This window comes from Mobula birostris, chromosome 24, assembly GCF_030028105.1.
Source record: "Mobula birostris isolate sMobBir1 chromosome 24, sMobBir1.hap1, whole genome shotgun sequence".
NCBI lineage: Eukaryota > Metazoa > Chordata > Chondrichthyes > Myliobatiformes > Myliobatidae > Mobula > Mobula birostris.
In genome coordinates this window covers 23,744,706-24,178,294 of record NC_092393.1, presented here as the reverse complement: position 1 = coordinate 24,178,294, position 433,589 = coordinate 23,744,706, and the positions used below count along the sequence as shown (strand labels likewise).

Sequence of the window (433,589 nt, the reverse complement as noted above, 5' to 3'; positions counted from 1 at the left end):
CACTGTCTCCAAATCATTGGTTGGTTTTGCAATAAATTCATCTTTGCATATTTGTACACTGTGCTCTGGTATGTATGTTGCTGCTGCCAGTTAGAACATAGTACAGTACAGCACAGGAAGAAGCACTTCAGCCTAAAATGTTGTGCCGAGCCAGCTACAAAGTAAATTTTAAAAAAACAAGATCAATTTCCTCCTACCTACCTAATGTCCATATCCGTCCACCTTCTTCACATTCATGTGCCTACCCAAACATCTCTTGAAAGCCTCCAATGAATTTGCCTCAACCACCTCTCCAGGGAGCACATTCCAGGAATCCTCCACTCTCTCAGTTACAAACTTACTGCGCACCACCACAAACAAGAGAGAATCTGCAGATGCTGGAAATCCAAGCGACACGCACAAAATGCTAGAGGAACTCAGCAGGCCAGGCAGCATCTATGGCAAAAAGTACTGTGGACGTTTTGGGCCGAAACCCCACACATTCCCTTTGGATTTGCCCCCGCCACCCTTCGATGAATGCCCTCTGGTATTAGACATTTCTACCCTGGGAAAAGGTACTCCCTGTCCATTCTATCTATACCTCTCATAATCTTATAAACCTCTATCAGATCTCCCCTCAGCTGCAGCCGCTCCAGAGAAATCAACCCAAATTTGTCCAGCCTCTCACCATAGCACATGTCCTCTGTATTTACTGTGAATGCCCACAACAAAATACTTATACTTTATACTTTATTGTCGCCAAACAATTGGTACTAGAATGTACAATCATCACAGCGATATTTGATTCTGCACTTTGCACTCCCTGGATTACAAATATTAAATATTAAAAATATTTAAAACAGTTAAAATTAGTAAATATTAAACATTTAAATTATAAATCATAAATAGAAAATAGAAAAATGGGAAGTAAGGTAGTGCAAAAAAAAACGAGAGGCAGGTCCGGATATTTGGAGGGTACGGCCCAGATCCGGGTCAGGATTCATTCAGCAGTCTTATCACAGTTGGAAAGAAGCTGTTCCCAAATCTGGCCGTACGAGTCTTCAAGCTCCTGAGCCTTCTCCCGGAGGGAAGAGGGATGAAAAGTGTGTTGGCTGGGTGGGCCATGTCATTGATTATCCTGGCAGTGTGTGGTGTAAAGTGAGTCCACGGACGAAAGATTGGTTTACGTGATGTGCTGCACCGTGTTCACGAACTTCTGCAGCTTCTTTCAGTCTTGGACAGGACAACTTCCATACCAGGTTGTGATGCACCCGAGAAGAATGCTTTCTACGGTGCATCTATAAAAATTACTGAGGGTTTTAGGGGACAGGCCAAATTTCTTTAGTTTTCTCAGGAAGTAAAGGCACTGGTGGGCCTTCTTGGCTGTGAACTCTGCTTGCCTGGACCAAGTCAGGTCATTTGTGATATTGACCCCGAGGAACTTAAAGCTTTTGACCAAAATAAATCAAAGTCCAAAGTATATTTATTATCGAAGTATATATATGTCACCATATACAACCCTGAGATTCATTTTCTTGCTGGCATTCATAGTAAGTACAAGAAGCACAATAGAATCAATGAAAGACTGCACCCAACAGGACAGATAAACAACCAGTGCAAAAAACAACAAACTGTGTAAATGCAAAAATTAATAAATAATAATAATAAATAAATAAGCAATAAGTATCAAGAACATGAGATGAAGAGTTCTTGAAAGTGAGTCTGTAGGTTGTGGGAATAGTTCAGTGATGGGGCGAGTGAAGTTATCCCCTGTGCTTCAAGGCCCTGATGGTTGAGAGATAATTGTTTCTGAACCTGGTAGTGTGGATCTTGAGGCTCCCATATCTTCTTCCTCATGGCAGCAGTGGGAAGAGAGCATGGCCTAGGTTGTGGGGGCCCTTGATGATAGATGATGTTTTCCTGTGATAGCGCTCCTTGTAGATGTTCTCAGTGGTGAGGAGGGCTTTACATGTAATGGACTGGGCAGTATCCATTACTCCTTGTAGGCTTTTCATACAAGGACATTGGTGTTTCCACGCCAGGCCATGATGCAACCAGTCAATGTATTCTCCACCACACTTCTATAGAAGTTCGTCAAATTTTTAGATGACATAAGACAGGAGCAGGATTAGGCCATTTGGCCCATCGAATCTGCTCTGCCATTCAATCATGGCTGATTCTTTCTTCGTCTCCTTCGACCCACTCCCCGGCCTTCTCCCCGTAACCTCTGATGCCATGTCCAAACAAGAACCTATTAAGCTCTGCCTTAAATACACCCAACAATCTGGCCTCCCAAGCTGCCAGTGGTAATAAATGCCACAAATTCACCACCCTCTGGCTGAAGAAATTTCTCTGCATCACTGTTTTAAATGGATGCCCCTCTAACCTGAGGCTGTGCCCTCTTGTCCTAGATTACCCCACCATGGGAAACATCCTTTCCATATCTACTCTGTCTAGGCCTTTTCAACATTTGGAAGGTTTCAATGAGAACTTGACTTGAGAAAATCAGTTACAGAGAAAGGTTGAATAGGTTGGGACTTTAGAAGAATGAGGGGAGATTTGATAGAGGTATATAAAATTATGATGGGTATAGATAGAGTGAATGCAAGCAGGCTTTTTCCACTGAGACAAGGGGAGAAAAAAACCAGAGGACATGGGTTTAGGGTGAGGGGGGAAAAGTTTAAAGGGAACATTAGGGGGGGGCTTCTTCACACAGAGAGTGGTGGGAGTATGGAATGAGCTGCCAGACGAGGTGGTAAATGTGGGTTCTTTTTTAACATTTAAGAATAAATTGGACAGATACATGGATGGGAGGTGTATGGAGGGATATGGTCCGTGTGCAGGTCAGTGGGTCTAGGCAGAAAATGGTTCGGCACAGCCAAGAAGGGCCAAAAGGCCTGTTTCTGTGCTGTAGTTTCTATCCTTCTAAATTCCAATGCCAGCATATGTTTTATTAGATGAGGAGCCAAAACTGTTCACAATACTGAAGGTGAAGCCTCACCAGTGCCTTATAAAGCCTCAGCATCACATCTCTCCTCCTGTATTCTAGGCCTCTTGAAATGAATGCTAATATTGCATTTGCCTTCCTCAGTATTGACTCTACCTGCAAGTTAACCTTTAGCATGTTCTGCATAAGGACTCCCAAGTCCCTTTGTATCTCAGACTGTTGGATTTGTGTCCCGTTTAGAAAATAGTTTGCACATTTATTTCTTCTATCAATGTGCATGACCGTGCATTTTTCCAACATTGTATTTCATTAGCCACTCTCTAGCCTATTCTTCTAATCTGTCTTAAGTCCTCCTGCAGCCTTCCTGTTTCCTCAACACTACTTGCTCCTCCACCAATGTTTGTATCATCTGTAAAACTGACAACAAGGCCAGCAATTCTATCATTTAAATCACTGATATACAACATAAAAAGAAGCAGTCCCAACACCAACCTCTGCAGAACACTACTAGTCACTGACAGCCAACCAGGAAAGGATCCTTTTATTCCCACTCACTGCTTCCTACCAGTCAGCCAATGCTCTAACCATGCCAGTAATGTCCCTGTAATACCATGGGCTCCTAACTTGGTAAGCAGCCTCATGTGTGGCACCTTGCCAAAGGCCTTCTGTAAGTCCAAATATACAACATCCACTGCATCCCCTTTATCTAACCTACCTGTAATCTCCCCAATGTATTCCAGCAGGTTCGTCAAGTAAGATTTCCCCTTAAGGAAACTGATCTTATCATGTGTCACCAAGTACTCCATAACCTCATCCTTGACAATTGACTTCAACATCTTGCCAACCACTGAGATCAGGCCAAATCTTTGAAACTTCTAAGAAAGTAGAGGCTCTGCTGTACTTACTTCATAATGGCAATTATGTACTGGACCCAGGACATGATAACACCAAGGGATTTTAAGTTGCTGACCCTGTCCACCTCTGATTCTCTGATAAGGACTAGTCCGTGGACTTCTGGTTTCGTCCTCCTGAAGTCAATAATCAGCTCCATTGTCTTGCTGACATTGAAAGAGAGGTTGTTGTAGTGGCACCACTCAGCCAGATTTTCAATCTCCCTCCAATTTGTTGATTCATCACTGCCTTTTATTCAGCCATCGACGATCTCCAATATATGGTGGCATATATGTACTTTGATAATAAATTTACTTTGAAGACAGTGCAAAAGAAACTGTCGTCGTGCTTGTCGACTTGAGGTTCACTATCTGTTGAAATTCTTTGAAGAAGCAACAAGCATGATAAAAAAGGAGAATTGGTTGATGCTGTGTACTTGGATTTTCAGAAGGCCTTTGACAAGGTGCCACACATGAGGCTGCTTAACAAGCTACGAGCCTATGGTATTACAGGAAATTTTCTAGCATGGATAAAACAGTGCCGGATTGGCAGGAGGCAAAGAGTGGGAATAAAGGGGGCCTTTTCTGGTTGACTGCAGGTGACTAGGGGTGTTCTAAATGGTTCTGTGTTGGGGCTGCTTCTTTTTAATGTATACATTAATGATTTGGATGATGGAATTGATGGTTTTGTTGCAAAGTTTGCAGACGACATGAAGATAGGTGGAGGGGCAGGTAGTTTTGAGGAAGTAGAGATGCTGCAGAAGGGCTCAGACAGATTAGAGGAATGGGTAAATAAAAGGCAGATGGAATACAGTGTTGAAAGTGTATGGTCATGCACTTTGGTAGAAGAAATGAAAGGGCTGACTATTTTCTAATGGGAACAAAATTATGATCAACTGAGGTGCAAAGGGACTTGGGAGTTCTTGTGCAGGATTCCCTAAAGGTTAATTTGCAGGTTGAGTCTGTGGTGAGGAAGGCAAATGCAGTGTTTGCATTCATTTCAAGAGGGCTAGGATATAAGATCAAGGGTGTAACATTGAGACATTATAAAGCACTGGTGAGGCCTCACTTGGAGCATTGTGAGCAGGTTTGGGTCCCTTATCTTATAAAGGTTGTGCTGAAACTGGAGACGGTTCAAAGGAGGTTCACCAAAAATGATTCCAGGATTGAATGGCTTGTCAAATGAAGAGCGTCTGATGGCTCCGAGTCCACATTCACTAGAATTAAGAAGAATGAGGGGTGACAAGAATGAGGGGTGACCTCATTGAAACCTGTCGAATGGTGAAAGACCTTGATAGAGTGGGGATGTGGAGAGGAGAGTCTAAGACCAGAGGACACAGCCTCAGAGTAGAGGGGCGTCCTTTTAAAACGGAGATGAGGAGGAATATTGTTAGCCAGAGGATGGTGAATCTGTGGAATTCTTTGCCACTGGCAGCTATGGAGGCCAAGTCTTTATGTATATTAAAGGCAGAGGTTGATAGATTATTCGTTGTCCAAGCATGAAGGGATACAGGATCAGCCATGATAAAATGGCAGAGCAGATTTGATGAACCAAGTGGCCTAATTCTGCTCCTATATCCTGTGGTCTTGTGATCTTATAACCTATTTTACTATATTACCTTTGGCTCTGTGTTCGGTCACCTGTTTAATAATTTGCATGATTGATTCAAATTGGCTCTGAAAACTATATAATAGCTCCTTTATACTTCCCCTTAATGGTATTTATTTATTTGTAGTTTCAATGTGATGCTGTAATTTGTGTATTATTAGGATTAAAGAACATTTTGTTTCTGTCTAGTTACACTGTGGAGCACTGACCAGATAGATTATACATTGCTTAGCTGTCTGTGTTTGAGCGGCTATTTTGTCTCATTTCCTACCAAACGACAACGTTCCTACTTAGGGGCTTCGCTGCATTGTTCACTTTTTTTGCTGTCTTGTATCATATGATATCTATCATTTGTTTTTTGATGACATAAAAGGAGGCTAGTTGACTCATCAAAACTATGCAGCATAACAAAACATTCCAGTTTGCCCACTTTCCACCCAGAACCTGTTCTCTCTCAGTTTCTATCAACTCTCTCCTGATTCTTTGGCAATCCAACAAACACCAGGGACAATTTTTTTATTACAACAGCAAATTAACCAATCAGCACACCCGTAGGAAGTGGGAAGAGACTGGAACATCAAGAAGAAACCAGTTGCCACAAACACAAGCACCAGAGATTGGAAATGAACATCGGTCACTGGAACTATGCAACCGAAGACTATCGCTGGCAATTTTTAAAGTTCCCACTATACCGTGTAGGTTTACAGATTTAACGTGAAGTACACCCAAGCCATTTTCTCCACCCTGCTTTTTGAGGTCCTTTATTCAATGCTGTTAATTATCTGTAGGATTAGGAGTTCAACTGCTAATTAACTACAACTAGGGTGTTTCTTAACACCGCCTGTTTTAATCAGAAGTGCTACTCTGACTATTGTAGTGCAGTTGGTAGCCCACTGTGTAGACCTGGTAACTGCTCTTCATATGAGGTACTGGGAGCTTTAGAACACACAATTATCAACATCTAATGTGGTTATAATAATAATTACTTTATTGATCCCAAGTGGGAAATTATTTCATTACAGCAGCAACATTTAAAAATACACAGCAATAATAATAAATATAATAATATTAATTAATAATAAAGTACAGAATAATAATATACACTGTAATAAATTATGTGTAATAATGTGCAATAATGATGAATGAAATAGTAAAACAGAGACTATTGTACTATGATTGTTATCCATGTATGACCCTGTTATAAATGTAATGTTTGTGAATTACTTAAGAAAAAAGACAGTGAACAACTGAGTCAAAATCATAGAGGCATTGCAATGAAACGTTCTTTTTCTTATTGATTTGGGGAGGAGGTGGGAGCTGCAAAAATTGACAACACATAGCCTATTGCAGGAATTCAAATGTGAATTGAATGAAAGCAGAAAGGCATGTGGTACATATACCCAGAGCCACCAAATGTGGAAGAAGGGAAGCAGGGCAGGTGACGGACAGTGGAGGTGGAGAAAAGCAGAAAGCAGGAAGGGGGAAGAGGTATAAGGTGGGACAAGCAGCTGAGGACTGGAAAGGAGAAAGCAGAACAGAAGGAATGGAGACATGAACAATAAATTAGAGTGGAGAAGGATGTTATTGCATTGAAGAATGGTGGAAGGCGAATTTATTGGAAGAGAGAATTGGTCTTCCTCTGTACAGTAATTTCCATGATTCAAGCGATTTACAATCAAAAAGCTCTCCATAATTTGCCTGAATATATCATGTGTTAACATCACCACAATGACTCTCAAAAATGTCACTGAGTCCAAATAATGTGACTTGATTAGCAGCTATTCCACTGGTGAATTATTCAAACAAACAGGTCTTTTTTTGGTGATGCAAATTTCATCCTATGTAATTTTCCTTTTTGCTAAGTCACCAATCTAGGTTGCACTAGAAACAGGTCTAGTCACTGTGCTAGAAATCACCTGTTCAGAATACAAGTCTTTTAAATTTCAAAAAAAAATCTTGGCCATCTGAACCCATGCTAATGCTGGTGAAGCTGGTCTTTCATGAAGTTTGAGGAAATTGGCAAAATTCAATATCACAACATCCTAACAAAGCTGGACATGGTTAGACAGCGTAAATTCAAATTAGGAGCATTCAGTCAATGACGTTTATGCTTCACTCAAGCCAACATTTGTTCTTGTCTAACTGATCAGTGAAATCGTCCCATTGCACAACTAGCCCTTCGATTCATCATCTGCCATCAAGCACTAATCTGACACTACTCCCATTACATTCTCTCCTCATCCCTATCGACTTCTCCCAAATTGTACTGTTCAGCTAGATCCCAGGCCAATTCCTCCCCAGCCTGTGTATGATTTGGTGTAATCCAGAGCACTCAGAAGAAGCCTGCATGGCCACAGGGAGAACATAAACTCCAAACAGACAGCACCCAAGGTCAGGATTGAACCTGAGTGACAGGCTGTAAGGCAGCAGCTATTCACAAGCTGGGATACTCCGCTATTCCTCTCGTAGCTTACCCTATATATCAATACTGTGTGTCCCAATCATTCACAAGGTAGTGTGCATTCCTCACTACTCTTTTACTCTCCAAACTTGATCTCTTGCCTTCCTCTTCCCCACAGTGGTCCACAATCCCTCTGCTTCCTCATTCAACACCTTTCTCAGTTTATTAAGACCTTATTAACCTCAGAGAAATGAGCCGGTTCATTCTTTCCCAGAAGCTATATACAATCTCTCAAATCTGGGATAATTTTCAAATCTTTCTCCAATCCTTCTCACGTGCCTTAACTAATTGAGTATTGATTAGGCCAACCCAGAGTTTCAAGATCTAAGGACGGAATGGGCAAGTTAAGATCAAAAAAGTTTCTATATCCTGAGAAGTGAAGATTAAGCAAGGGGTACATTACAACTCAAATTCAGTAGAAGGTTGGGTGGGTTTATTTGCACCAGAGGAATTGGAGAGCCTGAATCTCATTGCCAATTGTCTCACAGTTCCTCAGTGGCAAAAAGTAACCATGAATGCATCGAACAAGATGCTGCTGGAATGTATAGGGAAGGTCATTAACAAAAGGTAGCCTATATCTGTGGGAGATGTGAAATAGGAATTTGAAATTAACTTTTCATTTTGGCAGGTTGAAATTGTCCAGGTTACGTTAATTCCTTCCTATTCAGGAACTATCCTATATCATGGAGTCAGTGGTTTAGGTCATCATCATCATTATTATGTGTCGTGTTGTGTGATGTAAGTGATCATGGTCTCATGACCATAACTTTTCTTGGCAATTTTTTCTACAGAAGCAATTTGCCATTGCTTTCTTCTGGGCAGTGCCTTTACAAGATGGGTGACCCCAGCCATTATCAATACTCTTCAGAGATTGTCTGCCTGGTATCAGTGGTCTCATAACCCCGATTTGTGATGTGCACCAGCTACCCATACAACCATCCACCACCTGCTCCCATGACTTCATTCGACCCTGATCGGGGGTGGGGGGGGGAGCTAAGTAGGCACTACATCTTGCACAAGGGTGACCTACTGGCTAGCAGACAAGAATCTTTGGTAGAGATGTATCTCCACCCTACCACCTGTGGTTTCGATTGTAGCCACATATGCTGTCCAAGTTGCATGCCATCTTGGACAATGTCTCCCATCCACTACATAATGTACTTGTTGGGCACAGGAGTACATTCAGCCAGAGACTCATTCCACCGAGATGCAACACAGAGCATCATAGGAAGTCATTCCTGCCTGTGGCCATCAAACTTTACAACTCCTCCCTTGGAGGGTTAGACACCCTGAGCCAATAGGCTGGTCCTGGGCTTATTTCCTGGCATTTACATATTACTATTTAATTATTTATGGTTTTATATTGCTATATTTATACTCTATTCTTGGTTGGTGCAACTGTAATGAAAACCAATTTCCCTCGGGATCAATAAAGTATGACTATGACTATGACTATAAAAAGACAGGCTTTAAGTTCCTATCAAGGCTAAAGTAGAATCCCAGTAGATCTGAGTTGGAGGCTGGGAAATTGGAACCAGAATAATATGGGACAAATGAGAGTACTTCGCTATCACACTCTTAACTGGAGAAGTTATGACACAAATGAAACAGAAGTTTGACAATATCCCCCGAGGGTCGTAGCTGCTCATATCTAAACATGTGGGAGGGGCAGGGTTGATGTTTTGCTGCTGCTTGTGCGTGGGAGGCTTTGGGGTGCTAATGATTTTACTGTCACTCATTCTTTGGGGCACTCTTCTGTTTTTGTGGATGTCTGCGAACAGCAAGACTTTCCGATTGTACATTGTATGCAGTCTCTGATATTAAATGGAACTATTGAACTATTGAAAATGTAACTCCTGATTCTTTTGCCACACATTCCTAAAACTAACAAAACCATCCACTGGTGTAGCCGTCTACAGACGCTGTTACTTTTGGTACTGTGCCTTGGTAGGAAGTCGTTTAAGCACAAAAGAGCAACTGGCCCTCATTGTAATCCATTATCTAAATTACAACATAAAAATTGTTTCCTGAAGACATGAATCTTCTTACTTACTAAAAGCAGGGCCACGAAAAACAAAGACTGAAACAGTGGTTCTGCCAAGCACTTGGAACTCCTCCAGGCACGCAGAACTGTGTTAGTGGTGAAGTTTCTGTCTCCATCTAAGATATTAAATGCCACTCTAACACTTCACTGGATTTATCAGACTCTGTATCCGGCTGTACTGATAAGTTATCAGCTGAGTGATTCATGGTTGGGAACAGTTTTCTTTCAAACTCTGCAGGATGCAGAATTTCTATCCACGTTTTGACATATGAAAAATCCATTTAAATATGCACGACTGCGTTGCAGGGCTCTACCTACGGTACCATTAGAGTAACAGCAAAAACTAAGACAGATTCAGTTTGCCCGGATTATTTCATTTGCTGCGTTGTGAGGCGAGGGGGAGTTGTGACATCTGCAAGGAGTGCACCAATAGAGTGAGTGCCTGCTTAACTTTGCTGAGTTTGGTGTCATCGGATGTAGTTGTATAGGAATCTGGAAGTCAAGAGGAAAATAATCCAAAAGTTAATAATCTGAAATAAAAATTGAAGATGTCTAAAAGCATCAATACTCTTGATGTTTTCATATTGATAACCTTCCAACTAGGTCTGATTAAAGGACATCAAGAATTCCAGTTTCTCAAACTTGTTTGAGAAGATTATCAGATAAACTTGGCAGGTCCTTGACTGATTGATTTCACAGAGACTCAGCAATCATTCCAATCTTAGATCCTTACTTTAACACAGAAGGACTAAGTTTTCCACTCCACAAGAAAAAAAGCTTTGAAAGTATGCAGATGTTTAGCTATTTTAACACCAGGATTTTTAAAAATTCATAATGCTGGGTGATATGTTATATGAAACTAAGTAAATTGATTTTGCGGTACAACTAACTCTCACTAAAAATCTCTATCAATGTCTCGTTGATCCAGTAGCAGTCATAGTTTCTGCACATTTAAGCACTGCCACCAGTGTTCTTTTTCAAGCTTTTGGGGCAGGGAGGGTTGAAAGGAAATGGATCAGTCAAACAAAGCTATTCTTTGTTTTACTTTTGCTCAGATTCAGCTCAAAGTTTGGCAATTGTGTGTAAAATATTTTGAGCAGCGACGTTTGTACCATTCAGATGAACCTATGATGCAATTTGCCTAGGCCACAGGGCAACTTGGAAAAATCTCTCATGTTGTTGCAACAGCTCTTGAAGTTTTCATTTCCTGGCCCCACTTGTCATCCTGATGTTCCCTAATTAGCAACTGTGCCTCCGACAGGAGACGATCAGGATGCTTTCTTTCCCAACAGTGCTTTGTTTGCTGTCAACATGATCACTCCGGGGCGGTAGGTAAACAGACAGCTCAGTAAGCACAGGATGAGTGCGATGACCCAGTGGACACTGACAGGCTTCTCTCTGTTCTCTGTATGTAACCCTGCTACAAGGCTGCTACATCAGGTCGTCACTTGTGTTCGCTGAAGCTTGAGTGATACAGATACAAGCTCCTGACAGGCCTTCATCAGAACGCCTTTTGTCTTTGTTATCTCACCATCGAATGAATGAAAAGAAATCCTGTCGAGTAAATGCAACTCTAAACCTCACCCTGTTACTCATTTTCATATGTTGTGGACCAATTCACATCCTTCCCAGCAGAGATTAGGCATCTACCTTTACATGTAATGTACAGTAATTTATCAGGAGTGTGTGTGATCAACGGACGATATGGCTAGAAGTAATAATTACCAGGAAAAAAAGTCTATATGGTGTTATTTGTTTTATTGAAAGGTTTTAAAGGCAAAGTCCAATGTCGGGTTACAAATTTTCATAGTCCTTTTGGAGGTTCTATTTAAAAGACCTGATAGGAGTAGAAAACCCTGAATGATTTGTGATGTGGAGGCCCGGGCCAGGAGCATGAATTTCCCTAAATAGTAATAAGTATCAGCCGGCCGGTAGTGTAGTGGCATCACCACTGGGCTTTGGGGCGAGCGGTCCCGGGTTCGAATCCAGCCGCTTCTTTGCATGCTTTCCATCCGTGCTGGGTTGAGCGCTGAGCTGGCTACTCGGCCTCGTAAAAAACAGACAAAGATGCTGAAGAAAAGGCAAGAATTGCCGCCTGATGCGCCGCAAGGAGCGGAAAGGAACACCACCAACACAACAACAATAATAAGATATTATTATAATAATAAGATGCTTGGATACTGCTGGGGAGGGACAACCTACCAGTGACCTGATCTGTGGCACTACATCTGTCTCAGAGGCTCTGAAGGGAAGGGGGAGAAAAGGAGTGTGATAGTGACAGGGGGATTCCATAGTCAGAGGAGCAGATAGGAGATTCTGTGGACGTGAAAGAGACCCCTGGCTGGTATGTTGCCTTCCAAGATGTCTTACATAGGTCCACAGCATTCTAAAGGAAGTCATGGTATATATTGGTACCAATAGCATTGGTAGGAAAAGGGAGGTGGTCCTGAAGAGAGAATATAGGGAGTCAGGTAGGAAGGTGAAAAGCAGGACATGCAGGGTAGTAATCTCTGTATTGCTGCCTGTGCCACGCACCAGTGAGAGTAAGAACAGGATGATTTGACAGATGAATGCATGACTGAAGAATTGGTGCAAGGGGCAGGGATGTAGATTTATAGATAACTAGGGTCCCTCCAGAGGAAGGTATGACCTGCACAAAAGGGACGGATTACACCTGAACACAAGGGGAACCAATATCCTCCTGGGAGGGTTTGCAAGAGCTGCTGCGGAGAGTTTAAACTAGGTTGGCAGGGAGATAGAAGCCAGAGTGATAGGGCTGAGGATGGGGCAGTTGGTACACAAGTAGATAAAGTAAGACTGTGAGGAAGGACTGGCAGATGATAGGGCAAAATAGCAGTTAGTTGGATGTGTTAAAGTGTAACCAGCGGCCAAAATCGACAAAGAGTGATGATTACAGATCTAGAGGTGTTATATTTGAATGCATGCTCTATACAGAAGAAGGTAGATGATCTTTTAGTGCAATTAGGGATCGGCAGGTATGATGTGGGCATCACTGAGTCGTGGCTGAAAGAAGATCACAGTTGTGAGCTTAACATCCAAAGATAAGCATTGTATCAACAGGTTAGGCAGCTAGGCAGACGGTTTGGGCTGGCTCTGTTAGTATAAAAATGAAATCAAACATAGGATTCAAAGATACAGAATCCATGTGGGTAGAGTTAGGAAAATTCAAGGATAAAAAGATCCTGATGAGAGTGATATACAGGCCTCCAAACAGTAGCCAGAATGTGGGCTACAAATTACAATGGGAGACAGAATCGGCATGTAAAAAGGGCAAGGTTGTGATAGTCTTGGGGGATTTCAATATCCAGGTAGATTGGGAAAACTAGTTTGGTGCTGGAACCTAAGAGAGGAAATCTGTATAATGCTTACGAGATGGCTTTTTAGAGCAACTTATGGTTGAGCCCATAAGGGGAATAGCAATTCTGGACTGGGTGTTAAGTAATGACCCAGATTTGATTAGGGAGCTTGAGGTAACAGAACCCTGTGGAGGCAGTGATCATAATATAATAGAATTCATCCTGTAGTTTGAGAAGGAGGAGCTAAAATCAGATATATCAGTATTACAGTGGAGTAAAGGAAATTAAGAAGCATGAGAGATGGACTTGCTAATGTTGATTGGAGGGGGTCACTAGCAGGGATAATGGCAGAACAACAATAGCTGGAGATTCTGGAAGCAATTTGGAAGATGCAGGAAAGATACATTCCAAAGGTGAAGAAGTATTCTAAAGGGAGGATGAGGCAACTGTGGCTGACAAGGGAAGTCAAAGACACCATAAAAGCAAAAGAGAGAGCATGTAATATCGCAAAAATTAGTGGGAAGGTAGAGGTTTGGGAAGCTTTTAAAAATCAACATTAGGCAACTAAAAAAGCCATTAAGAGAGAAAAGATGAAATATGAAGGTAAGCTAGGCAAGAATATAAAAAAGGATACAAAGATTTTTCAGATATATAGAGTAAAAGAGAGGCAAGAGTAGATATTGGACCACTGGAAAATAACACTGGAGAAGTAGCAATGGGGGGCCAAAGAAGTGACGGACAAACTTAATAAGTATTTTTTGTCAGTCTTCACTGTGTAAGGCACTAGTGGAAAGCAGAAGTGCAGGAGTGTCTGGGGGAATAAGTGGGTGTTGTTGCTATTTCTAAGAAGAAGGTGCTTGGGAAGCTGAAATGTCTGAAGTTAGATAAATCACTTGGACCAGATGGAAGACACCCCAGGGCTCTGAAAAGGTAGCTGAAGAGATGGAGGAGGCATTAGAAATGATCTTTCAAGAATCACTGGATTCTGGAAAAGTTCCGGAAGACTGGAAAATTGCAAATGTCTCTCCACTCTTTAAGAAGGGAGGGAGGCAGAAGAGATGAAATTATAGGTCAGTTAGCCTTTCTTCGGTAGTTGGGAAAATGTTGGAGTCTACTTTTAAAGATGAGGTTCTGGGGTAATTGGAGACATTTACAAAATAGACCAAAGTCAGCAAGGTTTCCTTAAGGGGAGGTCTTGCCTGACAAATCTGTTGGAATTCTCTGAGGAAATAACAGGCAAGATAGACAAAGGAGAGTCAGTGGATGTTGTTTATTTGGATTTTCAGAAGGCCTTTGTCAAGGTGTCGTACATGAAGCTGCTTAACAAAATAAGACCCCATGGTATTAAAGGAAAGATACTAACATGGGCAGAAGATTCACTGACTGGCAAAAGGCAAAAGGTGGGAATGAAGGGGGTATTTTCTGGTTGGCTGCCAGTGACTAGTGGTGTTCCACAGAGGTCGGTGTTGGGACCAATTCTTTTCATGTTATATGTCAATGGTTCAGATGATGGAATTAATGACGTTGCGGCCAGTTTTGTGGACAATACAAAGGTAGGTAGACAGGCAGGTAGTGTTGATTTAGCAGTGTGGTTGTGGAAGGACCTAGACAGATTGGGAGAATGGGCAAAGAAGTGGCAGATGGAATATAGTGTAGAGAAGTTTATGGTTATGCACTTTGGTAGAAGGAATAAAGACATGGAGTGTTTTCTAAGTGGGGAGAAAATTCAAAATTCAGAGGTGTGAAGAGACTTGGGAGTCCTCGTGCAGGATTTCCTAAAGGTTAACATGCAGGTTGAGCTGGTGGTATGGAAGGCTAATACAATGTTAGCATTCATTTCAAGAGGACTAGAATACAAAAGCATGGATGTAATGCTAAAGCTTTATAAGGCATTGACCAGACCGCACTTGTAGTATTGTGAGCAGTTTTGGGTCCCTTATCTAAAAAAGATATGGCAGCATTGGAGAGGAGGTTTATGAGAATTATCCCAGGAATGAAAGGGTTAAAACATGAGTGTTTTGTGGCTCTGGGCTCACTGAAATTTACACGAATGAGGGAATTTTGTTGAAACTTATCGAATGTTGAAAGGCTTCGATAGAGTGGATGTGGAGAGGATGTTTCCTATCGTAGGTGAGTCTAAGACTAGAGGGCACAGGACTGCAAGTTCCAGAAACATCCTTGTAAATTTTCTCTGCAGCCATTCAATCTTACTGATATCTTTCCTGCAGGTAGGTGACCACAACCACACACAATGCTCCAAATTAGACTTTGCGAATGACTTTTACAACTGCAATATAACATGGAATCTCTTGTACCAATACTTTGATTTCTGATATGCCAAAGACTTTCTCCATGAGCCTATCAAGCCATTTTCAAGGAATTATGGATCTGTATGCCCAAGTCCTTCTCTTCTACCATGCTCTTCAGTGCCTTACCATTCACTGTGTAAGTCCTACCCTGGTTTGTCCTTGCAAACAGCAACATCTCACACTTGTCTGTATTAAGTTCCATCTGCGACAATACAACAAAATGCTGGAGGAACTCAAGTCAGCCAGGATCTATGGAGAAGAATAAAGAGTTGATGTGTTCGGGTCAAGACCCTTCTTCAGGACTGGAAAGGAAGTAGAAGAAGCCAGAAGATTAAAGGTTAAATTCCATCTGCTATTTTCAGCCTATTTTCCCAGCTGGTCCAGATCCTGCTGCATGTTTTGATAGCTTTCCTTGCTGTCAATGCTCCCAATCTCGACGTCATCTGCAAATTTACTAATCTGGTTCACCACATTATCATCCAGATTGCTGATATTGATGACAAACAACATGGATCCAACACTGATCTCTTTGGCACAGCACTATCACAGGTCTTCAGTCAGAGAGGTAACCATCTCCCATGCAGCCAATGTTAAATGTAATTTATTAAACTCATCCAAGTGACAAGCGATTGAACCTTCCTGATCAACCTCCCGTGTGGGACCTTGTCAAAGGCCTTGCTAAGGTCCATGTAGACAACATCCATTGCCTTTTCTTCATCAATTTTTCAGGTGACCTCCTCAAAAAAACTCTATAAGATTGAATAGACACAACTTACCACTTCACAGAGCTGATTTGAATATCCCTAATTAGTCCTGGTCTATCCAAATACTTATACATCTAGTCCCTTAGAACAACTTCCAATAACTTACCTGCTACTGACATCAGTCCTCAAAGGCCAATAATTTCCCAGCTTATTCTTAGAGCCTTCCTTAAACAACAGAACAACATTAACTGTCCTCCAATCCTCTGGCTCTTCACCTGTGGCTAAGGACATTTTAAATATTTCTGCCAGGGCTCCTGCAATTTCAGAAGGAACAGCTTGTCAGGCACTAGGGATTTATCCACCCTAATTTGTGTCAAAACAGGGAGCACCTCCTTCTCTGTGACCTGTATGCAGTCCATAACCTCACCGTCGTATTGCCTCACTTATACAGACTCCGTTTCTATCTTCCAAGTAAGTACAGATGCATGATATCCATTTAAGATCTCCCTCATCCCTTCCAGCTGATCCTCAAGAGGACCAGTTTTGTCCCCTGCTATCCGTTTGCTCTTAATATGTCTGTAGAAGCCCTTGGGATTCTCCTTCATCTTGTCTGCTAGAGTAACCGTGCCTTCTTTTAGCCCTCCTGATTTCCCTCTTAAATGTTCTCTTGCATTTCTTATACTCCTTCAGTGCCTCATCTGTTCCTTGCTATGTTGCTTCTTTGCAACCAGGGCTGCAATATCTTTTGAAAGCCAAGGTTCCCTAAACCTGTTAGCCTTATCTTCGATTCTGACATGAACATACATACTCTGTATTGATTATCGACTACAAGTGCAGGAAATTCAAGGTCCATAAGGAAGTCCTCACTAGGAGACTGGCAGTGGAGAGGGTGAGTAACTTGATGTTATCATTTTAGGGAATCTGTCCTGGGACCAGTTCATAAGTGTCAGCACGAAGAAGGCACAGGAGTGCCTCTCCTCTCTTAGAAGTTTGCACGGGTTTAGCATGTCATTAAAAACTTTGACAAATCTCTGTAGATGTACAATGGTTAGTATCCTGACTGGTTGCATCATGGCCTGGTATGCAAAAACCAGTGTCCATGAACAGAAAAGAAAAAGTAGTGGATACATCACAGGAAAATCCCTCCTCACCATTGAACACATCTACAAGGAGCAAGTAACATCCATTATCAAGGACTCCAACATCCAGTCCAAGCTCTCTTCTCACTGCTGCTAGGAGCCTCAGGACCCACACCACCAGGTTGAGGGGCTGATATTACTCTTCAATCATCAGGCTCCTGAATCAGTGTGGATAACTTCACTCAGCTTGACAGTGAAGTGATTCCATAACCTATGGGCTCACCTTTATGGCCTCTACAACTCTACTTGCACACTTTGTCTTTTGTCCATAGGTTGTTTGTTTGTCTTTGTGTGTAGCGTTTCACTGATTCTGTTGAGTTTCTTTGTATCTATTGTGAATGCCCACGAGAAAATGAATCTCATGTTAATATATGGTGACATGTATGTACTTTAATAATAAATCTACTTTGAATTTCTTTTGAACTTTAAAATGTACCTTCAAAATTTCTCTTTTGAAGGCCTCCCACTTTCCAAGCACGTCTTGGCCTGAAAACAACCTGTCCTAGTCCCCACTTGCCAGATCTTTCCTGATAGTATCAGCTCTGGATCTAGAACTGTCATCAGTTCCAGAGCTGCTCCAGACATTCCATTCACCATTTTCAATGAGCACATTATTCATTTGTCCTCAATAACTCACTGCTAATATGAAATAAGTTTTGTCAGTCATTATTCTATCAGGTTGCTAATCTCTCTAGTCTTCTATGAATCTGGCTGTTTCATAGATGCAAGATTATGCCTGAAAGTTTGTATTCAGAAGGTAATTGTATCAGAAGATTACTTAGAGTTTGGAAATGCTGAGACATGAGCCTGGTCTGATGAAAGCAAATGTAATCTGTGAGCTTGTTATTTATCATTGTTAACAACTGAGAGAATTGCGGATGGCTAATATTTTAACCGATTAAGCATTTAGGAAAAAATCTTCAGATGTTTTAACTCTCATCACTTGATTAGTGCATTTGAAACCAGGAAGGTTATAGAATTCAAAAGAACTGTGATGCTGCAATCCTACAGGTTTACTCCATATAACCCCTTTCCCTAACATCACTACTTCCTCATGTGATGTGAAGTGCAGGCAGCTGGATTGTGCTGAGTATTTTTGGTGGTTTCCATTGAAAATTCCAGTGCTGAATCATTAATCAGAGAACTTTGTGATTGCAGTTTAAAATACAGAACTCCAGGACATATTGACAGAGACCAAAAAAAAACTTAATTACGGCTTTTATAGCAAAGTTGTTCCCACTCTCACATTGACAGAGGGGGCATTTTAAGCATTCACTGAGCAACTTGCAACTTCTGTCACCATTGGGCATATGAAGGGCTGACACTCTGGATCCAGTCATGTAAATTTTAGCACACAAACACAAGGAAATCTGCAGATGCTAGAATTTCAAGCAACACACTTAAAAGTTGCTGGTGAACGCAGCAGGCCAGGCAGCATCTCTAGGAAGAGGTACAGTCAACGTTTCAGGCCGAGACCCTTCGTCAGGACTAACTGAAAGAAGAGTTAGTAAGAGATTTGAAAGTGGGAGGGGGAGGGGGAGATCCGAAATGATAGGAGAAGACAGGAGGGGGAGGAATCTGGAGAGTTGATTGGCAAAAGGGATATGAGAGGATCATGGGATGGGAGGCCTAGGGAGAAAGAAAGAGGGAGGGGGGAATCCCAGAGGATGGGCAAGGAGTATAGTGAGAGGGACAGAGGGAGAAAAAGAGAGAGAGAAAAAAATTAATAAAAATAAATAAATAGCAGATGGGGTACGAAGGGGATGTGGGGCATTAACAGAAGTGGCCACACATTTTAATTCCACGTCCCATTCCCATTCTGATATGTCTATCCATGGCCTCCTCTACTGTCAAGATGAAGCCACACTCAGGTTGGAAGAACAACACCTTATATTCCGTCTGGGTAGCGTCCAACCCGATGGCATGAACATTGACTTCTCTAACTTCCGTTAATGCCCCACCTCCCCTTCGTACCCCATCTGTTATTTATTTATTGTTATTTTTTCTCTCTCTCTCCCTCTCACTATACTCCTTGTCCATCCTCTGGGATTGCCCCCTCCCTCTTTCTTTCTCCCCAGGTCCCCCGTCCCATGATCCTTTCATATCCCTTTTGCCAATCAACTGTCCAGTTCTTGGCTTCATTCCTCCCCCTCTTGTCTTAGTCCTGACGAAGGGTCTTAACCCAAAACCTCAACTGTACCTCTTCTGATAGATGCTGCCTGGCACCAGCAACTTTTATGTGTGTTGCATGTAAATTTTAGCACTCAGTTGGTGCAAAGTCCTGCCTGCATGATACTTCGCTTGATGCAAGTAAGTCTTGGTTAGTTTCTTTCAATTGCCGTCATATTTAGAAGTATGTTTCATCAGGAGTTTACTTGAAGTCTGGAGATGCTAATACATGTGAGATGGAAATCAGATATAATCTATGCAAACAGTTCACCATTTATTTATGTTAACAGCTGAGAGAATTGGAGATGGTTGTAATTTAAATTGTTTGATCATTTAGAACAGGGGTTCTGAACCTAGGGACCAGGGACCCCTCGATTAATAGTAAGGCTCTATGCTAGCCTTTCTCAACCTTTTTGCCCTGGAGGAACCCTTGATACAATTTTCAGGTCTCAGGGAACCCCTGTATAAACATTAAAGGCATCCATTAGTCTTGCGAGACCATGGATCTGCGCCTGGAAAGTCTTCACTCTCCAGAGCGCAGGCCTGGGCAAGGTTGTATGGAAGACCAGCAGTTGCCCATGTTGCAAGTCTCCCCTCGGCACAACACCAATATTGTCCAAGGGAAGGGCATTAGGACCCATACAGCTAGGCACCAGTGTCGTCGCAGAGCAATGTGTGATTAAGTGCCTCGCTCAAGGACACAACACGTTGCCTTGGCAGGGGCTCGAACTCACGACCTTTAGGTCGCTAGTCCAATGCCTTAACCACTTGGCCACGTGCCCACACGTATAAACATTATTATGTCTATAACTCACAATACATTAGTGAGATCAGTAAGTTGTAGATATAATAATCCAAAAATAATTGTCAATGCTCTTTTAAATAGAGAATGATATTTTTTTTCCTTGTACGATAACCCTTTCAATCCTGGAATCATCCTTGTGGATCTTCTCTGAACCCTCCGCAATGCCAGCACATCTTTTCTTAGATGAACAGCCCAAAACTGTTCACAATACTCAAGGTGAGGCCTCACCAGTGACTTATAAAGCCTCAGCACCACACCCCTGCTCTTTTATTCTCGACCTCTTGAATTGAATACTAACATTGCATTTGCCTTCCCCGCCACTGATTCTACCTGAAAATTAACCTTCAAAGAGTTCCACCGAGCCCCAGTTGAGAAACCCTGTTTTATGGCATAATAAAGGTTGGGAACCCCTCATAAAAAAACAAAGTCTCATTTTACTCAGGAAGTTCAAGTTTGATGGACCAGCAAATTGAAATAACTGCTTGTCCTGTACATTTTCCTTATTTTTGTGTTTAAACAAAACCTGCAATGAAACTCAAAGGAGTCATCAGTGTCATATTTTTCAGTAGGTTTCTAAAATTGGATATTAAGAGCAAGAATTTTATGAATTATCGCACAATGCAACTTTAACCAGTGTTATCAGCTGTGTAAGCTCGAAACGAAACCCTATAAACTTTGTTTGTGGAATTCTCTCTGACAGCAGCATTATTGGGGAAGGAGCAATAGATTCTGCAAAAGGATCAGCACTGATTTGTTGATCTATTCAACAAATTGTAGCTGTAGGATACAGCAATTGCACATTGATAATTAAAACAGATTTTCTCGTTTACCTCCATTCTACACTCAGTTTGCATTGCTGTATCCTACAGCTACAATTTGTTGAATAGATCAACAAATCAGTGCTGATCCTTTTGCAGAATCTATTTCTCCTTCCCCAATAATGCTGCTGTCAGAGAGAATTTCACAAACAAAGGTCTGTTGCATTCTCATATGCTTCAGTGAACAAGTTGATGACAGCTTGGAGCTAAGCCACATGCAAGCTATCACCAACGCATTCACGAAAGCATATTAAAATATAAAAGTCGCCTGCATCCCTCAGCTTGGCAACAAAGGTTCGTGTGACCTGTAGTACAGTCATCAGAGGTTGACATGTTTCCAGTTGGTTCTGAAGGTTTGCTACATTCCCCAGGTAAGTTGGAGAGGAGGTGCTGGGTTACAGCAAGAAAGATTGTAAAGAGTGGCAGGAACAGGAGCTCTGGAAGGTATTCAGCCTGAGCCGCAAACGTGAGCCAGGGATGCGGCCAGAGCTGGGGGCCAAGAATTTGGGGAAGTATATGGGCAGAGCTGGAGGCTGGAAATTAGCAGGGTGTGCAATTGGGATGGAAAGTAATGTTCAGAGTGTAACCCAGGAGCATGGGTGCGGGAGGTGGGAAGCAAGGAGGAAGCTTGTGAGGCAGGGCTGTTCTGCCTGAGCCTAAGTATGTGTCCAATTTGTTAAGCTTTCAAGTAGAATTTAGTCTCCCACCATTTTTGTCCTCTGTTGCTCACATGGTACTGGGTTGCAAAGACTTTTACACATCACAAGGAATTGCACACAGTTAGTTTGCTCTTCATTTTATGAAGGTCAGGACCTTTATGGATAATCCTAACATTCCACTCAGTTAGCATAGCATGAGATTTTGGACACATTGACAGCAATATTGCTATATTGAGTGAGATACTTTGGCCGAAGGTAGCCATTTTAACAAAAGTGGGTACACTACTTGCTACAGCGGAGGAATGCAAATTTCATGGGGTGAGGTTCGCCGTCAAAGTGTTGCTTGATTGGAAGCTCCACTTTTCCCTTGGAGGAAAAGAAACAAGTCTACAGACACTGGGGAACTAAAGAAATAATCTAACAGCAGTTGTAAGAATGGTTGGCAAGTAATGTGTTTTCCATTAAAGTTGTTAGTATAATGATACACTACACCATTCATAACAAATGGGTGTAAAGTTTGAATTCTGAGGGTTCAGAGTCTGTTGATTGAAAACTAACAGGAACACGAGTTTAGTCTTTGGAAAAAAATCTGAATTTTAATACTCTGTTTCTCTTAGAAAATAGCCAAAGAAAATATTGGCTCAGATCTGGAAGTAGGCAGCTGCTTGGCCTCTTGGCAGTAGAATTGAGTGCAGGATGATCTGAGATTAAAACCCACTCTCCTCTTTGCAAGCCCCTGGTCAGATCAGCCCCCTACCCCCTGCAGTTTGCCTAACAGGAGAACACTGGATTTAACAATGCTGTCGCCTACCTGCCGAACAGCGCCTACTCCCATTTGGATAAGCAGGGTCTCATTCAGAGGATCGTGTTTTTTTAATTTCTCAAGTGCCTTCAATACCATACAGCTCTAATTGTTGGGGGAAAAACTATGTTTATGCAGGTTGACACTTCCATTGTATCCTGGATAATGGACTACCTGACTGGCAGATCACAGTTTGTTTGGCTTCAGAGCTGTGTGTCAGACATGGCTATAAGCAGCACCTGGGGGGACTGTATTGGCTCCCTTCCTGTTTACCCTGTATAACTCGGACTTTAGGTACAACACTGAGTCACGTCATCTGCAGAAGTTCTCTGATAACTCAGCAGTAGTTGGGTGTATAAAGGGAGGATGGGAGGATGAATACAGGGCCCTGGTGGAAGACTGTCAAATGGTGCAAGATGAATCATCTGCAGCTCAACATCAGTGAGACAGAGGAGGTGGTGATGGACCTTTGGAAGACTAAGCCTGCATTGCTCCCTGTTACTATTGATGGTGAGGATCTGCAAGTACCTGGGGGTGCACCTGGATGGCAGACTTAAGTGGAGCACAAACACAGAGGCTGTGCACAAGAAGGCTCAGAGTCACCTCTACTTCCTGAGCAGACTGAGGTCCTTTGGAGTATCCAGGTCTCTCCTTTACATGTTCTACCAGTTTGTTGTCACTAGTACAATCTTCTATGTGGTGGTGTGCTGAGGCAATGGCATCAACGTGAACCAACAGGCTCAATGAACTGATTAGAAAGGCTGGCTCTGTTATACTAGTCAAACTGGACACACTGGAGGCTGTGGTAGAACAAAGGACCCAATGGAAAATCCTGGCAATTCTGGACAATGTTTCTCACCCTCTGTATGCCATCTTGCTTGAACAGAGGAGCACTTATAGTAATAGACTAAAACAGCTGCACTGCTCCAAAGAGCACTATATGAAGTCATTAGGTTCTATAATGAGGCAACCTATAGCTGGGGAAATGATGACCCCCTTCCTATTAGACTGTTCGAGGTAACATTTGTTATTCTTTCTTAGTTCTCTTCTAATATTTGTATATTTGTGTACTTGTAACGCTACCGTGACGCTGTAATTTACTTTGGGATCAATAGAGTATCTACCTACCTATCTAATGTTAGGTTCCAAATGGATGATGGCAGGGTACTTGAAAAATATTTTTGCTTTTATCAAAACTAATTAGACCATAAGACATTGGAGCAGAATGAAGCCATTCAGCTCATTGAGTCTGATCTGCCATTCCAACATGGCTGATTTATCATTCCTCTCAACCCCATTCCCCAACCTTGTCCTCTAACTTTTGACATCCTGATTACTCAACCTATCAAACTCCTCTTTAAATAAACCTGATCACTTGGCCTCCACAACTGCCTGTGGCAATGAATTCCACAGATTCACCACTTATGCCTAAAAAAAAATCCTCCTCATCTCTATTCAAAAGGGATGTCCCTCTATTTTGAGGCAGTGCTCTCTGGTCCTAGACTCCCCCACTATAGGAACATCCTCTCCACATCCACCCTATCTGGGGCTTTCAATATTCAATCAGTTTCAATGAGATTGCCCCCCTCATTCTTCTAAACACCAGCGAGTAGAGGCCCAGGACAATCAAACGCTCCTTTTGTGTTAACCCTTTAATTCCCGGAATAAGTCTCGTGAACCTCTGCTGAACCTTCTAATGCTAGCACATCAGTTCTTAGATAAAGGACTCAAAACTGCTTACGATACTCCAGGTGAGGTCTGACCAATGCCTTATAGAGCTTCAGCATTATATCCTTAATTTTCTAGTCCTCTTGAAATAAATGCTAACATTGCATTTGCCTTCTTTATCATCAACTCAAACTGCAAGTTAACCTTTATGGAATCCTACACGAGGACTCACAAGTACCCTTGCACCTCTGAATTTTCTCCCTGTTTAGCAAATAGTCCACGCCTTTATTCCTTCTACTATAGGGCATGACCATACACTTCCCTGCACTATATTTCATCTGCCACTTCTTTTCTCATTCTCCTAATTTGTCTAAGTCCTTCTGCAGACGCCCTGCTTCCTTAACACTACCCGTCCCTACACCTACCTTCATATCATCCTCAAACCTGGCCACAAAGGATGTATAATGTGAAAAGAAGTGAGCCCATCACAGATCCCTGCAGAACACCACTAGTCACCGACAGCCAACCATAAAAGGCCCAATTTTTTTCTTTCGCTTGTTGCCATTCAGCCAATCTTCTATCCATCTAACTTTCCTGTAACACCATGGTCTTTTATCTTGTTTAGCAACTTCATGCATGGCACTTTGACAAAAGCCTTCTGAAAATCCAAATACAAAACAACCACTGACTCTCCTGCCTATCCTGCCTGTTATTTCCTCAAATAATTCCAACAGATTTCTCAGAGAAGACTTCTTAAGGAAACCACACTGATTTTGACCTATATTATCATGTGCCTCTAAGTACCCCAAAGCCTCATTCCTGTAGTATCAGTCATTGAAAACTGCTGTGATGTAATTTGTTTTGCCCAGAAGAAGATAAGTGTCATGCTTTTCCTACATATACTTATGACACTGAGGCCACGTGTTCTGTTAGAGATATCCTGGCTCTTAGAACATTACAATCAGTCCACTCCCTCATTTATTTCTGAGTAACCTTTTCTCCTTCATTTCACTCACATCAAACAAAGCAGGCAAAAAAAGCTGCATTATACAGCACCTTTCATAAACCTAGGGTGTGGCAGAGCAGTTTACTGGCATTTGAGAGTCTTTTTAATCTGTGACTATGGGGCAGAGTGCCAGTGTCGGTCATGTATGCACTACATGGAATAGAGTGTCAGTGAGAAATGTATTGGAATTCATGACCATTAACAACAAGAAGAGGGATCACCCATGCCCTAAACACATTATGGATCATCCTCTGCCTTCTGAATTTTTCCCCTCCCCCTATCACCTACTAGCCCTGTCCCACCCTTCCCTTGGATTTCTACAGCCTGACAAACTTTGTTTATACTGTTCTGATGCAAGGTCTCATTCTGAAACATTGACATACATTTTCAGCCTCCACAGATACTGGTTGACCCACTGAGTTCTTTTAACACTCTGGTTGTTCACATTTAATATAATGTTAGCAGACTGAGCTGTGGTTCTGAGCTTTTGGAACCAAAATTTACCCTTATTTCATCTTGTGTGCCTTGAATATGTGAAGGTAGATTTATGATAGGGTTCCAGTGCTGAAATTTGCATTGATGGGGTGGTGCTCTTCCCAAGATTCACCTTGGCAGCATAAAATGGCTACAAGACTAATACACACACCCATTCTCCTTATATATGAATTTTATGTTGACACCAATTCCCACTGGAAGAGGAATTATCTCATCTTAATCAATATTCTGTCTCTCAATCATCATTATAAAATTGAATAGAATGTCAGGTTATTTACTGAATTAGCAGAAACCCAAGAAACAAACTATGATTAAAAAGTCCTTTCATCCTAACATTTGGTGATAATCATTTGCATTTAATTCCGTTACTAATTGTAGGGAACCTCAATGTTACAACTTTGCATTATTTACTCTACTTGCCTATATTACAGCTGTAACGCAACTTTCAACTGTGCTGTGGACACAATTTTATTGCAGTTCCACTTGTGTTCCATGATGATCCCAAGCATCTGATATTGAGTCTTTACATGGAAATTTGTGAAGTTTTCATTGGTGCAGTACCCAACATATCTTGTTCAAAATCAGTGGTATTTGGGTCCTAAATTACATCATAAATCTTGATTTAATATTTATTATTATAATTTGAAGCCTGCTTCAAAGTCACATTGGGCACATTAGGAAACTTGCCATTATATTTTTCAAAATTTTCTCACTTCAAAAATGCAGCCTGGTGGATAAAGACTGTATTCATCACTAGTTCAGATTTGCATTTTTGCCCAGAATTTTAAATCTCCCTCCTGCATGTTAATCTTCCTTCTGATAACACTATCTAAACTAGTTACAATCTTATGTACTTCTCTATTTGCTCCAAAGAAAATAACCTGTTTCTCCACCATAACTTGGAGATAAAATTTAGAGTTGAGAAATAGTTCAAATGAAACTTCACTTGCAGCCTGAGAGTACAGATAAAGCTCATGATTTTTATTTAAGAATGTAGTTTAGGTTCAGATTAACCAATAGCAACAGAACATCAGCTCTAGTACAATGAACCTAAACAAAGTAAATGATGTTGAGGAAGCAAAGGTGCCATCTTGTGGGGTTGAAGGGTTGCATCCAAACACTGCGTTAAAAAAAATTGTTAACAGTGCATGTAGTATTGACTTATTCAGCAATTTACCCCCCTTTGGGGTCTTAAGGAAATCAATAACCACATCAAGAACAACATCTGGAGGGAAATGTTGAGGTTGAACGCAGCCTACTCTTTATTTGTGTGTTCCTTCACATGCTGAGCAGCTCTTCAGTCATCTTGCTTTGTAGTGGCAACAGATTGGAACAGTTTGTGAAAGGCATCCAACGGGTAGTAGACTGAATACACATTTGGCTCTCTGCATGTCTTGTCTGTTCAGACACATGGGAAATCTTCAGTCATGGAACGCCCTGATGCAGCTGCAGTCACAAAAAGATTAGATTGATGATACATTAGTTGATCCAATCTAAATAGTTACTTATAATTGTTATAAGTTATGAATTGTGTTGAAAATGAGGTTTGCAAATTTTGAGGATTTTCAAGTTTTAGCACATTGAGTTATTCTGGAAAAATAAGTGTACAAATTAGTATTAAGATTTCTGATCTGAAAGATGCTACTAACTATTTCTAAAATTGACCAAATTAGAATAGTTTGTACTGAATACAGTTTCCTATTTGATTTCTAGCTGGCCCTGCGGCAAGCAACTAGACTGAAAATCCAAAATATTTAATGGTCATAATAAGAGCTGTGTTGTCATGCTCTCTAACATATCGAGCTTTCAGATACTTATTGTGATACAACAAGAGACCATTTGGCTCACTGGGTTCATGCTGACTTCCAAAATGGTAATCTCATTAATTTCATGCCCCTCCCTTACTTTCTGATTGCCCTGCAACTTGTTTTCTTGCATTTTCTTTATCCTCCTATGCCCAGTTTTGATTCTTTTGCCATTTGTACCAAAGTTAATTAACAGTATCCTATTAACCTACCAGCACATGTTTAGAACATGGAGGGAACTGGAGTATGTCGTGGGAACACCTGAAGTCACTGGCTATAATTCAGTATGGAAGCAGGCACCTCATCCCAATTCATGCAAGTTCCAGCACACAGTACCCAAAGTCAGCATGAAACCCACTTCCCAGGAACAATGAGAAAATTGCACAAACTGCTGTGCCACTTTGCCACCTACAGATAAATATGCAAATCTACAAGAGGACTATTTTGGTAATACAGATTACACTTAATTTTAAATTATCAACAACGTCTTATTGCCATGATCCTGCCTGGAACTGCCTTTGAAAAATCTCCTACACAAGTGCAGTATTTGTATCTTGCTATAAAATTTTGTTTCTTAAAAAAAAACAAACACAGTTTCAAACAAATGCACAATCAATCACACATGTAAAAATAATTCTGACTAGTGGAATCGGCTAACAACCTAAATCATAAGCAAAGTCTTTAAGGAAAGAAAATGTTAGGAAGGCCAATATGCATTTCAGAATGTGGTGTAAAAGTAAAGCCAAGGCCTTGTTACTGTGTAACTATTATTTGCCAATATACCTTAGTAACAAGTACCGGTTTTGGAACACCCATCAGGTCACAGAGATGATTCCGCTGAGCTCGCACGGTGGGAAGGTCAGCATCCCTGCAGCCAAAGAATATTTTAGGCAAGTTAACCAGTTATAACAGCTTTACAATAGATTACATTCAGTGAGCATGAACCATAACTTCTGTTACTTACAGCAACATTTTAAAGGAGCTGGAACAATCAACAGTAACACATTTATAATGTAAATAATTCAGTTACTGAACCTTCTTAACCTTGGATGACGTTCAGGCACACTCCCAGTAAATTGCTCAAAATTAATTCCCTGTATTCAGGAACAAAGATATGTAATTCCTTACATTTGAGTTCAAGGCAGAGAAATTGCAACAGAAGGATTCAGTCAGTCTATATATGAGGGCTTTCGTTTTTGTAAGTATTGAAAATCATTAATACCAACAATACTGCATTGGAAGATTAGTTATTATAAAACACTAGAATAATGGAGATATTATTTAATAGTCAAAGAGCCTCGAATTCTGAAACTTGCTGCATTCTTCCAAAGCCTCCACTGCAAAAGAAACACAAAGCAGTCATACTTCTATTTTTTTTAGTATACTTAATCATTTTGTACTTCAAACAGAAAGGAAAATTAGTGACAGGAATGCATGGTTTTCAGAATTCCACCATTATTCAACCTACTTCCAAAACTATTCTAAAAATATTGAGGTATTTAAAATGAAACTTGTTAGTTTGCATATAAACAAGCCAACAGTCTTTGACAGAAATGTTAACTTCGTGTCTCATTCCAGCATTTTCTGTGTTTAATACCATGATAGGAAAGGTATGTTGCATCTGGAGTTTCTCCGGTTAGCAGACGATTTCCCTCCACGCCTCTCTGACGTAGTGGGGAACCAAGTACGAGGCAAGTTACAGCAGTGGTTTGCCGTTGCCTTCTGCCAGGTGAGTTTCCAAAGAGATCGCCAGCTCGTAACCCAGCACGGATGGAAAGCGTGCAGGGGAGCCGGCTAGATTCGAACTCCGGACCTTTCATCCCAAAGTCCGGCGCTGGTGCCACTACACCACCAACCGGGTCCAATGCCATGATAATGAGTTTAAATTTACACTGCAGCACTTCACTTGGATTGCATGCTGCAGACATGATAATGATGTCAAAGCAGTTTATTCGATTTTCCTAAATTTAGGAGTATAGTAATTCAGCAGCATCAATGGGCTGCAGTTATAGTACCCATTAATTCAAAGTAGATGGCCTTACAGGAAAATATTCTGAAAATGTTGTGTGATGAAAATTTAATGGTGTATGAAGTAACGAAATAACCATAAGATATACTGTAAGACATAGGAGCAGAATTAGGCCATTCAGCCCATTGAGTGTGCTCCGCCATTCCATCATGGCTAATCCCAGATCCCACTCAACTCCGTACACTTACCTTCTCACCATATACTTTGATGCCCTGACCGATCAGGAAACGATCAAATACACCACAGCGAAATTCAAACATGGCCGATTTTCCTTACCTTCCCCAACCCTCAATTGCCTGGAATTCTAATTCCTTAAAATATGACATTTACAAATGTAATTTCCTCTCAAATACTTTAAAATGTTTCTATTACATTGGGAGGGAGAAGAAGATGGCAGCGTGACGCAGTGCGCGCGGCCGTTCCGAATGATATCGTATCTGTGAAGTAGGATGCAGTGCACAATCCTGATTTGATAGAGACAGACATGAAGAAGCATGGAGAAACATCGGGAGAAACTTCTGAAATGCCTGCTTCGCTGCTGCTGCTACCGTGCGATTGAGAATCTCTGGAAGGAAGGCCCCAAATCCTCGGCCTTGCCTACTGCCTGTTGCCAGGGCCAGGGTGGAAGCCCTCCGCACAGATGGTACTTGTTGCATCAGTGTCGGAGAGCTGGTCGGAGGCTCGGAGTTTTTGGACGGACTTGGACTGTGGTCAGATGCTTCCGGGATGCTGCATCGGCAAGCTTGCGGCGCTGGAGGTTTACCGTCTGCATGAGATGATGGGACTTTCGAGAGACTTTGAGACTGTTACTGTGCCATGGTCTGTTCTTATCACATTATGGTATTGCTTTGCACTGTTGAAACTATATGTTATAATTATGTGGTTTTTTGTCAGTTTTTCAGTCTTGGCTTGTCATGTGTTTTCTGTGATATCATTCTGGAAAAACATTGTATCATTTCTTAATGCATGCATTACTAAATGACATTAAAAGAGGACTGTGTGTCCTCATAATCTAATCAATTCTGCATTGCTACTGGTTTATCTCGATGAATTGTGTAATGAATTGATCTGCCTGATCAGTATATAAGAAAAGCTTTTCACTTTATCTCAATACATGTGACAATAACAAACTAGTACCAATATTTAACTAAGTTTATGAACTGATATTTCTGACTCTACATTCAACAGTTCATGGTGCATCTATAATATTGAGCTAAGATTTGTACTCTTCCACATTTAACTGAATATTCTTAATACAAGATTCTACTTAGCTTATGAACTACACAGTCACAAAGGATTTCTTTGAACCAACATCTGACAGAAATCATAGGCAGAAAAGGATATGGCCAAGTCAGAGAGATCACTAGATTGCTGTGGCTACTTTTCTGTAATGGGAGCAATGTAAAGCACCATTTCAGCATTAACTGTAATACCACAAAACTATGACAAAGCAATATGTACAGTTCATTGTAGTATAATTTACAACAAACGCTCAACTAATTTAGGACATTTCTTAAAGGTTATTAATTAAAATGAAGGAAATAAATATGAAACAGACTGAAGAAAATGTTAGCTTTGGTCAACCCCAAAGCAAATCTCTACTCTGTCCAAAGCATTCCAATAGTTCAAATACATATATTGGCTCTTTTTCCTGCTGATTGGTTCATGTAACATTAAGTACTTAATTCATTTCAGAACTAGATGCTGTAATCAGTCTAACTCTGTTCACAAAATGAACCCATATGAAGTGGCAATACAAATCCCTTCAAGATGAAATGCATTTTCATCTGGAATGGCACTATTATTTTGAATCCAAAAAAACTGTAGCTACGTGGTACTCTATAAATAGAGAAACAGATGCTGTTCATTTTACAACCATCTCATCAATTACATCTGAAAAAAATGTATTAATACATAACTTTCTATTCCCAATACCCATTTCTCGTGTACACTCATAGCTTCCACACCAAGATTATACCTGCAGCCACCTCGAGGAATCACAATTGTTGGGAGACTGGGAAAGCAAAGTTTTGAAATTTTGTGAAACATTCATTAGTATAAACTTTAATTATCTGTTTAAGTTTTATGCTCTATGATTAATGTTATTTAACCTGTTATATCATATTAAGCGTTACTGATTGATTGTAGAAAGAATGGAAGTGTGTAAACCTATCAAGGATTCTTGAATTGGATTTCAACCAAAATTTGATTAAAAAAATAAAGTCCTACATTCTGAGTAAGGAACAAAGTACTGATAAAACTTGCCCTTAGAGAATTAAAGAGTTACCAAGCAAGTTTATAGTCGAGACTTTTCTGCCCAAGTTGAAGGTGGCAAAAACATTAAAGGTTGCCTTATCAGCAGAATGAATCACAAAGAGCCTAGTTAGTGGCCACACCTCCCTCTTTAAATAAGTAGGACATTCAGCAGTTCCACTTGTGGCATGTGAAAAACCGAGAGGCCAGTGTATCTAGGTACTTCAGCTCCATTTGATCAGAAACTTCTGTACTTAATTGTGAATCTGCAGGCAGGTAGTGATGGTGAAGTCTGCAGGCAAGGAATACTTGAACACACTGACTATACACTAAGACTGGCCAACCATTCTTTCCATAAATACATACTTAAAGTGGCCCATTGTTTTTCACAATTGTTAATACATGTACTCACCAAAGCAAATACAACTAATATAACATCCTTTAATGCACTTGCAATCCTCTAAATCCTTCATTTTATTCTAAATTAAAATCCAAGTGCCTTTATCTGTTTGGAATTATTTGAAGGGTGCCAAAAGATGATGATTGAATTAACATGAAGATAAATACTTAAGTACTTTTAATACCAGTGTCTGGTAATTTCACTTTTTATTTTACATATATTGAGTAATTCCTCCATCGCTCAAGCTGTTGCACTTTGTAGAATACTGCAAAATCCAAAGCACCCTTTGCTCACAAGATCAATCTTAATATTTATGTATAATGAATGAATAATGAATGAAATTTATATCGGTCAGTACAAACATAACAAAAAGCATCATTTTCAACGATGATTTCATAGGACAAAATTAGAACAACAAAAAAACATAGATATTCTTTAAAGCAGACCGAAAGGGTGTAGGCTGAAGCTACAGCTTATTACGCCTACCCCTCTTACTTATACAACAACATATTTGGCGTCAATCATCACATCAAAACAAAAAAAATTCATAACCTTTTAACACAAAATTCAATCCCAAGTATCATTTATTTACATTACTCCCATTCATTTTAAACCATGTATTTTATATGCGTTCATTAAATTATTTTTAAATATTTTTTTAAACTTGTTAAGTGTGGTGCATGTTTTTAAATTCACACTACAACTGTTCCATAAATTCACCCCTCTGTCTGAAAAACAATGATTTTTTACATTTGTTCTTATCCTTTGTTTTTGAAATATACATGGTCTTCTCAAATCATATTGACTTTCCCTCATTTTAAACAACCTTTGGATACTTTGTGGTAGCTGTCCATTTTTCACTTTATACATAATTTGTATTATTTTAAAATCTATGAAATCTCTGAATTTTAAAGTATTTAGTTGAATAAATAGTGGATTGGTTGGCTCATAACAACTTATTTACAATTCATTTGTCTTTCTTTTGGAGTAGAAAAATTGAGTTTGTATTTGTTTTGTATGTATTTCCCCATACCTCTACACAGTAAGTCATGTATGGGACTATAAGTGAACAGTATAATGTATGCAAAGATTCCTGAATTAAGAAATCTTGCACTTTGTACAGTATTGCAATAGATTTTGACATTTTTGCTTTGACATAATTTATATGTGGTTTCCAGCTTAATTTATTATCTATTAACATTCCTAAAAATTTTGTTTCAGATATCTTGTCAATTTCAACATCATTTATTCTAAGTTTACTATATGAGTTTGGTACACAGTTTCCAAATATTATGAATTTAGTTTTACTTAGATTCAGTGATAATTTGTTAGTATCAAACCATTTCTTTATAATTTTCAGTTCTTTCTCCACTGTATCCAAAAGTCGTTTCAGATGCTCCACACTACAAAGTATAGTTGTATCATCAGCAAATAATATACATTCTAATGTCTGAGAGACCATACATGTATCATTTATATACAAAATGAACAGCAATGGACCAAGCACTGAACCTCGTAGAACCCCACAAGTTACCCTCAAAAGTTTTGAATTCAAGTTGTTTATATGTACATACTAATACCTGTCTTCCAAATAACTACTTAACCACTCATGTACCACCCCTCTAATACCATATCTTTCTAATTTTGTTAATAATAATTTGTGGTCAATGGTGTCAAATGCTTTTTATAGATCAAGGAATATTCCCACTGTGTATTCATTTCTTTCTATAGTGTTTGATATTTCTTCTACAAAATCTATTAATGCTATTGTAGTGGTTCTGTTTTTTTCTGAAACCATATTGCTGTTCACAGAGTATATTATGTTTTGTTATGAAATCACTTACCCTTCTTACAAATATTTTTTCCAATATTTTGGAAAACTGTGAGAGCAAAGAAACTGGTGTATAGTTTGAAAACACATGTTTATCTCCAGCTTTGTATATTGGAATGACCTTTGCTATTTTCATTTTATTGGGAAATTTTCCAGCAATCAAAGACTGATTACAAATACGAGTCAACACCGTCAATGATGTTTTTAGTTAAATACATATCATATCCATTCCAATCTGCTAGTTTCTTGCTCTTTGATTTATATACTATATCAATTATTTTTTTTTCCTCAGTGCTCTAATAAACATAGTGTAAGTGTTTATATTGATAATATTACTATTTACTCCATCTTTATTGCTGGGTTCAGTAATTGATTTAGCTAATTTAGTTCCCACATTAACAAATAAATCATCAAACCTATCTGCAACCAAATTAGTATCCTTTATTACCATACCATTCTTTGAATTAAAGTAATATGGGTAAGTTGTTTTTCCTTTTATCCTTTTTAATAATTTCATTTAAAACCAAGTATTTTTAATGTTATTTCTATTATTCTCCAATAATTTACTATAATAACTTTTACTAGATCTCATAATACCTGCTAACTTATTTTTATATATCTTGTATTTAATTTCAGCTTCCTTTGTTCTATGTTTTAAGAATTTCTTATATAATACATTTTTCTTTTTACAAGCATTTTGTATTCCCTTTGTTAACCAAGGCTTATCAATATACTTCTTTTTGTCAACTTTCTTAACTAGTGGGCAATGTTTATCACACAAATTAGTTATTACAGAAACAAATGCTTCATAGGCTTTATCTACATAGACTGTATTCCAATCTTATTTAATTAACCCCTCCTTAAGAGACTTAATGGTATCTTCTGTTATATGTCGAATTAACCTATTAGTTTTAATTTCATTATTAATCATGATGCAGCTCTCAACAGCTACAAAAACAGGCAGGTGATCGCTAACATCATTTATGAGTAAACCTCCTGTTATTTTCCCATCAGTAACATTTGTAAATATGTTATCGATGAGTGTAGCACTATTTACAGTTATCCTGCTTGTTTGTGTGATTGAAGGATATGAACTCATGCAAAACATTGTATTGATAACATTTGTTATTTGTGTACATCCATGAGGATTTAACAAGTCAATATTAAAATCCCCACAGACAAAAACCACCTTCTTATTGTTAATGTTATCATATAACCCAGCCAACTTATCTTTAAATGTATCTCTGTTGGATTTCTCATATCTATAGTCTTTTCACTGATCTACATGAAAGGGAAGGCTGGAATGCCTTTCAGTTATTCTTCAGTATTAGTAATAGCTATTCCCTTTGGGGAATGGGGAGGGGGTTAAGAACATATTAAGACCAACTGAGAGTTACAGATTCACAAAAACATCAGAACAATTTCTTTGGTCAACATGACCGTCTCAACCCTTATATGCTAATCCCATTCACAAGACCATGGTCTGTGGCCTACAATGCCTCAGTAACTCAAATGCTTATCCAGATAGTTCATAAATGTTCTGAGTCAACCTGCTCCCACTAGCTGCCAGATCACAATTACACTCAGGTCCTTTTTAAAATGTTTCTGTATGTTGATTAATTCCTCCACCGTCAGCCAATAATTATCTACTTATACCTGCGGCTACTTTGAACAAAGACACTCATTTGCGGTCATACAGTCATCTGCACCTCTTCTGTGGCAAGTGATTTAAATGTCTACCAGAATCCAAGCAATCTCCTGCCTCCCACATCAGTATAGGATTCCGCTTAGTACCTTGTCAAATTTATCTGCTTTTATAGCCACCAAGATATCTAATGTACTCAAGAATTTCACTGACCCAATTTAAAATGTTCAACTACATTGTCTTTTTCAGTGAATAAAATATTCATGGGGAAGATCTTAGGTTTGCCCCTTTGGTCCCTAATGGGCTCCACTCTTTCCATAATTACCCTCTTAATATACATAAAATGTTTTTAGGATTTTCATTATTCTTATCTGCCAGTGATATTTCATGGTCTGTCTTTTCTTTTTTAAGCACCCCAGCTACACTTTCTGTAGTCCTGTTCCTCGTTTTTGTGCTAACTGACTTTGAGCACAGTGCAAGACCTGCTTCCACAGTTGTTGCTGCTTACCAGTTGTTGTCGCTAAGGCTTGCCATCACTTCGTCCAATACCGCGGCATCAATGACGTCATCATATGTTAAAAGCATTTCATACATTTGGCTGGCAGCTGTCTTCCTTATCTGTTCAAAACATGAATTACAAAACAATTCTCATCTTTCAATGTTTGAAATATAGAATAATCAGACACAAGTTAACCCTAAAATACATTTATTAACATTTTATATGTGTACATTATCAATGCTAGATTTACTCTTTAGGACCAGTGAAATAGGTATTTTAGTGTCAATATGTTTAATATTTCAGAGAATTAAGTGCTAGTATAATCAGAGGCCAATGAATTTTGAATTTTGCTGTTGTTTATACTCCTTTTATTGACATAAACTTGTCTTTCAGCACATAATTATTAATTTTTCTTTCATATATTTCCCTAGATTACTGTTCAAAAGAACTAAGCTGTTTAACTTAACTTCCTGCTGGACCAAATTCTATATTTTAACTATCCTTTGAGTAAAGAAATTTCTTATTCCTTCCCTATTGTATTCATTTATAAACTATCTTTTTCTTAAGATCCCCAATTTGATTCATCCAGAAATATAAATATTTATATCATCACAATATTTATCATTTTCTATGTGATACCTTATAAAATGACTTTTTTTGAAAATCTAAACATATGACAATTAACTGAAGCTGTTGTGATTAGTCTGTCTCAAAAATGTTTACTGATTAGTGCTTCCCATTTCAGCTCATCCTGAATAGCAACAACATAATGTCAGGGTTGAACAGGGAAAACTACACTTAGACCTAATCAGAAAGTTTGCATAGCAATTTGCAAGGGGATCTGCTCAATTTTGCTTCATTCTAATAAATCAATTTCTCTCAATTAGTGAAAGCAGAAAGCTTTATAATTAGTTGTTTCATTAACTAATTTGAAAAAAAGCACATTGATAGTTACAATTACTAGATTTTTTCCTAATCATTTCCCCTTTAAAGATGACTATAACTGCCTTTGAAGTTAAACCACTTATGCATCTAAATACCCCCATTTCCTAAAATCATGTATTGTGTTCTGTAATTTTTCTTTTCTAAAACATTCATGTTCATTCAATTTTATTTAATCTGGGAACTGCCAAGGATTTATAATTAAGTTCTTATTATTTTACAGACTAGCTTACAAAATAGATATAAAGACAACAAAATTTTCATTCTGGCTTGAACTGGACTAAAACACTAATGCATAAAGAATTGAGTACACATATCAGAAAATGCTCAGCTTTGCATAAAACTTCATTTAAGTTCCAGCACACAAGTACGAAGTTTGCAAAGGGCTTCTAAATCCTTTGGAGTTTGTGAAGATTTGGCATGACATCTGAAATTTTGACAAACTTCTATAGATGCATAGTGGAGAGTATATTGACTGGCTGCATCACAGTCTGGTATGGAAACACCAATGCTCTTTAACAGAAAATCCTATGAAAAGTAGTGGAAACAGTCCAATCCATTGCAGGCAAAGCCTTCCCACCACTGAGCACATCTACATGAAATGCTGTTGCAGGAGAGCAGTATCCATCATCAGTGACCCCCACTACTAGAACATGTTTTCTTCTTGCTGCTGTCATCAGGTGCTGGTAGTGTGGTGGCATCAGCACTGAACTTCAAGGCAGATGGCCCTGAGTTCAAACCCCAGCCAGGTCCTAACCTGGGCAGCTGCAGTATCTGCGCAGAAGAAAGGCCTGGCAATCTACTTCCGTATCTATGGTCAATGAGGTCACAAAGAGTTAGACTTGACTTATTGACTGAACAACAACAAACAGGTGCCTTAGAGCTTACACCACCAGGTTCAGGAACAGTCACTCCCCCTCAGTCATCAGGCTCTTGAACCTATTAAAATGTTCCCACAACCCATGGATTCACTTTCAAGGACTCATTTTATGTTCTCAATATTTATTGCTTACTTATTTATTATTATTATTTCTTTCTGTTTGTATTTGCAGAGTTTGTGGCTTTTGCACATTGATTGAATACCCAAGTTGGTGCGGTCTTTCACTCATCCTATTATGGTTATTATTCTATTAAGGATTGATTGAGTATGCCTGCAAGAAAATTAATCTCTCAGAGTTGTTTATGATGACATAAGTACTTTGATAATAAATTTACTTTGAATTTTTGATGTCATAAGTTAAAATACGCTTCAGGCACTAATTGCACATATCTGCATTTCAAATGGGTGCAATAAACAGCATGAAAAAATGCATTAACAAAGAAAAATAAAAGAAAATAATTTCTCTTAAATGCCACCTGCTAACTCAAATTTTCCTTCATAGCAGGATGCTGTTTTTTTTAATTAAAATAAAATGAAGCTGGACCCTTTCCAGTGACCACATAACAGTTACCAGCTGCTGGAGTAATAATGACCAAACAAACAATGCATGACATAGCTGTTAAATCTCTATCTGAGCTCTGATGGATTTACTGTCTTTGTGTTTGTTAGGTGATTATCATCAGCCTTACACATTTGGTGTCATGGCAACCAACTACTGAGCCTGAAGCAAAGCATTAACTGTTCCAGATGTAATCTTCTGTCACTTTCACACAAATATAAACTCAGAAATACCTTTCATTCATTTTCACTATTCAGAGTCTTATTATGTTTCTGAGTAGTTGTAGCTGTTTTTATTTGATTTGCTTCTTAGAAAAGCAACAGCCTGGTTTAAATTACGTAAGACACCTTCGGTGAATTGCATTATATATTTTTATATTTAATAATTAGATATACATTTCAAAATTCTGAATTTAAATAAATGGATTATTGTATTCACATTGGTGTATCTGTGCATTTCATGATAACTATGTGATAATAGTGTTAGAGCATCTGCCTAAAAATATCCTCCGCCCTGATCTTTATACATTGTTCATTATTTGCTAAAGGTAGGACACAAGATTCTATGATACTCTTAAATAAATTAAGAAATACTTACTACTGGAAATTGATAACACAACAAGAACAAGAGCTCAAAAAGGATGTTTTTTCTGATATCTCCTTGGAACTGAATAAGACCACAGAACCTGCAAGGCAACCCAAATGAGACTATATATTATCACCTAAGAACACAAACCTTAATCAGATTTATTTAGAGATAATTCTTCACAATGTAAAAGCAATTTGAAGAATAATGTAGAAGGATGGAGACAATATACAAAACAATTTTCATATTTTCCAATGTAATCCACACCCTTACTTAACGGTAAGAAATTCTGAAAATGAGAATAATCAAGTTCTAAGAGCTCAAGTCTTGAATAGGGTTCTGTCTATATTACCGATGGTTTAATGGTTAAGATAGTAAAATCTCGCAATGATCTTATTACAGTTATTTCACCAAATTTAACAGATATTCCACATATTATTTAAATAGCTATGCGGAATATCCATTATTAAAGTACATCAAAAATTTAACTGCAAGTAATAAACCAAAATTTATGGTATAGAGTTGATTTTCAATGACCAGTCTCACAGTTCACCTTAGAATTGCCCTATGAAACTAATTAACTATTCAGATTAATACCAGATTTCACATAAGCTAGTTCTTTCTGTTTTGCAAACAAGAATGTTTTCAAATGTATTTCTTCTTTCCGAAGCAGCACACAAAATTTACGCCAACCCTCCAACAACAGGGTAGCAATAGAACAGAAAATATTGACACACTTAAATTTCAATTTGGTAAGAAATAAATTGCAAAATCCAATTCATTGCACACTTCAAGGTTATCAAAGCATATACAGGTTTCCCCCGCCATCCAAAGGTAGAGCGTTCCTATGAAACGGTTCGTAAGCCGAAATGTCATAAAGCGAAGAAGCAATTACCATTTATTTATATGGGAAAATTTTGTGAGCGTTCGCAGACCCAAAAATAACCTACCAAATCGGGCCAAATAACACATAAAACCTAAAATAACAGTAACACATAGAAAAAGCAGGAATGATATGATAAATACACAGCCTATATAAAGTAGAAATACTTTTCCACAATCATTACTGCACTGCTCTCCGTAGCAAAAATCTCACGCAAGCGCTCTCGGCAGAAACACGCGCAAGTGCTCTCCAGTAACCTTTAAACTATGAAGCTGCCAAATTATACCAAATAACACGCAAAAATACACAGCCTATATAAAGTAGAAATAATGTATGTACAGTGTAGTATCACTTACAGGAATGGGGAAGACAGCTTGCCGAGCACACTGATGATGGTGTGTTAGACTTGTCGCAGGCAGGGGTGGTGCAGTGGCACCCCAACCTCCGGGCCACTGAGCGATACATTGCCGCAAAGAATGCAGGTGTCCAGCGGTAGCCGGGAGGTACACAGCACATCTTTAAGAAAAAAGCCGAAACAAACATACTAATTAATTAGGTGCCACCCGTAATTGTCGGCCCAGATCAGTGCCGATTTCCAATTCCGTCACCTCTGATCTGGGCCGATAATTACATGTCGGCGGCACCTAATTAATTAGCATGTTTATTTCAGCTTTTTTCTTAAAGATGTGCTGTGTGCCTCCCGGCTACCTTTGCATTCTCCCCGAATCGGTATCTGTCCGTGGCCTGGGGGTTGGGGTGGTGGGACACTGGGGTGTCATCTCGTCGCCTGTTTCCATTAGAGCAGGCAGCTCATCTCCTTCTATCTCTGCCCGCCTCGATGTCGAAGATCAAGGTTCATCGTCTGCTGTGGCTGATGTGGAAGGCTTGCTTGACTGCTGAGCCTCGCGCATTTTTCTATCACACAGTTCTTTAATAAGGGCTCAAACCATCCTGCAAATATCCCCTAAACTGACGTACCCTTTCAAAATTAAAGTCGTACTTTATTATTACTCATTCGGTTTCCATTGTTATCCTTTTTTCTTCCAATTGCATCAGCTCTTCATCTGTCAGTTCTTGGTGATGGGATGCCAAAACCTCTTCAACATCATGTTCGTCAGCTTCCACAAGCCAAACTCACGTTGTCCTTGCTTCGTTCACCACGATCAAAACACTTAATTATGTCTAGTTTTACCATAAGTGTAACACCCTTACGAGCTCTTTCAGGCTTTTCCGATACCATAGAACTCATCTTGCAAACGGCTGCTCACAGACAGGTGTTAAAGCAAAGCAGTTCCGAATCCGGGGGAGAGCGGCTGCTAGGGTCGCACTGCCTTTTATCGCGCACTGATTTTTTTCGCACGCTGAATTTTTTTTCGTAACAGTGAAAGCACCTTCTGAAAGCAAAAACAGGGTACTAATGTAGGTCTTTCGTAACAGTGAGGTTTCGTAAAGCGAACGTTCGAAAAGCAGGAGACACCTGTACCTAAATAACATTCAGATTACTAATGTATTGAACTAATCTAATTTCAAATACTGAGGTTTCTGTCTTTGACCACTGATTCTCACAGTACAATTCAATCCCAAATCCATATGAACATAAAGCCACTAAATTTACATAAAATTCTCAAAACTACAAACAAAACATTAAAATATACTTCACGTACATTCCAGTCCAATCAAGGCACTAGAAGTTTTTCGAAAAGGATGGACCAAGTTATTTCTCTGTTTTCAGAAATTATTTAAATGATTCTTATTAAGTAATTATTATCTTCAAGCAATATAACACTTTAACAGCCACTCAACTCTGCTTCACGCTATTTTTGCAAGTTGATAACACAAATGTGTTCCCCCCCCCGATGCTATCACTAGTTTACATTGACATTTAAATAAGGAATACAGGTTTTCTTTAAAATGCTGGTCAATTTTTGCATGCCTGAGGTACAAAATGGATAAATACTTAATTACCATCAATGTCAAAAGTGCCAAAATATAGAAGCTTTCAAGAAACTAGTTTTCTGCTTTTACTTTCCCACGGGAAATTAACATGTTGAAAAATATAAAGCTTGTCCTAAACCTGCACGGACATGTAATAGAGTTTCTCTTTATCCATTCTGTCACTAGTACTGATAATTATGTATTTACAACCTGTGAGATGAACAATGTTAAAACTGTAATCCTATGCTGCTGCTGCTGCTTGCTGAAACGAAATTTTCAGTCCTGTAAGTACATGGCACATCTATGATTTTCAATAACTATTGCATGTCAAATGAACTGCATGTAGGGTTACTTATTAATTTGTAGCACTGACACATGAGTATGTTTCAAACGATAGGAGTATTTTTAATTGTTTTTCCTAAATGGGTATGATATTCAGCCATTATATTGATGTCAAGAGCATGGTACAAATTTTACTGCTTATACATACTTTGTTAAACTCATTGGAGACTTTTGTACGCTTGTCTCTATTATGACATTGTTAACTTAATAACTTAAAATTAGTTACCCCGAAACAGTTTATAGCAAGTAAGCTTGCATATAATTTTTAGCATATTCAAGTCAGCACAATAATTTCAAGACACGGATTTGTTTGGTACATTTCTTCTTTGCATGTTTGACAGCTCTAGTCAAATCAACTGGAAGAAAAGAGATTTCTCCCCATGTTCTCATGATAAAGCAGGGAACAGCACAATTTAAGCAACACACAGAAAATGCTGGTGGAACACAGCAGGCCAGGCAGCATCTATAGGAAGTGGTACAGTCAATGTTTCGGTCCGAGAGCCTATGTCAGGACTAACTGAAAGAAGAGAGAGTAAGAGATTTGAAAGTGGGAGGGGGAGGGGAGATTCGAAATGATAGGAGAAGACAGGAGGGGGAGGGATGGAGCCAAGAGCTGGAAAGTTGATTGGCAGAAGGGATACAAGGCTGGAGAAGGGAGAGGATCATGGGACGGGAGGCCTAGAGAGAGCGAAAAGGGGAGGGGAGCACCATTGGAAGATATAGTGAGAGGGACAGAGGGAGAAAAGAGAGAGAAAGAAAGGGGAGGGAGGGGGGAGGAAGGGAGGAGGGAGGGAGGTAGGTAGGTAAATAAATAAATAAGGGATAGGTTAAGAAGGGGAGGAGGGGCATTAACGGAAGTTAGAGAAGTCAATGTTCATGCCAGCAGGTTAGAGGCTACCCAGACGGAATATAAGGTGTTGTTCCAACCTGAGTGTGGCTTCATCCTTACAGTAGAGGAGGCCGTGGATGGACATATCAGAATGGGAATGGGACATGGAATTAAAATGTGTGGCCACTGGGAGATCCCGCTTTCCCTGGTGGACAGAGCACAGTTTAAATCCTTCAAGAAGCCAATGGATTAAATCACCCCATCTTGTTATCTACAGTGCCTATAAAAGGAATTCAACCAGCCCCCCCCCCCCCAGCAAGTTTTCATGTTTTATTGTTTTACAACATAGAATCACAATGGATTTAATTCGGCTTTTTTTGACAGTGGTCAACAGAAAAAGGCTCTGTTTTCACTTTGACACAAAAGAGTCATTTTCTGTTGATCAGTGTCAAAAATGCCAAATTAAGTCCACTGTGATTTCCCTCTCAATCCCATTTTCCTGCCTTCTCCCCATAACTTAACACGTTCTGACTTATCAAGAACATACCAACCTCTGTCATAAATACATCCAATAACCTGGCTCCACATCTGCCTGAGGCAACGAATTCCACCGTTTCACCACTGTCTGGCTAAAAAAATTCCTCCTCACCTCTTTTCCAATTGGAATTCCCTCTATTCTGAGGCTGTGCCCCTGGTCCTAGACTTCCCCGCCATAGGAAACAATTTCTACACAGCCACTCTATCTAGGCCTTTCAATATTTAATATGTTTCAAAGAGATCCCCCCCCACCCACCTTTCATCTAAATTCCAGTAAAGGCCCAGAGCCATCAATTCTTCCTCATAAAAGCCTTTCATTCCTAAAATCATTTTCTTGAATCTTTGTTGAACCCTCTCCAGTGTCAGCACATCCTTTCTAAGATAAGGGGCCCAAAACTACTCACAGTACTCCCAAGTAAAGCCCCACCACTGCTTCATAAAGTCTCAACATTATATTCCAGCCCTTTTGAAGTGAGTCTGTGGTGAGGAAGGCATCACATTTGCCTTCTTCACCACAGACTCAAGCTGCAAATTAACCTTCAGTGAATCCTACATGAGGATCCCCAAAGTCTCTTTGCACCTCAGATTTTTTATTTTTCTCTCCATTTAATAAATAGTTTATGTTTTTAGTTCTTCTACCAAAGTGCATGACCATACAATTCTGACACTATATTCCATCTGACACTTCTTTGCCCATTCTCCTAATCCGCCTAAATCCTTCTGTAGCCTCCCTGCTTCCTCAAAACTACCTGCCCCTCCTCCTATCTACATATTATCCACAAATTTGGCCACAATGCCACCAATTCCATCATCCAAATCATTGGCATATAACATAAAAAGCGGTCGTAACACAGAACTCTGTGGAACACCACCAGTCACCAGCATTCAACCAGAAAGAAGCTCCCTTTCTTTCTTGTAATATCATGGGCTCTTATCTTGTTAAGCTGCCTCATGTGTGGCACCTTTTCAAAAGCCTTCTGAAAATCCAAGTATGTAACATCCACCGATACTCCTTTGTCTATCTTACTTGTTATTTCCTCAAAGAATTCTACAAGTTTTGTCAGGCAAGATTTTCCCTTAAGGAAACCATGCTGACTTTGACCTACTTTGCAATATGCCTCCAAGTACCATGAAACCTCATCCGTAACAATCTACTCCTAACATCTTCCCAACCACAGAGGTCAGACTAACTGGCCTATTATGTCCTTACTTCCGCATTCCTCTCTTCTTGAGGAGTGGAATGACATTTGCAATTTTCCAGTTCTCCAGAATCTGGTGATTCTTGAATGATCATTACTAATCTCTTCAGCTACCTTTCTCAGAACCCTGGGGTGCAGTCCATCTAATCCAGGTGACCTTCAGTCTTTTCAGTTTCCCAAGCCCTTTTCTCTAGTAATAGCAACTGCACTCATTTCTGCCCACTCACACTCTCAAACTTCTGGCATACTGCTAGTGTTTTCCACAGCGAAGTGTGATGCTAAATACTTAATCAATTCATCCGCCATTTCTTTCTCCCCCATTACTACCTCTCCAGTCTCATTTTCCAGTGGTCCAATGTTTACTCTCACCTCTCTTTTACTCTTTGTATATCTGAAAAAAAAACTTCTAGTATACTCTTTGATTTACATTGATGCACTGCAGATTGTACCATATCACCATGAGATCAAAACAGATTTAATTTTAATCTGATTTAATCTAATATAGAGAAAGTACATTTTTAAATGTTTGCCCCATGTTTAAACAATAGATGAAGAGATCAAAATAAAGCTCTATTTTCCAAAATGCAAATAGAAGGAAAGACAAAATCAATTTGGAGAAAATAGTTTCTATTTTTGTTGATCATGGTTATAAATTCTGTGCAAAAAATTAAGTAAAAGTTAGACAAGTGCTGATCATAACAGAAGCAGTTTATAGCAGTTAATTTGCAAGATGATATCATTATAATATGCAGTTTAGATTTCTGAATGGTAGGATTACAAACAAAGACCTTTGTCATATATTTGGTATTATAAAGAATATCACTGCATTGTTAAAACATTATTTAATCACAACAATCAACTGAGTAGCTTTGTGAACAAGTCTAATAAGCAACAGGTATTTAAGGTGCCACACAGTGATAATCAAAGCCTTTGTTTTCACTATTACATTGGAAGCCTTTTACTTCCAAGAGAAAATCCAATTTACATATAATTACAATGACAGGAAATTTGGAGCTGATCAGAAAGCAATGGGAGACAGAATATTATTAAAGCAGTTAATATACAGTGGCATGCAAAAGTTTGGACACCCCAGTCAAAATTTCTGTTACTGTGAATAGTTAAGTGAGTAGAAGATGAACTGATCTCCAAAAGTCATAAAGTTAAAGGTGAAACATTCTTTTCAACATTTTAAGCAAAATTAGTGTATTATTTTTGTTTTGTACAATTTTAGAGTGGAAAAAAAAGGAAAGGAGCACCATGCAAAAGTTTGGGCACTCCAAGAGATCTGAGCTCTCAGATAACTTCTACCAAGGTCTCAGACCTTAATTATCTTGTTAGGGCTATGGCTTGTTCACAGTCATCGTTAGGAAAGGCCAGGTGATGCAAATTTCAAAGCTTTATAAATATCCTGACTCCTCAAACCTTGTCCCAACAATCAGCAGCCATGGGCTCCTCTAAGCAGCGGCCTAGCACTCTGAAAATTAAAATAAGTGATGCCCACAAAGCAGGAGAAGGCAATAAGAAGATAGCAAAGCGTTTTCAGGTAGCCGTTTCCTCAGTTCGTAATGTAATTAAGAAATGGCAGTTAACAGGAACAATGGAGGTCAAGTTGAGGTCTGGAAGCCCACGAAAACTTTTCGAGAGAACTGCTCGTAGGATTGCTAGAAAGGCAGATCAAAACCCTCATTTGACTGCAAAAGACCTTCAGGAAGATTTAGCAGACTCTGGAGTGATGGTGCACTGTTCTACTGTGCAGCGACACCTGCACAAATATGACCTTCATGGAAGAGTCATCAGAAGAAAACCTTTCCTGCGTCCTCACCACAAAATTCAGCGTCAGAAGTTTGCAAAGGAACATCTAAACAAGCCTGATGCATTTTGGAAACAAGTCCTGTGGATTGATGAAGTTAAAACAGAGCTTTTTGGCCACAATGAGCAAAGGTATTTTTGGAGAAGGGAAAAAAGGGTGCCGAATTTCATCAAAAGAACACCGCTCCAACTGTTAAGCACGGGGGTGGATCGATCATGCTTTGAGCTTGTGTTGCAGCCAGTGGCACGGGGAACATTTTACAGGTAGGGGGAAGAATGAATTCAATTAAATACCAGCAAATTCTGGAAGCAAACATCACACCATCTGTAACAAAAGCTGAAGATGAAAAGAGGATGGCTTCTACAACAGGATAATGATCCTAAGCACACCTCAAAATCCACAATGGACTACCTCAAGAGGTGCAAGCTGAGGGTTTTGCCATGGCCCTCACAATCTCCCGAACTAAACATCATCGAAAATCTGTGGATAGACCTCAAAAGAGCAGTGCATGCAAGACGGCCCAAGAATCTCTCAGAACTAGAAGCCTTTTGCAAGGAAGAATGGGCGAACATCCCCCAAACAAGAATTGAAAGACTCTTAGCTGGCTACAGAAAGCATTTACAAGCTGTGATACTTGCCAAAGGGGGTGTTACTAATTACTGACCAGGCAGGGTGCCCAAACTTTTGCTTCGGGCCCTTTTCCTTTTTTGTTATTTTGAAACTGTAAAAGATGGAAATAAAGAAGTAATCTTGCTTAAAAATATTAAACAAATGTGTCTTCTTTAACTTTATGCCTTTTGGAAATCAGATCATCTTTTACTCGCTTAGCTATTCACAGTAACAGAAATTTCGACCTGGGGTGCCCAAACTTTTACATGCCACTGTAGATGATCCTAACAAAAGCTTAAACTGTTCATACCTGACAGTTCTTAATCTATTTTCCTTTTCATTTGTGGTTAAACTATTTACCATGTTTGCACAATTCTGAAGAGAGCAATTTATTCCACTCAAACCCCTCACTGGTTCTCGTTGTCTAAAAGCTCTCATCCTACTCATGGAAATCAAGGAACAGCTCAGTGGCCTTCATGCATCCAAATTCTTTCCTACAAGCTAGGATAATGGTAGCTGAGAAGTTAAGACAATGTGGAGCATCAGAAATACTCTTAATATTTCATACCAAGTTACTAACAAAGTACTTGGTGTATTTACTCAAATACATTTCCACAGCAACTAATTTGTCACCTCCTCCCATAAACCACTCAGTGAAATTCTTTATTTAAAACATAGATGATAACGAATCTTGTACTTCAATTCATGTCCAATTTGTTCAGCTTAAACCATACAGTATAAACAATCATGCCAACAGAAACTTCAAATGATCCAGTTCAATTCAATCATGGGCAACAAGGAAAGAATTTCAGAACAAATGGGTGGAAATTTGTTCTAACTTACACTGAAATGCTAGCTCGAAGTTTCTGGACATCTCTAGATTTCTTGATTTCTTTCTTGCAGAGGGAGAGTAACTCTTTAGCAAAGTAGTGGCTGAGAAACAAACAGAAACAGAACATCAAAAATACAGAGGAACAGTACGTGTGCTATCTTCAGTGTAAAACTGGTGTACCATTATTATGGAGGGCATTTTCAATTGTACATGCCCTTTGGTCAACAGTATTTCCTTTCATCAGCATTGATCAAATATATCTAAACTAGAAAAAGGTTGGCAATGGAACAAACGTTAAGGTGCAAAGAAAAGGCAGTAGGGAAAACAAAAGGGAAAGAATATCATAGTGGGAAGGCAGGAGACATTAAATGGCAAGAATTTTGTACTGCAAAGCAAAAGAGATGTACTGATACAATCTAAATAGTACAATTAACTCGTTACAGCTGGAGAGAAAGTTAGGAGCAATGAATATTGGGAAGGGAGGAGGTAAAAGAGCAGGTGTTGCATTTACTGACAAAAAAATTACTTCTAGTTTTCAATTTAATGTATGGTAGTTGTTATTCTTGGTGAGGGTCTCTCTACAATAATGAGACATAATAACAAACTAGGTGACTGTATCAAGGAATATTTTAGTTCAGCCTGCAGATGTTTCTTCTCTCTCAGGCTCCCAAATGCATTTCACGTTAACTCCTTATGCTCCTTTGGAGTTACTACTATAGTACTTCAAAAACACACAACTAGTAATGGACATGGTTGATTTGCCTCATATAAAGATTCCAGTGATTCCTGGAAGTACCTGCTAGGAAGATCATTACAAAGTAACTTCCAAATAATTCAGAGCTCTGAAGTGCAAAATCCTGGACCATTTCTCTGAGACTCAATAATTATACATCAAGTGAATGTTATATGGATAATCAGGATTTCCCTAATGGTTTCAAATGGGTCATCAGACTCTCCATTTAAATATGAGGGTCAGCATTTCATTTAGAACTGTTAGCAACCCTATTCTCCTCTCTCCAGCTTAAAGACCACTATTCCATCTTTTGACCAGGCATATTACATACTTCTGAACTCAACATGCTGCAACAAAAGCAATTAATTGTCTATCAATCAAACAGTGTACTAGCTCCACAAAGAGTTTTAGTGACTAAACGGTGAGCTATAGCTTATAGAAAACTTCAGACTACTGAAAGAACACATAAACCATTGAACTGCAAGTCAAAAAATACTTCATTGTATTTTTATGCTGTTGTGAATTACTGTCCTGTCTTCATGCAACAGATTGATCTACTAATTTAATTGATAAAAAATATACACTGAAAATAGTCATTGGGTGCCCTGATGCCCCAAAGTATTAATTCACTATGTACCATGCTAATAAATTACATGAGCCTAGAGTTGATCCCTGTTCTCTTATGAGTCAACTGGCATGGCAATGGTTCAGTAAACTGTATTGCAATCTTCAATGTCATTATATATAACAAGAAGCATAATTTTAAAAATCAGTGGCTATTGATAGTTACTCACTGAACCTTACTGGGAATTGCAAATATAAGCCCCTGCAGTCATGTACTTACTCTGTCAGTACTCTAACAGCCCCTCCCCCTTTCTACTCACCCCATAGTAAACCCTACCAACACCCAACCTCCAACTGATCTCAGCCCATCACTATGGTGTCCCATCTCTAACAGCTGATTTGTTGACTGAGTTCCACCCATGTGAATACTTCAATTACCTCACATCTTTCATAATGACCACAAGCTGATTGTTTCCTAGAATCTACTATAAGACTTCTGGTATGATCCTGCCTTTGACTCCTGTGCAAACTCATCTAATGGCCCTCGCGGTCACAGTCTTCCTTCAATCTAGCAAAATGAATTTTGTGACTCCTAACCCAAATCCCCGCTCACCTGTGGATTCATCCAGTGAAATAATCTCTCCAGACTACCCTCTCTACTGTCCCTCAGGTCCTGCCCCTCTTGCTACCCTATACATCCCATGACCCCGCTGACTAGAAACCCTCTAACAACCTCAGTGCCATAAACACCATTAACTTCCCTGGCCCAAATCCTCTACTGATGAATCTTTTTGAAAGCCATCATCTTAAAATATTAATGGTGAAATTCATTCCACCCAATTGCCCTGCCCTAACTGCTTTATCCCCTAGCCCAACCCAATTATCTATATGGCTGGCCCAAGCCCTTTAGCAATTTCCCTGCCCCAGGCCCAATCATCTTACCAGTATGAACCCTCTCATAAAGCTAGCCTGATAACCACCGCCCCCCCTCACTTCCAATCACCAAAGCAGCTCCTAACTCCTTTGAACTCTCCCCACTAACAGAATAACAATTTTCTTGCTTGCATCACAATGGTCAAGCATGCAGAATGAAGACAGAATCTAGTCAGAGCACAAAATGCTCTGGGTCTCGTGCGCAGCTGAACATTTTCTGTGACAGGAACAAAGACTGGAAATAAAAGCCAAAGATAAATCAATAAAATATTAAATAGGAATAGAGAGAGAGAGACGTTGTTGAGATGGCGTAAATTAAATGCTCTGAATGCAGTAAATCAATCAAGAGCTTTGAGCAAGATGAAAATACCACAGGAGATACAAATTAACAGTGGTAACAAAATTGCAATATAAATTTTCTCACATCCTCAGGTCGTGTTTAAATCCATTTCTGCAAATACATGTTAACAATTGATTTGATTTATTTGGTCTATTTACATTCCTTAGGATACTTTCTTGAAACACTTCGCTGGTAAGATAAATATCAGGACCAGGACAATTATGCTGCATTGTCTTTGTGCATTGCAATACAAGGTTTTAATTTCCACTGTCAATCACCCACTCCAAATAAGCGTTAGAGAAAAAGTGGTGGGTTATTAATATATGAAATGTACGTAGTTGCACTTTGATAGCAGCTGAGAAAATTCCATATGTTGAAAAGGCAAAATACCTATAAAAACAATCTGTTACAAGAGAAAAAAATACTTTTCAATTTTCCTTTCCTTCAATCAAGCACATGTGTGCCCTCAGTACAGAACATCTACTTGAAAGGTAAGCAATATGTCAACTAAATCTATTCTGGCATGGCCCAGGGTGGTCTTTAAAATAAGAGTAGGACGTGTTGCCACAACTTAGGGCTCAAATCAGTCCTTTGAAACCTAATGGCAACAATATGCGGAATCTTAGAAATCATTTCCTTAATTGATCAGGGTAAAACAATTTTATGAGTTGTCCCTTATAAAACATTTATAGCTGGCAGATCTTTTATTACATTTGGCTTTCACTTGAAAGTTCATGGCATTTCTTAAAATATCTGTGGAAATTATTGATAATATTAAATAGGTACATTGTCAGTTACATTCAGACAACTGGGCTTCTCCAGTCAACTGGGAGTTGCCCTTCCTTTAGAAAACTTAACAGGAGTCCCAGTAGAAGAAAGTATGTGTTTGAAGGGTAGGTGTCTGGCAGGATGGGATGGCTCACAAATCAGAGCAAAGTTTCACTATCTTGACTCAAACTTCAAATTGCATTTGAATGATTGGAATTCCTATGCTAACATTTATTTTTTGAACATTACTATTTCTGTTTTACTGATCTCATTACTAGAAAGTCCAGACATCTGTCAAATAAATAAATATGCATTGAGAAGGTGACTAATGTTACCCCCTCCCCATGAAATGTAGCAGAGTTCATGCTCATATTTATTAAAATGAAGAAAACAAAGAAAATTCCATAAACTATTCCATTGCTCTAGTTGTGGAGTTAATGGTACCTAATTTGTGCAGTTAAATTGGTACAAATAATTTTCTCAGTAAAAGTTCATTTGAAACTTGCAGCTTCTGGAGACAAGACCCAATTATCAGAAACTGAAATGGTTTTGTTTTAATTTAGCTTTGTAGCACTTTCAGAATAGGTTTTCCTGCTATTGGTGTTTTCTACTGGAATTTCTGCAGGATTGCAGAGAACAGCTTCAAGATATGAACGTTGTACATCACCATCTACATCAATTACATAAGATATACTTAAGGCACTAGCTGGCACTGTACGGTGTCAAATTTATTAAACTTATGTCACAGTCCTGTTCTGTGATGATTTATTTAGAAGTGCTTATAATAAATTCTGGTAGCAATAGAATCTTGTTCAAGAATAGAAAATCCTATTTTTATAACTGTTTCAAATTTACATGCAAATATGTTAAAAGACTGAAGCAATAGGTCATAAATTGGGAAAAGAAAAGATCTGTAAAATACCAGCAGACTTTTGTCTCTTATGATAAATACCTTTCACTTGTTATGAAAATATCAAAGCATCCATTAGCCAGCATCTGGTCGAGCATCTTTAACAGAGGGATGGACACCCTGAAAAATATTATTAATGCAGAAGGAAGTGGAAAATTAGAATTGAATCTTTGTATTAAAGATATTTAAAAATTCAAAGGCTAAGAACTAAACATTATTTTTCAAAATAAGTAATTCACTATTTGGTTAACATATGGAGAAAAATCATCAAGAAGTAGAACGAAAAAGTGCAATGAGCATAAAAACAGCCTATAAAATGGAGCTGGAATGGTTTCATGTGAGATCACCAGAATGCAATGTTCCATCATTCACCAGCCCAAATGCATCACATTTGAACATATATGCTAATCAAGCAAAAGGCATTTCCTCCATTATCTCCAGTCAGTGTAGGGAGTAGCGGCTGTGGTGGAGGCATAGAAGGCAATGGATTGAAGATGAAAGGAAAGCTGGGGGAAGGAAAGTAACACCCATATTGGGAACAGGTGTGTAATTTGAGGAAAGTGGAATGGATCCCAAGATGGACGTGCTTGGAAAATGGTTATTCTGGTAAGCCTGTCAGAGGGTGGAATAGTGGAAAGGTAATGAAGAATTGGGAGGAGGGAGGACAGGTCTTTAACAATGAATAATTCAAATGGTAATTTACCTGGAGTGGATGATGGTGTGTTGGACTCCCCAGCAGGCAGTAGCCCAGGTCAGGTTAGGCCTTTTCTAAGCTAAAGGAGGCTTTAACCTTGCAGATGAGATCAGTTTAACTTCAAGACCTGCTAAGGCCAAATGTATGCAGAAGGATTTTGTACAAGTAAAATCAAACAGTGTTGTTCACCAACCAGTGTAAAATTTTCATTTGATTGTGATAATCAGGGGATTCGGAAAGCCAATATATTGAAGGCTATAAATCTTTGATCAGTGCCTGGGTAAAATTGTCAAAGATCTGCTAAGTGCAAAGCATTCTAAAAGTGTATTTTCCAATCAGTAAGTGAATTATACACATTTACAATTATTTTCCTACCTGTCATTATGTAAATTGTCCCTAAAGATTTGTAATAAGGTTCCACAAAACTTGGTCATGGCTTCTAGATCATCATGAATTGTCTTGAGGTAGTCAAAAAGTGACTGAGCTGAATACCGCACCTAAAATAGAAAGCAAATGGTGCAAAGTAAGATTCCAGAAATCGTTCATGCTATAAAACATTGTTCACTGTAACTTATAATGTAACTGTAACATTGATGCCAGACACCAAACAATGATGATATTACATTTTTTATTAAGCAGACTTGACTAAACAAAATAGAGTAGTAGTGCGATAATTTGAGTTGAATATGATGTTCTCCTAAGGGGTTGTCTATTGGTGGGTCCTCAGGTGGCTGTAGGGGCTGATCTGGGATCCACATATTCTAGCGCAGTGTGGGCAAGAGTAAGTGGTGGCTGTGGTTAGTGTTTGGACTGTTGGTTGTTCAGTCTCCAAGCAAAAGAGAATGCAAGTAACACTACTCTTGTAGAATATAATGGAAGATATTACAAAGTGAGCAAAACTATAATTCTTGGCATTCCACTCCTTCAGTGTTTGGGATTCATAAATCACCACAGATAAAAGTTGCTCCCATATACATCTTCTCCATTTCCTGCACTTAACCTCTCTTCCCGACAAGAGCACGGATAGTTGTTCTTGCCTTCTATCCCACCACTCACCACATTCACCATCCTCTTTAATTTTCAACATCTTCAATGAGATGCTACCAACAGGCACACCTCTCCTTTCAAACTCTCCACAACTCTATTTCTTCAGCATCTTCCTATGCAAATGTAGGAGATGCAACATCTGCCTTTTTATCTCTTCTCTTCCCATCATCCAGTGTTTGAAACTTGCCTTCCAAGCGAATCAATAATTCACTTGTATTCCTTCCAACAACTGGATGGGAAGGACAGTGGATGGTGGCCTTTGTTCCCCATGATCTCTCATGGGAAGTGCCAACTGCTGAAAATAGCTGGCAGTGTGAATTACTCATGATAAAGGGATCATGCGTGTTTCCAAGAAGCATGAAATAAATGATGGAGAAATTCCTTGTGTGATGTACAGTGAGCTGCACATTGAGGGAATTGGAAACATTTCCTATTGATGAAAATGCCAGATTAAGAAAAGGCCTTATGGATACAAGAACACCATTGACAGTGGCCTGCGCTCATGGGAAGCAAACAAAGCTGGTAATCTTAATGTCCAAGATGCAACTTATCCTTTGCCAGCTTCAGAGTAGGTGATATCGGGAACAGCAAAACCAGAGACCTCTCTCATGAAGAGTGAACAGTAAATTGGGAGATACAATCAATCGGCTGCAGTTGCTTGTAAAGGTCTTGTGGCAAGGTATTTGAAAGTAAATATGAATTTATGTTCCTCAGAGTGATCAGTCCAGGAATGAGTGCTTGGCTGCAAGTCTGCTGGAATCATTTCATAAATCTCGGTGATAAGAGCTTTGGAATGGTTGAACCTGCAAAAACATTTCTCCTAAAGATAAGTAAAAATAACCTATGCACAATTTGTGAGGGTCACTTTTTCACTAAGGAGATGTTTGTGCATTCTGCCAGATGTCTCAGACACACCATAACTGGCTAGTCACCATCATTATGGAGTGCAGCCAGAGGTGTCACCATTGTAGCACTCATTGCAAAGAAACGTTTAAAAATGTCCCTATTGGCTTTGGTACACTAACCAAACTATCAAAGATGTATTAGTGGGTATCTGGTCAGGGCTCCCTTGAAGAGAAGTTTTGGAATCTGGGTGTCCCTGGTAAAGCCAATATTTTTGCCCAGCCCTAATTGCTCTTGAGATGGCAGTGAGTCGACAACTTGAAATGCTGCAAAACATCTGTTGAAGTGCTTTTGGGAAAAGTTTAGGCCCAGCGACAACAAAGAAATAATGATATATATTATCTCCAAGACAAGATGGTGTGCAACTTGGAGGGCAATGTACAGATGGCAGTGTTCCCCTGCCTTGCTGTTGTTGAGCACCTGGTGTTGGAAGCTGCAGGTTTGAGAGGTACTATCAGAATAATCTGGTGAGTAACTGCAGTATATTTTGCCATTTAAATGAAGGGTCACAACCTGAAAGGGCAATTGTCCATTTCCCTCTACAGACACTCCCTGACCTGCTGAGTTTCTCCAGCAGTTTGTTGTTCACAAATTGTAATTACACCAACAATTGCACCACAATGGTTGCACATTGTAATTTGGATCCACCCAATGTCACCAAGGACGGATATGGGTATTATATAAGGTGACACATTGGGGACACAACTGATTGCAATAAACAGAGATGCACAAAGTGCACAGTAAATGGAAATGCCAAGTCCAATTTTACAATGCCTCCAATTTTACCATTAAATAGTGTTGGGGTTAAATTGAAATTTGCGTGATTTGTGTTTATTTTCGAGAGATTCACTGATTCATCAAAAGTATTTAATTAAAGTTTGAACCTGCATTTCAGTTTGCTTTCCTTAATGATCCACCTATCTTCATGTTCTCAAGAAATTGTCAACCTTGGCAATATAATCAAAGGAAATGTCTACTAATGTAATATATGCATTTACATACCGTAGATTCAGTAAGCCCTCCTACCGACACTGTGAGACCCAACAAAACGCGATATTGGTAAGCTGGGAGCCCTAAAAGCTTTGTGATTAGAGGGAAGGCTTGAGAGGGTGCACCCCAATCCAGTGTTTCAAGTTCTGACCTGGAATTAAAGAATAAAATACGTGATCCTGGGTACTGCACGAGATCACACTCAACTGCCTGTTTTCAACTCTTCCCTTCCACAATTTCTACATTTCCACTTCTAGGATAGTCCATCAACCAATATTCAACGGAATTGCACTGATTCCCAGTTGATGTAATTCTGCACACTGTCTTTCCATAAAGAATTCTATTCCATTCTGACAGTTTCCCTCTCATCAGTGCATCTCCTGACACCATGTCTAATCACCAGTATTTTGATAGATATGTTCTATTTTCCTCAGTTGAGTCATAGTCGACAAGGCCTTCAAATAAGTCTGCTCCATTTTCTGCTCCTGGTCTGACACCCCTCCCTACAGTCTTCCCTCCCAAAGCCTAAAGAGTTTGCCTTATTGACATTTCACTCTCCAAGTCTCCATATTCAATGTTTTAATCTCTATGATCACTGCCAAACATATTTCTCCATCCCACTTTCTCCATCATACTTTGGTGATCCATGATTCACTGATACTAATTCTACTACAAGCAAATGTAACCACAGCTACCCAAGGCACCTACTTTTCAAATATCGGAGATCCAACATAAATATTTTTAACTGCTGTACTTCCACTTGAGAGTCATAAACCCCTTTCCCAAGTAAAACAGCAATCTACTTATACTTTCAATCTAGCATTCTGTATTCACTGCATATAATACAGGCTCATTTAATACAGAGTGGTGATTACAAACATCTTCACTCTGTATACAGGCATAATCTCCAGCTTCTATCAGCTCAATTCTCGTTTCCCACTATGACTTTCTGTACACCACTGCCTACAATGTTCCAATGAAATAGAACTAGCCTCTAGAATCAGCAAATCATTTTTCAATGAAATATCTTGCCTTCACTGATTTTGGATTATATTTCTCAAATTTTATAATGCTCATATTTTCTAACAATTTAGGAGGAGGTCATTTAGCACACTGAATCTATGCCAACTCTCATAGCATTTCCATCAGTCACATTCTCCCACTTATTTTCCTGTAGTTTATCCTCTCTCACAGACCTGTAAACTCCCCACTGATTCTCCTGCCACCCACTTGCACCAGGAGTATTAAGACCAGAAAACACAGGAGCACAGTTAAGCCACTTTGCCCATCGAGTCTGCTCTGACGGCTGATTTCTCATCCTTCTCAACTCCACTCCCCTGCTTTCTCCCTGTAACCTTTGACACCCTGACTAACCATGTACCTATCAACCTCTATTTTAAACATACTCAATGACTTGGCCTCTACAGCCGTGGCAACGAATTCCACCGATTCATCACCATCCTCTGGAAAAGAAAGTCCCACCTCTGTTCTAAATGGATGGCACTCTATTCTGAGGCTGTGCCCTCTAGTCCTAGACTCACCCACCATAGGAAACATTCTCTCCACATCCACTCTATCTAGGCCTTTCAATATTCCATAGGTTTCAATACTTTCCCCCTCATTCTTCTAAACTCCAGCGAGTACAGGGCCAGAGTCACCAAACACTCTGCATAGGATAAACCTTTCATTCCTGTAATTATTCTCGTGAGCCTTTTCAGGATGCACTCGAATGCCAGCATATCTTTTCTGAGATAAGGGGCCCAAAACTGCTCCAAATACTCCGTGTGGTCTGATCAATGCCTTTTAAAGCCTCATATCCTTGCTTTTATTTTTCTGGTCCTCTCGAAGTGACTCCTAGTCTTGCATTTGCTTCCTTATCACTGACTCAACCTGCAAGCTAATCTTTAGGGAATCCTGCACAAAGACTCCCAGGTCTCTTAGCAAATCTGAATTTTGAATTTTCTCCATTCTGAAAATAGACTACACCTTTCTTCCTATTACCGAAGTGCATGACCATACATTTCCCTACACTATATTCCATCTGCCACATATTTGCCCATTCTCCCAATATGTCCAAGTTCTTCTACAGACTCCCTACTTCATCAGTACCACTTGCTCCTCCACCTATCTTTGAATCATCTGCAAACCTGGTCACAAATCTATCTGTTCAGTCATCCAGATTGTTGACATTTAACGTGAAAAGAAGCAGTCCCAAAACCAACCTCTGCAGAACACCACCAGGCACCGGCAGCCAACCAGTATAGGCTCCTTTATTCTCACTCTTTGCCTCCTGCTGGTCAGCTAATCTTGTATCCATGCTAGTACTTCCTATAATATCACACACAGGCTCTTATCTTGTCAAACAGGCTCATGTGCGGCACCTCGTCAAAGGCCTTCTGAAAATCCAAGTACACAACACCCACTGACTCTTCTTTGTCTATACTACCTGTTGTTTCCTCAAAGAAAAACAAAAGCTTTGTCAAGCAAGATTTCCCGTCAAGGAAATCATACTGACTTTGGCCTATTTTATCATATGTGTGCAAGTACCCCAAAACTTCATCCTTAATAATGACTTCAACATCTTCCCAAACATGAGGTCACGCTAACTGGCCTATAGTTTCCTTTCTTCTGCCTCCCTCCCTTCTTAAAGGAGTGACATTTACAATTTTCCAGTCCTCCAGAACCATTCCAGAATCTAGTGATTGCTGAGAGATCATTACTAATGCCTCAATGATCTCTTCAGCCACCTCTTTCAGAACCCTGGGGTGTACTCCATCCAGTCCAGTTGATTTATCTATCTCCAGACCTTTCAGCTTCCCAGGCACCTTCTCCTTGGTAATAGCAAATACACTCACTACTGTCCTGACATTCTTGAATTTCTGGTATATTGCTAGTTTCTTCCATAGTGAAGATTGACCCAAAATGCTTACTAAGTTCATCCGCCATTCCCTTGTCCCTCATAATTACCCCTCCAGCTTAATTTTCCAGCAGTCCAAGATCCACTTTCACCTCTCTTCTACTCTTTATGTATCTGAAACATCTTTAGGTATATCTGTGATGTTATTGGCTGGCTTACCTTCATATTTCAATTTTCCCTCTTTAGCGTTTTGTTAGTTGCCTTATGTTGGTTTTTAAAAGCTTCCCAATTCTCTAACTTCCCACTAATTTTTGCTGTATTATGTGCCCTCTATTTTGCTTTGATGTTGCCTTTGACCGCTTGTTAACCATGGTTGCCTCAACCTCCCTTCAGAGTACTTCTTGATCCTTGGGATGTATGTATCTTGAGCCTTCTGAATTGTCTCCAGAACTGCTCTGCCATCATCCCTGCTAGTGTCCCCTTCCAATCAATTTTTGCCAGCTCCTCTCTCACACCAATGTAATTCCCTTTAGTCCACTGTAATATTAGTACATCTGACTTTATCTTCTTCCTCTCAAACTGCAGGATGAATTCTATTAGATTATAATCACTGTCTCCTAAAGGTTCCTTTACCTCAAGCTCCCTAATCAAATCTTGTTCATTGCATAACACCCAATCATGAATTGCCTTTCCTCTACTGGGTTCAATCACAAGGTGCTCTAAAAAGTCATACTGTAGGTATTCTACAAATTCCCTCTCTTTGGATCCAGCAACAATCTGATTTTCCCAATCTACCTGCACATTGAAATCCCTCACATGCCCTTCTTACATGCTTTTTCTAGTTTCCATTGAAGTTTATATCCCATGTTCTGGCTACTGTTCGGGGACCTGTATATAACTCTCAGAAGAGATCCCAATTATCCACAAACCCAAAACCCTGCCCCTTGCATCAATTCTTTAGCTGCAGATTCATCTGCCATATCATCCTATTCTTGCCCTCGCTGGCATTTTGCACCTGGAGCAATCCAGAGATGACAATCTTTGAGGAGAAGCATAGTCTGATTAGGGACAGTCAACATGGCTTTGTGAAGGCAGGTTGTGCTTCACAAGCCTGATTGAATTCTTCGAGCAAGTGACAATACAAATCGATGAAGGTAAAGCAATGGATGTGATGATTTTGGTTTTTCGTAAGGCATTCGACAAGGTTCCCCATGCAGGCTCATTCAGAAAGTCATGAGATCCAGGGAAACCTGGCTGCATGAATTTATAATTGGCTTGCCCACACAAGGCAAACTGTGGTGGTAGATGGAGCGTATTCTGCCTGGAGGTTGGTGACTAGTTGTGTCCTACAGGGAAATGATCTGGGATCCTGCTTTTTGTGAGTTTTATTAGTGACTCTAATAAGGAAGTGGAAGTGTGGGTTAGTCATTTTGCAGATGACATGAAGGTTAATGTAGAAGGTTGTAGGCTACAACGGGATACTGATAGGATGCAGAGCTGGGCTAAGCAGTGGCAGATGGAGTCTGGAAAAATGTGAAGTGGTTCATTTTGAAAGGTTGAAGGCAGAATACAGGGTTAATGGCAGGATTCTTAGTGGTTTGAAGGAACTGAGGGATCTTGGGGTTTACTTCCATAGATCCCTCAAAGTTGCCATGCAAATTAATAGGTTGGTTAAAAAGACGTACAGTATGCTGGCCTTCATTAGTCCGGAAATTAAGTTCAAGAGCCATGAGGTAATGTTGCAGCTCTATAAAACTCTGGCTAGGCCTCACATGGAGTATTGTGTTCAGTTTTGATCACCTCATTATAGGAAGGGTGTGGAAGTTTTAGAGTTGGTGCAGAGATTTATCCAGGATTCTGCCTGGATTAGAGAGCATGTCTCATGAGGAAAGGTTGTGCAAGCTAGTGCTTTTTCTTTTGGAGAGAAGGAGGATGAGAGATGACTTGAGAGATGACTTGAGAGAGGTGTATAAGATGATAGGGGACACTGAAAGATTGGACAGCCAGCATTGTTTTCCCAGGGCATAAATATCTAATACGAGAGGGCATAATCTTGAAGTGATTGGAGGGAAGTATTGGGGGGGGGGGGACATGTCAGAGATAAGGCTTTTTTTTTACAGAGAGTGGTGGGTGCATGGAACACGCTGCAGGAGTGGGGGTAGAGGCTGATATATTCGGGATATTTTAAAGACTCTTAGATAGATGACAGAAAAATGGAGCGCTATGCAGGGCAAAGCATTAGATTGATCTTGGTTTAGGTTAAAAGGTCAGCACAACAGCGCACCAAAGAGCCTATACTGTGTTGTACTATTCTATGTTCTATGTTCTAAGTCAGCAGAATCCTGAGGGTTTTGATAGAAAGTTATAACTCCCTTTCTTTCTCAGTTGATTCTGCCAAACCTGGAGTATTTCAAGCACTTTTTTCTCTCTCTTTTTCAATGTCACATTATCACTATCTACATTCCTTGGATTATCATCACTATTGTAACTTAATCTCTTCTATCTTTCACCTTTGATCTTTCTTCTATTCTTTATTTGTCTCCATACATTAAAACCTGCTTTATCATTACAACTTCCTAGCTCCCTATGATGTACATCAATTGAAACTTGAACTCAATTTTCCTTGAATAACTATTTCCAGTATTCTTTCCTTTTATATAAGATTTCATGCATCTGCAGTATTTTGGTTTTCATAACCTCTAATTTTAGATACATTATGGCTACTGTATATGCAATTACTATACCTGAATAAACTGCTACAATAAATTGACAAATAGTCTGTGCACCTGTTCTTAAAAACTTACCGTGGAAAAATACTCTCCAACTCCTCCCTGTGTGGAATGTGTGGCACTGCAGGGTTATCAAAGTGTAAGATTTGAAGAAAAACAGAGCCTGCGTGTGCTCGGAATCTATCAATCTTCTCCGCTGACAATTGAGCCAAGTAGCACATCATTTGTCTACAACTACACAGAAGTGGAAAAATATGAACATCATCACTACATAATTCCCCATTCTTAAAGAATAACAGTAATTACTTACTTTACTGTGTTTTTGCGTGTAAATGTGTGCCATGTCTATATTCCAATAGAAATTCAAAGTGCTTAATTGATTCTCATGAATTCAGGGTCATGAAAGATGCTCACTAATGTATAAAACCCTGAGGAACCCAAATTAAGAGGATGAACCTACTTCTCTTAGTGCAATAGTCAAAAACCCAGCAAGCATAGATTTCAATTAGTAGCTATTCAAAGAGAGATCATGACAACAAAAATTAGGGTAAAAACAATCTGGAATTCATTGCTTCAAAAGGAAAAAGAGATGGAAACCTATCATATTTAAACAGTACTTTGATGCATGTGAAAATCGATTATCTATAAGGCAATGAACTTAGTGCTAGAGGGCATGGTTAGGTTGAGTAGCTCTTCCTCACCCAACAAGAGACAGTAACTTAATGGCCTTCCCTGGGTCACAATTTTTGAATATATATTTTTAAAAAAAGGAAAGGAGCAGACTTTAAATTTAGAACAGGTCTTTCACTGTCTTTGTATTTAACTAAGGCTTCACAACCAATAGAAATTTTCAGTTGTAGTCATTATTATGTAGAAAAGTGGAGAGTTTGTAAAATTTTCAACTGAGACCCTACTGTCTGTCATAAGTGGGTGCAGTTAAGTTATTAATTGAATCAACATTAGCTCTTGAACACATGTATTCTACACTAGGCAAAAGATATCATGACTTCTAACAGCCCCTTGCACTTTTTAAAAATTACCATGCATTGCATAGCTGGTGATCTAAAAATAGATGAACTACATACCATTTCGACAGAGCTGCCAAACGCAGGTAAAAAAAAAACTAAAAATGTTCTATGTAATAACAAACTTTACCTATTTTCAATTATATTTAATATTTGGATCTAGTGGACAATTTTTACTCACTTATCAGGAGAAATGAGCTGAGGATGAGTCTGTACCAATAGTATTGTGAGTTCCATCAAACTTGTCATGGCAGCTTCGCGTACCCTATATAAAAAAAATGAGGCAAGTACTGAATTCTGACTAAATATACCTACTTTAGAATTAACTGAGAATAAGTGAAGGGCAAGATTAATCTCATTGTCTGCATGCAACATGCAAACTTATACCAACATCAGAAAGTTTTGTGAAACAGACTAAATAAATCTGACAAAGACCCAAACAAACTTGAAATACCAGTGTTAAGTTATACACTTACTACTTGTGATAAGGGAATAATATAGAAACTGATTGAAAGCACTTGTCAAACTGCAATCTTTCTTCAAAAACTATATTAAATTTTTATAAAATGAAGTCATGTTTCTCACCAGTGGCACAGATAACACAGATAGTACAAGCTTTCTTAATCTAATTATTGTGCTTTTTACCAGCCAACTACAAATGATTATTTCTTTACCCAGACATAATAACATGTGAGAAAATAATCAAGGGATGAAAATATCAAATACAGATGGATTTATCAAACAAGTTAAACAGAGTTCATTGATAACAGTTTGCAATGTGCTTATAGCTAGCTTATCATTTAAAAATTACAACACAGAAACAGATCATTCCACATTTTCAATGCTCCCCTGGATAAAGTTTCTTCTCAATCAGTTAATGGATTTATTACTGACAATCTTATATTTATGTTGATTTGGACACCCCATTAACTTGAAACAACTCATCGTTAGCATCTTTAACTTTTTCATTATTTTCAAAATCTCCATCTTAGGTAATTAAGTCATCCTAATATTTCAAAAGCAACTATTATTTACTTGATTAATCACCTCAGCAACAAAGGCATTTTTTTCTCTCATTTGCTCACCAAACCTCCTCTGTCAGAGATGGTGTTGCACAAATTCACTCCAAATTGTTTAAGCAGACAAAGTGTTTTATGTCTGAATGCTTGGAGCCTGCAGGTTATTTCATCATAACTCCCGTAAGCTGTCTGATCCTATCCTTAATCATCATTTAGGCACGTATATCAGCAATAATTGCTCAACAGCAGTAATATACTTGCTACAAGATTTAAGTAATACATTCCCCCCCATATATGAAGGTATCAGAGCCAGTGACAGTAAATGTCTTGCCACCAGAATATAGGTGAAGTTTTATAGGTCTAAAACACCTCCCCGACTTTGCTCACATGAATAACTTATAATCGTAGCTGGACCTGACGCCCAAGCAGTAAATTACCTGCTGTTGCCACTAATGATGTCCAACTATAGACTCAACTTCTGCAGATCCACAGTCAACTACTGGAATGTGCTGAGTTTTAACTATCAGTTTCAGAGAGAGCCACTGATCAACCGTAATGTAGGAATGAGCTCAGCTTTGCACACTGTAACTCGGAAGTCCGCAATCCCTACCAATAAGGGAGAATGTTACAGCATGAGGCCATTTGGGTGGAGCTTCAAAATAACATAAGTGCCATTACGTTGATGAGATTATCCTATAGCAGGGGTTCCCAACCCCCGGTTCACAGACCCATTGCTTAGTTGTTTTGCCCATGGCATTAAAATGGTTGGGAAACCCCTGTACCACGGTCACCCCAATAGCCACCAAGAGATGAAGGAACAGAAACACGACAATTGACAGAGTGATAATCAGATATAATGGAAAGATAATAAATTGGGAGAGGACAAAGTACAACACAGTAAGACAGGACTTGAGGAGCAGCTGCTGTTGGACAAGTCCATGTCTGACATGTGGGAGTTGTTCGGAGACCAGCTAATCAGAATTCCAGATCATCACATTCTGGTAAGGAGTAAGGACAAAGATGAACCTTAGATGACCAGAAATGTCCTAAATTTAGTCAGGAAGAAAAAGCAAGCACATGTAAGGTATAGCAAGATCATTAGGACCATTTGTAATATAAAGATAACAGGAAAGTGCACAAGCAGTGATTAGGAAGGCCAAAAGGAGCCATGAAAAGTCCTTGATGAGCAGGATCTAGTGAATCCCAAGGCATTTTACACTGGTATTAATAAAAAGAGTATAACTAAACAGTTAAAGTTAAAGTCTGTCTTGAGCCTTGTGGCCCGTCAGGCCGGTGTTTATGCCGGTTTCTGTGGCGTGAAGCAACTGACAGTACGAGACTCCCCCCCCCCCCCCACCCAACCCCGATAGGACGCCAGTCTATCGTGAGGATAACTAAACAGAGGGTAGGTCAAATTCAAGGATAAAGGAGTGAATTTATGCTTGGAGTTACAGCAAGAAAACCATAGTACAAATCAACAGATTTTTTAGTTCTCCTCTTGAAATTCTGATGGCGTAGATTTCCTCTGCTGATGGTGTAGATTTTCCTATGCTGTTGCTTAGTGATAGAATTCTTTCACAAAATAATTTTGGAGGTGCACATTAGCTCTGCAGAAAGAGGTGACATTTAAACATCAATTATCTTTGTTTTAAAAGGACTTGTTCTGCAGTTTGGAATTTTACATTTTCCCATTTCCAGTTTTTCTGCCTCTTTTTCTATTTACAGATTCCCTTACTGTGGCATACCAAAATTTAAAAAAGTTATTAAATTGTGTCATTTATGTGCTGTAAGGTTAGTTGTAACCAAGCAGCTCTCAAAAAGATCTATTGTTTTATGTAGTATTTAACTTTATTTTATGTTTTACTCTGTTTTCTTGGTTGAGGTTGTATTTTTAATTTACTTTTACTTTTAATAATTTGTCAAATGTTCAAGGAGAATTCAAAACTTGTACCTCCAGATTTGTATATCTAATAAATCCATGCACTGATGACCGATGATCTATGTTTTTCTCAACTGAACCTGTACGATGTGAAATTCCACATCTGGCGTAATAGAGGGAAGATATTAATCTCATCTATGGAATATTGCATGCAGAAATTGCCTGCCATGTTTGCTCAGCACTGATGTCCACATATCTATGCAAATGCAGAGAATATGAAAATCTCTGAGATATTTAGTAGTTGTACTAACACTAAAATCTTATTTTAATTCTATATTTGTCTGCAATAGTGCATTCATTTAAGTAATTCAAAAGAATGTGACTTAGACTGCTCTTCATTGTCTTGGTTAAAGCACTTAAAATTAGTACGACTTTCATAGAGTCACTTGTCTGAGAGACAATGGCTAATTATTTTCTCCTCACTTTGTGTCAGTCTGGCTGAGGACCTACTTAGCTGAACAATGTCAAGACTTGATGAGTTAGCCTTCAGCATTTCTGGCTCATCCAGTGACACACATTTCATACCATCTCAACTTATTTCATCCTGAAAAGTAAATAATAAGACTAATTTTCCTCTCCTGAATCACATTCATCTAAGTGAAGACAGCAGTAACAAAGAGCCATTGCACTCTGGTATTGGATTAACCAGTTTACCTCAAACATCATCACTAAGCCAAGCATTTACGAGCAATAACCATGAGCTGAATGATGTGAAACAATACAGAACAAATAGAGACAGTAGAGAAGGAACTATAAATAATGGCTCTAAAAGTCATACTATATAATCCCTGAAACAATTAATTTTGGATTTTTTACTCAACGTAACTTCTGTGGCCTCTGCAGTTACATTCACTCCAGAGAATGAGCACATTGAGGGACAAAGCATGGCTAAGAGCTGGATGTGGAAATTCCAAGGGAAAGTCAAATTAAGGATTATTAGTTATTAAGTATGAATTTCATGTGAAGTTGGTTTGGTTTGCTTTTTATATTAACTAAAAACACAAATTTTCTAAATATGTTCCCACCCTGAGCATTTCGCCATATAATATGCTGCAGCCAAATTTATCTTGCAGGATTTAATTCAATAGCTAGGCAGATACTACATTCAATTTATGACAGATACTTCAGTTTGGGGAAGGCTTATGATGTATCAAATTGGTAGTCAAGTAATATTTTATTAATATTATTAATAATAATATTTTTCACTTAGGTAAAACATTTGTATATTCTCTATTCTGAGATGAGCTAAAACATTGTGATGACTGCTTATCTGAAAATTGTTCCACTTGGTTGATATACTCTAGCTTCTTGCTACTTTAACCAACTGAGTCATGAGTAGTGTATTTTAATAGACATTTTTATTTTTATTTAAAGCTAACGATAGTTCTAGAGAAGACTATACTACTTCATGCCAGTGGATGGTGCTATTATACAATAAAGAACAGGCAAAAGCTGACTCAAATTCAGTCATGTAATAACATTCATTCCTGTGACCTACGACTTTCACCATATTCAATTCAACAACTCTTTTCAAGGTAATGAATAATATTGTTACAGTTTATCACTTAAAATAAGGAAACAGCATTTATTGGCTAATTTTTCATTCCAGCTTTTTCCTTAAGCTCCGTATCACATATTGCAAAACAATATTCTGATAGTAGGCCTAGACTTCATTGCCACTTTTCAGAAAACACTTCCCATAGACAAAAAGACATCAATTTTAACACAATGATAATATTGTACACAGAAACTCCTCCCTTCAAGAATTTGGCTGAATGGCCAAATTCTGCTCCTATACCTTAGAATAAAAGCTCATGCTGTAGAAGGTAACATATTGGTAGGGAAAGTAATACCTGTATTAGGGGATTAACAGGAATCAGAAAGTAGGCACAAATGCATATTTTACCTATTGACAAAATATAATGAATGATGTGCCACAGGGATCAGTACCAGGCCCTTAGTCTTTTGGAGATTTATATCAACTTTGATGAAGGCACTTTGTTGATGACTCCAAGATAGGTACTAAAATAAGCTGCCATAGGGATAGGTTACGTGAGAGGGCAAAGTTCCAGCAAATGGAATGCAATGTGGATAAACAGAAAATTGTTAATGGCAGGAAAAATGGAAAAACTATTTTGTCTAAGTGATGAATTTGCGAAGTTCTGAACTGCCAACAAATACAGGTGTTTTATTGCATGATTGCATAAAGCTTTTATGCTTAATATAATTAATCAAGGGAATGCTATTTATTGCAGAGGGAAAGGAATAGAAAATTAGACAGCTGATGCTGAACTTCTAGTCAGCTTCTAGAGTACGTTACATGGTCCTAGGGGGACCAATATCCCGGCAGGGAGATTAGCGAGGGCTACTGAGGTGACTTCAAACTAGAATGGTTGAGGGGGTGGGAATCAAATTAAAGAGGCTAGGCGAGAGGAGGTTAGTTCACAACAGGGGGATGGGAATGAGTGCAGAGAGACAGAGGGGTGTAAAGTGAGGGTGGAAGCAAAAAGTACTAAGGAGAAAAGTAGAAGTGGCAGGCCGACAAATCCAGGGCAAGCATTAAAAAGGACCACTTTTCAACATTAATTGTATAAGGGCTAAGAGAGTTGTAAAAGAGCGCCTGAAGGCTTTGTGTGTCAATGCAAGGAGCATTCGTAATAAGGTGGATGAATTGAAAGTGCAGATTGTTATTAATGATTATGATATAGTTGGGATCACAGAGACATGGCTCCAGGGTGACCAAGGATGGGAGCTCAACATTCAGGGATATTCAATATTCAGGAGGGATAGATATGAAAGAAAAGGAGGTGGGGTGGCGTTGCTGGTTAAAGATGAGATTAACGCAATAGAAAGGAAGGACATAAGCTGGGAAGATGTGGAATCGATATGGGTAGAGCTGCGTAACACTAAGGGGCAGAAGACGCTGGTGGGAGTTGTGTACAGGCCACCTAACAGTAGTAGTGAGGTCGGAGATGGTATTAAACAGGAAATTAGAAATGTGTGCAATAAAGGAACAGCAGTTATAATGGGTGACTTCAATCTACATGTAGATTGGGTGAACCAAATTGGTAAAGGTGCTGAGGAAGAGGATTTCTTGGAATGTATGCGGGATGGATTTTTGAACCAACATGTCGAGGAACCAACTAGAGAGCAGGCTATTCTGGACTGGGTTTTGAGCAATGAGGAAGGGTTAATTAGCAATCTTGTCGTGAGAGGCCCTTTGGGTAAGAGTGACCATAATATGGTGGAATTCTTCATTAAGATGGAGAGTGACATAGTTAATTCAGAAACAAAGGTTCTGAACTTAAAGAGGGGTAACTTTGAAGGTATGAGACGTGAATTAGCTAAGATAGACTAGCAAATGACACTTAAAGGATTGACGGTGGATATGCAATGGCAAGCATTTAAAGATTGCATGGATGAACTACAACAATTGCTCATCCCAGTTTGGCAAAAGAATAAATCAAGGAAGGTAGTGCACCCGTGGCTGACAAGAGAAATTAGGGATAGTATCAATTCCAAAGAAGAAGCATACAAATTAGCCAGAAAAAGTGGCTCACCTGAGGACTGGGAGAAATTCAGAGTTCAGCAGAGGAGGACAAAGGGCTTAATTAGGAAGGGGAAAAAAGATTATGAGAGAAAACTGGCAGGGAACATAAAAACTGACTGTAAAAGCTTTTATAGATATGTAAAAAGGAAAAGACTGGTAAAGACAAATGTAGGTCCCCTACAGACAGAAACAGGTGAATTGATTATGGGGAGCAAGGACATGGCAGACCAATTGAATAATTACTTTGGTTCTGTCTTCACTAAGGAGGACATAAGGTAATCTTCCAGAAATAGTAGGGGACAGAGGGTCCAGTGAGATGGAGGAACTGAGCGAAATACATGTTAGTAGGGAAGTGGTGTTAGGTAAATTGAAGGAATTGAAGGCAGATAAATCCCCAGGGCCAGATGGTCTGCATCCCAGAGTGCTTAAGGAAGTAGCCCAAGAAATAGTGGATGCATTAGTGATAATTTTTCAAAACTCATTAGATTCTGGACTAGTTCCTGAGGATTGGAGGGTGGCTAATGTAACCCCACTTTTTAAAAAAGGAGGGAGAGAGAAACCGGGGAATTATAGACCGGTTAGCCTAACGTCGGTGGTGGGGAAACTGCTGGAGTCAGTTATCAAAGATGTGATAACAGCACATTCGGAAAGCAGTGAAATGATCGGACAAGGTCAGCATGGATTTGTGAAAGGAAAATCATGTCTGACGAATCTCATAGAATTTTTTGAGGATGTAACTAGTAGAGTGGATAGGAGAGAGCCAGTGGATGTGGTATATTTGGATTTTCAAAAGGCTTTCGACAAGGTCCCACACGGGAGATTAGTGTGCAAACTTAAAGCACACGGTATTGGGGGTAAGGTATTGAGGTGGATAGAGAATTGGTTAGCAGACAGGAAGCAAAGAGTGGGAATAAACGGGACCTTTTCAGAATGGCAGGCGGTGACTAGTGGGGTACCACAAGGCTCAGTGCTGGGACACCAGTTCTTTACAATATATATTAATGACTTGGATGAGGGAATTAAATGCAGCATCTCCAAGTTTGCGGATGACATGAAGCTGGGTGGCAGTGTTAGCTGTGAGGAGGATGCTAAGAGGATGCAGAGTGACTTGGATAGGTTGGGTGAGTGGGCAAGTTCATGGCGGATGCAATTTAATGTGGATAAATGTGAAGTTATCCACTTTGGTGGCAAAAATAGGAAAACAGATTATTATCTGAATGGTGGCCGATTAGGAAAAGGGGAGGTGCAACGAGACCTGGGTGTCATTATACATCAGTCATTGAAAGTGGGCATGCAGGTACAGCAGGCGGTGAAAAAGGCAAATGGTATGCTGGCATTTATAGCGAGAGGATTCGAGTACAGGAGCAGGGAGGTACTACTGCAGTTGTACAAGGCCTTGGTGAGACCACACCTGGAGTATTGTGTGCAGTTTTGGTCCCCTAATCTGAGGAAAGACATCCTTGCCATAGAGGGAGTACAAAGAAGGTTCACTAGATTGATTCCTGGGATGGCAGGACTTTCATATGAAGAAAGACTGGATGAACTGGGCTTGTACTCGTTGGAATTTAGAAGATTGAAGGGGGATCTGATTGAAACGTATAAGATCCTAAAGGGATTGGACAGGCTAGATGCAGGAAGATTGTTCCTGATGTTGGGGAAGTCCAGAACGAGGGGTCACAGTTTGAAGATAAAGGGGAAGCCTTTTAGGACCGAGATTAGGAAAAACTTCTTCACACAGAGGGTGGTGAATCTGTGGAATTCTCTGCCACAGGAAACAGTTGAGGCCAGTTCATTGGCTATATTTAAGAGGGAGTTAGATATGGCCCTTGTGGCTACGGGGATCAGGGGGTATGGAGGGAAGGCTGGGGCAGGGTTCTGAGTTGGATGATCAGCCATGATCATAATAAATGGCAGTGCAGGCTTGAAGGGCCGAATCGCCTACTCCTGCACCTATTTTCTATGTTTCTATGTTTCTATGGTCGGCACAACATTGTGGGCCAAAGGGACTGTAATGTGCTGTAGATTTTCTATGTTTCTATGTAAACTAGTCTATAATTGGAGTAGTGTATGCAGTTTTGTATTTATTTACAAAATACTGTCAATGTGCTGGAAGAATTTCAGAGATGTACAAAACTACTATCTGAAATTGACAGGTTACCTCATGAAAAGTTGGACAGGCTAGTCTTGTATCTGCTGGAGGTAGCAGACTGAGAGGTGATTTGATTCAAATATAAAACTCTGAAAAGTCTTGACTGGTGGATGTCAAGAGGATGATTCCTTGTGGGAGAATCTAGAACTAGCAGTAACGACTTAAAAATTTGATGTCCCCCATTTAAAACAGAGATGAGGCAATTATTTTTCTCTCTCAAAGAGTCATGAGTCTTTGGAACTCTTTAAGTTCCAGAGTTAGAGTTGTACAGTAGAAAAATGGACCCTTCAGCCCAATACATTTATACTAATCCCAATGCTGGCATTAGCACCATATACTTCTATACCTTTTTGATTAAAGTGTCTCTTAAATATAACAATTGTATCCAATTCCATCATGTCCTCTGGCAACACGTTCTCGACATCAACTACCCTCTATATAAAATTTAAGCCTAAAATCCCCCTTAATCTCCTATTTCCCAAATAATATACTATTGATTTTAATACTCCTATCATGGGGAAATGTAATTCCACCTCACGTTTGTCATTCACCAATGCACATGTCTATAGCTAAACGAAACATTACTCCTCTAGGGCCAAGGTGCAAATCACACTACATACTTACATACAGAATCTTATATATCCTACTGGATCACCCACGGCCTCCTTCACTCCAGGGTAAACATGCTCAAACTATCTACTCTTTCCCCATAGCTAAAGTCTTTCAATTTAGGCAACATCCCACTGAATCCCCTCTACACCCTTTCCAGCACAACTGCATTGTTTCTAAAATGGAGTGACAATATCTGTACACAATACTCCAAGTGTGACCTATCCAGAGTTTGTGTCATTACAACACTCAACTCTTATATTTTGTGCCCCCATTTATGAACACAGCACACTGTTAATTTTCACACCATTATAAATCTGAGATGCCCTTTTCAGATAGACTTGGACCCCTCCCAACTGTTGATCAATATTCCAATGCATTCTTTAAACTGTCTGCCATAATGTGTATATCAGCCTATCTGACATCAAGAGCTCCCGGCAGTGACATAGGATGCCCAGTTATCACCTTGAAGGGACTTAGTTTAGTTTTCTTGTTTGGGATTGCTCTAATGCTACACAAGACCATAGGATGCACCGTAAGTCATGGTACACCTTCCTAATGACACTTAGTCAGTTGTTGTTGGATGAGTCCTTTAATTTGTTCAACTTGTTCTGATGACTGGGGGATATAGACAATGAAAAGACCATTCAATATTAATCAGTCAACATAATTCCTGACAAACACTCCTGGTGAAATGTGTTCTTTGGTCAGAGTCGATGTGACATTGCAATCCCCAACTAGGAATATATTCCTTGATCAGAGTTGTGTGTGCATTGGCTTTCTTTTTGGGAATAGTTTCCACCCAACTAGAAAACTAGTCCACTATTACCAGTACATTTGAATATTCTTGACACTTAGGCGAAGTAATGTAGTCGACTTGTAAGTGTAAAAGTAGACTAGGTGGGGCAAAATTGTGGTAGCTTTTCCGCTGCTCCAGAAATTATTTTCTGTAATGTCATGCAGTTTTCAAACTTCGGATTCCACTACCATTGGGAGAATCTGTCGATCATCTATTGCACTCTAATGTGTCCTACAGAATGTATTTACTCTGCCAAATAGTGAAACAACATAATTGGAGCTCCTAGTACTATATACCCATCACGACTTAATTCCCCACCATTCTCCATTCACAACCACTTTTCCCAGTTAGAACATTGAGCTTGCATCGCTTGAATATCTTGTATGTTCATCTGTGGCAGAATTGAACTTTGTTTCTATTATTCCAGTAGTCGGTTTCACTGCATCTGTCTTTGGTACTTCTTTCATTTATTTTACTTCTTTCTGTGCTGCACATTTACAATCTCATCCACGAATGCATTTCCACAGCTTTCTATTGTGGTCATTTTGGAGTGGTTTTCACATTTTAATACAGCAACTTCTGTGGCAAATGAATGACATCCGTACTTCTTGTACTAGTTGGCCATTCTTGATTGGGGTTCCTACAGCTGTGAGAAATCCTTTTAGTCTCCATAAATTCCCAAAATCCGATCAACTCCAAAAGCATAGAGAATCAGTCAAGATAGTAGCTGATCTTACTTCCGCTAACTTACAGGCTTCAATCAAAACCTTTAGTTCTGCCTATTGTGGAGAGGTGCGAGGAGCCGTGCTTCCTGACGCCAACACTTCAGGTTCAGAGAGTACAGCCCATCCAGACATTTAGATCCCTCTCTCAACCATCTAAGTACAGGATCGGATCTTTAGCAGAGCAATAACCAACAGGACGCTGTCGGTCCCCATGTTCTTGAGTTAAGACTGCCTGCCATCATGTGTTTCTCATTGACATACAAGGTTAATGATTTACCTGTATCAGGGATTCTTAATGCAAGTGTAATACACAATGTCACCTTTAAAGTTTGAAATGCTTTCAGTTGTTCTTCAGTAAGAGTCACAGGATTGCCTGAGCACCTCCTGCCTGTCAGTAAATTGTTGAGCAATAGTTGATGGATCTGCCACCAGCTTGTCAATATATTGATTATCAATGGTTTTATCTTCAGTCCTATGTGTCTTCACTCCCTTGGTCTTTATTGGAGCAAGCATGACATAGCTGTCAATCTTATTGTTTCATCACTGTCATTCTCATTGGAGTCACTAGGGACCGCTGCAGAGTCCATGTCATGTCCATCCTGCAATTCTTCAGCGTTCAGATGGTGCCGCTTACTCTGGGGTGTTTCCCATGGCACAGCTTCAGAGGTAGCACCACCGGGAGTGACACTAGCAGGACTGCCCACTTGAAGCCCTTGTTCAGCTTCTTCATATTGTTTCAGTTTGCTGTTTGCCTCTGAGCTCCATACAACACACTACAATTGAATTACTGTTGTTCTTTTGCTTGTTTAGTTAATGCAGATTTGCTTTTTAGACTTTTTACAGTCTATATCATACTGTGTTTGTAGTTTATTGCAAGACTAGCATTTCTTTCAATTAGTGAAAGTCTCTACTCACCCTGTTAACATTTTATCAATGAAACCGACCATGCTGTTTTATTTCTAAATCAGCAGCAGCCATTCCAGCTTCTTCCTTTCCCTCAGTAATTTGCTGCATTTTAATACACGTATCATTGTTGGGATATTTTGTCCTGGAGTTCTTCATCAATTTTCTCAAACTGTGATGTTTTGTTCAGGTAAGAGCTCTTAGGTTTCACAACTTTGCCTTTTGTTTTGATTCAATCTTAATTCATATGATTTGAATTGCAAAAGAAAATAACTGCAAAGAAAATAACAATTAAACAGTCTATATAAGAATTAAACTGTCAGATCCAATAATATCCAAGTTGTTGATATATTTCTCAGCATGGTGGAAGTAGAAAACTTGAAAATGTCAATGATAGATAAACAATAGCTAAGCAAACGAATGAAGGATGATGGTGGGTAGATAGAAATGCAAAGTTGAAGTTACATTCAGAGAAACTATGATCCTATTAAATGGTATAGCAGATCTGAGTCTGCTTTTTTTTAATATTAAACAGATAAGGAAAATTCCATTCAAGTTCATAAGTAAGAAACAACTAATGAGATAACCCTTATTCAAAGGTCTATTTCTGGTCCTAATTAAGAGTTGATTGTGGATTTCAAGAAGGGTAAGACGAAGGAACACATACCAATCCTCATGGAGGGATCAGAAGTGGAGAGAATGAGCAGTTTCAAGTTCCTGGGTGTCAAGATCTCTGAGGACCTAACCTGGTCCCAACATATTGATGTAGTCATAAAGGCAAGACAGCAGCTATACTTTATTTGGAGTCTGAAGAGATTTGGCATACACTCAAATACTTCTATAGTTGTACCATGGAGAACATTCTGACAGGCTGCATCACGATCTGGTATGGAGGGGCTACTGCCCAGGACTGAAAGAAGCTGCAGAAGGTTGTAAATCTAGTCAGCTCCATCTTGGGCACTAGCCTACAAAGTGCCCAGGACATCTTTAGGAAGCGATGTCTCAAAAAGGCAGGGTCCATTATTAAAGACCTCCAGCACCCAGGGTATGCCCTTTTCTCACTGTTACCAACAGGTAGGAGATACAGAAGCCTGAAGGCACACACTCAGCGATTCAGGAACAGCTTCTTCCCCTCTGCCATCCGATTCCTGAATGGACATTGAAGCTTTGGACACTACCTCACTTTTTTTAATATACAGTACTTCTGTGTTTGCACATTAAAAAAAATATTCAATATATGTAATTGATTTACTTGTTTATTTATTATTAAGTTTTATTTTATTTATTATTATTTTTTCCTCTCTCTGCTAGATTATGTATTGCATTGAACTGCTGCTACTAAGTTCACAGATTTCACCTCACATGCCGGTGATAATAAACCTGATTCTGTTCTGATGTACTGTGCAGGAAATGGGAAATATGGAAGGAGCTTACTTCTTAGATGATCTTGGCAAAATCACGACAAGTTCTAATACACACTTGATGCTGTAGAGTTGGAAGACACTATTTAGTTTGTTTCTGTTACCATCTGACTCCTGCTAGTGGGTATCTTAAAATCGCAGTATGTATGAGTGACTGACTAAATGATCATTTATATTATAGTGCCAGCACTTAAAATGGGTGTTGTCATGAAATGCAATTCTGTAGTGTAAAGGTGTATAAAATAACTATCTTCAAGCAACACCTATATCAAATAACACCTCTAATATAAATGAGAAATTCAACAGCAGCTATTATAGGCAGCATGAAACTGTAAAACCTTAAAGTTGTTCCTTTCCTGGCCATGAAATCATAAAATAGTATCTTCTCTTGTCATGTATACTTAACCTAAATTCACATATCTCTTGTTTATTTTGCCTTGTTATTCAGCTATGAGCAATAACAACTGTTGCTCAACAGCAAGGCTTTAGTCCACAGCAGTTAATTTACCATGCCATTAATTTTCAGAATAAGAGTGCCTTGAGATTCATTCCTGCATGTTAGCTCTCTACATACTTGAATGTTGTGTCTGTACATTGTATTCTGCCTCTGAAATTCATTTAATTGAATGCAGTCATGAATTGAGAATCGAAGATGGTGCAACTTGATAGTCAGAATCTTTTTCCCCATAGTAGGGGTTTCAAACACAAGAGGGCATTGGTTTATGGTTGATTGATATCTGGAATTCACTGCCAGAAGTGTGGAATCAGATACAATCATTATATTTGAGATATTTAGATCAGCATTTGAATAGGCAAGGTATGAAAAATACATACCTAATGCAAGAAAGTCCTATAAGGCTAAACAGGCAAAAACTTTGTTAGTGACCTGAAGAGTCCATTTCTGTGCTGTACAAAGACCTAATGAATATGGGCAGCAAAGAATTCCCACTCTGCCTACCACCACATACCGATGCTTTCTAATGCATGAGAGGTAAAAGGAAAGATATCTGCCTTAATATAAAGTTAAATACAACCTGAGCAGATTAACTCCAGTTGTTGGCTTAGTTGTCTGCTTTATTGCACACAAAGCAGGATATCCAGAGAGCCAACTTCAGAAGGCTCCAGGATCATTCTGAACAAAATCTGTTGATGTAGAAGATTGTAAGAAACACAAAATTTCCTTGTTCTATCCCAAAGGGATGATGGTATATGATGATCAAGAATTCATTTCCAGAGATGGGTAGAAAAAAGAAAGCTGGACCAGTTTCATAGCTCTGATTTTTCTATACTCCCATTCCATTCTTGTAGATCCCGGTTATGTTAATAATCTCATCAGATCAACAGGATGAACAACTGGAGACCTTCTAGATTTCTCCTAATAGTAGGGCCTTGAGGGATTTGCAAATCTGCTCACAATAAATAAAATAATGCTTCTATAATCAAACCAAAGTTATATCAGCATGCAGTAATATAAAAAAGAACCTATTGCACTCTAGAGTAGCGTATGGAATTTGTCAGGAAGGTAAATGTAAGAAACAAATCATGCTACCTGCCTTATTTCCACCATAGTAGTGCCTGAAGGTTACTTTAACACATCAATTCAAAAGTCTGTTTAATTGCATTCCCTTAGATTTCAATTGCTTCTCAGAAACAAACTTCTACTTCAATAGCATTCACTTGCATTATTATGGGCTCAGTACTGCACTCACCTATGGTATTGCTATTTCATGAAATGAGGGATTCCTGTTACATGGACAGACCACTTGGGATTGTTTCCATAAACCAGAAAATGATAATGGGAAATTTAATAACCACTGAAAACAATGATTGGTTTTGAAAGAATAAGTAGAGAGAAACTGTGTCTAATAGCAGAAGGGCAATAGCCAGAGGTCATACATTCAAAATCAACTAGCAGAAGGAGAGTTAAGAGGTTTTGTCTAAATTAATTATTAGAATTTAGAGTGCATACTTGTAAAGGTGGAAGTAAGTCAATGAATAATTTCCATTGTTTTCACTGCACTCCCTGAAGGATATTCTAAATGTTCATCATAGTTCAAAACAGATAAAATTCAATGAGATATGCCCAACATTTTAGTAAAGTTATTGAAGCATAGCAAGAATGCAAGCAAAATTTATTACAAAGCCTGATAGTGAAGGCTTTATATATTTATGATATATATACAATAACTTAAACTATGTACTGCCTGTACAAATTTCATACTCCTAGTTATTTGTACTACAGATGTTTTCCTGTGCTTTTTATAAGTTACTTTTTAGAGATAGCTGAATTATGTATATTTTTTCCTTCATCAACTTCAAAACATTTCTGCTAGTCATCCAAGTGAGAAAGACATTCAGTTTTCCAAACGATTTTTAACTGGAGGCTTCCCTTGGCATTCTGTGTCAGTATCCAACATATCAGCAGTAATTACAGTTGACTAGGTTTTGTTAGATACCAGCATCAAAGCTCTTCATATAACCCAATATAGCCCAGCCTTAATATTATTTTTTCTTAACAACGTAGAAGATCTGAACAAAAAGCATTAGCTTAAACTGTCATTCAAAAGTTTAAAATTTTGAAAACAATGTATTGAATAAAATATTTGTAATATTTTCCAAGGGTCTTCATGTTTTATATAAAGCTGGTTATTAAAAAATTTGGATGAAAGCTATGATGCAAAATACATACACAATATTTCCACAGAGCTCAAAATCCCTTACATGAAAACTTAAGTAAAAGTTCTAACGGGATTCAAAACATATACCAAAAAGTTACATATGAGAAACATATTTTATAAGTATCTCTGATATTAGATTGCTTTTGTCTAAAAGATCAGATTTTTCCCCCTTATTAAGCCCCCTATTATGACACCTTCGATACATTCTATCATTTTGACAGGTTTGAACAAGTGGTTTATCTTCACCAACGATGGCTGGAGTGAAATCTGCACCTCAATCTTACACATGGACCCTTCACTTCTTCCTTGAATAATAGCCCAATCAGTCCATTTACATGACTGTTCTCCTTTGCCTGATTGAACCCATACTTACAGTGAATAACAACTCCAATCTTTCTTTCAAGCTAAAGATGCGGCTATTTTGAACTTATGTGGGCTCTAATATTACTATCTTTGAAATGCACACATGGAACAATCCTTGCAGCTTGCAGCAAAACATCTGCAGCTTGCGACCGCCCAAACTGGACCCCCTACAATTTAACTACTGACACAATCGATCAACAGATGACGCAATAGGCACTGCTCTACATACCGTCCTTACCCATCTGGAGAAGAAGGATGCTTATGTGAGAATGCTGTTCTTGGACTACAGTTCAGCAATCAACACCATAGTTCCATCCAGGCTTAACATAAAGCTCAGAGACCTCGGTCTTGACCCTGCCTTGTGCAACTGGATCCTGGACTTCCTGTCAGATCACCAGCAGGTTGTAAGAGCGGGCTCTCTCACCTCCAACCCTCTGACTCTCAATACAGGAGCCCCTCAGGGCTGCGTACCGAGCCCCCTCCTTTATTCCCTGTATACCCATGACTGTGTTGCCACCCATAGCCCCAATCTGCTAATTAATTTTGCCGATGACACTATATTGATTGGTTTATTTCAAACAATAATGAGGTGGCTTACAGGGAAGAAGTCATCTCTCTGACACAGTGGTGTCAAGAAAACAACTTCTCCCTCAATGTCGCACAAACAAAGGAGCTGTCTGTGGATTACAGGAGAAATGGAGATGAGCTAACCCCTATTGATATCAATGGACCTGGGATCGAGAGGGTAAATAGTTTCAAGTTCCTTGGCATCCACATCACCGAGGACCTCACATGGTCTGTTCACACCGGCTGTATGGTGAAAAAGGCACAACAGCACCTCTTTCACCTCAGATGGTTGAGGAAGTTTGGTACGGGCCCCCAAATACTAAGAACATTCCACAGGGGCACAATTGAGAGCATCCTGACTGGCTGCATCACTGCCTGGTATGCGAATTGTACTCTGCAGAGAGTGGTCTGAATAGTCCAGAGCATCTGTAGTTGTGAACTTCCCATGATTCAGGACATTTATCAAGGATAGGTGTGTAAAAAGGGCCCGTAGGATCATTGGGGGCCCAAGCCATCCCAACCACAATCTATTCCAGCTGCTACCATCCGGGAAGCAGTACTGCAGCATAAAAGCCAGGACCAACAGGTTCCAAGACAGCTTCTTCCACCAGGCCATCAGACTGATGAACTCACGCTGACTTGAGTGTACTCTATATTGCATCGACTGTTCTATTTATTATAAATTACTATGATTGCACATTGCACATTTTGATGGAGACGTAATGTAAAGATTTTTACTCCTCACGTATGTGAAATATATAATAAAGTCAATTCAAACTCAAGTATTGTTTCAGTCCTATTTTGATCCCTTTCTTTGACCCTTCATTCATTACATTTTGACTGCTTAGATGCCACTTCTTGTAATTGTACAGAATTTGAAAATTTCATTAACAATGTTGATAATTTCCAATCTGTTTCACTTTCACAAGGTCTAGCCCTACTCTAACTCTTTGCAACCCTTCCTTGACATCGCTATCTCCATCTCAGATAGCAACTAATATTAACTGTAAGCCTACCAACTAACACAATTTTCTCAACTACCCCTTCTCCCACTCCACTTTCTGTTCTCCCAGTGTTCCCATATCACTCTTGTATCTGCTCTAACTAAGAGCAACAATGCCTTTAAAATGTCTCCTTTTACCCTCGATCATAGCTTCCCTTCTACCATAGTCGATCAGGATCTCAACTGCATCTCCTCAATTTCACTCACTACTACTCCTAATTAGGTTTCTATTGTATCCACCATTCACCCCAATACTTGCCAATTTCAATGGATCCATCCCGCCACTGTGCTTCCCTCTACTTCTTTCTGATCTGTTCCCTTGGAAACTCCAGTACACTCTTATATCTCCACTTATCACACCCCTTTTTATGATATAGTAATTTCCCATGCAGAAAACAAAATACATACCCTTTTACCTCTTCCTTACTCACTATCCAAGAAATAAAAGTCCAACCAATTCATTTGCACTTCCTTCAATTTATATTGAAGAAAGGAAAATGAACTGGATGCCCCCTTTGCAGATTACTTCCAATCTGAAAAGAGTAAACACAAACTTCTCGCCTGCCGTCATTTCAATTTTTTGCCACACTCCCATTCCTGCTTCTCTGACTTCTGCTTCTTACATTACTCTAATATTGTTATATATTTTTTTCTGTGACCCAGTTAATGCTTTTCTATTCTGTACACCATTACACCCTCTTTTGTTTAGGCACAGGAGCATCGCAACGCACCACATCATTAATCATGATACAGAATGATGCAATAACTGTAGCTGAAAATCTGAGCTGTCAAAATTTTGAAATTACATTCGTGATCTGGTATAGATTTTGTGTATTTATGTCATACTCATCTTGTTTCAGCCAAACAAGATATAGCAGAGAGCATTTACTGTTAGACATATTATACACATTTGTGCCTGCACTATAAAAAATCCTGTAGTTATATTTCACCTATAATATTGTATATAATGAATATTTATTTAAATCAACTAAGAATACATGAATGCAGAACACATACAGCATGCATCAGTTTAGACCCTGCAAAATAAGTCTTTACCAGATTGCCGACATCACTTGGCATCAACAAAATGAAACGAAGAAACCTAGAATTTTTGGTTCAAGGATCTATTTAAATAAGAATGACAATAACTAACTTAACTCATTAAAATACAAAAATGCTACAATCTTGAAAAATCTGATTTGTAGCTACTCTTCCAATGAATTTTTAAAGGTCATAAAAAATTCTTGAAGGACTGGTTGCCATGAGCGTGTTTTCAATTATGCTTAGAAAACTTCCTTGTCTGCAGATTAACATCCGGCATCAGGTGGAATAGCACTCATTGTCATCTATTATTGTTTTTATAAAATTATATTCTTTCTTTATTTGACTACAACTTTTTCTCACCCCACAATGGAACATTATGCAAAGTTACATACAGCGTTAAATAATGCAATTAAGGAGAAGATGCATTATATTTAGCTCCACAATTGAGAAAGGATCCACAACAGTAGTTTCACTTTCAATTCCTGATATGAACTCAATCTGACTTAAATCTCTGAAAATTTACACATCTCACCATTGGTTGTATAAAGTGACTGAGAAGTTTTGTTTGTTGCTGGTGATTAGTTTTTGATCATGAAAAGAGTCCTTGTAGAGAAAAATGTTAAATTTTCTCTGACTACAGTTACAAGGTATCATTAAATAGTAAAAAGAAAAACCAAAAAGGCTGCATTTGGAGTTTATCTTAATATTAAGAATGCATCAAAATATATTCAAAATGACAATAATACACTGAATTTTCTAACGGCATCTGTTCTTGACTTTGTTTTCTTATTTCATTATTAAGTTTTGCAGTTCTTAGGGAAACCTCATCCAAATATTTAAGTTTGGTTCAAGTATTTATGGCACTCATACTAAAACAGCATTTGTCTATTTTCTAACTACAGTGAAATAATTCCACAAGTACATCAATAACTTTCATAGTGTGAACACCACAGAGATGATGAGAAAATATATTGGCAGCAATATTAAATACACTTGCACCACTTTTACATAAGTGCAAATCTTGACTTGGGAATAAAGATATGACATGAGAGTGAAGATCAAAAGAAATTAAGAATGTTTATAACCCTTAAACATCATGTCACAAAGAGGACAGGTTAATGCACTGCATCTTTTGACACATGGCTTGCTTTGACTAAGGCAATATATATATATATATATATATATATATATTACTGGGCCACAAAGTATAGAAAAATATCTCAGCAATGGTACTTAGATTGTACTGTCATACGCTTCATTAATGGGAATTTGCAACAATTATCTTAATTTAATTTTCAGGTCTGTAAAGTCTGCAGTGAATTCACTTTCCAGTGAAGATAAATTATCTCAGCACATTAGTTAAATAAGAACAGGGAGGCTCCCCTTGGGTGCTTTTTCCTCCAACCAGACACCTTGATCATTCATCACACTGTTGCCTGTGGGACCTATTATTTCAATACTGGTTTCCATATTCGCTGACTGTAAAACTTGCTGAGATGTCCCAAAGTCATAAAAGGTGTAGCTTAAATGTAAATGTATCCTACTGTCAAATTTATTGAATTACGTCCACTGCAACTTCATTGGCAAAAATCACCAGATTTCTGTAGAGCAAGATCCCCAAAAATATTAAGAAGAGCAAGATAATGCGTTTTGTGGCTCTGACTGAGGAATTAGTTTTGGCCAAAGCTTGGAAAGTCCCTTCTCTTCTTCAAATAGTACTGTGGAATCATTCCCATCTATCTGAATTAGCATTTGTTTGAGCTTTGCCTCACATAGGTATATGAATCAATCTCGTCTGACGGGCAGCATATCCATTTATTGCCTCAGTCCAACAATGAACTATTATCCTAAAACTGTGTGCATCAGTCCTGGTTTGGCAACTTAACCCATACATTTCAGGATCAAGTACTTCAGAGTACATCACAAGAGTCAACTCATATACTAATCAATTACATCTATGAGAATGAAGAATCAATTTAGACTTCATACAACACTGACAAAATAATTCATACACAATTAAATAACTTATTCAATCAAATTTGAAGCTGATAGTTTCAAATGGTAAAGTTGTGCTCTCACTCACAACTCTCTGCTTACTAACCTAGTATTAGTATGAAAAATCAATAAAACTCAATTTATGTAACAACGACCTGCAATTTGCTCTGGCAGATAACAAGCAGCAAGCTATGCAATTATAATCTTAAAAAAAGAGAAGAGAAATGTAAATCATGTTTTGTTCAAATACCTGAATGCACTGTAATTTTAAATAAAAATGAGAAGTTTACCAATATAATGAGCAGGAAACCCACATTTATGGGCACATTAATTTGCGTGATTATCTTGCATGACTATCGCACCCAAACATAGAAACATAGAAAATAGGTGCAGGAGTAGGCCATTCGGCCCTTCGAGCCTGCACCACCATTCATTATGATCATGGCTGATCATCCAACTCAGAACCCTGCCCCAGCCTTCCCTCCATACCCCCTGACCCCCGTAGCCACAAGGGCCATATCTAACTCCCTCTTAAATATAGCCAATGAACTGGCCTCAACTGTTTCCTGTGGCAGAGAATTCCACAGATTCACCACTCTCTGTGTGAAGAAGTTTTTCCTAATCTCGGTCCTAAAAGGCTTCCCCTTTATCCTCAAACTGTGGCCCCTCATTCTGGACTTCCCCAACATCGGGAATAATCTTCCTGCATCTAGCCTGTCCAATCCCTTTAGGATCTTATACGTTTCAATCAGATCCCCCCTCAATCTTCTAAATTCCAACGAGTACAAGCCCAGTTCATCCAGTCTCTCTTCATATGAAAGTCCTGCCAACCCAGGAATCAATCTGGTGAACCTTCTTTGCACTCCCTCTATGGCAAGGATGTCTTTCCTCAGATTAGGGGACCAAAACTGCACACAATACTCCAGGTGTGGTCTCACCAAGGCCTTGTACAACTGCAGTAGTACCTCCCTGCTCCTGTACTCGAATCCTCTCGCTATAAATGCCAGCATACCATTCGCCTTTTTCACCGCCTGCTGTACCTGCATGCCCACTTTCAATGACTGGTGTGTAATGACACCCAGGTCTCGTTGCACCTCCCCTTTTCCTAATCGGCCACCATTCAGATAATAATCTGTTTTCCTATTTTTGCCACCAAAGTGGATAACTTCACATTTATCCACATTAAATTGCATCTGCCATGAACTTGCCCACTCACCCAACCTATCCAAGTCACTCTGCATCCTCTTAGCATCCTCCTCACAGCTAACACTGCCACCCAGCTTCATGTCATCCGCAAACTTGGAGATGCTGCATTTAATTCCCTCATCCAAGTCATTAATATATATTGTAAACAACTGGGGTCCCAGCACTGAGCTTTGCGGTACCCCACTAGTCACCGCCTGCCATTCTGAAAAGGTCCCGTTTATTCCCACTCTTTGCTTCCTGTCTGCTAACCAATTCTCCACCCACACCAATACCTTACCCCCAATACCGTGTGCTTTAAGTTTGCACACTAATCTCCTGTGTGGGACCTTGTCAAAAGCCTTTTAAAAATCCAAATATACCACATCCACTGGTTCTCCCCTATCCACTCTACTAGTTACATCCTCAAAAAATTCTATGAGATTCGTCAGACATGATTTTCCTTTCACAAATCCATGCTGACTTTGTCCGATCATTTCACCGCTTTCCAAATGTGCTGTTATCACATCCTTGATAACTGACTCCAGCAGTTTCCCCACCACCGACGTTAGGCTAACCGGTCTATAATTTCCCGGTTTCTCTCTCCCTCCTGAACCATCTAATTTCAATTCAAATTGATTTAATTACTCAGCTTTTCCAAGGTTATTTGCGATCTAAGGAGATGGTAATCAGCAACACTCTTGGAATTTAAAACGTATCTGCAATGTATTTGACCAAAATTGAAGACCTGCTAGATTAAGCTTTTCCAAGCCTTGTGTATATATTACATTTCCCAGTTTCAGTCATGTCATTCAACATAAAGATAGAAGGCATTCAATGCACTTTGTTAAGTGTGTAACAGTGGCTGACAAATGGTAAGTGTATGTAGGTGCACATGTAGTGCCATTCATCACAGTGGCATGGCTACTTCCTGAATAAGCATATTCTTGGAAAGCAGATAATAATTTTTGCAGGACAACAGGTATTGTTTTGCAGGAAAGGCACAACAAACTGGAGCAACTTGATTTTCCACCCAGTAATCCTTAAAAATACATGGACAATAATATAGTATTTTATACCTACCATGCTCCAATATCTCCTCGACTGTCTGTGGTATAGTCATTCATACAATCCAACAAGGTACTATAGATCTGGGACACGTTACTTTGACAGACAGCCTGATCACATGGCCCATCTTCATTCACACCCACAGTCTTACAGACTCTAGGTGAAAACATTGAGGAAAATTGATCAGAAAATTACCCTAAATTTAACAATAAGATATGTTTTTATTTCAAAGTAGAAGTATTATTAGTCAAAATTAAATTCACCCTGAAATTTGAAGATAAGCTAACTTCAGATATATCAGTATTAAAGTGGAGTAAAGAGAATTACAGAGCTACGAGACAGGAGTTGGCCAGATTGGAAAATACTGGCAGGGATGATGGCACAGCAGCAATGGCTGGAATTTCTGGAAGCAATTCGTAAGGCACTGGATATATAACCCCAGAGAGGAAGAAGTATTCAAAAGGATAGAAGGCACAACCATGGCTAGCAAGAGAAGTCAAAGTCAACGTACAAGCCAAAGACAGGGAATATAACAGGGCAAAAATTAGAGGGAAGCTAGAGGATTGAGAAGCTTTTAAATACCAACAGAAGGCAACTAAAAAAAAAGTCATTAAGAAGCTAAAGAAGGGATACAAAAGTAAGCTAGCCAATAATATTAAAGAGGGTATCAAAAGTTTCTTCAGTTACATAAAGTGTAAAAGAGAGACAAGAATGAATATCGAACCACTGGAAAATATTGCAGGAGAGGTAGAAATAAGGGAACAAGGAAATGGTAAATGAACTAAATAAATATTTTGCATCAGTCTTCACTGTGCAAGACACTAATCGTATGGTGAAAGTTCCAGGTGTCAGGGATCATGAAGCATATGAAGATACCATTACAAGACAGAAGGTTCTTGGGAAAATGAAAGGACTGAAGGTAGATAAGTCACCTGGACCAAATAGTGTACACCCCAGGGTTCTGAAACAGGTGGCTGAAGAGATCATGGAGGCCTTAGTAATAATCTTTCAAGAATCATTAGATTCTTAAATAATTCCGGAAGACTAGAAAATTGCAAATGTCACACCACCCTTCAAAAAGGAAGAGAGGGAGAAGAAAGCAAACTATAGTTTAGTTACTCTGACCTCAGTGGTTGGGAAGATGTTGGATTTGATTATTAATGACGAGGTCTCTGGGTACTTGAAGGTACATGATAACCTTGCATGACAAATCTGTTGGAATTAGGACTAACAAGCAAAATAGACAAAGTAGAATCAGTTGAAGTTGTGTACTTAGATTTTCAGAAGGCCTTTGACAAGGTGTCACACATGAGGCTGCTTAACAAGCTATGAGCCCACTATATTACAGGAGAGATTCTAGCATGAATAAAGCTGTGGCTGATTCACAGGAGGCAAAGAGTGGGAATAAAGGGAGTCTTTTCTGGTTGGTTACAGATGACTAGTGGTGTTCCACAGGATTCAGTGTTGGGCCCAATTCTTTTTGCATTAAACGTGAATGACTTGAATGATGAAAATGATGGTTTTGTTGCAAAGTTTGCAGACAATATGAAGATAGGTGGAGGGGCAGGTATGTTTGAGTAAGTAGAGAGGCTACAGAAGGACTTAGACAAATTAGGAGATTCCGCCAAAGAAATGGCAGATGGAATGCAGTGTTGGAAGTGAAAGGGTTGACTATTTTCTAAATGAAAAGAAAATACAGAAATCTGAGTTGCAAAGGGACTTGTGAGTCCTTGTGCAGGATTCCCTAAAGGTTAATATACAGGTTGAATCTGTGGTGAGGAAGGAAAATGCGATGTTAGCATTAATTTCAAGAGGGCTAGGATATAAAAGCAAGGATGTAACGCTGAGACTTTATAAAGCACTAGTGAGGCCTCATTTGGAGTATTGTGTGCATTTTTGGGCCCCCTATCTTAGAAAGGATGTGCTGAAACTGGAGAGAGTTCAAAGGAGGTACACAAAAATATTTCCAGGATTGAATGGCTTGTCATATGAAGAGCATTTGATGGCTCTGTGCCTGTCTTCTGTGGGTGACCTCATTGAAACCTTTCAAATGGTGAAAAGCCTTGATGAATTGGATGTGGAGAGAATGTTTCCTACAATGGGAGAATCTAAGACCAGAGGACACAGCCTCAGAGTAGAGGGTGTCCTTTTAGAACGGAGATGAGGAGGAATTTCTTTAGCCAGAGTGTGGTGAATCTGTGGAATTCTTTGCCACAGACAGTTGTGGATGCCGTCTTTATGTACACTTAAGGCAGAAATTGATAGATTCTTAATTGGTCAGGGCATGGATATGGGGTGAAGGCAGGAAATTGGGGCTGAGAGGAAAATTGGATCAGCCATGATGGAAGGATGGACCAAGTGGCCCTAATTCTGCTCCTGTACCTTATTGTCTCACGGTCACGTGAATACAGCAAGAAGGAAAATTGGAGGAAGCATATTTCATTAAGCCACCAATTAATACAATAAAATGTTACTTTGCTTTAAAAATTAAAATTGTTTTCTAATCATTGTTATCCAAATGATTTGATATTTTAATATTTATTTTTCTCCTGTATTCTAAAATCATTTAGCATTAAAGTCATTATTTATTCCACCTTTTTAAGTGTTTGAACCAAAGTCTTAGATTCTCTTGAGTTCTATGATTTATAAGACCATAAGACATAAGCACAGAATCAAATATCTTAAATTTGCCTTAGCAGTCAGTGAAAATAATTTGCAATTTAATACACTGGATTGAATAAATTAAAATAATCCATACTGAGCAATGGCTTTCAATGCATCCCTTCTTGCTTCTGCAAAGTTGGTATCTTTCACTGTCATCCAGGTGACTCTTTGTAGTCCTTCTAATACCTGCAACAAACAAAACGAAAATAGGTTATGGGAAGCATCCAAAAACGAGAAAGAATTACTACAGGTCATAGTTTTTGAAGTCTAGAAATCTTATGCCACCTTACATTGCAGGCCAATGAACATCTTGGCTGATGACAATGCATCAAATTTGGTGACCAGATTGGGGTTGGATGGGTGTGAGTCACCGAAAGAATGATGCATGTGGAGGGGGTGAGCACAGAGGAGGACAGTGTGTCTGCCTGGGGGGTAAGTTATAAAGGTAATATAGATAGTAATATTTGGAATTTTTAAAGTTCACCATCAGTACCAATTGGAAGCTAGTCACATGTTCTATTATAATCACAGAGCAAGATCTTGATTCACTGGTAAGTAAGCCTAAGGTGAATGGAAACCATTCTCAGTCACATGGTTATTAACGCTCACAAACTGCTGAAGATCTGTGAAAGTGTAGTCCCAATCCCTGACTCCGACAATTACCAGTACCTTAGTTATGATAGATGGTGTACAACAGTGATTCTGTGTTTAAAGAAGCACATTAGCAATTCCCACTCAATATGAAGTTCAGCACCTGAAACATCAAGAGCTTCAAGGACAATCCCAGTAGTAACAGACCTAAAAAGTCTTCCACTGACATTGCTAGAGAACTCACATGCTCTGACACTGACATTGCTACAGAACTCACATGCTCTCACACTGACATTGTTAGATGATGCACATTGAGACATGATGCACAGGAGATTGCCACTTTAAAGAACAATAAAGTACATTTTCTGGAAAGGGAAAACCTAAAGAGAAAAACCATCTGCACAGAGTAAGCTTCACCAAACATGAGGGCTTCTCAGTAACTTATGTGCTGTAATCAGTGAATGCCTTATGATCCTGTGACTCATATGTCAGTTTAGGAGTGTTCAGGGCTGTCCTTGAACCTCTTGGTGTTTTAGGTCTTGAAGTTCATATTGTTGGAAATAACATATGACAGTCATATTCCTGCTTTGAAAATAATTGTGTTCACAGCCCAAGGGCTGACAAACTGACCCTTCCAGATGATTAAACCCGGATGAAAAGGTATGCAACCCTTTGCCAAAGTATAATCTCAGGAGCATGTAAGGATGTCTGACTGCAAAGGGTCTTTCTCTTACCAAATTTGCTTAGTGCAGAGCCTCATCATAATGAACATTTTGTTTCTATGTTCCTAGCACAATCACCACTAGATTATATTATCTGATTAAGAAACCACAGAAATGTCTGCATCACCTGTGTCATCACAAACAAAATGTCTGCTGCTCTGATCATGACCATACCTCCATAAATCCGACTCCAAAACATTTGCATTGCCACAAAACAATCAATTTCAAAGCTTGGAAGCACCCACAAAGTTAGTCTTTTGCATGCAGTGCCTCACTAACAACCTTACAACTCCATCTTAAAGGAACTGTATGTTTCCTGAGCTTACAGGCTAACCTGCTGCCCACCATAATTGGCATCCCTGAAGTGACTTTAATAATAACCACCAGGACCGGTTTGATGACAATAAACAAATCAAGGAGCTAATTGACCACAGCTTTACTGGCATCCGAAGGCAGGGATTAGACAAAAAAAAAAGCACATAAAGAACAGAGTTAACAACTATTAAGTATACCAATTTTTCAGCACTGTTAAGGAAATTTACAAGCCAGACACTAAAGACCCCTTGCAACTGAAAGCGAGGAGCGGAGGAACTCATTACTGAGAGGCAGTCAACGCCCAATGGGAGCGATATAGAGTTAACTTCCTTGGATTGAAGTTTTTATTGACAGCTCTATGGACTAAACATATAAGTAGACCATTCACAAGGGAGTGCCAATTTGATAGAAAACAAACCACTTAGCAACAATAAGGGAGCTTGCTGATAATATTTTTCTTGTGTTATCTCCCTTCATCCTTTGCATTTCTCAGCTGCCAAATTGATTCTTAAATACATTTTTTTCTTTGTAATTGAATAGCTAATAACTTTAATATCATTGCTGTTTTTTTTGTGACATGTAACACGCCAGATTTAAAAAGAAGCCAGGACCAGTCTCTACTTTCTACAGGATAGTTATTTGTGGACAGTAACACAGCAGATTTAAAAAGTGAGCAGGCCTGGTTGGAAATTTCTGCAGAGCTAGATTATCTGGGTTATTAGGCATCCTGGCGAAGGCCAATGAAAAGTAGTTAGATTTAAGCAGTTAGAGTGGGCCAGGATTAGAGTGGGGAGCTGAGGCTTTGGCTCAAGAGGCTTCAGCGAAAAGAGGTGGACTCTGAGGTAAGTTTCTGGTAAAATTCTTTCTTTCTTATTGCACAGTTAGAGCATTGGGAATGACAGTCAGGATAGCACAGTGTTCCTCTTGCAGAATGTGAGACAACAGGGAGCCCTCCAGTATCCAGATGACTATACCTGCAAGAAGTGCATCCAGCTGCAGCTTCTTGCAGACCATGTTAGGGAACTGGATGAACTCTGGATCCTATGGGAGATGGACAGGTTGATTGTTAGGAGATATAGGGAAGGTGCAGGACACAGGTGTAACTGGTTAACCATCAGGAGAGGGAAAACAGATAGGCAGCCAGTGCAGGCTACTCCTGTAACTGTTGCCCTCCATTACAATTATAACATTTTGGAGCAACAGACACAAAACATTGGAGGAACTCAACCTGAAACAGCCTTGACCCAAAACATCGTCTGTACTTTTATTTTTCCATAGATGCTGCCTGGCCTGCTGAGTGCATCCAGCATTTTGTGTATGTTGCTTGGATTTCCAGCATCTGCAGATTTTCTCTTGTTTGTGATTTGATAACATTTTGGATACTATTGGGGTGATCGACCTACTAGAGGAAAGCCACAGAAGTCTGGTCTCTGGCACTGAGTCTGGCTCTGTGACTCAGAAGGAAAGGAGGTAAGAAGAGGCGAGCAGTAGTAATATGGGATTCATTGTTAGAACAAACAGGAAGGCCTGTGAATAAGAACAAGATTCCTGGATGGTTTGTTGCCTCCCAGCTGCCAGGGTCAGGGGCAACAGGATTGGCAGGAAGGGCGATGATGTCCTGCAAACTGAGTTCAGGGAGTTATGTGCTATGTAAAAGGAGAGGATCTCCAGGGTGGTGATCACAGAACTGGTACCAGTGCCATGTGTTAGCAAGGCAAGAAATACAAAGATAATACAGGTTCAAACATTGTTAAGGAGATGCTACAGGAGCAAAGGCTTCAGAACTTTGGATCACTGGGCTCTCTTCTAGTGAAGGTGAGACCTGTACAAACAGAAGGGTTTGCACCTGAACTGGAAGGGTACTAATAGCCTTGCAGGAAGGATTGCTAGTGCTGCTCCAGCGAGATTAAATGGGAGTTGCAGGAGGATGGGAACCAAAATTCCAGTGCAGCCAGTGGAATATTTGTGGAGAAAGTAAATTTTAAGTCTCTGTACCAAGGCAGGAATCAAAAAGTTGAGCATGGTGTGACTAATGTTCTGAGTTGTGTCTCTTTCAATGCAAGGAGGATTGTAGGTAACGAAGACAAGTTAAGAGCATAGCATGTGGAATAATGATATTGTAGCCATTAGTAAGACTTGTTTGCAGGAGGGGCAGGACTGGCAGCTCAATGTCCCAGGGTTCCATTGTTTTAGACATTATTGAGGGGTAGGTGTTAAAGGAAGAGGGGTGACATTAAACATGGTGGTGAAATATGTCACAGCAGTTCTCAAACAAGACAGACCAGAAGGTTCATCTGCTACTGAGGCTATATGGATGGAACTGAGGAATAAGAAAAGGATGTTAATGGGACCTCCCAACAGTCAGCAGGAATTTGAGAAGCAAATTTGTAGCTAGATAGTGGACAGTTGCAAGAAAAATAAGGTTGTGATGTTAAGTGATTTTAACTTTCCACATTATTGACTGGACTCCTATATCGGAAAAAGACTAGATAGGATAAAATTTGTCAAATATGTTCAGGAAAGTTTCCTTAATATATAGAGGTCTTAACCAGAGAGAGCACAATACTGGATCTCCTATTACGGAAGAACAGGTGACAGAAATGTGTGTAGGGTAACATTTTGGATCTAGTGATCATAATTCACTAAGTTTCAAGATAATTATGGAGAAGGATAGGGCTGGTCCTTGGTTTGAAGAAGTGCAAATTTTCGTAGCATCAGAAAGGATCTGCAGATGTGATTTGGGACAGACTGTTTTCTGGCAAAGAGATGCTTGGTAAGTGAGAAGCCATCAAAAGTGAAATATTGAGAGCACAGAGTTTGTATATTCTTATTAGAATAAAAGGCAACACCAACAATCTTCGGGAACCTTGGTTTTCAAGGGATATTGAGGGCTTGATTAAGAAGAAGAAGGTGGATAGCTGTATAAACAATAAGGAACAAATGAGGTGCTTGAAGAAACACAAGGAAGACTAAAAGAAATCAGGAGTGCTGAAAGGCATGAGGTTACTCTGGCAGACAAGATGAAAGAGAATCTCAATGGCTTTTACAAATACATTAAGAGCAAAAGGATAGCTGAGGATAACATTGGTCCACTTGAAGGTCACCGTGGTCGTCTATACATAGAGGGAAATCATACATGTGCCTAAGAGAATGTGGCAACCTGCCTCAATGACAATCATCCAGAGCACTTACATCCACTGTGATCAAGTGCTTTTAGAGTTAGGTCATGAAGCAGTGACTGAGGAGTGACTTGGATCCACTTCAATTCGCCTGCCGTCACAACAGGTGAACAACAGATGCCATTTCATTACTGGAAAATGTTGGTGCCTAGTAACCTCTTCCAACCACTAGGAAATGTGTTTAAACCCGGTTTCATATGCTAAGCTAAAGTCCAAAGAGTAAAGTGCCGATGCTTAGAAACTAAATTACTTCTACACTGGCTACAAATTCCATCATGCCTGTTAACAGCAACATAATCTAAATGTAAGATTCAATAGTGATCTTCAAGTAAATTTCTATTTTAAATGGCAAATCTGCATAAGTTCTGAACACCTGCCTGTCCATTCCAGTGGTAATTGACACCAAGGTTTAAAAGGTATTCACTCAGCATCAATGCCATTGTAGGTGGTAAGTGATACCACAGTTCTTGAAATGGATTACACCAAGACAGTACAGGGGGTAAATTATGCCTGTTCCACTCATGTCAATTTCAGCTCCTTTATGGATTAAGGTAGAGTTCTTAAGGCATCCATCATATCAGATGTGCCAGCCCACCTCAGAGTGGATGTGAATTGGAAGTGGTAAGAGCTGGCTGCTGAGATATTCTGCTTCAGTTATCCAGCCTGTAGCTGAAAGCAAAAGGAGAAAGATTTGTCAACTCAGAGCAGGCGGATGAGGATGAGGATCTTTCCCATGGCACATACTGGTGTCCCTCAAGCTGCAAATTAGATACTAACGAAACTACAATGAACAAAAGTATTGTCTCAACTTTTTTTTCTCTATTCGGATCAATGTTCTTCTAAACATGGGTGAGCTGTCCGTTCTGCCTTACAGCTTCTTGCACTCATCTTCAACACATAATCATGTTATTCTTTAACTCTTTCTTTATCATTGCATATCTCAAGATGCAGCCCCATTATCACTCCCTCTCTTACATGCACACCCACCCCAAATGAGCAGAAACATCAGTCCACATGTGTAAGGAAGGGATAGATTGTACATCCATAGTGGAGTGAGGGTACAATAGTGATATATATGAGGAGGTTGCATATCAGATCCCTGACAGTTTCTGGCCTATATAACAGAAATATCAAGCAGAATGGGGAAGTCCAAATCCAACTTCCTGCGGAAATTCATACAGAGCCATGACTACATAATTTCTATTCTAGAAGTGGTAAAAATGGAACCCTTGAGGGGTAGCAGTAAAAGGGACAAGTTTCTTCTTGTATCAAGACACAAACAACAGTCATCTAAAGTCCTCATGCATTTGCAGATTCTCAGGGCACTTTAATCAGAGCTCTGCTTGATGTCAACTAGAAACATTGTGTTTCCTTCAGAACAGAGATATATTATTGATGACACACAGGAGCAGAATGTTGAATAACAAAAACAGGAATCAGACTGCTGTCATGCAGTAGCTGATCATCTGTTCTGGTACAAATATGAATGCTTTGGCAAAAACCATCTAAGCTGAGTCACTTTAGATGCTGATCACATAGTTCAATAGTCACTGCTGTTCACTCTCAGGATCTCAGGATGTCTTGCCAGTCTTTTATTCAAATTATTTGGAGGAGTCACTCCTTTCTCTGACTGATTTGAATAAAAGATAGGCAAGAGCAATGCTGCCCTTAACGCTGACCTGTTTCTGTCATAAGCCACACGGATAGAGAAATTAAAACATCCAAAAGGTTAGCTAAGCAGACAAAATTCTTATAGATAATCCAAGCACTAGGATTTCTAACAAACTCTGTTTGTTCCTTGTGGGTTGAACAAAAGCATTAAGATTTCCATCCTAATTAAAGGTCAATATCTCATTACTTGTTTAAAAGAGATCAGTTTAACAGATTCCTCACTTGGGAGGCAAAATACCTAACTGGAAACATTTCTTTTTCCCCATCTTCATACCTCAGTTGTGTGTATTTGTTAATTACAATTATTATCCTGAATATGAGAAGTCTACTGTAAACAGTGCTGAATGAAATCAATGGCTGCCGCCCTCGTTCTCTGCATGTTCTTGCAGGAGTTTCACCAACTACTTAGCGCAGCACCGAATTTTTACGTAGATCCTTAATGAAAGCAGTTGATTGAACTACAAACCCCATTTCCAGAAAAGTTGGGATATTTTCCAAAATGTAATAAAAACAAAAATCTGTGATATGTTAATTCACGTGAACCTTTATTTAACTGACAAAAGTACAGAGAAAAGATTTTCAATAGTTTTACTGACCAACTTAATTGTATTTTGTAAATATACACAAATTTAGAATTTGATGGCTGCAACACACTCAACAAAAGTTGGGACAGAGTTAAAATAAGATTGAAAAGTGCACAGAATATTCAAGTAATACCGGTTTGGAAGACTCCACATTAAGCAGGCTAATTGGTAGCAGGTGAGGTATCATGACTGGGTGTAAAAGTAGCGTCCATCAAAGGTTCAGTCTTTGCAAGCAAGGATGGATCGTGGCTCACTCCTTTGTGCCAAAATTCGTGAGAGAATTGTTAGTCAGTTCAAAAGGAACATTTCTCAACACAAGGTTGCAGAGAATTTAGGTCTTTCAACATCTACAGTACATATTATTGTGAAAAGATTCAGAGAATTCAGAGACACCTCAGTGCGTAAAGGGCAAGGTCGGAAACCACTGTTGAATGCACGTGATCTTCAAGCCCTCAGGCGGCACTGCCTAAGAAACTGTCATGCTACTGTGACAATCACAGCCACCTAGGCTCGGGAGTACTTCGGAAAACTATTGTCACTCAACACAGTCTGTTGCTGCATCCAGAAATGTAACTTGAAACTGTATTACGCAAGGAGGAAGCCATACATCAACACTATGCAGAAACGCCGGCGTGTTCTCTGGGCCCGAGCTCATCTCAGATGGACCGAAAGACTGTGGAACCGGGTGCTGTGGTCAGATGAGTCCACATTTCAGCTAGTTTTTGGAAAAAACGGGTGTCGAGTTCTCCATGCCAAAGATGAAAATGACCATCAAGATTGTTATCAGCGGAAGGTGCAAAAGCCAGCATCCGTGATGGTATGGGCGTGCATCAGTGCCTACGGCATGGGTAAGTTGCATGTATGTGAAGGTACCATTGACTCTGAGGCATATATTAGGATTTTAGAGAGACATATGTTGCCATCAAGGCGACGTCTCTTCCCAGGACGTCCATGCTTATTTCAGCAGGACAATGCCAGATCACATTCTGCACGGGCTACAACAGCGTGGCTTTGTAGACACAGAGTGCGTGTGCTTGACTGCCCTGCTGCCAGTCCAGATCTATCTTCTATTGAAAATGTATGGTGCATCAAGAAGAGGAGAATCAGACAACGGAGACCACGGACTGTTGAGCAGCTGAAGTCTTATATCAAGCAAGAATGGACAAAATTTCCAATTGCAAGTCTACTACAATTAGTATCCTCAGTTCCAAAATGATTAAAAAGTGTTATTAAAAGGAAAGGTGATGTAACACAATGGTAAACATGCCTCTGTCCCAACTTTTGTTGAGTGTGTTGCAGCCATCAAATTCTAAATTTGTGTATGTTTACAAAATGCAATTAAGTTGGTCAGTAAAACTATTGAAAATCTTTTCTTTGTACTTTTGTCAGTTAAATAAAGGCTCACGTGAATTAACATATAACAGATTTTTGATTTATTGCATTTTGGAAAATATACCAACTTTTCTGGAAATGGGGTTTGTAAATGATTTCCCTTTGTATCGTCTAACAGCTTCATGAGCAGAGCTGTTTATGAAACTATAGCTACTGACGAGGGTTCCAGCTTTTGGAAATTAGCTTAGATGTTGTATAATGCAGTGGAGTGAGAGTCACACAGTTGGCATATCAGAAGGAATTTTGACGAATGAATGCCAAAGGTGTTGTGACTGTGGGTGTTCCACACTAATTTTCTAGCTGCATGGACACAGAGCCTATGGAGTCCACTAAAAAAAATTCTGTACAATATAATTGGTCCTGACAGTATGACCAGTGGGTACTTACACTCGACGGGTCAAATGGCCTAACTCTGCTCCTATGGTCCCCACCATTTGCTAATATCTTCCTTTAACATGACTTTCAATATCTGTTCTCCCAACTCCACTTCCATCTCTACCTACCCCTGCTGAAGTACCACAGGAGAGGGCTGAGCCAACCTGGTGGTAAACTTGTGCAGCAGATGACAGAAACAGCAATATACGAAACCCTTACTGGAAAGAAATGCAACAAAATTCCCTGAATACAAGGCATTGATGACAGGACATTTTTTCATGTTTGCTCATGCACAGGAACTTCGTTTAATCATTCATAAAGGGCTCCAGGTTCTGAAGGGAAACTCAAAAGAGCACAAGTGTTCTCACCAATGTAGAGGACATTGCATTGGAGTCGTCTACCATATCTAGTGAAGAAAAACATATTTAATGGAACCCTACCACCAGTTCATCTCTACCTCCCCACCCCTTCCACTTCCCGCAGGGGTTGCTCCCTCCATGATTCCTTTGTCCACTTGTCCCTTCTCACTAATCTCTGCAAGTGGAGAAAGAGCCACTCCTGCCCATTCACCTCCTCCCTCACCTCCTTTCAGGGCTCCAAACAGTCCTTCCAGGTGAGGCAAAACTTCACTTGTGAATCTGTGTGGGTTGTCTACTGTATCCAGTGGTCTCAATGCCGCCTCCTGCGCAATGGTGAGAAGCGACATAGATTGGGGACCGCTTTCTCGAGCACTTCAGCTCCATTTGCAAAAAGTAGGATTGGAACTATTTTAATTCCAATCCACATTCCCATTCAGACATGTCCGCTTCTACTGTCATGATGAGGTCACGCTCAGGCTGGAGGAGAATCACCACATATTCTATTTAGGTAGCCTCCAAACTGATGGCATGAACATCGATTTCTCCAGCTTCCAGTAATTTGCCTCCTCCCTGAACCATGTACATTTCATGCAATGGCTTGTTAATTGAGATTTGCAGAATAAAAACAATTTCCAACTGCATTTTCTAGACAATATATTTTATAATAAGCAAAAGCTACACAAGCTTTCACACTTATTCAAATTCTAAAACAGCAGAATATAAATCACCAGATCATCAATCTGTTTGGACAAATTACCTTTCGGTTCTAAATCGTCTAACAAAGTGCTCTAACTGTATGGAGAAATGTTACTGTGTGCAGAGCTGCACTATTATTCTGCGCATGCACATTGCTCTCTAACAGCTAGACTCTGGAAAATATGAACCACTTTCCATAACTTGAGAGCCACCCTTTAGAGAAGGCAGATACTTATGCAAATTTCACCATTGCCTTCAATGCACGAGCGTAACGTTTGGTTGACTCACTGAAGAGCAAGACCTCAGAAGTGGTTCAAAACCTATAAACTACCAGATAGTGGTGATCCTTACTTTCCTATTTCTTTTGATAGCTAGGGTGATTACAGAAAGTACCGCAAGGCACCGTAAAAATATCAGCAAAGCTGTCTCTGCAACATCCTCCAAATTTACTGAAAAGCTAAGTGAATCAACATTTAATTACATTCAGCCAGCCGTGTAACAGTATCTGGAGCTTTTTCAAGAGGAATAGCGTTTTCAAACACTCAGAATGAGAATCAGGTTTATCACCACCGGCATGTGTCGTGAAGTTTGTTAACTTCCTTAAATAAATTGCAACATTTTCAATAGCTCTTGCGAATCTCTAGATGATAACCAGCTGTTTTGAAACTCACCTGGTGAAGTTTACCATTTAGCATAAATTTTGGAAGTGCACCCAATGCCAAAGAAAATCCACAACGAGTCATTTCTTCAGTGTGCTGTAGCTCAGCAACATATTTGTCCACTAGTTTATCTAAAGACAATGAAAAAAATGAGGAAAATAAATAATCAAATTAGAAACATTATGCCATAATTAAAGAGTCTGAGTGACCTTACTGATAACAGAGTTACTGGTCACATGCTAATCAAAGTAAGCATTTTGTCCCTTATGAGAAATGGCAGAATATGAATTGTGTCAATTTGAAACACAAGGGAAATTAGATTAATAAGTTTTAACAGCAATTTCCCAGAATTTATTTGTCACAGGAATAAACTGTACATGATTAGTTGCTAATAATCCCAATAATTCTAAAATGGGTAACTTTTGTATCTATATAACCCAAAACCACATACACCTAGAGACAAAGTAATAAAAATATTGCCTGTGCCTATTCTTAATATGTGTGTATGTATATACATATATATCTCATGCCTAAAGAACATAGATTTTTTATGTCTGTATTCTTTTTTAATGGAAGTCAGGCCCATAAGAAAACCCTATTTTACTTTATTTTACTGTTCACCCTATTCATTTCCCATTGCATTTCACCATAGCATACTTTTCTGTCTTATTTTAGCAACAGAAATTAGATCAAAAGATCACAATCCTGTTGATTCACAGTTAGCCAAAGAGCAAAACATGCAGAAAATCAAGCACCACTAAAAGTTGAAGGACTACATTGGGAATGGTTCTTATTTTTACTGTTTCTCCCACATTGAGTCACAAGTCCTATCATTGTGCAGACAAATATTCCAGCATTTGCAAACTAGATGCCTAATCGTGCTGCTCCTGACTATAAAGAAACTTATTATCCTAAACTACATGATTAATCTGGATTAATTGCCCTTCCTCCTCCTCCTCTATTCCCCTCTCCCAACTTCCACTTCCATCCATAATCCCCCACTTTCATTTCCCCCTCATATCCAAGGCTGCTATTCTATCCACAGTGAACCACTCTGCATAATACATCCTACAAATGAGACTAGAGCTATGAATGTAGACAACAGCTGCCATCTGTGAAAGCACATGTTAGCTTTTTATACTTTAAATAAGGACAAAATTAGTCTTGAAAGGCATTTCTTTAAATAAAAATGCCTGTAACTTAGCTTTATAACTTGAACTGATTTGGCATTAGGTCAAATGGACCCAAGCTAAAATATGGGTGAAAAGAAGCTTATATGGTAACATTACTTGTTTCCTTACTCTTATGTTATACTCCTAAATTCAATAAATATGTACTTGACATTTTAAAAATGAACATTGCTTATAATTGCAATGTAGCCTATGGACTACGAAAGCCATATAAATGAAAACAACAGCTCCAAGATTTTTTTTTTTTGGAGCAGCTCACTACCCCCACAAACTGACCACCTATCTACTTAAACCCTCTCTTATTTTGAATGTTTGTTCCAGCTGTCAAACACCAAAAAATATTTGCTCACATTTTCTAGCCTCTAGCTCACTTTTGATTTCTGCTTTTTGACTAGACACAGAGAAATCCAAGATTTGTTGAACTGACTAATTTAGCAGAGAAATTTTTGAAAAAAGTAGCAGAAATATATGGAAACTGTTAATTCCTAATCTGAAGATGGTTCTGTTTAAATGCATGAACCCTACAGAAGATAAAACAAAATATGAGTAAAATCCATTTATGAATTGAAGAGGGCAAAACAAGTAAATTACTTACTTTGTATTTCAGGATCTGCAGTTCCCTCTGATGTTTGATAATATTCATTGCACAAAGCAGTCAGTGCTGAGATTACGGCTTCCTGAAACTTAACACACTAGGATTACTTTTATTTTTATGACAAATATACTGAAGCAATTTAATCTGTACAAGGAAAGAGCACCTAAATTTTATCAGTTAACAACAGTTATCAATAATGTTTATCAATACAATCCATAAAACATTGAGTTACCTTGGCTTTCTGTTTTGAGGTACTTGTAAAGTGGTGAAAGCTCTTCAGACTGTCATCAATAAGCCACTGCCATTCATCTAACCAAAGGGAAAGTTGCTTTTGTAAATTGTAAACAAAGTACTCTACGCGTGCCACCCTAATAAAACCATGTTATTCACCTTAAAAAGTTCAAGAATCACAAATATTATTAAATTCTACAGCAAAATCAAAAAAAAAGAAACGAAATGCGAATCAGCCATTTAATTTGTAGTTCTGCTTCAATTTTCGCTTTGCCTGCTGTATTTGTTTTAAAATAACGAATCAAAAGTAGTTTTATATTAGTACTAGTACATAGTCATTCAAGTTTACTTATCAATTATGTTTTCCTCCTTTTGCTAATTCTAACCAAGTAAGGATAAACATGACCATTTATTTCTCCACTATTTACAAGTTACATTACAAATTAAAGTATAGCATTACTTAAACAATGCAGTTGATTCCCCACCCACCTCCTCGCACAATATAATATCATTTGGATCTTAGATATTCAATCACAGAATTCACAAATCACTACCCAAATCTTTGAGATAAAATATGCTCATAGAATGTGCGAGAAAAGTATTAAATTAACCAACAGAATTTTTGATTCAACTTGCATTTCTTGACACGTGAAGATGACATCACATTACAGAAACTCATGATTTGGCTTATTTTCTATTGATAACATCCTCCTACAGCTTGTTGGTCACCTGCGTTGGATTTTTGTTTCATACAAATCAAACATCTCTAGACTATTGCTCTCTTTCTCCTCTTCCATATAAATTAATTCTAACAATGGGTTACAAAGATAACGTCACAAATTTTCATCAGATAAAGACAGTACGGTTCACAAAAATCAACTCCTTGAAATCTTCCTATTTCTCCAAAATTTGTTCTTCCAATTAAACATTATTGCTAAGTTTGCACCAACAAGATATTAAACTTAGACGTCAAAATCTACATCAAGATTATACTGCATTATTCTTAGTTTCTACAGCATGTTCCAAATCTTCATTTTTTTGAACTCTGAAAATGGCAGATTTTGTATTTAAAATTAAACTTCTCCCATTATATTCACTACTTAACTTATCTATAATGGTATCTGGTAATAGAATACACATCAAGTTTTAAATCGTAACCAGCTTACCAATTATGGGATCATTCTTCAAAGGCATTTTTGACAGTGACATTTTTTCAATCAAACAACAAACTGTAAAAAAGAACAAAAGATAATTCTGCTACTTAAAGTTTTAATAACTGACTATATACTTAAATCTACTGATCAAAATTCATTAATAAATGACATCTTTACAATATTTTCACTTTTCCAAACATATAATATTCTGCTTTTACTTAAAAAAAGGAGTCTTGATTATTCTCAGCTATCAGCCTAGGATATATGATAATTTATCCAATTGCATTTTCAAAATTATGATTGCATCTGCTACTCCAAAGCTTTCAAGCAATGCCTACTGGGTCACTACTCATTTTGAATCTGGTTTGTTGGCTAATTATCTGAGAAGCTGTTTCTCTTATTCTGACACTGGAAACTGCTTCTCCTTTCTATCTGCAAACAATCACGGTTTAATAACCACCTTAGCCTTATATGCACATCTCAGGCTTCTCGAATCTTTCAACATAATTTAAGCCCTTCACCCTTACATGAGGTGAGCAAATCTCTTCTGCACTCTCAAAAGGTTCTTAATACGCAGAACTGAGCACAATACTCTAGATATAAACCAATTAATAGTTTACACAAGTTCAGATTTCATATTTCATTCTTCTGTTACAAATCCCAAAATCTAACATTTATTTTAACCATCCTCTTAACTTGTCATATGCAGTCAAAGATTTGCATGAGTACACTAGGTCTCTGTTTCTGTATCCCTTGAAAACTATAGGATTAAGTTTTCGCACACCAGCAACAATATATTTAAGTAGCTTGTAAAAATTAAGGCTCATCTGCAAACAATAGACTGAAAAGTAGATGCAGGTATTTTCAAATGAACAAATTTAAATTAACAAAATAGTTCAATTCCCTCAGTAAAGTCAATTTCCAAAAATATTTATCAATTTTAACACAGTTTAAGCATATACAAGAAATACGTAATTGTATTCTCTTTGCATTTTAACATTGTTGGCTTAATATGCTAAAAAGCCTGTTAGTAAACAAAAAATAAATTCTTCACGTATAGTTACTTTGTCTACAACTACCAAATACAACAAATACAAAAACTATCAATGGTCTATTTCCTAATCATCAAAGCAAGGGAAATGTCATTAACAATTCTATTGATTGGCAACTGCTCACAAATGTTTAACTTATGTTCCTTTAGGGCCAGTAGATTCTGAGCCACCGCTTATTGACTCAAAAATGCGCACAACAGAACTGAATTTTAAAGGTGAAGCGTATGTGACCACCACCCCACCCCTAGTGACCATGTTCCCACCCCCAACATGAGGAAGTCAAGCATCAAGGTATACCATGTCCTCAGCAGCAAAAGAATCTGAGGATTGATGACAAGTTATTTCTCAAAAAAACTATTTACACAAGATAATTATGGGAATAAATTAATACCTTTTACTATAATACAAAATATTAAATAGTAAACATGAGGATATATGACATTAAAGGGTCAAAGGGTATGAAATGGTATCTTCAACTTACCTGCTGGTCTCATAAAAGCTCCACCGAATCCTCTAGAGAAAAAGAATAATAAACGGAATAAATGTTTATAATTTGAAACCTTAGTTATAGAAAGTAACTTAATATCAGTTTACACTCTTAATGTTCTTTAGGTACTCCAGAAATTTAAATTATTAATTTAAGTATGTATAAATCACACTATTAACCTCTAGAAAATTATTAACCTTTATCTGCAAGTTGAACGCAATTCCAGTGAGGCAGAATAAATAAGTATGGAAGGTGTGTGCATCCTTCTGTGTTCCGGTTAGAGAAGTATTTCTCAATTATTATTTAATGAACTGATTTTATATTTTATTGATCAAGTTATTAGTTGTATGCAGCCTCATATGAAATAAATTTAACTTCATAAACAGCTTTGAAACAAAATGATTTCAAGCAATATAGCAAACATCCACATTATGGAATGTAAAGCCACGTCATCTGTACATGCATCAAATACATGTTTACTTTCTTTTTATTTAGTTTTATTTTTTCCTTTAACTTTCCACCAGTCTGGCTTCACCTATCACCTTCTAGCTCATGCTCCTTGCCCTCTCCCCTCTTCCCCTTTTCTTTCCAGTCCTGAAGGAGGAGCTCAGCACAAAATGTGCATTTTGTTTGTGTCGCTCTGGATTTCCAGCACCTACAGAATCCCTTATGTTTTTCTTTTACTTTCTTTTTCTCACTTGAATTTTATGAGAGCAAATTTTACACCATATCTTAAATATTTGGCAAGTGATTTGTGAATTCTATAAAGGGCAAGATTCTGTAACCTAAATAACCATAAAATATTGGTCACCCATGAACTGAAAATAAATGCTTCTGGTTACTGTTGGTGGAAATAGATATATTCTACATAATGGCTTTGGTACATAAATATGCAAATTATGGAAAATATCAGAAATAATGCCACTTTAGAAAATGTATTTCAACCACCAGAATTATAGTTTTTATCTGAAAGCTCCAAAGGGAATGGCCTAGAAGTGGGTATTGGTATATGAAGACAGACATTCACCTGTTCAATAACATTTAATTATTCTTGAATGTCATTACAACTAATGACAATCCGGAAGAAGATGGCACCAGTGAACAAGGGCAAAAACTCCAAATGGTTCACAAAATGACTTCTTTCACTTCTTTAACTTCTTTTTCTTTCTACTGTTGGACCCTGTGATCTACAATTTTGCCAATGTGTTTTTGGGACGATTGAGCGATCTGGTGCTTTACCAAGGGAGTTTGGTGAGGTTTTGAGCTAAGTGTGTGGCCTGGAGACAGGAACGAGCCCACGACTGACACCATTTCTCACTGATCTCACAAATTAAAGCGTTAAGGAAGATTGAAATGATTTGGATGAAAGCAGAAGTGGGCAGGTGTTCAGCACTGACTACCTCTGAGTAACCAGTCCCTCTTTGCTGCCAGGGGAAGGTGATGCATGTGACCAGGGTCCCTCTCTCTCTCGCGTTCGCTGTTCCCTGAAGAAGGTACCCGCATATAACCAGCCTTCCCCTCTCACTCGATGCTGCTGGAGTCATGGGTGTTGGGCAAGGTTTAATCAACGCAGTTTGTGTAGTTCACATTATCATGTATTTCTGGTTTTCTGGTTGCTCCTTTTTATTGCCATTTTGTGCAATATTGATTGGGGTGGACTGGCTCTATGGCCACGCAAATAACAAAGAAACAGCGCTGGGCTGGGGTGAACTGAGCTGGACTGGATATGTCTGGACTCTTTCAATGACATTACGGTTTGGTGTTTTATATTCTGTGTTTATCGCTCATTTTTTTCCCCATTTTCACAGTGTTCCTTTTTTTGCGCATTGGGAGTTTGATGCTTTTCTTTAATGGGTTCCATGGTTTTCATTGTTTCATGGTTGTCTCTAGGAAAACAAATCTCTGGGTTGTATACTTTGACAATAAATGTGCCTTGTCTTTGATATCATGTGTTCTGAGCACTAAATTATTTTTATTAAAGACATGGTTTTGGACACAGGTCTACGATTAGCCATACCCCTAACCACAGTGCTAGAGCACAGTTACAATAGTAACAATCTACTGAATGAGGAAAATTGATCTGGTGTAAACTGTCCCCCAAAGAAAACAGAAAAGCCTATTTGGCAACACACAACCAAATCAGTCTACTTCTACACAATCAACAAGGCAAGGGAGATGTTATTAACAAGGCTCGTGATTGCTCATCCAGTAAACTGCTTACACATAATCAGCTAATTTGGGTTCCTCAACGACCACCAAGTTCTAGAGCAATGACAACCTTAAATCAAAAACTGCATCAGTCTGTGCACGTTTCTTTATTAATGATGCCCTGTTCATTAAGTCAGAAGCGAGTGCCTTTGTTGATGTTTGCAACTCATCAAAAAGTGGAATTCTTTGATTGAGTTGTTCTCCGATCTTGGCAATTTACTTGAAAGTATTTTGTCACCATACGAGGAAATATCGTCAGTGTGCTGTTGGTTGTGGAGGGTCCTTCAAATACTTGGCCTTTATGTATTTTTATGTACTTTTCAATTAGCTGATTGGACGTCACATAAAGGCCAGGCATTCGGATGCAACAGTGCACTGACGGTGTCTCCCCGTATGCTGACGGAATGTTGGCAAGTAAGTTGCCAAGATCAGAGAACAACTCAATCAAAGAATTCCACTTTTTGATGAGTTGCAAATATCAACAAAGGCACTCCCAGTGGAGTTCTTGCCTGCAGAAAGACATGGAAAAATTTCAGGCTTGTAGTAAATAACTTTCACATAATATAAGAACCAGTCAATAGCCAACTCTGACAAGCAAATCCATGTATTGAAGTTTAGTGGAAGTATCACTGAAGACAAAGGTGGAGAATGGAGGAGAGCACCTTCAAATATTTCTTCAAGTGGAAATGTATTACATGGCTATCTTTTTTCATGGCTAGCTCACAGGTCAACAACCCCTAACAGGGCGTGGATCTGTCATAACTAGAGGACTCAGTAATTCACCATCACTTTTTCTATGTGAATTGAGGATTAATGTTAAGTATTAAACTACCCAGCAACAACAGCATTCTGTACGTGAATAAAATTTGGGCTACAGTACAATAAACTGCATAGACACCTACTACTCACAACATACAGTTATAAAATGAAGCATAATTGAACAGTACATTGCATAGAGATAATTATGCATGTAAAGTTACTTACTAATCTGCTTGAAAGAGTGAATTAAAGACTCACTATGGTCAGGGATTGTCTATGATCCTTCATATACTACACTAATAGCAAACAGCACAATGTTGCAAATATTTCCAGCTCTAGTGCGAATATACCCAGAAATATAAAAGTGACCTAGACAGCCACCGGTAATGGGGACCTTATCACCCGAATTATGCTGTGGCCTATTTACGCTCTTCACTTGGAAAGCCCAGCAGAAATTATTCTTCCTACACCAGCTTAGGAAACTTAATATCTCAGGGCATATCCTGATGAATTGTTACTCAGCCATCAATGAGAGTGCTGTAACCACTGTTTGGTTTCCCACCACCTCCTCCCTCCCCGTCCAGATTGCAGCAAGTGCTCCACTCAGCAGAGAAGATCACTGACTGTCAACTACTGATATTAAAAGACTTGTTCATTGCCAGAGCAAAGAAAACAGTTGGAAAAATTACTGCTGACTCCACTCATCCTAGCAGTCACCTATTCACCAAATTGCCGCCAGGGAAACGCTACAAGTCCATCACCACCAGGACAACACAGCATCTCCAAAGCTACTTCCCTGTAGCTAGCCAGTTCTCAACAAAACTCACAGAGATGTAATATCCTAATGGGCCCTGTACAACATCCATTAAATGGATTTTTCTGCTCTCCTTGTTCTGTTGATAATTATTCAGTCTATTCACACGTTTGCATTTATTTAAGTTTAATTATTGACACTTGAGTCAATAGTTGGCTGTTCGCACTATTGTCTTGTAATTTGTTGGTTGCTATTATGTTGTCTGTTACAGTATTGTCCTGCTTGGCACTGACCCACAATCAATTCCAATATGTTTCACACACTGGCAATGACGTGATTCTGATTCTGACTTCATTGAAAAACAACCTTGCTAATGAACAGGTATCTCACAACTTGATGAAGTTCAAGTAGAAATCTAATCCCTGAATACAGTAGGTGAAATGAGGTCTTGTACAAGAACCATTCTCTGCCTCCTCCTCCTCCTCTTTCTTTTTTTAACAGAATATCCCTCTACTCTTTTTCCCAATGCAGCACATCTGGAAGCACTGAGCTTGTGCAGAAATCTTGAAGTCAATCAAAGGACATTTTGCACCTGGGATGGTGATTCCTACCGATATTGACAACCAGAAATTAATAAACTCTTAAAGCACATAAAACATGTAATTTATTTACAAGGAACCAATTATTGCTTTTAAAAACATTTGGGGAAGTCTTTTTTCATAGAATGCACACTCAGTTCTGCACGGTTAAGGGCATTAGATGGAGTGCTGTTTTCCAATATGACAGCGGAGCTGTTCAGAAAACACTGCCACAAACTGGCATACCTTAAAAAAGCATCAGGTTAGCTTGCATCAATACCTACTCTACAAAAATATCACTGCTGGTGCAAACAGAACCACACATACCAGTAAGTACATTGGAAATTATATTGGAGGTAATTTGGTACTGGTCACACACAAAATTAAATTTTGTGGGTTGGTGTCACTAAAGTAGTAAAATATAATAAAATGATTTCAATAAGGAATAATTTAAAAAATAGATCGGCAAATAGGGAGCGATGTGGCCTTTCAAAAAGGGAAACACTGAAAAGATGTGGAGGTAAGGATGGCACTTCAGGGCATGAGTGACCACCATCTTAGAGTAGGGAAGAAACATTGGCAGTTGCATGAGGGGCAATTGCAGAAGCAAAACAAAAATATTGCAGAGAAGATGGGTTTTAATTATGTTACCTCACACAATCCTGACTTTATGCCTTTCCCTCCTTAATGACTACCAGGGACTCAAATTCTCTTGCTGATAACACAGTTTGAAAGTGAACCAGTGTTTGGAAACTAGTATTATACTTAAACCTAAGATGAACTTTTGACTATATTCCTACTAAAGTACTCAGCAGCACATCTCATCTTCAATTCAGACACAGCTCAGAGCATCACGGAAACTAGCTTCCCCTCCATGGATCCTGTCCATACTTCTTGCTGCCTCAGTAAAACAGCCAGCATTATCAAACACCCCATCTATCTTAATCATTCTCTCTTCACCCCTCTTCCATCACATATATGATACAAAATTTTGAAAGCATGAACCACCAAGCTAAGGGACAGCTTCTACCCCACCGTTATAAGACTATAGTACTATAGTACGATAAGATAACCCCTGACCTGACAATCTACAATACCTTGTTATGATCTTGCATCTTGTTTACCTGCATGGCACTTTCTTGTAGTTGTTACACTTTATTCTACATTGTTGTTTAACCTCATACTACCTTAATGCACTGTGTAATGATTTGATCTGTATGAACAGTATACAAGATAAGCTCGTCACTGTATCTTGTGATAATAAAAAGCCAATTCCAGTACTAATCTATTCCATGTCCTCAGCCTGTCTTGCCTTTGTGATTTCCTTGACCCATAAAACCCTCCAAGGTAACTATGCTCTTACAACTTTAGCCATTTGGTCATTTCATATTTACCAAAGTTCTAAAACTTCTCCACATCTTTGTCTCCCACGTCTTTTCTTCAAGGATGCTCCTCAAAACCTCAGCTCATTTATGAAGTCTTTGTCATCTGCTTTCTTAAGATGGCACAGGTTGAAAGGGGGGGTTAAGAAAGCATATGAGATGCTTGTCTTTATTAGTCAACGCACTGAGTTCACTCACAAATCAGGAAGTTGTGTTGCAGCTTTATAAAACTTTGGTTAGAGGCATAAGTGGAATATTGCATTCAATTCTGGTCTCTCATTATAGGGAGGATGTGAGAGGATACAGGATTTACCAGGATGCAGCCTGATTTAGAGGACATATGCGATAAAGAGAGGTTGGACAAATTTGGGTTTTCTCTGGGCAGAAGCTAAGGAGAGATCTGATCGGATAGAAGTTTATAAGATTATGAGAGGCAAAGATAGGCAGCTGGCATCTTTCTCTCGGGGATGAAACATCCAATACCAGAAGCCATGTATTTAAGATGAGGGGGGGAATTTCAAAGGAACTCTGCAGGGCAAGTTGTTTTTTTTTTTACAGAGAGCAGTGGGTGCCTGGAATGCACTGCTAGGATTGGTAATGGAGGCAAATACAATTGAGGCATTTAAGAGACTCTTAAATAGGCATATAAATATGCAAAGAAGAGGGACATGGACACTGTGTAGGCAGAAGGGATTATTTAGTTAGGTATTAATTACCAGTTTAGTAAGTTCAGCACAATTTTATGGGCCAAAGGGCCTATGCTGTCCTATATTCTAAGACTTCCGTAGCATAGCTTTGGGATATATTGCTATGTTAGATATTGATGCACGTCACTTCATGACTATTGACCAAGTGACATTATGATTATAACAAGTCTGGAGGAAGCAGTCTGCAGGAGGGCCAATGTTCCTAAGTCTGCACTCCTTATCAATTCAAATCACTTACAGTGTTTCACAGAAGTTAAACAAAATTGCAATTTACCAAATAGAAATTAGGAAAAGAAAAACTGGATAAATCACAATTCAAAGTGAATTGAAGGAAAGACTTGCCAATAAATACTAATCATCAGCTGCCAATTGCTAGCTGAGTGTCACTCTTACTTAGCCTAATAATTGAACACCATATGTTGACTGTAGGTGAAGCAGCTTGTTCACCATATTTGTTCCATCTGTCCATGTAAAATACCCTTGAAAGACCTTACACCAAATGTGCAGGGAGTTTACCACCTAAATAAACTACTGTTGCCATTTCCAAAGGGATCTAACCAAATCTTTTCCTCCCCGCCCTCCACTTTCTGTGAGAACCACTCTCTATATGTCTCACTTGTCTGTTTCCACATCTCCCTCCTGGCACTTATCGCTGAAAGTGCATAAGTGCTACACCTGCCCCTACAGCTCTTCCTTCTTCACCACTAAGAGCCCCAAACATTCCTCCCAAGTGTGGTGACACAAACTCTCTACTGTATCCATTGCTCCTGGTGCAGCCTCCAAAACATTGAGACCCGACCCAAATTGAGGGACGGCTTTGTCAAGCATATTCCACTGCAAAACGCGGGATCTCTCCGGTGCCACACATTTCAATTCAACTTTCCATTCCCATTCTGATATGTCTGTCCATGGCCTTTTTACTGCCACGGTCAGGCCAAATTCCATTAGAGTAGCAAAACCTTATATTCCGTCTGGATAGCCTCCAATTCGATGGCATGAATATCGATTTCTCTACCATCCAGTAATTACTCCCTTATCTCCCCTTCTCTCTTTCTCTATTTCCCACCCTGGTTACCCTCTCAACTGCCCTTTTCTCCTCACCTGCCTCTTACCTTTCTCTGGTGTCCCTCCTCCTCCTCTTCTCCTCCTACAGTCTGCTGTCCTCAACTATTAAATTCCTTCTTCTTCAGACCCTTACTTCTTTATTGATCACCTCCCAGGCTATTATTTCATCACCCTCCCCCCCACCTCCCTCCTCACCTAGTTTCACCTATCACTGTTAGCTTGTACTCCTTCCACTCCCGTTCTTATTCTGGCTTATCCTTCCTTTCTAGTTTCAATGAAGGGCCTTGGCCAGAAATGTCGACTGTTTATTCCCCTCCATAGATGCTGCCTGACTTGCTGAGTTTTTCCAGCATTTTGAATGTGTTGCTCAAGATCTCCAGCATCTGCAGAAACACCTGTGTTTAAGCTACTGCCTGCACTTGTTTATAAAAATTAATTATTGCCTGAGGGCAATAATGCAATGTTCGAATTTCAGTTTAACAAGAAACTTGGAGCAAAACTTGCAGGTGCTTTGTCCTGAAAACAAAACACTTAATTTTCTTATTCTTATTGGATCACAAAGGCAAATGCAAGTGTGAGCATGCAGGCACAAAACCACATCCCTCCTACAACCTTCTCAAAAATATGCAAGAAACAAGATTAGGAACAATTTGCATGCATGCTATTTTATGAATATTCACACATTTAATTCCAGACACTCAAATTCAAATTCTAAAGAGTATTCTATCAGTTTTCTGCCTTGTGCGTTATGAATGCTAGAAAAAAATTGGAGGCAGGTGAGTCATTTGCTGCAGAATAGCTAACCTCTAATTTGCATAGCTATTGTGGATGAACCATTGAAATCTCAGGTCTTTGGTGATCACTTGGATCTTGACAATGTGGTATTTAATGTTTTTAGAGGTGCTGAAGATTAAGGAGAGGTGCATGATGATCACTACCTGGTACAGGTACTTGTAACACTGTTTCATTTGGCTGTATTCATGTATGGTTAAATGACAAAGTAAACTTGAACTTGTACTTATGTGAAGTGAATGTTACAACAGATACCACAAGCCTGAAAGTTGTTCAAGACATGACAATAAAAGGTTCATTATATCAATAATTTCGGGTAGATGGAGCTTGTCAGCCTGGGAAGGCAGTCCATCTACGAGAGGGAAAACTGATTTCAAACCTCCGCTGCCTTGTGGCCATACCCACTCATGGGAAAGGCTTCGGGAGTAAACCGTGAGGACAAATCCAGAGCTGGAGCCCCTAAGGCAGTCCAACATTGCCTTCAACCTCGCTCTGGCAACTGCTGCGACATCACTGGTGCCCAGCTGTATCAGGCCTTGCCCTTTCCTTGGACAACATCGGTGCTGTGGAGAGGGGAGGCGTGCTGCTTGGGCAACTGCCGGTCTTCCATACAACCTTGCCCAGGCCTGCACCCCGGAGAGACTGAAGCAAGACCTTCCAGGCGCAGATCCATGGTCTCACGAGACTAACGGATGCCATCCAATATATCAGTAATTATTATATAAAAGGAACTGCACTCTTGCAATCATTAGCAAGAATTATTGTTTCAGGTTATACTACAGTCTATTGTAGAGCATATAATAGCTATCGAGGCAATCAAAGGAATTTCCATGGTGGCAATTCAAGGGCAGAAAATGACTATTGAAAGTATATTCCAGCCATACACATGAACATAGTGGTAAAGCATTCAGGAAAACAAAGGTCCAGACAATAATATGATACAAGGTTGTTAATTATCAGCACAACACTAAATTCATTCCATTCAAAATTAATGTGTCACAAAGCTGTCAGCAATACCATGATTAAATCAGTTGCAGAGATATCTTATTAACCAAGAGGAAGAGAGGCATGACTAATTGAATCCCCATTATCTTCAAAGAAAACCCAACAAGAGTCAGCACATTTTTCCCAGTGAAGTAGTACTTAACAGATTTACTCTATTAGAGGACACAATATATACACAAGAAGATTCAATGCACAGCACAGATGTCACCAATCAGAAAAATGAAAAAAAGCAGGTAGGTATACTGGGTCATTAAATTAATACTACAATAAATGAGTAAGTCGATGACATGGTCTACAACTTATCCACTTCCAGAGTGGAACTCAAAGCTATCGCTGGCTAGACAAATGAAGATACGCAACTTAAAAATTAAACGTGGGAACACTCACGACAACTATAAGATTCATAAATCACATTATGAACAGGCAAGCCAAATGTAGAATACAGAGGACAACTAAAAAAGGATGAAGAGCAAGAAGAGGGCAAGAGCAAGACAGGCAGGCAAAGGAAAGAAGAAAGGCAGAGAAGGAGAGATAAGTGTAGGGGAAGGTGGAGAAGGAGGCAGGTAGAGGGGGATGGGATGAGGGAGAGGGAGAGGAGAAGCAAGGAGAAGGGGAGAAGTGGAGTGGCAGAGGAGGGGGAGGGGCAGCAGGAGGGGAAACAGACAGAGGAGGGGATGGGCGGCAGAGGAGGGGGAGGGGGGTCAGAGGAGGGGGAGGGGGGTCAGAGGAGGGGGAGGTGGCATTGGAGGGGTTGGGGAAGAGTAGGGGAGGGGCAGAGGAGGTTGAGGGAAGGCCGAGGAGAGAAGGCAGACGAGTGGGAGGGGTGGCAGAGGAGGTGGAGGGTCACACCTGCAGGGAGAGGGGTAGATTTGGGAGGGTGAGTGATGGGGCTGGGAGGGAGGGAGGGAGGGGTATGGCAAGGGGGTTTGGGAGGTGGGGAGAGTTGGAAGCTGATAGGAGGGTGGAGGTGTAGAGGAATGCCAAGGGAGGGGAGAGGGGATGGGTGCTGGAGGGGGATTGGTGCATGGAGTGTTCTTCAATTATCAAAACATCTATGCTGAATGATATGAAAAAATCCAACATCACATTAAAAATTAAGCAAGTGTGCTAAATGATTAAGTGGCTATAATAAACTCTTACCTGTAAAACTGGCAGTTATACAGCTGGAAGAAATAACAGCCCATTAGAATATATAAAATAGATCTATGCTCAATTTACTATTAGTACAAAATGACAAATTGATAAGCAAATAGCAAAAGTTTGACCTAGCAAAATCTATTCTTAAAAACAATCAAATGAAAAGACTTACCAAATTTAGTTGAAAGGGATAACTATTGAGAAATCGTATTGAATCAATAGATATATATTTTCACGTGTGGGCACGTGGCCAAGTGGTTAAAGTGTTCGACTAGCGATCTGAAGGTCATGAGTTTGAGTCCCAGCCGAGGGAATGTGTTGTGTCCTTGAGCAAGGCACTTAATCACGCAGTGCTCTGCGACGACACTGGTGCCAAGCTGTATGGGTCCTAATGCCCTTCCCTTGGACAACATCGGTGTCGTGGAGAGGGGAGACTTGCAGCATGGGCAACTGACAGTCTTCCATACAACCTTGCCCAGGCCTGCGCCCTGGAGAGTGAAGACTTTCCAGGTGCAGATCCACGGTCTCGCAAGACTAACGGACGCTTTTTAATATTTTCTGAATTTACTTTACCAGTTACGTTGTGAAAAAGAAGTGAGGATGAATGTTTGAGATATCAACTTCTGGAAGATTCCCATATAACATTTCCATATTCTCTCCTCATAACACCCTAATTACTTAAATTCACACTTTAGGACACACAAGATTATGGACAAAGTAAATGAAAATGATCTGTGTATCATCTTAATTGGAACCTGTATAACCATTATCTTCACTGACAATGAAACCAAAATTTAAATCTGGCTTGTTCACCAACTATTTTTGCCACAGACCATAGTTTCAACTGATAACTTCAAATTACTAGACAGCAGCAACCTTCTCACATAAATTAAGATTTTATTCCCTAGAGCACAGAAGAATGAGGAGAGATTTGATAGTAAATTATGAGAGGTATACATAGAATAAATGCAAGCAGGCTTTATCACTGAGATTGGGTGAGATTAGAACTAGAGGTCATGGGTTAAAAGAAACTTAGATAGGTACGTGGATGGAAGGAGTCTGGAGGGCCATGGTCCGGGTGCAGATCAATGAGACAAGGTAAATTATTAGTTAAGCATTGAGTGGATGGGCCAAAGGGCCTGTTTCTACACTGTAGTATTCAATGACTCTATAATTCCAGCTAAATCATCACTTAAGCAGATCTTGTTGGTAAGGCCTTCAGTAACAAATGTGGCACGATCAAACAGGCCCTGTTCACAGAAAGCGGAAATACAGACCAAGCAAGGTTGTTGTTGTTTAAAGGTGAATAATTGCATTTAAATATATTGCTAAACTGGACAACAGGGTGACCTATTGGGGCACCTTTTGAGAGAAGGGTAGTGCAGTCTGATGTGACCAGAATGGACATTAAATTTTCCTGAATGCTATTGGTATCGCTTTGCTTTGGAAATTGAAGAAGAAAACCTCAGTTTATTAAAGAAGAACGACGCGCAGCAAGGCAAATATAGCTCCTCTTTGTTTAACGAAGGGCACTTTTGATGGCATCATTTCTGGTTGATCTGCCACCCTTGTGCCTCTCATTGTCATTCTGGAAACATGCAGTCCTTTCATTCCCCGTCTCTTCATCTCTTCTGCTGTTTGTTCTTTGTCTCTGATCTTGGAGATGTGCATTTCTCAGCTCCTTTGTCTCTTCCTCTCTCCTCCTCCTGTGCCTGTTTTTGTCATTCTGGAGACATGCAGCCCTTTCATCCCCTGTCTGTTCATCTCTTCTGCTGTTTGTTGTTTGTCTCTGATCCTGGAGACATGCATTTCTCAGCTCCTTTGTCTCTTCCTGTCTCCTCCTTCTATGCCAGTTGTTGTCATTTTGGAGACGTGCATGCCTCTCCTCCTCTGTCTCTTCTTCTCTAATCTTTTTTGTCCTGACTCTTTGATCCTGGAGTCATGCAGCCCTGACATCATCCGATTCTTTTCTCTCCCTCTCCTTGCTGCTTCCTGACGATGTTTGGCATCATCTCTTGACCATAATGTCCCCCTTCTCTTTCCACATGGCATAATTAGGCTGACCATATTTTTTTTTACCCTAATGCTGGATAGAAGATACGAAGCAGTAATACCAAAGCCTCCAGGATGCTGATTATTCTTGATGATGTGGTTGGTGCTCTCCTAAATGGACTTGATATAGTCATCACTGTCCTTTGACTGCAGCAAAGGATTTGATGGGTGTCTTGAAGTACATCATTACAATAAGATTTAATTATCTCTTATTGATGGGTCTCAGTTTGATCTGTCCCAATTCTGCACATGCTGATGGTGATTAGCAGAATGTGACCGCTCGAAATAGAGCTGCCCTTTACTTTTGCTCCGGTTGGTGTCGCTGCTGTGAGCATCATGAGTCGTTTCTGAGGCTGACCGTGCACATGCGTCGTGGTGTCGCGTCACGGTTTCTATCATGGCTGACATCGGCTCTCGGGTGAAAGCAAGGCTGTTGATTTTGGCGAGTGAACAATTTTATACGAATATATAACCCTGAACTTTGCCTGCATTCGGTAAGTTAGCGCATTTTAAGTCGATTTAGCCAAAAATAGTGCTGCCGTAATGCACCGTTTGCGCTAATTGGAGGTCACAAACACAGCATGAGAGTTTTAGTAGTATATAGATTGTATTGTGCCAGGCATACCTTTCGATGAATATTCTTCAGACTTTCCAGTGTATTCTCACTGATAAAATCTGTCACTGGCCTGTTAAAGAGATGATTATTGAACAAACTTTGATGAGTCAACATGATAAATAGAAGAACCAGTTTAATAAATCTACTCCAATCATGTTTGCGAGTATCCTATTAATAATTCTGAACAAAATAAGCTCCTTTCTAGGACACCATCTTTCACTTCAAACAGAATTATCCAAATATCAACAAATTTAATTAAAAAGACAAAAAAGAATTAATTTTGTTATGTATCAGAAGATCACTCTTAGATTTCCCCAGCTTAGTAAAAGCAGTTCTCTGAACAATCCTAAAACAGCCAGATTTGCAACCTTTCTCCAATTACCTGCTGAAAAACCACTGAAACAAATAAACAACGTGCTTGCATGGTAAAAAAAAGAGTTATTTGGTGATACTGCTGATTAGGAGAAAATAACGAATTGTTCACTTTGAGACAAAAGTAAAAGAGTGTTAACTGACGTTATAGTAAAGATTGTAGAATGTAGAATGCACATAATGATCAATGAATGCCTGACTACATTGAGAATTTCACTCTCAACATAATATCAGTTCTGTGGCAAAATCTGAGACATGAACAGAAAATTTCAAACATTAAACTCTGCAATATTTGAAAGAAGTTTAGGAGGGCACAAAAGGACCTGCGAGAGTTAAAACAAATTTGAGATAGAATAAGGTTACTTTTGTGGTGGATTGTCAATGGTAAATTATGAAAAGAATTTTTGGATCATTTACAGTACAAATACGCAGGTTGGGGTATGGGTATGGATCAAAGAGGAGAAAAAATGAACCTCATGGACAGATTATCTTGAATAGTACATGAACAGAGACAGAAGGAAAATTAATAATGCAGAGTTGCAAAATCGAGAGTGTCAGAGAGCAGAAGTAAGTGCATTTGCCACTATTAGGTGCTTGCGAAACTGAAAGATCTGAAAGACCTCGATCAGATGGCTATGCCCCAGGGTTCTGGAAGAGGGAGTTGAAGAGATTGTGAGGGCTTTGTAATGATCATTCAAGAAACACTGGATTCTGGAATAGTTCCAAAGGACTGGAAAATTGCAAACTTTACTCTACTCTTTAAGAAGGGAGGGAGGCAGAAGAGAGGAAATTATAGGCCAGATAGCCAGAACTCAGTGGTTGGGAATTTGTTGGAGCCATTTGTTAAGGATGTAGTTTCAGGGCACTTGGAGGTAAATGATAAAATAGTCCAAAGTCAGCATAGCTTCCTTCACAGAATATCTTGCCTGACAAATCTGTTGGAATTCTTTGAGGAAATAACAAGCAGAAAAGACAAAGGAGAATCAGTAGATGTTGTGTACTTGGGTTTTCAGAAGGCCTTTGACAAGATGCTGCACATGAGGCTGCTTAACAAGACAAGAGTTCATGGTATTACATGAAAGCTACTACCATGGATAGAGCATTGTCTGATTGGAAGGAGGCAAAGATTGGGAATGAGGGGGAGCCTTTTCTGATTGGTTGCCGGTGACTAGTGGTGTTCCACAGGGGTGCACCACTGCTTTTTACGTTCTACGTCAATGATTTGGATGATGGAACTGATTGCTTTGTGACAAAGTTACAGACGATTTAAAGGTACAAGGGCAGGAAGTATTGAGAAAGCAGGGAGGCTGCAGAAGGACATGGGTAGATTAGGAGAATAGGCAAAGAAGTGGCAAATAGAATATACTGTCTGGAAGTGTATGGTCATGCACTTTGGTAGAAAGAGTAAAAGCACTGATTATCTTTTAAACGGAGAGAAAATACAAAAGTCTGAGATGCAAAATGACTTGGAAGTCCTTCTGCAGGATTTCCTGAAGGTGAATTTGCAGATTGAGTCAGTGGAGAGGAAGGCAAATAGTATGTTAGCATTCATTTTGAGAGGACAAAAATAAAAAAGCAAGGATGTAACACTGAGGCTTTATAAGGCGCTGATGAGGCCTCATATGGAGTATCATGAGCAGTTTTGGGCTCCTTATTTAAGAAAGAATTTGTGACACGGTGAAGGTACAGTAGAGGTTCACAAGAATGATTCCAGGAATGATCAAAGGCTTATCGTATCAGCAGTGAGTGACGACTCTGGATCTTTTCTCACTGGAATTTAGAATAATGAGGGACTATCTCATTGGAACCTATTGAATGTTGAAAGGCCTAGACAGAGTGCAGTTGGAGAGGACGTTTCCTGTGGTAAGGGATGTCTCTCTATTCCGGTGCTGTGCCTTCTGGTCCTAGACTCCCCCAAATAAATCATTATTTTGTAGCGCAAACACGAGGAATTCTGCAGATGCTGGAAATTCAAGCAACACACATCAAAGTTGCTGGTGAACGCAGCAGGCCAGGCAGCATCTCTAGGAAGAGGTACAGTTGCCGTTTCAGGCTGAGATCCTTCGTCAGGACTAACTGAAGAAACAGCTAGTAAGAGATTTAAAAGTGGGAGGGGGAGGGGGAGGGGGAGATCCAAAATGATAGGAGAAGACAGGAGGGGGAGGGATGGAGCCAAGAGCTGGACAGTTGATTGGCAAAAGGGATATGAGAGGATCATGGGACAGGAGGCCCAGGGAGAAGGAAGAGGGGGAGGGGGAAGCCCAGAGGATGGGCAAGGGGTATAGTCAGAGGGACAGAGGGAGAAAAAGGAGAGAGAGAGGGAGAATGTGTGTATAAAAATACGAGGGGGAGGTGGGGCATTAGCGGAAGTTAGAGAAGTCAAGGTTCATGCCATCAGGTTGGAGGCTACCCAGATGGAATATAAGGTGTTGTTCCTCCAACCTGAGTGTGGCTTCATCTTTACAGTAGAGGAGGCCATGGATAGACATGTCAGAATGGGAATGGGATGTGGAATTAAAATGTGTGGCCACTGGGAGATCCTGCTTTCTCTGGCGGACAGAGTGTAGGTGTTCAGCAAACTGATCTCCCAGTCTGCGTCGGGTCTCGCCAATATATAGAAGGCCACATCGGGAGCACCAGACGCAGTACATCATCCCAGCCGACTCACAGTTGAAGTGTCGCCTCACCTGGAAGGACTGTCTGGGGTCCTCTGACTATACCCCTTGCCCATCCTCTGGGCTTTCCCCCCGGCCACCTTTTCCTTCTCCCTGGGCCTCCTGTCCCATGATCCTCTCATACCCCTTTTGCCAATCACCTGTCCAGCTCTTGGCTCCATCCCTCCCCCACCTGTCTTCTCCTATCATTTTGGATCTCCCCCTCCCCCTCCCACTTTTAAATCTCTTACTAGCTCTTCCTTCAGTTAGTCCTGACGAAGGGTCTCGGCCTGAAACGTCGACTGTACCTCTTCCTAGAGATGCTGCCTGGCCTGCTGCGTTCACCAGCAACTTTGATGTGTGTTGCTCATTATTTTGTAGGTTAGTTTTTGCTACCAAAGATACAAAATATTACAAACCCCATTTCCAGAAAAGTTGGGATATTTTCTAAAATGCAATAAAAACAAAAATCCGTGGTATCTTAATTCACGTGAACCTTTATTTAACTGACAAAAGTACAAAGAAAAGATTTTCAATAGTTTTACTGACCAACTTAATTGCATTTTGTAAATATACACAAATTTAGAATTTGATGGCTGCAACACACTCAACAAAAGTTGGGACAGAGTTAAAATAAGATTGAAAAGTGCACAGAATATTCAAGTAACACCGGTTTGGAAGACTCTACGTTAAGCAGGCTAATTGGTAGCAGGTGAGGTATCATGACTGTGTATAAAAGTAGCGTCCATCAAAGGCTCAGTCTTTACAAGCAAGGATGGGTCGTGGCTCAGCCTTTTGTACCAAAATTCGTGAGAGAATTGTTAGTCAGTTCAAAAGGAACATTTCTCAACACAAGATTGCAGAGAATTTAGGTCTTTCAACATCTACAGTACATAATATTGTGAAAAGATGCAGAGAATTCAGAGACATCTCAGTGCGTAAAGGGCAAGGTCGGAAACCACTGTTGAATGCACGTGATCTTCGAGCCCTCAGGCAGCACTGCCTAAGAAACCGTCATGCTACTGTGACAATTATAGCCACCTGGGCTCGGGAGTACTTTGGAAAACCATTGTCACTCAACACAGTCCGTCGCTGCAACTTGAAACTGTATTACGCAAGGAGGAAGCCATACATCAACACTATGCAGAAACGCCGGCGAGTCCTCTGGGCCCAAGCTCATCTCAGATGGACTGAAAGACTGGAACCGTGTGCTGTGATCAGATGAGTCCACATTTCAGCTAGTTTTCGGAAAAAACGGGTGTCGAGTTCTCCGTGCCAAAGATGAAAACGACTGTCCAGATTGTTATCAGCGGAAGGTGCAAAAGCCAGCATCTGAGATGGTATGGGAGTGCATCAGTGCCCACGGCATGGGTGAGTTGCATGTATGTGAAGGTACCATTGACTCTGAGGCATATATTAGGATTTTAAGAGAGACATATGTTGCCATCAAGGTGACGTCTCTTCCCGGGACGTCCATGCTTACTTCAGCAGGACAATGCCAGACCACATTCTGCACGGGCCACAACAGCGTGGCTTTGTAGGCACAGAGTACGTGTGCTTGACTGCCCTGCTGCCAGTCCAGATCTATCTCCTATTGAAAATGTATGGTGCATCATGAAGAGGAGAATCAGACAACAGAGACCACGGACTGTTGAGCAGCTAAAATCTTATATCAAGCAAGAATGGACAAAATTTCCAATTGCAAATCTACTACAATTAGTATCCTCAGTTCCAAAACGATTAAAAAGTGTTATTAAAAGGAAAGGTGATGTAACATAATGGTAAACATGCCTCTGTCCCAACTTTTGTTGAGTGTGTTGCAGCCATCACATTCTTTGTGTATGTTTGCAAAATATAATTATGTTGGTCAGTAAAACTATTGAAAATCTTTTCTTTGTACTTTTGTCAGTTAAATAAAGGTTCACGTGAATTAACATATCACAGATTTTTGTTTTTATTGCATTTTGGAAAATATCCCAACTTCTGGAAATGGGGTTTCTACAATCATAGCAAGAAAATGTAAAGAATTGCTTTGATTCAAGTCTGAAAGTTCAACTTAAGTTCTTAACATGTTGTTAGAAGTAATTCATTTATTGAACTAGGGAAGCACATCGGTTAACATAACAGACCAAGAAATCTTGAATGATGCACACTAATCTGTTTATTACTGAGGCAGCAGAGCACGAGTTACTAATAATTACAAAATCTGAGAAACTTTAGGGAAACAAAGCAGTTCTAAGTTAGCCTAATTAACAGTTACTAATAAAAGCATTACTTCACTGTCTCCTCTTTCACTGATAATTATTAATAATTTTATTATTCTCCTTTAGTTAGACTGTTACATATATTCATGCTTTATTTAATTGAACACATTGAATAATCTCATACCTGTTGTTCTCAACAGATATTTTGTTGAGTGCATAAACAATCTCTGCACAGGCCAATACTGCACCATGACGTGTATTCAAATCAATGCCCGTTGCTAAAGGTAACAACTGTGACAAAGCTGCAAGAAAAAACAATTCCTTTAAATAGCTGAAAACATATTAATGCAAAACACATCAACTATCATTCAGTCAACATGGCATGAATTTTTTGTTCTTCAAGCAAATAGCACAATTCTAACTAAAATTTAGAAGGACCAACAATGTAGTGGTTCTTAAAAGCAATGCAATTCCAGATTCAGAACGAGGTTTCTTTCACCAGCATGTGTCGTGAAATTTTTAAACTTAGCAACAGCAGTTCAATGCAATACATAACACAAAAGAAGAAAAAATAATAATAAATCAATTACAGTGTACATATATTGAATAGATTAAAAATTGTGCAAAAACAGAAATAATATGTATTAAAAGTGAGGTTGTGTTTGCGGGTTCAATGTCCTTTTAGGAATCGGATGGCAGAGGGAAAGAAGCTGTTGCTGAATCGCTCAGCGTGTGCCTTCAGGCTTCTGTACCTCCAAGCTGATGGTAATAGTGAGAAAAGGGCATGCCCTGGGTGCTGGAGGTCCTTAATAATAGACACTGCCTTTCTGAGACACCACTCCTTGAGGATGTCCTGGGTACTTTGTAGGCTAGTACCCAAGGTGGAGCCGACTAAATTTACAACCCTCTGCAGCCTCTTTCAGTCCTGTGCAGTAGCCCCCCACCACACCCCCCCCCGCTTACCAGACAGTGATACAGCCTGCAGAATGCTCTCCCGGTACATCTATAGATGCTTTAGAGTGTATTAGAGTGTATTTGTTGACATACCAAATCTCTTCAAACTCCTAATGAAGTATGCCTTTAATTTACTTTCCTTAACCATTCCAGTAAGTTAGACGTGAATTTAATGGAACACATGGTGAATCCTATCATAGACTGTAGAAGAATGAGGAAGAGACAGTTAATCTCGCTTATAGTGAAATAGGATGCAACTTCTGAATTTGAAGGAGCCATATGATACTGTGCAAGGTGCAGAAACCTGTTTGGAAATATATTAATATGGAACAGATTTTAAACTCGTGACTGATGTTAGAGGACTCCTGGCCAGTTATAATATAAAAGCACTTCCTACAACTTAAAAGCATGGTATTTGTAGATAATATCATCTCATTAACAGATGCCCTTTCCAGCCAAGTTTGTTAAAAATAAAGGTTAATTCATGGAAGACATTGTGAGATGCAGCCCACCTCATTTGAGAAAGAACAACAGATCATTAGATTTTTGAGAACATTGTGTAGATTTTTCAGGAGGTTATCATAGTAGATAAGTTATAGCTCTGAACAGAGACCAGAACTATAGATGATTACGAAGTTCAACGACTTACAAAGTGACTATTTTCTCTGGTAGGTAAACCAATACAGAGGAAAGGAAAAGGGAGAGGGGAAAAAAAACTCACTCAGCAAATGATTGTTAAGACATGAAATACCTTACCGTGATGAGTAGTAGAGGAAATTTCATTTCAGCTTTCCAGAGCAGATAAACATTTTAAGAGACTTTATGAGAAAGCTACAAAGTAACAGGAAAAGACTAAAATGTGGATATTCACTAGTGCCTGGGCAATGCTCAATTCCTTTTCAATTCCTCAGCAAGTATAGCAGCCCATACTTGGTACAGTAAAGACCTGCTGCACATTCAAGCATCAGCTGATAAGCAACAAATAACAAGTAGGGATGGGCAATAAATACTGGCAATACCAACAGTATCTGGATCTCAAAAACGAGTAGAACAAAGTAATGGGTGCCTTTTCAATGAAATGGTAGTCATCTTTGGTGTCAAGTTCGTATGAAAGGCCATATCTCAAATTGTGTACCGAACACCAACAATATAGGAAAAATTTCAACAAAGTGCATCAAGCTACATCTTAATAAAACTTTTGGAAATGGCCAGTGGCAATAGATCTGTGTAATTTAGGAGGTATGGTCTGTCATCATGGATTAACCAAATATTTTAAAGAGATATAATAATAATCGTGACCGTGGAAATTTATAATACAAAGGTAACTCGTAGACTAACCTGAAATATGATATTACGTATTAGAAATGAACATATAATTAAAAGGTTTCTAATGAAAGAGAAGAAATGAACATAAAGAGACAAAGGAAATTGGATAATGTGCAGTTAGTTTCTGTGACACATATCTTAAAGATGAAGGAGGCATCTTGTTAGAACCAGATGTTTAATGGAAAGTAAAGATAGTTGACTGGATGGAATTGACAGTTATAAAACCTGATATCTTATAGAATAAAACAGAGTAAGTTTTTCAAGAATCAGAACCGAAGTTTATAGTTTTTTTCTGTTGATCATATTTAGAATCAGGCTTTTTAAACCTTGATTTCCAGTTAACTAAATTACAATGAACACTATTACGCCAAAACAGTTGTACAAATCAACAAATAATCTGCTGTTAGCATTGCATGTATTATTAAAAGCAGTACAATTTGAAGTAAACTACACATCACCATTGTTTGCCATGTATTCTGAAGCGTACGGAGTAAGATTATGGAGGGTCTTTGCGGTTAGTTCTCGAATAGCACTGTGAAAACATAAAAGCACTCCATTATTCTCAGGAAAAATTATTATATTTTTAACTTTAAGGAAAGAAAATATGCTGAAGTCCCTTTTCATAAAAACTTTTACATGTCAAGCTGTATATACACTAATATCAAATGCATATATCTTAAGAAGATACATGCATCACACACCTCTGATGTATTTGGGCTGCAACGAACTGAAATTTTATTCACTGTCATTGAATGAAATGTAAGGAGCTATACAAGGATGCACACAAATATATTACAAAAACAGAAACTTTACAGGGTGTGCCTCATTGAGGACCATAAGTACAATATAGTGTTACAGATTTTTAATTACAGAGAAGCAGGAAAGGTTCATGTCTAAAATGTGGCCCTTGCATTTATTATCCCTTTTGACTTAGTATCCAAAACAGCTTAAAGAGGACAATGCACTGCTATTTAACAAGATTAAAATGGAGACATGAGAAGTAATAATTTTCATCTTGAGTGAAAAAGGCCACACAAAAAAAATCGGTGTAGAATTAGATTCTATTAGAAATATATATAAATTTAAATACATTACTAGATAATGCAAATGTACAAATTAATCACCATAATTTTAAATGACAATAAAAGTACTTCTTCATATCATTGACAAATATTAAGATTATCTCAATTTTGTGTGTATGGCAAAAATTCAGAAGACAGAAAATAAAATTACAGAAAATGCTTGAACAACTCAGCTGATCAAGCAGCATCTGTGGAGACAGAACCAAAGTCATAGGTAAGGTAATTGACTCTTCATCAGAACTGGGAAAGTGAGAAAACAAACATGCAAAAGTTGCAAAAAGGCAGAAGTAATTGAGTGAACAGAGGGTATATTTGTGATAGGATTCAGAGTCATAAAGACATTCATTATTTTAAATACTTACAGTTAAAGCCAGAAAAGAAGAAAAGGAAATCTAAAATATCCAGCAAATACATGGCGACAGAAAATAACTTGATGCCTGAAATTTCTGAAAACACCAGTGAGAGGCATTGAGAACTCACAATGAAACAACATAAGAGGTCAGAATAGAGCATTAAAAGTATAGGAGGCACCAGTTGCAGATCAGGTAATCTTTTCACAGACCATCTCTGTTCAGTCTGCAATAACAATTCTGGGCTTCCAGCTGCTTGTCAGTTTTCCCTCCACCTCTCTCATTTTGTGCAACTTAAAATACACTTATTTCCCTACTTTCGAGCTCTGATGAAGAGTTATTGCCGAGAAACATTTACTTGTTTTTCTGTCTCTGCAAGGATGCTGCCTTATCTGATGACTTCTTCCAGCCTTTGCTATTTTTATTTCTATTTTGTGCATGTATCCAATTGCCAAAAGCAAGTTTTAAAATCTTCAAGTTCAGTAGAAAAAAAATGAAAAGGACAACAGAAATTTTGCAAGAGCAGTTAATGCTTAAGATACTTCATAGAATATTAAAGATGGAATACAGGTGTCCCCCGCTTTCCGAACGTTCGCTTTACGAAACTTCACTGTTATGAAAGACCTACATTAGTTACCTGTTTTCGCTAACAGAAGGTGTTTTCACTGTTACGAAAAAAGGCAGCACGCGAAAAATATCCGCGCGATAAAAGGCAGCGCGCGCCCCAAGCAGCCGCTCTCCCCAGGAACTGCATTCTAGCCGGCATTGCTTAAACACGTGCCTGTGAGCAGCCGTTTGCAAGATGAGTTCTAAGGTATCGGAAAAGAGCTCGTAAGGGTGTTACTAAATATAATTAAGCGTTTCGATCGTGGTGAACAAAGTAAGGACAAAGTGAGTTTGGCTTGTGGAAGTTGACGAAGATGATGTTGAAGAGATTTTGGCATCCCTTGACCAAGAGCTGATAGATGAAGAGCTGATGCAATTGGAAGAGGATAGGATGACAATCAAAACTGAATGCAGTAGCGAATGGACCAAAAGTGAATTCGTCCAGGAACTGAATACGAAGCAACTGCGTGAGATTTTCGCTGCAATGATTGCAGAAAAGTACGACTTTAATTTTGAAAGGGTACATCGGTTTAGGGCATATTTGCAGGATGGATTGAGTGCTTACAAAGAACCGTATGGTAGAAAAATGCACGAGGCTCGCAGTCAAGCAAGCCTTACATCAGCCACAGCAGACGACAAACCTCAACTTTCGACATCGAGGCAGACAGACATAGAAGAAGATGACCTGCCTGCCCTGGTGGAAACAGACGACACCTCAATGTCCCACCACCCCAACCCCCGGGCCGCGGACAGATACCGATTCGCGGAGAATGCAGCAGTAGCCGGGACGCACCCAGTACATCTTTGAGAAAAAAAAGCCAAAATAAACAGGCTAATTAATTAGGTGCCGCCTGGCACATAAATGTCGGCCCAGATCAGAGGCGACGCAATCAGCAATTGCCTCTTATCTGGGCCGACATTTACGTGCCGGGCGGCACCTAATTGATTAGCTTGTTTACTTCGGCTTTTTTCTTAAAGATGTGTTGGGTGCGTCCCAGCTACCACTGCATACTTTGCGGATCGGTATCAGTCAGTGGCCCGGAGGGTGGGGGCCACTGCACCACCCCAACCTCCAAGGACCCAGCCTAACACACCATCATCAGTGTGCTCGATGTCTTCCCAATTCCCGTGATACTACACTGTACATACATTATTTCTACTTTATATCGGCTGTCTATTTTTATGTGTTACTTGGTATGATTGAGCAGCTTCATACCTTAAAGGTTACTGGAGAGAGTGTTTCTGCCGAGAGCGCTTGCGCCATGTTTCTGCCAAGAGCGCTTACGTGAGATTTTCGCTACGGAGAATAGTGCAGGCAATGATTATAGAGAAGTATTTCTACTTTATATAGGTTGTGTACTTATCATATCATTCCTGCCTTTACTATATGTTACTGTTATTTTAGGTTTTATGTGTTATTTGGCATGATTTGGTAGGTTATTTTTGGGTCTGCAAACACTCACAAATTTTTCCCATATACAGGTTTCCCCCGCCATCCGAAGGTAGAGCGTTCCTATGAAACAGTTCGTAAGCCGAAATGTCGTAAAGCGAAGAAGCAATTACCATTTATGTATATGGGACTGCCGATTGCGTCGCCTCTAATCTGGGCTGACAATTACGTGTCGGGCTGCACCTAATTAATTAGCATGTTTATTTTGGCTTTTTTCTTAAAGATGTGCTGTGTGCCTCCCGGCTACCGCAGCATTCTCCGCGAATCGGTATCTGTCCGCGGCCTGGGGGTTGGGGTGGTGGGACACTGGGGTGTCATCTCATCATCGTCTGTTTCCATTAGGGCAGGCAGCTCATCTTCTCCTATGACTGCCCGCCTCAATGTCGAAGGTCGAGGTTCGTCATCTGATGTGGCTGATGTGGAAGGCTTGCTTGACTGCTGAGCCTCATGCATTTTTCTATCATTCAGTTCTTTGTAAGGACTCAAACCATCTTGCAAATATCCCCTAAACTGACATACCCTTTCAAAATTAAAGTCGTACTTTATCATTGCAGCGAAAATCTCATGTAGTTGCTTCACGCTCAGTTCGCTACCGCATTCAGTTTCGATTGTTATCCTTTCCTCTTCCAATTGCATCAGCTCTTCATCTATCAGTTCTTGGTCATGGGATGCCAAAACCTCTTCAACATCATCTTCATCAACTTCCACAAGCCAAACTCACTTTGTCCTTACTTCGTTCACCACGATGGAAACGCTTAATTATGTCTAGTTTTACGCTAAGTGTAACACCCTTACAAGCTCTTTTAGGCTTTTCCGATACCTTAGAACTCATCTTGCTAACGGCTGCTCACAGGCACGTGTTTAAGCAATGCCAGCGAGAATGCCGTTCCGAATCCAGAGGAGAGTGGCTGCTCGGGGCGCGCGCTGATTTTTTATCACGCGCAGCTTTTTCCCCGTAACGGTGAAAACACCTTCTGAAAGCGAAAGCAGGGAACTAATGTAGGTCTTTCATAACAGTGAGGTTTCGTAAAGCGAACGTTCGAAAAGCGGGGGACACCTGTAAATAAATGGTAATTGCTTCTTCGCTTTACGACATTCCGGCTTAGGAACTGTTTCATAGGAAAGCTCTACCTTTGGATGGCGGGGGAAACCTGTACAATGTCTTAGTGATGCAATTTTGAAAGAAACAATATCCAAACTTGATTTACAGGAGAGAGACAGAAACAAGCATGAGCCAGAGTCAGGGGGTGCAAGGAAAGGAAAATACATATACACAGAAGCACAGATGGAAATGCAGCAAAGGCAAACATGGGACAAAAGACAGTGAGTAAAGTCAGAGTTTAAGGTGGATTCATGAACATATACGAGGGGTGATTGATAAGTTCGTAGCCTAAGGTAGAAGGAGTCAATTTTAGAAAACCTAGCGCATTTATTTTTCCTAAATTTACACACTTAGTCCAGCGGTCGTGAAGCATACGAATCCTTTCTTTGTAGAGGTCGGCATCTTGGACCTCCAGAAAGTGGTCCACAGGAGGAGTGATTGATAAGTTCGTGGCCTAAGGTAGAAGGAGAGGAGTTATTAACTTCAAACTTCCTGCATTTTCACTCAAAGAGTTGAACTGCACATGCATATAACGAGAGCTGTATAACTCAACTCCTTCTAACGTAGGCCACAAACGTATCAATCACCCCTGTTGTGGACGACCTGGAGGTCCAAGATGATCTCGTTACATGCACGTGCAGTTCAATTCTTTGAGTGATAGTGCAGAAAGTTTGAAGCTAATAACTCATATCCTTCTACCTTAGGCCACAAACTTATCAATCACCCCTGCTGTGGACCACTTCTACAAAGAAGGGATCCGTATGCTCCACGACCGCTGGACTAAGTGTGTACGTGTAGGAGGGGACTACGTTGAAAAATAAATGTGCTAGCTTTTCTAAAATTGACCCCTTCTACCTCAGGCCACAAACTTATCAATCACCCCTCGTACACGCACACATTAGAAATAAGCAAGCATAATGAATTTAAGAAAAGCAACAGGAAAAATAAAGTAACAAATGGTTCACTACTATACTGAATCACTTCTCCATGTCCTTGAAACTATAGATAGCTTGTGCTAACTGTAAATAAAGTCAGTATCAATATAAATAAAGTCATTAATAAAATTTAAACACTATCTATCCATTTGCTATCAAAGTGAATATTCCTCTTCAGAATAATCCCACCAGTTTCCTTGCCAATTTACACTTCACCTAATGCAAAACCAACCAACTACTTTACAAAAATGCCAATTTGCTCTGCATTCAGCAAATGAGCACTAAAGGAATAAAGTAAAGCTTCTTATTTTTGAGAATCTGACTTGCTCCCTGGGCAACATCAAGTGCAGCAAGCTTTAGATTCACACACATGAAATAAATGTTTAAAGGCCTGAAATGAATTTATGTTGGACCATAGGACATAGAAGCAGAATTAGGCCATTCAGCCCATTTGAGTCTGCTTTGCCATTCCATCATGGCTGATCCCAGATCCCACTTAACCCCGTACATCTGCCTTCTCGCCATATCCCCTGATGCCCTGATCGATCAGGAAACTATCAACTTCCACCTTAAATATACCTACAGACTTGGCCTCCACTGCAGTCTGTGGCAGAGTATTCCACAGATTCACTACTCTCTGGCTAAATATGTTCCTCCTTGCCTCCGAACTAAAAGGCCGCACCTCAACTTTGAGGCTGTGTACTTTAGTTCTGGATACCCCCACCATAGGAAACATTCTCTCTGCATCCACCCTATCTAGTCCTTTCAACATTCAGTAGGTTTTAGTGAGATCCTCCCTGCATTCTCCTACATTCCAATGCATACAGACCCAAAGCTGCCAAACACTCCCCATTCCCTGAATCATCCTCATGACATCCTATGGACTCTCTCCAATGACAACACATACTTGCTGAGGTATGGGGATCAAAACTGTTGGCAATACTCCAAGTATGACCCGACTAATGTCTTACAAAGACTCAGCATTATCTCCTTACTTTTATATTCTATTCCCCTTGAAATAAATGCCAACACTGCATTTGTCTTCTTTACCACAGACTCAATCTGTAAATTAACCTTCTGGGAGACTTGCAGAAGGACTCCTAAGCCCTTCTGCACCTCTGCTGTTTGAACCTTCTCCCCATTTAGATAATAGTCCTCACTATTGTTCCTTTTATCAAAATGCATTATTATACATTTCGCAACACTGTATTCCATCTGCCACTTTTTTGCCCATTCTTCTGATGTTTCCAAGTCCTGCTGCAATCGCATTGCTTCCTCAGCACTACCTACCCCTTCACCTATCTTCATATCATCTGCAAACTTTGCCACAAAGCCATCAATTCCATTATCCAAATCACTAACAATTAGAAAAGTAGCGGTCCCAGTACTGACCCTGAGGAACACCACTAGTCACTAGCAGCCAACCAGAAAAGGCCCCTTTTATGCCCACTTGCTGCCTCCTGCCTGTCAGCCATTCCTCTAACTATGCCAGTATATTTCCTGTAACACCATGGGATTTTATTTTGTTAAGCAGCCTCCTGTGTGAGACCTTATCAAATGCCTTCTGAAAATCTAAGTAAATGACATCCACTGCCTCTCCTTTGTTCACCCTGCTTGTTCCTTCCTCGAAGAACTCTAAAAGATTTGTCAGGCAAGATTTCCCTTGACAGAAACCATGCTGACTTTGACTTATTTTATCATTAGACTCCAAGAGCCATAAAACCTCATCCTTAGTAACAGACCCTAACACTTTCCCAACCACTGAGGTTAGGCTAACTGGCCTATAATTTCCTTTCTTTTGTCTTCCTCCCTTCTTAAAGAGTGCAGTGAGATTTGCAATCTTCCAGTCCTCCAGGACCATGCCAGAATCAAGTGATTCTTGAAAGATCATGACCAATGCATCTGTTAACTCTTCAGCAATCTCTCTCAGGACTCTGGGATGTAGTCCATCTGGGCCAGGTGACTTATCCACTTTAAGACCTTTGAGCTTGCCTAGCATTTTTCCCTTTGTAATAGCAATGGCACTCACTTCTGCTCCCTCACACTCATAGACACTGCTGTTGTCTTCCACAGTGAAGACTGATGCAATGCACCCACTAAGTTCATCTGCCATTTCTTTGACCCCATTACTACATCACCAGCATCATTTTCCAGTGGTCCATTCTCACCTCCCTTTTACTCTTTATATAACTGAAAAAAGTTTGCCCTCAAATTTCATTTTTTCCCTTATTATAGCTTTTAGTTGCCGTTTGTTGGATTTTAAAAGCCTCTCAATCATCCAACTTCCCACTCACTTTTGCTACCTTATATGCACTTTCCTTGGTTTTTATGCAGTCCATAATTCCCTTGTCAGCCACGTTTGCCTACACCTGCCAAATAAGAACTTTATCTTCTATGGGACACATCTATCCTGCGCCTTGTGAATTATTCCCAGAAACTTCAGCCATCTCTGCTCTGCCGCAATCCCTGGCAGATTCCCCCTCCAATCTGCCTAAATAAGCTCCTCTCACATGCCTCTGTAATTCCCCTTACTCTGTTGCGATACTGATACAAGTGACTTATGCTTCTTCCTCTCAAATTGCCATATGAATTCAATCATATTATGATCACAGTCTCCAAAACCTGGCTAATTACATAACACCCAATCTAAGATAGCCTTTCCCCGAGTAGGCTCAAGCACAAGCTGCTCTAAAAAGCCATCTCGTTCTTCCAACCAGTGAGCTAATTTGCATCAGATCTTAGGGAAATTATAAAATTTCACCTTAATGTATTTTTTGAGAATTACTATTTAACTTCAGCAAACTGAGGAACAAGTTTTGATCATTGTTACCTTAGTGCATATCTGATCTCACTTCATCACATGATCACTGTTCCTTATTTCCACATAGAAAAATGTTTAAATTATTTAAACCATACATAGTAGATGTCCATCGTATGCTCAGAAAAATCTGAGAGCTCAAATTCAAAGAATGTGAAACAGTTTAGTTGTATTGGGCAGTGTATAAACATATCCTACAAATATACAGGCATATATGAACCTCCTTACATGCCCAAACTATACATTTGTTACAACAAATAAATCATTCAATGTATACAAAACACATTATAATCTCTTACCTATCCCAGTGGTTAAATTTCTTGTTGATAAGATGATCAATCAAAGGTTGAGTGTACTCAGGAAATCCAACAATGTATAAACTGTAAATCAGAGATAAATCAAAAGGATGTAATTCAATACTGTGTACAAATCAAATCAAATGTTATTGTATCACAATAGTCAGGATTACTGGTGAGAAAGTGAAACACATGAAGATACTGGAAGATACTCTGACAAAATATTCAATCAATTCCTTTAAATGAACCAACAACTCATTTAGCATCAATGTGGCATTTGTAAAGCAAGATGAACATTCATTTTAATGTTCATTGTCAAGAAGTACGTTTGGGTGATTCCCAAAGATACTGATTTTTATGTCAATTAAAGATTAACTGATTTTTTTGATTTAATGATTATTTGACACCTATAATAAGTGAGCTGTTTTATACAGTGTTGTTTCACCATTTGAAAATAATGAAACACTGTACCCCATCCTACCATATTTTGAAATGCTATATAGCAGGAGCTTGTACTATAGTTCAAGCAATGGGAAAATCATTCTGCTCGAAGGTATTATTATTATTTAGACAAGACTAAGAAAAAATAACTGGCCAGTCATCATCAACTAACTTAAACAAAAGTACTGGCTATTTATGTGAGTTACTGGAAATCAACTGGTAGCAATGATGTTAAAGTAGAACACAGAACCAAATGAAAACATAATACCACAAAATTGTACAAGAGAGGATCATCTTGCCCCAATAATTGGGTGCCAGATACTTTGAACAGTTAGTCACGTTCTACTGCCCAAGCACTTGAAGCTTAATAACTCTTCTTCAAGGTGTATCCATTGTCCCTCTGAAGGTTACTCTTTAAACGTATCAGACAGTGCACTTCAAATGTTAATTAATTGTGAAATGAAATTTCTCTCACTAACTTTGTTTTTTTTTGTAACTCAGTAATTTTGTAATTCAATTTTGATCTGGGAATCAGATTTGAATGTCTGTGTGCAGTTTGTATGTTCTCCAATACAAAGTACCTAACATGGCTACCTCTGTGTCTTGTACAGCTGTATCATGAATGCCCCCAAGACACTGGGAACAACAAAACATAAATGTGACTGTGGGATAAGTATGGAAGCATGCAAGCCTCTTTGAATCAGATTCTGGCAATGGTTTTACTAGCAGAAGGCTCTGTGGAAGCACATAAGCCTTTAAGTATTACCTAATATTCAAAAAACATTTGGTCCGATTTCCAACTGCAAAATAATCAGCTGCAGTGAGGATCTCAATTCCATGTGGAAATGTGCCCTGTAAAAATACAAATAAAAATCACTACCCATCTATATAAAAGAAAAATAAAATTTACACCAAAAATTCAGAGCAATTGCAATAACATTTTACATAACACTTTAAGGAGATTTATAGTATTGATTAAACATTACTTTTACTGCAAAATGTATTATCATAAGTTGAAAGATGATAAGATAATAGAAATAAGAATATCAAGGTCACTCCCTTTTTGAAGCACAGTCTCAATGCAAAACACTGTACTATACAGAATAACAGCAAAAGCAGCTCAAATTCTGAAATTAATATTCTCAAATATTGTGCATTTTTCTTCTTCCATACAAAATATAGCATTTTCAGATAATTCAGATCTTATCTCATGAGAGATAATTATTCTGTATAAATGCTGAAAGGATAGCAAGCAAAAAATGATTTATGAATACTATGTGAATATTAAAACTGAAATAAGATGACCACTGATCAAATTCAAATACTGCACACACCATTTACACTTCCCTCAACTCTTTAGAAATGCAACAGTACTGGCCATTCTGGGGGAAAAACAACAAACTCTAAGATCGACCCAAAATGAGTAATTAATTATTTGATTCTAAAGTCATCCTGAGATAATGGGATAAAATGAAAGTGGCATGAAAAGCCATTCATTACTTAATGCTGCAACTTCTCCAGACACATTTTGCACTTTGTGTTTTCTTTGCCTTGCACTCTCATCTCTTTTTGCCATTCTGCCTTCAACATCCTGATGAAGGGTCTCAGGCCAAAACATCTGACTGTTTACACTTTTCCACAGATGCCGCCTGGCCTGCTAAGTTCCTCCAGAATTTTGTGTGTGTTGCTTGGATTTCTGCAAATTTCCTCATGTTTTTAACGGCATCATATATCCTCATTTTGTTCCCTTCTCCCTACTTATATTTTCTTAGCATTATAAATCCCATTCGGCATTAACATTTCACAGTTCAATGAAAGTTCATCAACTTGAGATATTATTTGTATTCCTCTATGATCTGCTGTGTAACTTCAGTAGTTTTTGCTTTCATTTCAGACTTCTACCATCCATTGCATGATTTTTTTTTTGTTTCTTCTTCAGGTTTTGTTCTATGTGTAATGAAATAATTGTTAACATCTTTCTGGTTAGGGTTGATCAGCTAAGATACTACATATTGCATGTTTCTGTCTCAATATTTGTTAATGAAGTACTTTTGAAAAGTTCAACTCCCAAAGCAAAACACCAATCCAGTCTGGGAAAACAATATTCTTATTCTCAGAAGAAACATTGGATAAGTTAAAATGATGACTTCAAAACTTAGTAACAGAAATGAAACTGACTTAAAATTTAAGTTTTGGATTTAGTTTTGCTTTAGCCATTTGAATGAAAACAGTGTATAGTATAGCTTATCAGCAAACAAACACGAAGCTGCTGGCTCTTGGAAGTAAATAAAGGCAAACTATGCAACTTAGAATTCTATGAATTGCATTAAAATCCATATTCAAATGCAAGCTTCCCTTCCTACTGATTGTTTTAAGATATCCAAGCACATAATTAGATGGATTTAAGGTATTTAATACAGCCATTTGTCAGCACTAAAGATATAAATATTGAATTATTTGGATTAATGCTAGTAATTTCTTACATAATGACAATGGGGTCAAGGGTTGAACACCAATTCTTCATTATCTGCAGAAAACCAACTCTGCTGATCAGTCAAGACTAAGAGAAAGGTTGTAAGCTTGTGTTATTGTTGAACTGTGGACAATTGACGTAACCGCCCATCTGTGCTGTTATTTCCCACAAAAATAGGAATGCTATTGTCCTCAAAGTAATGCCACACATCATAAGTCATCTGAGTAAACATTTAAGGATCAGGTGGTGAAACTTTCTAACTAGAATAATGATACAGTAAATGCTATACAAAAATATTTCTAGAAGTTAAATGAAAATTAAACTGATTCTCAATTTTATACACCACAGTGAAAGAGGAAATCCACTAACTGGACGAATTAAAAACATGTGAGTGTGGCTTTTTTGCATGAAATATGTCTCTGAATGAAGGTCTAGGAATAAGGGATTTGCATATTCTAACCTTGCACTTCCATACATCTAGACTTCTGGCTATGCATATCAGGTCCAAAGGAAAAAGATATGAAGAGTTTATGTCTTTCTCCTCTGCTTTCTGTTTAAGCTTCAAAATTGTTTGGGGTGTAATCTCATAAACCATTACGTGTAATGAGATCTACAGTGGCATGCAAAAGTTTGGGCACCTCTGGTCAAAATTTCTGTTACTGTGAATAGCTATGCGAGTAAAAGGTGAACTGATTTCCAAAAGGCATAAAGTTAAAGATGACACATTTATTTAATATTTTAAGCAAGAAAACTTTTTTATTTCTATCTTTTGCAGTTTCAAAATAACAAAAAAAAAGGAAAAGGGCCCAAAGCAAAAGTTTGGGCACCCTGAATGGCAGTACTTAGTAACACCATCTTTGGCAAGTATCACAGCTTGTAAATGCTTTTTGTAGCCAGCTAAGAGTCTTTCAATTCTTGTTTGGGGAATGTTTGCCCATTCTTCCTTGAAAAAGGCTTCTAGTTCTGTGAGATTCTTGGGCTGTCTTGCATGCACTGCTCTTTTGAGGTCTATCCACAGATTTTCAATGATGTTTAAGTCAGGGGCTATGGCAAAACCTTCAGCTTGCACCTCTTGAGGTAGTCCATTGTGGAGTTTGAGGTGTGCTTAGCATCATTATCCTGTTGTTGAAGCCATCCTCTTTTCATCTTTGGCTTTTTTACAGATGGAGTGATGTTTGCTTCCAGAATTTGCTGGTATTTAATTGAATTCATTCTTCCCTCTACTAATAAATGTTCCCCATGCCACTGGCTGCAACAGAAGCCCAAAGCATGATCGATCCACCCTTGTGCTTAACAGTTGGAGAGGGGTTCTTCTCATGAAATTCTGCACCCTTTTTTCTCCAAACATACCTTTGCTCATTGCATCCAAAAAGTTCTATTTTAACTTCATCAGTCCACAGGACTTGCTTCCGAAATGCATCAGGCTTGTTTAGATGTTCTTTGAACTTTTTGAAAGACTCTTAGCTGGCTACATAAAGTGTTTACAAGCTGTGATACTTGCCAAAGGGGGTGTTACTAAGTACTGCCATGCAGGGTGCCCAAACTTTTGCTTCGGGCCTTTTTCCTTGTTTGTTATTTTGAAACTGTAAAAGATGAAAATAAAAAAAGTTTTCTTGCTTAAAATATTAAAGAAATATGTCATCTTTAACTTTATGCCTTTTGGAAATCAATTCATCTTTTATTCGCTTAGCTATTCACAGTAACAGAAATTTTGACTAGGGGTGCCCAAACATTTGCATGCCACTTTAAGTTCATCACAAATATCTTATATACATTGAAATATATACCAATTGCCAACAATATTTGAAACAATGTGCAAAATAACTGTACCTGTCTTCCAACGTTCTCTTGGAAAGCAGCCTAAAGTAAAAAGTGTCAGAGAAAGATGGATATAACAATGTTTTAAAGCCTGCATATTAAAACTTGCAAATTAAATCATTAAAACTTACATACTTCAAAAGTTTCAGCTTCAGAGTTAGCAGACAGAATTATATACATTTCTAATAACAATCTAAGGTCCATAAAGTTAAACAATCTGCTTAATCAACAAGACAACCTGTAGCTATGAAGATATCCAATGACAAAATTCTGCCACTACAAATAGAACTTGCAATAAACTTCAAAGTTAGACACTGTAGCCTAGACTTTCCTTACCTGTAGTTCCTGGTTTGATGGAGAAGAACAACTTATAGTGCCATATCCAGTAATGAGATTGCAATAAAATTTCTATACACATCCATGGAAACACATGCCTGTAATGATGTAAGTACCTCATTCCCTTGGTTCACTGTCCCCAGTATTTGGGCAAGATATCGAGCTGACACTCCAACCCATGAAGGGGTTCAGTGGTGAATAAGGTCTTAGAGGCAGTCAGGAAATGGGGAGGGACATTGACCATGTGCAGATAGGTGGCCTTATTATGGATTGGGATCATTATTGACACAGACATCATTAAGTCCCAATTGAACATACAATAATGTTACAGGCCTCACGTGCTGAAAAGCCCATTGCATTACTCTATGTTCTATTGATTTTTAATTGCATGATCAACTAAATGCCAGTGATTCACTTTGGAACCAACCACCAACAATTCTGTTGACTAATAAAGCTACATTTAAAAGAATCATTTAGCTTTCCTATTTCAATGGTCGCAACTTACACAGCCAGGTCTACACATGAAGACAGCATCCCATCTTTGCACTATGTGGCAACTCCTGAGACTCAAAAGGTTCCAAATCTATCGTAGATCTACATGCTTGTGAATGTAGTCAGTTCTTTGGTACTACTAATTATAGCCAGCATGACTCAGTGATATATTTTACATATTCTCTTATTACTGGAGAAGGTATAGAATGAAATGGGAAGTGAAGAGGACTCAGTCTTCATTTCTGGAAGATAAATTGTGGAGAAACTGCTCCCTACTTTCATATTTTCAGGTATTTGGATTCAAAATCCTGTAGTAAATAGGAATCCACATAGGAATGGGAGCAGTAAAACTGAGAGATTCAATCCAGCCAGAAAATTATCGTAAATTTCAAGGGCCTAATCCTTAATATATATAGATAGACATTAATACACAAATAGTTGTATGGACTCTAAAGTAATAATTTGCAACTTGGCAGGTGCAATATTTGGCTGATCCATGCCTTCCAAGAATTACTATAGCAACCTTGGCACTCAGATGAAATAAACATGGATTAGGAAAGAGTTTCAACAAGGTGGAGCTGAAACTGTTCCAAGCATGGTGGATTAACTGGATAAATGTGACCTAAAGTATTATATCAGAAATACACAAAGTAAAAAAAAAAAAAAAATTCTGTCAAACTTTTACTTAACTTGAAAAGCAAGATTAATTCCAAACTAATTGCTTCTGATCTGAGACTACATTCCTAACTGATATTTATATTAGGGAAATTTAGAATATCAAAAAAGTAAATCATTTTCATTTAAGGCAAAGTCGATTCAGAATCTCTGCATTGGAAGTAGTATTGAGCAAAAATCAGCCCGTACATTCAAGGAATAGAAAGTTGAGTAGCATAAGAAAGTATTCAAGTGCACCTCCCAGTGCATCAGAGCAAAATAGCACCCGCCCTGTGATTTGATGTAATGCATATTCTCTCTAAGGAGAAAACATACTCAGTTTTAAACGGTAGCTTAGCCTTGTCAGTAAAGTTAAAATATTCACTATCTACTGCTACAACATTTTCAGTAACATTGTACATTATGCTTGGGCTTCAAAAACTAACTTACAAATTGGAGCATAATCTAGGGTTCAAATTATGTAGCCAATGATCACTGGGGAAACACAGGATCGTCAAATGGCCACATCTTCCATAAAAAAACAAGACCTCGAGAGCATTAAATGAGATGTCAAATGAAGGGATGAGGTCCACTGAGGCATCCGCCTTCCTCCAGTCTCTCACTTATTACAGATTTTTCTTATTACTTTCATTCTGATGCTTTCAGCTGAAGCATCTCACCTGATTGTAAACCACTTCCTCATCTCTTTGACAATCCTCAAACACTCATCATTTTCCCCATACTTTAGTGATCTCTTTCAGAACTCCCCTCCTGCATTCCTCTCCCTACCCAATTTCCTCTTCAGTCTCTAGAAAGCAGGGAGATAATTAAAGGTCTTATTCTATTAACACCATAGCCTTTCCTTCAATGGGTTAAGGCAAGCTACAACTTTCTTCATGAGAGCAATACTTGTTTATATCATTTTCAATATAAAACAAAACGTGATAGAGATCTCAATCACTCTTCATAAACAGCAGCAGCATCACTCTTCTAAACTACAGTGAAAAGAGTAAAGCTGAATACTTACTGAGGCAGCTCTTCGACAATTGACATTCCGATCAAACACCGTTGTTATTACCAAAGAACTAAAAGTGAAATATTATTTTAAAAATCAGTTAGATGTCTTTCAAACTGAATAGACTATATTTATAAATCTCCCCCTCTCCCTCCCACTTTCAAATCTCTTACTAACCCTTCCTTCAGTTAGTCCTGACGAAGGGTCTCGGCCTGAAACGTCGACTGTACCTCTTCCTAGAGATGCTGCCTGGCCTGCTGCGTTCACCAGCAACTTTGATGTGTGTTGCTTTTATAAATTGTCATTATTCTGTGTATTGAAAACCAGGTAATTTTCTTTGTGTATTGAAAATTCAGCATACTGATTTGGTGACTTATTTTTCACTTCGTTTAAAACAATTAAGTCCAAATAAATCCATCATAAAGGACTATACAACAGGCCTCTTACTGATATTGATTCTCATTTGCTCTGCAGAAAGCAGTAGAAAACCAACTCAATGATTTTTACTTTCTTTCCTCAATGCTAGCTATTTAGAATTATGCCTCGTTATATCAGATCTGTGACAATTCTCAAGTGTAATACATCTCCTGAACATGTCTGGGCATTCATCTACTTTAATTATCACAAAACATCAGACAGGAACATGTAAGGTGCAGATGAACATTACTTCACTTTTCTAAAAGGACATGGCCTTTAACCTTCTCTTCTGTGGCAAGAAATAATTCCTTTATTATCTTTCTTGTACTTCCCACCCACCCATGCAGGAGCTCATGGACTTCTATGACTATAGTGTAACAAATAACCGTGTTATAATTCCTCTTCCCTTTAGCTAACAAGCTGAGCCTGCCAACTGGCATGTGCTAGTACCACACTGAACCTAGACATAGATTCCCTCCTAATCCTCACATTTTATTCAATGTTATTTCTACCATTAGACCTGCAAACCCATCCCATCCCCGCTTTATACTTTATTGTTGCCAAACAATTGATACTAGAACATACAATCATCACAGCGATATTTGATTCTGTGCTTCCCGCTCCCTGGAGTACAAATTGATAGTATTTAATATCTCCTGGAAGTCACACTCTGTAAACATGAGCACCAAACACGAGTTGATATTCCAGCGAAGTATAGTTGCTGCTTCTCACACGAGGCCACTTAAAAGGCTTTTCATTTATTTTTAAAATAATTTTGGATTTTCCTAAGTTGTGAAAGACACTGCATAAATGCAAGCCTTTCTTTATTTTCACAGCTTCCCTTTGTCATGAGTTACTAGGGTATATGACTGGCCTCACCAAACCTCACCCTGAGGTACTGCCCCTTTTTCTTTCTAATCTACCTTCAACTCTCCTCTCTCTTGAAATGTTAGCTCATTGTTCTTGCAATATATTTTCCTAGTTATTGCTTACATAAAGAAAAAAACTATATCCCTGAAACCCCAAAGTGGTTACTTTTATACTGAAAGATACCTTTTTATGCTTGCTGCTATGTCAAAGATTTTAATTGAGATTTGCAGTTTCGGAGAAAAAAAAGCTTGGTAGTTTTTTAATACAGCAACATGTCTTAACTTATCACTATACTTGCAATACCTGTTTAGCCACAGGTGAAATTAAAGATAATAGTTGAATAATTTTTGCATTTTGAAGTACTAAATGTAGCTTTGCATTTCTTATATTTGAATGCCTAATGATTGAAAATGTGCATGAGGAAAAAGTATGAAATAAACAAGTGTTTGTCTGGGTATACATCTGAAATTATTTTTTTGTCTGGCGAATGAATTGGAATTTCAACATTCCACACCCAAGTGTTAAAAGTTCAACTGACAAGGAAACACCTTCTTCCATACAACTAGTTTTGCAAGTTGCTAGCCAGGGAGGTAACTGGCAAAATAATAAAAATTTATTGCAGCAATACAAGAGTGGGCAGAATTATAAGTGGTACTCGAAAATATTGCATTTAGTTACTTTTTTGTGTGGTAAGTTGATGAAAATTCAAAGTAATAATGCTGTGGTGAAGAATAATGGACTTCTAGAGCTTTAATGAGCAGGTTCACTAACTTCAATCACCATGATTAGCTGAAACTATAAAATGAACTGAATCAAAGCTGAGAAAGAAGGCAAATTATCACGTAATACTAATCTCCAATCAAGTACCCAAATTAAAAAGGGATGAAAGATTTGAAGGGATCTAAAGGGAAAGAATAAAGGAACTGTGAGAAATCTAATCCACACTTAAAATACAAAATTGTATACCTTAATAACTAACAATAATTCAAACCCAAACACTATGTCATAATTCTTTCTCAAGAGGTTAGCAAGTAGTATTTAATGCTCGTCACACTGGTTCAAGATGACAGGGACTCGAAACAATGTGATAATGTTCTGTAATTTAGTTTTTAATCTACAATGCAATTATAACATAATTTAATGTGTTTCAATAGCAAGTCAACGCACAAGCTGTCACTTTCACAAAGCAACTGAAATATCTGCAAATATGCCTTCACTTGTAATTGTTATCTAGGGAAAGGTGAGAACAGTGTGATACATCATTGTTCAAAACAAGAGAAAAGATGATCAGTGGAAACCATAGTCTTCAGCAGAATTAAGGCTATCATAAGTAAAATGGATAAGGCACAGTGAATGATTAAAAGGCTTGCTCCAAGATAAAAAAAAAGCAATAATTAAAGAAATAATTCACTATTCTTAATGACTGTATTGTATATTCCACTGAAAAATGAAAATTCCGCAAGAAAGGTGACCCAAAGGAGTTTAGAAAAAAAACACTAGATCAAAATACTGTAACCTTAAAACGTTGTCAAGCATGAGGGAATTGTAGGGGAGTTCACAAGTGAGTTTTAGAAAGCTGCAAGAAATATCCAAGAAAGAGCTTCTACAAGTATGTCCTCTTAAGCAGTTCCTCAGGTTTAAAAATTACCTGCTTCCACTCTGGCTCTTTAAGACAAATGTGGAAGCAAGTCGCTGCCACAGGTCCCTGTTAGGACAGTCAGATAGGTAGATTGAGGGGCCTTCCGTCACTTACTTGGTGATTCCTCTATGCTCCTAGTGCATTAAGTTCCTCAATGTCATCTTGAATCTTCCTTTCATGTGAAGCTTTGATGTAACCTTACAGGATGCCAATGAAAGAGTATAAGGAATACTGTGTGATGTTTGCAGAATATCCAATAAGAATGAATATATTTGCAGTTTTAATGAGTTGATGCATGAGATGAAAGGATTGGGCTATGAGAAGATTGGGCTAATACAAAGTACAAAATAAATTTTATTATCAAAGTACACATATGTCACCATATACTACCTTGAGATACATTTTATTTTTTATTTTAGTGATACAGCGCTGAATAGGCCATTGAGGCCCTTCAAGCCACACTGCCCCACGAAACACCTGACAAACCAATCATGGGACAACTTACAATGATAAATTAACCTACCCAGTACATCTTTGGACAGTGAGTGGAAACCAGAACACCCGGGGGAAACCCACACACTCCACAAGGAGGATGTACAGAGACTCCTTACAGGAGGCTCCTGTACCTCCTTCCTGATGGCAGCAGTGAGAAGACAGCACAGCCTGGACGGTAGGAGTCCTTGATGACAGATGCCACTTCCTTCAACAGCACTCATTGTAGATATGCTCAGTGATGGGAAGGGCTTCACCTGTGATGGACTGTTATGTATCAACTACTTTTTGTAAGCTTTTCCATTCAAGGTCGTTGGTGTTCCCAGATGAGGTCATGATGCAACCAGTCTCTGTACTCTCCACTATGCATCCAAAGAACATTCATCGAAGTTTTAGATGACATGTCGAATCTTCGCAAACTTCTAAAAAAGTAGAGGCACTACTATGCCTTCTTTGTAACAGCACTTACATAACATTTTCATACTTCCATTGAAGTAGGAAAAAGTTAGAGATGATCTTATTGACCTTCATATAAGATTCAAAGAGGCACAGAGTGATAGTTGAAACATAGGCCATTAGCTACAGAATAAGATATTGTTTGATATGGGGGCAAGCATAAATTTCGTCTCTTACGAGAATCATGATTCTTTTAAACTTTTTACTCCAGAGAGCTGTAAATCAGAATCATAAGTTAAAGCCAAATCATAAGTTAAAGAAAGAGAGAAAGTGATGATGAAGCCAAGATTGTATTGGTTAGCATAGTAGTAAATGGTGAACTTATTGGCCTATTCCTGCTCCCATTTATTAAAAAAACTATACTCTGGGTTCTACAACAACAGAACTGGAAAAGCAGTTTCAAGGAATGTAATTGCATTCACCTACTTTGGAAATCAACGATAATTTCAAATGCTCAGTTACAGTACTTGAATTCTGGTTTGGTTCCTAAGTGCCTCTTGGTGTGCTTGAGTGCCTGAGCCCTTTTCAGGCTTCAAGGAAAGATCCTTTGGGTTATAATCTCAATTTAATTTTAATTTGTATTAGGATTAGAACTGTAGATACCTTTAATGGCTGAACATCAATATTGGAATCAGACTCAATGGGTGGATGTTACTTTCCCTAATTTGCCATTTAGCAAATGACTCCCATGCCTATGCACTGAAACATGGAAGTTGAGATAAGATGAAAATCTAATCTCCAGTTCTGCAGTTGAACTCAAAACAGGATGCCTAAAACAGCATCTTTCTAAATGTCAGTTGTAAAATCTTCCAAGGAAAATCTTGGTATTCATAATCCGGAAAGATATATAGCTCAAAGCAATATTGCGTATTTCCTTACTCAGTAGATATACAAACTTGCCTTCCAGCCAATTATCTCTGGTTTGTTATTTAAATTCTTACTTGAATACACACCCCATTTTCTTCTAACCACAAATAACACAACACCCCAGGGAAGATGAAACTAACCATACCTGCACACATTACACATTTCATGTCATGCATACAAATCCTTATTTAAATAAGTTTCCTCCATTACTGGAAAAAAAACAAAAATTAAAACCCTTGTGCTTATTAAATCCCAAAATGGGTTTTAATCATAGGTAGTAAGCAATAGGCAGTATCAAGACAATTGACCTAAATCAAAACTTTGTGTAAACTTTAAATGATTCACTGAGTTGGAGACTACTTATGATTACATGAACCATGTGTTTAAACTAAGTAGTGGGGGGGAGGGGATGAACTGGAAATATAAGCATGAAGTTAAAGAGAATGAGAGAATAAGAAAAGTTAAGAAAGACAACAGAATTAAAGGGGTAGAAAGATCAGGAAGGGATTGGAGAGTATGGGCAAGTGCAATAGGAATTGATGTGAAAGGTGAGGGGAGTAAAAGTATTACTTTAAAAGGATTAAAAGTATTATATATGAATGCACGGAGTACAAGAAATAAAGTAGATGAGCTTAAGGCCCAGTTGGAAATTGGCAAGTATGATGTTGTGGGAATAACAGAGACATGGCTGCAAAAGGACCAGAGCTGGGAAATGAATATTTAGGGTATACATCCTATCGAAAGGACAGGTTGGCAGAGGGGGTGGGGTGACTCTGTTGGTGAGGAATGAAATTCAGTCACTTGTGAGGGGGGACATAGAATCAGGAGATGTAGAGTCAGGACGGATAGAACTGAGAAACTGTAAGGGCAAAAGGACCCTGATGGGAGTTATCTACAAGCCCCCAAACAGTAGCCTGGATATAGGATGCAAGTTAAATCAAGAGTTAAAATTGGCATGTCGCAAAGGTAATTCTACAGTTGTTATGGGGGATTTTAACATGCAGGTAGACTGGGAAAATCAGGTTGGTACTGAATCCCAAGAAAGGGAGCTTGTGGAATGCCTCAGAGATGGATTCTTCGAGCAGCTTGTATTAGAGACTACCAGGGAAAAGGCGATTCTGGATTTAGTGTTGTGTAATGAGCCAGATTTGAAAAGGGAACTCGAGGTAAAGGAGTCATTAGGAGGTAGTGACCATAATATGATAAGTTTTAATCTACAATTTGAGAGGGAGAAGGGAAGATTGGAAGTGTCAGTATTACAGTTGAACAAAGGGGACTATGGACACATAAGGGAGGAGCTGGCAAAAGTTGACTGGAAAGATACCCTAGCAGGGATGGCAGTGGAACAACAATGGCAGGTATTTCTGGGAATAATACAGAAGGTGCAGGATCAGTTCATTCCAAAGAGGAAGAAAGGTTCCAAGGGGAGTAAGGGGCGACCGTGGATGACAAGGGAAGTCAAGGACAGTATAAAAATAAAAGAGAGAAAGTATAACATAGCAAGGATGAGTGGGAAGCCAGAGGTTTGGGAGACTTTTAAGGAGCAACAGTAGATAACTAAAAAGGCAATACGGGGGGGAAAAGATGAGATACGAAGGTAAGCTAGCCAAAAATATACAGGAGGATAGTAAAAGCTTCTCTAGGTATGTGAAGAGGAAAAAATTAGTTAAGACCAAAGTTGGGCCCTTGAAGACAGAAACGGGTGAAATTATTATGAGGAACAAGGAAATGGCAGACAAGCTGAACAGGGACTTTGGATCTGTCTTCACTAGGGAAGACACAATCTCCCAGATGTAATAGTGGCCAGAGGACCTAGGGTAACAGAGGAACTGAAAGAAATTCGCATCAGGCACAAAATGGTGTTTGGTAAACTGATGGGACTGAAGGTTGATAAATCCCCAAGGCCTGATGGTCTGCATCCCAGGGTACTTAAGGAGGTGGCTCTAGAAATCGTGGACACATTGATAATCACTTTGGAATGTGGAACAGAGTATTTTTAAGTTTAGAATAGAAATTTCTTTCAACTCATCTGAAGACTCCAGAGTAGGATATATGTGTGTATAATAACCATATTCTGTTGGTTCCTTATTAGAGTGAATCGAATGATCATAAGATATGTACTATTTCACAGGGTTGGTGGGATGTTATCAAAAGAATGGATTAGTTTATTCTTCATGGCAAAGTTAACTCTATGAAGAGTTGCTGCTTTTCTGGTTTTCTCTTCACTGTTTACCTATTTTTCATTCTTATTGTCCAGAACCTATCTGAAACTTGACAATATTGGTCAGATCATCTCCACCAGATTTTCTTCCTTGATGCTCATTTCTGCCAGAAAGTTTTTGCCTCTTTTTAGCCCAGTACAACATCTTCAACAATAGCTTGCATGTTCTGTGCATGCTATCATTACTAGAGTTCCCCAAGGATATGATTTTAGTTGCTGTTTATTCTATGTATGATACATACAATACTGACTAGTTACCACATGGCCTGATATGGAAATACCAATGCTCTTGAATGGAAAAGCCTACAAAAAGTTGTGGTCACAGCCCAGTCCATCACAGATAATTCCCTCCCCACCGTTGAGCTCATCTTCACGGGGTGCTGTCGCAGGAAAGTATCATCCATCATCAGGGCCCCCACCATCTGGGCCATGTTCTCTTCTCACTGCTGCCATCAGGAAGGACGTATGGGAGCCTCAGGACTCACACCACCAGTTATTATCCCTCAACTATTTGACTCTTGAATCAGAGGGGATAATTGAATTGAATTGAATTGACTTTATTTCTTACATCCTTCACATAAGGAGTCAAAATCATTACGTTACGTCTCCATCCAAGTGTGCACTATGCAATCATAGTGATTTATAATAATTTATAATAAATAGAACAGTAAATGTAACACAGAAATACACTCAAATCAGCGTGAGTTAATCAGTTTGATGGCCTGGTGGAAGAAGCTGTCCTGGAGCCTGTTGGTCCTGGCTTTTATGCTGCGATACCATTTCCCGGATGGTAGTAGCTGGAATAGATTGTGGTTGGGGTGACTTGGGTCCCCAATGATCCTTCGGGCCATTTTTTCACACCTGTCTTTGTAAACGTCCTGAATCACGGGAAGCTCACAACTACAGATGCACTGGGCTGTCCATGTCACTCTGCAGAATCCTGTGATTAAGGGAGGTACACTACCCGTAACTTCACTCACACCAACACTGAATTGTTCCCACAACCTATGAACTCACTTTCAAGGACTCTTAATCCCATATTCTTGACATTTGTTGTTTGTTTGTTTGTTTATTAAAACATTATTTTTTTTTGTATTTGCTGTTTGTTGCCTTTTGCACATTGGTTGTCATGTGTGTGGTTTTTCATTGATTCTTTTGTGGTTCTTTGTATTACTGTGAATGTAAGCAAGAAAAATGAATCTCATGGTTGTATATGGTGACATATATGCACATTGATACTAAATTTACTTCGAACTTTGATGTGACTGCTGTCTATATGCCACATCATTTGTAAGCTTCAAGGCAATTTTCACTTCTTCAAGATTAGATTTTTTTTTGGATTATGAAGACACGCAGTCCTCTTTTATTGTCATTTAGTAATGCATGCATTGAGAAATGATACAATATTTCCTCTGGTGTGATATCACAAAACACAGGACGGACCAAGACTGAAAAAAACTAACAAAACCACATAATTATAACATATAGTTACAACAGTGCAACAATACCATAACTTGATGAAGAAGTCCACGAGCACAGTAAAAGTTCAAAGTCACTCAGATGTCCCATATCTCACGCAGACAAGAGAAGGATGAAAAACTCTCCCTGCCATGCCCGACCACGGTCCGACTTTGAGTCACCTGAAAACTTTCAGCCTCCGATCAGCTCTCTGACACTGAGTACCAAGCACCATTTCTATCCAAGCGATTCGACCTCAATCTCAGTCACCAACAGCAGGCAAAGCCGGTGATTTTGATTCAAGTTTATTTATCAATTGTACATGGAAACAAACAGTGGAATGCATTATTTGTGTCAACAGCCAATACATCCAAAGGTGTGCACATTCCAGTGCAAACATAGCGCGCCTACAATGTTTGGCAGAGCAACATAGAACACAAAAAGCAACTCCGTTCAATCAACGCAAGCAGTCGCTTGTTGGAGAGGTGGTATAAGATTTAAAAATAGCTCAGGGCCTTTCTGGATGGCTTCAATCAACAGGTATTTGGCAAAGGTCAATACAAAGAAGCAAGGTGTAAGCGGAGTGGCCATTGTGGCAGCACCCATTGTGAGAGGGCAGTATTAGAATAATTAGGTTTGGCTCATAATACATAGGTAGTGTGGTGAGAATGGATCCAGAATCAGTGGTGTATATGAAATGTGGGAACACTGGGAAACCTCCAATCTCCACAAGGTGCATTCAAATGCAGATCCTTACAAACTGTGTTAGGGAAATGGGGCTACAGCTAGATGACCTTCAGCTCTTACAAGAGAATGAAGAGGTGATAGATAGAAACCAAGAAGGTAGTCACCTTTAGGTTGCAGGAGGCAGATGACTGCGATTGTCAGGTGGAGGAAAAGGAATCGGCAGCCAGTGCAGAGTACCCATGTGGACATTCCCCTCAATAATGTATGCCACTTTGGATAATGTTGAGGGGGATGACCTACCGGGGATAGCCACAGCAACCGGGTCCCCGGCACAGAGACTAGCTCTATGGTTCAGAAGGGGATGGGTGAGAAAAAGAGTGCAGCAGTGATAAGAGATTCCATAGTTAGAGGAACAGACAGGAGATTCTTTTGATGTGAAAGAGACACCCAGATGATACGTTGCCTTCAAGATGCCAGAGTCAGGAATGTCTCAGATTGGGTCGTCAGCATTCTAAAGGGGGAGGGTGAACACTTCGTACCTCTCACCCATCATTTCTTGAACCAAAGGGGATAACTTCACTCAAATTCACTTGACTAGACTTACCCCACAACCTATGGACTCACTTTCAAGGACTCTTCATCTCATGGTCTCTGTTATTTCTTATTAATTAATTATTATTGTATTTTTTTTTTTTCTCAAGCCTAAGGTATAGGGATAGTCAAGCACATTCATTGCTCAAACTATAGGAACTTTTTTGGTATTGCGGCTTCCTGAAAATTTACAGAAATGTTACTGTGTAATCTTAATTGTTTAATGCCATTGTGACTGGGATGATACCAGCCGTAGATGTTACTAATGGGACAATCTATACCTTGTTCGTTTTTCATAGCCTTTCAATCTCCTTTTAACCTAGCATATTTCTGGTGTTTTTCACATTGATTTCAGTACGTTATGTGTGTTTGGAATGAATATATCTATTAAGTTAGTTCTTGTGTGTTTATCCTGGAATATTATATTCAAATGGTTATTATGGATTATGTATAATGGATTGGTCGTAATATAATTTTTAAGACTCTGACTCTAAAACTGGATTGTCCTTGTATATATAGTAAGGTATAGTGTCTTTTATGAGTTTGTATTTTAAATCAAGATTTTGGTGACTGATGTTTGCCTCTTGATTGTGCCTGTGTAAGTAATCAGATTGAGTTAAACTGCTGCGGAATCCTGTAATCTGTTGGATTGTGTCTGGTTTCTCAGCCTTTTTTGGACTTATCATCTTGAATGCGTTGGTCTTTTATTATGTACTTTTTGATACATGTGTTAACAACCTAGTTCTGTATTGCCACAAAACAAACTCTCTATTTGTGGGAAGAGGTCTTTCCACTCTGACCCAGGTATTCGATGCTTTCTTGTCGACACCTAGTTTGCTCAGGTCATCGGGATCTCAAAAACTATCACTGCCATCAATAGCCTGTAACTTCCCTTTGAGTGTTGAGCTTTTGAACTACCTGTACAACCTGGCATTTTTGCAGTGTGAACTGAAGTCTCGAAGGTATAGGACAATTATGGCATGGCATTTTCAGACTGAGTTGAGGCGTGAGGCGTGAGGCATGGAGCCTGGTAGAGGCTGAATTGAGGTGGCAGGTCCTCAGCCCGAGAATGTATCAAAGCAGCAGGGCCCAGTCTGAGAGTGAGGAACATCCTGTTGTTTGGCCGATTTAAGTGCTAGGCCAGATTGTAAAGGTCAGGGTGTCGGGTCAGAGGAAAAGGATGGGCTAGTGTTTTGCTTGCTGCCTGTGTGGCTAACTCATGACTGTGCTGAAGTGAGGCTGTGATCTGCAACTAACAGGCTCCTGGATCAGCTGTGACTGGCTTTGTGGCTGTGGACTCACTTTCGTGAACTTCAGTACTGAATACTATTTGCTTACTTTTATTGTTTACAAGATTTGTTTTTTTCTGCACATTGAGTATTTGATAGTTGAGGCGAGTCAAGCCGATCTAGGAGCTGATGGCTGCAGTCACAGCCACCAATTCAAGCAGTTCAGTGCTTTGTCAACGACGGCAGGCCACAGCTGCGGATCCAGTTCTGTACTGAAGTGCATCAATGAAATAATAAAGTGCAATTAGCGCTGAGGACAGTAGACATCAAACCACTGCCGAAGGGTGAGTCCACCGCCATGATCCGCCAATGAGATCAAACTTTGCAGCATGGGACCCAAGACTCCTGCGTCTTTTGCCGGCAGCAACAAGAGGGAGACCGATCACATGCAAGGAGATGGCACTGAACACCCATATGCTATCTACCTATTTCCACTCTTGTTGTTGATTTTAATCTTACTCAACACTGTGGAGCCAACCATGGGTTCATGTTCTGCCATTAGGATTGGCATTGCATCCACCCTTAGTGACGCCCTTAGCTGCACTCCACTTCGAATCTCCCAGATCACAGAAATACCAGATTGTTCAGTTACCCTAAAAATACATTCTTAAAAGGGAAATTACAGGCTGTAATCGATCCCAGGTAAGAATAGGAAGTCCATCTAGAAGAAGGAGGAGATCCAGAAGTTTTGTAAGCTGTCTGCAAGATGCCGCCATTGGTCACTGGCGCTATCTTGCTGTAAGTACAGGTTTCTCTAAAGGTTAACTTGTAGATTGATTTGGTGGTAAGGAAGAGAAATGCAGTGTTAACATTCATTTCGAGAGGCCTCCAATATAAAAACAAGGATGTAATTCTGACATTGCATTACTGACAGTGGGGCTTTATAAGGCATTGGTCAGATCGCACTTGGAGTATTGTGAGCAATTTGGGGCCCTTATATAAGAAAGGATGTGCTGGTATTGGAAATGGTACAGAAGGGGTTCATGGGAATGTTCCTGGGAATGAAAGGGTTCATGTATCAGAGCATTTCATGGCTCTGGGCCTTTACTCACTGGAGTTTAGAAGAATGAGGAGGAATCTCATTGAAAACTATTGAATATTGAAAGGTCTAAACAGAGTGGATATAGAGAGGTTATGTTTCCAATAGTGGAGGAGTTTAGGATCAAGAACAACAACAAAATGAGACCTGTTCATCTCTCCCACCTATTTGCATACTCTGTACTTTAACCCCTGTACAGTCCTCCAGTGGACTCAGATCTGGGCCTGCAGAAATTGAACTTAGACCTCCCCAGTGGACTCTAAGAGATTTGCATTCTTGATTCCAGCCAATGTGCCTTGACTTCAAGACTGCCAATTTGATCCTCAGGCTTCATTCCTGAGTATTGATCCCAGAGCACACTAATCACTGAACACTAGGCCTCGAATTCTGGACTTGCTGATGAAGGGATCCTGAACACTAAGGTCTCAAAATGCAGTCTCATCAATTCATCAACTTAGTGGATCATCAGAACTCATTTGTCCTATACGCATGGAACTCTGACTCTGCAACCCGCTGACAACTCACTAACCTGGTGTTGGGGAGGCCTCATCTACTTTCTGCCCTCTCGTTATCCGACAACCAACCATGGATGTCCCACGTCTGCATCATTGATCTTCAGGCGTGGAGTGGAAACTTAGACTCCTTCCTGACTTCTAATTCCCCCACAACCCTATCCCCCAACCTCAACCCTAACTCCCCTCTCTGTTTTCAAAATTGTCCTTACAAACCAAAAAAAACAATTTAAAGGAACAACTAAATCTAAGCTGCAAGTCAACAGAGGTTGCAGCTCAATGCAGTCTTAATTTCGTATCATCGACAATTGGCACACGGTTTCCTTATCTTGAAGCCTTAAATGTTTCAGTGTTGTCTGAATTTTTTCTTGATGCAAAACAAATGCCAGCTCAGTATCTAAATTATCTTACACTCATATTCCAAAATCTTGTTGTAGTATTGTATGACTTGTTTTTCTTGTGGTGAAATGCCTAATCTTGCCAAACATCTTGGTTAAAATTTATATTTATAGACAATAGGTGCAGGAGTAGGCCATTCTGTCCTTCGAGCCAGCACCACCATTCACTGTGAGCATGGCTGATCATCCACAATCAGTACCCTTTTCCTGCCTTCTCCCCATATCCCTTCACCCCGCTATCTTTAAGAGCTCTATCTAACTCTTTTTTGAAAGAATCCAGAAAATTGGCCTCCACTGCCTTCTGAGGCAGGGCATTCCACAGAACCACAACCCTCTGTGTGAAAAAGTTTTTCTTCAACTCTGTTCTAAATTGTCTACCCCTTATTCTTAAACTGTGGCCTCTGGTTCTGGATTCCCCCAACATTGGGAACATGTTTCCTGCCTCTAGCGTGTCCAATCCCTTAATAATCTTAGATGTTTCAATCAGATCCCCTCTCATTCTTCCAAATTCCAATGTATACAACTTCAGTCGCTCCAGTCTTTCCCATCCCGGGAATTAAACTCATGAACCTACGCTGCACTCCCTCAATAGCTAGAATGTCCTTCCTCAAATTTGGAGACCAAAACTGTACACTATATTCCAAGTGTGGTCTCACCAGGGCCCTGTACAACTGCAGAAGGACCTCTTTGCTCCTATACTCAATTCCCCTTGTTATGAAGGCCAGCATGTCATTAGCTTTCCTCACTGCCTGCAGTACCTGCATGCTTACTTTCAGTGACTGATGAACAAGGACACCTAGATCTCATTATACTTCCCCTTTTCCTAACTTGATACCATTCAGATAGTAATCTGCCTTCCTGTTCTTGCCATCAAAGTGAATAACCTCACATTTATCCACATTAAACTGCATCTGCCATGCATCTGCCCACTCACCCAACCTGTCCAAGTCACCCTGTATTCTCATAACATCCTCCTCACACTTCACACTGCCACCCAGCTTTGTGTCATCTGCAAATCTGCTATTGTTACTTTTAATCCCTTCATCTAAATCATTAATGTATACTGTATTGTAAATAGCTGCGGTCCCAGCACCGAGCCTTGCAGTACCCCACTAGTCACTGCCTGCCATTCTGAAAAGGACCTACTTTTTGTTATCTAATATAAAATTATAAAAATCCCTACTCTTTGTTCCCTGTCTGCCAACCAATTTTCTATCCATGTCAGTACCCTACCCCCAATACCATTTGCTCTAATTTTGCACACTAACCTCCTATGTGGGACCTTATCAAAGGATTTCTGAAAGTCCAGGTACACTACATCCACTGACTTTCCCATGTCCATTTTCATAGTCACATGATGCACTGATATTCTTAGGTTACTTTAAACACCTGTCTTCAAAGAGACACGACCTTTTGGCAAGGTGTGAGTGGCAAGGAAGAAGTAGAGAAGATTAACTCCAAAAGGGTATTTCTTTTGACAAAATGAGTGGAATATGGCCTTGTTGTCATGAATACTCCATTTCACTTGAGGAACAAGACAAAGTAGCAACATTCACGGGGGTCAAGCACTGGCTCCTGTTAGATTATACTACTGTCCAAGTGAGATTATACAAAGATGCCAAAACATATACCTATGACTGTTGACCTTCTTGGCTTTTTGTTGGTCATAAGGGGTAAGATAACTGGCCAAAATAACATTCTGCTTTGTGATGTGATGGAATCAACAGTGCTTGAGTGAAGGACACAGTTGAAGTTCAGGAGATCTCTGAGGAGTTTTTTTCCATACATTATTGACTGCTTCTCTGTCCCTGAGAAGTTAATCTTAGTATTTAACTCATAGTGAGGTGGAGATGGCTTATTTGCAAATGCATTGACACAAAAAAAACATTGTGAAAGCTCTGAAGAAGGCCTTAGAGGTAGCTTTCTACTAAAAGCACCTCAGACAGTGAACTCCTAGCCACAGTGAAATCCCTACTACAAAGAGACCACAGCTTAGGGTTACTTTGAAGTCTACTAATAAATGGCAGCTTTGAATCAGCTTTTGTCATCTCCAATGGGATTCCACCACCAGGCACATCTTTTCCCCCCTCTTCACTTTCTGTTTTCTGCAGGGATCTCCTGTCCATTCATCCCTCGAACTGATCTCCCTCCTGGCACTTACCCTTGCAAGCAGAAAAAGTGCTACACCTGCCCCTACACTTCCTCCCTCACTACCATTCAGGGTCCCAAACAGTCCTTCCAGGTGAGGCAACACTTCACCTGTGAGTCTGTGAGGTAATATACTGCGTCCGGTGCTCCCGGTGTGGCCTCCTGTATATCGGTGAGATCCAATATAGATTGGGAGACCACTTCACCAAGCACCTATGCTTTGTCTGCCAGAAAAAGTGTGATCTCCTGGTGGCCACCCATTTTAGTTCCACTTCCCATTCCCATTCCAATATGTCTATCCATGGCATCCTCTAGAGGCCACACTCAGGTTGGAGGAACAACCCATATTCCTCCTGGGTAGCCTCCAACCTGATGGCATGAACATTAATTTCTCTGCATCAAAACTGTTGACAATATTCTAAGTGTGGTCTGACTAGTGTGTTAAAAGGCTTAGCATTCTCTCCTTGCTTTTATATTCTATTACCTTTGAAATAATTGCCAACACTGCATTTGCCTTCTTTACCACAGACTCAACCTATAAATTAAACTTCTGGGTAAATTTCGCCCATTCTTCTAATTTTTCTAAGTCCTGCTGCAATCACATTGCTTCCTCAGCACTACCTCCCCCTTCACCTATCTTCATATAATTTGCAAACTTTGCCACAAAGCTGTCAATTCCATTATCAAAATCACTGACAAACCATGTGAAAAGTAGCGGTCCCAATACTAACCCCTGAGGAAGTCCATTAATCACTGGCAGACAACCAGAAAAGCCCCTTTTATGCCCACTTGCTGCCTCCTGCCTGTCAGCCATTCCTCTAACTCTGCCAGTATATTTCCTGAACACCATAGGATTTTATCTTGTTAAGCAGCCTCATCTGCGGCACCTTATCAAATGCCTTCTGAAAACCTAAGTAAATGACATCCACTCTCCTTTGTCCACCCTGCTTGTTACTTCCTTGAAGAACTGTAACAAATTTGTCTGGCAAGATTTCCCTTGACAGAAACCATGCTGACTTTGACTTATTTCTACCTTTAGTCTCCAAGTACCCCAAAGCCTCATCCTTAATAATAGACTCCAACATTTTCCCAGCCACTGAGGTTAAGGTTAACCGGCCTACAAGTTCCTTTCTTTTTCCTTCCTCTCTTCTTAAAGAATGAAGTGACATTTACAATTTTCCAGTCCTCTGGGACCATACCAGAATCAAGTGATTCTTGAAAGATCATGACCAATGCATCCGTTACTTCTTCAGCAACCTCCCTCAGGACTCTGGGATGTAGTCCATCTGCTCCAGGTGACTTATCCACCTTAAGTCCTTTGAGTTTGCCTAGCACTTTTTCCTTTGTAATAGCAATGGCACTCACTGCTGCTCCCTGACACTCACGGACCTCTGGCACACTACTAGTGTCTTCCACAGTTAAGACTAATGCAAGGTATCCACTGTTCATTTGCCATTTCTTTGTCCCCCATTACCACCCCACCAGCATCATTTTCCAGTGGACCAATATTAACCCTCACCTCCCTTTTACTCTATATAACTGCTTTATATCATTGGCTAGTCTGCCCTCATATTTCATCTTGTCCCTTCTTATAGCTTTTTAAATTGCCTTTTATTGGATTTTAAAAGCTTCCCAATCATCTAACTTCCCATGCACTTTTGCTACCTTATTGCCCTTTCCTTGGCTTTTACGCAGTCCTTAACATCCCTTGTCTACCATGGTTGCCTACTCTTACCATTTGAGAACTTTTTCCTCTGTGGGACTTATCTATCTTGCGCCTTGTGAACTATTCCCAGAAACTTCAGCCATCTCTGCTCTGCCATCATCCCTGCCAGTATCCTCCTCCAATCCACCTGGGAAAGTTCCTCTCTAATGCCTCTGTAATTCCCTTTATTCCACTGCGATACTGATACATGTGACTTATGCTTCTCCCTCTCAAATTGCAGTTTGAATTCAATCAAATTATGATCACTGCCTACTAAGGGTTCCTCTACATTAAGCTCTCTAATTCGATCTGTGTTATTACACCACACCCAATCTAAGATAGCCTTTCCCCGAGTAGGCTCAAGCACAAGCTGCTCTAAAAAGCCATCTCATAGTTATTCAACTAAATCCCTCTCTTGCAATCCAACACCAACCCGATTTTCCCAATCACCTTGCATATTGAAATCCCCCATTACGATTATAACTATATAAGCATATAACAATTACAGCATGGAAACATGCCATCTCGGCCCTTCTAGTCCGTACCGAACTCTTACTCTCACCTAGTCCCACCAACCTGCACTCAGCCCATAACCCTCCATTCCTTTCCTGTCCATATATCTATTCAATTTAACTTTAAACGACAACATCAAACCTGCCTCAACCACTTCTGCTGGAAGCTGGTTCTACACAGCTACCACTCTCTAAGTAAAGAAGTTCCCCCTCATGTTACCCCTAAACTTTTGTCCTTTAACTCTCAACTCCTGTCCTCTTGTTTGAATCTTCCCCACCCTCAATGGAAAAAGCCTATCCACGTCAACTCTATCAATCCCCCTCATAATTTTAAACACCTCTATCAAGTCCCCCCTCAACCTTCTATGCTCCAAAGAATAAAGATCTAACTTGTTCAACCTTTCTCTGTAACTTAGGATATGAAACCCAGGCAACATTTTAGTAAACTTCCTCTGTACTCTCTCAATTTTATTGACATCTTTCCTATAATTCAGTGACCAGAACTGTACACAATACTCCAAGTCTGGCCTTACCAGTGCCCTATACAATTTCAACATTACATCCCAACTCCTATACTCAATGCTCTGATTAATAAAGGCCAGCATACCAAAAGCTTTCTTCACCACCCTATCTACATGAGATTCTACCTTCAGGAAACTATGCACCATTATTCCTAGATGCCTCTGCTCTACAGCATTCTTCAATGCCCCACCATTTACCATGTATGTCCTATTTTGATTAGTCCTTCCAAAATGTAGCACCTCACATTTTTCAGCATAAAACTCCATCTGCCATCTTTCAGCCCACTCTTCTACCTGTCCTAAATCTCTCTACAAGCTTTGAAAACCTACCTCATCATCTACAATGCCATCATCTGCATACTTACTAATCCAATTTACCACCCCATCATCCAGATCATTAATATATATGACAAACACAATTGTGTCAATGTGTTACGCTAGTAAGCAATTGTGTTAACATACCCAACACCAGACTGCTGAAACACATACGCTAGTCTGAGCTCTGCCATTGGAGGAGATTACCTATGAAGATAGACGAAAGAATTTAAGTTTACGATATTACGATCAAGTCTCCTTGCAGAAATGCAAGATGTTCAGAGTCCTGGGAACCTCTGGCCCATACTGTTCAAATAGTAAAGAAGTATAGAGTTCTAAACACAAAAACAGGCTCTTTAGCTTAACTTGTTTAATCAAGTTGCATACTCAGCTAGTCCCATTGCCTGTCTTTGCCCATATTTTTCTAAATATTTTCTATCTGTGTAACTGTCCAGAGCAACACATACAAAATGATGGAGGAATTTAGCAAGTCAGCTAGCATCCATGGAAATGAATAAACAGTTGACATTTTGGGGTGAGACCCTTCATTAGGACTGGAAAGGAAGACCAGAATAGGAAGGCAGAAGGAGGGGAAGGCATACGAGTTAGAGGGTGATAGGTTAAGCCAGATGGGTAGGGGAGGGGGAATTGAAAAATCTGGCCCAGTGAAAACCAGAGGTCCATCAGCCAGTCTTCATCAGGGTATCAGAGGTGGAGAGGGTCAGCAACTTTAAATTTCTCGGTTAACATTTCAAAAGATCTGTCCTAGGCCCAGCACGCAAGTGCAATTATGAAGAAAGCACAGCAGCGTCTCTACTTCCTTAGGAGCTTGCAAAGATTCGCCTTTGCCTGGTGGAGAGTATATTGACTGGCTGTATCATAGTCTGGTATGGAAACACTAACGCCCATGAATGGAAAATGCAACAAAAAGCAGTGGATGCAGCCCAGTCCATCACGGGTAAAGCCCTCCCACTATTGAGCATATCTACACAGTGTGGTCTTAGGAAAGCAGCATCTATCATCAGGGACACCCACCACCCAGGTCATGCTCTCTTCTCACTGCTGCCTTCAGGAAGGTGGTACAGGAGCCTCAGGATTCACACCAACAGGTTCAGGAACAGCTATTACTCCTCAACCATCAGGTGCATGAACTGAAGGGATAACCTCACTCAACTTCACTTGCCCCATCGTTGAAATGTTCCCACAAACTATGGACTCACTTTCAAGGACTCGTCATCTCAGGTTCTCAATATTTATTGTTTATTTATTTATTATTATTATTTTTTCTTTCTTTTTGTATTTGTACAGTGTGTTGTCTTTTGCACACTGGTTGTCCACCCAGGTAGTGCAGTCTTTCATTGATTCTATTATGGTTATTGGATTTATTGAGTTTGCTTGCAAGAAAAAAAATCTCAGGGTTGTATGTGGTGACATATATGTACTTTGATAATCAATTTACTGTGAACATTGCAATATATTCTATATAATCTCTGAAACAGTTCTTGCATGAAAAATACCTGTCATGCAATGCCAGGATCAATTTGCAGCACAGAAACAAAACCTATTTGTACACCAGCTGGAGACTAATATCTTGCCAATATTTCTGTTTGCACTGCAGAGTTAAAAAAAAAATCCACGTTCAGAACGTAACTTTGGCCTACGATATTAATTCACTATTGATTTAACTCATCTTAGTATAACTTCTGTTCAGCCAGCACTTACAGCAAATTATAATTGCAATATTTTAAAGCAATGATTAAAGTGAAGCAACTATCCACCCTCTTACAGTTCATGCCCAAAGGAAACCTGTCAAACATTTCAGTCGAACAATGAAGCTAAGTTCCAGCGTGCAAAGAAATTTCATTATTTTTAAGCTGCCTGTGGCAACAACAATCACCACACCAAAAAAATCAGACAATTTTACCTCTTTGAACAGTTGCAGTAATTACTCCACCAGTCATTTAAGAATTCTAAAAAGTCAAGGTCAACTTTGACCATCAACTGGTCATTAAAGGATCATAAAACTTTTACTGCTGTCACAAATCGCATGATAATGAAATGTAGTCCTGCCTACTCTTCAGAATAAGAGCAGACTCTAAACACAGAGGATCACAAGAAATGCTAATGGTCAGTTTTAGATTTTAATTATACGCTCACACACTTACAGGGTTATATCTTTACAAATCGAATGCTGTAAGGTATACCTCATGAAAGCAAACTAGTTGCAAGCAGACTGGAGGGATATATCAGCCAAAGATAAGACTAACAACATCCTCAAAATCACTCTTACACCATCCTTCAATTTTGCCCTTCGTCCTTCTCCACAAGATGGTTCTAACCTCCTTCTTACTTTCGGCTCCAGCAGCATCCACACAGAATAGATCTTTTTCTAATATTTTCCATGAAATACATCATAATATTTCCTTGCTCTTTTAGCATTTCAAAGAGAATACGTTTCTTTAACAACATCTTAATACAATCATTAATTGTTCCAAACATTTGTTTCTTCTCTTCTGGTGGTTTTCTATGTTAGTGCTACGACTACCTTTTCTATGTACTTGACTCACAATCACACATTTCAATTGAAGCAATTAATTACTTACACTTTTTTCAATTTAGTCTATTGCATTTGCTGTTGCTGATGTTGCTTTCTCCACACTGCAAGCAAACACATGTTCACCAAACATTTCGCTAAATAACACACACAAAATGCTGTAGGAGCTCAGCAGATTAGGCAGCATCTATGGAAATGAATAAACAGTCGACATTTCGGGCCAAGACCAATGCAGATTTCTGATTGTTTAACCTTATAATTCTTTACTCCTTTCTGCCCTTTTTTTTTTGGCTCTTCCATGTCTATTTTAAATAGAACTTTAAAAGAAGCTTAAGAAAAAAAATCTTTCAATTACAGGTGTCCCCCGCTTTTTGAACGTTCGCTTTACGAAACCTCACTGTTACGAAAGACCTACATTAGTTACCTGTTTTCGCTAACAGAAGGTATTTTCACTGTTACGAAAAAAAGCAGCACACCGGAAAAGCAGCGCGCGAAAAAATCAGTGCGCGCCCCAAGCAGCTGCTGTCCCCCAGATTCGGAACGGCATTCTCGCCGGCATTGCTTAAACACGTGCCTGTGAGCAGCTGTTAGCAAGATGAGTTCTAAGGTATTGGAAAAGCCTAAAAGAGCTCGTAAGGGTGTTACACTTAGCGTAAAACTAGACATAATTGTTTCGATCGTGGTGAACGAAGTAAGAACAAAGTGAGTTTGGCTTGTGGAAGTTGACGAAGATGATGTTGAAGAGGTTTTGGCATCCCATGACCAAGAACTGATAGATGAAGAGCTGATGCAATTGGTAGAGGGAAGGATAATAATCATAACCGAATGCAGTAGCAAACGGACCAAAAGTGAAGTCGTCCATGAACTGAACGTGAGGCAATTACGTGAGATTTTCACTGCAATGATAAAGTACGACTTTAATTTTGAAAGGGTACGTCGGTTTAGGGCATATTTGCAGGATGGTTTGAGTGCTGACAAAGAACTGTATGATCTAAAAATGCGCAAGGCTAAGCAGTCAAGCAAGCCTTCCACATCAGCCACAGCAGACGACAAACCTCGACCTTCCACATCGAGGCAGGCAGACATAGAAGAAGATGACCTGCCTACCCTCATGGAAAGAAACAACGAGATGACACCCCAGTGCCCCACCACCCCAAACCCCGGGCCACAGACAGATACCAATTCGCAGAGAATGCAGCACATCTTTAAGAAAAAAAGCCAAAATAAACAAGCTAATTAATTAGGTGCTGCCTGGCACGTAAATGTTGGCCCAGATCAGAGCCGATTGCCGATTGAGTTGCCTCTGATCTGGGCCGACATTTACGTGCCGGGCAGCACCTAATTAATTAGCTTGTTTATTTCGGCTTTTTTCTTAAAGATGTGCTGGGTGTGTCTCGGCCACCGCTGGACCGCTGCATACTTTGTGGATCGGTATCGGGTCGCTGCCCGGAGGGTGGGGGTCACTGCACCACCCCAACCTCCAACAACTCAGCCTAACACACCATCATCAGTGTGCTCTGTGCTGTCTTCCCGTTTCCGGTAAGTGATACTACACTGTACATACATTATTTCTACTTTATATCGGGTGTGTATTTTTTCGTGTTATTTGGTGTGATTTGGCACCTTCATAGTTTAAAGGTTACTGGAGAGCACGTTTATGCCAACAGCGCTTCCGTGAGATTTTCGCTACAGAGAACAATGCAGGCAATTATTGTGGAAAAGTATTTCTACTTTATATAGGCTATATATTCATCATATCATTCCTGCTTTTACTATATGTTACTGTTATTTTAGGTTTTATGTGTTATTTGGCATGATTTGGTAGGTTATTCTTGGGTCTGCGAACGCACACAAATTTTTCCCATATAGATAAATGGTAATTGCTTCTTCGCTTTACGACATTCCAGCTTACGAACCGTTTCACAGGAACGCTCTACCTTCGGATGGCGGGGGAAACCTGTATACATGTTAGAGTCTTCATTATCTCTCTCAGATTTCAGTTCTCCATAACATATCAATCATTCAGATGCATTCTGATTGCGCATCCCTCTGAGCAGTGTAAACATCTTTGAGGCATACTGTACCATCCATATCATGGCTTCTCAAATGGTGCCTCGGATTGCCTTAGCCATTGGACCCCCAACCTTGCTATCAGTAAACTATAACTAAGTTCATCCTTGCACCTGAGCTCTGCTCTCTACTCCCACTATCTTAACAGCGCAAGTGGGAGTGAAAGCCTTCTCAGCCATTCTGCAGAACTTCACAGACTGCAGGGAATGGAGCTTGTTCATTTCTAGCTTTTCTTGCCATGCAACATGTTGGGTTGCAAAAGCCTTTAGCAGCAAGTGTGTGGGGTAGTGAGAAGAGGGAATAAAGTTCTTATGTACTTGATTTCATGGGTGTCAAAATCCAATGCATGGTAAGGAAATAAAGGGTGGAGGGGAGGCGATGGTTCTGAGTTACTCCAGCTATTATTTTTAAACACTGTGGTGCCAAATATCAGAACTGTAAAATGCAGGCCTGAGGGAAATTCTATTCGCATAGATTGCAAGTCAACTGAATCCAAATACTGTCATTTTCTCAGTGGCAAAGATTTCCATCCTGGCTCAGAAAGAAGTAAGTTCAAAATGTAATTTAGAAACCAGAACACAAAAAAATCTAGTGTTCTGCAGCACAAAGGCAAAGTACCAGTGGCACTGTAAGAAATGTCATGTTAATGTCTAAGACAAGCATCTTCTCTTAAACAGATACATAAGGACCCAAGAAGCTACTACAGACATCTTTGGCAGCTGTTTTTTTTGCTTGCCAATTTTTATCCATTAATCAACTTCACTAATAAAATCTGGTCAACATCACATTAGTGTTTGTGTTTGTGCTTTGAGCCAGTTATTGTATTACTTGATTGGTATTTTGTTATAGCTATCATCTGGGATCATGTGAAATTTCAAATCCTAAAATGAGATCATTCTGGAACACAGCTTGGAAAGCTCTAATTCAGTATTCCTCCCTCTCTCTTATGCATTGAGGGTGCCTCCAACTCATATTCAGTAGATACTTGTTCCACGCATGCTTACTCATGCAGGCTTGTTATCCATACGTTCCCATATAAAGGCAATCCACATCTGTTTAGGAGTATCTTAATCCACATGACTGTTCAGTCTTCTAAAAGAGTATTCAAAAAAAACTAAATTGCTCAAATTATAAACATTTATTTCAAGCTTACACAAAGCACTACAAGACTTGAAGGCAAAAATACCACTTGCTGCCCCTCTGCTTTAATTCCACATTCTGAGTAAATTCTCAAGTGGCTTTTGATAGTTGTAGTGATTATTTAACTTTACTTAAGAGTCACCAAAAGATAATAATATATTATAAAATATTCTTACCTCGCTATTTGATTAACAAATGGTTTCATTTCCTGGGGATCGTAAGCACGAGCAAAAGCCCAGCAGACATAGCAGGCAGCATCTCTCACGTTTGCTCCTACACTACAGGCACCACGTTTCTCATCAAAAGTCATTGCTTGGAGAATTACAGGTACAACTAAGAAAAAGAAAAAGAAAAAGAAAATAAAGTTTTTTATAATTGTGGAAACAATAAAAATGACCATTGCTTCTGTATGTTGGGATTTCTGTTTAATTTATATTTGCCATTTTGTTCAATGTTTTTCTTCTTTCCTGATGGCATTAAAACTAATTGATACTACAGTTTTTTGGTAAAGGCAATGGTGGCAATAGGAAGAGAATAGAATGATACACAGTACAAGCAGCCCTCCCAAAAACAGTTTCACTTGAATCAATGAACAACAATTAGGAATGAGCTCGAATGACCTTTCCTTGAAATAACCCAATGGCCAACAAGATCAGCTAATGCAGGGATCTGACCAAATGCCTTTCCAGTCCATGCTGTTCATTCATTTCTTAAGATGAATTTCTTCTTTCAACTAAAAGGTTAAATCAGTGCCCAAATTCAGATTTTTATCACACTAACAAACCAATTTTTTTTCAAATCAAGCCATTTTAATGTTTTATTTCTACTAATGTAACAGTGCTAATATTATATGCCCATGCTAATACCATATCCATTTTTTTTTCAATCTTTAACTACATTACTCACATCTGAAAATGTTGCTATGGTCCTTTCAATGACAGCAGTGTGTACGTACTCACGCTCACTCCTCAGTACAAGTCTTTTGGCATGTTCTCTCCTTTCCTGACCTACTCCAATCTGAGACCTTTCTATACTCCTCTAATCCTGGCCTCTTCTGCAGCATTGATAACCAAGTAGTGCCCTACTTAAACACTGCATCTACCTTTAGTTTTATATTCCAGTGAAGCATCTCGGAACATTTTACTACATTAAAGGTACTACAGAAAGACAGATTTTATAGAATGATTCATATATTCTTCTAGTCAGTCAGCATGGAACAGGCCCTTAGGCCTAACTTGTCTATGCATCTGCTAGCCTCTCCCATTCCTATGCCTTCAAGTTTTCAACTCCCCTACCTGGGAATAAAGACCAACTTTCTACCCTATCTGTGCCTCCTTCACTCCAAGGAAAACAGTTTCAATTTCATGACCCAGGCCCCCCCCAGTCTTGGCAACATTCATCTGAACATTTTCTGCATTATCTCTAGGTTAATCATAGCCTGCCTACGTCATGACAATCAGAACTGCACACCATACTCCAAATGCAGCTTTAACTTAATAACCCAACTCTTGTACTCACACCAATAAAGAAAAGCAAACTATATGCTTCGCTTAATCACCTTGCCTAACCGTGATGTCACTTTTGGGGAATATTCTGCATGAACTCTGAGGTTTCTGTGTTACACAACACTATTAAGGGCCCTCAGTGTCTGAGCCTGATTTAACTTCCGAAAATAAATTACTTTTCACTTGTCTGAGTTAATTTCCATTGGTCATTCATTTTCCTAGATTCCCATCTGATCAATATCTTTACTGTCCACTATATCACTAATCTTGGCACCATGAGCAAATTTATTAATCATGCAACCTATAATCCAAATGATCATTATACATGACAAACAAAAGTGAACCCAGCATGAACCCTGCGGCATTTCACAGGTGATAAACTGCCCACATGATCTTCTACCTCCTATCACCAAGTTAAATTTGCATCCAAATGGATAGCTCACTCTGGAGTCCATGTGCTCAAACCTTCAGGGCCAGCCTAGCATGAAAAACCTTGTTAAGTCCGTACAAACAATGTTCACTGCCCTACCCTTGGTGACCTCTTGAACAGAGAATAAAACAAATTTGAAAAAGATTTTCAAAAGCACCCAACAGCCTACATCAAAGAATAATACAGATTTTCATTCTGTTTCATTCCCTTGCACTGCAAGTGACCAATTTCAGGAAGGATATAGGTGGTGTCAGAGAGATAACTTTTGACTTTTCAAAATGAAGCAGCTTTCTTCAAACTACTGTATGCCCTGGGGTAAATCTCAAACTTTCGATCTGTGAGATAAACAATCATTAAGAAGAGAATTTTAAAACCAAAATCTTACTTAACTAGTGCCAGAATGGGTCTCAAAGTATGGGGATTTTGAATGACAGGTAGGATTTCGGACGACCTCAGGTTTATCGAGAGATGGAGAATACAAGTCAGGCAAGAATTTTGTCAGTACCACAATTCAAGACATCTGGAACTGGAAAATCCTTTGCACATAAATGGATGAAAAGATTGCAAGGAAAGTTTAAAATGTATTTATGAAAAAATGATTGATGCAGTTCTATTGTTATGTGGTGGTATTTCACAGTTATTAAGAGTGAGCTACTCTTCTCATCTGTTTCTACTCTGCCCCACCTCCCTACCTCCTTTCCATCTCTCTCTCTGTCTCTCTAAACCTTCCAACAGCTTCGTGTCCACCCCTCCCACCACCCAGTAAAGCTGCAGCTGAACAGTTCAAATACATACAACTATACTACCTGCCATAACATGGTAAACACTCACGTAGGTGTTTGTATAAAGACTTGTCTAAAGACTAATCTTAAAATCGAAGGCCATCTCAATTGACAGGAGGGTAGGGTGCTTGTGACGTGAAAGTCTGACAAGGGGTGATTTACAATGCCACAAGAGAGCTTGACACACCTCATTACATAACTAAAGTAAGTAAATCATGGAAAAATTCACCTCAGAGACATCAAAACCAGTAGGAGGGCTGCTCCATCCACAGTTGATCTCACACCTGCTGAGTATTTCCAGCAGCTTTTTTTTAAATTATAGATTTAAAGCATTGGTACTCCATTACTTTCTAAAGATTGTATGCCCTAAAGTGAAACTAAGCACAGGCATGTTTGTAGATAAGGTATAGGAAATGATAAAGTAGTGGTCTTTGGACATGCGGAGGGGTGAGTTAGTGGCTGACAGTGTTGATCAGCCTTGCTGCTTGGGGATAGTAAAAGCTTTTGAGTCTGGTGCTCCTTGATACTACATCATCTCCCCTTGATGGGAGTGGAAAAAAGTCCATATGCAGGGTTGCTGGGATCCTTCGTAATGTTATTGGTCTTTCTCCGGCACCTTTCCGAATATATATCCTTGATGGTGGGTAGGCTGGTGCCGGTGATGTGTTTTAACTACCCATTCCTGTTCACCACAGTGCAGTTTCCATACAGTGTTAAGGTGCTCTCCACTGCGTATCTGAAGAATGACATATTGATGTGCGTAGTCCAACTGTTTTCAGCCTCCTCAGAAAGTAGAGGCATTGGTGAGCTTTTCTGATGATGTACAATATGTTCTTGCACCATGAGAGATTGTGCAAGCTGTGCACTCCCAGGAGTCTAAAACTGCTTGCAGTTTCCACTGCTGTGCCGCTGATCTAAAGAGGGGTGTGAGTGGGGGTGTGAGCTCTCCTGAAGTCGATAATCATCTCTTTTGTCTTGTTGACATTGAGGAAAAGGTAATTTGCCTAGCACCAGGCCTTGAGCTCTTCCACCTCCTCTCTGTAGGCCATCTCACTGTCATCTCATCAGTAAATCTGACAATGTGATTACACATTGTTTAGCCTTGCAGTCGTGTATGAGCAGAGTATGCAGTAATGGGCTCAGCAAACAGCCCTGCGGGGGCACCCGTGTGAGAGAGGGAGGAGGATGGGGAGGGAGGGAGGATGATGGGGAGGGAGGAGCGGTTGTGCATCCTGGCTATCTAAGGTCTGTTCTTTAGGAAATCCAATACCCAGTGGCACAGTGGTGCATTTAGACCAGCGGTCCCCAACCACCGGGCCGCAAAGCATGTGCTACCGGGCCGTGAGGAAATGATATGAGTCAGCTGCATCTTTCCTCATTCCCTGTCACGCACTGTTGAACTTGAACATAGGGTTGCCAACTGTCCCGTATTTGCCGGGACATCCCGTATAGCGGGCTAAATTGGTTTGTCCCATACAGGACCGCCCTTTCCCATATTTCCCCCGCTAAGGTAGAGCATTCCTATGAAACTTTTCGTGCCGAAATGGCGTAAAGTGAAGAAGCAATTACCATTAATTTATATGGGAAAAATTTTTGAGCGTTCCTAGACCCAAAAATTAACCTACCATATCATATCAAATAACACATAAAACCTAAAATAACACTAACATATAGTAAAAGCATTAATGATATGATAAATACACAGCCTATATAAAGTAGAAATAATGTATGTACAGTGTAGTCAGGAAGATTAAGGCAAAACGGATTTGCGGGAAAAAAAAATCGGCACGTACGCGCATGCGCAAGTCACATATGCACACACAGGTGCCCGTGCAAGGCTTCATGGTCATGGTAGTCTTTCTCGGGGTAAACACAAGTGTCCCGTCAACACACACAAAAAATGCTGGTGAACGCAGTAGGCCAGGCAGCATCTATAGGAAGAGGTACAGTCAACGTCTCGGGCCGAGACCCTTCGTCAGTATTTGACTGCTACTTTTGTCCCTTATTTGAGAGTGAGAAAGTTGGCAACCCTAACTGTAAAAGACATGTTGAGATGAGTTTAACCCTACTTGAACACCCCTTCCCCCACCCCCACCCCCCCAGGTCGGCCCATCCGCAAGAACATTGTCAATATTAAACCGGTCCGCGGTGCAAAAAAGGTTGAGGACCCTTGATTTAGACCAAGGAGTAGGAGTTTGTTCATCAAGGTCTGTGGGACAATAGTGTTGAATGCTAAACTGAAATCCAGAAACAGCATTCTGACATAAGTGTCCTTGTTTTCTAGGTGTGTCAGGGCCAGGTGCATGACAGGTGACACATAGGCTGCATTAGTCACCTCAGAACCAACAAAATGGGAGTAAAATCAAATCATCCTCAATCCTGAATGACTTCCCAAGAATGCAGTAACAGAGTGCTCCCACATGTCAATGTTCTTAAAACCATGTCACTATTCAGACTTCCTTCATTTGACAAAAATCTTAGTTAAAGGATAAAACAAGACCAGTATATTTGGCTTGTATATTCAGGAATTTTAATGTTTAGTGATAAAAACATCCCATGTTAAAGTATTGAAAATACAACGAATGATAAACAGTAAAACTAAACAAAGGTGTACATAAGTTGTTCAACAATATGGTTATTCCATGTGCAAAATGCACAAAGCCTATACAATATTCCTAGCCAATACTCTTTTGTTGTGTCCTCAAGGCATCAAGTAACCTGTCAAATTCTGCCCTGCCTTGTCTAACAACTTAACTGCAGTTGGTGCAATCTATACTTTTGTACTTACTTCTCAAACTGTGATGCGTGGTGATTCACCGAATCAATATCTTCGCCACTCCCCCTCCTATCCCCAGCCCAAATGAAAATATATATTGGGCTTGTCTACATCTCCATGTTGGTGCAACAATTTGCTCAATTTTCTCATTTGCAGACCTCAGTCAGTACGAATTGGCAAAACATTGCTTCCTTAATCACCATCAGCACAGGTGTACCATAAGGCTGTGTGCTTAGCCCCTTGCTCTATTGACTTTATACCTATGATCATGAGGCTAAAAAAAGCTCCAATTCCATATTTAAGTTTGCTGACACCACCGTTGTCAGCCAAATGAAGGGCGGTGATGAATCGGCATATAGGAGGGAGATGGGAAATCTGGTAGAATGGTGCCACAACAACACCAGCAAAACCAGAGTTGATCATTGACTACAGAAAGAAACAGCTGACGGTCCATCAGCCAGTCCTTACTAGGGGATCGGAGATTGAGAGGGTCAGTAACTTTAAATTCCTTGGCATTATTATATCAGAGGATCTGTCCTGGGACCAGCACATAAGTGCCATCACGAAGAAGGCACAAAGATCCACACCATCAGATTCAGGAACGGTTATTACCATACAGCCATCAGGCTCCTGAACCGGCGAGGATAACTTCACTCACCTCAACTTGGAACTGATTCTAAAACCTAAGACTCACTTTCAAAAACTCTACAACTCATTCTCAGAAGAATTTGCACAACTTGTCTTCTTTTGCACATTGGCTGCTTGTCAGTCTTTAATTATGTACAGTTGCTCATAAATTATACTGTATTTCTTTATCTTCCTTTAAGATGGCGCTGGTGAACCTCAGCGACTTCTGGCTGATGACTAATGAAACAAGGATAGCAACTAAATACTTCGTTAACCACTATTTTTTCCGGCAAACGATTATCGCAAATAATAATCTGGAACTTCCCTCCGGACTTGGAGGTAATTCGATGTGGCAGAACTGAGGCAAGGCAAGGAGCTGGGCCTGTCGATGAGAGCGTGGAAGAATATGAAAGGTAGGGCACAGATCAACTTGAAGCAGTGGGGTCCAGGCCTCAGACGTGATTGAAGACTATGTTCAGATGGGTATTTACAGGCCAAATCGAGGCAGCGAATTCCAGCACATCCAAGTTGCAGAACCCATTGTTCAGATGGGAGATTTAAGCACCAGGACAGACTGAAAAGGTCAGGGTGTCAAGGTCCAAGGCGAGGAGTGAGCCAGTTCAGATAGCTGCTTGAAGCGGCAGAACCCGTTATTCAGATGGAGGATTAAGTGCTGAGCCAGATTGCAAAAGTCAGGGCCTGAGGTAAGTTATGGGCCAGTTCAGATCGATGCTCCACTACGTTTACTCGGCTCTGCGATGAACTATGGGACTCTTTTGTGGACTTCAGTTCAGAAACACTATTTGACTACGGTTACTGTTTGTCATTGGTCATCCTATATACTAGTATGGTCATACTCGTCAACAGATGAGATGGAAAGTAAAAATGTAGCACTGGTTTACTTGGATATTAAGGAAGTGATTCTTGGTAAAGGACAAAAACCTTTACAATCCCATACAATAGTTAACTCTGAATACTTTATGGCAACATAGACTACCTAAAATGGAAGAGTTCTATCCCCACCATTGATATTTTTCACCTTGAGAAGATAAAATTTTAAAAGGTTCAAACTGAATTCCATCAGATGAATTTTTGATTCAGACTCAAATGCACTTATTTATCACAAGTACTGTACATTGAAACACACAGTGAAATGTTTTGTTTACATTAACATTCAACACACTCAAGGATGTGCTGGGAGTAGCCCACAAGTATCGCCACACATCCTGGCGCAAACACAGCACACCCACAATGCTCAGCAGAACAACACAAAACACAACAAGCAACAAAACAACAACTGCTAAACAAGCCCCTTTCCTCCCTCCTACCCACCTACACAGACAGTCCTCCAAGCCCAGGCTGCCACTCTCTAGGCTTCGGCCATCGTGCTTCCACTTCCAGATCTAAACCAAAACCACAGTGTCCTTCAGATAAAATAATTAAACACGCTACTGTCTCCCTCTTCTCACGGTTCAGTTACCAACAAAGACCCGTTCACAAAAGCAGCAAGTTCTCATCTATCAGCCAATTCTACTTCTATATCAATGCATCAATCGTAAATTTATTTATCAAATCAGTTCCAAGTTAGTTTAGAGATGAGTTATAACAATCAAATCTAACTTGCTCTAAATAAAAATACATCAACTTTAAACAAGTGAAATTCTTGTCTCAGTATCCTATCTTAGCAATACTGAGATGGTACACTTCAATGCCAATGTGATTGCAACTTCAAATGAATGTCAAAAGGGTATATCAATACATCACTGGTACTTCCCTCTGCACTATCAATAGGGTTGAGAGCTTTAAGTTCTGGGTGTGAACATCACCAACAGCATGCCCTGTTCCAACCATGATGTGCCACAGCAAATAAAGCTCACCAAAGCCTCTATTCTTTATGAGGTTAAAAAAATTGGTCTTTACGCAACAATCCTGATCAATTTTTATCAATGCAGCATAAAAAAGGCTTATAGCTGAATACATAAAAGCTTGGTTTGGCAATTGCTCTGTAAGAAACTGTGGACCCAACTCAGAACTTCACAGGAACCAGCCTCCTCTCTATGGGCTCTGTCTATACTTCTCGCTGCCTTAGTAAAACAGCCAGCATAATCAAAGACACCACTCACATAGAACATTCTCTCTTCCCCTTCTCCTGTTAGGCAGAAGTTACAAAACCTACCACTAGACTCAAGGACAGTTTCTATCCCATGTTATCAGTAGCTTGAAGGGAACTCTTGTACAATAAGAAAATCTGCAGATGCTGGAAATCCAAGCAACACACACAAAATGCTGGAGGAACTCAGCAGGCCTGGCAGCATCTATGGAAAAAAGTATAGTTACATTTGGGTCTTGGTCTGAAACATCGACTGTAATTTTTTTCTACAGATGCTGCCTGGCTAGCTGAATTGCTCCAGCATTTTGCGTGTGTGGCTCTTGACTTTACATTGTAACTCATTATAATCTTGAACTTTGTTTACCTGCACACTTTTTCTTGAGTTTTTACACTTTATTCTGCATTGTTATTGCTTTATCTTGTTCTACCTCAATGCTCTGTGTAATGATTTGATCTGTATGAACAGTATGCAAGACATGCTTTTTACTGGATATGTGACTATGATAAACTAATACCAATCCCAGTTTATTACACTTTGAGATTATTTATTTTCTCTGTCTTTCACTGAGTTCCCCACAGCAATGTTGTGTATTTTGAAATAAACTATCTTATTTCTTTGCAATACTGATATAGTATTTTCAGTGAAGAACATTTAAAAAGATGGCGATACCGGAAAAATTACAACACTCTTTGTAACAAGGTTATGTGGTGTCTACAGTCATTCAATAGGGTTATCAAAGTATAACAGAAACATTATTCTGTGTTCTTTTCAGAGTTGGCAGGTGATCTGTGTATTTCTAGCTTTTTCAATATTTACTGTCAAAATTTCTGCAATAATTAACTAACTGACTCAGGAATGCATTGCAATGTCTGGGGTGAAAAATGAAAAATGTGTGATGTTTACCAGGATGGCATTTGAGACAGAGATTGTTATAAGAAGAGTAGAAAGGCTATGCTACACATGATCTATGAATAAGATGATACAGGTTGCCTAGAATGCAAACAGTTCCAGAGCCCAGCATTACTATTCCTCTGTGTGAAGACATGGTCCAAAAAGATTTAAAAAGATAAAACAAATTCCATAATTGATTGATTGCATTGAATTTGGTTAAACGAAATTTCACATCTCAAATATCAAACAGTCTACATTGCACAATTGCAATGAAATATACGTACCTTCTTAATACTTGAATACCAACATCTATCCTTAGCTATAATAGGAAAGCATTTCAGAACACTTCAAACAGCTTCTGATATTAGGACAATTCAACTAAGTAACTGGAAATTTCAAATCCATTCTTGAGCAGTCACTTAAAAGTTTGCACCCCTAAAAACACACATTTCATTGTTCCATTTGCATAGTACAGCAAGCTGTACAAAACATTGTTAAAGCAAGCAGAAGCAAGCCATTTAGTACCTCCAGGCATGCATTCAGCAAGATCAAGGCTAACGTGATTTTGGCCTCAGTTCCACCTTTGTGTCTAGTCTCCATCATTCTGGACTCAACTGTAGACCTATATATCTCAGTCTGGAATATATTAAGTGATCCAACCCCTCTGGGGTTGTTCTGTAGGGGTGGATTATTTCACAGGTTCACAAGCATCTGGAACAGGATCCACCCCCCACCCCGCAACTACCTTACTTATATCTTAAATGCACTCAGTGAGGAACAAACTCTCCTTCTTGCTGACTATTAACACAGGTGCACCTCAAGGCCATGTGCTTCGTCCCCTGCTCCACTCCCTCTGGAAACAATTGCACAGCTTCAATGCCATATACAAATTTACCAACATCACTGTTGTTGGACAAATCACAGGTGGTGATGAATCAGTGTACAGAACAAAGGTAATACACCTACATAAGTAGTATCGCTCAACATCAGTTACACTAAAGAACTGATCATTGATTTCAGAAAGGAGAAGGGAGGTGAACATGTGCCTAAAGTGGTGAATGGCGGCGGAGGGGATCAGCAGCCTTAAATTCCTGGGCGTTAACATATCAGGTGATCTGTCCTGAACCGGGAGCATAGATACAATCACAAGAAAGGCATGTCTGGGTCTTTCTCAGTAGATTAAAGAGATTTGGCACTTCAATGAACATTAATAAACTTTGATGGATGTCCTATTAAGAGTATCTTGACTAGTTACATCATGGTCATGTATAGCAACTTGAATGCACAGAGATACAAGAAGCTGCAGAGAGAAGTGCACTCAGCCCAGTACATTACTGGCACGTCCCTCCCCATCATCCATGCCACGCATCTTCTCACAGCTGTCACTGGACGGGAAGTACAGAAGCCTGAAGTCCCACACCACCAGGTTCAAAGACTTCCCTTCATGCATGCAGTTCATGAACCAACATGCACAACCCTTATGATTAGTTCAGCATAGAAATAATATGACTACTTTGCACTAATTTTTGTTTTTCTCTAATTGTGTTGTTTTGTATTTATGTTTAATATTTTTATGAATGTGTATCAGATCTTATGTCGTTCATTTCACCTGCGTACATGTGTACTGTATTTATTTATTTATTGAGAAGCAGCACGGAATAGGCCCTTCCAACCCTTCGAGCCACACTGCCCAGCAATCCCCAATTTAATCCTAGCCTAATTATGGGACAACTTACAATGACCAATTAACCTACTAACCAGTATATCTTTGGACTGTAGGAGGAAACCCGAGCACCCGGAGGAAACCCACGCCATCACGGGGAGAACATACAAACTCCTTACAGGCAGCGACAGGAATTGAACCCAGGTCACCTGTGCTGTAAAGCATTGTGCTAACAACTACGCTACCGTACTGCACTTGTGCATATAACAATATACTAACCTTGACTTGAACATCTTGCTCTAAAGCTGCTTTTCCTACCTTTAGGTTCCCATGCAAGGGCAAAGATTCTTTCAGCAACTTCCTACCAAGGTTCCTCAGAATCTTAAATATTTTAATAATATTATCTTGTGTTCTTCTGTACTCCAATGAATGCAGCCCATCCTACTTGAATTTTCCTCATAAGAAAATCCCTTCAACCTAGTGATCGACCTAGTGAAATTCCTCTAAAATACTCCCATTGGTATTACGTACATCTCTAAATGAAGATTCCAAAATATACTCTTGGTGTGGTCTCACCAATACCCTGAGTACTTGCAGCAAGAGATCCACTTTTATACTCTACACCTTTGTAATTAATCAACATTATATCTTTCTTCCTAAATACTTGCTAAATATGCATAAACAGAAGCCCTCACCAATTGCACTTGTTATTGGGCAAAAGAACAAAGATGGTTTGTTATGGAGAAAAAAGGATTTATTTTTGTATTCCCAGCAAATATTTGATTAATACTTTATGACAATACTCAAACAAAAAGCCCTGGATGATCCAGGAGATACTTTATACTTTATTGTCGCCAAACAATTGATACTAGAACGTACAATCAACACAGCGATATTTGATTCTGCGCTTCCCGCTCCCTGGATTACACATATTAAATATTAAAAATAGTAAAAATTAGTAAATATTAAAAATTTAAATTATAAATCATAAATAGAAAATAGAAAAATGGGAAGTAAGGTAATGTTAAAAAACCGAGAGGCAGGTCCGGATATATGGAGGGTACAGCCCAGATCCGGGTCAGGATCCGTCAGCTGTCTTATCACAGCTGGAAAGAAGCTGTTCCTAAATCTGGCCATACGAGTCTTCAAGCTCCTGAGCCTTCTCCCGGAGGGAAGAAGGACAAAAAGTCTGTTGGCTGGATGGGTCGTGTCCTTGCATTATCCTGGCAGCACTGCTCCGACAGCGTGCGGTGTAAAGTGAGTCCAAGGATAGAAGATTGGTTTGTGTGATGTGCTGCGCCGTGTTCACTATCTTCTGCAGCTTCTTTCGGTCTTGGACAGGACAACTTCCATACCAGGTTGTGATGCACTCTAGAAGAATGCTTTCTACGGTGCAGCTATAAAAATTAGTGAGGGTTTTAGGGGACAGGCCAAATTTCTTTAGTTTTCTCAGGAAGTAAAGGTGCTGGTGGGCCTTCTTGGCAGTGGACTCTGCTTGGTTGGACCAAGTCAGGTCATTTGCGATATTGACCTGAGGAACTTAAAGCTTTTGACCTGTTCCACTTGCGCACCATGGATGTAAATTGGGTCGTGCGGTCCGCTACTCCTTCTGAAGTCAACAACCAATTCCTTCGTCTTGCTGACGTTGAGGAATAGGTTATTGTTTTCGCACCATGCCACCAGGTTCTTAATTTCCTCTCTGTACTCAAACTCATCATTACCCAAGATACGGCCTACAATTGTTGTGTCATCAGCAAACTTAATATATTGAGTTTGATGGAAACTTGGCTACACAATCATGGGTGTACAGTGAGTACAGCTGGGGGCTGAGTACACAGCTTTGTGGGGCACCGGTGCTCAGAGTGATTGTAGAGGAGAGCTTGTCCCCTATTTTTACAGCCTGGGTCCTGTCTGTGAGGAAGTTGAAGATCCAGTTGCAGATCTGAGTGCTAAGGCCCTGATGCGCAGTCTGCTGAGGGACAGATCTATGGTATTCAAAATCAGCAATCAGAACCCTACAAAAAGTCCAGGTGTAACCTACAGAAGGCCATCACAAGAGCAAAAAGGTAATTATTGGTGAAGTAAAACAGACAACTGGATGCATGACTGCTCTGTTTGCATGCCATTACTTCTTATAAAGCAAATCCTAACAATGTAAATAGCAGTGATGCCTCACTCACTGATTAGCTTAACACTTCATATGCTCTCTTTGAAAGGGAAAAGAATACTACACATGCCAAGTCCCATAGCATCTGGCAACCCTGTGGCTTCTGTCTCAGAGGCTGAGATTAGAACATCAATGAAGACAGTGTGCCCTCACAAGTCATCAGGCCCTGATAGTGTACCTGGCAGGATACTGAAAACTTGTGCCAACCAACAGTCTGGGAGTTCAAGGACAACTTCAACTTCTCACTGCAGCAGTCAGAGGTTCTAACTGCTTCAATAGACATTTGATCATACCAGTGCCCAAGAAGAGCAGGTTGAGATACCTCAACAACTATTGTCTTGCAGCACTCACCTGTGATGAAGTGCTTTGAGAAGCTGGTCATGGTTGGTTGAATGCCCAAGTTGGTGCAGTCTTTCATTGATTCTTTTATGGTAATTATTCTATTACAGGTTTATTGAGTATGTCCAAAAGGAAATGAATCTCATGGTTACATACATGTACTTTCATAATAAATTTACAAATGTTTGTACTTTGAATTAACTCCTCATTAAACAAAGACTTGGATGGGCTGCAATTTGCCTATCAGCTCAAAGGGTCTATAATGGGCACAATCTCACTGGTTCTTCACTCGGCTTTGGAGCACCCAGACAACAACAAAAAAAAATATCAGGCTGCTGCTTATTGATTATAGCTCAGTATTCAACCGTATCAACCCCTCAATACTAATCAACAAGCTTCAAAACCTGGGCCCCTGTAGCTCTCTCTGCAACTGGAACTTGAAATAACATATCCTCCTGGCTGACAATCAACAAAGGCGCAGTTCAAGAATACGTGCTTAGCCCACAGCTCTATTCTGGCTACACTTACGACTATAGAAATAGGCACAGCTCAAACACCATCATGGATTGTGGGCAGAGTGTCAGATAACAATGAGGAGGCATACTGGAGTGAAATAGATTATCTGGTTGAGTGGTGTCACAACAACAACCTTGTACTCCATGTCAGCAAAACCAAATGACTGATTGTGAAGTACAAGGAGAGAAAATGAAGGAGAACACAGTCTTCATTGATGGCTCAGTGGTAGAAAGGGTGAGTGACTTCAAGTTCCTGGGCATCAACATCTCCAAGGATCTATCCTGGATCTAATACATTGAATGCAATCACAAACATGGCACACTGATGGCAAGATCTTGAGAAGGCAGATTTTACATTTAGGGAGAAAAGATACATAACAAGCTCCAGGGAGGAAAGAACAAAAGAGCATCGAAATGGAAATAACAGAGAATAAGTAGTTACTCAGAACAGAGGCTAAAAGGGTAAAAGAATCTCGATATGAAATTTATTGTTATGCTTAAATCGAAAAGAAAAATAAATAAATAAATCGAATCTTAAATAGGAGGAACAAATGGAACAAGGTGTTAAGGTGAAAAAAGAAATTGTCAGAGGAGGGAGAAAATATGGCTTTGTGCATGGTAGGTCATGTCTAACTGCTCTTAAGAGATTTTTGAGGAGGTTACGAGGAAGGTTTATGAATGAAAGGTGGTGGATGTTGTCTATATAGACCTATGCATTGCTTTTAACAAAATCCCGCTGTCCAGGAGGTTTAGCTGCTTGGCACTTAGGATGAAGTAGTAAATTGGATTCAGTAATGGCTTAGTGGGAGAAACAGAGAGTAGTAGGAGTTGATTGTGTCTCTGACTGGAGGCTTGTGACTAGTAGTGGGCTGCAGGAATCAGTGCTGGGTCTATTGTTCTTTATCACCTATATTAATGATTTAGATGATCTGATAAACTGGATCAGCAAATCTGTAGGTGGCATCAAGATTAGGAGCATAGGTGACAGCAAGGAAGGCTATCAAAGCAACATGATCTGGACCAGCTGGGAAAAAAATGGACAGTAAAATGGCAGACAGAATTTAATTCAGATGTGTGAGCTGCTGCATGATGGTAAGACAAACCAGGGTAGCACTTACACAGTGAATGGTAGGGCACTGAGGTGTGTGGTAAAAGAATGGGACCCAGAAATACAGATCTATAATTCCTTGAAAGTAACTTCACAGGTAGACAGGGTCATAAAGAGAGCTAACGGAACATTGGCTTTCATAAGTCAGAGCAATGAGTACAGTTATTGGGATGTTTTAGTCAGAGGGTGGTGAATCTATGAAATTTGTTGCCACGGGCAGCAGTGGAGGCCAAGTCATTGGGCGTATTTAAGGCAGAGATTGATAGGTATCTGAGTAGCCAGGGCATCAAAGGTTATGGTGAAAAGGCGGGACAGTGGGACTAAATAGGATAAAATGAATCAGCTCACGATAAAATGGCGGAGCAGACTCGATGGGCCGAATGGCCTACTTCTGCTCCTTTGTCTTATGGTCTTTTATTGAAGATGTATATGACATTGGAGCGGTCAAATGTAGAGTTTATTGTCACAGTTCTAGTCATTAACCTACAGAAAAGTTATCAATAAACTTGGAAGAGCACAAAGAAAATTTATAAAGATGTTTTCAGGATTTGGGAATCTGAGTTATGAGGAACAGTTGAATGGGCCAGAATACAGTACGGTGGTGTGGTGCACAGTGCTGGAGTGTGGGGTACAGTACTGTGGTGTGGGAGTGTTGTGAACAGGTTTGGGCCCCTTATCTTAGAAACGATGTGCTGAAACTGGTGAGGAGTCAAAGGAGGTTCACGAAAATGATTCCAGGATTGAATGGCTTGTCATATGAAGAGCGTTTGGTGGCTCTGGGCCTGTATTCACTGGAATTCAGAAGAATGAAGGGGTGACCTCATTGAAACCTATCGAATGGTGAAAGGCCATGATAGAGTGGATGTGGAGAGGATGTTTCTTATGGTGGGAAAGTCCAAGCCCACAGGACACAGCCTCAGAATAGAGGGGAGTCCTTTTAGAATGGAGCTGATGAGGAAGTTCTTTAGCCAGAGGATGCCGAATTTGTGGAATTCTTTGCCACAGGCAGCTGTGGACTCCAAGTCTTTATGTATATTTAAAGCAGAGGTTGATAGATTCTTGACTGGTCAGACATGAAGGGATATGGGGAGAAGGTAGGAGATTGGGGCCGAGAGGAAAATTGGTTCAGCCATGGCAGAGTAGATGCAATGGACCAAATGGCCTAATTCTGCTCCTGTATCTTATGGACTTTATTTCCTGGAGCATAGGAGAATAAATGGAGAACTTGTAAAGGTATAAAAATTATGAAGGGTAAATATATGCAGGCTTTTCCCTGGGGTTGGGTAAGACTAAAACGAGAGGCCATAGGTTAGGGTGAAAGGTAAAATATTTAAGGAAAACCTTCGGGAGATCTTCACTCAGAGGGTGGCGCAAGTATGGAACAAGCTGCAAGTGGAACTGGTGGATATGGGTTCAATTGCAACATTTAAGAGAAGTTTAGAATGGCACATGGATGAGAGGGGAAGGGAGGACTAGCGTCCAGATGCAGGTACATGGGACAAGGCAGGAAAACAAGTCAGCATGGACTAGTTGGGCTTAAGGGCCTGCTTCTGTACTATGGTGCCATATGACACTTCATAATATTAGACAACTAGAGTTGTTTCTCAGAAGAAGGTAGCAAGAAAGGATCAATTTTGCTTTGGAAAATATCAGCTTTGAGGGAAGTTTTAGGGTAATCCTTGAACAAATAAGTAGGAAGTAGGAGAGATGAATGCTGAAGGAGCTGGGTTTGTGAATGCAAAACACCAGGAAGGTGGCAAAAAGGAAAGAGACACAATAAGGAAGGGTAAATTGAGGATGAAGTGACAGAAAAGGAAAGTAAAATTGAAGAGCTGAAGTCTGTAACAGAGGCCAAAATGTCCATGCAAATAGCCAGGGGAAATTCAGTGTTATACAATAGGTACAGCACCTTTTAGTGTTATCTACATTTTCAGTTCCAAGAGTGATCCTGGAAACACCCTGGTCTGCATGCATCTTACGATGCCACGTTACAGGACACCCAGGCCTGTTTGCTTCTTAATTCTGCAAACCCAAAAGCCTCCTGTTTACACATTAGCTAAATTCTAGAGCAAGCATATCAAAACCACAATGTTGGTTCCTCCCCCTGCAATTAAAATTTGTCTTTGTAACCAGCCTCTGGATAGATTTTGGCAATTGAAAAGGTTGGCAATAGCATTCAGAACCTCAAACAAGTTAATCAGAATTGAAGCAGATACCTCAATCATAAAAATTCTGCTATGCATTTTTTAAAGAAAATTTTCAAATCTTACTGTGATACGGGAATCAATATACGTTTGTACTTAATGTCATTGAAAAATAATTACAAAAATTATTTACACTTATTGATTACTTACGTATGGAAAAAGTACTGCTGGAACTGACAAATATAAGCAGCAACTTTATTTGTGAAATCCTAGGTGGCAAGAATTTATTTGTAACCCTTCAGGTAACTTGTTCCAAAGTTTCAGCAAATTAAGAAAGGACAATACTTGGTAGAATAATTCAGCCTTTTAAAATGTCAAAACAACACTGGTCAGGTTTGAATGACACCCAACAATAAATGTCAGGTTTAAAAATGCAAAGATTTTCTTCTGCCATTTAACCCTGTGCAAATTTCGACAATGATCTTCATTAATAAATACGATTTCTTTGACAAACACTTCTAAATGGATACTGAAATAATACTCATCCCCAACTTATCTCATAACACCTGCAGACAAAAAAGTTCCTAAATTTTGAAAAAAGGGGATAAATAATTTCACAGAAAACAATTCTGCTCCAATTATTTAAAACGTCTTTCAGAAAATTGCAGAATGGAAATGGTCCATACTAACATAGATTAAACTACATGAATTGGTAAATGGGAGATTTATCATTACAGTACCCGAACTATGCTGGGGTCATTGAAATGTATACAGCACAAAAGTGGGCTCTACGCCCATAACCTCCATGCCATCCCTTTTCTCCATCCATTCTAATTCCACTTGACATCATTTGCTCCATATCATCTATGTCCTAACCATATAAGTACCCTTCTAAATGCCTCTTAAATATTGTAATTGTATCTGTTTTCACAACCTCTGGCAGCACATTCCAGATATCAAACATACTGCTCAAAGTAAAACTTCCCCCTCAAATCCCTTTTAAAACTCATTCTTCATACCACACACCTATATCCTCTCATTTTTGATATTCCTTCTCTGGGGAAAGATTCTAACTATCTCAATGCTTCTTATAATTCTATGTAACTCTATCAAGTCATCCCTCCGGCTCCTTTGCTTCAGTAAAAACAAGCCCAGCCTATCCAATTTCTTCCCATAACTAAAGTCATACAAACAGGCAACACCCTGATTAACATCTTCTGTACTCTTTTCAGCACTACATCCTTCCTATAGTGAGATAACCAGTACTACACATTATAATCAATTTTTTTTGTAAAGCTGCATTTCAACATTCCAACAACTTATATCTATGCCCCAGCCTATGAAGATGAGTTTGCTATATGCCCTCTTTATCATCCTATCTACAAGTGAATCCACTTTCTGAGAGCTGTTGACTGCAACACAAAGTTCCCCCCCCCTTGCCAACTTCCTTAATACCCCCACCATTTACCATTGACTTCCCAAAATGTATCACCTCACACATAGCAGGATTAAATTCCATTTGGCAGTGCTCCACCCAACTTTCTACCTGACCTATATCCCTGCACCCTAACAAATCTTCCTCACTACCCACATCGACACCAATGTTCATGGCATTTACATATTTACTAATCATACCTCCTACACTGGCACCCAAGTTGTTAATACACATCACAAAAAAACACTCTAGACCACTAGTCATAGACTTCCAATCAGGAAAGCATACTTCCACCACTATCCTGTCAGTAACCTATTTCAGTGATCATCAGGCACAGCTAAGACTTCTGGGCACAAAGTGAAGCTTTTAAGGATAGAACAGTAAACCAAAATAAACCAGCAATTGAATATTGACGTCAAAATATTCTGCTGATTTTTGATGTTCACTCTAAAGATTGTATAAAACACTTTTATCACCAACTGAATTAGAGACTTAGCTAACCATAATTACATAATTGACTCAAGCAAGCATGTTAATATCCATTTCACTGTATCTGAAAGCAAAAGACATAACAGGTAAAATATTTCAACATAAAATTATCAATTTATCAATTCCAATGAATTAGCTCCTAATTAGAAGCTTTCTCGAAGTGTTCAGAAGAACAATAAACCTACCTTGTTTTTTGCATTGGAGGGACAGGGTGGGGCAAGAGCCCAGTTGTAAGCTATGCATGTTACTGTTGAAGGAATTGGGCAAATGTACCAAGCGCCTTTCTTAACCGCATGGCTTCATCTACCTTTTCTGAATAATGTACCAAATAACCATAAGGTACAGGAAACACTGAAAGATATCTTTTAGATTTTATTATACAGACTTAATCAGAAGCCAACATCAGTATTTCTGTTAAAAATACTGGCATAACTTATTAAATGCTATTGAAATATAATTTATGTAATTTCCCACTAATTAATACTATTCCAAATCTATGTTCATTGCAGTGCAATCTAATGATCTGTATTAATAACCACATTCAGATTTTCAAAACATTGTTTAAGAAACATCACAAGTATAGTATCTTCTATAAAACTAATTCCACACACTGACCTGAGAAAACAATATACTGTATGCATGCAAACTGTCTTGATATTTCTTTCTGTTGAATATATTGGCTATACAACATATGATTCAAGTGTGGCTGCAATAATCAGTTTGTAAAACACCTGATAATATACCAAATTCTCTCTAGCTCTTAACATGATGCTGCAAATCAAAATGAGCAAATGTACAAATCAGGAACTTTCTACCTTTGGTATAAGACTATACAGCTACCTTAGGCCTACGTTCTAAAGTACTATTTATAAACATTCTTGCTTCTTTATAATACACATTTTGATAGGCAGATCTGTTAACCAATTGATTAATATTGAAAAAAAGAGATTAAAGAATCAGTCTTCTGATGGTTAAAATCTATTCACAATCCTTTAAAATGTTGAAGAAACTCAGTTGTATCTTTCTATTAATTTTACTCCATGTCATTCAACAAGTCACAAAGGAGCTAGAACTGCTCAGCACTGGTAAATGAAATAATGTACTTTGCTCTGCTTGGGAATGCTACACCAAAACTTTCTAACCCTATTCCTCTCCTTTACGACTAACTCTTGTACAATGTACAACCTCGATCTCTTACTCAATCATAGGCTGTACACCAACATTCAGTTCATCAGCCAAACTACTTCACATCCTTATTCTCTTCTGTATTTTTCTATTATTCTCTTCTGCATCTTTCCTCTTTCTGCTAAGCAAATTCTCACCTTCAACTTCATCCCCATATTAAATTACCTTGTTCGTCTCTCAAAGTTAATCATGCATCAACTGTGCCTCATCACTTCTAATACCTGGTACAATTTTCACTAAATGTTACTCATATATTAACTCTATCTGTACTGATTTCTTATGGGTCTCATCTCTCTCTTTTTTTAAGATCCAATCACACAAGCATTATTCCTTTCATCTTTTTAATCTATTTTGGTTTGATGAACCAATCTATCATCAAACCTACCACACACTAAATCTGAGTAATGTTTTTATCTACTCTTTTTATTCACATCACTGGCAAAACTTGCAATGCTTTTACTTTGATACAATGAAATTCCTTTCCTTTATTCATTTATATCTATCAGTTAAAATCTTATTTTTTTCTCCTCACTGGCCCATTGTAGTGAAGTATTATTTAAAGCCTGCATTAGATTCATCTGATAAAGTCAAAATAACAACTGATAAATAAATATTCCATTTTCAATTAAATAAATGTGAGCCAAAACAAATCAGCATTTTCCAAAACTCTCAAAATCTTTTACCCATTCACTCTCCCCAGCAAAATATACAGATGGGATCCTTGCACAATAGTTCTTCCAAAGGCAATATCACATATACTTGTCATGTTCCTTCAGCAGAGCAATGAAGAGTTAGGCTGAACCACTGCACTAGTCTTTGGAGTGGAACCAGAACCTCGTCTTCTTTATTGAAATAAGTGCTGCCATTCAACCAAACCAAAATGAGACAATAATATGAAGACAGGTTGCATGACCAAAACACCCACAAAATTGATTTAATGAACATCCACACCCACATAGATTTCCTATTGGAACACTTTGATGGTGGATAGAACAAATGTAATTTGTCATTAACCAGGAAACCACAGAAAATATTTTCTAAAGTACTCTTCTAATATATTCTGTCCATCTGTTTAGGATTTCCTTTTTGCTCATAATTAAGCTGCCGTCTTTTGCCTTGATGCATCCACTTGCTAAGCAAGGTAATTTCCCTGATAGTTCTTTAATCTTATTGTGCATCAACTTTGTTCCAGGGTTATGGGTTTCTAGCATTTCTATCTCTGAGCATTTCTCATTTAGCCATCTGTTTTTAGCTTCTCTGCATTTTCTTTTTATTGTCTTATCAAGTTGTTTGTATTCTTCACTGTCTCTTGGTTTGATGGTCTGTTTTTTGTTGCATCAATTGTATTATATCTTCAGTTATCCATTTCTTCTTACTTTTCTGTTCTTTTCATGGGATGGTTTCTTTTGCAACTATTCAGGTACAAAAAGACATCTATCTATGTTTCATCGACTATACAAAAGCTTTTGACACTGTCAGACACCAAGATCTTCTGGAAATGCTTCAAGATCTTGACATAGTTGGGAAAGATATACAGTTTCTTAAGAAACTTATACTGCGACCAGACAGCATCCATCAGAATAGAAGGAGGAGTGAGTGAGTATGTGAATATCATGAGAGGGGTCAGGCAAGGTTGTGTCTTTTTGCCAGACTTACCCAACCTGTATAGTGAAAATATCTTGAGAAGTATCAGACATCAAAGGATTCACAATTGGAGGCCATAATATAAATAACATCAGATATGCTGATGACATTGTACTAATAGCTGACTCAGAAACAAAACTTCAAGAACTACTCAATATAGTGGCAGCAGAAAGTAATCGCAGAGGCCTCTCAATCAACACCAAGAAGACAAAAAGCATGGTCATCTCCAGAAAGACAAACATCCCACAACGTGTGATCAACATCGGAAATACAAACATCAAACAAGTCAACAAATTCAGATATCTTGGCAGCCTAATAACAAGTGATGGCAGGTGCGACACAGATATCAAATATAGAATAGCAATGGCGAAAGAAGCTTTCCAAAAAATGAAGACCATATTAACAGACAGAAAGATGAGCAGAATACTGCAGTGCAACATTTATTCTATCCTGACTTACGGAAGTGAATGTTGGGCCATTTCCCCAGCAATGGAAAAGAGACTAGAAGCAGCTGAATTATGGTTCTACAGGAGAATGTTAAAAATATCATGGACTACACACATCAAATGAAGAAGTTCTCAGAAGAGCCCAAGCAGTTCAATCACCCATACCAACAATAAGAGAAAGACAACTCAGATTCCTAGGACACATCATGCGGAAAAATGAACTAGAAAAACTCAATCTCTGGAATGATCGAGAGGAGCAAACCTAGAAGAAGACCTCAGCTCATGTACATCAAAAGCCTAGTCAGGTGGCTACACATCGAGGAAATGGAAGTCATCCAAAGAACCAGGGATAGAGCTATATGGAAAACCATGGTCACCAACATCCACATCGGATATGGTACCTAGACAGACAGACTCTTCTAATATTCATGTTGTCTGCCCAAAAGAAAAAAGTGTTAAAAGGATACTATCTATCATTAAGAACACTCATTTTGGTTACTGATGGAAACTTAATTGACCATATTGAAATTGAATTCGTACATAATAAAATGTAGAAATTTGGAGCTGCATAAATGTTGAAATATTCATTAGTGTTTAGGAATCCAATCTGAAACCATACATTTCAGTTCTTAATATTTTTAGAAGGAGGAACTGGAACAGTAAACTCGAGAAATGCAATACATATGGCTGGCAAAACTAGTTTGGTAAGGTAGAATACAATCTGGAAATATAGTTATTACAACAGTACTTTAAGGGTAGATTTCTTAAGGAGACTGGAGCAGGGGTAAGAAAAATTTATAAACAAAAGGCCAGTGTAAGCAGAATTACAGTTCAAACAAAAGAGTTTGCTTACACTACAAAAGTTCAAGTTTGTGTAAACATGACTGCTTGCTGTAAAATGGCCAGTAGAAACCAAAACAATTTTGCTTTGCAAATTGGGTACTGAGGTAATAGTGAAAGAAAACTGTAACTGGATAGAACGCATGAATCATTGCTTGGGGCAGGAATAACATTGTGCATCTCCATACCCTCAGGGCCCAACTCCTTCACTTATAGTCCCTCCTATTAGAATTGCTGGCTTCATTTTCAACCAGCAATCAAGGCGAGCACACACTTTACTTATGCGCAGTTTACTTATTGCAACAAAAGCAAATCAACAGAAAGTTGCATGTATAAGGTAAGTGTATTTAAAAAACTTCTGTCACTAACAATAAAACCAGTTGCAACATGATTTCAGTGAAAGATTAGGTATTTTGAGCTTAATAAGTTATGACGTGTGTAATAATATTGTTTTGTGGTTGTGTTAGATATTAGGTACAAAAACAATGACAAAAACTTCCATCTAAAAGTCAGCAAAGGCGTTTACTATTTAAGGTACATTTGATACTGTACATATATGAAAATATTTTGGGAAATGTCTAGGAACATGCCAAAAAAAGTTCTTAAAAATAATCACCAGTGAATTCTCCAAAATTGGCACACCTGTAAACAATTTCATGGTCTATCTGATTTATTTAATCACACATCACTGCATTAGAAAAGTCAAAACAAAAGCCCTGAAGTAAACTGTTGATTGCAAGGTACTACTAACTCATAAATACACTCCTCGAAAGTGAATATAGTTTGCTTCTTTAAGACCTTATTTTATAATTTCAGCGTGAAATCAGCTCAAAGTAATAAAATTTAAATAAATTCAGCAACAATTTCAACTTTGATAGATATAATTAATTTAAAAGAGACTACAGGCACAAAATGTTATTCGCTAACTAAAAGGAAGAGATGTTTCTCATGCACCTGTGCTACTGCCTTAAACAATGTGCTAAAATAAGCTTAAAGTCTGTGTCAGCACATACACACCCACTCCAGGAACCAGCATCTAAATTTCCACATTCATCGTCATTCTGTCCTCCAGGCATAGAAATGAGCCAACAGGAGATGAACACACAGATAAGTTGTGAAATACAGAATATGTATTTTACAGAAAATATATAATCATACAGTACAACGCAACTTAAATGAGGTTTATCCAGTGTGATTTTCCCTAGTTTTGATTTCTATTGGCATTTAGAAATAGAGTGAAATCAGTGGTGAAACATTGGTTTATCAAGGAAACTTCAAAATTGAGGATGTTATGAATCCTCAGTGTCATTATGTTGGAATTTGTTTGGAAAAGAAGGGACTTGATACAAAGTAGCATTATAAGCACTTTTTTTTACAGTTTCAGATGAGTACTACTATAGGGCACTGAGAGGCAAGAAAATGGAACTTCAGGGAAAACAAAGACTGCCTTCAGTTTATTAATGAATAGATATCTCAACTTAAAACTGATCTAGTCTTCATTCTCACATAATAATTTTACAAGTTAAACTACTTTTGAGTCATCAAAACTAAATGCAACATCCTCTGCATTTCAGATCTTAAATTTAATAGATCCTGACAGCAAAAGTAGTCAATCGTGAGAATGAGAATCATCAACGTAAATAATGGTTTTGAAAGAGGAATTCTAAAGTAGAATCAAAAATATAAAGAGTTTAAGTGTACGTTTCAGAATAAAGTGTTTTTGTATCCATGAATAAGATCAAATCTTTGCCTCCATTAGACACATTCTAGAAGAAAAGTCGAGTCATTTTTAATTTGGGTGGTTCAAAAGTACTTCATACACAACCCTTAAATTGCCAAAAATAGCCAGGAGCTCATTTCTGTGCATAGTACAAATTCACTAACAAAATCAGAATAGAACAAGTTGGGCATGCCATTAGAGGGTGGCAGAATCAGTTGTTAAATGATTCCCTGCAGGGAGGGAGGGAAAATGGCAATTCATGCTACCTCCTCTTGAACATGTCTCAGATGTACATACAAGGAGCACTGAAGAGCCAAAGCAGTCAGAAGGAGGTAGGAAGAGGGATAGTGATGGAATTTTTTTTAAACAAATACATATAAAAATGCCACAGATAGAGTAGTGGAAGTGAAAATAATACTTGCCCATTTCATTCAGGAACACCTACAAATACTGTTTTTAAAAAAAAGATTTTATAATCTAAAATTTGATTACCCAAAAATGTAGTTACATTGGAAATATAGCAACATATAAAGATGATACTTTTTAAATGTAATAAGCCATTCTGGTACCATTGCCCATTTTTTCATGGACATCTTATTATATATACACAAGTATCAATCATCAGGCGTGACCAGAAAATGAATAACAGCAAGTTATTTGACTGTGATGTCTAAGAAACAGTCTGAGGATCAAATTCTCAGAAAATGCAAATTGTGCATCAAGGGACAAGAAAATGTAAGTGGATGACAAATGCAAGAACACTAAGGAATGTTCAGATCAGCAACAGAACAATCAGCTATTACCCCTCAACATCAAGCTCTTGAACCAGAGGGGATAACTATACTCGCCCCAACACTGAATTGATTCCACAAACTATGGACAATCTCTGGACTCACTTTTAAGGATTCTCAACCAATATTCCCTCTAAAGTGCATGCATACACATCTTTTGCTAGGAATTTAAACTGCACACAAAATGTTGTCACCCTCTAACTCGTCGGCATCTTAAGTATATTTCATGATCATACACAATCACATTTCCTTTCCCAGTTTCTGATGTGAACAGTGTTGACAATGTGGAGGTTTGCAATGTTTTGTCTGCAGATTTTAGAACTGGTTTATTTATACTGTTTTTATTGAATAAATCATTCAGTGAGTACATATTGTTGTCACTGGGCAAAAAATTGCACAGCACAAGATTTTTGTGTACGCTGGTCATTACAAATTAGAGGGAACATTGCTCTCAGCTCATGTTCTCAATATTTATTGCTTATTTATTATTATTTACGATTATTTTCTTCTTTTTAGTATTTGCACACTTTGTTGTCTTTTGCATAGTTTGCTTGTGTGCATTTTCACTGATTCTATTACATTTCATTTTATTTACTATGAATGCCTATAAGAAAATGAATTTCATGGTAGTATATGGTGACATCAATGTACTTTGATAGTAAATTTACTTTGAACTTTACGACCTTTGCAGCTGAGAATGATCACTGGGTAAGAACTGAGCTTGGGAACTTTTTTTTAAGACTTTATATAGACAATTGGGTCTAAACTTACAATTATTTCCTCATGATATTGGAGGACATTTTGGTCCATCACACCTTGGCCAGCTCACAGAGCAACCTTATTCCCCACAAATATTTCCAGTAACCTATTCTTTCCACATTCCCATCAACTTACTTCCGGTCCAACTACCCATCCACAGTAGGTGTACTTAAGTGGCCAACTAAGCTACCAAGCCATATCTCTGGAATACAGAAAGAAAGCAGAGCATCCACGGCAACCTCATGCAGTCACCGAGAATGTGCGAACTTCACACAAACAGCACTAGAGCTCAGAAATCACTGTAATTCTGAGGCAACAGCTCTTCTAGCTGTGCCACTGTGTTTCCAGATTTTGATGAAACCTAACTAAGAATTCTTCTTCTGATATTCCTGAGAGTAATCTTGGGAGGGATTATGCTCTTAAAATGGTTATTTAATATAGCTTTTACAGATACTTTGAAATGCATGGAGTCAAATAACCCATGAATACTACATAAGCAATTCTGAGCACTGGGCAATACCACAACACCAACTACCTGCAGAAAACTAGTCAGGAATTGTTTTATAAACAAATTTCATATTCAAAATGGATAGATCTGGAAACTTTCAAGATATAGCCAGATTTATCCTATTTTAGCAAGCTGAAAGTAGGTACCACCAAAACCTAAATCTGAAATGCAGAACTATTCCAAGAGTTTTCAAGAGTTTACAAATACACTGAAAACCTGGTCAATCATTTCATGTGAAACAGTCTCAGTAAAACATTCCCTGAAATATACCTGAGCATGCAATTGAAATTTTATTAAATATTACTGAGGGCAAGAAGCCAGGTTATGCCACTGTGTGGGCTCTGTAGTACTGTACCACCAAAATCTGCAGATTAATACTCAATGGTAATTTGACAACAAATGATACAGCACAACTATGTATTTTTGTTTTAAAAGGAATACGAGTGTAAATTTTAATATATGCTTAATCTTACGAAATATATGCAGCATTTTTTAAAGTAATCTCCATATACCATGATCTATCCTATTTTCAGTAATAGAAAACAAGAAGAAATAAGTTAGAATTGCTTAAAAGCAGACAAAATTCAGGTTTATAAAATCTCGGAATATCTCTGGATTATAACAATTGTTTAGACTAATCATATGTGGCAGAATTCATTACAGTAAAATAAATCAGGCTTTTCTAACTCCTGGTTTCAAAGGGACTTGGAACACAATATACCTACAATGCCAATTGTTTTTACATATGCATTTTATCTTCTACATTTTTCAAATAAGTTGAACAATATAGAATAATAACTAAATAAACATCTACCTTAATAAAAAGGAACCACAATCAATAATTAAACTATGCTTTACATTTATTTACTGAAAGATTAGCTGAAACATTAAATCAGAATCTCATTTTTCGGATCAGAGTGATTAGTAGTGTGGAATGTTTTAGTTAACTCTTTTTCATGAGAAAGCATCTAGTCTTTGGGGTAATTTACTGCAGAAAGCTTTCAGACCATGAGAACGAAACCATCAGACTTTCTCATGAACTTGGATCAGGACAAGCAATAAGGGCAAGCTACAACAGGCTTTGCTGGCAACAGAAAAGTGAAAAGAACAAGCTCTCTGAAATAATCTACTGATTTCCCAAACACCTCTCACCCTTCTTATCCGATTTTAGTCATTTGAGCTCTTCCAGGTTTCAGCATGGATCATCCTTATCTTGTTCTTACTAATGAGACAGGTGAATATTATTTAGTTTTCCCTGAGAGAAAGTAACCTGAATAGAGCAATTTATATTTCTCTGAAAAATGCACATTCACTGGTAATATAGAATAAATGGACTTCAACATAGTGGAAAAGTCCAAGCATGGCTCAGCCTCCAGGTTACAACAGAGTTCCAATCCTGAGAATGATTCAGAACCAAATTTTTCCTAAGCTGATGCCCTCTGTTGTTCAAGGTTAGAGGAGAAGAGAAGGGATAGGAACCAGAATGTGTAATGGAAAAAGAGAGAAGAGGGGAGAGAATCACCATGCTCGAAAAATCGATGTTCATGCCATCAGTTTGGAGGCTACCTTGATGGAATATGAGGTATTGCTTCTCCAACCTGAAGGTGGCATTATCATGACCATAGAGGAGGCCATGGACAGACAGGCTAGAGTGGGGATGGGAAGCAGAATTAAGATGGGTCGCCACCAGGAAATCCTACCTTTTATGGTGAACGAAGCAAAGGTGCTCAACAAAGTTGTCCCCAAATCTGTATTGGATTTCCCTGATATAGTTGAAGCCATACCAGGAACACCAGATGCAGTAGATGACCTCGAAACACTTGCAGGTAAAGTGTCACCTCCCCTGAAAGGACTCTTTGCAGTCCTGAATGGTGGTGACGGAGGAGGTGTAGGAGCCGGTGCAGCACTTGTCTGGCTTGCAGGATGGAGCGAAGTGGGTAGGGATGAGTGGACAAGGGAGTCACATAGAGAGCAATCCCTGCAAAGAGTTGGGGGTGGAAGAAGGAAATATCCATCATCAAAGATCCCCACCATCTGGGTCATGATATCTTCTCACAGTTATCATCAAGCAGGAGATAGAGAAACCTGAAGTCCCACACCACCAAGTTCAAGAACAAGTATTTCCCTTCAACTTCTCAGGTCTTAAACAAACTGGCAAAATCCTAATCATGACAGTTTAACAACTCTACAACCAATTTGATTAATTTGCACCAAAATGAACATTTTTTTTGTTCTATTTGTGTTCTTTCTTTTAAAACTTGTGTATACTTTATGTTTGATTTATGTTTTTCTTATGAATGTTGCTTAAATGGTAGTATGTGCCTATGATGCGGCAGCAAGTCAGTTTTTCATTGCACCAGTGCATACATGTACTTGTGCATAATAAACTCAACTCTGACTTCAATTACATGGTGCTGCAAAATGACTGTACGCTCTAATTTTTGCCTGTCCACAAAGACATGTGTGACTTTAATATATATAATAGCTTTTGCAGTTCTTCCTTTGATATCAGGAAGTTAAAGTGGCATGACTGTAATAATTCTCTGTGCAGACAGCTGTTATGAAAATCTTGCATTTATATGTCATCTTATACATCTTCAAGATGTCCCCAAGTGCTCACAAAATCAAGATACATTATACCTTCAAACCTTGATGCAGGATCAAATATTCGACCAGGTTGAAAAGCAACTCCAATGTACCTCCCAGTTTCTAAACTTTTTCATTTGTAAAAAAAAAACTATTGACTTTCATCAGTTCCTCTGTTTCTGCATCATTTGTTCCTAGGATGAGGCTTTCTGTTTCAGAAAATTTGAAATGTTCAACTTCTTCAAAGAATGGGATTTTCCCTTCCTCTATCACTAATGCTGCCCTCACCTGCATATCCTCAATTTCCCAGACATCTACCGTCAGCCCAACTTCCCGCCACTGTAACAGGGATAGCGTTTCCCTAGTCCTTAGCTACCACCATATGAGCCACTACATTGAACACATAATTCTGCATAACTTCTGTCATCTTCAACAGAATCCTATCACTAACCACATCTTTCCATCCCCCAGCCCCAACTCTTTGCAGGGATCGCTCTCCATGTGACTCCCTTGTCAACTCGTCCCTCCTCACTCATCTCCCTCCTGCAAGCAGGACAAGTGCTGCATCTCCACCCTCACAATCATTCAGGGCCACAAAGAGTCCTTTCAGGTGACATAACACTTCACCTGCAAGTCTGTCGGGGTCATTTAATATACCTAGTGCTCCTGGTATGGCCTCAACTGTATCAGGGAATCCCAACACAGATTTGGGGACAACTTTGTCAAGCACTTTCACTCTGTTCACCATAAAAGGCAGGATTTCCTGGGGTCGACCCATTTTAATTCTACTTCCCATTCTTACTCTAACATGTCTGTCCATGGAGTCCTCTGTGGTCACGATGAGGTCACCTTCAGGTTGGAGGAGCAGCACCTCATATTCCATAAGGTAGCCTCATGATGGCATGGACATCGATTTTTTAACATAGTAATTCTCTCCCCTCCCGCTTCTCTCTTTTTCCATTACACATTCGGGTTCCGATCCATTCTCTTCTCCTCACGTGCACATCACCTCCCTATGGTGCCCCCTCCCCTTTTGTGTCTCCTATGGTCCACTGCCCTCTCCAATCAGATTCCTTTTTCTTCAGCCGTTTACCTCTTTCACCTATGGCCTCCCCACTGACCCATCTTCCCCCTCACCTGTTTTCACCTATAGTACTGTGCAAAAGTCAGTCTCTCTCTCCTTCCATATAAGTAATAGTCATATACTGCATAACTTGCTGAGTTTCTCCAACATTTCGTGTCTGTTTCTCCAAGTCATTTATTCATTATAAATAAATTAAAGCAGAAATTTGAAGACAGCGTTAAAATTTGCTAAAGAAAAGATCATGATTTAATTAAAATGTATCCAACTTAATACTAAATAATTGATCAACTGTTGGTGGCAAATTAATGCATATATTCAAATAATAAAGTTTTTAACCATTTAGTAAGTAGGGAAAAATTTCCTTAAACAGATGGTAACAACTGGAAATTCTAGTGTTGAAGTCATACCATTATTTCTTTTTGCATGTCCTGTGAACACAAACATTACTTTAAAAAAAATCGCAATGGCAACAGTAAATATGGGATAAAGTTGATTCTAGACTTTAAAAAACAAACATTTAAATGTTGCTTTGAATCTTTCAACTTCAGTTTAGGTCATTAAACAGATGCAATCTATAAAATATTGTTTAATACAAATTCTAAGACAAAAGATGGCCCAGTGCCACTTTGCCAGATTTGCATTCAAGTTTCTGAAACCAGGTGTGTCTGTAGGAATGTGCTGGCTTTTACTCTTTGTTTAGGACTAACAAATTTATATTCTTTGTTCCACAGTTTCATGCAAATTATTCCAACATTTATCAAGTGGCAATTTTTGGTCACCAGGACAATCAAGAGTGTGGAGTTTTCGAAATTTTTAAGTATCAACATTTAAAGAACACTTCAACAAAGATCCAAGGAATGCTGTGATTCATAACCTGTACCAAGAAAATCAAAAATGAATCTCATGAAAGAGCGCAAACCAAAGAAACCTCACTACATTCCTCGACCTCCAGGAAAGCCATTTAACTACAAGTGTTTCCAGTGCCCTTTTACATGCAATGAGAAATCACATCTATTTAACCACATGAAGTACAGTTTGTGTCAAAATTCTATCTCTTTATTGACAGACCAGGACCAATTAGAAAAATGTACAAATCTGAGTGCTGATGCAACCAACACACCCAATCAGAAAGACTCTGCACCAAATGTGAACCTGGACTCAAGGTTGTCAAACAGTAATCACTTTCAAAGTTCAGACTACAAGAAAGCTGATAAAACTACAGGCCACCAGATCATTGATAAAGAAATGAAAGAAAGCACCAGAATGGATGAGCAAACTTCAACTACAGTTACAAAAACAAAACAGAAGGAACTACTTCAGAAAATTCCTATAGAAAATGAAACTGAACAAGCAAGATCTTTTGAAAAACGTGAAAGGTCTTCGGCTTTCTTGCCTGTTAGGGGAATGAAACTCACTGATAGGGCAGAAAAAGACAATGAGAAGACAACTTTTACTTCAGAAAATTCAAACAACAAGACATCCACCATCCCAATGAAGTCAGCTTTTTATAGCCCTGGTGACCAACATAGAGCATGTCCTACTTCAACTTCACCAGAGCTTTCCAGGAAGTATGTTGGAAATAAATATTTTGGTTCAATTCCTCCAAATTCATCACCATTGATTCCAGATTATACCCATCATTATTACAATGAACGTGGTTTAGGAGTAGTTTTTTCACCCTACCTACTCACTGACAAACCTTTTGAATATGACCATCCAGGGGTTTCATTCTATTTTTCTCCTGAACCGCAGAATTTCTTATCACCTCATCTACAAAACAGGGGCATGATTTTGCCAAGACACATTGTTCCATCGATATTAGAACAGTACAAAATTCAACATCATTCACATCTTCCTATTCCTTATGGTGTCCATCATCTCAACCCAGCTGAATATGACATCTCTCAGTTTGGTCTAAAGTCTCAACAAGCACATAACTCCAACAGAAATCAAGATAAACACCTGTCAGTTGGTAAGCCTTCACTCTATGAAACCTCACCACCACCAGAATTATACTTCCAGAACTCCCACAGAAGACTTTATAGTGAATTGCAGAATCCTATTCCAATATCATTAAGAAAAGATAATGAGACCAAAATATTGAGAATGAACAGCAGTTTACACACAGGGGAAAAAAGTACAAAAATGAGCCCTAAGGCAGGAACTGCTGCAATGGGCTCTCCAGGTCGACCAAGCCCAACGATGCATGTTCAAAAAAGCACAGTTTCAGAAAGTTGTGGAAAATTGCCCAAGTTTGTTTCAAATTCGAATAATAAAACTAATAGACTTGATGAAAGCTTTGCAACCTTTAAATCAGCCCAATGTACAGTGAACCTACAATCAAATGAAGACCATGTTCAACATGACCAACCAGAAAGTCAAGGAACAGTCAGCAGGTACAGCAAACATCAATGGTTTTCAAAACTACTTCATAGCCATTTTAGATTCTTAAAAATGCTCATCAGTACCTTGTCTATAGGTTGGCTAGTACTGTTAAATATTACTAAGCATTCAATGGATCAAAGATCTCTTCAAAAAATTTCATAGTGTTGATATTTGCATAAGAAACAATCAAAATGTAGCAACACACATCAAAGTTGCTGGTGAACGCGGCAGGCCAGGCAGCATCTGTAGGAAGAGGTGCAGTCAACGTTTCAGGCCGAGACCCTTCGTCAGGACTAACTGAAGGAAGAGTGAGTAAGGGAAAATGTAGATCTGATTTATTAACCAAAATACTTCACATAGCTGCTCATTTTAAGGATGTATCAATTTTTAGAGACTGAAGAATTTGCTGAAGCAGACAGCACAGACAGCCATGTAATTCATCAACTTTCTGCCATCTCTGAGAGATCTATCCTCTTCGTTTCATTCCTATTATTTCTTCAAAACCCCAAATATCCAATTCTATTCTGAAAGTTTCTGAGCAGTGCATTCCAAATCTCAATAATTCAGCTCATGAAAAGAATTCTCACTTCTTTCTCAGTAATTTGGCAACAGAAGAGTAGCACAGTGACACAGCTAGTAAAGCCGCAACTTCAAAGCCCCACTGGCCTGGGTTCGATTCAATACAGTGTAGTCAGTGTGGCATTTGCACATTCTCTCTGTGACCATGCAAATTTTCTCTGGATATCCCACATACCAAAATAAAACATGCATGTTGATATGTTAATTAGCCACAGTACATTACCCATAGCATATAGGCGAGTGGTAGAATTTGTAGTGGGTAAGGCTGATGGAAATGTAAAGAGAATGTCTGATCGAATTTGGTGCTCAATAGTTGTACAGACTTGGAGGGCAGCCTGTTTCTGTATAGCATCCCTGTGTAATTCCATGAATCTTAGATTCATGTCCTCTAGTCATCAATTTACATGCTCGTTCCTACAGATTCTCATCTCTATTTTATTCCACCACCTCAACCACTACATCCACCATCCTCTCATATCAGACTCCATCATCTTGAGCCTTTTGACACTTCCACCTCTCTCCTCCCAGCTTCTAATGCTATTCCCACTCTCCCTTTCTCTATATAGGGTATAGATTGTACTTACCTATAGGATGATAGGATTGTACCTATCAACCCTCCTCACTTGAATGCACATATTGTCTGCCAGCCCTTGCTCCACCCCTTCCCTCCACCTTTATATACCATCTCCCCTCCATCTTTTAGTCCAAACAATCTGGTTCGCTCCACAGAAGCTGCCTGAACACCCCCAACCTCAAGTTCCATCAGCATTTTCTGTGTTAATCCACATCACTGAAGTCCAGCAACTCTCATTTTATCCTTTGTCAAGACTTATAAATCCAAATTGCACCACCCAGGAAATCCTGAAGGTTTACTATAATTTATTTGTTTTTGAACTCAAATTAGAGCTAAAATAGATAGAGCAAGAATCAGACAGGGTGATGATAAATAACTGTCAGCACACATTTGTATGTCAAAAGGCAACAAGGTCTCAGCCTGAAACGTCGACTGTGCTTCTTCCTATGGATGCTGTCTGGCCTGCTGTGTTCCACCAGCATTTTGTGTGTTTTGCTTGAATTTCCAGCATCTGCAGATTTCCTCGTGTTTGCGTTTTTAAATGTCAAATTTGTATGTCCTATGTCAATTTGTATGTCCTATGTAAACTACACTCTAGTTTCTGCTGCTAGCAGGGAAGAATTACTGCAGAAGAACCAAACTGATATGCCCTCTTTTCGATACTCTTCCACTCACTGTTCACTCTCCTGACTATGCAGTAATCTGAAGTACATGTCTACAACAGATCCTTGTCAGGAGAAACTAGTTTCTACAGAAACATGTAGTGAAGCCAAAATTACTTCAATATGTATTGCACCACTTCTTGGAGATTTTAGCAACTAGCTAAATTTAGAAAAGTGCCAAACTTCTGTAGAATCATGCCAAGCATTCAGTATTGGTCAACAATTAGCCCACTTAAAACTGATGCTAAGAGTCCAACTTCCTGCATACAAGTTTAGCTTTAGTTAACCTAACACAATTCACAAATATACATACACACATGGATATGTATATTTATACAAAAAATGGAAAATCTGCAGATGCTGGAACATCGGCTGTACTCTTTTCCTAGATGCTGCCTGGCCTGCTGAGTTCCTCCAGTTTTTGTGTGTGTTACATGTATATTTACACACCTGGTTATGTATGTATGTCTGAACAATGGATTCTACAAAGCTAAATCTTGAGATCTATGTCTATATTGATGAAGCCAAGTAACCAAGGTGTTACAACAGAAATGATAAAATCATAAAATAGACTAAAACTACAGCACAGAAATAGGCCCTTTGGCCCATTTAGTCTATGTCGAAACATTTAAACTGCCAAGTCCCATCAACCTAGACCCGGACTAGAGCCATCCATACCCTTCCCATCCACGTCCCTACCCAAACTTCTCTTAAACGTTGAAATCAAAATTGCATCCACCACTTACGCAGGCAGCTCGTTCCACACTCTCATCACCCTCTGAGTAAAGAGGTTCCCCCTCATATTCCCCTTAAACATTTCACCTTTCACCCATAACCCATGATTTCTAATTGTAGTCTTACCCAACCACAGTGGAAAAAGCCTGTTTACATTTACACTATCTATAACCCGTCATAATTCTATATACCTTTATCAAATCTCCCCTCAACCCAGCATATAATTTCCTGTTGATGTTTCAGGCCAAGACCCTTCATGAGTCCTGATGAAGGGTCTTGGCCCGAAACATCAACTGTTTACTCTTTTCCATAGATGCTGCCTGACCTGCTGAGTTCATTAAGCATTTTGTGTGTGTTGCTTGGATTTCTAGTGTCTACAGATTTTCTCGTCTCTGTAGTTTCCTGCTTTATTCTTAGAGCCTTCCTTAAACAACAAAACAACATTAGCTATCCTCCAGTACCTCATCTGTCACTAAGGATGATTTAAATATCTCTACTAGGGCTGCTGCAATTTCTGCACTTATCTGAAAATGAACACCTTGTCATGTCCTGGGGATTTGTGTCAACACAGCAAATACCTCCTCCTCTGTAATCTGTATAGGGACCATGACCTCACTGATGTTTTGCCTCACTTCTATAAACTCTGTGTCCATGTCCCGAGTAAATACAGATGCAAAAAATCCATTTAAGATCTCCACCATCTCTTTTGGTATATATACCATTCTGATCTTCCAGAAGGCCAAGTGTGTGCCTTACAGTCCTTTTGCTCTCAAAATATCTGTAGAAACCTTAGGATTCTTCTTCAACTTGTTTGCTAGAACAACCTCATTCCTCCTTTTAGCCCTCCTGATTTCTTTCTTAAGTGCATTTCTTGTACTCCTCAAGGACCTCACTTGTTCCTACCTGCCTGTACCTGCTACGAAGCTCCCCTTTTCTTCTTAACCAGGGCCTTAATCTCTCGAAAACCAAGGTTTCCTAAACGTGTTATCCTTGTCAGCCTGTTATTCTGACAGGCACGTACAAACTTTGTGCTCCCAAAATTTCACTTTTGAAGGCCTCCCACTTACCAAGTACTCCTCTGCCAGAAAACAACTAGTCCCAATCCATACGCCAGATCATTTCTGATATCATCAAAATTGGCCTTTCTCCAATTTGGAATCACAATCCAAGGATGAGACCTATCCTTTTCCATAACTACCTCGAAACTAATGACATTACGATCACTAGATGAAGTGATACACAAACATCTGTCACCTGCCCTGTGTCATTCCCTAATAGGAGTTCAAATATGGCATACTCTTCTGTTGGGACTTCTATATACTAATTAAGGATACTTTCCTGAACATATTTGACAAACTTTATCTCATCTAGTCCTTTTACAGTATGGAAGCGCCAGTCAAAATGTGTAAAGTTAAAGCCGCCTATCCTAGACCCTGGCACCTGAGAGGCAACATATCATATAGGAATCTAATTCTTGCCCATAGAAACTCCTTTCTGGCCCCCTAACTAATGAATCCCCTATTTCCGCAGTTCACCGCTCCTCCTCGCTTTCCTTCTGAGCAACAGGGCTGGACAGTGCCAGAGACCTGACCACTGTGACTTTCCTCTGCTAAGCCACCCCCCCCCCCCAAAAAGCATCCAAAGTGGTATACCTGTTGTTGAGAGGGATGGCTACAGGGGTACTATACACTAGCTGTTTAACCCGTCATCCTCCTGTCACCAAGTTTCCCATGTCCTTCACCTCAGGTGTAACGATCTCCTTACATGTCCTGCCTTCACCCAGTCAGCCTCCCGAATAGTGCAGAGTTCATCCAGTTCCAGCTCTAGCTCCTTCAAACAGTATTAGAAGCTGCAGCTGGATGCACTTCTTTCAGGTAAAATCATCAGGGATACTGGAAGTCTTCCTGCCTTGCCACATCCCACAAGAGGAGCATTCAACTATCCTCCCTGGCATCCCTGTTGCTCTAACTGTGCAATTAAAAAGAAGGAAACCAATAACCTGGGGAAAAAAAATCCAATTCTTCTGATCAAATTGTTCTGCTACTTCCAAAAATATGTGAATAATTATTTAAAAAGTCTTAACGTCCTCAACTAAAACCTAACATCAAACTTTTAACCCCACAAACTTTTTTAGAAATTCCACTTCCTTTGTATAATCATTGTTTCAAAGATGTCTTTTATTTATATGGAAACCTTGAGTCAATTCTAACACCCGTTGACCAAATTTGATGAGTGTGATTTCAAATTACACTCTAAATTCTTTGTGTTGATACATCAGTGCAGAATGCTGTTCCTGGTTTCATTACTTCTTTCATCAATAGCAAAGCTTCTACAGTGGAGTTGCTTCCAGGAGAGAATGCACTCCGAACATCCTAAATGCTTAACCTAGAATCAATGCCTTGTGAATAAATTACCCAGTTTGAGGTGAAAACATCTAAGTCCAAATTATTTGTACATACAGTATTTAAAACATAAAATCAATTAAATTTAATCTGAAAACACATTACTTTTCAGTTTATTTTCACGTTCTCAAAATTACTTTCAATTTGTATATCTTTTTCCAATAAAATGAAGAAACCTGGCCCGTAAATTTATTGAAAGGTATTAAGAAGAGGATAAATGTTTTGTGGTATTTAAAACAGATGAAAATTACAAAGCTGCAGAAGCTGAAAATTAAAGAAACAAAAACTGAAAATGGTAGAAATACCCTGGTCAGCCTCAATCTGTATGAAAAGAAACTGAATCAATGTTTCAAATCAAGTACTTCAGCATTTTCTGTATTTCAACAAAGTCTACACAGTTTTTGGCAACATGGGATGACAGGGTGTTGAAGAAAGCAGATAGCATGCTTACCTTTATTGGTCAAGGGATTGTCTTCAAGAGTTAGAAAGTTATGTTGCAGCTTTACAAGCCACATATGGAACACAGCATTCAGTTCCAATCGTTCCTTCATATGAAGGATGTTGAGGCTTTGGAGAGGATGCAGAAGAGGTTATCAGGATGCTGTCTGGAATAGAGAAATATAAGGAGAGGTTGGACAACTTGGGTGTTTTCTCTGGACAGAAATGTGGATAGGAGATCTGCTGGGCGTTATAAGATTATGAGAGGCATAGATATGAGTAAATAGCTGGTATCTTTTTCCCAGGGTTGAAATGTCTAATACCAAAGGACATGCATTTAAGGTGAGGGGGTTAAGTTCAAAGGAGATGTGTGGGACAAGTTTTTCTTTATACAGAGAGTAGTGAGTCCCTAAAATGCAATGCCTGGGGTGATGATGGAGACAAACAAGAGGCTTTTAGACAGGCTTATGAATGTACATGAAGTAGAAGAATAAGACCATAAGATATAGAAGCAGAATTAGGCCATTTGGCCCACCGAATCTGCAACTGCATTTCATCACGGCTGATCCAATTTCCCTCTCAGCCCCAATCTCCTGCCTTCTCCCCATATCTCTTCATGTCCTGACTAATCAAGAATCTATCAGGCCCTGCCTTAAATATACCCAATGTCTTGGCCCCCACAAGTGCCTGTGGCAACAAATTCCACAGATTCACTACTCTCTGGCTAAAGAAATTCCTCATCTCCATTCTAAATGAATGTCCCTTTACTCTAAGGCTGTGCCCTCTGGTCCTAGACTTCTCTACCATAGGAAACGTCCTCTCAACATTCACTCAATAGAGGTCTTTCAATATTCGATAGGTTTCAATGAGATCCCTCTTCATTATTCTGAACTCCAGTGAGTACCGGCAGAGAGCTATCAATCGGTCCTTATATAGTAACCTTTTCATTCCCAGAATCACTCTCCTGAATCTCCCTTCCTTCTCCAATGTCAGCACATCCTTTCTTAGATAAGTGATCCAAAACTGCTTACAATACTCCATGTGAGGCCTTACCAATGCCTTATAAAGTCTCAATATAACAGCCTTGTCTTTATATTCTAGTCCACTCAAAAGGAATGCTCACATTGCATTTGCCTTCCTCACCACTGACTCAATCTGCGAATTAATCTTTAGGGAATCTTTCATGAAGGATCCCAAGTCTCTTTGCACCTCAACTGTTTGAATTTTATCTCTATTTAGAAAACAGTACATGCTTTATTTCTTAGACCAAAGTGCATGACCACACACTTCCTAACATTGTATTCCACCTGCCATTTCTTTGCCCATTCTCCTAATGTATCTAAGTTCTTCTCCATCCTCCTTCCTTCCTCAACAATACCTGCCCCTCCCCCCATCTTTGTATCATCCTCAAACTTGGCCATAAAGCCATCAATTCCATCACGCAAATCAGTGACATATAATATACAAAGAACCTGTTCCAACACAGGCCCCTGTGGACCTACTAGTCACCAGCAGCCAATCAGAAAAGGTTCCCTTTATTCCCACTCTCTGCCTCCTGCCAATCAGTCAATGCTTTACCCATGCCAGTATCTTTCCTGTAATAACATGGGCTCTTATTTCACTAACCAGTCTCATGTGTGGCACCTTATCAAAAGCTTTCTGAAATACCAGGTAAAACAACATCACCCAATTCTCCTTTGTCTATACTACTTGTTACTTCTTCAAAGAACTCCGAGAGATTCATCACACAAGATTTTCCCTTGAGGAAACCATGCTGACTACAGCCTATTTTATCATGTGACTCCAAGTATCCCGAAATCACAACCTTAACAAAAGACTCCAACATCTTCCCAATGACTGAGGTCAGACTAACAGGCCTATAATTTAATTTCTTCTGCCTCTCCCCCTTCTTGGAGTGACATTTGCAATTTTTCAGTCCTCCATAACTATGTCAGAACTTACTGATTCTTGAAAGATCATTACTCATGCCTCCACAATCTCTTCAGCCATCTCTTTCAAACCCTCGGCTGTCAACCATCTGGTCCATGTGATTTATCCACCTTCAGATCTTTCAGTTTCCCAAATGCCTCCTCCCTCGTAATGGCAACTTCACTCAATTCTGCCTCCTGACACTCTCAAACTTCCAGCATACTGCTGGTGTCTTTCACAGTGAAGACTGATACAAACTTCTGATTCAGTTCATCCACCATTTCCTTCTCTCCCATTACAACCCATCCAGCATCATTTTCCAGGAGTCTGGTATCTGCTCTTGCCTCTCTTTTACTCTTTATATATCTGAAGAAACTTTTGGACACTATTTAATATCATTGGCTAGCTTACTCCAACTTTTTCCTCTTTTTGACATTTTTACTAGTCTTCTGTGTTTTTTTTTGTGTTTCCCAATCCTCTAACTTGCCACTAATTTTTGCTCTATTAAATGCTCCTGCTCTGACTTTTATGTTGGCTTTGACTTCCCTTGTCAGTCACTGTTGTGTCATCCTGCCTTTAGAATACTTCTTCTTTGGGATGTAGCTACCCTGCACCTTCCAAATTGCTCCCAGAAATTCCAGCCACTGGTGCTCTACCACCATCCCTTCAAGTGTCCCCTCCAATCAGCTTTGGCCAGCTCTTTTCTCATGCCTCTATAAATCCCTTTACTGTACTGTAATGTTGCTACATCTGACTTTAGCTCCTCCCTTTCAAATTGCAGGACTGTCTCCAAAGGGTTCGTTTACCTCAAGTTCTCTAATCAATTCCAGTTCATTGCAGAACACCAATTCAGAATAGCTGATGCCCTAGTGGGCTCAATCACAAACTGCTCTAAAAAAAAAACACCTTGTAGGCATTCTATAAATTATCCCTCTTGGGATCCAGCATCAACCTGATTTTTCCATATTGAAATCCCCTATGACTATTGTAACATTGCCCTACTGGCAAGCTTTTTAGTAGTCCCCATATTTGCAATTGTACAGAGGCCTATATATAATTCTCATCAGGGTTTTTTTTTAAACTCCTGCAGTTTCTTAGCTCTACCCACAAAGATCCTACACCTTCTGATCCTATGTCACCTCTTTCTAAGGATTTGATTTCATTTTTTAACCAAGAGTCAATCCACCCCCTCTGCTAATCTGCCTGTCCTTTCAATACAACGTGTATCCTGGGATGGTAAGCTCCCACCTATAATCATCCCTTAGCCACGACTCAATGATGCCCACAATGTCATACCTGCCAATCTCTAAATGTGCAACAAGTTCATCTACTTTATTCTGTATTCTGCATGCATTCAAATACAATACCTTCAGTCCTGATTTCATCATCCTTTTTGATTTTGTCCCCCTTTTGCATTGCTACTCATCCCGATTGCAATTTTGCCTTATCATCAGCCTGTCCTTTCTAGCAGTCTCACTACACACTGCCTCTGTTTGTATACCAATTGCCCCATCCTCAGCCCTATCACTCCAGTTCACAATGCCCTGCCAAATTAGCTTACACCCTCCTGAACGTAGACATCATATAGGCAGAAAGGATTAGTTTAGTGGACATTTAATAACTCATATAATTAATTCAGCACAACATTGTGGGCCGAAAGAACTAATTCTGTACTGTACTACGTTCTAAAGAGTCTGGAGGCTGCAGGGTGCTTGGGTGAGGTACTGAAGAATGATGATTCTTTGTTTAAGTTAAGAAACTGAATCTAAAAAATCTATTTTCACCTGTTTCCAGAACTCTTTCACCCAATGAGGACTCCATATATAATCCAACGTATTCTGTTACCATTTTCGATTACTACCATGGCAATACTTTGGTACCGACTGACTTAAGTTCAACTCGCATGATACCACTAAATCTTTCCAAAAAGAATAAAGCAAAATTAGAACCAGATCAGCAGCCTGGATCTACAAATAAAAATCTCCCACAGGATTCAAAGGAAGACGCATCACATGACAATCACTTTCTTCCAGTTGAAGAGTTTGAAACTTCCAAGGTACAGGATGTACCTTTAAATCTTTCACTTAAAGTTAACAATCATGAGTGGAAAACAGCTGAAGATTCTGTTCCATTTGTCGTCAATTTCAACGACTCAAAGGTACAAGTAAAAAGCTTAAATGATAACAAGCTTAACCATTCATCAGATGCCTTGAATTTTGACATAGTTTGTTACAAAACAAATCAACGTAAAAGTCGGGCAGGAAAAGCTGAAAACTTGCAAACAGAAAATGTTGTCAAATGCACTGAAAGCTGTAATGATGAACAGAAACAGTCAGCTGCTGTGGCTCTATGTCAGTTAGCCGGATGTAACGAAAGAAAACATAATCAGGAATGGTCATTTCCACAAAATGGAGAGCTGGCTCATAAAAAGGAACCAAGCTATGAAAAAAAGCACAAATGCAATTCCCCTCCAGTTGAAAAAGTAGAAAAACAGAAATCAAGATATCAGAAAAGATCAAATGAAGAAAGAATGAACACACATTCAGACACAAAGATTAATGATTGTGATAGAATCTTCAGTCTGAGAAAGAGAACTAAAGTTGCATAAAACAGTACATCCTCAACTGAAATAAACAAGATTTATTTTTGAACTATGTGAAGTTGATGGCAATTGTTGCTGTCAACAATTAGTCACAAAAATATGGAATAAACCTGGAACGTGTGTGTTTAAGGTCTTAACTTTCAACTGTAAACACTATATCAAACTGAATAAAAGATAAGGGTGAAACAATACACCATATGATTGAAGTTAACAGCTCACGTACTTTCAGTCTGAATGGTGTTAGATGGTACAGTACTGTGCCTACAAGGCTGGTAGACATGGCATGGAAAGGACTAAAATTAAACATGAGACAATCATCCTCAGGAGATGTTTTTTTATTTAGAGCACATTCTTCTTAAATATATAAAGAATATATCCAAGTGAAAAGAACTTCATTATACAAAGTTGCCAAACAATGTAAATCCCAAAAAATAAATTATTTGATTACTTCTCTGTTGTTCAACTACCTCACAAGAAATGAGTAGCATGTTTCATTTTTTTGTAAAATATCCTAAGTAGCCTTTAGAATATAACTTACCTGCAACATCTTCTGACAAAACATTATTGATTTGAACTACACTAGCAGACACTAATAGACAGCAGTGAAATCAGGGGGCCCATACTAAACATTAAATTAGTATTTGCAATTCATTGCATATCAGTATCACATGCAGACAAAGACTAAGTATTTCCAATATATGAACTCCAGAAAAGAAAATAATTTATGACAAAATATAAAGAACCATTTCCTCTAGCATATATTTAAAAACTTACTGAGAAGATATATTTTTTTAAATCGTGTAACCTTGCTAATTTAGTATCTGTATTACTAATCACTAGCCTACGGTATATTAAAAGGAAAACAAGGTCCTGACTACTGTCCACAAGCCATCTGCATAGTGACTAGACATTATTTGACTTAGCCCAGATGTGGCTTGCCTATCACGCTGGCTTGAAATGCCCCAGACCACATAACAAGCTCGAGAAGTACCAGAGCCCCTCAATAGTGCAATAAAGAAAATCATTCAACCACTTTTATTGTGTTTACAGATGAAGATCATCACACAGCTGTATCGGATGACAGAACTGCTACAGTTTACACATACTTTTGACATTCAGAGCCTACTAAAGCATAAATGACAAAAAAAAGCATAATCACTTCAAACATGCCAATAATTAACACCATCACACTAAAGTAAAATGATTGATAAAGAAACTTATAAATATATTACAAATAGGTTATTGTCTCTTTTATTTTTTTTTCTCAGTTTTGGTAAAAAGGACAGTTAACCCCTTTATGTCTAAGGCTTGTTGGAGCTTCACCAGCAAAAGTGCACCACTAAATCAATATAACCTACAATTGTTATTGCAAAATAAACTTCAAAAATGGTGGTCACTCTACATAGCTGATAATGGAAATGATCATATCCTTAATGTCTAAATTGACCAATTGTGAATAACTGTTCACTGAATGCACTTACCTGTCACAGACCAAATGTTAGTTAAACTACCTATGTATAGTTATCTTAGTACTACAACTTGTTCAAAAGTCTATGAAAGTCATTATAACAATGTACATGTTTTTGCATTCTTATCTGAAATACTGGGAAATCAGTTCTTGAGGGTTATATAGGAAAAAGATAATGAGGACATTACTCTAGGAAACTTCTGGTGATGGAAACACTGTGATGCTCAGCCATTCATTATTTTAAAAGATTGATATGCTTCTTGTTATTGGATTAAAGACATTTTACCCTGTACAAATAACTGTCTCATTCCTTGATTAACATTGAGAAACTATATGTTACTTAAAAATTACAATGTTACATCTTCTCACAGATTTGTAACATTCATCAAATGAACATTTTATACACTTATATAAACTATATTTAAGAATATTGTAGCCAAACATTTCACTAATTAATCCACATGTAACGTGATTAAATACATAATTTTAAAGCAGTGGAAGTGCAAGCTAATAGGTAACTCAGATAACGAGATGAAACAGTAGTTTCAGTTGAATTTTTATTTAAGATATAATTTTTGTTAAATTGTTCAAGATGAAAATAACATTAAAAATATTAATCAACTTTTTTATTAAAAAAAGGTAGTTGTGATTGAGCAAGTACCACTTGAGCTGGTGATGGAGACCAGAACTCTTACAGAAAGCCACAGACCAAGTACTGGATCAGACCAAGTAGAGTAAGTTCTTGATGGTCTACATGGAGATGGTGGCCCGAGGTGCCTATTTCATGCTATACAATTCTATATCTTATCTGCTTCTATTTACATCACAAGATCAATTGCACAGCCACACAAGTCTAGCAAACAACAGTTAGGATTTATACACCTACAGATTTTCAAAAATAAAATCATTAGTATAAGCATAGTAAGATGGTGCCACACAGAACTGCAATAGCTTTATGATGGAGGCGCAGAGCACATACATAGAACATAGAGAAGTACCGCTCTAGATCGAGCCAATGACTTTTACTAAACTAAGCAACACACATCAAAGTTGCTGGTGAACGCAGCAGGCCAGGCAGCATCTCTAGGAAGAGGTACAGTCGATGTTTCAGGCCGAGACCCTTTGTCAGGACTAACTGAAGGAAGAGGTAGTAAGAGATTTGAAAGTGGGAGGGGGAGGGGGAGATCCAAAATGATAGGAGAAGACAGGAGGGGGAGGCCTGAAACGTCGACTGTACCTCTTCCTAGAGTTGCTGCCTGGCCTGCTGCATTCACCAGCAACTTTGATGTGTGTTGTTTGAATTTCCAGCATCTGCAGAATTCCTCTTGTTTGCGTTTACTAAACTAATCCCCTTTGCCTCTTAAAAAAGTATAAGGTGCAAAAACCATGATGACCTTGAATTTGTTCAGAACAATAGGAATGGATTGAAAACTCCAGAACACTAAGTTCAAACACAGTCTCAAAACCTTACCAGAGGAGGTTAAACAGTGTTAATGAGCTAACAATAGCCATATCTGCCTACTTCAAAATAATTTTAAACAAAACAAGAAAAGATCCAAGTTTAAAGATGTTTCTCCATTCAAAAGATGGCAGAAATAATATAATTTCCTTCCGTAAATATCAGTAAATGCGGACTCGGGCAACAGATAATCTTTTTCTTAGCCAAGAATGGAAAGCTAGGAAGAAATACAATGTGCTAAAACATCTTCAGTTGTTCATGAAACGTTTATGGAAAGAGAAGCAGTTAACGCTTCAGGTCCAGGGCCCTTATCAGAACCGGACTAACCCAGATCTGAAAGGTTTACTGTTTTTCTTCCAACAAATATCATTTGGACGTACTGAGTGATCCCAGCTTATTTTGCTTTTGTTTGAGATTTCCACTATCTACAGGTTTATTTTGATTTTCACAGGGAGTTAGGAACCAGATCAAACATGTTCTTACTGAGCAGTGATAGGATCAATTAAATGGGTTTCACTTGTCTCTGCATTCACAAAATATCACAACTACACAGGAGACCACACCCTGTGGCAACAGATAAGAAAACAAATTAATCAGTATAAATATTTTGCCATCTGACTTAATAAGTGATATAGAAACCAAATAGATAACATGTTAAAAGAACAACATAAGTTCCTTTGACTATGATCCTTCTATTCTCGTATTCAAAATTTTAACAGTGTCAAAGAATTATATCTACAAATCCTCGAAAATCTACAACCCTAATCACCTTACCCAATTCACTAATTCATGATGTCAACTACTGTACACAATGATAGGGACTGTAGACTTAAAGCATTCATGCAAGCTTAGTAGTCAATGGCCTTGAGCAAAACGATACTCTATCCTACAGGCTTTAGTACTGCCTATCTTTGCACATATTTTCAGGCACATTCTAATTTCTAGGCCAATGCCTAATTACATACCATCAGAAAGCCGAGAAGGAAGTAACAATCCTCTTCTACCAAGTTCAGCTAGTGCAAGACATCCACCATGCCAGGCTGTATCTGTTTCTTGAAAACTGTAATAAAACATTTATGCAATATTTCAATGAATCTATATCAGAGGCTGGATAACGGTTTATACAACTGGGATGTATTTACCTAAACCAGAAAGATTAAGAAAGGAGAAAAAAGAATTACTGTTCTATGTCTCAAATGAATAAGCAAAGAAAAATGCAAAAATGTCAAACATTACAATTTGAAATAGTTGAGAAAGAAGACAGTTAAGAACATAATTTTAAAACAATGCAGCTCAAAATCATATAGTTAAACAACAATATTATTTTAAACCTTTCAAGAACTTAAGATGAAAAGACAAAACTATTAAGAAGTTCAGCCAGATCAGGAATCTGATAAATTTAGTTTAAATTGAAATAATGGAATGTTTGGAATATTCTACAATTTGATCAATGAAATGATATTGCTATTGAAATGTTATTTGATAGTCAGTGACCAAACACTCCCCTTCTGAACATTGTAATTTATAATGTTCAACATATAAAAGTAATAATATTTACTTTTATAGTTAACATTGCTTTGTTCATACTTTCAAAGGGATAACTTCCAATCTCACAATAAAACTGTTAAATCCATGAGAAGATTTAATCTCTCAGACTGAAATGAGACCAAAACTTAAACTTGGCATAGATTCGGCATGTCATCTGAAAACTTTGACAAATATCTATAAATACACGGTGGAGAGTATACTGACTGGTTGCATTATGGGCTGGCAATACAGCACCAATGCCCTTAAATGTAAAATCCTACAAAAAGTAGTGGATACAATCCAGTCTATCACAGGTAAATCTATCCAGACTACTGAGCACAATTACATGGAGCGCTGTCACAGGAAGGTAGAATCCATCATCAAGGATTCCCAACTATTCAGGCCATGTTCTCTTCTCACTGCTGCCATCAGGAAGGAGGTGCAGAAGCCTCAAGTTCCACACCACTAAGTTCAGGAACAGTTATTACTACATCCTAACACTGAACTGATACCACAACCAACGGACTCACTTTTAAGGACACTACAACTCATGTTCTCAATATTTATTGCTTATTTATTGTTATTATTCTATTTTTCTTTCTTTTGTATTTGCAGTTTGTTGTCTTTAGTATACTGCCTGTTCATCCGCCCTGTTGTGTGCAGTTTTATTGATTCTATTCCGTTCTTTATATTTACTGTGAATGTCTACAAGAAAATGAATCCCAGGGTTGTACATGGCGATATATATGTACTTTAATAATAAACTGACATTGAATTTTGAAACATTGTTATACAGCAAATGGATAGTATGAAAATTCACTACCATGGGTAACAGATTCAATTCAAACAGAAGAACTATGTTCTATATAAATATAAGAACTTTCAGGGCTGTAGATGGAGGTTAATGGAGTGAGACAAGATGAGCTGCTCTTAATTGGACTCTGGAAGGCTTCTTCAGGCCAACTGGATTCTTGTTGTGCTGTAAATATTCTGTGATAATGAACTTGCATTAAACATATGTAGCTCTGTAACAATGTTCGCACAACACTATGGTAGAATTACTTAAAAATATCTGTGAAAATCATTTACACAAAAAGGGTACTTTGTATCATTAGAAACATTTTACATAAAAACAAGGAAAACAAAGCAACACACTGAAAATACTGGAGGAACTTAACAGGTTTGGCAGCATCATAGAAATGAACAATCAGTTGATGTGAAGGGTTGAGACACTTCTTCAGGACCAAGAATGAAACCAGAATAAAAAGGTTGGGGGGGGGGGGGGGAGGAGGCTAGCTAGAAGGGGATAAGTGAAGCCAAGTGGGAAATGATAGGCAGGTGTGAAGAGGTAAAAGATGGAAGAGCGTGGAATAGAAGAAGAGGGAAAAAAATTTATTGGAAGGAGGCTACCTAGACAGAATAGAAGATGTGTTGCTCCTCCACCCTAAGGGTGGCCTCATCTTAGCTCAAGAGGAGGCCATGGACTGACACGCCAAAACAGAAATGGGAATCAAAATTAAAGCATTTCCCACTGGAAGGTTCCGCTTCTGGCAAACGGAGTAGAGGTGCTCGACGAAGCAATCTCCCAATTTTGTCAACAGGTCTCACCAATGTACAGGAGGAAAACAAATGCTAACGGTGCATAAATCTTGTATTAAGGATGTGATGACTTTCAGGTATTTTAAATAGTATGTACAGTGCCTATAAAAAGCATTCACCGCCCCCCCCAGAAGTTTTCATGTTTTATTGCTTTACGGCATTGAATCACAGTGGATTTAATTTGGGTTTTTTGACAATGATCAACAGAAAAAGACTCTTTCATGTCAAAGTGAAAACAGATCTCTACAAAGGGATCTAAGTTAATTTCAGACATAAAACACAAAATACTTGATTGAATAAGTATTCAACCGCTTGAATATAACACATTAAATCACCACTGGTGCATAATTATTTAAACGGAGATCTGTTTTTGGAGGCCTGTGTGTAGTCAAGGAGTTTGAATCGACTGTAGTAAAAATACACTTGTATCTGGAAGGTCCAACTGCTAGTGAGGAAGACCACCAAGAGACCTATGACAACTCGGGAGGAGTTACAAGCTTCAGTGGCTGCGATGAAAGAGAATGCGCAGACAACAACAGTTGTCCAGATGCTTCATCAGTCGCAGCTTTCTGGGAGAGTGGCAAAGAGAAGGCCACTGTTGGAAAAAATCTAAGCTAGAGCTTGCCAGAGGCATATGGGAGACACTGAAGTCCGCTGGAAGAAGGTCCTATGGTCTGATGAAACCAAAATTGAGCTTTTTGGCCGTCAGACTGAATGCTATGTTTGACAAACACTGCACATCATCAAAAACACACCAGGCCCTGGAAGGCTTGTGAAGGTAGAGGGTAAAAATGAATGCAGCAAAATGCAGGGAAATCCTGGAGGAAAACCTGATGCAGTCTGCAAGAGAACTGCAACTTGGGAGAAGATCTGTTTTCCTACAAGACAATGATCCCAAGCATATAGCCAAAGCTACACAGGAAGAGCTTAAAAACAGCAAAGTTAATGTCCTGGAGTGGCCAAGTTAAAGTTCAGACCAAAATCCAATTGAGAATTTATGGCTGGACTTCAAAAGGACTGTTCATGCATGACCCCATGCAATCTGACAGAGTTTGAGCAGTTTTGTGAAGAAGAATGGGGAAAAATTGCAGTCCAGATGTCCAAAGCTGTTAACAAACCTATCGACACAGACTCGACACTTCGTGCCGATATGGTGACTGTACTCTTTTCCTAGATGTTGCCTGGCTTGCTGAGATCCTCCAGCATTTTGTGTGTGTTGCTCATGTCCCATCATGGATAGTTTTCTATCCAGCAAGCCCAGTACATTTTGATAGACTTTTTCAGACCTATCAAAGCAGGAATTATCTGCTCATCCAGAAACAAACTATTCAATAGGGAAATATTACTAGTTGAACCACTAAACAATAACCAATAACATCAATAAATATCATGAAAATAAAGATAAAAGTCCAACAAAATAAACAAGGAAAACATTCTACTTGAATATTAAACTATGCCCTACATGTAAACAAGCACTTCTTCACCAACATGCAGAATAAGCAAAGGACCTCAATGGATGGTGAACCACACGTCACAACAAATATTGCCCCTTCTTGCTCAGAAAAGTAATTTAGAACACGTGTTAGATTCACTTGATTGAGACCATTTATTAACAGGTATTAAAATACCAATTAAAAGTACGCCTTTGGTCTTGTTCATGTCGGCCAATCTATGGCTACAAGAGAGTACTATGGCCAACAGATTTTTGCCACGCCTTGCTTCTTACAAGATTTAAAGACTATATATCAGCCCAGCCCATTTCTCCTTGGACTTTAGGTATTCAGTTCTAGTTAGACAGGTTTTCTGTAGAAATGGTATTGACGCCTCCAGCTATTTAACCTTCTATTTAATTTCTAGGTGTGCTGAAAGCTGGCTAGGCACCAAGTCAACCAGTTTTTGGGAAAACAATTATTGCTTGTCACGCTAATAATTCTAAAATAACTCACAATACATATATACATAGGGAAACTACATTAAATAAGTAAGTACCAAAAACTGCAAGCATGTCATAAAAAAGTATAACACTAGTGTCCTACTACATTTTTTCAAGATTTAAGATTGTTTAATGTAATTTCCTGTATACAAGTGTAAAGGAGAACGAAATTGTTCCTCTGAATTCAATGTAACACAAAAAAAATACAATAATAATAAAAGACACAATAAATATAAATACATAAGATAGCTTATAAACATAGATTAATTGTATGTCCAAAAATGACACCAGGGTGTACATAAAGTAACTGATGGGAAATAATAATAGTGGTGGAGTTATTGGGTGGAGGCGCTGATCAGTCTTTCTCCTTGGGGAAAGAAACTGTGTTTGTGTCCTGGTGGTCCTAGCGTGGATGCTACGTAGCCTCTTCCCTGATGGGAGTGGGATAGATAGTCCATGAGCAGGGTAAGTAGGATCCTTCATGATGTTATTGGCCCTTTTCCAGCACCTTTCCGTATACATATCCTTGATGACAGGTAGTCTGGGGCTGGTGATACACTGGGCAGTTTTGACCACCCACTGTAGAGCCTTCCTGTCCGCCACGGTGCAGTTTCCACACCAAACCGTAATGCAGCTTGTCAGGATGCTCTCTACCGCACATCTGCAGAATGACGTGAGTATGGATGTGCAGAGTCCAGCTCACTTCAGCCTCCTCATTACGTAGAGGTGTTGATGACCTTTCTTGACCGCATAGGATATGTTCTGGGATCATGAGAGGTTGTGCGCGATATGCACTCCCAGGAGTTTGGCAGTGCTTACAGTCTACACTGCTGTGCCACCAATATAAAGGGGAGTGTGAGTGGTACGGGTTCTTCTGAAGTCAGTAACCATCTCCTTGGTCTTGTTGACATTAAGGAAGAGGATATCATAGATATCTGGTTTTATTGAAGAGCTTCATAGTTATTTATAAATAGAAATTAATTTTATGCCTACGAATAAACTCTTCTCGGTCTTCCAGCCGGGTACAGGTATCAATTTTAACCAACGTTTCAATGACAAACTCTGCCATCTTCATCAGGGATGTCTAGTCTAATGGTAGATATCCCCCCATCGTCCGTCCCTCCTGATTCATTAGTCCTCATCCAATCAGGTTTCCACTGTGTCACTTTGCTTACAATCGAATTCCAGTTCTTATTTAGAGTAAGGCCTTCATCTTTGTTAAAGTTCATTTGGGTTACCCAAAGAAATTGGCGATAGCAGAACATTGCATTTGCAATGGCCATAGGATTGACTTCAACAGCACAAAACTACTGCACTGCGCCAATGGCATCATTAGCCCAAGCAAACATCTGGCCCTAGTTAGGCTTTGAACTCCTTTTGAATAACAAGGTGAAATATTACGTTAAATTATAAGGACTGCAGAGTTTATATAATGTGAATGGTGATACGTTATTAAATACAAAGCCAAAACAAATGGAAACATAACAAAACAACAAATAATTACCTGAAGCATTCAAGCACAGATCCAACAACATCATCTGCAAGTTCTTTTGGCAATCTTCCAGTCACTCTTCCTATACTAAAACAGAGCAAAAAATTAGATCCTAATTTTAAAAAAGTTTTTAATTTAGAGATGCAGAATAGACCCTTCTGGCCTTTTGAGCCGTGCCACCGGTAACTTCCAATTTAACCCCAGTCTAATCATGGGACAAATTACAATGACCAACTAACTGCTATGTCTTTGGACGATGAGAGGAAACCCACAAATTCCATGCGGAAGACACACAAACTCCTTACAGAGGATGCCATCATTGAATTCTGAGCTCTGACGCCCTGAGCTGTAATAGCATCGCGTTAACCACTATGTTACCATGGTGCACATATGTGATAGTTCTTTTCATTGTATACAAGTATATATACAAATTATGCTCTCAATAGAGCGTGTCCTTTATACAATGCAAAGTTAAGGTAAAACAGAGAACACATTCAGCATTAAAATTAGTAAAATGAACTACTTAATTTTGTTTAGAGGACATGCAGTTAACTCCTTAATGCACTAACATGTCTACAAGATTCCTTGAAGTATTTAAATACATAATCAGACCAATACTGAAGTTTGTTATCAAAGTGTGTATGTGCCCATTTGAGTGAACACAGACAAACAAATAAGGCTATTAAAATGCAAAAAGAGAGCTCTACAGGACAATCAAGATAAAGTACATACATGAGGAAATTTACTCATCATTTATGTAATCTGCTGTTATCCTATGTCATGAAGCTCCAAGTAAAAAGCAAGCTCTTTCATTCCAGAGTCAGGATGCCTAGTCTCTTGAAACACTGAAGTGCTTTTCACAAGAGGACAGCATTTCAATTTCTCCATTCACCTTCTACAACACCAGTTCAAAAAAGTAATAACGGGTGTTGGCATGTTCCAAGTAACAAAATGCGCTTTATTAAGTTGCAAACCTACCTTTCTACACTAGATATCTTTAGAGAAAGAAATTTATGAACAGAATGGAAAGATACAATCGTACCTCTGATGTTGTGAAACTAATCCCAAACAAAGCTTCAAATTTTGATGGAAAATTTGGAAAAATGTGCCTCCTCTTTATGCATAATTTTATGGGAAAACATTCTGAGCATCTCTTGTAGTATGGCTGCCAATTTCTAGTGAAGATTGGACTTGGCACAAATCACCCAAATGCTAACATAATTTTTCCATCATATATCACGTGAAGACATCAATATGTACAGCTCAAGTTTCCAACCCACTAACTTAAACTGGATCAAAATTTTATGGATTACAGCTTTTGTTGCTCACTTGGAGTAGAACAAAGATTGAAGAGCACCCAATGGAACATGCAACATTATTTTGTCTGATACCCCATTGCAGGAGGCCTCCACATTACATGGGGCTATGCCCTAAAACCGGTCTATATTGTGATCTCCTGTAACACAAAGCCGCATCACCTGCATATGCATCACAAAAGTATGCTAATTTATTCATTTTTAATCATAAAAATTCTATGACGAAAGCAAATTTTATTCTATATCTCACATTATTAGGTACTGATTTGAGGATTCTCTAAGGGCAAATTTGCACAATGTGGGGGCACCTGTATGGATTTGTAAACAATAAAATTTTATGAACAGTGATAAATATCTTTACATAAGATGACTGGTGTAAAGCAACTACTATGCCAGTGGCCCAATCACTATAGATGCCAATCACATTATTCCACAGTATATGCTGGAGCCTCGTTGCCCATTCCATGCTTCATGATCCAACTACCCCTTCTACTGAATTCTCCTTCAAATTCACCACTCACCTTCCATTTTTTGCACTTTCCACTTTCCCTTTTTGCTCATCATCATTTTAGACTGTTAGACTCCAGCAGAATTAGAACTTTTAACAATGCTAATCTGCTTCCCCTTAGGTAATACACAAAAGAGAAAGCAGTTGTGACCTCAGGCAAAAGTCAGCTTTGTAAGCTTTTAAATGGAAGGAAACCATGGAGGTGATTTCTTAAACAGAGTATGCCCTGCTTATGTGATTTATATCTGGTGAATCATAATTTTATATTCAAACAAAATACAGGTCCCATTTAGGGCATTTAAAATGGGTGAACTGTCTAAGGATAATTACTTTTGTGCAATGGAATCACAGTGAGATGTAAAGTAAGAATATTATTATGGGGGCTTTATATCATTCACTTTGCAAAGAATCAAAATGTCTAACTAGCAATATTCATGATTGAAATATTATTTAAAAGTTGAATTAGAAAATAAAATCACAATGTTTGAAGATAGCAGGCAGTGTCTAGAAATTCTTCACAACACATGTCTGTGCAGCAAGATTGATGTTTTTGATATTGTTCATTATATGCCATGTCATTGATGTAGATGGTCATGGTCTTCCTATAACCTTGATTGTTCTCAGCAAATTTTTTCTATAAAGTGGTTTGCCATTCCCTTCTTCTGGGCAGTGTCTTTACAAGACAGGTGACCCCAACCATTATCAATACTCTTCAGGTATTGTCTGCCTGGCGTCAGTGGTCACATAACTAGGACTTGTGATGCGCACCAGCTACTCATGTGACCATCCATCACCAGCTCCCATAGCTTCAGGTGACCCTGATTGGGGGGGCTAAGCAGGTGTTCCACTTGTCCAAAGGTGACCTCCGGGCTAGTGGAGGGAAGCAAAGCCTTACACTTCCTTTGGCAGGGATGTATCTCCATCCCACCGCACATGTTTTTGACATGGTCCCAGTTTAAGAAGCCAAGTGTGGTTTCACTGGAAACACTTTCACTAAAGGGAAGATCCACAGAGTCACTACCTATTATCATTAATTTGATCATGGTTGCCAGCACTCGACTTCGTTGTCTGGAATGTTCTCCTTAAAGGACCAATTAACATTGGCCACAACAGAGCAGTAAGAGCATTTTCACTAATGAAAAGAGGCAAGAGGCAAAAGGCACAAGGGTGATGAAGAAAGCCTACACTCACTCCCCTAACTCCAATGTTCTGACAACAGCATAAAATTTGCAGGAATCAGATAAATGGTACAAGAAGGACAAGGAAGAAGCCATGCAGAGCCACAGACGGCAGATGATAGTGGCATGTCAATGCTCTTCCCTGAATGTAATGGTTGCTAAGGGCAGTATGGAAGCAGATGTAATGGTGGCATTTAAGAGATTTTTAGCTAGACACATGAATATGTAAGGAATGGAGGACTATGAATCATGTGCAGGGAGAAGAAATTTAGTTTACTTTGGCGCTGTGTTTGACAGAAACATCATGGGTCGAGGGGCCAGTTCCTGTACTGTACTGTTCTATAAGAACATAAGAACACCAGGTAGACCAATGATACAAGAAATACCATGAACCCACAAGGTGGGAGCTTCAATATTTTGAATTGCCTCGAGAATGTCTGTTTTATCTGCAACATTAATACATTTTAAACAGCACTTCACAAGACACACTCAAACACACGGCACACTCAACGACAGATATCCAGGTTAATAGAAATCAAGAAGAACATCATGACATTAAAGCATTTCCCAATGTTTCTACTCTGATTTCTAGTTAAAATTGTCACAAACAGAAGACCAGCCCAAAAATACTGGAGATGATATTTCTAGGCTCAGAGCATCATCGTACTGAAGGAATACATCCATTTCCTGAAGAACAATGGAGAAATCCAACTCCATCAGCAGATCCAACTGTGAGAGATTTTTTACTTTTGCGATTTTCTAAGTATTGTTTGGCCTTTCAACAGCCGATGCTTCTTCAAAGATGCTGATTATATGTACTGGTAACTTACACTCATAGGTTTAAAGAGTAAAGCCATGTAAAGAATAAAGCCAAACTCTTTTTTGTGCCTTCAGAGTTGCTGGAAACAACAATGCTGCACACATAAAACAGAACAGAAGAAATATACTGCACAAATATACTGCTGTTAATTGATTACAGCTCAATGTTCCACATAATCAGACCTTCTTTTCAAATCAACAAGCTCCAGAACTGGGCCCCTGTACATCCCTCTCCAACTAGATATTTGACTTCCTCACTGGGAGATCATAGTCATAGTGAGGATCGGAAATAACATCTCCTCCTCGCTGACAATCAACACTGGTGCACCTCAAAGATATGTGCTTAGCCCACTGCTCTGCTCTCTCCACATCCATAACCATGTGGCTACACACAGCTCAAACATCATCTATAAATTTGCCAATGACACAACCTTTGACGGCAGAATTTCAGATGGTGATGAGGTGGTGTACAGGACTGAGATAGATCAGCAGGTTGAATGGTGTCAAAACAACAACCCTGCACTCAACAGTCAGTAAGACAAGCAAATTGACTGTGGACTTCAGAAAGGAAAAATCGAGGGAACACACTCCAGTCCTCATTGAGGAATCAGAAGATGAAAGGATGAGCAGTTTCAAATTCCTGAGTGTCAATATCTCTGAAGATCTATTCAAACCGCCTGCATCATCTTCTGGTACAGAGGAGCCATTGCACAGGATCAGAAAAAGCAGTAGAAAGTCGTAAACTCAGCCAGCTGCATCATGGGCGCTAGTAATTATGAAATGATTGTTGATGTCAGACAAAGCAGTTTGAGTATCTCAGAAACTGCTGATCTCCTGGGATTTTCACACACAAGTCTCTTGTGTGGTTCAGGAAGCACCTAATAAAATGGCCACTGAATGTATATCTCTCTGCAGACTCTTTGCATCCTCTGCAGAATTTGCTTTGGACTGAAGTTAGTGTCTTCAGCAAACTTAGATACACTACATTTGGTCCCTTTTTCCAAATTGTTAATGTATATCATCAACAGCTGCAGGCCCAGCACTGACCCCAGTGGCACTCTGCTCGCCTCTGATTGCCAACCAGAGAAACACCCGTTTATCCCAAATCTCTGCCTTCTATTGCTTAACCAATCCTCCACCCATGCTATTAAATTATCTCCATGCAACCTTATTTTGTCTAACTCTTTCCACGTGCATCTTATCAAATGCCTTCCAGAAATCCAAATATACAACATACACAAGCTCCCCCTATCCATTCTGCTTGTTATATCCTCAAAGAACTCCAGTAAGTTTATCAAACAGATTTGGCCTTTCCTTAATCCATGCTGCGCCTGCCTGCTGGAACCATTTCTACCCAGGTGTCTTGCAATTTATTCCTTAATGACAGCTTCAAGCGTTTTTTAAACACAAAATACTCTGCTGATGCTGGGGTCAAATCAACACTCACAACACGCTAGAGGAACTCAGCAGGTCGGGCAGCATCCGTGGAAAAGAACAGTCAACGTTTCCGGCCGGAACTCTTCGTCAAGACTGTAGAGGGAAGGGGCAGAGGCCCTATAAAGAAGGTGGGGGGAGGGTGGGAAGGAGAAGGCTGGTAGGTGCCAGGTGAAAAACCAGTAAGGGGAAAGATAAAGGGGTGGGGGAGGGGAGGCAGGGAGGTGATAGGCAGGAAAGGTGAAGAAGGAATAGGGGAAAACACAATGGGTAGTAGAAGGAGGCGGAACCATGAGGGAGGTGATAGGCAGCTGGGGGAGGGGGCAGAGTGACATAGGGATAGAGGAAGGGAGGGGGACTCCATGACTCACTTATCCGCACGTCCATCCCCACGGATCTCCCACCCGGCACTTATCCCTGTAAGCGTAAGTGCTACACCTGTCCCTACACCTCCTCTCTTGCCACCATTCAGGGCCCCAAACAGTCCTTCCAGGTGAGGCAACACTTCACTTGCGAATCTGTTGGGGTCATCTATTGCATCTGGTGCTCCCGGTGCAGCCTCCTCTACATCGGTGAAACCCGACGCAAATTGGGGGACCGCTTCATCGAGCACCTCCACTCCGTCCGCCACAACAGACAGGATCTCCCGGTAGCCACCCACTTCAACTCTGCTTCTCATTCCCATTCAGATATGTCCATACATGGCCTCCTCTACTGCCATGATGAGGCTAATCTCAGGTTGGAGGAGCAACACCTCATATACCGTCTAGGTAGTCTCCAGCCCCTTGGTATGAACATAGAATTCTCCAACTTCCAGTAATTACGTCCCCCTCCCTTCCTCTATCCCTATTTCACATCACCTCCCTCATAGTTCTGCCTCCTCCTACGACTTCGCATTGTTCTCCTGCCAATCACCTCCCTGCTTCCCCTCCCCCACCCCTTTGTCTTTAAAATTACTTTTTTTCAACTACCAGCATTCTTCAAACCCTCCCCAAAGTTCTTCTTTCAGTCCTGACGAAGGGTTTCAGCCCGAAATGTCGACTAATCTTTTCAACTGATGCAGACTGACCTGCTGAGTTCCTCCAGCGCATTGTGAGTGTTCCTTATACAATGCATTTGTTCTCAACTAAGGAAGTCAAAGTAAAGTTCAAAGTTTGATAGGAGATCCTATAACTGCATATTGCATTAACAAAGGAATGTATATCCAAAACAGGCCAATTTACTCACCCTTTAGCTGCAGACCATCTTACAATAGTATCTCTGTCCTTCAATCCAAACAGCAGTTGCTCTAGAAAAGGATCAGAAAAAAACCTCAAGTAGAATGTGACAGCAGTTTTAATTCATTTGCAGCCAATGATTCCACAATTAAAATGCATTGCAAAAAATGTAATGTCATCATGCAAACAGCAAGGCAATAATGTTGTCTGAATTACTGAGTATTCAGTTATTTGTTTCAGTTCAAATTTTTAGGATCTGTGTTCTTCTAAATTTCAAATGGCTTTAGAAGCCTGATAAACTTCATTCAATAAATGAAGCACCTCAAATTTATAAGAAATCTATTCTCATAAATTATGAATGAGAGCACTTCAGCTTCTCCAATGGACATGTGAATTGGTAATCTTGTTAAAAGGTAGTAGATTGGCTGATCCCATTTAACATAGTTTTCTTATTCAAAAGAACACTGACAACTTTATTCTTCACCTACTTAAGGTTTGAAGAGCTCAATTATATCACAAGTTCCCAAACAGGTGTTTCAATTGACAGCACTTAAATCCTTAACAATGAAAAAAACATGACAAAATTCCTTCTCGCTTACCAGCGGTTCTCATTTTTCATTCTGAAAGCATTGTACAAATAGGAAGAATTGCAATGGGCCTGTAGAAACCCTACAATATCTCAGTATCAGTATGCAAGCATGTACTATGTCAGACAATGGATTTTTCGACTATTGGGCGTTGCAGTCCAGGTAAATTGTGCTTGACCCAATATTTATTTATTTATTTATTTGTTTACTTATTTATTTATTCATTCTCTCTCTCTCACACACACACACATATCTTTCCAAAAGAGGTTTGGCAATCAAGGAAGTAAATTCTGACAATTCGCCTTTTCTTATTTATGGATGAAAGTTCATTGCAACAAACCAGCTAAAATTAATGAACCTACATTTCGGTACCACTTGGAAATGTTAACCGAGTCCACCGAGATGCAGCACTGGGCGTCATAGGAAGTCATTCCTGCCTGTGGCCAACAAACTTTACAACTCCTCCCTTGGAGGGTCAGACATCCTGAGCCAATAGGCTGGTCCGAGACTTATTTCATAATTTACTGGCATAATTTACATATTACTATTTAACTATTTATGGTTCTATTACTGTTTATTATTTATGGAGCAACTGTAACAAAAATCAATTTCCCCAGGGATTAATAAAGTATGACTATGACTGTGACTATTAACTTTAAGCTCATGTACCTCAAGTACTCACAACTTTAAAGAACTAAATTTTGAGGGGATTATTTCAGTGGCAACCTACCATTTATCCATCAAGACCAATAGTCTTCATTTCCATCTTCCACTCACATTTCAGAAATGCGTAGATCAATAGTAGTGATTATTACAGTCATAAATATTATAATATGTTTAACTAAAAATTGTTCATTTATACAAAAAGCCTGCACCAAACTGCTCTAAAATGTCTGATTATGGCAGTCCATAACAAACATTCAGAGAGTAATATATTTTACTCATCATAACGCACCTATCACATTCTCTATCTCTTCAGGAATATCATAATCATCATCATCATCCTCTGCTTTTAATTCCATTTTCTTTCTGGATGCAATATCGTTAATTGGTTGACTTTGACCTGCCATTTGTAAGTTTAGAGCCAAAGACCTGCTCCCACGCTGATACCTAAAAAGATATAAAGAACATCATTTCTAAACAAAAATTAAGAATAAAAATGTTTAACTTTTATTTATGTGCTCACCTACTTCAAAAATATTCCTAATTTCTTGTCTCTAATTTCAATCTTTTCTCAGTTCTGGCAACATCAAAAATGAAAATAGAAATTCAAAATACTTTTATAAAAAATCTGTTTGGAAATGTTCTTTTCACTCAAAACTAAAACAGGTACTACAAACAAAGGCTTCTGATAGATCAGTTAAAATGAAGAAGCTATGTGAAGAAGCCTGACCAAAACTCCATTACTGATGGAACTATTCAGGCACTGTATTTCTGATTAAACAGCTCACCTCCACAGCTTGCACGTACCTCCATTTTGCAATCTTTGGCTTCAGAAATGTAAGGCCCAACCTTTGAATGAGTTTTATGCGTAGTTTGCGAAGAATAATATGATTGCATTCACCAATGTTGCGTTCATCAACGCATTTCAATACCATCGATGCTGGAGCAGAAAACAGTTAACAATTATTCAGAAACATTACAATGCAAGCTATCTAATGTCTGAAATGTGAAATACAAAATGAAACCTTATTTTTCAATCTATCAATTTTTGCTTGTTTCCCAAGCCAAGCCTCACATTGCAATTCCTTTATTTCCATGGCTGAGCTTCCCTGGCTGTGAAATGGATGGAATTTTATTTCGACTGCCTTCTTCATCGATTCCTCAGTTATCTGCTAATGGGTTTGCTGTGAACCTTTGTACTATAGAAAACTAAATGTCACACAGTAAATAGGAACATATCATTCAGAAGCTCAAAAGCAAATTCTTACTTCCAACAGGATAAAGCAATGGAACACCAATTTATAGTCTCAAACTGAAATTGAGATCCAAGGTTTGGTGGGAACTCATGGGAGATGCATAGTGTTATCCAGTCAAAGAACCAAATTAAACTGAAATTGATAGCAGAGGAAATGGCCAGGCAAGACTACTCAAATGACAAATAAGAAACACAAATGGTATATTTATTAAAGTGATTAACAAAATTAAGTGCCCAATAGAAAGCAAGGTACAGTTTACCAGTGAATTATCAATCAGCTTACATGAGGCAAACCATTAATCCATTTACAATAGTCATAACCAAGATATCGTTACTATAAGTGCAGCTTGATAAAATATTTATACAAATGCTTGAGACACATCAATCTGAGAAAATAGTAGTAATCAATTCCATGGAACAGTTTTGTATAAAAGTTACATATCTACTGTAAATATTTGTTCTATAATATTTATTTATCAATACAAACTTGTTAACTGTCCTTTTTTAAAAATTGGAAGATACAATAGAATCCATTGCATTAGTTCAGATTTTTATTTTATTTCAGCTGACACTGTAACCTACATCCACTTGCATCAAATATACTTCCATGCTACAGCTGTAGTATTCTTGTATTCATTTGTATCTTAAACATTTTATTTCCTACATGTTCAGAAATCAATCATTATCTGTCTTAAATATACTCAGCATTTGAACCTCCAACCCCTCCTTGGATAGAGTTACAAAGATCTGTTAACTCTGGATAGAATTATTTTGCATCATTCTGCTGTAATGCGCTCGTAATTGTATTAATTGTCATTTTTATTATTACCATGAGTACTGTTTACTCCGTGAGCCTCATGCAAACTTGGAACTTCATTGCACTCTGGTGAATGCGACAACAAACTAAGCAGATCTTCTCACCTCCCTTATTTTGCTCAGGCATCTATCCTAATAGGCGGCAGAGTGAAGATACATCTCTACCAAATGAGGTGTAAAGTACACCTTCCCTCTGCTAGCCTGCAGGTCTCCCTTGGGCAAGGTGTACCCCCCCCCCCCCACCGATCAGGGTCACACAAAGCCATGGGAGCAGGTAGTGGATGGTCGTACAAGCAGTTGGTGCATATCACACCCTGGTTATGCAACCACTGACGCCCGGCAGACAATCTCTGAAGAGTATTGGTAATGGCTGAGGTCACCCATCTTGTAAAGGCACTGCCCAGAAGGCGGCAATGACCTCTTCTGTAGAAAAATTTGCCAAAAACAACCATGGTCAAAAGACCATGATTGCCCACATCATATGACACAGCACATAACGATGATGATGATCTATCCTAAACTCACAAGATCCTGCTAGAGGTCTTGAACATACGCACAAAATGCTAGAGGAACTCAGCAAGCCAGGAAGAAGAATAAATAGGTTATTTTCCTCCATAGACGCTGCCTGACCTGAATCCTCCACCAATGTGTGCATGTTGCATCTATCCTGTCCACTCCGTAAGAATTCTGTATTTCATCTTTCATTTATTTAAACCTAAAGAGCACAAGTCCAGTTTACTTAATCGCCCCTTGTAGCACAATATACCTCCACTATCCCTGGAGTTTATCTGGTTAAACTTTGTTGCATTCTTTTTCGTGAACATACCCTTCCTTACACATTGAGGTCAGTCCACGTTGTATTTCAGGTATGGATTCACTAGCACCCTGCATAACTGCATCAAGACGCTTTTAATCTTGTATTTCAGGAGAATTTGAGGAGAGGCCAGCAAACAATTAATTTCTCCAATTCTGTGCTCTATCTGCTTGTTAACTTTCAGTAATTTATGTATAAAGATGCCTAGATTACTCTGAACACCCTTTCCAGATCAAATTTCTTCTGACTGGCAAAAAGAGAGAACAGCAGCAGCATGGTTAGTAGAGCTAGGTTCACTCCTGATTTTGGATGCTGTCTTTGTGGGGTTTGCACATTCACCCTATGATTGCTGATTGCTGTATTGACTACTCAGTGCCAAGATTATGGTTAACTTTTCTGGGCTTTAATGGGAAGGGGAGGATCCATGTTGCACAAATCTCAATAGATAGGGCAAAGAAGGTTTTGCTGAAGGATTATGAATAACTCAGAGCAAAACTGAAAAGAACCACAAAGATAAAGATATCCACAATATTACCTGTGCTTTATGCAAACGAGCATAAAAACAGAAAAGTCAATGTGGTTCAAAGATTGGTGTGGGAGGAACTTCTTCCATTTCAGTGCTGGGGACAATAGCCATTGCAGTAAGTCACAATTTTTTCCTGCTGCACTGACCTAACACATTACAGACGGTTATACTAACTAGCCAGGTGGTGAGGGTGAAGGGGAATGGGAACTAGTGAAGAGTCATAGAAGTAATAGAAAGTGTAATAAATCAAAATGTAAGGCAAAACTGACACACAGTAGTGAAGGGGTGAATAAAAATTGAAGCATGCCAGGAAATAATGGAAAAATATAAGTGCAGCAGAAACTAGAACAAGAGAAAATAACAACAGTAAAAGTGAAAGCTTGAGGAAAAGATTAAGTCAAAGTCTATGAGAAGGCAGAATTTTGTCAAATGACAGATGAGTTAATGACACAAAAAGGAATAAATGAATATTTTCATAGCAATTACAGAAACGTGGTTGCAGGGTACAAAACATTCCAGGTTATTTGATACTCAAATAAAAACACAGAATCAGAATCAGGTTTATGATCACCACCATAGGTTGTGAAATTCGTCGACTTTGCGGCAGTACAATGCAATACTTTATAATATAAAACAGAAAGAACTGAATTAGAGAAAGAGAGAGAGAGGGAGAAAGAGAGCGAGACAGACATAAATTAAATAATTAATACATAAATAGAAATTTTTTTAAAAGTAGTGAGGTAGTGTTCATTGATTGGATTTCCATTCAGAAATCAGACAGCAGAGGGGAAGAAGCTGTTCCTGGATCATTTAGTGTGTGCCTTCACACTTCTGTATCTCTTTCTCCTGATAGTAGCAATGAGAACAGGACATGACCTGGGTAATGCGTGTCCTTAATGATGTACACCGTCTTTTTGAGGTACCACTCCTTGAAGATGTCTCAAATGCTACATAGGCTATTGCCCATGATGGGGCTGATTAATTTTATTACTCTCTGCAGCTTACTTCAATCCTGAGCTGTAGCCTACCCCCTCCATATAAGACAGTGATGTAACCAGTTAGAATGCTCTCCACATTACACCTGTAGATATTTTCCAGTGTTTTTGGAGACATAACAAATATTCTCAAACTCCAAATGAAATTTAGCCACGGTTGTGCCTACTTTGTTGTAGCTGCATTAATACATTGGGTTCATGTTAGATCTTCAGAGATATTGACATCCAAGAATTTGAAATAGCTCACTCTTTCTACTTCTGATCTCTCTATGATGACTGATGTGTGTTCAATCATCTTACCCTTTCTGAAGTCCAGAATCAGTTAGGCAGATGTGGGTAGGAATGGTCCACAGGCCCTTAAGTATTGGCTCATGGAAGGACCAAAGCAGAAATGGGGACATACGTAGGCGTGAAAGGGAACTGCAATAAACCTGAGTGATTTTAATCTGTACATTAATTTAACTGATCCAACTTACAAAGGTGCCACACAAAGGAATTACCTGTAGTGAGATTATCAGGAATCGTTTTTATATAGCTTATCTGAGAAAATACTACTCCAATAGAATAGTAGCATTAGAAGCAGTCCAGAGCAATTCAGTATAGTAATTCTTGCAATGAAAGGGTTATCCTCCCATGAAAAGCTAAGACAAAGAACACTGAGGCTGTCTACAAGAAGTGTCAGAGCCGTCTCTATTTCCTGAGGAGACTGAGGTCCTTTAACATCTGCCGAATGATGCTGAGGATGCTCTATGAGTCTGTGGTGGCCAGTGCTATCATGTTTGCTGTTGTGTGCTGGGGCAGCAGGCTGAGGGTAACAGACACCAACAGAATCAACAAACTCATTCGTAATGCCAGTGATGTTGTGGGGATGGAACTGGACTCTGTCACGGTGGTGTCTGAAAAGAGGATGCTGTCTAAGTTGCATGCCATCTTGGACAATGTCTCCCATCCACTACATAATGTACTGGGTGGGCACAGGAGTACGTTCAGCCAGAGACTCATTCCACCGAGATGCAACACAGAGCGTCATAGGAAGTCATTCCTGCCTGTGGCCATCAAACTTTACAACTCCTCCCTTGGAGGGTCAGACACCCTGAGCCAATAGGCTGGTCCTGGACTTATTTCATAATTTACTGGCATAATTTACATATTACTATTTAACTATTTATTGTTTTATTACTATTTATTATTTATAGTGCAACTGTAACGAAAACCAATTTCCCCCGGGATCAATAAAGTATGACTATGACTAATTAGACAAGGAACATCACCACGTATGATTTTATGATGGAAGGTCATCTATGGAAACAAATGAAGCTGGTTTGACCTTGGACAATGTTCTAGGCAACTCTAATGCCCTATGACTGACCAACCACAACTACATCCATAGTCAGACTTCAGATTTACCAGAGATCCTTAATATTGTACTCCATCAAATTCTGTTTTAATGTCGAGGACAGTCATTTTCACCCCACTTCTGGAATTCAGGTATTTGGACCAAGACTGTGATAAAATCTGGAGGCCAGTGGTCTTGGTGAAACTGAAATAGGCATTAGTATAAGGAAGTTATAGATAAATGCCCCTTACAGCTCTTTGATAGTTGGGACTAGATTAACAAGGTAATAATCAGCTAAACTGGATTTGTCCTGATGCTTGTGAGTGGGATATTTGTAAGAAATTTCCAGAGTCAGGTAGGTGCCAGTGATATAAATTTACTTGAACAGAGGAGTAAGAAAAGTGGTGGGAATGTTATGTGTTTCCACACCCTTTGCTGTATCTTAACTGGTTCTTGATATCGGCACTTTCTTAAAAATGAATCAGCACACTTTCTTGATAATTGATGTCAACCCTACTAGTCTGAAGTCATATATATATATATATATATGTGTGTGTGTGTGTGTGTGTGTGTGTGTGTGTGTGTATAGACTAGTAGGGTTGACCTCAATTAAATCAATATTCTCTCATTCATTTTCTCTCTCTCTCTCTCTCTCTCTCCCCCCGCTTATTTTAAAATAGAGGGTGGTTAATTTTACCACCTTCCACCTTAGAAACTGTGGAATTTTAGAAGATGACAACCATTGCATCCACTATATTCAGTTCTATCTTTTCAAAACCTTGAGATATAGGCCATCAGGTCCTGAATTTCAGCATTTTAATTCCTATTAATTTTTCCAATATTACTTTGTTTTATCCCCCTCAATCTTTTTTTTAGTTCTTCATTCTTTCAATTCCAATCGTTCCCCATTATTTTCAAGTAGATTTTAATGTTCTCTTCTCTGACGAACATAATGTTTAATTCCTCTGATATTTGCATATTCTGCAATACATTTTTCTTCTATAAGGGAGCTACCTAAATTATCCTAGTCTTCCCTTTGTTTTTAAGATATTTACAATAGCTGTTTCTTGTAATGCTACTCTCACATCCTGTTCTCCATTCCCATATAAATGTACTAGACTTTCGCTGCTTAGCTCCAAAATATTTTCCGTCCCAACCTAGTTATCATTTACTGCAAAACTATAAACCTTCTTTGATCTTGTTAATCATAATTGGAACATATTGGGCTGGTATGCCATAAGAGGATATATATTTGTAGGCAATATTTTAATTAATTTCATGTTAACGATTACTTGATGCCATCATACCTTTCAACGTCTATTCCTGCTACTCGTGCTTCATACCTTTGCAGCTTGTTTTGTTTGGAGCCAGGTCAATGGTCTCAGATTAAACTAAATTACTGTTGATTTTTATCTAAAATTCATCATACAATGATCACTCTTTACTCAAGATCCTTTAATAAGGAGATTATCAATTAACACATTTGGCCTATTCCACACTCAGGTCTTCACCATACTCAACTAGAAACCACCTATCTCATGGGCACACCACAGTCTGGCCTCAGCATAACAGGCAATTTCCTTTACCAAATATACAATATATAGAATAAAGTTGCCTATGATTATTGTATTATCTTTGTCTAATTTGCTGACTTACATCAACTACAGCTGTGGGATTTATGCACTATTCTCACCAATAATATTTTGGTACTTATTGTTGGCTAACTCCAGTTGAACCAATTCTACTTCTTGATTTTCTGGATTAGGATTCTTCCCATTGTCAAGGCTACAATTTTCCATTTTATTTAACCCTTCTAAATATATCCTCAAATATTTCATTCAAATTCTTGGTCATCTGTAACATTTATTAGTTCAAATCCAGTTATTTCTCTTTCTGCTATTAATTTACCTCCCTTGGTCTAAATGTTGCATGAACTCAAATAAACATACTTCAGTCTTCTCTTTTCACCCTTTCTTTCCCTAGTCTGACTCTAATTGGGGAAATATTGGGGCAGCAAATTAATAGGGTTGCTGCCTCGTGTTCAAGCAACCCAGGCTTGATCCTGACCTTCAATGTGACCTGTATCATATTTGCACTCTTTCTGTGATGATACCAGTTTCCTCTAGGTGCTTTGGCTTTTTCCCATATCCCAAAGATGTGCTAATTGCTAAGTTAATTGGCTACTGCAAATTACCCTGGTATCATGGCTGATAAGAAAATTGAGTGGAGTTGATGGAACTGTGAGACAGAATAGTTTACAAGGAAGTAAGTGGGAGAATGGGATTGATAGGATTAGTCTGAGAGCCAATACAGGCTCAATTTGTCAAGTGCCATCCTTCTGTATCAGAATTAACACTGAATGTGTTTTCTCTATCCCTTCCTGACACATTCAAATTATAATTACCCAAACTTTCTATCATACTGTCATCACAGCATCTCTCATTTTCCACATTTCTCATGATTAGAACAATTTATTTCCCTACCACCACTTGTTAGTCTACAATCTTAGCTGAAGTGCTGAGTATTTAATTCACTGCAATAAAGTCTTAGTCCAATCGATATGAAGCCCATCCCAATCAAACAGCTTATACAGTCCCTTCACACTATTTTGTTCCTACTCATTCTCTCAATTTGAAGAATGCCCTGTGCTAAGGTGCTGTGGTTAATTTGCTTAACCTCACTGCAATCTCTGTCTTAAACATAAAAATTATTGATTTTAATTCAGATATCAAAACAAGCTTAAACTCAGAGGAGGGCAGTTGTATTCCACAGAAAACTGCCAAAGTTGCTGCTTAGTTACCAACATCAACTGCTATGACAGTGCTTTCCCTAAAATTGTGTACCCTTGAGACTAAAATGCAAAAACTACAGGTGAGCATTTTGATCCCCAATGGCTGGAAGTCTGGCACGCAAAGTCATTGGCTTGACAACCTCGAACATAGCTGGCAGAGCTGCAGCCTCAGAACACCAGCAATATGAGTTCAGTCCTGACCCCTGTGCTCTCTGTGTGGATTTTGTATGTTCTTCCTGTAACTGTGGTTCGTTAAGATTGTCATAGCCGGGGTTGGAGAGAGGTATTGTCAGAATAAGCTCCCACTACCTATTAAATGCTTCCAAGGTGTGCGTCTCAAATAGTCTCGGACAGCCAAGTCCAGTTCCTGGCCTTCACGTGTGGCTTAGTTACAAAACTCGGCAGAACTGCTTCTATTGACAGGAGAAAGGTCAGAGGCAGGTTACTAGTTGCTTTGGGCAGATGCAGCTCATCAGGTGTGGGTGACAGCTCACCTAGAAGGAAAACTTTGACCTCAAGCCTCCACTGCATTATGGCTATACCTATTCATAGCAAAAGCTTCGGGAGTAAACCCCAAGGAAAAATTAGGAACTCGAGTACCTAAGGCAGTCCTACGTTGAGTTAAACGCTAACTGGCAACTCCTACGACACTGGTGCCAATTGTATCGGTCTCTACCATTGACTTGAACTCATTGGCTGCATGGAGAGGAAATCTGCTGAATGGGCGTCAGCTTACTCTCCATATCATACTGCCCTGGCTTGCATACTGATTGACAGCACTGCACCAACAATGTAGACAGCTAGGTCACAACATCTGTGGTCAACCCGACCAACAAAGGGCCTAACACCCTGTTACCGTGACTTCCCCCAGCTACTCCAGTTGCATCTCATATTTTAAAGATATGTCGGTTGTACATTGATTTACCACTGTACATTGTCCCTAGTGTGTAGTCAAATGCAGGGAGCCAAAGGGAATGTAGGGAGAATAGGGAGAATAAAATAGTATTTGTGTTGGAGTGAGGGCGGGCACAGACTCAGTGCAAAGAGCACATTTCAACAGTGTATGACTCTTTAATTTAACTTAAACAATTTCATTAATAGCTAGGCATTCAGAATAAGTAAGATGGCATCAGTTCAAGTACAACTTGTGGGCTCCCTTGTAGGAAAGAAAACATCAGGTCATCAAATTAGTAACCTGATTCAAAAATGGGAAACGAAAACCTTTTAGTGAATCTAGTGCCAGGAGAGAGATCAGTGGGGAGGGACGAATGGACAAGGGAGTCACGTAGGAAGGAGGGAGACCAACTGATCTCCCTCCTGGCACTTATCCTTGCAAGCGGAACAAGTGCCACACTTGCCCCTACACCTCCTCCTTCATTACCATTCAGGGCCCTATAGAGTGCTTCCAGGTGAGGCAACACTTCATCCGTGAGTCGGTTGGGGTCATACACTGTGTCCAGTGCTCCCAATGTGGCCTCCTGTATATTGGTGAGACCCATCATAGATTGGGAGACCGCTCTGCCGAGCACCCACGCCCACCAGAAAAAGTGGGATCTCCCAGTGGCCACCCATTTTAATTCCACTGCCCATTCCCATTCCGATATGTCCATCCGTGGCCTCTTCCACTGCCGTGATGAGGCCAAACTTAGGTTGGAGGAACATCACCTTATATTCCGTTTAGGTAGCCTCCAACCTGATGATGTGAACACTGATTTCTCAAACTTCTGGTAATGCCCCCCACCCCCACCTCTCTTTCACCATTTCCCATCCCCTTTTCTCTCTCTCAGTTTATCTCCTTGCCTGCCCATCGCCTCCCTCTGGTGCTCCTCCCCACTTTTCTTTCTTCCATGGCCTCTGTCTCTTTCACCTATTAACTTCCAGGCTCTTTGCTTCATCCCTCCCCCTTAGGTTTCACCTATCAACTTGTGTTTCTCTTACCCCTCCCTCCACCCTTTAAATCTACTCCTCAGCTTTTTTTCTCTGCTCTTGCTGAAGGGTTTTGGCCCAAAATGTCAACAATACTCTTTTTCATAGATGTTGCGTGGCCTGCTGAGTTCCTCCAGCATTTTGTGTGTCTGTTGATCAAAAGATTTGTTTTTGGGAGGCATGACACAGTTGAAGTCTCTTACACAATGTAAGAACTATAATTTTGATAGCATTGGCAGCCAGAGTCATATCATGATGGGATCAAATTACTCAATAAAATATAGAGGTAGATTCATCAAATGAGAAAAATAACTTCTGCTCATGTACTGTCATTCAAATCAAAAGACACATTCACAAGCCTGAGTTATTCAGTTTCAGAAACTTTTATGTTCAGTTTCACTTACCTTTATATTCACAAGAACATGGCCTCCAAAGTTCTTTTTACACAGCCAAAAATATTATCAATAGATTGTCAAACAAGCAGCCTCTGAGCAATTTATTATAGCATTTTTCCTCTTTCTCAAGCAAGATTAGTTGTTCTGCTATATAGGCAGCTTCTTCAGCTGCTGATAGGGCAAAACTGCAGTCACAGGATGAGTTGCAATGTAAAAGGTGTACAACATCGAAAAGGGTGAATACAGGACGGAAGGAGTTTTACCTGAATGCACGCAGTATACCAAATAAGATAGATGAGCTTGAAGTACAGATACAGATTGGCATGTATGACATTGTGGGCATCACTGAGTCATGACTGAAATAAGATTATAGCTGGGAGCTTAATGTCCAAGGATTGTTTTGAAAGGACAGGCAGGTAGGCAGAGGGGGTGGTATGGCTCTGTTGGTTATCAATGAAATCAGGTCATTAGAAAGAGATAAAACAGGATTGGAAAGTGTTGAATCGTTGCAGTGATAGAGCTAAGAAACTGCAGGGGTATAAAGATAGGAGTTATATACTGACCACCAAATAGTAGTAAGGATGTGGTTGACAAATTACTACAGGAGGTAGAAAGTGCATGTCAAAAAAGCAATGTTACAATAGTCATGGGGGATTTCAATATTCAGGTAGATCAGAAAAATCAGGTTGGTGCTAAATCCCAAGAGGGGAATTTCTAGAATGCCTAAGAAATGGCTTTTTAGAGCAGCTCGCGGTTGAGCACACTAGGTGATCAGCTGCTCTGGATTTGGTGCTGTGCAATGTACCAGAATTGATTAGAGAGTTTAAAGTAAAAAAAAAAACCCTTAGGGGCAAGTGATCGTAATGTGATTGAATTCACCCTGAAATTTAAGAAGATGTATCAGTTTACTGTGGAGTTAAGGGAATTACAGAGGCACGAGATAGGAGTTGGACAAAATTCATTGGAAGAGAACACTGGCAGGGATAATGGCAGAGCAGCAATGGCTGGAATTTCTGGAAGCAATTTGGAAAGCACAGGATATATACATGCCCAAGAGTAAGAAGTATTCTAAAGGCAAAATGACACATCCATGGCTAACAAGAGATAGCATACTAAAAGAATTATGTTATCATTTTTGTTTTGGTTTAAGCACATTGATGCCTTGAATTCATCTAACTTGCCTGAGATACATGCAAAAAGAGCCAAGGTAGAGAATAATCAACTTCTTAGTGTTCGCACAGCTTGAATCTTTTTCAGAGTGGTTGGCAGTGGTTAGTAGGGTATTGCAGGGAGAAATGCTTAAAGTACGATGTATATTAATAATTTAGATGAAAAAACTGAATATTTCTAGGTGTGCCTAACAACATAAAACTGGGTGGGGTTGTGAGAAGGATGTAAATGCCCTTCAAGGCAATTTGGCAAAGATAAATGTATAGATAAGTACATGAGCAGAGCAGATGCAGTATTGTGCAGATAAATGTGAAATCATCTACTTGGATAGGGAAAAAGAAAAGATGGATATTATTTAAATATAGTAAACTGAGACACATTTAAGTACAAAGGAATCTAGGTATACTTATACATATATGTTACCAAAAGAAAATATACAGTTGAAGCAAGGAGCTAACATGACAAATGGCCTGCATCGCAAGTGACGCTGAGTAATAGATGCAAGAATGTCTTACTACATTTACGCAGTGACTTCAAAAGCCTTCACCTCAACTAATATGTGCAACCTTGGTCCCCTTGGCCAAATACAAATGTATTTGTAACAAAGGTTCACTAGATCAATTTCTGGGGTGGAATTATTGCCCATTAAGAAAAAAAAGGTTATATTCACCAAACTATAGAAGAAATAAATATATGAAATGCACACAATTCTAACAGGGCACAACAGGTTAAATGTGAGGAGACTATTTCCCTTTGCTCAGGCTGTCTAGAACTGTCCAGGGTCACAGTCACAAACTAGGTGATAAAACATTCAGGAGTGAGATGAGAATACCAAGAATTATGGGAAGAAAGCAATTATATATAATAATCAGAATTAGCCTAATTACTTTGAATGATGGCACAAAAAATGAAGGGCTGAACTCCTAATTTTCTTTTTAAACAATGATTCAAGTTCTTGCACATGGCAACACTGCAATGGATTTTTCTCAATTGTAATATACAGTAATTTAATCCTTGACTTATAAACTAAAACTCATGTAAAGTATTTAATATAGTTTTTAAACACTAATAATCATTGACAATTACGACTGAAAAATATGAAGCAAAATTGTGATTCAATATCTTAAGTATTTTACATTATATGGGTCCCCAAATATAACAGATCACATTAGCAAAATACAAAAATAAGCGTTAAGACCTTGTTTTAACCTTATAATATCACATAAAGTATAATTTTATTATGTTATAATTACGTCATGTCCCTGTATAGTTAAAATATGTACAAACTACGCTCTCATACCATAGGGTAAAAAGTCTTCTCTCTTCCCATGTTTGAACAACTGAGCCTGCAAATAAACAAGAAATACAGTTTTAAAATATATTTGTACAATTATCCTCTTTTATCCACATTAATGAAAAAGGAACAAATCCACACTTTTGAGCAATAATCAGGAAAAAGTGAGAATTTTTCTTGAGCTTTTCCTCTTGTGACAAGCTGGTTCTGGTATAACTGAGGCTTCTGAAGGAATACAGCATGAAACTTCAAATGTGTTAAAGATTTTGTTGTATTTCTCTTCAACAAAATTTTTGATCACATCAATTAAAAAGCAGTTGAGAGTAGAAGTAAGCTTTGCCTCTATCATTTGAAATACAAGTTAAAAGAAAGAATTTCTGTTTTGTTTTCATTGAAAACTATAAAGAATACATGCACATCATGCCTTCGCCCCTAAATATTTGTCTGTCTGTTTAGGTACCATATCGGATGCAGACTTTGGTGACCATGGTTTTCCATATAGATCTATCCTTCGTTTTTTGGATGACTTCCATTTCCTCGATGTGTAGCCACCTGGCTATGCTTTTGATGTACATAAGCCGAGGTCTTCCTCCAGGTTTGCTCCCCTCAATCTTTTCAGAGAGTATGAGTTTTTCTAGTTCATCTCTCCGCATGATGTGTCCGAGGAATCTGAGTTGTCTTTCTCTTATTGTTGGTATGAGTGATCAAACTGCTTGTGCTCTTCTGAGAACTTCTTCATTTGATGTGTGTGTGGTCCATGATATTTTTAACATTCTCCTGTAGAACCATAATTCAGCTGCTTCTAGTCTCTTTTCCATTGCTGGAATATTTGTAAGAGTGCAAAATCTATCTTATATTTTCACTCCATCTAAAGGAAAATTATTAAGGCTGAAAGATTTAGTTAGTGCCTAAACAGCTGAAGACTTGTACACAAGTAGAGAAATATACATCTTAAAAATTGTGGGGCTGAATGCTATGCCAAGAAAGCAAGAGGCTTCAGAGGTATCTAAAAACAGGAAATGAAGGTGTTGCCAACTTAATTTAATGTACATTAAAAACACAGTGGTGATGATTTATTGAAATGAAATTTAAATAAGTTTTAAATAAGTTTATGTTGTATCTAAGCTTAGAGACTCCCCGGATGAGCATAGGTGCTGTTAAGTCTATAAGTAACAAAACCAAGGATGAGCATTTCACCAGCCCGTGAGTTGTACGGAAAATGGAATGGGTCAAAATTTAGGAAGCATAAATAATCAGTCTTTATAAATAGTATAAAAACTAGTTTCAATTTTGTTGTAATTCTAATCAAATTGAAGGAATCACAAAATATCATACCAGTGATCTTATAAAAAGATGTTTAGTTTATGTGGGCCCGGAATATGTCAACCAAATGAGTATTGCTTATATCTATAGGGGTGATATTATTTTGATATTGACAGAAGACTGGGCAAGAGTAATAAACAGAGACCAAAGGGATCATACCAAATATTTGATATTTTAAAGTGTTCCTTAATAGAATCTGAAATTTCTTAAAAACAATGTCCATTCTTCTTATTTATTCAAGCATGCTACATTTGCTGCTTGTTCAGTTGACTTAGCATAAAGAATCATTTTTATGTTCACCTGCAAGTTATCAGACAATACACTCAACATTGTCACTGAAATTCTTAGAAAAATTTCTTCTATAAAAGACTCGGCCCGCTATTACAAAGGGTGGTCATCATAATCAAATAAATGTCATGGCATAGATCCAGTGATTGAATGTGGTCAAAGAAAGAAACCCACATAGGTTATTCCTCATTCTTTTTCGACTAGCTGTTGCTTACTCTTCATAATCCTTGGGACCTGGCTGATGAACAACTCATTATTGTTTGCTTAAGTAGCTTTTATTTTCAATTCCCCATCCCAAAGCAAGAATTACTTAAGAGGTGATGAAAAGCAATAATCACAGCCAAATCTACTGAGTGCTGTGACAGGTAATAGTGGTTGGGTTTTCCAACGCCTTACCTGATATTAACACTCAACAGAGATATAGATTCAAAATGTAGGAGATCTTTGTGCACAGCTGATCTACTGACAGGTGTCTGTTGAGACAGGTATGTCCCATGAAGAAGACTGAACAGTCATTCAATTTCCCTTCAGGTTACTTTTAAATCAATGCCAACACTCGCTGCCAAGTTTTTATATCAGCAGATTTTTTTTTTAGGTTCTAAAGGTTTTGGCGTTCAAAGCAGCTGCGCAGGTTGACTCTGCGGTTAAGAAAGCATATGGTGTATTGGCCTTCATTAATCGTGGAATTGAATTTAGGAGCCAAGAGGTAATGTTGCAGCTATATAGGACCCTGGTCAGAACCCACTTGGAGTACTGTGCTCAGTTCTGGTCGCCTCACTACAGGAAGGATGTGGAAGCCATAGAAAGGATGCACAGGAGATTTACAAGGATGTTGCCTGGATTGGGGAGTATGCCTTATGAGAATAGGTTGAGTGAACTTGGCCTTTTCTCCTTGGAGTGATGGAGGATGAGAGGTGATCTGATAGAGGTGTATAAGATGATGAGAGGCATTGATCGTGTGGATAGTCAAGAGGCTTTTTCCCAGGGCTGAAATAGTTGCCACAAGAGGACACAGGATTAAGGTGCTGGGGAGTAGGTACAGAGAAGATGTCAGGGGTAAGTGCCTTTTTTTTTTAAAAACGCAGAGAGTGGTGAGTGCATGGAATGGGCTGCCGGCAACGCTGGTGGAGGTGGATACGATAGGGTCTTTTAAGAGACTTTTGGATAGATACATGGAGCTGAGAAAAATAGAGGGCTATGGGTAAGCCTAGAAATTTCCAAGGTAAGGACATGTTCGGCACAATTTTGTGGGCCAAAGGGCCTGTATTGTGTTGTAGGTTTTCTATGTTTCCAAAGATACCTGTTCAGAAACCTGTTAGTAGCAGTTGAAACAACTGTCTCAAAAGTTAACCCCACCCAGGTAAACAGTTTATCAGAACAGGTATTTGTAAGCTGCAGCTGCAAACATAATTACAGGTATGGATTAGTAAAACTAAACTCAAGGCTATGCACTGCCTTATTTAAAAACAGGTGCATAAGTATAACTCTTCTTATACTTTATACTTTACTGTCACCAAACAATTGATACTAGAACGTACAATCATCACAGCGATGAGTTATTTATTTCTTCATAGAACAATAAATTACAGAGTTCTTTAGGACCAAATATCTGTACAGAAATATGTCACAAGAGTGTGATTACAGACAGGCTATAATATTATATATAAGTATTTTAACATGCATGCTCTCATTAAAAAATATGTTTAACTTTTGACTTGAAAAATAACTTTAAGTTAACTGAACTAATATAGTAATATATAGAGCACACTACTATCTCACTTGATAGTGAATAAAAAATCTCAAAATGAAACCGGATACTTCAAACTATATCAAGATAAAAATCAACCATATTCAGAACAAGTTATTCAACCTCTCAATTCATCATACATACCAATAAAAGGATGGGGTGACCCAATTGAGAACCATGAACAATCTTTCAAGAATGATGCATTCATGCTGAGCTCGTCAATTTCATTAACTTTGCCTCTAACTTCCACCCTGTCCTTAAATTTACTTGGACCATTTCTGATACCTCCCTCTTCTTTCTCGATCTCTCTGTCTCCATCTCTGGAAACAAACGTTGACCGACATCTTGTATAAACCTAACAATTCCCATGGTTATCTTGACTATATCTCTTCCCACCCTGTCTCCTATAAAAATGCTATTCCCTTTTCTCAGTTCCTTCGTCTCTGCTGCATTTGTTCCCAGGATGCAGCTTTCCTTTCTAGGACATCAGAAATGTCCTCCTTCTTCAAAGAAAGGGGTTTCCCCTCCCTCCACCACTAATGTTTCCTACACCTGCATCTCCGCCATTTCCCAATCATTTGCACTCACCCCGTCTTCCCGCAGCTTAAAAGAGGTAGTTTCTCCTGTCCTTGCCTACCACTCTATGAACCTCCACATCCAACATATCACTCTTCACAACTTTTGTCACCCCCATCAGGATCCTACCACCAAACATATCTTTACCTCTCCCCTCTCTCAGTTTTACACATGGATCACCTCCTCCGTGATTCCCATGCCTCCATGCCTATTCATCCCTCCCTACAAATCACCCTCCCGCACTTGTTCCTGCAAGCAGCCACAGTGCTACACCTTTATACTTTATACTAGGGGTCGCCAACCCGTCAATCGCAATCAACCGGTTGATCTTTGAGACTTTCCCAGTAGATGCCGAAGAAAAATCAAAAATAAATACACGAATGCTGTTGTAATGTGAGCATTATAAAAGTAAGTAATACTAATTAGGATAATGGTAATATAGCAATATTTTCACTAAAAGGCTGTTTGTAAAGAGAGATTGTTTCCGGGTTGCGGGGGTTTAGTTCCGTTCTTTCTGCCCAGTGCACATATGTTGAGGTCCCCCGCCATGCACCGCATTTTCAGTGTAGCCTGTGCTGCATCAAAGTGACCAATCAGATTAGATAAGAGTACAGACTGTCGCAAACATCAATATACAGCAGTGGTCCCCAACCTCCAGGCCGCGAAGCATGCAGGGGTGCAGCGGTAGTCGGGATGCACACAGAACATCCTTAAGAAAAAAAGCCGAAATAAACAAGCTAATTAATCAGGTGCCGCTCGGCACTTAAGTGTCAACTCAGATCAGAGGCGATGCAATCGGCAATCGCTCGTGATATCCTGATAGCATAGCGGAGGCTCCACGAAAGAAGGCAAAAACATACAAATTCCATCCAGAATGGGAAGAGGAATTTATATTTACCTTGGTGAAAGACAAGTGTGCATGTATGCTGTGCCACCTAACACAAGCACTGACTAAAAGAGGGAATCTGGAGCGGCACTGCAACACCAACCACCAGGAATTTAAAGACTCCTACTCTCCAAAGAGCACAACACGTGCCTGGAAAGTTGAGCTGAAATCGGGGTTGAAGGCCAGCAATCGTTTTCCACAAAACACGCTGCTCAAAATAAGGCTGCTATTGAAGCATCATTTCGTCTAAGTCACCTTTTGGCTGAACACAAGAAGCCATTTACAGATGGCGATTTATTCAAGGAAGCAATGGTCATTAGCGCAGAGACTGTTTTTAATGACTTTAAAAACAAAAACAGCATCACAAATGCAATACGTAATATACTGCTTGGCCCTGCAACAGTGACAAGGAGGGTACAGTCACCGTCAGAGGACGTGAATATTTTTCACTACAGTTCAATGAATCCCTGGATGTAATGCAAACAGCTCAGCTTGCTGTATTTGTCAGAATGGCTTTCCAGGATTTTACAACAAAGGAGGACTTCCTCACTCTTTTGCAATTAAAGGAAAGAAAGAGAGATGAGGATATCTAAAATGAGTTTAAAAAAATATGTCCGTGAAAATGACATCCCCATTCATAAACTGGTGGCAATTACTACTGACGGGGCCAAGCAATGCACGGTGTGCACATTGGTTTTATACCACTAAAAGTCAGTGCCTACTTCGGGTCAACTTATCTATGTGAAATTGCATTTTCACAGATGAAAATTATTAAATCTAAGTACAGGAGCTGACTTACTGACAGACACCTCACTAGGGTTGCCAACTTTCTCACTCCCAAATAAGGGACAAAAGTAGCAGTCAAATCCCGGGACATTTGTGTTTACCCCGAGAAAGACTACCATGACCATGAAGTCTTGCGCGGGCACCTGTGTGCGCATGCGCGTAGGTGCCAATTTTTCTTTTACCCCACGAATTGGTTTTGGCTTAATTTTCATTATTTCTACTTTATATAGGCTGTGTATTTATCATATCATTCCTGCTTTTACTATATGTTAGTGTCATTTTAGGTTTTATGTGTTATTTGGTATGATTTGGTAGGTTATTTTTTTGGGTCTGGGAACACTCAAAATTTTTTTCCATATAAATTAATGGTAATTGCTTCTTTGGCGTAAAGCATTTCGTAATGAAAGGTTTCATAGGAACGTTCTACCTTAGCGGGGGGAATACGGGACAGTTGGCAACCCTACACCTCACAGACTGTCTCAGACGGGCTGTCTGTATGGGGAAATAGCAGAAAGTATTCAGCCCCAGTCATCACACTGAGTGCAACAGTCAATTTTTATTCATTTATTTTTCGTGTTGAAATAAAATTAAATAATGAAACTTAGAATTAAAGGTGTGAAGTATTGTAATATTCTTAAAGAAAGACAGCTATGGCCTGTTTGATATGCTAGTTACAGTGTTTTCTTGTTCGAGTTAACTTGAAAGTTTGATAAAAGTATTTTGTGTAATTCAAATACAATTCACCCAAATAAAAGGCCTCAAATTGGAAGTACAATCTCAGCTGTTTTTTCACTAAACAATTTAGTAGGTAGACTTGCCTTTCACTGAGGTTGAGGTAGGGGATCTTGGGCTTAAAAAGGTTGGTGACCACTACTTTATACCTTATTGTTACCAAACAATTGATAGCAGAATGTACAATCACCACAGCGATATTTGATTCTGCACTTCGCGCTCCCTACAGTACAAATTGATAGTAAATATTAAAAATTTAAATTATAAATCATAAATAGAAAATAGAAAAGGGCAAATAAAGTAGTGCAAAAAAAACTGAGAGGCAGGTCCGGATATTTGGAGGGTACGGCCCAGATCCCAGTCAGGATCTGTTCAGCAGTCTTATCACAGTTGGAAAGAAGTTGTTCCTAAATCTGGCCATACGAGTCTTCAAGCTCCTGAGCCTTCTCCCGGAGGAAAGAGGGGCGAAAAGTGTGTTGGCTGGGTAGGTCGTGTCCTTGATTATCCTGGCAGCACTGCTCCGACAGCGTGCGGTGTAAAGTGAGTCCAAGGACGGAAGATTGGTTTGTGTGATGTGCCAGGCTATGTTTACGATCTTCTGCAGCTTCTTCTGGTCTTGGACAGGACAACTTCCATACCAGGTTGTGATGCACCCCAGAAGAATGCTTTCTATGGTGCATCTATAAAAATTAGTGAGGGTTTTAGGGGACATGCCAAATTTCTTTAGTTTTCTCAGGAAGTAAAGACGCTGGTGGGCCTTCTTGACAGTGGACTCTGCTTGGTTGGACCAAGTCAGGTCATTTGTGATATTGACCCTGAGGAACTTAAAGATTTTGACCTGTTCCACTTGTGCACCACCGATGTAAATGGGGTCATGCGGTCCACTACTCCTTCTGAAGTCAACAACCAATTCCTTCGTCTTGCTGACGTTGAGGGATAGGTTATTGTCTTTGCACCATGCCACCAGGTTCTTAATTTCCTCTCTGTACTCAAACTCATCATTACCCGAGATACCTGCCCATCCATTTCCTCTCTTACCTCCATTCAGGGCCCCAAGCAGTCCTTCCAGGTCAGGGGTTGTCTATTGTGTCCAATGCTCCCGATGTAGCCTCCCCTATATTCGTAAGACCTGTTGTAAATTGGAGAACCCCTTCACTCTATCCAACAAAAGCAGAACTTCCTTGTGGCCAAACGTTTTAAATCCCATTCCCATTCCAACATGTCAGTTGATGGCCGTTTCTTATGCAATGATAAGGCCAACCTTAGCATAGAGGAACAACACCTTATATTCTGTCTGGGTAGCCTCCAACCTGATGGCATGAATATCGATTTCTCCTTTAGTAAAATAAAATTCTCTCTCCCTTCTTCTTTTCTGAAGCCTGGCCTCTTACCTCTTCTCACTCACCTTTCACCTCGCTCTGGGTTCCTTTCTCCTGTGATCCACTCTCCTGTCCTATCAGACTCCTTGCTCTTCAGCCCTTTATCTTTCCTACTCACTTGGCTTCACCTATCACTTTCTAGCTATCTTCTTTCCCCTCCCACCTTTCTATTACGGCATCTTGCCCCTTCCTTTCACCAGGTGCACCAAGGTGCAGCTTCTGAGAGACCATATTAGGCACCTGGAGCAGCGGCTTTATGACCTACAGCTTATTAGAGAAAGTGATCAGGAGACAGGTAGGAGCTAAAAGGAGTTAGTCACCCTGAGGCTGCAGGAGTTAGGTAAGTGGGTGACTGTCGGGGAAGGGATGGGAAGAGCTCAGATAGTAGAGAGCACCCTTGTGGCCATCCCCCTCAGTAATCGTTATTTCGTTTTGGATGCTGTTGAGGGGGGTGACCTGACAGAGGACGACCACGACGATTGGGTCTCTGGTACTGAGCCTGGTTCCGTGGTGCAGATGGGAGAGAAGAAGATGAGGAATACGATAGTCATAGGGGATTCCATAGCGAGGGGAACAGACAGGAGATTCTGTCAGCCTGATACAGATACCCGCATGGTGTGTTGCCTCCCTGGTGCCAGGGTACGGGATGTCTCAGATGGGGTGCAGAGTATTCTGAAGGGAGAGGGTGAAAAGCCAAAAGTCTTGGTACACGTTGGTACCAATGACATAGGTAGAAAAAGGGAAGGTCCTGAAGAGAGAATTCAGGGAGTTGGGTAGGAAGCTGAAAAGCAGGACCTCCAAGGTAGTAATCTCAGGATTGCTGCCTGTGCCACGTGCTAACAAAAGTAAGAATAGCATGATCGGGCATATCAATGCGTGGCTGAGAGACTGGTGTAGGGGGCAGGGCTTCGGGTTCCTGGATCTGGGGGAGGTACGACCTGTACAAAAAGGACAGGTTACACCTAAACCCAAAAGGCTCCAATATCCTAGCAAGGCAAGTTTAATAGAGCTGTTAGGGAGGATTTAAATAATTTGGCAGAGGGATGGGAACTGGAGTAATAGGGTTGAGGAAGGGGAAAACAGAAATAAATCAGAGATAGTGTGCAACAGAGATGATAGAAAGGACAGGCAGGATATGAGGCATAATCACTGCCACTGGGATGAGTTAAAGGGCAATAGAGGCATGGTGCAGTTAAAACAGAAAACAATAAATACTGGATGAAAGTGTTGTATCTGAATGCACGTAGCATAAGAAATAAAATGGATGATCTTGAAATTCAGCTACAGGTTGGCAAGTATGACATTGTGGCCATCTCTGAAACTTGGCTAAAGGATGGCTGCCATTGGGAGCTGAACGTCCAAGGATATATAGTGCATCAGAAAGATAGGTTAGTAGGCAGAGGGGTGGTGTGGCCCTGTGTATAAGAAATAATATCAAATCATTTGAAAGGGATGACATAGGATTGGAAGGTGTAGAGTCTCTAAGGGTTGAATTAAGAAGAGGGTACAAGGACCAAAATGGCAATTGTATACAGGCCTCCAAACAGCAGTCGGGATGTGGATTACAAATTACAGCAGGAGACAGAAAAGGCGTGACAGAAGGGCAATGTCATGATAACCACTGGGGATTTTAACATGAAAGTGGATTGGGAAAACCAGGCTAGTACTGGATCTCAAGAAAGAGAATTTGTAGAATGTCTAAGGGATGGCTTTTTAGAACAACTTGATGTTGAGCCACTAGGGGTTCGGTTGTGCTGGTTTGGGTGTTGTGCAATGATCCAGAGGCGATAAGAGAGCTTAAGGTTAAGGAACCCTTAGGGAACAGCGCTCACAATATCATCGTGTTCACTTTGAAATTTGAGAAGGAGAAACTAAATTCCAATGTGTTGGTATTTCAGGGGAATAAAGGAAATTACAATGGCATGAGAAGGGAACTGGCCAAGGTTGACTGGAAAAGAACACTAGCAGGAAGCACAGCAGAGCACATGGCTGGAGTTTCTGCAAAAAATGAGGGAAGATGGAGGACTGGGAAGCTTTTAAAAACTTGCAGAAGGAAACTAAGGTTATTAGGAGGGAAACGATGAATTATGAAAGGAAGCTGGTGACTAATATCAAAGAAGATACTAAAAGCTTTTTTCAGTACATAAAGGGTAAAAGAGAGTTGAGGGTAGATATAGGACCAAAAGGAAATGACACTAGAGATATTGTAATGAGAGACGCAGAGCTGGTAGTGGAACTGAATGCGTATTTTGCATCAGTCTTCACAGTGGAAGACATCTGCACTCTACCGGACATTCAAGAGTATCAGGGAAGTTAAGTATGTGCAGTGAAAATTACGACTGAGTAGGTGCTCAGGAAGCCTAATGGTCTGAGGGTGGATAAATCTCCTGAACCTGATGGAACGCACCCTTGGGTTCTGAAGGAAGTAGCTGGAGAGATTGCGGAGGCATTAACAATGTTCTTTCATGAATGGATAGATTCTGGCATTGTACTGGATGACTGGAAAATTGCAAATGTTACTCCACTTTTTAAGAAAGGTGGGAGACAACAGAAAGGAAACCACAGACCTGTTAGCCTGACATCAGTGGTTGGGAAGTTGGAATCAATTGTTAGGGATGAGATTATGGAGTATCTGGAGGCACATGGCAAGATATACCAAAGCCAACATGGTTTCCTGAAAGGAAAATCCTGCCTAACCTACTGCAATTTTTTGAAGAAATTACAAGCAGGGTAGACAAAGGAGATGCAGTAGATGTGGTGTACTTGGATTTTCAGAAGGCCTTTGACAAGGTGCCACATATGAGGCTGCTTAGCAAGCTAAGAGCCCATGGAATTACAGGGAAGTTACTAGCATGGGTGGAGCATTGGCAGATTGGCAGAAAACAGAGTGGGAATAAAGGGATCCTACTCTGGCTGGCTGTTGGTTACCAGTGGAGTTCCACAAGAGTCGGTGTTGGGACCACTGCTTCTTACGATGTATATCAATGACTTAGAAACATAGAAAATAGGTGCAGGAGTAGGCCATTCGGCCCTTCGAGCCTGCACCGCCATTCAGTATGATCATAGCTGATCATCCAACTCAGAACCCTGCCTTCTCTCCATACCCCCTGATCCCTTTAGGCACAAGGGCCATATCTAACTCCCTCTTAAATATAGCCAATGAACTGGCCTCAACTGTTTCCTGTGGCAGAGAATTCCACAGATTCACCACTCTCTGTGTGAAGAAGTTTTTCCTCATCTCGGTCCTAAAAGGCTTCCCCTTTATCCTCAAACTGTGACCCCTCGTTCTGGACTTCCCCAACATCGGGAACAATCTTCCGACATCTAGCCTGTCCAATCCATTTAGAATTTTATACGTTTCAATAAGATCCCCCCTCAATCTTCTAAATTGCGAAGAGTATAAGCCTAGTCGATCCAGTCTTTCATCATATGAAAGCCCTGCCATCCCAGGAATCAACCTGGTGAATCTTCTTTGTACTCCCCCTATGGCAAGAATGTCTTTCCTCAGATTAGGGGAGCAAAACTGCACACAATACTCCAGGTGTGGTCTCTCCAAGGCCTTGTACAACTGCAGTAGTACCTCCCTGCTCCTGTACTCGAATCCTCTTGCTATGAATGCCAGCATACCATTCGCCTTTTTCACCACCTGCTGTACCTGCATGCCCACTTTCAAAGACTGGTGTACAATGACACCCAGGTCTCGTTGCACCTCCCCTTTTCCTAATCGGCCACCATTCAGATAATAATCTGTTTTCCTGTTCTTGCCACCAAAGTGGATAACCTCACATTTATCCACATTAAATTGCACCTGCCATGAATTTGCCCACTCACCTAACCTATCCAAGTCACCCTGCATCCTCTTAGCATCCTCCTCACAGCTAACACTGCCGCCTAGCTTCGTGTCATCCGCAAACTTGGAGATGCTGCATTTAATTCTCTCGTCTAAGTCATTAATATATATTGTAAACAACTGGGGTCCCAGCACTGAGCCTTGCGGTACCCCACTAGTCACTGCCTGCCATTCTGGAAAGGTCCCGTTTATTCCCACTCTTTGCTTCCTGTCTGCCAACCAATTATCTATCCACATCAATACCATACCCCCAATACCTTGTGCTTTAAGTTTGCACACTAATCTCCAGTGTGGGACCTTGTCAAAAGCCTTTTGAAAATCCAAATATACCACATCCACTGGTTCTCCCCTATCCACTCTACTAGTTACATCCTTAAAAAACTCTATGAGATTCGTCAGACATGATTTTCCTTTCACAAGTCCATGCTGACTTTGTCCGATGATTTCACCGCTTTCCAAATGCGCTGTTATCACATCTTTGATAACTGACTCTAGCATTTTCCCCACCACCGATGTCAGGCTTACCGGTCTATAATTCCACAGTTTCTCTCTCCCTCCTTTTTTAAAAAGCAGGGTCACATTAGCCACCCGCCAATCCTCAGGAACTACTCCAGGATCTGAAGAGTTCTGAAAAATTATCACTAATGCATCCACTATTTCTTGGGCTACTTCCTTAAGCACTCTGGGATGTAGACCATCTGGCCCTGGGGATTTATCTGCCTTTAATCCCTTCAATTTACCTAACACCACTTCCCTACTAACATGTATTTCCCTCAGTTCCTCCATCTCACTAGACCCTCGGTCCCCTACTATTTCCAGAAGATTATTTATGTCCTCCTTAGTGAAGACAGAACCAAAGTAGTTATTCAATTGGTCTGCCATGTCCTTGTTCCCCATGATCAATTCACCCATTTCTGTCTGTAAGGGACCTACATTTATCTTAAACAATCTTTTTCTTTTCACATATCTCTAAAAGCTTTTAGTCAGTTTTTATGCTCCCTGCCAGCTTTCTCTCATAAGCCTTCTTCCCTTTCCTAATTAAGCCCTTTGTCCTCCTCTGCTGGACTCTGAATTTCTCCCAATCCTCAGGTGTGCTGCTTTTTCTGGCTAATTTGTATGTTTCTTCTTTGGAATTGATACTATCCCTAATTTCCCTTGTCAGCCACGGGTGCACTACCTTCCCTGGTTTATTCTTTTGCCAAACTGGGATGAACAAGTGTTGTAGTTCATCCATGCGATCTTCAAATGCTTGGCATTGCATATCCACTGTCAACCCTTTAAGTGTCATTTGCCAGTCTATCTTAGCTAATTCATGCCTCATACCTTCAAAGTTACCCTTCTTTAAGTTCAGAACCTTTGTTACTGAATTACCTATATCACTCTCCATCTTAATGAAGAATTCCACCATATTATAGTCATTCTTACCCAAGGGGCCTCGCACAACAAGATTGCTAACTAACCCTTCCTCATTGCTCAATACCCAGTCTAGAATGGCCTGCTCTCTAGTTGGTTCCTCAACATGTTGGTTCAGAAAACTATCCTGCATACATTCCAAGAAATCCTCTTCCTCAGCACCCTTACCAATTTGGTTCACCCAATCTACATGTAGATTGAAGTCACCCATTATAACTGCTATTCCTTTATTGCACACATTTCTAATTTCCTGTTTAATGCCATCCCCAACCTCACTACTACTGTTAGGTGGCCTGTACACAACTCCCACCAGCGTTTTCTGGCCCTTAGTGTTATGCAGCTCTACCCATATCGATCCTACATCCTCCCGGCTAATGTCCTTCCTTTCTATTGTGTTAATCTCCTCCCTAACCAGCAATGCCACCCCACCTCCTTTTCTTTCATGTCTATCCCTCCTAAATATTGAATATCCCTGAATGTTGACCTCCCATCGTTGGTCACCCTGCAGCCATGTCTCTGTGATCCCAACTATATCATATTCATTAATAACTATCTGCACATTCAATTCATCCACCTTGTTACGAATGCTCCTTGCATTGACACACAAAGCCTTCAGGCTCGCTTTTACAATTCTCTTAGCCCTTATACAATTATGTTGAAAAGTGGCCCTTTTTGATTTTTGCCCTGGATTTGCCAGCCTGCCACTTTTACTTTACACCTTACTACTTTTTGTTTCTACCCTCATTTTACACCCCTCTGTCTCTCTGCACTTGTTCCCATCCCCTTGCCACATTAGTTTAAATCCTCCTGAACAACAGTAGCAAACACACCCCCTAGGACATTGGTTCCAGTCCAGCCCAGGTGCAGACCGTCCTGCTTGTACCGGTCCCACCTCCTCCAGAACTGGTTCCAATGCTCTAGAAATTTGAATCCCTCCCCCTTGCACCATTTTTCAAGCCACGTATTCATCTGAAATATCCTCCTATTTCTACTCTGACTAGCATGTGGTACTGGTAGAAATCCAGAGATTATTACCTTTGTGGTCCCACTTTTTAGTTTACCTTCTAACTCCCTAAATTCACCTTGTAGGATCTCATCCCGTTTTTTTACCTATATTGTTGGTACCTACATGCACCACGACCACTGGCTGTTCACCCTCCCACTCCAGAATGTCCTGCAGCCGCTCAGAGACATCCTTGACCCTCGCACCAGGGAGGCAACATACCCTCCTGGAGTCTCATTTGCGGCTGCAGAAACGCCTATCTATTCCCCTTACAATCGAATCCCCTATCACTATAGCTCTCCCACTCCTTTCCCTTCCCTCCTGTGCCGCAGAGCCACCCATGGTGCCATGAACTCGGCTGCTGTTACCTTCCTCTGATGAGACATCTCCCTCAACAGTATCCAAAACAGTATATCTGTTTAGGAGGGAGATGACCTCAGGGGACTCCTGCACTACCTGCCTACTGCTATGCTGTTTAGTTGGCCACCCATTCCCTTTCTGCCTGTGTAGCCTTTACCTGCGGTGTGGCCAATTCAGTGAACGTGCTATTCACGACTTTCATGACTTGGGATTAATGGATTTGTGGCTAAATTTGCCAATGATACAAAGATAGGTGGAGGAGCAGGTAGTGTTGAAGAAACAGAGAGCTTGCAAAGACATGTAGATAGTTTAGGGGAATGGGCAAAGAAGTAGCAAATGAAATACAATGTTGGAAAGTGTATGGTCATGCACTTTGGTGGAAGAAATAAACGGGCTGACTATTATTTAGGTGGGGAGAGAATTCAAAAGGCAGAGATGCAAAGGGACTTGGGAGTCCTTGTGCAGGATACCTCAAAGGTTAACCTCAGGTTTAGTTGGTGGTGAAAAAGGCGAATGCAATGTTGGCATTCATTTCTAGAGGTATAGAATATAAGAGCAGGGATGTGATGTTGAGGCTCTAAGGTACTCGTAAGACTACACTTGGGAGTATTGTGTGCAGTTTCAGGCTCCTTATTTTAGAAAGGATATACTAGCATTGAGAGGGTTCAGAGAAGATTCACGAGAATGATTCCAGGAATGAAAGGGTTACCATATGAGGAACATCTGGCAGCTCTTGGGCTGTATTCCCTGGAGTTCAGGAAAATGAGGGGGGATCTCAAAGAAACATTCCAGATGTTAAAAGGCCTGAACAGATTAAATTTGCCAAAGTTATCTCCCGTGCTAGGGGAGTCTAGGACTTCAGGATTGAAGGATGTCCATTTAGAACAGAGATGCGGAGAAATTACTTTAGTCAGAGGGTGGTAAATCTGTGGAATTTGTTACCACGAGCGGCTGTGAAGGCCAAGTCATTGGATGCATTTAAGACAGAGATTGATAGATCCTTGATTAGTCAGAGCTTCAAAGGGTATGAGGAGGAGGCAGAGGAGTGGGGATGACTGGAAGAATTGGATCAGCTCATGACTGAATGGCAGAGCAGACTCGATGGACTGAATAGCCTACTTCTGCTTTTATATCTTATGGTCTTATAGTCCTTTCCAGTCCTCAAGAAGTGCCTTGGCCTGAAATGTGGACTGTTTATTCACTTTCATAGATGCTGCTTGACCTACTGAGATCCTGCAGCACTTTAAGTGTGTTGCTTTGGCTAATCTTGTTTCTGGAGAGTACTCCCTGTAGGTTGGACAACTTCTCCTTATACTTGAAGATTAGCTCCAATGGTAGTTTATTGTTTGCAGGATACAACATTGCCGTAAACAAAATATTGGGAAAGATTAGCAGTGCTGCAGGTTTTGTTTTTTAAGGCACTTTTCATTGAAAACCCATCCAGGGCAGTCATTTGTAACCTAGAGAATTCTAGGCAATTGAATTTATCAAAACACATAGTTTTCTTTTTACTATAATAGGCTATAATCAATTCTCACGGTGAAACCAGTTTATAATTAGTATCTTAGAATTAATGAATTGTTAATTACTAGTGAATTTAGTGTGGTGGGACGCGGGTTGAGGGAGAAGTCCTTAGCTGAAATATCCATTGTGTTTTCAATGGAGTCTTAATGCAGATTATCAATCAACAAGTGAAGTTTATTGTCATTTAACTATATGTATGTACAGTGCCTATAAAAAGTATTCACCCTTCCCCCTTGGAAGTTTTAATGTTTAATTGTTTTACAACCTTGAATCACAGTAGATTTAATTTGATCAACAGAATACAACTTTTTTGTGTCAAAGTGAAAACAAACCTCTACAAATTGGTCAAAATTTATTACAATTATTAAATACAAAATAATTGATTGCATAATTACTCACCTCCTTCAAGTCAGTATTTAGTAGATACACCTTTGGCAGCAATTACAGCCTTCAGTCTATGTGGATAGATCTCTATCATCATTGCTCATCTGGATACTGCAATTTTTCTCCATTTTTCTTTACAAAACTGCTTAAGCACTGTCAGGCTGTACAGGGATCGTGAGTGAACAGCCCTTTTTAAGTCCAACCACAAACTCTCAATTGGATTAAGGTCTGGACTCTGACTTGGCCACTCCAGGACATTAACTTTGTTGTTTTTAAGCTATTCATGTGTAGCTTCGACTTTATGCTTGGAGTTATTGTCTTGCTAGAGAACAAATCTTCTCCCGAGTCGCAGTTCTATGGTAAACTGCATCAGGTTTTCCTCCAGAATTTCCATGTATTTTGCTGCATTCATTTTATCCTCTACCTTCACAAGTCTTCTAAGGTCCTACCGCAATGAAGCATCCCCACAGCATGATGCAGCCACAAACATGCTTCACAGTAGGAATGGGGTATCTTCAATAATGTGCAGTGTTTGGCTTTTGCCAAACATAGCATTTAGTCTAATGGCCTCATCAGACAACAGAACCTTCTTCCAGCTGACTTCAGAGTCTCCCATATACCTCCTAGCAAACACTAGCTGAGATTCCATTTGAGGTTTTTTTTTAACATTAGCTTTCACTTTACCACTCTCACATAAAGCTGTGACTTGTAAAGCACCCAGGCAACAGTTGTTGTATGCACAATCTCTTCCATCTCAGCCACTGAAGCTTGTAACTCTTCCCGAGTTGTCATATGTCTCTTAGTGACCTCCCTCGCTAGTCCCCTTCTTGCATGGTCACTCAGTTTTTGAGGATGCTTGCTCTAGGCAGATTTACAGCTGAGCCTTATTCTTTCTATTTCTCGATGATTGATTTAACTGTACTCCAAAGAATATTCATTGACTTGGAAGTTTTCTTGTATCCAACTCCTGCCTTGTGCTTTTCAATAACCTTTTTGAGGAGTTGCTTGGAGTGTTCTTTTGTCTTCATAGTGTAGTTTTTGCCAGGATACTGACTGACCAGCTGTTGGACCTTCCAGATACAGGTATATTTTTACTACAATCAATTGGAACACCTTGAATGCACACAGGTCTCCAAAAACAGATCTCCATTTAACTAATTATGTGACTTTTAAAACAAATTAGCTGCTCCAGTGATGATTTGGTGTGTCATATTAAAGGGGGTGAATACTTATGCAATCAATTATTTTGCGTTTTATATTTGTAATTAATTTAGATCATTTTGTAGAGATCTGTTTTCACTTTGACACGAAAGAGTCTTTTTCTGTTGATCAGTGTCAAAAAACAAATTAAATCCACTGTGATTCAATGTTGTAAAACAATAAAACATGAAAATTGTCGGGGGTGTTGAACACCTTTTATAGGCACTGTATATAATGTATATAACCATATAGTACATATAGAAACGAGACAATGTTTCTCCAAACCAAAGTGTAAAACACAGAAGTACACTTAACACACATTACACACGATAACTTAGGAAAGTAAGGATAAAATCAACAGATGAATCACACATAAATAACAAACTACATTAATTAAATATTGTGAGGTATGGAACAGATTAACGGTGAGACTTCGAATATGATGCAGCATAGAGTTCAGAAGCCTAATGGCCCAAAGGAAGAAACTGTTCCATCCTGACCATTCTTGTTTTTATGCAAAGAAGTCTCCTGCCTGATGGTAGAAAGTCAAAGAGAATGCTTGATGAATGAGTGGGAACCTTAATAATACCAAGGGCCCTATGTACGCAACACTCCTGTTAAATGTCCCTGATGGATGGGAGGGAGACCCCTATGATCCTCTCAGTTGTTCTCACAGTCCTTTCCAGGAACTTCTGGTTCAATACTCCCATAGCAGATGGAAACATAACTTGTCAGGATGCTCTCAATGATACTCCTGTAAAACACAGTTCAGATGGGGGGAGGGAAGCCTTGCTTGCCTCAATCTTCTGAGGAAGTAGAGACACTGCTGTGCCTTTCTGTTCAGGGAGCTGATATTGAGGGACCAGATGAGGTCCTCCGTGATGTGAACTCCCAAGAACTTGGAACACTTCACTTTCTCTCTGGAGGAGCCATGTATTCACAGAAGGGGATGGTTCGTTCACTATGATTCCCCACGTTCAGGCTTAGGTTGTTCTTCTCACATCAATTCACGAGCTGCTCCACTTCATCTCGGTACTCTGCCCCATCATCCTTCTTGATGAGGTCAATTACTGTTGTGTCATCCACAAACCTGATGACACAGTTTGAGTTGAATCCTACGAAACATTCATGCATCACCAGTGTGAACAGGAACGGGCTGAGCACATAGCAATTTCAGTAATGTCAGATAATCAGCCTTTGCCCAATATGTCAAAACTGGAGAGCTCTGTTGCAAAAGTATTAAATGCTGGGGAACCTTGTGGGTCAGGTGGAGTCTGTGCTGGGGGGAAAGGCACTTGGGTTAATGACCTTTAGTGATGGAGGGGGATAGAAGCTGACCAGGCAAGTCACTTAACTCTCTACAGACTGCCCCACTAACTTCCAGAGCATTTGTTGTTTTTGTTTCAGATTTCCAGCAGTTTTTTTCCCCCCACTTTTCAATCTCTGAGCAGCTCTGATGAAAGGTGATTTTCTCTCTGCAGATGCTACTTGCCTGGCTGGGCTTTTCCAGTATTTCCCTTATTTCAGATTTCTAGCTACCAGAATCAATTCTAGAGCAATACACATTTTTCTCTCTTTACACTTCCTCTACTCATCATCCTCACATCCTCCCATCCATGGATACACTTACTCCTGATCTCCATTATATCACAGATATTAATTATTTTTGTACTTTCCATACGTCCCCTTTATCTCCAGCTTAAAAAAACACCCAGTTTCTAAATTTTCCTAATTATGGACAAAGATTAACAACTTGAAATATTAACTGTTTCCCTTGCTATAGTTGTTGCCTACCCTATTTTATCTGTATTTCTTATTTATTTCAAATTTACAACACCTGCTTTATTTCTTTTTTTTTCAATTTTCGTCGGCTCATCAGAAAAGTTGAGATAAATTATCTTGATTCAGTTGTCCCATGATTAACAAGTTTGTAGATAATGGAAATATTTGCTGCACAGTTGAATGGTAATTTTGCAGATGGAATTCAATCCGAAAGTCAAAATTGACTCACTTGGAAACAGCAAACACAGCAAAGGAAAGCACAAAAATGTAAGGATACTAAGAAGTGTAGAGAAATAGAATTAGAGTGTTTGTCCATACACCCCTGAAGATAAAAGAACATATGAATTTATAAAGACGTGTGAAACACTCTGGAGTAGCTGAACACAAAATGCATCAAACTAATGACACTGCTCAAACTGCATAGAAATCAAAAACACCATGAGATAAGGTGTTGCATTTTAGTTCTGGATAAACAGAGGTTATTTCAAGGTTTAAGCAGGAGTTGAAACTACATAAGCCAAGAGTAAAGTGAATTTGGAACTACCGGTATGAAAGCTAGTAGTAGTGGAAGTACTCAATGCTCAAAGTAATTAAACCTGCACTCACAACCTATAGGGCTTTAAGCAAGGGCTGGCAAGAAAGATTAAACTGGACAGCTGTTTTATAGCCAGCTTTCACATGTTGGGTAAATATCTTCCTTCTGGGACATAGATTCCTTTGAACAATAAAAAAAAAACGGATATTTAGAAGTTAAAGAAAGTCGTCATATTTAAAAAGGTGGCACAAGTAGTCAAGTATTTACCAGAGCCTGAAGCATTCCATCGATTACAACCATGCCTTCCATTGTCTGATCAGCTTTGGATAATGATGTCAATGTCCAATTCAAGAAGTCTTGCAACCTCTTCTCTTTAACATCTGGGCGGGTTACAAACCTATTCAGAACATAAAACGACTTTAAATTAATGTTATTTCTAAAATAAAGCAATTTGTTTTTAATTGTTTAATCCTTCAGATTAGTATCAATGATAAATGGACAGATATGTTAAGGCAAGCATTGCATCCCACCAGCACACTATATTTAATGTTCTTTTTTAAAACAATGCAGAAGTTTCTACTATTGAGATAAACTTACAAAAACAGTCATATGTAAAGCTGAACCATTCAAGGATAAACACTGGTAAAGTAGTGCAAATAGAATGTATGATCACTGTTAGATGCAAGGAGAAATACGTTCTCACATTGTAATTTGGAAGCAGAGGTCAATCAACTAGGTTTTCTTCTCTATCAGAAATAAACATCAAAAGTTAGCTCAAAATGTCACTATTTAAAGAATCAGTGAAGCATGCTCTTATACAGACATATGTAATATGTTTTTCTGTCTATTTACATGATTCTGATGTTGAGGACTATATACAGTGGTTCTCAAGTGTACCTAGTGTGGCCTCCCTGAGGACAAAGACAAGGCTTTGCTGACAATAAAATCAGTAACTGATTTTAAATAGTTTTTACATGTCTCTTTAAAAATGACTAAAATTGAAAAAATAATTTTAAAATTAAAAGTATCTGCAACATATGAGTAATTGAAATAATAAAACAAATAACATTTTAAGTCATAATTTACTTTCTTCATTTACGTTATAGTCTTTTAACCATTGTTGAAATTAATCATTGAATTGAATTGACTTTATTTCTTACATCCTTCACTTACATGAGGAGTGAAAATCTTTATGTTACGTCATTGGGGTAATTTCCTAGAATAACAGAAGAAACAGAGCAAGCCTGGGTTCTACAGTGAAGGAGTGAGCTCATTGATTTACTGCAATTTAAAGGATGAATACTAAGGGTGACTAAGAACTGTCAGAAATAACCAGCAAAATGCAAACCATGCCTTCAGAGACCGGGGGAGGGGACCATTGATATAAACATTTCTGTGTTTATATCAATGATGTTGTGGTTTAGAGGTTCAAGTTTCTAAATTTGAACATCACCAATAGCTTGTTAAAATCACAGCTAAGAAAGATGACCGCTGTCTCTACTTCCTCAGGAGTTTAAACAAATTTGGAGTGTCCTGTTGACCCTCACCAATTCTTATCCATGCACCAAAAAAAAGCAATATAGCTTAGTATGGCAACAACCCTGCATGTGACTGCAAGAAACTGCAGAGAATTGTAGGCACAGGTCAACCCATCACAGAAACCAGATTCCCATCTATGGATTCTTTTTTTCTCCCCTCTCCCATTGGGCAGATGATACAAAAGCCTGGAAACATATACCACCAGGCTCAAGGAAAACTTCTGTCCCACTGTTATCAGATTCTTGAGCAGACCTTTTGTACGATACAACTGACTCAAACAAAAAAATCTACCTCGCAATGATCTTGCATTTAATCGTAAACCTGCACTGCATGTTCTTGGCAGCTTTTACATTTTATTCTGCATTGTTATGGCTTTAGCTTATTCTAACTCAATGCACTGTGTAACGATTTGATCTGTATGAACAGTAGGCATACAAGCTTCTCATTGTATATTGGTACATGTGACAACAATAAATTAATACCAATACCAACTTTAATTATCACAATGAGGAAAAAGTATACACTATTTTTACAAAGACCTCCAGAAGTGAAACACAGAATTTTATCAACAGATTTGCAATTGCAACAATCTGAAAGTCTTTAAAATGTCATCACATGATGTGAAATACATCATTAATGAACCAATAGTTGTAGCATTTATACATTATTTGCATAAGTCAGTAATGATGCAAAATAAACCTCTTCAACTCACCCTCGCTTATTTAGAAGACAGCATCATAAGACAGTGTTTCTTTAGTTAGTATGTCTGACATACTTGTATATTTATAACTCAACAAAATTTTGTTCAAACATTTTGTTGGTCTCTTAATGCTATTGACAATAGCTACATAATTAAGTATATGAGTGATGGAATGAAGTCATCATTTCAAACATGTTGATCAATCGTCACATATTTTTCATTCCTCAACAAAATTACATTTTCTATTTCTTTTCCTGCTGCCAAATTTCTATTGTTGTCACTGATATTCCCCACCAGATGGTGCTAAATGTTTTTTACTGCACAGTGAAAACAATCATAACTGATTCCAACTGATTTACAAACATCAGGAACTACCATAAAACATTTCCAACATACTATTAGCAATTTAAATTCTGAATATGATTTTTAATAGCAAAGATATCATCCATGAAATTATATTTTCCGTTCAAGTCATATTTCTATTTTTTAAGATATTTTTTCACTTAAGCATTGTCTTGAAAAAATATTTACTGCAATTCAAAATAAGTGAAAATCTGTTTAAGATATTTCCTGTTTTTCACAAAAATGCTTCTGACATCCAGCTTTTTTTTGTACATGTGAGATCTCTGTTCAATGACAGGAAATCATTACTGGACCAGGGAAGTAACTCAAATGAACACCTGGACCCAGATGTTTATCAGCCAGTATGCTCGGAGCATACATTCTAAATAGAAGGTAGGGGCGTGGGAAGGGAAAGGGATGGTAAAATTTAAGTCCGTGGGAAATATGACAGTACTTTCATTTTCAATATATCATTCAATGGCTTATTAAATTCAGAAAGATTTTTATGCTTGTCAACCAACAAGCAGCCTGGAGAGAATCCAATACCCTATTCCAGTCTCTCAAGCTTCAATTTGAAGACAGCATTTGAAGAAGTTTTCTTTTCCAAATTGACCAAGAAATTAACTCTAGCATTTTAAACTGTTAAAAGCCATTTCATATTTCCTCCATAGAAAATCAAACTTCATCAGTGAGTAAAGATATTTGGGACAGGAAATATAAATGTAAAGCCTATACCAGACATAAACCAATGAACTATGCATTAATAAAACTGGCAACAATGTCAGCTAATGGTATACTTTCTTATCTCCTCAAAGGACAATCTCAAAAGCCTTTCACCCAGTTCTTTTTGTTGCCCAATGCTACACATAGCACACTACAATAATTCTGGAGACTTTGATTTCTACGTACAATTCCTGACATTCTCAACACTTGAAGCATTTCTCCACAATGCCATCAATCAGATCAATGATACATCCAACGTCAAGTTTGGAGTCTATAGGTCACATAACTAACAGTTGTTACAATGTTTGAAGAGGGTATTGTCCTCTCCAGCAGCCGCTTCTTAAAGTCCATCTTAAAGACAGCAACTCGACCTAATAAAGTTGCATGAAAATATATAAATTTCATTTTCTTCAAGAATTTATATCTGCCATCAAAATTCTAAAAGTAGTTTCTTTAATTTAAAAAAGGAATGAATCTGTTTTCTGCTTTTTGATACTTCTTATTTTATTGTTTGTTTTGTTTTGGAAGCTGACTTTTGCTGAAAAATAAAAGGAATTGATGAAATGTAAATTTTACGAAGAAGGAAGACCAAGCAATAGACTTGAAGTTCTGGTATAAGATTTCTCAAAATGCTTGTCACCGACAATTTGTGAAGTTCACATGGCCACAATGTACATCATTCCACACTTGCCAAAACCCAACTGGTATTTCAGCCACTTAGTCAAATAAATCCAGTAAAAACATACTCATCTGTGCATGCTGGTTGCATATGCCCAAGATTTTTCTGCTCTAAATAATTTGTTTGTAATTTAAAGTGTACTAATAAACTGAGATTCAAACAATTACTCTGTGACCTTAGAATTCTGTTAATATTAAAATATTCCAAGCTGCTTAAACCTGACTATTATGCACTGAAATTTAAGCAATGTATCTTTTAATATATAACTCCATTGTATATCAAGAACTTCTTATACTCCCATTACTGTAGACCTCTATTAATATAGATTTTTATGAACATTATGCATTATTATAAAATGACATCAAGAAAAAAAATGAAGGGGTTTCCTTAATGATTTCAAACAGACAACATTAAAATGTACATAAAATACTTTGTCATATTTGCTCAATCATATATAGATGTACAGAAAGCCCGAGGTCAGTGGGCTGCACTAATAACATTGCATGAATAAAAAAACATACATTATTTTCAGCAGTAACTGCAACTAAGAATCAATTCTTTCATTAGATCAAGAGATCAGATGAGCATTCAATGGGTGTATATCGAATAGGAGAAACTTTTGATATTCTACAATCAACAACCACTCATCTTTGAAGAGAAATTTAACTACGTGCCCTTTTGTATATACATTATAACCAAGTACATTTGTCAGCCTGAAACATTATGTATGTTTTCGTCATTAATAACGTACATAGTACATTAATACATATCACTATGATACATTAATTTCAAGTATATGTGTGCATTAATTGGAGTTCTAAAACCTACTCATTTGTGCACAGTCAAATTTCTGTGTAATATATTTGTTTTAAAACTGAAATACTTCCCATTCATTTATAAAGTATGTACATAGAGAAATGTACAAACTACATATTATCTTTTCACTTCCATTGATCGGAATGCATTTTTCTATCTTGTACAATAGTTAGGAGTGTGAGCTATTATTTCTGCATTTCACTCTTTTTTGTTTATAATAGAAACTTTTCTTTCATATCAATTACTGTAATGTAATTTGTTTAAAAGATGACATACCAAGTTAAAACCACATAACAGCACAGCGAGCTTTCATCACTCCAGTGTTACTTGTGGGAGGATTTTAAGCACAAGGGCTGGCAGGGAGAATGCGTGGGAGGCCTAGCAAGCAAAGGGAGTGTGGAGTGTGAAGTGTAGCAAGCTCTATGGAGAGCTCAGTGACAGAGAAGAGGTTCTCCTGTTCTTTTAGTGAGTTTTGCAAGCTGATGGCTTTGTGTATTTACTTATTCTCTGTTAAGGATATGTTGTAAGAGTAGCTACCAAGATCTAGTTCTAAGCTTGAAACATTTTTCTGACAAACAAACTACCCCCAAAATATTAAATTATCTTTCCTTATGTTTGTAAGTATTTTTCTGTAAGTATTAACCATTCTTGTTTCACTTCTTCAGCATTCGGAGGCCCAGACTTAGTATAATATTTAGATAAATAACCAACATCAATCAATCACTAGACCTCAAAACATACAATTCCTCTGTCAGATAATGATACCTTTACTTGTACCTTGTAGATCCACTGATAATAAAGTTCAATTGCTTTTAAAGTATGTCTGTACATAACTGAGTGAGAATATTCAGGAAATGGCAAAAATTTATTTTAGAAGTATAGCTGATAACAGCCATGTGCCTCTCTCTCGCTCCAATAACATCAGAGAAAAATTCTTATTCTGGAAATTAAGTAAAGTGAACTATTTCCACACCTTTTTTATGTTACATGGTGGTCACCATGTCTAAAATGATTGTCAATTAACACCAAAAGAGAAGATTGCCATTTTTTCCATAGCAAAAACAATGTCCACAAAGAAAATCTTACATCAGTTTCAAAGAGTCAAACATTTAATGTTCATTTATTATCAAAGTATGTATGCAGCATACAACCCTGAGATTCATCAGTTTAAATCATTTCTACGCAGTTGAGATTACAGAGAAAATATGAAAACCTCTAAATAAACAAATCAGCTACATCAAAAGTTTCTGAAGACAGCACATTTTAAAAGAATCATTTTATTATAGTAATCAGTAATAAAACATTAGCATTGAGATGATAAATTTGGTCACTGTCAGTATTTTGTGATCTTTCTGCTTTGTGACCAAGTAATCTGAGTAAACTTGGAGAATTTAAATGTCCAACAACCATCAAGAACAATTGCTATTGCTCAGCCCCCATGGAATTTGACCAAAATATTCCAGCTTACTCAATAGATGACATGGAAAACTATGAACTGATATTAATAAATTACGCTCCCTTGTGCCAGTCACCAAATACCGCTTTATAAAAGGGCACTGGATGGCGTTCAGAAGCACAGCAGATTCTTACCCTTTGCTCGGGCAGACCCCAGCAGAAATGGTGGATGCAGGTTTGAATGCAACACTTACATAAGAAATAGGAGCAGGAATAGGCCATCTGGCCCTTCGAGACTGCTCCACCATTCAATAAAATCATGGGTGATCTGGTCATGGACTCATCTCCACCTACTTGCCTTTTCCCCATAACCTTTAGTTCCCTTACTATGCAAAATTTAATTCCTCTACTATGCAAAATTTAGGAGAAGTCTGGATAAGTACATGGATGGGAGCCGTATGGAAGGTTATGGTCAAGTGCAGGTTGATGTGATTAGGCAGTGTAATAGTTCAGCATGGACTAGATGGGCTGAAGGGCCTGTTTCTGTGCTGTATACTCTTTGACTATATAACCACAAAGTTGAAATAAACAAAATAAGACCTGCAATTCTGAACATTACCACTATGTGGCACATGTTACTACTGCATTGTTTGTCCATCAATTGTATTTATGTCACATTGCATATATTTCAGATTACATATATTTGAACAACTGTTGAATTAAAAACAGGAGCCACGGATAATTAAGTGCCATTGGAATAACTTCTTTTAATGAGAAAAAAAATTCTATACAGTTGTGATTCCACAAGTTCTATGTGAAGGACCTATTGGACTACTGCAAAATGAATCAGATGAGAGTGTTCCTCTGCACAAAGCTACACTATAAATCAAATAAATTCCAAATGTAATACTGCAATGAATTCCACAAAAGCAAACATTCCTGGGATGGTGTGTTTATTTAAAGAGAGATTAAGCCAAGTAGATCTTAATTCTGGTTTGAATACTGAAAGAAGATCTCGTAGAGACATACAAAATGTTTAATGGGTTTGACAGAATAGATGCAGAGCAAATGTTTCCCCTGGCGGGGGGAGAGGGAGAGAGTTGGTTAAAACTAAAGTCTCAATATATGTGGTTAATTGCCCATCCCAGAGAGTGATAAACCATGGAATTTATACTCGAGGGTTGTGGATATAAGACACTAAACTTATTCAAGGCATGAATTTTAGCAACTTAAAGGAATGTGCAGGAAAATGGCCCTAAAGTAAAAGAACACATGTGACTCACTGAATGGTGAAACAACCACAAGGGTCCAAATAGCTGATTCCTGCTTCAAATGATTGTGCTGCATCCTCAAAAAATCATGAGTTCTCTTATAAGCAGAGATTTAGTCTGAAGGCTCCTGTAATGAATGAGTACCACACCATTGCTGTGCAATTGACTTTACGAAGTAAAAATGGCAGTACAAATAACAAGAGTAAAGGTTTTTCAATCTTTGATCTTTCTGTTCGTACATACATGGATACTTATGAAATTCAAGACGAAAATTTTCATATATTCAGAAGAAACATAGGCGAAGCTTAGAAGGACGATGGCACCTAACAGCAACTCCTTTGTTTGCATCTTCAGAAACAGCTCTATTTCTATCTTAAACATCTCTTTTTTCCCCCCTTTTCAGGGTTCTTTTGAAGACCCTGACCTGGAGTTACCCGCTGACTTCAGTTCTTTGTGGAAATGGGATCTACTCTCAGGGTCTCACTACCGGCCGCTTTTCAATATGCCAAGGACGCGGCCTGAAAGACCAGTGCACCTTCAGGATGCTGGATTTTCGTGCCTCTGGAGGAGGGCGGACTCGAGGTCGGTGCAGCCACCTGGTGCGTTGTGGGAGATCTAAGCTCGAAAGCAGCCAGCTGGCTGCTGGCTGCATGCGCAGAGACCAGAGTTCTTTGGGCACAGAGCTCGGAAAAAGCAACGCAACAGACTTTTAACACCGTAAATCAGCGAGTTGCTTTGTTATGTCTCCCCTCTCACTGTGAAATGTGGGCACCTCTTTTTCCCTTTTACGGAAAGAGAGAGAGCCTGTGGTATGTCAAATACCAGGTGAACAAGTAGTCTTTGGGGTACTGCAAGTCTGTGTCTTTATTGATGTTTTGCTGCAAGCTTGAGTGCTCGGGGGGAGATGACTATGCTTTTTTTGCTGGTGGGGGGGGTCATTGCTTTGCTGCTGTTTCTGCATGGGGGGAGCTGGGGGTCTTTGGGGTTCTAACATTTAAGTGTCATTCATTCGTTGGGGCACTCCTTTGTTTTTGTGGATGTTTGTGAAGAAAAGCAATTTCAGGATGTACATTGTATACATTTCTCTGATATTAAATGTACCTATTGAAACCAACTAAACAACAGGCAACACTTACTTGGATACAAGGACAGCAGCAGCATCTCTTCCTTTGTCACTAACTGTCAGGTAAGACTAAAATAAAAAAAATATACACACTTATCATACACTGAAAGCATAACACCAATAATATCCAAATTTCTATGCAACTCTGGCTATTTTTGGCTAGAAACTAATTCCATCATGGAATTACATTTGTTACACAATGTTAACTTCACTTCCTCCCCCTACCCCCACACCTTGAAAAGGTTGGGTACTTTCAATGTACACTTGTTTACAAACAAATCTAGGCTGTGGATGAGACAGTTCAGCTGTCCTTTATAAATATGCTAACTGGGTTAAAAAGTAATCTGAAGCAAGAATGCTGGTTAAATTCTTTGCATTAAAGTGGGCACTAAGAGACAAAGCATTATTCGACAAACAAATGGTTACATGATATCAACAAAGATAAATTAACAGGGTAGTTTTTGCATTTACACCTTAAACAAATTGATGTGATTACAGAATCACAGTGCACCACACCATTGAATAATGAAATATGTTTGGTACACTGAAGACCTGTTTATTCACAATATAACATTTCTGCATAACTGTTAATTTGTCATTGTCAAGACATCCAGTCTTCTACTTTGACAATTTTACATCTCATCAGTCATGCTGAAACAGCACAAACATCTGTTCTGATTAGCATTTCTTCATTTTAAATAGCTTCCATTTTCACCCAAATACCTCTAACTATCCTTCAATAATATCCTTGATGAAGTCCGCTGCCTATATTCTTGCCACCCTTTTATATATCTTATGGCCTTATAACAATAAGGTATTCTTCAGTATTTCTTCACCTCTTCCAACAATGCATATTCATGAACAAAATCTATAAATTGAGTAAGGTTAATATCCTAGCATCTCTGCACTTCAGGGTTTTCAGAAATGTCAACTGTTCCTCTTTCCACAGATCTAGCATGAACTGCTGAGGGTTTCTGACATTTTCTGCTTTTTATTTCATATTTCTAGCATCTGAAATTGTTGTCCTAATGTTCTTCTCTGCATATGCTTGGTCTTATCAAGATTCTGCATGAGTGTAATAGATTATCACAGCATTTACCTTTGCTACATTCAAAACCTGATCCATAACAGGTATCTTAGATTGTCCTTCTAGCGTAGAGTTATTACCATCAAGTCGTGCCATATCAAACGGAAGTAAGCAAGTCATGGATAACCACAATAAAAGTATGTAACGTGTCTCCCAAGTCTGAAATACACAAAAATGAAAAATTTCACCAAAAAATGACATAACAGCCTAAGAAAACCAAAATATCACACCAGAGGCCATTAGAATTCAGGGCCACAAAACGACCAAAGCCTCCTGAACATTACTCAGGGCCAAGAGAGGAGTTTAGAAATTACTAGCTGTGCAGTTCCAGTATTTTCTGTTTTATGTCAGATTTCCAGCAGCCACAGTTTGTTGATTTTCAAGAGTTGGCTATTTATGGCTGTATATCAAGTGCGCAGGCACTTCCCAATGGACAACATAGACCCACAGATTAAGCCATAAACTGTTCCCACTCCTTTCTCACTAGAACTTATTCTGTGTGGCAGAGTAAGTGTTAGCACAAGAAGAAAGTAGCAACATACTGAGAAAATACATACTGAGAAATACTGAGAAAAGCTCAATATTATTTTGGCAAACATAATAAACATTTCAAAAAGTTCTAAGTCCTCATTTAGAGAGGAATTTAATATAGTTGCATATCAGTGTTATGAAATGTCTAAACAATTTCCATGTCAAAACAATTTTCATGGAAACAGAAGAATTGTTTTCTGTGGTTCTTATTTAAAATAATCACGATAATCTAAATCATGATACAAGAAAAAAATCCTTATCCACCCTTTAAATTAAAGAGCCTACTTGACTTCAGGTAAGTTTGCATTTAGGACTAATAAATTAATAAATCACAAATTACTATTGGACAATATTGCACAAGGTAAAAATTAATCAATTGAATAACTGTTCCCCATTACTTTAAAACTACTCTAGACAATAATTTCATTTCATGAAATCCTTAAAAATACACAAACATGATTATCTGAAATATTTTATGAATAATTAAATTTAAAATTAAAATAAAAAGACATAATGTATGTAAACACAGGGTATTTACCAAATAAAAAATCCCCAGTTTTTTGTCTCTCTTCCACAACCTGTGCCCCATGTGGACCAAATAATAGTTTACATGGAATTAGTCTCATTTTGTATCATTTTTAATGCATGCATTTCTAAATGACAATAAACAAAGACTGGGTGTCCTCATAATCTAATCTAATAATCTAATTTTAATTCAAAAGGGTGATATTTGTTGCTGTATCAAGAAATATAAATCCGTCATGACTAAAATATTCACAATTACTTTCACTGCTTATGTCCAATACTGATTCTCACTCCAAACTGAATAATGTAAACTAAAACTGAGCTTGATTTTCCTTTCCCTTAGTCACAATTATATTATACTGAAATAATAAAAATTAATATACATTTTGTATCCTTTCAGGGTGCTCACCAGGTTAAACATTTATATAGCTTGTGGAATCAACACAATGTGGATAGATCATCTTGCAGAAGGAACTAGAACATGGGATCGCTGTCTCAATATTAGGTTTCACTAATCAAAGTCAGATGAGATGTAATATTTTCACTCACAGGTCAAACTTCAGAACTCTCTACATTAAAAGTCTCTGAACCAAGACATTATGCAAGTTGAATTCTGTTAAGTATTATGCAGCACAGTAGCATAGTGGTTAGCACAACAATTTACAGTACCAGCAACCTGGGTTCAATTCCTCCAGCTGCCTCTAAACAGTTTGTACGTTCTCCCCATAACTGCATGGGTTTCCTTTGGATGTTCCGGTTCCCTCCCACAATCCAAAGTACTACCAAATCTATCATACATTATACAGAACTTCCTGATCATCAAACACAGGAGTATATAATGCTGATTCTGATCTTATAGCCACATGTTAAACCTTATTCAATTCTTTCCACAACATCCCTGCCACACACAATGAACCTTTATTGGTTGTGGGAAAAATGTACTTCCAATTACCAACTGAGTCAATGGTCAATTGTACTAACAGGCCATAAGTGCCTGTTGAAGGGAACTAAGTTAATGGTTTGTAAAAAGCAACAGAGCAAGCATATTTATATTTAGCATATATTCTTCCCAAACCAAAGTCTATCTTTGCGCTAAATCCAAACAATATATGGGCAAATATGGATGAAAACCTGGGAAGTTTTTAACAAAACTGAGTGTCATTGATACTCCTTCATTGAGCTCCAAAGCTGCAGGAATGTGTCTAAGTTAAAAGTAAATGTAAGAAAATAAATGCAAAATAACGTTTTCATATCAAAAATGAAGATACCTTAGGCATGCTACAAAATTGCAATGGTCACCCAAGTGAAAAGCAAATGGAACAGAACCAATATGGCTCAGCCGGGAACTTGGCAACAATGACAGGATTTACTCATGTTTTCTTTGGAATGTGAGGGGTACTCCTGGATCCCCTCACTGTTTGGAGAGAGACATTTATCATTGATGGTTTGTTTGGAAAGGAGAGAGACAGAGTTATTTATCACCGATATGTTGCTTTTGAAGGGAGAGAGAGAGACGAAGATTAACAGTTGGACTGTCACTTTAAGGCATTGGAAGTAACTTTGGATTTTTACTGAGTTTGGAGTTAGAGACAGCACCGAGCAGCTCAAAGGTTGCTATGGTGACCAAAGGCAGTGGACACTCGATGCTATGATTTTCAACACATTGTTGATATTTCTTCAAGGACATGTTGCCTGCTTGTACTCCTTTACAGACAAAGGAGGGAGGGACTCTTTGAATGACAGGTGATGCTCAGCCTGGTGAAAGAAATGGGAGGTCAGATGACCCAGACCTCAGGACACATGATCTGGACACTGAATGAGCATTGTTATGCCCGCAGAGAAAGTGGGTTTTGGAGGATCAATCAGGCGGATTGATCCAAATTGCTATTCCAGTTTGAAGAAGAAGGGGTTGACTGGTGGGGAGTTGTCTATGTGTCCACCCTCGCCTGGGTGATAGCTCCACCACAGAAGACCGGTCCCCCTGGTTAAAGTCACAGTCAGTGACTTGTAAAGGATTTCAGAGGACGACGAGAAGATCGACGGCATCAGCGCACCTGAAGACTCAACTCACTCTCTCTCTCTCTTCATCACTACTCAACTAAATACCACGAACTGAACTGAACTGAACTGAACTTTACTCAACATCGTAAGACTGTATCTTTTTACCCCTAGACTTAAAGAAGCTTGGTTTTCATACATATATATTCCACACTTACTTTTATATATAATCATTGCTAACCTGTTTGATTTATTTACATTTATATTACTGTATTGCGTAGTTACTAATAAATATTATTAGTTTATAGCAATACAAGACTCCAAAGTGGTTTCTATTTCTGCTGGTTCTTTATCCCCGTCACGGGGTCCATGACAGGAAAGTTTGTTGCTGCTACTAACATCTGTGCAAGCTGATGTCAGCATCTTCTATCATGTTCCCATATTGCACCAGCAAGCTTCCCATAGAGTCCATCAGGGCACCAGGAACTTCTGGAGACCTCCTAGCTCTCAGGCAGGAAGTTAGTCTGATATCTTGCACCAAGTTAAACCTGGTGAAAGCACAAAAGTCTCATTTAAAGGAAAAGTCTGGCTTCCAGGAAAATGATAAGCAGATTTTTCTTTTTAATTTCAGTCAGTTTCAATGTTTTAATTGTTGTAAGTATAGTTTCTAGTGTTTAACAGACAAATCAATATTTTAAATTGAAAGTTAAACCAAGAGATTGCAGCTAATTACTTTTACAAGAATACAATAAATTGGATTAATTCCATCAGAGATAACCTGCCATTTTACTTCTCCCCAAAGATTTCATACGCCTAGCCACAAAACCTCCCAAATTGAAAGTAACCAAGTCAAAACATTTTCTGCAAACCAAAGAATAGACATGAACAACCATAAAGAATATCCACTCTAGTCACCATTATCTGCACATACTTGGGCTGGTTAAAGAACTGAACTCTATATTGATTTTCAAGCTGGCAGCTCTGGAGAAGCCACATAATTTTGCACAACTGCATTGGCCTTGAAATATTTGAGAAATTGTCACCTTTTCACAAAGATAGACAAAGTTTTAAAGCATATCATCAACTGATGTCAAACAAGTAGCTGCATTTTTGTTATTCTCACATTATTAATCCATTATTAATCATTATTAATTATCACAAATCTCAAATTCAAAGTGCCAGTCATTGGAAGCAGACCATTCTGCACTTCATGCTCATTCTGCCTTTCTATACAGTTATGACTGATCTTTTACTGCAGCACATTTTCCTCAACTAACCCCTTACCCCTTGATATCTAAAAATGTGTTTAAACCATGTGCCTGGGAAAGGTAATTTAAATTATGATGGCACAGTGTACGTGATAAGTTCTCCAGTATGGTATTTGAGGAAAAGAGAAGACTAAATAAAGTCTAGTCATTTTGAAAGCAGTGCCAGCTTTAGCACGTATCTTATCACCGTCTTTGAATCTGGACCAAGGTAATTTTTAATTGTTCCACAGCTTCATTCCAGTCAGCTGCATAAAAGGAAAAACAGTCAAAATTTTCTGAATTCATTCAACCAATTATGCTAACTTCACAAAATAACAAAAAAAAATACAACGCACTACTCTATGGGTGCCTGAAATAACTTCCAACTTTTCAACATTACATTCTATAGGTAGATACTTTATTGATCTTAAAGGAAATCACAGTGTCACAGTAGCATTACAAGTGCACAGATATACAAATATTAGAAGAAAGAAAGAAAGAATAAAAAATAAGTTACCTCAAACAGTCCAACAGGAGGAGGTTATCACTTCCCCAGCTAAAAGCTGACTCATTATAGAGCCTAATGGCCGAGGGTAAGAATTACCTTGCTCTTTGCAGCAGCGCAGTTGTTTTAGTCTATTACTAAAAGTGCTCAACTGTTCAGCCAAGATGGCATGCAGAGGGTAAGAAATATTGTCCAGAATTGCCAGGATTTTCTGTAGGGTCCTTAGCTCTACTACAGCCTCATTGTGTCCAGTTTGACTCCTATTACAGAGCCAGTCTTTCTAATCAGTTTATTGAAACCCTGTTGATGCCATTGCCCCAGCACACCACTACATAGAAGATTATACCGGCGACACCATACTGGTAAAATGTGGAGGACTTCTGCCTGCTGCTCAATGAAGTAACACACAAATTTTGTGGCTGCCTTTAATTCCTCCTTTTCGCCAGTTTAAACTTCAAATTTTTAACTTATATTTGTCAGAGCTTGGAAGGGAATAGCTATCATTATGTCACAATCTTTAAGAAGTGGAAAGCAGCTTTCTGAATCCAGCAATGGAAAGGGAAAAACTTCGAAAGAAAAGTCAGAAGATATGCCTGTCTGGGCTGAGCATTTGGAACACGCGTTGATGGCTCTCGACAACAAAATAGACAATAACACTTCTGAGTTGAAGTCATTCCGACAGAGTTTTCAGACTATAGAGGAAAATATTATTTCCTTGAAGACTGAGTTTAAAGAATCGAAATGTCAGATTGTGGATATTTCAACTCGCTTGGAACAGGCTCAACGCAAGATTGTCGATTTAGAGGCGAAGTCTCGTCGGAATAACATTCGAATTGTTGGACCGAAGGAAGGTTCTGAGAGTGGGAATTTATTGGACTATTTTGCCAATTTGTTTCAATCTCTGTTTCCAGATATTCTACCTCAGCCTCCCGATATTGAAAGAGTTCATAGAATTTTCACTTCGAACTCTCAGATTTCAGGTAAAGCTCGGCCAATTTTGGTCAATTTTCTTCATTTTAAAATTAAAGACCAAATCATAAAATATGCAAGGAAACAGAGAATTTTTAAATTTAAGGGTTCCAAAATTTGTTTTTACGAAGACTATCCACGGGAAGTTATGGAACAGCGGATCAAATTTGTTCCAGCTATGAAGATAGCCCATGTAAAGGGATTATTTCCATCGCTCCGCTACCCTGTTCGATTAAAATTATTTCCTAAAGATTGTACTCCATATGTTTTTTTTGATCCCCAAGCGGCATTGGACTATGTTAATTCAATCTTGGAGGCAGCTGACCTGTGAAGGATATTAGGTTTGCTGAATAATTTTCTGAAAGAAAACGGGCTTTGAAGATTTCTGATAATGTTGAAGATATCCTTTGATTGATGGACTATTATTTAAAGAAGAGGTGAACTTCTTAGTTTGTCTAACGAATTACTTTTCTGCAGTCTGTTTGCTATACGAAGTGAATTAACATAGCGGACAGATTGTTAACTGGTTTGATTATCTGTTTTTTTTTCCTTTCCTTTCATTAATTAAGTGATAGTTTTTATAGTTTATATAGACTTTTTCTTATATAGTGAGGAGTGTTTAGTAATAGATAATTAGCTTTAGTGTCTATGTTAAAATCGGGTACTAAGCCAAAGGAATAATGGCGCCGATTTTCTCTTGTTAGAGATTATATTGTTTAGGTCTAATAGTATTGCTCTGACGTCTCTGGAGACTGTTTTTGCATTCCCTAGTTTATTTTCAATGATTAAGTATAAACATTTTCCTTTTCTCTGTTGGGTTTTCTTATCTTAGGGTCATGTGTTTTCTTTGTAAGGGGGAGGGAATTGAGAGAAAAAACTTTTAAATCACTACTTAAATTGAGTGGCACGCGGAGTTCTGCTTCTTTTTTCTTCTCTGGGGATGCATTCCGGCCTTTTCTCTCTTTTTGCCGGATTTCTACCTTTTGGGATGGTGAGAGGATTGGGAGTATTTTTGTATTTTAGGCTTTTTCATGGGATTTTTTTTTTTAGTTTTTTTACATATATCCTGCATTTTTCCCCATTATGGAGTTCCCGAGCATGCGTGTCTTCTATATGGTTATACTCATCACCGCCATCTTTGATTAGCCCGCGATGGTATGCATGTATTTTCGTGTTAAAAACAATATCCTATGGTGTTTTAAACAGATAAACGTTATTAGTTGGAACGTACGTGGCTGGAATCACCCTATTAAGCGAAAGAAGACTTTTAAAATTATTAATCGATTCCAGCCGGATATAATTTTTGTTCAAGAAACGCATATCAGAACGGGCGATCAAAATAGATTTTTTAAAATGTGGAAGGGCCTTCAATATCATGCTGCTTGTCAAAATAAAACAAAAGGAGTACCTATTTTTATTAAATCTAATATTTTATTTATTCAAGAAGACATCATCTCAGATATTAACGGTAGATTTTTAATTGTTAAAGGAACAATTTGTAATACAAAAATCGTCCTGGTTAATCTATATGGACCTAATGTAGATGATCCTTTTTTTAAAAATGTATTTGGTTTATTACCAGATTTAAATAAATATATATTGCTGATGGGAGATGACTTCAACTGTTGTTTAAATCCTTTGATTCAACCAATCAGCAGCTTCCGAGTTGTGCAGCATCACTTATCAATTCCTTTTTAATTGATTACAGTTTGATCAAAATTTGGAGAAATCTACATCCTAATGATAGAGATTATTCTTTCTATTCACATGTCCATAAAACATATTCAAGAATTGATTATTTTATAGCTGATTTCCAATTTTTGTCCAACGTCCAGAAATGTGAATATGATGCTATTGTTGTTTCGGATCATGCACCTTTAAGTTTAACCTTTGAATTGAATGATGTTAGTAATGTAAACTTACCTTGGCGTTTTCCAGAAAATTTATTACAAAGTTCGGACTTTATCAAATTCATAGAGATTCAGATAAGAGATTTTTTTCTTTTTAATAATACGGGAGATGGGTCGAAATTGATTATATGGGATACATTTAAAGCATATTTGTCAGGTCAGATAATCTCCTATTTGGCTAAGCTTAAGAAACAGACAAAAATAGAGTTAAATAGGATTTCAAAACAAATTAAAGCCTTGGATAACACTTATGCAGTTTCTCCTAATATTGATTTATTTAAACAAAGGGTTGAACTTCAATCACAATATAATTTACTATTAACTTATCCTATTGAAAGAAATTTGCTTAAATTGAAAAGTCAATTTTTTGTGTTTGGAGATAAAAGTAATAAGCTATTAGCATCCCAGCTAAAGGCAGTTAGAGCTAAAAGACAAATTTTAAAAATTCATAAGGGAGATGGTAGTTTAGCTTGTAATTATGAAGATATTAATAAAATTTTTCAAGACTATTACAGTGAACTCTATAAATCTCAGTTTCTAGCTGATCCTTCTAAAATGAATGCCTTTTTACAAAAAACTGATTTTGCTAGAATATCTGTTAAAGATCAACAAATTCTTGATACTCCTTTTACTGAAAAAAATTCAGAAAGCTGGTAAAGCAATTTCAATGCAATCTGGTAAAGCTCGACTGGATGGTTTTTCTGTAGGATTTTATAAAAAATTTGAAGATTTGTTTACTCCTTATATGTTGGAAATGCTTAAAGATTATTTTTTGTTAGGAGAGTTACTATCCACATTTTATGAAGCTTCTATCTCTTTAATTCTTAAGAAAGGTAAAGACCCTACTGATTGTGCTTCATATAGACCTATCTCATTATCAAATGTGGATGCTAGATTTCTTTCTAAAATAATGGCTAATCGGTTGGAGAATATACTAGCTAAAATTATTTCTCAGTACCAAACAGGTTTTATAAAAGGTCGGAGACTGTTAAATGTTATATACTCATCCCGCTCGAAGACTCCCCAATGTGTTGTTTCTCTTGATGCTAAAAAGGCATTTGATAAGAGTTGAATGGAAATACTTATTTAACGTTTTAGAGAAATTTAACTTGGGTACTAATTTTAATATGTGGATTAGAATGATATATAAAAGCCCTATTGCCACTGTTATTACTAATAACTGCAGATCCCCCTTTTCTCGACTTTCACGGGGTACGAGACAAGGTTGTCCGTTAAGTCCTTTGTTATTTAATTTGGTGCTTGAACCTTTGGCTACTGGACTTTGTGAAGCTAAAGGTTTTCAAGGAATTTCCATAAATGGGACTATTTATAAGATTTCACTTTATGCTGATTATCTCTTAGTTTATGTTTCGAATCCTGAAGAATCTATTCCTAGTTTATTGAAATTATTAAATGAATTTGGAAAGTTTTCAGGATATAAGTCAAACCTGCATAAAAGTGAATTATTTCCTTTAAATGATTCTGCTTCTATATATGATGACATTCCTTTTAAAGTTACGGATTCTTTTAAATATTTAGGTATTATCATCACTAAAAATTATGGAGACCTTTATAGAGCTAATTTAGTTCCCTTAGTGGATTTTATGAAGCAATTATTTTCTAGATGGAATCCACTTACACTTTCATTAGCTGGTCGAATTCATGCAGTTAAAATGATGATTTTACCAAAATTTTTTAGATGTATTTCAAAATATTCCTATTTTTCTAACTAAGAAGTTTTTTGATCAGGTTGATTCTATTATTTCATCTTTCGTTTGGACTAATAAAAGACCAAGAATTAGAAAATACCATTTACAAAAATTAAAAATGGATGGAAGTCTTGCTTTGCTTACTTTAAGAATGTATTATTGGGTGGTTAATATGTGTTATGCGTGGATCGATAAAAATGAACGACCACCATGGGTTGATCTGGAATTGAAAACTGTGAAACAATTTTACTTAACTTCGTTATTAGGAGCTTCTTTACCTGTACAACTAGCCAAAATTTCTATTCTAAATATATACCCTATGAACAAGCAGACATTACGAATTTGGTATCAGTTTCGTAAGTTTTTTAATCTTAAAAAATTTAACCTTCTTAGTTTAATTTATCGAAACTATTTATTTAAATCTTCACTTAGTGATCCTACCTTTTCTCTTTGGAAGAATAAAGGAATATATTGAGTTCATTATATATTGAGTTCATTAAGATGGTCCCCTTCTGATCCTTGGGTAAATGGATTTGGTTGGTGGATTGATGTCTTTCTTTTATGCAAGATTGTATGGCGTATAGCTCCGGGTTGGTGCTCCAAATGGGTTTTTTTTTTGTTTTTTTTTTGGTTAGGGTTTTTTTTTCTTTTAGTCAGCAGGGGTTCTTTTTCCTTCTTTCTTTTTCCAAAAAAAAAGCTTTAAGATTTTGTTTTTTTTTATTATTATTGATATATTGTTCAACTTGGTTGACAGCTTAACTCTTATTGTACATATTGATATGTCAACTCGATTACTTCAATTTTTTTGTTGTTGATTTTCAATGATAATTAATAAAAAGATTTAAAAAGAAATGAGTAAAATGAGAAGGAGATTCTTGCATACTTCAAAGAACCTCAATCTCCTCAGGAAATAGAGGCAACTCTGGTCCCTCTTGCACACAGTCTTTGTGTTGTGCTCCAGTCAAGTCTGTCATTCAGGTGCACCCCTAGGCATTTGTAGGTCCTCACCACATCCACATCCTCACCGTCAATAGTAACAAGTTCAGTCTTCCGAAAGTTCATCACCATCTCCTTTCAGCTGCAGATAATTCAGCTTGCACCATTTGACGAAGTCTTCCACCAGGATGTTGTATTCATCCTCCCGTCCTCCCTTTTATACACCCAATTAATGCTGAGTCATCATAGAATTTCTGAGATGATATGACTCAGTGTTGTACCTAAAGATCAAGGTATACAGGGTAAACAGGAAGGCAGCCAATGCAGTCGCTAATGAAGTCCCAGTGCTGCTTAAGCCACGTCTGACATACAACTCTGAAGCCACACAAACTGTGGTCTGCCAGTCAGGTAGTCCATTCAGCATACAATGGAAGTGCCAACTTGCATTAAGTGGACCTTCTCCCCCAGCAATGAGGACTGAATGGTATTGAAGGCACTTGAGAAATCAGAAAACAAGACCTTCACAGTGCTGTCTTGCTTATCCAAATGGGACTAGGCTTTGTACAGCAGACAGATGACAGCATCATCGACTCCAATGTGCTCCTGGTAGGCAAACTGCAGGAGATAACCTGGTGCAGCACCCCTCTTTCTGCAGTGCCGCTTTTAACAGCCTTTCACTATCTCACAGTACAACCACACACCTATTTTTGTTGAGCATGCTACTCTTTCTAATCTGCAACAGATAAGTAGAAAGCAAAGGTGTTTTTTTATTACAAGTAGCTTTTTCTATTTACCTAGAAAGTTGACACATTAATTCTTTACAAACCTTAAAAATAAATCAATTAAAAATAAATTTCAGGAAAAGAACTGCTTTTTTCCCAAATGCTTTTTTTGAAAGATAGTGCAAAGTAAAGTTAGATAATGAATATACTTACATGACAGTCTTTTTGATTTTGTTGAGTGAGTAAATTCAAAACAGGCTGCAGATCAATAACTTCATGAGGGAACAACCTCAAAAAATACTTATAGCCTCGCACCTACAATGGCACAAAAATATTATTTTGAAGATTTCTGTTAATTAACACATATGCAGTCAAGCAAATAAATCAACAAGAATAAAAATAAGATTGACTGTAGAAGATACTAATTAAATAAGCCCATTAAACTCAATTGTCAGTTTACATAACTGCTGAATTTTAGATGACATTATGTGAATAGCATATCTAGTAATTTAAGTTGTAGTTACTATTATGCTAACAAAAAATAAATTATAATGCTCATTTTGTGAAATGATTCCAGTTAATTAAGTTAATGAGCTAAATAAAAGATTACACGGTCTTTTTTCCTTATAGATTCAATTTATAGACTTTAACCATGCAAGCTAATTTTCTGCCCCAAAATACAATATTTTTACCTTAAACTATATAGTTTATGTAATATACATATATCTATATAATATACTGTATATAAATGTATAAGAGAATCCCTCAATATGCCTCCATGCATACTTTATACAGCATACCTTTGAGATGAGATAAAGGAATCTGAATGCAAGGTGAACAAGAAATGAAGGAGAATGTTCATTGCGCACTATGTCCAAGAGCATATTCAACATCCATTCTAAAATCACAAGTAAAAAATAAAATCATGGAGAGATCCATCAAAGATCCATCATTCATAAAGTAAGTTCCTGCTAAAGCTTTAGAAAGACATAAACACAAGGAAAGAGAACAATTAATTCATTAGAAATAGTGGAAGTGAAGAGTAAAAGTTAAGTTAGACAACCTCCCCTCCTCCTCTCTCACCCTGAACACTGGCGTGCCTCAAGGCTGTGTGCTGAGCCCTCTTCTGTACTCCCTTTTCACCTATGACTGCGTTCCTGTACATGGTTCTAACTCCATAATCAAGTTCGCAGACGACAGCACAGTGGTTGGTCTGATCAGAGGGGATGACGAGATGGCCTACAGGGACGAGGTCCAGCACCTGGCTGCGTGGTGTGCCGACAACAATCTGGCCCTTAACACCCAGAGGACCAAGGAGATCATTGTGGACTTCAGGCACACCAGAAGTCACACTCACGTCCCCATCTACATCAACGGAACCACAGTGGAGCGTGTATCAAGCTTCAAATTCCTTGGTGTCCACATTTCCCAGGATATCACCTGGTCCCTGAATTCCTCCATCCTGATCAAAAAGGCACAACAGCGCCTTTAGTTCCTGCGGAGCATGAAGAAAGCTCACCTCTGTCCCAGGATACTGATGGACTTTTACCGCTGTACCATTGAGAGCATACTCACCAACTGCATCTCAGTGTGGTATGGCAATTGTCCCATATCAGACCACAAAGCACTCCAGCATGTGGTGAAAACTGCCCAGCGGCTTATCGGCACCCAGTTGCCCACCATTGAGAACATCTACCATAAACGCTGCCTGGGCAGGGCGAAAAGCATTATCAGGGATGCATCTCACCCTAACCATGGACTTTTTACTCTGCTCCCATCTGGTAGGCACTACAGGAGCCTCCGCTCTTGCACCAGCAGGCACAGGAAGAGTTTCTTCCCTGAGGCTGTGACACTGCTGAACCTCTCATCACAGCACTAAGCAGTATTGCATCCATATTGTACTGTCTCAGTACTTACATATTTGTGTGCTGTAGCACTTTTTTAAATTCGCAGTTATTTTGTAAATAACACTATTCTTTGCATTTCTGGTCAGATGCTAAATGCATTTCATTGGCTTTGTATCTGTACTCGGCAAAATGACAATAAAGTTGAATCTAATCTAATCTAAATAAAAATAGTGATAAATGAAGGAATATTTTGAAGCACAAGTAGAGATTAGTCCGTGTGTAACCCAAATAAAGGTTCTTCATACAACTTCACAAACCACAAGGAACAAACTGAGATTTTCCTATTAAATCCAACTTGGGGAATATAACACAGTTGCCATTACTGAGATATACAGGTAGCTCTAAGACAGAGATAAACTGGGAATTGATTATATCAAGTTACAAGATGCATATTTTATGAGTCTGCAGGAAAATTTTGTAAAAGGTAGTATGAAGGGAGATGGTACCCTCATAACATGAACATAAAATTGTTCTCATTATAGATAATACAAAAAGAGCTATATAAACAGAGAAATTTTATGGGTAAATTGTTAAAATAGAAATGGGTTTAGATTCTTTCTGGAGACCTGTAGAGGACCCTTGAAACAAATGTGAAGTGGTAAAACATATAAATGAAGTAAATTTTTCAAAGTAAACTGGGAAATCCAATGATCTAAAATCATAATTAAGCAAAGTAAAATAAGGAAATGATAACTACTTTGATTAATTATTTTGCATCAATTTTTAAGTCAAGGAAGTAGACAAGTGTCGGAACATCCCAACAAAAAATTTTGATCATGGACTTAACCTCACCAAAAATTCATGAAACTGAAATAACAGCAGTGAGTGTTGACAACAATTTGAAAAACCATAGTGTATGTCTCATGACCAAATAGTTTCCATTCCAGAGATGAATGCTGTAGATGCCTTAACTGCGATCTTCCAATATTCTTTAATTCTGAAGCCACCTATTAGATTAAATCATGTGACACTATTATCCTGACAAACAAAAGACGAGCAGAAAAAAAGAAAATCAAGAAACTATCAGTGAAGTAGCCAAATTTGCTGATATTAATCCAGGTAAAAAAGTGAGCTGAAGAAGAGTGCATTGCACTTAAACGGACTAAGCTAGTCATGTAAGAAATGTGAGATTATCTTTGGTAAGTAAGATGAACAGTAAGAAATTGATAAGTGTTAATATAGAAAGATTTTTAATATAGAAAATTGCTTCATTCATCAAGCAATTAGAGAGAAAATGTTGCTTTGGCCTTTGTTACGAGAACAGGCAATCTTACAGATACTGTGCAATCACTTCTGCAATTTCCATCTCCTTAACTAACCAAGGATACATTTTCTTTGGGATAAGTACAGTATAATTCACTAGACTGACTGCTAGGTGAGGGAGCTAAGACTGGCCAACAGTCACTGAAAAACAAAGAGAATGAGAAGTAATCGCGTTTAAGGGATACAGGATTCTAAAAGGGACTGATAATTCAATCTGGGGAACAGGATGAGAGATTAGGGTGGGAGGGGATGGTGTGCCTCTTTAGCCTTAAAAATATGAAGTCCTCCATTAGCAGATAAAATAAAGTGAGAGAAACAGGGATAACAGAGTGTTTTAGAACAATTAGAAAAAACAAATGAAAATATTAGTAAAAATAGACACAACTACTTTATGCAATAACATTCATTTGATATAGCTATTAGAATGATTCAACAAGTCCTTTTTGTACATTTTAATTTATTTAGCTGTCAAGGTGCAATAATAAAACAAAGTCTATTGATCTCGACAGAAATAATTTTCCTGAAACTGAGAACATCAACACGTTAAATTGAAAACCATTTAAATTTGATATTATTCTGTAATATTACACCAAATTCAATATGCTATTTCCATTTAGTAACTAACCCATAAATTTATATCTGGAATACTGTTCAGTTTATTGTTCAGGGAATTACTTCCATGATCCTGTGTTACAAGACTGAACAAGGGAGGTATATGGAGATTTTAAATGGTTCACGTTGCAACAATGATGAGCAGTTTGATCTATAAGAAAACACTTGCTACCTGACTGTTTTTGTCATGGATCAAGCAGTCTTACTAAGGCCATGAATAAGCTACTTGGAAAGCCTGAAGTACACAAAGAGCTCGTTTTTTTAAAAATCATAATTATTCAATCATGATGGCATTCTAAAGGGAGAATAATTGTACCCCAATAATTACTCCAGACAGCAATAAACCCTCCTTTCTCACTGTATCCAAAACATCATAGAAACCAAAAGCTAAAACAGGTGAGATCTTGCAGGAAGTAGACATTTAAATTATAAATCCAGCAAGCAGTCATAAAACACTTGAAGATTGAGAGGTACTAGAACTTCCTGGCTTGATTGTGTGCAAAGACACAAAGATAACACCTACTCTCTTCATTTAACAGCTGAAATGGATATAGTTGAAGGTGCATTCTGCATTTAATTTTCAGAAGTGAGAGAAAACACTAGAAACAAAACCAGATTAACAAATTCAGGTTAACTAGTACAAAAGTGCTTCAAGTTTGCCTACATGGACTGCTGGACAAGAAGGATGAAGATCACACAAAAAAAATTCAATATAATTTTCATATTCAAAAAAACCACATAGCTCTAATTTAATCACACCATCAATAAAAATGAGAAAGGCCATCACTTACTCATGATTTGTTATCAGTGATTTGTTCATCTCAAAAAAAATGCCAGATTATATTCTATTAACAGATATAAATTATTCATTTGTAAATTGAGTTAAACAATGGTAAATATTTACGTTTAAATACTACATATCTAGACACACTACATGACAGCAACATTTCAAAAAAATGTAGAAATTAGGAGAATTTTCTTTTCCCACAGTAGGTTCTTAAAATCTAGAATGCACTATTAGAACCTGCAGCAACATACAATTAGCCCAATCCACGTGACACTTGAAAGGTCATCAGTTTATGATGGCAACCAAGCACTTACATAGAAATGTACAACACATTACAAGACCTTCGGCCCACAATGTTGGGCCAACCATGTAACCTGCTCTACAAACTGCCTGGAATTTCCTTACCGCATAGCCCTTATCTTTCTAAGCTCCATGTTTTCTAAGAGTTTCTTAAAAGACCCTATTGTACGGAATATGTTAAAACATTCACAATATTTTTTGACCTGAGATTAGTAGAAAATATTCAGTTATTTCAAATGTAGGCAATCTTACCCAAGTGTGGATCCAGCAGATGAGGTTGTTCCTGGTATTTGTCCATTATGACTAGAACGAGAAAGAAAAATCTATTAATAGATAAAATGTACTTGGTTACAATGATATCCAGGCAGTTATATCAGCTGGAAATCCAATTTTGCACAAATGCTGTCCTTAGAAGTGTCACGCGGTTACTGTTCCTCAGAGCAGTGAGATTATCAGTTTATCAGGTTGCCATATGTACATATTAGTGTCGTTTACTACATTAAAGAGTAGACTTCAAAAGTACTTTATGGGATGCGAAGCTCTTCAGGACCTCCTGAGGTTGTGCAACGAGCTACATAAACATTTATCTGTCTTTCACTACTTGACAACCATTGAAGAAAAACTAGTTAATGTCATCATTAAGTGTACAGGCTACATAAAATTCTACACAAAAAGCCAAGCGGTTTATGTATAAGCCTACAATTTATAAACAACACCATGGACAGTCCAAAGCCTGGCTGAGAAAGGAGGGTTGGGCATGGGCTAGCAACCCCATCCCATAACAGCGCTACAGAAATGCCAGCAGAAGCTCCAAAGACCTTATCACGGGGAGAGAAAGGATCTTCATCCAGAAGACATATGAAAGATGGGCTACACCTGGGGACAACCTCAGGACTGGCCCAGGACAGAGGATTCTGACGAGATGCTGTTAGCCAACTATACCACAGTAGGGTGGGATGGGCTTAAGTAAAGTAAGTTACAGTTCACACTTTTGGAAAAACTGATTAAGGGATAAATATTGCCTTTATCACTGAAAGAACATTTTTCCCCCAAATAGTGCTTTAGCCCTTTGTATTCATCTGAATTAAACTGGGCCTCAATTATATTCAGTCAAAAAAAAAAACACCATCTCTTTTGCTCAGTTTGGTGTTACAACTTCAACTTCAAATTATGCTCAAGTTGTGAAATGAAACCTGGACACTGATCACACGCATTATTTACAGAAATTAATGGAAAAGGAGACAAGCATTCAGGTGACAAAAGCTTTACCGGAACATACCGTTCATGTGTAAAATATAAATGAGAAAATCAAAGATGGATCGTCAGACAGGACAAGTTAGGAAATCACCAAAGCAAACATTTCACGAAAAATTATTTTCTAAATCGAAAATCATTTTGAGATTTAGCTAAAATGTAATTACATGTATTGCAACTAAGCAGATAAAATATGATGAAAGAAGTCTAACTGATCATAACTCAACATATGAAAACATAGAAAAAAAGCTGTTTTACATTCAAAAGTAACAGTTTATTATAATAATTGTTCATTTCACCATAACTGGAAGTATCTGAAGAGACATGGTCATAAATTACTCCAATTTTTCACGTAATTTGAAAACTCCTCACTATTTTTATGATCCAGTAACTTAGAGCAGACAATGTACACTTCAACTCTGCTTCACATTCCCATCTGGATATGTCCATACATGGCCTCCTCTACTGCCATGATGAGGCCAAACTCAGGTTGGAGGAGCAACACCTCATATACTGTCTGGGTAGTCTCCAGTCCCTTGACATGAACATTGAATTCTCCAACTTCCGGTAATTCTCTCCTCCTCCCTTCCCCCATCCCAGTTTCACTCTGCCCCCTCCTCCAGCTGCCTATCACCTCCCCCATGGTTCCACCTCCTTCTACTACCAATTGTGCTTTCCCCTATTCCTTCTTCACCTTTCCTGCCTATTCCATCCCCCACCCCTTTATCTTTCCCCTTGCTGGTTTTTCACCTGGCACCTACCAGCCTTCTCCTTCCCACCCTCCCCCCATCTTTTTTATAGGGCCCCTGCCCCCTCCCTCTTCAGTCCTGACGAAGGGTCTCGGCCCAAAACGTTGACTGTTCGTTTCCACGGATGCTGCCTGACCTGCTGAGTTCCTCCAGCATGTTGAGCAGACAATATGAAATGTCTGCCTAATAAATATAATTCTGTTATAATAGCAAGTAATAAATGCAAATCCAGAAAGTTATACACAAAATGTAAGAAATAATAAAGATCAGATAATAAGTCTAAAGACAAAAATTAATATTTAATATTTACTATCGATTTGTACTCCAGGGAGCGGGAAGCGCAGAATCAAATATCGCTGTGTATCAATTGTTTGGCGACAATAAAGTATAATGATTTTTTTACAACCAGTTTGGCACAAGCACATTAGATCAGCATTAAAACATGCAAGACAGATGAGACAAATGGCAATATTATATGTATTGATTCTAAATACCTAACCATTGATAAGCTGAACCCTCTTTCATTCCATTACTAAACAGAATGCCAAGATAAGTGGAAAAGCACAAATTAAGAACATAAAGAGCACTCATCTAAAGTTAAAATGGGAAATTATGTATATGTCAAATTAGAAAGTGCCAGAAGATAAAAAATGAAAAGAAAAGACAAACTATCCCAAGTCAATATATCAAACTATTCCAACTTTGTCATGGACAGTCCCAAGCCTGACTACAACAGGAAGAAGGGTGGGCACAGGGCTGACAACCCCATCTCCAGTGAAGGAAACACCACCAGAGGCTCCTGAGAGAGAAAGGATCTTCGAAGTCCAGTTATACCTGAGGACAACGAGAAAGACTGGCCCAGGACACAGTACTCTGGTGAGCTGCTGTTGGCAGCCCATGCTCCACTAGGAGTGATGGGCTGAAGAAGAATCCAAAGAAAATTCTACATGCAGTATAATTTATGGGATTTGATTTTAAACCATGTATAAATTACATCAGTTTTAAATCCAATTTTAAAACAATCTTGATTAAAATGTATTGATGGTAAATTTCATCCATAACTCAAAAATCTTACTCTTACTGTAGTAAGATCAAATTTCCACCCCCACCTGTACACCCAAAATTCTTGAACCCCTCACCCTGTATCCTCCAGTCCATCTTAGATAAGGCTACACTAAGTTGATGTCATGTTGCCAATCAGCATAATGCTAACATATTGTTCACTACGTCACTATTAGTTCTGACAAGTGCAAGAAAGGCAACAAAAATGACAAAAATGATGATTTATAGTAAGTTTACAATAAAAATGTGTAAATCATTATTAGTACAAGTACCATATTCTTCAGTTCAAAAAATATTGACATAAGTTTAAGTTCCAAAAGTAAAACGTAGCAAAACTAATTTCATAGTTGTTCCCAAAACAACATGTTTTGGTAGATTAATTGACCACTGTAAATTACCCCTTACTAAAGGTTCAAGGAAAAGTTGACAGGTATTAATAAGAATAATTTACAGGGCTATAGGGAAATGCAAAAAAAAAAATTGGAATAATGAGCTGAGTAACCTCCTTCTCAGTTGTTCAATGTTTACAATATAACAGCCATAAATTTCAGTAACAAACTCAAGGTATAGTCAGTATATTGGTCAGCTCATTATAAAAATAATTTATCTTCTCATTGTACATGACTACAAAATTATTCCCTTACTACTAAGGTTGGGAAGTAAATAAATGCCTCTGCCTGTGCAAAGCAGGCAGAAAAACCAAAGATAATAAATACATTGATATATAACACACTACATAATTTTTTATGGAATAATTACAAGTTCACTTACTTTTTAGCCAAATTATGAGTACAATCAGAATTTGCCCAGGTGTTATATATCACAAAAATTCATAATACCAGGTGAAAGAACAACAAAATAAGTAAGAACATAAGAAATAGGAGCAGGAGTAGGCCATCTGGCCCATTGAGCCTGCCCCACCATTCAATAAGATCATAGCTGATCAGTCTATAAACTCAGCTCCATCTACCTGCCTTTTCCCCATAACCCTTAATTCTCTTACTATGTAAAGACCTATCTAACTGTTTCTTAAATATATTTAGTGAAGAAGCCTCAACTACTTCCCTGGGCAGAGAATTCCACCGATTCACCACTCTCTGGGAAAAACAGTTTCTCCTCATCTCCGTCCTAAATCTTCTCCCCTGAATCTTGGAGCAATGTCCCCTAGTTCTAGTCTCACCTACCAATGGAAATAACTTTCCTACTTCTATCTTATCCATCCTTTTCACAAAATTTTGTGTTTCTATAAGATCCCCTCTCATTCTTCTGAACTCCATAGAGTATAATCCCAGGCAAGTCAATCTCTCCTCATAGGTTAACCCCTTCATCCCTGGAATCAACCTGGTGAACCTCCTCTGCACTGCCTCTAAAGCCAGTATATCCTTCCTCAAGTATGGAGGCCAGAACTGCACACAGTACTCCAGGTGCAGCCTCACCAGTACCCTGTATAGTTGCAGCATGACCTCCCTGCTTTTGAGCTCAATCCTTCCAGCAATGAAGGCCAACATTCCGTTTGCCTTCTTAATAACCTGTTGTACCTGCAAGCCAACTTTTTGCAATTCATGAACAAGCACTCCCGAGTCCCTCTGCACAACAGCATGCTGCAATCTTTCACCATTTAAATAATAATCTGCTCTTCTATTAGTCCTTCCAAAGTGGATGATCTCACATTTACCAATGTTGTATTCCATCTGCCAGACATTGGCCCACTCACTTAACCTATCTATATCCCTCTGCAGACTCTCCACATCCTCTGTACAATTTGCTTTTCCACTCAGTTTAGTGTCATAAGCAAATTTTGCTATGCTACACTCAGTTCCCTCTTCCAAATCATCAATGTAAATGGTAAACAGCTGTGGGCCCAGCACCAACCCCTGCAGCACCCCACTCACCACTGACTGCCAACCGGAGAAACACCCATTTATACCAACTCTCTGCCTTCTATCGGTTAACCAATCCACTATCCATGCCAATACATTTCCTCCAACTCCATGCATCCGTATTTTATTTATAAGTCTCTTGTGCGGCACCTTATCCAATGCCTTCTGAAAATCCAAGTATACGACATCCACCTGTTCCTCTCTATCCACTGCACTCACTATGTCCTCAAAGAACATAATAAAGAACAAAGAAAAATGAAAGAAAAATTGGCACAGAATTCACAGACAAAAAATTCTAAAAAGAAATAAAAGAATGCCATAAAACTATGAAAGCAGTTGAAAAACCGAAACAAAAGGAAAAATATAGTAAGGATAAAACCCATGGGTCTGTCACACAGATACCCTGAATCTAGAGGAGACTACAAAAAAGATGGATAAACTGATTTAACATGAGTAACAACAAAGATTACAAAATCCTTGCTAAAGTCAAAGATACAGTAAAGAATGAGAATAGATTTCACATTTACCTGAAAAACATAAACAGAAAAGAATCTAGAAAAAATATACCAACAGTAATTACTAAAAGAGTATGTGTTTCTTCTTCTACCTGCATAAAGGCAGACCTAATGAGCAAGGCTCCAAAGATAACAACAACAAAGAAGTGGTCACGGGAGGCAGAGGAGTGGCTACAGGATTGCTTTGAGTCGGAAGTGGGTCATGTTCAAGGACTTTTCAGAGGATCTGAATGAATATGCCACAATTGTCAAAGACTTTATAAATACAATCGTAGACAAGTGTGTCCCCACAAAATCATTCAGTGTCTACCCCAACTTGAAAGTCCTGGATCAACCATGAGGACTATATCAGTGGTATTCAGGTCTGGCAACCAACTGAAATATAAGAGGTCCAGGAATGATCTCCTGAAAGCTCTCTCACATGTGACATGGCAATTCCAGACCAAACTTGAATCACTGAAGGATGCTCGACAGCTGTGGCAGGGCTTAAATGCTACCACCTCTGACAAGATGAAACCCAGCAAGGCTTCATTAGTAGATGAGTTAAATGCCTTTTATGTTCACTTTGACTGTCCAAACATGGAGGATCCTTCACAAATTTCCACAGCCCCCTATGACCCCGTGATTTCAGTTTCTAAAGCCAACATGACAGCATCCTTCAGGATGGTGAACACATGGAAAGCGTCCAACCCAGACGGGGTACTTGGCCAAGTACTAACGACCTGTGCTGATGAACTGGCTGAAGTGTTCATCAGTATCCTTAACTTCTCGCCTCGGTAGTCTGTGGTTCCAGCCTGCTTCAAGCAGGCTTCAATTATACGAGTACGTAAGAAGAAAGTGGTAGGCTGCATCAGTGACCAGCACTTACATCCACTGTGATGAAATGCTTTGAGGGGTTGGTGATGAAACATATCAACAGCTGCCTAAGAAGTGACTTGGATCCACTCTAGTTTGTCTACCATCATAACAGGTCAACAGCAGATGCCATTTCATTGGGTCTTCACTCAGTCCTGGAACATCTGGACATTTTGAAGATGCAGTCATCAGGATGCTCTTCATTCACTACAGCTCAGCAGTCAATACTATCATCCCCCCTTATGTAACTGATCAATAAGCTTCAAGACCTTGGTCTCAATACCTCCTAGCACAACTGGATCCTCAATTTCCTCACTTGCAGACCCCAGTCAGTTCAGATTAACAACATCTCCTCAGCAATCTCCACCAGTACCGGGGCACCACAAGGCTGTGTGCTCAGCGCCTTGCTTAATACTTATGACTGTGGCTCAAGTGCCATATTTAAGTTTGCTGACAACACCACTTTTGTTGGCTGAATCAAAGGTGGTGATCAATCAGCATATAGGAGGGAGACTGAAAAACTGGCTGACTGGTGCCATAACAACACCCTCGTACTCAATGTCAACAGGATCAAGGTGCTGATTACTGACTACAGGAGGAGGAAAGCAGAGGTCTCCGAGCCAGTCCTTATCGGAGGATCAAAGGTGGAGAGGGACAGCAACATTAAATTCCTCCATGTTATCATTTCAGAGGATCAGGCTGAGTCCAGCAAGTAAATACCATTATGAAGAAAGCACTGCAGCACTTCTACTTTCTTAGAAGTATACAACAATTCTGCATGTAATCTGAAATTTTGCCAAACTTCTACAAATGTGTGGTGGAGAGTATACTGCATCACATCTTAGTATGGAAACAGCAATGCCCTTGAATGGAGGATACAGCCCAGTTGTCCATCCTGTTGGGTGTAGTCTTTCATTGATTCTATTGTGTTGCTTGTATTTACTATGAATGCACTCAAGAAAATGAATCTCAGGGTTGTAAATGGTAACATATATGTACTTTAATAATAAATTTGCTCTGAACTTTGAACTTTGTGGCAAACAGCAAAACCTGAGGCCAATAGTGAAAGGTTTGAACTAAGCTAGATATCATGAAGACTGAGAATGTGGAAAATACACCACATACATTAGCCAAGGTGGACAACATAAAGGTCAACTTTTAATTATGAGAGAACAAGTAATGAGGGTTTTGCCAATAACATTAGATGTGGGAGACTAGGCTTAAATAGAGCTTATATTCCAGGGCAACAGACACAAAGTGCTAGAAGAACTCAGCAAATTCCGCAACATCTACAAATGGGAATAACAGTTGACATTTTAGGGCATGACCATTCATCGGGACAGAAAAGGGGAAGAAGCCAGAGTAAGGTGGAAAGAGGGGAAAGACTACAAGCTGGCAGATAGATGATAAGTGAAACCAGGTTAACGGGAAGGTGGACGGTTGGGGAAGGGGGTTGAAGTAAGAAGCTGGGAGGTGATAGAAAAGGTGAGGAGCTGGAGAATGAATCTGATAGGAGAGAACAGTAGATCTTGGAAGAAAAGGATGGAGAAGAGGCACCAGATGAAAGGAAAGGGGGTCATCCCTGACATTACACCTGCGAGTCTGTCAGGGTCGTCTATTGTACCTGGTACTCCCGGCGTGGCCTCCTCAACATGAGTGAGACCCAGCATAGACTGAGAGACCACTTTGTCGAGCACCTTCACTTTATCTAGCACTAAAGGCAAACTTCCCAGTGGCCACCCATTTCAATTTGATTTCCCATTCTCATTCCAATATGCCAGTTCACGACCCCCTCTACTGCCATGACGAGACCAAACTCAGGTTTGAGGTGCATCTGGGTAGACTCCAACCTAATGGCATGAACATTGATTTAGAACATAGAACAGCAGAGCACACGACAGGCCATTCGGCCCAAAACGTTGTGCTGAACCAGCTAAAAAGCCACATACCTACCTACATATCCCTCTATCTTCCTCCATGTGCCTATCTAAACGTCCCTTAAACGCCTCCAATGTATTTGCCTCTACCGCCATACCAGGCAGCGCAATCCCCGGCATCCACCACACACTGAGTAAAAAACCTACCCTTCACATCCCCCTCCAACTTCAGGTAGTTATTCCCCCTTCCCACTTCAATCTTTTTCAATTCCCCATCCTGGTTTCCCTCTCATTCCTTCCCCTCACCATCTTCTTACTTCATTCCTTCTCTCCCACCCATACACCTTTCCCCTAACCTGGTTTCATCGATCAACTGCCAGCTTGCAAGTTCATTTTTACTAATTTAGAGTTACTTTGAAAAACAGACCCTTTTGCAACCCACCTAATCAACCTTAGCCCAATCACAGGACAATTCACAATGACCAATTAGCTAGTACGTAGAACTTGGGAGTAAACCAAAGCCCCCAGAGGAAACCCACATGCTCATGCGAAGGACATACAGTCTTGTTACAGACAGCTTCAGATTGAACTCTGAACTCTGACGCCTCAAGCCGTAATAGCGTTACGCTAACTGCCTACACTACCGTGGTACCCCCCCCCACCCCCCCTACCTCCACCTTCTTATTCTGGCTTCTTCCTTCTTCCTTTCCAGTCTTGATTAAGATTCTTTGCCCAAAATGTCACCTATTTATTCCCCTCCAGAGATGCTGTCTGACTTGCTAAGTTTCTCCTGCACTTTGCATCTGTTTGTAAAAATTTCCAGCATAGTCAGTGTCATAAAATAATACAGGACATAAACAGACGCTTTGGCTCATTTAGTCTATGCCAAGCTAGTACTCTATCTAGTCCCATTGACCTGCACCCAGACCTTAGCCCTCCATACCCTCCATCCATGTATCAATCCACCTTCTCCTTAAATGTTGAAATTGAACCCACATCCACCACTTCTGCTGGCAGCTCATTCCACACTCTCAGCACCCTCAGAATGAAGTTCTCCCTCATGTTCCCCTTAAAAATTTTACCTTACACTCTTAACCCATGTCCTCGAGTTGTAGTCTTACTCAACCTCAGTGGAAGAAGCCTGTTCACATTTACTGATCTATACCCCTCATAATTTTATATGCCTCTTATCAAATCCCACCTCATTCCCCCTGCATTCCAGGGAATCTGCATCTGCAGAATCGCGTGTTTATAAATTCTAAGGAAAACATTTTGATCTGAATAGCCTTTCATTAATTCAACATAAATGCTGAGTCATATTAAAATGGTAAACAGGAACCTCAAGCTAAGTATCAGACATAAATCAACTGGCGTCTAAAACAGAGAGCAAGCTAATGATCTCTTTTGCCAAAAATTGTTCTTGTCAGGCCAGCTCGCTTTCAGAACAGGGGTTCTCTTCCTATTCAACATTAATATTGAAAATCACTAACCCATCACGCTCTTCCGCATCATCTGAAAACAGGTTCACCCCAGGTTACAACCTCACCTGTTTAGAGGTACTCTAGAAGTAGTTGGAAAATTAGACCATAAGACATCGGAGCAGAATTAGGCCAGTTGGCTCATCGAGCCTGCATTTTCCTTCTCAGCCCCAACCTCTTGCCTTCTCCCCATACCCCTTCATGCCTTGACTAATCTCTGCCTTAAATTTACTCAGTGACTTGCCTCCACAGCTGCCTGTGGCTTCACCACTCTCTGGCTAAAGAAATTTCTCATCTCCATTCTAAATGGACGTCCCTCTATCCTGAGGCTATGTCCCCTGCTCCTAGACTCCCCCACCATAGGAAACATCCTCTCCACATCCACTCGATCGAGGCCTTTCAACATTCGATAGGTTTCAATTAGGACAGCCCTCATTCTTCTGCATTCCAGTGAATACAGGCCCAGAGCTATCAAACTCTCTTCACGTGACAAGCCTTTCAATCTTAGAATCATTTTTGTGAACCTCCTTTGAACCCTCTCCAATGTCAGCACATCCTTTCTTAGATAACAGCCCGAAACTGCCCACAATACTCCGTGAGGTCTGTCCTATGCTTTATAAAGCCTCAACATTATACCCTTGCTTTTATATTCTAGTCCTCTTGAAATTAATGCTAACATCACATTTGCCGTCCTCATCACTGACTCACTTGGTTGTATGAATGGACGTTCCTGCAACTAAAAGGCTTCTGTCAGGCAGAACACAGCCATTCCACATGCTTTCTCTTCCCCGCCCCCAAACCCCACCTGATTCAACTACAATCAGTGGCTGGGGCAAGCAGACCAGAGCTCTGCGCAGACTCACTCACTAGGTCAGACAGTCGAGTTGGTAGATGCACTTCTATTACAGCTGTTTCTGTGATCATCTCCCCCACACACTTTCTTCCCATATTCAACTTACAAATAATTCCGGTTACGAAATGTTCCCAGGAATAAAATTCTGTCACAAATTGGGGACAGCCTGTATTATCCAAAATGCAGTCTTTCCACTCCCAAAATAACAATTACCTTGAAATCTCATTTGATATTCATAATACATGATAATTAGAACATATACAGGGAGTTTAAGTAATCCCGGCTGTGTTCATCAATATTTATACCAACAGAAACTGCACTGCATGTTTGTCAGGTATACTTATCAAGTTTCAACCATGGTCACTAACAAGATAATACTGTAGATGCTTCCAGATTTTAGATAAACCACCTTGCATCCAGTCTGGAAGAATAAATGTAAATATTCAATATAGGATATAGTAATGAGACGGCTATCAGATGCATGCAAAAGTTTAAATCTGGCTTACTCTAGATGAGAACTTTAAATAGAGATACGTGTAAACACACATTCTTGTAATGATCATTGGGATGGTCTGTGTACCTGATGGATTTATGCTCCACTCTCAAATAATATAGTCTGACAGGGAATTTGGATGCAATGCAAATGGAGGTGTTGAGGCTAATATAAAGCTCATTAACCAGAACAAGAAAGAAGCCATTAAGGGAATAACGAAGAATGATACAATAATATACAGGAGTGACAGGCAAGGCAGAACAACTCAAGGCGTAGATTGGCAATTAGACTGGGATATTATACCATATCAGAAACTTGACTGACGGAGGAGCAGGGCGAGCAGCTCTTTATTCCAGGGTGAGATTCTATAGGTGGAGGTAAGAGAAGAGAGGAGGTACATTTTTGATGAAGGATAACTTTCTTGGGATACTGTTCAGCAAGGCTATTCAAGTTGGAGCTTACAAACAAGGAGGGAATATCTCTTTGATAGGATTGCATTGTAGACCCCAAATATCCTGCAGGAATTTGAGAAGCAAATAATCAGTGAAATTGCAGAGATAATAGAGTAATAGGACAGTAATTAACAGGTGATTTCAATTTCCCTCACTGCAGGTACAATTACATTTAGAAGTCATTTTTAGACAAGTACATGGACAGGAAACATTCAAATGTGGGTAAATGATTAGCTTGCAACACACATCAAAATTGCTGGTGAACGCAGCAGGCCAGGCAGCATCTCTAGGAAGAGGTACAGTTGACGTTTCGGGCCAAGACCCTTCTTGACAGGACAGTTGGGCCTGTTTCTGTACTGTATAATTCTATGACTCTAACAAGAAGCCATTGTAGACTGTCGGGGAAGGGACACCTGGGGGACAGGTCATTGAGTATATTTAAAACACAAGTTGATAGGTTCTTAATTAGTAAGGACATCTAAGGTTACAGGGAGAAGGCAGGAGAATGGGGTTGAGAGGGATAATAGACCAGCAGACTCTATGGACCCAATGGCTTAATTCTGTTCCTATGTCTATGAGATCCTGTGATAGGCTCATTATTGTGAAGGGTAGGGGTGAGATTCTGAACATCAGTCAACAGAACCGGTGTCAGTCAGCATCCGTTATGTGCATTGACTTCTCCATGGATATCAGTACAAGACCAATGAGCGGAATTCACGACCAGCCGCCCTGTGTATCTGCGTTGCCTGCCCGGCGCCCCAAAACACCGGCCGAGGCCCGGGTTGGCGATGCGAGAAGAGCAGCCCCACCCTCGCCCGTTTTACCAATGAATTTCTGTTTGAGGATCTCGCTGGCGGCCTGATCGTCAGTTATGGTCCGCAGGGCCGTCAGCAGGCTTCGGACCTCCTCGCTCTCGCTGAACGCATGCAGGGAGTTGGCTTTGGCGATCACGTCCGGCTCACCACCGGCGCCTTCATCTTGTTCCACGTCTGCCGCTTCGGGCTGACTATCGCTGAAAGCCATTTTCGGGCTGCAGCAGGTAGAGTGGCTAAGAATGAATTTGACTGTCAGCAGCCCCTGCACATCCACAGCCGCGCTGCCTGGCAACAACCTCCGGTCACTGTGAACTCTCACCCCCAGCTGCTACCGCGCCAAAACGGGCTCAGAAAGCACGACAGCGGCGCGTTTCGAAACTGCGCAACCTGGTGGGACAGGGAGCTCCGGCTGACAAGTGTAGGCGAGGGAGAACGCCGATAAAACCTGGGCTGGATTAGAGAATGCCTCCCTCGGAGAGAAAAAATAGATTTTATCATTACTGAATGCTCGGAGATTTGCACAATGCGTTTTCCGAAATGTAACTGACTAAAACAGAAGCTACACAATTATTTAACTGTGATATTATATGCTAAAGATAATGAGAAGACTTTAAAACAATTTTTAAACCTATTGAATTAATTCGGTTCTCAACGTTTCAGGAAGAAGTGAAACGAGCATAAGGCGCCGCTTCTTAAGCGGGTGGATGGAGACGACCCCTGCTGTCTCTGTGGCCACAGCCATATGGAATGGCTTTCGGTATTTGATGTATTATGAACATGGGGTGTAAAAGCACACAGAGTGTTAATTCCGTCTCTTCCACCTTCCGCCTATCCTGACCTAATCAAGTCTCCCATCCAAATGGAAATCACAACAATTGATTATGGAAACCTCGAACATATAGATGGATATAATTTCTCATTCCACTCTATTGGGCAACACAAATAATATAATATCGTATATAACGACAAGAATACATGTAGCGTGGGAAATATTCATGGCATACATAATACCTGTAGCGTATTCAATATTCCAGTAATATTTGAGTAATATTGTAAATATTACTTGATTAAGCATTTTTCATTTACACAAACGTTTGTACATATTTCATTATTGGTTATATGTAAGAAGTACATGAATGATATACATAATTATGCCACCATGTCATATGTGAGCACCTTACTAAGAAAAGAAAGGATAAGTAAACAAGTTCAACCTGGCTGCTGTGTTTTTCTTTCAATTAGTTTCTGGAGTAACAAAACATGACAGCGGTGATGAGGAAGTTTTTAAATGAACCTGAGACAACTGCCTAACTGTTGAAACACAGCATTATTTTCTTCTCACAACACACATAAAAGTTGCTGGTGAACGCAGCAGGCCAGGCAGCATCTCTAGGAAGAGGCGCAGTCGACGTTTCAGGCCAAGACCCTTCGTCAGGACTAACTGAAGGAAGAGTGAGTAAGGCTCACTCTATTTTCTTCTAATGGGGAGAGAGATATTCAAATGAAAAACATGTGCAGCATGTTTCTCTTCAGAAGGGGAGGGAGACATTCGAGAGAAAAGGGTGAAAAAAGGACAAAATTTACAATCAACAAGTAGGGCCACAGGTACCAGGTGATAATTTTAAAGGAGAAATGACTGACTACATTGGAAAAATAGATGCATTCAATTGCACAACAAATAACTGGATGATGCATACTGAACAAATTGAGCAGTATTTTGAAGCAAACGTAATATCTGATGAAAAACGAGTACCAGTGTTGCTGAGTGCAATAAATGTAAAAAACATATAATTGTCTTATAAGTCTATTGCTCCGAAATGAGTTTGCTGATATGATTAATGTAATGTAGGAATATTTAGAAACAAAACCATTGTTGATTGCAAAACGCTTTGGGTTTCATAAGTGGAACAAAAATGAAGAGGAGTCCATTTCAACTTACAAGGCTAAATAGAAGAAATTGTCCGAACATTCTAAATTCAGTCATGAGCTTAATAATGCACTGAAAGATCACTTAGTTTGTGGAATCTTACAAGAAAGCATTCAAAAATGGTAACTAACTGAAGCTCACATTTATAAGATCAGTTGAAATCGCCGTATCAATGGAAACAGCAGCCAGAGATGCAAGTGAGTTGCAGTCAGGAATAGAAGCTAAGGTAAACAAAATTGCAATTCCTAAACAGAAATCTGCCTGGCTGAACAAACTCTGTTACAGTTCTGACAGGGTCTCACCTACACCACAGAAATTCAGGTTTAAAGGTGAAACTTCAGAAAATTCAACAAAGTTAAACATACACAAAGAGAATGTTGGGCAGACAAAAATGTATGCATTGCACAGGGAAGAGAGAGAGATTTAAACTGCATGCATGCAGTTGATTTTTTAAAAATCTGATAACGGTAAGTGAGACACAGGACTGAATAGCCTTGAGATTTATATGGTGAAAACTGACAAAAGACAAGTAATATGGCTTACAGCAAAAGTTAATTAATTCAAATGAAATTGGACACTGGTTCAGCTGTTTTAGTCATTCCACAACTGAGTTTCCATGTGTTCCAAAGATACTGATCTGGAGATACTGTATCCAACTAAGATATCCACTGAAGAAAATAACTCCTATGGGATGACATTCATAACAGTGAAATACAGCATCCAACAAGCCACATTGGGCTTGTATGTGCTAAAAACAGGAGGGCCAGCATTGTCAGGCAGTGATTGGTTGAGAGAACTACAATTTGATTGGAGATCCATCCACCAATTGCATACCCTCAATAGAATCAAATGAAACTGAATTTTAAAAAGTACTGGATGATGCCACAGCAGTTTTCAAGGATGGCATTGGAAAACTCAAACATATCTAGGGTAAAATAGTAAACACAAGAAAATCTGCAGATGCTGGAAATCCAAAGCAACACACACAATATGCTGGTGGAACTCAGTAGGTCAGGCAGTAGCTATGGAAACGAATAAATAGTCTAAATATTGGGCCAAGACTTTTCTTTAGCACTGATAAGAAAGGGGGAAGACATCAGAATAAAAAGATAGGGGAGGGAAAGGAGGCTAGCTGGAAGGTGATGGTTGTAGCCAGGTGGGTGGAAAAGGTCAAGAGCTGAAGAAGAAGGAATCTGATAGCAGAAGAGAATGGATGATAGGAGAAAGGGAAGGGGGAGGGGCCCCAGATGGAAGTGATAGACAGTTGAGAAAAGGTAAAAGGTCAGATTGGGGAATAGAAGATGAGGGGTGGGATAGGAAAAAAATTACCAGAAAAAGAAATAGATATTCATGCCATCAGATTGGAGGCTACCCAGAGAGAATAGATTCCTCCTCTACCCTGAGGGTGGCCCCATCTTGGCACAAGAGGAGACCATGGACTGACAAGTCCCCAGGAGAGAAATAAGAATCAGAATTAAAACGTTTGGCTTTCGGCAGATGATGCAGGGGTGCACAAAGAAGCGGTTCCCCAATTTATGACCGTCTCACTAATACAGAGGAGCCATATCGGGAACACCGTACACATATCGCAATGCAGCATGCTCCGCAACTAACAACTCACCAGCTATGCGATCCCTGGGTTGACCCTTCTACTCACACTTGGATCTCCTCAAACACAATCTCAGAAGGAATATTCATGACAGTCAGCTGAGACGAATTGGTGGCTCCTCTAACAAGGAGGTTTGATGTTTCACTCCCAGATGAGGGACTACAGGGATGATCAAAAGTGGATACTTGGAAACATTAAGGACAGAAGTGGACCACTCTCTTACACAGTGGAGATTGAGTCTGTTAGCCTCTGCAGATGAAACTCAATCAGCTGAGGAGAGCAGTTAATTGTTAGACAGGAAAGACGTTCAGACCTGCCAGAACCACTTCTTGCAGTCCCAGAGTCAACTTCTAGGACCACCATGGAGGCGTCCCCAGAACTGCAATTGTTTCATAGTCACAAATCTCATAAGATGACTGGAGAGCAACACATTATCCCACAAGAGTAAGAAATCTTCCACAACAATTAAATCTTTCGGCCCGAATGGGACAATATAAAATTTACTATGCTATAGATGTTTAGACAATATTTCTATAATATAGTATACTGTGTATATGGTTGAGATGCATTCTATATTGAGTGGGATTCTATAGCTAAGCAGGGAGGAGTGTAATATATTCAATATTTCAGTAATATTGCAAATATATTGTTTGATTAAGTATTCTTTGTTTGTTTACGTGATTCATTTTGGGTTATATGTACAGTACTGTACAAAAGTCCTGGACACCCTAGATTTTTTATAAACTGTCAGATAGTACCTTGATCTCATCATCATCAAGGCTGTCTGGGATTACCTGGACAGACAGAAGCAAGTGTGACAGCCAAAGTCTGCAGAAAAACTGGCAAATTCTCCAAGATGCTTGGAACAACCTACCAACCAGTTTCATACAAAACTGCATGACAGTGTATCAAAGAGAACTGATACAGTTTTAAAGGCAAAAGTGGTCACACCAAATATTGATTTGATTTAGCTTTTTGCTGTTCACTGCTCTTTATAGTTAATTTTTTGATATTTAGAAACTTCTTTACTTAATTATTTTTGAAAGCATCTTCGCTTCAAATAATTTTTTTACACGTGCCTAAGATTTTTGCTGCTCAGTACTGTAAGAAGTACCTGAATGGCGTATATCATTACACCACTGCATTATATGTGAGCACCGTGAGTCCCTTTCCAAGAAAAATTAAGTGGACAAGTTCATCCCGGCTCCTGAGTTTTTCTTTCAATTACTTTCTGGAGTTAAAAACATGACAATACCTATTTGCAAGGTTAACAAAGGATTTGAATGGTATTATTCTCTGAAAGTATTCAGCCATAAGCAACCCTATCTACCCATGCCATCACTTTCAATGAATTATGGATCTGTATTCCCAGCACCCTTTGTTCTACCACACATCTCAATGCCCTATCACTCACTATGTAACACCTAACCTGTTTAATCCTCCCAACGTGCAACGCTTCACGCTTGTCTGCATTAAATTCCATCTGCTATATTTCAGCCCATTTTTCCAGCTGGTCCGGATCCCACTGCAAGCTTTGATAGTCTTCCTCACTGTCCTTGGTGTCATCTGCTAATCTGCTGATCCACTTAACCATATTATCATTCAGATCATTGATATAGATGACAAGCAACAACAGACCCGGCACATATCCTTGTGGCATTCCAGTAGTCACAAGCCTCCAGTCAGAGAGGCAATCATCTACTACCACTCCCTGGCATCTCCTGCAAAGCCAATGTCTAATCCAATTTACTACTTCATCTTAACTGCCAAGCGACTGAACCTTCTTGACCAACCTCCCATGCAGGACCTTGTCAAGTGCCTCGCTGAAGTCCATGTAAACAACATCCACTGCCTTGTATTCATTAACTTTCCTGGTAACTTCCTCAAAAAACTTTATAAGATTGGTTAGACATGGCCTACCACACACAAAGCCATACTTAGAGTCTTTCTTAAATAGCGGAACAACATTAGCTATCCTCAAATACTCTGGTATCTAACCTGTCGCTAAGGATGACTTAAGTATCATGCTAGGGTCCCCGCAATTTCTGCACTAGCCTCCCACAGGGTCTGAGGAAACACCTTGTCTATCCTTGGGGTTTATCCACCTTAATTTGCCTTAAGACAGCAAACACATCCTCCTCTATAATCTGTATGGGGTCCATGACCTCAATGCTGCTGGCACTTCTCCAACTTAGAATCTCAACCCGAGGACCAGACCGATCCTTTTCAATAATTACATTGAAACTAATGGCATGATGATTAATAGGTGCAAAGCGTACCCCTACACACACTTCTGTAATTTTAGTCAGCTCCATCTTCGGTACTAGCCTACAAAGTAAACAGGACACCTTCAAGGAGTGGCGTCTGAGAAAGGCAGCGTCCATTATTAAGGACCTCCAGCACCCAGGGCATGCCCTTTTCTCACTGTTACCATCAGGTAGGAGGTACAGAAACCTGAAGGCACACACTCAGTGATTCAGGAACAGCTTCTTCCCCCCTGCCACCTGATTCCTAAATGGACATTGCACCCTTAAACACTACCGCACTTTTTAAATATATATTATTTCTGTTTATGCACAATTTTTAATCTATTCAATACACATATACGGTAATTGATTTACTTACTTATTTTTTTTCTTCTTCTATATTATGTATTGCATTGAACAGCTGCTGCTAAGTTAACAAATTTCACAACACATGCCGGTGATGATAAAGCTGATTCTGATTCTGTTGCCTCCCTTGTCTCATTCCCAAATAGGAGATCAAATATTGCACACTCTCTCATTGGGATGCCTATATACTGATTAAGGAAACTTTACTGAACACATTTGACAAGCTCTGTCCCATCTAGTCCTTTTTGCAATATGGGAGTCACAACCAATATGTAGAAAGTTAAAATCACCTACTATCACAATCTTATGTTTCTATCAACATTCTGCAATCTCTCTGCAAATTTGTTTTTCTAAGTCCCACAGACTGTTGGGTGGTCCATGATATAGCCTCATTAACATGGTGATACCTTTCCTATCACTTAAGCCAAGACTCACTAATGTCTACAGTATTATAATTCCATGTGTTGATCCATGCCCTGAGCTCATCTGCCTTTCCTGCAATACTACTTGCATTGAAATCTACACAGCTCAGAACATTAGCCTCAGCGTGCTCAGCCTTTAGATTCCTGACTCTGTTTGAGGTCTTACACTATCTTTTCTGGAACTCTGGTTCCCATCCCCCGCATCTCTAGTTTAAACCCCACCCCACCCCACCCCCCCACCCGATCTGTGGAGAACTCTTCAAAAGTGGGAGAAACATACCAAAGGTCACTTGTAACATTGATCTATGAACGATGAATAATGACCCATCAAACATCATAATTGGAGGCATCACAGGAAATTCTCTAAGTCCCTCCATGGCACAATGGATTAAAATTGGCTCGCTGTTACGACTTGATTTTTGCTGTTTTTCAATTTATTTGAAAAATTAATCATTCCTCAGTGACATGAAGAGAGGTGTTCATGCCGTGCAAAAGTCTGGTATGTTCCTGGCGTAATATTACAACATGCCACGCTAACACTTTTATTAACACTATTACATTATCCCTGGCATAATATTATAACATGCCACGGTAAAACATTTATTAACACTATTACATTTCCCTGGGATGCCATATATACACGGTGGCATGCAAAAGTTCGGGCACTGCTGGTCAAAATTTCTGTTACTGTGGATAGTTAAGTGAGTAGAAGATGAACTGATCTCCAAAAGTCATAAAGTTAAAGATGAAACATTCTTTTCAACATTTTAAGCAAGATTAGTGTATTATTTTTGTTTTGTACAATTTTAGAGTGAAAAAAAGGAAAGGAGCACCATGCAAAAGTTTGGGCACCTCAAGAGATCTGAGCACTCAGATAACTTTTACCAAGGTCTCAGACCTTAATTAGCTTGTTAGGGCTATGGCATCGTTAGGAAAGGCCAGGTGAAGCAAATTTCTCAGCTTTATAAATACCCTGACTCCTCAAACCTTGTCCCAACAATCAGCAGCCATGGGCTCCTCTAAGCAGCTGCCTAGCACTCTGAAAATTAAAATAAATGATGCTCACAAAGCAGGAGAAGGCAATAAGAAGATAGCAAAGCATGTTCAGGTAGCCGTTTCCTCAGTTCGTAATGTAATTAAGAAATGGCAGTTAACAGGAACAGTGGAGGTCAAGTTGAGGTCTGGAAGACCAAGAAAACTTTCTAAGAGAACTGCTGGTAGGATTGCTAAAAAGGCAGACTCTGGTGTGGTGGGGCACTGTTCTACTGTGTAGCAACACCTGCACAAATATGACCTTTATGGAAGATAACCTTTCCTGCGTCCCCACCATAAAATTCAGCATCAGAAGTTTGCAAAGGAACATCGAAACAAGCCTGATGCATTTTGGAAACAAGTCCTGTGGACTGATGAAGTTAAAGTAGAACTTGGCCGCAATGAGCAAAGGTACGTTTGGAGAAAAAAGGGTGCAGAATTTCATGAAAAGAACACCTCTCCAATTGTTAAGCATGGGGGTGGATCGATCATGCTTTGGGCTTGTGTTGCAGCCACTGGCATAGGGAACATTTCACTGGTAGAGGGAAGAATGAATTCAATTAAGTACCAGCAAAATCTGGAAGCAAACATCACACCATCTGTAAAAAAGCTGGAGATGAAAAGAGGATGGCTTCTACAACAAGATAATGATCCTAAACACACCTCAAAATTCACAATGTACTACCTTAAGAGGAGCAAGCTGAAGGTTTTGCCATGACTCTCACAGTCCCCTGAACTAAACATCATTGAAAATCTGTGGATAGACCTCAAAAGAGCAGTGCATACAAGACAGCCCAAGAATCTCACAGAACTAGAAGCCTTTTGCAAGGAAGAATGGGCAAAATTCCCCCAAACAAGAATTGAAAGACTCTTAGCTGGCTACAGAAAGTGCTTACAAGCTGTGATACTTGGCAAAGGGAGTATTACTAAGTACTGACCATGCAGGGTGCCCAAACTTTTGCTTCAGGCCCTTTTCCTTTTTTGTTATTTTGAAACTGTAAAAGATGGAAATAAAAAGGTAATCTTGCTTAAAATATTAAAGAAATGTGTCATCTTTAACTCTATGCCTTTTGGAAAACAGGTCATCTTCTACTCGCTTAGCAACTCATAGTAACAGAAATTTTGACCAGGGGTGCCCAAACTCTTGAAAATGCCACGGTATATACTCATCTGCTTTTGAAGAATGAATATACTGTTTGAATCACTAAGTCAAATGGCCTAACTGGTTGCATCTGTTCCACAAATCTAATATCTAAATAGAATAACCGTAACAAGTGGATGCTGCAACTATTTGGTTTTGCTTGAACAAATTGACCTAGACTCTCTAATTCCTCTGAGACTCACTTTTTTGTTAATATAGAGAAGAAAATAGAGAGTTGCGAGAAATGCTTTAAAATGTACACTACCTGCACCACTAATGGGTGGGGCTAACTTAAACAACCCCAGTAGTCTACACCGCCGTGTATACTTAGCAACGTCTGCCTGGTCCCTGAAGCAGGCGATCGACCGTGGACTGACCAGGGTGGAGGTCCTTGGCGCCGGTTCAGCTGCTTGGCCCGAAGGTGGGACCCAGGTGAGTGGTCTGCCCAGGAAAGAACTTGCCCACCTTTACAGCACTATCGCCACCTCCCAGTCCAGCTGGAAGGGGCCAGGCATCCTATCCGGCACCTACACGACCCCCAGCTTGGGCCAATTCCAAGTCCTTGTCATGTATTAAGCCAACATACATCCTTCACACCTGCAGGTCCCACAATCAGGTGGCCTTCAACAGTCGGCCTCTGCCTCCCCAGGGACAATGCATCCTACTAAGCTTACAATCAAACGACATAAAAAACATTTTTAGAGACAAGGTAATTGATTGCGTTTACGATTGCTTTTGTGTATTGTCATCCGGTATACTGGGACATATGTTGTTCTCCCATTATTTAGTGTCAAGGGTCAATCTGCCTAACAACATAAATTTCTACTTGTTAACCATTTCTTTACTGTATGCATTTTCATACCCACTCAATCTACCCATACACTATACACTTACCTATACAGCATCATAACCTGGTATGGAAACACCAATGCCCAGTCATGGAAATATCTACAGAAAGAAGTGGTTGCAGCCCAGTCTATCACAAGCAAAACCCTCCCCACCATTGAGCATATTCACATGGAGTGTTGCCACAAGAAAGCAGCATCCACCATCAAAGACCCCCACTATCGAGGCCATGCTGTCTTCTCGCAACTACCATCAGGCCGGAGGCACAGGAGCCTGAGGACTCACACCACCAGGTTCAGGAACAGTCATTACCCTACAAACATCAGGCTCCTAAACAGGAGTGGATAACTTCACTCACCACTACTCTGAACTGATTCTACAGACTCACTTTCAAGGACTCTTCACAACTCATGTTCACAGTATTCTTTTACTGCACTATTTGTCTTTTTACATTGTTTTTTTTATGTATAACTTTTTGTAAATTCTGTTGTGTTTCTTTATTTTACTGTAAATGCCTCCAAGAAAATGAATCTCAGGATAACATATGATAACAAATACATATTTGATAATAAAATTTTACTTACTCCTACAATTGCTTCTGAAAGTGAATTCCTTGCTATTTGGATACTGACAGACTACTGGCACATGTAGTCAATTCATTTTGACTGCCTTTGCAAACTCATGCAATGTGAACTATTTACAATTAAAACATAAAGCTGAGAAGGATGTAGATAAGCTGAATTGTTGTCCTGGTAATTAGTATTACCGTTTTTCACATCCACATGACAACATCTCACAAAGATATTGCCTTGCTATAGCATTTGGCTTCCACACAGCATGCACCTGCAAATTAGTTTTTTGAACTGAAATGACCCCTTTCTCTTCTTCAATGCAATTTCTATTACAATAGCAATCATAAATACCTCATATGGGCAGACGTATTAAAAAGATTCCCCTGAATGCATTCACCTTGAAGCCTACAGAAAAACCGCTTGCTCAGTGCAGTGTAAGGACATCCCAGAATTTCAGTGCCAAAGCATGTTGGTTACCTCAGTTCAACCTGATCACTGCTCCCATCTTTTGACAGCAAATTTATGTCCTTCAAAAATTTCCAACAGCGCTGGAGTGTTACAATACCTTAACAAACTCATTGAATAAAAATAGTTGTCTTCAACTCACTCTTTCTATTCATTATCACTTCTTCCACTTAATACTACAATAACAGTGCAAATAATGACAATGTTCCAAACATCTACATCAATGCAGTAGACACTTAGTCTATACCCAGCCTGAGTTTGAGCTATAGGATCATAGTCATAAAGCACAGAAACATGCCCTTCAGCCCTTCTCTTCCATGTTGAACTATTATCCTGCCTAGTCCCGTCAACTTGCACCTGGACCATAGTCGTCCATACCCCCCCCATTCTCTTCACACCCTAACCAACACACCACAGCAAGTTTCTAATAGATATAAATGTATATGGCGAATAAAACTGACACTTGATCAGCCATTTTCCCAAGGCATCGTTTGCCCTCTCAATTCTCCCCTGTCTAAAGGTGTAATGTTTATTTTTGAAGAGGTATTTTTTTCTCTCTGTCCACTTTTCGACAGTCTAAGCTTTTGCAATCTAGTGTCCTTGGCACCTGTAGTGTATTATAATATGAAGCATTGAAAGGAACTTACCAAGATTCAGAAACTTATACAGTTAGCTCCCTTTGACTGCCTACAATGTTGCAAGCTAGAGAGTAGGCAAGTACCTGATATTTTGCATGCAGGTAGCAGTCTTGCAACCTTACTTTTTACAATTGTCAATGAATGCAGTTTGTCTGCACCTTTCCTATGCTTGTATATTTATCTAGCCACACTTAATCTGACATAAGCCGACATGTATGAAAGCAATTAAATATTTAACCAAGGCATTTGCAGAAAGCAAAATCGTTATAGAAATAAGAGTGTCCATCGCACCTCTTTCTGCAGTAAATGTCCATATGTGTAACTATTGCTCAAGCATCGCAATTCCCTCATTTATGATGTGCCAAAGGGCACCTTGTTGGCTCCAGTATCCAAGGGATAAATCCTTAACACCCTGCTTTGGGCTCATGAAAACAAACCTGTAGGGCCGTTATTGTCATTCCAAACGTAATTATTAATAACACTTCATATGCAGAGAGGAAACAAGTTATTAGCCTCTACCACGGTCAAATGCTTAACCAGGAAGAGAAACATTGTCTGCTTCTCTGCACATAATTATCTTGCATAGCACCCTTTATCTCAGTCTTCCATGCCCTAGTTACTCTTTCCTCTTGCATCGTCTGACCACCCCCAGAGTGCTTGTAGTCTTATGATTATGTACTGTTACCGGGCAGGCCTGAACTGCCAGGTCCTCACGTCTTGCCCTGCTCAGGTCTCAGTGGAAGACCCGCAGTACCATCACCATACCGAGTACCTCCCTTATATCATTCATTGCCATCCCAACTATTGGAGTCCCAACCCTTCGCCAGTGATGCACTCATTTTGATGGGATCCGGATGCAGATCCCTCAGCTTTGCCCAATGTTCCTGCTATGCTCTAATTAGCTTACATGCTACGACGCTTTGCTGGGTTTCAGCTTTGTCAGCCATACATGGACTGACCTAGATGATTCAGCTAAGATAACATTTTGCTGCTCTATGATTCCCTTCTGTCAGTAGTACAGCCAATATTTACTCTACAACCCTATAAATGTCAAAAACAGTTTTCAAAGCATACAGCATAACCCAACAGGCCATCCCCTTACTCTCCTCCCACTTGGAAAACCCTATCATAATTAGCAGAGTGGCTACCATGCCCAGGACATCACCTCTACTGCTCTCCCGAAGGACAGCAACACTCAAACAATATGTTGGTTACTACCAGAAAACTATCAGTGAAGTCCATTTATCCCTGTACCTTAATTTCCGTCTCACCTTCAGGTATGTCCTGTTGTTTGCAAAACATAAGCACCTTTTATGCTGAATCCTGTTAACTATGCCAATTGCAGAATAAAAATTATTTTAAAATGTGTTTTGTGTTCTTTACTGATTTAGATCAGAGCATTTGTATATGTATTCATGTACAATGGGAGACACTACTGTATTTAAAGCCATAAGAAAACACTTTATTAGAATCAGCACAAATGCATAACAGAAAACAAAATATTGTTTATCATCCACTTAATAAACTGATCTTTGCAATGTCGAAGGGGAGCCACAGAGCGACAACCTTTCACACGCAACTTTATCTTTCTCTCTATCTCTGTCATGACATACTCTAATGCTCTTGATGTACTTATCGCTAACTTCTCCAACTCTTAGCACTAGAACCAGTCATAACCTACACTAAGACAAAACTCTCCTCCTTACACAAAGAAGTGCCCCTTTTTATACCCATTAAGATTCCTTCAAAACTATAACATAATTATCACCACGGTACTTTTCCACCCCGTGGTGGTACCAGCTGGATCCCTTATCTCTTATGACTTTCAACTTAGACACATAAGTTAGGAAAACAGAGACATCAGGTCTGTAAGGACAAAAACATTCTTCATTGATATCTCATTGTATGACCTCTGGAATGCGATCTCATGTGCAAAGTGTTAATTCCAGACCAAACTTGAAACACTGTAGGATGCTTGATAGGTGTGGCAGGGCTTGAATGCTATCCCATCCTACAAAGTGAAACTAAGCAACATACTGTAGGTGACACACATCAAAGTTGCTGGTGAACGCAGCAGGCCAGGTAGCATCTCTAGGAAGAGGTACAGTTGAGGTTTCGGGCCGAGACCCTTCGTCAGGACTATCTGAAAGAAGAGATAGTAAGAGATTTGAAAGTGAGAGGGGGAGGGGGAGATCCAAAATGAAAGGAGAAGACAGGAGGGGGAGGGATAGAGCCAAGAGCTGGACAGTAGATTGGCAAAAGGGATATGAGAGGATCACAGGACAGGAGGTCCAGTGAGAAAGAAAAGGGGGAGGGGGGAAAACCCAGAGGATGGGCAAGGGGTATAGTGAGTGGGACAGAGGGAGAAAAAGGAGAGAGAGAGAAAGAATGTGTGTATATAAATAAATAACATATGGGGTACGAGGTGGAGGTGGGGCATTAGCGGGAGTTTGAGAAGTCAATGTTCATGCCATCAGGTTGGAGGCTACCCAGATGGAATATAAGGTGTTGTTCCTCCTGAGTGTGGCTTCATCTTTACAGTAGAGGAGGCCGTGGATAGACATGTCAGAATGGGAATGGGATGTGGAATTAAAATGTGTGGCACTGGGAGATCCTGCTTTTTCTGGCGGACAAAGCGTAGGTGTTCAGCGAAATGATCTCCCAGTCTGCGTCAGGTCTCGCCAATATATAGAAGGCCACATCGGGAGCACCAGACGCAGTATATCACCCCAGCCAACTCACAGGTGAAGTGTCGCCTCACCTGGAAGGACTGTCTGGGGCCCTGAACGGTGGTGAGGGAGGAAGTGTAAGGGAATGTGTAGCACTTGTTCCGCTTACAAGGATAAGTGCCAGGAGGGAGATCAGTGGGGAGGGATGGGGGGGACGAATGGACAAGGGAGTCGCGTAGGGAGTGATTCCTGCAGAAAGCAGAGAGGGTGGGGAGGGAAAGATGTGCTTAGTGGTGGGATCCCGTTGGAAGTGGCAGAAGTTACGGAGAATAATATGTTGGACACGGAGGCTGGTGGGGTGGTAGGTGAGGACAAGGGGAACCCTATTCCTAGTGGGGTGGCGGGAGGATGGAGTGAGAGCAGATGTGCATGAAATGGGGGAGATGCGTTTGAGAGCAGAGTTGATGGTGGAGGAAGGGAAGCCCCTTTCTTTAAAAAAGGAGGACATCTCCCTCGTCCTGGAATGAAAAGCCTCATCCTGAGAGCAGATGCGGCGGAGACGGAGGAATTGCGAGAAGGGGATAGCATTTTTGCAAGAGACAGGGTGAGAAGAGGAATAGTCCAGATAGCTGTGAGAGGCTTATAGTAGACAACAAGGCTTCACACCTAGTTGAGTTCAATGCCTTTTATGTTCACTTTGACAGTCAAAACATGGAGGCACCTACACAATCTCCCAATGAAACTGTGATTTCAGCCTCTGAAGCTGATGTGAGAGCATCCTTCAGGACAGTGAACCCACAGAAAGCATCCAACCCAGATAGGTACCTAAATGAGGACTAAAGACTTGTGCAGATAAACTGGCGGCAGTGTTTGCCAATACCTTTCACTTCTCCCTTTGGCAGTCTGATTTACCCACCTGCTTCAAGCAGGCTTCAATTATACCAGTACCGAAGAAGAACATGGTTATCTGCCTCTATGACTGTCATCCAGTATCACTTACATCCACTGTGTTGAAGTGCTTTGAGAGATTGGAGATGAAACATATCAACTCCTGCCTGAGAAGCATCTTGGATCCACTCCAATTTGCCTACTGTCACAACAGGTCAACAGCAGATGCCATTTCATTGGCTCTTCACTCAATCCTGAAACATCTGGACATTGAAAATGGATACATCAGGATGTTCTTCATTGACTACAGCTGCGCATTCAATACTATCATCCCCTAAAAACATATCAATATACTTCAGGACCTAGGCTACCATACCTCCTTGTGCAACTGGATCCTCACATTTCCTCAGCCGCAGACTTCAGTCAGTTCAGATTGGCAATAACATCTCCTCCACAATTTCCATCAGCACAAGTACACCACAGGGCTGTGTGCTTAGCCCCCTGCTCTTCTCACTTTATACTTATGACTGTGAGGTTAAACACAGCTCCAATGCCATTTTAAAATTTGCTGACATCATTGTCGTTGGCCGAATCAAAGGTGGTGACGAATCAGTGTATAGCAAGGAGACTGAAAATCTGGTTGAGTGATGCCCCAGCAAGGCCAAAGAGCTGATTATTGACTTCAGGAGGCAGTAACTGGAGGTTCATGAGCCAGTCCTCATTGGGGAATTAGAGATGGAGAGCTTCAGCAAATTTAAGTTCTTCAAAATTATCATTTCAGAGGATCTGTCCTGGGTCCAGCGTGCAAGTGCCATCATAAAGAAAGCATGGCAGAGCTTCTACCTTCTTTGGAGTTTGCAAAGGTTTGGCATGTCATCTAAAACATTGGTAAACTACTATCGATGCATGATGGAGAGTATGTTGAATAGCTGGATCACGGCCTGGTATGGAAGCACCAGTGCTCTTGTACAGAAAAGCCTGTAAAAAGTAGTGGATATGGCCCAATCCATCATGGGTAAAGCCCTCCCCACCTTTGAGCACATCTACATGGAGTATTGTCGCAGGACAGCAGCATCCATCATCAAGGACCCCCACCATCCAGGCCATGCTCTATTCTCACTGCTGCTATCAGAAGGTGATACAGGAGCCTCAGGACCCACACCATCAGGTTCAGGAAGAGTTATTACTCCTCAACCATCAAGCTTGTGAACCAGAGGGATCATTTTACTCACCCCAACAGTGAACAGTTTCCAAAACCTCTGGACTTACTTCCAAGGACTTTTCATGTCATGTTCTTGATATTTACTGATTATTTATTTATTATTATTACTTCATTTTTTCTCTTATGATGATTATGAAGACAGGTAGTCCTCTTTTATTGTCATTTAGTAATGCATGCATTAAGAAATGATACATTATTTTTTGTATTTTCTTTCTTTTTTGTATTTGCACAGTTCATTGTCTTTTGCAATTTGATTGTTTGTCCATCCTGCTTGGGTGCAGTCTTTCATTGATTCTATTGTACTTCTTGTATTTATTATGAACTAGACAACTGGGTGACCCATTGGGGCACCCTTTGAGAGAAGGGTAGTGACCAGAATGAACATTAAATTTTTCTGAATGCTATTGGTATCACTTTGCTTTGGAAACTGAAGTAGAAAACCTCAGTTTATTAAAGAAGAACGACACGTAGCAAAGCAAATATAGCTCCTCCTCATTTAACGAAGGACACTTTTGATGGCATCATTTCTGGTTTATCTGCCACCCTCATGCCTCTCATTGTCATTCTGGAGACATGCAGTCCTTTCATCCCCCGTCTCTTCATCTCTTCTGCTGTTTGTTCTTTGTCCCTGATCCTGGAGACGTGAATTTCTCAGCTTTGGCTCTTCCTCTATCCTCCTTCTGTGCCTGTTTTTGTCATCCTGGAAACATGCAGCCCTTTCATCCCCCTTCTCTTCAGCTCTTCTGCTGTTTGTTGTTTATCTCTGATCCTGGAGATGTGCATGCCTCTCCTCCTCTGTCTCTTTTTCTCTCCTTTGATCCCGGAGTCGTGCAGCCCTGGCCTCATCCGATTCTTGTTCTCTCCCTCTCCTGACGACGGTTGGCGTCATCTCTTGACCATAATGTCCCCATTCCCTTTCCACATGGCATAATTAGGCTGACCATTTTTTTTTACCCTAATGCTGGATAGAAGATACGAAGCACTAACACTAAAGGATGCTGATTATTCTTGATGATGTGGTTGGCGCTCTCCTAAATGGACGTGATGTAGTCACCGCTGTTCTTTGACTGCAGCAGAGGGTTTTATGGGTGTCTCAAGGTACGTCATTACAATAAGATTTAATTATCTCTTATTGATGGGTGGCAGTTAGATCTGTCCCAATCCTGCACATGCTGATGGTGATTAGCAGAATGTGACCCCTCGAAATAGAGCTGACCTGCCCTTTTGCTCTGGTAGGTGTTGCTGCTGAGACTGGCCGTGCATATGCGTCAGGCTGTCGCATCCCAATTTCCATGATGGCAGATCAGCTCTCAGGTGAAAGGGAGCCTGTTGATTTTTGTGAATGAGCAATTTTATATGAATATATAACCCTGAACTTTGCCTGCATTCTGTAAGTTAGCATATTTTAATTTGATTGAGCGGAAAAAGTGCTGCTGTAATGCACAGTTTGCACTAATTGGAGGTCACAAACAGACAGACAGAGCATGAGAGTTTTAGTAGTATATAGATATGTGCAAGAAGATGAATTAGAGTTGTATATGGTGACATGTATGTACTTGGGTAATAAAATTACTTTGTTCTTTGTGTTAAGTTTTGTAACTCCAGAAACTAATCACAAAAAAAAAACATGGGAGACCAGGATAAACGTGTGTACTCTTAGTTCTACTTTAATAAGGCACGTGCTTAAGATGTAGTGGCACAATCAAGCAGGACATTCTTGTACTTTTACATATAACCCATAACAAATTATGTAAACAACAAAGAATGATTAATCAAATATATATACAAAATTACTCATTCTTGATATATTAAATACACATTCCCCTCTGCTTAGCTATAAACTCCAACTCTATATAGAATGCATCTCTACTGTATATTTACAGTATATGATACAACTACTATATAATCCACACCTTTGTAAATTTTAAAATGTCCCATTCAAACCTAAAGATTGAACCACTGTGGAGGATTGTTTTTACTTCTATAACTCTTATAGGATAACTTCTATCCTGACCAGTGGTGGGTGGTGGTGGTGGGGGGGGTCATTGACTGGCAGGACAGACTTGTGGCTGTGACATAATCTCAGGTTCTGAGGCCTTCTGTGGAAGAAAATATCCAGAGCTGACACTGTATTGAGCAAGGAAGGGTTAATGATCTTCAAATGTAAAGTCAAAGTCTACTGTGACTAATGTACTCTGTGCTGCTGACAATGTGTCTTCCAGTCAGGCTGATTAAAATAATTATGTTTGTATTTGTTGTTCTAAGAATCATCACATGTCTGATATACTCTTTTAGCCTGTCTGATATACTCTTTTGAGAAATTAACACTGAAGTAAATGTGTAACTGCTCAGGGACATATCCTGCAACTTTGCTACGCAGCAGAACTGCCATTGAAGTTCCTCCTTCTGATTATGTGTTTTTCTCTCATATGCTTGGGAGATAAAAAAGAGAGTAACCCATTCTCAGACAGAGTCTCACGAACTCTGCTTTTAGGAGGACGGGTTCAAAAATGGTATCATGCTACAATAAAGGCGTTCTGAAGTGATCTCCCTCCATGCCCGAGTGTTAGTTCTTTTTCCACAATGACACCTGTATACTGTATGCTGCTTATCCTGTATACTCCTGAGACCGGGTTTGAGGAGATCCAGGTGTGAGCGCAACAGACAACCCAGGAACAGCAGAGCTGAATTGTTGATTGTGGAGTGTGGAAATTGATGAGCTTCTGACTCATTATCAGTATAGTGTGCTCTGCTGACGTTGCACACAGTGCATTCTTTAGACTCTGGACCAACCTTTCTGCCAAGTCATCTGTAGTTGGGTGGTATGGTGCAATTATAATATGTCTTATTCCATTCATTTTCCAGCCTAACGCAAACTGTTCCACAATAAAATGTGGTCCATTGTCACTGACTAAGTGTTCCAGAACACTGGTCCTTGAGAGGGGGCTTCTCAACACATCAGCAGTGTCTGAGCCTATAGTGGAGGCGATAGGGAACACTTCTGGCAACATTGTAGCCACACCCACGACTACCAAGAAATCTGTATCCATGAATGGTCCAGCAAAATCCACATGAATCCCCTACGAGGGCAATACAGGCCATTCCCAGAAATGTCGAGGCGCTGCTCTTGGCATCTTCTAGACGTGTTGGCATCCTGGCAGTGCATGGCAAGTGCTCAATATGCTGATCTATCCCAGACCACCAGACAAAGCTTCAAGCCAATGCTTTTATTTTGATCATGCCTAGATGGCCGGCATATAGCTTCTGCAACACTTTAGCTCTCAGCTTGGATGGTACAACAACACTCTATTCCCACATAAGGCAACCACCATTAAGAGCAAGTTCATCCCGGCACTGGTAAAAATGGAGAAATTGAGACTTCTGCTGCACATTCCAGCCATTTTGGGTTGCTATGTAGAATTGAAACAGTGTGGGGTCTTTTCTGGCTTCCCTTTGGATCATCTTTGCAGTGAAGGGAGACATCCGATTTGCATTAGGGAGAATGCATTGAGACAAGTATTCTCTTTTGTGAATTTTTCAGATATTTCCTTTTCCAAGAGTAAACAGGACATCTATCAACATTTCCATGACTAGTCGTCTTCTTGTCTTCAATCTTGTACTTGTGTTCTCCAAGAAACAGAACATCCGTGCTGTGGCTGTTAGGGGAACACCCTTCTGTGGATTGAAATGGACACTAGGGTTGAAAGCAGTAACAAAGGTAAATTGTCTCCCATACAAGTACTGGTTGAAATGATTTACACTCCAAACTAGACTCAAAGCTTGTCAATCTGTGCATAACTTTTCTATGCAGCAGTAAGGGAACGTAATGCAGTCTATGGGTATTCACTTCATTCACTCATAACATGCAAAATGATGGCACCTATACCATAAGGTGAGGTGTCATAGGCAAGCTTCACTGGATTGCGTGGATCATCATGTGTGAGAACAGTGTCTGACCTCACCATTCCCTTTGTCTTTTGGAAAGCCACCTCACACTGCTTTGTCCATTACTGCTTCTTCCTGACTGCAAAAATGAGTTCAAGTGGTGAAGCACAGTAGCCAGGCTTGGCAGGAATTGGTTATAGTAATTGACAAATCCTAAAAGGAACCACAATTGTGATGCATCCTTTGAACTTGGGGCATCCACCACTGCTTGAATTTTCTCAGCATGTTTGTGTAATGCGTGTGCGTCAATGGTGTAACTACAGTGCGTGATGTTTGGTTTAAAGAATTCACAGTTGTTATGTCATGCTCAGAGCCCATGATCTTCTAATCTTTTTAACAAAGTCTTGAGATTTTGGAGATATTCCTCATCATCCTCACCAGTAACAATAATGTCATCCAGGCTTGCAGCACCTGGTTCACAGCTTTCCATCAGAGTGCAGGTGCAGATGTCACTCCAAAATAAAGCCTATTACAGCCTTTGTGAGTGATTATGGTGAGAAACAGTTTGGACTCTTCTTCCACCTCCATCTCTACACAAGCCTCAGTTAAGTTCACTTTGCTGAAGTGTTTTCTTCCTGAAAGGTTTGCAGAGATATCCTTTATCCTGGGCAGAGGGTATTGATCTACTTTCAGTACTTGATTGATAGTGACCTTAAAATTACCAAAGATCCTGACAGACCCATTCATCTTGGCTACCGGAACCAATAGCATTGCCCATGGATTCCACTCAACTTTGGAACAAATTCCTTCAGCCTCCATGTGATCTAGCTCACTGGCTACTTTATCACAGATGGTATAAGAAATCAGATGGACTTTGTAAAACTTAGGTGTGGGATTTTCAGTTAATTCAATTTTACGCTTCATATGTTTGAATTTCCCAATACTATCCTTGAACACTGCCTTGGCATCATCCAGTGCCTTTCTAAATTTGCACTCAGTTGACTCTATCGCAGGGGATGTGGCATGCAGATGTTGGATGGATCTCCAATCAAGTTGTAGTTTTTTCAGCCAATCACAACATCAAAATGCTGGCCCTTCTATTTTCACCAGATACAAGCCCAATGTCTTGTTGGTTATTGTACATCACTGTTACGAATATCACTCCCACAGGAGTTATCTTTGCTCCAGTGTAAGTTCTTAGCTGGGTTTCTTCGAAATGCAGTTCAAAATCATCTTGTGGAATGACTGAAACAGCTGAGCCAGTGTTCAATTTTATTTTAATTAATTTGTCGTTCACTTCTAGTATAACCCATATCACTGGTCTCTTGTTAGTTTTCACATAGTAAATTTCAAGGCTACCCATTCCTGTACTGTACCACTCTCATCATTTTTCTTCAACATCTTGCAGATTACTGCCCTTTTTGAAACTGCAAATTGACATTTTATCTTTATCTCTTCCCTGTGCTGTCCATTTATTTTTGTCTGCCTGACATGCTTGTTATTCGTGCCCTACTTTGTTGCATTTTCTGCAAGTCTGGCGAACTGTATGTGAACCTCTGCCACAACAGCAACACAATTTATTTGGGCAGGCAGGTTTCTGTTTAGATGTTGCAATTTTGTTCACATTCACTTTCATTCTTGACTGCAGCTCAGTTTTGTCTCTGGCTGTTATTTCCATTGATACAGCAATTTCAACTGCTCTTTTAAGGCTGAGCCGTGCTTCAGTTAGGAGCCGTTTCTGAATGCTTTCTTGTAAGATTCCACAAATGAAACAATCTCTCAGCATATGATTAAGACAACACTAAAATGGTAATATTCAGGCAATTTCTTTAGTTTATCCTTGTACACTGAAATGGATTCACCGTCCTTTTGATTATGCTTATGAAACCTAAAGTGTTCCACAATCAGCAATGGTTTTGGTTCTAAATGTTCCAGCATAACTTTCACAATATCAGCAAAGGTCATTTCGGCTGGTTTAGTTGGAGCAGTCAAACATCTAAGCAAACTGGATGCTTTCCACTTAATGCATTCAGCATAACTTGCTTATCTTTTCATTGGCTATGTCATTTACTTCAAAATACTGCTAATTCTTCAGTATATAAAATCCAGTTACACTCTGTGCAATTAAATGTGTCTATCTTTCCAATGTAGCCAGCCATTTCTGTTTCTTTTATTTATGATTATTACTCCTCAGTACCCATTGTATATAAATCTGTGAATTTTGTCTGTTTTCTGCCTCACTGCACTTCTCTAGAAAAAAAAACACACTTCTTTTAACTGAAATGTCTCTCTCTCTCCCCCACCTTAAGGAGAAAGAATGTGCTGTGCTTCAACCAGTAGATAGTATTCTCAGGTTTGTTTTAAAACTTAGTCATTGCAACTGTTATGTTTTGTAACTCCAGAAATTAAAACTGGGATAAATGTGTGTACTCTTAATCTTTAGTAAGGTGTGCACTTATGAAGTACTGGCACAATGACACACGTCATTCATGTACTTTTACATTTAACCCGTAATGAATGATGTAAACAACAAAGAATGCTTAATCAAACAATATATTCACACTGTTAATCAAATATTATTGAAATGTAAGTACACAACACTTCGTATTTTGTTTATACTGATGCCCATTCCAAATAATGACAAAACATTGGTCAATGAGGAAAAAAAGGATATTACCAAATTTGTTACAATACATAGGTTTTGACCAAAGAGAAAATGAGTGGAATCGCTTAGCACTTAGGTGCAAACAAGTTTATTCAGTGCGTCAAAAATCAAACTTACAAAAATGAGCAAAAAGAAAACTGCCAATATTCGCAAAAAGGTATCTACCAGAAAACACAATTATAGCTCCGTACTAGTTTGTCCAGCGTGAACCCCTGGCAGCTTGATCTCTCTCCCTCTGCTACCGAGAGCGATCAGCACTGTTTATTAGGCACAAGGACATACCATCTTCAATTACCTTCAAAATTAACTTAAGACTACAAGTGAATCAAGAACTTGATACACTTCACAACATAGTTACAATCATTTTACAGAATAAACAAATATCTGTCTTAAAAACATTACACAAACAAAACAAGCACACTTACACATCCCCATTACTAACAAAATAGAATATTCCAAAGTGTATGGCAAAAAAGGTAACATAAAGCGAAGCACTTCAGACCCATTATTAGAATATACCTGGGAGCAGTGGGGAAGACACTGAAGTGTGCAAACTCAACACAACAACAAGGCAACGTTTATGCGTGCGCATGTGTATGGAGTGTGTTTACCAAGTGTGCTCTGTCACAACATTCCAAGCTGACTCCATTTTATTTTCAAACTTCCATTTTATTTTGGCATGTACCAAGGAGGAATCACAATTATTTCTTTCCTTACAGCAGTGCAGGGCCAAAATACAGAGTGCACAGGCATTGTATTCAGAGAAAAGCAGATTGGAAGTAAATGCAGGAAAATGATTTTCATGACTGTCAGAAGTCATAAGAAACAATGTCAAAAATTTGTCATCTGAACCAGAGGAGATGATTTCCATTTTATTCACTCTTTCATTCCCATTTACACAAAGGAATGGATCTGTTTTTGACTCTACCTGTTCAGCACTGACAGTGTGAAAATGAGCCAATAATTTAAACAGCACTGCTTATTACTCCATTTCTGCTAGGGGATCCAGGTTCTGTTCACTTGTAAGGAATATTTTGAAAACCCGGAACAAGCACCTGTTTGGGCCTTTTTAATATGCAAAACAGACAGAATATGCTGCTCATCCATTTGCTGCAGGAAAACGTGAAACTACATACTAATGTTAACATGAACTCGCACATACCTGGAAAGTCTATTCTGTCCATTGACAGTTCACCAATCTCAAGTACAACCACAATGGAAAGATTGTTGTTTACAGTTAACAGAAAGCAGTGAACAAAATAGTATCAGTGGCTAAAAATGTGTCTCTGGCAAATAATCCAAACTAGAACTAAATATTTGGCTATTCAATTAAGTCTATATGTTTATTTATTGAAATATAGAACAGAATAGGCCCTTCGAGCCACAGTTCCCAACAATCCCCGATTTTACCCCAGCCTATTCAAGGGAAAATTTACAATGACCAATTAACCTACTATCTGGTACGCATTTTGACTGTGGGAAGAAATTGGATCACCCAGAGGAAACCCATGTGTTCACAACGAGAATGTACAAACTCCTTACAGACAGTGGCAATCTGATAGCAATACCCACATAACACATTGACATAGGTCTCTATGGGCTTAGAAACGAGGAACAGTCACCTAGGTAACTTCACCCGGTTTTGAGTGGACATAAAACTGTAGCTCACCGTGATAAATTAATTTGAGGTATATTAGAAAATTATTACAAATATGTTCCCTGGTTTAAAAGTATAACATACACAATAATGGGAGAAATTATATTACTTTTTCTAATTTAACAGTCAAATTAAACCAGAAGGTTATGCTCAGCCTATTGAAATTTGAATGTTGCAACACTTGCTCAAAGCAGACTAGAGAAATAATTTCAATTTGAAACATGCTGCGTGCTTCCTTCAATCAGTTTGCATAAAAGGGATACTTCTTTACCATAATACATTCAAAATTCATTAGTGCTTTATCACTTTACTCCAGGATATAAAAACATGTTTAAATTAAGAATGATTAATGAAGTGCTGTTTGAAATCCTGAAAACAGAGAAATCACAGTTAAATGGCTAAAAAAAGCTTTGTTTCCTATAGTAGTAAGCAGATCACAGAAGAAAAACACAATTACTCACAAAGAATGTATTTTGTCCAATCAGCCAAAAAGGTTGAATGGCCAGCACTTGCAGCTCTGAGACAAAAGTTCAGGCTTTGAGTTACTTGCCAGAACACAGGGTATAACAACTTAGGCAGATGCTCCAGTGAAATGGGACTGTCATATTCTGTACAATACTCCAAACTGAGACCCTCATAATCTGCATCCTTATTATTACTTTAATTAAAGTCTAATTTCCTTTTCTGCTCAAATTTCCAATTTTTTATATTTGTTTTCTAATTTAAAGGTCTTACATTTTTATAAATTTAGTAACATAAGGTATTAAACACAGACCCCAAACATCATAAGTGAAAAAAAGCCAATTCAGGAAGATTGACAGGCAAACCAGTACTTGATCAGCGCTTGGGCCTCAGCTACTAACAATGACCATCAAATAATTTGTACAAGGGAACTGAAGCTTGCTGACAACACAACAAGGAATTATGAGGACAATGTAAAGAGCCACTAAGGCAATTTGGATAGTTGCATAAGTGGGCAAATACATAGCTGATACAGAATAGCAATAGAGAAGCAGAGTATAACTTAGTTTCTCACATGAGATTCCACAGTATCATTCATTCCATTGTTTCCCCTCTAGAAGGTTATAACCTTAGAAAAACTATCTGTAAGCACCTGGAAATCAGGAGAAAACAATTCTCTTAATGAAAAACTGAAGTGCTACCAAAATGCTGTCTTTGTGTCTGTAAACAATATTTTAAGTGTGCCACAGTGAAGCTGTTTAAGATACATTATACATTGAAAAAATATTTGCATATAATTTTTGCTGTTTAATTGAGTCAACACCTGTTTTTTTTTACAATAGAGTAAATTTTCCAACAGAAATCCTCTAGGTACACATATTTTGAATGCGAGTTCTCACATTTCGAATCTTTCAGTCATGTGTTTCTTCTACTTTTGTTCATTGATTCAAACAATGTTAATGATTTACTCTTTTTCTAAAATCTACAAGTTGTCATTCATTTATCAAAGCATACAGGATAATATGGAAGATAGTAAAACAAAAATGCAATAAATACTCTAAGTTACTGAGATTATGATCAATTGTTATATTCTAATATCTGATGAAATAGTGGACAGCCAATTTTTTAATATTCAATATCTTCAAATATTAGTTTCTTCAAAGGTAGGCATTTAAAGATATTTTCAAGCAAAGATAATAGATTAACTTCCTACCATTTGACCCAACACTGGTATTGTCATTAATATAACTACTTAAGCAAAGCTTTCATCGTACTAATTGAAGACCCTCGATACCCCGTCCCAAAATGATTCCAATGATTCAGGTAATGGAAGAGCTGGTAAAGTTTAAGACGCTTCTCAAACCCAGGGGCTTTGGGAATTTTATTATGATATTCTTTATAGAAAGCAGAGTTAAACCCTCCAAATATTCCAGATATTCCTAGTTCATACTCAGAGTGGCCGTAGAAAGATGAAGGATCAAAAATAACTGGCCCATCATCTACTTGTCCAACATTTCCTCCCCAAAGGTCTCCATGAAGGAGAGCTGGTGTAATTTCTATGTCATGAAATAGAGCAGGTATCTTCAACTAGAAAGCAAAATGACAACAGTTAATGTAATATAAGAGGTATGAACTTTGTTCTGGCAATTACAGATATTATGGTAAATAAGACCATGCATTCTCTCAGCAAGTCCTCAACCAGAGTTGGAGAAAGGAGGCATAAGAGAAGTTATTGGATATGATTCTATCACATACTGGATTCACCAATATCTAATCCAACTGATGTCTATCTGTGTTGGGTGAATGATGCAGTTAAATGCCCAAGTAATTAATTAAATTTTGGTAATCAAAAATCAGGCAGTATGTATCAAAAATATAATCTGCTAAAGTATTTTTTTATTTATCGTATTGTAAATGTTTGCTTTGAATTTAGTGTTAAAAGCTTTTGGGGAAATGTACCTGCAGCTTTGACCAGAGCTCCCTGGCTTCACGGTCTCCATAGTCTTTTTCAATTAAATCCATCTGGATCTGAAGACGTTGCTGAGTAAAGAAATTTACCCAGTCATTCTGCCAGTCATTATTCTGAGGGGAAAAAGAACAGAAAATTGCAAATGAGATGTCCAAATTATTTATTTCAGTTTTATGCAAGTCTTATAAAAAGCTAATATACAGTTTTGCAAATATTTGGAAGGAATAGAAAAAGTGATGCATATGTTCAATTCCACCCATGACCTCAGTGAATAAAACAAACCATGTCTGTTTTGAACAAGATAAAGTCAGCATTCAGACATGCAATGAAATAGCAAACAACATTCAGACCAAAGTATTACACAGTAAGAGTCTGATGACCTACCCTCAACTTTCAATGACATAACCATTGTCAACGTACTGGGAGTCATCATTAGCAAAAATACAACTGGACCAACTATTATCTTGTGGCTCCAACAGTTGGTCAGAGACTCAGTATGCACCAACATATGAAACCCAGAAGTCCTAATCTACAAAGAATGACTCAAGAATGTACGTGGAGTATAAGCTCCACTTGCGCGGGCGAGTGCAGCCTCAAGGATCCTTGAGAAGCTCAAGATAAAGTAGCATGCTTGATTGGTCCAAATATAAAAAGGGTGTACAATAGGTTCACTGTTGGTCAAAATCTCAAAGCTTACTGCAAAGTTCAGTTATATCACTCTGTAAACCCCTCCCAAACACACATCTATAACAAAAATGACCAAGGATGACAGGAGGACCCCAAGACATAATTCCATTTAGTTCTGCAATTTAGCATGAATTTGTATTCAACAGCCTCAGATAATCTGGTTTCTCTATTTATGTAAGAAAAAGCCAGTTAACCATTTATAATACTGGCTCAGTCATTTCTCTTAATTGATGCAGCCAAAGCTGTGTTTCACACCTTTCACTATGTTGGTGACCTCCTTTTCACTCATTGGTTAATGAGCAAAGACAGTAAAACTAAGAACTTTTACAGCTCATCACTGAAGCCAGCAGAGCCTCCCCTCGTCTCTACCACTCCCGAGTCCTCTTTGCAATTTGAAAATAACTTGGTTTCTCTCTCTCTCTCTCTCTCTCTCTCTCTCTCCCCCCAGTTTCAAAAGAGGTCCTTGACCCAAAAAGTTAACTCTATTTCTCTTTCCACAGATCTATGATTTTCACAGATCTTTTATTTCTATGATCTGGCCCAACTACATTTTGTTTATTTTCTGCCCACTGATGGATAAGATAGTATGTGCAGGAATTCTGTTCAATGATTATTATAAGATAAAATTGAAGTCCCATACACACTCTCTGGTGGCTACAAAGGATTCCACAGCAACGATCGAGCATGAGTAAGTTCCATCAAGACCCCAACCAACATTTATCTCACACGTAAGGTAAATACGTCTGATTACCCAGCCACTGTTCTTGCTATATTGTACACAAATTGTCTGCCACATTTGTCTCATCACCTTATAGCCTACAAAGCTGCAAAAGGCACTATACAATTTAATGTTCTTTAATATAATTTATATTTCCCATTGTACATGCAAACCATTAGACAGCAATGCCAAAAAAATAACCTGAGCATACCAAAGTTCAAAATGTGTACAAGGAGAAAAAGAAAAAATCAGCTTACCTGTGGAATGTAACCACAACAAGTTACAGTATGAAATCCAAATTTGTCCACATACTGAATATCAGACTGACCTGGCGCCTTGCCTAGCTCAGATACAAATAATAAATATTTAAACCAATAGACATAGCACATTTAAAAAAAAGTACAATTCTGCACTAATACATTATCTTCCTAAATGTAACTAAGCATCCTCTACCTCCAATGAACTGCTATTAAGTCAACTGTTAACAGTGTTCCCTTAAATAGATTATATTCATTAAAACACTACAAATACAAAGTTAACTGTTTTTCATAACATACATATCATGATAGCTCAAGCAATAAAGTTAAAACCTGCTCTTCCGTGTTATTAAGAAATGGATGCAGTTCAGAATCAGATTTAATATCACCAAGATATCTTGTGATTTTTTTTATAGCAGCAGTACAGTGCAAAATATAATAGACCTATAAATTACAACATAAATATAAGTAAATCAAAAAGAGAGCTGAAAAATAGTGAGATAATGTTCATGGGTTGGTTCATTGTGTGTTCAGAAATCTGGTGGTGGAATGGAAGATGTTGTTCTTAAGACGCTGCGTGTGTGCCTTCAGGATCCTGTACTTACTCCCTGATGATAGCAATGTCCTGCATGATGGGGGGTCCTTAAGGGAGAAGAGGTCCTGCACAGTGAGTCTACAGAGTCAGGAAAGAGGTTGAAGAGCAGGGCCTCCAAATAAGTAATCTCCAGATCACTACCGGTGCCACGTGCTAGTCAGGGCAGCAATAGGATGACAGTATAGATGACTGAGTGGCTGAGGGACTGGTGCAGGGAGCAGGGTTTCAGGTTCTTGGGCCACTGAAACTTTTTCTGGAGCAGGGGTGACCTGTAGAAGGGGATGGTTTACACCTAAACTAGAGAGGAACCAATATCCTGGCCAGAAGGTTCACTTGCGCTACTCAGGAAGGCTTAAACTAGTTTGATAGGGGGATGAGAACCAGAGCATCAGGTTAGAAAGTGGAGGGATAGAGAGGATGGTAGATATCAGGGCCAGTAAAAACAGGCGGGAGCAAAGTAATAGATATGAGAAGATGGATAGTTTGAAGTGTGTCTATTTTAATGCTAGGAGTTTTATGGATAAAGGTGATGAACTTAGAGCATGGATCAGTACATGGAATTACGATGCTGTGGCAGTAAGGGACATGAATGGGTGCTTAATGTATCAGGGTTTCGATGTCTTAAAAAAATAGAGAGGGGAGTAAAAAGGGGTGGGTGCAGGATCAAGTTGCATCACAAATCAGGTACAACATTACAGCTGTACTCAGTAGAGACATAATGGAGGGCTCAGCCACTGACCCTATATAGGCTAAAGTTCAAATATAAAAAAAGGTACAATCACTTTGATGGGATTGTACTACAAATCCTCTCCCCCAATAGCCACTGGGATATTGAGGAACAGACATGCAAATAGATTAAGGAACTGTGTGAAAACAATAACATTCTTGTTATGGGGGACTTCAACTTCCCAAATATAAACTGGGACTTTCTTAGTGCAAGAGGGTTAAATGGGTCAGAATTTGCTAAGTGCATCCAAGAGGGTTTCTTAAATCATTATGTTGATAGCCCAAAAAGAGGAGGGGCTGTACTGGACCTGCTGTTGGGTAATGTGTCTGGCCAGCTGACCAACCTTTCAGTGGGTGAGCAGTTAGGGAGCAGTGACCACAATTCCTTAAGTTTTAAGATAGCTACAGATAAGAATAAGTATGGACCTTTTGGGAGCAGGGCAAATTACAAGAGCATTAGGCAGGAATGCGGGAGAGTTAATTGGGAACAGCTGTTTTTTGGCAAGGAGATATGAGGGCATTTTTTTTTTTACACATACTGGTTGGCTCCTGCAACGCGCTGTCTGGGGTGGAGGTAGAGGCAGAGGCAGATACATTTGAGACTTTTACAAGATATTTAAATAGGCGTATGAATGCGATGAAGTTCGAAGGAGATGGACATTGTGAAGGCAGAAGGGATCAGTTTGGTTGGCTATTTGATAACTAATTTAATTGGTTCAGCATAACATTGTGGACCTGATGGTCCTGCCCCTCTGGTGTACTGCTCTTTGTTCTATGGTCTATGTTCTTATGATGGATCCCACCACTCTGAGGCACCACCTATCGAAGATGCCTTTGACGCTGGGAAGGCCAAAACCCACAAAAGAGCTGGCTGAGTTTGTAGCCCTCTGCAGATTTTTCTGATACTATGCAGTGGCCCCTCAATACCAGATGGTGATGCAAACAATTAAAATACTTTCCACAGTACTTCTGTAGAAATTTGTAGGAATCATTGGTGACCTACCATATCTCCTCAAATTCCTGAGCAACACACACAAAATACTAGAGTAATTCAGTGGGTCAGGCAGCATCTATGGAAATGTATGAACAGTTGACGTTTTAGGCACAGACCCTTCTTCAGGACTGCAAAGGAAGGGGAAAGATGCCAGAATATAAAAGGTGGGGGTAGGGGAAGCAGCACTAGCTAGAAGGTGATTGGTGAAGCCAGGTGGGTGGGAAAGTTAAAGGGTTGGAGAAGAAAGAATCTGATAGGAGAAGAGAGTGGACCATGGGAGAAAAGGAAAGAGAGGGGGCACCAAGGGGAGGTAATAGGCAGGTGAGAAGAGGTAAGAGGCCGGACTGTGGAATAGAAGAAGAGTTGAAGAGTTGAGGGGGAAGGACTCTTTTTTTTTTAAATCAGAAGGAGAAATCGATTTTTATGCCATCAAGTTGGAGGCAACCCAGCAGGAATATAAGATGTTGCTCCTCCACCCTGAGAGTGGCCTCATTGTGGCAAAAAAGGAGGCCATTGACTGACATGTCAGAATGGGAATGGAATCAGATTTAATGGCCAACAGGAATTTCTGCTTTTGTCAGATTGAGTGAAGCAATCCCCAATATATGATCATGGGAGAAAGGGTAGAAGGAGGGGCACAAAGGGGAGGTGATAGTGAGAGGTACAGAAAGGGGTTTCTGTGGCAACAGGCGAGATTTAAGGATGGTGTGTTGCCTCCCTGGTGCTGGGATCCAGGACGTCACGGACCAGGTGCAGAGAATCCTCAAGAGTGAAGGTGAACATCCGGAAGTGGTGGTGCATGTCGGCACAAATGACATGGGGAAGAAGAGGAAAGACATTCCACAGCGCGACTTCAGAGAACTCAGAAGAAGGCTGAAAAGCAGGACTTCCAGGGTGGTTGTCTCCGGTTTGCTTCCAGTTCCCCGGCTGGAGTGGTCAAAAACAGGGAGATAATGGATCTGAATGTGTGGCTGAAGAACTGGTGCAGGAATCAAGAATTTACATTCTTGGACCACTGGGGTATGTTTCGGGGTAGGGATGAATTGTACAAAAGGGATGGGTTGCACCTTAATAAGCGGGGCACCAGCATTCTGGCAGCCAGGTTTGCCTCTGCAACACGGGTGTGTTTAAACTAAGTAGTGGGGGGGGGGGGGGGGAAGGGGACGAACTGGAAACATAAGGATGGAGATAAAGGGAAAGTGAGAATCAGAAAAGTTAAGAATGACAGCAGAATCAACAGAGCAGAAAGCTCAAGAAGGGATCATACAGTATGGCCAAGTGATATAGGAACTGATATGGGAGGTGAGGGGAGTAATGAATTAAAAATATTGTATATGAATGCACGGAGTATAAGAAATAAATTGGATGAGCTTGAGGAACAGTTGGAAATTGGTAAGTATGATGTTGTGGGAATAACAGAGACATGGCTTCAAGTGGACAGGGCCTGGGAAATGAATATTCAAGGGTATACATCATATCTGTTGGTGAGGAATGATATTCAGTCCCTTGCGAGGGGGGACATAGAATCAGGAGACGTAGAGTCAGTATGGATAGAACTAAATTCTAAGGGTAGAAAGACCCTAATGGGAGTTATCGACAGGCCCCCAAACAGTAGTCTGGATGTAGGGTATAAGTTGAATCAAGAGTTAAAATTGGCATGTCGCAAAGGTAATGTTACAGTTGTTATGGGGGACTTCAACATGCAGGTAGACTGGAGGGATCAGGTTGGTGCTGGACCCCAAGAAAGGGAGTTTGTGGAGTCCCTCCGAGATGGATTCTTAGAACAGCTTGTACTGGAGCCTACCAGAGTGAACGCAATTCTAAATTTAGTGCTGTGCAATGAACCGGATTTGATCAGGGACCTCGAGGTAAAGGAGCCATTAGGAGGTAGTGACCATAATATGAGAAGTTTTAATCTATAATTTGAGAGGGAGAAGGGAAACTCGGAAGTGTCAGCATTACAGTTGAACAAAGGGAACTATGGTGCTATGAGGGAGGAGCTGACCACAGTTCAATGGAACAATACCCTAGCAGGGATGACAGTGGAACAGCAATGGCAAGTGTTTCTGGGAATAATGCAGAAGGTGCAGGATCAGTTCGTTCCAAACAGGAAGAAAGATCCTAAGGGGAATAAAGGGAGGCCGCGGCTGACAAGGGAAGTAATGGACAGTATAAAAATAAAAGAGAAGTATAACATAGCAAATATGAGTGGGAAGCCGGAAAAAAGAGCAACAGAAGGTAACTAAAAAGGCAATACATGGAGAAAAAATGAGGTACAAAGGTAAACTAGCCAAGAATATAAAGGAGGATAGTAAAAGCTTCTTTAGGTATGTGAAAAGGAAAAAAATAGTTAAGACCAAAATTGGGCCCTTGAAGACAGAAGCGAGTGAATTTATTATGGGGAACAAGGAAATGGCAGACGAGTTGAACAGGTACTTTGGATCTGTCTTCACTAGGGAAGACACAAACAACCTCCCAGATGTAATAGTGGCCAAAAGACCTAGGGTAATGGATGAATTGAAGGAAATTTATATTAGGCAGGAAAGGGTGTTGGATAGGCTGTTGGGTCTGAAGGCTGATAAGTCCCCGGGACCTGATGGTCTGCACCCCAGGGTACTTAAGGAGGTGGCTTTAGAAATCGTGGATGCATTGGTAATCATTTTCCAATGTTCTATAGTTTCAGGATCAGTTCCTGTGGATTGGAGGGTGGCTAATGTTGTCCCTCTCTTCAAGAAGGGAGGAAGAGAGAAAAGAGGGAATTATAGACTGGTTAGCCTGACGTCGGTGGTGGGAAAGATGCTGGAGTCAATTATAAAAGATGAAATTACGACACATCTGGATAGTAGTAACAGGACTGGTCCCAGTCAGCATGGATTTACAAAGGGGAAATCGTGCTTGACTAATCTTCTGGAATTTTTTTTGAGTATGTAACTATGAAAATGGACAAGGGAGAGCCAGTGGATGCAGTGTACCTGGACTTTCAGAAAGCCTTTGATAAAGTCCCACATAGGAGATTAGTGGGCAAAATTGGGGCACACGGTATTGGGGGCAGAATACTGACATGGATTGAAAATTGGTTGGCTGACAGAAAACAAAGAGTAGTGATTAACGGGTCCCTTTCGGAATGGCAGGCGGTGACCAGTGGGGTACCGCAGGGTTCAGTGCTAGGACGCAGCTGTTTACAATATATATTAATGATTTAGATGAGGGAATTAAAAGTAACATTAGCAAATTTGCCAATGACACAAAGCTGGGAGGCAGTGTGAAATGTGAGGAGGATGTTATGAGAATGCAGGGTGACTTGGACAGGCTGGGTGAACGGGCAGATGCATGGCAGATGCAGTTTAACATGGATAAATGTGAGGTTATCCACTTTGGTGGTAAGAATGGGAAGGCAGATTATTATCTAAATGGAGTCAAGTTAGGAAAAGGAGAAGCACAACGAGATCTAGGTGTTCTTGTACATCAGTCACTGAAAGCAAGCATGCAAATACAGCAGGCAGTGAAAAAAGCTAATGGCATGTTGGCCTTCATAACAAGGGGAATGGAGTATAAAAGCAAAGACGTCCATCTGCAGCTGTACAGGGCCCTGGTGAGACCACACCTGGAGTACTGTGTGCAGTTTTGGTCTCCAAATTTGAGAAGGACATTCTTGCTATTGAGGGAGTGCAGCGTAGGTGCACAAGGTTAATTCCCGGGATGGCAGGACTGCCATATATTGAAAGATTGGAGCGACTGGGCTTGTATACTCTGGAATTTAGAAGGGTGAGAGGGGATCTTATTGAAACACATAAGATTATTAAGGGATTGGACACGCTGCAGGCAGGAAGCATGTTCCCGCTGATGGGTGAGTCCAGAACCAGAGGCCACAGTTTAAGAATTAGGGGTAAGCCATTTAGAACGGAGTTGAGGAAAAACTTTTTCACCCAGAGCGTGGTGGACATATGGAATGCTCTGCCTCAGAAGGCTGTGGAGGCCAAGTCTCTGGATGCTTTCAAAAAAGAGATGGATAGAGCTCTTAAAGATAGTGGAATCAAAAGTTATGGGGATAAGGCAGGAACTGGATACTGATAGTGGATGATCAGCCATGATCACAGTGAATGGTGGTGCTGGCTCAAAGGGCCGAATGACCTACTCCTGCACCTATTGTCTATTGACTATAGGCAAGTGAAGAGGTAAGAGACCAGAGAGGGAAAAGAAGAAGAGGGAAGAGGAATAGAAAAAAAAACAGGAGAAATCAATGTTCATGCCATCAGGTTGGAGGCTACCTAGACAGAATATGAGGTGTTGCTCCTCCATCCTGAGAGTAGCCTCATTGTGGCAAATAAGGAGACTGTAGACAGATACAGTGTAACAGGTATTGGGATAAGAATTAAAATAGTTGGCCACTAGGAAATTCCACTTTTTGCAGATGGAGTGGAGGTGCTCAACAAAGCGGTCCCACAACTTACGTCGGGTCTCACTAATGTAAAGAGGCTGCACTGGCAGCATCAGTACAGTAGACGACCCCAACAGATTTGCAGGTGAAGTACTGCCTCACCTAGAAGGACTTTTTGGGGCCCAGAATAGAGTTAAGGGAAGAGGCGAATGGACAGGTGTAGCATTTCTGTCATTTGCAGGGATATGTGCCAGGAGGGAGATGAGTGGGGGGGGGGAAACCAATGGACAAGGGAATCATGGAGGGATTGATCCCTGCAGAAAGTGGGGGGGGAGGGAAAGAGTAAAGATATGTTTGGTGGTAAGATCTCATTGAAGATGGCCAAAGTTTTGCAGAATGATCTGCTGGATGCTCTGACTCATGGAGTGGTGAGAACAAGAGGAACTCTATCCCCGTTCAAGCAGTGGGAAGGTGGGGGTGACAGTGGATGTCCAAAAATGGGGGAGATATCAGTGAGGGGAGTATTAATGGTAGAGGAAGGGAAATCCCATTCTTTGAAGAAGGAGGACATCTCTGATATCCTGGAAAGGAAAGCCTCTTCGTGGGAACAGGTGGGGTGGAGACGAGGGAACTGAGAAAAGAAAACTGCATTTTTACAGGAAGCAGGGTGGGAAAGAGTATAGTCAAGATAGCTGTAGGAATCGGTAGGTTTATAAAAGATGTCAGTAGACTGTTTGTCTCAGAGATGGAGACTGAGAGATCGAGAAAGGGCAGAGGGATATTAGATGTGTCCTCAAATTCTTAGTGAAATATAGCCGCTGACGTGCCTTCTTTGTAATTGCACCAATATGATGAACTTGGGATAGATTTTCAGAGAGGCTAACACCCAGGAACTAGAAACTGCTCATCTTCAGTACTGCTCAGTTTCAGAAGGTAGCAAAAAGTGGTAACCTATATAAGACCATAAGATATAGGAGCAGAAGTAGGCCGTTTGGCCCATTGAGTCTGCTCTGCAAAAGATTCACAAGGTTTCATCTACCTTAATGCTTCATTACCAATTCCTTGACAGTTCAATGGTAAATTACAGTATTTCACAGTACAATACAATTACACTATTTTATCAGATAATTCCTCAGATGAATCAATAAATCCTATGCGCTTAAAGGTACAGTGTGTACTTTTTCATAAAGAGATCAGCATTTTTCAGGGCATCTGAATCCTTTACAACTAAAATTGTAATTCAAAAAGAGTAAGACTTCTCCAAAGTTTAACTGATTTAATCCTTAAGTTCCGAAGATTTAGAATCCCAAGTTGCAAAATTCATCATGCTAAAGCCAATTACAAATGACCAAGTTCTGAGTAAACATTGGTACCTTACCAACAGTCTGCGCATCTCTTTGTTGCTGCTCGTTAAGTTTTGCATTATGAAGATGCAGATCTGCCAGTTGCTCTCCTAGTTTAGCCATGTATCTAGAGAAGAAACATCAGAACTGAACACAGGCATCTTTTCCAACAGCTTTTGACATAAATAAACCAAGGAGTAATATTTAATTCCACCTTGGACCTTCCATGTGGCAAATCAATTGTCATCCACATTGACTATCTTTTTGGCATTATTTACATGGCTTGACAAATCATGTAAAAATATCTAAAATGATTTTAGAATTTCCATTAACCATGGTGTGTCCTTTATACTACCACACATAAACTTAAGATTTTCAATTATAATCTCAAGAACTATGCATCCAATTCCAAGGCAAGAGGAAAATGAACCAACTTTTTTGCTTTTAGCTCCCAGTTTGTCCAACACAGAACTCCAGGCTTGACCTGCAACCTGATCCACAGATCCCCAATTGCAAACCAAACTACTGTTCCACAATCAAATCAAAACTTGCAGAAACTGAGAAGTCTGAAATGCAGGTCACTGTATAAAAGCAGAAAATACTCAGGCAGTTTTTGGTGAGGAGGCTTTGGTCTGAAAATTAAATATTGTTTTTCTTACAATAAATCTGCATGACCTGTTGAGCATTTTCTGATTTGATTGTTGCCCACAATGTATAATTAAGTCACTACAGACCAAATACACTAATTCCATAATGCACTGATTGAAATTTTTACCAGAAGATTGGAAAATAGTCAATGTGACTCCCTTGCTCAAAAGGAGGAGAAAGACAGAGGACAGAAACCTAAAGGCCAGTTTGTTTAAACTGTAAATGATCAAGTAATAATCAAATAAGAAAAAACTTGATCTTTTAGGAAAGCTGAATATAATTAAACCTCATCAACATAGTTTTATAAAAGTAAGTGAAGTTTGCTCCTAACTTTTGAGGAGAATCTGCAGATAAAATGTATTTAGATTTCAAAAAGGCTTAGTCAAGAATCAGAAGGCGGCTGTTTCAATGGAGTGGAAACTGCTTGTCACAGAGAAAATATAAGGGTTATAATAAATGGGCCCTTTTCAGAATGTAAGGGTGTAACCATTGCAGGAATCAGCTCTTGGCCCACAATTGTACACTATTTAAATTAATGACCTGGAGGAAGGAACAGTATGCAAGGTTTCAAAATTTGCTGGTGATATGAAAATAGCTGGAAGGGCATGGTGTGGTAAAGATAACACAATTCTGCAACTGACTGAGGACAAACTGAGTGAGTGGGCAAAAAAGGAAAATGAAGTTTCCATAAGACCATAAGATATAGGAGACAACAGGAATTCTGCAGATGCTGGAAATTCAAGCAACACACATAAAAGTTGCTGGTGAACGCAGCAGGCCAGGCAGCATCTCTAGGAAGAGGTGCAGTCGACGTTTCAGGCCGAGACCCTTCGTCAGGGCTAACTGAAGGAAGATATTCTTCCTGCAGTTAGTCCTGACGAAGGGTCTCGGCCTGAAACGTCGACTGCACCTCTTCCTAGAGATGCTGCCTGGCCTGCTGTGTTCACCAGCAACTTTTATAAGATATAGGAGAAGTGGGCCATTTGGCCCATCAGTCTGCTCCACCATTCAATCATAGGCTGATCCAATTCTTCCAGTCATCCATACTCCCCTGCCTTCTCCCCATACCCTTTGATGACCTGGCTAATCAAGAATCTATCTCTGTCTTAAATACATTCAATGACTTGGCCTCCACAACCACTCGTGGCAGCAAATTCCATAGATTTACCACCCACTGACTAAAGTAATTTCTCCGCATCTCTGTTCTAAATGGATGTCCTTCAGTCCTGAAGTTGTGCCCTCTTGTCCAAGACTCCCACACCATGGGAAATAACTCTGCCATATCTCTACCATGGGAAATAACTTTCAAGTGGGAAAGTGGGAATCATGCACTTTGGTAGGACACAGTAAATCAAAAAGAGAAATGATCAAAATGGAAAGAGACTGACTGTGAGTGAAGAACGGAAGGATCAAGCTGTCCTAGTGCATGAGTCATAAAAAGCTAGCGTGCAGATCCAGCAAGTAGTTCTGAAGGCAAAGGGCATTTTGGCCTGTACTGCAAAGGGGTTGGAGTTTAAAGATGGGGAGGCGTTACAAAAATTGTCCAGGGTGTTGGAGAGGCCTAACCTGGAATACTGTGTAGCAATTTGATCTCCTTATTGAATGAAAGGATAACACTGGAATGAGTGCAAAGGAGATTGGAATTAGAGGGTCGCCTAACCAAGGGAGACGAGCAACACAAACAAGATGCTAGAGGATCTCAGCACCTTTTCCACAGAAGCTGCCTGGTCTGCTGAGTTCCTCCAGCATTTTGTATGTGTTGCTTGGATTCCAGCATCTGCAGATTTTCTCATTTGCCAGGAAGACCAAATAGTTTGGGCCCATATTCCTTGAAGTTTAGGGGAATGAGGGGTGATCTTATTTAAACATACAAGATCCTAAGGGAACCTGACAGGGTAGCTGTTGTAATCTTTTCAGAAGTGGGACAGTGTCAAACAAAGAGACATAATAAGAAAGGGCCAGTCATTTTAAACTGAGACACATAGATATTTGTTTTCATAAAGAATGGTAAATTTCTGGAATTCTCTTACTTAGATGGTGGTGGAATTTGGAACATCAGAAATATTTAAAGAGGAGTTGGATACATGAAGGAACAGAAGCTTATGGAAAAATGACACAAAGAGAGTCGATGCCAGTTTAGATCATCAATGATCATTTTAAAAGGTGGGACAGGTTTGAAGGGCCAAATAACATATTCCTCCTATTTTCCCATAATCTTGTGTTCTAAGTTTATAATACCGTACAGTTTAGATATTTTTTCCATTCCTCTGAACATTTTTATGATGACTGATACGAAATTAAAACCTCATACAGAAAAATACAAACAAAAAATTCTGAAGATATTCAGCACATCAAGGCAACATCTAAGGAGCAAGAAAAATGGTAAACATTTTAGGTTAAGAATCCTTCAGTGGAATTTAAGACTTAGACAAAAAAAGATCATTAAGTTGTAAAGAGCTGATCACTCAAAAATAGTTAATTCCCCCAAGATGTCAGGCTGATCAACACCTCCAACTATTAGCAACCCCCACCACCACCCCATCCACATCAGCTACTCTTCTCCACAGCCCCTCAGCATCCGTCAAACCCCATGCACTGCCATTTTACGATTACTCTCCATGCCTAATACCTACACTGACAGTCACTGTCCTATATTTTCATATGCCCTCCTACTACCTAGAAGAGTTCCCTGTCCCAAGAGTCACATTATCATTTCTTGTCAGAGTCACCTTATACTTAGATACTCCTGCAGCTAGCATCACTTTATGTACGTGCATTCAGTCTGTGTATATAAGCTAATCTTATGCAACACACACAAAATGCTGGAGGAACTCAGCAGTCCAGGCAGCATCTATGGAAAAGAGTAAACAGTCAACATTTTGAACCAAGACCCTTCATCAAGACTGCCCAAAATGCCCACTGTTTACTCTTTTCCATAGCTGTTGCCTGGCCTGCTGAGCACCTCCAGCATTTTGTGTGTGTTGCTTTGGATTTCCAGCATCTGCAGATTTTCTCCTGTTTGTGAAGCTAACCTCATGTATATATCACCACACTCACCAGTCACTTGAACATTGTGTTTTATAACATTGCTTTTATTGTCACATATATTGTGATTTATACGCTTATTTTGTTTTTTTATGCTGCATTGGATCCAGAGTAACAATCATTTCATTCTTCTTCATACTCGTGTACTGAAGAAAGCCGATAAATAAACCCGAACTGAAATTCTAAAAACCACAATTCCATGTATTTGAAAGAAAATCGCTTAGCAGTATTACAGTTCATTAACGTTATTAAAAGATTCAATTATATCATGGGCTCATACTGTGTAGCTCTGTAGATCTAATGGTTCAGAATAATAGTGTAGACATGGGTGGATAAAGTTGCATTCCACAGCTACATAAAGTGAGAGAATATAAAAGCAGAAGTGAAATGTATTTCAGCTTCTTCTAAACAAGTAACCAGAAGCAAAGTTCCAACGGATAAGCTAAGAAGGGAAAGTAGAAATATCTGAACCCATGATAAAGTCTGGGGAACATGCAGTAACACACAATAAAATTAATAATTGAAATTGCTTTTTTACTTTAAAAAAACACAAATTGGGAATGAAATTACTCTGAAACAGTTCTTTTGATTCTGATTGCCTTAATCAGATTGGAATAATGTTAAGAAAAAATCAACTAAGTTTCAATTTTTATAGCCCACCTGTTTAAGCTGTGAATATCCAAATGCTCCATAACAAACATCGACCCACCATCTGACAGACTGATCACTTTAATTGGCTGTGGCACTTTAACAGTGTTCGTTTTCAAAATGGCCTCCAGACTTGCCATTTCACCATCAAACATTGTTTTGGCCTGTTTAAAACAATATCAAAAGTGAGACCACGGCCAACAACAATATCAGGAATCATGAAATGATCTATCAATCAAGCAAAACTCAAATATTGCAAAATTTCAAATATACTAATTTTTGCAACACACATTTAGTGTCACCTCCTGAAAAGTCAGACAAATATATACCACTCAAATGCAGAATCAATTGTTTGCTCAGGCATGGATAAAAACACAAATCTGTAATAAATGCTTTTCATATGATATTATTCTTCTATTGTATAATTCTTCTATTGTATTGTATAAATCTGAGATCCCTGCCATTTTGTTTTCATTGCGCATTCACATGGAATTAGTCAACTGTGCAATGTGGTTAATTGCCTATTCTCCTCAATGCAAGATACCTAATTTAACTCTCCTAGGCATGTTTAGTGCTCTTTTTCCAAGTAACAATTCAAATCACTTTTGCACATTCATTTATTGTTTTTGTACAAAAATTCTGTCTTTTATATTAACTAATTTTCTGAATTCCCTTTTAATTACAGATAATTTATTGCAGAAAAAAAGTTCCACTCATTCTACCACTGGCCTTTTTTGTCCAGCAATTTATGAAGCAGGTGCACAACAAAAGTCAAGAAGATAAATTTGGTAGAAAAATTTCAGAAAAAAAATTCTACAACCCATCTCAATTAACAGACTTAAGGACTTTTATAAAGTTTTTTAAAAAGGCAGTATTTTGCAGTGATTATCTTCCCCACATGTCTCGTTCTTATCAAGGTGAATGTCATGTCCATTGTGCTGTCAGATCTAGAAAATACACAAAGTTATTCAGAGAGCAGTTTTTCAGGCAGTGGAAGATGGTGGCTGCCATCTTCTACAGCAAACAGGGAGGAGACTCCTCTGTCGTTACCGGAAATGAATTTGTCTCCTTTCTTGAAGAGGCGCATGATTACAAAATATCTTGGGTCCTTTGGCATGTCCTCCTCTTCCCAGACCAGGGTGAAAATTTGTGATCAATTTTCTTTTCTATCAAATTTTAAAACTTCAAAAGCAAGGAATTCCCAACTGTTTTTGCGCCATGTACCCTACCATTAACCAAGGCGTCCGTGGACCCCAGATTGGGAACCCAATTCTAAAAGGGTATCCCAGGCCATATTGATTCACAATGGGCTGAGGCATTTCCAATTAATCATTTAGGGGTGCTATATAATGGAGTCAAGAAAGCACGTCTTTTCTCAGAGTAAAGGCTGATGAGTTCTTTGATGTTATTCTTCTCACGGCTGATCACTGACTCCTTACTTGAGGCAAGTTCACCTCCTTGGTTGTAAGTAGGATGCAGCCTTAGGGATTTAATCTTCTGCCAACCGTTCTCCATTCTATAGAACTGCAAATTGGACAGTAACGGTTTATACCTACTCAGGGCCAAATTAAATTCACAATACAAGCTTTGATTCCAGTACTAATATACAAACAAGTGAATCAAACAAGTGAATATTTATGAATAACTGGCACTGTCACAGTAAGATTGTAAAAAAAAATTAATCAGTTCCCATATCTCAGGAGCTGCCTCTCAGCAAAAGCAGACTCAACGATGAACTTCACTATTACCTTTAGTGTACTAGTAGAGCCTTTCAACTTTTGAGGAAGAGACTTTGAAGATCCACATCTCCTAGTCTCCTAGGCAAGCTGGGATCCCTGCCTTCCTGTACACTTCCAAGATCTAACCATGCACCTCAAAAACAGTGGATAAATTCTGCCAAGGTTGCATTCACAACTTTTTTCCCTAATCTATGAGCAACATATACAAACCATCTTCACTGTGCTCTCCCAGGGCACCATCCCAAATTCTGATGACCATCAACAAGCTTCAACAGATAGGCCACATCATTCACCAGATTTGTGAAATGGGGACTCCATATAAACGTCTATCAAAACAGTGAAAAACAATCATAGATGCTTCTCAGCATCCATGAAAATAATGTGACATTATATTGGAATCCCTGGCACGTAGATGTACAAGATGGAAAAGAATTAAGGATGGCACTGAGAATTAAGTTCTCAGGAACAGGAATTGGAGTACAACCAGGAACACAATGAAATCCAGCGTAAACAGAAGAAGGAGCACACCACCTCCTAAACTAAGCCACGCATGCTGTCCAGCGCTTCCTCCAAACCCAAGGCAGAATGTTCTACTCACATAATGGCTTGTCAGCCACCTCAGAACTGGAGTGGAAGTTATCATTGATTTCAGGATACTATCTAATGAGAGTAAACACCTGGTTTTGTATTTTACATAGCATGATAGAACCTAAATAAATTACCCTAAATAGATCAGAGCAAAATTTAGTTTACTCATTAAGACATTACAACTCTGATGAATGACAAGCTAAAATTAAGTAACATTAATTTACAAGTTAAACCGAGAAACATCATAAATGTAAAATCTCAGCTTACATAAGCACTTTTTCTGTTCACTTTCCACCGATGGCAAAGTGAAAAACGTGTTTTGTTAAGTTCTCAGTGAAGCACTTGTAAATCCAATTTTCACCTTAGCATAGGCTTGCTAATCCTGAAATAGTCTCTCCTTCAATGAGGTCCCGTTGTTTCAAGAAGAGGCAATTAATAAACACCAATTCTCTTAGTTTAAAATCTACCAATCCCGTAAGAAGAATTGCACAACAATACAGAACTAGTTCATTTTCAGATAGAACAGAGATAATTTCCTGCATTATTTTGACCAAAATTTAATCATTTCTGCCAGCTGTTACAGTCAGGCATGATTCAAAAGGAAACCTTGGCTTCAAAGAATGATATCATCAAACCAGCTGAATAATTGATTACATTTTATGATCCACACAGACTATGAAGTAAAAACAAATTTTTAAACAAATATAAACATACACTAGGTTAATGCTGAAGTATTACAAAGAACATTATAAAATCCCTTATGCTTTTGAAATATTAGAGAGAGAATTACACTCTATAAAAAATTTAAAAATTAAAGGAGGCAGCAGTTTCCTAAATATTAATTTAACCTTAGTATAACATTAGTAACTCAGAGTGTTTGTGCAATAAAATAAATCGTCAAAGTATTTTACAGAGGGACTAATTTGCAAAAATGTTTATGTCCATTCAAAACATTTCCCTCAATTGTGGTGGAGAAAGCTAGAGGTGGCAGAAGCTGCTCAACTGCACTAAATAACCAAGAGCAACTTCACAATTTCCACATGCAGTGACACAGAAATAGAAATTCCAGAAGTGCTCTATTTCCTGAGTTTGAAGGCAAAACTATGAAAATGCTGACTTAAAATCCACACATATTTATATCTTGAAGCAACAATTAAGATTACGAATTAACATTGCAGATCTGTTACACATAAAAAATGTCATCCATTTCAGATTTTAAAATCATTGCATTAACACTGTGACAAACATTTAAACAGACAAAATATATCTAATATGAATCATAAGGTGGATTTAAACATAATACTGATATTGTGGAGATGAACTCAAAGCAGGTGATGTTGGAAGATCAGATGGTGGTAAGGGCTACATTAGCTTAATAACAAGTGATAAAAACTAGTCAGATAAGATGACTTTTTGATTAGAAGACTTTGGTTAAAATATATTTTCAAAAAGATGAAATGAAATTTGACTCTCATTAAATGTGAAATAAGAGGTCATGGCCCAAAGAAAATAAGTTAGTTTTCTTCTCTAATGAAATCATAAGAAAATAAGAGTTTAGCACAATATTATTTCCGTTAGCAGCTAAACTGTGTAAACTATCACTGCAAACAATGAAGAGGAGAACAAAGACTGACTCGAGGGTCAAGACATGTGGGTGCGATGCAAAGTTGAAGTGTAGTCGAGGCATCTTCGAGTAGAAATGGTTGGAGTGAGGTCGAGGCATGTCTGAGACAGAGTCAAAGTCAGAGTGAGCAGAATGGAGGAATGTTGGAGTGGAGGAGTTTTGCAGCCCATCTACCTAAACTGAGAGTGAGCTTCAATCCACCTAAACGTGAGGCCAATTTGGAAAGGTTGGGTATGGGCCAGAACATGGCAGTGGAATCCAGGCTCTGAGTGTATCACTGCAGCGGCGCCTGGGTCCTAGCGCAGGGGAGGACCTGGTGCAAGGACAATTTAAATGACTGTTAAGAGAATCAAAAGCTCCTGCAGTACAATCTGCATAAGAAATTTTCCGTAGGTCAAATGGGTTCCTCTTGCCCTACAAATTCTGTGATTCAACCATGTGCACTGGTTGTCAAGGCACACAGATTGTTACACCTGTGAAAGGCAAATCACCCTTAATGCTTTCCCTCATATTTATGGTGTTGACTCCTACAAGTCTAAAGCTACACAAATATTGGTCTTACGCACCCAAATAGCTATATTCTTGATAGTAAAGATTCTAAGAACTACATTTTAAGAAGGCATATGGCATGCTTGGCTTTAATTAGTCAAGGCACTGCGTTCAACAGACAGGAAGTTATGTTGCATCTTTATGAAACTCCAAGTTAGGCTGCATCTGGAGTATTGTATACAGATCTGATCACCCCATTATAGGAAGGATGTCGAGGCTTTGGAGAGGGTGCAGAAGAGGTTTACCAGGATGTTGGCTAGATTAGAGGGCACGTGCTATAATGAGAGGCTGGACAAACAGGTTGATTTATTTGGAGTGATGGAGGCTGAGGGGAAATTCTAACAGAGGTTTATAATATTATGAAAGGTGTAGATGGAGTAGACATCCAGTATCTTTTTTTCCCCCAAGGGTTGGCCTATCTAACATTGCATTTAAGGTGAGAGGGGACAAGGTAAAAAAAAATACAAGGGGCAAGTTTTTTTTAACACGGGGAGTGGTGGGCGTCTGGAATGCAGTGCCCGGAGTGGTTGAAGAGGCAGATACAGTAAGGACTTTTAAGGGACATTTAGGTAGCCACAAGAATGTAAGTGAAATGAAAGGATATGGACATTTCGTCGGCAGAAGGGATTAATTTAGTTGGCTATTTGACAACTAATTTAATTGATTTGATATTTGATTGTGCCCAAATGGATCTGTTCCTATGCAGTACTGTTCTATGTTTCATGCTCTAAAAATTTTGAGTTTTTCTGGATTTGAGGTTAATAGCTGTAAATTCCTTATCATATCATTGTTATGTCAGTGGATATGTCATGGGACCAGCACAAAAATGTTATTTCAAAGAAAGCACAGTGCCTTTACTTTCTTAGATGTTTGTGTAGATTTGGCATGTCACCAAAACCTTTGACAAACTTCGACATTTGTACATTGGAGAGTATCTTAACTAGTTGCATCACAGCCTGATACGTAAATACCAATGCCAAGAAACAGAAAGTGGTGGATACAACCCAGTCCATCACAGGCCTCTCTACCATTGTGCGCACTTACAAGGAGGACTGCCACAAGAAAACAGCATCCATCATCGAGGATCCCCACCATCCAGACTATGCTCTCTTTCTGCTCCTACCACTGGGCAGCAAGTACGAAAGCCTTTAAGTCCCACACCACCAGGTTTAGAAATAGTTACCCTCCAATCTTCAGGTTCAGGAAGTGGTGTGGATAATTTCACTTACAACTTTGAACTGATTCTACAACCTACTGTACACACACACTTTCTAGGCCTTTTTACAACTCGATGTTCTCAGTATTCATTTTTTATTTGCACAATCTGTCATCTTTTGAACATTGGTTGTTTGTCAATCTTTGTTTATGTGTAGTCTTTGGTAAATTTTATTGTGTTACTTTTTCTGTAAATTCCTGCAAGAAAATTAATCTTAAGGTAGAATATGGAAACACATACATACCTTGATAATAAATTTTAGTTTGACTTTGATCAAATTTTACACTCACTCAGCACCGATTCATCAGTGGAAAGCAAGGCAGCCACCAACACTAGTTGTGGTACTTATCCTGTTCTTCCTGTGAAATTAGCTTTAACAGAGAATAGCAACCAAATGTAGAGTTGTGGATAGTGTAGAGGACTTTTAAAGGATATAATCAAACAATCAGTACAGATATGGCAGGAAAATGGCAAATGGGGTTTGATCCGAGCAAGTATGAGGAGCTACACTTTGGGAGGTCTAGTGTAAGAGAAAAGCATTGAAGAAATGATAGGACCCTTCCTTTCCAAGCTCTCAGGCCATCTGGGGCAGGTCTACTTACTGTCCTTAGGAAACTAAACATGGTGAAGCAGCTTTCTTATTCTGATCCATGTATCCAGAATGACCTTCCAGAGGACCTGAAGTCTACCCCAACTTTAAGGTCTTTTAAATCAAGGGTTAAAACTTTTCTTTTCACTGTAGCTTTTAACTAGAATCCCCTGCACTGTAACTTCTACTTATCATATCTATTTTTTGTGTGATTTTAGTCTCTTATATATCATCTGAAACTTGATGTTTGATTTCTATATTTTGTTCTATGTAGAACACTTAATGAACTGCCTTGTGTTTGAAAAGTGCTATACAAAGAAACTTGCTTGCTGGTCTTTTGCTGAGCTCAAGAATCCAGAGGTTATGTTGCAACTTTATAAAACTCTGGTTATGCTACATTTGCAATAGAAACATAGAAACATACAAAACCTACAGCACAATACAGGCCCTCCGGCCCACAAAGCTGTGCCGAACATGTCTTTACTGTAGAAATTACCTCGGGTTACCCATAGCCCTCTATTTTTCTGAGCTCCATTCAACTCTGGTTGCACCATTACAAGGAGGGTGTGGAGACTTTGGAGAGAGTGCGGAAGAGGCTTACAAAAATGTTGACACAAGAGACTTCAAATGCTGTGATCTGGAGCAACATAGTAGGTTAGACTGCATCATTGGAGAGAAATAGATTGTCAACATTTCAAGTTGAGGCCCTTCATCTCGAGTGATGTTGAATGCTGTCTGGATTAGAGGGCATGTGCTATCAAGAGAGGTTACACAAACTCGGACTGTTTACTCTGGAGCAGCAGAGACTGAGGGGAAACCTCATAGAAGTTTTTATATTATGCAAGGCATAGTTAGAGTAGACAGCCTATATCTTTTTCTCAACGTTGAAATAGCTAATACTAGAGGGAATACACTTAAGGTGGTGGGGGGGGGGGGGAGTTCAATGAAAATGTGCAAGGCAACTATTTTACTTTAAAAAAACAAAAAGAGTGGTGGGTGCCTGGGTAGTAGTGGAGGCAGATACTATAGAGGTATTTAAGAGGCTCTCAGACATGTGAATATGCAGAGAAAAAAAACATGAACAATGTGCAGGCAAAATAAATTAGTTTAATTAGCTCAGCACAACATCACAGGCTGAAGGGACTGTTGTCTGTGCTGTACCGTTTAATTGTCACTATACAGGCAGAAGAGAACTAGTTTACTTCGGCATCATGTTCAGCACAAACAATGTGGACCAAAGGGCTTGTTCCTGTGCTATGCTGTTATATGTTCCAAAAACTTAGGATCTCCAATTATGATGTCTAGCAGCATAATCTCTTTATCAACTGACCTTTAATTCATTTTCCTCAGACTCTTTCAAGAGGGCGAATCCTAGCAAGGCATCAGGCTCCAATGGCAGGGAAATGAAAACTTGTGTCAACCAACCAGCAGGGTGTTCAAGGATTCTTCAATCTCTCACGACTGCAATCCAAGATTCCCACCTGCTTCAAAAGGGTACCAATCATACTAGTTCCCACGACGAACAGGGTGAGCTGCCTCAACGAACATTGCCCAGTTGTTCTGCTATCTACTGTGATGAAGTGCTTTGAGGGGTTAGTCATAGCCAGAACCAATTCCTGCCTAAACAAAGACCTGACCCCATTGCAATTTGCCTACCACCACAAAGGGTGTACAGTGGATACAATCTCCCTGGCTCTCCACTCAGCCTTGGATCCCCTGAACAACAGCAATATGTACACCAGGCTGCTGTTTATTGATTACAAATCAGTGTTCAACACCATCATACTCACAGTAAAAATCGAGCTTCAAATCCAGGGCCTCTCCACCTCTCTCTGCAACTGGATCCTTGACTTCCTCATTGGACAATCAGTGCACATCAGAAACGTCATCTCCGCCTCACTAACAATCAATACCGACGCACCTCAAGGATATGTGCTTAGCCCACTGCTCTACTCTCTCTAGACCCACGACTGTGTGGCAAGACACAGCTCAAACGCCATCTATAAATTTACAGATGACATAACTGCTGTTGGCAGAATCTCAGATGATGACAAGGAGTCATACAATAGTGTAATAGACCAGCTGATTGGGTGGTGTCGCAACAACAACCTTGTACTCAATAACTGTAAGATCAACGGAATGATTGTGGACTTCATGAAGGGGAATCCAAGGGAACATACACCAGTCCTTATTGAGGGAGCGACAGTGGATAGGGTGAGCAGTTTCAAGTTCTTGGGTGTCAACATCCCTGAAATCTATCCTGGCCCCAACATGCTAATGCAATTACAAAGGCAGCACAATAGCAGCTATACTTCATTTGGAGTTTGAGAAGACTTGGTATATCACCAAAGACTCTCAGAAATTTCTACAAATGTATCATCCAACTGATATGGAGAGGCCACTGCACAGGATCAGAAAAGCTGCAGAAGGTTGTAAACTCAGCCAATTTCATCATGGCACTAGGCTCGCCAGCATCAAGGACGTAAAAAGACTAAGCCTCAACAAGGTGGTATCCATCATTAAGGGCCCCCATCTCCCAGGACATGCCCTCTTCTCATTGACACCATCAGTTAGGAGGTACAGGAGCTTGAAGACATACATTCAATGTTTTACAAACAGCTTCTTCCCCTCCACCATCAGATTTCTGAATGGAAAATGAACCAACCCATGAAAACTACCCTACAATTTTTTTGTTCTCTTTTTGCACCACTTATTTATACTTCTTGTTGCAATTTATAATTTTTTAAATGTACTGCACTGTACCACTGCCATAAAACTGATTTCACAACATAATCCAGTGAAATTAAACCTGATTTTGATTCCTGTTGACTTTTATGCTCATCCCACTGACGTGAATAAAGAAACAAGGTAGAGACAAGCATCCTAGTGACTCTTATAGCAGAAATACAAATAGATAATGCAGGTGCAGTTTTATAATTACCTATTCAATTTTTGCCATTACTTTATGGTCTTATAAAAGTTTCTTTTAACTTAAAATTTAAATTGGGCAACAAAAATAATGACTCACAAATATAACAGATCAAGCTGCTGATGAGATCCATTTTTCTTAACTCCAAAACAACAGAGTTGAGTAGAAAAATAAATTAAATGAAATTACAATTTAAAAATCTTTCTTGATGAGCAAATAAGTTGTTAAACAGCTATGGATTCACAGATCAGTTACACAAAGTGATAATGGTAGTTATGTGCACCAGTCACACATATTTAATCAGTGCAGCCTCTATATCGCTCATAGGTAGTTAGGGTTAGATAGCTCACAGAAATGCTTTGGTTTAATATGGGTATACAAACATCAGTTCATGAAATTAACTTTTGCACCTTATAAATGTCCACCTTAGAAGCAAGCAGGCATTAAGTGCAGGGTAGGTTTGTAAAGAAGAAGTTCTTATGAGACCTGTTTAAATCCAAGCATGGTATGCTGTGTGGCAATCAAGAACAAGAATAATGATGAATTTTTTCCTTCCTTGACCGAGAGGTCAAAGGTAGTTCTGAGGTCAGCTCATCAATGAACCATTAAGCAACTCTCTTGGTCTGACAGTAACTGAAAAATATCAAAATGAAAGAAAATATGAAAGGAATATAAAGAACAAATTGTAGTGTCAAAGTAAATCATGTTTTAAATTAAAGTAAAAAATTGCAGTTATTGGAAACTTAAAAAATCATATATTTTGTTCATTTTCTCAACAACTATTTTCATTAATCCATCAAATAAATGACCGCCATCTTATCCTCACGGCAACACTGACTTCACTCGATCTAAGATATTCCCTTTGTCCACCACTCCTTCCCTCACCACCTCTGCAATTTCAAACCAATTTGTTTTCTCCCTTCACCAGTTCTAATAAAGCATCTTCAACCTAAAATGTGTGTGTGTGTGTGTGTGTGTGTGTGTGTGTGTGTGTGTGTGAGAGAGAGAGATATGCAGACACATCTTGTATAAGCTGTTAACTTTACAGTGATACAAATATTTTTCCTTACTATACGTATTCCCGAAACTGTGACAGAACAATAGACACTAGCTCCAGAACAAAAATAAGATTAACATATCAGAGAGGTACAGTGCTTAAGCAAATAAAATCATATTCCTTGTACCCATATGAAAAGAATGTTCAACATCATTTTCTAGGGCCCTACCATTTACTGTTCAAGTCCTGCCCTGGTTTAACTTACCAAAGTGCAACACTTCACACCTGTCCAAATTAAATTCCATTTGCTGTTCTCTGGCTCATTTCCCAAGTTGGTCTAGAACCCTTGTAAACTTTGTAACCCCCTTCACCTCTACACCATCAACTTTGGCATTTTGGCTGATTCTACTAAACAAATTAACAACCTTATTAACACAGCAACGCCTTACTGGCAGCAAACAAAACTACTAACTACACTATTAATCGCACTGTTCGTAGACAGTTATCACTGTAATCAATAGCCTGTAATTTCCTTTTCAGAGTTGAACTTTTGAACCGCCTGTACAACCTGGCATTTTTGTTGTGTGAACTGAAACCATGAAGGTGCAGGATGGTTGTGGCCAAACTGAGATGGCGAGGCCTAGTCCCAAGCCCGAGAAATAAGCCAATGTTTGGCCATTGATAAAACAGACTTGGAGCCAATCAAAACAACAGATCCAAGGGGAGGCCAGGCAGAATCAACGCAGTGGGGCTCAGACCTGAGAGTGAGGAATGAGCCGAGCCAGATGGAAAAGGTCAGGTATGCGGCAAATCAAGACATTGGGCCCAGGTCCAAGAGCATGGAAAAAGCCGATGGTTGGCTGACATGCATACCAGGTCAGATTGAAAAGGTTAGGGTGTTGGAGCTGGACGTGATGGACAGGCCAGTGTTCAGCTTGCTGCCCTGTAAGGTTTACTCGTCTCTGCACTGAACTGAGGCTGTCGCCTGCAACTAACGGGCTCCTGGACCGGCTGCAGTGATGACTGGCTTCGTGGCTGTGAACTCACTTTCATGAGCTTTAGTTCTGAATGTAACTTGCTTACTTTTATTGTTTGCATAATCTGTTTTTTTTGCACATCAGGTGTTTAATGGCCTTTTTTTTTAATGGATTTCTTAAGTTTTGTGCCTGCCTGCCTATAGGGAGACAAATCACAAGATTGCATATAGTATACATATTTTGATAATGAATGTACTTCGAACTTTAAAATCATAAACACAGATAAGAAACAACAATCCCTATGGCACACCACCGGTCAGAGTCCTCCCAATACAAAAGACAACTCTCCTCCTTTCACCAGGACAATTTTGTATTGAATACACTAGTTGGATTCCATGTGCTCTCAGATTCCAGACCAAATAAAAACCAACCAAATAATTTTATCAAAGTTATTCCTGGCTGCACAGAAAAAAAAGTGAAACAAGAATATCAATGATGTTTTCAATGGAATTGGTATACCTTTCTTTTTAAGGAGAAACTATTTAACATGGTGTAACGGTATTATAATTTAGCTTCCTGCCTTTGGCTCAAAACCCTAACAGTTTACAAGACTATTTTTACTATCTTTAAAAAATGTCATTAACAATTTCAATAGGCACCATATTTGTCTTAACATTAAATTTTAAACATACTGTAGTAAAAAAAAACCTTTTGCACCTATGAAAAGAATTATGGATTAAAGTGCTTTTTGCAATTTAATATTGCCTGGACCTTCAAGTGTTAACTTAGAGTCTCAAAAATTGTATAGCTGTCTAGGCCCTTCAGCAAGTATCCAAATACTAAACAAACCATATTGACAATAGTTGGTCTTTTCCATTTTCTTGGATCGGTTCTTTTGTTAGCTATAGTAAAACTGTCAATACACTCACCTTTCTATTTAACTATAACATCAACAGAGATAGAAAATGTGGCGAAAAAATTTCCCAGAAATACATCTATTCAGAAATATCATTAATACTATCAAATTAATCTATTCATTAAAAGTCTAAGCCAGTCTCAAAAGTGGTATTCACTAATGCTCTTTCGGAATTTCATCTATTCCTATTTGGAAGTTTAACCCATCCATATATCATTCCTGGATGAAAGATTCAATATACGTCAGAAATCCATTTCACTCATTTGAAGCTGTACCTCACTTAAATTGCATTCAAGTTTACCTCCCCCATTATTTTAGTGAACTCGTTCGCCTGCGTCTTTTTTTGTGGACTGGAACGCCAAACTATATCCCATTCTTCCTTAGAGTTCAGTTCTTCTGCCAGCGTCTGTAATGCTAAGAGAACAGTATAGGCCCTCCCCATCTCTCTCAAACACATACGCCATGTCAACATTGATACAAACCATAAAGTAAATGCATTAACCTGGCTTTTGTGATTGACTTTGACAAACACTCTTCCTGAATCCGTTTCATAACTCTGCCCTTGGCTAATACACCCACCCCCTGCATATCCGAATCCCTTCAGGCGAGCTGTGTTTAGCTCTCTCTTCAGCACATTCTCCATCTTCAGTTCTCGACTGCCAATCACCTTCCCGGAGCTCCAACAGGAGTGGTCAATTGATCGCCTGATTTTAATGCATATTAAAAATGATATGCCTATCGGTGAGGAATTAAATGTACATAACTTAAAGCTGCAGTTATTTGGGGGTATTTTTAGTTACAATAGGAGCAACTTAAACTCGTGTTCGCTGACTTGCGAAAAGCGGGCTAATTGCCAAAGAGAACTACAATTCCCTTAATGCATCGCGCCCAGTGGTGGCCGAAACCCCTGGCGATACGATATGTAAACAACGGAGAGGGGCGGGTGTTGTCTATGATTGATAGCCGAGATGACCAATAGTGTAATAGAATTTGGGGACTCGGAACCGCCTATATTTTATGATAACCAATAATGGAAGCGCCAGAGCACACTGGATGGCAGAGGGGTGAGAGTCGTGTGTGTACAGAAGCGATGGAGTGTATTCATCCTACTTCTGAGGGGTTTAAAGTGGGAACTGTGGGAAACATTGAAGAGTACCGCACCTTTGGCAGCCTAGAATAGTTAGTGAGAAGTAAATCTGTGTGGACGGAGAGGAGACGACAGGTTTTCCTGTGGGTTTTGGACGGCGAATGGTTGCAGCGCGAGCCACCCGAGGAATTTTCTCTGGAAAGTGAATGGTGGCGGCGTAGGGCGAGTTGAAACTTGTTTAATGAATTTTTACTTGCTTAACGAAATAAACTGCCGCCAGTCCGTTCCAGTATGGAGCGTTGTTTGTGAGAGGATGAGCAACAAGGGCAGCCCGGTGAAGGCTTACGACTTTCTCCTGAAATTCCTGCTGGTGGGTGACAGTGATGTTGGGAAGGGGGAGATCCTGGCCAGCCTGCAGGATGGAGCCAGTGAGTCGCCGTATGGTTACAACATGGGTGAGTAGGTACAGCCCACCAAAAAGCAAACATCAAATAAGAATGCAAGCAAATAGGATGTTTGCTGTTTTAGGTTGCAGGCTCCTTTTAAATTCGTTTTACTTGTGTACGAAATACGTAATGTCTTAATGATTGTGAGAACGCCCTGTTTTTATTTACATTGTCTTCAACTCAAAAATTAAATATTCTAGTAAAAGATTAGGGCAGAAAATCACTCAGGTGTCTTAGGATCACATTATTGTAAAAGATTACACCGAAAAGAAAGCTTGTTCTTTACGCCATTTAAATTTTATAGGAAAGGTAATTACGGGACATAATGTCACTGTTGTAAGGAATACTCAAGCTTTGAAATTCTATTTTAATCTAAAACATCTGCATTAGTCTCATTGATTGAGCACAATGTAAAGATATTTCATCTTTTTCTAAGGGTATTATATTTAGACCTGTGTTTTGGAAGGATAGAATAGACAACCTACATTAACAACTTTAGAATGGTATTGTAAGACTAAAGTGCTTTTTAAGGAGCTGGTTATTTTTTTAACGGGGTATCATTTGGAATATGGTATTAAATATCTAATAGTATTGTGTCTACAATTAGTATCAGTTGACTTACAGAATTATTGTGCAATTCTTTTCTGGAACAGCTTTATTTTGGAGGATATCTTCCAATGCAATATATGTTAGTAAATTCTGAGTTTTATTGCTCTGGCATTATGATGCTTATTAAGCATCAATAGCACTCCTGCCACTGAATCAGAAAATAAGTTCCAGAACAAATAAGGATTTGAGTTGAAAATAGAAGATGCTCAGTAATTTGGATTGCTTTTGTTGCAGGTTAAATGACCTTGCTGTGTGAAGATCAGAAATGTTATCCACTTGAAATAATACTTGTCTCCCAGCACATACCACCTCATCTGACTTTCCTGTAGTTTCTTTTAATTCAGAGTTCCAGTTTTGGCAACATTTTCCTTTGAGAGAGATGTACTCATGATTTTGGCTGAATGCAATTCTCTTGGTGCTGGTGCTTAAGGATGAGACACTAGGCATGAACTGTGCCTTAGCTGTACATAAGATTGTTATGCATAATCCAAAAACAATAGTGACCATCAATTTTCTTTCTCCAACTAACAGTTCAGATCACATTCTGTATTATCTGTTAATGGATTGCATCGGAATTTGTGAAACCTTGTTATGCACCTCCATTTTTCTACATTATAGCAGTGACTGTAGTTCAAAGGTATTTAGTTGACTCCATTTTTCTACATTATAGTAGTGACTGTAGTTCAAAGGTATTTTGTTGACTTGCTTCCTTTTGGATATGGTATATAGCAATGTGGGATGCAGCTCTACCAAAGGAAGAATAGGGCGTGCCTTCCCTCCGCTAGCCTGCAGACCACCCTTGGAAAAGGTTGACAGTCCTTGTAACTTTATTTATATTCTTGCAAAAGGGGAAAAGTAGATGATAAAGAGAACATAGATAGTAAAAATACATTACTTTTTGTGGAACTTTGTCTCCAACAATAGTTTAAATTTGAAAAATGAGGTATTGTGTTTATTACTTTGTCAAAGAGGCCATTAGGCAATAATTAAGAGAGAAAGTTGAAGTAGAAATGTAAGCACTGGAATGGACAAGCCCTAGCTTTTTCTGAGGATTGTTTTCCTTGATCATGTTGCCATATGTTCCTTGTCTTTTGCTAGGTAGTAAAATGAGGCAAATATTATGGAGGAGCAGGACAACCTGAACAGTAACTTCTTGGATCTGCATGTTTAAGTGCACATTTATAAATATTATAAATTACTATCCACAATATTCTTTCATAACAGTAAATGCTGATAACATCACCAGCATTCATTCCTACCACATAAGCTGTACAGTAGATCTGTCCATCGCTTGCTTTCTTTCTTTCGGTTTTTCCCCTCCTTTATTCATCTCTCAGTATCACTTCTCAACAAATCCTCTCTCCCTGTAACTATCTCTTTATACCTTTCTCCTTAGGCCTGTTTCCATTTATGGAAAGAATAGGGAAATGAGACAAATGGGATTTCTCTACTAGGTGCTGGTGTAATTGTGATGTACAAAATGGCCTCCTTTCTGTGCCTTATTAATTATATACCCTTAAGTCATAATCTGATTATTAATGCTCTTGGGGAAACTGGATAAAACAATAAATACTACAAGGCTTTCATTGCCTGAAATTCCTGAAAGTCCATTAACTCATTCGAAATATCAGAAACTTAGAGCATTATATGTCGGTAGTCAATAAAAAGCCAATCTATATTATGAAACTTTAATATTTTGTATTTTATAACAATTGATCTGTATTACTGTGCCAGAAGCGTGTAGTACAATGTATTTTGATGAACTGTAAATATCATTGGTTCTTGCTGTGCATTTGAGACCTGTTTTTGATATTCAAATCTTGGAGAAATAGTCATTTGATTTTACACTGAGATAGGAAAAGCCCATTTTAACAGAGAGTCAAATGGAGAATACATCATTTCCTATGTTGGAATGAATGCCAAGTTTGAAACATTGGGAGCAGTTGGAAGTTGGCTATTTTTCTTGCAAAAGTTTCTGAATATTTAATGGAGTCAAGTACCAGTTGACAGAAATATCAATGTGTGCTTAATTTAGAATATTATTTGCAACATTGTTAACTGGTGAGGTAGAGTCAGAATACAGTATGTGTATAAGCTCACAGTGAGCAACCTATTGTATAGCAAATCAAAGGAAGAGCATATCAAGGACCATAGAAGAAATTTCACCTCTTTAAAAGCTGTAGTAACCATTCCAAATAAAAATAGGACATTTTTAAAGGTTTTTTTTATTGGTTGGAGGTCAGTGCAGAAATATTGTGTATAAAGCATTAAAATTTACAAAAAAAGTGTAGTCACTAGTATTGATTAATAGATGAATTATTAAATCATCCATATGTGAGGGAAGTACTCAGAAGAATGTGTAGAGAGGCTCCGTGAAATACTTGGCATGTTATCCGTCCAGTCACGTACTAAGATGACCTGGAGGATGGAATTGGAATCAGAACCAGATTTATTATCATTGATATGTGCTGTGAAATGGAGTGTTTTGAGGTAGCAGTACAGTGCAAGCAAGCATAACAATAATTACAAGTTTCAAAACTAAATAATGAACAGGAGAAATAAAACTCTAGTGTTGTGGGGCATACATAAGTCAGTTGATGGAAGAAGCTGTTTCAAAACATTGAGTATAGGTCCTTGGGCTCTGGTAACTCCTCAGCAATAATGGTAGTAATGAGAAGACCGTCACCACCAGAGATATGCTCAGGTGGTGAGGGTCCTTAATGATGGATGCTGCCGTCTTGTGGGACTTCCTCTGTCATGCCTGTGATGGATTTGGCTGGGTTTGCAATCCTCTGCAGCCAGTCAGAATGTTTTCTAATCTACATCTGTTGAGCTAATTTCCTGTGTTTCATCGGAGGCCATGCAGAATCATGAGATTATCAGTCCTACCATAAAGGTGATGAACATCTCTGTGCTATCCACCATTAACACTTTGGTACCATCACATTTCAGATTTGTGTCACCAAGGAGTTTTCGATTAATGTCATCAAAGCTCTATTACCTATGAGCCAGTAGCAGGTTAATCTCCATTATAAGTATGTTGCTCTTCAGTGGAAACAGAGCTTTGCCCCACCATACAATGCTGTAAGCATATGGAACAGACAGCTATTTTGTGCCATTCATTGGGTGCGATTAATTTAGGCCTGTATGCTTTTACCACAAGAAGGTCAGCATAATGTTGTCTTGTCACATGACAGTGCCAGAGGTAACCCAGAGTTTAAAGTCTTGGCCTCGGGAACTTTTCTGCCCACATCACATGCTCTCAGGTAATATTCTCACCTCGGGTCCATAGCAAATTTCTAGACTGCAGCATTGTTAATGTGGCATTCAAAAGCAGTCTTTCCTGGGAAAGAACTTTTAGGAAGACATCCAGCTTCAGCATCTACTTTACCCACTGTAATGCCCTGGTTAAGATTTCTACTGCTATGCTATAGGTATTTCACTTTAGCATTTTTCTGCAAAAGCAGTGTGTCCTGCTGGTAGAATGTTTTGGTTTTGGCTAAAGATAAGAAGCCATGTTAGAAACATAGAAAACTTGCAGCACAATACAGGCCCTTCGGCCCATAATGCTGTGCTGAACATGTACTTACTATAGAAATTACCTAGGGTTACCCATAGCCCTCTATTTTTCTAAGCTCTATGTACCTATCCAGGAGTCTCTTAAAAGTCCCTATCGTATCTTCTCCACCACATTGCCAGCAGCCCATTCCACGCACTCACCACTCTCTGCGAGGGAGAAAAAACAACAAACTTACCTCTGATATCTCTGTACCTACTTCCAAGCACCTTAAAATTGTGCCCTCTTGTGTTAGCCATTTCAGCCCTGGGAAAAAGCCTCTGACTATCCACACAATCAATGCCTCTCATCATCTTATACACCTCTATCAGGTCACCTCTCATCCTCCGCCGATCCAAGGAGAAAAGGCCAAATTCACTCACCTTTTCAACTTAGGAATGTTGTGTCAGCCAATCAGGATGGTGGGAGAAGGTTCTGGAGAGAGCAGGCTTGGGAGAGAATGGTGACTGACAGTAGTCTGGTTTGTTATCTTTTGGTGGGAATTGTGGAGTGGGACAGAGGGGAAGATGCTGCAAAATGCTGTTGGAAGGAGAGTCCCTGTTGCAAGAAGTGCTTTGTGCAGATGAATGGCTCCAAGGAGGAAGGGCCAATATGAGAGTGAGAGACTGAGACCTTGAGGGGAGTTTAGAATGTGGTGGGTCCAGCAAGTGAGTAAGAATTACACCCCTGAATACTACAGTATGAGCTCCAACGTTTATGTGCACATTGGACTGGTTCAACTGTAATGGGCCCTTTTCTTCCTGTTAACTGATAAAGCTGAAAATTGTTAAATATGTTTTCTTTATAATTTTATGCGCTGTACAATTTGTTATTCTTTGCCAACCAATAATTGTGTAAGGGCAGTATTTGCATGGCATTTGCTCAAATCAAGGTTTCTTTAATCAGAACATCACAATGCTCCTGTTTGGTTGAACCCCAAATCATACCAACTGTAGGCATATATTGTTTATGAAAGGTGGCCTGAATCATGTGGCTGAACCAGAGTTAGTTATCGAGCTGGTGGGAGGGTTCCAGCACTGTACGAATAGGGTTGGCCTCTGCCTTCTGGTTGTCAATGTGCCATCACTGTGGAATGGTAATAGAACAATTGATCATTCCTGAGGGGAAAGAAGTAGGGTTTTCAAGCCAGATAATTATTTTTCATTGATTATAATTTAATTAAAGTTATTCAAAAGGAAATTATTTCAAGCCAATTTTTGTCAATTGTTTTGCTAATGCAGCACTTTTTGTTTCAGCCTGAAGTTCTATGGGATCAAAAGGAATTGTGCAGACAAGTGAGCACACCTCCTTGATGGAGTTGGTCTAATACATTATTCAGCAGGTTGTTAATGTAATCTGAAGTACTATCTTCAGATTTTTCAACACAAATCATTGAAGCATGGATGCTAACATATTTGTTTCCATTTTAGCAAGTTGCAGTGCTCCAGCTTTGAAAATAACTCTGACATCATCTCCACCATTCCCCGGATTGGTGGGAGGAACTGTTTAGACTGCAAGAGAATGTGGAAGCTTCACTCCACGCAAAATGATATGTAAAGTTTTGTACACTGATTTTGCTCGTTGCAGCTGCCCCTTTGTTCATTTTTCAAAGGTTGCCTTCTGGTTATGCAGTGCTTGCCTATGAATCAATCAAGTTGCATTACAGCAATCTCAGTCCTTTATGAAAAAGTAATGGGTAACTAAATCTTGATAATTCCTATCTTAATCATCAACAAAATCCATTTCAGAACTGCACTACACCCCATTCGCAAATGCCTTGCTGTAGGAATAATACATGGGGACTAAAGAATTGAAATTAATAGTTCCTGAGCCACTATTTCCAACACAATATCATCATCAAGGTATTTTCAGGAATTGGTCAGCTGCTAAAATAATCTGAAGTTTGAATTCATCCCAGCCTTGAAGTGTAGCCTTGAAAAGTATGGTTGTGCTCTCAAGTTCCTTGTATAACTTACTTCTAAACTGGCTTAGCAAATTTGTGGATGAAAGCAAGTGAACAGCAAGAAAGGCAATCAAATCAAATCTCTTACTAACTCTTCCTTCAGTTAGTCCTGACAAAGGGTCTTGGCCTGAAACGTCAACTGTACCTCTTCCTAGAGATGCTGCCTGGCCTGCTGCATTCACCAGCAACTTTGATGTGTGTTGCTTGAATTTCCAGCATCTGCAGAATTCCTGTTGTTTGCGTTAAAAAAGGTGATGAATACAGGATTGAAGGTGATGTATTTAAATGCACATAGTATACAGAATAAGATTGATTATCTTGTAGCACTGTTACAGATTAGCATGAATGGCATTGGGGGCATCACTGAACCATGGCTGAAAGAAGATTATAGCTGGGACTTCATGTCCAAGAATACACAGTGTGTCGAAAGGACTTGTAGGTAGGCCTATGGAGTGGGGTGGGGTTGGTTAAAAAATGAAACCAAATCATTAGAAAGAGGTGATGTAGGATCGGAAAATGTTGAATCATTGTGAGTAGAGCTAAGAAACTGCAAAAGTAAAAAGACCCTGATGGGAGTTGTATACAAACTTCCAAACAGTAGCAAATATGTGGTCCACAAATTCCAATGTGAGATAGAAAGTACGTGTCAACAGGTCAATTTTACAGTAGTCATTGGGGAATTCAATATGCAGGTAGGTTGGGAAAATCAGATTGGTGCTGGATACCAAGAGAGGGATTTTGTGGAATGTCTACAAGGTGGATTTTTAGAGCAGCTCATGGTTGAGCCCACTGGGGATCAGTGATTCTGGTTAGGGCGTTGTGCAATCAACCAGAATTGGTTAAAGGGCTTAAGGAAGAGGAACCTTTAGAAGACAGTGGTCATAATATATAGACTCCACCCTCCAATTTGAGAAGACTAAGCTAAAGTCAGATGTATCATTGGTATTACAGTGGAGTAAAGGGAATTACAAAGGCATGAGAGAGGACGAGGCCAAAGTTGATTGGAAGGGAACAGTAGCAGGGGTGATAGCCAAGCAGGATAATACTACTGTGGCTGACAAGTGAAGTCAAAGCCACCATAAAAGCCAAAGAGAGGAAACGTAATAGAGCAAAAATTAGTGGGAAGGTAGAGGATTGGGAAGCTTTTTGAAAACCAACAGAAGACAACTAAAAAGTCATAAAGAAGGAAAAAATGGAATACAAAGGTGAGCTAGCCAATAATATTAAAAGTTTTTTCAGCTATATCAAGTGTAAAAGTGAGGCGAGAACAGAGGATCACTACAAAATTGTGCTGGAGAGGTAGTAATGGGGGACGAGGAAATGGTGAACTAACTGAATAACTATTTTGCATCATTCTTCACTGTGGTAGACATGATCTGTATGCCAGACATTTGAGAGTGTCAGGGGGCAGAAGCCAGTGAAGTTGCCATTATGAGGGAGAAAGTGCTTCGGAAACTGAAAGGTCTGAAGTTAGGTAAGTCACCTGGACCAGATGGTCAACAACCCAGATATCTGAAAGGTGGCTGAAGAGATAGTGGAGGTATTAGTAATGATCTTTCAAGAATCAATGGATTCTGGCATAGTTTTGGAGGACTGGAAAATTGCAAATATCACTCCATTCTTCAAGAATGGATAGAGGCAGAAGAAAGAAAATTATAGGTCAGTTAGTCTGATCTCAGTGGTTGGGAAGACATTGGAGTTAATTGTTAAGACTGTGGCTTCAGGGTACTTGAAGGTACATGATAAATTGGCCAAAGTCAGCATGTTTTCCTGAAGACAAAGTCTTGCCTGACAAATCTATTGCAATTTGAAGAAATAACAAGCGGGACAGACAAAGGAGAATCATGGATGTTATATACTTGGATTTTCAGAAGTGCCACACGTGAGACTGCTTAACAAGTGAAGAACCCAATGTATTACAGGAGAGATGCCAGCATGGACAGAGCAATGGCAGATTGGCAGGAGGGAAAGACTGTGAAGAAAGGGAGCCTTTTCCAGTTGGTGTTCCCCAGGGGTCTATGTTGGGACTACTTTTTACATTATATGTCCATGATTTGGATGACAGAATTGATGGCTTTGTGCACGATACGAAGATAGGTGGAGGGGCATGTAGTGTTGAAGCAGGGAGGCTACAGAAGGACTTAAGAGAATTAGCAAAGAAGTGACAAACAGAATACAGTGTCGGGAAGTGTATGGACATGCACTCTGGCAGAAGAACTAAAAGAGTAGATTTTTTTTAACTGGAGGGAAAATTCAAAAATCTGAGGTACAAAGGGACTTGGGAGTCTTCATGCAAGATTCCCTAAGGGTTGAGTCTGCAGTGAGGAAGGCAAGTGCAATGTTATCGTTCATTTCGAGAGGACTAGAATATAAAAGCAAGAATATAATGTTGAGGCTTTATAAGGCATTGGCAAGGCTAATTTGGAGTATTGTGAGCAATTTTGGTCCCTTTATCTAAAAAGGATGTGCTGACATTGGAGGGGGTTCAAAGGAGGTTCTGGAATTGAAAGGCTTATCATATGAGGGGCATTTGATGGCTTTGGCTTCATCTCGCTGGAATTTGGACAAATGTGGGGTAACATAATTGAAACCTATTGAACAGAGTGGATGTGGGGAGGGTGTTTGCTTTGGTGGAGGAGTCTATGTGGAGAAGGTACAGCCTTTGAATAGAGGGATGTCCATTTAGAATGGAGATGAGGAATTTCATTAGCCAAAGAGTGGTGAATCTGTGGAATTCGTTGCTACAGGCCAAGTTATTGGGCATATTTTAGACAGAGGTTGACTGATTCTTGATTAATCACGACATGAAGGGTTGTGGGGAGAAGGCAGGAGATTGGGGCTGAGAGGGAAATGGATCAGCCAAGATGAAATAGTAGAGAAGACCTGAAGGGCCAAAAGGCCTACTTCTTCTGTATATCTTATGGTCTAATTGATAGAGGTATACAAAATTGAGGAGTATAGATAGTCACAGAGTCATAGAAAAGTACAGCACAGGAACAGGCCCTTTGCCCTATCTAGTCCATGCTGAACCATTTAAATTACTTAATACCATCTTCCTACACCCAGACTATAGCCCTGCATACCTCTCTCATCCACGTACCTGTCCAAACTTCTCTGAAAACATCAAAATTGAGCATACCTGTGCCACTTGTGCTGGCAGCTGATTTCATAGTCTCAGAATCCTCTCGGTGAAGAAGTTTAAGGGGAACTTGACAATAAACATTTCACCTTTCATCTTTAAGCCATGACCTCCAGTTGTAGTCGCACCCAACCTCAATGGCAAAAGCCTGCTTATATATACTCTTTCTATACCCCTTAAAATTCTGTATATCTCTGTCAAATCTCCCTCAGTCTTCTACGTTCCAAGGAACAAAGTCCTAACCTATTCAATCTTTCCTTATAGCTCAGGTCCTCCAGTACTGGCAACGCCCTTACAAATTTTCGCTGTTCCCTATCAAATGTATTTACATCTTTCCTGTAGGTAGGTGACCAAAACTGCACACAATATTCCAAATTGGGCCTAACCAAAGTCTTGTACAACTTCACCAAAGCATCCCAGCTCCTGTACTCAGTACTTTGATTTATGAAGGCCAATGTGCTAAAAGCTTTCTTTACGGTCCTATCTACCTGTATTGCCACTTTAAATTAATTATGTACCTGTATTCCCAGATTCCTTTGTTCTCAGTGCCCTACCGTTCGCTGTGTAACTCCTACCCTGGTTGGTCCTACCAAAGTGCAACACCTCACACCTGTCTGCCTTAAATTCCGTCTGCAATTTTGCCAGCTGGTCCAGATCCTGCTGCCAGCCATGATAGCCTTCCTCGCTATCCACTGCACTCCCAATCTTGGTGTCATCCACAAATTTGCTTTTCTGTTCAACCACATTTTCATACAGAGTGTTGATATAGATGACAAACAACAAAGGACTTGGGATTTGCCCACCCTAATATGCCTCAAGACAGTAAATACCACCTCTTCTGTAATCTGTATAGGGTTCCTGACCTCACTGCTGCTTTGCCTCATTCGATAGACTCTGTCCATCTCCCAAGATTTTGCACTACAAATGCAAAAAATCCATTTAAGATCTCCCCCAAATAACTGCCTGATGGCAGTTATTTATAGGCCTCTAAACAGCTACAGTGATGTGGACTACAAATTACAACAAGAAATAGAAAAGGCTTGTCAGAAGGGCAGTGTTATGATAATTGAGGATTTTAACGTGCGAGTGGATTGGGAAAATCAGGTCAGCACTGGATCTCAAGAGAGAGAATTTGTAGAATGTCTGTGAGATGGCTTTTTAGAACAGCTTGTTGTTGAGCCCGCTAGGGGATCGGCTGTACTGGATTGGGTATTGTGTAATGAACCAGAGGTGATTAGAGAGATTGAGGTGAAGGAACCCTTAGGAGGCAGTGATCATAACATGATTGAGTTCACTGTGAAATTTGAAAAAGAGAAGCCGAAATCTGATGTGTCGGTATTTCAGTGGAGTAAGGAAATTACAGTGACATGAGAGAGGAACTGGCCAAAGTTGACTGGAAAGGGACACTGGCGGGAAAGACGGCAGAGCAGCAGTGGCTGGAGTTTATGCGAGGAGTGAGGAAGGTGCAAGACAGGTATATTCCAAAAAAGAAGAAATTTTCGAATGGAAAAAGGATGCAACCATGGTTGACAAGAGAAGTCAAAGCCAAAGTTAAAGCAATGGAGAGGGCATACAAGGAAGCAAAAATTAGTGGGAAGACAGAGGATTGGGACGTTTTTAAAAGCTTACAAAAGGAAACTAAGAAGGTCATTAAGAGGGAAAAGATTAACTATGAAAGGAAGCTAGCAAATAATATCAAAGAGGATACTAAAAGCTTTTTCAAGTATATGAAGAGTAAAAGACAGGTGAAGGTAGATATAGGACTGATAGAAAATGATGCTGGAGAAATTGTAATGGGAGATAAGGAGATGGCAGAGGAACTGAATGAGTATTTTGCATCAGTCTTCACTGAGGAAGACATCAGCAGTATACCGGACACTCAAGGGTGGCAGGGAAGAGAAGTGTGCCCAGTCACAATTACGACAGAGAAAGTACTCCGGAAGCTGAATAGTCTAAAGGTAGATAAATCTCCCGGACCAGATGGAATGCACCCTAATGTTCTGAAGGAAGTAGCTGTGGAGATTGCGGAGGCATTAGTGATGATCTTTCAAAAGTCGATAGATTCTGGCATGGTTCCAGAGGACTGGAAGATTGCAAATGTTACTCCGCTATTTAAGAAGGGGGCAAGGAAGCAAAAAGGAAATTATAGACCTGTTAGCTTGACATCGGTGGTTGGGAAGTTGTTGGAGTTGATTGTCAAGGATGAGGTTACAGAGTAGCTAGAGGCATATGACAAGATAGGCAGAACTCAACATGGATTCCTTAAAGGAAAATCCTGCCTGACAAACCTATTACAATTTTTTGAGGAAATTACCAGTAGGCTAGACAAGGGAGATGCAGTGGATGTTGTATATTTGGATTTTCAGAAGGCCTTTGACAAGGTGCCACACATGAGGCTACTTAACAAGATAAGAGCCCATGGAATTACAGGAAAGTTACATACGTGGATAGAGTGTTGGCTGATTGGCAGGAAACAGAGAGTGGGAATAAAGGGATCCTATTCTGGCTGGCTGCCGGTTACCAGTGGTGTTCCACAGGGATCAGTGTTGGGGCTGCTTCTTTTTACATTGTACATCAACAATTTGGATTATGGAATAGATGGCTTTGTGGCTAAGTTTGCTGACGATACGAAGATAGGTGGAGGGGCCGGTAGTACTGAGGAAACAGTCTGCAGAGAGACTTGGATAGATTGGAAGAATGGGCAAGGAAGTGGCAAATGAAATACAATGTTGGAAAGTGTATGGTTATGCACTTTGGCAGAAGAAATAAATGGGCAGACTATTATTTAAATGGGGAGAGAATTCAGAGATGCAACGGGACTTGGGAGTCCTCGTATAGGATACCCTTAAGGTTAACCTCCAGGTTGAGTTGATGGTGAAGAAGGCGAATGCAATGTTGGCATTCATTTCTAGAGGAATAGAGTATAGGAGCAGGGATGTGATGTTGAGGCTCTATAAGGCACTGGTGAGACCTCACTTGGAGTACTGTGGGCAGTTTTGGTCTTCTTATTTAAGAAAGGATGTGCTGATGTTGGAGAGGGTACAGAGAAGATTCACTAGAATGATTCCGAGAATGAGAGGGTTAACATATGAGGAACGTTTGTCCGCTCTTGGACTATATTCCTTGGAGTTTAGAAGAATGAGGGGAGACCTCATAGAAACATTTCGAATGTTGAAAGGCATGGACAGAGTGGATGTGGCAAAGTTGTTTCCCATGATGGAGGAGTCTAGTACGAGAGGGCATGACTTGAGGATTGAAGGGCGCTCATTCAGAACAGAAATGCGAAGAAATTTTTTTTTAGTCAGAGGGTGGTGAATCTGTGGAATTTGTTGCCATGGGCAGCAGTGGAGGCCAAGTCATTGGGTGTATTTAAGGCAGGGGTTGATGGGTATCTTAGTAGCCAGGGCATCAAAGGTTATGGTGAGAAGGCGGGGGAGTGGGACTAAATGGGAGAATGGATCAGCTCATGATAAAATGGCGGAGCAGACTTGATGGGCCAAATGGCTGACTTCTGCTCCTTTGTCTTATGGTCTTATGGTCTTGTATCTTCCAGAGGACTAATTTTGTTCCTTGCCATCCTTTTACTTTTAACATGCTGTAGAATCCCTTTGGTTTCCTTCACCTTGTTTGCTAGGGCAGCCTCATGCCTTCTTTTAGCCCTCCTGATGTCTTTCTTAAGTGTTCACATGTTCTTCAAGTACTTTATTTGTTCCTGCCTAACTATACCTGCTATGTAGTTTTTTTTTTCCTTAACCCTGTGGTCTCAATATCTCTTGAAAACCAAGGTCCCCTAAACCTGTTAACCTTGCCTTTTATTCTGACAGGCGCATATACGAGCTTTGTACTCTCAAAATGTCATATTTGAAGGCCTCCGACTTACCAAGTACACCTTTGCCAGAAAACATCCTGTCCCAGTCCATACTTGCCAGGTCTTTTCTGATACCATCAAAATTGGCCTTTCTCCAATTTAGAATCTTAACCTGCAGACCACACCTATCTTTTTTCCATATTTACTTTGGAACTAGATGTAAAGTATTCCCCTACATAAAATTCTGTCACCTGCCCTGTCTCATTCCGTAATAGCTGATCAGATATCACACATTTTCTCATTGGGACCTCTGTACTGATTAAGGAAACTTGCCTGAACACATTTGACAAACTGTATCCCATCTAGTCATTTTATAGTATGGGAGTCTCAGTCAATGTGGAAAGTTAAAATCAGTTACTATCTCATTCTTATGTTTCTTACAACAGTCTTCAGATTTCTGTACAAATGTATTCCTCTAAATCCTGCAGACTATTGTGTGATCTATAATGTAGCCCCATTAATGTGATCATACCTTTCTTTTTCTTCAGTTCTACCCGTAAAGCCTCACTAGACAAGTTCTCCAGTCTGTCCTGACTGAGCACTACTGTGACCTTTTCCTGGACTAGTAAAGGCACCATCCCGCCCCTCCCTCCCATCCCTCCTGCTCTATTGTGTCTAAAACAACGGAACCTTGGAATGTTGAGCTTCCAGTCCTGCCTCTCTTACAACCAAGTGTCCAAGTGTCGCTAATGGCTACAATATCATAATTCTACGTCTTGATCCATGGTCTGAGCTCATCTGCCTTTTCCACCCCCCCCCCCCCCGCCCCACCATCATGCAGGTGCAAATGGTGTCTTCTGTCAAGGTTGTACCTTCCTTGAAAGAGAGCCCAATGATCCAAAACTCTGATGCCCTCCCTCCTACACCAAATCCTTAGCCACATGAAAACTGTATAATCTCCTTACTTCTGGCCTCACTAACACATGGCATGGGTGGCAATGCTGAGACCACAACCCTGGAGCTCCTGCCCTTTAACTTAGCACCAACTCCCTGAACTCACTTTGCAGAACTTTGTCACTCTTCCTACCTATGCTACTGATACCTACATGGACCACGAATTCTGGCTGCTCACCCTCCACTTATGAATGCCGAGTACTTGATCTAAAATGCCCCGGACACTGGCACCTGGAGGTAACATGCCAACCAGGAATTTCACTCCTGTCTACAGAACCTTCCTTTTGCTCCCCTAACTAATAAATCCCCAATCACCACAACTTGCCTCTTCTACCCCTCTTCCCTTCTGAGTTACAGAGCCAGACTCCGTGCCAGAGACCTGACTGCTGTGATCTACCTCTGCTAGGTTATTTCTTCCCCCCCCGCCCCCACCAACAGTATTCAAAATGTTGTTGAGGGGGGTGGCTTCAGGGGTACCCTGTACTGGCTAGTTAAGCACTTTCCCCTTCCATTCTCCTGTATCCTATGCCCTAGATATAAATACCGTATATTCCGAAGTATAAGCCGACCCCCCCCATTTTCAAGGTTAAAAAAGTGACTTTTTCATGTTACCTTTGTATAAGCCGACCCCTTTTGTAGAGGTTTTTGATTTAACCAGAAAAGATCACAAGATCTCACATGCTGGTACTCAGCTTTGCCGGATCTGGAACCTGGAAATTTTGTGAACCAGTACCTGCTAAGAAAACAGGCCTACACATTGTAGAGCGTTATAAGCGAATTTTTAACAAATAAATCAGGGAGGGAAATTTTGGATTAGGTCTCCAATGGTAAAGAATCCTCTGGAATGTAACCCCCATGAAACCATTTAGCGCCCATCGTAATCTCGTTAAAACATAACACGGAGTGGTGGGATCAGTACGTGTACTCAGTATTGAGTTTGCGACCACCATGTACAAAAGATTAAAACAAATGTGATGTGATGCTGGCTTCAAGCTGAAGGTTGTTGATTTTGCTGAAGGAACGAATAATTCTGCAGCTGCTAAGAAGTATGGTGTAAACGAGAAACAAGTGAGAGAGTGGAGAAAGGCAGAGGACGCACTGAGGGAAATGCCAAAGACGAAATGTGCAAACCGTGGAAAAACATGCCAGTGGCCAGAACTGGAAGAAAACATTTTAGAGTGGATGAATCACGAGCGATCGTCTGGATACATTGTTACCAGAGAAATGATTCGAGTTCAAGCGTTGAAATGGGACGAAAAACACAGTGAGGTCAGAGAAAATTTTAAAGCTACGCGAAGTTGGTGCACTCGACTTATGAATAGACGTGATCTTGCGTTGAGACAAAAAACAAAGGTTGCTCAGAAAATTCCCACGGGGTGTTGTTGTTTACGTCCAAAAACGCTGCTGGATGCATGAAGCAGGTTGCTTGAAGTGGGTTAAAGAGGTGTGGCATTGACATCCCGAAGGTTTCGGGAAGGAAAAGTCGCTACTTTTATGGGACATGTTCAAAGCGCACTTGTCAGGTGAGATAAAAAAAGCATTGAAAGCTGAAAATACGGACAATGCAGTCATCCCCGATGGTTTGATGTCCGTGCTCCAGCCACTAGATGTGAGTTTAAACAAACCATTCAAAGAATTCATGCGTCGACAGTGGAACGAATTTGACTCAAAAACAGCCAATAAATACAATCTCTTTTCTGTGAATTCATTTTCCCAAAGTTGGCACCCTCTGTATAAGCCGACCCCCTAATTTTAGTACCAAAATTTAGGGCCAAATTCTCAGCTTATACACCAGAATTTACAGTACCTCTCTATGTCCTATCTATCACCCCCTCAGCCTTCAAATGATCTGGAGTTCAACCAGTTCCAGCTCCAATTCCTTAATGCGTAGTGCAGCTGGATGCGCTTCTTGCAGGTGAAGTCATCAGGGACACCGAGGTTTCCCTGCCTTCCCACATCCTGCAGTAAGTGCATGCGACTATCCTGCCTAGCATCCCTATTGTTCTAACTCTGCAAATATAAAGAAGGAAACAAATAAACTTGGGGGGGAAAATCTACCTATAGCTTTTTCACCTTCTCTCACTCAAGCCTGTTCTCACTGAAGCCTTAAAGAGCCTCAAATGACCACTCTAACATATCCACTCAAACAATGACCACTCCACTTGCCCTATGTTATTTTTTTTGTCACCAATCAATCCCAGTCGCTGATTGGCCACTGTTTAAATGCCAAGCTGCCAAATTGATGCCTTCTGCACTAAATTGGTGAACCTGAGTAAGCTACATCTTCTGACGCTCCCAGTTGCTGATTGGCTGCTGTTCAAATGTAAACAGGCTTTTTCCACTGAGGTTGGATGAGACTAGAGCTAGCAGTTATGGGTTAAGGGTTAGAGCTGGAATATTTAAGGGGAACATGAGAGAGATCTTCACTCAGAGGGTCGTGAGAGAGTGGAACATGTTGCCAGTGCAAGTGGTGGATTTGGGTTCAATGTCGCATTTAAGAGAATTTTGGATGGGAGTAGTATGGAGGCCTATGGTCCAGGTGTAAGTTGATGGAACTAGGTAGATTAATAGTCATCACGGGCTAGATATGTCAGAGTGCCTGTCTCATAACTCTCTGGCTCACAATATTTCTATTGCTGGCTTTCAGGTGGAAACCTGTTTGCCACAGCACTAAAGAGGAAAACCAACAATCCAATGTCAAATGGAAAAGCTATGAAATTAACTAATCCACTGTAGGTGATTGAGAATTATAATTGAAAGGATTCAGCATTTTCCCATTTTGCTTTAGAAAGGCAAGTTGAACAGGGACACATCATAACATCGGCAGCTATTGAACCTGGCCACATTTGTATTGAGCAAGTTGACTCCCGCGTCTCCAAGTGTGTTCATAGTTAATAGAAAGATGCAAATATGTTTAAATGAAAAAGCTGTTTGCCATGAGGAAGTTGATGCTGTCCGGAATGTAATAGTAAAAATAGCACAAACGTTTCAAAACGGATGCAACCATGCAGGAATTACGTAACTGAGTTTAAAAAAATTCCGAACCAGTTGTTATTTTTGAGCCTGCTTCTGGCTGCTTCATCCAAGTAATTTTTGCATTCATAGATAGAGACTCTGGAGTAAGCAATGTAAACTTTGGTTAATGAGCTCTTCTGCAACTTTAAGTGTGCCTTTCAGCAACTCATGGTAGGGTGGTCTCCACAAAAAGAAAGGAGGAATGCTATGAACTTGGTGGCCAAAAGATCATCTTAGTTAATAAATTAATTAACAGTTGTAAAAGTCAGTGAATAATTGAGAAACTATTGTGCGTGTCATGAAAATCTTTGTACTATTACAACCTCCTTTACTTTGAACTCTTATGCTGCCTGTTAATTTAATCTTTTAATAAACTGAAAATCATAGAACTGACATGGTCATTCTGTCAGAAATCTCAAAGCAAGTGGTCATGGTAGAACTGACAGTTCCTTGAGAAGACCAAATTGAGGAGTCTTTGAACGTAAGATAGCCAGATAGCAAGAGCTGGTAGAGCACTGCCAGAGACAGGGATGGAAAGCACGATGCGAGCCTATAGAGGTGGGGTGTAGAGATCTTGTTGGATGCTCGCTGTGCAGAAACTAATCTCTCTTTGGCATTATGGGGATTGCCATCAGGACCATCACAGTGGCTGCTGAATGAGCCTCCAGTTGGCTGAGGATCAAGAGTCGTGACCTATGGACCAGTGCTGCTGAGACACAAGCCGGGACATGATCAACCCTGGCTGGGTCGCCTGGATGAGAGCAACTCATGTTGAAAGACTGGAAACATCAGATGGTAATGTGTCCCAGCGCATCCTGGGAAGTCTATCAGCATCAAACTCCATTGCACCATTGTATGTTTAAGTCATTATCTCTGCTAAAATTTGTATTGCAAGGTCTAATTTTTTAATTATCAATGAATAATATTTATATTTCAAGTCGTGTAGAACGAAATATTCACACATCATGTGTAGTTTTGTGATGAAGGTTGTTAAATATTTAGGACTATCATATTTTCTCAAAACTCCTGGCAATCTTTTTAAAAATCTGTTAGATATTATACACAAAATGAAATGTCAAAATTTATGCTCATACAGAATTACTTTGAATTTTTGGCATTTGTTTAAATATGATTCAACAATGTAATCAGTAAGTAATTCAAAAATCTTATCAAATTCACTTTAGTTTGAGTATTTTGGTTTGTGCATGGAAGTAATGGAAATACTCCATACTCAGTATAACAATTTAATTTAAATTTCCTGTGGAAATTCTGTGAGGATATCAAATTAGAAAATTGAAATGATCATTTTACATTCAACAATAAAATTCCCAAGTTAAAATTTTTGCAAATTTCAAAATAATTTCAGTTTACAGGTCTTCTCCTAGTTACGGTGGGATTCCATTTCTACAAACCATTTTTAACCCAGACTGTTGCAAGTCAGAAATGCGGCCAAATATCAAGTTCCCAGGCAGCAGAAAATGCCTGCAGCCCAAGGAGTTAACAAATGCATCCTGCCGGTCACCCAAATGCCAGTTCATACAGGCTGTAAATAAGTTGCTCCTAATGCATGAAGGCCTCTAATATATTTCAATTAGGGCCAGGTTTAAGTTAAAACTTGGTTACTGTGCCTTCAGGGTCTGCAAATGTACAGTCGCATGTAAAAGTTTGGGCACCCCGGTCAAAATTTCTGTTACTGTGAAGAGCTAAGCGAGTAAAAGATGACCTGATTTCCAAAAGGCATAAAGTTAAAGATGACATATTTCTTTAATATTTTAAGTCAAGATTACTTTTTTATTTCCATCTTTTACAGTTTCAAAATAACAAAGAAGGAAAAGGGCCCGATGCAAAAGGTTGGGCACCCTGCATGGTCAGTACTTAGTAACACCCCCTTTGGCGAGTATCACAGCCTGTAAACACTTTCTGTAGCCAGCTAAGAGTCTTTCAGTTCTTTGGGGGATTTTCACCCATTTTTCCTTGCAAAAGGCTTCTAATTCTGTGAGATTCTTGGGCCATCTTGCACGCACTGCTCTTTTGAGGTCTATCCGCAGATTTTCAATGATGTTTAGGTCAGGGGACTGTGAAGGCCATGGCAAAACCTTCAGCTTGCGCCTCTTGAGGTAGTCCATTGTGGATTTTGAAGTGTGTTTAGGATCATTATCCTGTTGTAGAAGCCATCCTCTTTTCATCTGCAGCTTTTTTACAGAGGGTGTGTTGTTTACTTCCAGAATTTGCTGGTATTTAATTGAATTCATTTTTCCCTCTATCAGTGAAATGTTCCCTGTGCCACTGGCTGCAATACAAGCCCAAAGCATGGTCAATCCACCCCCGCGCTTAACAGTTGGAGAGGTGTTCTTTTCATGAAATTCTGCACCCTTTTTCTCCAAACATACCTTTGCTCATTGTGGCCAAAAAGTTCTATTTTAACGTCATCAGTCCACAGGACTTGTTTCCAAAATGCATCAGGCTTGTTTAGATGTTCCTTTGCAAACTTCTGATGCTGAATTTTGTGGTGAGAACGCAGGAAAGGTTTTCTGATGACTCTTCCATGGAGGTCATATTTGTGCAGGTGTCGCTGCACAGTAGAACAGTGTACCACCACTCCAGAGTCTGCTAAATCTTCCTGAAGATCTTTTGCAGTCAAATGGGGGTTTTGATTTGTCTTTCTAGCAATCCTACGAGCAGTTCTCTCGGAAACTTTTCTTGGTCTTCCAGAACTCAATTTGACCTCCACTGTACCTGTTAACTGCCATTTCTTAATTACATTGTGAACTGAGGAAACAGCTACCTGAAAACGCTTTGCTATCTTCTTATTGCCTTCTCCTGATTTGTGGGCATCATTTATTTTAATTTTCAGAGTGCTAAGCAGCTGCTTAGAGGAGCCCATGGCTGCTGATTGTCAGGACAAGGTTTGAGGAGTCAGGATATTTATAAAGCTTTGAAATTTGCATCACTTGGCCTTTCCTAATGATGACTGTGAGCAAGCCATAGCCCTAACAAGCTAATTAAGGTCTGAGACCTTGGTAAAAATTATTCGAGAGCTCAAATCTCTTGAGGTACCCAAACTTTTGCATGGTGCTGCTTTCCTTTTTTCACTCTAAAATTGTACAAAACAAAAAATAATACACTAATCTTGCTTTAAATGTTGAAAAGAATGTTTCATCTTTAACTTTGACTTTTGGAGATCAGTTCATCTTCTACTGACTTAACTATTCACAGTAACAGAAATTTTGACTGGGGTGCCCAAACGTTTGCATGCCACTGTATCTCTGCAATTGAACAAGGTGATAGCTTGAGAAACTATTTCCTTTTGCTGTAAATTTTGACCTTAGTTCTGTGGTGCTGTGTGTTATTTCTCTTCTATTGCTACTTCCCGTACACTTGTCAGATAGTGACAATATAAAGCAAAACATTTAGTCGTTATTACAAAATGCTGGAGGAAATCAGCAGGCCAGGCAGCATCTAGGAAAAGAGTATAGTTGCTGTTTCAGGCCGAAACCCTTCAGCAGGGCTCTTTTCGATGATGCCTGGCCTGCTGCGTTCCACCTGCATTTTGTGTGTTGCTTGGGTTTCTAGCATCTGCAGATTTTCTCTTGTTTGCCTTGAGTCATTGTGATTATTTCTTGGGGTGCCATTCAAGTTGCTTTATTTATCATTAAATTTAAGTAAACTAATGTTAAGTTTTTTTAAGCACTCCTAAATGCAATTTTGACTGCATTTGCCCAATAAGAAGTTTGCTATTGATAGTAAAATATTGATATTTTTAAATGTAACCTGCCTGTCACTTTTGAATACTTTATGTTTCTCCATTTAATTCTCAACACTTTACAAACAAAATAAGTCCAACGCACCCCTGTGTTACATCAGTTCAGTCAATAGGCACTCATCTGTACAGAAAACGCAAAAAAAAAAACAAACTGAGGTACAGATTAAAAATCTGCGCTTGCTGATTTGTTTGAGTGGGAAAAGAATTAAATAAACACAATATACAGAGAATTGAACTAGTTGACCAAAGATAACAATCACAGACCTGCTGTCAGCATGAGGACATATTGGCTTAGAAAATGTCTAGGCAATTGTACAATAATACTTTGTTAAATATAATGTGCATTTCTAATCAATTAAAACAACATTACTCCTTTGTCTACATTATGATCCGGATTTGTTGCCTGTGGACTGTATACCAATGTTGTATTACTATTCAGAGGAAATCTTGTGGGAACGTATCCACACTTGTAATATGAGATTTAATGTGGGGAAAATGGGTTTGCATGTAGAAAGTTGTGTTGTGGACAATTTTCTAGGAACACACCCCTGAGTAAATTGGAGGGCACACTAAACTAAAATTACTAGGAAACTCAGAATTTCAGTTTTGGCATCAGCACCTTATTTTAAGGAACTCCAAGTTTAAGAAACTTTAAGTTGTTTCCTCCTTGATTTTTCTTTATCCCAGTCTCCAACTGATGAAGGGCAAAGCCAGGAAAGAAACAATACATAAACAATAGTTAGCTATCAAAAGAAAACTGAGACTCTCCAATTACTGTAAAATAAGCTTAAACTCTGCAAGCAGTATTTGTTCTGTCAAGGTTCCTGGAATAGCTGGTCATGCCTGCTCAGGTACTACAGAGGGTGTGTGACAGATAAAGGAAAGAAGAGGGAGAGAAACTAAGCATGGAAAGAGGGAGGAAGGAACAGTATCAATGCTAACAATCTAAAATTGAATTGAGCACTTGCTACTGAAATGGAAATATTTTTGCTCTATGCAGTATCATTACCAGATACACATTTTGTGGTCCTAGAACCATGAATTGAATCTTCAGCTCTCCCTGAACTAATTTACTTCAAGTCTCTTTATCTCCAAAAGTCAGCAAAAAAAAATACTAGATTATAGGACTTTGCATCAATACGCTGCTGGCCCACTACTGCCCTCCACATAAGTTGAGTTTACTTTGAAAATGATCCTTTGAGTGTGTACAATTATGAACGAGCAGAATCCTTTCCGTGAGGAACAAGAAACCTTTCAGTGACAACAAGATGTGTACACTACCTTTCCTTTATATTTGAAACACAATTCTGCCAACCTAGAGGAAATGCTAGCACTCAGTGCTGAGTGCAGAAAGCTCAGGCATCAGGTGGAATAGGCTGCATTCTGCTGTAATATTCTTTTGGATCCTAAGCTTGTAATTATTAAATTGCCATGTTTGCTAACTAATTGAATACAGCTAAAATAGTCTTGAATATCCAGTCGTGGATGTAATGATCAATAAGGACTTAACTATCATGTCCACTTCTCTTCTGACTATTGGCATTAAAATAGGTACAGGGGCAAGTTAATGACAGATTGTTGATGCATATCCAATCAACTTAAAAGGTTCAGTTTTTAAAAAATGGAAGAAATGGTTTTTGGATTCGGTGCTTCTTTTTCCACTTTCAGTGCTGCTATTTTGGTTAAATGTTCTCATTAGACATGATCTCTCAGCTGCTAGTACTGGAAAGAAAGCAAACTGCCAAATTGCGTATTTTCTATTGCAGCTCCACATGGCTGATATCAACTGAGCAAACCCAGCTGAATTAGGAGCTCAGGAAATGTCTGTAAATGGGTTGGCAGAAAAATTGTTTATGAAATGGAGTGACTTTATAATGGGTAACTTTATAATGAAAGCTTTCTGGCTATCAGTTTGGATATGGACTCTGAAGTAAACAACATAAGGAGTTTTGCACCAGGGTGTCAAGCATTCTTTTCTATTTATATCTTTTATTGACGTGGTGATGTCATAAATATTTATAATTTTTTTTTTGCTGCTCTAGAGCTTCCAGTACTTTGGTACTGCATGAATATTGTTTTATTAGTAGCTGCATAATCCTGTAACATCAATAAATTGGGGTATAGAAACTACATGAAAAATTAATGACATTTCTTTTGTAAGAGTAGCTTGGATGACAGAGGTTAAATTGCAAATGAGACTATAAATATAATTAAGAGGGTTGATGTCCTTATTAAAATAGTAACAAAAGGTAAAACTTGCTACTGGATTAGTAACAGACAGGAAATAGAATTCCACCAGAGGAGTTGGGGAATTTCATTTGCTAAGAAAATATAAATCTACAATGAAACCATATTATCATAGTTATGCAACACACATGAAAGTTGCTGGTGGACGCAGCAGGCCAGGCAGCATCTGTAGGAAGAGGTACAGTCGACGTTTCAGGCCGAGACCCTTTGTCAGGACGTCCTGACAAAGGGTCTCAGCCTGAAACGTCGACTGTACCTCTTCCTACAGATGCTGCCTGGCCTGCTGCGTTCACCAGCAACTTTCATGTGTGTTGCTTGAATTTCCAGCATCTGCAGAATTCCTGTTGTTTTTATTATCATAATTATGACTATGTGCTGATAAGATTGTTGTAAAAACCCAATTCAGAGCCACACAGAGGAAATGGTCAATCAAGGATGCCAGACTCCCACTAAGTGGTTATGCCATTGCAGAAAAATGCCTTATTATGCAGGAATTTCATCATGAAATGTGGGTAGCTGGCATTACTGTTGTCTGGAGTTGTCAGGCATGGTGGTGGCTAAGGACACATTTCATCAGGTTGTACTGGTACTTGTCCTAAGTGGTTGATTTGGAACAGATATACCCTCTGGAAATCTGTGAAGTACTAGAACATAGAACAGTGCAGCACTGTAGACTCCTTTCAGCCCACAACTTTTCTTTTAACCGACTGCAAAATCAAACTAATGCTTCCCTCCCGCATAACACTCCATTTTTCTTTCATCCATATGTCTACCTAAGAGTCTCTTAAATATCCTTAACACATATGTACAATCATGCTTGGTAGCACATTCCATGCACCCGCTTCTGTGTGTAAATTTTTAAAAAAACAACTACCTCTGACACCCACCCATTACTTTCCTTCAATCACCTTAAAATTGTTTTAGCTATTTGCACCCTGGGAAAAGATGCTACTGTCCCCTTCAATCTATGTCTCCTATCATTTTATACAACTTTATCAAGTCAACTTTCATCCTCCTTCATGCCAAAGAGAAAAGGCCTAGCTTGCTCACCCTTCCTTCATGAGACATGCTGTCTAATTCAGGCAGCGTCCTGGTAAATCTCCTCTGTACCCTCTCTGAAGCTTCAACTTCCTTCCAAAATTGAGGCAACCAATTTTACCTTGCAGCTCTTGAACTCAGTCCCCTAACTAAAGAAAGGCCCCTAACCAGCTAAACCATGTGTCTTAACCATCCTTTCAAATTTCACAGCAACTTTGAAGGATCTACGAGGGGTGATTGATAAGTTTGTTGGTCTAAGGTAGAAGGAGTCAATTTTAGAAAACCTAGCACATTTATTTTTCAACATAGTCCCCTCCTACATTTACACACTTAGTCCAGTGGTCGTGAAGCATACGGATCCCTTCTTTGTAGAAGTCGGCGTTCATGGACCTCCAGAAAGTGGTCCACAGCAGGGGTGATTGACAAATGCGTGGCCTAAGGTAGAAGAAGATAAGTGATTAACTTCAAACTTTCTGCACTTTCACTCAGAGTTGAACTGCACGTGCATGTAACGGGAGCTGTATACCTCATCTCCTTCTACCTTAGGCCACGAACTTATCAATCACCCTTGTTGTGGACCACTTTCTGGAGGTCCAAGACGCCAACTTCTACAAAGAAGGGATCTGTATGCTCTATGACCGCTGGACTAAGTGTGTAAATGTTGGAGGGGACTATGTTGAAAAATAAATGTGCTAGGTTTTCTAAAATCGCCTCTTGCTACCTTAGGCCACGAACTTATCAATCACCCCTTGTGTAGACATGGAACCCAAGATCCCTCTGTTCCATCTCACTAACAAGAATTCTGCCATTAACCCTGTTCTCTGCCTTCCAAGTTTAACCTTCCAAAGTGGATCACTTCACACTTTTCCAATTGAACTCCATTTGCCACTTCTCAGTTACTCCTATCAATGTCACATTGTAACCCACTAAAACCTTCTACACACTGCAACCTTCATTTCATCTGCAAACTTGCTAACCTGCACTTCCACTTCCTCATCCAAATCATTTTAAAAAAAAAAAAAATCAAAGAGCGGGGGTCTCAGAACAGATCCCAGCAGAACACCGAACTCCAGGCAGAACACACTCCAACTACTACCACCCTCTGCCTTCTGTGGGCAAGCCAGTTCCGAATACACACAGCCAAATTTCTCTGGATCCTATTTCTTCCAACTTTTCTGAATTAGGCTAACTTGGAAAACCTGATCAAATGCCTTACTGAAATCCAAGTACATTCATTAGCCTCTCCTGAACCTAAAAGGTGGCCACTGAATACATGTTTGTGGTCTTCTGCGGCTATAGCCGATAGATTTCAAAGTACAAGGCGTTGTGCATTCAGAGATGCTCTTCTGCACATAATGCGTAGTTATTTGAGTAACTGTTGCCTTCCTGTCAACTTGAACTAGTCTGGCGAATCCTCTCTGACTTCTCTCATTAATAAAGTGTTTTCATCCACCAAACTGCTGTTCATTGGATATTTTTTGTTTCTCACACCATCCTCTGTAAACTCTAGAGACTGTTCTGTGTGGAAAATCCCAGGAGATCAGTTTTTGCAATAATCAAACAGCCCCGTTCTGGCACCAACAATCATTCTACAGTTAAAGTCACATAATTTTCTTTCTTCCCCATTTTGATGTTTGTTCTGAACAACAATTGAACCTGTTAACCATGCTAGCATGTTTTTATGCATTGAGTTGCTGCCACAGGATTGGTTGATTAGATATTTGCATTAATGAGCAGGTATTTAGGTTTAGCTAATAAAGTGGCCACTGAGTGTACTTCACAATCACTGCTCTACCTTCATTAATCTGCTTTGCCACTTCCTCAAAAAATGCAATTAAGTTTATGAGGAACGACCTGCCCCTCACAAAGCCATATTGACTATACATAGGAAATTGTGCTTCTCCAAACGCTTATAAATCCCGTCTCTAGGAGTCCTCTCCAATGGGTTGCCCACCACTGACAAGACTTGCCAGTCTATAATTCCCAACTTATCCCTGTTACCTCGTTCGAAAAAAGGATTACCATTTGCCACCCTCCAGTTTTTTTAGTACTACTCATGAGGCCAGTCAGCCACAAAGATCACCAAAGCTGCAACATTTTCTTCCCTTGCTTCCCATAGTAATCTGGAGTATATCCCATTTGGCCGTGGGGATTTGTCTATCCTAATTTCTTTCTTACAAGAGTTCCAAGCACAACATCTTGCTTAGCGCCACATGTTCCAGCATATTAACCTGTTCTATGCTGTTCTCTGATTCATCAAGGTTCCTTTCACTGGCAAATACTGCAACAAGGTATTTATTAAGGAGCTCCTCTACCCCTACTGTCTCCAGGCACAAGTTTTCTCTTTTATCCCTGATTGGTCCTACCCTCACTCTAATCATCCTGCTATTTTTGATGTGCATGTAGAACACCTTGGGATTTTCCTTAATCCTACTTGCCAAGGCCTTGGCAAGTCCCCTTCTAGCTAAGTCCCTTCTTATAACCTCCTCCTCTCAAGTGCCCTATCTGATCCTTCCTAACTAAAGATTAGGTAAGCTTTCTTCCTTCTGACTAGATGGTTTCTTCACCCTACCACCCTTTCCTTGCCTCAATGGCACAAACGTATCCAGACCCATGCAAGTGCTCCCTAAACAACCTCCACCTTTCTCTGAGTGCATCTTTTCCCAATTTACACTCCCAGGTTCCTGCCTAGTAGATCATAATTTTCCCTCCCTTGATTAAATATTTTTCCATACTATCTGCTCCTATCGCCGTCCAAGTTTGTGCTGAAGGTCAAGGTATTGTGGTAACTGTCCCTGAAAGTCCATAGACGATCCTTCCATGGCGTCCTCCCTTCCAAGAGCTGTGATACTATCCCTGATTAGCAATGCCACTCCCCAACCTTGTTTACCTCCCTCCCTGTTACTTCTGAAATATTTATTCCCTGGAACATCCAGCAGCCATTGTGACAGTTGTATCTCTATAAATGACCAAAATATTATGGTTCCATGTACTGAATCTGCTTTTTAGCTTCCTATGTAGCTCCTTGTATTTGCTCTTTGGGACCTCATCCCTTTTCTTACTAACGTTATTGGTAACAATGTGTACCATGATGGCTGGTGGCGCAGTGTGAGATCAGTGCCGGACTCCGGAGCGAAGGTTCCCGAGTTCAAATCCAGGTCAGGCCACCCCCTTTCCATCCGTGCCGGGTTGAGTGTTGAGCTAGCCACTTGGCCTTGTAAAAAATACAAGGGTCGAGTCAGGAGTGTTCATAACGTGACCCGGTTAAATGGCTGAATGTCTGGTACAACACACTTAAAAATAAATAAATTTTTTAAAACCCTTCCTCTTAAAAGGACCAATCTGAGACATCCTAGGAAGCAACAGACCATCTGGGGATCTCTTTTACTATGAGGTATATGGAGCTGAATTTTGTTTAAATTATAATTTTTGTAGTGAATTGAACCAGGTGAACAATCCACTTATTATGAAGAGTTTGCTTGAAGAGGGTGTGGCAGCCTAATGAAGTTGCAGCACATGGTGTGTATATGGGATAGCTCTTGCTGTAGCATAAAGGTTTTGCTAAGCAGTTCCTACCAAGAATACATCAGGCATAAGTTTATAAAGTGCAATTATTATGTAAGTGAACAGATAATTTATTTTTAAAAGCTTTGTTAGCAAAATTTATACAAATCACAAATTAAATAACAACCTGAAGTGTAGATTTAATGCTTGATTAAAAATGGCATATTGTTTGCAGCAATAGAAAACTTGCCAATATTGTTTTAGTTAGGTTTAAGCGCAGAGTGAAGGGAAATTACAGTAGGTGTATGTTTAGCTTGATTGTTTCAGTTTTAACAATAAAAGTTAATCTATAACAAAATTCTATTGTGCTGGAAAGGATGCAGTCTTCAAATTGCTTGCCATGGATTAATTTTGTATCTAGAATAACAATGATCTGAATTTATTTGTTAGAATGCTTTAAACTTCAATGGGTATATGACAATCCCATTTGCAAATTGGAATGATGATTTTAGTCACATTATTTCTTGTACACTAATTTAATCTTTGAACAGTACTAAACAGTATAAAAAAAAATCTTGACCAATAGTTTACAATTAGGAATTGGCATCTTGATGTCAGGAGCATTATCACAATCTTATTTTTACTATACCTTGTTTCTGGAATTTGAATCCTGACCAGTCTCCTTTGAAGTAAAAGATACAGTTCAGTAGATCCTGTAAATTAGGAATGAGACCCAGAAAGTGATTGAAATGGTCTGCAGTTCAGGCAGAAACAATAGACAGAGAAATGTGTGTTTAATGCCACAGGTCAATGATCTTTGTCAGAATTAATTTATCCTTTATATACTATTATATATTATTAATTTTGCAGTAAATATCAATCAACAATGTTTAAGATATGTAATTTAGAAATCCAATTTGGTTTCTCTCAGATGGTCTTTGTAAGGTAAATGCCCAGCAATTTAAAATAAATTGGCACAAATCAAAGGACTGCAAAAGGACTCTTCTGTGTAATTTTGATCCTGAATCTTTCTGTTTAATTTTTGGAGGAAGATGACTAAACATGTCATTCATTGCCTTTATAAAAGGGTAAAGTTAATTATCGATTTAACATTTCTCTCAGGCTCTTATTTGATCTCTGAATGTGAATACATAGCTATAAGAATATTCATCTAGACTCTGTGCACTGTGAAAGAAACTAGTCATCTATTAATTTGTGGGTATCCAAATGTGGTAAATCTTGAATATTTGGTGTTGAGGATGAAAATGGCATTTTACTAAGACGTGTATCTTCTGATTTTTCTTAAATACACAGATTTATTTAATAATTTTAGAATATGGCTTCTTTAAATTAAAAGCTGAAGGACATCAATAGTTACCTTTTGGCAGAAGTCTGAAATTTGTTGAGAGGAGAATGTTATGGGATGATGCGTTTTATTATAGTTCAGGTGAATTTATTTTAAAAGTTAAGGAGGCTGACTTCAGTACTTATACACAGTTTATATGCAATGTAGAAGGAAACCTAGGAACTTTTGGGGGAAAACAATTTCATAATCAAAGCTGGTAAGTTATAGTGAAATTTATGCTGGGAATGGATGGCACATTGTGGGAAATAGATTACTGACATCTGAAAGGTCAAGGATTTCAATGACAAAATTTGGTAAAAGTGCAGCTTTGTTCTGTTTGCTACAAAAGATCTCTGAGTGACCATCTGTGCCAATTTAACCTCCCATTCCCACACAAAGCATCTGTCCACGGCCTGCTTTACTGGCATGATGAGGCTCAATTCTGGTCGGAGGAGCAACACCTCATTCTGTCTGGGTAGTTTCCAAACTGAGAAAACTCACCTTCACTAACATCTGGTCACCACTTCCCTCTGTACTCTTCACCTGCCCCAACTTTTTGATTCTTTTCTCCCCATTCTAGTGGTGTCTCGTCCCTTTTCTTCTCCTCCCCTGTCTTCATGACTTGGTTGCCCACCTCCTTCCCTTTATCGAACTGTCCTCTCCTTTGATTCCTCCTACAGCACTTTACCTCTTCTATCTATCACCTCCCAACTTTTCACATCATTCTCCTCCACCCTTACCTACCTACCATCCCCTTCACCCGGTCTCACCTATACTCATTCCCTTCCCCCAACACCTTATTCTAGCTTCTGGCTCCATTTCCAGTCTTGATGAGGGGTTTTGGCCGGAAGCATCAACTGTTTACTTCCCTCTAGAAATACTGTCGGACCTGTGCTGAGCTCCTTCAGCATTTTGTGCGTGTTTCTCAAGATTTCCAGCATATGCAAAATCTCTTGTATCTGTGAAAGAGTAATTAATATATTCCAAATAAATATTTTGTCTACATTTTTTGAATTACCCAATATTGTTTCTGCTTATAATTACTGAACTAGCAGGCATCCTTTCCTATGCTGTTGACTCATGCTGAGCCATTAAAGCAAACAATTCCATTGGATGATAAAATATAAGGAACAATATTTGTGTAACAATGTAAAGGGTTAAAAGAACAAGTTGTGTATATTACAATTTACATATACAACGTCATGGAATGAGATGAGTAATTTGTAGTATTATGAAGTATTACAAAATTAGGGTTCAGTCCAGCTTTATTATTCTATTCCATTGATCTATGAAATATCAAGCCTTATGGTGAGGCACTTAAATTTTCCTAGGTGCACGAAGGTAGGTAATACAGAGGGGGGATATTTGATGAATGCTCATTTACTTAGAAACTGATCATCAGCGCTGTTGTAAGAGGCTACAGAGGGTGGTGTTCACTTGACTCTGATTCAACATTTATGCAATTTGGGAAATAAAATATGTGGAATTAACTGCTAAGTAAAAACATGCTGTTCACATCAGTAAAAAATATATACCGAATGTCACTAAAATATGCTGTGTGGTGAGCAACACTTACAGATTCATACTGTGGAAGGTTTATAAACTATTACCTTCTTTTGAGGCTGTGTTTTGAAAAGGTTTACAAGCAATGTAAATTTCCATTAGTTTAAGGTCACTCTTTCCTTGGAACATAATTAAAATTATGTTATTAACTTTCCATTCATGGTACTAATTCGTGAATATTATGATCTAGAAATCCATTTTGTATGCATTTCAGGGATTCATCCTCCATATTGTTAGTATGACTTTGATTTATCAGGTCTATATTAGATTACATTGAAGTCTCCCACAGTTACTGCAATACCCAGATTTCAATCTGATTTCATCTTTTCCATAGACTACATTTCTACGATTTCTACTATTATCCAGGGGCCTGTAAACATCTCCTACCAAAGCTTCTGCACTTGCTGCTTCTGTGCTACACCCAAACAGTTAGTAATTCTGTGGTATGACCTGCTGAGCTAACATCCTTTCTAACAACTGGACTTGCACCATCCTTCTTGACAAAGTACATGTCTGCATTTCATAATGAGTCACAATAAGAAGCAAATAGTACATATCACTCATTTTTCAGAATAAACACCAGATTCAGAAACAGTGAGGTCAATTCCCTTGATTTTGCAAGGTTTTCCTCACAAATCCTCCAAGAAGACCACAACTTGTCATGTTTTGGAGGCTTGCATGCCCCAATGACGCAGAAGGCAATGTTAGCTGGGATTAGGGCTTTATACTTTGATTCTTGCCACCTATGCTAAACAGGTCAAAGGGAAGAGGCCAAACTAAAGTGGTCCACTGGTCCTGCAGATTTGGGGGATCAGCTTAGGGCTGACAACCCTGACTGGTAAAACAAAACTGTTACAGAAACAACAATGACAAATCCTTCTATGTTTGAATGGCTAAGGACAGTCAGAGACTGAGGAACCTTCATTGCTGCCCTTAACACCAGCAGTGTAACAGGCAGTAAGTAAGTTCCTCACAAATACAAGTGGGCTGGTATATAAATTAAGAGAGTAGTACTTTTATAGCTTGGAGAGCTAATTCTGGTAAGTTGCCTTGAATTTCATCTTGGCTCACCTCAGGGTCTCGCATGAATCACTTCATTTATCACCACGCCAATTTTCTTCCTGATGATGAGTCTCGTTTAATGCCACAACCCACCAATTACTCGATCACCCTGCACCTTACACCAGCACCCGTACCACATATCAATTCAACTGTCAAGGCCTGCATTCCCTCTTTTCAGTGAATGTTTCAGTAAAATCCACATCCCCTTCGGAATGCTTCATTAAGAGAACAAGCTTCAGAAGTTTGTGAATATTAAATGTCTAAATTTTTTGAAAGATTAAAACTCAATGTGTATTATTATTTTAATTCTGAATGCTAATTGTACTGCTTAAGCACTATGCCAAACTATTCTGGATTTTCAAGCAAAATAAGTCCCTACTTTTTGCTGTTATATCCTTAATTTTCATAGTAATTGATCTTAACTAAATCTGTCATTATTAAAAGTTATGTTTTAAGTAAGTAGCAACACAGGAATGTGTCACCAACGGTGCCTTTATACCAAACGTTCCCCTTTTCTGGTTATCCTGCTGATGCAGTATTTCCTGCTGTAAAGTTAGACAGGTTGTCTACTGATGATCCCTGCCAGTGTAGCACTTAAACATCTGCCAAATAAAAACAACAGAATAGCTTAAGATAACTTTTATTGGAACCAAGATTGTAAACTTGCCACTGTATGACAAAATATTCCAAAATATTAATATTATACATAATCATATCCTGATTGCAAAAAATTAGCCCCATTTTCCATGAATTCTTATAATATGAACATGAAATATCCCTAAATAATGATGGAGTTCCCCAAGATGATAGTTGTGACTATGAACAGAGTTGCTTGAGAGGCACTAAACTCGGTTGATATAAAGGGTTTTTAATTCATCATGACGAGCAGGAATTCTCCTGGAGATCTTATCTTCCCAGTAGAGTTTCAGAACCTAGGATTCTTCAGAAATAAGAAAACAGCAGGTGATTCAGTAAAATTTCAATTCCTGTAATATCCCAAATTGTTTACTTCAATATTTTGTATCTGACAAAAGGCTCCAGTAAGTTACATCTTTACTGTGGAGGGCATACTGTAAAGCCTGATTTATACTTCTGCATCAACTGGACGCCGTAAGTACTGCGTCACCGCAAACCCTACGCAGAGCTGACGCGGATCCCTATGCCAGAGCCTGACACGCACCTCTCCCAAAATGTAACTATGCGTCGCAGCAACACAGACCGCAACAACTGTGATTGGTCTGCTTGGTAGCATCGCATTTCCTCCTACGCTGCAATAGCTTCCCATTGGGCAACTGAAGGGCAGGGAAGGAACTCTGGCTGCAATGCTTTCCATAAAGCTTTACAGACCTCCGAAATTATGGAGGGGACATTTCGCTTTTACGAAAAAAGATGCTCGCTTTAAACTTGTTTACCCCAAGAAAGGCTACCATGACCTTGAAGCCTTGCGCGGACAGGTGTGTGCGCATGCACGACGTGCCTGAATTGCAGTGTGATGCAGATACACCAACGCACAAGTATAAATGCTCACAATGTGCGTAGGCCACTTGTGTAGGTTACGGCGTCGAGTTGACGCAGAAGTATAAATCAGGCTTAACTGACAAGACACCCCTGAATGTTAAAACACCTTTACAAGAACAAGCAACACACGTAAAAGTTGCTGGTGAACGCAGCAGGCCAGGCAGCATCTCTAGGAAGAGGTACAGTTGACGTTTCGGGCCGAGACCCTTCGTCAGGACTAACTAGCAAAAGGTCTCGGCCCGAAACGTCAACTGTACCTCTTCCTAGAGATGCTGCCTGGCCTGCTGCGTTCACCAGCAACTTTTATGTGTGTTGCTTGAAATTCCAGCATCTGCAGATTTCCTCGTGTTTGCGTTTACAAGAACAAAGTAGTTCACATGAATATGCTAAAGCTTTTAAGAAAAGAGCTCAGGCCAAAAGATTGGTGTTGTGAGGGCTGACTTGCTGGTACATAAGTATACCAATTATTGATAAACAAAACAAGTTTGTATGTCCATGGGATATTTGTTGTACTAAGTGACAAAATCAGTCTGGTCTGGAGGCTTCATTGATCTCAGTTACAACAGAGCATAACAGCTTAACCAGTGTTGCCAGGCAACATCTACGGAAAAGAGTAAACAGTTGGCATTTCAAATCTCTTCCTGAAATGTTGACTGTTTACGCTTTTTCATAGATGCTGCCTGGCCTGCTGAGTTTCTCCAGCATTTTGTGGATTTCCAGAACCTGCAGATTTTCTCGTCTTTTAACCAGTGTTGTCTGGTTTAATGTAGGCCAATTAACATATCTCGATTATTTTACATTTGGTTGCTGTGTACAAGAATGTGTCATGGTCATGTTAGTTTGCAAACTGCATCTCTTGAACAACCACCTGCTGTGGGCCAGTACTCTGTAGACAGCACTGTTTGTTTACAAAGCTCTTTTAATTTTAAGCTGATAACTGTTTGTAATTTACATTAAGAATTGAAGACAGGTTCTCATTTGTATATACATATGATTTAATAACTTCTGAATTCCAACACTCGTGTTCTTCTTTCTGAACTTTGTTAGTAAATTGGATGATGGTTCTTCAAATTCCTCACTTGCAGGCCCCAGTCAGTTTGAATTGGCAACAGCATCTTCTCCACTATCTCCGTCAGCATAGGTGTACCGCAGGGCTGTGTGCTTAGCCCACTACTCTACTTGCTTTACACCTATGACTCTGTGGCTTAGCCCATCTCCAATGCCATATTCAAGTTTGCTGACAACACCACTGTCGTAGGCTGTATCAAAGGTGGAGATGAATCAGCATTTAGGAGGGAGATTGAAAATCTGGCTGAGTGGTGCAATAGCAACAACCTGTTACTTAATGTCAGAAAGACCAAGGAGCTGATTATTGACTTCAAGAGAAGGAGACCAGAAGTCCATGAACAGAGTTTGTTGCCTTTTGCACACTGAATGTCCAAGTTGGTGTGGTCTTTCATTGATCTTTGATAGATGTTCCCTTCTTGAGGCAGTGCCTCATGTAGATGGTTTTTATTATGGAGAAGGATGTAATGTCTGTTGCCAGACCATGATATAAATAGTCAGGATACTTTTAATATTACATCTGTAGAAGTTTGTTAGAGTGTTCAATGACAAATTGAACCATTTTAACCTTAAAATAAGTAAAGCTCTGGTACACCTTCCATGTGATTGCATATATCTGCTGCACCCAGGACAGATCCTCTGACATGTTAACTTCCAGGAAATTAAAGCTGTTGACCTTCCCCATTGTCGATCCATCAATGTAGACTGTGCATCACCATCCTCCTGCTCCTTCCTGAAGTCATCAATCAGTTCTTTGGTTTTACTGATCTTGAATAAGAGGTTGTTGTTGTGGCACCACTCAACAACAAGTCCTATCCTGCTCCTGTATGCAGACTCATCACTTGTGATTCATTCAGCAATAATAGTGCTGTCAGTGAATTTGGACTTATTGCATTGAAATTTGAGTTTGAAAGGGGCTGTCCCCTAAAATTGCTTGCCCAGCAATTAAAATGCTGTGGAGATCTGATGCATTAGTGCTGTTCCAACCACAGATTACATATGGAAGAACCAAAATATCAGCTGTGCAAAAAAACTGATTTTGATTGACCACTTTGCTCTTAGTACTGGCAGTACATTGAGAACAAGATCTGCATTTTAATAATGTAGCTGTATGTGACATTTCTTATCCAAAAGAGAATCTCCACAGGGCTTTTGGGAACATGGAAACAACTAAAGAAATTGGTTCTGGAAACTGGATGCATTGTCAAAGAAGCTTTTATGAAGCATTTATAAGTAGAATAAGAGAGAGAACTCCGTACCTAACCCTCTGTCCTTCAAGAAACAGCCACACTGATTGCTACACAGGTGTGCTTTCCCAATGCCACCTTCCCATCTCCTCATTTCCAATCTTACAAAGCAACCCTGACTGAAATCAGTGATTGGCAAAAAAAAATTCTAGCATGGCTATGTTTGTGGCAAAGAACTCCTGTTTCTTTATTGATTAATTCATGTGGGTTAATTGTTCTTCTCATAACACTTGTATCTTTTTCTGACAGGCATTGATTACAAGACGACAACAATTCTCTTAGATGGACGGCGGGTGAAATTACAACTCTGGTAAGTGCTTTTTAACTGTGAAGGACAGAAGCTAACTGTTTCATTTATCATCAGTGAGCGAATCAATGCTCACATTCATTGATCGGTCTTGTACTGTCATAGTGTAAAGAAGAGGTTTCCAAACATTGTAGAAACAGTGACTGTTTTAGGAAGTAGCATTTTTAGGATACAAGTTAGAAAATCTTCCAGACCTCAAATAGTGTCACATTGTAAAACTCTATAAACCAGAATAGCCTTAAAGGTGGTGGAGCATTCTGCAAACCAGAATTTTAATCACATCAAGCAGAGCAAAAAGTTGCAACATTCAGAATTAATGTCAAAAGATCCCTTGATGTCACCGTTAGGATCATTTGATTCACAGGATAGATATACAGCTAATCTTTATTCTCAAACTTTGAGCAAACCTTCTAAGTAATTTGAATTCCACTTGGAAAATGCAAAACATACATGTTCATATGACTTCCTTGGCATTAATGTTTTGAACCATTCAGAAATTTTTAATCTATGATCTTTCAATACACTATAGTCTTCACTAATCCTTGCATAAATATAATCAAAATTAGATTTATCATCACTAACTTAAATGAAGTGGAAATTTGTTGTCTGCAGCAACATTACAATTTACTATAAATTATGGAAAAAAAGCAAAAGAAAAGCTATAACAAGTGGCCTTCAAGGACTGTTCAAGAATGTTGATGGCGAAAGGGAAGAAGCTGTTTCTGAATTATTAATTATAGGTCTTCAGGTTTCTCCCTGAAAATCCAAAAAAAAAAAGTGAGATTTTTCTTAATCTTTCAGCCAGTAGCACTGTATAAATCATTCATCTCTCCTGGTTTTCTGCTGCGTTTGGAGGACTGCGTTTGGGCATGGTTACGAAGGAGGAAAAGAGCTTGTTTTGCGGTTGTTTTGTTCCTTCTTGTGTTCTTTTGAGCATGGTGGCCACATTATGTTGGCACTGGAATGAGTGGCAATGCTAGAGGGCTACCCCCCCCCCCCCCGCCACCCCCAAGCACATCCTTGGTTGTTGAGCAAATGATACATTTCACTGTATATTTTGATATACATGTGGTAAATAAATCAGATTCAGAATCTCTGCAACTTTAGGATTTGTTTTATTAAAACGTATCCCAGTTCTGATGAAATGTTACTCATGTTTTCTTCTTTACAATGCACCCTGACCTGCTGAGTATTAAAGGCATTTTCTATTTGTATTTTCTGAACCTCTTGCAATTCCAGAAAGTATGTACACACTAAGGTGCTACCTAGCCATGTAAACAGCACTTTCAAATTAACGGTCTCTAAAATGTGATCTTGAAAATCCTATTGCAACTTAATTCAGAGGTATCTATGGAAAACAAGATTCAATTCTACAGTGAAATATCATAACTTTCAAATTTACACTCCAAACTGTGATGGGTAAATTCTCCAGACTTACAAGGAATCAGCAGTGTTCACAGCAGTAATCTCTTTTTTTAAGACGCTGTTGATTTTTAACAACTCCAGAAGAAAAGCAAATGACAAGGCATTCTGGAATCAGTGAGAGGTTATTGTTGTCAACATCATGGCTATTGCAAAGCCTAATGTGCATATTCAATGTACAGTTAAAAGAACAGAAGGTAGTGAAACCTCCAGGTTTCCTTGGCTGTGTAAGTCTAGGGAAAACGCTCTCCAGTCTAACCGAACTCTTGAGACTGAGACGGCTCTCCCGCCCAACGCTGGTTTGTGTGTATGCTGTGTAATTTGCTACTCTGTTACAAATTAGTGCCACGAAATAAATATAACTAAAGGGTTAGTTTTAAAAAAAAAAAGAAAAGGGGCCCATTTTAATTAAATAGTCAAACGTGCACAAGTTGAAGCTCATCTTGAACTTCACTGTCACTCATGTGCTGGGCCTTCAGTTGGCGTGAAAACACACACCACCTTCTGAATGTCACTCGCATTCCATCTCGAACAAACGGATCTACCACTGGGTTGTATCCTACAACCAGTTCTACCCAGCGTTCTTTCTCCGTCTGCCGCCGAACCAGGGGGGAAAAGAACCCAAGGCCAATCTTACTGTCCCTCACCAAGAAAACCTCTCCCTAATGCTACCATTCTAATTGGATGGCACGCATTCCTCATCATCCGTTATCTTCAACAATAACCCAGACAGGCTGATAACAGAACAGACTGCTCTGACAGAACTGCTAAATGAAATAACAGTAAAAACATGACCCAGAGTATTACAGTAGTAATTCTATTTGTTTTCTTCAGTACATGTATGCCCAAATGAATAAAATGACTTGGTGTTTCCAGACCCTATTTCACTGAATCTTTGGTTAGCTTCCACAATTGGTTCCCTCAAGGTTTGTTGGTGGTTGACTATAATAAATATTCTCTTTACAAATCTGAATCAACGAACAACTCTGAGGAACTCAGAGTTGAACATTATCTGTGGTGAGAAAGGAATTACTAACATTTCATATTGAAACTCTGCATCAGGACAGGAATTCCTTCAGCAGGTTATTTGCTGTTCCATATGACAGCGTCTGCAGTCTGTTGTGTTAATTTACCAGGCAGTTTGCAGTGTGGAAAAACAGTGACCATGAATTTTGGTGTGTTGGTCACTGCCTCCAATTTTGGGCACGTGGCCAAGTGGTTAAGGCATTGGACTAGCGATCTGAAGGTCATGAGTTCAAGCCCCAGCCGAGGCAGCGTGTTGTGTCCTTGAGCAAGGCACTTAACCGCACAGTGCTCTGCGACGACGCCAGTGCCAAGCTGTATCGGCCCTTGCCCTTCCCTTGGACAACATCGGTGTCGTGGAGAGGGGAGACTTGCAGCATGGGCAACTGCCGGTCTTCCATACAACCTTGCTCCACCCTGCACCCTGGAGAGTGAAGACTTTCCAGGTGCAGATCCATGGTCTCGCAAGACTAACAGATGCCTTATTTATTGGTCACTGCCTCCAATACTGGAAGTATTCATCCTTTGCTGTATATTATTCTCCAGATCCCTTGACATTTTTACCTGTTATTTGTGGCGCATCTTAAGCAAAGGCAAACTTTCTCAATATTTTATTCTTAGTTGTTTATCATGAGGATAGTAGCAATAATGCTTTGAACATCAAGATTTTTTATTGACTATCACTCATTGTGTGTTATACTTGCCATTTATTAATCTATTCAACATCATTATCATGAACCCCTGACTGTATTTAATTCACTGAGTAATGATGTTCAGCTCAGTTCTGCATAATCTCAGGTTACATCCTCACCCCTGACCTAATGTTGGATGGATGGTCACAGGCAAAGCACTTGAAGACATTAGACACTAGGAGCCATTTTCCTTTCAGTTGTGTAACTCGAGTGAGTTGAGGATTTTATCACTTGATTCCCATTAATATAATATTAGTCAGGATCATTGATGCCATATTAGTATCTTTCAACTCACCTCTGGAATTTATCTCTTATGTCCATGTGTGGACCAGAACTGTAGAGTCTCATACAAAACAAAAAAAAAAAAAGAGCTGTAAATATTCAGGTCAGCCAGCATCTTTGGAAAGTGAAATAGTTAAACAAGTTCACTCATCACAGTGCTGCCCTGTTGTATATGGTGCTGAATGGTTCTTCAGAACTCAAATTAGAGCTTTGAGCAGGTTACTGATGCTTCATTAGTGACATCTATAACCACTTCGCAGTGATTGAAAGTAGGTTGATGAAGCTGAATTGAATTTTTTCTGCTCTTTATAGATAGGACAAACTTAAATCATTTTCTTCATATTCAGGTACTGTAGGGCGTTGCAGCCATTCAGAAGCATTTGTACAGTGATATGATGAGTTCTGTAGCACGAGTTCAGTGTCAAAGCTGCACGTTTTTGGACTCTGTTCTATCCAGTGTAGTCGACCATTCCTTCATTTTACATGGAGCCAATCAATATGGCTAGCGACTGTCTACAACAGGGGTTCCCACCTTTTTATATAACAGATCAATACCATTAAACAAAGGGATCATGGAACCTAGAAATATTATACCTTGTCATGCTTATATCCTGTGCTTTTTTTAAAAAAAAAGCGCCAACATTGATATGAAACCTGAGCCCAGCATCAGGTGGGCTGTTAAGAACCTAGGTATGGTTTTGGGTAGACTGTAGTCACCACCTGGCACAGGAGTTTGGGAAAATCAGGGATGGATGTCACTGCTTGCTCCTTTCCAGGAGCTGCGCATGTCTTGGAGATTCCTGTCCTAAGGCGTACATAATCTCTCTTGCTTTTACAGGAAAATTGGTACCGTGTATCTAAGTGGATCATAATAGAGGCAATGTTCCTTTCAGATACAGGTATCCTATATAATACGAGACTGTTGGTAAACTTGCCTCTGGCTGAGAATAGTTGTAAACAGTGTCTCCAACCCTGTGAGTCGTCAATATTTGTAACAATCTTCTGCATGGCATCTCTGACCTGAGTTTCAAGGTAGGCAAGACAAAAGTGATGATTGTGGACTTCAGGAAGGCTCTGGTTGGTCACTCTTCATTGCACATCAGTGGCTTTGCTGTGGAGAGAGCAAAAAGCAGTAAGTTCCTTGGTATGTACATAATGGATGATTTGACCTGGATGCACATCAGCTCCTCATTAGTCAAGTAGGGACAGCAGCATCTACACTTTCTGAAAAGACCGAGGCATTTAAAGTTCCCTGCCCTCATTCCAACAACATTCTACAGGAGCACCATTGAGAATGTCCTGTCTGGCTGCATCATTCTGTGGTACAGAAGCTGCAAAGCATCGGATCACAAATCCTGATAGAGAATGGTTAAAAACTGCTGAGAGGATCACCAGGGTCTCCCTCCCTCCCCCCCCCTCTTTTGTGAAATTTGCTAGGAACATTGTAGACAAAGGGCCTGATGCATTGGTGAGGAACCCTGCCAACCAACCAATAATCTCTTTGACCCACTAATATCAGTCAGGAGGTACAGGAGCGTCAGAGACTAGCACTGCCTGATTGGGTATCAGCTTCTTCCCTCAGGATGTGAGACTAATGAATACCCTGCCACCATCAAGTTCTCGACACTTAGACAGGGAACTGTTTACCTGTGCTGCCCATTTCACATGCATTTTGAGCTATATTTTGTTAAATTATTTGTAGTAATATTTTGTTTTGTGCTGTGTGATACAAGTGTGATACCTTTGGAAAATCAGACATTTTATCAGTATGGGTTTCCCATTATATATCCTGTTAGTTTCATCTGATGAAAAAAGATGACTATATTTGTTAAATATGATTTCCTCCTCTTAAAATCATTTTAACTGTACTTAATCATATTACACTTTCTTTAAAGCATTTTATAATTTTATTAATTCTGCATTCTGGAGTCTTGTTACTCATTTACTGTTGTATCTGTCCTGCTTGTATAGCAATGCTTTGTTTATGATTACTGTTCTTGCCAGACACAAAAGGTACATGTTTATCACATTCCCTGTAGTTCTTTTAGATACTAAGATTCATTTATTTTAACACACCTGACAAGCATGAGTCAGCAATAGCATTTAACTTTCAGATTTAAAGGTATTAAAAATATTTATTCCCAATTCCCTTTATAAAGCTATAAATTTAATGTTAAAGCATACACTGTCTATTTTGTATAGATATTAAACAAACTTTAAAAAGTACAAGATATTACTTTAGCAATGAACAATGGTTTGGATTTCAAAAATCAAGTCTTTCTCTTTTTATTTGTGACCTAAATTATGATTAAATCTTTTAGACCTTTCAGTAAGGTAAAATCTGTTTCTCACGAGCAACAAGCATTCCTACTGTGGCTTCAGATCCAATCACAGATGCAGGTTGGAGCATACTCTGCTTCTTGGCTTACCATTTTTGGTGGCTGGACAATCATTGCACCAGATATGACCTGGTTTTTCCAAATTGAGTAGTTTTGGGTAGGGTTCTCCAAATAGTCACTGGGAATCCTGAATTCCTTTATGGTTTTGCTTGATTTTGGTGCTATAAACTTTGGCCTTCCCCTCTATGTGGGCATTTCTTGAGATAGTCAACTATTACACCCTTCAGTTGACAATCTTGAAGCATGTGAGTCTTATTGCCCAGTCTGCAAAGCCTGCAAGCTTTAAACATAGTCTGCTTAGGCTGTAACCTGATTTTCTCTAAAAATGATCCGGTGGTGTCAAGTGCTTCAAAATATTTTTCCAAAATGTTAAAATTGTTCAGTGTTTTCCATCAACTTCTAGTACATCACTAGTTTTTAATTCCTATATTTAAAAAGTGCCATTGACAGAAACCTGATAAGCATGTATTTTTGTGTTTGGTGCCAGCAATGTGTTGTTACTCATGCACAAGATTAAACTTGCCACTAAAACTTTAGCATTGTTATCAACTCTTAAGAACTCAGTTACGAAGGTGACATCATCCAAAGCTTCTTTATTCAGAATGCTTTGCCGCTTGGACAAGAATCTATAGGTTCCCTTACTGTTGTCGGGGGAGTCAGGGTATCTGCTGTGGACCTGAAGACCCAGGATCTTTGGGCACAGAGCTTGAAAAAAGTGACGTAACGGACTTTTTAACATCGTAAACCAGCGAATTGTTATGTCTCCCTGCTCACTGGGAAAATGGAGACACCTTTTTCTCCCTTTTTGGGGAGAGAGAGAGAGAATCTGTAGTATGTTAAATGCCGGGTGTAATGAGAAGTCTTTGGGGTAACTAAGTCTGTGTCTTTGCTCACGCTTGAGTGCTTGGTGATGGTGCCAGTACTTGCTTTTCTTTTGCCAGTGGGGGGAGTGGGGGGTTCTTATGTTTATCTGTCGTTCATTCTTTGTGGCATTTCTCAGTTTTCGTGGATGTTTGCGAAGAAAAAGCATTTCCAGATGTATATTGTATACATTTCTCTAATATTAAATTGGACTTTTGAACTAAGTCACACTCCATTCTCATTTGTAAATGTAAAACTGTTAATTTCTTGTCTTTGGATCCAAATCCTGGAACTCTCCAGCCATCACCACTATGGAAGTTCATTCAGTGGAAGGATTGCATTGACTGAAGAAGGCAACTCATTAATGCCTTCTGCTGGACAGTTAGAGATGGATAATAAATGCTGGTCATTGTTCTCAAAAATTGAATAAATTGAAATGAAAATAATTAGTGCCCAGCTAACTTAAATAGTTACTGTCTGGCCAACTGTGTTGAAGGCCTTTTATAGATCAAGAATGCCAGGCTTACAGAAACCTGTACATAAGAATGAGGTCCCATTGATGTACTTCTGTATTTTCATTTCTACAAATAGCAAAACTAATTTGCTGTTCTACTTTTAGTAATTGTTCTTATCAGTCTGCTGTGCTTTGATTCTATGCATTATAATACAGTGGACACATGGTTACCATATTGAGTGATTTTTTGTTTTCTGCCTTAATTTGGATGAAATTGACCTACTGTAAATGCAACTATAAAATTGGAACCTGCTCATTATCTGGGATGATCTGTATCTGTTGCTCACAGCTTTCCTCTTGTAATAAACTTGTGAAAGGGATGTCATAATGAATTCCCTATCTGACTATCAAATAAAAATGAAAGATCTGTCATTTTTTCACTCAATTTAACTGAAATATCCGAAGTTAAAAAAAGTGTAGTTAAAATTTAAAAAGTGTAGTTAAAATTTAAAACAAAAACTTGTATCAACTGAAAAGTCCATGAGCCATGGTAAATTGGTAATAGGATTAGAGGAGATTTGAGTTGTTTGTTTTTCAACTGCGGAGAGGTTTTTTGTCTGCAACTCAGTCTGAAAAGTGATGGAGAAAGAAACGGTCATCAATACACACACAATACCTTGAGTGTATGAAAGCTAGTAACCGGATGATGCACATGGGAGTAACCACTTTTGGCTAAGTAGCTATCTTCAGTACTATAATTTTCTTTAATTCAGTGAGGAGAAAGCTTTAGAATATCTGGTGTATATAAGAGAAAAAACATCCTTCCCTTCATAGTGATTTTCTGCTTTTTGGTGGGCTGCAATCATCGAGAGCAGCCGCTTGATTGGCTGAAGGGGTGTAAGGTTTAAAAAGAGCTCAGGGCCTTCTGGAGCTTTTTGGTGAACTGCAATCATATTCTCTTAAGCACTTGGTAAAGGCCAATTTGTTTTTAATACAAGAAGTGAGGTGTAAATGGAGAGGGCAGTGTTAGAATGATCAGATTTTGATTACATAGTAAGAACTATGCTTGGGCAAGCAGAGTTTCCTGTAAGTTTATACTCTTTTTCTATTAGTACACAGCCAGTGTGGCGAGAATGGGTAGAATGGGTGCAGAGTTAGAGGTAGATTCATTCTTTGTGTGATTTGGCAATTTTGGGGGACCTGCTGTGCCCCACCCACCCACCCACCCACCCACCCACAAAAGAATAAGATGATCGGAGATACAGGGAGGTTGTCACCTCTAAGTTGCAACCAGAAGGTACTTGGGGGGCCTGGCAAGAGAGGGAAAGGGAACAGGCAGTCGGTACAGAGTAGCCCGTGGCCATTCCCCTCAATAATAAATATACTGCTTTGGATTCTGTTAGTGAGGTTGATTAACCAGTGGAAGACTCCATGACCTGGTCCCCAGCCCTGAAGTCTGACTCCATGGCTCAGAAGGAAAGTGGGGAAAGGGGAGTGCAATAGTGATGGGGGATTCCATAGTTGGGAATGGCTACAGGGCTACTCTGTACTGGCTGCCTGTTCCCTTTCCCTCTCTTGACAGGCTCCCAAGTAGCTTCTGCCTGCAACTTAGAGGTGACTACCTCCCTGCAGCTCCTATCATCTCCTCATTCTTTTGTTGGGGGGGGGTGCAGCTGGTACCCCAAAATTGCCAAATCTCACACAAAGAATGAATCTACCTCTAACTCTGCACCCATTCTCACCACACTAGCTATGTACTAATAGGAAAAGAGAAAATAAAATTACAAGAAACCATGCTTTCTCACTAAAGCCCAGCGAATGTTGCCTCTCAGGTGCCAGTATCTGGATGTCTTAGCTTGGCCCAATGGCATTCTAAAGGGGGAGGGTGAGCAGCCAGAAGTCGTGGTACATATTGGCACTGATGACATGGGTAGGAAAAAGGAAGGAGGTCCTGAATATAGAGAGTTAGGCAGTAAGCTAAAAAGCAAGTCCTCCTGGGTAATAATCTCCGGATTGTGTCATGTGCTAGTGAGGGTCTTAGGTCTCTAGGTCATTGGGATTTCTTCTGGGGAAGGTATGACCTGTACAAAAAGCAAAGGTTATACCTGAACCACAGGTGAACCAATATCCTTGGGGTCAGGTTTGCGAGAGCTGTTCTGGAGGGTTTAAACTAATTAATTTGGCAGGGGGATGGGAAACGGAGTGATGGAGCAGTTGGTGTACAATTAGATGCACCATGTCATGAGACTGAGGAAAGACAGGCAAATGATAGGACAAAATTGCAGTCAGTGGGACAAGTTAGTGTAACAGGGTGCCAAAAGCAAAAGTGGTAATGAGTACAGGACTGAAAGTGTTATATTTAACTGCACACAGTATACAGAATGAGGTAGATGATCTTGTGGTGCAGTTGGAGGTTGACATATGATGCTGTGGTCACCTGAGGCTGAAAGAAAGCCATAGTTGGGAGTTTAACATCCAAGGATACACATCGTATCGAAAGGATGGGTAATAGGGTGGGGTGGCTCTGCTGGTTGAAAAAAAAATGAAATTGTATCCTGAGAAGGGATGTAGAATCCTTGTACATTTGTGGATAGAATTAAGAAACTACAATGGTAAAAAGTTCCTATGGCAGTTACGTACCTGCCTTAATGGTAGCCAGGATGTGGGGTACAAATTACAGTGGGAAATGGAAAGGATGTAAAAAAGGCAATGTTGCAATAATCATGGGGAATTTCTATATGAAGATACATTGAGGAAAATCTGGTTGGTGCTGGATCCCAAGAGAATTTTTAGAATGACAATGAGATAGCTTTTTAAAACAGCTTTTGGTTGGACCTACTGGGGGAATGGCAATTCTGGATTGGGTGTTATGTATATGACCTAGATTTGGTTAGGAAGCTTAAGTTAAAGAAACCCTTTGGAGGCAGCGATCATAATATTAAAGGATTCGCCCTGTGGTTCGTGAAGGAGAAGATGATTAAATCGAATGTATTATAGTGGTGTAAAGGAATTCTAGAAGGGGCTGGCCGAAGTAGATTGGAAGGGGACACTGGCAGAGATGATGGCAGAACAGCAATGGCTGGTACTTATGCGGGAAATTCAGATGGCACAGGAAGTGTACGTCCCCAAGAAGAATGGAAAATTGCATATGTCACTCCACTCTTTAAGGGAGGAAGGCAGAAGAAAGGAAATTATAGGCCAGTTAGCCTGACTTCAGTGGTTGGGAAATGTTGGAGTCCATTATTAAGGATGTCTTGGGGTACTTGGAGGCACCTGATAAAATAGACCAAAGTCAGCATGATTTTTTTTTAAAGGGGAAACGTTGCCTAACAAATCTGTTTGAATTCTTTGAGGAAATAACAGGCAGGATAGACAAATAAGAGTACAGTATGTAGATGTTGTTTATATGGATTTTCAGAAGGCCTTTGACAAGGTGCCGTACGTGAGGCTGCTTAACAAGATGAGAGTCCATGGTATTATAGGAATGATTCTGGAATGGATAGAAGATTAGCTGACTGGCTGGAGGCAAAGAATGGGAATGAAGGGGGCCTTTTCTGATTGGCTGCCAATGACTAGTGGTGGGCCGCAGGGGTTGGTGTTGGGACCACTTCTTTTCACGTTGTATGTCAATGATTTGGATAAAGGAATTAATGGCTTGGTGGTCAAGTTTGCAAATGATACAAAGATAGGTGTAGGGGCAGGTAGTGTTGAGGGAGCAGCATGTCCGCAGAAGGACTTAGACAGGTGGAATATACAGGGAAGTGTATAGTCATGTACTTTGGCAGAAGGAATAAAGGTATGCAAAATTCTCTAAATGGGGAGAAAATTCAAAAATCAGAGGTTCAGAGGGACTTAGGAGTCCACGTGCAGGATTCCCTAAATGTTAATTTGTACGTTGAGTCAGTGGTAAGCAAAGCAAATGCAATGTTAGTAATTATTTCAAGAGGACTAGAGTACGATGCAAGATATAAAGTTACAAAACATTGGTCAGACCACATTTGGAGTATTGTAAGCAGTTTTGGGCCCCTTATCTAAAAAAAGATATGTTGGCATTGGAGAGGGTCCAGAGGAGGTTCACGAGAATGATCCCAGGAATGAAAGGGTTAAAGTATGAGAAGCATTTGATAGCTGTGGGCCTGTACTTGCTGGAGTTTGGAAGATTGAAGGGGATCTCATTGAAACCTGTTGCTTATTGAAAAGCCTTATAGAGTGGACTAGGTGAGCCTGGAAGAAATACAAGGTTGTCACTAGAGAACAGATGATGAGGAATTCTTTAGCCAGAGGCTGGTGAATCTGTGGACTTTATTGCCACACATGGCTGTGCAGGCCAAGTCATTGGGTAGGAGGTTGCCAGATTTTTGATTCATCAGGGCATTAAAGATTACAGGGAGAAGGCAGGAGAATGGGCTTGAGAGGGATAATTAATCGGCCATGATGGCATAGCGGAGCAGATTTGATGGACTGAATGACCTAACTCTGCTCCTGTGTCTTATAGTCTTGTGAAGTAAAAAGTTTTCAAAGTTATAGGTAATTGAGCCCCTTGTTTATATTAAAAATGGATTTAATTTGTCAACTGTGGACTTCTGGAGGAAAAGGGACACTAAATAATCTAATTATGCCAGTACTACTAAAAATACACTACTTAAAAATAACCCAATATTAAAGATGAGTAGAGGTATGGCTAACTGATCTGAAAAAAATAATTAAGCAACCCAATATTAAGGTGAAAACAGAATATAAAAAGTCAATGGAGTCGAATGCCAAGTATTGGAATGGTCAAAGCTGCAGGAATTTTAAAATTACAGATGAGATTAACAGTGGGGATGTTAGTGAGCTGGACATAGTTTATGAACCTTCATAATTTACACAGTGACCTATACTAAAATACAAGTTTAAGAAGCTTTAATGATATTCACTTGAATTGGCACAGTTGCTATTTTCTCACAAAACTTTGCATTATATTGCTCCTGCCAGTCATCATCATGCTATAAGTATTAATATACTAATTACAGAACGTAAAAGCAGCTCCACGAGCCATATTCACAATAGGATCATCATTGAGTATATTAACTCCTTCAAGGAGATTGAAATAGCAGCTGTAAGTGATACAAGGGGTAGGACAAGGAGCTATTATTTAATTATATGTGATCCGGCCTGACTGGTTTCATAGTGATAGTCATAGTCATACTTTATTGATCCCGAAGGAAATTTGGTTTCATTACAGTTGCACCAACCAAGAACAGAGTATAAATATAGCAATATAAAGCTATGAATAATTAAATAATAATATGTAAATTATGCCAGGAAATAAGTCCAGGACCAGCCTATTGGCTCAGGGTGTCTGACCCTCCAAGGGAGGAGTTGTAAAGTTTGATGGCCACAGGCAGGAATGACTTCCTATGACGTTCAGTGTTGCACCTCAGTGGAATGAGTCTCTGGCTGAATGTACTCCTGTGCCCAACCAGTACATTATGTAGTGGATGGGAGACATTGTCCAAGATGGCATGCAACTTGGACAGCATCCTCTTTTCAGACACCACTGTCAGAAAGTCCAGTTCCATCCCCACAACATCACTGGCCTTACGAATGAGTTTGTTGATTCTGTTGGTATCTGCTACTCTCAGCCTGCTGCCCCAGCACACAACAGCAAACATGATAGCACTGGCCACCACAGACTCGTAGAACATCCTCAGCATCGTCCGACAGGTGTTAAAGGACCTCAGTCTCCTCAGGAAATAGAGATGGCTCTGACCCTTCTTGCAGCCAGCCTCAGTGTTCTTTGACCAGTCCAGTTTATTGTCAATTTGTATCCCCAGGTATTTGTAATCCTCCACCATTTCCACGCTGACCCCCTGGATGGAAACAGGGGTCACCGGTGCCTTTCAATGACATTTAACTCATTTGCCTTGCTTTCGAAGCATTGTCAAGTGTGGTTACCTTGCATGCTGCCCCTCCTCCAAGTCATTAATATAGATTGTAAATAATGGAGTTCAAGAACTGATCCTTGGGGAACTCAACTAGTTACATCCTGCCTGAAAAAGTGATTTATTCTTTCTTTGAACCAGCCTTCAGTCTAAACTAACACACCTTCACCAGTGCAGTGAGCTCTTGTTTATCTGCTTTTTTAAAAAAAACAACACCTTGTTAAGTGCCTTCTGGAAGGTGTGAGATAGGTGTTCTTTCCGCTTAGTTTCCAGATATCCTCCTCACCTCTTCCAGCCCATCAGATCGTTCAGTTTATCTGGTACAGTCCAAAACTGAATCTGGTTCTTTTTAAATTAATACCACACCAGCATTGCTAATAAGCCATTAGTTGAAAATGTCTTCATGTCTTATCTTTCAAAAAAATATTGTTGCATACCAGTTATTATCGAAGTATGTATAATAATCCCCGAAAAAACATACACGGCAAACATCCAAAGTGCAAAAAAGTACAAGTCATGCAAATAAAGAAAAAAAGTAAACAAATATTACAGAGAATATGAGCTGCAGAGTTCCTGAAAGTGAGTCCAAAGATTACAGAGTCAGTTCAGCCGGAGGCAAGTAAAGTCATGCCAGGAGCCCAATAGCTGCAGGGCAACAACTGTTCCCAAACCTGGCAGGGTAGGTCCCAAGAGTCCTCTAGCTCCCACTGGATGGTAGCAATGATTAGAGAGGGAGACGGGTCAAACCTAGGCATACAGTGCTGAACACAGTTCATTTACCCCTCTTAGGGCCTCGACCCTTTAATCTGCCTTGACACTTTTTAAAATTGGTGCGGAATAATGGAGCTGAGAACAGCCTAAGGGTCTGTGGGGAGTTGGGCTTGCCGAAGCCTTTAGATCGTAAAATTGCTGATTTGTTTAGATAATTCATAATTACATTCCTTAAAGGGAAATTACAGGCTGCAGATTACAGTGTCCGTAGTTCCAAAGTATATCTGGTAGTTTTGTTGGCTACCCACAAAATGTCATTGTTTGTTGCAAGTGCCATTTTGCAAAACAAAAAGGCACAAATATATCTTCCTGCGCTATACTTACAGTCCATCATTAAAGGTGGTCTTGCACACACAAACAGAATGTGAGAGGAACAGAGCAGAGAGGGGCTCCATCTCACAAAAAAAATTTGAAGCTTCTTTCGGTGCTTAGAGACCAGAGATTGGTAATAAGTAGGGAGTAAAGCAGCAGGAAAAGCTATCTAAAGCTATATGCACGAGAACATCTAGATCCTTCTGTACCATGTTCATCTGCTGTCTTCTTCTATTTGGATCTACTTTCCCATTTCTTACACAAGTGCACATCCTCCCACTTAACCATTATTTCAGTATCAACCCTAGAACTCACTGATCATGGGTCGAACTCCAGACTCACCAAGCTGGGAAGGGTCACCAGCCTTTGTGCCTCCTGTCCACACAGATCTCCAATCCTGGGACTTGCTGACCTGGGGGGATTCACCAATTTGGGGTTCACCAACCCCCACCTGCAGGGGCTTCCTAACTTTGATCATTTGACCATGGGAATCACTGGTCTTTTTCCGTGGCACTTGCTGACCTAATGTCTATATTTGGTGGTTGCTGGCCTCCCTCCCTCCAATCCCTGTTGCTAATCCCCTAACACCCTGCGCTGTCCCAAAACCATCCATATGAACCTAAAAACGAGTAAGTCAACAGACATCACAGCATGGTGCCATCTTAACCAGAACCTTGCCGTCTCCTTCCTGCTTTTCCCACTATATTGTATAGTTGCAGTGAGTGATTCTTTATAATTACCATCAAAGTACTTTCACAGTAGCAAAGAGATGCTGAACAAGCTTCCCCAAACCCATGTTCAACTTGTATTCTTGATCTAGTGCTTTCAACCCGTCACTGTAATAACTGTATGTGAGATTCTCTTTTATAATACTGGGAATGCACTTTGTTTCAGCAAATTATTTCATGCTTTGCAATTTCTTTTTATCATTAGGGATACATCTGGACAAGGCAGGTTCTGTACCATTTTCCGTTCCTACTCTCGAGGAGCACAGGTAAGAAAAAACCCTAAGTAATTATTAAATTAAAACATGAATTATTCAGCAATTTCTGTCTCCAGAAGTAGGTCCAGAAGATGATCATTTTATTTGGTTTAAAAAAAACTTTTAGATATCTACATCATTCATTAGTAATGCATTATTCAGCTGGGAGGTAGAAGAGCAGCTAGTCATTTAAGAGTAAAAAGCCAATTAAAAAAAAAAGATGGTTATGCAAGTTCATAGAATAGCAATGACCTGCTGTGCAAGCCTTCTGCTAATACAGAGAGGAATAATTGTTTTCTTAGGAGTGAGAGAGAATATCAGCTGAATTGCTGTTCCTGACACTCAGACTTGATTAACTGAATAGTCCTCTTCCATGTTGTAACCGATCTGAAATTCTTTTAGAATGTCTTTGTTTTTATTTCATTTAGTAATGTATTTTATTTATTCAACATTGCAGGGTGTAATTTTGGTTTATGATATTACAAATCGTTGGTCATTTGATGGTATCGACAGGTGGATCAAGGAAATAGATGAGGTAAAGTGGATTTGAAAATCAGTGAATTTTGAATGACGATTATTAAGTTGAATGTTGAAGTGGTTCTATTTCATTGGAATTTCTGTGGTCTTACACAGAAAATATCTGATTTTTTTGTGTTACGGGCACATGCAAGTGCAGTGCTGTAGTTGAGCTAATTCAGGGCTGTGTTAGTAAAATTACGTCACTAAAAGATTTGGAATTCATAAATTGAAAGATTAGCTAAAAGTTAAGGAAGATGCTGAAAATTAAGATTTTGTAGTTGGTAATTTATAATTAGTCAAAGTCAAGTTTATTGTCAAATGCACAGGTGCAATGCAAAACTTATGTCAGCAGCATCACAGGCACAGCATTCACAACAAACTACAAATATAAATGAAACTCCTTTTTGCCTGGCATCTGGGAGATGGGGCTCGTCAGCCCCTCGCTAATGGCCACTGGACTCTGTGGGGAAAAAAACCACCATTCTCACTCCCTGCATCTAGGGTCAATATGACTTGGGTCCCACCAAACCCGGGAAGTTGGGAGGTCTTGCCCGCCCAAACCCCGATCTGTGTAATTTACTGTCCCTCATGCATTCGCCCGTTGACAAGAAATAACAGACCATACACTGCATACAATTATAAAGGAAGTATATTTACAAATTTCAGCTTTATCAAATAGTTAATAGGAGAAAGAGCTCATTACAGTTAACCCACTCCAATTGTGCACATACATTGGAACTCATCTTGAAGTTGTCTTTAACACGTGCTGGAAGTGAAAGCCCACACCAACCTTCCGAATGTCGCTCGAAATCCATCTCGAAAAAGCAGGTTCCCCCGCAGGAGTATTGGTCTTTCCTTCTTGAAGACTTTCATCTGCGCAAAGCACCTTGAGCAACAGGGACAGCATCCTCAGCCATCTTCTCTCCTGTCTTCCCCCAGCTCCTGCCAAAAAGACCTTGACTCACACCAGTGAGTGTCACAAAAACCTGTCTGCCTAGCATTCACTAGAACCTTTTCCCAATTCCACAAGCCTGATTGGCTAACACAACATTCCTATTTTGACCAACATAGCTCCTTATCTTTAGCTCAAACCCAAAAAAGCGAAAAGCAAAACAGACTGCTCTTACTGAAAAGAAACTGCTAAACTGAAATACCTACAGCATAGCAGTAAAAATCTTAGCCAGGCATTACACTTTTTTTTAAACAAGAAAACACAATTAGAACAAAAAGTAAAGTTAGTGCAAAGTGATCAAGGTAATCAGTGTTGCCAAGTTATAGTTTATTTGTTGTACTTAGAAAATTGCCATTAGTAGGTTACTGCACTGATTGTCTTCGTCAGGTAGGGGCAGAGTAGACTTCTTGCTGGTTGAGCATCACTACGTTCTCAGCTTTGATACAGAAAACAATCAGTGGGGAATAGGATCCTTTTACACAGAGGAACTAGCTTTGCTGATAACCTCTTTAGAAAGTAGTCACATTGCTATGTCAAAAAGAATTGTATTTGATAGTTAAGATTTAAAAACAAGTTTTCATTCTCAAATGTGGTATGCCAAGACAGAACCTAATCTATCTTTACTTCTGATAGCCTTTGTTACACCAGATTCAAATTAATTATCTGTGCTTGTCACATAGTGTACTGACCTGCTGAATGACTGCGAAAAGCACTTTATGCTTGAAAGTGTTCCAGCTGCATTTGTTTATATTTGATGGAGACTTTAGGGGCCTTGTTAGTTTCTCAAATTGCCAAAACAAAAGATTGATTGAAATTATTTATCCATAATGTATTCAATAGGATACAATGAACACCAACAAAAAGGGAAATAAAACAATGCACTGAATAGCTCAATGAATGTCCAGACATCCATAATAAATAATACATTTTGCTTGTAGTTTTGTAATCCTTTACATTTGCAATTTCTGCATTTAATTTGTAGATGGTTTTCAAAGTGTATTATGATAATTTAATACAGAAGTAGAATATCTTTAAAATCTTAAACCCAATTCCCCTACTTATAAATTAAGGGAAGAGTTAGAATAATCTTAAATGCTTGGATTCCAGTTATAACAGACTGCAAATATTATTGCACATCTTTGAATCTTATTCTCAATTCTTGCTTTCTGATACAACCCAACTGGTTCACATAGAAAAATTGTGTTATTCCACAGGAGCACTTTACAAAGAATGTTACCATTCTGCTGCGTTTAGATGGAAAATTTGTCTAGAGATTCAGAAATTTGTATGGTTTTATAATTGCATGAACCTTTAATAGTTTAAGAATTGTTGCTGGATGAATCAATAATGATTAAAGTCCTACATCTTAATCAAAATACCCCTTCAGTATTTCTGTAACAACTGTCCAATTGTTTTGCACTAACAAAGTTGCCTCTGTTCCACAAGCAATTGTGATAGCTTTATTATGGTCATGATTCTGATTAAAGGAGTCAGTGTAGTAAATAAATTGATACATTTTCAACTGCTTATGAGGGAAAGAAGGTACATAGAGATCATTCTGCGTAGATGAATTGAAATGGCTTTGGTGTCCTTCCATAGGCAGGCTAATTTGATCCATTCATAAACATTGAATGGAAAATAATTAATTTTCTATGACTAGATGTGAATTAGATTATTATACTGGTGAGGCATAAGTTTATCTGTATCTGGTGATATTAAAATTTGAGTAAAAGATTAGTTTTTTCCCCTGTATTACGTACAAGGATTCTTCACTCTGCCACCCCCAGTAAATGATAGACATAGATAAAAAGACAATTAGTAAACATCAAAATGCATTAATCGTTTCCAGAGCTATTAGTTCATTGATGTTATGGAAGAGTAGACAAAAATAAATGACCGAGAAAGGTTTGGGGATTTCCAGACAAGCACATTAAGATTTTAGCAGAAGAATAGATAGTATAATTATTTCAATTGGATTCCCAATGTAAATGGGCTCACTGTGGAAAACTGTCCTAGTTTGTCACCAAAATTGACACATTTAACAGCTAATTGCAAATTAGAAACATGTTCCCAATGAACTAAACCCATGGAGAAATAACAGCAATATTTTGTGATGAGCTTAGAACCCGCATCCCACCTGTACCAAAACAATAAATTTCTCCATGTTTGCGGGATATACAATATAATGCAATTAGACTTTATGATTTGAACTTATTGACTGAGTGAGGCAACAGTATTTCATGCTGTGTGCACCAATATTTATAAAACAGTACATTCAGATAACCATGAACAAAACCACAGATATCCATTTCTTAATAAAATATTAGTCAAATTCTCCTATTGTTTCTTGAATATGTCAGCCTCCCATAAGTAAACAGTAGTGTGAAGTTCAATTAGTTCACTTGAAAAAAATTATACATTTCTTTTGGGTACAAATTCCCCAATAATCTTAGTGTTTTCCACAGCTAATTTATTACATTACTATTTTAATCAAGTTAACATTTAATAAACTTATCCATCTCAAGATCTGAAATAGAAACAAAAAATTCTGGAAATGCCAAGCAGGTTGGACTTAGAGAGAAAAACATAATTGATACTTCAGTCCAATTTTTTAAAATCAAAACTTAGTTCACTTACCTGAAATTTTAAGTCCTGTTTTCTTGCCATAAAAACTGACCTGCTTTACTGCATTTTCTGCTTTTATTTCAAATTCCGAACATTTTTTCACATTTTGATTTTAGCTCAAGATCTTAGTATTCATCAAAAAAAGAAAACAAATGCAAAAGCAGAGCATGTCCACTGTAATTACTTTTCTATTTTCTCACTCAGCATGCTCCAGGTGTGCCCAAGATCCTGGTTGGAAATCGCCTTCACTTGGCTTTTAAGCGACAGGTGTCTACAGATCAGGCGCAGGGTTATGCAGAACGGCAAGGCATGACATTCTTTGAAGTCAGCCCATTGTGCAATTTTAATATAATTGAATCATTCACAGAACTGGCTCGGATTGTGCTAATGAGGCATGGAATGGACAGGCTTTGGAGACCAAACAGAGGTGGGATTTTTACTGCTTAAATGCTCTTAAGATGGAGAAATTATTTTTCCTCACAAATTGCAAGATCTGCAGGGATGGTTTTGAAACAGTGTTTTAAAATTACAAAAATGTTGTAATTTAAAGCTTTGTATTTCTGTTTATGGACTCTCCTAGTACAAAACAGGAAAGCAAGTACTTGTTTGTGCTTGTCTTCCTGTCATTGAGTCATTTTCCCTGCTTTGTATTGAAGTGGAAATTGAATCCTATTGACTTGGATTAATTTTTTTTAAACCTCATATCCATTACCAAAAATGAATATTTTCACTTCTGCAGCATCACTGGCTTTCTTCTTTCTTGATCCCACAGCCGCCTTCATTCCCTGTAGACCAGAAATCTCCATTTTTGACTTGATTATTTGTCACCAAGACCTGTTCAAAGATCATCCACTCCCACCCTGCAGCTTACCTTCCTATGCCAAGTCCTGTTTTGAAATTGCGCCGAATCAATTGTATATCAGAGAGTTTCTTTAGCCAGTGAAGCATTTTTGACAGTTAGGACTGCTGCATTGCACCTACTTAAAACTGCAATACATCTTCCATCAAAAGCTTTACCCTGAAGCTTCCATTACCCTCTCAGCTGCTGTTACAGGATAGTCTTAGAAAGCAAAGCTGCTTTTTTTTTTCCACGATTCACTCTTTTTATGTTGTTCCATTCATCAACAAATTGATGATTTTATGAACTTCCTTATTGCTAAAATCAAGATCATCTTTCAAAGCGCCTTCATTACAGTATTATCACCCACTACCCCTAGTCCTCAAATTGTGCTGAATTGACCATGAACCAAAATATTTTGCTGCCAATTAAGTGACTTGGGACCTAGGAATTGTTTTAATGACACCTTTGAGCATATCTGGCCCGCAAGGTTAGTCTTCAGTTATTTTGACCAAATACCACACATAAAAAGCATAGAAACAATGTTATTTCCTTTAATCCTATCATAGTTTACCTTTGCAAACTATCTCCGAACCCCATTTTCTGTCTGAAATCATTGAATGTAATTGCTCCTCTAAAGCAAGTCCCAATTTTCTCTGTAGAATGAATAGTGATTCCCAAATCATTGTACTTCAGATTATGGTTTTGCTTTTGAATTTAAGCTAATCCATAAATGACATAATCAATGATGTGGTCATGGGGCATCTGCTTCTCATCCTCTGAGTTTTTCCAGCACTTTCCATTTTTATCCCCAATTCTTAGCTCTGGCTTAATGTTGTTTTCTTCAACTCATTGAAGGTGCTGTGTTGAATAGAAAAAGAATGCATTATGTTAGGTTGTTTCTATCACAGCAGTTGTAAATGTCAATGACACCAGGGAGTGGGGCAGTGCATAGCCTGCTATTTACATCAGCAGCACTGAGGTCTACTGCCTTAAGAGGCTGAAAAAATTTGGTGCATCCCCTCTGACCCTCACCACTTTTAATCGCTGCTTAGTATGGAAACTGGTGTGCTTGAAACAGCAAGAAACTGCTGAGAGTTCTGAACAAAATATCATGGAACCTACCCACACCAGATGTTCTCTATTCTTCTCTCTCCCATTGGGCAAAAGATACAAAACCTGAAAGGCTCAAGGATTGTAAGACGATTAATCTACCTGGAGTTAGACAAGATGGGCTCTAGACTTCGTTTACCTCATTAGGGTTCTGCACCTTATTGTCTCCCTGTGCTTTCTTTGTAGCTGTAATTTATTCTGCATTTTGTTATTGCTTTTCCTTTGTACAAGCTAAATGCACTGTTGTAATGAAGTGTTCCGTATGGGTGGTGTGCAGAAATGTTTTTCACTTTACCATGAGACCCTAAGATATAGGAGCAGACGTAGGCCATTCGGCCCATTGAGTCCACTCTGCCATTCAAGCTTTCTCCCCTTGCTGGTGAAGAAAAAGGCCCAGCGCCATTTTGGGGCTGGCCTCTCTGCCGACGCTCACACCATTTTGTGAGCCAGTTCGCCTGCGTAGAAAGTGGGTCACCACAGTATCCTTATTTATCATATTACAGCCTTCACAGTTCACCGGTTTATTATTCCCTGTATTTGTTTGCTTGATAGCCTTTTTTCCAGCAAATGCTTTCACTACCTCTACATAACTGATCCCTTGAGTTACTTTTATATATTGTATCTCAGCTTCTTTCTTGCTAATAATGTACCCTTGATAAGCTGCACTGTGTTCCTCACCACAACTGCAGCATTTCAGCCTGGCTCTCGCCTCACATTTCCCATATTCATGTTCTCCAGCGCATCTTCCACATCTTTGTTTCCCTCTGCAGACCGCTGCAATATGCCCAAATTTCTGACATTTAAAGCATCTTAAAGGCAGTGGTATATATATTCTGATCTCATAACACATACCCTAAATAAACTTTAGTCAGCAATCTCTCTTCATCAGAGTTGATCATAACCGATAAACTATCACACTTCTTCCCATTTCTGGTAACTTTCAAACATTTGGCCTCAATAATTTTTGCTTCTTTTATGTTCTGCTTCATCTCATCCATAGTAACTTTTGTTGGTATCCCTGAAGTAACTCCTCTAGTCTACTTTCTATTGTTGGGTATTGAGCAATGTACTTTTTTGCCATCTATTTTATTTAATCTTATCACTTTGCCTTGTTGAGCACTATCCCAACAAATCCCGACTCCTCATACCTCTATTTCCTTTCCTCACTCTCTTCACTCCATTCCTCCATCTCAAACTCACTTTCACTATCCGTCGACCTGCTCATCCTACAGGATATTTTCATCATCAACTCAGCAATTGCAGCCTCCGTGCTCTTTTCCAACTCCACAGTTCCGTCCTAACCACCAGCCAGCCACTCAACTCCCACAACTCCTGTCCACAGCAACTCCAACTCAGCCAATTGGCTGTTCCAGATACAGGTGTATTTTTACTGCAATCAATTGAAACACCTTGATTGCACACAGGTGATCTCTATTTAACTAATTACATAACTTCTAAAACCAATTGGCTGCACCAGTGATGATTTGGTGTGTCATATTAAAGACAAGTGAATACTTATGCAATCAATTAATTTGTGTTTTATATTTGTAATTAATTTAGATCATTTTGTAGAGATTTGTTTTCACTTTGACACAAAAGAGTCGTTTTCTGTTGATCAGTGTCAAAAAAGCCAAATTAAATCCATTGTGATTCAATGTACTAAAACAATAAAACATGAAAACTGGCGGGGGGGGGGATACTTAGGCACTGTACTGGATAAAGAATGTTGTGCCAATAGCTATGTTGTCAAACTTTCCAAATGACAGACTTAAAATCTGGTCTACAAGATGGGAAATATCACATAGAAACATACATTAGACTTACGCCATCTGTTTTATGTTATGAAGATCTGCAGACTCTACTCCTACTTTTACAGCAATTTTACATTTTGCCCTTTGCAATTTTCCTCTCAGCTCTCCGTATGAGAATTATCCTCATGTTTTTTTTCTCCAATTACAGAGTAATTGTAGATATTTCTACAGAAATACAGATTGAATCCATGTTCATGGGTTGCATTCTGTATTTTAAAAAAACATAGCAGGGTTTGTGGGCCTATTACTTGAAGAATTTGTGTTAAATGGAATTTATAGTAAGTGCTGCTGCGGCATAACACAATTATAATGAAGCATTATCAGCTAATAATTTTATCTTTGCTTTATTCCTTTATCAGCAATTCTTTAATAAATTATTTGTATTTGAATAATTTAGTAAATTTTGCTAATCAGCACCGCGAATTATTCTAGAGACTCCTTGTAACAATTCTTGAATAAATAATTTTGCGTTATTTCTTTACAGTGTTAAGCCTGCAGGATCTGTGCTGCCGAGCCATTGTTTCCTGTACACCTGTGCATCTGGTGGACAAACTTCCCCTTCCTGTTGCCTTAAAGAGTCACCTTAAGTCTTTCTCAATGGCAAATGGACTGAATGCCAGGATGATGCATGGGCGTTCCTACTCTCTCACTGCTAATGGCAGCAAACATAACAGCTTGAAGAAGTCTAAGATCATTCGTCCTTCTCACAGCCCAATACAGAGTTGCACTCGAAACAGCTGCAAAATATCTTAGTTTCAATGCTATAATCTGTCTATGAAAAAGAAAACTGAAATGTGATCACCATGTACAGTATGCAGCTTGATGAGCTGTCTGATGTTCCTGTTTTTTAAAAAACTGCTTCCAAACTGTATTTGTAAAGGGTCCATCAGTTGTTGAGTTGGAGTTTGCACATGGGAAGAAATGATGCTGCTAGTTAAACAGTAATAGATTACAGGGACCTCTGATTCTTGTGAGTGTTCAATTGAAGTAGAAATGATCATGTGGTTTACAACAGTTTGGTCTCAAAAAGAAAATAGTGTTTGTTCATTTCAGTGTGAACCAAGCAGTTCAATTGTCTCAAATTGCAACAGATTATTTTGGAGGAATTAAGTATGTAAAATGCTGATGTGTGCTGGAATTTGAATTACAATGTACACTATGTGTTGTTTAAAATATTTTTAAGTATTACAGTCAGAATATAGATCTCAATGACAGTTTAAGGATCAGTTTTTAGGAATATGGTTTGCCTTGACAACTTGCAGGCACCTATAAATTAACTGGCAAAAATGTAAAATTAATATGCTGATAAAACTTTTGAAATTTGCTATGTTAATCCATTTCAATTGCTCTGGTGGTTGTTACTATTGTAGGTTAATAATACTCCAATGGTTTGTAAATATAATTTTCCTTGTGGGACTATAGTTTGTTTTTGTACAGAAACAAAAATGTTTTGAAGTACAGTACAAAGGGAATAGAAGTGCCAAAGGTGTTCTTGGTAGAAATATTAAGTGTTGGTATTGGAGAAATGGGATGTAGGTGCAATGGCAACAAAGCTTTCTGCATTAATTATCCATAATGTTTTATAGTTAAAACACTCCAGATGGAGTAGGGTAAACAGGAAACATCCTTCTGGGCAGAAATGTACTTTATAATTATTTTAAATGTGATAGTTTTGTAAAAATAGACATATTTGCCTGGGACACCCTTTATTTCAATGTGCTCTTGGCTGTTTTACAGCCTGAGCTATTGTTGCGTATAAGGTTTCATAAAGATAATGCTTCAATTTAAAAGAGCATAGATGCAGTTTCTTTAAATACCTATATCTTACAAAATGCAGGAAGATTTCAGGAATGAAATAATTGCCCACCAGTCATATCACTGTTCTTCAAACATAGCATCTACATTTCCATTTCCATTCTGGGTCTTAACTGATATAGTGGATTTCGGCTAATCGGGGCAGCCATTTATTTGGGACAACTCTTAAAGAGCAAAAATGAATAGAGAAAATAGACTGGATTAATTTTGTTTTTTTGGGACACTACGCTGCTTAATTGGGATAGGAGACTGTTGCTGAATAGTTTCTAACTAGAGTCAGTCACATCCACTTGTGTGGTTGTTAGACACTACACCGTGCAGGGGGCGAAGTTTTTAAAATAGTGTCAGTAGCACCTGCTTGTGTTATGTTATCCATTTGGGCTGACAAAAAGCAATATTATTTTGACTTGCTGTTTTTCTCCCTGTGGTTTCAAGCATTCAGGCTTGGGGGTGCCAGAAACAGCTGGGAGTAAAATGAAACAATTTCCCTATTTCAACAAGCTATGAACTATAAAAAATTTGAAGGAATTAACAATCATCTTGAAAGTTACAATGAAAATTAAGATTTGGGGGATGTAATTGTCTAAAGTATTGTGTCAAAACACTAAGGCATAAAATTTGAAGACAAGAAAAGTGATGAAGTTGACACATCTGAACTTCAGCTAGTGACTACACAAAACGTCAGCAAATATATTGTTGGGTTATGACACTACTTCATATAGGAGGGCATTGAAGGCCGTCCATTGTCCGTACTTGTTGTCTGCACTGATTTTATTCATTCACAGTCAATCAAAAGAAAACAGCAGCTTACATTGGATGAATTCCTTTTAACTAATTAGGAACTAATACAGTTTTATAGTACTGTAGTGTTCTAATTTGTTCTGCATTTAATTTAAATATATAATTTGTTACTCAGTTAAATGGTAGTTTGTCTCTTTTATACCTTTTTAATTATTTCCATGAAACTTCAGCTAATTGGAGCAGCTGCTTAATTGGGCCAAAATGTACTGGTCCCAATGTGTCTCAATTAACCAGAATCCACTATATTTTGCCTCAATGGTCTCAGTAGACAAAATTTGTTTTTAATCAAGTGCCAAAACAGGAGGAAAGGGTTTGCTAGGATCAGTCACAGCTACAGAAGTGTGCTTGAAGTCAGTTTTTTTGAAATATATTGATGTTGACAATAGTTGTGGAAAATCGCAATCATCCCATCTTCCACTCTGATGTCTGTTGCTGGTTGAAGGGAGAAATATTTTTCATGATTATCTGTACAAGGTAATTGTGTCAATTAAAGTGAAAATAATTCTTTTAAGTTAAAACACATTACTGCAACTTTTTTAATGTACAAGGTATTTTGCATTAATTTGAAATAAAGATGTATGTACTGATATGAATTTCTGTCCAAAGTCAGTTTTCTACCATTTTAGCAATTTAGCCACCAAATATAAGCATTAAAGGCAATGATAGCAAAATGCATGCTTTTCAGCACTTACAGTAATTAGTGTTGTATATAGCAACAAATGGCTCATAAACTTTTGAATATAATACACATCTTTCTAAATTATATGATGTTGAAAATACAGCACTGAGACGGGTAAATTGGCACACAAATTCTGTTTTGGTATACCACTTAAATCTCCTCTTGCCCTTTGTCATTTGTATATCACTGTAACTACTCCATTCTAACTTTTCTGCTTGTCCAAAAATTTCTAAAGCACATCAACTTTAGTCATTTCAGCTTCCCCCTTTGGCAATGACTTTAACATTCTCATCACTCTTTACACAAACCTGTTTCTTCTAAGTTTCTTGTTGGTTATATCATCTCTATTTATTGTCATTCCCATATGGAAATATCCACTTTGAATCAACTTCACCCAACTCTTAAATAATTTTGAAGATCTCTTTTAGATTACTTCAGCCTTCTTTTCCCAAGTGCAAAGAGATCTCATGTTTATCCGTACCTGATATGTATGCTTGTGCATTTTGGTATCTCCTTGCAAATTAGTATACTCTCTCTATTGCCTCTAAGTTTACATTTCTGGTTACCATATTACAGGCTGTACTCTTAAGTTTCGTTGCACCAAGGTTCACTACAGGTTAAGCATACCTTCTTTCCTTTTCATTTCTATCTTATTTGTTCCTACTGCTTTATTTGGCTCTGCTTACCTGTGGAACCTATTCAGTTTTATTATCGGTAACATTGAACACAAGCAAAATATTTAGTGTGTACTTGAATCAGAAATCTGATGGTGGAGGGGAACCTGATTCTTTTTTTAATTGCTTTGTGGCAGATGGATGTAGTGCATTGAAACGCCAACATGAATCTATAGACTTATGTCCACAATCATTCCAAGTTCTAGCCACATACTTACAAATGCATTGATACACTAGCAGGTAAAAAATCAGATCACAATAACTTTTATTCTCACCAGTTTAATCAGCTGATGATCCCAAAATTCATGCTGTAAATTGCTCTTTTAAATATGTTTAAATGCATTTGTTGCTATGTTTACCCAAATGAGCAACATTTTGTATATCATTTAAGTTTTTCCCCCCATTTTGGACTCTCCTTTTGGAAATTCTGTGGTAAACCTTTCATGGCATTTCTCACAGGGTCCGGAAGTTTCATTGGGAGTTTTGATATTAGGCATTATCTTCGCTGAAGCTTAAATCTCAGTAACTTGTACTATTTTAATGTCACAAATTTATTTAAAGAAATATCAAATGACCGGTGAAGTAAAACTTGCAAATATTGATACTGAAAGAAACAAGCTCCATTGATTTTTAAAGTATGATTTCTTAACAATTTCACCTTATACAACTAATAAATTTGCTCATGGGTTCTAAACCATTTATCCATTTATATTATTGATGGTATTACAAAATAATTTGTTTATTCTTCACTTGCTTTCATAAATGTTGAAGATTTTTTTACATGTATCCTTTATAAAAGTCATTTATCAAAGTGCTCATTTGAAGTTATTGTTCACACTACATTGTGAGACTTTTTTTGTTGCTCTACAGATCACAAACAAACTGTGCTGAGGAACAATATTTTGGAGTGCTTCGTTGAAATTGCCGAACAGAATAGATGCTGAACAGGGTGACCTGAAGCTTGGTTAAAGGTGTAGATTTCATGAATGACTCCAAAGCAGGAGATCAGAGGCAAAGAAATGCAAATTTGTGCGAAGTGGGGAATTGTTGCTTACAGGGCTGAATGGAGATTTGGAAATGGTGAAGACTGAGAACATAAATAATTTTAACATAATACTGAGAATTCCAATGGGAATTTATCATAAAAAAAAAGTAGATCAGATGAGTAACTTAAAAATTAAAAGTATTCCATGTAATAACAATTTAGAGTTCTCAACTTCTTGTAAGCTGGCAGCACACTCTGTCGCTGGGACTTCTCTGGGTCCAAGCAATGGTGTAATTATTTGTTTTTACATCATTTTTACCATTGCAAGATACTGCTGAAAATGAAAAACATCAAGTACTACAGGTCTACCCCATCAGCAAGTTGCTCCATACGGCAGAGCTGGATTGTTGTGTATCGTGTTCCTGCCTGTTACAGGCAACCCAAGGAGAAAGGCATCAGAGGTGGAGTGTGAAGGCACTGTGCGGTCCAACAAACAATGAAAATAACTGTCTTGGACATTTTTGTTGTGATCCTGCAGACGCTGGTAATGTAGAATACTGCAAGTCTGGGGAACTGGTTCATTGGGAAGACCCGACAGCGGGAGAGCTGCAAGGCCTTGGTTGTTACACAGGCCAACTTCTCAGACTGTGGGGTCACCAGTTGCACCTGCCCAAGGCTAGAAGACGTTGGAGGCAGAGTGGCGCGGCAGACAGCTGTGCTCGGTTGGGAGCTGGACTCTCCCATTGGTGCTGCCCTCTAGTGTTCACTCATTGGAAGTTTAGTTGGAATGCTTGTGCAAGATGAGGAACTGCTGCATGTTCTTGCAGAAAACGTGGCTCTAAGTTAACATCCCATGCACTATTAACCTACAGGCTGTGACACTCAGGGACTTGGGCTATATTATTATTATTTTTTGTGACTGTTTTACTGCTGTCATAATTAGGTGTTACATGTGTCCTGTATTGTGTTTGACTGTTGATGCTGGGTTTTGCATCTTGGCCCCAGAGGAACACTTTTTTTTGGCCTTATTCATGTGTATGGTTGAAGCATAGGAATCATATGACTCTAGCAGCTCAAGTAATTGACAGCTAGGTTACAACACCATGGATAAATTTCCATTGTTATAGTGAAATGTCGCAAGTTTCACTGGGGCAGAGCATTTTCCAAACAGTGTAAATGTAGAAAGTAGATGAGCCAGGGGTCATGAACAAATTAAAAAATAATAACTTGGTGCATTCCTGTTCAAGAAATAGTGGTTAACTTAAATTAATTTAGCACATTCCTTTAGACATTTTATCTCATGGGAGCCGGAAGTCACTACTTTGGAAATTTTTCAGAAACAAATGAGATTTGTTTAGAATCTTTAGGGCGTTGCATTCAACTCCGTATTTTGAGGGAGTATCTACAGACTTTAAGCTAAATGCTGAGGCTAAAAAGCTTAAATTGTGAGGATTAAGTGCAGTGAATATGATGAAATTGTTATCTTCTTGTACAATGTATGATCTCATCAAATTGTTTAAAATCATCAAAAAAATGGGTAGAAGCTAGTAGTTCTATAAGTGTTCAGAACAAGGAAAGATAACTTAAAATTAGAAATAACCTGTTCGGAATGTCATTCTTCACGAAGGGTTTTGATGATCTTGAAAGTTGTTAACATTCAGCCAACTGAAATTTTTTTAAAAATTGAAAGATTTTAGTTTAGCATTTGGATGTCAAAATGAACAGTTCAGAAGTTTCAAAGGCACATTTGATGTCAGAGAAATGTATACAATATACATCCTGAAATGCTTTTTCCTCACAACCATTCATGAAAAACAGAGGAGTGCTCCCAAAGAACTAACAACTCGCTTGTTTACGATGTTAAAAGTCTGTTGTGTCACTTTTTCCGAACTCTGTACCCAAAGATCTCGGGTCTCTGGGCACATAGCCTTAGATCTTCCATCTCCCACAACACACCAGTCTTCTGCTTGGACACCAAGCTCCGATCCCCCCATCTCCAGACCCACGAAAACTTGGTCTTCCGAAGGCAAGCAGAGCTCTCAGGCCAAGCCCTTGGTGTGCCGAACAATGGCCAGTTGTGAAACCCCAAAATATATTAAGTCATAAGTTAACTAAGTATCAGATTAGAAAGGATTAAATGGCCTCTTCCTTACACAATATACAAGAACGTAGAAGCAAACAACAGGAATTCTGCAGATGCTGGAAATTCAAGCAACACACATAAAAGTTGCTGGTGAACATCAGGACTCTGACGAAGGGTCTCGGCCTGAAACGTCGACTGAACCTCTTCCTAGAGATGCTGCCTGGCCTGCTGCGTTCACCAGCAACTTTTAAGAACGTAGAAGGTTGTTTTTATCTGCAAGATCATTCTGGTGATGATATAAATGTGGTTTCAATGACATGAGTAAGCCATTCTGTGACAGTCAAAAACTTACAAGCTTAGTATTAGAAATAAAATAAATGAGCTGGAATTATATGCAGGTGCATGTTAGTATGATATAATAGCAATAACTGAAATCTGGCTGACCTCAAAGGATAGTGATGAATATAATATTAAAGGATATACTTAGGAAAGCTAGGAGGAGGGAGGGAGGGAGGGGAAGGTCGACTCAGACCATGAGAGGCCTGCGTCAGGCATTTTCATGCCTTACAAGGCGCAGATTGGAAGTTTGAGTGAGGCGCCACTCTTGCCTAGGAAAGATAGGCAAGATCATAAAGGTGGAGGAATAGCTATATACATTTAAACAGGAGGAGATGAGTCAAGACTAAGTGAAGATATCTGGTTGAGAATTGAAAACTATAAGGATAAAGGGATAACATTGGGTGTGTGTTATAGACCCCCTGATGATGATAATGATTTTATTGAACAAATCTATCAGAATATTTAAAAAGCAAGTTCTGAGGTGATGTTATAATTATGAGAGATTTTAATTTCCCAAGTATTCAGTGGGAGAACCCAGTGACTAATGGATTACAGGAAAGTGAATTCATTGAGTTATTGAATGATTGTTTTCTAACACAGTATATTAACCTACAAACAAGAGGGAAGGCTTGTCTAGATTTGATATTCTGTAACAATCAGAATATAATTTTGAGTATGGAAGTTATTGAGCCTTTAGGAATAAGTGATTAAAACATTGTTAGTCTCAATTTTTCTTTTTGGGAGAGTATATCGGTAAAAACCAAAGTCATTAAATTGAATTTTAGAAAGACAAAGTTTGTGCAGATGTTGCAAAGACTTCAGAATGTAAATTGAATTCGTTGAGGAACTCAGGATAAGATGTTAATGTCCCTGGTGCCAATGAGAGCACTTGTTTGAGACTGCCTTGATGTTGGGAGTGGCACTGGTTGACATGCAAGGGTCTTGCAAGGGGACACTATTTCCTCGCTGTTTCATCAGTCAGCCCACTACATCTCCAGAGTGCTCAATGATGATTTCTGGCATCCCGGAGTCACCCCCCGCCCTGGCTGTGTCCTCCCACTCCTTTGATGCTATCTTAGAGCCCAGGAGAGGTCTTTTCACTTGATCCAAAGCTATTGACTGCTTCTTTCCGCCACCTCTGATATGGCTCTGATTGTCTGCCATAGAGTCTGACCATGGATTTCTAATTCCTTCAGCTATAAATCCCCCACAATCCACTTCCACAGGACAAACTTTGGTTTTCCAGTGCTGTTGCTGCTAGATTTGTATGGCATAGTCTCTCGTGCTCATACGCTTCAGCCACTAAATCCTCCCACGGGACTGTAAGTTCCACGATGTAGACAATCTGTAATGAATTGGACCAGAGAACCAAGTCTGGCCTTTGGCTGGTTATAGCAATTTCCAGTGGAAAGGTGAGTTGCCTGTTGACATCCACTGGCATTTTCCAATCACGGGCTATGTTCATCTGTCCTGTTGTTGGCTTAGGAGGGAGATTAGTAGATCTTTTCACTCCCTCCTGAACAAATGATGCTGGTGTCACAGTGTTAGCATTCTAGGGGTAAGCAGTTGGTTGCTATCCTCCTGGTCTCGATTGCTGCTCCCAGACTCTTCAAGACCTGGTTGTGAAACCACGTGTAACTGCCTTGTGTGAGGCGGGTTTTTCAGCTTACCAGGATATACTTGAGCGTTGCCGGAATCAGGCACAGGGCACAAGTTGGGTCCTCACCAAACAATGGTGAAGGTGTTTTTGTGAGGGAAGCACATCATATGTAGCTCTGATGAGAAAGCTAAGTCTGTTTGCTTCCATCCCCCATCTGCCCTTCCAGCTGATTTTCCTCCTCTCAATGTTTTCCCACCACATCAATTGCTCCTGCTTAGCCAGGGAGACTGCACTCCTGTCTGACTCTTCTTGTCGCCATACTTCCTCAACAACCATCTTCCTTCCCTCAGGAATTGTGGCCTTGTTCCAGGTGGGTCTACTTGCTGCCAGACCAAAGCCGCCCCTGCCCTGTTGGACTTGCTCCACAATGTCTCTGTGCCTAAGGGCTGCTGTTGTTTGCTGCACCACATCAGCTGGGGTCCACTTCCATCCAGTTGATAAGGTCCATGCAGCCTTACAGCGTTACCCGGGGTAGGAGTCCAAGCTGTGAACACAAGAGCTTCAGTTTTCCAGGCAGTATTGTCTTGTCGATGTTATCCAGACCACTGGTGATGTGTTGCTTTAGTTGCTGCACCTACTCTTTGTCCGTGAGGCTGGCATTGTACCATCCACCCAGGCTTTTAACAGGCTGTTCAGGCACTGTTGGAATTGGGTCATCACCGATGAAGAATTTTATGTCTTTCAGCATTCCCTTGACTAAGGAGATGCTTTGTGAGCTGCTGGGTTTGATTTTCATTCTGGTCCACTTGATATTTTCCTGCAGCTTTCCAAGTAGTGGCTTGGTGCATGCTGTAGTAGTGGTCAGTGTTGTTATATCATCAAGTATACCCTAATAGAGGGAAGACAAATTTCAGCACTTGTTCTTTCACCACCTACCACCCATCTTGAAGCCCTGATAATGACCTCCATGGCCACTGTGAAGGCCAGGCGTGATACACTGCAACCTGCCATAATGTCTACTTCCAGTCTCTGTCATGTTGTAGTAAAATCTGCCGTTGTGAAGCACAATTGCAGGTCTTGAAAGTACGACTTCACCAGTGTTGTGATGGGCTCTGGTATCTGGAAGAAGTCAAATGCTTCCCAGAGGAGTACATGGGGAATTGAGCAAGGTCCAGGAAGATCACATAGAGATTTCTTTTGTCCTTCCGAGCTGCTTGGATCTGGTGCCATTTATCCTGCTTGTATGTTCAAAAACACCTGGAGAACCCTGGAATTCCTGCTTTCTGTACAGATGTATCAATGTACTTGTTCCTCTCCAGGTAGCCAAGCCAGCCTTTGTGCTACTACAGTGAAGAAGATTTTCTCCTTGACGTTCAGAAGGCAGATCAGTTGAAACTGACCAATGTTTTCTACATCCTTTTCTTTTGGAATCGGGGCACTGCCAGCCCTTCACAATGCTTTGGGTATTATATTCCTCTGCCACACTGCCCTCATGAGCGTCCAGAGATACCACAACATGTCTGGTGTGTTCTTATAAAGCCTATATGGTACTCCATTAGGTCAAGGAGCAGATGATGCTCTTGCTTGTCGGACAGGTTTCTCCACTTCTCTCCATTCTGGAGGGTCCAGATCCAGGTGGTAGGTGGGGGGCTGAATTGGCGGGATGTCAGATGAAATGATCATATGTTCCTTCCTTTTCAAGTTGGTGTGAATCTTTTCCAGGTGCTCTTCCAGTTCCTGCTTTGACGTTTTCGAAGTTCCACTTTTTTCTGGTGTGAAGAGACCTTTAATGAATTTAAAAGGGTCTTTGTATAAGACTACAAGACAGAGGAGCAGAATTAGGCCATTCAGCCCATTGTGTCTGCTCCATGGCTGATCCTGGATCCCATTCAACCCCATACTCCATATCTTCTGGTGCCCTGACCAATCAGGAAATGATCAGCTTCCGCCTTAAATATACACACAGACTTGGCCTCTACTATATCTGTGGCAGAGCATTCCACAGATTTACTACTGTCTGGCTAAAAAGATTCCTCGTTACCTCTGTTCTAAAGGGCCACCCCTCAGTTTTGAGGCTGTGCTCTCTAGTTCTGGATACCCCTATCATAGGAAACATCCTCTCCACATCCACCCTATCTAGTCCTTTCAACATTCGGTAGGTTTCAATGAGATTCCCATGTATTCTTCTAAATTCCAGTGAGTACAGGCCCAAAGCTACCAAATTCTCCTCATATGTTAACCCTTTCATTCCTGGAATCATCCTCATGAACCTTCTCTGAACTCGCTCCAATGACAACACATCCTTTCTGAGATATGGGGCCCAAAACTGTTGACAGTACTCCAGATGCAACCTGACTAGAGAATGGTGTTCTTGTTTATTCTTTCTTCTGCACAGCTTCTTTAGGTTCTCAGCTCTTTGTAACTTTGTCAGCAGGCTCATGATGTCCACTTGAAGATGGTTGAGGACTTCCCTCTCACGATCTGGGACTTTCTTCCACTGTTTCCTCAGCTGTCTCCTTTTTCAAACCAATCGCTCAATCTCCTGCTGCCTCCTGGACTTTATTGGTGGTGAAGATGTCTTTCCATTCTTCCTTGTGCTGACTTCAAACCTCTCTTCCCCATAGCAGTGGATGATGTCTCCCATTGCATCCAAATTCTTTTCTGCTGATCCTTTTAATTGCTCCAAACTTTTCATCAAGTCATTGTTGATGGTTGCTCACTCTTTTTTTAATCAACACACATAAAAATTGCTGGTGAACGCAGCAGGCCAGGCAGCATCTCTAGGAAGAGGTACGGTCGACGTTTCGGGCCGAGACCCTTCGTCAGGACGAACTGAAAGAAGAGTTACTAACTCTTACTAGTTCTTCTTTCAGTTAGTCCTGACGAAGGGTCTCGGCCCGAAACGTCGATCGTACCTCTTCCTAGAGATGCTACCTGGCCTGCTGCGTTCACCAGCAATTTTTATGTGTGTTGCTTGAAATTCCAGCATCTGCAGATTTCCTCATGTTTGCTTTTTTCAATCATCAGTTTTGGGACACCTCACGAGCGGTCTGTGCTCTTTGATCTTTCTCTCTTTAGGTGGTGTTGGTGGTTGGGTGGGTCCCTCAGCTGGGATTTCTGTGCTAACCTCCCCAGTGACAGGGGTGCTGATGCTCTGCGAACGTTGGTTTGTGTCCGCTCGCTGTGCTTCACTCGACGTAGTTGATTGACTTTGCAAGAAGTACTGGTTGATGTGAGGCCCCTGTCCCTGCCCTCTCAAGCATCCTTTCCTCCCTTGATGGATCTTCAACCCCTTTTCTTTCTTCCCCCACAGATGCACACCCAATGCTTGTGTCCCACTACTGATGCTGGTGTTTTGAAGGTCTCTTGTGCAGGGCACATGGCCAAGTGGTTAAGGCATTCACCTAGTTATCCCAAGGTCGCTAGTTCGAACCTCAGCTGTGGCAGCATGTTTGTGCCCTTGAGGAAGGTTTTTAATCACACATTGCTCTAGTCTGTGCGAGGAGTGGCGCCCACACAGACTTCCAATCTGTGCCTTGTAAAGCATGAAAATGCCCGACGCAGGCCTCTCATGGTCTGAGTCGACGTTCCTGTTCCCCTGTGCAGTGCTCTCTTTATTCATGGTAGATTCCATTCCTAGGTCTGTAGCTGTGTTACCAGTCAATGGGACACATCATGCTCCTGCTCTTGCAGGCTCTAGGGATATCTTCCATTATTGCCTCTTCATAGCCATGTCTCTAACATGCTGAAACAGCATCGAGGACTGCCGCATGGGTAGCTAGCCCATGACAGCCTTGTAGGAGTCTACTCCCTCCTGTCAGCTGTCTTTCCATGCTGTCACAAGGGCTTTCCCTTGTCATCAGCTGCCCTTTCACAGCAGTCACAGGGCAAGTCCAGTTAATGAAAATGAAAAAGCACAGATGAGATGCTAATATCCCTTGTGCCAACAGGTCTTGCGCACTTGCTTGAGACTGCCTTGATGCTGGGAGCCCCATAGGGTTAGCACACAGGGGTTTTCAAGTGGGCACCCTCCTTCCTCAATGTTTCATTGATTAGCCCACTACATCTCCAGAGGGCTCGATGATGAGAGATAATATACGCAGCGCAGGAAATGTTTGTACCCACAGTCAGGAGAAGCCATGAAAACAATGGATCAACTACGTGGATGAATAAAGATGTACATAAAAATTATTGAAGAAAAGACAGCTATATAAGAAATATAGAAAGAATAATAATGATTTTAACCATAGAGCAGATGAAAATATGAGAGCGAGAGTCAAGAGGGAAGTTCGGATTGCCAAAAGGCAGGTTAAGAAGGGTATTGCTGATAATGCCAAGATTGACCCCAAGAGATTTTTTTCAAAGTTCAAAGTAAAATGTATTATCAGAGTACAAACATGTCACAACGTACAACCATGAGACTCATTTTCTGCGGACGTATTTAGCAAATCTATAGAACAGTAACTGTAAACATCAGGAACTGTTAACTGTAAACAAACTGTGCAAATGCAGATATAAATAAACAGCAACAAATAATGAGCATGAAATAACAACATAAATGAGTGTAGCTATCCCCTTCTGTTCAAGAGGCTGATGGTTGAGGGGTAGTAACTGTCTTTGAACCTGGCAGTGAGAGTCCTGGAGTGCTTGTACCTTCTACCCGATGGCAGCAGCGAGAAAAAAGCAAGGCCTGGGTGGTGAGGATCTTTGTTGACGGAAGCTGCTTTTCTACTGCAACGTTTCACGTAGATGTGCTTAAAGGTTGGGAGGGTTTTACCCATGATGTACTGGGCCAAATCAACTACCTTTTGAAGGAATTTCCACTCAAAGGTATTGGTGTTCCCATACCAGGCTATAATGCAGCCAGTCAGCACACTTTCCACCACACAACTATAGAAGTTTGCCAAGGACATGCCAAACCTCCTCAGACTCCAGATGAAGTAGAGGTGCTGTTGTCCTTTCTTCGCAATAATATTTACATGACGGGTCCAGAACAGGTCCTCTGAGATAGTCACACTTGAGAATGTAAAGTTACTGGCCCCGTCCACCTCTGATCCTGCAATGAGCAATGGCTCATGGACCTCTGGGTTTCCTCTCCTGAAGTCGACAGTCAGTTCCTTCATCTTAATGACATTGAGTGAGAGGTTGTTGTTATGACACCACTCAGCCAAGTTTCCAATCTTCCCCCCATATGCTGATTCATCACCACCTTTGACACAGCCCACAACAGTGGTGTCATCAGCAAACCTGTATATGGTGTTGGAGCTGTACTTAGCCACACAGTCACAGGTGTAAAGTGAGTAGAGCAGGGGGCTAAGCACACATCCCTGTGGTTCTCCTGTGCTGGTGGAGATTATGGTGGAGATGTTTTTGCCAATCCGAACTGACAGGGGTCCACAAGTGAGGAAATCCAGGATCCAATTGCACAAGGAGGTATTGAGGCTCAGGTCTTGGAGTTTACTGATTAGTTTAGAGGGGATGATGGTGTTAAATGCCAGGCTGTAATCGATAAAGAACATCCTGATGTATGCATCTTTGCAGTCCAGGTGTTCCAGGGTTGCGTGAAGAGCCAACAAGAAAGCATCTGCTGTAGATTTGTTACTTCAGGAGGTGAATTGGAGCAAATCCAAGTCGCCGCTCAGACAGGAGCTGATATGCTTCAACACCAGCCTCTCAAAACACTCTATCACTGTGGATGTAAGTGCCACTGGGCGATAGTCATTGAGACAGGTTACCACACTCTTCTTGGGCGTTGATATGATTGAAGCCTGCTTGAAGCAGGTGGGGACCCACGCACTGCTGGAGCAAGAAGCTGATGATAACTGTGAATACGCCAGCCAGTTGGTCGGCACAGGTCTTCAGTGCTTGGCCAGGACTCCATCCAGACCAGACGCTTTCCTTGGAGTCGGTCTGCTGATGGCAGCCCGCACGTCATCTTCAGATACTGAGACCAGGGAATCATCGGGAGACATGGGGGTGCGCAATGGTTCCTCCCTGTTCTGGTGGTCAAAGGGAGCAGAGAAGGCATCGAGCTCATCTGGAAGGGAAGCTCTGCTATCCCCTACGTTGCAAGATTTAGCTTTCAAGGAGGTTATGGCATTCAAGCCCTGCCACAGCTGTCAAGTATCTCTCGTTGATCCCAGTCGAGTCTGAAATCTCCACTTTGCCCAAAAGATGGCTTTCTGGAGATCATACCTGCACCTCTTGTAGCATTCCTGATCTCCAGACTTAACTGCCTCTGACCCGGTTCCAGATTTCATTGTTCATCCAGGGACTCAGATTGGGGAAAACGTCAAACAATTTTATGGGGACACACTCATCCAGAGCTTCTTTAATAAAGTCTGTAATGATCCTGCTGTCGTCATTTAGGTCCTCAGATGAGCGCTTGAACTCAGCCCAGCCCAGATAGGCATTCCTTATCATAGTGCAGCAGTGGTCTAGTGTGTTGGGACCCCTGGCACAACAGGTTATGTGCTGGTGATAACTGGGCAGGGTTTTCTTCAAACAGGCCTGGATATAGTCACCAACTATAATTTGAAATGTGTTGGGATGGGCCGTTTCTTGTTTACAGACAGCATCTGGTCAGATAGCTGTATCCAGCATGCTGGCTGTTAACAAAGTCTCCATGCAACAAACAACTGAGATCTGCCTCATCTGCCTTTGATACAGCGCCTTGTCCTGCGCTTGTCAGTCTTAATTTCAAGTGACTAGTAAGCTTAATGTGTATCGCAGGTAAGGGAATAGAAACAATAATAAAGAATGAGATGGAAAAGCAGCTGATAAGAACAGGCATGTTAGCAGAAAGCCAGCATAGGTTCAGAAAGGGGAAATAATATTTTACTGACATGCTGGAGTTCTATGAAGAGGCACCTAAATTTTATGATAGCAATAGAGCGGTTGATGTAATTTTCTTGGACTTTCAGAAAGCTTTTGACAAGGTACCCCACAAGAGGTTAATAATCAAATCACAGGAGGTAGGAACTCAGGGTAACACGTACAATTGGGTGCAGAATTAGCTCAAAAACACAAAACAACAAGTGGTGGTGAGAGGATCATGTTAAAAGTGGAGTTCTGCAAAGATTGGTTTTGGGGCCGCTGCTGTTTTTAATTTATATTAATGATTTGGATAAGCACATAACAAATAAACTATTATAGTCTGCTGATGACACAAAATTAGGGGGATGGGCTGATGACATTCAGGCACCTGAATCAATAGTTAGATCGAAACAAAATCCAGATGTGGGCAGATAAATGGCAGATGAAGTTTAATACAAGTTAAGTATTACACATAGGAAGTAGAAATATTAAATACAAATACTGTGTGCAATGAGGGTCTTGAGTTAGAAAGTGCACTGTGTGAGAAGGATTTGGGCATCCTGGTACACATCACTTTCAACATCTAGACAATGTACAGAAGTGATTCGGAAGGCTATTAGTATTTTGGGCTATATAATGCACTCAGTGGAGTTAAAGTCTAGAGACTTTCTCCTTAACCTGTATAATGCACTTGGAGGCCACACCTTGAGTACTGCGTGCAATTTTGGTTTCCATATTGTGTGAGGGATGTGAAGGCACTGGATAGAGTTCATAGATGGGGAACTCGACTCATTCCAGATCTGTGGGATATGAGCTATGAAGAAAGATTGAAAGAATTAAATATTTTCAGCTTATGTAGATGTAGAATAAGAGGAGACATGATAGAAGTGTTCAAAATCATTAAGGATATAAGTAAAGTGGATGCCAGCTGCTACTTCAAAGTTAATCCATCATCAGGACATGGGGTCATAGGTGGAGACTGGTTAAGGGGAAATTTCAGACTAACATCAGGAAGCATTTTTTTACACAGCGGGTTGTGGACACATGGAACAAACTATCTAGTTGTATTGTTGATTGTAGTCCCTTAGGGATTTTCAAATCTAAACACAATAGTTATTTCAACACACTATGTGAATAGGAATTTGGCAAGCTTTGTTGGGTCAAGTGGCCTGTTCTTGTTGAAAACTTTCCAGTGTTCTAATACAAACAGAACTGGCTGGTGATGCAGTGACATCAGCGCCGGACTCAGGAGCAAAGGTTCCTGAGTTCGAACCCAGTCGGGCCACTCCCGGGCACGCTTTCGATCCGTGCTGGGTTGAGTGTTGAGCTCGCAACTCGGCCTCGTTAAAAAAAAACTGCGCTGTGAGAAAGACGTGGAGGACCACTCACAGAATCTTTCCTCCAAGACAACCACTTGAAAAAGTGGTTGCCGAGGCTCTGGTTAGAGTATGGCACACAAAAAAAAATACAAACAGGCCCTTCAGCCAAACTCATCCTGCCTTTCTGAGTTAGTTCCACTTGGCTGCATTTGGCCCAAATCTCTCTAAACATTTCCTACCAGTGATTCTGTCCAACTGTTGCAATTGTACTCAACCCTGAGTGATATAAAGTGAATTCAAAATTAAAGACATGTTTCAGAATGGTTCTAAGAATAACGAACCAGATTTGATCCAACTTCACAGAGCCAATGAGACACGTCCAGTTTACAGAATAATTTATTGTATGTGCACAAGAATAGAAAAGGTTAAGAAGTGCAGTGTTGGTGAAATAGTGTGGTATGTAGTGCAGTATACCGGACATTCAAGAGTGTCAGAGATGTGAAGTATATCCAGTAAAATTATGACTGAGAAGGTGCTCAGGAAGCTTAATGGTCTGAGGGTGGATAAATCTCCTGGACCTGATGGAATGCACCTTCAGGTTCTGAAGGAAGTAGCTGGAGAGATTGCGGCGGCATTAGCAATGAACTTTCGAGAATCGATTGATTCTGGCATTGTACCAGATGGCTGGAAATTTGCAAAACTTACTCCGCTATTTAAGAAGGGAGGGAGACAGTAGAAAGGAATCTATAGACCTGTTAGCCTGACATCAGTGGTTGGGAAGTTGTTGGAAATGATTGTTAGGGATGAGATTACAGAGTACCTGGAGGCACATGACAAGATAGGCCAAAGCCAACATGGTTTTCTGAAAGGAAAATCCTGCCTGACTAGCCTACTGCAATTTTTTGAAGAAATTACAAGCAGGGTAGACAAAGGAGATGCAGTAGATGTGGTGTACTTGGATTTTCAGAAGCTGCAAATGAGGCTGCTTAGTAAGATAAGAGCCCATGGAATTACAGGGAAGTTACTAGCATGGTGGAGCATTGGCTGATTGGCAGAGAAGAAGAAGAAGAATATCTTTATGGTCATTGTTGTGGAGCAATGAAACACAGTTTAGCAGCTCAACGTTTTGCAGCACGACAAAGAATATATACATAAAATAAACTCTAAAACCTCAGGAGTGCAGTCCAAAATTAATAATATATGGAAGGTGGGGTAGGACTATTGTACACCTGCCATTCCTGGAAGTGTGATGCATTTAGCTGCCGCCGTCTTAGGAGGGGGCAGGAGAAGGGAAGTGGGTGTTATACATTTCACTACTTGTGGGTAGAAGCTGTTAAGGAGTCTCTTTGTTTTCGTCCTTAATGCTCTGTTTTTCTTCCCAGAAGGTAGAGGGGAAAACAGGTGATGTCCAGGATGAGTGGGATCCTTTGAAATACAAGTAGCCTTCTTTTGAAGTCTGCCAGTATAAATGTCTCTAAGGGAGGGTAATGTTGTGCCAATAACCCGCTCTGCTACCCTCACCACCCGCTGCAAGTCCTTCCTGTTCTGTTCTGTGCAGCTGGCAAACCACACTGCTCAGCAATACGTCAGGAGGCTCTCTACAGAGAACAGAGAGTGGGAATAAAAGGATCCTATTCTGGCTGGCTGCTGGTTACCAGTGGAGTTCCACAGGGTCGGTATTGGGACCGCTGCTTTTTACAATGTATGTCAATGATTTGGACTATGGGATTAATAGATTTGTGGCTAAATTTGCCAATGATACAAAGACAGGTGGAGGAGCGGGTAGTGTTGAGGAAATAGAGAGCCTGCAGAGAGACTTAGATAGTTTAGGGGAATGGACATATGTGGCAAATGAAATGCAATGTTGGAAAGTGTATGGTCATGCACTTTGGTGGAAGAAATAAACAGGCAGACTATTACTTAGATGGTGTTACAACCAGATCTGGGCGCAAATGAGCAGCCAACGCAGCTGTGGAGGAGGCAGTGTGTTCTCTGAAGCTGCGAGATATCATCGGCAACCCCTGCGTCGGGCGGCAAGGCCTCGGCTCAGTTCATTTCCAGCAGTGGGGAAACACAAGCATAAGGAACAGGCGAGACATGGTACAGGCAGAAGTACATTTCCGTGAGGAAGAGAAGCGGATGTCAAAGACAGTGGAACAAGGGTCGCAGGGTGCCTGGACAAAATGGGATCTGCCCAAGCGCAAGATCTCATGGGCAGAGTTATGGAGACTGAAGCCCTTCCGTATTTCCTTCCTCTTGCGATCCGTGTATGACACCCTTCCTTCACCATTACATCTGTACACATGGGCGATGAGAGAGGACCTGAACTGTAAGCTCTGTGGTCAAAAGGAGACACTGGCTCATATACTGTCTGGGTGTAAAACCGCTAAGATGCTGGAGGGATTCAGCAGATCAGGCAAAGAGATACTCGACATTTTGGGGTGAAACATGAAGGGGAGATAACCAGTGTTATGAGGTGAGGTGGAGGAGTGAGGCAGGTCCTGGTAAGTGATTAGTGGGTCCATTTGAAGAGGGATTAATAAGCATATAGAACCAGGTGGGGGAGGGAAGGTTAGTTATAGGAGGTGATAAATAGAGACAAAAGGGTCGCAGATTACACAATCTGATAAGAAAAGAAGGTATGTGTGGATCAATCACAGACAAGAGAAAATCTGCAGGTGCTGGAAATCTGAGCGACGCACACAAAATGCTGGAGGAACTCAACAGGCCAGGCAGCATCCATGGAAAAGAGTACAGTCGACATTTCGGGCCGAGACCCTTCATCAGGGCTGGAGAGAAAGAGACGAGAAGTCAGAGTAAGAAGGTAGGGGGCAGGGAAGGTGGGTATGAGTGGAACAAGCGTAGAGAAGGATGGTGGGCAGATAGGAAGAGTAGGGGAAGGGCATCGGGGATCATAGAGGTGAGTGGGTGACAGACAGGTGGAGGAGGGGAAAGAAAGCGGGTGGCAGGAGTCTGGAGTGGTTTCGGAAAGGAGGAGTGTGAGAGGGCCTGGGTGGACCAGAAAGAAAAAAGAAGGAACATAAGGGCAGCATGTTACAAGATTAAAGAGTTTAATCTTTATGCCATTGGGTTGTAGATTACCCAAACCTCTACTTCCTCTGTTTCATGTTTGGCTGCACCCTGTTAGTGGAGCAGGCGCTGGACAAGCAAGTTAGTGTGGGAATGAGGAGGAGGGTTAAATGAGCTTGCAACTAGGAGCTCAAGATGGCTTTTGCAAACAGAGTTCAGTACTAAGACTGAGAGTAAGCAGTCACCTCGTCTGCATTTGCTCTTGCCAGTGTAGAGGAGACTGCATTAAGAGCACTGAATTCAATATAAGCATGTACACTAAAAATAAATATACAGAAATTACATACATTTTTCTGTATTTTTTCTGCACTCACATCTACAGTGATGAAATTCTTTGAGAGGTTGGTCATGACTAGACTGAACTCTCGCCTCAGCAAGGACCTGCACCCATTGCAATTTGCCTATCGCCACAATAGGTCAATGGCAGACGCAATCTCAACGGCTCTCCACACGGCCTTAGACCACCTGGATTCAGGATGCTGTTCATCGACTATAGCTCAGCATTTAATACCATCATTCCCACAATCCTGATTGAGAAGTTGCAGAACCTGGGCCTCTGCAATTGGATCCTTCTCTTCCTAACTGGAAATCTGCAATCTGTGTGAATTGGTGATAACATCTCCTCCTCACTGATGATCAGGGTGTGTGCTTAGCCCACTGCTCTACTCTCTCTATACCCATGACTGTGTGGCTAGGTATAGCTCAAATACCATCTATAAATTTGCTGATAATACAACCATTGTTGGTGGAATCTCAGGTGGTGATGAGAGGGCGTACAGGGGCAACATATGCCATCTAATGGAGTGGTGCCACAGCAACAACCTGGCACTCAATGTCAGTAAGACAAAAGAGCTGATTGTGGACTTCCAGAGGGGTAAGATGAAGGAAAACATACCAACCCTCATGGAGGGATCAGAAGTGGAGAGAGTGAGCAGTTTCAAGTTCTTGGTTGTCAAGATCTCTGAGGATCTAACCTGGTCGCAACATATCGATACAGTTGTAAAGAAGGCAAGACAGTGGCTATACTTCATTAGGAGCTTGAAGAGATTTGGTATGTCAACAAATACACTCAAAAACTTCTATAGTTGTCCCGTGGAGAGCATTCTGACAGGCTGCATCACTGTCTGGTATGGAGGGGCTACTTCATAGGACCAAAAGAAGCTTCAGAAGGTTGTAAATCTAGTCAGCTCCATCTTGGGCACTAGCCTACAAAGTACCCAGGACATCTTCAAGGACCGGTGACTCAGAAAGGCAGTGTCCATTATTAAGGACCTCCAGCACCCAGGGCATGTCCTTTCCTCACTGTTACCATCAGGTAGGAGATACAGAAGCCTGAAGGCACACACTCAGCGATTCAGGAACAGCTTCTTCCCCTCTGCCATCTAATTCCTAAAGGGTCATTGAACCCATGAACACTACCTCACTTTTTAAAATATATATTATTTCTGCTTTTGCATGATTTTTAATCTGTTCAATATACATATACTGTAATTGACTTATTTATTTATTATTATTATTATTATTTTATTTTGTTTTTTTTCTTCTATATGATGTATTGCATTGAACTGCTACTGCACAGTTAACAAATTCACGTCACATGCTGGTGATAGTAAACCTGATTCTGATTCTGATTATATATGATTACAATACAGAAGTTGTTGTATTGGGGTGTAGAATTCTCATTTTCCTTGTAGTTTAACTTCCCTATGCTTGCTAATATTTTTAAATAATCAACTATTTACATGTAACTGTTCAGTGAATTTTCCAGTAATTACAGTACAGTTACTGCAGTATTTTTCTAGAAACTTTTTACTTTCAGTAACAGGCATGAAACTCCTTGAATCTGGATTATTATTGTTTGATCATACAATTCAACTGATACCACTTGAGTGAAGTTATTTGATCTGGAGGCGGGAAGATGGTGGCACGACACAGCTCACAGCGGCCACTGCAGTGGTGGTGTCTGTTATTTGTCAAGTAGGGTGCCGTGCACAATCCTGATTTGATGGAGACGGATGTGAGAGCACGGCGGAACATCTGGTGAAACTTCTGAAATGCCTGTTTCGCTGCCACTGCTACTGTGTGATCCAGAATCTCCGGAGGGGAAGGCCCCGAGTCCTCGGCTTTGCTTCTTGCTCAGCGGCCGGGGTGGGGTCGAAGCGCTCGGCAGAGGATGGTGCTGGGTGCTCAGTGTCGGAGGGGCTGGTTGGAGGCTCAAAGTTTTCGGATGGACTCAGAGTCCGCTGTGGTCGGGTGCTTCCAATGGTGCTGCATCGGCGAGTTGGCGGCGCTTGGAGGTTCGTGGCAGGGAGAGTTTCTCCCTTCTACCGTCTGGGTGGGATGATGAGTCTATCGGGACTTTGAGACTTTTTTTTACTTTGCCCATGGTCTGCTCTTTATCAAACTATGGTATTGCTTTGCACTGTTGTAACTATATATTATAATTATGTGGTTTTGTCAGTTTTAGTCTTGGTTTGTCCAGTGTTTTCTTGCGATATCTTTCTGGAGGAACGTTGTATCATTTTTTAGTGCATGCATTTCTAATTGACAATGAGCGAAAACTGAACTGATCGTGCAGTCGACTGAATGCCATTTGTGATACAGGAATTTTGGTTGCAATCTAATGGTACAATCAAGGGAATTTAACATCATGGCCAGATCAGATAAACCTACTTCAGTAAAAGGGGAAATGAAACTTCCAGCTGTTACACATGAACGGATGTCTGAGGATTTGGGTTCATTTGTGAACAAAGTATTTCAAATTGATAATGTACCATATAGCCTACAGTATAATAAGGGACTACGTTATGTTTTAGTAAAACGTCATTGCATGCGCTATTAGGCACATATTGATCTGTACGTGTGTGCCGAGTTCGGTTTCCGCCGGTAAAGAACCATGAACCTTAGCTCCCATCTCCAGCGTTTTTATTAATAGCATTGTTGTGTAGCCAGGCCACATACACAACAAATTGGCGACGAGGTTAATGAACCTACATCGTATCGGAACGCCATGTTTTAATTGATAACAGCACTCGGAAGAAGAGCGTAAGGAATGAGCCAAGGAGTGGGAGAAGAAGGCAGAGTGAGGCAGCGAGTCCAAAAGGAAGCGGGAGCACAGCCGGGGTCAGGAACGTCGGGAGACCAAGAGACACAGTCGGAGCCGCAACACATCCAGCCGAGACCACAGCCGGCGCTGATCCCCAGGGGCTGAGGGTCTGCCTGCCCCAGGCAAAACTGTGGCAGCCATGGCCACACTGGCAGAGTATGCAAAGCTAGTAAACAGCAGAAAAAGGTCAAAATACAGAGAAACAAGAAACCCCAGAAAGGAAAATACAGCAAGGTACACAACATGAAATAAGGCAGTTCTGATGAAAACGACTCAGACGAAAGTGAATTGTCTTGTCTGCGACTTCACAGCATGAAAGAGACAGATGATCGAAGAGTAATACGGATCACTCCAGAAGTGACAGGCATGAGACTGAAAGTGGAGTTGGATACATGCTCAGCTTTAACAGAGATCTCTGTACATGAATACAAACAACTGTTTTCGCACATACCTCTGAAAAGAACTAAACTACTGCTAAAAACTTACACAGGACAGAAAGTGCGTCCCAAAGGCAAAATTAAAGTGACAGTGACCCACGGAGGTAAAACACTGCAACTGATCCTCTATGTACTGAAAAAGGGAGGACCACCATTGCTGGGAGGTGAATGGCTCAGGAAAATCCAGTTGGATTGGCACACCATCAAGGCACTAGATGCGTCAACAAAGGAGGGCAGCTCGGCGGGGAAGATGTCCTCAGCTCTCCCCTCACTCATTGTTGACTATTACAATGACGAGGAGGAGCTAGACAGTGTCAACAATGAGGACGAACGCAATATCCGTGGCCATGACTCGGATGAAGATACAGAGGATGCCAAGAGAGACAGATATTGCCAATAAGCAGGATGATGAAGACTACCTGGAAGTAAAAGAGCAGATGTACCAGGAGAAATTGACATCTCTCAAAAGGCAGCTACAGCAGTTACAGGAAGGCATTTTGCGGGAGTATCAGAAAAGGATGAAGAAACTAGATCACCAATACAAGGAAAGAATATGAAATGCAGAGCTTTTTCTGCAACTGGAGACAGAACAAGTGGAAAGGAATTATATTTGTAACGCTCACTTTGCCTAGTGGCATGACCTTGGGGTGATAACCCCCTTGCTCAGCCAAACCTTAGAACTCACGTTTGGGTGAATACTGTGTGATGTGTCCCCTGTTTCAAATCAGTACCCTGTAACGACAAGCCATACACAGGATGCAATTAAATAATTAAGATTTTATAACTCTTACTTAAACTATGGGATTAGTAGAGAACCAAAATATAAAATAAAAAGGAATCAAGGATAATAATTAGACAGTTCGTGCACAAATAACTCATTGGAGCTCATGCAGTATCCTTGGTCCACCATCTGGTTTCCTCTGAACTCCGCCGGGTCCCGAACCCCCACTCGGGGTCCGCTCTGCTAGCCAGCTCACTGCATCTCTTCGTGTGCGTCTTCTCTCTTCATCCCCATGGTGCGTTCTGACCAAATCCCGCGCAAACAACAGCTTTCAGATACACAAGAAAGAGTAACATCTGTCTCAGTTGGTTAGCAAATGAATACGTCCCATTATCACTAATTATAACCCAAACATGCTCCTACAGAGAATCCCTTAGATCAGCAGTTAACACTACAGAGAAGCCATTTTATTATAACACTACAGAGAAGCCATTTTATTAGCCTTAGCAAGTAACATGAAAGAAGAAACCCCTTACATATTAAAGAGAAGAAAGCAGTAGTGAAGGAATTTGAAGATAAAAAGATTGAGTTAGAAGAAAAGAAAAAGATGATTGAGAATGAGAAGCTAACAATGGAACTCACAGGAGATTCTATGGAGGTAAAGCCAATAGTGACTAGGAAACTAAGGAGGAGACCTAATGACCGTGTTCCAATTACAGACGAAAGACAAAAACCTGCAGCTGCACAGTTAAATTACTTGTTAACAGATGAACAGATAATGGAAGATCTGCAAACTCTCAATAAGCTTAAATCTCCTCCAGATGAGGAGAAGATGGTGGTGCGACGCAGCGCACAGAGGCCACCCCGGTGATGAATATCTGTTATCTGTCAAGTAGAGTGCCGTGCACAATCCTGATTTGATGGAGGCAGATGTGAGAGCACGGAGGAACATCTGGTGAAACTTCTGAAATGCCTGTTTCGCTGCCGCTGCTACTGTGTGATCCAAAATCTCTCGAGGGGAAGACCCCGAGCCCTCGGCTTTGCTTGTTGCTTGGCAGCCGGGGCG

The 433,589-nt window shown here is 39.5% G+C and overlaps 4 protein-coding genes and 1 long non-coding RNA gene across 8 annotated transcripts; 3 read left to right on the top strand and 2 right to left on the bottom strand.

Annotated features, from left to right (window-relative positions):
* Nucleotides 1–26,787: 26,787 nt before the first annotated feature.
* Nucleotides 26,788–295,331, bottom strand: tbcd (tubulin folding cofactor D). Its single transcript, XM_072241956.1, has 39 exons — nucleotides 295,008–295,331; nucleotides 282,968–283,018; nucleotides 278,647–278,744; nucleotides 278,060–278,161; nucleotides 266,807–266,953; nucleotides 265,721–265,776; nucleotides 257,387–257,516; nucleotides 237,358–237,403; nucleotides 224,841–224,973; nucleotides 224,326–224,480; nucleotides 222,794–222,854; nucleotides 216,324–216,398; nucleotides 210,726–210,820; nucleotides 164,159–164,315; nucleotides 140,094–140,151; nucleotides 137,597–137,626; nucleotides 134,060–134,145; nucleotides 132,856–132,936; nucleotides 124,672–124,745; nucleotides 122,118–122,235; nucleotides 116,713–116,773; nucleotides 114,039–114,061; nucleotides 103,643–103,674; nucleotides 102,122–102,184; nucleotides 100,957–101,033; nucleotides 100,725–100,812; nucleotides 98,952–99,070; nucleotides 88,491–88,582; nucleotides 85,748–85,888; nucleotides 62,900–62,983; nucleotides 61,769–61,927; nucleotides 56,120–56,258; nucleotides 53,543–53,664; nucleotides 52,516–52,593; nucleotides 48,237–48,326; nucleotides 39,262–39,349; nucleotides 36,293–36,402; nucleotides 28,410–28,494; nucleotides 26,788–27,267 (listed from the first exon to the last, which is right to left on the bottom strand). The coding sequence occupies exons 1-39, from the start codon at nucleotides 295,204–295,206 to the stop codon at nucleotides 27,247–27,249; spliced, it is 3,624 nt and encodes a 1,207-aa protein (XP_072098057.1). The 5' UTR covers nucleotides 295,207–295,331; the 3' UTR covers nucleotides 26,788–27,246.
* On the top strand, nucleotides 28,766–30,578 carry LOC140187052 (uncharacterized). Its single transcript, XR_011882997.1, has 3 exons — nucleotides 28,766–28,824; nucleotides 29,232–29,355; nucleotides 30,036–30,578. It is a non-coding gene; the product is annotated as an uncharacterized lncRNA (long non-coding RNA).
* Nucleotides 195,422–206,839, top strand: znf750 (zinc finger protein 750). Its single transcript, XM_072242533.1, has 2 exons — nucleotides 195,422–196,923; nucleotides 206,026–206,839. The coding sequence occupies exons 1-2, from the start codon at nucleotides 195,422–195,424 to the stop codon at nucleotides 206,837–206,839; spliced, it is 2,316 nt and encodes a 771-aa protein (XP_072098634.1).
* Nucleotides 295,332–317,663: 22,332 nt separating the features above from the next.
* Nucleotides 317,664–348,524, bottom strand: fn3krp (fructosamine 3 kinase related protein). 4 transcript variants are annotated; one of them, XM_072242243.1, is made up of 6 exons: nucleotides 348,345–348,524; nucleotides 335,731–335,882; nucleotides 331,413–331,504; nucleotides 323,342–323,424; nucleotides 321,670–321,792; nucleotides 317,664–321,297 (listed from the first exon to the last, which is right to left on the bottom strand). In XM_072242243.1, exons 1-6 carry the CDS (start codon nucleotides 348,483–348,485, stop codon nucleotides 320,959–320,961), a joined length of 930 nt encoding a protein of 309 aa, XP_072098344.1. In that variant the 5' UTR covers nucleotides 348,486–348,524; the 3' UTR covers nucleotides 317,664–320,958. The 4 variants fall into 4 exon arrangements, with proteins under 4 accessions (XP_072098344.1, XP_072098346.1, XP_072098345.1 ...); XM_072242245.1 differs by having other exon boundaries at nucleotides 348,422–348,507; XM_072242244.1 differs by lacking the exon at nucleotides 348,345–348,524 and adding an exon at nucleotides 345,439–345,541.
* Nucleotides 348,525–348,894: 370 nt separating this feature from the next.
* Nucleotides 348,895–411,252, top strand: LOC140187422 (ras-related protein Rab-40B). The gene is made up of 6 exons (XM_072242741.1): nucleotides 348,895–349,384; nucleotides 385,021–385,081; nucleotides 400,152–400,212; nucleotides 400,658–400,735; nucleotides 404,501–404,723; nucleotides 408,543–411,252. The coding sequence occupies exons 1-6, from the start codon at nucleotides 349,171–349,173 to the stop codon at nucleotides 408,809–408,811; spliced, it is 906 nt and encodes a 301-aa protein (XP_072098842.1). The 5' UTR covers nucleotides 348,895–349,170; the 3' UTR covers nucleotides 408,812–411,252.
* Nucleotides 411,253–433,589: the final 22,337 nt, after the last annotated feature.

Coding starts and splice junctions, on each gene's coding strand:
- znf750 (XM_072242533.1), top strand. CDS start 195,422: ATGAATCTCATGAAAGAGCGCAAACCAAAGAAACCTCACTACATTCCT. Junction 196,924..206,025: donor AGTCAAGGAACAGTCAGCAG/GTACAGCAAACA, acceptor ACCTGTTTCCAG/AACTCTTTCACCCAATGAGG.
- tbcd (XM_072241956.1), bottom strand. CDS start 295,206: ATGGCTTTCAGCGATAGTCAGCCCGAAGCGGCAGACGTGGAACAAGAT. Junction 122,236..124,671: donor AGAATACATGGCAAACAATG/GTGATGTGTAGT, acceptor TTTTTCTTGCAG/CTTTGTCACAGTTGTTACCT. Junction 52,594..53,542: donor GACAATTTACATAATGACAG/GTAGGAAAATAA, acceptor AATATTTTTCAG/GGTGTCCATCCCTCTGTTAA.
- fn3krp (XM_072242243.1), bottom strand. CDS start 348,485: ATGGAGAATGTGCTGAAGAGAGAGCTAAACACAGCTCGCCTGAAGGGA. Junction 335,883..348,344: donor AAGTCAATCACAAAAGCCAG/GTTAATGCATTT, acceptor TGTTTTAAACAG/GCCAAAACAATGTTTGATGG. Junction 331,505..335,730: donor GATATTCACAGCTTAAACAG/GTGGGCTATAAA, acceptor TTTCTTCTCTAG/ATACATGGCTAAACTAGGAG.
- LOC140187422 (XM_072242741.1), top strand. CDS start 349,171: ATGAATTTTTACTTGCTTAACGAAATAAACTGCCGCCAGTCCGTTCCA. Junction 385,082..400,151: donor CGGGTGAAATTACAACTCTG/GTAAGTGCTTTT, acceptor TTTTATCATTAG/GGATACATCTGGACAAGGCA. Junction 400,736..404,500: donor GGATCAAGGAAATAGATGAG/GTAAAGTGGATT, acceptor TTTCTCACTCAG/CATGCTCCAGGTGTGCCCAA.